Genomic DNA, 443,980 nt, shown 5'->3' with positions numbered 1-443,980 from the left:
AATATTTATTGAAAGGTGCATCAAGCTCTTCATAGTGCACTTTCACCACCATGTGAAGTTCTTCATATTTCATCTGTAGCCAAGTCAACTGTATGCTTTCCCGAGTCGTAGTATCATTGTGTGACTCAAGGTTTACTTTCATATGATGGTTATCATATCAATATTTGAGCATAAGGTGTTTCCACTGACTTTTCTCACATAATTAGTTTTACTGACACAAAAAGATTCCACCTTGTCTAGAATATTTTGTTTTGTGGAAATTTGGAAAGTTTACCGTCAAATTTGTTGTTTCCATCAGGCCTGACATTTTTTTTTATCCGACATGTACTTTACATAAAAAGGTTGGATGGAAACCTGGTTACACACACACACACACACACACACACACACACACACACACACACACACACACACACACACACACACACACACACACACACACACACACACACACACACACACACACACACACACACACACACACACACACACACACTGGGCATATACAGAAAGACACAAACACACACACGCCCACACAAATAGACAAACAAAACCATTGACATGCACAACAGACAAAGACAGTATAAAGGCCTTTGGAATATATGTACTGCCCTCATACACTGACCACACACATACGTACCTACACACATACAGACACTCACATACGTACCTACACACATACAGACACTCACATACATACTGTCTACCAAAGGGATGACTGTGACCTTCGCCTCACAATCTCTGAAACATTTTCCTTTGCGCTCTCTTTCTTTCTCTCTGTCTCCTGTTGAAGGGAGTGTAATCAGCAGGGGTGGTCTCACTGGCGTCATGTGCCTAGGAGGCACAAAAGTGCGTGCCCCCTCATATTTGTCCTTTTCAAACATTTTCAAATGTTAAACTAATTATTAAACTTTACACTGGAGCAAAGAGATGCCTAGCAGGGCGCTAGATAATCTAGTGCAGGGGTGTCAAACTCATTCCTTTGAGGGCCTTGTGTCTGCAGGTTTTTCTTTTTTTCTTTCAATTAAGACATAGACAACCAGGTGCGGGGAGTTCCTTACAAATTAGTTACCTTAATTCATAAATCAAGTACAAGGGAGGAGTGAAAATCCACAACTACTTGGCCCTTCGTGGAATGAGTTGGAAAACGGTGCTCTAGTGCCATGCAGCATCATCAGCGCAGGAAAGAGAGTGACACACAGCCTTTGATTTGATTTTAGCTGCCGGTAATGAGCAGGAAGCATGTTTGTAAATTAATTTGATCAAGCTATGTAACCTATTGATTCCTTCTTGATGAATAAATAAAACAAAAACGTTTTGTTTTTCTCTGTAATACTAGCCACCTAGCAATTTTATGAAGTTGGCTTTAGCTAGCCAGCTACATAGGTTCCTAATCTCATCACCTTACCAGCAATTGACAACAATTATTGGGTTATGATACTATATACCAGTGTGGCAGTTGTAATAAACTCCTATGGCATAAAACGTCTTTAAAAAATCTATGTGCATCATTAATTAAAAGAGGTAAATATACATGTTTTTTTACATAGAATTAGGCATAATGATTATGGCTCTGGCTGTTTCAGGTGGTTAAAAAATGCAGGACCACCCCCCCTGACGTACTTCATGCCCCCTTTAAAATAATGGGTGCATGACGCCCCTTGGCGGTCTGGACGAGATGGGACACCAGTCACAAAGAGCAAAGGCACGCTTAACATTCACCAGGAGAGACGCACAGCCAGGGTCCTCCTCGCAAGAAGGGAGAGCCTGAAGGACACCAGGGCACTGAGTTTACTCTCCTCACGTCCATGTCCACCTTTATCTCTGTCTTTTTCTCTCTCTCTCTTTTACTCACTCTCTCCCTTTCTCTGGGAGACCAAACATCTTCTGATCTTTCCATTCACTTAGATACTGTAGACTGACCATTTATATTGAATGACTAAAATGTCAAATGCAATGGAATTGAAGGTAGAGATCCCATAATAGAGGGAACATAACTATTACATTATAGCGGAGAAAGAGAGTTAAAGAGACAGGGGAGGCAGAGAGAGTGGGAGGGAGGGTGGGAATTCTGATGGGCATTTTATCATGACAGGTCTGTGACACAACACAATTCCAACATTTGGTAGACTACAATGAAGAAACGTTAAAACATCTTCTGACTTCTCAAATCCTCACTCCCTCTCTGCCTCTCCAACATCTCATAATTTCCACCTCTGTTTATCCCTTGCTGTCTTGTATTTCTGCATTTCCCCTCAGTGTCTCTGCTCTAACATAACAGCATTTAACTGTCAGAGAAGTTACAAATATGCACAATGAATTATAGAAACCACAGAAAAATACAACTGCAGAGAACGCTGAGTTCCTGCTTTATTTCATAATTTATCATCCTCCAAGAGGGAGACAGAGCTGAATAACAGCTGACTTATTAAATCGACCGCCGCATCCTGGTTCCTACTAAATATTCAGAAATATTGTTCTGGATACTTCATCAGGGTTTTTCAGGGTTTGTCTGTAATATATCAAGGCACCCGCAAACGTGTGTGCACTCAGTCACACACGGACACATCATATGAGTCCATCTTCCTTCTTTCATTACTCATCAAATGACAACAAAAATATAACACGTTACACTAGCACCACCAAAAGGCCAAGTTGGCAAACAACACTAAACCACCTTCTCGTCCTCTCTCTCCCTTTCCCTAAATCCTAAGCTATTCTTTTTTCTATATTACTCTCTTTCTCCTTTGTCCATCGCTCTTTCTCTTGCTCCATCAGACTCTGTCTCTCTCTTACCCTCGCTGTTTCTGTCTCTATCTCTCAGGTTGGGGTGAGAGGAAGGTGAAGTGGGTAGAGGAAGTAAGTAGTAGAGGGGTTAAGTGCTACTGGGTTATATAGAGGGGCAAAGTCACACGATAAAGGAGTCACACTCCCACTATAAAAACTGTATTTTTACAGTCAGGGCCAAGTCTTAATGCTATGTAGGTATGTGTTAGTGTTTTTATGCAATACTAACAAGTAATTGTTCAAATATATCTTTCAAGCACAACATCTCAAACTAGTGCTTGGTAATTGAGTCACAGCCAGTTAACATCTTTTTTTCGGGGGGGGGGGTGGGGGGGGGGTTATATGCACACCTACATAACGTTCTGTTTTTTGTGATAATCCATTCATGTAACATATCATCTCACAAATTTTGGTATCATTTGATATAATATTTCATCATGAAAATACAAATAATTGAAAGAGATGTAACAGAGTTACATGGTAACAGAGTGCAAAATAGCATATTGCAATACAATTGTCTGTGGATATGTATTTTTAGGACAATTTCCTGATACAAAATGTTCTATATATTATGGACCATATAAATAAAATGCATACAAATTATTTAAAGTAAGATGATTTGTTTTGTTTCTGGGCAGCTGTGACTATCACCCACCACTAATAGTTTTTTGACAGATACAGTATATTTGAACAATTACTTGTTAGTATTGCACTAAAGGACTAACAAATACCTTACATTTACATTACATTTAAGTCATTTACATTTACATTTACATTAGCAGACGCTCTTATCCAGAGCGACTTACAAATTGGTGCACTCACCTTATGACATCCAGTAGAACAGTCACTTTACAATAGTGCATCTAAATCTTAAAGGGGGGGGGTGAGAAGGATTACTTATCCTATCCTAGGTATTCCTTAAAGAGGTGGGGTTTCAGGTGTCTCCGGAAGGTGGTGATTGACTCCGCTGTCCTGGCGTCGTGAGGGAGTTTGTTCCACCATTGGGGGGCCAGAGCAGCGAACAGTTTTGACTGGGCTGAGCGGGAACTGTACTTCCTCAGTGGTAGGGAGGCGAGCAGGCCAGAGGTGGATGAACGCAGTGCCCTTGTTTGGGTGTAGGGCCTGATCAGAGCCTGGAGGTACTGAGGTGCCGTTCCCCTCACAGCTCCGTAGGCAAGCACCATGGTCTTGTAGCGGATGCGAGCTTCAACTGGAAGCCAGTGGAGAGAGCGGAGGAGCGGGGTGACGTGAGAGAACTTGGGAAGGTTGAACACCAGACGGGCTGCGGCGTTCTGGATGAGTTGTAGGGGTTTAATGGCACAGGCAGGGAGCCCAGCCAACAGCGAGTTGCAGTAATCCAGACGGGAGATGACAAGTGCCTGGATTAGGACCTGCGCCGCTTCCTGTGTGAGGCAGGGTCGTACTCTACCTTCAGATACATGTATAGCATTAAGATTTGGCCTTGATTATAAAAAAATATCTGCATATTTCTATAGTGGGAGTGTCACTCCGTTACCACATGGCCTTGCCCAAAGGTCTCAAAGGGCCAGGCAGAGAGCCTCAGCTCTGGCTGATCAAATAAAATAAAATCGTATTAGTCATGTGCGCCGAATACAGTGAAATGCTTACTTACGAGCCCCGAACCAACAATGCAGTTTAAAAAATATGGATAAGAATAAGAAATAAAAGTAACAAGTAATTAAAGAGCAGCAGTAAAGTAACATTAGCGAGACTAGAAACAGGGGGGGTACTGGTAGAGTCAATGTGCGGGGGCACCGGTTAGTTGAGGTAAAATGTACATGTAGGTAGAGTTAGAGTTATGAAGGGCCCTGCTCTACTTAAATTAAGAGGCCAGGGAAGGGTCACATCTCCATGTATACACAATGTCAACAAGTGGAAACCTGAACTCTTGAAGAGCAATACAACACAAGGGCGGTACATTCAGTGCAGCTGGGTGCACTACACACACAACAACACTACACAAGACCCAACAACACACAACACATAACAAACCGACATGACACACGCCACAACACAACACAGCACCACAAAATCACAAGACAAAATATGTCACAACACAAGGCAACACACCGACAACACAGCACCACACTGCATGTTTGTTGTCTATGTAGAGAAAAAGAGCGCACTTGATCTTGATCACACTCTCTAGCACACACTCTATAGCAAGACAACCTTCAATGACATTCCACTCTCATTCCAACACAAATTCATCTCTACCCTGTTGATTAATTGAAAAAGAGACCCAAATCCTTGGCGGATTTAATAACACACTCATTAGCAGGCACCAACAGGGCAGAACTGCCTTTAATTAGAGCAACACCTGATTAGCGGCCAATTAAGCCAGAGCCTGTTAATTCTCCCCTACTTTAACAAGGATCAGAACGTAAACATGTGGCATGATGGCAGGCAGGCAGCCCACTCTCTCTCCTGTTGGGGAAGTAAGAGAAGAGAGAAGACTGAGAGAACTAAAGAAGGGCTGTGAGAGAGACTGGTAGACAGTAGCTTGGCAGTGCTGAGTAGATGGCTGACATGATTCAACTGTACTGCTGTATGTGATGGTTCTACTGCTCATAGGGGAAGAGGGGCGTAATAATAAGGCTTTCTGTTGGACTGAAGTGTGCTATGGCACTGTTCTCTGGTGATGCCAGGAAGACATCTGGAGCCTGGTAGAGATACTGGTTAACAGGGCTGAGTAAATAAAAGCAGCAGTTTATTCATCTGTTTTTTAAAGGTACAATATCAATAATATCACAGTCCCATTGCAAAAACTTTGTGATATCAGTCACTTTATAGTGGTGATGAGTATCAAGCTTACTGAGAAAATGCACATTCACATAGGACTGTCTTAGAAGTATTAGTTAAACTGTTCAACTGTAAATGTATGTATCACTTTCATCTAAATTCAACAAGTAGTGATCCCACTTTGTACACAAACAACCAAAATGTGTGACTTTCCACTAATTAATGTTGAATACTTGCGAACAGAACACTGCTGCCAAGCTGTATCAAAAATAGCTTTTTCAACATCAAACCTTGGTCATACTCACCACATGAGGCTGCTATTGTAACATAAATATTTCCTTTACTACACAGAAAATCTTACTGAAAGTGTGCTTGGCAACAAACAACTACAAATAATAAATTGTTCCTTGCTTGACAAGAACCCTTTATCTCAGCATTGACACTTTTGGTCACTTTAATAATGTTTACATACTGTTTTACCCACTTTATATGTATATACAGTATTCTATTCAAGGCTTATCCTATATATCTACTCCTGTACACAACTTTTCTATTCATATACTGTCTATACACATACCATTATATTTGTGTATATATACCCTACCGTTCAAAGGTTTGGGCATAGAAATGTCCTTGTTTTTGAAAGCACATTTTTGTCCATTAAAATAACATCAAATTGATCAGAAATACAGTGTAGATATTGTTAATGTTGTAAATGGCCATTTTAGCTGGAAACAGCTGATTTTTGATGGAATATCTACATAGGCGTACAGAGGCCCATTATCAACAAACATCACTCCTGTGTTCCAATGGCACATTATGTTAAGCATTTCGCTGCATCTGCGATAACATCTGCAAAATATGTGTGTGCACAACCAATGAAATTGGATTTGATTAGTCTAAATATTACATATTCTCAGAGTGTGTCTGTAAACATTCTCCTACAGTGGAGAAATCTCTGATACAGACACAGACTAGAAGCTCCTCTCCCTGGTGAACTGCTAGTGTGAACATGGACCCCTATCAGCTGTGTGCCCAGTCCAGTCCCATTCTGCAGTCAGCTCAGTCTCTGAGCCTGAAGAAGGTTACACTAATACTCCATCACTGTCCTTTGTCCTCTCTATTCCTCCTCTCAGAGTACAGACATGTACCTCCTCAGCCCTCTCGCAATGTCTTCATCACTCTGGTCTTCATGACAACGCTGGTGACTCACGATGAACGAGCGCTGGGCGTACGGTTCCTGGGAGGCGCCCCGCCACCCATCGGCAGCCTTCATGAGATCTGGCAGGATGTCCGGGACCACACACTGCTCCACCAGGAAGACCACAGGCAGAGCAACCAATAGCAGGGCCCAGCCCAGGGTACCCAGCCAAAAGGAGGAGCCCAGGCATGTGAAGTCATCGCTGATCTCCACCCGGTGCTGGTAGGTGAAGAGGGACCAGCTGAGGAGGAAGAAGAATCCTAGAGAGAGAAAGAGAGGGAGGAGAAGAGCGGAGTCAGTCAAGTTATCATCAGTAGATAGGAGTCTAAGGAGTATAGACAGAGGAATCTGAGTGTTTACTGAAGGCAATACACAGGCAATCCATCTTCACTAATATACCTGTGTGGAAACACTCGACAAAACCTCCTCCAACATAAAATAGGAGTGAGCAGAGGAGAAACTAGATTAATATAAGCAGTGACAGGGAAGGGAAATCTTCTCTGAAAACATGTTTTGTATTGTATAAAGCAACATAGATAGATGCTTGCAGGACCTTACAGTGAAATGCTTACTTACAAGCCCTGAACCAACAATGCAGTTAAAATATATATATACACTGTTCAAAAAAATAAAGGGAACACTAAAATAACACATCCTAGATCTGAATGAATGAAATATTCTAATTAAATACTTTATTCTTTACATAGTTGAATGTGCTGACAACAAAATCACGCAAAAATTATCAATGGAAATCAAATTTATCAACTCATGGAGGTCTGGATTTGGAGTCACACTCAAAATTAAAGTGGAGAACCACACTACAGGCTGATCCAACTTTGATATAATGTCCTTAAAACAATTCAAAATGAGGCTCAGTAGTGTGTGTGGCCTCTACGTGCCTGTATGACCTCCCTACAACACCTGGGCATGCTCCTGATGAGGTGGTGGATGGTCTCCTGAGGGATCTCCTCCCAGACCTGGACTAAAGCATCCGCCAACTCCTGGACAGTCTGTGGTGCAATGTGGCGTTGGTGGATGGAGCGAGACATGATGTCCCAGATGTGCTCAATTGGATTCAGGTCTGGGGAACAGGCGGGCCAGTCCATAGCATCAATGCCTTCCTCTTGCAGGAACTGCTGACACACTCCAGCCACATGAGGTCTAGCATTGTCTTGCATTAGGAGGAACCCAGGGCCAACTGCACCAGCATATAGTCTCACAAGGGGTCTGATCTCATCTCGGTACCTAATGGCAGTCAGGCTACTTCTGGCGAGCACATGGAGGGCTGTGCGGCCCCTTAAAGAAATTCCACCCCACACCATGACTGACCCACCGCCAAACCGGTCATGCTGGAGGATGTTGCAGGCAGCAGAACGTTCTCCACGGCATCTCCAGACTCTGTCACGTGCTCAGTGTGAACCTGCTTTCATCTGTGTAGAGCACAGGGCGCCAGTGGCGAATTTGCCAATCTTGGTGTTCTCTGGCAAATACAAAACGTCCTGCGCGGTGTTGGGCTGTAAGCACAACACCCACCTGTGGACGTCGGGCCCTCATACCACCCTCATGGAGTCTGTTTCTGACCGTTTGAGCAGACACATGCACATTTGTGGCCTGCTGGAGGTCATTTGCAGGGCTCTGGCAGTGCTCCTCCTTGCACAAAGGTGGAGGTAGCGGTCCTGCTGCTGGGTTGTTGCCTTCCTACGGCCTCCTCCACATCTCCTGATGTACTGGCCTGTCTCCTGGTAGCACCTCCATGCTCTGGACACTACGCTGACAGACACAGCAAACCTTCTTGCCACAGCTCGCATTGATGTGCCACCCTGGATGAGCTGCACTACCTGAGCCACTTGTGTGGGTTGTAGACTCCATCTCATGCTACCACTAGAGTGAAAGCACCGCCAGCATTCAAAAGTGACCAAAATATCAGCCAGGAAGCATAGGGACTGAGAAGTGGTCCGTTGTCACCACCTGCAGAACCACTCCTTTATTGGGGGTGTCTTGCTAATTGCCTATAATTTCCACCTGTTGTCTATTGTCAATCAGTGTTGCTTCCTAAGTGTACAGTTTGATTTCACAGAAGTGTGATTGACTTGGAGTTACATTGTGTTGTTTAAGTATTCCTTTTATTTTTTTGAGCAGTGTATATATATATATAAAATAAAATAAAAGTAACAATTAAAGAACAGCAGGAAAATAACAATAGCTAAGCTATATACAGGGGGTACCGGTACAGAGGCAATGTGCGGGGAAACCGGTTAGTCGAGATAATTGAGGTTTGTGGATAGAAGCTGTTTAGAAGCCTCTTGGACCAAGACTTGGCACTCCTGTACTGCTTGTCATGCGGTAGCAGAGAGAACAGTCTATGACTAAGGTGGCTGGAGTCGTTTACCATTTTTAGTGTCGTCCTCTGACACCACCTGGTATAGAGGTCCCTGATGGCAGGAAGCTTGGCCCCAGTGATGTACTGGGCCGTACGCTCTACCCTCTGAAGCGCCTTGCGGTCGGAGGCTGAGCAGTTGCCATACCAGGCTGTGATGCAACATGTAGAACCTTTTGAGGATCTGAGGACCCATGCCAAATCTTTTCAGTCTCCTGAGGGGGAACAGGTTTTGTCGTGCCCTCTTCATGACTGTCTTGGTGTGCTTGGACCATGTTAGTTTCTTGATGACATCAAGGAACTTGAAGCTCTCAAACTGCTTCACTACAGCCCCGTCGATGAGAATTGAGGGAGAGGTTGTTGTCCTAGCACCACACGGCCAGGTCTCTGACCTCCTCCCTATAGGCTGTCTCATCATTGTCTGTGATCAGGCCACCCACTGTTGTGTCATCGGCAAACTTAATGATGGTGTTGGAGTTGTGCCTGGCCGTGCAGTCCTCATGACTGAGAAACAGGGAGTACAGGAGGGGACTAAGCAAGCACCCCTGAGGGGACGCCATGTTGAGGATCAGCATAGCGGATGTGTTGTTCCCTACCCTGACCACCTGGGGGCGTCCCGTCAGGAAGTCCAGGATCCAGTTGCAGAGGGAGGTGTTTAGTCCCAGGGTCCTTAGCTTAGTGATGAGCTTTGAGGGCACTATGGTGTTGAACGCTGAGCTGTCGTCAATGAATAGCATTCTCATATAGATGCTCCTTTTGTCCAGGTGGGAAAGGGCAGTGTGGAGTACAATAGAGATTGCATCATCTGTGGATCTGTTAGGGTGGTATGCAAATTGGAGTGGGTCTAACATTTCTGGGATAATGGTGTTGATGTGAGCCATGACCAACCTTTCAAAGCACTTCATGGCTACAGACGTGAGTGCTACGGGTCGTTAGTCATTTAGGCAAGTTACCTTAGTGTTCTTACGCACAGGGACTATGGTGGTCTGCTTGAAACAAGTTGGTATTACAGACTCATACAGGGAAAGGTTGAAAATGTCAGTGAAGACACTTGCCAGTTGGTCAGCGCATGCTCGGAGTACATGTCCTGGTAATCCGTCAGGCCCTGCGGCCTTGTGAATGTTGACCTGTTTAAATGTCTTACTCACATCGGCTGCGGAGACCGTGATCACACAGTCGTCCGGAACAGCTGATGCTCCCAAGCGACCATAGAAATAATTTAGCTCATCTGCTAGGCTCGTGTCACTGGGCAGCTCTTGGCTGTGCTTCCCTTTGTAGTCTGTAATAGTTTGCAAGCCCTGCCACATCCGACGAGCGTCGGTGCCGGTGTAGTACGATTCGATCTCATTCCTGTATTGAAGCATTGCCTGTTTGATGGTTCGTTGGAGAGCATAGCAGGATTTCTTCTAAGCTTCCGGGTTAGAGTCCCACTCCTGGTAAGTGGCAGCTCTACTCTTTAGCTCAGTGCAGATGTTGCCTGTAATCCAGGGCTTTAGGTTGGGGTATGTACATACAGTCACTGTGGGGACGATGTCATCGATGCACTTATTGATGAAGCCAGTGACTGATGTGGTGTACTCCTCAGTGCCATCAGAAGAATCCCGGAACATATTCCAGTCTGTGCTAGCAAAACAGTCCTGTAGCTTAGCATCTGCTTCATCTGACCACTTTTTTATAGACCGAGTCACTGGTGATTCCTGCTTCAATTTTTGCTTATAAGCAGGAATCAGGAGGATAGATTATGGTCAGATTTGCAAATGGAGGGGGAGGGAAAGCATTGTACACGTCTCTGTGTGTGGAGTAAAGGTGGTCTAGAGTGTTTTTCTCTATGGTTGCATATTTGACATGCTGGTGGAAATTTGGTAAAACTGATTTAAAAGCCCCTGTTCCAATACTTTACACATGCACCCTTTCTTCCTTTCAGGCCTGCGCCCTGGACCCATACTGACCTGTGGGTCCCAGAGTGAGGAGCAGCAAGACGGTGGGGTAGAGGGCCTGGCCTGCCATGAGGAGGGAGCGGGTGTTGGAGTAAGAGCGCACTGTCTGGGATGTCCAGCAGAGGGCGAACACGAGGCACAGAGCCCCTGAATTCACAGCCATGAGGAATGACAGCACCCCAAACACTTGCTCTGCCTCCAGGGCTAAAGACACACACACACAGTGCTTATAATATGTAAACAGTGACACATGATTTTACAGTGACTTGTAATAATTTCTGCTTCGGACAGTGTTTCTCAGTTATGTGTACATTGAACTCTTCTTCCTCTCCGCAGTGAACTAGAGTTCATGTCTAAACCTGTCTACATCTGCAGGCTATATTCAAGTCCAACACAGAAGAGAGAGCAATAACAGCCAGCTATGTCACTTCTGAAAAACTCTTCAAGATCCCAATAATGATTCCAAACGGAGACGAATACAAGGGCCATTGTCAACGTCAATACAATGACAATACACAATGGCATGTATTGTCAAATTAACTGCTGATCTATCATTCTAACATTGTCCATCTTTGATGTCATACTAAACAGAGAACAACAGTGAGAGGCCATTGATTTAATCAGATACCCTTGCTGCCTCAAAACCACACTGAACAGCGAACCTAACAAACCTGTCAGGCCTTAAAAGTTCATCAATAGAAGAAAAGCCTCCACACAGCATACGTCACTGCCGTTAATATACATTTAATGGGTGCAGGAATATAGCAGGGGAGCAGCATGTACTGTATGCAAAGCTTTTCTATCTTTAACATCAGTTTTTCCTTTGCCCCAGCACTGGTGGAGGAATTTGGGATGTGTATATTACCTGTTGTACACCCTCTTCAGCCCTAAAAGTTTAACGTGACCCTCCCATCTCCCTCTCCTCCTGTTCTCTGAGAATGTGGATGATTGGTTCATGAGCAAGTTCATACCTGTTCACATTACTGGGATTCTGAGGGAAAACTCCACAGTGCCAAAGGCAGGCAGCCAACCTTAAGTGTAACTAAAATGTTCAACAACACTCACAGTTAAGCCACTCCTTGTACGTCTGCTACCTTTAGCATTCCATTAGGTGCAACCACACACTTTGAATTAGCAACCAGGTCTGATATTTATCTCAATAAGAATAACCTGGTAAAATAAAGGTAAAATAAATGAACAGATGGCTTTACCGTGATTAATTTAAAACATTATAAATGAAATTGTATAAACATGTCACTGACGTTAATACACCCTGCGTACACAGGAGTAATAAGCATTTCTCATTCTGAGTCAAACAGAGCGAAAGTTGATGCTGATGGTCAATGTAGCTTCTTGACTCACCGTTAAAGATGATGTCCCCAGTCTGGTCACCATCACTGTCTGTGTTGGTGCTGTTGTTGCCTATAGACCACAGTCCCTGGTCATTGAGCCAGCGAGGGGTCCAAACAGAGTAGGCCACACACAGACACCCTGCCAGCCCCACACATGACTCAGCCAACCTGAACTGACTCACTGAGTCTCCCACCTCTAACACCTTCATACTGACAGACTGAGAGGGCTGAGAGAAAAGAGAATGAGACAGGGAGACGGGAGGAGAGCAGGGAGGGGGAGAGAAGGGGTGTTGTGGCAAGACAGAGGGTGGAGCATTCACAGGTAAATCTACTACAGTATCAATCTGTTTAAAAACGTTCATCCTTATCAGTAACAGTTCAAAGTTTAAAAGGTATATAAAAGAGAAATTCAATTGGTGCCATAAATCAACAGAGCAATGTAGAGTGAATCAGCTACATGACATTAGCAACAGACAGATTGTATTGTACATTTTCATCTTACCTTTAATTTGGTTTTGTTGATACGGAGGATCAGACAATCTTGTTATGTTGAACTCTGTCTGAACTGTGGACTCCTGAATGCTGTGTGCGATGAAGCTTTGTATAAATCTTCCCAGCATGAGGAGAGCAGGAGCAGGTCAGATGCGTGATGGACTACTGTACAATGAGTTCACTGCCATCAAACACTCAGATACAGTGACTCACACTACCAGTGTAACAGTCAGGAACGCACACATAGTGGTGGAATATGACACTAAATATTTTCCTGTGTTGCTCTCCGCCTCCCCACTACAGTGGAAACCCCCCACTCAGTGTTTGAGTTCCCTCGGCATCTCTTAGCTGTGACACAAAGGCTCATGATGTTTGGAAAGTGAAAACAGCTCTCTCTCCCTCTACCATATCCACCGTGGTAGTGAAAGGACAATAGTCAAACATCTTATTTTTTTTACTGCATTTTTATCTGTTTTGAAGGGTGAGGACACTTTTAAAGCTTGGTCCCTGTTCCCTCACTCTGCAGGTGTGTACAAAGGACAGGTTATCATCATGGGGGGGGGAATACCCACCACACACACACACACATTAACACACACAAACACTTCATGTTTCACACCTCACCCACAAGAGTAAGTAACATGATGCTTTTACCAGATCACAATCAACCACAAGCTCCCACTGAGCCATGACATTATAGATTTCATGTTTTGGTGAACAGGGGTTCGTATGTGTATGTGTGTGTGTGTGAACTCAGGAAAGGAAACTGCACTCTCTCACACACACCGGGTACCCCCACACAAATTAAGACATCCAGCTTCCTTTTCTAGCCCCCAGCTAGAGCAGGGTCATCTTGGGAAAACCCCACCTGCCCAGAGCCAAACTGTCAACAACAGCCTATGCAACATTTATTGGTCAATTACTATGTATCAAAAGGCAGGCAAAAACAGATGATGTTGTGTCCTTAGAATATCTACAGTAACAAAAATAGGCAACATTATACTTTAATAATTTGGGTTTCAAACCTATTTCATGCGAGTTTCACTTCCTTGATTTACCAAATAAATTTTTTAATATAACTACAGTATTTAGGCTTTCACTAGAATTGATTTGGAAAACCACATACGGTACTTCTCCACAAGTGGTAAAAATAAGGCTTTTATTGAACGTTGACCAATTTATCAACATTAAGACTTAGTGAAATATTCAGAACCATTTACTGTACATATGTATACAGTATGAACAACAACTGTATTAAAAGCTCATGAATGGTACTATAGATGACAACGTCATAAACATATAACCATATTCAAGGTTAATCATTAAAGTGGATTACAGAACAAAAGTACAACCAGAAAACGAGTTATAACTAAAGTATAAAATGTATTTGACAGAGACTTAAACTTAACTCTGTATATTCGTTTGAGTCAACATTGGCATTCAATGAACATAACTGCAGAGATTACAGCACAGCCTGATACACTGACTTCTGGCTGAAATAATGAAGAACAGCTCTCATAACAACAAAAAATTAAGACATTCTGATGTGGACAAACTGGGGAACCTTTGTCGCCTATCCTGACTGATGTCCTTTCTTGCCTCCTGTCCTTTCCTTCTACCTCCCCTCTCCTCTAACCATCCCCTCCTCTTCATCCTCTCCTCTCTATCCCCTCCTTTCCTCTCCATCCCCTCCTTTCCTCTCCATCCCCTCCTTTCCTCTCCATCCCCTCCTTTCCTCTCCATCCCCTCCTCTCCTCTCCATCCCCTCCTCTCCTCTCCATCCCCACCTTTCCTCTCCATCCCCTCCTTTCCTCTCCATCCCCTCCTTTCCTCTCCATCCCCTCCTTTCCTCTCCATCCCCTCCTTTCCTCTCCATCCCCTCCTTTCCTCTCCATCCCCTCCTTTCCTCTCCATCCCCTCCATCCACTCCTTTCCTCTCCATCCAATCCTCTCCTCTATTTTCTGGCTCTGTCCAGCAGGTCTTTGAACACATCCAGAAGCTCTGGGTCCTCCCCAGCAGACAGTTCCGGAGTGTTCTTCTCAAGCCAATCAGAGGTGTGGATCTGTTGCCTCAGGGCACCAATCAGGGAGTCCAGACTTTCTGTGGGGTGGGACGTCTGGCAGTCAAGCAAGATCAAATCTTCACTGACCAATGGGATGGAATCAGGGATGTTATTATCCTTCTCCTCTGGCTCTTCTGATGATCTGTTCTTGGACAAGGATGTTGACTTAACAGCAAGAGGTTGTTGTGCGTCTGTTGTGTCCCCCTGTGTTGTCTTCTCTGTCCCTTTCTCCTCTGTGGCCTCGTTGGTTGTGCCCGTGTCAAGGGTGGATGTGACCCCATCTATCTCCTCCAAGGCCCTCCTGATCCTCTGCATGCCTACAACAACCACATATAACACCATCTCTTTGATTTAGTTTTCATGTCATTGTATGACTTCACATCTTGAGATGAAGAGATGGGAATTAGAGGAAAACAGGATAGAAGAGAGAAGAGGGTGAAAAGGGAGGAGGAAAAAATATCAACATCTCCCTATATCTGTTTTCCTCCCCCACTATCATGAGAAGAGAAAAGCATCTGAATGTACCGAGCGTAAGGTGTTGCTGTCGGTCTGTGAAGACAATGCGGAACCAGCCGGGAGTGGAGCAATGGAAGGCTTGGCCACAGCTCAGCACCACCTTGTGTCTGAGAAAACACCTCCACAGGGACAGTTCCTCCACAAATGACGGCTCATACAGGTACTGACCAAGAGAGAGAGAAAGAAAGAAAGAGAGAGAGGAGGAACCATGTCAAGAAGAACCAAAACAGCAGCTCCACACCATGCAGTAAACCCCAACCTGTTTCAGTATTCTTACCTTCCTGAGGTCAGCCCAGATGTAGAAGCCAGCAGGCCGGTGGAGGTAGGGGACTCCCAGGCTCTGTAGCTCCCCTGTCATGTACCTGTGAGCTGCCTGCATTCTCAGCCTGTTCTCTGGAAGAAACTTCCCATTGATCCAATCTACAGAGTAGAACACAGGTAGATTGAACTCCCTACTTGGATGGTATGTCCTCTCATCTAGTGTGTGTGTGTGTGTACCTTTGTCCTGGAGCAGGATTGCCATCTGGTGCTGTATGGGACCAGGGACACCATGGAACATCCCCAGTTTATCTAGAGCTTCCACCAAGTCCCTGTTATCAGAGTACACAGTGCCCACACGCACTCCTGCCATCGCAAAGTCCTGCACAGGGACCAACACACAGGAGACAGGGGACAATCTAACAGAATGAACACATAACCCCCAAATAGTCCCCACAACAACATGTACGTACAAACACATTCAGACACATGCATATGCACGCACACACACCCTCACTTTAAACTCTTACCTTGCTCATCCCCCACATCACATGTGTTCTCTGGGGGTCCGGCAGGCTGTAAGCACACCATTGTTAATGTACGCTACCGTTCAAAAGTTTGGGTCACTTAGAAATATCCTTGTTTTTGAAAGAAAAACACTTTTTTGTCCATTAAAATAACATAAAATTGATCATAAATAGAGTGCAGATATTGTTAATGTTGTAAATGGCTATTGTAGCTGGAAATAGCTGATTTGTAATGGAATATCTACATAGGCGTACAGAGGCCCATTATCAGCAACTATCACTCCTGTGTTTCAATGGCACGTTGTGATAGCTAATCCAAGTTTATCTTTTTAAAGGGCTAATTGATCATCAGAAAACCCTTTTGCAATTATGTTAGCACAGCTGAAAACTATTGAAAAAGACATATCTCAGACTGGCCAATAAAAATAAAAGATTAAGATGGGCAAAAGAACAGACACTGGACAGAGGAACTCTGCCTAGAAGGCCAGCATCCCTGATCACTGTTGACGTTGAGACTGGTGTTTTGCGGGTACTATTTAATGAAGCTTCCAGTTGAGGATTGTACGAGATCTTCAGTTTCTTGCATGGAATAGCCTTCATTTCTCAGAACAAGAATAGACTGACGAGTTTCAGAAGAAAGTTATTTGTTTCTGGCCATTTTGAGCCTGTAATCAAACCCACAAATGCTGATGCTCCAGATATGAATCAACTAATCTAAAGAAGGACAGTTTTATTGCTTATTTAATCAGAACAATAGTTTTCGCTGTGTTAACATAATTGCAAATGGGTTTTCTAATGATCAATTAGGCTTTTAAAATGATAAACTTGGATAAGCTAGCACAACATGCCATTGGAACACAGGAGTGATGGTTGCTGATAATGGGCCTCTGTACACCTATGTAGATATTCCATTAGAAATCTGTTTCCAGCTAAAATAGTCATTTACAACCTTAACAATGACTACACTGTATTTCTGATCAATTTGATGTTATTTTAATGGACTTTTTTTATTTTAATATTGCTTTTCTTTAAAAAACAATGGCATTTCTAAGTGTCCCCAAACTTTTGAACGGTAGTGTACATTTAATAGGCAGAGTTTGTGTGCGTGTGTGCATCATACCTGTCCATGCTGAGGACGCTGTGGAAGGTTACTGTGTCGTCAAACACTGTCAGCATGTACACCTCATCTACAATGGCGTGCAACTTATGCCTTAGGCAGGGTGAAGGAATGGAGAAAACAGAGAGGAAAAGAGAAATCATTTATCATGAATTTCTATTGCACTGTTTTATGATGTATACTGTTCTTTAACATAAAGGCAATACAAGCAGGCAGTAAAAGGCCTCTATCAGCAGGCAGCCGGAGGGAGCAGCGCATTGCACAAACGGGCTGGTTTATGGTTACTACAGCTCAGTGCAGCTCAATGCATAGGGAGGTCTGTAGAGGGTGCTAATGCTGAGTGAACCACAGACTACAATCAATGGTTCTGGGAGAATCCTCAGCCCTTAGCTGCGCTTTAAAATACAACTACAGTCATAATACTCAGTGTTATGCGCAAGAGGGGAAAAAATATTGCACAATATGGAAATATGATATGAGGACAAAACTCACCTCTTGGCAAACTCCAGAAAGCCAGTCATCTCTTGAGGGGAGTAGACATCAGCCAGGGGGTTATGGGGGTTCACCAGGACCACGGCCCGCACATTCAACCCCTGACAGACAGGGCCACAACAAGGGACAGTTACACCAATGAAACATTCAAATACCTGTATCTTTCTTTTATCAATGGATAACTATTCTGTTTTTTTTTTGGGGGGGGTCAACCTCGCTAATCGCCTTCCTCATAGCTTCCTCCAGTTTGTCCACAGTGAGGTGGAACGGCCGACTGCCACTGCCACTAGGCTAAAAGCACACACAAAAAGCACTTCAGGAAATATATTGCCCAGAAAATGGAGCCATCAAATAACATTTACAACAATACAACACAGGGTGATATTATGGTATAGGGTGTATTACGTTAAGAAAGGAGACCTACCTCACAGTCGAGATGAACATGGAAGAGCTGAACACCGCTGTACAGATGCATATCCTCAGTGATCACTCCATAGAATGGAGTTGGAATGAGGATTGCATCTAACACACACACAGACACATTGTCAGGATAAACCTTAAATTCAACCACTGAAATCCATGAATTAAACACCATATCTTACACAGTTTGACAAGGCATGGATGATATTTAAAACTATAATATGTGAGACATAGGTGAAATGACTGGACATACTTGAGTCTACGGAGTTGAACTAACCTTCCGGGTCACAAAGCACTGCGGCTATGGATGAGAAGAGGGAGCCACAGCCATTCATCACCACAACCTGAACACACACACACACACAAATAAAACACTAGCTTTATGAGTAAAAACATTCTTCATAATTGAAATATTCACGCCCATAGATGAATCCAGCAATCACAGCCTTATTCCCTAATGGCCAGGATTATACACTAGATTAGAGCTTCTCAAGAACATCCATCCAGAAAGTGCACACTGTTTGTTTCTCATCAGATTCCTTCTGTTCTTTACTGAGTCTGCAGTTCTAACATTGAAACTTCCGGGTTGGAGCGAGCGGTCGCATCGACACTTCGCTCCGCAGGTAGTATAACTTTTTCATTACATTTCATTATAGCACAACGGTTTGATTTGTCTAAATCTTAGCAATTTCTTCTTAGCTAGCTACAATTTCTTCTTAGCTAGCTACATAGCCGTCTTTGTATCAAAGATAATTGCGTAATTATCGTATTTCGCCGTCCTAACGTAGTCTTCACTAGCCAGCTAGCTAACGTCCACTGATTAGCTGCACTGGAGAAACTATTACACTCAACTGAACGACTTGATTAGTGTAGTGTTAGCTAGCTACATAGCTGTCTTTGCTGTCTTCGTATCCAAGATAAATGTGTAGTTTAGAGTGTGTAGTCTTAGAGTGATTATCTTAATTTACCGAGGTTAGCTAGCCAGCTATTTGTCGTCCTTAACGTAGGAGACTCTGCTAGCTAGCCAACAGCTAGCCAACAGCTAGCCAACGTCTTCTGAATAGACTCAACAACCTGGTCGCATTCACAGGTAGTATCACATTTTCATTTTATTTCATTACAGTATAACGGTTTGATTTGTTTGATCGTAGCTAGCTACATAGCCGTCTTTGTATCAAAGATAATTGTGTAGTCTAGAGCGATTTTCTAGGTTAGCTAGCCAGCTATTGTCGTTCTTTTAACGCAACGTAACGTAAACAACACTACTACCTAGCCAGCTAGCCCCCGAATAGCAGCACTGTAGAAACTATTACACTCAACGGAACGACTTGATTAGTGTAGTGTCAACAACGCACCCACTGCCAGCTAGCCTACTTCAGCAGTACTGTATCATTTTAATCATTTTAGTCAATAAGATTCTTGCTACGTAAGCTTAACTTTCTGAACATTCGAGACGTGTAGTCCACTTGTCATTCCAATCTCCTTTGCATTAGCGTAGCCTCTTCTGTAGCCTGTCAACTATGTGTCTGTCTATCCCTGTTCTCTCCTGTCTGCACAGACCATACAAACGCTCCACACCGCGTGGCCGCGGCCACCCTAATCTGGTGGTCCCAGCGCGCACGACCCACGTGGAGTTCCAGGTCTCCGGTAGCCTCTGGAACTGCCGATCTGCGGCCAACAAGGCAGAGTTCATCTCAGCCTATGCCTCCCTCCAGTCCCTCAACTTCTTGGCACTGACGGAAACATGGATCACCACAGACAACACTGCTACTCCTACTGCTCTCTCTTCGTCCGCCCACGTGTTCTCGCACAACCCGAGAGCTTCTGGTCAGGGTTTCTGGCTGGGTTTCTGTACAGCACTTTGAGATATCAGCTGACGTACGAAGGGCTATATAAATAAATTTGATTTGATTTGATTTGGTGGCACCGGGATCCTCATCTCTCCCAAGTGGTCATTCTCTCTTTCTCCCCTTACCCATCTGTCTATCGCCTCCTTTGAATTCCATGCTGTCACAGTTACCAGCCCTTTCAAGCTTAACATCCTTATCATTTATCGCCCTCCAGGTTCCCTCGGAGAGTTCATCAATGAGCTTGATGCCTTGATAAGCTCCTTTCCTGAGGACGGCTCACCTCTCACAGTTCTGGGCGACTTTAACCTCCCCACGTCTACCTTTGACTCATTCCTCTCTGCCTCCTTCTTTCCACTCCTCTCCTCTTTTGACCTCACCCTCTCACCTTCCCCCCCTACTCACAAGGCAGGCAATACGCTCGACCTCATCTTTACTAGATGCTGTCCTTCCACTAACCTCATTGCAACTCCCTCCAAGTCTCCGACCACTACCTTGTATCCTTTTCCCTCTCGCTCTCATCCAACACCTCCCACACTGCCCCTACTCGGATGGTATCGCGCCGTCCCAACCTTCGCTCTCTCTCCCCCGCTACTCTCTCCTCTTCCATCCTATCATCTCTTCCCTCTGCTCAAACCTTCTCCAACCTATCTCCTGATTCTGCCTCCTCAACCCTCCTCTCCTCCCTCTCTGCATCCTTTGACTCTCTATGTCCCCTATCCTCCAGGCCGGCTCGGTCCTCCCCTCCCGCTCCGTGGCTCGATGACTCATTGCGAGCTCACAGAACAGGGCTCCGGGCAGCCGAGCGGAAATGGAGGAAAACTCGCCTCCCTGCGGACCTGGCATCCTTTCACTCCCTCCTCTCTACATTTTCCTCCTCTGTCTCTGCTGCTAAAGCCACTTTCTACCACTCTAAATTCCAAGCATCTGCCTCTAACCCTAGGAAGCTCTTTGCCTCCTTCTCCTCCCTCCTGAATCCTCCTCCCCCCCCCCTCCTCCCTCTCTGCAGATGACTTCGTCAACCATTTTGAAAAGAAGGTCGACGACATCCGATCCTCGTTTGCTAAGTCAAACGACACCGCTGGTTCTGCTCACACTGCCCTACCCTGTGCTCTGACCTCTTTCTCCCCTCTCTCTCCAGATGAAATCTCGCGTCTTGTGACGGCCGGCCGCCCAACAACCTGCCCGCTTGACCCTATCCCCTCCTCTCTTCTCCAGACCATTTCCGGAGACCTTCTCCCTTACGTCGCTCATCAACTCATCCCTGACCGCTGGCTACGTCCCTTCCGTCTTCAAGAGAGCGAGAGTTGCACCCCTTCTGAAAAAACCTACACTCGATCCCTCAGATGTCAACAATTACAGACCAGTATCCCTTCTTTCTTTTCTCTCCAAAACTCTTGAACGTGCCGTTCTTGGCCAGCTCTCCCGCTATCTCTCTCTGAATGACTTTCTTGATCCAAATCAGTCAGGTTTCAAGACTAGTCATTCAACTGAGACTGCTCTCCTCTGTATCACGGAGGCGCTCCGCACTGCTAAAGCTAACTCTCTCTCCTCTGCTCTCATCCTTCTAGATCTATCGGCTGCATTCGATACTGTGAACCATCAGATCCTCCTCTCCACCCTCTCCGAGTAGGGCATCTCCGGCGCGGCCCACGCTTGGATTGCGTCCTACCTGACAGGTCGCTCCTACCAGGTGGCGTGGCGAGAATCTGTCTCCTCACCACGCGCTCTCACCACTGGTGTCCCCCAGGGCTCTGTTCTAGGCCCTCTCCTATTCTCGCTATACACCAAGTCACTTGGCTCTGTCATAACCTCACATGGTCTCTCCTATCATTGCTATGCAGACGACACACAATTAATCTTCTCCTTTCCCCCTTCTGATGACCAGGTGGCGAATCGCATCTCTGCATGTCTGGCAGACATATCAGTGTGGATGACGGATCACCACCTCAAGCTGAACCTCGGCAAGACGGAGCTGCTCTTCCTCCCGGGGAAGGACTGCCCGTTCCATGATCTCGCCATCACGGTTGACAACTCCATTGTGTCCTCCTCCCAGAGCGCTAAGAACCATGGCGTGATCCTGGACAACACCCTGTCGTTCTCAACCAACATCAAGGCGGTGGCCCGTTCCTGTAGGTTCATGCTCTACAACATCCGCAGAGTACGACCCTGCCTCACACAGGAAGCGGCGCAGGTCCCAATCCAGGCACTTGTCATCTCCCGTCTGGATTACTGCAACTCGCTGTTGGCTGGGCTCCCTGCCTGTGCCATTAAACCCCTTCCACTCATCCAGAACGCCGCAGCCCGTCTGGTGTTCAACCTTCCCAAGTTCTCTCACGTCACCCCGCTCCTCCATTCTCTCCACTGGCTTCCAGTTGAAGCTCGCATCTGCTACAAGACCATGGTGCTTGCCTACGGAACTGTGAGAGGAACGGCACCTCAGTACCTCCAGGCTCTGATCAGGCCCTACACCCAAACAAGGGCACTGCGTTCATCCACCTCTGGCCTGCTCGCCTCCCTACCACTGAGGAAGTACAGCTCCCGCTCAGCCCAGTCAAAACTGTTCGCTGCTCTGGCCCCCCAATGGTGGAACAAACTCCCTCACGACGCCAGGACAGCGGAGTCAATCACCACCTTCCGGAGACACCTGAAACCCCACCTCTTTAAGGAATACCTAGGATAGGATAAGTAATCCCTCTCACCCCCACTTTAAGATTTAGATGCACTATTGTAAAGTGACTGTTCCACTCGATGTCATAAGGTGAATGCACCAATTTGTAAGTCGCTCTGGATAAGAGCGTCTGCTAAATGACTTAAATGTAAATGTAAAATACAGTACTACTAAGGGCTGAGGCGAGCTCAGTTCACTCACATTGTCTGCTCTCAGTGGCCTGGGCGAACCACAGTAGTGGGACAGGAACCTGGACACCTCTTCTCTCAGACTAAAGAGGGGATATCATCACCATCATTATTAACATCCTCATCATCCTTATCTTTATCGCTGCTGTAATCAACATCTTTCTTGTATGTAATAAAAATGTTATTGAATTGAACTTCAATTATCTCTAACGAATACATGTACATTAACCATCCTTTTCCTCATGACATATGAAGTCCTCATACAAGGTAATTGCTTACAAGCGGTGGCCTTTCCAGTCAGGATACTGCAGCAAGGCTGGGTCGATATGAAGCATGTCAGGCTGGGTCATCTGTGGCAGGAGGCAGGGGCACAAAAAGGGTTTTGATTTATGGACGGAGAGAGAATGGTTACATTCCATTGGAGTGTAATGCAATATAGTTACAGTAAGTACAGAACCACATTCTCCAACAGACACATCACTAGCTATAAATAATGTATCATTCTGATTGACAAAGTCAGTGATTAGCAATGTGGAGCAACCACATGAACCACTCTCCCTCCCCTATTTTCTCCTGTTTCTTCCCCCTCTCTCACCCGTTTGTGCAGCAGATCATAGCACAGCTTGTTCTCACTGGTGCCCATGTTGATGATGCCCTGGAGATGAGAGACATCGAAATCTATCAATCTATCTTTCAGTCAATCTATCAATTGTTATCTGTCTAGCACTTTTTACAGAAACATTTGCCACAAAGTGACATGACAAGGGGTATGACACCACACACAGGTCTGGAACGACTGTTCTCAACATGCGGAGCAGCATCAGTGTTGGAGACTCACATTGGGGTTGTCAGTGTGCTGGTATTTGTCAGCGTGGTACTGGGTGTAGCCCTCCTGTAGAATGCCCTGGTGCTGTCTAATGGAGTTGCCACGGCGGGACAGGTACACACTGTGGCCAGGGGTCTCTGCACCACTTAGTGTGGCCAGTATGCTCTCAGGTTTAGTGGGGCAACGGGCTGGGATGGATGGTGGTGGTTCTGTAGTTGGGGCAGGACAGCCAAATGGGACAGACGAAGTAGCTGGGGCAGATAGGGCGTTAAGTATAGCGGTATGTCCAGAAGTGGCAGAGGGTACAGTTGAGTCAGTAGAGAAAGTAGGAGCAAACGGTGGAGCAGTAGGGGCAGTCTGTCTAACAGCGGCCAGGGCCCCAGTGAACATGCTGAACAGACGGAGCTCATGCTGTCTCTCCTGCTCCGCCCTCCTCTCCTCCTTCTGCTCCCGCCTCTCCTCCGCCTGCGCCTCCCTCTCCAGCCGTGCCTCCTCCAGGGAGATGAGCCGCTCCTCAGCAGACCGCTGCCAGCTTAGGAAGCTGACCAGGGCCTCGTCCAGGGGCCCCCGGCCCCCACATCCACCCCCTCCTCCCCCACCAGCCCCTCTACCTGCACGCCGACGCTTCCTCTGCCTCACAGGGGCTGCAGGTCGGGAACCCTCTGGGTCACGCTGGTTCCCTGTGTCCCGGCCATCAGGACCAGCAATGGAGGCCCCTGTGCCTGAGGACCCAGCCTGGTTCTGATCACTGAAACCTGAAGACGGAAAGAGAGAGAGAATAGGGAAGAAGGGATAATAGATCACAAAAACGTATTTTGCTTAATAAATCCATACTTACACGTACACTCCCCTACGTATTTATTTAGACAGTGAAGCTAAAACTTTAATTTGTCTCTGAACTACAATATTTGGGATTTGGGATCAAATGTCTCATGAGTCAACAGTACAGAATGTCACCTTTTATTTGAGGGTATTTTCATACATATCTATTGCAGTTTAGAAATTTGAAGGTGTCATAAGTATCTAGACAAATTCAGTTACATGTGTATTAAAGTAGTCCAAAGTTTAGTATGTGGTCCCAGTATGTGGTCCCATATTCCTTGGGACTCTTCAAGCTTGGGACTCTTTTGTCATTTTGAAGTCACTTTTATTTATATTGAATAATCCTGAAGGAATCCTGAATAATGATGAGTGAGAAAGTTACAGAGGAACAAAGATCATAACTCCTAAAAAATGCTGTTATTGTAGCCTCATGGTGAGAGGTTAGCATGATCTTTGTGTCTCTAACTTTCTCACTCATCATTATTATTCACAATTCATTCACGATTATACATAATCATGGTAGCATCCACATTAATGTAGAAGTGGTCAGAGACATCTTCTATTCGTATGTACAATAAAAATGGGTCCAAAATTACACAAATATATTATTCATCCATTCAGTTCCTAAGATACAAAACTGCAAATGCAGTCACAAGCTTGATAGTCATTGATTGCTAAGAATATGGGACCAGATACTAAACTTTTGACAACTTTAATACACTATAAGTGAATATGTCCGAATACTTATGAAGAAAACAATATATATTCAAATGAGGGGACTAGATACATAAAATATTTTACTTCTAAACGGTAAAACAGATATGTATGAAGCAGTGGCAGTCGGTGCCGTTTAAGGTGATGGAGGACGATAATTTTTTTCATGAGCTTGGCCTTATTTCTATTATAGCATATTAGTTTACTTTCATTCATATTCTATTCAACCAGCTTAATGTAACATCGATAGGTTTAGGCTACTACATGATACTCAAATTTTCCCTATACGCATCATGAGGTTGCTACAACCTAGCCTATGAGCGAAAGTTTACAACGTAGGTGCAATGGTCGAGAGACAAATTGGAGTAATCAAGGTGACAATACCGCCTTCAACACTCTTGACTGCATCTAGCTGATCTAGAGTGTAATAATTTGTTCAACAGTTGCAACCTAGAGTTTATATTGGAAAAATTCAGTTATGTTTATTTCCGTTTCGTTCAAGAAACGTTATTCAACAGAATTGGCGGAATGAATAAACCCCTGATCACACAAGAGTTCCCTTTCATAACAGCCACATACAAACAGTATAATTCCTTCTCGCATCGAAAGTGCTCTCCTCCTCTCACATTTTACCTTCGCTTGTGGACTTCAGTGCACAACACATCAGCTATCTGTGAGGAGGCGAAAAAACCTTTCCAAGCCAAAACTTTACATCATAAGTGCTAACCGCTACACACAGCCTACATCGTTGTCGTCATATTCGCTAACGTCATCGTCAACATAGCTACTAGAACTAACGCGTTAGTAAACCCACTAAAATAATACAGTACGGCGTAGTCAGCAAGCAGTTTAGCAGTTACACTGGCAGATACTGGTGGCAAAAAATGAAAAACATCTAAAGCTTACCTTGACTTATTAGAGTTCTATTGTTGGATAGCCATAGCCAGCTAGCCAACATAGCATCCCTCTCTGTTTGAGCCGGGTGTTTGAGTAGGCTAAGCTAGCTAGCTGCATTCGCTATCTAAGTGGAAGTGAAAACAAAATACAACAAAATATAGCTCTCTCTCTCGCTTCTCTTTCATTTTTGTTCAAAACTGTTCAACTATTGTCTTTGTCAACTACTCACCACAGTTTATGCACTGTAGTGCTGGCTAGCTAATGCTTTCAGTACTAGATTAATTATCTGATCATTTGATAGGGTGGACAACATGCCAGTTCATGCTGACAGGTTGGAGGACATCCTCTGGAAGTTGTCGTAATTAATGTGTAAGTCAAGGGGTTAGAACCACTAGGCTCCTAGGTTTTATATTGAAGTCAATGTACCCAGAGGAGGATGGAAACTAGCTGTCCTCCGGCTACACCATAATGCTACCCTACAGAGTGCTGTTGAGGCTACTGTAGACCTTCATCGCAAAACAGTGTGTTTTAATAAATGATTTGGGGATGTGAATATATTTAGTATTGGGAAAGGGGGATCCCTAATCAGTTGTCCAACTGAATGTATTGCACTGAAATGTGTCTTCCGCATTTAACCCGACCCCTCTGAATCAGAGAGGTGCGGGGGGCTGCCTTAATCGCCATCCACGTCTTCCGCACCTGGGAAACAGTGGGTTAAATACCTTGCTCAGGTGCAGAACAACAGATTACTACTGTATCAGCTCGGGCATTCGATCCAGCAACCTTCCAGTTACTGGCCCAACACTCTAACCACTAATCTACCTTTTGTTTTATCTAAAAAGGAGAATTTTCTTCATGTTGCACTTTTTCATTTTCTTTTTTATTTACTGAGGTGGATGGGAGGACCTCCTCTGAGGAGCCTCCATTGATATGAAAATACCCTCAAATAAAAGGGGACATTCTGTACTGTTGCCTCATAGAAAACATTTGATCTCAAATCCAAAATGCTGGAATATAGGGCCAAATGTACTCATCTTCACTGTACAAATAAATACATAGGCAGAGGAGTGTATGATTATCTGACCCTGCTGGTCATCTATGAACATTTGAACATCTTGGCCATGTTCTGTTATAATCTCCACCCGGCACAGCCAGAAGAGTACTGGCCACCCCTCATAGCCGGGTTCCTCTCTAGGTTTCTTCCTAGGTTCCGGCCTTTCTAGGGAGTTATAATCCTAGACACCGTGCTTCTACACCTGCATTGCTTGCTGTTTGGTGTTTTAGGCTGGGTTTCTGTACAGAAACTTTGTGACATCAGCTGATGTAAGGACTTTATAAATAAATTGATTGATTGATTGGTTGATATGTGCACAAATCAAAGTGTAATCATGTAGTGTGTTTTTGCAAGGACAAAGTTCAGTTCGAATTGCGCAATGATACAGTGTACCAAGTGTTGGGACTACAACATAATAGTTGTAACTCATACCCTCACTTTTAATAAAATTACCGAATGAATATCCATGCAAAATTATACAGGGCAAGAGGCATTTTTAGCCAACCTGAAGGAGAGAATCGCGCGCTCGTCGTGCGCTCTCCTCTCGCCATCTCGACCGGATCCTCTTGGTCCAGCCCAGCAGACTTCCCATCAGTGTCGTGCTCATCTCCAGACCCGGTATGGTACAGTAGCTCTGGGGGCGCAGCATCAGAGTTCAGCAATCCGTCCTCAGACTCTGCATGCTCACATTTGATCTCAAGCAGCTCCCCCAGCCTGGGCGGATGACCAAACAAGAACCCGCCCGAAGCAGTGGAACCAAAGGCACCACCTGGCAGACCATGGATGTATGCGTCTGCCCCACTAGGCGGGCTCTGGAGGACTTGGTGGGCTATAACGGCACCGCCCAATGAGGAGTAAGATATGGCCGGTCGGTTCGTTAAGACCCGGTCCATAACGTCATAAAACTTCCACGACCTCCCGCCGCGTATCATCCTGTGGTTGTCCTTAATGCGGCGGTACTCCAGCTTCATCTTTTTTATCTTCTCCCTGCACTGGTCGCCAGTGCGATAGATACCGTTCTCCCGCAGGACGTCCGCTATTCGGTTAAATACATGTTGATTTCGGAGGCAACTTTCCAGCTCGAGTTGGACCGACTCATCTGACCACAGCTGGAGGAGTTCGGCCACCTCTGGGTCGGACCAGTTGCTGCCCCGCTCATACTTTCTACCGCGGAAGTCCATTCTAGACGCCACTTTGACAGATGACAGGTCTTCTGAGTTATATTTTCTATGGAAATCAAAACAAAACTCTGTTTTTTTCTCTCCAATCAAAGTAGTGATAGCCAAGCATTAGCCCGAGATTGGCTGAAGGCTAATAAACCTGCTAGTACAGGCTATCCTATTCCCTATTATTTAGGCCTAACCTGAATTAGCTAATACATGATTTGTAGGCTAAAATGATTTAAATCGTATTATGAAGCATTCAACTAAAAGTAATAACAAAATCGGAGCCTACAACCTCAAAACTAAGGTTTGTTATGCTTACAGTACTGCCAAGCTTCAGTAGACCTACCACTGCTGTCAGCTGTGACAGTTCACGCGACACTTCTGTCTATCCCGGTCTAGACCGGTTCAAGCGTGCCACAAAAGGACTACGTGTTCTATTTTTGACACAGTTAGCAACAATGTCACATAAAATAATCAAATATGGGAAGCGTATCGTACAAATTCTACATCCGGGTTGACGGCACATGCGTGCTGTCCTTATTCCGGGATAACTTTGACCCGTGTTAACAGTTGAGCCACTAGGCTGGAAACGGGCTGGTTTATTTCTCTTGAACCCGGCTGCTTGTCATGGGGTTTGTGTGCGAGCAAGCGTGTCAGAATAAAAAGGATGGCTCTTTTGCACCATCTAGTAGTCAACCGTACAACATTGAACCGAACCAATTGTTTATGCATGAACGTATGGTATAAATCCGGAAGAGGGCGGTCGTAGACAACAGTTTGTGGTTGCGCAAGGTGGCGGCGTTCCACTTATGATCGAACGGTAACGTAGAGCTGTAGCACAGATACAGGGTTGCAATGTACATTGTTTTCTAGTAAATTGGGATTATTTTAAAACGATGTCGCGTTGAAAATATATTGGTCGTGGTTTGCGGGTTATTGAGCTATTTCTAAGTTTCACCGCGGCCGCCATGGCATTTCTCTAAAAAATCAGTGGTGATGCGGAGATGGTTAACTTTGCTAAAAGAAAACGTTATCGAGGGAAGTGATTTACGTATGCTCAGTTATTGTGTCTCGGGGGCTGCCTGAGTGGAACTGTGAAATGAGTGTGGTTCTTTTATGAAGAAAAGTACTATATGAAACTGACATTAAATGTGGAGAATGATACATTTGCCTCTGTTGGCCATCAAGTAGTCTATTAATTGATATACCATTATAGTCTACTTTAGGCTACCATTTGATACAATAAATATTTTGAAGTGAATGATATCACTGGTCATAGGCGGGGTCTTGTTTCAGAGGACGCATAGCTCTCGACCTTCGCCTCTCCGGAGTCCGTTCGGGAGTCACAGCGATTGCATAAAACTTAACTACCAAAAACATCACGGAATGTGATGCCACCAAAACAATAAAAAATGTAAATAAATGTGCCCTTGTGTAGCCTACCTGGAGCTCGCAAAACAATTTAATAAATAGCCTATAACTTCAGTTTATTGCTGTTGTAAACATGTGTTGTTATGCAATTATTAATGGACATGTTTAGTAAATTAAATTAGAAGTCATCAGAGCTCTATCAAAATTCCCCATCAGTTGTTAGAACGCATTAGATTGATGGTAACAGTAGTATGATTAGGCTAAAAATAAACATATTCAGTTCATATACAGTACCAGTCAAAAGTTAGGACACATTCATTCAAGGGTTTTTCTTTATTTCCACTATTTTCTACATTGTAGAATAATAGTGAAGACATCAAATCTATGAAATAACGCATATGGAATCATGTAGTAACCAAAAAAAGACATCAAAACTATGAAATAACACATGTGATCATGTAGATTTTAGATATGGAATCATATATATTTGGAATCATATAGATTTTAGATTCTTCAAAGTAGCCACCCCTTGCCTTGATGACAGCTTTTCACACTCTTGGTGCAGTACTCCATTGCTCTCCCTCCTGGTCAAATAGCCCTTACACAGCCTGGAGGTGGGGTTTGGGTCATTGTCCTGTTGAAAAACAAATGATAGTCCCACTAAGAGCAAACCAGATGGGATGGCGTATCACTACAATATGCTGTGGTAGCCATGCTGGTTAAGTGTGCCTTGAATTCTAAATAAATCACAGACAGTGTCACCAGCAAAATACCCCTACACCATCACACCTCCTCCATGCTTCACGGTGGGAACCACACATGCAGAGATCATTCTTTCACCTGCTCTGCGTCTCACAAAGACACGGCGGTTGGAACTAGAAATCTCAAATTTGGACTCATCAGACCACAGGACAGATTTCCATTGCTCGTTTTTCTTGGTCCAAGCAAGTCTCTTCTTATTATTGGTGACCTTTAGTAGTGGTTTCTTTGCAGTAATTCGACCATGAAGGCCTGATTCATGCAGTCTCCTCTGAACAGTTGATGTTGAGATGTGTCTGTTACTTGTGAAGCATTTATTTGGGCTGTAATCAGAGGTTCAGTTAACTCTAAGGAACTTATCCTCTGCATCAGACATAACTGGGTCTTCCATTCCTGTGACGGTCCTCATGAGAGCCAGTTTCATCAAAGTGCTTGATGATTTTTGCGACTGCACTTGAAGACATTTTCCGAATTGAGTGACCTTCATGCCTTAAAGTAATGATGGACTGTTGTTTCTCTTTGCTTATTTGAGCCATTCTTGCCATAATATGGACTTGGTCTTTTACCAAATAGGGCTATCTTCTGTATACCACCCCTACCTTGTTACAACACAACTGATCCACAAATTAACTTTTAACAAGTCACACATGTTAATTGAAATGCATTCCAGGTGACTACCTCATGGAGCTCATTATTTCATAGTTTTGATGTCTTCACTATTATTCTACAATGTAGAAAATCATGGAAATAAAGAAAAACCCTGGAATGAGTAGGTGTGTCCAAACTTTTGACTGCTACTGTACATATTATTCATATTTAATTCAGTGATTAAAATGATGACCCCATCCTTCGTAGCTTATTACAGCAGGCTATTGGGAAACACAAGCATTTCTTACCTCTAAATCACCTACCTATTCATGTTGATTTAATGAGTCTGTTAATTTTAACTAAGCAAGCTGCTAAATTGTTTAGTTTACATATTGCCTACATCTTGTCTAGGCTACTGTAGACTATCTGAAATTAGATGTAGGCCTATCAGCGGCTATAGGCTACCTGCCTTTATCTAAGCAAACCATGGCAAAATGTAATTACAATCATAAACCCTGATTTTATTCTGTAGCCTATGCCTATTGAAATGACAAGTCAATCTCGCAAATGGGCGGTTTATAGTACGGTATGTGGATGAAAGTCATGCTTAGGCAAATCAACTATAAAGGGGAAAAAATGGCTAGAGTTGACACTTTTTTAGTTATTTCATGAAATGTTTAAAAATATATATTAAAAAATTAAGTATGGGGGTAATTGCCATCCCCTGTCACGCCCTGGTCGAAGTATTTTGTGTTTATCTTTATGTATTGGGTCAGGCCAGGGTGTGGCATGGGGTTTTTGTATTGTGGTCTGTTTTGTCTTGGGGTTTTGGTGTGTATATATTGGGATTGTAGCTAGTGGGGTGATCAAGCAAAGTCTATGGCTGTCTGGAGTGGTTCTCAATCAGAGGCAGGTGTTTATCGTTGTCTCTGATTGGGAACCATATTTAGGCAGCCATATTCTTTGAGTTTGTTGTGGGTGATTGTCCTTAGTGTCCTTGTTCCTGTCGCTGTGTTAGTTTACTAGTATAGGCTGTTTCGGTTTTCGTTACGTTCTTTGTTTTGTAGTGTTTGTATTTGTTTATTTGTGTTATGTTTTTTGTCATTAAACATGGATCGCAATCTACACGCTGCGTTTTGGTCCGACTCTCCTTCACCACACCTAGAAAACCGTTACAGAGTCACCCACCACCAACGGACCAAGTAGCGTGTCAACAGGCAGGAGCCACAGGAGAGATGGACATGGGAGGACGAACTGGACGGTAAAGGACCCTGGGCTCAGCCTGGAGAATATCGCCGACCCAAGGAAGAACTGGAGGCAACGAAAGCGGAGAGGCGCTGGTATGAGGAGGCAGCACGGCGACGCGGATGGAAGCCTGAGAGTCAGCCCCAAAAATGTATTGGGGGCTCAGGGAGAGTGTGGCAGAGTCAGGAGTCAGACCTGAGCCAACTATACCTGTTTATCGTGAGGAGCCAAGGTGGAGACCAGAACCAGAGCCTGTGTTGGAGGTGAGCGAAGCAGAGACTGTAAAGGAGTTAATGGGGAAATTGGAGGAGAGAGAAATGAGGGAGTTGCTGTGTTGGTGCTTTAAGCATGGAATTCGCCCGACGGAACGTGTCTGGGATTTGATGGCACCTGAGTTAGCGCTCCATAATCGTCCTGAGGTGCGTGTTAGTCGGCTGGTGAAGTTGGTGCCAGCCTCACGCACCAGGCCTCCTGTGCACATCCCTAGCCATGCACGTCCTGTGCCAGCACTGCTCTCAAGATCTCCAGTACGCCTTCACGGTCTAGCCCATCCTGTGCCACCTCTACACCACGCATCAGGCCTACAGTGCGCCTCGCCTCTCCAGCGCTGCCGGAGTCTCCCGCCTGTCTAGCGCTATCAGAGCCTTCCTCCTCTCCAGCGCTGCCGGAGTCTCCTGCCTGTTCAGCGTAGCCAGAGCCTTTCTCCTCTCCTGCGCTACCGGAGTCTCCTGCCTGTTCAGCGCAGCTAGAGCCTTCTTCCTCTACAGCGTTGCTGGAGTCTCCTGTCTGTTCAGCGCAGCCAGAGCTGTCAGCCTGCATGGAGCAGCCAGAGCTGCCAGTCTGCATTGAGCTGCCAGTCTGCAAGGTGCTGCCAGCCTGCATGGAGCAGCCAGAGCTGCCAGTCTGCATGGAGCAGCCAGAGCTGTCAGTCTGCATGAAGCAGCCAGAGCTGTCAGTCTGCATGGAGCAGCCAGAGCTGCCAGTCTGCAAGGAGCTGCCAGTCTGCAAGGAGCTGCCAGTCTGCAAGGAGCTGCCAGTCTGCAAGGAGCTGTCAGTCTGCAAGGAGCTGCCAGTCTGCATGGAGCCGCCAGAGCTGCCATTCTGTAAGAAGCCGCCAGAGCTGTCAGCCTACATGGAGCAGCCAGAGCCGCCAGTCAGCGTGGAGCAGCCAGAGCAGCCAGTCAGCATGAAGCAGCCAGATATTTCAGTCTGCCAGGATCCGCCAGTCAGCCAGACTTTTCCAGATCTGCCAGTCAGCCAGGATCCGCCAGTCAGCCGGGATCTGCCAGAACTGCCAGTCAGCCAGGATTTGCCAGTCGGCCAGAGTCAGCCAGGATCCGCCAGTCAGCAGGGATCTGCCAGATCCGCCAGTCAGCCAGGATCCGCCAGTCAGCCAGGATCTGCCAGTCAGCCTGGATCTGCCAGTCAGCTGGGATCTGCCAGTCAGCCAGGATCTGCCGAAACCACCAGCCAGCCAGGATCTGGTAGATCCATCTACCTGCCTGAGCTTCCTCTCACTCCCGAGCTTCCTCTCACTCCCGAGCTTCCTCTCACTCCCGAGCTTCCTCTCACTCCCGAGCTTCCCCTCACTCCCGAGCTTCCCCTCACTCCCGAGCTTCCCCTCACTCCCGAGCTGCCTCAGTCCCGAGCTGTCCTTCAGTCCCGATCTGCTCCTCAGTCCAGTGGGGTTCTGAGTGAGGACTACTAGGCCATGGTCGGCGGCGAGGGTGGACTATCCAGGGACGCGAGGAGAGGGGACTAAGACATTGACTGAGTGGGGTCCACGTCCCGCGCCGGAGCCGCCACCATGGACAGACGCCCAACCGGACCCTCCCTATTGTTTTGAGGTGCGTTCGGGAGTCCGCACCTTAGGGGGGTGGGGGGGGGGTCTGTCACGCCCTGGTCGAAGTATTTTGTGTTTATCTTTATGTATTGGGTCAGGCCAGGGTGTGGCATGGGGTTTTTGTATTGTGGTGTGTTTTGTCTTGGGGTTTTGGTGTGTGTATATATTGGGATTGTAGCTAGTGGGGTGATCTAGCAAAGTCTATGGCTGTCTGGAGTGGTTCTCAATCAGAGGCAGGTGTTTATTGTTGTCTCTGATTGGGAACCATATTTAGGCAGCCATATTCTTTGAGTTTGTCGTGGGTGATTGTCCTTAGTGTCCTTGTTCCTGTCGCTGTGTTAGTTGACTAGTATAGGCTGTTTCGGTTTTCGTTACGTTCTTTGTTTTGTAGTGTTTGTATTTTGTTATTCGTGTTACGTTTTTGTTCATTAAACATGGATCGCAATCTACACACTGCGTTTTGGTCCGACTCTCCTTCACCACACCTAGAAAACCGTTACACCCCCTCCCTCTTTTTAACTCACATTTTTCTTTCTTTGCTGTTCCTTTTCCGTACAATCCATTATGTACAATTGCACTAAATATTATTTGAATAATGCAAGATTTTACATCCCAGCAGTCTTTAAAAAGACATTCAGGGGCAAACGGTGATCAAAAGTTGTTTTAAATTAATTTTAAAAAATATAGTTTGGAATATAATATTGAAAAGGGATATATAGTTGAGGTCCTTGGCTGTGTCCAAGAATCGCCGTTGCATCATGCTTAGGAACAGCCCTTAGTTAGCTATGGTATTGTAGCGACCCGCACAGACAGCTGTGTGTTATGTGTTAGGCTAGGAGGTGGTTGTGTTGTACTGACCAGTACCCGGCGTTCGCGGGGTCCAACCTGTCAATCAACCTGCTATCTGCCAATCACGGGAATGCCTGGAATGTTCTGATGCCGGGCATCCTGGTGGTTGGCGGAGTGGCGTGGAGGGGGGTTGGGCAGGGGGGTGGAGCATTGGAAGTTAAGACCAGGTTCAGCTTTTGTTCTCTCTCTCTTACGTCTGGGCTTCACAAGAGAAGGTCACAATTGGCTTGTGTCATCTATTCGGCGTGTGCTACGGCCCAAACAGTAGCCTGTGTAAAGTTGGTGTAATAAACCGTCAATTCGTAAACTCAAGCCTCTGTCTGGACAATTGTTCCTTTATGATCTAGTCGGGTCATTACATTGGTGTCAGAAGTAAAAACGTTGATACAAGTTAGCCAGCTAGCTAGCTGACTTATGTGGCTAGCTACCGTAGGTGAGAACGGGGATGGAAAATGCTTCGAGGGAATCCGAAAGTGAAGGTGGAGGTAGGGGACGATTATGGCCAAGGAGCTGCGTGTGAATGGACGTCGGGGGCTCTGTCTGAGGAGATCGCCAGGGCGTCGGAGCGCAGAGGCCGCTTGAGGGAGGACGTTAGAGCGATGGCGGCTGAAGCGGGCATGAGTGCGTCGTCGAATGTATTTCGCGCGGATTCTGGTGGGCGGACCGAAGTGGTGACGTCGACGCGGCGTGATGAGGAATCTGGGGCTCAGGATGTAAACAAACATGGCGGCGCCCAGTTCCCGGCTGCGTCCGTATCTGTTAAGACCCCGAAATATTCCGGTAAGGCGGATTGGGAAGCTTTTCATGCTCAGTTTGAACTGTTAGCTCATTTTAGGGGTGGTCGGATGAAGAAAGGGCACTGCAGTTGGCTTTATGCCTCACGGATGAAGCTCTGGCCTGTTTGATATTGATTAGCCCCGAGGACAGGCATGATTATGGGGCTTTAGTGGGAGCACTGAGGAGGCGCTATGGACAGTGTGTACAGCCCGGGCTACTGCGCTCCGAACTGAGTAATAGACGCAGGCAGCCTGGAGAGCCTCTACGGGTGCTAGCTAATGACATTGAGAGCCTCTCTCGGCGGGCATATGCTCACATGCCCCCTCCGTGCAGAGCGAGCTAGCACGGGACCAGTTCATACAGGCGCTCTCTCCTACGGAGCTGCGCATACAGACCCAGCTGGCTCATCCTGAGTCATTGCAGACAGCCTTGGAGATGGCTTTGGAGAGGGAGCTGGTGTGGGCTGGGGCTTCAGCTGGGGCTTTGGTGGGGGTGCAGGGAGACACACCCTCTGTGCGAGCTGGGGGGCAGAGCAGCCCGGAGCCGGAAAAGCCTGCTTGGGTGGCCGAAATGACAAAACTCATTCGTGCTGTGTCGCTACAGGCGGAACGAAACACACGCCCTGGTCCCAGGGTCTGCTGGGGTTGTGGCCAGCCAGGCCATCTGCGCCGAGTTTGCCCCATGTCCCCCAGAGCTCAGGGAAACGGCTCGGGGTCCGCATAGACCGGGTAGTGCGGACCCCTGGCTTTCTATCCCAACCACCATCATCTTCTGGAGGAGCCCACCGGCACAGACGGGGAAGCAAGGCTCCACTTCCCCCAGAAGCAGACGAGGGCAAGCGGATGGAGCCTGTTGTTGTGGTGGGCCGGACCTGTGTTGGGGACTTTTGTCATGTCCCTGTCACTGTGGAGGGGGTGCCCTGCTCCGCCCTGGTGGACACTGGGTCCACAGTAACCCTGGTGAGGCCAGATATTGTGCCAGGTTGGACTCAGTGTGAGCCTACAACTGTGCAGCTCCGCACAGTCACAGGTGAGCTGGCACCCATGAAAGGGAAGGGAATAATGACTCTGACAGTAGGGGGCAGGACTGTGCGTCATCCTGTGTGGGTGGCGGCTGTGCAGGACCCTTGTATCCTGGGGTTGGACTTTCTTAGGAGCACAGGCTGCCAGTTAGACCTAAATAGGGGCACACTGAGCTTCCAGGGAGGGACGGAAGTCACCATGGCCCCCCTAATGTCACATTCACTCAACCCAACAAACCCTTTACTCCAACAGTTAAAGCAGCAGAGACTCATGGCTGCGCCCCCTCCCCCACAGCTGTGTGTGACTTTTCCCCAGTCCCCCTTTCACCTACAGCGGTGTGTTACATTCCCCAGCTACCTCCATGACACAGCCCTCTGTGAGCCCGGGTCGCATCCCCCAGCCCAGCTACCCCAGATGGGAGAGGAGAGGACACTGTCTGCAGTGAGGGAGATATGGGGAGGAACTGTGTTGGTCTTGACCCTGAGCAGCAGGAACGGTTGTGGCAGTTGCTGTTTGAATTCAGAGACAGCTTTGCGTTGAGTGAGGAAGAGGTGGGTCAGACTCATCTGGTGCAGCATGAGATCGACACAGGTGATGCTCGACCCATCAAGATGCGTCCCCGCCGTATCCCGCTGGCACGCCAGGAGGCGGCAGACAAGGCTGTGTTGGAGATGCAGCGGGCAGACTTCATTGAGCCCTCAGACAGCCCCTGGGCGGCGCCAGTCGTCATGGTTCCGAAGAAGGGGGGCAAGCTGAGGTTCTGTGCGGACTACAGGCGGCTGAATGAGGTAACCAGGAAGGACTCATACCCCATACCACGTATCGATGAGTCGCTGGACCTGGTTAGGGGGTCCTCCTGGTTCTCCTCACTAGACCTCCGTAGTGGCTACTGGCAGGTGCCCCTCTCCCCAGAGGCCAGAGCCAAAACTGCGTTCTCCACTAACAGAGGACACTGGCAGTTCAAGGTCCTGTGCTTTGGCCTGTGCAACGCTCCAGCTACTTTTGAGCGTTTGATGGACAGGGTGCTGGATGGCATCCCCGACAGCAGTGTCTGGTATACCTCGATGACATCCTGGCCCATGGCAGCTCCTTCCAGTCAGCCCTGGGGGCGCTACGGCGTGTGCTGGAGAGGGTGGCTGCCGCAGGTCTGAAGCTCCACCCCGAGAAGTGCCACTTCATGAGGAGAGAGGTGTCCTTCTTGGGCCACCGAGTGGGGAAGGAGGGGATCAGCACCATGGAGGACAAGGTGGGGGCTGTCAGAGACTGGCCCACCCCCACCGACCAGCGTCAGCTGAAGAGCTTCCTGGGCCTGGCCTCGTACTACAGGAGGTTTGTACGGGGCTTCTCAAGCGTTGCTGCTCCACTGAACCGCCTGCTGCCGAAGGACAAGGCTTTCACTTGGACAGTGGAGTGTGAGGAGGCGTTCAACACCCTCAAGCGTGCACTGATCGAGGCCCCCGTGCTCGCCCCCCCTGACCTCACCTTGCCCTTTATCCTGGACACAGACGCGAGCAATGTGGGCATGGGTGGGGTGCTGGCCCAGGTGGGGCCAGAGGGGGAGAGAGTGGTGGCGTACTTCAGCAAAACATTTGACAAACATGAGCGCCGCTACTGTGTCACCCGGCGGGAGCTCTTGGCTGTTGTGGCTTCCGTCAAACACTTCAAGTACTACCTGGGTGGTCTGCCCTTTACTGTAAGGACTGACCACTCTGCTCTCCAGTGGCTCATGTCTTTCAGAGAGCCAGAGGGGCAGGTGGCACGCTGGTTGGAGGAGCTTCAGCCGTATGACTTCACGGTGGTGCACAGGGCAGGGGCACGCCACTCCAACGCCGACGCCATGTCCCGTCGGCCCTGTACTGCAGACGGCTGCCGCCACTGTGAACGGAGAGAGGGACGGGAGAGAGAGCTGCGGGCAGAGGAGGGTGTCTGTGCCACAGTGTGTCGGGCGAGCGGGCCTGTCTGCTGTGAGCTGCAGACTGTCGACGTGGCTGAATGGCGGCAGCAGCAGGGACGGGACACAGACCTACAGCCAGTGCTACAGTGGGTAGAGGCGCAGGTGAGGCCACCATGGGAAGAGGTGACAGCGCTCTCACTCGCGACCAAAGGGTTGTGGTCGAAGTTTGAGAGACTGCGGCTGGCTGATGGCGTGCTACAGCGGGCATGGAAGGAGTCAGCTACGGGAGAGGAGAGGTGGCAGGTGGTGGTCCCAAAAGCATTGCGGGAGGCTGTGCTCCAGAGTACTCATGGGGGGTGGGGACTGGACACTTTGGGGTCACAAAAACACTGCGCCGTCTCCGTCAGGGCTTCTACTGGGGGCAGCACAAGAGGGATGTGGAGGACTTTTGTCGCCGCTGTGACAACTGCACGGCGAGAAAGGGCCCCCCAGGCCGCTCTCATGCTCAGCTCCAACAGTTCCCAGTGGGGGCTCCCATGGAGAGGGTGGGAGTGGATGTAGTTGGGCCGTTCCCCACCACAGACAGTGGAAACCGCTGGGTGCTCACGGCCATGGACTATTTCACAAAATGGCCCGAGGCCTATGCTCTGCCTGACCAGGAGGCAGAGACCATCGTCGACGCCCTGACAGCGGGGATGTTCAGCAGGTTTGGAGCTGCAGAGTCCATCCACAGCGACCAAGGCAGAAACTTTGAGTCCCGTGTGTTCGCCACCATGTGTGAGAGGCTGGGTATGCACAAGACCCGCACTACTCCTCTCCATCCTCAAAGTGATGGCCTTGTGGAGCGCTTCAACAAAACGCTTGGACAGCAGCTGGCCATCGTCTCTTCCAAACACCAGCGTGACTGGGACAAGCACCTGCCTATGGTCCTCATGGCATGCCGCTCCGCTGTCCAAGACTCCACTTCCTGCACGCCTGCCCTCCTCATGCTGGGGAGAGATCCGCACCCCTGCGGAGATGGCGTTTGGTCGGCCCCTGGATAGCTCTCATGTTCCTCCGGGGCCGGAGTATGCCCGGAGACTCCAGGACCGCCTGGAGACAGCCCACACCTTCGCCAGAGAGCAGCTGGTGAATGCAGGTGTGAGGCAGAAAAGGAACTATGACGTGCACACCCGGGGAAGGCACTTTGTGGCTGGGGAGCTGGTCTGGGTCTACAGCCCCCTAAGGAAAAAAGGCAGATGCCCCAAGTTGGACAGTCACTGGGTGGGACCCTGCAGTGTCCTGGAGAGGGTAGGGGAGGTTGTGTACCGGGTGCAGCTTCCTCCCAGGGGGAGAAAGGTGGCACTGCACCGGGACAGGTTAGCCCCATACAGAGGGGCCTCTTCTCCCCAAACCCCAGGAACCCCCACAATTCCCCTCTCTGGCAATGACATTCTCCAGGCACCCACCCTCAGGTGCCGCAGACAAGGCTCCAGACAGCCCACTCCCCCTGTCTCCCCCCCCCTGTGTCACCGCGTGGTTCCCCAGAGCCACGGACTGTATTACCCGTTCCCGCTTCCTTGTCACCCATATCCCTGCCTTCATCCCCTGGGTCCCAGAGGGGCACTCTGCGACCATCACGACCACGCAGGCAAAGGAGACCTCCGGGTCGCTTCAGAGACTTTGTTTGTTCCCTCGGGGACGAGGGACTTTGTGGTGGGGGGGGCTGTGTAGCGACCCGCACAGACAGCTGTGTGTTATGTGTTAGGCTAGGAGGTGGTTGTGTTGTACTGACCAGTACCCGGCGTTCGCGGGGTCCAACCTGTCAATCAACCTGCTATCTGCCAATCACGGGAATGCCTGGAATGTTCTGATGCCGGGCATCCTGGTGGTTGGCAGAGTGGCGTGGAGGGGGGTTGGGCAGGGGGGTGGAGCATTGGAAGTTAAGACCAGGTTCAGCTTTTGTTCTCTCTCTCTTACGTCTGGGCTTCACAAGAGAAGGTCACGATTGGCTTGTGTCATCTATTCGGCGTGTGCTACGGCCCAAACAGTAGCCTGTGTAAAGTTGGTGTAATAAACCGTCAATTCGTAAACTCAAGCCTCTGTCTGGACAATTGTTCCTTTATGATCTAGTCGGGTCATTACAGTATATTGGCCAAATACCATAACCCCTGCGCCTTAATGCTTAATAATAGCAGTCAAACAAGTTACATTTACATCCATTGATGGAAAATGATCTCGTGAGTTTAATAAGCTCAAATGATCTTTTCTCTTGCAACATATTCAAATTATTTTATTGCACCTTGTCATAGCTGGCAATAATTATTATTTTGAGGGAAACCGAATTTTGCTTCGAACGTCATTACAAGTTACTATGATATTCCTTCTTAAATGTCTCGATAACGTTATGGCAAAAGGGTTTATTGTATACACATGGCAACATCTCTTTTGCGTTGAAAACGGTTTTTGGCTAGTTTTCAGGACTTTAGTGTAGCTTGCCTGGCAACCCTGCAGAAATATAACAATGAAAATAGTGGAGTGTGGACGTAGCTACTTCCTGTGTTTTTTGCTTTTTTATTATAGGTAGCAAAGTGGACAAATATATCCGTTTCCTGTATAAAGAAATGTATAACCTTTTCATAATTTTAGAATGCTTTGAATATATTAGTGTGTTCGAGTAGAGCAGTATGCATATCACGGAACTGTTTTGAACGCCCTAGCTAGCTACATAGAAAAACAACTGGGTTTTGAAGTACTACTCGTTCGAGACAACGATTAATAAGACGAGGAAAGTCTACTACGAACAAAGTGTAGCAGAGTGTTAGGTGTGACAATATTGCAGTACCAAGGTACACGGGGGGACCTTGAGTGGTGTCTGAGTATGTTGAGTGGTGTCTGAGTATGTCACACACGTAACTCCACAGAGTTCCTGAGCAACGCCGCGGGAGGAGAGAGCTGTCAACCGGGCAGCTGAGACGTGACGTGGACATTTTATCCGACAATTTGGTGCAAATGTCATAGCCAACGTGTATTGTTTTGCTCTTTGAGGAAAGAGGTTGGAGAGGTATCCCGAAGTGGCGGGTGGGAGGGAACGAATTAACCAGGGAAGCATATATGGTAATATAAACTACAAGGCAAGAGCGCATTCTCTGCCTTTTATTCCAGTGTTTGACAGAACTGTCGATACTAGAGAGCTACTTCACTTACCAAGTTGGAGCTCGGAGTTCGGTGTACATTGGTACTATAGCTACACAGGACCAGCTGACTGATGCGACTATGTTTTATTTGATGACATGAAGTCAGCCCTATAACGCTTGCTGATTGAGTGCACGTCCCCATCAAAGAAATAGCTCTTGGTAAGACCTTGGCATAATGTCAAATATTGATTTATTTGTCTGTAGTGTGTGATACATTTATTTGCCTTCAACATAGTTGATTGTTTGTGCGTGTGTGTCAGTGTATGTATTTGTTCCTTCCTTTTATAAATGTTCCTTTGTATAAATGTCTGAATCAGTTTTGTATTGTACATCTGATTTGCACATGTATTGCTGTCTTATTACTATGTTATAGGCGTTTTCTGTAGCCTATGTCATTGATATCAAGATCAGGATTTACAGATGAGCTGACATAATACTACTGGTCTGGATTTAGATGAATATCAAAGAAACAAATACAGTCCTGATTGACAGGATTATAAAGAGAGTCAGTTTTTCTTCTAAAACTGAATTTATGTGACCCAGCTAATCCCTCTTCTGGTTATTGTATATCTGATCATTCATGCCACAAGAATCTCAGTAGGGTAAAAACAAGGTCATACATTATTGTAGCATGCAACACCAAAGTGAAGTGTGCAAAGTTGTACATACGCAGAGCTTTTCCAATAGGATTAACTCCATGACACAATTTTCACTTTTTAAAGTATATGTTTTGGCTGCTCATCATGTCCAATATTCAGGAGCCCTTGTTTTGTTTGTCTGTGAACTTCTCTTCTGACTGGCTGAACTCGGGGTGTAACTGTTGAACACTTCGACCGGACAATTGTGACCTGAATCCTATTGACATGACACTCACTTGGAAATAGCCTTTATTTAGATGACACAGATCAATAGGGAGGGCCTAGATGTTTTGTTCATCAGTACTAAGGAGGTATAAAGTCAATCATAAGGTAATATAATGAATGGTAAGAGGCTGACATACAATTATCCAGAGGAATGCATTGACCCAGGCTGTGTCAGTGGATTAATGCACTATACAGTACTATGAGCTGGTGGCAGCATTCATTCTATCTTTGTGCATTCCTAAGTAGAGCCAGTCATGAGCTAAGTGGGACTGAAAAACAGTGGGAAATTCAGCAACTTGTCAAGGACAAAGAAAGTTCACTTAAAAAATGCTTTTTCTGTGGGTTTAAAACAAATAATTTTGGGGGGGAAGTTCACTACCATTGTCCTTGAAGAGTTGCTGCATTATTTCTTCCTTTTCAGTTTGCTCCTCTGTACAGTGTGAACTAAGCTCAGAGAGAGAGAGAGTTGATTGAGTTTTACCTAGTTATGCAGTCTCAGTGACTCACCTTTACTCAGCAGGTCCACACACTGATGAAGAGATCCGAGGTCACTGCCTGCCGTGCGGTGGCCTCTAGCCAGGTGTGTGTGTGTGCATGTGCGTGTCTGACTATGCTTGCAGTTAGGGTGTTTGTGTGCTTCCCACTGCTGTGATGATCGTTGTTCCACTCCCTGATCATTGTGTGTCTCTAGAGAAGATGTGTGGTGGTATGCTGTGCTTCACTCCTCTGCAGTTCAGTAGAAACTAGGGCTGAGGAATTGGTGCTTTTTGAGGTTGCTTCGGTTTCGGTATAATTATAAAGCAAATCATTTGATTATTTTTTTGAACATGAAATGTTTTGTAAAATAAGGACATTACAATGATTTTAGAGCTTTTTAATTCAAAAGCCAAAAATAGTGAACATTCAATTGCCAAAATATTGAAGATATTCCATTGTCTCTGTCAGGTCCTGGTTTGGTGGATATCAATAAAAAAAAATGAAATTACTATGAAATAATAAAAAAAATCAGTTTTCTTAGTTTTTATTTGATTACTTATTTGTCTCTTCTCAGCTCAGGCAGTAGCAGTCAGCCAGTCAGGCCATCTAACGTTTTAGTCATCCAATTTAGCTAGCCTGCCTAAGTATGTTGCAGAGCTGTCTGACAAAATAATGTTATTAGTTATTCAAAGTAAATAAGGTATACTTTTATGAACTGCATCTGTCCCTGTGGATGTTATGTTGTGTACATTCCTCTCTCATGCGGTGTATGCGGTCTGTGTGTATCTGACCTAACGAAGCAGGCGCAAAAGTGTATCCGTCCAGAGATCTGTAGACAATTACAAGACAATCATGTCTATGCCCTTACAATGGGAGTCGTTGTCTCAAAGGCGGGAAGACACGCTTATGTCCAAAATAAACCTATATAAATGCATTGGGCTTATTTTGGAAAGCTTTTGGCGAGAGTGAAACCTCTCGCTTCGCCTCTTCCTCTCTGATCCGTCAATGAGCCAGAAAAAGCTGGTGCAATGGATTATGGTCAATGTCGTTATTTACCACGTTTCTGCGCTGAACTAGGTTGAATATTTGCTTAATGAAAACTACAACTCCCTTTAGCCCAGCGTCCCACATAGTTCACTTTATTTCTCATATTTCTCTCGAGAATGATTTGATTTCTATAAAGAGAAACGAAATGGGTTTCAGGTAGTTAAACCAACGGCGGCCAATTAGTTCTTTAATAACAGAAAAAATGATGGTTAATCTCTCAGCACTAGTAGAAACGCCTTGAATATAAGCCTTTCTAATATTAAGTCGTCCAGAGCTGGGTAGATGTCATGGTAACAAACTATAGTTTTGGCAAGTCGGTTAGAACATCTGCTTTGTGCATGACACAAGTAATTTTTCCAACAATTGTTTACAAACAGATTATTGCACTTATAATTCACTCTATCACAATTCCAGTGGGTCAGAAGTTTACATACACTAACTTGACTGTGCCTTTAAACAGCTTGGAAAATTCCAGGAAATGATGTCATGGCTTTAGAAATTTCTGATAGGCTAATTGACATAATTTGAGTCAATTGGAGGTGTACCTGTGGATGTATTTCATGGACCACCTTCAAATGCAGTGCCTCTTTGCTTGACATCATGGGAAAATCAAAAGAAATCAGCCAATACCTCAGAAACAAAATTGTAGAACTCCGCAAGTCTGGTTCATCCTTGGGAGCAATTTCCAAACGCCTGAAGTTACCACGTTCATCTGTACAAAAATAGTTTGCAAGTATAAACACCATGGGACCACACAGCCGTCAATACCGCTAAGGAAGAAGATGTGTTCTGTCTCCTAGAGATGGACGTACTTTTGTGCGAAAAGTGCAAATCAATCCCAGAACAACAGCAAAGGACCTTGTGAAGATGCTGGAGGAAACAGGTACAAAAGTATCTATATCCACAGTAAAACAAGTCCTAGATCGACATAACCTGAAAGGAGGCTCAGCAAGGAAGAAGACATTGCTCCAAAACTGCCATAAAAAAAGCCAGACTACGGTTTGCAACTGCACAGATCGTACTTTTTAACCATAATGACCATTGTTGTGTTTGGAAGAAAAAGGGGGTGGCTTGCAAGCCGAAGAACACCATCCCAACCGTGAAGCACGGGGGTGGCAGCATCATGTTGTTGGGGTGCTTTGCTGCAGGAGGGACTGGTGCACTTCACAAATAGATGGCATCATGAGGGAGGGAAAATTATGAATTATGAAGCAACATCTCAAGACATCAGTCAGAAGGCTAAAGCTTGGTCGCAAATGGGTCTTCCAAATGGACAATGACTCCAAGCATACTTCCAAAGTTGTGGCAAAATGGCTTATGGACAACAAAGTCAAGTTATTGGAGTGGCCATCACAAAGACCTGACCTCAATCCTAGAGAGATTTCAGGGCAGAACTGAAAAAAGCGTGTGCGAGCAAGGAGGCCTAAAAACCTGACTCAATTACACCAGCTCTGTCAGGAGGAATGGGCCAAAATTCACTTATTGTTGGAAGCTTGTGGAAGGCTACCCGAAATGTTTGACCCAAGTTAAACAATTTAAAGACAATGCTACCAAATACTAATTGAGTTTATGTTAACTTCTGACTTTAGGCTACTCATTCTCATCAACAGGAGATTGTTTATTGTTACTCGCTTGTATCATTTTACAAAATCAGCCTGGTGTCAGCCTGTCCTTGCTCAGACCATACGCAGTACACTGAATCAAATTAGTCTGCATGGCTGTCGTCCCAGAAGGAAGCCTCTTCTAAAGGTGATGCACAAGAAAACCCGCAAACAGTTTGCTGAAGACAAGCAGACTAAGGACATTACTGGATTACTGGAACCATGTCCTGTGGTCTGATGAGGCCAAGATAAACTTATTTGGTTCAGATGGTGTCAAGCGTGTGTGGCAGCAACCAGGTGAGGAGTCCAAAGACAAGTGTGTCTTGCCTACAGTCAAGCATGGTGGTGGGAGTGTCATGGTCTGGGGCTGCATGAGTGCTGCCGGCACTGTGGAGCTACAGTTCATTGAGGGAACCATGAATGCCAACATGTACTGTGACATACTGAAGCAGAGCATGATCCCCCTCCCTTCAGAGACTGGGCCGCAGGGCAGTATTCCAACATGATAACGACCCCAAACACACCTCCAAGACGACCACTGCCTTGCTAAAGAAGCAGAGGGTAAAGGTGATGGACTGGCCAAGCATGTCTCCAGACCTAAACCCTATTGAGCATCTGTGGGGCATCCTCAAACGGAAGGTGGAGGAGTGCAAGGTCTCTAACATCCACCAGCTCTGTGATGTCGTCATGGAGGAGTGGAGGAGGACTCCAGTGGCAACCTGTGATGATGGTGGCCACACAAAATATTGACACTTTGGGCCCAATTTGGCCATTTTCACTTAGGGGTGTACTCACTTTTGTTGCCAGCGGTTTATACATTAATGGCTGTGTGTTGAGTTATTTTGAGGGGACAGCAAATTTACACTGTTATACAAGCTGTACACTCACTACTTTACATTGTAGCAAAGTGTCATTTCTTCAGTGTTGTCACATGAAAAGATATACTCAAATATGTACAAAAATGTGAGGGGTGTACTCACTTTTGTGATATACTGTATGTAAGAATGCTGTTCATCGACTACAGGTCAGCATTTAACATCATAGTAACCTCCAAACTCATCAATATGCTCGAGACCCTGGGCTGTGCAACCCTCGACCCCGCCCTGTGCAACTGGGTCCTGGACTTTCTGATGGGACTCCCCCAGATGGTGAGGGTAGGCAACAACATCTCCACCCCGCGGATCCTCAACACTGGGTGCACAAGGGTGTGTTCTCAGCCCCCTCCTGTACTCCCAGTTCACCCATGACTGTGTGGCCATGCACACCTCCAACTCAATCATCAAGTTGGCAGACGACACTACAGTGGTAGGCTTGATTATCAACAACGACGAGACGGCCTACAGGGAGGAGGTGAGGGCCCTCGGAGTGTGGTGTCAGGAAAATAACCTCACACTCAACGTCAACAAAACTAAGGAGATGATTGTGGACTTCAGGAAACAGCAGAGGGAGCACCCCCCTATCCACATCGACCTGACAGTAGTGGAGAAGGTGGAAAGTCTTAAGTACCTCGGTGTACACATCACGGGACAACCTGAAATGGTCCACCCACACAGACAGCGTGGTGAAGAAGGTGCAACAGCGCCTCTTCAACCTCTGGAGGCTGAAGAAATTTGTCTTGTCACCAAAAACACTGACAAACTTTTACAGATGCACAATCGAGAGCATTCTGTCGGGCTGTATCACCGCCTGGTACGGCAACTGCTCCGCCCACAACGGTACCCAGAGGGTAGTGAGGTCTGCACAACGCACCACCAGGGGTAAACTACCTGCCCTGCAGGACACCTACACCACCTGATGTCACAGGAAGGCCAAAAAGATCATCAAGGACAACAACAACCACCCCGCTATCATCCAGAAGTGTGGGGCGGCAGGGTAGCCTAGTGGTTAGAGCGTTGGTCTAGTAACTGGAAGGTTGCAAAGTTCAAACCCCCGAGCTGACAAGGTTCAAATCTGTCGTTCTGCCCCTGAACAAGGCAGTTAACCCACTGTTCCTAGGCCATCATTGAAAATAAGAATTTGTTCTTAACTGACTTGCCTGGTTAAATAAAGGTAAAATAAAATTAAAAAAGTACAGGTGCATCAAAGCTGGGACTGAGAGACTGAAAAACAGCTTCTATCTCAAGGCCATCAGACTGTTAAACAGCCATCACTAACATTGAGTGTCTGCTGCCAACATACTGACTTGAATCTCTAACCACTTTAATAATTACAAATTGGATGTAATAAATGTATCACTAGTCACTTTAAACAATGCCACTTTATATAATGTTTACATACCCTACATTACTCATCTCATATGTATATACTGTACTCTATACCATCTACTGCATCTTGCCTATGCTGTTCGGCCATCGCACATCCATATATTTATATGTACATATTCTTATTCATTCCTTTACACTTTTGTGTAAAAGGTAATTGCTGTGAAATTGTTAGATTACTTGTCAGATATTACTGCATGGTCAGAACTAGAAGCACAAGCATTTCGCTACACTCGCATTAACATCTGCTAACCATGTGTATGTGAACAATAACATTTGATTTGATTAAAACACATAAGATGTGTCTATATATGGAACAATTCGCATTTAAAAATGTTGACCAATCAATTGGTCGAAAGAACAGACGATTCTCGTTGAGCAAGATTTGTTTCGGGACAGCCCTAGGTTCTACACACACATTCAGGTGTGCAAGCTAAAGAGAGAGATTGTAAATTACAGAGCAGAGGGGAAGGAGAAAATCAAATCACTCCCCTGGATGTCACCCTGCATAGCCACAGTGTTCCTGAGCTCATTAGAAACAGAGCTGAACCTCAAGAGTGGGGGGGGGGGGGAGAGACAGCGAGAGAAATAGAGAGAGGAGCAAACACACAAAATGATGCAACTAACATTCTCTCTCTCTACCCTCTCTCCTTTAGTCTACTACAGTGATGGACAAAAGCCTCAGATCAGATTAAACCAGCCCTTCCCTTCCATTAGATAGCTTCATTCCAGACTGAACCTCAAACTGTCAAAATTAGATATACTATAGGTGCTCATTACTGGACTGAAATGAGAAGAGGCTGAAACGAATGGGGCAAGCATTCCAATAAAATTACATTTCTGATAATTATCATTAACAGTGCTTGCTGAAACGTCTGTATACTAATGACAGACCTGCAAGTCGGGCTCCCTGAAACTGTGATACAGCCCATTACTGTGATCAGGGTACAATGAACAATTTGTTAATTTCTTCTCGTACCTCAATGAGGCTGCTATCCTAGAAGATAAAGTAGACTAGACCTGAAGGCATTTCTGTTCTGCTTAAAATGAACATTTGCTGATTCATTCTTTGAATTAAGCTGTAATTAGCTGGAGCTCCCAAATTTAAAAATATTTAGTACCAGAAAAAGAGATTGATTAAAATGTATTTGATTTAGATATAGCCTACATTAGTCCAATATTAGTCTGATTAATCAGGCTTTTATACACAAGTAATTGGTATATACACCCTGAGAAACCTGTGTGCAAAATGTTGTAAATGTTCCTTATTGAGAAATCATGTGACTAAACTGAATAAAAAGAATAAACTACACTATGAAACAAAGATAAATTAAATAAAGAATGATAGTAAGAAGTTTTGGGGCACCTTAAATTCAATTCTGGGGAAAAAGGCAAACTCAGCTTCATCATTCACTGAATCAGATGGCTCATTCATCACAAAACCAACTGATATTGCCAACTACTTTAATATTTTTTTCATTGGCAAGATCAGCAAATTTAGGCATGACATAACAGCAACAAATGCTGACACTACACATCCAAGTACATCTGACCAAATTACGAAAGACAAGCTTTGTAATTTTAAATTCCATAAAGTCAGACTAATATTGGACTAATGTAGGCTATATCTAAATCAAATACATTTTAATCAATCTCTGGTCCTTCTGTAGCTCAGTTGGTAGAGCATGGCGCTTGTAATGCCAGGGTAGTGGGTTCGATCCCCGGGACCACCCATACGTAGAATGTATGCACACATGACTGTAAGTCGCTTTGGATAAAAGTGTCTGCTAAATGGCATATATTATTATTATTATTATATTAGTGTGGAAGAGGTGAAAAAATGATTGTTGTCTATCAACAAGGATAAGCCACCAGATTCTGACAACTTGGATGGAAAATGACTGAGGATAATAGCGGAAAATATTGCCACTCCTATTTGCCATATTAAGCCTTACTAGAAAGTGTGTGCCCTCAGGTTTGTAGGGAAGCAAAAGTCATTCCGCTACCTAAGAATAGTAAAGCCCCCTTCACTGGCTCAAATAGCCGACCAATCAGCCTGTTAACAACCCTTAGTAAACCTTTGGAAAAAATGTGTGTTTGACCAGATACAATGCTATTTTACAGTAAACAAGTTGACAACAAAGTTTCAGCATGCTCATTGAGAAGGACATTCAACAAGCACAGCACTTACACAAATGAATGATGATTGGTTGAGAGAAATTGATGATAAAAAGAGTGTGGGGGCTGTTTTATTAGACTTCGGAGCAGCTTTTGACATGATCAATCATACTCTGCTGCTGGCAAAACGTATGTGTTATGGCTTTACACCCTGCTATATTGTGGATAAATAGTTACCTATCTAACATAACACAGTTCTGTGCTTTAATGGAAACCTCTCCAACATAATCCAGGTAGAATCAGGAATTCAACAAGGCAGCTATCTAGCCGCATTCCTTTTTAAAAACTTTACTAATGAATTGCCACTGGCTTTGAGGAAAGTCATAGTGTCTATGTACAGTGGGGCAAAAAAGTATTTAGTCAGCCACCAATTGTGCAAGTTCTCCCACTTAAAAAGATGAGAGAGGCCTGAAATTTTCATCATATGTACATTTCAACTATGACAGACAAAATGAGAAAAAAAATCCAGAAAATCACATTGTAGGATTTTTTAATGAATTTATTTGCAAATTATGGTGGAAAATAAGTATTTGGTCAATAACACAAGTTTATCTGAATACTATATTATATACCCTTTGTTGGCAATGACAGAGGTCAAACGTTTTCTGTAAGTCTTCACAAGGTTTTCACACACTGTTGGTGGTATTTTGGCCCATTCCTCCATGCAGATCTCCTCTAGAGCAGTGATGTTTTGGGGCTGTTGCTGGGAAACACGGACTTTCAACTCCCTCCAAAGAGGAGGGTTGATATCTGGAGACTGGCTAGGTCACTCCAGGACCTTGAAATGCTTCTTACGAAGCCACTTCTTCGTTGCCCGGGCGGTGTGTTTGGGATCATTGTCATGCTGAAAGACCCAGCCACGTTTCATCTTCAATGCCCTTGCTGATGGAAGGAGGTTTTCACTCAAAATCTTACGATACATGGCCCCATTCATTCTTTCCTTTACACGGATCAGTCGTCCTGGTCCCTTTGCAGAAAAACAGCACCAAAACATGATGTTTCCACCCCCATGCTTCACAGTAGGTATGGTGTTCTTTGGATGCAACTCAGCATTCGTTGTCCTCCAAACACGACGAGTTGAGGTTTTACCAAAAATATATATATATATATATATATATATATTTTGGTTTCATCTCACCATATGACATTCTCCCAATCTTCTTCTGGATCATCCAAATGCTCTCTAGCAAACTTCAGACGGGCCTGGACATGTACTGGCTTAAGCATTGGGACACGTCTGGCACTGCAGGATTTGAGTCCCTGGCGCGTAGTGTGTTACTGATTTGCTTTGTTACTTTGGTCCCAGCTCTCTGCAGGTCATTCACTAGGTCCCCCCGTGTGGTTCTGTGATTTTTGCTCACCGTTCTTGTGACCATTTTGACCCCACGGGGTGAGATCTTGCGTGGAGCCCCAGATCGAGGGAGATTATCAGTGGTCTTGTATGTCTTCCATTTCCTAATAATTGCTCCCAGAGTTGATTTCTTCAAACCAAGCTGCTTACCTATTGCAAATGCAGTCTTCCCAGCCTGGTGCAGGTCTACAATTTTGTTTCTGGTGTCCTTTGACAGCTCTTTGGTCTTGGCCTTAGTGCAGTTTGGAGTGTGACTGTTTAAGGTTGTGGACAGGTGTCTTTTATACTGATAACAAGTTCAAACAGGTGCCATTATTACAGGTAACGAGTGGAGGACAGAGGAGCCTCTTAAAACCTGTTAGGGCTATGCAGAATACTGCCCCCTTTGGATGAATTGCGTGCCCATAGTAAACTGAAACAAAATGTGTCCAAAATTGCTAATATATGCATATAATAATTATTATTGGATATAAAACACTCTAAAGCTTCTAAAACCGTTTGAATTATTTCTGTAAGTATAGCAGAACTCACAGGGCAGGCGATCTCCCAAACTAGTTTTGGAATCATGAAAGTTGGGGCAACTTTGACGTCATCGCCCCCACACTTCCCAACCAGCTATGGATCTGGACTAGATATCCTCATTCAGTACAGCGTTTAATTGTGCAAATCCCGCGAGTTTTGACCCTTTGGGAGGCAAAAGAGTTAGTGTCGCGGGAAAATACCTGCGTGTTAGGGCGCGAATTGTACAAAGCCCTTCCTTTGTTCCAGCTTGCCTCAGAAGAAGTATGATTGTCCGGTTGAATTGAGAATTGTTTTGTACGTTTATAACATCCTAAAGCTTGATTCTGCACTTAGTTTGACCAGTTTAGTCAACATATAATATGTAATTTTGACGTTTTGATGTGTAACTGTTCGGGACCAGAAGTCATTTTGGATGCATTTCAGCTGGAACTCGTAGCATATGCTACTGTAAGGACACACCAACTGAAACCAAACTATATATTAGGTAAGTATGACTCCTTCCACTACATTCTGATCGAAGACCATCAAAGGTAAGGGAATATTTATGTTGTAATTTTGTATTTCTGTTGACTCCAACATAGCGGAGAAATATTGCTTACGTCTGAGCGCCGTCTCAGATTATTACATAGTGAACTAATTCTTTAACGTTAAAAATAAACGTGGCACAGCGGTTGCATTAAGAAGCAGTGTATCTTTCTAACTATATGTAGAACATGTATATTTAGCTAAAGTTTATGATGTTTATTTCTGTTATCTGGCGGTGCTATCTATAATTTCTCCGGACATTTTTTAGCATTTTCTGAACATGGTGTCAATGTAAACGGAGATTTATGGATATAAATGGCTTATTATTGAAAATAACATAAATGTACTGTGTAACATGTCCTATTACTGTCATCTGATGAAGATTTTCAAAAGGTTAGTGAATTATTTTACTTTTAATCCTGCGTTTGTGATTGCATCTTTTGTTCAACAAAATGGCTGTATATCGTCTGTGTCTTTGTGGTGGTTTGACATAAATATGTGCTATGTTTTCGCCGTAAAACATTTTAGAAATCTGACACGCTGGGTAGATGAACACAGTGTTTATCTTTCATTTGAGCTATTGGACTTGTTAATGTGTGGAGGTTAAATATTTCTAAGAATATTTTTACATTCTGTGCGCCACTGTTTCAGTTGAGCGGGGGGGGGGGGGGTACCCCTTGGGGAACATGTACTGTCAACAGGAAGAAGAAGTTACAGGTCTGTGAGAGCCAGAAATCTTGCTTGTTTGTACCTATGATGAAAATTACAGACCTCTCTCATCTTTTTTTTGTGGGAGAACTAGCACAATTGTTGGCTCACTAAATACTTTTTTTGCCCCACTGTATGTGGATGACTCAACACTATACTGTACATGTCAGCAACTACAGCGACTGAAATGACTGCAACACTTAACAAAGAGTTGAAGTTCGTTTAAGAATGTGTGGTAAGGAATAAGTCAGTCCTAAATATTTCTAAAACTAAAAGTATTGTATTTGGGACAAATCATTCACTATACCCTAAACCTCAACTAAATTTTATAATAAATAATGTGGAAATTGAGCAAGTTGAGGTGACTAAACTGCTTGGAGTTACCTTGGATTGTAAACTGTCATGATCAAAACATATTGATACAACAGTAGCTAAGATGGGGAGATGTCTGTCCACGATAAGGCACTGCTCTGCCTTGACAGCACTATCAACAAGGCACCTGGACTACTGTTCAGTAGTGTGGCCAGGTGCCGCAAAAAAAGGAAAATTGCAATTGGTTCGGAACAGGACAACACAGTTGGCCCTTGGATATACACAGAGAGCTAATTTTAATAATATGCATGTCAATCTCTCATGTCAATACCTCAACAAGTCAATACCTCAAATATAATTTTATACAACATTCTGGCTTGTAAAGACTTTTGTGTCTTTTTTACAAAGACGTGTTTCAGACTGTAACCATGGTAGCAGTCAGATTTTTAGACAAGGCCAATATCTGAAAACTACTTTTGAAATACCTCTCCTGGAGTAGCTATCCAGGAGCCCCTTTCCCTTCTTACAATGTCATCTTAAAACATACTGGTCAAGTTAACAAGTTGTTATCCAGCTAATGTCGAAAAACCTGAATGTATTTGCATTGTGATTGGTCCCTGAACCCCAGGACTCTATTTTGAAATAAATAAAAGCCTCCTTAAAGGTGCAATCAGTAGTTGAAACAATAACAAAGCGCCACCCCCCTGCTTCTGTAAAAAGCTGAGGAATGACAGTGAGTGACTGTGTGACTAGCACCCATTGTCTCTCTCCTCCCTGCTGTAGCAACCACCACAGAACATCAACCATGTTGACTGAAAGTTATGTTACCGAAATCCCTAATTAGTTTGGGAAAAACATTCCCTATTCTCTCAACCCTTGCTCTCTTTCTGTGACACATGTATGCATTACATGCAAATGAATGGTTATAACAAACCCCAATCACTGTAGCACATGTAACAGAAAAGTGGATGCAGATGACATGACAAAAAACTCGAAATGGGGGAATGTTTGGTCACTATAAGGAAGTAAAGGGGAAGTCAGATGTGTGGAATACATTTTGACTAGTTGTGGAAAATATGTAAAGAACCGTTTGGAACAACATCAACAACACAAAATAATTTTTTAGATGCCATGCAATTCAGTAGTCATTTATAAAACAAAAGCAACTTAGATCAAAAGAGTCCATATTAACAAAGGAAATTGAAGGACTAACAGTACAGTTTGATTGCAATAAAAACCTGTACCATAGAGGGTCAGAATAAGTTAGAGGAAAAACAAAAAGAAATGGAGGAACTTATTCAAGAAAGATCCAGGGTAATATATTATAAAAATAAAGCGAACTGGACGGAATATGGGGGAAAATGCACCAAATAATTTTTCAATCTTCAATATAGAAATGCTACCAAAAAAAAGTATTGAAACTTGTTACAAATGATGGAATCACGCATGATTCACCTAATTATATTTTGAAAGATGAAGTAAAGTACTTTAGGAATATGTTTTCGTTTCAGTCTCCTCCATCTCCACTAACCGAAACTAATTGTATGGCTTTTTTTCCTAATAATAATAATGTAAAATGAACATCTGTGCAGAAAGACTCATGTGAAGGCCAAATTACAGAGGAGGAACTTCTTGATGCAATTAAAGCCTTTACGGCTGGGAAAACTCCAGGGCTGGATGGCATACCCGTGGAAGTTTACCAAACTTTTTTTTGATATGCTCAGAGGACCATTATTAGCATGTTTTAACCACTCCTATATGAATGGCAGTTTGTCGGACAACCAACAAGAAGGTCTGATATCATTATTACTGGAACAGGACCAAGTGGTTTATATAAATTGAATAAATTGGAGGCCTTGTACACTTCAGTGTTGTGATGCAAAAATCCTATCTAAATGCTTGGAGTTTTAAAAAGTATTGTCAGATAGTATTCATCCTAATCAGATAGTTTTTTTACATGGATGATACATTGGAGATAATATAAGACAAGTACTGGAAACAATAGAATACTATGAAATATCGGGGACACCAGGACTGGTTTTCATAGCTGATGCTTTTGATAAAGTATGGCTGGAGTTTATATATAAATGACTAGCATATTTCAATTTTGGGGAATCTCTTATAAAATGGGTTAAAGTTATGTATAGTAACCCTATGTGTAAAATAGTAAATCATGGCTACATCTCAGAAAGTTTTAAACTGTCTAGAGGAGTAAAACAAGGTTGTCCACTATCGGCATATCTATTTATTATTGCCATTGAAATGTTAGCTGTTAAAATTAGATCCAACAATAATATTAAGGGATTAGCAATCCGTGGCTTAAAAACAAAGGTGTCATTGTACGTTGATGATTCATGTTTTCTTTTAAAACCATAATTATAATCCCCCCCACGGCTGTCACGCCTTGGTCATTGTATTTTGTGTTTTTGTTATATGTTTGGGTAGGCCAGGGTGTGACATGGGTTTATATGTTGTATTCGTATTGGGGTTTGTATTATTTGGGATTGCGGCTGATGAGGGGTGTGGTATAGGTTTGGCTGCCTGAGGCGATTCTCAATTAGAGTCAGGTGCTTATCGTTGTCTCCGATTGGGAACCGTAATTAGGCAGCCTCAGTTTCGCTTTGTATTTCGTGGGTGTTTGTACCTGTCTCTGTGTTGTAGTCACCAGATAGGCTGTAATTAGTTTCACGTTCCGTTCTGTTGTTTTTGTATTTAGTTCAGTTATTTCATGTACCGCAATACTTTCATTAAAGTCATGAGTAACCTACACGCTGCATTTCGGTCTGACTCTCTTCATTCAACAGACGAACAACGTTACAACGGCCTTATAGAGGATCTAGATACTTTTGCTAACCTCTGGATTAAAACCAAATTATGATGTGATATATTACGTATTTGATCACAAAAAAATAAATAATTGACCGTGTAGTTTACCAATAAAATGGTCTGACGGGGATGTGGACATATTCAGTATACAAATCCCAAAAGAAAGACATGATCTCACTCCAATACATTTTTATAGAAAGTTAGCAAAAAATAGATAAGATCTTGCTACCATGGAAAGGAAAATACCTGTCTATTGTGGAAAAAGCACCCTGATTAACTCTTTAGTCATATCACAGTTTACCTATTTGCTTATGGTTTTCCCTACACCTAGTAACCTGCTTTTTAAATTATATGAACAAAAAAGATTCAATTTGATTTGGAATGGCAAGCCAGACAAAATTAAAAGGGCCTATTTATATAACGAATATGAATTCGGAGGGCAGAAATGATTAAATATTAAAGCATTAGATCTCTTACTAAAGGCATCAGTCATACAAAAGTTATACTTAAATCCAAACGGGTTCGGTAGTAAATTGGTAAGAACAGCTCTCTAGTAAATTGGTAGGAACATCTCACCCCATGTACAATAATGGTCTTTTTCCATTTATTCAGATTACAACTGCTCACTTTCAGTTGTTTGAAAAGGAAATAATCTCTAAAATAGAGTTATTTTTTAAACAAGTATTAGAAAGTTGGTTGCAATTTCAGTTTAATCCACCTGAAAAGACAGAACAAATCATACAGAAAATATTGTGGTTAAACTCAAATATACTAACTGCTAAAAAAATATATATATTTTTTTTAATGGATTTTTTTTTAAGGTATAATTTTAGTGAATGATATCATAAATAGGACTGGTGGAGTTGTGTCACACATGCAGCTAACACAGACGTATGGAAATATCTGCTCTACCCAAAATTACAACAAACTAACTGCAGCATTACCACAAAAATGGAAAAGGCAAGTAGAAGGGGAATTAAATAAGGAACTTTTCTGTCTGCCCTGCATTAAATAACATAAAAGGTTAAAGAAATGTGTGATAAATAAAAACATATACCAATTTGATTTAAGGACCAAAAAATTGACAGCGGTGCCATATAAATTGCAAAATAGTTGGGAAGAGATTTTCGATGTACCCAATTCCATGGCACATGGTTTATGAATTGACACGCAAAACCAATTCAAATTTTTCTATTTAAATTACTATACAAAATTATTGCAACCAATAGAATATTATATATATGGCGATACAATCTTCCCAGCTCTGCAGATTTTGCTGTGAGGAGGCAGAGTCATTAGATCACTTATTTTGGTACTGTCCATATGAACTTGTTTTTGGTCACAGGTCCAGGAATGGCTGAATAATTGCAACATTTGCCCAGAACTAATGCTGCAGATAGCAATACTGGGTGATTTGAAAAGTCATAGTCAATCAATCAATAATATAAGAATTATTTTAGAAAAAATGTTTATCTTTAACAGTCTGTAGAAGCTATGAGAGTTGAAAGGTTCAGTACTTTTGTGAAGCATCACAGCACAGTTGAAAAATATATGGCAAATAGAAATACAAAATGGATGGTGTTAAGAGATAGATGGGAGGGATTGAATGGAGCTGAAGGGTGGGACTAATAACAAGATAACCAATGTAGAACATATGGGGTCTGAAAAATGAATATAGATTCAGAAATGTAGTGAAATAGCACAGTTACAAATCGAAATCAAACTGGATGGACATCAGAATTAGAGGAAGGACTAAAACAAACAAAATATAACTATTGTAAAATAGATTGTGTCTGTAAAATGTGTATAATATGTATAAACTGAAGGTAGAAGCCTAACACTGAACCAAAACCGGCTGCGCACGTGCGACATCGTGTGCCATCGTGCGCCATCGTGCATACATTTATTTTGTCCCCCTTACACCAAACGCGATCACGACATGCAGGTTATAATATCAAAACAAACTCTGAACCAATTACATTAATTTGGGCACAGGTCGAAAAGCATTAAACATGTATGGCAATTTAGCTAGCTAGCTTGCACATGCTAGCTAATTTGTCCTATGTAGCTAGCTTGCTGTTGCTAGCTAATTTGTCCTGGGATATGAACATTGAGTTGTTATTTTACCTGAAATGCACAAGGTCCTCTACTCCGACAATTAATCCACACATAAAACCGAATCGTTTCTAGTTATCTCCCCTCCTTCCAGGATTTTTCATCTTTGAACTTATATGGTGATTGGCATCTAAACTTTCATAGTATTACCACGACAGCCGGCAAAAAAGTTTGCCTTGAAATCACCCACATGGGTATAACCAATGAGGAGATGGCACGTTTGTACCTGCTTCTATAAACCAATTAGGAGATGAGAGAGGCAGGACTTGCAGTACGATCTGCGTCAGAAATAGGAATTACTTCTATTTTAGCCCTTGGCAATGCAGATGCTCGTTGGCGCGCGCGAGCAGTGTGGGTGCAATAATTGAATAACATGGATTTCTAAATATATTTTGCAACACTCGCGCACGCGGCGTGTCTGGTCTGGTCAGCATGTAAGTGTTATTGTTTAGTGTTGTATTATTAGTTTACTCCAATTGGGGGAAGGGTGATAAGGTTTGCGGGGAATATCAATGGTATATTCTAAAAATAATAATATGTATATCTACAGTGGGGAGAAAAAGTATTTGATACACTTTTTATTTTATTTATTTCACCTTTATCTAACCAGGTAGGCTAGTTGAGAACAAGTTCTCATTTGCAACTGCAACCTGGCCAAGATAAAGCATAGCAGTGTGAACAGACAACACAGAGTTACACATGGAGTAAAGGATTAACAAGTCAATAACACAGTAGAAAAAAGAGAGTCTATATACATTGTGTGCAAAAGGCATGAGGAGGTAGGCGAATAATTACAATTTTGCAGATTAACACTGGAGTGATAAATGATCAGATGGTCATGTACAGGTAGAGATATTGGTGTGCAAAAGAGCAGAAAAGTAAATAAATAAAAACAGTATGGGGATGAGGTAGGTAAAAATGGGTGGGCTATATACCGATAGACTGTGCAGCTGCAGCGATCGGTTAGCTGCTCAGATAGCAGATGTTTGAAGTTGGTGAGGGAGATAAAAGTCTCCAACTTCAGCGATTTTTGCAATTCGTTCCAGTCACAGGAAGCAGAGAACTGGGACGAAAGGTGGCCAAATGAGGTGTTGGCTTTAGGGATGATCAGTGAGATACACCTGCTGGAGCGCGTGCTACGGGTGGGTGTTGCCATCGTGACCAGTGAACTGAGAACCTAGCATGGACTTGTAGATGACCTGGAGCCAGTGGGTCTGGCGACGAATATGTAGCGAGGGCCAGCCGACTAGAGCAGGTCGCAGTGGTGGGTGGTATAAGGTGCTTTAGTGACAAAACGGATGGCACTGTGATAAACTGCATCCAGTTTGCTGTGTAGAGTGTTGGAAGATATTTTGTAGATGACATCGCCAAAGTCGAGGATCGGTAGGATAGTCAGTTTTACGAGGGTAAGTTTGGCGGCGTGAGTGAAGGAGGCTTTGTTGCAGAATAGAAAGCCGACTCTAGATTTGATTTTCGATTGGAGATGTTTGATATGAGTGTGGAAGGAGAATTTACAGTCTAGCCAGACACCTAGGTACTTATAGATGTCCACATATTCAAGGTCGGAACCATCCAGGGCGGTGATGCTCGTCAGGCGTGCGGGTGCAGGCAGCGAACGGTTGAAAAGCATGCATTTGGTTTTACTAGCGTTTAAGAGCAGTTGGAGACCACGGAAGGAGTGTTGTATGGCATTGAAGCTCGTTTGGAGGTTAGATCGCACAGTGTCCAAGGACGGGCCGGAAGTATATAGAATGGTGTCGTCTGCGTAGAGGTGGATCAGGGAATAACCATAGAGGAAGAGGCGAAGCACTAAAATCTGTCCAAAATAAGGCCAATGCGTTTATATGTGCTTATTTTGGACCTAAGTTTGTAGTCTGCCTTCCCGCCTTTGGGACAATGACTCCCATTGTTAGGGCGGAGATGTGCGTCTTGTCATTATATACAGATCTCTGGTGTAAATGGGAAGGTGCACACAGCAAAGAAGAGCAAAGGAAATAAGAACAAAAATACAGCATGAGAAAAAGCGGACATAAACGTTCATAAAAATGAAAAATAACAAAACCTTGATTCTTGCGATACAGCCATTTGGAATATCGTGCAAAAACATACATTCAAATTAATCTTATTAATTCTCTGTATCGCGCAGCCATAGCCTTAGTGTAACCTGCAACCTGCAACCTGCAACAGATCCTCCCAATTAAAGTTAAGGAACGCGGTGTCCTTGATGTTTAGTGAAATGTTTTTTGGACAGATCCAGATTTTAATGATCACCCTGGGACTGTGGGAAACCAATGTTTGTGTGACTCCACCTAAAGACTAATCATTATAAATAAATTGCCTTCAACTGTTTGAATAATGTGTGGTCCAGGTAGTGATGGGGTAAAACATTTATACAGTTACATATTGGGATATTATTTTTGATGATATATTGTAACGTTTTGACAATATGGCAAAAACAATAATTGCGCTAGTTGGCTGTACCTGCACCAACTCCAGTATTTTCCTTCATATCTTGTTCTCCATCTTCTTTTGAAATAGGGAGCCAATTTGTTTTCAGCACTTTTATTTATATGACTGATCAAAACTCATTTTCTCATGGCTCTCTCTTGTCCCTCTGCAGAAGTCATATGTTGAGCAATATGTTCGGAACGTAGAATTTCAATAATAGTATTTGTCACATGTGCCGAATAATAAAGGTGTAAACCTTACCGTGAAATGCTTACTTACAAGCCCTTAAACCTCTAAGGGATTGGTGTTCCTAAACCGGGGCAGTTGTTGCTCAATATGCGATAATGTGACTAGAAGGACATTGTAAACAACAGCCAACATGTCTTATATAGGCAGAAAGCTTACATTCTTGTTAATCTAACTTACAATAACCAATTTACAGTAGCTATTACAGACAAAAATGCCATGCTATTGTTTGAGGATAGTGTACAACAACAAAACACTTTTATCAAGGCAACTGGTTTGATACGTTCACCTCTGAAGGTAAATAAATGTACTTACATTCAGTAAACTTGCTCTAATTTGTCATCCTGAGGGTCCCAGAGATAAAATGTAGCATAGCTATGTTTAAGAAAATCAATTTTTATATTAAAATATAGGAACTGGGGTCTACAGTTTGACCCCACTGCTGTCTCCGTCTCCACACCCAACACACCCGGCGGTTAGATGTGTAAAAGTTAGTCTATTTTCTGTAGGGAAGCTAATGATCCATCAAATATGACATTCCTGGGAGTATGTAAACTTTTTTTATTTATTATAATAGCATTTTTGTATGTTCTCTATAGGTTTTTACTTGAAAATGTATAAATTGACCAATTCGGCACATTTGGGCAAACTCCTGGCAGACTTGATACAAAATATTGTGTAGTGAACTAATTATTCACTGGATCAATCTGAAACTTTGCACACACACTGCGAGTGGACAACATCTAAATTACACCTAGAATCCTATCTCAATGTATGGCCTTTCTGTTGCATTTCAAAGATGTATTATCTTTTACTAGATCTAATGTGTTATATTATATATCCTACATTCATTTCACATTTCCACAAACCTGTTTCCTTTCAAGTGGTATCAAGAATATGCATATCCTTGCTTCAGGTCTTGAGCTACAGGCAGTTAGATTTGGGTATGTCAAATTAGGCGGAAATTGAAAAAAAGGGTCCAGTCCTCTTTAACAAAAGTGCAGTTATAAGAAAATAGAGTTACTAAAGTAAAAAATAACAATAATGAGGCGATATACAGAGGGACCGGTAACGAGTCAATGTGCGGGGGTACAGGTTAGTCGAGGAACTCTCAACGCGCTCTACTTCAGCCTGTTGATGTTAATGAGGGCCTGTTCAGCCCTCCATTTCCTATAGTCTATGATCAGCTCCTTTGTCTTGCTCACAATAAGGGAGAGGTTGTTGTCCTGGCACCACACTGCCAGGTCTCTGAGCTCCTCACTATAGGCTATGTCATCTTTGTCAGTTATCAGGCCTACCACTGTTGTGTCGTCAGCAAACTTAATGATGGTGTTGGAGTCGTGCTTGGCCACGCAATCGTGGGTGAACAGGGAACACATTAGAGGACTAATCACACACCCCTGAGGGTCCCCAGTGTTGAGAATCAGTGTGACAGATGTGTTGTTGCCTACCCTTACCACCTAGGGGCGGAAGTCCAGGATCCAGTTGTAGCGGGAGATGTTTCGTCTCAGGGTCCTTAGCTTAGTGATGAGCTTTGTGGGCATTTTTGTATCTGTTGGGGCGGTATGCAAAATGGAGTGGCTTTAGGGTGTCCGGGATTATGGTGTTGATATGAGCCATGACCAGCCTTTCATGGCTACTCAAATCAAATCAAATCAAATCCAATTTTATTTGTCACATACACATGGTTAGCAGATGTTAATGCGAGTGTAGCGAAATGTTTGTGCTTCTAGTTCCGACAATGCAGTAATAACTAACAAGTAATCTAACTAACAATTCCAAAACTACTGTCTTATACACAGTGTAAGGGGATAAAGAATATGTACATAAAGATATATGAATGAGTGATGGTACAGAGCAGCATAGGCAAGATACAGTAGATGGTATTGAGTACAGTATTTACATACGAGATGAGTATGTAAACAAAGTGGCATAGTTAAAGTGGCTAGTGATACATGTCTTACATAAGTATGCAGTAGATGATAGAGTACAGTATATACATATACATATGAGATGAATAATGTAGGGTATGTAACATTATATTAGGTAGCATTGTTTAAAGTGGCTAGTGATATATTTTACATCATTTCCCATCAATTCCCATTATTAAAGTGGCTGGAGTTGAGTCAGTGTGTTGGCAGCAGCCACTCAATGTTAGTGGTGGCTGTTTAACAGTCTGATGGCCTTGAGATAGAAGTTGTTTTTCAGTCTCTCGGTCCCACCTTTGATGCACCTGTACTGACCTCGCCTTCTGGATGATAGTGGGGTGAACAAGCAGTGGCTCGGGTGGTTGTTGTCCTTGATGATCTTTATGGCCTTCCTGTAACATCGGGTGGTGTAGGTGTCCTGGAGGGCAGGTAGTTTGCCCCCGGTGATGCATTGTGCAGACCTCACTACCCTCTGGAGAGCCTTATGGTTGTGGGCGGAGCAGTTGCCGTACCAGGCGGTGATACAGCCCGCCAGGATGCTCTCGATTGTGCATCTGTAGAAGTTTGTGAGTGCTTTTGGTGACAAGCCAAATTTCTTCAGCCTCCTGAGGTTGAAGAGGCGCTACTGCGCCTTCTTCACGATGCTGTCTGTGTGAGTGGACCAATTCAGTTTGTCTGTGATGTGTATGCCGAGGAACTTAAAACTTACTTCCCTCTCCACTACTGTCCCATCGATGTGGATAGGGGGGGTGTTCCCTCTGCTGTTTCCTGAAGTCCACAATCATCTCCTTAGTTTTGTTGACGTTGGGTGTGAGGTTATTTTCCTGACACCACACTCCGAGGGCCCTCACCTCCTCCCTGTAGGCCGTCTCGTCGTTGTTGGTAATCAAGCCTACCAGTGTTGTGTCGTCCGCAAACTTGATGATTGAGTTGGAGGCGTGCGTGGCCACGCAGTCGTGGGTGAACAGGGAGTACAGGAGAGGGCTCAGAACGCACCCTTGTGGGGCCCCAGTGTTGAGGATCAGCGGGGTGGAGATGTTGTTGCCTACCCTCACCACCTGGGGGCGGCCCGTCAGGACGTCCAGTACCCAGTTGCACAGGGCGGGGTCGAGACCCAGGGTCTCGAGCTTGATGACGAGCTTGGAGGGTACTATGGTGTTGAATGCCGAGCTGTAGTCGATGAACAGCATTCTCACATAGGTATTCCTCTTGTCCAGATGGGTTAGGGCAGTGTGCAGTGTGGTTGAGATTGCATCGTCTGTGGACCTATTTGGGTGGTAAGCAAATTGGAGTGGGTCTAGGGTGTCAGGAAGGGTGGAGGTGATATGGTCCTTGACTAGTCTCTCAAAGCACTTCATGATGATGGAAGTGAGTGCTACGGGGCGGTAGTCGTTTAGCTCAGTTACCTTAGCTTTCTTGGGAACAGGAACAATGGTGGCCCTCTTGAAGCATGTGGGAACAGCAGACTGGTATAGGGATTGATTGAATATGTCCGTAAACACACCGGCCAGCTGGTCTGCGCATGCTCTGAGGGCGCGGCTAGGGATGCCGTCTGAGCCTGCAGCCTTGCGAGGGTTAACACGTTTAAATGTTTTACTCATCTCGGCTGCAGTGAAGGAGAATCCATATGTTTTCGTTGCAGGCCGTGTCAGTGGCACTGTATTGTCCTCAAAGCGGGCAAAAAAAGTTATTTAGTCTGCCTGGGAGCAAGACGTCCTGGTCCGTGACTGGGCTGGTTTTCTTCTTGTAGTCCGTGATTGTCTGTAGACCCTGCCACATACCTCTTGTGTCTGAGCCGTTGAATTGAGATTCTACTTTGTCTCTATACTGACGCATAGCTTGTTTGATAGCCTTGCGGAGGGAATAGCTGCACTGTTTGTAATCGGTCATGTTACCAGTCACCTTGCCCTGATTAAAAGCAGTGGTTTGCGCTTTCAGTTTCACGCGAATGCTGTCATCAATCCACGGTTTCTGGTTAGGGAATGTTTTAATCATTGCTATGGGAACGACATCTTCAACGCACGTTCTAATGAACTGACGTGAGTGCTGCGGTGCTGTAGTCATTTTGTCAGGTTACCTTCGATTTCTTGGGCACAGGGACTATGGTGGTCTGCTTTAAACATGTAGGCATTACAGATTTGGTCAGGGAGAGGTTGAAAATGTCAGTGAAGACACTTTCCAGTTTGTCCACGCATGCTCTCAGTACATGTCCTGGTAATCCGTCTGACATGCTGCCTTAAATGTTGACCTGTTTAAAGTCTTCCTCACATCAGCTACGGAGAGGGGATCACAGTATCGAATCGCAATACATATAGAATCGTGAGAATCGCAATACATATAGAATCGTGAGAATCGCAATACACATCGTATCAGCACCTGAGTGTTGTGATAATATCGTGTCGTGAGGTCCCTGGCAATACCCAGCCCTAGGTCCAGACAGCACAGAGCAGACACATGAACAGCTAAGACTGTATCATCTCCGTAAGCTATGCCTCGGGGGCTTCCTGAGTCTCTATTCTCATTAGGCTGTCTGTGTCTAACTGAAAGCCCATCTATGATGCCTGGACAGAGTGAGGGCTCTCAGGGGAGAGATAGAGCTTTACCCACTCTGTTTTTAGATAGCGCAGCCTCAGCACAAATCACAGCTTAACTCTCCCCCATATGACAGATCACAACTAAGCCTGAACAAACAAACAAAAAACAGAACAACGCAAGCTGCCTTCGCACAGTAGGACTTCTCTTGCAAGCAAACCTACTCATCTGAAACTCTCTCTAAATACAATTACGGCTCGACTTGTTTTTTAGATGAGTATTATTTCTGGTGTTTTTAAGTACAGCACAAATCTTTTGAAAAAGTCCCTGATGCTGTTGTAGCCTCTTTAACAACAGAAAGATGTCAAATAGAGCCTCTGTTTCTGTCTCTCTCGAAGGAGAAACTGTGTTGGAAGAAAACAAATTCTTTCTATGCATGCTGTGGTCTGTGGTCTCCTATTTTTGCTCTGTGCTGTGGCATGTGGCATGTGTGCACATTGAGTGAGCAAGTACAGTTGAAGTCGGAAGTTTACATACACCTTAGCCAAATGCATTTAAACTCAGTTTTTCACATTTTCTGATACTTAATTCTAGTAAAAAAAATCCCTGTCTTACGTCAGTTAGGATCACCACTTTATTTTAAGAATGTCAAATGTCAAAATAATAGTAGAGAATGATTTATTTCAGCTTTTATTTCTTTCATCACATTCCCAGTGGGTCAGAAGTTTACATACACTCAGTTAGTATTTGGTGGCATTGCCTTTAAATTGTTTAACTTGGGTCAAACGTTTTGGATAGCCTTCCACAAGCTTCCCACAATAAGTTGGGTGCATTTTGGTCCATTCCTCCTGACAGAGCTGGTGTAACTGAGTCAGGTTTATAGGCCTCCTTGCTCGCACACGGTTTTTAAGTTCTATACACATTCTAAACACATTTTCTATAGGATTGAGGTCAGAACTTTGTGATGGTCACTCCAATACCTTGACTTTGTTGTCCATTTCGCCACAACTTTGGAAGTATGCTGGGGGTCATTGTCCATTCAGAAGACCCATTTGCAACCAAGCTTTAACTTCCTGACTAATGTCTTGAGATTTTGCTTCAATATATCCACATAATTGTCCTCCCTCATGATACCATCTATTTTGTGAAATGCACCAGACCCTCCTGAAGCAAAGCACCCCCACAACATGATACTGCCACCCCCGTGCTTCACGGTTGGTGTTCTTCGGCTTGCAAGCCTCCCCCTTTTGCCTGCAAACATAATGATGGTCATTATGGCCAAACAGTTCTATTTTTGTTTCATCAGACCAGAGGACATTTCTCCAAAAAGTTCTTATCTTTGTCCCCATATTCAGTTGCAAACCGTAGTCTGGCTTTTTTATGGGGGTTTTGGAGCAATGGCTTCTTCCTTGCTGAGCGGCCTTTCAGGTTGCGTCGATATGGGACTCATTTCACTGTGGATTTCACTGTTTCCTCCAGGATCTTCACAAGGTACTTTGCTGTTGTTCTTGGATTGATTTGCACTTTTCGCACCAAATTATGTTAATCTCTAGGAGAACACTTCTCCTTCCTGAGCGGTATGACGCTACGTGGTCCCATGGTGTTTCTACTTGCGTACTATTGATGTACAAATGAACGTGGTACCTTCAGGCATTTGGAAATTGCTCCCAAGAATGAACCAGACTTGTGGAAGTTAAAAAAAAAATCTGAGGTCTTGGCTGATTTCTTTTGATTTTCCCATGATGTCAAGCAAGGAGGTACTGAGTTTGAAGGTAGGCCTTGAAATTCATCCACATGTACACCTTCAATTGACTGAAATTATGTCAATTAGCCTATCAGAAGATTCTAAAGCCATCACATCATTTTCTGGAATTTTCCAAGCTGTTTAACCTCTCTAGGGTATATGGGACGCTAGCGTCCCACCTGGTCAACATACTGTGAGATTGCAGAGTGCCAAATTCAAATACAGAAATACTCATTACAATAATTCAGAAAATATACAACTATTTTACATAGGTTTAAATATTAACTTCTTGTGAATCCAACCACGGTGTCAGATTTCAAAAATGCTTTACGGCGAAAGCATACCGTACGATTATTTGAGAACATAGCCCAGCAGACAAATCATTACAAACAGTAACCAGCCAAGTGGAAAAGTTACTTACTCAAGTCAGAAATAGAGATACAATTAATTACCTACCTTTGATGGTCTTCATATGGTTGCACTCAGAAGACATACATTTTTTCAATAAATGTTCCTTTTTTTCTATAAAGTCTCTTTAAATCCAAAAACTAAATTTTATTTGCGTGTTTTCTTCAGTAATCCACTGGCTTAAACACAGTAACACCAGGCAGACAAAAAATCCAAATAGTATCCATAAAGTTCGTAGAAACATTTCAAATGATGTTCATAATCAATTCTCAGGTTGTTTTTAGCCTAAATAATCGATAATATTTCAAATGGACAATAACGTCATCAACTCTCTCGGTCACGAGCATGAAAAAGCTCTGTGACACGGCAGGGTCCACTCATTCAGACTGCTCTTACCTCCTCATTTTTAGAATACAAGCCTGAAACAATTTCTAAAGACCGTTGACATCTAGTGGATGGCATAGAAACTGCAATTTGAGTCCTAAATCAATGGATACTGTAAGGGCATTGAATAGAAAACAAAACAAAAATCCTACTTCCTGAATGGATTTTTCTCAGGTTTTCGCCTGCCAAATCACTTCTGTTATACTCACAGAAACTATTTTAACAGTTTGGAAACTTTAGAGTATTTTCTATCCAAATCAATTATATGCATATCCTATCTTCTGGGCCTGAGTAGATGGCAGTTTAATTTGGGCACGCTTTTCATCCAAAATTCCAAATGCTGCCCCCTACCCTAAAGAAGTTAAAGGCACAGTCAACTTAGTGTATGTAAACTTCTGACCCACCTGAATTGTGATACACTGAGTTATAAGTGAAGTCATTTGTCTGCCCCCTATCCTAGAGAAGTTAAAGGCACAGTCAAGTAGGCACAGTATTTTACCTTCTGACCCACTGGAATTGTGATACAGTGAATTATAAGTGAAATAATCTGTCTGTAAACAATTGTTGGAATAATTACTTGTGTCATGCACAAAGTAGATGTCCTAACCTACTTGCCAAAACTATAGTTTGGTAACAAGAAATTTGTGGAGTGGTTGAAAAACAAGTTTTAATGACTCCAACATAAGTGTATGTAAACTTCCGACTTCAACTGTACCTGTGTGTGTGTGTACATATGCAAATGTGTGTTTTTTCCCCCCTATTTTTCTCCAGGTCTCTGCTCTACTTGTCTGCTGTGAGGGAGCTCAGGGCTGTGACTGGTAAGCAGTGAGAATTCTCCACCCCAGACAGACGGACAGAGTGCCTCTGTCCGGTGCCCCTGCTCTCCTTTTCATGGATGCCAGGCTGGCCCTGCTGCAGCTTGGGACTCTCCTGGGTCTCCTGTCCTTAGCACTGGAGTTTACTGCTGAACCGACCGCAGCCGAGGAGGTCTACACTAACACCTGGGCAGTCCATATAGAGGGAGGACCACAAGAGGCTGACCGCATCTCCAGGAAACATGGTTTCATCAACCACGGCAATGTGAGTAGCACAGCAGTGGACTCTGTGGAGCCTCTCTAGTCAGAGTGTATGACCTGTCTATGCCCTGCATCTGTGGTCAGTTGAAGCCCTGTTCTATTGTCAATGACAACCTGCTCAACAGGCTTCAATGCACAACAAGACACATAAAGACATAACAGCCTATAAGCCCTCATGTTTTGAGAGTGTATTTCATGGCTAGTCCATCCCTTGAGTTCAGCCGATAGCTGGCAACTAAAGCCTGCACTTCTTCTCGTTAATTGGGTCACACCATACCATGCATATGTGTGTGTGTCTGTGTCTGTGTGTGGTAGTTTACGTGCCTCTGCCCAACACACAGCTGGGCAGTCTGGCTCTCCAGGGGGAGAGCCAGACTGCCAGTCAGTCTGTTTACTCTGGGTTCTATATGGAGCATCCTAGGAAAGAGTTATTTTAGGATTACAGGGGAAGTATGATTGTAATTGGGGAAAAGAAACAAGCAGGTTAGTCTGAGACTAGCCTGTCTAGTGTCCTATCCTCTTTTGAGCCTCAGCCTCCTTCCATATCCCTCGCTTTGTGGAGAGAGCAGGGGAGAGGGAGAATTTGTGTGTGCGGCTGTTCGTGTGTTTGAGTCAATTGGAATTTGATCCTTTTTCATAAACACACACACGCCCACACATGTTGATCATTAGTATATATTTCTCTGGACTCCCCGGTTATGTGCTTTGTTATTGGCAGTTAGTAGTCCTTCTACTACTTCATCTTTTCAATCACAGTTCAGTTGTTCCGCAGTAGACTTCACTCTATATTCACGTATGCATGCAGTGAGCTTCACTACACACACCACTGAACAGCCGTCTGGATTCTTCCGTGGGAATACATGCATAGGAGGTTCTGAACTCCCAAACCTTCCTTCACACCCCCCCCCACGAAAATAGGATTTTCAGAGCAGTTTGCAAACTTAATTTAGGCTTATCTTCTGCTTTCTTTATGTTGCTGTCCATGCAGCTTCTGTCTTGAGGACTGTTTTGCCAGCACAGACTGGAAAATGATCCGGGATTCATCCAATGGCATTGAGGAGTATACCACTTCAGTCACCAGCTTCATCAAAAAGTGCATCGATGACATTGTCCCCACAGTGACCATACGTACATTTCCCAATCAGAAGCCATGGATTACTGGCAACATCCATACCAAGCTAAAAGGCTAGAGCTGTCGCTTTCAATGAGCGGGACAGTAATCCGGATGCTAATAACAAATCCTGCTATGCCCTTAGACGAACCATTAAACAGGCAAAGCATCAATACAGGGCTAATATTAAATCCTACTCCACCTCTTCTGATGCTCGTCGGATTTGGCAGGGCTTGCAAAATATTACGGACCACAAAGGGAAACCCAGCCACGAGCTAGCCAGTGACTCGAGCCTACCAGATGAGCTAGATGCCTTTTAAGCTCGCTTCGAGGCAAGCAACACTAAAAAATGCATGAGAGCACCAGCTGTTCTGGACGAGAGCACCAGCTGTTCTGTGATCACGCTCTCCGTAGCCGGTGTGTGCAAGACCTTTAAACAGGTCAAAGTTCACCAAGCCGCGGGGCAGACGGATTACCAGGATGTGTGCTCAAAGCATGCGCGGACCAACTTGCAAGTGTCTTCACTGACACTTTCATCCTCTACCTGACCGGGTCTGTAATACCTATATGTTTCAAGCAGACCACCATAGTCCCTGTGCCCAAGGAAGTGAAGGTAACTTGCCTAAATGATTACCACCGGTGGTTACCACTGGTGGTAAAGGTAGGCAACAACACATCTGCCACACTTATCCTCAATCCAGGGGCCCTTCAGGGGTGCGTGCTTAGTCCTCTCCTGTACTCCCTGTTCACCCACGACTGCATGGTCAAGCACGACTCCAACACCATCATTAAGTTTGCTGACGACACAGCAGTGGTAGACCTGATAACCGACAACGATGACATAGCCTATAGGGAGGAGGTCAGAGACCTGGAAATGTAGTGCCAGAGTAACAATCTCTCCCTCAATGTGAGCAAGACAAAAGAGCTGATCATGGACTACAGGAAAAGGAGGCCAAACAGGCCCCCACTAACATTGATGGGGCTGAAGTGGAGTGGGTCGAGAGTTTTAAGTTCCTTGGTGTCCACATTACTAACAAACTATCATGGTCCAAACACACCAAGACAGTTGTGAAGAGGGCACAACAACACTTTTCCCACCTCAGGAGACTGAAAAGATTTGGCATGGGTCTCCAGATCCTCAAAAAGTTCTACAGCTGCACCATCAAGAGCATCCTGACCGGTTGCATGACTGCCTGGTATGGCAACTGCTCGGCATCTGACCGTAAGGCGTTACAGAGGGTAGTGCGTACGGCCCAGTACATCACTGGGGCCAAGCTTCCTGACATCCAGGACCAATATACTAGGCGGTGTCAGAGGAAGGCAAAAAAAATTGTCAAAGACTCCAGCGCCAAGTCTAGGTCCAAAAGACGCCTTAACAGCTTATACCCCCAAGCCATAAGACTGCTGAACAATTAATCAAATGGACTATTTACACTTGACCCCTCCATCCTTTTTTATACACTTCTGCTACTCTCTGTTTATTATCTATGCATAGTCACTTTACAAATTACCTCGGCTAACCTGTACCCCCGCACATTGACTTAGTACCGGTACCCCCTGTATATATCCTCGTTATTGTTATGTATTTTTTGTGTTATTTTGTGCATTTTTTAATTTAGTAAATATTTTCTTAACTCAATTTCTTGAACTGCATTGTTGGTTAAGGGCTTGTAAGTAAGCATATTTTTTAACCTTTATTTAACTAGGCAAGTCAGTTAAGAACAAATTCTTATTTTCAATGACGGCCTAGGAACAGTGGGTTAACTGCCTGTTCAGGGGCAGAACGACAGATTTGTACCTTGTCAGCTCGGGGGTTTGAACTTGCAACCTTCCGATTACTAGTCCAATTCTCTAACCACTCGGCTACCCTGCCGCCTCATGGTAAGGTCTACACCTGTTTTATTTGGCGCATGTGACAAATAAAATGTGATTTGATTTGATTTTTTGATTTTCCAGAAATGTTTTTTTCTGTTGTTATGTTAGTAATTCTAACATCTGTCATAAAGTAATAGGAGGAGATGTGATATTGTTAATTTGCCTCTCGTTGTCAAGCCCATCACCACTCGATTGTCTCCTTGGCACTGATTGTTTACTTGTCAAAGTAGTGTCTCGCTCTCGGCTGGCTTTGATTGGAATTCATTGGTTATTGAGTTAATCTGGCAGGGATTGCTGTTGGGGTGCTATGAAAGGATTGTGCTGCGGAGGGAGAGAGACAGAGGCAGGGAGGGAGAGAGGGAGAGAGAGAAAAAAAAGATAGATAGATTGAAAAAGGCCATTAGAAATAATAGCCTTAAATAATGCCTAATTGAATAGGGCTATTAATTGCTTAATATTCTGCTCCGAGACAGTGTGCATGCATATTTCAAGCAATCAAACTCCACAGATTGATATGCATGAACACGCCAAATACACACGCCGCTCACACAGTCTCACACACACAGTTACACATACACATACACAGTTACACATACACACACAGTCACACACACAGTCACATACACACACACACACACACACACACACACACACACACACACACACACACACACACACACACACACACACACACACACACACACACACACACACACACACACACACACACACACACACACACACACACACACACACACACACACACACACACACACACACACACACACACACACACAGTCTTTCCCACAGAGGATAGTTTTGTGTTTATGTCTTCATCACGTCCACTTTATGAAGGTACTTCTGACTGACAGGGACAAGGGAATGATAGTATTGGATTCCGATGCCGTTTCCCTCTGTGCAGCCCTCTGGTATAGCCCCCACTACCACCAGTATTCCCAGTTAGTGCCCAGTCTAGAGCATGAAACACCTGTAGATCTCCCAGACCAACCCTCTGCCAGTAAAGCGCAGGGCAGACAGACACTTATCCAATCAGAAAGCTAGGGCTTGAAGCACTGGCAGGGGTTTGATTGTGGTTTTGGGTTTGATTGTGATTTTTAATCACTTAAATTAGCCTGTCTTTTTTAACCTTGGTACAGATCATCGCCTTGTGGTGATGTGACTTGAGCTTAATCAAGTCTCTCTCTCTCTCTCTCTCTCTCTCTCTCTCTCTCTCTCTCTCTCTCTCTCCCTCTCTCTCTCCTTCTAACTCTCTCGCTCTGATCTCCTCTTTCCCTCTCTTCCCCGTCACTCCCTCCCTCCTAGCCACAGATGCTGAGGCAGACTCAGACTTATCAGTATAAAATAGTGCTGAGTGATTAACTGGAATTTCTGTTATTTATTTATTTTTAAACAACTAATTGACTGAGGTCCGTTCATTTATTTGAATTCCATTTGGTTTGGGTTCTTTTCTGTGAGCTCACTGTGCAGTTTCTCTATCAAATCTCTATCGAATCAGATCAAACATCACCTGTTGTCAGATGTGTGCATACTGGTAGCGAAGTCAGGTGCAGGAAAGCAGAGATTTGTGAACAAGCGCATACTTTATTGAGGCAAAAGTGCAAAAAGCGCAAAACAGTCACAAGAATAATGTTTAATAATAAACATCTTCGTGAAATACCACAGAAAAAACAAACCGGTCTGGCGCATTAAACAACACACATGTAACACAAACAATCTTACACAAAGACATGATGGAGAACAGAGGAGTAAATACATGTAGATTGATTGGGGGAATGAAAACCAGGTGTGCAGGGAACAAGATGGCTAGAAAGCCGGTGACGTCGACCGCCGAACGCCGCCCGAACAAGGAGAGGAGACGACTTCGGTGGAAGTCGTGACACCTGTGCAATGTAGTAGGGAGTTGTAGTTTCCAACAGGCCAATATTCTACATAGTTTAAAGCAGAAAATGTGCCAATTATCTACAATCACCATAATCCACTGCACGCCTACTTGTCCGGTCTGTGTAGGGCAGACACGGAGAGAGAGAGAAGAGACAGATAGTGGTGAATCACTAAAACAATACAGAAATACACTATGGAAAAAGAAGGAACAGCATGTCAGAAATCAGCTCAATGTAATTGAAGAATCCATAGACTCTAACCACTTCTGGGAACATTGGAAAACACTAAACAAACAACACAAAATAATTATCTATCCAATATTGAGATATATGGGTAAACCACTTCTCCAATCTTTTTGGCTCTGTAACAAAGAATAAAGAGCAAAAACATATACATGATCAAATACAAATCTTAGAATCAACTATGAAAGACTACCAGAACCCACTGGATTCTCCAATTACCTTGAATAAGCTACAGGACAAAATAAAAACCCTCCAAACCAAAAAGGCCTGTGGTGTTGATGGTGTCCTCAATGAAATTATAAAATATACAGACAACAAATTCCAATTGGCTATACTAAAACACTTTAACATCATCCTTAGCTCTGGCATCTTCCCCAATATTTGGAACCAAGGGCTGATCACCCAAATTTGACCCCAATAACTACCGTGGGATATGCGTCAACAGTAACCTTGGGAAAATGCTCTGGATTATCATTAACAGCAGACTCATACATTTCCTCAATGAAAACAATGTACTGAGCAAATGTCAAATTGGCTTTTTACCAAATTACGTAGTACAACAGACCATGTATTCACCCTGCACACCCTAATTGACAACCAAACAAACCAAAACAAAGGCAGCCTTCTCATGCTTTGTTGATTTCAAAAAAGCCTTCGACTCAATTTGGCATGAGGGTCTGCTATACAAATTGATGGAAAGTGTTGTTGGGGGTAAAACATACGACATTATAAAATCCATGTACACAAACAACAAGTGTGCGGTTAAAATTGGCAAAAAACACACACATTTCTTCCCACAGAGCCGTGGGGTAAGACAGGGATGCAGCTTAAGCCCCACCCTCTTCAACATATATATCAACGAATTGGCGCGGGCACTAGAAAAGTCTGCAGCACCCAGCCTCACCCTACTAGAATCTGAAGTCAAATGTCTACTGTTTGCTGATTATCCTAGAGCACACAAAAAACTACACATACCTTGGCATACCTTAACTTCCACAAAGCTGTGAACGATCTGAGAGACAATGCAAGAAGGGCATTCTATGCCATCAAAAGGAACATAAAATTCTACATACCAATTAGGATTCTGGCTAGAAATACTTGAATCAGTCATAGAGCCCATTGCCCTTTATGGTTGTGAGAGCCGTTAAATTCTACAACCACCTAAAAGGAAGCGATTCCTAAACCTTCCATAACAAAGCCATCACCTACAGAGAGATTAACCTGGAGAAGAGTCCCCTAAGCAAGCTGGTCCTGGGGCTCTGTTCACAAACACAAACACACCCTACAGAGTCCCAGGACAGCAGCACAATTAGACCCAACCAAAAAATGAGAAAACAAAAAGATAATTACTTCACACATTTGAAAAAATTTACAAAAAAACAGAGCAAACTGGAATGCTATTTGGCCCTAAATGGAGAGTAGACAGTGGCAGAATACCTGACCACGGTGACTGACCCAAACTTAAGGAAAGCTTTGACTATGTACAGACTCAGTGAGCATAGCCTTGCTATTGAGAAAGGCCGCCGTAGGCAGACATGGCTCTCAAGAGAAGACAGGCTATGTGCTCACTGCCCACAAAATGAGGTGGAAACTGAGATGTACTTCCTAACCTCCTGCCCAATGTATGACCATATTAGAGAGACACATTTCCCTCAGATTACACAGATCCACAAAGAATTAAAAAACAAATCCAATTTTGATAAACTCCCATATCTACTGGGTGAAATTCCACAGTGTGCAATCACAGCAGCAAGATTTGTGACCTAGTGCCACAAGAAAAGGGTAACCAGTGAAGAACAAACACCATTGTAAATACAACCCATATTTATGCTTATTTATTTTCCCTTGTGTACTTTAACCATTTGTACGTTGTTACAACACTGTATATATATATAATATGACATTTGTAATGTCTTTATTGTTTTGAAACTTCTGTATGTGTAATGTTTACTGTTAATTTCTATTGTTCATTTATTGTTCATTTCACTTTTGTATATTATCTACCTCATTTGCTTTTGCAATGTTAACACATGTTTCCCATGCCAATAAAGCCCCTTGAATTGAATAGTGAGAGATAGCAAGCAGTTGCTTCGCGAGGTGATCAGGTGAGCAGTTGCTTCTACAGGTGAGCAGTTGCTTCGCGAGGTATCTCTACCTGAAAATACATGATCTAAGCGATTGATAGTTGAGATTCAGCAGTCATAGAAGTATGCCTTATTTACTTTGAAGAATTACTAAAATAGTGATTTTGCCAGACAGCATAGGCAGCAGCTCTATAGAGATGAGATGATGACTTTGAATGAAATAATAAAGTCATCAAATAAATCAAATGTAATATACACAACTTAAATATTTTATTAAAGTAATAAATTATTCTTAATAAGCGATAAGCAGTAATGGGCAGTCACTACCATCATGGGACTTTTAGTAATTATTTTATTCTGTGTTGTCACAGCATTCAACCCACATAATGCATAGTGCATTTAACCCTTGTATTGCGTTCATGTTATTCACCCAATGGTCCCATAACAATATTGGGGTTTTAAAACAATACAGCCATAACAATTTACATAAAGATACTTACTACTTAGATGTTGACTTATATCAGTTACAATCAATATAGACAGCATATGGTTAATATTTGGCATTTACCTCTGCTAGATCACATTTATCAATAAAAGCACTATTCTGGGTTTTTTTCTGTGATTTTTTTTGTAAACAAAAATCAATTATAATCAAGACATGGGTGGAATAATCATGCTTATTTTGAACAAATATAAATGAAATAAATTTTACATACAGTATTTTATGGAAATGTTAAATGAGCCCCATTGGACACAAATGAAGGCCGGTGTACACACCACATGACGGACAGTTTTACTGTGTGTGTGTGGTGTTTCAAATGTATTTCTTGCACTTGATGCATGTGTACTGTGTCTTCCTGTCCACCAGCTGCAATCTAGAATGATGAAAACACTTAGTTCAGGAATTTTACAAACATCTCACTCACATAATTGTTGGTTCTGTGGGTTGGGCGGATGGGGCACCAGCATCCTCCTCCTGAATCCTCCTCACGATGGCTGCAGAAGCTGGGGTCCTTGGGATACGTTGCCTTCTGTGGAAAAAGAGCCATCACCTCTGGAGCTTCCCTCTGTTTCAATCTGGGTTCAATGCTATCCCGATGACAAACGCGGTGTATGCCGAAATGTCCAAGATGTTGAAGAATATCACAAGTGACCAGCGTCTTCCTTTGCAGCTGAAGCCAGTCACCGGCTTGTTTACATTTTTCACCCCTCATTTTGTGGCATTGTAATCCATTATGATTTCTGTTTTTTTATGTTCCTGGCCACAGATTCTCCCATCCCTATGCAGCGTACTCATGAGTACCACATTTTTGCCTTTCTTTGGCAAGTAGGACACTAGGGACGTGTCGGCCGTGAACACAAACTTAGAGGAATTGAGAGGCCTGTTCCGTGTATTCAACAGCTGAGTTGGGCGCTCTGGCTCGTTTTTTCGTACTGTTCCTACCATCGTCAGCTTCCTCTTGAGGAGCTCCTGTCTCAGCTTGTGTGAAGTAAAAAAGTTATTGCATGTGTTGATGTGGCCACGGAGTCCCTGTGTCACATCCAGGACAACCCGCATCCCTTGGTTCTTCTCAGGTGCTCCTCTATCTGGTTTCCCCATATACACTTTCAAGTTCCACTCATATGATGAAGCAGCATCACAGGCAGCCTAGATCTTGATTCCATATTTTGTGGGTTTAGACTGTATGTACTGCCTGAAGGGGCAGCAGCCTCTAAATGGCATAAGCTGCTCATCAACCGTAAAGTTGGGCCCAGGGTTGTAAACAGGGGAAGGCGGTCCACCCACTTGTTCCACACTGACCTGATTGCAGCCACCTTGTCTCTCTGCCACTGAGCTGGTCTGGTTTCTTGGTTATCGAAGCAGATAATCCTGGAAATAATGTTTTCCAGAGACATTGTTGCACAGAAAGCTTCTCTGCCATTTTCTGCATCCCACAGGAATTCTGTGGATTCCCCATTGAAAACACCAGCAAGGATAAGCACCCCAAAGTATGCATTTGCCTTATTTTTGTTTATTGTCCTGCTGAAAAGTGAATATGTCACCCAGTGTCTGTTAGATAGCAGACTGAACCAGGTTTTCCTGAAGGATTTTGCCTGTGCTTATAGCTGTATTCTGTTTAGTTTCATGCTAAGAAATTATCTTGTCTTTGCCGATTCCAAGCATACCCATAACATGATGCAGCCACCACCATGTTTGAAAATATGAAGAGTGGTACTCAGTGATGTGTTGGATTTGCCCCAAACATAGTGCTTTGTATGCAGAACAAAAGTTAATTTCTTTTCCACGTTTTTTTGCAGTATGACTTAAGTGCCTTCTTGCAAACAGGATGCATGTTTTGGAATATTTTTATTCTCTACAGGCTACCTTCTTTTCACTCTGTCATGTAGGTTAGTATTGTGGAGTAATTACAATGTTGTTGATCCATCCACAGTTTTATCATATCACAACCATTAAACTCGGTTTTAAAATCACCATTGGCCTCATGGTGAAGTCCCTGAGCAGTTTCCTTCCTCTTCTGCACTCTACTCAACAAACTCAACAAACTGGATGCAGTCTATCACAGTGCCATCCGTTTTGTCACCAAAGCCCCATACACTACCCACCATTGCGACCTGTATGCTCTCGTTGGTTGGCCCTCGCTTCATACTCGTCGCCAAACCCACTGGCTACAGGTTAACTACAAGTCTCTGCTAGGTAAAGCCCCACCTTATCTCAGCTCATTGGTCACCATAGCAGAAGCCACTCGTAGCACGCGCTCCAGCAGGTATATCTCACTGGTCACCCCCAAAGCCAATTCCTCCTTTGGTCGTCTTTCCTTCCAGTTTTCTGATGCCAATGACTGGAATGTACTGCAAAAATCTCTGAAGCTGGAGACTCATATCTCCCTAACTAGCTTTAAGCGCCAGCTGTCAGAGCAGCTCACAGATCACTGCACCTGTACATAGCCCATCTGTAAACAGCCCATCTATCTACCTACCTCATCCCCATACTGTATTTATTTATTTATCTTGCTCCTTGACCCAAACTGGTGCTGGTAGTAGGGCAGCTTCGTTGTAAATTCTCGTGGAATTTTATGCATTTTTCTTGTAGTTTTAATGGAAAACAGATAGAACATTGTATGTTTAAACATTAAGAAACATTTTCCATTGGTCACATCCCTACCCTGCAGTGTATCGCACATGCGCTTAAATAAAGATGGAGTCTCCAACAAGAGAGTGATGGATGGGTTGTGTAGGTAGGTAGAGAGGCAGGAATCTATATATAAATGAGTAGGGGAGAAGTTAAAAAGAAACAGAAGGAACCAAAAGAACTGGAGGAACTTATTCAAGAACGGAAAAAAAAAAAAATTTCTTCAACTCAGGAACGCTATCAAAAATAATTAACAGGAACTCGTTATTAAAGACGGAGTCATCCATGATTCTCCAAATTATATAAAAAAAGGAAGCTAATTATTTGAAGTAGATGTTTTATTTTCTGTCTCCTCCTCACCCTATGAATGACGATTACTATAAGGAATTCTTTCCAAATAATAATAAATAAATAATTTAACAAATGCAAATTACAGAGGAATAATGTTTTGAGGCTATTAAGTTCTTTCATTCTAGAAAACTCCCAGGGCTTGATGGCATACTGGTAGAGTTATATCAAGCCTTTTTTATATATTCAAAGCTCCTTTATTAGCTTGTTTTAACTGGGCTTATAGAAATGGTAGCCTGTCAGGTACTCAGCAGGATGGTCTGATTTCACTATTTTTAAAACAAGACCCAGATGGCAAATATAAAGATCCAGTCCATCTAAAAAACTGAAGGCCTCTTACACTTCAATGATGTGATGCAAAAGTACTAGCGAAATGCATAGCACTCAGAATTAAAAAGGTTTTACCAGGTATTGTTAATCTGGATCAGACAGGTTTTTTACTTGGATAATGCATTGGCGACATCTTTACGACAACTACTAGATATAATAGAATAACATACAACAACTAAGAAGCCAGGCATGGTATTCTTAGCGAATTTTGAAAATGCCTTTGATAAAGTAAGACTGCATATGATGTATAAATGCCTGGATTTGTTTGCATTTTGGTTAGTCTCTTATTCAATGGGTAAAAGTAATGTATAGCAACCCCAGGTATAAAATAGTAAATAGCTGCTACTTCTCAGAGAGTTTTGAACTGTCAAGTCTGCACAATTTGCCATGTTATTGACCTCGTGTAGCCGGTTTCTGGTCTCAAGTTCAGGAATGGCCGAAAAAGCATAATATTAATCTAGAATTGACCTTAGAAATAGCATTTTTGGAAGATTTGGAGAGACCTGGCCAGTAATTTACTAATATACTAATACCTCTTAGTAAAATTATTTATCTTCAACTCGCAATCTGTGGAATCTATTCAATTAGAGAGATTCAAATTGCATGTTAAACATCACAGCAAAGTTCAAATCAAATACAATGTTATTTGTCACAAATTGTCGAACAATTCACAACAATACACACAATACACACAACCTAAAAGTAAAATAATGGAATTAAGGAATATATAAATATTAGGATAGGCAATGTCAGAGTGGCATAGACTTAAATTCAGTAGAATAGAATACAGTATATACATATGAGATGAGTAAAGCAAAATGTAAATATTATTAGAGTGACTAGTGTTCCATTATTAAAGTTGCCAGTGATTTCAAGTCTATGTATATGGGGCAGCAGCTTCTAAGTTGCAGGGTTACGTAACCAGGTGGAAGCTGCCTAGTGATAGCCTAGTGATGGCCCTGAGATAGAAGCTGTTTTTCAAGCTCTCGGTCCCAGCTTTGATGCACCTGCACTGACCTCGCCTTCTGGATGGTAGCGAGGTGAACAGGCAGTGGCTCAGGTGCTTTTTGTCCTTGATGATCCTTTTGGCCTTCCTGTGACATTGGGTGCTGTAACTGTCCTGGAGGACAGGGCAGACCGCACCACCCTAATGAGGGGCTTGTGGTTGTGGGCTGTGCAGTTGCCGTACCAGGCGGTGATACAGCCTGACAGGATGCTCTGAATTGTGCATCTGTAAATGTTTATCAGGGTTTGAGGTGCTAAGCCACATTTCTTCAGCCTCCTAAGGTTGAAGAGATGCTGTTGCTCCTTCTTCACCACACTGTCTGTGTGGGGGGACCATTTCAGTTCGTCAGTGATGTGTACGCCGATGAACTTGTTACTTTTCACCTGCTTCACTGCTGTCCGGTCGATGTGGATAGGGGCGTGCTCCCTCTGCTGTCTCCTGAAGTCCACGATCAGCTCATTTGTTTTGTGTACATTGAGTGAGAGGTTATTTTCCTGGCACCACACTCCAAGGGCACTCACCTCCTCTCTGTAGGCTGTATCGTCAACGTTGGTAATCAGGCCTATTACTGTTGTATCGTCTGCAAACTTGATGATTGAGTTGGAGGAGTGCATGGCCAAACAGTCATGGGTGAACAGGGAGTACAGTAGGGGGCTGAGCACGAACCCTTGTGTGTTGAGGATCAGCAAAGTGGAGGTATTGTTTCCTACTTTCACCACCTGGTGAAGTCTGTCAGGAAGTCCAGGACCCAGGGCCCGAGCTTAATGATGAGCTAGGAGGGTGCTATGGTGTTGAATGCTGAGCTAAAGTCAATGAACAGCATTCTTACATAGGTATTCCTCTTGTCCAGATGGGATAGGGCAGTGTGCAGTGTAGGGATAGGGCAGTGTGCATTGCCTGTGGATCTATTGGGGCGTAAGCAACTTGATGTGGGTCTAGGGTGTCAGGTAAGATAGAGGTGATACAATCCTTAAATAGCCTCTCAAAGCACTTCATGTTGACCAAAGTGAGTGCTATGGGGGCGATAGTCATTTAGTTCAGTTACCTTTGCTTTCTTGGGTACAGGAACAATGGTGGACATCTTGAAGCAATTGGGGATAGCAGACTGGGATAGGGAAAGATTGAATATGTCTTTAAACACTCCAGCCAGTTCTGAGGACGCGGCTTGGGATGCCGTCTGGGTCTTACTCACGTTGGCTACGGAGAAGGCGAGCCCACAGTTCTTGGTAGCGAGCTTCATAGGTGGCACTTATCCTCAAAGTGGGCGAAGAAGGTATTTAGCTTGTCCGGAAGCAAGACGTCGGTGTCCGTTGAATAGTCCTTAGCACAGGTACTTCCTGTTTGATATTCTGCCCTTAGGAAGGGAAGAGCAAAATGGAGTCGTGATCAGATTTGCAGAAGGGAGGGTGGGGGACGGCCTTGAAGGCAACCCGGAAGTTGGAGTAGCAGTGGTCGAGTGTTTTAGCAGAGCAAGTACTACAGTCAATGTGTTGATAGAACTTTGGTAGCTTTTTCCTCAAATTTGCTTTGTAAAATTCCCAGCTACAATAAATGCGGCCTCAGTATATGTGGTTTCAGTTTGCATAAAGTCCAGTGAAGTTCTTTGAGGGTCGTGGTGGTATTGGCTTGAGTGGGATATACACGGCTGTGACTATAACCGAAGAGAATTCTCTTGGGATGTAATACGGTCGGCATTTGATTGTAAGGTATTCTAGATCGGGTGAACAAAAGGACTTGAGTTTCTGTATGTTATCACAATCACACCATGAGTGGTTAATCATGAAATATACACCCCCGCCTTTCTTCTTCCAGTAGAGATCTTTATTCCTGTCGGCTTGATACACTGAGAACCCATCAGGTTGTAAGGACAAAGACAGTGTATCCCGAGAGAGCCATGTTTCCATTAAACAGAGTATGTTAAAATCCCTGATGTCTCTCTGGAAGGAGATTTTCGCCCTGTGCTTGTATACTTTATTATCCAGAGTTTGAAAATTAGCGAGTAATATACTCGGAAGCGGTGGATGGTGTGCCTCCCGAGTCGGACAAGAAATCCACTTTGAACACCTCTTCTCCGCCGGCGGTGTTTTGGATCAGCCTCTGGAATCAGTTCAATTGCCCTGGGGGGTACTAACAAAGGATCCAATATCGGGAATGTCGTATTCCCGGTCATAATGCTGGTGAGTTACCGCTGTTCTGATATCTATAAGTTATTTCCGTCTGTATGTAATAACACACAAAAACCTCCTTGGCTAATAATGTAAGAAATAACACACACAGAAAACTAAGTACTGCAAAGTTGCTTAGGAGCTAGAAGCAAAACTGCAAAATCTGTCGGCGCCATTTTACAGCTAGCTAGTTGAAAGATATGTGGCACGTAGAAATCCGAAGAGGGTGAGCAGCAGAGATAGGTGGGATAGGCAGAGGGAAACTGAGGGTTGGGATGTGGAACCGGAGACAAGTGAGAGTGAAGTTTCTGGGCGGGGATAGAGTGACGGTCAAAGAATATATATATATTTTTTTAACTGACACTAAAAGTGAACGTTGAGATCTAATAACTGTTTTCCTGAGGCTATTGCCACACTTGTACTCACGTACACATGCATACACACACACTCATATTCAAATGCACACGCGTGCATACACACACACACACACACACACTTAGATAGTGCCACACATGCATACAAACGCTTGCTCTTTAGAATTTGTGGTCCTTGACGTCTTTTGTTTTTGTATTATTGTTTTTTGTTGATGCTTTTTTGTCTTCTGTTCTTTTTGTTGCCACATTGGGTGGGTGGTGGTTTTGGTTGGGTTAGAGGGGGACGGTAGCTCAGGAGGGGTGGAGATTTGGTGTCGGGGAGTGGAAGGGGAGGTTTTTCAAAGGAGGACTGTGCGGGGGGGTCTTGGAAGGTTGAGGGTCAGCTCTCGAGGGGAACTGTGGAGGGATCTTGCATGTTTGGTGGCCTGGTGGTTGGGAGCTTGTGCCGGTGACCGATAGGTCGCTGGTTCGGGTTCCCGTTTCGACTGGGTGGGGGATCTGTCCTTGTGCCCTTGGGCAGGGCGCTTGACCCAGGTTGCTCATGTGGGTCGCTCTGGATGGGAGTGTCTGCTGGATGACTGAATGTAATGTAATATGTTGAGCAGCTTCACTGCTGGTAGGTTGTAATGTTTTAAAATTTCACAACTAAAAAAAGTGAGTGTAAGAACTTGGCAACAGAAAAGGAGTGGAAGAGAATGGATGGACGGTGGCTAAAGACAGAGTGAGAGGAAGAGGCAGAGGGAGGATTGCTAAGCAACATTTAAACAGTTGTCTGAAATTAGATTATGGAGCTATACATCCTTAGTCTTTGTTTTGGTGAGGCACCAGCCACACCACAATAAGGTGCCATATTTCAGCCTCTTGTCTCTGAGTAGGTGACAGGAGGCAGCAGGGATATAGTAAACATAGCTAATGCAGTCCTGCAATGTCTGGGCTAAAACCGTAGACACACACTCACACACACAGCAGCTCTATTTGAAGGGATGGTTGGGTTAGATAAAGGATGCATGGCCTGGGGATGGTTGAGTGAACAGGGGGAACGATGGCTTAGTCATCCTCACTTCCTCTCCCTCTGGTGGTGGTTGTTCCCTGGGGCCAGCCAAACACATGCACACACATTGTCTGTGAGCGAGCTGGCAGAGGATGTGTTTAATCAGGAAGTCATGAGATGTTTAACAGAGATGATTACAGCATCGTCAGGTAATATATTTTTTGGTTCAGTGTTGTGCTAAATGGTTTATTGTTCAAATAGATTGTGCTTATGCATATGGTCTAGGTTTAAATCATGTCATGCAGTGTTTCTTATAAGCCAATCAGCTCATTGTTCTGTGAGAGGTGACACTGACTCACCTTGCTCAGTGGCGAGTGGCTCCAATGTCACATCCCATCTCTCTCACTCACTCAATCATTCACTCAATTAACAAAACAAGCAATGCCATTGTTGGATTCTACAAGCAAGCGCCACTCCCGAGGTTACTGCCATTTTGAAGATTGATCCACAATATAATATAACCATTTGATATTACGGTTTCAATAAATCATTTTAAATGGCACTTTCTATTTTATTGACAATATACAGTACATTTGGAAAGTATTGAGACCCCTTCACGTTTTCCACTGTTTGCCTAAATTGTTTAATTCTTTGGGGTACCCCCCCCCCCCTTCTTCTCAATTTCCGCCTAAAGGCATACCCTAATCTAACTGCCTGTAGCTCAGGCCCAGAGGCAAGGATATGCATATTCTCGGTATCATTTGAAAGGAAACACTCTGAATTTTAGGGAAATGTGAATTGAATGTAGGAGAATATAACACAATATATCTGGTAGAAGAAAATACAAGTAAATAAACATAAACATACTGTCACGCCTTGGTCTTAGTATTTTGTGTTTTCTTTAATTATTTGTTCAGGCCAGGGTGTGACATGGGGTTATTGTATTGTCGTATTGGGGTTTTTGTAGGCATTGGGATTGTGGTTGATTAGGGGTGTGTCTAGTATAGGCTTGGCTGCCTGAGGCGGTTCTCAATCAGAGTCAGGTGATTCTTGTTGTCTCTGATGGGGAACCGTATTTAGGTAGCCTGGGTTTCACTTTGTATTTCGTGGGTGATTGTTCCGGTCTCTGTATAGTTTCACCAGATAGGCTGTAATTAGGTTTCACGTTCCGTTTTGTTGTTTTGTATTTTGTATTCAGTTATTTTCATGTACCACGATTCATTCATTAAAGACATGAGTAACCACCACGCTGCATTTCGGTCCGACTCTCTTTTGACAAACGGAGAATGCCGTTACACATACGAAATAAACATATGTTTTTTTTATTGTTTTTCATCTTTCAAATGACCAAGAACAGCCAAACATACAGATAGGATGCTGTGGATGATTTAAATGAAGAACATAAGATGGCAACAATAGATGAGCAAAGTTTTGGACAGATACCTTCAGAAATGAGCGAGCTACATGACATTGAGCAGTCACCCAGTCACCCAGGTGTCCCACACAAATGTACCCAAGTGGCCGAATTGGTACAGTGATACATTTTGAAGGAAAGAACTATATACAAAATACATAAATGCTATTCTAACACCCCCCCCCCAAAAAAAAATATATATATATATAAAATATATACAGTATATAAAAAAATATATATAATAATAAAACAAACGATTAACAAGGGTTATTATTTACATATTTTCTATTTACAATATTGTGAAGACCCTCAGTCCTCTACACGATATTGTGCTGCTGGTGCCATGGCCCACAGCAGTCTCTTTCTGCTCTAAAGCAAAGGCTTACTGAACAGGTGGTGCAGGTGATGGGGCATTTCCTGTGACAAAGGGCACAACAAAGTCTCTCTACTGTGCCCTTTTTGCCCTGAGGCACATTCATGCCTGCAGAGATTCATCTGGGCAGGTGAACACCACTGGTTGGAGCAGAAGGGACAGAAGGTGCTGCAGTGGACTTGCTGTAGCTAGCAAGCTCCTGGATATGCATCTCCCTGAAGGCTAGCTGTGAGATGGGGGGCTGTCCACAGCTCTTGGCCATTTCCTTCTGGAGGATGAAGGAATTCACCACAGCAATGTCAATGAAATGATAGAAAAATGTATTGTACCATTTCATGGACTTTTGGAGAACATTGTAGTATCCTATCAGCGCATCTGACAGGTCCACACCTCCCATGCTCTTATAATAATAATAATATATGCCATTTAGCAGACACTTTTATCCAAAGCGACTTACAGTCATGTGTGCATACATTCTACGTATGGGTGGTCCCGGGGATCGAACCCACTACCCTGGCATTACAAGCGCCATGCTCTACCAACTGAGCTACAGAAGGACCATGTTGTAGTCCTTCACAGCAGCTGGAATGGGGACATTTTTTGTGGTCCATGCCCCGGCACCGTCCTTCACACGCCTGACGACATAATCTCCACTGAAGGTCTTGTGGATACTGGAGCACATGACCATCTCTCTGGTAGCCATCCACTTCACAAAGGCCATCTTCACGGATCCATCGCATGGTACCCCGCTCAGCCAGCTTAGGCATGTCGTTCACCTTTGTCTTTGGAAAGCCCACTCTGTTGGTCCGAATGGTGCCACAAGCCCACACATCCCGCTTGCTCAGCTCTGTAACCAGGGTAGGGCCTGTGTAGAAGTTGTCCAAACAGTTTATAGCCCTTCCTCAGCTCTGTAACCAGGGTAGGGCTTGTGTAGAAGTTGTCCACAAACAGTTTGTAGTCCTTCCCCAGCAGTTGAACCCAATAACTCCATAACGGAATCATAACTCAGTCCATTACCGGCAGCAAAACTGCTTTTCCCCTCATAAACAAAAAGATTGTAAGTGTAGGCACACACAGAATCAGCCAAAACAAACAGTTTGTAACCCCATTTGGTTGGTTTGTTACGCATGTATTGTTTGAGGCTGATTCTGGCCTTTGAGACTACCATTCTCTCATCGATGAACAGGTTCTGGGCGAGCTGAAAATAGGTCTTGCAGGCCTCAACGATGTTGGGGTAGAGAGGTTTGATTTTGCACAGCCTATCAAACCTTGGTGTGCCTCTCTTCTTGTCATTCTTCCCATCAACTTCTGGGTCACTGATGTGAAGCGCCCGTGAGATAGTCAGAAACCTTTTACAAGACATGACAGTCATGGGGAAAGGCAGTTGATAGAGAGCTGACATTTTCCAGTAGTCCCTTAGAGTTTTCAACTTCACCAGCCCCATGTAAATGACCATTGAAAAGTAGCAGAACATGTCTGACATGCCTCTTTCTGTCCTGCCTGCTTCTTAGCACCATACTTATTGGTGTTCGACACCAGGGAATCATCAACTGACGAGGTGAAAAACAGTTGAAAAAGTTGAAGAGGGCCGTACTTTGCAGTCATGTCTAGTTGAGGTCCTGGCTGCCTTTTGGGTCTATAAACTGGTGGATTTGGTTCCACATCATCTAACACAGAGTGCCAATGACCCTCTGGCCCTCTGTCTGCAGGTTTCTCTCTTCCCCACCTCCGCTTCTTTGTCACTGACTTCACATCTCTAGATGGCCAGGTAGGTGTGGAGCCGGAGACAGCGGGGGTCCGACTGGATGAACCAGCTTCAGAGGGAGATGGACACCTAGACATTGGCGGCTCATAATCAGAATCACTGCCACTGTGAAAGATTTTTAAAAATCAGTAACAATACTTTCACGTATGAGCCCTGTATCAACACGTAAATAAACAGATATATATATATATAAAGTAGAGGGAACATAATCACTATGGTGATACACACACACGCACACACACACAGTATAGCCAATGTGTACTTTACACATTTCATTACAGATTATATTTTTATATATTGCAAATAAAATAAGAAAATCAACAAAAAAATCTCAAATGTATAATATTTGATATTATTAATTTCAAACAATGACATTAGCATTACAACTTACCAATCCAGCAAGGCATCCTCGCCATGCAGAAACATGTCTACCGCCTGGGAGTCAAAACTAGCTTTGCTGAAAGATTCATCTTCCTGAAGCAACTCGGTCTCGCTGTATCTATCTATTTCCTCTATAATTTGGGTTAAATCTGTCTACCTAGAATGTGTTTTAGCTTTTCCTGATTTATTCGGCATATTTTAAATATATAAACTTGTTGAAAATGCTATTGAATATGTACTGCTATGCGTAACACCCGTGGCTCCGTCAAGTAAGATTTGCAATGGCGAATGAACCTCTTTTACGCCAGAGTTTACGACAAAGGCTGGTCTTCAAACATATAACCATTACATATTGCCGTTTACCTCAGCTCATTGGCTATCTTCCAAGCAATTTTCCAGATGATCACTGGTCATTGGGACAAAATACAGTCAATCAACGATAGACCGGTTCTACCATTGGTGTGCAATGATGTCATTGATTGGTGTCTTCAAATCGGTTTGTTTCGGTCAATACATCCCGGGAAAAGAACCATCAAGTTGTAATGTTGTTTGTCTGCTGTTTGTAGTGAGTCAGACCGAAATGCAGCGTGTAGGTTACTCATTACTTTTAATGAAGAAAATAGCGGTACATGAAATAACTGAAAATACGAAAACAACAAACGAGTGAAACTAATACAGCCTATCTGGTGACTAACACAAAGACAGGTACAATCACCCACGAAATACAACGCGCACACAGGCTACCTAAATACGGTTCCCAATCCGAGACAACTAGAATCAGCTGACTCCAATTAGGAATCGCCTCAGGCAGCCAAGCCTAACTAGACACACCCCTACTAATACACACTCCTAATTAATACAAACCCCAATACGAAATACAACATATAAACCCATGTCACACCCTGGCCTACCCAAACATATAACAAAAACACAAGATACAATGACCAAGGCGTGACAGAAACCCCCCCCCTAAGGTGCGGACTCCGGGACGCACCTCAAGAGCATAGGGAGGGTCCGGGTGGGCGTCTGTCCATGGTGGCGGTTCTGGCTCGGGACGTGGACCCCACTCCATTAATGTCCTAGTTCCTCCCCTTCGCGTCCTAGGATAATCCACCTTCTCCGCCGACCATGGCCTAATAGTCCTCACCCTGATCCCCACATAACTGAGGGGCAGCTCGGGACCGAGGGGCAGCTCGGGACCGAGGGGCAGCTCGGGACAGAGGGGCAGCCCAGGACAGAGGGGCAGCCCGGGACAGAGGGGCAGCCCGGGACAGAGGGGCAGCTCGGGACAGAAGCAGCCCGGTACTGAGGGGAAGCCCGGTACTGAGGGGAAGCCCGGTACTGAGGGGAAGCCCGGTACTGAGGGGAAGCCCTGTACTGAGGGGAAGCCCGGTACTGAGAGGAAGCTCGGTACTGAGAGGAAGCTCGGTACTGAGAGGAAGCTCGGTACTGAAAGGGAGCCCGGTACAGAGAGGAAGCTCAGTACTGAGAGGAAGCTCAGTACTGAGAGGAAGCTCAGTACTGAGAGGAAGCTCAGGCAGGTAGTAGGCTCCGGTAAATCCTGGCTGGCTGGTGGACCTGGATGATTAAGGTTGTCTGGCCGATCTAGAAGATCTTGGCAGACTGGCACTTCTGGCGGATCCTGGCAGACTGGCACTTCTGGTGGATTCTGGCAGACTGGTGACGCTGGGCCGACAGGAGACTCCGGCAGCACAGGAGAGGAGAAAGGCTCTGTCTGAGCTGAACAGGCGGGAGACTCCAACAGTGCAGGAGAGGAGAAAAGCTCTGGCTGAGCTGAACAGGCGAGGCGCACTGGACGCGCTGGGCCGACTGGTAGCACTGGTGGCGCTGGACAGACAGGAGACTCCGGCAGCGCAGGAGAGGAGAAAAGCTCTGGCTGCGCTAAACAGGCGAGGCGCACTGGAAGCCTGGTGCGTGGTGCTGGAACTGGTGGTACTGGCGCGAGGACACGCACAGGAAGCCTGGTGCGGGGAGCTGCTACCGGAGGACTGGTGTGTAGAGGTGGCTCTGGATAGACCGGACCGTGCAGGCGCACTGGAGCTCTAGAGCACCGAGCCTGCCCAAGCTTACCTGGCTCGATGCCCACTCTAGCCCGGCCAATAGGAAGGGCTGGTATAAGTCGCAGCTGGCTCTGCACCCGCACTGGAAACACCGTGCGCTCCATAGCATAACACGGTGCCTGCCCGGTCTCTCTAGCCCAACGGTGAGCACAGGGAGTATGCGCAGGTTTCCTACCTGGCATAACTATTCTCCCTTTTAGCCCCCCCCAATATTTTTTGGGGGTGACTTTCCGGTTTCCAACCGCGTCGCTGTGCTGCCTCCTCATACATACGCCTCTCCGCTTTAGCTGTCTCTATTTCCTCCTTGGGACGGCGATATTCTCCCGGCTGCTCCCAGGGTCCTTGACCGTCTAATTCCTCCTCCCATGTCCAAATCTCTAAATGATGCATTCTCTCCCATTGCAACTGCTCTTCACGATTAACAGGGAGAGTAGGCTCAGGTCTGTTTCCTGACTCAGCCACTCTCTCTCTGCGCTTTCCCCTGTTACCTTCAGTTTTCGCTCTGTATAGCAATGCTTTCCTTCTCGATTCCATACGTGTATAGCCTTCTTCGCATTGCTGTAGGGAATCCCAGGCGGGCTCCTGCACACGCCCTGGGTCGGCCGCCCACCTGTCGATTTCTTCCCACGTAGTATAATCCATATCGTCCTCCTTCAGATCCTGCCAGTTCACACGCTGCTCGGTCTGTGAATCGTGGTGGGTGATTCTGTAATGTTGTTCGTCTGCTGTTTGTAGTGAGTCAGACCGAAATGCAGCGTGTAGGTTACTCATTACTTTTAATGAAGAAAATAGCGGTACATGAAATAACTGAAAATACGAAAACAACAAACGAGTGAAACTAATACAGCCTATCTGGTGACTAACACAAAGACAGGTACAATCACCCACGAAATACAACGCGCACACAGGCTACCTAAATACGGTTCCCAATCCGAGACAACTAGAATCAGCTGACTCCAATTAGGAATCGCCTCAGGCAGCCAAGCCTAACTAGACACACCCCTACTAATACACACTCCTAATTAATACAAACCCCAATACGAAATACAACATATAAACCCATGTCACACCCTGGCCTACCCAAACATATAACAAAAACACAAGATACAATGACCAAGGCGTGACACAAGTATGGTTGTGTTAGTAACAACCGGAGGATTGCAATGAAACCAACCATGACTGGATAAACGTTTGTTTATTGTGTGTAATTACCATGAACGCATCGTCCAAAGTTGAATGAGACGGAAATCATGACGTAAGCGGTTTACAAATGTTTCGTGTTAGGCTATAAAAATTGATTTGATCAAACAAAACAAACATTCACTGTGTAGTTAGGACACCATCTTCAATGGTAAGATATTTATTTTATTGTTATTTTTTACTTTCATGACGCTAATGCTTGATTGGAAAATGCTAGTAATACATGTGTGTGTGTGGCGCCGTCCTCAGAAAATAGCATGTTTGCTTTCGCAGTAACGGCTTTTTGAAATCTGACACAGCGGCTGGATTAATAAGACATTCATCTTATAAATGATGTAAAATACATGTATTTACAAGAATGTTTACTATAACAAATGGTGTATTTAGAATGTTAGCTCTCTGCAGTTTCACCGGATGTTGGCCTGGAGGGACGTTAGCGTCTCTCCTAGAGAGGTTAACCACTACTGGATCAGTGTCCTGAAATTGTTACGTTACAGCCTTATTCTGGAATGGATTAAATTGTTTTTCCCCTCATCAATCTACACACAATACCCCATAATGACAAAGAAAAAAACAGGCAAATGTATTACAAATATAAAAACGCAAATATCACATTTACATAAGTATTCAGACCATTTACTCAGTAATTTGTTGAAGCACCTTTGGCAGCGATTCCAGCGTTGAGTCTTCTTGGGTATGACGCTACAAGCTTGGCACACCTGTATTTGGGGAGTTTCTCCCATTCTTCTCTGCAGATCCTCTCAAGCTCTGTCAGGTCAATCGGGTTCAAGTCTTGGCTCTGGCTGGGACATCATGGACATTCAGAGCCACTCCTGTGTTGTTTTGGCTCTGTGCTTTGGGTCGTTTGTCACGTTGGAAGGGGAATGTTCGCCCCGGGTCCTGAGTGCTCTGGAGCAGGTTATAATCAGGGATCTTGGCATTCAGGCCAAAAAGTTCAATTTTGGTTTCATCAGACCAGAGAATCTTGTTTCTGAGAGTCCTTTAGATGCCTTTTGGCAAACTCCAAGCAGGCTATCATGTGCCTTTTACTGAGGGGTGGCTTTCCTCAGCCCACTCTACCATAAAGGACTGTTTGGTGTGCTAGACTGTTTGGATTGCTGCAGAGATGGTTGTCCTTCTCGAAGCTTCTCCCATATCCACAGAGGAAATGTGGATCTCTGTCAGAGTGACCAACGGTTTCTAGGTCAGTTCCCTTCCCTGCCCAAGGTCCCCGATTGCTCAGTTTGGCCAGGCAGCCAGCTCTAGGAAGAGTCTTGGTGGTTCCAAACTTCTTCCATTTAAGAATGATGGAGGCCACTGTGTTCTTAGGGACCTTCAATCCTGCAGACATTCCAAATCATGTCCAATCAATTGAATTGACCGCAGGTGGACTCCAATCAAGTTGTAAAAACATCTCAAGGATGATCAATGGAAGCAGGATGTACCTGTGCTCAATTTTGAGTCTAATAGCAAATGGTCTGAATACTTACATAAGTTTCAGTTTGCATTTGTTAATTCGTTTTGTTAGTTTCAACAGCGCGTACAACCTAATTTCCCCCTAATCAACGTGCTGCGATTTATCTTTTGGGGTGATATACCAGATATCCAGGGCGGCAGGTAGCCTACTGGTTAGATCGTTGGGCCAGTAACCGAGAGGTTGCTAGATTTAATCCCAGAGCTGATTTGGTAAAAATCTGTCGTTCTACCCCTGAACAAGGTAGTTAACCTACTGGTCCTAGGCCGTCATTGTAAATAAGAATTTGTTCGTAACTGACTTGCCTAGTTAAATAAATTAATATCACCAAGGCAGTTTGCCCTGCTAACCATCAGCAGCAGATTTTAATTTAGAATGGAAAATTAATGTGTTTATGTAACAAATGTTAGGGCATCGAATCGTATCGCATCAAACCGAATTGCATCAATTTGTTCCTTTAATCGCACCGAATCATTTCAAACTTAAACATATCGTGTTGGAGCCCATGTATCTAGATTAGAGGTCGACCAACTATGACTTTTCAACACCGATACAAATTCCGATTATTGGAGGATCAATAAAAGCCGATACCGATTAATCGGCCGATTTTCGTATATATAGTTGCAATATTGACAATTACATCAATACTGAATGAACACTTTTATTTTAACTTAATATAATACATCAATAAAATCTATTTAGTCTCAAATAAATAATGAAACATGTTCAATTTGGTTTAAATAATGCAAAAACAAAGTGTTGGAGAAGAAAGTAAAAGTGCAATATTTGCCATGTAAAAAAGCAAACTTTCAAGTTCCCTGCTCAGAACATGAGAACATATGAAAGTTGGTGGTTCCTTTTAACATGAGTCTTCAATATTCCCAGGTAAGAGGTTTTAGGTTGTAGTTATTATAGGAATTATAGGACTATTTCTCTCTATACCATTTGTATTTCATATACCTTTGACTATTGGATGTTCTTATAGGCACTATAGTATTGCCAGCCTAATCTTGGGAGTTGATAGGCTTGAAGTCATAAACAGAGCAATGCTTGAAGCACAGCGAAGAGCTGCTGGCAAATGCAGGAAAGTGCTGTTTGAATGAATGCTTACGAGCCTGCTGCTGCCTACCACCAGTTAGACTGTTATATCAAATCATCATAAATCATAAACTTAATTATAATATAATAGCACACAGAAATACGAGCCTTACGTCATTAATATGGTCAAATCCGGAAACTATCATTTTGAAAACAAAACGTTTATTCTTTCAGTGAAATACGGAACCCTTCCGTATTTTATCTAACGGGTGGCATCCCTAAGTCTAAATATTGCTGTTAACTTATGTCATAATTATGTCCAATTCTGGCAAATTAATTACGGTCTTTGTTAAGAAGAAATGGTCTTCACACAGTTCGCAACGAGCCAGGCATCCCAAACGGCTGCATATACCCTGACTCTGCTTGCACTGAACGCAAGAGAAGTGACCAAATTTCCATAGTTAAAAGAAATTCATGTTAGCAGACAATATTAACTAAATATGCAGGTTTAAAAATATATACTTGTGTATTGATTTTAAGAAAGGCATTGATGCTTATGGTTAGGTACACATTGGTGCAACGACCACCAAAACAGTGGCTGGGAGTGTTCTTTGTTATTGTTTCAAATGCTGATTGCCGCTGTAATAAAGCACAGTGAATGACTGTATAAGATGATTACTATTGAATATTTTGTGCCAACAACTGGAACTTAGTGCCAAGAGGGGAAAATGTTAGTCTGGAGCCCTGCAATGTGTTCTCCAATCTTATTAAACATTTTAGTAAGAGGCTCAGTGTTGTTATCCTTCTAAGGGGAGGGTGCTGAAAACATGTGTGCCAATCATTTTGACCCCTAACTTTTTTAAATGAATTTTGTTACTTGTTGAACAAAATCTCTTTCTCTGAGCAATTGTATTAGTATAAACAAATATAATTAACCAATTGTCTGAGGATATAATATAGCTCAGTAGTTATTTATTATATTTTAGTACTTTAGCTCATCTTTATTAAGGGTGCCAATAATTTTGGACCTGACTGTATGTCACTGCCTCTCCTATTCTTTCTTTCTTTCTTTCTTTCTTTCTTTCTCTATATCTCTCTTTGTCTATTACCCCTGTCTCTCTGCTTCTATCTCTCTGTCTTTTACCTCTCTCTCTATCTCTCTTTGTATTTTACCTCTCTCTCTCTCTCTCTCTCTCTCTCTCTCTCTCTCTCTCTTTGTCGCTTACCTTTCTCGCGCTCTCTCTCTCTTTCTCTTTGTCTTTTACCTCTCTCTCTCACGCTCTATCTCTCTTTGTCACTTACCTCTCTCACGCTCTCTCTCTTTGTCTCATACCTCTCTCTCTATCACTTTTTGTCTATTTCCTCTCTCTCTAGCTCTCTTTGCCTCTTACCTTTCGCTCTCTCTTGGTCTCTTACCTCTCGCTCTATCTCTCTTTGTCTCTTACCTCTCTCACTCTCTGTCTCTTACCTCTTGCCGTATATCTCTGTCTCTTACCTCTTGCTCTATCTCTCTTTGTCTCTTACCTCTCTGGCTTTCGCTCTCTCTCTCTTTGTTTCTTACCTCTCGCTCTCTCTCGCGCTAGGTCTTTGTCTTGTACCTCTCGCTCTCTCTCGCGCTAGGTCTTTGTATTGTAACTCTCGCTCTATCTCTCTTTGTCTTTTACCTCTCTCACTCTATCTCTCTCTGTCTCTTACCTCTTGCTCTATCTCTATGTCTCTTACCTCTCTTTCTCTTACCTCTCTCTCGCTCTCTCTCTTTGTCTCTTACCTCTCGCTCGGTCTCTTTTTGTCGCTTACCTCTATCTCTCACTTTCGCTCTCTGTCTCTTACCTCTCGCTCTCTCTCTCTTTGTCTCTTACCACTTTCTCTCTCTCTCTTACCTCTCACTCTCTCTCTTTGTCTTTTACCTCTCGCTCTCTCTCTTTGTCTCTTACCCTTCACTTTGTTTCTTACCCCTCATATCTCTTTTTGTCTCTTGTCTCTCTCTCTATCTATCATTGTCTCTTACCTCTCGCTCTATCTCTATTTGTCACTTACCTCTCGCTCTATCTCTCTTTGTCTCTTACCTCTTGCTCTCTCTCTCTTTGTCTCTTACCTCTTGCTCTCTCTCTCTCTTTGTCTCTTAGCTCTCGCTCTCTCTCTCACCTTTGTCTCTTACCTCTCATTCTCTCTCTCTCTCTCTTTTACCTCTCTGACTCTCTCTTTTTCTCTTACCCCTCGTTCTATTTCTCTTTGCCTTTTACCTCCCGCTCTATCTCTCTTTGTCTCTTACCTCTCTCTCTCTTTCTCATGTTTGGTAGACAGCACAGCAGCACTCTCAGTTACTTGGTCTCTCCCTCTGTGGTGTGTGTTGGTGTAGGCTACATCTCCTCTCGTTCTGTTCATGGCCACAGATAGAGTTGACTAAAGCCCAGGCAATTAACTGTTTACTGGCACCCTGGTCACGCCACACAGCACTGTGCCGCTCTGCCATCACAACCACCATATTGTTGCCATGGAGAAGGTTGCCAGCCAGCATGTTGTTATCATCAGATAGTGTGTGTGTGTGTGTGTGTGTGTGTGTGTGTGTGTGTGTGTGTGTGTGTGTGTGTGTGTGTGTGTGTGTGTGTGTGTGTGTGTGTGTGTGTGTGTGTGTGTGTGTGTGTGTGTGTGTGTGTGTGTGTGTGTGTGTGTGTGTGTGTGTGTGTGTGTGTGTGTGTGTGTGTGTGTGTGTGTGTGTGTGTGTGTGTGTGTGTGTGTGTGTGTGTGTGTGTCTGTGCTCCCTCCAAGTACACACCCTGCCTCTGGCTTTGTGACGAGAACAATGAGTCTTTGTAGATCACCAGGCCACTTGGCAGATTGGAACACATCCACCTCCATCCTGCTAGTGTTGTTCACTCACATCTTACCTCAGCTCTCTTCTCTTCCCTACTTTTTCTATACCTCCTCCTTCTCATACTTCTTAATAATTGTATCCTTATATAATACATTAAATAAGGACACGTATGGATGGATGTATGTACACGTAAGGATACTCTTCTTCATTAAAACCCTCACCCCCATCCATTACTTCTACCTTTCATTTCAGCCCGCTTTACATCTTTTCCCAACATGCAACTCCTATTTTCACCTCTCCCTCTATCCTCCCATCACCTCCTCTTCTCTTTAACACCTTCCCCATGTGTGCTTGCTCCACCTCCCCTCATCTTCCAGCTCTCCCACTGGCATCGGCTAATGGGGATCCTAATAAATAAAAATCAACCTCTCACTCTCTTGACATGAAGCTCCTTTTCATCTGTTTTGTCCAATCATAAGCATACATGGCTTTGAAGAGTATTTAATGCAATTCTCTCATTGGCAGAATGAATGTCTTTCAGTTCTCGGGAGCTTACTTCAGTCACTCACACAATCTTTTGAAATGATGCGCAGCCAGGAAACTTGAATTGCTAAATATTGAAAACTTCAATTTACTGAATATTAGGAGTACAGTAATATTTCTGGCATTGTTGGAAAGCAAAATTGATCTCCTTTTTAAGGGAATCACTGTTATTTACCCCTATCCTGAGTTTATGATGGTAAAAAAGGAACTGTTTGCCTGAATTGTTTAACCTCTTGCTTCTACCTGGCACGCAGGCGTCCCATCTAGAGCTCTGGAAATGCAAATGCGCTACGCTAAATGCTAATAGTATTAGTTAAAACTCAAACGTTCATTAAAATACACATGCAGGGTATTGAATTAAAGCTACACTCGTTGTGAATCCAGGCAACAAGTCAGATTTCTAAAATGTTTTACGGCGAAAACATAGCACATATTTATGTCAAACCACCACCGCAGACATAGCTCATTAGCATAGCCAAGTAGTAAAAAATATTCAATCAACAAACGCAGGATTTAAAAAAATCATTTCACTAACCTTTTGAAATCTTCATCAGATGACAGTAATATAACATGTTACACAGTACATTCATTTTTTTTCAATAATCTGCTATATATATCCATAAATCTCTGTTTACAATGACGCATCGTTCAAAAAATGCTACTAAAATGTCAGGAGAAATGATGACTCCTCTATCTTGGAGTCGACAGAAACCCAAACTTAACACATAAATATTCCCTTACCTTTGCTGTTCTTCCATCAAAAGACCTGGAAGGGATTATACTTACCAAAACAGCGTTTAGTTTTCAAGTCTGCGTCTTTCGGTTCTCAAAATAGCCACTTTTCGGTCGAAATGTAGGCAAAATTCAAGTGGATGCGCACCAAAACGTCAAAATTATATATTATATGTCGACTAAACTTGTCAAACTATGTTCATAATTAAGCTTTAACATGTTATAAAGGTGTACAGCAATTGTGAGGACGAAGCGAAACACACACGTCTTTTAATTGATCCTGAAGAAAAGAGAGAGCGGGAGCAGAGCGCGCATAAACGTACACTTTTTTTTCACGTGACCGAGACCTTTCGGCACGCTCAACGTCTCGTGAGCGCGCGATTGTCACAATGAGAAGCCCCATTGAAAGCAGGCTTCGCGCTGAACACGTAGGAACTGTTCCCAGAGCGGTAGTTGTTTGGGAAGGCGTTTAAGATGACGTCAAAGTTGGGCCAACTTTTTCCATGACGAGAGATTTTGGGAGAATGCATGCCCTGAGACTTCTGCTTTACATAGAGGCAAAATTTAAACGGTTTTAGAAGCTTTAGAGTGTTTTCTATTCGATAATATTTTTTTATATGCATATATTAGCAACTTTTGACAAAAATTTATCCTGTTTTATATGGGTACCCAATTCCTCCAGAAGGGGCAGTAAACAGGGCTAGGCTTAAGAGGTTAACCTCTACTGGATCAGTGTCCCAAAATTGGGACATTTGCTGCTCAATATGTGATATTTGACTAGAATGGCATTGTAAACAAAAGACAACTTTCCGGGACATAGATATGTCTTATACGGTCAGAAAGCTTAAATGATTGTTATTCTAACTGCAGTGTCCAATTTACAGTAGCTATTAAAGCATGAAAAAAACATGCTATTGTTTGAGGATAGTCCACAACAACAAACACTTTTATCAAGGCAACTGGTTTGAAACATTCACCTCTGACAGTATATAATGTACTTACATTCAGTAATATTGCTCTGATTTGTCATCCTGAAGGTCCCAGAGAAAAAATGTAGCATAGTTTTGTTTGATAAAATCCATTTTTATATCCTAACATGAACATGAATTCCAACTCTTTCAACTTGGAATCAAACAAACTATGACATCTAAAACGCTAAACCTTGTTTCACCCAGTCAAAATTGGTTTCTGTGCAACCCTCAGATACTCTAGAAGGCAGTCAAACATTGTTTCATCATTCCACATTACGTATTGGCTACACAACACCTCTTTTAGATTGAGATTACATTACGCATCGCTCGATTACTTCTACAAAGTTTTCTCCAAATTTAAGAAGTACAACATGGCTACTAAGCTATACACATTTGGATGCTATTTTTGAAGATACTGACTGGGAGAGTGACACGCGCGCGTGAACGTTTGGAAGGAGAAGGTAATATAATTTATATTAATATAATTGCGCATCCAATAAATTGGTCTGCACCACCACTCGTATGGATTCAGGGCTAATCTCTATAGCCAGCCAGCTAATAATTACGATGAGCAACTGGCTAAAGGAAAAGACAAGACAAGACCTCAGATGTTGGAGTTGGTTTCCCGATGCTTGACATAGGAGCTCAGTCAAGATTGCATAAAGTAAAAAGGCGGCACCATTTTTACACCCGCGTCTCCACTTCAATCCTTCCTTTTTGTTTAACTTTACAAGCTTGTCCCTCAACTGCCTCCACTTTTTGTGGCAAGCTTCCCCTTCCATAGATGCGGTAGAGATGTCAATGGAACTCGACCAAAACAATGGAAATGACATTTAAACGTGTGGGGGAAAAATCCCGAATCTCCTCATTGCCTCCCAACAAAATTACCCTACATTTAGTCTATTTTTTATATGTGTATTTCACACTATGTTGAGGTTAAAATCTGAGTATAATGCTTGTGTGTATGTCAACCCCAATACATGTTCATATCATCGTCATCAATCAGCTGCATTATAGTTAAAAACAACTTTGACTACCACCACCGATCTCTGTATGCTAGCTATGCTAACAGCTTATATGAACAGGAGTTGGCGTTTAGCAGTCACTTCTTCTAAACCTGAAAAGGGACAACTTCTAAATGTTATACAGCGAAAACAGCCAAATATATAGAAGCTACATTGTTATCCTGTTACAGTACATCAATCAAGATGGATTTGACAAATATCCACTTATTTAGATCTGATTTGTTGAATGTGTGCCAATCCAGCATCCTGCTAGCTCATCGGTCTGCATTCTATTGCCCATAAATAACGTTTTAGATTCAGGCTAGCAACTGCGTCCACTTCAGCAACACAATGTATTATGGACTAGCACTGGCTAAGCTGGAGAGTGGTGAAAGTTATGCTGAATCTGATTGCGATTGGGCTCTCCTCGAGACGAGCTCTGCCTCTTCAGACTGTCTGCTTCTGTCTCCAGGGTGTGGAGGCACTGACTGATATTTTCCATGTTCAATTTCACATCTTTGTTCGAAAGCTTCAAATGACCCCACTCTGATAGTGACCCCACTCCATTCTGATAGTGACCCCACTGATAGTGACCCCACTCCATTCTGATAGTGACCCCACTGATAGTGATCCCACTCCACTCTGATAGTGACCCCACTGATAATGACCCACTACACTCTGATAGTTACCCCACTCCACTCTGATAGTGACCCTACTGATAGTGAATCCACTCCACTCTGATCGTGACCCCACTCCACTCTGATAGTAATCCCACTCAACTCTGATAGTGACCCCACTCCACTTTGATAATGATCCCACTCTGATAGTGACCCCACTCCACTCTGATAGTGACCCCACTGATAGTGACCCCACTCCACTCTGATAGTTACCCCACTGATAGTGACCCCACTCCACTCTGATAGTGACCCCACTGATAGTGACCCCACTCCACTCTGATAGTTACCCCACTCCACTCTGATAGTGACCCCACTGATAGTTACCCCACTCCACTCTGATAGTGACCCCACTGATAGTTACCCCACTCCACTCTGATAGTGACCCCACTGATAGTGACCCCACTCCACTCTGATAGTGGCTCTACTCTGATACTGAAACCACTCCACTCTGATAGTGACCCCACTGATAGGGACCCCACTCGGCAGAGCACATTGTCTTCCCTGCACTGTATGTAAGCATGTGGATTGTGTGTATGTAAGCATGTGGATTCAGGAGAGAGTCGGGCAGCATAGCAATTTTTTCTTTTTTTTCTTTTTTTTATTTCACCTTTATTTAACCAGGTAAGATAGTTCAGAACAAGTTCTCATTTCCAACTGCAAAGATAAAGCAAAGCAGTGCGACACAAACAACAGCATAGAGTTACACATGAAATAAGCAAGCGTACATTCAATAACACATTAGAAAAATAAAGTCTATATACAGTGTGTGCAAATGGCTTGAAGAGGTAGGCAATAAATAGGATATGGTAGCGAAGTAATTACAATTTAGCAGATTAACACTGGAGTGGTAAATGAGCAGATGATGATGTGCAAGTAGAGATACTGGTGTGCAAAAGAGCAGAAAGTAAATAGAAACAGTATTGGGATGAGGTAGGTAGATTGGGTGGGTTATTTACAGATGTACTATGTACAGCTGCAGCGGTTGGTTAGCTGCTCTGATAGCTGATGTTTAAAGTTAGTGAGGGAAATATACGTTTCCAAGCTTCAGCTATTTTTGCAAGTGGGTCTGGTGATGAATATGTAGCGGGGGCCAGTCAACTAGAGCATTGTGGTAAAATAATCAGAATTCTTTAGGTAACATTGATAAATAAGATGTTTTATTAACTTTTATAAGTATGCTTATGTGGGCAAAGTTACTTGTGCCCTGAGAGGGGAGAGGTCGGGTTAGTCTTATCTGTGAATGTGTCTGTAACTATTCCTAAACCATGTGAAGGGATGGTGTGATTAATGGGGAACCAGTTAGGTGGCTCCACAATGTCTGTGTGCCAGTCTCTCTGTAAGCCATTGGATGAGGTAATGTTTTTGGTCCTAAGTGGTACCAAGAATGAGGTAAGAGCTTCGGTTTAGGAGACCAAACTGAACGATCATTTATAGCTAATGCTATAAATTATGAGATACTCTTTTTTCTGGTAAAAGGTTATTTGTGTAATGTTCCTAAGATCTGTTATTTGTCATGTGAGTTTAAATGGGTGTGTCTTTGCTAATAAGGATCTCAGTTGCCATTATGTTGACACTCTCAGAGAATTCATTTATGGACACTGAATTGATATGAGAGTCACAGGGCTATGGTGAAGCTCATATAATTAAAGATGGACTTTATGATAACTGACTTGTGTGTGGTTTGCTCTCTCATGATTTGGGAATACAGGAAATTTCCACGACAGCATACAGGTCTCAGTGGTGGGTGGTGTAACGGGCTTTGGTAACAAAAAGGTTGGCACTGTGATTGACTGCATCCAGTTTGCTGAGTAGAGTATTGGAAGCTATTTTGTAGATGATATCGCCAAAGTCGAGGATCTGTAGGATAGTCAGTTTTACTTGGGTAAGTTTGGCGGCGTGAGGGAAGGATGCTTTGTTGCGAAATAGAAAGCCGATTCTAGATTTGATTTTGGATTGGAGATGTTTAATATGAGTCTGGAAGGAGAGTTTACAGTCTAGCCAGTCTACACCTAGGTATTTGTAGTTGTCCACATATTCTAGGTCAGAACCGTCCAAGGTAGTGATGCTAGTCGGGCGGGTTGGTGCAGGCAGCGAACGATTGAAAAGCATGCATTTGGTTTTACTAGCTTTTAAGAGCAGTTGGAGGCCACGGAAGGAGTGTTGTATGGCATTGAAGATCGTTTGGAGGTTAGTTAACACAGTGTCCAAAGAAGGGCCAGAAGTATACAGAATGGTGTCGTCTGCATAGAGCGACAATCATTGATATATACAGAGAAAAGAGTCGGCCCAAGAATTTAACCCTGTGGCACCCCCATAGAGACTGCCAGAGGTCCAGACAACAGGCCCTCCGATTTAACACACTGGACTCTGTCTGCAAAGTAGTTGGTGAACCAGGCAAGGCAGTCATTTGAGAAACCAATGCTATTGTCTGCCGATAAGAATGTGGTGATTGACAGAGTCGAAATCCTTGGCCAGGTCGATGAAGACAGCTGCACAGTACTGTCTTTTATTGATGGCGGTTATGATATCGTTTAGTACCATCATGAGCGTGGCTGAGGTGCACCCGTCACCAGCTCGGAAACCGGATTTCACAGCAGAGAAAGTACGGTGGGATTCGAAATGGTCAGTGATCTGTTTATTAACTAGGCGTTCAAAGACTTTAGAGAAGCAGGGCAGGATGGATATACAGTGGGGAAAACAAATATTTGATACACTGCCGATTTTGCAGGTTTTCCTACTTACAAAGCATATAGAGGTCTGTATTTTTATCATAGGTACACTTCAACTGTGAGAGACGGAATCTAAAACAAAAATCCAGAAAATCACATTTTATGATTATTAAGTAATTAATTTGCATTTTATTGCATGCCATAAGTATTTAAAATCAGATTTTTGGACTTTGTGGCTGTGCTAGCTAGTGACCAATCTGCAGAGCTGCCTCCAAAAAAAAGATTCAAGATGCAAAATGCTAACCTGTACTGAGTGCTGGTGGCTGCTACTTCTAGCCAGGTCATTGTGTGTGCTGTGAGAGTTGTGCAGCTGCTGTATCATTCTCAGTCTACATTATGCAGGGAGAGTGCCTAGCCTGTCTGGGGACTGCTCATGTATGAGGAGGATGCACACAGACTGAGAATCTCTCAATACTCACCACTCCTTTTTATTATTTTATGGAATCATCGCAAACCAAGACTGACTGCAATACCACTTGAGCAGTCATCAAACGCCTGTACAAAAAGACAGTTCTCCAAACTATATTTTTCAAATGCTGAATAGCTGCTGGCATTTGTCTCTGAAAGGAAACTTGCATTGTTCATCTTCACACCAAGGAAATCATCATCAACCTAAATTGGTCTGGCACCACTCTTTGCAGAATATAATCTAGAATGAGTAAACATTCTAGGAAACAATGCCAGAGCTGTTCTACTGGAACACAACTGCAACCAGGACTCGATCTTCTCTCTGTTCCTCCTGGATTATTAATCAAACTCTACCGCCTCTCCTCTGCTCTGTTGATTAAACAGGTCTGGCTCTGCCTGGGGAAAGACAGACACCTTTGTTTCAAACAGGAGGAGGCCTCTTTCATCTTGCCTTGATTAAAGGAGCACAACATCAGCTCACATCTTCCTTCATGTGTTTAACTGCAACTCCCAGGGAACTCAACACAGAGAGAGAATGAAAGCGTCCACTGATGTGTGGGTTAGCTATTAAGTCATGCTGGAGAAGAGCTAGAGAATACTAAAGCACCAGCACCATTCCTTTCCAAACACTCAACATGTTGAATTTATGAAAGTTGTTCTCTCTCTCTCTCTCTCTCTCTCTCTCTCTCTCTCTCTCTCTCTCTCTCTCTCTCTCTCTCTCTCTCTCTCTCTCTCTCTCTCTCTCTCTCTCTCTCTCTCTCTCTCTCTCTCTCTCTCTCTCTCTCTCTCTCTCTCTCTCTCTCTCTCTCTCTCTCTCTCTCTCTCTCTCTCTCTCTCTCGAGCAGGCTACTAGGAAGCAGTTATGTGTAAGGGATTAACCATGCAATGGCATGTACAGTAAAGTTTTTTTTAACCCTGTAGCTCTACTGTTTACTGGATGTTTGTGCAGGAGGAAGTGCTTACCAAAAACTGTAGCAGATGTTTTGACTTCTTTATGTGTTTGCCCACTGTGGCTATGGTGTCGTGTGGGAAGGAGATGCCTTTTCCCTGTTGTACAGACAGTAATAGGACTAGCCTATCCTCCATCTGTCTAGCTGTACTGGACTGGACTCTCAATGTGGCACCGTTATAGGATGCCACCTTAACAACAAGTCAGTTCATCAAATTTCAGCCCTGCTAGAGCTGAGCTGGTCAACTGTAAGTGCTGTTATTGTGAAGTGGAAACGTCTAGGAGCTACAACGGCCTAGCCGCGAAGTGGTAAGCCATACAAGCTCACAGAACGAAACCGCCAAGTGCTGAAGCGCATAGCGTGTAAAAATCGTCTGTCTTCGGTTGCAACACTCACTACTGAGTTCCAAACTGCCCCAGGAAACAACATCAACACAAGAACTGTTCATCAGGGGTGGCAGGTAGCCTAGTGGTTAGAGCGTTGGGCCAGTAACTGAAAGGTTGCTAGGTCGAATCCCCAAGCTGACAAGGTAAAGAATCTGTCGTTCTGCCCCTGAACAAGGCAGTTAACCCACTATGTATAGGCCATCATTGTAAATATAAATTTGTTCTTAACTGACTTGCCTAGTTAAATAAAGGTTCAATTTAAAAATATTAAATCGGGCGCTTTATGAAATCAGTTTCCATGGCTGAGCAGCCACACACAAGCCTAAGATCAGCAAATGCAATGCCAAACATTGGCTGGAGTGGTGTAAAGTGTGCTGCCATTGGACTCTGGAGCAGTGGAAACGTGTTGTCTGGAGTGAAGAATCATGCTTCACCTTCTGGCAGTCCGATGGATTTGGTGGATGCCAGGAGAATGCTACCTGTCTGAAAACATTGAGCCAACTGTAAAGTTTAGGTGGAGGAGGAATAATGGTCTGGGGCTTTTTTTCATGTTTTGGGCTCAGCACCATAGTTCAATTCTGAAGAAAAATCTTAATGCTACATACAATAGCATTCTAGATGATTCTGTGCTTTCAACTTTGTGGCAAATGTTTGGGGAATGCTCTTTCCTGTTTCACCTTGACAATGCCCCCATGCACAAAACAAAGCCCATACAGAAATGGTTTGTCAAGATCGGTGTGGAAGAAATTGACTGGCCTGCACAGAGCCCTGTTCTCAACCCCATCAAACACTTTTGGGATGAATTTGAACGCCGACTGTGAGCCAGGCCTAATCTAGAGTGTCCGACCTTACTAATGCTCTTGTGGCTGAATGGAAGCAGGTCACCTCAGCGATGTTCCAACTTCTAGTGGAAAGCCTTCCCAGAAGAGTGGAGGCTGTTGTTACAGCCAAAGGGGGACCAACTCCATATTAATGCTCATGATTTTGGAATGAGATGTTTGACAAGCAGGTGTCCACATACTAGTGTATGTCTGTTTAGAGCTGATGGGCAGTGGCCATCTGCACTTGCAGTCTGTATTACAGAGTCGCCTAATGATAACTGGAATTTTGGGAGATGGGAAAAGTGTCTTGACAATTTAGTACAGTAGAGGTTCAACCTTCCAGAATGTTGTAATCTGAGGAGAAACACTGAGTTTCCTGAAGGGGGCCTCCCGGGTGGCGCAGTGGCTAAGGGCTCTGTACCACAGTGCCAGCTGTGCCACCAGAGACTCTGGGTTCGCGCCCAGGCTCTGTTGTAACCGGCCGTGACCGGGAGGTCCGTGTGGTGACGCACAATTGGCCTAGCATCATCCAGTTTAGGGAGGGTTTCGCCGGTAGGGATATCCTTGTCTCATCACGCACCAGCGACTCCTGTGGCGTGGGGCGCAGTGTGCGCTAACCAAGGTCGCCAGGAGCACGGTGTTTCCTCCGACATCCGGGTTGGATGTACGCTGTGTTAAGAAGCAGTGCGGCTTGGTTGGGTTGTGTATCGAAGGACGCATGACCTTCAACCTTCGTCTCTCCTGAGCCCATATGGGAGTTGTAGCGATGAGACAAGATAGTAGCTACTAACAATACCACGAAATTGGGGAGAAAAAGGGGTAAAAAATTAAACTAAAAAAAAAACACACAAAAAAAGTTTCCTGAAGGGAGAAAGTCATGTGAACTACCCAAATAAAGTGCATCGCCCCATTTATCACCATTATTAGGATTATCATGGGACCTCACAATAACCACTCTGTTCCTCCATATTTTCTCCGTTGCCATCTACACACACACACGCACACACACAAATAATCAAGTGATAACGTTTCGCTTTAATTTTATACCACATTAATTTCATGCTCGGTGCAGTGAACATTCCAGACTCCGCAGTACCCTAATGAGGCTCCTCAAACATTAGCAGATGAATAATCAGCTCAACACTTCTTAGTGCCATAATAAATCAATTATACACTACCAGCTTCTCTCTTTCTCTGTTTTTTCTGTGCCTGTTTGTTGTTTTGGCTGCCAACAGAGCAGTGAGACTTGGCCATGTGATCACACAGAGCAGTGCTAAAATGAAATGATTATAAATGTCATGCCCTTTGCAACGGTAGGACATCTCTACTTAAATAGCACTGTAACAAAGTCTACCTGACATGGCTGAATGTCATCCCAGATAAGCTCCCCGCCCTTTTACCTTTGATACCTATGGTGAGTCTTAGCAGCAGGAAGCTAGTCTGTTCGTGTCCTCTGTGTGTGTGGATTGTGTCTATGTTCGGTCCATGTTTATGTGTGTGCCCTGGCATGTGTCACCGTGGTCAATCCGCTTTGCATTGCTCCATTTCTCCATCACCCGATGGCACAGGACCAGTTTGGCTAGGCTCAGTTCAGCACTGGTCCTTCCTGGGGTGATATGAGGGCGTCCTGGAGGAGCCTGTGTAGAAACAAAAGCCTATTCTCCTTACATAGACAAGACCTGCAGAGGTGTCGGGAATGTCCTGCTGCCGCCCTTCTCTGCAGGCTGCAGACTGTCACACTCTCTGATGTCCTTAGATCCCATAGCTCCCAGGGTCTGTGGTGCTGTGCTGTAAAGTAATGTACCAGCCATTTCAAAAGGGCCTGTGTGGTTCAAAGCAACACCCCCCCCCCCTTCCTCCTCTCCTCCGTGCCACAGCCTCTATAACAGCCTGTCCTTGGTCCTTGAGCTGAGGCCTGTCTGTCTGGAGGCTTGGCTTCTCTTCCACAATGTCTGATGGGTCACAATCAACCTAATGTTCATATGATATGTAGGAACGGGAGGTTTTCCTGACCACGTGACTAGAATAAACACTAGGTCCTAGTTATAGGAGACAGTATAAGGCCAGTTTTTCCTGTACATGTGATCCTATAAGGAAAAACTCACTAGCTAGCTAGCCTTTATATTGTCTAGTCATATGATGTCCTATATTACTTTGACAGGATGAGGTCACAGGGATTGGCGGTGTAATATAATATAATATAATACCATAATAATAATCTTGTGACAAACCTAAGAGCTCTTGGCCCCAGAACAAGACTTAATGTCAGCTGGTCTACCTTAATAAATGCAACTGACCTCACTTGGAACTCTATTTCAGAGAAATGGATTTGAAGTCTATAGTGAGCTGAAATGGTGCTTAGGACCTAAGTTTTTCAAAATTCCTGACATTTAATCCTAGTAGAAATTCCCTGTCTTAGGTCAGTTAGGATCACCACTTTATTTTAAGAATGTGAAATGTCAGAATAATAGTAGAGAGAAGGATTTATTTCAGCATTTCTTTCTTTCATCACATTCACAGTGGGTCAGAAGTTTACATACGCTCAATTTGTATTCGGTAGCATTGCCTTTAAATTGTTTAACTTGGGTCAAATGTTTCAGGTAGCCTTCCACAAACTTCCTAAAATAAGTTGGGTGAATTTTGGCCCATTCCCACTGACAGAGATGGTGTAACTGAGTCAGGTTTGTAGGCCTCCTTGCTCGCTCACGCTTTTTCAGTTCTGCCCCCATAATTTTCTATAGGATTAAGGTCAGGGCTTTGTGATGGCCACTTCAATACCTTGACTTTGTTGTCCTTAAGCCATTTTGCCACAACTTTGGAAGTATGCTTGGGGTCATTGTCCATTTGGAAGACCCATTTGCAACCAAGCTTTAACTTCCTGACTGATGTCCTGAAATGTTGCTTCAATATATCCACATAATTTTCCCTCCTTCATGATGCCATCTATTTTGTGATGTACCTCAGTCCCTCCTGCAGCAAAGCACCCCCACAACATGAGGCTGCCAACCCCGTGCTTCACGATTGGGATTTTGTTCTTCGGCTTGCAAGCCTCCCCCTTTTTCCTCCAAACATAACGATGGACATTATGGCCAACCAGTTCTATTTTTGTTTCCTCAGACCAGAGGACATTTCTCCAAAAAGTACGATCTTTGTCCCCATGTGCAGTTGCAAACTGTAGTCTGGCTTTTTTATGGTGGTTTTGGAGCAATGGCTTCTTCCTTGCTCAGTGGCCTTTCAGGTTATGTCGATATGAGACTCGTTTTACTGTGGATATAGATACTTTTGTACCTGTTTCCTCCAGCATCTTCACAAGGTCCTTTGCTGTTGTTGATTGATTTGCACTTTTCGCACCAAAATGCGTTCATCTCTAAGAGACAGAACATGTCTACTTCCTGAGCGGTATGACGGCTGCATGGCCCCATGGTGTTTATACTTGCGTACTATTGTTTGTACAGATGAATATGGTACATTCAGGAGTTTGGAAATTGCTCCCAAGGATTTTTTTTATTTTTTATTTTTTTTATTTCACCTTTATTTAACCAGGTAGGCTAGTTGAGAACAAGTTCTCATTTGCAACTGCGACCTGGCCAAAATAAAGCATAGCAGTGTGAACAGACAGCACAGAGTTACACATGGAGTAAACAATTAACAAGTCAAAAACACAGTATAAAAAAATGGGCAGTCTATATACAATGTGTGCAAAAGGCATGAGGAGGTAGGCGAATAATACAATTTTGCAGATTAACACTGGAGTGATAAATGATCAGATGGTCATGTACAGGTAGAGATATTGGTGTGCAAAAGAGCAGAAAAGTAAATAAATAAAAAGACAGTAAAAAACAGTATAAAAACAGTATGGGAATGAGGTAGGTGAAAATGGGTGGGCTATTTACCAATAGACTATGTACAGCTGCAGCGATCGGTTAGCTGCTCGGATAGCTGATGTTTGAAGTTGGTGAGGGAGATAAAAGTCTCCAACTTCAGCAATTTTTGCAGTTCGTTCCAGTCACAGGCAGCAGAGTACTGGAACGAAAGGCGGCCAAATGAGGTGTTGGCTTTAGGGATGATCAGTGAGATACACCTGCTGGAGCGCGTGCTACGGATGGGTGGTGACATCGTGACCAGTGAACTGAGATAAGGCGGAGCTTTACCTAGCATGGACTTGTAGATGACCTGGAGCCAGTGGGTCTGGCGACGAATATGTAGCGAGGGTCAGCCGACTAGAGCATACAAGTCGCAGTGGTCGGTGGTATAAGGTGCTTTAGTGACAAAACGGATGGCACTGTGATAAACTGCATCCAGTTTGCTGAGTAGAGTGTTGGAAGCCATTTTGTAGATGACATCACCGAAGTCGAGGATTGGTAGGATAGTCAGTTTTACTAGGGTAAGCTTGGCGGCGTGAGTGAAGGAGGCTTTGTTGCGGAATAGAAAGCCGACTCTTGATTTGATTTTCGATTGGAGATGTTTGATGTGAGTCTGGGAGGAGAGTTTGCAGTCTAGCCAGACACCTAGGTACTTATAGATGTCCACATATTCAAAGTCGGAACTATCCAGGGTGGTGATGCTAGTCGGGGATGCGGGTGCAGGCAGCGATCGGTTGAAAAGCATGCATTTGGTTTTACTTGCGTTTAAGAGCAGTTGGAGGCCACAGAAGGAGTGCTGTATGGCATTGAAGCTCGTTTGGAGGTTAGATAGCACAGTGTCCAATGACGGGCCAAAAGTATATAGAATGGTGTCGTCTGCGTAGAGGTGGATCAGGGAATCGCCCGCAGCAAGAGCAACATCATTGATATATACAGAGAAAAGAGTCGGCCCAAGAATTTAACCCTGTGGCACCCCCATAGAGACTGCCAGAGGACCGGACAGCATGCCCTCCGATTTGACACACTGAACTCTGTCTGCAAAGTAATTGGTGAACCAGGCAAGGCAGTCATCCGAAAAACCGAGGCTATTGAGTCTGCCGATAAGAATATGGTGATTGACAGAGTCGAAAGCCTTGGCGAGGTCGATGAAGATGGCTGCACAGTACTGTCTTTTATCGATGGCGGTTATGATATCGTTTAGTACCTTGAGTGTAGCTGAGGTGCACCCGTGACCGGCTCGGAAACCAGATTGCACAGCGGAGAAGGTACGGTGGGATTCGAGATGGTCAGTGACCTGTTTGTTGACTTGGCTTTCGAAGACCTTAGATAGGCAGGGCAGGATGGATATAGGTCTATAACAGTTTGGGTCCAGGGTGTCTCCCCCTTTGAAGAGGGGGATGACTGCGGCAGCTTTCCAATCCTTGGGGATCTCAGACGATATGAAAGAGAGGTTGAACAGGCTGGTAATAGGGGTTGCGACAATGGCGGCAGATAGTTTCAGAAATAGAGGGTCCAGATTGTCAAGCCCAGCTGATTTGTACGGGTCCAGGTTTTGCAGCTCTTTCAGAACATCTGCTATCTGGATTTGGGTAAAGGAGAACCTGGAGAGGCTTGGGCGAGGAGCTGCGGGGGGGGGCAGAGCTGTTGGCCGAGGTTGGATTAGCCAGGCGGAAGGCATGGCCAGCCGTTGAGAAGTGCTTATTGAAGTTTTCGATAATCATGGATTTATCGGTGGAGACCGTGTTACCTAGCCTCAGTGCAGTGGGCAGCTGGGAGGAGGTGCTCTTGTTCTCCATGGACTTCACAGTGTCCCAGAACTTTTTGGAGTTGGAGCTACAGGATGCAAACTTCTGCCTGAAGAAGCTGGCCTTAGCTTTCCTGACTGACTGCGTGTATTGGTTCCTGACTTCCCTGAACAGTTGCATATCACAGGGGCTATTCGATGCTATTGCAGTCCGCCACAGGATGTTTTTGTGCTGGTCGAGGGCGGTCAGGTCTGGAGTGAACCAAGGGCTGTATCTGTTCTTGGTTCTGCATATTTTGAACGTAGCATGCTTATCTAAAATGGTGAGGAAGTTACTTTTAAAGAATGACCAGGCATCCTCAACTGACGGGATGAGGTCAATGTCCTTCCAGGATACCCGGGCCAGGTCGATTAGAAAGGCCTGCTCACAGAAGTGTTTTAGGGAGCGTTTGACAGTGATGAGGGGTGGTCGTTTGACTGCGGCTCCGTGGCGGATACAGGCAATGAGGCAGTGGTCGCTGAGATCCTGGTTGAAGACAGCGGAGGTGTATTTGGAGGGCCAGTTGGTCAGGATGACGTCTATGAGGGTGCCCTTGTTTACAGAGTTAGGGTTGTACCTGGTGGGTTCCTTGATGATTTGAGTGAGATTGAGGGCATCTAGCTTAGATTGTAGGACTGCCGGGGTGTTAAGCATATCCCAGTTTAGGTCACCTAACAGAACAAACTCTGAAGCTAGATGGGGGGCGATCAATTCACAAATGGTGTCCAGGGCACAGCTGGGAGCTGAGGGTGGTCGGTAGCAGGCGGCAACAGTGAGAGACTTATTTCTGGAGAGAGTAATTTTCAAAATTAGTAGTTCAAACTGTTTGGGTATGGACCTGGAAAGTATGACATTACTTTGCAGGCTATCTCTGCAGTAGACTGCGACTCCGCCCCCTTTGGCAGTTCTATCTTGACGGAAGATGTTATAGTTGGGTATGGAAATCTCTGAATTTTTGGTGGCCTTCCTGAGACAGGATTCAGACACGGCAAGGACATCAGGGTTAGCAGAGTGTGCTAAAGCAGTGAGTAAAACAAACTTAGGGAGGAGGCTTCTGATGTTGACATGCATAAAACCAAGGCTTTTTCGATCACAGAAATCAACAAATGAGGGTACCTGGGGACATGCAGGGCCTGGGTTTACCTCCACATCACCCGCGGAACAGAGAAGGAGTAGTATGAGGGTGCGGCTAAAGGCTATCAAAACTGGTCGCCTAGAGCGTTGGGGGCAGAGGATAAGAGGAGCAGGTTTCTGGGCATGGTAGAATATATTCAGGGCATAATGCGCAGACAGGGGTATGGTGGGGTGCGGGTACAGCGGAGGTAAGACCAGGCACTGGGTGATGATGAGAGAGGTATCTCTGGACATGCTGGTTGTAATGGGTGAGGTCACCGCATGTGTGGGAGGTGGGACAAAGGTGGTAACAGGGGTATGCAGAGTGGATCTAGGGGCTCCATTGTGAACTGAAACAATGATAACTAACCTGAACAACAGTATACAAGGCATATTGACATTTGAGAGAGACATACAGTGAGGCATACAGTAATCACAGGTGTTGAATTGGGAAAGCTAGCTAAAAACAGTAGGCGAGGCTAATCAGCTAGCACAACAAACAGCAGGTAAAATGGCGTTGACTAGGCAACTGGGCCGACAGATAAAACAAACAAGCAGAATGGAGTACCGTGATTAATGGACAGTCCAGTGTGCGTCAGCTATGTAGCCAAGAGATCAGTGTCCAGGGGGCAGCGGTGGATGGGCAGGGAAGCTGGACTGGCGCGTGTTATCCAGGTTTAAAAAGAAACTAACAATGACTAAATAGCTTGTAGCTAGTTAGCTGGTTAGCGTCTGGAGGTTCTTGAGTGAGTCATAAAAATAAAATTAAAATTAAAAGTAATAGCGATTCCGTATCACAGTGGGTGAGGCAGGATTCCGGAAGGTATAAACAAAGTAAAAATCAAAAAGAGATAGAAAGTAAATGGGTTCAGAGAGTGTTTGGGACGCGGTGATTCAGACGGTTAGCAGGCCTGTGAACCGGAGGAGGTCTACAATTTATTTTCTGAGGTCTTGGCTGATTTCTTTTGATTTTCCCAGGATGTCAAGCAAAGAGGCACTGAGTTTGAAGGTAGGCCTTGTAATACAGCCTTCAAATTCATCCACAGGTACACCTCCAATTGACTCAAATGATGTCAATTAGCCTATCAGAAGCTTCTAAAGCCATGACATGATTTTCTGGAATTTTCCAAGCTGTTTAAAGGCACAGTCAACTTAGTGTATGTAAACTTCTAACCCACTGGAATTGTGATAGAGTGAATTATAAGTTAAATAATCTGTCTGAAAACCATTGTTGTAAAAATGACTTGTGTTATGGACAAAGTAGATGTGCTAACCAACTTGCCAAAACTGTTGTTTGTTCACAAGAAATTTGTGGAGTGCTTGAAAAACGAGTTTTAATGACCAACCTAAGTCTATGTAAACTTCCGACTTCAACTCTATAAGGGCCATTCTATGTTGAGTCATGCTGTAGGAATGTCTAGTCAGTTAACTTATTGGTGACAGGGGGCAGTATTTTCACGTCCGGATGAAATGCATGCCCAAATTCAATTGCTTACTACTCATCCCCAGAAGATAAGATATGCATATTATTAGTATATTTGGATGGAAAACACTCTGAAGTTTCTAAAACTGTTTGAATGATGTCTGTGAGTATAACATAACTTATGTAGCAGGCGAAACCCAAATACAAATTTAGAATTGTATTTTTGCAGTCACTCTCTTTTTAATGGGTTTTCATTGGGAATCCAGATTTCTAAGGGACCTTCTTGCAGTTCCGACCACTTCCACTGGAAGTCACAAGTCTTTAGAAATTGGTTGAGGTTATTCCTTTGTGTAATGAAGAAGTAGCCCTGTTCAAAACGAGGGTCACTTGAAGTGTACTGTTTGTTAGAGGCACGTGACCAGAAAGGTAGCGTCAGTTTGTTTTCTTCCTGTACTGAACACAGATCGTCCAGTCTTCAATTTTATTGATTATTTATTTTTAAAATACCTAAAGTTCTATTACAAAAGTAGTTTGAAATGTTTTGGAAAAGTTTACAGTAGTCACGTTGCGCAAGTTGGAACCAGTGTTTTTCTGGATCAAACGCGCCAAATAAATGGACATTTTGGATATATATCGACGGAATTAATCGAACAAAAGGACCATTTGTGATGTTTATGGGACATATTGGAGTGCCAACAGAAGAAGCTTGTCAAAGGTAAGGCATGATTTATATGTTTATTTCTGCGTTTTGTGTTGCGCCTGCAGGGTTGAAATATGTTTTATCTCTTTGTTTACGGAGGTGCTGTCCTCAGATAATAGCATCGTTTTCTTTCGCCGAAAAGCATTTTTGAAATCTGACATGTTGGCTGGATTCACAACACGTGTAGCTTTAATTTGGTATCTTACATTTGTGATTTCATGAAAGATTTGAATTTGGCGCTCTGCATTTTCTCTGACTTTTGGCCAGGTGGGACACTAGTCCCACATTAAGACACTTTTAAGTTGCACTGAGCTTTAAAATATAGGTCAGTGGGCTTTCATTTATAGGGTTTTATAAGCTTTCTAGTCCAGTGTTGTTGAGTTGAGTGGGGAGACATTGAGCTGTTTGTATCATTCAGTTGTATCAGATGCTGAGCAGTATGTATCTAGTCAGGTTGAAATGGCTGGAGATCTATTGATTCTGGGACAGACACTTTAGTACACAGGCAGGGAGACAGAGAGATGGGAGGGAGGGGAGAAAGTTGGATATGGAGAGCAAGAGAGTTAGATAGATGGAAAGAGTATGATACTGTATATAGAGAGGGAGGGAGGGAGGGAGGGAGGGAGGGAGGGAGGGAGGGAGGGAGGGAGGGAGGGAGGGGAGGGAGGGGGAGGGGAGGGAGGGAGGGAGGGAGGGAGGGAGCAGAGAATTAGAGAATGGGGAGTATTAGGCTATAGGGAAATATACTAGAGTTAGAGAATTATAAAGAAGGAAGTAGAGAGAGGAGAGAGAGTTAGAGATGAGTGGGGAGAGTTTGGAGCAATTCAAGCGTTGAATGATAAATGGAAATGGATCTCATTACCCAGTCTGTTTCCCAGAAGACCTCAGTGACTCAGCTGGGCGGCCGGCCTGGCACAGGGGACCCTGGGATACGTGACATGGAAGAGTAGGGAGCGCTGGGGTAGGTAAAACACACCCCCATGAATCATTTATGAGCCCCACCGGCATCCCACTGCTCTTGACAACCCTGCTCTCTGAGCTACATGCTGGAAGGGAAAGTTAGCCTGTAGAGGGCTACTTTACTGACCTGACCACACTGACAGAGAGAGCCAGAGAGAGTGTCGGAATGTGTATGTGTCCTGTCCTGTCCTGTCCTGTCCTGTCCTGTCCTGTCCTGTCCTGTCCTGTCCTGTCCTGTCCTGTCCTGTCCTGTCTGTCTGTCTGTCTGTCTGTCTGTCTGTCTGTCTGTCTGTCTGTCTGTCTGTCTGTCTGTCTGTCTGTCTGTCTGTCTGTCTGTCTGTCTGTCTGTCTGTCTGTCTGTCTGTCTGTCTGTCTGTCTGTCTGTCTGTCTGTCTGTCTGTCTGTCTGTCTGTCTGAGGTAGAAATATCGCAACATTTTATAATTGGATCATTCGAGAGAAGACAACCTTCTGCATTGTGACATTGGCCAGTGTTGAAATCTGACATTTGTGAGAGACGTTTTCCTAATCTAGAAGTAATCTTCTTATTAACTTCCAGAGTAGTGAGAGCGAATTTATCACAATGCTACGCCATACCAGCTATATTTCTGCCTGCATGATTGGGAAAAGCTCATGATATACATGAAATGACCCCGGAATCGATAGAACATCGCTCAGAGATGCCCAAAAAGAATATCCAATTCAAAATGGGTGAATCTTTCCTTTAAGGCCTGCACAGACTGTACGATTGTAGCCGTGTTATTTCACGATTTGCCATCCCAGACAAAATATCCACATTATTGGAAAATTCTTAGGCCGTAAACGATTGTCAGACGTCTTGGCTCGTTCAGTGTGACAGGTTCTAAGTCTGCTGATTAAGTACCACTACGTGCGATCGTAGGCGCCGACTAGGGGTGTGGCGTTTAACGTTGAAGAATATCATGTAGAATATCCGGTGAAGAATATCATGTAGAATATCCTAGCATATTCATTGATGATAGGGCCTGGCTTTACTGAAATTGAAATTGAGAGAAACAGCATTCCATTGCAAGATGCAACTTTTGATTACCGAAAGATGGGTCTAGTGACTGTCTGTCTGGTGGTTGACCTGCCTATACTGTGCCCCTCCTCTCTCTCTTTGTTGCTAGCTCGCTATGAAAAATGTGTGTTTATGTTCTCGGAAGTATCAGTCTCCTCCTTTCCAAAAATACTGAATTTTACAGTTTTTCTCAGTCGCTTTGGGGCATTTATCACATCATCCCTTACATGTGCAAAATAATAAGTGCATTTCTCAGAACAATTTGTACAAACTGCAATATACAATATATATATGTTTCTAAAGCTAGTCAGTCACTAAAAATCCTTAGTACATCTCTCAAAAGTAAATATTCATGCCAATGATCATGTCAGTGTCATCAGAATGATAAGTCATTGAGTCATTGTTCACGAACAAGGTCGTCAAAATGTTTAGGCATGTTGTCAATGTAACTGTGTACTTTGACAGTATTACCTGATGTGGGTTCGATCCCCGGGACCACCCATACATAGAATGTATGCACACTTGTCTGTAAGTCGCTTTGGATAAAAGCGTCTGCTAAATAGCATATATTATTATTATTATATATTAAACTTTGGATGACAGTTACTGTATTGAAAATGCACAAGGCTGCACTTCTATGGCATATATCAATTTCAACAGTACTATTTACATATTACTGTATGTGGGTTATTGATTGAAAGAGACTGGACAACCCAAGGGGCACATAGGGAAAAAAAAAAACATTAGAAAGAAACACAGGAAACCACCCCTAAGGCACAACTTTGCCCGCAGCACTGTTGTGCTGTCTCTACACATCCAGACATTCCTGTCTGTCGGCCCACATATTCTCATCCACATTCCACCGGATATTTTCCCTTCCAATGCAACGTGGAAAGAATCTTTTGGAATGCCTAATCCATCCTCTGCAGGCGTCTACTGTGATGTCCTCACATGCTGCATCCATTGCAGCCAGCAGGGTCATCTGTTTGTGTGGCTGACGATCGTACACCTTCCACCTCCATGCTGAAAATAACTCCTCAATTGGGTTAAGGAATGGTGAATAAGGTGGGAAGAATTCTATGAGCATCCTCGGGTGGGTCACAAACCATTGCCTTATGATGTTTGTTCGATGGAAACTCACATTATCACAAATGACCACATACTTTGGCAAATCCTCTCTAAACAGACGCCTCTCATCATCAGGGATGAGAGCCCTGTAGAGAGTCTCTAAAAAGTTGAGTAGATGCTGGGTGTTGTATGGCCCTATAAGGGGGATATGGGTTAGGACACCATGCTCCGAAATAGCAGCACACATGGTGATATTTCCTCCCCGTTGGCCTGGCAAATCCACAGTAGCTCTGTGACCGATGATATTCCGACCCCGCCTTCTGCATTTGCTCAGGTTGAAGCCAGCTTCATCCACGTATACAAAGTTGTGAGAGGGTTTACTTGATTCCAACTCCATTATACACTATATCCCAGAACACACAGTTGAATTTGTTTTGGTAAGGAAAAGTGACATAAAATGTACATATATTGCATGTTCCTTCCACAGCAATGGAAATGTGTGCAGTTTATGCTTACTGTACTATGTGTCACTATAAAATGTTGCTGTAAAGTAGTTACATAGATATATGTTTTACCTGTACATACTGGTAACGTAGCTCCTTAACTCTGTCCTCATTCCTTTGGAATGGTACACAGTACAGCTGTTTCATACACATCTGGTTTCTATGCAGCACCCTGTCGATGGTTGAGATGCTAACCGTATGGATGTTTTCAAAGACATCGTTGTCTTCTATAATGGTCCTTTATATTTCCCTGAGTCTTGTGGCATTGTTTACTCGGACCATGGTGCAAATAGCCTCCTCCTGTTGAGGTGTGAAAATGTGTCCTCTGCCACCGGTTTGAGGTAATCTTGTAGTCCTATGTGGGGAAATGCAGTGATGCATCGCACACTTTCACATAGACAAAAACTATGTGAACACACATTTTACTGTAAAACATACAGGTGGGTGCATGTACGGTGCAGTATGTATCTGTATAGAGTATATTTCTGTATGCTGTGAAATACAAGTGGACTACTGTAATATGAAGCATTGTAGGAAGTATACAGTATGCTGCTTATATACAGTAACAGTGCACTGTACATTGGTGGACATATCTGTTATCTCTTCGAAATGTTTGAACTATTGAGGACACGGTTGATCTCCCAATATTCGGCTGCTCCCTTCGACCCGCCTCAGCCATTGTAAGGCCATGATTGACAACATGGTCTACAATAGTGGCCCTTATGTCATCAGATATGCGCCTATGTCCTCTTCTGTCTCTTCCTCTGTTTTGCCTTCCACCACGCATCCTTGCTCCTCTTCTTCCTCCTCTTGGCTGTTGACCCTGTTCGTTTCCTGGTCCATCCATTATTGGAAAATTGCAACTCTGTAATGTGGTCTGTCTATATATGCTTGCCAATTGATTCTTCATGAGATGCACCTTTGAGCAATTCAGACAACTGGTTTATTGTTGGTTGAACTAACACTTTACATTCGTTCATGCGTGAGGGTCAATTTCACCTGCACGATTCATCAATTCACGTTTTTGTACAAAAGGTCTAATAGAAATGTGTAAAACTATGCTTGACAGTTTATGACAAATAGTTCAACAATTTTGCATGTAATGGCTTATGCAAGGAACTAATGCCTAGATGTTTTGAGGGGTATGACTATTCAACAGAGAACCATCTACTATATTTTGAATTGCACTTTTGATCAAAGAAATGCACCAAAGCGACTGAGAAAAACTGTAATAGTCGATTCTTAGCTGAATCGAATCTTGACAGTCAGAAATGGGAGTTGATACCAGGAGTCGACGTGCGAAGAATCGAGATATTGACTCTTTAGGAGTTGACTCCCCACCAGCACGTCAAATGCAAATCTAAAGGGACACACCGTGAGACCTAGGGATGGAGTGCCGGAGTAGCCATGACTACGGTACATGGAACTGTGTTGCCCACTAGCGGTCATACAGTGGGGCAAAAAAGGTATTTAGTCAGCCACCAATTGTGCAAGTTCTCCCACTTAAAAAGATGAGAGAGGCCTGTAATTTTCATCATAGGTACACTTCAACTATGACAGACAAAATGAGAAAAAATATCCAGAAAATCACATTGTAGGATTTTTTTTATACATTTACATTTAAGTCATTTAGCAGACGCTCTTATCCAGAGCGACTTACAAATTGGTGCATTCACCTTATGACATCCAGTAGAACAGTCACTTTACAATAGTGCATCTAAATCTTAAAGGGGGGTGAGAAGGATTACTTATCCTATCCTAGGTATTCCTTAAAGAGGTGGGGTTTCAGGTGTCTCCGGAAGGTGGTGATTGACTCCGCTGTCCTGGCGTCGTGAGGGAGTTTGTTCCACCATTGGGGGGCCAGAGCAGCGAACAGTTTTGACTGGGCTGAGCGGGAACTGTACTTCCTCAGTGGTAGGGAGGCGAGCAGGCCAGAGGTGGATGAACGCAGTGCCCTTGTTTGGGTGTAGGGCCTGATCAGAGCCTGGAGGTACTGAGGTGCCGTTCCCCTCACAGCTCTGTAGGCAAGCACCATGGTCTTGTAGCGGATGCGAGCTTCAACTGGAAGCCAGTGGAGAGAGGTAGTGGTCGGAGACTTGGAGGGGAGTTGCAATGAGGTTAGTGGAAGAACAGCATCTAGTAAAGATGAGGTCGAGCGTATTGCCTGCCTTGTGAGTAGGGGGGGAAGTTGAGAGGGTGAGGTCAAAAGAGGAGAGGAGTGGAAAGAAGGAGGCAGAGAGGAATGAGTCAAAGGTAGATGTGGGGAGGTTAAAGTCACCCAGCACTGTGAGAGGTGAGCCGTCCTCGGTAAATTAAGATAATCACTCTAAGACTACACACTCTAAACTACACAATTATCTTGGATACGAAGACAGCAAAGACAGCTATGTAGCTAGCTAACACTACACTAATCAAGTCGTTCAGTTGAGTGTAATAGTTACTACAGTGCTGCTAATCGGTGGGCGTTTGCTAGCTGGCTAGCTGGCTAGCTGCTGGGCAAATAGCAGCGAAGACTACATTAGGACGATGAAATACGATAATTATGCAATTATCTTTGATACAAAGACAGCTATGTAGCTAGCTAAGAAGAAATTGCTAAGATTAGACAAATCAAACCGTTGTACTATAATGAAATGTAATGAAATGTAATGAAAAAGTTATAAAAAGTTATACTATGAATTTATTTGCAAATTATGGTGGAAAATAAGTATTACCACCTGTAGCACGCACTCCAGCAGGTATATCTCTCTGGTCACCCCCAAAACCAATTATTTCTTTGGTCACCTCTCCCAGTTTTCTGCCGCCAATGATTGGAACGAATTTCAAAAATCTCTGAAATTGGAAACACTTATCTCCCTCACTTGCTTTAAGCACCAACTGTCAGAGCAGCTCACAGATTACTGCACCTGTACATAGCCCACCTATAATTTAGCCCAAACAACTACCTCTTTCCCTGCTGTATTTATTTTATTTATTTATTTTGCTCCTTTGCACCCCATTTATTTTTATTTCTACTTTGCACATTCATCCATTGCAAAACTACCATTCCAGTATTTTACTTGCTATATTGTATTTACTTTGCCACCATGGCCTTTTTTTTGTCTTTACCTCCCTTATCTCACCTCATTGGCTCACATCGTATATAGACTTGTTTATACTGTATTATTGACTGTATGTTTGTTTTACTCCATGTGTAACTCTGTGTCGTTGTATGTGTCAAACTGCTTTGCTTTATCTTGGCCTGGTCGCAATTGTAAATGAGAACTTGTTCTCAACTTGCCTACCTGGTTAAATAAAGGTGAAATAAATAGAAAATAAAAATACATTTACAGTATGACTGGTTTGGTACACAAGGGATGCTTAAAAGTTATTTTTGGGAAGCCTATTCAATTCTGTGTTCAGATGTATAAAGCTTTAAACTGTTTATAAAATGCATACTTTCAGTTTTTACGAACTCACTTGGGAGGCTTGCACTGCTGGTCCTGCAGCGCTGATCTAATACATCGCTGCATTTGACAGCCTCGTAAGACAATCGCAGAATGTGAAGATGACAGACCTAAAGCAAATTGTACAATCTGGCCAGGTTGATATCAAGATTTTATTTGGTAACATTGGACAGTGGGACATGTAATAATCATAAAAGACTGAATCTGACGTACAATGTGGGAAGTCCTTTAGCCTTGTGCGATATGGGTTATTGAAGTCAAGAGCGCTTATGGGTAGAGGACATATTCCTCTCCTCCTCATTACCACACACACACTCTTAATTCACCTAAGAGGTCATTGTAGACACACAGGCTCATTGCATCTTTCACTGATGCATCCCATCTGCAATCATTGATTGATTGACTGAATCAGGTCTAGGACAGTTTTCTGAGTGCTGGGCTATTAATTTCTCATAGACGACTAGGCCCTGTTTGTACTAACGAGACTTCAGCTCTCAACCTCTAGAAAACTTTGGTCCTTGTGTTTTGAGAGAGAGAGAGATTGAAAGAGATAAATAGGGAAAAGGAATGAAAGACAGAGGCCGTGTATGAATACCCATAGTAGTGTACTACATACTTAAACTTCATACTATTTACTCATCGTGGCATACTATTTAGCACGCACTGTTTAGTAAAAAGTCAAAAGTATGCAGTATGCCAAGGCCGCAACGCCTTAGCGGCTCCTGATTAGCTAAGTAGGTTTGGCAAGGCTGAGTGAGGGCAGGGTTTTTCCAAATTCAACAGACATGCATTGCAACCAGCCTGATAATACCTCATTTCCAATTTGATTAATTTCTCTCGTCTCTGAATAGAATATTTGGTATTTGGTATTTTATTAGGATCCCCATTAGCTGTTTCAAAAGCAGGAGCTACTCTTCCTGGGGTCCACACAAAACAAGAACCATGACATAATACAGAACATTAATAGACAAGAACAGCACTACATGAATTTTTTTAAAGGCACACGTAGCCTACATATCAATGCATAAAGTATCTAGGTCAAATAGGGGAGAGGCGTTGTTTTACCTGTTTTTTGAATGGAATGGAGTTATAAGCCTACTCAGGCGGGTTATAGGCAGACTATCACATTCGACCTATACCGTAGTAGACTATATAGCCCATCTATCCAGTTTAAAAAGGACTAAAGACAGAAACTGAGCAATTACATCAATTTTTTTATATTTATTAGTGAAACCAAAGTTATGTAACATATCAAATTTAAATCTAATAGCCTAGTACACACACGTAAAGTTTTCAAATTATAAAATAAAAAAGCCTGATTAACATGACATCAATAACGCAGCCACATCCCAAGTCCCCGGTGTCAACACATGCAGAAATCTAAAGATGGTTTAGTATTTCGTTTTTAAAGCTCAGACGAAGGACAAGAGAACAAGAAACCCATTTCAGTGAGAAAACAGAAATACACAACAACAAAAAATTATGTTTTTCAAGGTGCAATTTGTCAGGATTTGGCCAGGGTTGTTCCGGTTTTTGGTCACTAGATGCCCCCATTGTGCCTTTTGACCTTTTGTTTTCCCTTGATCCCCATTATTATTTGCACCTGTGCCTCGTTTCCCCTGATTGTATTTAAACCCTTTGTTTTCCTTAGTTCTTTGCTCTGTGTTTGTATGTTAGCACCCAGCCCTAGTACTATGAGAACTCTTGTTGATCCCGGTGGACTCTCTTGTGGAATTCTGTTTTTTTTGTTCTTGTTTGTTTGTTTGTTTTTTGAGTATCTTTTGAGGCTTTTTGTGCTTTACCTTCCACCTTGTGGATTTACCTTTTTTTGTCTTTGAGGATTTCCTTTGTTCTTGTAGGATTCCTTTTGAGGTTGTGGAGTTACATGTTTTCCTGAAGAACTTCACTTTTTACTTCATTAAATACACCGTCTCAAGTACTGCTGTGTCTGCCTCATCTTCTGGGTTCTACCGACTATTCGTGGCTCAGTTGGTTAAGTGACTGTTTCTCACTCCGGAGACCCGGGTTCATAACCGGGTCCTGACACAATTCTTGTGATAATTTTAAAGAGATCAAAAACAACTTAGCCTACATTTGAACACCACCACATAAGCTTTGGCCATCTTCCCAATTAAGTAGCCTAGTTTTGTTGTTGGCTACTTGAAAGAACTAGGGCCTATCACTCGCAGCCCACATCTTCTAATGCCAGAGAGCCATGGAAAGTTGGATATGAAAACAGACAGATGCAGAGAGAGAACATTACAGTGATTGTTGGGAGGGATATGAAAACAGACAGATGCAGAGAGAGAACGTTACAGTGATTGTTGGGAGGGATATGAAAACAGACAGATGCAGAGAGAGAACATTACAGTGATTGTTGGGAGGGTTATGAAAACAGACAGATGCAGAGAGAGAACGTTACAGTGATTGTTGGGAGGGATATGAAAACAGACAGATGCAGAGAGAGAACGTTACAGTGATTGTTGGGAGGGTTATGAAAACAGACAGATGCAGAGAGAGAACGTTACAGTGATTGTTGGGAGGGATATGAAAACAGACAGATGCAGAGAGAGAACGTTACAGTGATTGTTGGGAGGGATATGAAAACAGACAGATGCAGAGAGAGAACGTTACAGTGATTGTTGGGAAGGTTATGAAAACAGACAGATGCAGAGAGAGAACGTTACAGTGATTGATGGGAGGGTTATGAAAACAGACAGATGCAGAGAGAGAACGTTACAGTGATTGTTAGGAGGGTTATGAAAACAGACAGATGCAGAGAGAGAACGTTACAGTGATTGTTGGGAGGGTTATGAAAACAGACAGATGCAGAGAGAGAACGTTACAGTGATTGTTGGGAGGGATATGTAAACAGACAGATGCAGAGAGAGAACGTTACAGTGATTGTTGGGAGGGTTATGAAAACAGACAGATGCAGAGAGAGAACGTTACAGTGATTGTTGGGAGGGTTATGAAAACAGACAGATGCAGAGAGAGAACGTTACAGTGATTTTTGGGAGGGTTATGAAAACAGACAGATGCAGAGAGAGAACGTTACAGTGATTGTTGGGAGGGTTATGAAAACAGACAGATGCAGAGAGAGAACGTTACAGTGATTGTTGGGAGGGTTATGAAAACAGACAGATGCAGAGAGAGAACGTTAACAGTGATTGTTGGGAGGGTTATGAAAACAGACAGATGCAGAGAGAGAACGTTACAGTGATTGTTGGGAGGGTTATGAAAACAGACAGATGCAGAGAGAGAACGTTACAGTGATTGTTGGGAGGGTTATGAAAACAGACAGATGCAGAGAGAGAACGTTACAGTGATTGTTGGGAGGGTACAGGGTGAACACATTGCATACTGTTCACGTCCGAATAGTTCTGAAACTTTTATGACTTTGCCATCCGGGCGACACGATGCCTTCGGCTCCAGGCTTATTCTGCAGAGTTAGTGACACTCACTAACACAACACTCAGTGCCCGCGAGACTGAAATAACCTAGCCAGATGCCCACACAGACCAAGGGAACACACTAATTTCTACCAGCGATCAAATTCCAAAGAGCAGTGGAGAGTGGTCAGGAGAGTGTTTTTCCCCCCTACCATTGACATACGTTAGAACTAGGGATGGGCATTTGAAATCAATCAATCAATCAAATGTATTTATAAAGCCCTTCTTACATCAGCTGACGTCACAAAGTGCTGTACAGAAACCCAGCCTAAAACCCCAAACAGCAAGCAATGCAGGTGTGGAAGCATGGTGGCTAAGAAAAACTCCCTAGAAAGGCCAGAACCTAGGAAGAAACCTAGAGAGGAACCAGGCTATGAGTGGTGGCCAGTCCTTTTCTGGCTGTGCCGGGTGGAGATTGTAACATTACATGGCCAAGATGTTCAAATGTTCATAGATAATAATAATCACAGTGGTTGTCGAGATTGCAACAGGTCAGCACCTCAGGAGTAAATGTCATTTGGATATTCATAGCCGATCATTCAGAGTATCTCTACCGCTCCTGCTGTCTCTAGAAAGTTGAAAACAGCAGGTCTGGGACAGAAATCATTTCTGTGTTCTAGTACTCTCATTAAAATAATTTAAGTAATCACATGTTAGCATGGCAAAGGCAATAGCATGGCAAATTGGCCCAGCGTCGTCCGGGTTTGGGGAGGGTTTGGCCGGGCGGGATGTCCTGTCCCATCGCACTCTAGTGACTCCTGTGGCGGGCCAAGCTCATGCACGCTGACACGGGCGCCAGTTGTAGTGTTTCCTCCAACACATTGGTGCGGCGGAATTCTGGGTTAAGCCAGCAGTGTGTCAAGAAGCAGTGCAAATTGGCAGGTTCGTGTTTCGGAGGACACATGGCTCTCGACCTTCGCCTCTCCCAAGTTCGTACGGGAGTTTCAGCGATGGGACAAGACTTTACCTACCAATTGGGGAGAAAAAGGGGCATAATAATTTTGAGACACCTTTTCTAAAACCAGCTCCAAAGTAATACAAGCACATCAAATAATTGACCAAGTGCAGGGTATATAGAATATGAAATTAGTAGAAATAGCAGCACACAGTTTGTCCCTCAAGCCTGTTTGATTTCTCCTTTGAGTCTTGAACATTTATTTTCTGTATTTTGAGTGGAGCATCAAATCAAATGTTCTTTGCCACATGCCACAACAGGTGTGGACTAACAGTCAAATGCTTACTTACAGGCCCTTCCCAACAATGCAGAGATCAATAAAATAGAGATTAATAGAAAAGTAAGACAAGTAATAATAAAATAATAATAGATACACAATGAGTAATGATAACTCTGTCAGTGTCTCATATACTTGTACACACACAGGCTCATAAAACAGATGTTTTATTTAATGATTCAGGCATTTAGCAGAGATGATGGCTGTTTTCATCTGGCCTGTTTCTCAATCCTTGAAGATAGATGGGATCAACAGACAGAGTAACACCCCAGTGGCCAGAGCAAGAGCTAGCTAGCTACACATTCTGTTTCATATGCTGTTGATGACGAGCTTCTCTCTCCCTCTCGCTCACTCTCCTCCCTCTCTCTCTCTGAGTAATATTAGAAGGATTACAGGGAGTAACTTTCCCCCTCGCTCCTCTCTCCCAGCAGACCGACCATTACTCTGTATAACATTGGAGCAGAGATTATAGGCTTGTGTGATTACTAATGCTACTAATGTGATGTGATGTGATGTGATGTGATGTGATGTGATGTGATGTGTGTGTGTGATGTGTGTGTGTGTGTGTGTGTGTGTGTGTGTGTGTGTGTGTGTGTGTGTGTGTGTGTGTGTGTGTGTGTGTGTGTGTGTGTGTGTGTGTGTGTGTGTGTGTGTGTGTGTGTGTGTGTGTGTGTGTGTGTGTGTGTGTGCGCGTGCGTGCGTGCGTTGCACGCTTAAGGAAGAGATGAATCCAACTCCCTCAACTCCTATGAATATTCAATGCCCCAGTAAAGTGGGGTGAAAATTCAGTGTTCACTGATTTGGTGAGCATATTTCCTAACCCCAGAGAGGAATTTAAGATTCAAGGTTCAAGTGACAGCAATAAGGGATCATAGCTTTCACCTGGATTCACCTGGTCAGTATGTAATGGAAAGAGCAGGTGTTCATAATGTTTTGTACACTCAGTGCATATGCATATCTGTGTCACACTCATCTAGTTGTGTGTGTACTGTGAAATTAGGGATGATGAGACATTTCAGTGTGTGGGATGTGTGAGATACGGCTGGCCAGGAGATAGGGAAGGAATTCACACCTCTTCCTAATCCCATCCTCCCCATCTCTCCCTTCTCAAATTTACCCTCTTCTCTCCAGTCTCCCTCATTTCTCCCCTTCAAATCCCCGCCTTGTTCTCTAATGTCTCCCCTCCTGTCCTCTCCCTTTTTCCATTCTCCTGCTCTTTTCTCTTATTTTTTTATCTGCTTTCCAGTGCCCCTCATCTCTTCCCCTCAAATCTCCTCCTCAGAGATCTCCCCTCTTCCCTTCCCTATATCCTGCAGTAGACAGACAGACATCAAATAAAATCAAATGTTATTGGTCACATACACGTGTTTAGCAGATGTTATTGCGGCTGTAGCGAAATGCTTGTGTTTCTAGCTCCAACAGTGCAGTAATATCTAACAATTTCACAACAATACACACAAATAGTGATGCCAACAGGCCTAATAATGTAATAAATAACACATTCAAAAACAAAGTACTGCAAAGTTGCCTAGGGGCTAGAACCTCGGCTGCCCTCTCTATCGGCGCCATTTTTCATTTCATTCATTCCTTCATTCCTTCATTCCTTCATTCAGACAGACAGACAGACAGACAGACAGACAGACAGACAGACAGACAGACAGACAGACAGACAGACAGACAGACAGACAGACAGACAGACAGACAGACAGACAGACAGACAGACAGACAGACAGGCAGGCAGGCAGGCAGGCAGGCAGGCAGGATTGGAAGGAGTCCAACTCATCATGTATCATTGATCATCCTGACTGTGGAAGTCTCAGCCACTACTAAAGAACCCTTACATAAGCCTCCCTTCTTTCTCAACTCAGTCTTTCCTTCACTGTTATTCACACCTTTCACAATATAAAGGCTTTGTTATTCTGACAACAGTGAATGGTTATCTAAATGGTTAGCTATGTATTTATTCTGTCTGGTAAGTCATTAGGAGCTGGCCCTTGTTACAGTGTTGCTCCCCACGACAGGTGTCATGAAATGACAAAGCCCATATCCAGATAGACATAATGGAACACATTGGATTAGCTCTGAGGGAGCAAACAAACAATTACCCTGCATTTCACAATAAACAATTAGCCTGAATTTCAAAACACACAATTAAACTCTATTTCAAACCAATAATTACTGTTTCTGAGAGAAACCTCAGAGTTTGACAGTTGTCAGTTGACCAGGACTGTGTCGATATCCCACATGTGGGGATTCACTAGGTTCACCTTCTCTAGGAAGAACATATTAAAAGCATATTTTGGAGACTCAGGTAGAGTGGCGAATGAGCCTTAAAAGACCTCACGCCTATAAGATTCATACACAGTGCTCACTTCCGCTATCCATTAGTTGCGAGGCATCTAATGCGCTAGCTCATGCCTGTCAGGCTAATTTGCAGCAATGCTGAAAAACCAGCTACTACTGGACAGCTTGCTTCTCTCGTTTAGCACACCTAACGTTCACTTGTTCTTGTTGGCTAAACTGACCAGCTACACTTCATGGTGCTATGGTCAAAAGAGACTCTCAAGACCAAAGAAACAAAGCTATGCACACGATTTTCTTCGGCTAACGTGATACTAGCTAGCTTGGTTATTAGCCAACTATGTGAACACAAGCTAGCTAACCACCAAAAGCCTCACAGCTAAGTGTCGACTAGCATGGTATGGAAGGCCGTCCTTGTTCTCCTGATCCACAAAGGTGGTGATCCCTGCAATCTTATTAATTATCACCCAATCTTAAAACGTTCATGTTTAGCGAAAATATTAGAACACTTTCAGCTGCGGTCCTTTTTAGATAGAACATTTATTCTGAAAGCTCACCAGTCAAGCTTTAAACAAGGACACAACACGATCTCGGCTGCTTCTCTAGTCATAAAGTACATACAGTGCATTCGGAAAGTATTTAGACCCATTGACTTTTTAAAATGTTATATTTAATCTATCTACACACAATACCCAATAATGACAAAGGGAAAGCAGGTTTTTAGACGTTTTTTCAAATGTATGTAAAATAATAAACAGAAATACCTTATTTACATAGTATTCAGACGCTTTGCTATTAGACTCGAAATTGAGCTCAGGAGCATCCTGTTTCCATTGATCATCCTTGAGATGTTTCTACAACTTGATTGGAGTCCACCTCTGGTAAATTCAACTGATTGGACATGAGTTGGAAAGGCCCACTCTTGTCTACAGTATAAGGTTGCACAGTTGACAGTGCATGTCAGAGCAAAAACCAAGCCATGAGGTCGAAGGAATTGTCTGCAGAGCTCTGAGACAGAATTGTGTTTAGGCACAGATCGGGGGAAGGGTACCAAAAACATTTCTGCAGCATTGAAGGTCCCCAGGAACGCAGTGGCCTCCATCATTCTTCAATGGAGGAGGTTTGGAACCACCAAGAGTCTTCCTAGAGCTGGCCGCCGGCCAAAATGAGCAATCAGGGGAGAAGGTGACCAAGAACCCGATGGTCACCCTAATAGAGCTCCAGAGTTCCTCTGTGGAGATGGGAGAACCTTCCAGAAGGACCACCATCTCTGCAGCACTCCACCAATCAGGCCTTTATGGTAGAGTGGCCAGACAGAAGCCACTCCTCAGTGAAAGGCACATGACAGGCCACTTGTTTGCCAAAGGGCACCTAAGGGACTCTCAGACCATGAGAAACAATATTCTGGGGTCTGATGAAACCAAGATTGAACTCTTTGACCTGAATGCCAAGCGTCACGTATGGAGGAAACCTGGCACCATCCCTACAGTGAATCATGGTGGTTGCAGCATCATGCTGTGGGGATGTTTTTCCATCGGCAGGGACTGGGAGACTAGTCAGGAACCTTGATGAAAAACTGCTCCAGAGCACTTAGGACCTCAGATTGGGGCGAAGGTTCACCTTCCAACAGTACAACGACCCAGAACGCACAGCAAAGACAATGCAGGAGTGGCTTCGGGACAAGTTTCTGAATGTCCTTTTTCATTTATTTCACCTTTATTTAACCAGGTAGGCTAGTTGAGAACAAGTTCTAATTTGCAACTGCGACCTGGCCAAGATAAAGCGTAGCAATTCGACACATACAACAACACAACAACCAACACATGGAATAAACAAAACATACATTCAATAATACAGTAGAACAAAAGAAAACAAAAAGTCTATATACAGTGAGTGCAAATGAGGTAAGTTAAGGAAATAAATAGGCCATGGTGGTGAAGTAATTACAATATAGCAATTAAACACTGGAATGGTAGATCGGCAGAAGATGAATGTGCAGGTAGAGATACTGGGATGCAAAGGAGCAAAATAAATAAATACCAGTATGGGATGAGGTAGGTAGATAGATGGGCTGTTCACAGATAGGCTAAGTACAGTTGCAGTGATCTGTAAACTGCTCTGACAGCTGGTGCTTAAAGCTAGTGAGGGAGATGTGAGTCTCCAGCTTCAGAGATTTTTGCAATTCGTTCCAGTCATGGGCAGCAGAGAACTGGAAGGAAAGACAACCAAAGGAGGAATTGTCTTTGGGGGTGACCAGTGAGATATACCTGCTGCAGCCCGTGCTACGAGTGGGTGCTGATATGGTGACCAGTGAGCTGAGATAAGGCTGGGCTTTACTTAGCAGAGACTTGTAGATAACCTGTAGCCAGTGGGTTTGGCAACGAGTATGAAGCGAGGGCCAACCAACGAGAGCGTACAGGTCGCAATGGTGGGTAGTGTATGAGGCTTTGGTGACAAAACGGATGGCACTGTGATAGACTGCATCCAGTTTGTTGAGTAGAGTGTTGGAGGCTATTTTATAGATGACATCACCGAAGTCGAGTATCGGTAGGATGGTCAGTTTTACGAGGGTATGTTTGGATATAGGAAGCCGATTCTAGATTTAATTTTGGAATGGAGATGCTTAATGTGAGTCTGGAAGGAGAGTTTACAGTCTAACCAGACACCCAGGTATTTGTAGTTGTCTGTCACGTTCTGACCTGTATTTCCTGTGTTTTGTATTTAGTTAGTATGGTCAGGGCGTGAGTTGGGTGGGCAGTCTATGTTTGTTTTTCTAGGTTTTGGGAATTTCTATGTTTCGGCCTAGTATGGTTCTCAATCAGAGGCAGGTGTCATTAGTTGTCTCTGATTGAGAATCATACTTAGGTAGCCTGGGTTTCACTGTGTGTTTGTGGGTGATTGTTCCTGTCTCTGTGTTTGCACCAGATAGGACTGTTTTAGGTTTTCTCACGTTTGTTGTTTTTGTTAGTTATCTCATGTGTAGTTTCTTTATAAATTAAAGAAAATGAATAACCACTATGCTGCTTTTTGGTCCGCTTCTCTTTCACCAGAAAACCCTTACATTGTCCACGTATTCTAAGTCAGAGCCGTCCAGAATAGTCATGCTGGACGGGCGAGCAGGTGCGGGCAGCGATCAATTGAAAAGCATGCATTTAGTTTTACTTGCGTTTAAGAGCAGTTGGAGGCCACGGAAGGAGAGTTGTATGGCATTGAAGCTCTTCTGGAGGTTAGTTAACACAGTGTCCAAGGAGGGGCCAGAAGTATACAGAATGGTGTCGTCTGCGTAGAGGTGGATCAGAGAATCACCAGCAGCAAGAGCAACATCATTGATGTATACAGAAAAGAGAGTCGGCCCGAGAATTTAACCCTGTGGCACACCCATAGAGACTGGCAGAGGTCCAGACAACAGGCCCTCCGATTTGACACACTGAACTCTATCAGAGAAGTAGTTGGTAAACCAGGCGAGGCAATCATTTGCGAAACCAAGGCTGTCGAGTTTGCCAATAAGAATGTTGTGATTGACAGAGTCGAAAGTCTTGGCCAGGTTGATGAATACGGCTGCACAGTAATGTCTCTTATCGATGGCGGTTATGATGTCGTTTAGAACCTACTAACTGTTAGCTTGCCAACAAAGGGTATAACAAAGTATTGAGATAATTCTTTTGTTATTGACCAAATACCCATTTCCCACCATAATTTGCAAATAAATGTATTAAAAATCCTACATTGTGATTTTTTCCCCCTCATTTTGTATGTCATCGTTGAAGTGTACCTATGATGAAAATTACAGGCCTCTCTCATCTTTTTAAGTGGGAGAACTTGCGCAATTGGTGGCTGACTAAATACTTTTTTGCCCCATTGTATATACTGTACTCTATACCATCTACTGCATCTTGCCTATGCCGTTCTGTACCATCACTCATTCATATATCTTTATGTTCATACTCTTTATCCCTTTACACTTGTGTGTATAAGGTAGTAGTTGTGTAATTGTTAGGTTAGATTACTCGTTGGTTATTACTGCATTGTCGGAACTAGAAGCACAAGCATTTCGCTACACTCGCATTAACATCTGCTAACCATGTGTATGTGACAAATAACATTTGATTTGAACTGTATTTATTGTAATGTGTAATTCATTGTAAATCGATAGTGTTGTATTGACTTATCATGTTGATTTATTGTTCCCAGGGCACCCTTGTAAATGAAACTTGTGTCAATGGGCTTTCCCTGGTTAAATAAAGGTAAAATAAAATAAATAAGCACGCATAAGAAATTATTTTCCCCCCGATTTATTACGGGCCCCTTTACTCCATTGGAAACATGCATGCTCAGGCAGTTCTCAAACGAGTCCTGCGTTTTTACAGAGTACCAGCCTATACAGTGCTTAAGCCACGCTACTAGTCCGCACGGCTAACGCCAACTAGCTAACCACCTGTTACTAGCTTAGCTCTCATATTTATTTTGCTTAGCACTGAGTGTGCGTCTACTAACTCAAATACTTTATAGTACTACTTAAGTATCTGTACTTTACTTTACTATTTATATTTTTGACTACTTTTACTTTTACTTCACTCCATTCCTAAAGAAAATAATGTACTTTTTACTCCATACATTTTCCCTTTTTCTTGGAGAAGTGATGTGACTAAACAGATAGTTCCTTTCAACACTGTTTTCCATGGTACTATGCTCCTTGCTGGAGTTTTGGGACAGAGAGAATGTTCATCGTTGTTAAGGTCCTTTAGCCTCTTTCTCGGGCCTCCCAAGGCTCTGAGAATGATACAGTTTATCCATAATTGTTTTGTCGTCTCTGAAGCCGGGTGTACACTACACGATTTTGGCCCCGATTTAGCTGTCCCAGAAAGGTTTTTGAGATCGGATAAAAAATTCCACGTCTTTGCATACTCAGGGCGCGTGTTAACGTGTCAGAGGCATAATCTGAGCACTAACGATTCCATCTTTTAGCCGTCCTACACATCCCAATGTTTTCAGACATGTTTGATTTTATCAGCACAAATTATGCAACGCTCTTGTAGTGTGAGATGTCATAATGAAATAATGCCATTGTGTCGCATCACCCAGAATGTGTAGACTTCTGCTAGTATGCGTTTGTACTTGCCAAAGTGTCAAATCAGTACAGCTCTAAAGTTCAATTCAATAGGTTTTGGGTAAATGCACGTTATATACAAAAGTATGTGAACATCCACTCATTTGAAGGACACCCTTCAAATGAGTGGATTCGGCTATTTCAGCCACGCCCATTCCTGACAGGTATATAAAATCGAGCACTCAGCCTTGCAATCTCCATAGACAAACATTGGGTGTAGAATGGCCTTAATGAAGAGCTTTCCACCTTTCTAACATGTCAGTTTGTCAAATTTCTGCCCTGCTAGAGCTGGCCCGGTCAACTGTAAGTGTTGTTATTGTAAAGTGGAACAGCAATGGCTGAGCCATGAAGGGGTAGGCCACACAAACTCACAGAACAGGACCACCGAATGCTGAAGCGCGTAGCACGTAAAAATCGCCTGTCCTCGGTAGAAACATTCACTAAATCAAATCAAATGTTATTTGTCACATGCACCGAACACAACAGGTGTAAACCTTACAGTGAAATGCTTACTTACAAGCCCTTAACCAGCAATGTAGTTTTAAGAAAAATACCCCTAAAAAATGTAAAAATAAAAGAAACAAATAATTAAAAAGCAGCAGTAAAATAACAATAGCGAGGCGATATACAGGTGGTACCGGTACAGAGTCAATGGTTGAGGGCCCCGGTTAGTCGAGGTAATTGAGATAATATGTACATATAGGTAGAGTTATTGAAGTGACTATGCATAGATAATAACATAGAGTAGCAGCAGCATGCACATAGTCTAGGTTGGCCAGCTGTTTAAATGCCTCTGGGACCTTGACTTGGCGCTCCGGTATCACTTGCCGTGCGGTAGCAGAGAGAACAGTCTATGACTAGGGTGGCTGGAGTCTTTGACCATTTTAGGCCCTTCCTCTGACACCACCTGGTATAGAAGTCCTGGATGGCAAGAAGCTTGGCCGTACGCACTACCCTCTGTACTAGAGGTCGACCGATTAGGATTTTTCAACGCCGATACCGATTATTGGAGGACCAAACAAATCAGATACCGTTTAATCGGCAGATTTTAATTTATTTATTTGTAATAATGACAATTACAGCAATACTGAATGAACACTTTTATTTTAATTTAATATAATACATCAATAAAATCAATTTAGTCTCAAATAAATAATGAAACATGTTCAATTTGGTTTAAATAATGCAAAAACAAAGTGTTGGAGAAGAAAGTAAAAGTGCAATATTTGCCATGTAAAAAAGCTAATGTTTCAGTTCCTTGCTCAGAACATGAGAACATATGAAAGTTGGTGGTTCCTTGTAGTTATTATAGGAATTATAGGACTATTTCTCTCTATACCATTTGTATTTCATATACCTTTGACTATTGGATGTTCTTATAGTATAGTATTGCCAGCCTGATCTCGGGAGTTGATAGGCTTGAAGTCATAAGCAACGCAATGCTTGAAGCACAGCGAAGAGCTGCTGGCAAATGCAGGAAAGTGATGTTTGAATGAATGCTTACGAGCCTGCTGCTGCCTACCACCGCGCAGTCAGACTGCTCTATCAAATATCAAATCATAGACTTAATTATAATTTAATAACACACAGAAATACGCGCCTTAGGTCATTAATATGGTCAAATCCGGAAATGTTATTTATTTTATTCAATGTTATGTCATAATTATGTACAATTCTGGCAAAATAAATGAAAAGAAATTCAGGTTTGCAGGCAATATTAACTAAATATGCAGGTTTAAAAATATATACTTGTGTATTGATTTTAAGAAAGGCATTGATGTTTATGGTTAGGTACACTATGGTGCAACGACAGTGCTTTTTTCGTGAATGCACTTGTTAAATCATCACCCGTTTGACAAAGTAGGCTGTGATTCAATGATAAATTAACAGGCACTGCATCGATTATATGCAACGCAGGACAAGCTAGATAAACTAGTAATATCATCAACCATGTGTAGTTAACTAGTGATTTTGTTAAGATGGATTGTTTTTTATAAGATAAGATTAATGCTAGCTAGCAACTTACCTTGGCTCCTTGCTGCACTCTTGTAACAGGTAGTCAGCCTGCCACACAGTCTCCTCGTAGAGTGCAATAATCGGTGTCCAAAAATGCTGATTTTCGATTGTTATGAAAACTTGAAATCAACCCTAATTAATAGGCCATTACGATTAATCGGTCAACCTCTACTCTAGTGCTTTGCGGTCGGGGGCTGAGCAGTTGCCATACCAGGCAGTGATGCAGCCAGTCAGCTCTCGATGGTGCAGCCGTAGAACCTTTTGAGGATCTGTGGACCCATGCCAAATCTTTTCAGTCTCCTGAGGGGGAATAGGTTTTGTCTTGGTGTGCTTGGACCATGTTAGTTTGTTGGTGGTGATGTGAACACCAAGGAACTTGAACCTCTCAACCTACTCCACTACAGCCCCGTCAATGAGAATGGGGGCATTCTCGGTCCACCTTTTCCTGTAGTCCACAATCATCTCCTTTTTCTTTATCACGTTGTGGGAGAGGTTGTTATCCTGGAACCACATGACCAGGTCTCTGCCCTCCTCCCTATAAGTTGTCTCATCATTGTTGTTGATCAGGCCTACCACTGTTGTGTCATCGGCAAACTTAATGATGGTGTTGGAGACGTGCCTGGCCATGCAGTCATGAGTAAACAGGGAGTTTAGGAGGGGACTGAGCACTCACCCCTGAGGGGCACCCCTGTTGAGGATCAGCGTGGCGGATGTGTTGTTACCTACCCTTAACACCTGGGGGGGCGGCCCGTCAGGAAGTCCTGGATCCAGTTGCAGAGGGATGTGTTTAGACCCAGGGTCCTTAGCTTAGGGATGAGCTTTGAGGGAACTATGGTGTTGCACGCTGAGCTGTAGTCAATGAATAGCATTCTCACATAGGTGTTCCTTTTGTCCAAGTGGGAAACGGCTGTGTGGAGTACAATCGAGATTGCATCATCTATGGATCTGTTGGGGCGGTATGCAAATTCGAGTGGGTCTAGGGTTTCTGGGATAATGGTGTTGGTGTGAGCCATGACCAGCCTTTCAAAGCACTTCATGGCTACAGATGTGAGTGCTATGGGTCGTTAGTCATTTAGGCAGATTACCTTAGTGCTCTTGGGCACAGGGTCTATGGTGGTTTGCTTGAAACATGTTGGCTTTACAGACTCAGACAGAGGTTGAAAATGTCAGTGAAGACACTTGCCAGTTGGTCAACGCATGCTCTGAGTACACGTCCTGGTAATCCGTCTGGCCCTGCGGCCTTGTGAATGTTGACCTGTTTAAAGGTCTTACTCACATTGGCTGCGGAGAACGTGATCACACAGTCGTCCAGAACAGCTGATGCTCTCATGCATGTTTTAGTGTTACTTGCCTCAAAGCAAGCATAGAAGGAAATTAGCTCGTCGGGTAGGCTCATGCCACTGGGCAGCTCTCGGCTGTGCTTCCCTTTGTAGTCTGTAATAGTTTGCAAGCCCTGCCACATCCCATGTGCATCGGAGCCAAACTGCTAACGTCAGCACAATTACTGTTCGTTGGGAGCTTTATGAAATGGCTTTCCATGGCCAAGCAGCTGCACACATGCCTAAGATCACCATGCGCATTGCCAAGCGTCGGCTGGAGTGGTGTAAAGCTCGCCGCCATTGGACTCTGGAGCAGTGGCGTTCTCTGGAGTGATGAATCACTCTTCACCATCTGGCAGTCCAACAGACTAATCTTGGTTTGGCGGTTGCCAGGAGAACACTACCTGCCCTAATGCATAGTGCCAATTGTAAAGTTTAGGTGGAGGAGGAATAAGGGTCTGGGGCTGTTTTCCATGGTTATAGCTAGGCCCCTTACAACCAGTGAAGAGAAAGCTTGACACTACAGCATAGACTGACATTCTACACGATTCTTTGCATCCAAGTTTGTGGCAACATTTTTTTTTTTTAGAACGACAGATTTGTACCTAGATATTCCATAAAAAATCTGCTGTTTCCAGCTACAATAGTAATTTACAACAGTAACAATGTCTACACTGTATTTCTGATCAATTTGATGTTATTTTAATGGCATAACGTGTGCACGTCACTGGTGGGCCGTCAGGGCCAGCAAGGCCTTCTCTGCTGGCCTAAACATCATCAGAATATAATTTTTTTTAAATATATTTTCCCACAAATATGTATTAAATTATTCCCCAGAGTAAGAGTTATACTCTTCATTTCATAGCTTTCCTCTTGGTTGCACTGCTTCCAGCCCCAGGTTGAGATTTGGAGGGCTGGTCTTTATGTTAGATCTTTTATCCAATCATATTCAGCCATCATGTGTTGCCAGGGGTCTAAAATCTGCCCTCAGGCCTTCAGAATCAACGGTGCGGGTAGCTTAAAGTGAATGGAAATGAAAATTTAGTGTCAACCAATCAGCTTTAGAGTTGGCTATTGTACGCCTGCTGGCTGGCTCCAGTGTTACACAGGAGCCAGCTAGCAGGCGTAGTGCGTACACATCTTTTGATTGGGTTACCAATATTGAGAGGCAAGTCCTATGGGCAGGTCTATGCAGAACCTCAGAACTAGGAAAGTGAATTTGAGAAACAAATTAATTTGCGTACTACTAAGGTGTTTTTTCAACCGACAATGGCGGAAGGAGGAGAAGATATCGATTTGGTCAAGGATATAATTATAACGCCATTCTCAAGACAAACTTTTCAAGAAAAGTTAGACATTGTAAGGAGAGGTCGCCCGACGCCGACGCTACAAAGCCTGTCACAGGCGGGAAAAGGGATTTGTTCGCCACTTTCAAAGATCCAACTACGAGCGCTATCAATGGCTCACAGGCTCCGAGAAGCACTGCAAACTGTACTGCTGGGAATACCTATTATTTGCAAGTGATCGATTTGGTGTTTGGAGCCACACTGGCTTTGCAAACTTGAGTTTGAGTCAAACTTGAGTCTAACCAAGGCAGCAACGGGACACCAAAGTACGGCTGAGCACTTACAAGCAATGGTGCTTTTGTGTCACGAATCCCGCTTCCTGAGTCTGTGTTTGCCTGTGTTTCTGTCCTGGAGTGTGTTTCCGGTGTCCTGGAACGCACCCTGTCTGGTTACCGGGCGAATTAGCTTGTTGGGAGATCGATGTTCACCCGCACCTGTATCCCATCAGTAATCTGCACACCTGTCCTGATCATCACCTCTCCCCTTCAAAAGCTCTGACCTGACATCCATTCCCTGCCGGATCGTTAGCCATGAACAGTATGTTGTGCCATAGTATCAGCCTCAAGTTGGATAGAATTTGTTTTGTTGTTTTTTACGTATTGCTTGCCTTAAACTTACCTCCGTTTGTTCTGTCTTCAGTTACTCACCCGGATCATTTACCCCATGCCCGCCTGGTCGTCAGAGGATTCCGCTACCCCATTGGATCCACCTATTTACTCCCATCAACTCACCACTGCTGCCCGCTACGCCACCTGGATATATCTAACCATTCACATTCACTTGTAAATAAATTCTCACCTTCTTCCTACTCTCCTTGTCCTGGTCTTCTTCTGGGTCCAATTCTGGTAAACCCTGACAGAACGATCCGGCCAGTGATGAACCCAGCGGACCTGGACTCCGTTTGCCATACAATTACCCAGCAGGAGAAGATGTTTGGACAACACAACATGGCGCTACACGAGATAGCGTTTTCAATCAGGAACTTATCCGATAGATTAACGAGTATCCAGGATCAGCTCAGGTTGCCGGCGGATCATCCACCACCTGTTTCACCCATATCACCTGCCGATTTGGGAGCGGGTTCCTTCTGTGAGCCCAAGGTTCCGACACCGGAGAAGTACGAGGGAGATCTGGGAGGATGCTGTTAATTTCTTTTACTGTTTGGTATAGTTTTTGATCTGCAGCCCTACTCTTACGCCACAGATAAGGCTAGGATAGCTTTTGTTATTGAGCTGCTGCGTGGTAGAGCTCTGGAATGGGCTTCAGCTGTTTGGGAACGATGGGACACATGCATGACGTCATACCAGGGTTTCACGGCAGAGATGAGAAAGCTTTTTGACCATCCAGTCCAAGGTAAGGACGCAGCTAAACGTTTGTTCTCTCTTCGCCAAGGAGCTCGCAGTGTGGCAGACTTTGTGATAGAATTCATGACATTGGCTGTGGAGAGTGGTTGGAATGAGGAATCACTACAAGCGGTTTTTTACCAGGGGTTGTCGGAGCAACTCAAGGACGAGCTGATCTCCTATCCAGAGCCTAGTGACCTAGATAGTTTGGTCACCTTAGCTATTCGGGTAGATGATAGGGTCCGAGAGAGAAGGAGGGAGAAGCAGTGGGGTCCATCTAATCAATCTGAGACTCGGTTACCATTCGGGTCAGGAAGTGGACCAGAACGGGTTGATCATTTTCCCTCACACGGGATTAGTGGAGGAGTCCTGCCGCCAGATCCTGAAACCTATGCAAGTGGGGCGGCACGGGTTAACCAAGGACGAGCGCCAACGTAGACGTGAGACCAACAGCTGCCTCTACTGTGGTAGCTCGGGACATTACATCTCCGTTTGTCCTCAGCGCCCGTTAAACTGCTCAGCTCGTTAGGTTTGGGAGGTTTGTTAGCGAGCCAGTTTCAACCTCTCAAGTGCCCTGTCAGACCTTGTTTTCCTGCTACCCTCATAAATAAGAATCAGAGTTTAGCGATTAACACTTTCATCGATTCCGGTGCCGATGACAGCTTCATTGATGCCGACTTAGTGGAACAGCTGGGGCTTTCCAAGGAGCAATTACCGGAGGCCATTGAAGCAACCACTCTGAACGGCAGTAGTCTGGCACGGATCACTATGAGGACTGAACCGGTTAAGATGTTGTTGTCGGGGAATCATTCAGAGGTTATTTCTTTTTTCATTTTGCCTTCCCCCCATGTTCCTCTGGTTCTTGGATACCCCTGGCTAAGAGAACACAATCCTTTGTTCGATTGGGTGACTGGTAAGGTAACTAGTTGGAGCATTGAGTGCCATGCTAACTGCCTCAGGACTGCCTGTTCTCATGCTGTCCCCAATCGGGTCAGTGAGTCTGCTCCTCCTGATTTGTCCCTGGTTCCTGAAACATATCACGAGTTGGGTGAGGTGTTCAGTAAGCAGAAAGCTTTGTCACTTCCTCCCCACCGACCTTATGATTGTACAATTAAGCTGTTCCCTGGAGCTACCTTTCCCAAGGGACGGTTATACAGTATTTCTCGACCTGAGCGGGAAGCCCTGGAGACCTACATAAAGGAGTCACTTGCTGCAGGTTTCATTCATCCCTCGTCATCACCCCTGGGAGCTGGATTTTTTTTGTGAGTAAGAAGGATGGAGCTCTTCGACCGTGTATTGATTATCGGGGGTTGAATGATATTACTGTCAAGAACAAGTACCCCTTGCCCTTGATGAGCTCCGCTTTCGATTCTTTACAGGGTGCTACTGTGTTTACGAAGCTTGATCTACGCAATGCGTATCATCTGGTTCGGATCAAAGAGGGGGACGAGTGGTTGACTGGATTCAATACACCTATGGGACATTTCGAGTACCAGGTGATGCCGTTTGGACTTTCCAACGCTCCAGCAGTGTTCCAAAGTTTGGTGAATGACGTGCTGAGGGATATGATCGGTCTGTTTGTGTTCGTTTACCTGGATGACATCCTGATTTACTCCAAGGAGCTTTCCAGCCACATCCAGCATGTTAAGCAGGTCCTGCAGCGGTTATTGGAGAACCGTCTGTTTGTGAAGGCAGAGAAGTGTGATTTTTCACGCCCACACTACATCCTTCCTCGGGTACATCATCTCCAGGGGTGAGATCAAGATGGACCAAGAGAAGGTTCGGGCGGTTCGGGATTGGGCCCGGCCCGGTACGAGATTTCAGCTCCAGAGATTCCTGGGATTTGCGAACTTCTATCGGAGGTTTATCCGTGATTACAGCCGGGTGGCCGCCCCTTTAACTGCTTTGACGTCTTGCACCAGAATTTTCTGTTGGACTCCTGAGGCAGACCGAGCATTTCTGAACTTGAAGAGCCGATTCACCAACGCGCCGATTCTCTCTCAACCTGACACTTCCCGTCAGTTTGTTGTTGAGGTGGACGCGTCTGATGTGGGGTGGGTGCCATCCTGTCCCAGCATAGCTCCACTGACGGTAAACTCCATCCCTGCGCCTTCTACTCTTGTCGTCTTTCACCAACTGAGAGAAACCACGATGTGGGTAACCGGGAGCTTCTCGCTGTGAAGCTTGCCTTGGAGGAGTGGCGTCACTGGTTGGAGGGAGCGGAGCAACCGTTTGTGGTCTGGACTGGCCACAAGCATCTGGCTTACGTGCAATTGGCTAAACGTCTCAACTCCCGTCAGGCCAGGTGGGCTTTGTTTTTTGGACGCTTCAATTTTTCCCTGACGTTCCGACCTGGGTCGAAGAACGGCAAAGCGGACGCCTTGTCCCGGATGTTCTCCAAGACGGATGAGAGTGGGGCCAAGACTGAGACGATTCTTCCCCAGAACCTTGTCGTGGGAGCCGTTACATGGAGGATTGAGGAGGATGTGATGACGGCCCTTCGGACGCAGCCCGTCCCCGGTAACGGTCCACCCGGTCGGTTGTTCGTGCCTGAGTCGGTCCGTTCTGCTGTTCTTCAGTGGTCCCACGCCAGCAAGATAGCTTGTCACCCTGGCGTTGCTCGGACTATGGCGCTACTGCACAGACAATTTTGGTGGCCTGCCATGGGAGAAGATACCCGGATACCCGGTTTGTTGCCGCATGTCCTGTTTGTGCTCAGAACAAAAGTACCAATCGGCCTAGCTCTGGGCTTCTTCACCCCCTACCTATTCCTCGGCAACCTTGGTCGCATCTGGCCCTGGGTTTTGTCACGGGATTGCCCCCTTCGGTTTGGAACACGGTCATTCTGACCATTGTGGACAGATTCAGCAAGTTTGCTCATTTTTTCCCTCTCTCCAAGCTTCCATCTGCCACGGAGACGTCCAAGATCCTGGTTAGGGAGGTTTTCAGGGTCCACGGGTTGCCCAGTGACATTGTTTCTGACCGTGGTCCTCAGTTTACATGCTGTCTGGAGATCCTTCTGTTTGGCCATTGGAGCTACAGTGAGTCTCACTTCTGGAATTCACCCACAATCTAATGGTCAGGCGGAGAGAGCCAACCAGAAGATGGAGTCCACGCTGCGTTGTCTTGTTTCCTCTGATCCCACCTCTTGGTCATCTCAATTACCCTGGGTCGAGTATGCCCATAATACCCTTCCTTCATCTGCCACTGGGATGTCCCCCTTCCAATGCCTGTACGGATACCAACCTCCCTTGTTTCCTTCTCAGAAGAGGGATCTTTCAGTTCCTTCTGTCCAGGCCCACATTCGTCGTTGCCACCGGACCTGGCATCGGGCCAGGAAGGTCCTCCTTAGAGTTTCTGACCGGTATCAGTTCCAGGCGAATCGCCGCTGTATTCCTGCTCCCGCTTATACCATCGGAGATAAGGTTTGGTTGGCTACACGGGATCTTCCTCTACGGACTGAGTCGAGGAAACTGTCACCAAGGTTCATTGGTCCGTTTGTGGTGGAGAGAATCATTAACCCTGTTGTGGTCCGACTCAAATTGCCGGCAATGCTTCGAGTACACCCCACCTTTCATGTCTCCTGCCTCAAGCCGGTTCTCCTCAGTCCTCTGTTGCCCCCTCGTCCTCCTCCTCCTCGGATGATCGGAGGTGGTCCTGCCTACACGGTGCGCCGCATAATGGATTCCAGGCGGCGGGGTCGAGGTTTCCAATATCTCGTGGATTGGGAAGGATATGGTCCAGAGGAGAGGAGTTGGAGTTCTACCGCCTCCACCCTGGCGCTCCAGGTAGTCCGCCTGGTGGCGTTCGTCGGAGGGGGGGGTACTGTCACGGAGGGGGGGGGTACTGTCAAATGCTCACCTTCTTCCTACTCTCCTTGTCCTGGTCTGCTTCTGGGTCCAATTCTGATAAACCCTGACATTTTGAAAACTTTTGGGGACACCCGAGTGGATCTACAGCTCAATGAACAAGCGTGCAGGGCAACGGAGCTGCACAATAGTTCCGGTTCCGGTTGGAGCGAGTGGTCGCATCTGCACGTCGCTCCAACGGGTAGTATAACTTTTTCATTATATTTCATTATATCACAACGGTTTGATTTGTCTTATCTTAGCAATTTCTTCTCAGCTAGCTACATAGCCGTCTTTGTATCAAAGATAATTGCGTAATTATCGTATTTCGCCGTCCTAACGTAGTCTTCACTAGCCAGCTAGCTAACGTCCACTGATTAGCTGCACTGGAGAAACTGTTACACTCAACTGAACGACTTGATCAGTGTAGTGTTAGCTAGCTACATAGCTGTCTTTGCTGTCTTCGTATCATCGTATCATCGTATCCAAGATAATTGTGTTGTTTAGGTTTAGAGTGTGTAGTCTTAGAGTGATTATCTTAATTTACCGAGGTTAGCTAGCCAGCTATTTGTCGTCCTTAACGTAGGTGACTCTGCTAGCTAGCCAACAGCTAGCCAACGCTAGCCAACGTCTTCTGTATAGAACTCAACTACCCGGTCGCATTCACAGGTTGTATCACATTTTCACTTCATTCTCATTACAGTACAACGGTTTGATTTGTTTGATCGTAGCTAGCTACTTAGCTAGCTACATAGCCGTCTTTGTATCAAATATAATTGTGTAGTCTAGAGCGATTTTCTAGGTTCGCTAGCCATCTATTGTCGTTCTTTTAACGCAACGTAACGTAAACAACACTGCTAGCTAGCCTGCTAGCCCCCGAATAGCAACACTGCAGAAACTATTACACTCAACGGAACGACTTGATTAGTGTAGTGTCAACAACGCACCCACTGCCAGCTGGCCTACTTCAGCAGTACTGTATCATTTTAATCATTTTAGTCAATAAGATTCTTGCTACGTAGCTTAACTTTCTGAACATTCGAGACGTGTAGTCCACTTGTCATTCCAATCTCCTTTGCATTAGCGTAGCCTCTTCTGTAGCCTGTCAACTATGTGTCGGTTTATCCCTGTTCTCTCCTCTCTGCACAGACCATACAAACGCTCCTCACCGCGTGGCCGCGGCCACCCTACTCTGGTGGTCCCAGCGCGCAAGACCCACGTGGAGTTCCAGGTCTCCGGTAGCCTCTGGAACTGCCAATCTGCGGTCAACAAGGCAGAGTTCATCTCAGCCCATGCCTCCCTCCAGTCCCTCGACTTCTTGGCCCTGACGGAAACATGGATCACCACAGACAACACTGCTACTCCTACTGCTCTCTCTTCGTCCGCCCACGTGTTCTCGCACACCCCGAGAGCGTCTGGTCAGCGGGGTGGTGGCACCGGGATCCTCATCTCTCCCAAGTGGTCATTCTCTCTTTCTCCCCTTACCCATCTGTCTATCGCCTCCTTTGAATTCCATGCTGTCACAGTTACTAGCCCTTTCAAGCTTAACATCCTTATCATTTATCGCCCTCCAGGTTCCCTCGGAGAGTTCATCAATGAGCTTGATGCCTTGATAAGCTCCTTTCCTGAGGACGGCTCACCTCTCACAGTTCTGGGCGACTTTAACCTCCCCACGTCTACCTTTGACTCTTTCCTCTCTGCCTCCTTCTTTCCACTCCTCTCCTCTTTTGACCTCACCCTCTCACCTTCCCCCCTACTCACAAGGCAGGCAATACGCTCGACCTCATCTTTACTAGATGCTGTTCTTCCACTAACCTCATTGCAACTCCCCTCCAAGTCTCCGACCACTGCCTTGTATCCTTTTCCCTCTCGCTCTCATCCAACACCTCCCACACTGCCCCTACTTGGATGGTATCGCGCCGTCCCAACCTTCGCTCTCTCTCCCCCGCTACTCTCTCCTCTTCCATCCTATCATCTCTTCCCTCCGCTCAAACCTTCTCCCACCTATCTCCTGATTCTGCCTCCTCAACCCTCCTCTCCTCCCTCTCTGCATCCCTTGACTCTCTATGTCCCCTATCCTCCAGGCCGGCTCGGTCCTCCCCTCCCGCTCCGTGGCTCGATGACTCATTGCGAGCTCACAGAACAGGGCTCCGGGCAGCCGAGCGGAAATGGAGGAAAACTCGCCTCCCTGCGGACCTGGCATCCTTTCACTCCCTCCTCTCTACATTTTCCTCCTCTGTCTCTGCTGCTAAAGCCACTTTCTACCACGCTAAATTCCAAGCTTCTGCCTCCAACCCTAGGAAGCTCTTTGCCACCTTCTCCTCCCTCCTGAATCCTCCGCCCCCTCCCCCCTCCTCCCTCTCTGCAGATGACTTCGTCAACCATTTTGAAAAGAAGGTCGACGACATCCGATCCTCGTTTGCTAAGTCAAACGACACCGCTGGTTCTGCTCACACTGCCCTACCCTGTGCTCTGACCTCTTTCTCCCCTCTCTCTCCAGATGAAATCTCGCGTCTTGTGACGGCCGGCCGCCCAACAACCTGCCCGCTTGACCCTATCCCCTCCTCTCTTCTCCAGACCATTTCCGGAGACCTTCTCCCTTACCTCACCTCGCTCATCAACTCATCCCTGACCGTTGGCTACGTCCCTTCCGTCTTCAAGAGAGCGAGAGTTGCACCCCTTCTGAAAAAACCTACACTCGATCCCTCCGATGTCAACAATTACAGACCAGTATCCCTTCTTTCTTTTCTCTCCAAAACTCTTGAACGTGCCGTCCTTGGCCAGCTCTCCCGCTATCTCTCTCTGAATGACCTTCTTGATCCAAATCAGTCAGGTTTCAAGACTAGTCATTCAACTGAGACTGCTCTCCTCTGTATCACGGAGGCGCTCCGCACTGCTAAAGCTAACTCTCTCTCCTCTGCTCTCATCCTTCTAGATCTATCGGCTGCCTTCGATACTGTGAACCATCAGATCCTCCTCTCCACCCTCTCCGAGTTGGGCATCTCCGGCGCGGCCCACGCTTGGATTGCGTCCTACCTGACAGGTCGCTCCTACCAGGTGGCGTGGGGAGAATCTGTCTCCTCACCACGCGCTCTCACCACTGGTGTCCCCCAGGGCTCTGTTCTTGGCCCTCTCCTATTCTCGCTATACACCAAGTCACTTGGCTCTGTCATAACCTCACATGGTCTCTCTTATCATTGCTATGCAGACGACACACAATTAATCTTCTCCTTTCCCCCTTCTGATGACCAGGTGGCGAATCGCATCTCTGCATGTCTGGCAGACATATCAGTGTGGATGACGGATCACCACCTCAAGCTGAACCTCGGCAAGACGGAGCTGCTCTTCCTCCCGGGGAAGGACTGCCCGTTCCATGATCTCGCCATCACGGTTGACAACTCCATTGTGTCCTCCTCCCAGAGCGCCAAGAACCTTGGCGTGATCCTGGACAACACCCTGTCGTTCTCAACTAACATCAAGGCGGTGGCCCGTTCCTGTAGGTTCATGCTCTACAACATCCGCAGAGTACGACCCTGCCTCACACAGGAAGCGGCGCAGGTCCTAATCCAGGCACTTGTCATCTCCCGTCTGGATTACTGCAACTCGCTGTTGGCTGGGCTCCCTGCCTGTGCCATTAAACCCCTTCAACTCATCCAGAACGCCGCAGCCCGTCTGGTGTTCAACCTTCCCAAGTTCTCTCACGTCACCCCGCTCCTCCGTTCTCTCCACTGGCTTCCAGTTGAAGCTCGCATCCGCTACAAGACCATGGTGCTTGCCTACGGAGCTGTGAGGGGAACGGCACCTCAGTACCTCCAGGCTCTGATCAGGCCCTACACCCAAACAAGGGCACTGCGTTCATCCACCTCTGGCCTGCTCGCCTCCCTACCACTGAGGAAGTACAGCTCCCGCTCAGCCCAGTCAAAACTGTTCGCTGCCCTGGCCCCCCAATGGTGGAACAAACTCCCTCACGACGCCAGGACAGCGGAGTCAATCACCACCTTCCGGAGACACCTGAAACCCCACCTCTTTAAGGAATACCTAGGATAGGTTAAGTAATCCCTCTCACCCCACCCCCCCTAAGTTTTAGATGCACTATTGTTAAGTGACTGTCCCACTGGATGTCATAAGGTGATTGCACCAATTTGTAAGTCGCTCTGGATAAGAGCGTCTGCTAAATGACTTAAATGTAATGTAAATGTACAATGAAAAGGTGAAGAAAAATAGGGAAATATTGAAATTTGGGTAAACAGGAACTGTATTTATTTTTTATTCTTTTGGACTTAAAGCTCAAAGTTTGTGGACCAGAAATGGATAGAAGAAGAATATTAATATTACTCTGTTGCACTCGACTATGTTCTTGCCTATTAGTTGAACTGTACTGTATTGTACTCTTCCCCTGCAATTCTCTGAATATAAATGTCAATTTCAAGGTGACGCAACGCCTGGTTATACTGCGTTTCTGTCTAAATGTATAGTGTATAGAGCCATGGCATCATGATGATGGTAATAAGAGGTGGATTAATTTGGGTGGGACTGTGTAGGACTTCACTGAAGGCCCAGGCCCCAGGCCCACGGCACACCACTGGTGCACGTGCGTGTGTGAGTGAAGGGCATATGTCCATGATAAGAACAACAAAGGCAAAATCAATGAGCAATTCAGCAAAGCTGTTTTCAGAGATGCGCAGTGTGTGTTTGTCCATGCATGTGTATGTGAGTGAGTGAGTGTAAGGGCACGGAACATTAAAAAGCAGTGACAGCATGGTGGAGGGATGCAGCAATCAATGAGCTACGCTGTGAAGCTGAAATTTCCTACTTGATGACTGAGAGTGGCTGACTACACACTGACTCATCTTGGTGTGTGTGTGTGTGTGTGTGTGTGTGTGTGTGTGTGTGTGTGTGTGTGTGTGTGTGTGTGTGTGTGTGTGTGTGTGTGTGTGTGTGTGTGTGTGAGAGAGAGACCTGTGTAGTGTGTGGCTCTGCTTGTAGAGATGCTAGGGTACATGGATATCACAGAGCCTAAATTGAAGTGCATAATGGCTAAATTGAATAATTACTGCCGCCCTAAACAACAATTGAGCCCACTGTTTTTCCTTAACTTCTTATGGCTGCAGGGGCAGTATTGAGTAGTTTGGATGAAAAGGTGCCCATTGTAAACGGCCAGCTCCTATATATTTTAAAAACAACCTGAGGATTGATTATAAAAAACGCTTGACATGTTTCTGTGGACATTACTGAAACTATTTGGAATTTGTCTGCGTTGTCGTGACCGCTCTTTCCTGTTGATTTCTTAACATAACGCGCCAAACAAACGGAGGTATTTTGGATATAAAAAGGATCTTTATGGAACAAAAGGAACATTTATTGTGTAACTGCGAGTCTCATGAGTGAAAACATCCGAAGATCAGCAAAGGTAAACGATTAATTTGATTGCTTTTCTGATTTTCGTGACCAAGCCACTTGATGCTAAGTGTACTTAATGTTTTGTCGAGCGATCGATAAACTTACACAAATGCTTCGATTGCGATCGCTGTAAGGTATATTTTCAATATCTGACACGACAGGTGGATTAACAAAAGGCTAAGCTGTGTTTTCCTACAATGCACTTGTGATTTCATGAATATAAATATTTTTAGTAATATTCATTGAATGTAGCGCTATGTAATTCAGCAGTTGTTGATGACAATTATCCTGTTAACGTGATTGCAGCCACAACAAGTTAAGAGATGGAAATGATTAAAAGTCTCCAATGAGCTGGATAGGCTGTTGTGCACTCCCCCTGCTCAGGCACCAAGGAATAAATAGACTGACACGGAACCTAAACAGGCTGCGCACATGCACGCCATCGTGCATTAATTTATTTTGTCCCCCCACACCAAACGCGATCACGACACGCAGGTGAAAATATCAAAACAAACCAATTATATTATTTTGGAGACAGGTCGAAAAGCATGAAACATTTATGGCAATTTAGCCAGTTAGCTTGCACTTTCTAGCTAATTTTACCTATTTAGCTAGCTTGCAGTTGCTAGCTAATTTGTCCTGGGATATATACATTGAGTTGTTATTTTACCTGAAATGCACAAAGTCCTCTACTCCACCAATTTATCCACACATAAAACGGTCAACCGAATTGTTGGCGACTTTCATAAATTAGGTGCATTACTGCCACTGACTTCGTTCGTCTTTCAGTCACCCACATGGGTATAACCAATGAGGAGATGGCACATGGGTACATGCTTCTATAAACCAATGAGGAGATGGGAGAGGCAGGACTTGCAGCGCGATCTGCGTCAGAAATAGAACTGATTTCTACTTTAGTCCTTGGGAACTCAGACGCACGAGCAGTGCGGGTGCAATAATTTAATAACATAGATTTCTACATGTATTTTGCAACACTCGAAGCACGCGACGCAAGCGGTGTGGTTAGCCTGTGAGCCTCTACCAGACAGGGACTCAGGCAATCCAGCTCCAGTGGGCAGGCTGTGCCAAGCTAAAGAGAAATCCTGTCCCTGGCCGATGAACTAACTACCGCGTCTTCCAACATCCCCCCCACCACCACACACACACATACCAGCATACTGTAGGCATACACAGCACAGGCCCAGATTTGAGGCCAGCATACCTCTGGAGGAGAGAGAACAGAAAACAGGACAGGTCGGGCACAGACACACACACAAGCACATACTCCAGGTCATTGAGTCAGGTAGTGTAGGATTAGGAACATTGCCACAACAAACAGAAATCATGTGCTCTGCAATGGACTAAAACAGAATGATAACTGATAGAGATTATCCAGAACTAACAGCCAACAGAGCTGTTGTATGCTTAGTCCAGCATGAGAGAGTGAGAGAGACATACAGAAAAGAGGAGAAGGTATGTCTAAAGAGAGCAAGATCAGGGCAGAGAAAGAAAAGACGAAGGGGAAGAAAGGCAGACTGTCAGTTAGAGAAATAGACAGTGACTGAAACAAGGAGGTGTGTTACAATGTACTGTAGCTGCTGGGTGTTTCTTTGATGGCTGGCTGGCTGCTAGCATTCTAAGACTGTTCTGTTTGATAACAGAGCCTGATGACACCCACACTTATCCTAACTGCTGCATCTCTCTCTCTCTTTCGCACACACACACACACACACACACACACACACACACACACACACACACACACACACACACACACACACACACACACACACACACACACACACACACACACACACACACACACACACACACACACACACACACACACACACACACACACACACACACACACACACATACGCTTAACACCCTAAACGCTGCACAGCTCAGTTCACAGAGGAGAACTTAGCCTCAAATCCTATCAATGCTGCAGACTGATGACTAATTCACTCACGTCACCAGCAGTCTGTGTGTGTGTAGGGTTTTTCTGGTTCAAAAAGGAGCTTAGGTGGCAGGGGGCATACCAGGGGGCGCGACAGGCAGCGTACCAGGGGGCGTACCAGGGGGTGCGGTTGGCTCGTTGTAGAGAAATGTTTGTATTTTTAAACCAATTTCATGCAATTCTACAACATTTCTCCATGGAGCAGAGATATAATTCTTTACAATTTAAAGCAAATTTCCTGTTTATTCTATACATTTTGCCATGCAGCTGAGAGAAAATTGTGCTGTTTTAAAGGTACAATCAGCAATATGCAGAAAGTTAACAGCATAGTAGGTCATTGTACACAAAAACTAAGAACAAAGCACGAGGCTCAACTTCTCTGCTGTTTTGGTCCCAAGGCTCCCACGCTGTAAGAGCGTAACATGATCCCGTGAGCTGACACTGTGTGACTGTGTGAAAGTGAAGTATTGCATCGTGGTCATCTCAATATCTGCAGTGCTGCTCGTGCCAACATCATTTCGCTGAGTCATTTTGCCATGGCTAATACTGTGTTCTATTACTCAAACATAACAACAAAATCTATACTGTTAAGTGTATTGTTTTGGGAATTTTCAAATCTCCCTGACTGTTAAGCATTTATTTTTGGTGGTTGTTAGTTCTCAAAGATTGTATTGTTTAAAAATATATCAAATAAAATATACCAGTCACAAGTTTGGACACACCTACTCAGGTTCAAGGATCTCTCTGTACTTTGCTCCGTTCATCTTTCCCTCGATCCTGACTAGTCTCCCAGTTCCTGCTGCTGAAAAACATCCCCACAGCTTCACCGTAGGGATGGTGCCAGGTTTCCTCCAGACGTGACGCTTGGCATTCTGGCCAAAGAGTTCAATCTTGGTTTCATCAGACCAGAGAATCTTGTTTCTCATGGTCTGAGAGTCTTTAGGTGAGTTTTGACAAACTCCAAGCAGGCTGTTATGTGCCTTTTACTGAGGAGTGGCTTCCGCCTGGCCACTCTACCATAAAGGCCTGATTGGTGGAGTGTTGCAGAGATCGTTGTCTCCACAGAGGAACTCCAGAGCTCTGTCAGAATGACCATCGGGGTCTTCTCCCCGGCCCTTCTCCCCAGATTACTAAGTTTGGCCGGGTTGCCAGCTCTAGGAAGAATCTTGGTGGTTCCAAACTTCTTCAATTTAAGAGTGATGGAGGCCACTGTGTTCTTGGGGACCTTAATTTTTTTGGTACCCTTCCCCAGATCTGTGCCTCGACACAATCCTGGCTCGTAGCTATACGGATAATTTCCTCAACCTCATAGCATGGTTTTTGCTCTGACATGCACTGTCAACTGTGGGACCTTATACAGTGTGGAGAACAAGTATTTGATACACTGCCGATTTTGCAGGTTTCCTACTTACAAAGCATAAAATGCAAATTAATTACTTATTCATACAATGTGATTTTCTGGATTTTTCTTTTAGATTCCTTCTCTCACAGTTGAAGTGTACCTATGATAAAAATTACAGACCTCTACATTATTTGTAAGTAGGAAACACTGCCGATTTTGCAGGTTATCAAATACTTGTTCTCCCCACTGTATAAGGTCCCACAGTTGACAGTGCATATCAGAGAAAAAAACAAGCCATGAGGTTGAGGGAATTATTCACAGAGCTACGTGTCCAGTCAGTTGAATTTACCACAGTTGGACACCAATCAAGCTGTAGAAACAACTCAAGGATGATCAATGAAAACAGAATCCACCTGAGCTCAATTTTGAGTCTCATAGTCATGGGTCTGAATAATTGTGTAAATAAGATTTCTGTTTTTTATTTTTAATACATTTGCAAACATTTCTACAAACCGGTTTTCGCTTTGTCATTACGGGGTATTGTGTGTGGATTGCTGAGGAAAATGTTTTATTTAATCCATTTGAGCTCGGAGAGTTCATCAATGAGCTTGATGCCTTGATAAGCTCCTTTCCTGAGGACGGCTCACCTCTCACAGTTCTGGGCGACTTTAACCTCCCCACGTCTACCTTTGACTCATTCCTCTCTGCCTCCTTCTTTCCACTCCTCTCCTCTTTTGACCTCACCCTCTTACCTTCCCCCCCTTCTCACAAGGCAGGCAATACGCTCGACCTCATCTTTACTAGATGCTGTTCTTCCACTAACCTCATTGCAACTCCCCTCCAAGTCTCCGACCACTACCTTGTATCCTTTTCCCTCTCGCTCTCATCCAACACTTCCCACACTGCCCCTACTCGGATGGTATCGCGCCGTCCCAACCTTCACTCTCTCTCCCCCGCTACTCTCTCCTCTTCCATCCTATCATCTCTTCCCTCTGCTCAAACCTTCTCCAACCTATCTCCTGATTCTGCCTCCTCAACCCTCCTCTCCTCCCTCTCTGCATCCTTTGACTCTCTATGTCCCCTATCCTCCAGGCCGGCTCGGTCCTCCCCTCCCGCTCCGTGGCTCGACGACTCATTGCGAGCTCACAGAACAGGGCTCCGGGCAGCCGAGCGGAAATGGAGGAAAACTCGCCTCCCTGCGGACCTGGCATCCTTTCACTCCCTCCTCTCTACATTTTCCTCCTCTGTCTCTGCTGCTAAAGCCACTTTCTACCACTCTAAATTCCAAGCATCTGCCTCTAACCCTAGGAAGCTCTTTACCACCTTCTCCTCCCTCCTGAATCCTCCTCCCTCCTGAATCCTCCCCCCCCCCCTCCTCCCTCTCTGCAGATGACTTCGTCAACCATTTTGAAAAGAAGGTCGACGACATCCGATCCTCGTTTGCTAAGTCAAACGACACCGCTGGTTCTGCTCACACTGCCCTACCCTGTGCTCTGACCTCTTTCTCCCCTCTCTCTCCAGATGAAATCTCGTGTCTTGTGACGGCCGGCCGCCCAACAACCTGCCCGCTTGACCCTATCCCCTCCTCTCTTCTCCAGACCATTTCCGGAGACCTTCTCCCTTACCTCACCTCGCTCATCAACTCATCCCTGACCGCTGGCTACGTCCCTTCCGTCTTCAAGAGAGCGAGAGTTGCACCCCTTCTGAAAAAACCTACACTCGATCCCTCCGATGTCAACAATTACAGACCAGTATCCCTTCTTTCTTTTCTCTCCAAAACTCTTGAACGTGCCGTCCTTGGCCAGCTCTCCCGCTATCTCGCTATACACCAAGTCACTTGGCTCTGTCATAACCTCACATGGTCTCTCCTATCATTGCTATGCAGATGACACACAATTAATCTTCTCCTTTCCCCCTTCTGATGACCAGGTGGCGAATCGCATCTCTGCATGTCTGGCAGACATATCAGTGTGGATGACGGATCACCACCTCAAGCTGAACCTCGGCAAGACGGAGCTGCTCTTCCTCCCGGGGAAGGACTGCCCGTTCCATGATCTCGCCATCACGGTTGACAACTCCATTGTGTCCTCCTCCCAGAGCGCTAAGAACCTTGGCGTGATCCTGGACAACACCCTGTCGTTCTCAACTAACATCAAGGCGGTGGCCCGTTCCTGTAGGTTCATGCTCTACAACATCCGCAGAGTACGACCCTGCCTCACACAGGAAGCGGCGCAGGTCCTAATCCAGGCACTTGTCATCTCCCGTCTGGATTACTGCAACTCGCTGTTGGCTGGGCTCCCTGCCTGTGCCATTAAACCCCTACAACTCATCCAGAACGCCGCAGCCCGTCTGGTGTTCAACCTTCCCAAGTTCTCTCACGTCACCCCGCTCCTCCGCTCTCTCCACTGGCTTCCAGTTGAAGCTCGCATCCGCTACAAGACCATGGTGCTTGCCTACGGAGCTGTGAGGGGAACGGCACCTCAGTACCTCCAGGCTCTGATCAGGCCCTACACCCAAACAAGGGCACTGCGTTGATCCACCTCTGGCCTGCTCGCCTCCCTACCACTGAGGAAGTACAGTTCCCGCTCAGCCCAGTCAAAACTGTTCGCTGCTCTGGCCCCCCAATGGTGGAACAAACTCCCTCACGACGCCAGGAAAGCGTAGTCAATCAACCCCTTCCGGAGACACCTGAAACCCCACCGCTTTAAGGAATACCTAGGATAGGATAAAGTAATCCTTCTCACCCCCCCTTAAAAGATTTAGATGCACTATTGTAAAGTGGCTGTTCCACTGGATGTCATAAGGTGAATGCACCAATTTGTAAGTTGCTCTGGATAAGAGCGTCTGCTAAATGACTTAAATGTAAAAATGTAAATGTAATAAGGCTGTAACGTTACAACATGTGGAAAATATTAAGGGGTCTGAATACTTTCCCGAAAGCACTGTAACAGGACAGTCAAATAGGCTAGGGAAGTAAGTAGAAAAGCATCTTCCAAATCAATATACTTACTCCTGTATATAGCCTATAGAAATAAATAAAATAATTCAAAATAATTCAATAGAAAGCATGACTTAACCACAGAGGAATTGAAGATAATTAGCTTCTTTAAAAATGTTGCTGTGGATTGTTTCTAATCACAAGCTTCTAGGCCTATGCCTATTTGGGAATGCTGCAATTTGGGCAGAGCGTGTGGCAATAGACCTACCTGATTATTGAGTTGTGGCAGTCAGTGAAAAGCATCTAAAGTATGTGTGAAGATAATGTGTTTAGAGTATAATTTTAAATGTTGAGACAAGCAGAAGGGGAGGGGTGTGTGGTGAAGCAATAAGCAAATCTCTCTCCAGAATGGCTCAACTGTCAATTCTTGCACATTTTTTGTTTCATTATGTGAATTGTTTGTCCTTTGTTTATTTTGATCAATTCCCCATTATACATGTCACCAATAGTAAATATATGTAATAGGGAGTTGATAAAAAGAGTAGTTCATATCAAGACGTATAGAAAGGGAGGCAGACAGGCTGAGTAGATAGATGAATGCTATTGAAAGAACCTAAATAACTTTTTATGTATTTTTACTTAGTTGACAGTGGAAGTTAAAGGCCTACTGCTGCATTTCCCTATCGGCTATGAGTTCCATGGGCTCATTTCGTTAGCGTCAATGGATCACTGTGTATCAATGTGTCCATATGTTAGAGGCTGGTGCTCTCACATTCGTTGAATTTGAACTTTTAGATTTTTAGCAATCAGATATTTATGATTAACCATGTGAAGAGGATTTTAAGAAACCAAAATGTTATAATTGAAATCAAACTATTCCACGAAAATGTGCATATTAAAATCATAACTGGATATAAGCTATACACTTTAAACCTGGTGCGCATCTCTGACCCCCTACACACACACACACACACACACACACACAGAACACAGCATGAGTCAAACACTAACATGGACAGTACATCTTCAGCATGATTATTTCCCTCTCTATATTTCGCTCTTTCTCTTTCACACACAGACACACACATACCTGAACGAACTGAGCATGTGTCACGTACTGTTCATACTGTACTGCTATTATTTATTTATTTTCACCTTTATTTAGTTAACCAGCTAAGCTAGTTGAGTTCATTTACAACTGAGACCTTGCCAAGATAAAGCAAAGCAGTGCGACACAAACAACAACACAGAGTTACACATGGAATAAACAAGGGTACAGTCAATAACACAATAGAAGAAAGAATAAGTCTGTATACAGTGTGTGCAAATGGCGTGAGGAGGAAAGGCCATAAATAGGCCATTTTTTTATTTTAGCTTTATTTAACTGGGCAAATCAGTTAAGAACCAATTCTTATTTACAATGACAGCCTAGGAACGGTGGTTTAACTGCCTGTTCAGGGGCAGAACGACAGATTTGTACCTTGTCAGCTCGGGGATTTGAACTTGCAATGCTCTAACCACTAGGCTACCCTGCCGCCATAGTAGCGAAGTAATTACAGTTTAGAAAATGAACACTGGAGTGATAGATGAGCAGATGATGATGTGCAAGTAGAAATACTTGTGTGCAAAAGAGCAGAAAAGTAAATAAAACAATATGGGGATGAGGTAGGTAGATTGGGTGGGCTATTTACAGATGGGCTATGTACAGCTGTAGCGATCGGTTAGCTGCTCAGATAGCTGATGTTTAAAGTTAGTGAGGGAAATAAAAGTCGCCAGCTTCAGCGATTTTTGCTATTCTCTCCAGTCATTGGCAGCAGAGAACTGGAAGGAGAGGCGGCCAAAAGAGGTGTTGGCTTTGGGGATGACCAGTGTATATGTAGCGAGGACCAGCTGACTAGAGCATAAAGGTCGCAGTGGTGGGTGGTATAAGGGGCTTTGGTAACAAAATGGATGGCACTGTGATAGACTGCATCCAGTTTGCTGGAGTATTGGAAGCTATTGTTAATGACATCGCCGAAGTCGAGGATTGGCGTGTGTCAAGCAGGCTTTGATGCAAAATAGGAAGCCGATTCTAGATTTAATTTTGGGTTGGAGATGTTTAATATGAGTCTGGAAGGAGAGTTTACAGTCTAGCCAGACACCTAGGTAGATGTAGTTGTCCACATATTCTAAGTCAGAACCATCCAGAGTAGTGATGCTAGTCGGGCGGACGGGTGCGGGCAGCGAATGGTTGATAAGCATGCATTTGGTTTTACTAGCGTTTAAGAGCAGTTGGAGGCAACGGCAGGAGTGTTGTATGTTATTGAAGCTTGTTTGGAGGTTAGTTAACACAGTGTCCAAAGAAGGGCCAAATGTATACAGAATGATGTCGTCTGCGTAGAGGTGGATCAGGGAATCACCCACAGCAAGAGCGACATCATTGTTATATACAGAGAAAAGAGTCGGCCTGAGAATTGAACCTTGTGCTACCCTCATAGAGACTGCCAGAGGTCCAGACAACAGGCCCTGCGATTTGACACACGGAACTCTGTCTGAGAAGTAGTTGGTGAACCAGGCGAGGCGGTCTTTTGAGAAATCAAGGCTGTTGAGTCTGCCGATAAGAATACAGGGATTGTCGAAAGCTTTGGCCAGGTCGATGAATACGGCTGCACAGTACTCTCTTTTATCAATGGCGGTTATGATATTGTTTAGTACCTTGAACGTGGCTGATGTGCACCCGTCACCAGCTCAGAAACAGGATTGATCGTTTTAGAAAGAGAGGGTCCAGATTGTCTAGCCCAGCTGATTTGTACTGGTCCAAGTTTTGCAGCTCTTTCAGAACATCAGCTATCTGGATTTGGGTGAAGGGGAAGCTGGGGAGGCTTGGGCAAATATCTGCGGGGGGTGCGGAGCTGTTGGCCGGGGTTGGGGTAGCCAGGAGGAAAGCTTGGCCAGCCGTAGAGAAATGCTTATTGAAATTCTCGATTATTGTGGATTTATCGGTGATGACAGTACCTAACCTCAGTGCAGTGGGCAGCTTGGAGGAGGTGCTCTTATTCTCCATAGACTTTACAGTGTCCCAAAGCTTTTTGGAGTTAGAGCTACAGGATGCAAATTTCTGTTTGAAAAAGCTAGTCTTTGCTTTCCTGACTGACTGTGTGTATTGGTTCCTGACTTCCCTGAAAAGTTGCATATTGCGGGGACTATTCAATGCTAGGGCAGTCCGCCACAGGATGTTTTTGTGCTGGTCGAGGGCAGTCAGGTCTGGAGTGTTCTACATTTTTGATGCTTATTTAAGATGGTGAGGAAATTACTTTTAAAGAACGACCAGGCATCCTCGACTGACGTGATCAATATTTTTCCAGGATACCCGGGCCAGCTCGATATCCTTCCAGGATACCCGGGCCAGGTCGATTAGAAAGGCCTGCTCACAGAAGTGTTTTAGGGAGCACTTGACAGTGATGAGGGGTGGTTGTTTGACCGCTGACACATAGCGGATGCAGGCAATGAGGCAGTGCTCGCTGAGATCCTGATTGAAAACAGCAGAGGTGTATTTGGAGGGCAAGTTGGTCAGGATAATATTTATGAGGGAGCCCATGTTTCTGGATTTAGGATTGTACCAGGTTTAGGGTTGTCCTTGATAATTTGTGTGAGATTGAGGGCATCTAGCTTAGATTGTAGGACTGCCGGGGTGTTAAGCATTTCCCAGTTTAGGTCACCTAACAGAATGAACTCTGAAGGTAGAAGGGGGGCAATCAATTCACATATGGTGTCCAGGGCACAGCTGGGAGCTGAGTGGGGTCTATAACAGGCGGCAACAGTGAGAGACTTATTTCTGGAGAGATTCTTTTTTTAATTAGAAGCTTGAACTGTTTGTGCATAGACCTGGAAAGTATGACAGAACCTTGCAGGCTATCTCTGCAGTAGATTGCAACTCTTCCCCCTTTGGCAGTTCTATCTTGACAGAAAATGTTGTAGTTGGGTATGGAAATCTCAGAATTTTTGGTGGCCTTCCTAAGCCAGGATTCAGAAACGGCAAGGACATCAGGGTTGGCGGAGTGTGCTAAAACAAACTTAGGGAGGAGGCTTCTGATGTTAACATGCATGAAACCAAGGCTTCTTCGGTTACAGAAGTCAACAAATGAGAGTGCCTGGGGACACGTAGGGCCTGGGTTAACCTCCACATCACCCGAGGAACAGAGTAGGATGAGGGTACGGCTAAAGGCTATCAAAACTGGTTGTCTAGTGCATTGGGGACAGAGAATAAAAGGAGCAGATTTTTGGGCGTGGTAGAATAGATTCAGGGCATAATGTACAGGCAGGGATATGGTGGGGTGCAGGTACAGTGGAGGTAAACCCAGGCACCGAGTGATGATAAGAGAGGTTGCATCTCTGGATGGGCTAGTTATGCTGGGTGAGGTCACCACATTTGTGTGAGGTGGGACAAGGGAGGTATCTGAGGCATGTTGAGGCATGTTGAGTGGGACTAGGTGCTCCGCAGTAAACTAAGACAATAATAACTATCCTAATCCACAGTGTACAAGGCATATTGACATATTGACATTTGAGAGAGACATAAAGCGAGGCATAAAGCAATCACAGGTGTTGATTGGGAGAGCTAGCTAAGGCAGGTAAGACAACAACAGCTAATCAGCAAAGACAACAACGACATTTGCCATCGTGACCCCACTAAAATATCATTCAGACACAGATACACACACACACACACTGCTCAGTGTCTCATGCAGGTCTCTGACTGCAAATATGCAAGCCTGCAGAATCCTGCTGCCCCCAGAGAGCAGCTCTCTGTCCTGCTGCGTCTGCAGTTCTCTCTCCTCACACACATCCATCCTGCCTGTACCGTCTGTCACAGCCTCCCCCGCTCTCTCTCTCTCTCTCCCTATTTATCTTTCCCTCTCTCCCCTCCTTCTATCACTCTGCCCCCACCCTCTTCCCTTGTTCTCCCCCCCCATCTCTTCTCCACACCGCTAGCTGTGTGAAGGTGAGCCAGTTCCCAGTGGCGTTACACTACAGTACATAATGGAACGCTTCCACAAACAAACGCAGCTCTCCTGTGAATATATGCAGATGTATGATGTCTCTCCTCCACCTCCCCTGCACATTCCCGGGCTGTTAGGGACCATGTAGTGGCACAGTGGTCTAAGGCACTGCATCTCAATGCTAGAGATGTCACTCCAGACCCTGGTTTGATTCCAGGCTGTATCACCACCTACAGTGATTGGGAGTCCCGTAGTCTCGTCTGGGTTAGGGTTTGGCCGGGATAGGCCGTCATCATAAATAAGAATTTGTTCTTAACTGAGTTGCCTAGTAAAATAAAAGTAGGAGGCTATGTATGATCTGTTCCTGCCTGCCCTGTCATTTTTCTCTAGTGTGCTTGCTGTCCCCCTGTCTCTCTCTGTCTGGATGGTGTCCTTGAATTGTGAACAGTCAGTGATACAGAACTTTGGTACCACTCAGGTATTGCCAGACTGACAGCAAAGTTGGAGGTCACAGACAGAAGGTTGTGAGGAGGACAGAGGAAGGGTGTAGTGTACAGTATCTGCCTTTCCCTAGCATTAAAAGCTATTTCATGAGTGAATGGGATTGTGTAATGGACAATGGCACCAGCATTATGAAGTATGTGTACCAGTGGCACAGTAACTGGGGGTTGTTTTCTTAATGAATGTGTCTGCTACTGCTAATGACCTGAGATGGATGTTACCATCCATCCTCAGCCATGGGTAATAGATGTCTTAGTCTATGGAGGTGTGGTGTGTGTTTATGCATAGTCATCAAATCAAATGTATTTATATAGCCCTTCGTACATCAGCTGATATCTCAAAGTGCTGTACAGAAACCCAGCCTCAAACCCCAAACAGCAAGCAATGCAGGTGTAGAAGCACGGTGGCTAGGAAAAACTCCCTAGAAAGGCCAAAACCTAGGAAGAAACCTAGAGAGGAACCAGGCTATGTGGGGTGGCCAGTCCTCTTCTGGCTGTGCCGGGTGGAGATTATAACAGAACATGGCCAAGATGTTCAAATGTTCATAAATGACCAGCATGGTCGAATAATAATAAGGCAGAACAGTTGAAACTGGAGCAGCAGCACGGCCAGGTGGACTGGGGACAGCAAGGAGTCATCATGTCAGGTAGTCCTGGGGCATGGTCCTAGGGCTCAGGTCCTCCGAGAGAGAGAAAGAAAGAGAGAAGGAGAGAATTAGAGAACGCACACTTAGATTCACACAGGACACCGAATAGGACAGGAGAAGTACTCCAGATATAACAAACTGACCGTAGCCCCCCGACAAATAAACTACTGCAGCATAAATACTGGAGGCTGAGACAGGAGGGGTCAGGAGACACTGTGGCCCCATCCGAGGACACCCCCGGACAGGGCCAAACAGGAAGGATATAACCCCACCCACTTTGCTAAAGCACAGCCCCCACACCACTAGAGGGATATCTTCAACCACCAACTTACCATCCTGAGACAAGGCTGAGTATATCCCACAAAGATCTCCGCCACAGCACAACCCAAGGGGGGGGCGCCAACCCAGACAGGATGACCACATCAGTGAATCAACCCACTCAGGTGACACACCCCTTCCAGGGACGGCATGAGAGAGCCCCAGTAAGCCAGTGACTCAGCCCCTGTAATAGGGTTAGAGGTAGAGAATCCCAATGGAAAGAGGGGAACCGGCCAGGCAAAGAGACAGCAAGGGCGGTTCATTGCTCCAGAGCCTTTCCGTTCACCCTCCCACTCCTGGGCCAGACTACACTCAATCATATGACCCACTGAAGAGATGAGTCTTCAGTAAAGACTTAAAGGTTGAGACCGAGTTTGCGTCTCTTACATGGGTAGGCAGACCATTCCATAAAAATGGAACTCTATAGGAGAAAGCCCTGCCTCCAGCTGTTTGCTTAGAAATTCTATGGACAATTAGAAGGACTGCGTCTTGTGACCGTAGCGTACGTGTAGGTATGTACGGCAGGACTAAATCAGAGAGATGGGTAGGAGCAATCCCATGTAATGCTTTGTAGGTTAGCAGTAAAACCTTGAAATCAGCCCTTGCTTTGACAGGAAGCCAGGGTAGAGAGGCTAGCACTGGAGTAATATGATCAAATTTTTTGGTTCTAGTCAGGATTCTAGCAGCCGTATTTAGCACTAACTGAAGTTTATTTAGTGCTTTATCCGGATAGCCGGAAAGTAGAGCATTGCAGTAGTCTAACTTAGAAGTGACAAAAGCATGGATTAATAGTGAGGACAAGTATCCTTCACTGGCTGGGTCTCTCGGTCCACTTTGCAGGTGTGAGATAGATGTATGAGTGTGTCTCTGTGTCTGCAGGTACCACAATGGATATGTGTGTGTCGCACGGCACAGGTGTGTTTAAGCAATAAGGCATGAGAACCCAGGGATTATCACTTAATGTTTCAGCATGATAATTCACGGCCCCATGTTGCAAGGATTTGTACACAATTCCTGGAAGCTGAAAATGTCCCAGATCTTCCATGGCCTCCATACTCACCAGACATGTCACCCATTGAGCATGTTTGAGTTGTTCTGTCTCGACAGCATGTTCCAGTTTCTGCTAATATCCAGTAACTTCGCACAACCATTGAAGAGGGGTGGAACAACATTCCACAGGCCACAATCAACAGCCTGATCAACTCTATGCAAAGGAGATGTGTCACACTGCATGAGACAAATGGTGGTCACACCAGATACTGACTGGTTTTCTGATCCACGCCCCTACCTTTGTTAAGGTATCTGTGACCAACAGATGCATATCTGTATTCCCAGTCATGTGAAATCCATAGATTAGGGTGTGAAGTGAGGGCCAGCAGCATACCACCCTGCATACCACTGCTGGCTTGCTTCTGAAACTAAGCTGGGTTGGTCCTGCTGCTGGAAGTGGTGTTGCAGGGCCAGTAGGAGGCCCTCTTTCCTCTGGTCTAAAACATATCCCAATTCCCCAGGGCAGTGATTGGGGACACTGCCCTGTGTAGGGTCCCGTCTTTCAGATGGGACGTTAAACGTGTGTCCTGACTCTCTGAGCTCATTAAAGATCTCATGGCACTTATCGTAAGAGTAGGGGTGTTAACCCTGGTGTCCTGGCTAAATTACCAATCTGGACCTCAAACCATCACAGTCACCTAATAATCCCCAGTTTACAGTTGGCTCATTCATCCCCCTCCTCTCCCCTGAAACTATTCCCCAGGTCGTTGCTGTAAATGAGAATGTGTTCTCAGTCAATTTACCTGGTAAAATAATGAATAAATATAAAAGGGTATGATACATTTATTTCAATTGACTGATTTCCATATATGAACTGTAATTCAGTAAAATCTTTGAAATTGTTGCGTTTATATTTTTGTTCAGTGAAAGTTTTATTTCATCCTTCCACCAGATGATATAGTATGGGCTAAAGCCTGTTGTTAGTTCTGAGTAAGGGTGTGCCGAGTGGTCGGAGAAAACGAATATCGTAACGAATATGATACATTTTCTGAGTACGATTATGATCAAAACATTTCGGGTGCCAGCAAGCATCTTTTCTAAACCATACTGTCTTGTCTTTGAGTCAGTCATGTGTGTGGTCTAAATAACTCGACTGACTAGTTTGCCTGTCTGTAAAGAGAAGGGCTGGCAGTATGTTGATCCTGCCTCTCTGATTGGATGGAGTGAAGCTGTATTTCACCTGGTTGCCCATAATTTTACCCGATCACTTTTCCTCACGTTTTCAGTCTGATCATTTAGATTGCTGCTACCTGCTACTATGATAAATCACATGGTCGAGTACATTTTCTCCCAAACTATCAATGTGCATAATATCTAACAAGTGGGGCAAGGGTAGAGAGAAAAATGAACCGCTAATGCACTTTCTGACTGATCTGCCCAATGCAAGTTGAGGGCACACAAACACAAACACACCCACCCGTCCGCATGCAGCTCCTAATCTGCAGCTTTTTTTGCAGTGAGAACGTGCAGGGTGGTAATTTGCCAACACCTATTTAGGCATATTAAAACACTTAAGTTTTTTCCGATCACAAGTATCATCCGATCCAACTATCAACTCTCAATTTACTGATACAATTATGAATACCTGTATGGCTATGTCGGCACACCCCTAGTTCTGAGGTTCTGAAATTGCTGACCAAACAGGCTGGTGGTTATTTTATATTATCATGTTTTGACCCAGCCGTTCATTATATTAATTCCAAGTTGCTATGCTGAACAAATCATTGGCATGAAGCTAGCTAGCAGAGGTGCAATGATGACGAGAGACAATAACTTCAATAAATAATGATTTAATAAATAATTGATAAATAGGCAACAAAAACTTCAGCGAATAATGATTGAATAAATAATGTGTAAATAGGCGACAATCCCCTTTAGATTGCCTCAAATTGTAGTGTGTTACAAAGTGGGATTAAAATTGATTTAATTGTCATTTTCTGTCTATGATCTACACAAAAATACTCTGTAATGTATGTATTCACCCCCCTGAGTCAATACATCTTAGAAACACATTTGCAGCAATTACAGCAGCAATTACAGCTGTGAGTCTTCTTGAGTAAATCTCATAACTGCTTTACACACCTGTATTGTGCAATATTTGCCTGTTATTCTTTTCAAAATTCTTTAAACTCTGTCAAGGTGTTCGGGATCACGGATAGACAGCAATTTTCAACTCTTGTCACAGATAAATTTGTCACTCAGAAACATCCACTATCTTCTTGGTAAGCGTGTTGTTATTGTCCTGCTGAAAGGTGAATTCCTCTCCCAGTGTCTGGTGTAAAACAGACTGAAGCAGGTTTTCCTCTAGGATTTTGGCTGTGCTGAGCTCCACCCCGTTTCTTTTCATCCTGAAAAATAGCCCAGTCTTTGCCAATGTCAAATATACCCATACCATGATGCAGCCACCCCCATGCTTGAAAAAAGGAGGCAGTTACTCAGTGATGGATCCCTCCGGATATACTGTCCACGTCCATCCAGCAGGGTTCTCCATACATCGCACGGACAGAAAGAAAGGAAGAAAAATAAAGGTGAAATGTATGTTTCATGATAAACTACTCATGGTGTGATCTGGAATACCTCACCATCAAATGTCAACCTCATTACCTCCTGAGAGAATTATCTTCGGTCATCGTCCTGGCCGTGTATATTCCCCCTCAAGCCAACACCGTAACGGCTCAAGGAACTACATTGGACTTTGTGCAAACTGAAAAACACATGTTCTGAGGTAGCATTTACTGTAGCTTGGGAATTAATAAAGCGAATCTGAGGAAAACACTACCAAAGATTTATCAACTCGCTCATCGAAAACTCTTGATCATTGCTACTCCCCCTTCCCGGGATGGCTACAAGGCCCTCCCCCGCCCTCTCTTTGGCAAATCAGATCATGCCTCTATTCTGCTACTCCCCTCCTATAGGCAGAAATTTAAACAGGAAGTACCAATCGGAATTGTTTTGATCAAGCGGACTGGGATATGTTCCGTGTTGCCTCTGAGAATAGCATTGACGTATACACTGACTCAGTGATTGAGTTTATCAGGAAGTGCATAGAGGATATTGTTCCCACTAGGCCAAATAGAACTTATCCGAACCAAACACCGTGCATAGAAAGCAATATTTACACAAAACTGAAAGCGCAAACCACCACATTTAACCATGGAAAGGTAACTGGAAACATTGAGCATTCCAGCTATGCCCTCCGTATAGCAATTAAACAGCCAAAAGATCAGTACAGGGACAAATTGGAGTTGCAATTCAACAGCGCAGACACGAAATTCTAGACAATCGCGGATTGTAAAGTCGTAGACAACGACATTTCACTCCCGGGCAAACCTAAAACTTTCTTTGCCCGCTTCAATAAAAACACAGTGCCGCCGATGTGTGCCGCTGCCACCCACTAGGACTGTGAGCTCTCGTTCTAGGTGGCCGACCTGAGTAAGACATTTAAGCGTGTTAATCCTCACAAGGCTGCCGGCCCAGATGGCATCCCAAGCCCAGTCTTCAGAGCATGGGCAGACTAGCTGGCTGGAATATTTACGGACATATTCAATCTCTCCCTATCCCAGTCTGTTGTCCCCACTTGCTTCAAGTTGTCCACTATTGTTCCTATTGAACCCAAGAAAGCAAAGGTAACTGAACTAAATAACTATCACCTGGTACCACTCACTTCTGTCATCATGGGCTTTGAGAGGCTTGTTAAGTAACATATCACTTCCACCTTAACCAACACCCTAAACCCACTACAATTTGCATACCGCCCCAACAGATCCACAGATGACGCAATCGCCATCGCACTGCACTGCCCTATCCCATCCGGACAAGAAGAATACATGTGTAAGAATGGTGTTCATCGACTACAGCGCAGCCTTCAACACCATAGTACCCTCCAAGCACATCACTAAGCTCAGGGCTCTGGGCCTGAACCCCGCCCTGTGCAACTGGGTCCTGGACTTCCTGACAGGCCAACACCAGGTGGTGAAGGTAGGCAACAACACCTCTGCTATGCTGATCCTCAACACCCCACAAGGTTGCATGCTCAGCCCCGTCCTGTACTCTTTGTGTGGCTAAGCACGTCTCAAACTCAATCTTTAAGTTTGCAGACGACAACCATGGTAGGCCTGATTACCAACAACGACAAGACTAAAGGGAGGAGGTGAGGGCCCTGGCGAAGCGGTGCCAGAAAAATAACCTCTCCCTCAATGTCAAAAGAAACAAAACAAAAGAACTGATCATGGAGAGAGCACGCTCCTCAAATTAACGGGGTTAAGAGGTTGAAAAGCTTCAAGTTTCTCGGCATGCACATCACTGACAACCTGAAGTGGCCCATTCACGCAGGCAGTGTAACTCAACAAAATGTGAAAACGTTCGAGGGGGTGTAGACTTTTTATAAGCACTGTTATGGAGGATAACTAGGCTAACGTCACTTTTCCTTTTCTGGCTAGCTACCTAGCCAACTAAAGCTAACACACAATCACATCAAGCAGCTGAAATGACAGCAAACAATGTGCATTTTCGTTTGTTTTACCTTTGTTTCTATTTGCTATTCTTTGGCTATATCCATTACAGTGATCCTGATAAATGAAGCTGTCAGTCTCATGACGTTCATATGCATGGCACGGCGGAGATTTAAAAAAAACTGTGGCTTTCTGTACAGGTCGGATAAGCAGGCAGCGAGGCTTATATTAACCCCCGCTGTACCAAACCAAATACTAGGCAGGGAGCATGGGGAAATAATGTCTAGACACTTTTTTCCAGGGGAGATAAAGTTTATGTGTGCCTGGCTGGGCTGTGGGACAGTGGATGCACATTGATACATGTAATGGAACTGGTAACAGGCACTCCCTGCTATCAACCATCAGCATCCAGGATCCAAATGTAACCGTTTTATAAAATTGATTTGTCTGTCTCTAGCGATCTGAGAATGTAATGTGTGTTTGCGTGCGTGTATGTATATGTGTGTACAAGGGTGCGCTAGTGCTATCGATATGTATCTTTGGTTTTCATTGGGACTGCATATCAGTGTCTCAATGTTATTTTTCTGTGTCTGCAGGTGTTTGGGAGTTATTATCACTTCCGGCATCACACCGTGGTGAAGAGATCCCTATCAGGCCACAGGGGAACACACGTACGACTACAGAAGGAACCACAGGTAGGTTACTGTACACAGCCAATGCACCATAAAGCAAGGTTTCCCAAATCTTCACTACTCAAGTGCATGCCATGTTGCCAACATATTTTCCAAAACAATTAGGCCTACAAGTAAAAATGCAAAGAAGAACGTTTCTATCATGAAACGTTTGGTGCCATCATGGAGGACAGTTTGTCAAACTCTCTACATACTGTTCCCTATATCAACAGCTTTGCACACTTCCATCCATATGCTTCTGTTCTGACCTCCCCCAGGTGTGTGGAGTCATAAATATGCAAATCTTCCTCCAAACAACACAACAACAACAGCTGGTCTGTGTGTTTGCGTTCTCATTTTGCGGCAAGTCTTGTAAAAGCATTGTTTTTATCCAAATGTTAATGAGAAGAGGAATCCAGACATTGGCCCATCTGTTACACAAAGACGTTCACAGCTCGAGGAGTAAGCTTCATTTAGGCAGCTGGCTGTAAATGAGCTCTCAGCTCTCGCAGCCCAAGAGAACTAGTCTTTTTTACCTCAAAGTCAGCTTGTTCAATTCAAATCCTCCAGCATAATTCTGCATCAAAACTCTACTTGTCAAGTTCAGTTCCTCTAGCATGCGCTCATTCTGCATTCTGCAGTATAGTTACAGGCAGAACTGTGTTGTTTGGATGAGGAGATGGAGGTAGGGGACCTTGTTTGCAGGGTAGCTAACACTGGGGTCACAGTTATAAAGTGTATAAAAAAAGTATGCAAGCATTTCGCTACACTCGCAATAACATCTTCTAACCATGTGTATGTGACCAATCAAATTTGAATTGAAGTGAAAACAGGTGTGCCGTGAACGACCTGCAGCTAGCTGTCCCTCCTAGCCAGGGTCAAGTTCTTGAAAGGTAGTGTACATCCAGCAGTTTTCCTGATGCGGAGCCCAAAAAAACAGAAAAATAAAAACTGATGTAGACGCCTGTTGCAATTAGAAACAGTATACAGGAGCTGTCAACAGTGCAGGTATCTATTCCTTTCTTCAGGCTTTTCTGCCCGCTTCCAGAAAGAGAAAGGAGCTTTCACCCAGGCTTACATTTACATTTAAGTCATTTAGCAGACGCTCTTATCCAGAGCGACTTACAGCTATGTCAACCTAAGTGGACAGTGAGCCACTTGGCTATGATAAGCTATAGAAAGCTGTGGGTGTCAGTCTAGCTGGAAGCTTAGTGAAGATTACATTCAAAAAGCAATAAGATACAGTAGGCGTAAAAGATAACTGGAGAAATAAGATCTGTGAGAAAGTAATAAGATGGGGAGATCAGATAAGATAGGAAGGAATGAGAGAAGGAGATGGAGGCAGGAATCCATCTAACTTAGGGTGCTTTGGTATTTGGGTAGGAATCAGTCTTACTGTATATATACAATATATCTACAGTGCATTTGGGAAAAGTATTTAGACTGTCACGCCCTGACCTTAGTATCCTTGGTTTTCTTTATTATTTTGGTTAGGTCAGGGTGTGACATGGGTGATATGTGTGTTTTTGTCTCATCTAGGGTATTTGTACTGTCTAGGGGTTTTGTAGTTTAGTTTAGTTTATTTTATTTTTACAGGGACAGTGCACATTAATCAACGTTTCAGTAAAAGTGCCGGTTTTAGCCAGCCGGCTAATTTTCAACCGCAGTCCCTGGGCAGGTTATTAAAAACAATTACAATATAGACAATAGCACCATAGAACAAGCAAGACATAGCAACATAGGACAAGCAAGACATAGCATACAGACAGAGCAACATAGAACAAAAAGCAGCAAAACAAAATTCATAAAAGCAACAAAGTGTTTCCACACCTCACAAGCTACAGACAACAGACAACATGGAAAGCGGCAACACACAGCTAGGGACCATGTTCACAAATCTGATTGACCTTTAGCCAGGTCTTCAAGCATTTTGTGAAAGTGTGATATGTGATGCAGTTATGTGTGTCTGACGGCAGTGTATTCCAGACATGGGAAGCTCTCACAGAGAATGCAGATTTACTAAAGGTGCTTTTCCTTAGGGGAACTATACAGTCACCTCTCATGGCAGACCTTGTGGATCTGCTGCCATATGTCTGGGTTTTCTGTTTAACAAAAATATTGAGTGGAGGGGGAGCCAGGCCATTTAGGATCTTGAATACAAGACATGCGTCGGTGTATTGCACAAGATTTTCCCAACTCAAGAGCTCATGCTTTCTAAGGATGTGACAATGATGATGGCTATTGGGCTTCCTATCAAGCACTTTGAGAGCCTGTTTGTAGACAGACTGAATAGGTTTTAATGTTGTACAGCAAGCTTGGGCCCAACTAGTCAAGCAGTATGTTAAGTGGGGGAGTATCATAGAATTGAAGTACAGTTTTGCTACCTCTGTAGTCAAACAATTTCGTATAAATCAGAAATTAGCTAGGTTGAATTTGGTTATTTGAATTACCTTTTTCACATGCTTTTTAAAAGAGAGGTTGGAATCAAGTATGATGCCAAGGTACTTAAAACCGGATACCACCTGGAGCTTCTCCCCTGACACATAGACATCTGGCTCAGTAGCATCTGTTGCCCTCTTTGTGAAGAACATGCAAACAGTTTTTTTTCACATTGAGATGCAAACACGAGTCACTGAGCCACTTTGTAACCTGGACCATTACAGTAGTGAGTTCTTGTGCAGCTTGTTGTTTGCTCTTTGCATGCACATATATCACTGTATCATCTGCATTCATTTGAACTTCAGACCCAGTACAGACAGAAGGCAGATCATTAATGTACAGGCTGAACAGGAGGGGCCCCAGTATTGACCCTTGGGGCACGCCCACATCATAGCTACGAGTGGGCGACAGCTCATTGCTCACTCTGACACACTGAGTTCTGCCTTCAAGGTATGATTTCATCCATCTCAAGGCATCAGGGGAAAAGTTGAACTTGGACAATTTTGTGATGAGAATCTCATGGTTAACAGTATCAAAAGCCTTCATTAGGTCCAGAAACACAGCCCCAACAGCACCCCCTTTGTCCATCTTGGACTTCACATTTTCCAGAAGAAAGCAGTTGGCCGTTTCTGTGGAGTGTTTCGCACAGAAGCCAAACTGCATGGAGTGTAATGTGAAGGGGCTGTTGTTGAGGTGGGCAATCAGTTGTTCTGCTACACACTTTTCAACAACCTTTGACACCACAGGTAGTATACTAATGGGCCTGTAGTTACTCACGTCAGCAGGGTCGCCTGATTTAAAGATTGCCGTTATTATGGCCGACTTCCATACCCTTGGAAACACACCGAGACCAATAGATGTGTTGGTGACCTTAGTAATGGGGCCAATGAGTGACTCTTTGTAGTTTTTAAGAAAGGTAGAGTCCATCCCAAACACATCTTTGGCTTTAGAGGTCTTTAGTGAGCTAATCACCTTGTTCACCTTTGACTCAGAAACCTCCCTTATGATGAAGACAGGTTGAGTGTCATTCACTAGCACTGAGTCCAAGAAATCAGTGGAGGGGTTCTGTGTCAGTAACCTGACAGAGTCAATAAAGTAGGAATTGAAGGCTGTTGCTATTTCAACTGCATCCTGTGTTAGATTGTTATTCACCATGATTTCTAGTCTTTTTGCAGTGTTACTATGGTCTTTCCCTGTTAACTTTTTTAGATTCTCCCATATCAATTTAGAATTTCCCTTTGCTTCACCAATTATGTTAATAAAAAGTTTGCCTTGGCCTGTCTGATTTCATTTATCACCTTATTTCTCAACATGGTAAACCTACGTCTGTCATGCTCTAATTTAGATTTTAGGGCTATTTTTAGAGCATAATCTCGTTCTTTCATCAATTTCAAGATTTTCAAGATTTATGGGGTTGTTTCCATCTAAGTGTTTTTGTAGATCTTTGGTTGCCTAGATTGGTTCTCAATTAGAGGCAGGTGTTTATCGTTGTCTCTGATTGGGAACCATATTTAGGCAGCCATCTTCTTTGGGTATTTTGTGAGTTATTGTCTATGTTATACGTTAGCACATTGTTTATATAGCGGTCACGTTCGTCTTATTCGTTTTTTGTTTAAGTGTTCTTTGTGTTCTTCATTCAATAAAGAAGAATGTATTCACACCACGCTGCGCTTTGGTCCACTCCATACGACGATCGTGACAGAATAACCCACCAACCAAGGACCAAGCGGCGTGGTAACGGGCAGCAGCAGCAGCAGCGAACACAAGACTCCTGGACTTGGGAGGAGATATTAGACGGCAAGGGACCATGGAAACAGCCGGGTGAATATCGCCGTCCCAAGGCAGAGCTGGAGGCAGCGAAGGCAGAGAAGCGCAGGTATGAGGAGGCAGCACGGCAGCGTGGCTGGAAGCCCGAGAGGCAGCCCCAAAAATGTCTTGGGAAGGAGGGAGTGTGGCGAAGCCAGGTAGGAGACCTGCGCCAACTTCCTGTGTTTACCGGAGAGAGAGAGGGACCGGGCAGGCATCATGTTATGAGGTGGAGCGCACAGTTTCCCCAGTGCGTGTGTATAGCCCGGTGCGGTATATTCCAGCTCTGCGTATCGGCCGGGCTAGAGTGGGCATCGAGCCAGGTGCCATGAAGCCAGCTTTACGCATCTGGTCTTCAGTGCGTCTCCTCGGGCCAGCGTACATGGCACCAGCCTTTCGGTACGCCAGCACAGCCCAGTGCGGCCTATTCCACCTCGCCGCACTGGTCGGGCTACGGGGAGCATCCAACCAGGTAAGGTTGGGCAGGCTCGGTGCTCAAGAGCTCCAGTGCGCCTGCACGGTCCGGTCTATCCAGTGCTACCTCCAGGCACCAGCCCTCCGGTGGCAGCCCCCCGCCCAGGCTGTCTCTCCGTCTTTTGCCTACAGGTGCTCCCGCCTGTCTAGCGCTGCTAGAGCCTTCCTCCTCTCCAGCGCTGCCAGAGTCTCCCATCTGTCCTGAGCTGCCAGAGTCTCCCATCTGTCCTGAGCTGCCAGAGTCTCCCGTCTGTCCTGAGCTGCCAGAGTCTCCCGTCTGTCCTGAGCTGCCAGAGTCTCCCGTCTGTCCTGAGCTGCCAGAGTCTCCCGTCTGTCCTGAGCTGCCAGAGTCTCCCGTCTGTCCTGAGCTGCCAGAGTCTCCCGCCTGTCCGGAGCTGCCAGAGTCTCCCGCCTGTCCTGAGCCGCCAGCGTCTCCCGCCTGTCCTGAGCCGCCAGCGTCTCCCGCCTGTCCTGAGCCGCCAGAGTCTCCCGCCTGTCCTGAGCCGCCAGAGTCTCCCGCCTGTCCTGAGCCGCCAGAGTCTCCCGCCTGTCCTGAGCCGCCAGAGTCTCCCGCCTGTCCTGAGCCGCCAGAGTCTCCCGCCTGTCCTGAGCCGCCAGAGTCTCCCGCCTGTCCTGAGCCGCCAGAGTCTCCCGCCTGACCTGAGCCGCCAGAGTCTCCCGCCTGACCTGAGCCGCCAGAGTCTCCCGCCTGTCCTGAGCCGCCAGAGTCTCCCGCCTGTCCTGAGCCGCCAGAGTCTCCCGCCTGTCCTGAGCCGCCAGAGTCTCCCGCCAGTCCTGAGCCGCCAGAGTCTCCCGCCAGTCCTGAGCCGCCAGAGTCTCCCGCCAGTCCTGAGCCGCCAGAGTCTCCCGCCTGTCCTGAGCCGCCAGAGTCTCCCGCCTGTCCTGAGCCGCCAGAGTCTCCCGCCTGTCCTGAGCCGCCAGAGTCTCCCGCCTGTCCTGAGCCGCCAGAGTCTCCCGCCTGTCCTGAGCCGCCAGAGTCTCCCGCCTGTCCTGAGCCGCCAGAGTCTCCCGCCTGTCCTGAGCCGCCAGAGTCTCCCGCCTGTCCTGAGCCGCCAGAGTCTCCCGTCTGTCCTGAGCCGCCAGAGTCTCCCGTCTGTCCTGAGCCGCCAGAGTCTCCCGTCTGTCCTGAGCCGCCAGAGTCTCCCGCCTGTCCTGAGCCGCCAGAGTCTCCCGCCTGTCTTGAGCCGCCAGAGTCTCCCGCCTGTCCTGAGCCGCCAGAGTCTCCCATCTGTCCTGAGCCGCCAGTCAACCAGGAGCTGCCAGAGCCGTCAGTCAGCCAGGACCTGCCAGAGCCGTCAGCCAGCCAGGACCTGCCAGAGCCGTCAGCCAGCCAGGAGATGCCAGATCCGTCAGCCAGCCAGGAGCTGCCAGAGCCTGAGCTACCCCTCAGTCCGGAGCTGCCCCTCAGTCCAGAGCTGCCCCTCAGTCCGGAGCTGCCCTTCAGTCCGGAGCTGCCCCTCAGTCCAGTGGGGCCCTTTAGTAGGGTTGCCAGTCCTAGGTTGGCGGCGAGTGTCGCCGTTCCTAGGAGGCCACAAAAGCGGACTAAGACTATGGTGGAGTGGGGTCCACGTCCAGCACCCGAGCCGCCTGCCGTGAAAGAGGCCCACCCGGACCCTCCCCTTTAGATTAGGTTTTTGCGGCCGGAGTCCGCACCTTTGTGGGGGGGTACTGACATGCCCTGACCTTAGTATTCTTTGTTTTCTTTATTATTTTGGTTAGGTTAGGGTGTGACATGGGTGACATGTGTGTTTTCGTCTTATCTAGGGTGTTTGTACTGTCTAGGGGTTTTGTAGATTTATGGGGTTGTTTCCATCTAAGTGTTTATGTAGATCTTTGGTTGCCTAGATTGGTTCTCAATTAGAGGCAGGTGTTTATCGTTGTCTCTGATTGGGAACCATATTTAGGCAGCCACCTTCTTTGGGTATTTTGTGGGTTATTGTCTTTGTTATGTTGCACGTTAGCACATTGTTTATATAGCTGTCACGGCCGTCTTATTAGTTTTTTGTTCTTTTGTTTAAGTGTTCTTCATGTTCTTCATTCAATAAAGAAGAATGTATTCACACGACGCTGCGCTTTGGTCCACTCCATACGACGATCGTGACACAGACTCCTTCACTTTTTTCACATTTTGTTACGTTACTTATTCTAAACTAATGACAAACCAAAAACAGGTTTTTAGAAATGTTTACAAATGTATTAAAAATAAAATAACGGAATTATCACATTTACATAAGTTTTCAGACCCTTTACGAAATACTTTGTTGAAGCGGCTTTGGCAGGGATTACAGCCTCGAGTCTTCTTGGGTATGACGCTACAAGCTTGGCACACCTTTATTTGGGGGATTGGTCCCATTCTTCTCTGCAGATCCTCTCAAGCTCTGTCAGGTTGGATGGGGAGTGTCGCTGCACAGCTATTTTCAGGTCTCTCCAGAGATGTTGGATCGGGTTCATGTCCGGGCTCTGGCTGGGCCACTCAAGGACATCCAGAGACTTGTCCCGAAGCCACTACTGCGTTGTCTTGGCTGTGTGCTTATGGACGTTGTCCTGTTGGAAGGTGAACCTTAGCCCCAATCTGAGTTCCTGAATGCTCTGGAGAAGGTTTTCATCAAGGATCTCTCTGTACTTTGCTCCGTTCATCTTTCCCTTGATCCTGACTAGTCTCCCAGTCCCGGCTGCTGAAAAACACCCCCACAGCCTCACCGTAGGGAGGGTGCCAGGTTTCCTCCAGACGTGACGCTTTTCATTCACGCCAAAGCGTTCAATCTTGGTTTCATCAGACCAGAAAATCTTGTTTCTCATGGTCTGAGAGTCCTTCGGTGCCTTTTGGTAAACTATTTTACTGAGGACTGGCTTTCATTTGGCCACTCTACCATAAAGGCCTGATTGGTGAAGTGCTGTAGAGATGTTTGTTCTTCTAGAAGGTTCTCTAGAGCTCTGTCAGAGTGACCATCGGGTTCTTGGTCAACTCCCTGACCAAGGCCCTTCTCCCCGATTGCTCAGTTTGGCCAGGCGGCCAGCTCTAGGAAGAGTCTTAGTGGTTCCAAACTTCTTCCATTTAAGAGTGATGGAGGCGACTGTGTTCTTGGGGACCTTCTATCCTGCAGACATTTTTTGGTACCCTTCCCCAGATCTGTGCCTCGACACAATCCTCTCTCGGAGCTATACAGATAAATCCTACGACCTCATGACTTGGTTTTTGCTCTGACATGGCACTGTCAACTGTGGGACCTTATATAGACAGTTGTGTGCCATTCCAAATCATGTCCCATCAATTGAATTTACCACTGGTGGACTCCAATCAAGTTGTAGAAACATCTCAAGGATGATCAATGAAAACCGGATGCACCTGAGCTCAATTAGAGTCTCAAAGAGTTCTCACAGCAAAGGGTTTGAATACTTGTGTAATAAGGTATTTCTGTTATTTGATTTTAATAAATTAGCTAAAAATTCCAAAACCTGTTTTCACTTTGTCTTTATAGGGTATTGTGTGTAGATTGATGAGAAAAAATATATATATATTTAATCAATTTTAGAATAAGGCTGTAACAACTAGAGGTCGACTGATTATGATTTTTGAACGCCGATACCGATTATTAGAGGACCAAAAAAAGCAGATACCGATTAATCGGCCGATTTAAAATAATAAAAAATGTGTTTGTAATAATGACAATTACAACTATACTGAATTAACACTTATTTCAACTTAATATAATACATCAATAAAATCAATTTAGCCTCAAGTAGATAATGAAATGTGTTCAATTTGGTTTAAATAATGCAAAAACAAAGTGTTGGAGAAGAACGTAAAAGTGCAATATTTGCCATGTAAGAAAGCTAACGTTTCAGTTCCTTGCTCAGAACATGAGAAATATGAAAGCTGGTGGTTCCTTTTAACATGAGTCTTCAATATTCCCAGGTAAGAAGTTTTAGGTTGTAAGTTATAATAGGACTATTTTCCTCTAAACCATTTGTATTTCATTAACCTTTGACCATACGTAGAATGTATGCACACATGACTGTAAGTCGCTTTGGATAAAAGCGTCTGCTAAATGGCATATATTATTATTATTATATATTACTATTGGATGTTCTTATAGGCACTTTAGTATTGCCAGTGTAACAGTATAGCCTCCGTCCCTCTCCTCGCTCCTCCCTGGGCTCGAACCAGCAACACATCGACAACAGCCACCACATCGAAGCAGCGTTACCCATGCAGAGCATGGGGAACAACCACTCCAAGGCTCAGAGCGAGTGAAGTTTGAAACGCTATTAGCGCAAGCTAACTAGCCAGCCATTTCACTTCAGTCACACCAGCCTCATCTTGGGAGTTGATAGGTTTGAAGTCATAATCAGAGCAATGGTTGACGCACAACGAAGAGCTGCTGGCAAAACGGAGGAAAGTGCTGTTTGAATGAATGTTTACGCGCCTGCTTCTGCCTACCACCGCTCAGTCAGATACTTAGATACTTGTATGCTTGTATGCTCAGTCAGATTATATGAAACACAGGACAAGCTAGATAATATCTAGTAATATCATTAACCATGTGTAGTTAACTAGTGATTATATGATTGATTGTTTTTTATAAGATAAGTTTAATGCTAGCTTGCAACTTACCTTGGCTTACTGCGTTTGTGTAACAGGCAGTCTCCTTGTGGAGTGCAACGAGAGAGAGGCAGGTCGTTATTGCATTGGACTAGTTTGGATTCCCCGAGCTGACAAGGTGAAAATCTGCCTTTCTGCCCCTGAACGAGGCAGTTAACCCACCATTCCTAGGCCATCATTGAAAATAAGAATGTGTTCTTAACTGATTTGCCTAGTTAAATAAAGATGAAATAAAGGTGTCAAAATTGTTATTGTTATGAAAACTTGAACTCGGTCCTAATTAATCGGCAATTCCGATTAATCGGTCGACCTCTAGTAACAACAAAATCTGTAAAAAGTCAAGGGGTCTGAATTCTTTCTGAATGCACTGTATATACTACTACTGTAATTTGAGGTAAAGAGTAGTTTCCTGTATATATCCTGTCGTGGAAATTCAGTTCTGAGAGAGATTTGCTTACTTATTCAAACAATCATCTTTATTTAATATTGATTAATTATTGCAATAATGAGGCTGGTCGACCCCCCCACCCTTGAGTGTTGGACCGAGAAACCTAATCTTTACACAAATGCAAGAGTCCTATATATAGCTGACACTAACAATGCTCAGTCATGGTTGGTTCAACCCCCCTCATACAGATTGGGGCATCATAAACCACTATGGGTCCATCTTGTCATTATCTGCACGTGGGTTGTCTTAACCCCACACTGGCTTAGTTTCCCAGATAATTTTGAGACAATGAGGGATTGTCCTACACCTAAGCTATCTCTAAAACACATTCTTGTCTCTGTAATGCAGTCTTTAACCCGTTTGTCAGCTCAAGCCATCTCCAGTGACCAAACACCCAGATTAGCTGCAGGGAACTAGAGTGGAGACCATACAAACAAAGACACTAGTAGGACAGAAATGTCTTACTATTAGTTAAATATCAATTATTAACCATTAATATAAAATTAACCAGGTCAATATGCAATTTTTCTATCACAATCCCTATGCTCATTCAGGAGGACTCTTTAGACAAGGGCAACTTCAACCTGGTCACACACACACACATACTCTAGTTAACCCCAGGCTGCAGGTGAGCAGGGTTCAGGCTGGGGAACAGATTGGCAACCTCACTCTAACAAATCCTGCCCAAAGCAAAGCCAGGCCATGGGCACTTTGGCAGACAGCGACCACAGCAATACACTTTAGACACTTTAGAAAGGGTCAAATGTGTGTGGGTGCGTGCACACCTGTTCTGAATAAAACATATTCAGTGTGTGTTGGATTTGTGTGTTTTCCCCAAGATGGATGTATTAAATATGGTTTCATCTAAATATTATTGAACTACATGTTTTTGCTGAAAGTGGCGTAATACAGAGGAAGGATGACGGTCTATAGGTTGGTGACTATAATGTAAAGCTTAGGTAAATTTGTGCATGTAAAGCTTCCGCTAAATCCTCTCAGTGTAATCCTGGACCTGTCTCTTCCATTCCTCCCATTGTCTTGTGTCTTCAGCCCTGCCTGGCTGACTTAGCTCCATTCGCTTTGAATAATCACACACTGCAAAGATGACATTGGCAGAATCGCATATCCCCCACCATTAAACCAGAGACTTTTTGTCATCTCTTTTCTCCCTCTCTCTCCTCTCTTATACTCACTCTCTCTCTCACCGTGAGGGATGGATGAAATCTATTTGTTTTCGGGGCAGGTTTTTTTATTCTATCTTAACAAACCTCACTGTTACTTATTGCATACTTAGGAGGGGATATTTTCAGGTCCACTCTCTCCAATCTCCTCTCTCCCTGTGGAGTTGTCAGTAGCTATTACACACACACACAAACACGGTGCAGTGTGTCTGGAGGCTGTGGCAGCGGTATTGTGGTTTATGTATCTCCTAAGCCAGATACAGTTTGAGGATCAGAGAGGAGACACAGCGTGTCTAGCAGCCCATCATTAGAAACCAGGCCTACCTGAGGATCTGTCTTTTTCAGCAATCTATTTCCTGTGTTTGAGGGGTGCAAAATCCACTTTTCACTTAAATCTTGTTGGATTGAATGCTTTCACTTTACACCTGTGACTCTTTCATACTCTAGCTTTTGCCTGTGATTTTTTTTTCCCCCGTTAGCGTTATGACCACAGAAATGTTTGAAATGAGCTGTCAAACACACTCTGGTAAAGGCTGAATGGGATCCATTGTATTTCTGTTGAATCTATAAAGGCTTGTTCACATTGGCAGTTACTCAAATCCTATTTATTTGCATATCTGATTTGAATCTGTTATTTTTCCTGCTGTCTGAACAGCCAAAAAACACATGGAATCAGATCAAGCCACGTTTCAAACCACCTTCATAGGAGGTTTGAAGTTAGATACAAATCTGATTCCTGGCCATGTGATTTATGTCTGAATGGTCAAATCATGTTTATTTGCCCTCAAGTGGTTTTTAGACTGTTATTCTGCTTGTTGCTTGCTAACTACTCTGTTGACAGTTTAACAAGAACATGTGGTAGCTAATTGTTTACAAACAAATTAGTGAATGTGCTAGAAAGCTAAACCGGTACCGAGCTAGCTAGTTGACTGCTGTGGCTAGCCAAAAACAGCTACCTAGCTAGCTAGTTGACTACTGTGGCTATCCAAAAAGGACTTGTTTTGAAAGTTGGATCATGTTATCCTTGGAGGCTTTAAAAATGTTCTTATCCTATGATTTTGAACATTCAATGCAGCCTGGAATCGTTCATGGTAGGCATTGTTGTCACCTTAGCTTGCTTCTTCTGAGTGATAGGAAACACAAACACCACCACCAATCAGTCTACACCACTGCACACACTCCCGTTGTTACTAGTGTAGCCTTGTCAGCAAATGACTACTGTCTAAACACACACAAATCTGATTTGGTCACTTGTAACTTGCTGTTTGGACAGTCAGGACAGTTCAATTCCATGTTGATCTACTGACTGTCCAAACAGCAAGTTACAAGTGGTGACCAAATCAGATTTGTGTGTGTTCAGACAGCAGTCCGTAATGGGTCTGCGGTCAAACAACCACCCTGCTGCACTGTCAAACACTCCCTAAAACACTTCAGCGAGCAGGCCTTTCTAATCGACCTGGCCCGAGTATCCTGGAAGGATATTGACCTCATTCCGTCAGTAGAAGATGCCTGGTTATTCTTTTAAGGTGATTTCCTCACAATCTTAAATAAGCATGCCCCATTCAAAAGATTTTGAACCAGGAACCGATATAGCCCGTGGTTCACTCCAGACCTGACTGCCCTTGACCAGCACAAAAACATCCTGTGGCATACGGCATTAGCATCGAATAGCCCCGCGATATGCAACTCTTCAGGGAAGTTAGGAACCAATATACACAGGCAGTTAAGAAAGCAAAGGCTAGCTTTTTCAAACAGAAATTTGCATCCTGCAGCACAAACTCCAAAAAGTTCTGGGACACTGTCAAATCCATGGAGAATAAGAGAACCTGCTCCCAGCTGCCCACTGCACTGAGGCTAGGAAACATTGTCACCACCGATGAATCCACAATAATTGTGAATTTCAATAAGCATTTTTCTACGGCTGGCCATGCTTTCCACCTGGCCACCCCTACCCTGGTCAATAGCCCTGCACCCCCCACAGCAACTTGCCCGAGCCTACCCCATTTCTCCTTCACCCAAATCCAGATAGCTGATGTTCTGAAAGAGCTGCAAAATCTGGACCCCTACAAATTAGCAGGGCTAGAAGATCTGGACCCTCTCTTTGTAAAATGATCCGCCAAAATTGTTGCAACCCTTATTACTAGCCTGTTGAACCTCTCTTTTTTATCGTCTGAGATTAGAAAGCTGCCGCGGTCATCCCCCTCTTCGAAGGGGGAAACACTCTAGACCAAAACTGCTACATACATATATCTATTCTACCCTGCCTTTCTAAGGTCTTCGAAAGCCAATTTAACAGAGATCACTGACTGTTTCGAATCCCACCGTACCTTCTCCGCTAAGCAATCTTGTTTCCGAGCTGGTCATGGGTGCACCTCAGCTACGCTGAACGATATCATAACCGCTATCGATAAGAGATAATACTGTGCAGCTGTATTCATCGACCTGGCCAAGGCTTTCGACTCTGTCAATCACCACGTTCTTATCGACAGACTCAACAGCCTTGGTTTCTCAAACGACTGCCTCGCCTGGTTCACCAACTACTTCTCAGACAGAGTTCAGTGTGTCAAATTGGAGGGCCTGTTGTCCGGACCTCTGGCAAGTGGTCACAGGGTTGGGAGTGCCACAGGGTTCAAATCTCGGGCTGACTCTTTTCTCTGTATACATCAATGATGTCACTCTTGTTGCTGGTGATTCTCTTATCCACCTCTACGCAGACGACACCATTCTGTATACTTCTGGCTCTTCTTTGGACACTGTGTTAACTAACCTCCAGACGAGCATCAATACCATACAACTCTCCTTCCGTGGCCTCAAACTGCTCTTAAATGCCAGTAAAACTAAATACATGCTCTTCAACCGATCGCTGCCCGCACCTGCCCGCCCGTCCAGCATCCCTACTCTGGACTGTTCTTACTTAGAAAATGTTCTTACTTATAAAACTACAAATACATAAGTGTCTGGTCAGACTGTACACACTTCTTCCAGACTCACATTAAACATCTCCAATCCAAAATTAAATCTAGAATCGGGCTACTATTTCGCAACAAAGCATCCTTCACTCATGCTGCCAAACATACCCTCGTAAAACTGACTATCCTGCTGATCCTTGACTTCGGCGATGTCATTTACAAAATAGCCTCCAACATCCTACTCAGCAAATTGGATGCGGTCTATCACAGTGCCATCTGTTTTATCACCAAAGCCCCATATACTACCCACCACTGCGACCTCTATGCTCTCGTTGGATGGCCCTCACTACATATCCATCCCCAAACCCACTGTCTCCAGGTCATCTAAGTCTTTGCTTGGTAAAGCCCCACCTTAGCTCAGCTCACTGTTCACCATAGTAGCACCCACCCGTAGCACGCGCTCCAGGAGGTATATTTCACTGGTCACCCCCAAAGCCAATTCATCCTTTGGCCGCCTTTCCTTCCAGTTCTCTGCTGCCAATAAATGGAACTAATTTAAAAAATCACTGAAGCTGACTAACTTCAAGCACCAGCTGTCAGAGCAGCTCACAGATCACTGCACCTGTACATAGCCCATCTGTAAATAGCCTATCCAAATACCTCATCCCCATGTATTTTTTTTGCTCCTTTGCACCCCAGTATCTCCACTTGCACATTTCATCATCTGCACATCTATCACTCTAGTGTTTAATGGCCACTATGGCCTATCTATTGCCTTAACTCCCTTATCTTACCTTATTTTCTGCATACTGTATATCGACTTTTTCTCTATTGTGTTATTGACTGTATGTTTGTTCATTCCATGTGTAACTCTGTGTTGTTTTTTGCTTTATCTTGGCCAGGTCACAGTTGTAAATGTTATAAATGAGAACTTGTTCTCAACTAGACTCAACTAGACTCAACTAGCCTACCTGGTTAAATAAAGTTTATTTTTTTTGCTGACTAGGCTACGCTAGTCATAGTAATGACGGTGTGTGTGCAGTGGTGTAGGCTGATTGGTGGTGGTGCTTCCTATCACTCAGAAGTTATGTAGCAAGCTAAGGTGACAATAATGTGCCTTTATCTGTATGCTAATATCGCACAACAATGCCTAATTTATCATGACCATTACAAATAACAAGTTCTAATTGCTAAATTGCCCTATATACACTTCCAATCAAAGTTAGGGAGCACTTAGAAATGTCCTTGTTTTTTAAAGAAAAGCAGTGTAGACAGATACAGATACAGTGTAGACATTGTTACAGATACAGTGTAGACATTGTTAATGTTGTAAATGTCTATTGTAGCTGGAAACGGCAGATTTTTTTATGGAATATCTACATAGGCGTACAGAGGCCCATTATCAGCAACCATCACTCCTATGTTCCAATAGCACATTGTGTTAGCTAATGCAAGTTTATAATTTTAAAAGGCTAATTGATCAATTGAAAACCCTTACGCAATTATATTAGCACAGCTGAAAACTGTTGTGCTAATTAAAGAAGCAATAAAACTGTCCTTCTTTAGACTAGTTGAGTATCTGGAGAATCAGCATTTATGGGTTCGATTACAGGCTCAAATGGCCAAAAACAAACACCTTTCTTCTAGAACTCGTCAGTCTATTCTTGTTCTGAGAAATGAAGGCTATTCTATGCGAGAAATTGCCAAGAAACTGAAGATCTCGTACAACGCTGTGTACTAGTTCCTTCACAGAAGAGCGCAAACTGGCCCTAACCAGAATAGAAAGAGGAGTGGGAGGCCCCGGTGCACAACTGAACAAGAGGACATTAGAGTGTCTAGTTTGAGAAACAGATGTCTCACAAGTCCTCAACTGGCAGCTTCATTAAATAGGACCCGCAAAACACCAGTCTCAACGTCAACAGTGAAGAGGCGACTGTGATGCTGACCTTCTAGGTAGAGTTGCAAAGAAAAAGCCATATCTCAGACTGGCCAATAAAAATAAAATATTAAGAGGGGCAAGAGAATGCAGACATTGGACAGAGGAACCATGCCTAGAAGGCCAGCATCCCGGAGTCGCCTCTTCACTGTTGACATTGAGACTGGTGTTTTGCGGGTCAATTAGTTGCTGATAAGGGGGAAGGGGGAAACTGAAAACTAGCTGTTATTGGCAGAGAGGTTTGGGACTCTCTTTGTTATTAGTCTATTAACCAATTTTCCAGCTTGTGATCACACCAGGCAAGCCGAAACTCCTACCCATGCAAACCTGCTGATTAGAAAGTCCTGTGCAGATTGTATTTTCAACCAGCAACTATCAGGATATAATAGTGATTGCATTTTAGTGTTTTTTTTACTTTAACAGTGTTAGTTTCATCAGCTGTTGTACAGTATGATGCAAAACACAGGAAAAATAACAATTTGGACTTCACTGGCCCTTTAATACAGTTTAAATGTTTTCAAATTAGATGCGCTGTAAGGAAAGCTACTCCCGAAAATGAACACTCGGAATAGTGGTATTATGTCTCATCTCACAAACAATGTAAAGTATGTATAGATAGGTGTAATTTTGCGTTTTGTTGCCAACCTATTTTGCTACCTGACAACTTTACGGGTTTCACTTTTTAATTACCGTTCATATATTTATTTTTTCCTCGACTTTTTCACTCCGGACGCTTTATCTGGACACGATTCGTCAGGACCTCCAACAGCCGAAGCTAAGTAGTAACATTAACATGATGCCTTCTAATTGCAGCCGCTGTGCTCGCCTTACGGCGAGGATAGCTGTACTGCAAGCCCAGCTTCAGACGCAATCGTTAGGCAAGGGTAATTTCAGTGTAGGAAAGGATGAAACAGCGTCTGTGCCACCAGTAAGTACAGATAGTAGTATAAATCCCCTGGCACAGTCCCCGCAGCCGGACAACTTTCTCACGGTTTCTGGAAGGAAATGCTGTAGGAACGCTCAACCGGTGTCGCTCATTCAGCAGACAGAAACTTTCAACCGGTTCTCCCCATTAAGCAGCGGGTCGGTGTCAGAGGCCGAGTCTTCTCTGGTCTCTACTCCTCCCGTTACGGGGTCTGAGACGCCGAAGCTTCCCACCATTAGCTCTGACAAATTGAAAACTCTAGTCATTGGCGACTCCATTAACCGCAGTATTAGACTTAAAGCGAATCATCCAGCGATCATACACTGTTTACCCGGGGGCAGGGCTACCGACGTTAAGGCTAATCTGAAGATGGTGCTGGCTAAAGCTAAAACTGGCGAGTGTAGAGAGTATAGAGATATTGTTATCCACGTCGGCACCAACGATGTTAGGATGAAACAGTCAGAGATCACCAAGCGCAACATAGCTTCTGCGTGCATATCAGCTAGAAAGATGTGTCGGCATCGAGTAATTGTCTCTGGCCCCCTCCCAGTTAGGGGAGTGATGAGCTCTACAGCAGAGTCTCACAACTCAATCGCTGGTTGAAAACTGTTTTCTGCCCTCCCAAAAGATAGAATTTGTAGATAATTGGCCCTCTTTCTGGGACTCGCCCACAAACAGGACCAAGCCTGACCTGCTGAGGAGTGACGGACTCCATCCTAGCTGGAGGGGTGCTCTCATCTTATCTGCCAACATAGACAGGGCTCTAACTCCTCTAGCTCCACAATGAAATAGGGTGCAGGCCAGGCAGCAGGCTATTAGCCAGCCTGCCAGCATAGTGGAGTCTGCCACTAGCATAGTTAGTGTAGTCAGCTTAGCTATCACCATTGAGACCGTGTCTGTGCCTCGACCTGGGTTGGGCAAAACTAAACATGGCGGTGTTCGCCTTAGCAATCTCACTAGGATAAAGACCACCTCCATTCCTGTCATTACTGAAAGAGATCATGATACCTCACATCTCAAAATAGGGCTACTTAATGTTAGATCCCTTACTTCAAAGGCAATTATAGTCAATGAACTAATCACTGATCATAATCTTGATGTGATTGGCCTGACTGAAACATGGCTTAAGCCTGATGAATTTACTGTGTTAAATGAGGCCTCACCTCCTGGCTACACTAGTGACCATATCCCCGTGCATCCCGCAAAGGCGGAGGTGTTGCTAACATTTACGATAGCAAATTTCAATTTACAAAAAAAAAAAAAAATGACGTTTTCGTCTTTTGAGCTTCTAGTCATGAAATCTATGCAGCCTACTCAATCACTTTTTATAGCTACTGTTTACAGGCCTCCTGGGCCATATACAGCGTTTCTCACTGAGTTCCCTGAATTCCTATCAGACCTTGTAGTCATTGCAGATAATATTCTAATCTTTGGTGACTTTAATATTCACATGGAAAAGTCCACAGACCCACTCCAAAAGGCTTTTGGAGCCATCATCGACTCAGTGGGTTTTGTCCAACATGTCTCTGGACCCACTCACTCTCACAGTCATACGCTGGACCTAGTTTTGTCCCATGGAATAAATGTTGTGGATCTTAATGTTTTCCTCATAATCCTGGACTATCAGACCACCATTTTATTACGTTTGCAATTGCAACAAATAATCTGCTCAGACCCCAACCAAGGAACATCAAAAGTCGTGCTATAAATTCACAGACAACACAAAGATTCCTTGATGCCCTTCCAGACTCCCTCTGCCTACCCAAGGACGCCAGAGGACAAAAATCCGTTAACCACCTAACTGAGGATCTCAATTTAACCTTGCGCAATACCCTAGATGCAGTTGCACCCCTAAAAACTAAAAAAATGTCTCATAAGAAACTAGCTCCATGGTACACAGAAAATACCCGAGCTCTGAAGCAAGCTTCCAGAAAATTGGAACGGAAATGGCGCCACACCAAACTGGAAGTCTTCCGACTAGCTTGGAAGGATGGTACCGTGCAGTACCGAAGAGCCCTTACTGCTGCTCGATCGTCCTATTTTTCTAACTTAATTGAGGAAAATAAGAACAATCCGAAATTCCTTTTTGATACTGTGGCAAAGCTAACTAAAAAGCAGCATTCCCCAAGAGAGGATGACTTGCACTTTAGCAGTGATAAATTCATGAACTTCTTTGAGGAAAAGATTATGATTATTAGAAAGCAAATTACGGACTCCTCTTTAAACCTGCGTATTCCTCCAAACCTCAGTTGTCCTGAGTCTGCACAACTCTGCCAGGACCTAGGATCAAGAGAGACGCTCAAGTGTTTTAGTACTATATCTCTTGACACAATGATGAAAATAATCATGGCCTCTAAACCTTCAAGCTGTATACTGGACCCTATTCCAACTAAACTACTGAAAGAGCTGCTTCCTGTGCTTGGCCCTCCTATGTTGAACATAATAAACGGCTCTCTATCCACTGGATGTGTACCAAACTCACTAAAAGTGGCAGTAATAAAGCCTCTCTTGAAAAAGCCAAACCTTGACCCAGAAAATATAAAAAACTATCGGCCTATATCGAATCTTCCATTCCTCTCAAAGATTTTAGAGAAGGCTGTTGCGCAGCAACTCACTGCCTTCCTGAAGACAAACAATGTATACGAAATGCTTCAGTCTGGTTTTAGACCCCATCATAGCACTGAGACGGCACTTGTGAAGGTGGTAAATGACATTTTGATGGCATCGGACCGAGGCTCTGCATCTGTCCTCGTGCTCCTAGACCTTAGTGCTGCTTTTGATACCATCGATCACCACATTCTTTTGGAGAGATTGGAAACCCAAATTGGTCTACACGGACATGTTCTGGCCTGGTTTAGGTCTTATCTGTCGGAAAGATATCAGTTTGTCTCTGTGAATGGTTTGTCCTCTGACAAATCAACTGTACATTTCGGTGTTCCTCAAGGTTCTGTTTTAGGACCACTATTGTTTTCACTATATATTTTACCTCTTGGGGATGTTATTCGAAAACATAATGTAAACTTTCACTGCTATGCGGATGACACACAGCTGTACATTTCAATGAAACATGGTGAAGCACCAAAATTGCCCTCGCTAGAAGCATGTGTTTCAGACATAAGGAAGTGGATGGCTGCAAACTTTCTACTATTAAACTCGGACAAAACAGAGATGCTTGTTCTAGGTCCCAAGAAACAAAGAGATCTTCTGTTGAATCTGACAATTAATCTTAATGGTTGTACAGTCGTCTCAAATAAAACTGTGAAGGACCTCGGCGTTACTCTGGACCCTGATCTCTCTTTTGAAGAACATATCAAGAGGATAGCTTTTTCGAGGACAGCTTTTTTCCATCTACGTAACATTGCAAAAATCAGAAACTTTCTGTCCAAAAATGATGCAGAAAAATTAATCCATGCTTTTGTCACTTCTAGGTTAGACTACTGCAATGCTCTATTTTCCGGCTACCCGGATAAAGCACTAAATAAACTTCAGTTAGTGCTAAATACGGCTGCTAGAATCCTGACTAGAACCAAAAAATTTGATCATATTACTCCAGTGCTAGCCTCTCTACACTGGCTTCCTGTCAAAGCAAGGGCTGATTTCAAGGTTTTACTGCTAACCTACAAAGCATTACATGGGCTTGCTCCTACCTACCTCTCTGATTTGGTCCTGCCGTACATACCTATACGTACGCTACGGTCACAAGACGCAGGCCTCCTAATTGTCCCTAGAATTTCTAAGCAAACAGCTGGAGGCAGGGCTTTCTCCTATAGAGCTCCATTTTTATGGAACGGTCTGCCTACCCATGTCAGAGACGCAAACTCGGTCTCAACCTTTAAGTCTTTACTGAAGACTCATCTCTTCAGTGGGTCATATGATTGAGTGTAGTCTGGCCCAGGAGTGGGAAGGTGAACGGAAAGGCTCTGGAGCAACGAACCGCCCTTGCTGTCTCTGCCTGGCCGGTTCCCCTTTTTCCACTGGGATTCTCTGCCTCTAACCCTGTTACGGGGCTGAGTCACTGGCTTGCTGGGGCTCTCTCGTGCCGTCCCTGGGGGGTGCGTCACCTGGGTGGGTTGATTCACTGTTGTGGTCGGCCTGTCTGGGTTTCCCCCCTTGGGTTGTACCCTGCGTGTCGGAGATCTTTGTGGGCTATACTCGGCCTTGTCTCAGGATGGTAAGTTGGTGGTTGAAGATTTCCCTCTAGTGGTGTGGGGGCTGTGCTTTGGCAAAGTGGGTGGGGTTATATCCTTCCTGTTTGGCCCTGTCCGGGGTGTCCTCGGATGGGGCCACAGTGTCTCCTGACCCCTCCTGTCTCAGCCTCCAGTATTTATGCTGCAGTAGTTTATGTGTCGGGGGCTAGGGTCAGTTTGTTTATCTGGAGTACTTCTCCTGTCCTATTCGGTGTCCTGTGTAAATCTAAGTGTGCGTTCTCTAATTCTCTCCTTCTCTCCTTCTTTCTCTCTCTCGGAGGACCTGAGCCCTAGAACCATGCCCCAGGACTACCTGACATGATGACTCCTTGCTGTCCCCAGTCCACCTGGCCATGCTGCTGCTCCAGTTTCAACTGGCCTGGGCCCTAGGACCATGTCCCAGGACTACCTGACATGAGGACTCCTTGCTGTCCCCAGTCCACCTGGCCATGCTCCTGCTCCAGTTTCAACTGTTCTGCCTTACTATTATTCAACCATGCTGGACCTGAGCCCTAGGACCGTGCCCCAGGACTACCTGACATGATGGCTCCTTGCTGTCCCCAGTCCACCTGACTGTGCTGCTGCTCCAGTTTCAACTGTTCTGCCTTATTATTATTTGACCATGCTGGTCATTTATGAACATTTGAACATCTTGGTCATTTTCTGTTATAATCTCTACCCGGCACAGCCAGAAGAGGACTGGCCACCCCACATAGCCCGGTTCCTCTCTAGGTTTCTTCCTAGGTTTTGGCCTTTCTAGGGAGTTTTTCCTAGCCACCGTGCTTTTACACCTGCATTGTTTGCTGTTTGGGGTTTTAGGCTGGGTTTCTGTACAGCACTTTGAGATATCAGCTGATGTACGAAGGGCTATATAAATAAATTTGATTTGATTTGATTTGATCTAGAGGTAAGCGTATTGATTTTTAATCCGGGGGTGTCCTGCTATTGACATAATTATTGAATTATGCAGGAGAACATGACAACAACAGTAATTAGTGAGGCAATCTAGACAGCACAGGTGAGTGCAGGTAGGGTAGAAAGAGGAAGTGTTTGATGGCTGTTTCCCCCCTTTGTGTTAATATATGCCATTTAGCAGACGCTTTTATCCAAAGCGACTTACAGTCATGTGTGCATACATTCTACGTATGGGTGGTCCCGGGAATCGAACCCACTACCCTGGCATTACAAGCACCATGCTCTACCAACTGAGCTACAGAGGACCATGTTAATGTATTCATATATGCAAATATGTTTTTAATGCAAATGAGGCACATAATTTTCTTAGTTTTAACACAAAATATCAAAAATAAATACCTGATGCAATACATTTTTTAGATGTGCATTCTAAGAAAGAGAGACAGAGAGCAGAGATGAAACACACACACACACACACGTCTGAGGATTCAGATGAATCAGATCGGTCTCCCTACTCTCCCTTTAGATGTTGCTGATGTAACCCAGCTGGGTGGTTTGTAAAGTCTTACTGCAGCTGTAGGACCTAACCATCGGAGCGTTGGTGGCCACTTGAAAGCCACAGTAGGAGGCAGACTGTGAATAGTTGTTTCTCATGTCATGGTCATTTCATTCATTATCAGTGCTAATGTGTGTGTGTGTTTGTGTGTGTTCCTCTTTAGGTGAGGTGGGCGGAACAGCAGGTGTCTAGGCGGAGGAAAAAGAGGGATGTCTACACCGAACCATCCGACCCCAAATTCCCCCAGCAGTGGTACCTGGTGAGCAAGGTAGTTGTAACGCTGGTATAAATCATTTTGGAGAGAGGCACAGGAATACACAATAGAGTTTTTTAATACACACAAAACAAACACGTATACAAAAACACTGGGCTGTACCCAAAAGAGCGAAGCTAAACCTCTTTGAACGCCATGGGACAATACCCGTAATACACAATATATATAGCATGCAGCATAAAAGCTGCACCAATTTATAGGTACTCACACCACCAACGGACATGGTGTCAGGTTTTGGCCAGGGTTGTTCCGGTTTTTGGTCACTAGATGCCCCCATTGTGCCTTTTGACCTTTTGTTTTCCCTTGATCCCCATTATTATTTGCACCTGTGCCTCGTTTCCCCTGATTGTATTTAAACCCTTTGTTTTCCTCAGTTCTTTGCTCTGTGTTTGCATGTTAGCACCCAGCCCTAGTACTCTGTGAACTCTTGTTGATCCCGATGGACTCTCTTGTGGAATTTTGTTTTTTGTTCTTGTTTGTTTGTTTTTGAGTATCTTTTGAGGCTTTTTGTGCTTTACCTTCCACCTTGTGGATTTACCTTTTTTGTCTTGGAGGATTACCTTTGTTCTTGTGGAATTCCTTTTGAGGTTGTGAAGTTACATGTTTTGCTGAAGAACTTCACTTTTTATTTCATTAAATACACCGTCTCAAGTACTGCTGTGTCTGCCTCATCTTCTGGGTTCTGCCGACTATTCGTGGCTCAGTTGGTTAAGTGACTGTTTCTCACTCCGGAGACCCGGGTTCGTAATCGGGTCCTGACAGAAACACAGAGCCAAAAATGAACCCAGAGGCAGCCAGTTCCCAGGACCTTGTTGCCATGCTGTCCCACAACCAGGAGACTGTCCAACGCCACAAAGCCGCCCTGGTTCAGCAAGAAGCCTTAATGGCTAGACATTCTCATCTTCTGTCGGAGATGCTGACTTCCATAAAGCAGATATCTGATCGACTTACCCCGGCAACAGTTCCCGTCCCAGTACCTCAGATTCACGTACCCATGGCAGTTAACCCTCTGGCTGAACCTCGTCTTCCACCTCCCCAACGGTTCTCAGGTGATCCAAGTGCTTGTAAAGGGTTTCTCACCCAATGTTCTCTCTCCTTCAAGCTGCAACCCTCGTCGTTCCCCACCGACCGGTCTAAGATTGCATATATCATCACCCTGCTGTCGGAAAAAGCCCTGGCCTGGGCTACTGCTGTGTGGCATGCCCATAGTTCCTGCTGTGCCAGCTACTCTGCCTTTGCTGAGGAATTCAAACGAGTGTTTCAAGGCCCAAACAGTGGTCCTGACTCAGCCAAACAGCTCCTGACTCTCCACCAAGGTCGGCGCAGCGTGACGGACTATGCCATCCAGTTCCGCACGGTGGCAGCAGCGAGTGGCTGGAACAACGAGGCGCTCACGGTGTGCTTTCTGAAAGGCCTTTCTGACACTATCCAAGATGAACTGGCCACTCGGGAACCACCGGACAATCTCGAGTCCCTGATCAAGTTGGCCTCACGCATTGACCAGCGTCTGAGAGAGAGAGAGAACTCAACCGTAGACCTCTAGCCCCTATCAGTCCCAGCTCCGAGTCCCCACCTTTATCGTCGCTGGCTCCACCGGAACCCATGCAGATTGGACACATCTCCCAGGCTGAGAGAGACCGGGCCATTTCCGTTCCACGTGTCCCGGGCTCCAGGGAAACGCTCTGTCCCGTACAGACCGGGGGGGAACTGTAACGGGAAACATAACCTCCTCCCATCCGTCTAACTCCCGTCTGCTCATTCCAGTCACCCTTTCCTGGGACAACCACAAGCTTCACCTTCAAGCCTTGGTAGACTCTGGAGCCGCAGGTAACTTCATGGATGGTGTCTGGGCGAAGGAGAATGGCGTTCCCTCTGAACCTCTAAGTGACCCCATGAGGGTTACTACATTGGATGGAAGCCCTTTGGGATCTGGACTTGTCACTCATGTCACTACCTCCTTGCGACTTTCAGTTTCACAACACCAGGAATTGATGAACTTTCATTTGATCTCCTGTTCCGAGTTCCCTCTCGTCCTTGGATACCCCTGGCTTCACAGCCATAACCCTCACATCGACTGGTCTGTGGGCACTATCAAGCAGTGGAGTCCTACGTGCCAAGCTACTTGTATTTTCCCGAATTCCCCCGAGTTCTACTCCCGAGTCTTTAGAATCCATCGACCTGACCCGAGTTCCCGAGTGTTACCATGACCTCAAACTGGTATTTAGCAAACAGAGGGCCACCATGCTACCACCCCATAGACCTTATGATTGCCCCATCGAACTGTTTCCGGGCACTTGCCCCCCCCCAGGGGTCGGATCTTTTCCCTATCTCCACCCGAACGAGCTGCTATGGATACCTACATCAAGGACGCTCTGGAAGCAGGCCTCATGCGTCCATCCACCTCCCCGGCGGGAGCAGGGTTTTTCTTTGTGGCCAAGAAAGACGGTGGATTACGTCCTTGCATCGACTACCGGGGACTCAATGCCATAACCGTCCGTAACCGTTACCCGCTACCCCTTATGGCCACAGCCTTCGAGCTGCTCCAGGAAGCAGTTGTTTTCACTAAGCTTGACCTGCGGAACGCATACCATCTTGTGGGGATCAGACCTGGTGACGAGTGGAAGACCGCTTTCAACACGCCTACTGGTCACTATGAATACTTGGCGATGCCCTTTGGCCTGACCAACGCTTCTGCGGTGTTCCAAGCGCTCATAAACGATGTGCTTAGGGATATGCTTAACATTTTTGTGTTCGTTTACTTGGATGACATCCTCATCTTTTCGAGCTCTCTTCAAGAACACACAAAGCATGTCAGACAAGTACTCAAACGCCTCCTAGACAGCCATCTGTACGTTAAGCCGGAAAAATGTGAATTCCATTCATCCCGAGTACAATTCCTGGGATTTGTAGTGGAACCCGATCGAGTCCAAATGGACCCCAGGAAGGTAGGGGCGGTAGCGGATTGGCCCACCCCCAAATCCGTTAAGGAAGTTCAGCGTTTCCTGGGCTTCACTAACTTTTACCGCAAGTTCATCAAGAACTTCAGCTTGGTGGCAGCCCCTCTCTCAGCTTTAACCAAGGGTGGCAATGCAAGGTTTTTGTGGGGAAGAGAAGCTGAGACGGCCTTCCAAGGATTTAGGCAGCGCGTCCTCTCTGCTCCCATCCTGATACTACCGACTACGGATGAAACGTTTGTGGTGGAGGTAGACGCCTCAGAGGTTGGTGTTGGAGCTGTCCTGTCTCAGAGGGGTGAAGACAAGAAGCTTCATCCGTGCGCTTTCTTCTCACACCGGCTTACCCCGGCTGTGGGGGATCGTGAACTCCTAGCGGTTAAGATGGCATTGAAGGAATGGAGACACTGGCTCGAGAGGGCTTCTCACCCGTTTCAAGTGCTTACGGACCACAAAAATCTGGAGTATATCCAGCAGGCGAAGCGGTTGAACTCTAGACAAGCTAGATGGTCTCTTTTCTTCAATCGATTCCAGTTTATTCTCACCTATCGACCCGGGTCGTAGAATCTCAAACCGGATGCCCTGTCCCGAGTCTACGCTCCTGCCATTCGAGATGACACGGACATGCCTGTCCTTCCTGCTGCTAAGATCGTGGCTCCGATCTCATGGCAAGTTGAGGATACCGTGAGACGAGCTCAAGCTATTGAACCGGACCCGAAAGGAGGTCCTGCCAATCGGTTGTTTGTCCCCAAGGCAGTGAGGACTCAGGTCCTTCTGTGGGGGCACTCCTCTCGCCTCACCTGTCACCCGGGCGTAGGTCGCACCTTGGAGTTCATCCAGCGTAAGTTCTGGTGGCCTACCATAAGAGAAGAAGTTGCCACTTTCGTCAATGCCTGCCCCGTGTGCTGCCAGGGCAAATCTTCTCACCTCCGCCCGCAAGGACTCCTTCACCCTTTACCTGTTCCCCACAGACCCTGGTCCCATATCTCGTTGGACTTTATTACTGGCCTTCCTCCATCCCATGGCAATACTACTATCCTAGTCATAATCGACAGGTTTTCAAAGGCGGCCAGGTTCGTTCCTCTGACTAAGTTACCTTCTGCCAAGGAAACGGCTGAGTTGGTAATTAATCATGTGTTCTGAGTCTTCGGCATTCCTCAAGATATGGTTTCTGACAGAGGTCCCCAGCTCGCCTCTAGGTTTTGGAAGGCCTTCTGCCAACTCATGGGGGCTTCTGCCAGTCTATCTTCAGGGTACCATCCGGAGTCCAACGGCCAAACAGAGAGGATGAATCAAGAGCTGGAAACCACCCTCCGATGTATGACTCGTAACAACCCGTCCACATGGTCGTCCTTCATTGTTTGGGCCGAATACGCGCCCAACACCTTGCGCTCCTCCTCCACTGGTATGTCCCCGCACGAGTGTCAGTTTGGCTATGCCCCTCCATTGTTCCCGGACCAGGAGGCAGAAGTGCTTTCAGCCTTGAAGTTCGTCAGACGCTGTCGGCTTATGTGGAGGAAGACCCGTCTTAATCTTATGCGTTCCTCACAGAGGTACCAACAACAAGCCAACAGAAGTCGCCGTCCCGGGCCTACCCTGCGCCCCGGCCAGAGAGTCTGGCTCTCCACTAGAGACTTACCACTACGGGTGGAGTCTCGCAAGCTGTCCCAAAAATACATCGGTCCCTTTAAGGTTGCCAGGAGAGTTAACCCAGTTTCTTATTGTCTACACTTACCCAGATCCCTTAAGATTAATCCCACGTTTCACATTTCCTTATTAAAACCTGTTGTTTTTTCTCCCCTTGTCCCGGCAGACAGACCTCCCCCTCCGCCTCATGTCATTGGAGGCCAGCCGGCTTATACCGTCCATCGGATACTGGATTCCCGCTGGGTGCAGCGGTCCTGGCAGTATCTGGTGGACTGGGAAGGCTACGGTCCCGAGGAGCGCTCCTGGGTTCCTGCCAAAGACATACTGGACCCTGACCTCATTCGTCAGTTCAGGGCCCTCCACCCTGAGAGAGCTGGTAGGAACGTCAGGAGCCGTTCCTAGGGGGGGGGATTCTGTCAGGTTTTGGCCAGGGTTGTTCCGGTTTTTGGTCACTAGATGCCCCCATTGTGCCTTTTGACCTTTTGTTTTCCCTTGATCCCCATTATTATTTGCACCTGTGCCTCGTTTCCCCTAATTGTATTTAAACCCTTTGTTTTCCTCAGTTCTTTGCTCTGTGTTTGTATGTTAGCACCCAGCCCTAGTACTCTGTGAACTCTTGTTGATCCCGGTGGACTCTCTTGTGGAGTTCTGTTTTTTTGTTCTTGTTTATTTGTTTTTGAGTATCTTTTGAGGCTTTTTGTGCTATACCTTCCACCTTGTGGATTTACCTTTTTGTCTTGGAGGATTACCTTTGTTCTTGTGGAATTCCTTTTGAAGAACTTCACTTTTTACTTCATTAAATACACCGTCTCAAGTACTGCTGTGTCTGCCTCATCTTCTGGGTTCTGCCGACTATTCGTGGCTCAGTTGGTTAAGTGACTGTTTCTCACTCCGGAGACCTGGGTTCGTAACCAGGTCCTGACACATGGGAACAATAACCAACAAAGACAGAGGGAACGGAGGGCACATATATAACATACTAATCGGGGGAAATGGGAACCAGGTGTGTTTAATCAGACAAGACAGTCTGGGGTTGATGATAATGAATCCCTTTCAGTGAAGCCTAAAAGGCTGGTGATATAGACCTCTGGAACTGGTGGACAGAATGAGCATCAGTACCGTGACAGTAGTAGTCAGATCCCCCAGAACACTGTAGCCTCTACTTTACTAAAGCCAGGAGTTTTCCCTTATGCTGAACACATTGTACTATTTGAATCTTATCACCCCTTTGACATGCCAGTATTTAAAATGTTTAAGACCACAACATAGATACCTGTTGATATAGGGATTCTGCCTTTAAAGTGCACTGCCACTTCACTGCTGTTTACCACATTCACATTCTGGACTAGTAACCGGAAGATTGCAAGTTCAAACCCCCGAGCAGACATGGTACAAATCTGTCGTTCGGCCCGCTGATTTATACAGCTTTTTTTATACAGCTTTGTAGGTCCATAAACATGCAGGAAGATTCTTAGGTAGCTAAACCTATTGCCAACCTTTATTTGGCAATATTTGGCATTTTGAAACACTTCCTTCTTTCCCTATTACGACAATCATTTAATCCGACTATCAACTGTCAATTTACGGATATGATTGCTGCTGGTCAGATCACCACACCAGTAAATAGCTTACGTTACACCGTCAGATGGCTCGTTTCCAAAAATGGTGCATGGTCAAAATGATAACCAGCTAACGTTAGCTAGCTATATTGGCTATTCACTCCTATATGATATATTAGCACAATGTTTATCTAGCCAGCTAGCTAGCATAGTAGCTAATATAGCTAGCTAGCTAACACCACAGAGGAAAGGGTTAGTTATCGTAATATTTGCCGACAGGTCACTTAACTAGCTTGCATATGGCATGCATGTCCGGGCACGTCAACACAAGCCTTATTATTAGTGAATTAACTAAACTAATATTTGCAACAGGAGTTTTATTTTGGTCACTGTGTCAAATCATCCATTTGTCAATACTGCACCTTTCTGTTGGAGTATGAGCTAGCTTGCTGCTGATGATGATTATCCCAGCTAGACATTCCTCGGCATTGTGCAGGGCTCGTGGCTCGGTGGTGGGTGGCAGTGGGAATAGCAGCGGCTTTGCTATGTGGGGTGGCAGGGTAGCCTAGTGGTTAGAGTGTTGGACTAGGAACTGGAAGGTTGCAAGTTCACATCCCCGAGCTGACAAGGTACAAATCTGTCATTCTGCCCCTGAACAGGCAGTTAACCCACTATGTATAAAATGTATAAAATGCCAACATCAGCTTGGCTGATAATCGGTTGTTCTCTAACTGTTATCAACCAGGTGTCATTCATCAAGATGCTCCTCAGTGTGTCTTCTGTTTGAAAGGATCCAGATCATAGCAAATGAAACACCTGTAGGACTGTTGCTTTCGGAAGGAGACTGTGTCCATCCCTCCTTCTCTCCTCCACTCATAGGCTCAGGGATGTTTTGATTTCTCCTAATCCTCATCCTCTCTCTCTCTGCAGTCTGCACCATATGATGGTGGAAATGGATTAATAGCAGCATTGACAGGGCCAGACACAAATCACCTGTGAATGGAAGGCGGTGAAACCACCTCTGTCATTCAGCATTACTGCTCTAATCGGCTGAGTGCTCTAAGCCTGTTCTGCTGTGTGTTTGAGGCTGTTCAACAGTCCCTCTGAAGCCAAACACTGGTGGCTTGTCTGTAATGAGGTTTGCATGGTTTGCATTGGGATGAATGCAGATGTTATAGGGTGATATTGCATACAAGCCTTTTGGACAGTGTATCCAAAGCTTTTCTTTTTCCTGAATGACAAAACAGAGTTTGCACGTAGTAGGTTCTGCCATAGACTGTTAAACTAATGATTGAAAATAGTTTCCAGGGCCTCCCGAGTGGTGCAGCGGTCTGAAGCACTGCATCGCAGTGCTAGTGGTATCACGACAGACCTGGATTCCATCCCAGAATGTATCACAACTGGTCGTGATAGGGAGTCCCATTGGGCGGTGCACAGGTTAGGGGAGGGTATGACCGGCGGGGCTTTGCTCGACTCCTTGTGGCGCGCCTGCAGGCTGACCCCGGTCGTCAGTTGAATGGTGTTTCCTCCGACACATTGATGTGGCTGGCTGGTTAAGGGGGTGGGTGTTAAAAAGCGTGGTTTGGCATGTCATGTTTCGGAGGACGCATGACTCGACCTTTGCCTCCTGAGCCCATTGGGGAGTTGCAGTGATGAGACAAGATTGAAATTGGGGAGAAAAAGGGGGTAAAATACAACAACACCAAAATATATATATATACAGTACCAGTCAAAAGTTTGGACACACCTACACATTCCAGGGCTTTTTTTAAAATACTATTTTCTACATTGTAGAATAATAATGAAGATATCAAAAGTATGAAATAACACATATGGAATCATGTAGTAACCAAAAACATGTTAAACAATTCAAAATATATTTTATATGAGTTTCTTCAAAATAGCAACTTTGCACCCTCTTGGCATTCTCTCAAACAGCTTCATGAGGTAGTCACCTGGAATGCATGTTCAATTAACAGGTTTCAATTAATCAGTTGTGTTATGACAAGGGTGTTATATAGAAGATAGCCATATTTGGTAAAAGACCAAGTACGTATTATGGCAACAACAGTTCAAAAACCACCAAGCGCTATGATGAAACTGGCTCTCACGAGGACCGCCACATGAAAGGAAGACCCAGAGTTACCTCTGCTGCAGTGGATAAGTTCATTAGAGTTACCAGCCTCAGAAATTGCAGCCCAAATGAGACTGTGTGAAACAGGCCTTCATGGTTGAATTGCTGCAAAGAAACTTCTACTAAAGGACACCAATAAGAAGAAACACAAGTAATGGACATTAGACCGGTGGAAATCTGTCCTTTGGTCTGACGAGGCCAAATTTGAGATGTTTGGTTCCACGCGGTGTTTCTTTGTGAGATGCAGAATAGGTGAACAGATGATCTCCGTATGTGTCGTTCCCACTGTGAAGCATGGAGGAGGAGGTGTGATGGTGTGGGGGTGCTTTGCTGGTGACACTGTCATTTATTTATTTAGAATTCAAGGCACACTTAACCAGCACATCTACCACAGCATACTGCAGTGATACGCCATCTCACCTGGTTGGGCTTAGTGGGACTATCTTTTGTTTTTCTACAGAACAATGACCCAACACACCTCCAGACTGCAGATGCATCAGATGACCTGTCCTCCACGATCACCCGACCTCAAGCCAATTGAAATGGATTTGGATGAGTGAAGGAAAAGCATCCAATGTGCTCAGCATATGTGGGAACTCCTTCAAGACTGTTGGAAAAGCATTCCAGGTTAAACTGGTTGAGAGAATGCCAAGGCAAAGGGTGGCTACTTTGAAGAATCTAAAATCTAAAAGCTATTTTGATTTGTTTAAACACTTTTTTGGTTACTACATGATTCCATATGTGTTATTTCATCGTTTTGATTTCTTCACTATTATTCTACAATGTAGAAAATAGTAAAAAATAAAGAAAAACCCTTGAATTAGTGTCCAAACTTTTGACTGGTACTCTATATATTTTCCAGATTTGCTTCCTCATAGTCTGTATAAATAAGGCTACATTATACTGTATCCCTATATGATTAGAAAAAGAGTAGCTAACTGCCTTCCTCTCTGTAGTCCCATGGTAATTCTGCCCCATGTGTATAGGAATCGTGTCTGTGTAAGCAGCACAGTGGCTACCCTGGGGCCAGGGATATTAAGCTCCCTCACTAAAGGCCCTGATGCTGCTCTGCCGTGGCCCAGCAGGAGGCCTGCCCTGTAGGGAGAGATCAGCAGGGAGCAGGGGGTGGTGGAAGTGGAAGTGGAGGTGGAGGTGACCTGGAGCTCTAGGGGAATCACATTTTCTCACTCTACCTTTTTCACTCTTTTTCTCTCCCTATCTTTTTCCTTATTTTTCCTCATTCTATCTACCTCTACATTTCACTCTCTCTCTGTCACTTCCTTCACCTTTTTCTCTCTCCCTCTTCCCACATTTCTCTGCTCTTTTCCCTCTCTCCCTGCTGGTTAGTGTGGAGCTCTGCTTTATAATTTCCCCTGTGAGCAAGGTGAATGCTCTCACCAGGTTCTCACTTATTCATATTTCCAGCTGCAGGCTTGCTTCCTCTGACAGGGAAATTATAGTTAGCCCCCCATGCTCTGCAGGTTAGCCCCGCTAAAGAGACTTCCAAGTGACACACTGTGTGTGACTTTGCCTGTCTATGTGTGTGTGCGTGCATGCGTGGTTGTGGTTGTGGTTGTGTGTTGTGGTTGTGTGTTGTGGTTGTGTGTGGAGGGTAGGGGGTTTCAACAGGGTATGAACACAGTCAAACATCTAACACAGCCCCCCAGTGTTACATTAGCAGGGCTATTCATCTTTCATCTGAGCCACCCTGGTCTCTTTTCATGTGTATTTTTGCTGATGCTCACATTTTTAAATGGTTGCTCTACTTGTCTGAGTAACGTGGCTTGCGTGTGTCAAATGTGAGTCACACAAATGTCCTTAAGCATTCTCTCATTTTTGGGGAAGTTTACAGAGGGATGTGCTTTGTGCTATTGTTGTGACTGTATATATAACTGAGAAATAAAGGAAGATTGTCCAAAGGCACTCCAAGTATACTCTTTTAAAAAATCTGTATATTGTATTGGCATTTTCACACACGAAAAACAACAGATGCCCTATGTGTTTCAGCACCATATTGGCCTTCATTAGGGCTAAACCATGTGAAACTATATGATACTATAATGCTATAACAATGGCTTCATTAAAGCTTGTTCTTCTGTCTCCCTGCCAGTCCAACCCCAGCCAAGCAGACCTGAATGCCAAGGGAGCTTGGTCCCAGGGTTACACTGGGAGAGGAGTTGTGGTCACCATCCTGGATGACGGTATAGAGAAAGACCACCCAGACCTGGCCACCAACTATGTGAGTACATACAAACACAACCTGCTCTGTCTGGATGGATGGAAGAAGAAGTAGCCTTCTTCCCAGCTCCACATTGCTTTCACCTTGCCTGTGTTTTCACATAGTGCAGATGAGATAGAAGAAGAACAGTCATTTCATCTGCATTCTCTGAGACACACAGCTAGGTGAACGCAATGTGAGAATGCCTATTTCAGCCTCAAATTACTTTCCAGGAATTGCTTTAAAGTGCAGCAACAGCTGGAGGAAAAGAGTTTCTCAATAAGGCTGTTGAGATGCATTCTGAGAGTTGTCACTCACCATATCCTTATAATTTAGCAGACACTCTGATCCAGAGTGACTTACATGAGCTTTAGGGCTAAGTGCCTTGCTCAAGGGCACATCAACAGATTTTACACCTAGTCGGCTCAGGGATTTGAACCAGTGGCCTTTAGGTGACTGGCTCAACACTTAACCGCTAGGCTACCTGCGGCCTTTACCACTCATATCATGAAAGGATGTAATTCAGCCATATCCACAGTCTCTAACACCTGTTTCCATCTCTGTTCCCAGGACCCTGAGGCCAGCTATGATGTCAACGATGGAGACTCTGACCCCCAGCCACGCTACACACAGCGCAACGAGAACAGGTCATGTGATATCCTGCTCTGCCCCACACCTCAACTGGATTATGCATACATACATTCATACAGCAAAATGGGCTCTGACAAAGTTTGGTAGATTTGTTCAAGCACACTTTGCAGGTTCCCTTGGTTGGGTAATGCTGTATCTTTAAGTAAAGGCCCTCAAGCAAGACCTTGCTTTTCAGTATGTCTGCCCTCATTTATAAACAGCACTGCCTCTCTGACACAGTGTCATCCATTAATGGTTTGTCAGGAGATTGTTGACTGGTGACTGAATCAGATGAAATACCAATATGCCCTGTAACAGTGCTTCTTACAGCCCAGCCTCAGAGACTCTGTCCTCGAGGTTCTTATGCATGTTGTTGACCCATTATTTATTTCCCCCAAAACCAGTCAGGCCAGATTAGCGGCAGTTGTGTAGGCATTTTTTGGACTGCTCCCAATTTGAAAAAGCGTTTTGTATTTGTTTCGGTGGATCAGCCATGCTGCAGTAACAACATTAAGAAGTTCCTCTCCCCATCCTCCAGCTCCCCCTCACCACCCCAGAGCCTGAGCCATTTTGGCAGATTGTTTGTTGCTAGTGCAGTAGTTGTTTATTTGCCCCTGGCTGATGCCAGCAACTCTCTCTCCAGGCTTTTGGGGTTTGAATTTTTAAAAACACTGGTCCAAAAGTAAAATGTCGGCTTCTAAATTCCTTAAGCACCTTCTCCTCATCCTCTCTCACCTCACTCGCCCTAACCCCAGCGTGTGGCCGTCTTCTGCTGTGGTTCCATTCCCCTGGATCAGATGGGACTCTGCTGCATTCCTCCCGCCTCTGAAACAAACAGCAGGATTTGCCTCAATTCTCCCCCTTGGTTTCTGGGATGAATTCCAGTCTTCTTTAGTTTTTTTGGTTGGTTTTTCTCATTTATTTTGTTTCAATGCTTAACAGGATCTTGAACTGAATTCTCTCCAAAGCAGGACATGGTTTAAACTTCCCCAGACTGTCTTTGAACTGCCTCTACCTCTACTGTAGATACTGAAGAGAGATTCACTGCATTTCCCCCTGTGAAATGAAAACAATGGCTTTGCATGTCATATCACCAAATGTTTTCCCTTGAACACAGACCTTGTTTCCCCTATCTTCTCTTTAAGCTGCCTTTCTACTGTACATATTGAAGCGATTCCATCCCTACTTAACCCCCACTAGAGAGCCTTCCCAGACGTGTGTGTGTGTGTGTGTGTGTGTGTGTGTGTGTGTGTGTGTGTGTGTGTGTGTGTGTGTGTGTGTGTGTGTGTGTGTGTGTGTGTGTGTGTGTGTGTGTGTGTGTGTGTGTGTGTGTGTGTGTGTGTGTGTGTGTGTGTGTGTGTGTGTGTGCTGTATATACTGTATATACTGTACATATTGAAGCGATTCCCTCCCGACTCCTTGGTTTGTATAGTCACGGCCAAGTGCTTTCACTTTAACCAGAGACCTTGTTTCCATGTTTGCCTGGAATGGTACTAGCTCTGCCTACCCCTGCCCATTTGTCTGTTTGAGCCAGTCACCACTCAAACCTGATTACTAGGGAACGCAAGACTACTCCTTGGTTGGTTCTGCTTCTTCTAACCAGCTCCACTGCTGCTGCAGCTACTGTTACTGCTGCTGCACAGAACTTCAGAACACACACATGCACACATACACATTGTAACTAAAAAAACAAATGCACACACAGTACATACACAGTACAATACACACCATGTTTGGCTGGTGCTCTCAAGGCGATTATCCAGGACGGAATCAATTTATGACCAAGAAATGAGAAGTGTGTGTCTCTGTCAATAGCGCTGAGCGCTGTGTGTTTGGAGTGAAAGCAGATGAGTTCAGTAAGCAGATGAGTTCAGTAATTCCCCATAGAGGCGTGCAGCCAGAAGCTGAGTAATGCTCTCCGCCTCCCGACATTGAGATTATGTTCATAAATTCATATGACTATATTCATGGGCAGAAAAAGGAACAGGAGACATAAGTTAGAAACTTACGTCCTCTTCCACTGCCAAGGCGGGCTCATTTGTATCGGTGACATTCAAGGCTGGGTTTTGAATTCACATCCATTAATAAGGAGTTGTTCTGGGTAGATGCTTTGTTCTGCGACTTGGTACGACTGTCAGGTATTGTTGGAAGGGTTTCAAGCCAGGCTAGAGCAAGGCTCTTGCCCAAGCAGGTCATTATTTTGTGCTCCATCGTCGGAATGTTTGTCCTCTCTCAGTGTTTCTCTCCTGTCCTCCATTACAGTGCACTCACTATTGTTTATTGGAGATTAAAGAGGGTGAGAAGAGACTGAGAGATGTTAGGGGTACCAGTGAAGAAAGGGCTGTTGTCCACAGCCTTGTAGTTTTTCATCCACCCACCAGACTATCTGTCTCTGGGCTTGGCCTTAATCCTTCTTACTGTCTATCCTATCAATGGTGAGAGGAGGGGTAGAAGAAGAGATACCAACCAGAGTGCACACATTTTTATTTTTTACAAGTTCTTATTTACAACTGCGACCTGGCCAAGATAAAGCATAGCAGTGCGACAAAAACAACAACACAGAGTTACACATAAACAAACGTACAGTCAATAACACAAAATAAAATAAAAATAGAAAGAATCGTTGTACAGTGTGTGCAAATGTAGACGAGTAGGGAGGTAGACAATAAATAGGCCATAGAGGCAAAAATAATTACAACTTATTTTGTAAATTATATTACCGAAGTCAAGGATCAGTAGGATAGTCAGTTTTACGAGGGTATGTTTGGCAGCATGAGTGAAGGATGCTTTGTTGCGAAATAGGAAGCCGATTCTAGATTTAATTTTGGATTGGAGATGCTTAATGTGAGTCTCGAAGGAGAGTTTACAGTCTAACCAGACACCTAGGTATTTGTAGTTGTCCACATATTCTAAGTCAGAACCATCCAGAGTAGTGATGCTAGTCGGGCGGGGGGGTGGGCAGCAATCGGTTGAAGAGCATGCACTTAGTTTTACTAGCATTTAAAAGCAGTTGGAGGCCACGGAAGGAGTGTTGTATGGAGTTGAACCTCATTTGGAGGTTTGTTAGCATAGTGTCCAAAGAAGGGCCAGATGTATACAGAATGGTGTCGTCTGCGTAGAGGTGGATCAAAGAATCACCCGCAGCAAGAGCGACATCATTGATATATACAGAGAAAAGTTGACCTGAGAATTGAGCACTGCGGCACCACCATAGAAACTGCCAGAGGTCCGGACAACAGGCCCTGCGATTTGAAACACTGAACTCTATCTGAGAAGTAGTTGGTGAACCAGGCGAGACAGTCATTTGAGAAGCCAAGGCTGTTTAGTCTGCCGACCTTGGCCAGGTCGATGAAGACGGCTGCACAGTACTGTCTTTTATCAATGGCGGTTATGATATCGTTTAGGACCTTGAGTGTGGCTGAGGTGCACCCATGACCAGCTTGGAAATCAGATTGCATAGTGGAAAAGGTACGGTGGGATTCGAAATGGTTGATGATCTGTTTATTAACTTGGCTTTCAAAGATTTTAGAAAGGCGGGGCAGGATGGATATAGGTCTGTAACTGTTTGGGTCTAAGTTGTCTCCCCCTTTGAAGAAGGGGATAACCGCAGCAGCTTTCCAATCTTTGGGGATCTCAGACGATACGAAAGAGAGGTTGAATAGGCTAATAATAGGGGTTGCAACAATTTCAGTGGATAATTTTAGAAAGAGAGGGATTGTCTAGCCCTCGGGCGGTGGCCCGTTCCTGTAGGTTCATGCTCTATAACATCCACAGAGTACGACCCTGCCTCACACAGGAAGCGGCGCAGGTCCTAATCCAGGCACTTGTCATCTCCCGTCTGGATTACTGCAACTCGCTGTTGGCTGGGCTCCCTGCCTGTGCCATTAACCCCCTACAACTCATCCAGAACGCCGCAGCCGTCTGGTGTTCAACCTTCCCAAGTTCTCTCACGTCACCCCGCTCCTCCGCTCTCTCCACTGGCTTCCAGTTGAAGCTCGCATCCGCTACAAGACCATGGTGCTTGCCTACGGAGCTGTGAGGGGAACGGCACCTCAGTAACTCCAGGCTCTGATCAGGCCCTACACCCAAACAAGGGCACTGCGTTCATCCACCTCTGGCCTGCTCGCCTCCCTACCACTGAGGAAGTACAGTTCCCGCTCAGCCCAGTCAAAACTGTTCGCTGCTCTGGCCCCCCCAATGGTGGAACAAACTCCCTCACGACGCCAGGACAGCGGAGTCAATCACCACCTTCCGGAGACACCTGAAACCCCACCTCTTTAAGGAATACCTAGGATAGGATAAAGTAATCCTTCTCACCCCCCCCCCCCCCTTAAAAGATTTAGTTGCACTATTGTAAAGTGGCTGTTCCACTGGATGTCATAAGGTGAATGCACCAATTTGTAAGTCGCTCTGGATAAGAGCGTCTGCTAAATGACTTAAATGTAAATGTAAATATGTAAGGATCCAGATTTTACAGCTCTTTCAGAAATAAAGGAGCAAACTTCACATATCCAGTCTGATCCCTTATGGGTGCACCTTGGTTGGTATGAATTAGTTCCAGTATACTGTATATTTGGCTCTGAGGAGAAGCAGCTAGCTGCAGCAGTTCTTTTCACATCCAAAGTACTCCACTGTGACAATCACCCACTGGTACAGTGATGTCTGAATGTCCTTGTCCCTTTGTGTCCCGCCCCTGAACAACCTTCACTTAACGTCTGGACACATATATTCTCCTGCAGGGTTGGAGACAATTATTATGTGATTTGAAGAGGTAGAGCCTGGTGTATAAAATATGTTCTCTCTTTCACTGACTCTCTCTCTCTTTAACATAATTCAATGGAAAGTCTCGCCCCAGACTCCTAACTTCAATGTTTAACACATTGAAAAGTGCCCATCTATTCCAAGGCCTGGCTATGTTGTTTACCATCTTTCTATCTGTGACTCTGAGACTGTGTGTTTATTTCCCAGACGGCCCAGAGCCTTGAGATGAATCAACAGATGTTAGGAAGTGATGTCTGCAGGCAGGCAGGCTCTCTCTCTGTCTCTCTGTCTCTCTGTCTCTCTGTATCTCTCTCTCTCTCTCTCTGTCTCTGTCTCTCTGTCTCTCTCTGTCTGCCTGTCTGCCTGTCTGTCTGTCTGTCTGTCTGTCTGTCTGTCTGTCTGTCTGTCTGTCTGTCTGTCTGTCTGTCTGTCTGTCTGTCTGTCTGTCTGTCTGTCTGTCTGTCTGTCTGTCTGTCTGTCTGTCTGTCTGTCTGTCTGTCTGTCTGTCTGTCTGTCTGTCTGTCTGTCTGTCTGCCTGCCTGCCTGCCTGCCTGCCTGCCTGCCTGCCTGCCTGTCTGTCTGAAGGCTGCTGTGCTCCTGCCACTTCAATAAGTGATTGAGTACTGTAAACGTCCTGAGCCCCTGACCACCCCTAGCAGATTGGACACCATCACCAATATACAGATACTGGGCAGGCCTGATGAATGGCAGATTTAAGCAGGTGTGTCACTGCTGTGAAGAGTTAGACCTCCCTCAGTGAGACACGACACAGCTTAGGCCAGCTTGCTTCATTGCTTTGTTTAGAAGCCTCTTTGTTGGACTGGCTTAATATCACAAGTCTCTTTTAAACCACAGTTGAATGATTCACTTCATTATAGCTAGCTAAAGTGTCTGTCTCACTGGGTTGGCTTGCATCTCTTAAAGCCATTTTCAGAAACCTTATCATTGAGTCAGCTAGTCTTATCGCATGAGCCCGGTCGAGTCACCTGATAAGTGATTCTCATTAGATGTGGCAACCAGAGACGTGTGACCACTGGCCAGGGTAGGTGGGAGGAAAGAAGCAGTAGATTGCGCTCTTCCCAAGGCCTGAGAGAGAGAGAGCACGGTCCTGATTGGTTGGGCTTAGGAGGAACTCCAGAGTAACCGTTTGAACAGCAGCCCCGCCCATAGCTGCTTCGGGGATCAGTTAAGCCGAGCGGAAAATAACCAAATCCTTTTAACAGGCCCCTTGATCCAGCCACCATCCAGCCCCATTCACTCACACTGCCACAGATACCCCACAGCCAACAGCACCACTACAGCAGGCAGCAGCAGAGCACTGGTCCACCAAGTCAGCCAAGCACGCTACAATGTCCGTCACACTCTATAATATACATCTGAACATGCACAGTGCATGTTTTGTATTGGAGTCTAAAATCTCAAATCAGAACATTATTTGCTGGAGAGACGTAATAATAGCCTAAAATGGCTTCATTGCTCCATGCCATTCTTAAGTAAAAGGACAAGGCAACCAATAGGCTGGAAGAGGTTGTATAAGCCTGAAGGGGAGAGAGATGAAAGCATTCCCTCTCTCAGTCAGCTAGGATAAAGAGAGCACAGTGACCCTGTATGATAGTGTATAGGTTACCTTTTTTTATCTACCATAGAGTACTGCAGGGGTGGCCTTTCAACAGTCCTCCTGGAGAACTGCTGGTTATGCAGGCTTCTGGGTTAACACTGAGGAGTGGAGGCTGCACGATGGAAGCAGTACTTTATAATTGGTCTTTCCACACATTTAACACCAAACAGGGAGTGACTGGGGGACGAAACCCTTTCCTTTCACTGTCTACCTTAGTCTCACACATACTGTAGCAGGTTGCGCAGTCAACCCCAGGCGTTATGAGTAGGGCACAACCGGTGCTGCTCAGAAGGTATCATTTTCAAGGAACACAGACTCACACCAAGTTTTACTTGACAGTCTTGTCTATCCCATGTTCTCTGTGACACGTTAACCGGTGAGAGAGAGAGAGAGAGAGAGAGAGAGAGAGAGAGAGAGAGAGAGAGAGAGAGAGAGAGAGAGAGAGAGAGAGAGAGAGAGAGAGAGAGAGAGAGAGAGAGAGAGAGAGAGAGAGAGAGAGAGAGAGAGAGAGAGAGAGAGAGAGAGAGAGAGAGAGAGAGAGAGAGAGAGATTCCTCTAAAATAATTTCCTGTGATTTTTGTTTTGACAAATTTAGAATTAAGATGTCATCGGGTTGTCAGACCCCCCTCCTTGGCCACTCTCCACACATTAAGCTGTCGCCTGTCTGATCTGAAAGGCATCCAGTCCAATCACACCCTGTAATCACGCGGCAGCTGTGTGTGTGGCTGTGTGTGTGTCTGGTAAACGGCTGTTCTGTGGATGGCTGCCCTCCAGCACCATGTGAAAGTGCCTTGGGGCATAGTGCTTTAGTTCCTTCCCACTATGAGTGTAGTGGATAACCTTCCTCCCAGCTTGCACATATCTGGCCAAATGACGATTGTGCCTAGATACCCTCTGCCACAAATACCATTTTGAGATAATATGGATGAAACAATGATCTCGCCGGTAGCTAGGAATCCATTTTGGGGAAACGCGCCCAGCCTGGCCGATTGCCTCCTGGCCACGGTGCTGCTTGTTGTCTGGGATTGGGCCAGTATAGACCGACTCAGTGAGCAGGGCTGCTATCTGTTCTCTCTCCTGATAGTGATTAAAATATTTAGCATGGTGTGCCTTTAGAATCCCCCCTCTCTTTAAAAGTCAATGTGATGCTCTCATAAAGGAATGTGACACAGGGATTCTGTCTACGGCAGGGTAAATTATGGTTTAAATGTTCTTATGTTTGGCCAGCAGCCATGGGAAAAACTATGTGTGGGTGGGTGTGCGTGCGTGCGTGCACTGTGCTAGGGTGCATGTTTTAAGGCATGTTTAGGATTTAACTTTCACGTTCAGTGTGTGTGTGTGTGTGCATGTGTGCGTGCATCAACATGTTCAAGCTTGTTGACAAGTTGACTGTTATGTTCAGACTAATGCTATTCTTAATTGCTTATATTTAACTTTAATTGCATCGTTGTGTTAAAAGATGATGTACAACATGTTAGCATATGCTTTGCAAGGCACCTTGGGCAAAGGACACATCTGTCAGTGAGCAGTCATTGAGCCCTTGTCATGACAGTGTCATTGCTAATTTATAAATCACTCTAATCCAAAGTGTGAACTTTATGACAGCTCAGGTCAAGTGGTAAATGATGTGTAAACATAATTTAACATCAGATACTCTTGTTTTCTCTACTTACCAATCCTTGGTCACAAATGCCATTATAGCTGGGTACTTTAATAAAGGAAATGGAAAATGCTACCAAAGTTCTATCAAAACATCTTCTGTGCTACTTGCGAGAACTCAGGAACATTGCAACTCCTCCTTCCGGGACACTTCCATTTTAAATTACTGTTCAATTTGGTTCAATTTGGTCTGACCAATCGGAATCGACCAATCGGAATGCTGGGAAATGTTCTGGGTTGCCTATGAGAATAGTATTGGCGTATACACTGACTCAGTGACTGAGTTCATCAGGAAGGGCATAGATGATGTTGTTCCCACTAGGACAATTAGAACTTATTCAAACCTAAAACCGTGCATAGAAGGCAGCATTCAAACAAAACATAAAGAGCAAACCACCGCATTTAGCCTTGGCAAGATGACTGGGAACATGGACGTGTAGAACCAGACCAGCTATGCCCTCCGTAAAGCAATCAAAGAGGCAAAACCTCAGTACAGGGACAATTCAACGGCTCAGACACGACACATATGTGGCAGGGACTCCAGAAAATCACAGATTATAAAGTGAAAGCCAGCCACGTTGCGGACACTGATGTCTCGCTCCCGGACAAGATAAACACCGCTTTTCTCCCTTCGAGGAGAAGGACTGTGAGCTCTCGTTCTCTGTGGCCAACCTGCGTAAGAAATTTAAGCGTGCTAACCCTCGCAAGGCTGCCGGGCCAGATGGTATCTCAAGCTGCATCCTCAGAGCATGTGCAGACCAGCTGGCTGGAGGGTTTACACATATTCAATCTCTTCCTACCCAGTTTGTTGACCCACTTGCTTCAGGATGTCCACCATTGTTGCCAGCAAGTCAGTTAAGAAAAAATTATCATTTACAATGACGGCCTACCCTGGCCAAACCCGGACGACACAGTGCCAATTGTGCGCTGCCCTTGCTCAACAACGAGGTAAAGCCAGTTTCAGGTTGGATATTCGACGGATATTCGCCTGTCGTTTTCCTTACGTCCACCAACAGCAGTTAGGGACCTTCAACATAGTGACAAATCAAAATATTTAACCATTACTCCTAAAATGTTCAAAACTGGTTCTAGCTAACCCAATGGCATAGACACACATTGCACACATTTATTTTTGTCGATTTACATCTCGCACTATTTTAAATTATTTATTTATATTTTTGAATTTCAATAGCTCATTGGTCATAAGACCTACTGGACTCAAACAAGGTTCAGAATGTCCACTGACTACCCTTCTATATTGCACACCCTTTAGTTTGTCCATTTTCATCACATGATTTTACATGAAATGTTCAACATTTAAAATCTCAATAGCTCCTTTGTCATGTGACCTAGTGACTTCAAACAAGGTTCAGAATGTCCACTCAGTGGGCCTACACATTGCACACCCTTTAGTTTGTCCATTTTCATCTCACAAGATTTTACATTAATTTCTCAACATTTAGAATTTCAATAGCTCCTTGGTCATGTGACCTACTGATTTCAAACAAGGTTCAGAATGTCCACTCAGTGGGCCTACACATTGCACACCCTTTAGTTTGTCCATTTTCATCTCACAAGATTTTACATTAATTTCTCAACATTTAGAATTTCAATAGCTCCTTGGTCATGTGACCTACTGATTTCAAACAAGGTTCAGTATGTCCACTCAGTGGGCCTACACATTGCACACCCTTTAGTTTGTCCATTTTCATATCACAAGATTTTACATGAATTTTTCCAAATGTAAAATTTCAATAGCTCCTTGGTCATGTGACCTAGTTACTTAAAACAAGGTTCAGTATGTCGACTGACTACCCTTCTATATTGCACACCCTTTATTTCGTCAATTTTCACCTCACAAGACTTTACATTAATTTTTCAACATTTAGAATTTCAATGGCTCCTTGGTCATGTGACCTACTGACTTCAAACATGGTGCAGAATGTACCCTTCTATATTGCACACTTGTTTGTGTGCTGTAAAATCACGTAGTTTAATGTACATTCTTCATAGTTTTATATTTCAATAGCTCCTTGGTGTTGTCAATTACACACCTAAGAAGCGTGCAGTGGATATACACCCATTTTGCATAACCTCTAGTTATGTCTCTTCTATATTGTTGTACATTAATATTAGTTTGCCAATTAAGGGGTTCAGTCCAGTGTTGTGTTTACCCTTTTCATTAATATTTATCTATAATAATTGGTAGTTCTAAGTACTTATTTTCCCTGTTTTTCCCCCACAGTATTTAACAGCAGTACACAATAGGAGAGAGACAGATAATATCTCCTTTCGTCGTTAATATCAACCATAAAGGAAAAGGGCAAAGTACGAGAGTCATGCTATTAATTGTCCAAAGCATGGATGGAGAGTGAGCTGGTGAGGTAGACTGCAGTGGGTTTGCTGGTCAATACATATACTGAACATTTAACCACAGTATTGGTGGCCAGTATATCAATGAATAAAAATGGAATATTGACAAATTAAACAGAAATTGTAGACCTTTAATCTTTTCCAACATGTCATCAGACACTTAACTTCAAGTATGTATGAAACATTTCACAGTGTTAACTTTCTCTTTATCCCTGGTTGATGTACATTTCAGAGCCTCTTCAGGGTGGATGAGGAATAGCATACATTTTCATCAACAAAGACTGCACTTCCAGTTTGATTAACTATTTTGTCTTCATTCCTAGTTACAGCATATGAAACCACCGTTGGCATGCAAAACATTCAATCTAAAACAAAACAAAGCATAACACGTTATAAATTATATAAAATATCAATGTAGTATGACAAATGACAAATTAGCCATCCATTGTTATATCATAAATTGTCTTGCATGCCGTCACTGTTGTCAAAAGATTATAAACATGTTAAATAAAGTTACTAACCCAGTCAGTCTTTGGGCCACATCCAGGTTCTTAATCAGTGGCACACATGAAGCAGTTGTTGGCTTTGTTGGACTCTGAAATCATAGGCATGAACTGAACATATGGCGGTCCGACACAACTACATAAAAATTAAGAATTTACATTTACTTTGAATTAAATGTCATTACATACCAGACATTTTTAGTATATCCTCAGCCATTTCTATTGAAATTTTACATTTTGAAAAATGTATGTCAAATCATGTGAGATGAAAAGGGACAAACTAAAGGGTGTGCAATGTGTAGGCCCACTGAGTGGACATTCTGAACCTTGTTTGAAGTCACTCGGTCACATGACCAAGGAGCTATTGAAATTCTAAATGTTGAAAAATTCATGTAAAATCTTGTGAGATGAAAATGGACAAACTAAATGGTGTGCAATATAGAAGGGTAGTCAGTGGACATTCTGGACCTGGTTTGAGTCAAGTAGGTCACATGACCAATGAGCTATTGAAATTTGAATATAAAAAAAAGTTTACTTTGTTTACACACCCTAACTAATTGAACTAGGAATACAAAATCCTGTTCACATTTCCACATGTTTATTAGCTTCGGAAAGCAAATTAATTTCCAAATCGTGAAAATAAGACCTGCGCAATTTTTCCAACATAATGACACTTATTTGGAATTTGTTGCTCAAGTGGTTTGAAAGCTATTGAGGTTTGAAAACGCGAATATCCGCCAAATATCCAACTTGAAATTGTCTTTACCTCGGTTTGCTCAACTGCAGAATGGCAGTTTCTTACACCTTGCTGGCTCGGGGATTCTAACCAGCGACCTTTCAGTTACTGGCCCAACGCTCTTAATAGCGGAGCATGTGCCTAATTTGATCAGCTGAGAAATAAATATAGAATCAGCTGGGATACTCCTCTTTTTAGTGGCAACCATCAAATCTTTGCTCTCACATGGGGTTGCATATAGAAATCTCTGGGCTTATATGAACACCTATTTCACTCCATACATCAACCACTGTTTGAGGAGCATGCAGCATGAATGAACCAACAGATCGCCTAGGCCTATGCGTTCTGTCCCGGACTCATGGATAAAAGTTTGGAGTGTGGAAAAAGGTAACCAGTCCACCCAGTATGCATACTAATACATTCCACACTCAAAGACGATTATTAGAATTTGTTTAATTTTAGAGTATAGGCTAGACCAATTAAATTACCAAAGACATCTTATTAAGTAATATGTGGTAGGCCATGTATTGTATAACGGCACAATCATTATTTTGATTCAATTTGTTTTCTGGCTTGGGCTCATATAGGCCTATGCATACTCACTAATATGGTATGGGTGTTTAGAAATAATGGCTGTTTGTGTTTGATGCGATTTTCAATTGGATTTGCATTGATATCAGAGTTAGAGGGACAATAGAGCCCTGAATATCAGGCCATTAGCAACTTGATGGTCTTTAGCGAGTTGGGTATGAGAAGAAAAAAATTTACGGACATGACTCGTGACTGCCGGGGTGGCGGTAATATGATCACCGCAACAGCCCCAGTTAAGACAACATAATAATTCCGTGCTGCGCGTTCGATTAAAAAAAACACGTTCATTTGACCAGCTCTGTTGCTGATTCTACAGGATTAGTATTGAAAACGTGACTAGCGGTCGGGAGAACAAGTAATAAAAGGGCTGTAGATCATTTAGAAAACATTTAAATTAATTTAGTAACAGTAAAACAGTTGTTTGCTGGGTAGTTAGCTGAAATTCACTACGATTGGGTTTATTTTCCACTTTGATGGCAAACTTTCTGTACTGCTACCATTCACTCCCAGTCATTTTTGCTCCAGCTCTAGTCCAATAAATTTGTTTATTTTCTGACTCTTCTGCATGGAATTATTAGTTGTCTTAACCTTTGTTATCTTCAACCTAGGACCCAACCAGGACGTGTGGAATTACTGGATCCTCCAACAATAATAAGTGTTTTTATAATTAGCCCCAGCAGTGTTTCCTATTATGTTGATGGACGACGTCCAGGGAAAGGCATGAAAGTGTGTGAGCCTCCTAATCAGATAGCTGCACTGTAATCAGGAAGAGATCTTAATGTCTGATGTAATGACCTATGTGAAATGCCAACGCTTGCTCTGTTCCCTCAGATTGCATTCTGATCCCATTGCACCAGGTCCTGAAACAAGGGCAGGCTGCAGAAGAATACATACATTTTAATGATCACACAGTAATGATCTCCTCTTTCAGCTGACTGACTTTTGCCCTGAGGGACTAAAGTCATTAAAAGTTAGACTAGGTTTTTATTATCAGCGTCTTTTATGGAGAGGGGTAGGTACTAGGTAGTTGCTAAAGGGCAATTCCACGTTAACAATTCCACGTTACACTTTGACTCAACATTTTTCACTTTAAAATATATGCCAAACAAAAAACATTATTTCAAAGTTTAACAAACCATACAATTCTATGCACAAGGACTACTTTGAACAATTTACACAAAACATTTCAGAAAAACACATTTACAGGAAGACCACGTTTTCCAAACAACTCACTTAAATACAGTATCTGCTCCAAATTAAAATTCAAAGATGACTGCAGAAAGAATGGGTTGTCAGCTATGACATGAGATCTTGAGTTTTACATTTTTTGAACTACAGTAGGTGAAGTTGATTTACATCCAGTAACGGAATTACGTTAACAGAATTACGTCATGGGTCCCTGATCTGTACTATAATTATAGACATGAATATAATTATCTTCATGGTGAAGTATCCTGAATAGGTACACAAGGTAAGAATATATATGGGGCGGCAGGGTAGCCTAGTGGTTAGAGCCGTTGGACCAGTAACCAAAAGGTTGCAAATCCTCGAGCTGACAAGGTTGTTCTGCCCCTGAACAGGCAGTTAACCCACTGTTCCTTGGCTGTCATTGAAAATAAGAATTTGTTCTTAACTGACTTGCCTAGTTAAATAAAGGTTAAAAAATACAATATCCTTTGCATATGTGGGTATATTTACTCTACACACTAGCTATTATACTAATGAGCCCTACCACCAAACAAGACCAGATTTGGTTGGTCCGGACCAGATAAAATCTGAACCAATCATAAACATATATGTTTCACAAGTTTGGACATCACAGTACAGTACAGTACACTATAGGTGTCATGGTAGGTGTCAGTAAGAGCCGGGAGAGGTGACATAAACAGGTAGCCTAGCGGTTAAGAGCATTGGGCCAAGCGAAAAGTTACAGGCCCACAAATATCCTACCCCCCTTCCCCCCAAAAAATGCTAACCTCCCCTGTTATTGAAATGGTGAGAGGTTAGCATGTCTTGGGTATATGATATTTGTGCAAATGAACTTTTCACTCATCATTATTCATGATTAATTCAGGACTATCCGTAATCATAGTAGCATCCACAATAATGTAGAAGTGTTAAGAAACATATTTTATTATTAGCCCCTCCTCTACTCCCTGTTCACCCATGACTGCCTGGCCATGCACGCCTCCAACTCAATCATCAAGTTTGCAGACGACACAACAGTAGTGGGCTTGATTTACCTACAACGACGAGACAGCCTACATGGAAGAGGTGAGGGCACTCGGAGTGTGGTGTCAGGAAAACAACCTCTCACTCAACATCAACAAAGGAGATGATTGTGGACTTCAGGAAACAACAGAGGGAGTACCCCCCTGTCCACATCGATGGGATAGCAGTGGAGCAGTGGAGAAGGTGGAAAGTTTTAAGTTCACATCACGCATCACATCACAGTGTGGTGAAGAAGGCGCAACAGCGTCTCTTCAACCTCAGGAGGCTGAATAAATTTGGCTTGTCACCTAAAACCCTCACAAACCTTTACAAATGCACAATTGAGAACATCCTGTGGGCTGTATCACCACCAAAAAGATCATCAAGGACAAAAACCACCCGAGCCACTGCCTGTTCACTCCGCTACCATCCAGAAGGCGAGGTCAGTACAGGTGCATCAAAGCTGTTACTGAGAGAGAGATTGAAAAACAGCTTCTATGTGTCAGGATTTGGCCAGGGTTGTTCCGGTTTTTGGTCACTAGATGCCCCCATTGTGCCTTTTGACCTTTTGTTTTCCCTTGATCCCCATTATTATTTGCACCTGTGCCTCGTTTCCCCTGATTGTATTTAAACCCTTTGTTTTCCTCAGTCCTTTGCTCTGTGTTTGTATGTTAGCACCCAGCCCTAGTACTCTGTGAACTCTTGTTGATCCCAGTGGACTCTCTTGTGGAATTCTGTTTTTTGTTCTTGCTTGTTTGTTTTTGAGTATTTTTGAGGCTTTTTGTGCTATACCTTCCACCTTGTGGATTTGCCTTTTTGTCTTGGAGGATTACCTTTGTTCTTGTGGAATTCCTTTTGAGGTTGTGGAGTTACATGTTTTCCTGAAGAACTTCACTTTTTACTTCATTAAATACACCGTCTCAAGTACTGCTGTGTCTGCCTCATCTTCTGGGTTCTGCCAACTATTCGTGGCTCAGTTGGTTAAGTGACTGTTTCTCACTCCGGAGACCCGGGTTCGTAACCGGGTCCTGACAGAAACACAGAGGCAAAAATGAACCCAGAGACAGCCAGTTCCCAGGACCTTGTTGCCATGCTGTCCCACCACCAGGAGACTGTCCAACGCCACGAAGCCGCCCTGGTTCAGCAAGAAGCCTTAATGGCTAGACATTCTCATCTTCTGTCGGAGATGCTGACTTCCATAAAGCAGATCGACTTACCCCGGCAACAGTTCCTGTCCCAGTACCTCAGATTCACATACCCATGGCAGTTAACCCTCTGGCTGAACCTCGTCTTCCACCTCCCCAACGGTTCTCAGGTGATCCAAGTGCTTCTAAAGGGTTTCTCACCCAATGTTCTCTCTCCTTCGAGCTGCAACCCTCGTCGTTCCCCACCGACCGGTCTAAGATCGCATATATCATCACCCTGCTGTTGGAAAAAGCCCTGGCCTGGGCTACTGCTGTGTGGGATGCCCATAGTTCCTGCTGTGCCAGCTACTCTGCCTTTGCTGAGGAATTCAAACGAGTGTTTCAAGGCCCAAGCAGTGGTCCTGACTCAGCCAAACAGCTCCTGACTCTCCACCAAGGTCGGCGCAGCGTGACGGACTATGCCATCCAGTTCCGCACGGTGGCAGCAGCGAGTGGCTGGAACAATGAGGCGCTCACGGTGTGCTTTCTGAAAGGCCTTTCCGACACTATCCAAGATGAACTGGCCACTCGGGAACCACCGGACAATCTCGAGTCCCTGATCAAGTTGGCCTCACGCATTGACCAGCATCTGAGAGAGAGAGAACTCAACCGTAGACCTCTAGCCCCTATCAGTCCCAGCTCCGAGTCCCCACCTTTATCCTCGCTGGTTCCACCGGAACCCATGCAGATTGGACGCATCTCCCAGGCTGAGAGAGACCGCTGGATGAGGGAGCGACGCTGTCTATATTGCGGCAAACCGGGCCATTTCTGTTCCACGTGTCCCGGGCTCCAGGGAAACGCTCTGTCCCGTACAGACCGGGGGGAACTGTAACGGGAAACATAACCTCCTCCCATCCGTCCAACTCCCGTCTGCTCATTCCAGTCACCCTTTCCTGGGACAACCACAAGCTTCAACTTCAAGCCTTGGTAGACTCTGGAGCCGCAGGTAACTTCATGGATGGTGTCTGGGCGAAGGAGAATGGCTTTCCCTCTGAACATCTAAGTGACCCCATGAGGGTTACTACATTGGATGGAAGCCCTTTGGGATCTGGACTTGTCACTCATGTCACTACCTCCTTGCGACTTTCCGAGTTCCCTCTCATCCTTGGATACCCCTGGCTTCACAGCCATAACCCTCACATCGACTGGTCTGTGGGCACTATCAAGCAGTGGGGTCCTACGTGCCAAGCTACTTGTATTTTCCTGAATTCCCCGAGTTCTACTCCCGAGTCTTTAGAATCCATCGACCTGACCCGAGTTCCCGAGTGTTACCATGACCTCAAACTGGTATTTAGCAAACAGAGGGCCAACATGCTACCACCCCATAGACCTTATGATTGCCCCATCGAACTGTTTCCGGGCACTTGCCCCCCCAGGGGTCGGATCTTTTCCCTATCTCCACCCGAACGAGCTGCTATGGATACCTACATCAAGGACGCTCTGGAAGCAGGCCTCATGCGTCCATCCACCTCCCCGGCGGGAGCAGGGTTTTTCTTTGTGGCCAAGAAAGACGGTGGATTACGTCCTTGCATCGACTACCGGGGACTCAATGCCATAACCGTCCGTAACCGTTACCCGCTACCCCTTATGGCCACAGCCTTCGAGCTGCTCCAGGAAGCAGTTGTTTTCACTAAGCTTGACCTGCGGAACGCATACCATCTTGTGGGGATCAGACCTGGTGACGAGTGGAAGACCGCTTTCAACACGCCTACTGGTCACTATGAATACTTGGCGATGCCCTTTGGCCTGACCAACGCCTCTGCGGTGTTCCAAGCGCTCATAAACGATGTGCTTAGGGATATGCTTAACATATTTGTGTTCGTTTACTTGGATGACATCCTCATCTTTTCGAGCTCTCTTCAAGAACACACAAAGCATGTCAGACAAGTACTCAAACGCCTCCTAGACAGCCATCTGTACGTTAAGCCGGAAAAATGTGAATTCCATTCATCCCGAGTACAATTCCTGGGATTTGTAGTGGAACCCGATCGAGTCCAAATGGACCCCAGGAAGGTAGGGGCGGTAGCGGATTGGCCCACCCCCAAATCCGTTAAGGAAGTTCAGCGTTTCCTGGGCTTCACTAACTTTTACCGCAAGTTCATCAAGAACTTCAGCTTGGTGGCAGCCCCTCTCTCAGCTTTAACCAAGGGTGGCAATGCAAGGTTTTTGTGGGGAAGAGAAGCTGAGACTGCCTTCCAAGGACTCAGGCAGCGCGTCCTCTCTGCTCCCATCCTGATACTACCGACTACGGATGAAACGTTTGTGGTGGAGGTAGACGCCTCAGAGGTTGGTGTTGGAGCTGTCCTGTCTCAGAGGGGTGAAGAGAAGAAGCTTCATCCGTGCGCTTTCTTCTCACACCGGCTTACCCCGGCTGAGAGGAACTACGATGTGGGGGATCGTGAACTCCTAGTGGTTAAGATGGCATTGAAGGAATGGAGACACTGGCTCGAGGGGGCTTCTCACCCGTTTCAAGTGCTTACGGACCAAAAAAATCTGGAGTATATCCAGCAGGCGAAGCGGTTGCACTCTAGACAAGCTAGATGGTCTCATTTCTTCAATCGATTCCAGTTTATCCTCACCTATCGGCCCGGGTCGAAGAATCTCAAACCGGATGCCCTGTCCCGAGTCTACTCTCCTGCCATTCGAGATGACACGGACATGCCTGTCCTTCCTGCTGCTAAGATCGTGGCTCCGATCTCGTGGCAAGTTGAGGATACCGTGAGACGAGCTCAAGCTATTGAACCGGACCCGAAAGGAGGTCCTGCCAATCGGTTGTTTGTCCCCAAGGCAGTGAGGACTCAGGTCCTTCTGTGGGGGCACTCCTCTCGCCTCACCTGTCACCCGGGCGTAGGTCGCACCTTGGAGTTCATCCAGCGTAAGTTCTGGTGGCCTACCATAAGAGAAGAAGTTACCACTTTCGTCAATGCCTGCCCCGTGTGCTGCCAGGGCAAATCTTCTCACCTCCGCCCGCAAGGACTCCTTCACCCTTTACCTGTTCCCCACAGACCCTGGTCCCATATCTCGTTGGACTTTATTACTGGCCTTCCTCCATCCCATGGCAATACTACTATCCTAGTCATAATCGACAGGTTTTCAAAGGCGGCCAGGTTCGGCCCTCTGACTAAGTTACCTTCTGCCAAGGAAACGGCTGAGTTGGTAATTAATCATGTGTTCCGAGTCCTCGGCATTCCTCAAGATATGGTTTCTGACAGAGGTCCCCAATTCGCCTCTAGGTTTTGGAAGGCCTTCTGCCAACTCATGGGGGCTTCTGCCAGTCTATCTTCAGGGTACCATCCGGAGTCCAACGGCCAAACAGAGAGGATGAATCAAGAGCTGGAAACCACCCTCCGATGTATGACTCGTAACAACCCGTCCACATGGTTTTCCTTCATTGTTTGGGCCGAATATGCTCACAACACCTTGCGCTCCTCCTCCACTGGTATGTCCCCGCACGAGTGTCAGTTTGGCTATGCCCCTCCATTGTTCCCGGACCAGGAGGCAGAAGTCAGACTGCCTTCAGCCTTGAAGTTCGTCAGACGCTGTCTGCTTATGTGGAGGAAGACCCGTCTTAATCTTATGCGTTCCTCACAGAGGTACCAACAACAAGCCAACAGACGTCGCCGTCCCGGGCCTACCCTGCACCCTGGCCAGAGAGTCTGGCTCTCCACGCAAGCTGTCCCAAAAATACATTGGTCCCTTTAAGGTTGCCAGGAGAGTTAACCCAGTTTCTTATCGCCTACACTTACCCAGATCCCTTAAGATTAATCCCACATTTCACATTTCCTTATTAAAACCTGTTGTTTTTTCTCCCCTTGTCCCGGCAGACAGACCTCCCCCTCCGCCTCGTGTCATTGGAGGCCAGCCGGCTTATACCGTCCATCGGATACTGGATTCCCGCCGGGTGCAGCGGTCCTGGCAGTATCTGGTGGACTGGGAAGGCTACGGTCCCGAGGAGCGCTCCTGGGTTCCTGCCAAAGACATACTGGACCCTGACCTCATTCGTCAGTTCAGGGCCTTCCACCCTGAGAGAGCTGGTAGGAACGTCAGGAGCCGTTCCTAGGGGGGGATTCTGTCAGGATTTGGCCATGGTTGTTCCGGTTTTTGGTCACTAGATGCCCCCATTGTGCCTTTTGACCTTTTGTTTTCCCTTGATCCCCATTATTATTTGCACCTGTGCCTCGTTTCCCCTGATTGTATTTAAACCCTTTGTTTTCCTCAGTCCTTTGCTCTGTGTTTGTATGTTAGCACCCAGCCCTAGTACTCTGTGAACTCTTGTTGATCCCGGTGGACTCTCTTGTGGAATTCTGTTTTTTGTTCTTGCTTGTTTGTTTTTGAGTATTTTTTTAGGCTTTTTGTGCTATACCTTCCACCTTGTGGATTTACCTTTTTGTCTTGGAGGATTACCTTTATTCTTGTGGAATTCCTTTTGAGGTTGTGGAGTTACATGTTTTCCTGAAGAACTTCACTTTTTACTTCATTAAATACACCGTCTCAAGTACTGCTGTGTCTGCCTCATCTTCTGGGTTCTGCCAACTATTCGTGGCTCACTCCGGAGACCCGGGTTCGTAACCGGGTCCTGACACTATGTTAAGGCCATAAGACTGTTAAACAGCTGTCACTAACACAGAGAGGCTGCTGCCTACATACAGACTTTAAATTGTTGGCCACTTTAGCAAATGGATCACTAATCACTTTAATAATGCCACTTTAATAATGTTTACATATCTTGCATTACTCATCTCATATGTACTGTATATACTGTATTTTATACCATCTATTGCATCTTACCTATGCTGCTCATTCATCGCTCATCCATTTATTTATATACTCAGCAATAAAAGAAACGTCCCTTTTTCAGCACCCTGTCTTTCAAAGATAATTCGTAAAAATCCAAACAACTTCACAGATCTTCATTGTAAATGGTTTAAACACTGTTTCCCATGCTTGTTCAATGAACCATAAACAATTAATGAACATGCACCTGTGGAACGGTCGTTAAGACACTAACAGCTTACAGAAGATAGGCAATTAAGGTCACAGTTATGAAAACTTAGGACGCGAAAGAGGCCTTTCTACTGACTCTGAAAAACACCAACGTGAATGTGTCTTAGGCATGCTGCAATGAGGCATGAGGACTGCAGATGTGGCCAGGGAAATAAATTGCAATGTCCGTACTGTGAGATGCCTAAGACAGCGCTACAGGGAAACAGGACGGACAGCTGATCGTCCTCGCAGTAGCAGACTACGTGTAACAACACTTGCACAGGATCAGTACATTCGAACATCACACCTGCGGGACAGGTACAGGATGGTAACAACAACTGCCCGAGTTACACCAGGAATGCACAATCCCTCCATCAGTGATCAGACGGTCTGCAATAGGCTGAGAGCGTCTGGGACCTGTTGGATCGCAGAGTGAGGGCTAGGGCCATTCCCCCCAGAAATGTTTGGGAACTTGCAGGTGCCTCGGTGGAATAGTGGGGTAACATCTCACAGCAAGAACTGGTCATTCTGGTGCAGTCCATGAGGAGGAGATGCACTGCAGTATTTGATGCAGCTAATGGCCACACCAGATAGTGACTGTTACTTTTGATTTTGACGCCCCCCTTTGTTCAGGGACACATTATTCAACATCTGTTAGTCACGTGTCTGTAGAACTTGTTCAGTTTATGTCTCAGTTGTAGAATCTTGTTATTTTCATACAAATATTTACACATGTTAAGTTTGCTGAAAATAAACACAGTTGACAGTGAGAGGACATTTATTTTTTTGCTGAGTTTATGTATACATTCTTATTCCATCCCTTTACTTAGATTTGTGTGTATTAGGTAGTTGTTGTGGAATTGTTAGATAACTTGTTAGATATTACTGCACTCTCAGAAGTAGAACCACAGGCATTTCACTACACTCGCAATACCATCTGCTAACCATGTGTATGTGACCAATAACATTTGATTTGATTTGATTTCTATTGGGCACATAATAACCTGAAACACAACCAAAACAAACACCAAATACATCCAACAAGTTTGTAGTCACAAGCTTGATGGGAAAATGGGACCAAATACTAAACTTTTGAATACTTTAATACACCTAAGTGAATTTTTCCCAGTACTTTTGGTCCCCTAAAATGTACAAAACATTTCTAAATTGTTCACCCGATATGGATGAAAATACCTTCAAATTAAAGCTGACAGTGTTCACATTGTATCATTTCACATCCAAAGAGCTGGAGTACAGGGCCAAAACAACAAAACATTCCAACCATATTTTTGATCAGAAATCAAACCATTTGCTTATTCCAAATGTTTGGTTGGAGAATGTATAGATGCCTTAATTTTCTCAAATATAGATTCTTAATTTACACCCAATTTGACATGCTCATATGAACTTCACATGCTGGTGCTCATGGATTATTTTAGATGGAAATGCACTAAAGCATTGTGTTTTTGAATAATGAAAGGTCAAAATTTGCTTCATGAGTGCATGCCCCTAGGGTGGCAACACATACATTCTAAGTGATTTCAATTCAACTTCAGCTTCAAAAATAAGGTCTGTGTGCGAGATCTGTGTGGAAAGTGGCATAGAGAGAGAGAGAGCGGAGAGAGATGACTCAAGTAGCGGAGTAAACTATAAAAATGGATGTTACACGCAGTGTAATACATTTAACAAACCAAACATTCAAGTACTGTTATAGAAGGTAACAAAAAAAAACTATATCAGCCAGCCTGAGAGTGTGTCGTGTCTGGACTACCATTAAATGTGAAGACTTATTTATATCAAATCACTTCTCTAGATTTAATTATTACTTGATTAAACTAATCATGTAAACATGAATTAACTAGGAAGTCGGGGCACCACGGAAAATGTTGAGATTACAAAGTCAGAATTTTCAGATATTCAGATATTTAGTCTTATATCTGTTCAATTAGTCTTCTATTCATGAATTATTAATTGTTACCTCGTTAGTCTCATTCCAAACGTCATAAAATTCTTGGTTATCTGCACAAATCTTTAGTTTCCATAATGAATCAGAAATATACAAATTGGCTTAATTATTTATTTACTAACTAAATAATCACAGAAATATCACAAACAAACAGTAGATCTTGGTTACTAACAATGATACAAAGAATAAGTCCCTAGCGGGCTCCGCCGATATGAAGGCTTGGTAGACAAAGGAAAGGGGTGGGGATTGAGAAAGAGCGGGAAAGACAAAATGGATTCACTACACACAGTCTCTAATTATATTAATTGAAATGCTAATCCTTTGCACATGAACGACCGCTCATTTGAGGTTAATTGCAATGTATATATTTACGCCCGTATGCCGTTGTTTTCTCTCCGTTGAAAACACTCGATCGTCCTGTAGAGTTCATCAGAGTCTCTGGTTAACTTTCCCAGAAGTCACAATGTCTTTCATTGTTGTATGGGTTTAGAATGGATACTTCAGAGAACCATTTGGAAATGTTCTCATAGATTAGATGCTTCAGCGATTGTCGGTATTCTCATTCTAGATTTACGTAATTTCTAGCTGCAGACTAGTAATTATACGTCTAAATTTGCTCATTCTGTAGTGATCAATAGTCTCAGAGTTTAACAATTTCCAGCCGTGTAGCCAAACTACAGCTGTATTGTCACCGTGGCCAATAGAATTGTAACCATTCCAACTTGGGGGCTCTTAGGTCTTTTCACAAATAGTTTCATGTTTAATCACATACGTTTCACAATATTTAGATGTAAACCTGACAGCTGGAATATGTACATTTTAAGAGATACAGTTATGAGTGTTTCCTGTCCTTCATGAGATCACTAAATGTCCCTTAAGTGTTCACGGACCATTTCCACATTCTCAAAAGTAGAAATATTGTTTAGTTCTACCATTTTGGGGATTATGAGTTTTAAACTAAGAGAAGCTCTTTGTTCTGGTAGACTCTATCAATACTGCATGGCAGTTTCTACCAGCCCGTGCATGATGCCCAACGGCATGCCAGCAGCAAAGTAGGGCTGAGAGATGTGATGAACCTGCCGTCCTTAGATCACCTGTCTCTTTACACAAGACACAGCTCATATAATTGATGAAGGACACAGTAAATCATTAATTCATATCAATATTATCCCATATCTCTCTCCGATGGCCTGCATTCAGAGACCGTCCATCATAGTTTTAGAGAGATGTCCTTCAGGTTTCACTTCACCTTTTTTGTAATGGGGCCTGTCTTGAGGTTATTCCAGTTTGTCAATATCTAAAAGATTAGATATATTTGTACTGCATCTCAAAGAAAGCTCTGTCACCACAGTACTGTAGAGATATGAAACACTACACATTACATATTCATTCCACAACACCAAGTGTTAGCCTGGTGTGTTGGTGGGAGTGAATGCCCTGTTGTTATTTTTTTTATTTAACTAGGCAAGTCAGTTAGGAACAAATTCTTATTTACAATGGTGGCTTAGGAACAGTGGATTAATTGCCTTGTTCTGGGGCAGAACAACAGATTTTTACCTTGTCAGCTCAAGGATTCAATCTAGCAAACTTCTACTGGCCGAATGCTCTAACCACTTGGCTACCTGGCACCCCAGGCTACCTTCTCCATTCTGTTAGAGTGGAGAAGACCCAGCTAGCACATAACGTTCTGAGAACGATATGTTTCATAGAGCTTGGTGAGATCATGTTTGTCCTGTAGTTATTTTGCATACAATTTTCCCACAACTTTCTAGGAATTGTACAGGATAGTCGCTTGGCTTTGGAACATTCTCAGCACATTTAAGGAACTTGACAAAAAAATATATATTTTCTTGATATTTCATTACTTTAACAGAACATTTCCTTAAAGTTCAAACATGATTATATTTAATTTATATTTGGTCATGTTCTAGGAACGTTCTCCAACTGGTTTGACATAAGGAAAGTTCTCAAGTAGTTCTGAGAGTGTTATGAAACAACATTCTTTGGTAGGAATTTCAGTACTTCAGCATAACGTTTCCCACAGGTTTCCTCATGTTTTTATTTAAAGTAATGTTCTCAAATTGTTCTGAGAACATTAAGAAATGTTCTTCTGTGGGAATTTCAGTACTTCCACAGAACATTCCACAAAAGTTCCAATGTGGTTCTATTTAATGTCAGATTTGACTACATTCTAGGAATGTTTTTAAAAAATGGTGTGACTGAAGCGATGTTCTCAGAATGTTCAGGCAATGTATGGTTGTCTTTTATGTCAGTTGTTGCCAATATTCTGGGAATATTTCCAGAAATGTTAACATCAATTAGCTTTAAATTAACAACAATTAGTTTCAAATTCTGTTCTCAGAACTTACCATAAAAACCACAAGATTAACAAAATATTGTAGCATTAGGAAAACGTTCTAAGAATGTTATTTAAAAACATACTGTACAGTGTACTCTGAACAAAAATATAAACGTAACATGTAAAGTGCTTTTCCTATGTTTCATGAGCTGAAATAAAAGACAAAAGCTGAAGAACATTCGAACATCCAAGTATTTTCCACAGGTGCTGGAGTTATAGACAAACTCATGGAAAACAGAAAGGAAAAAGCTACACACTTCTGCTTATGCTCCCAGGTGGTATTTATTTACAACAATGTTTCCACCCTTAGTTCTTCATCAGGCATCCATATCCCAGGTGAGGTGGAAGCTCCAACTATTTTCTCTTCAGAGGAGACTTTTTCAGCACCACCTGTTTTTTAAACATTCCTAGATTTAAGTTAGCATAATTAGGAGCCATAGTGCTCCCCATCGCTGTCCCTTTGTTCTAGAGGAAAAGGTCTCCTCTGAAGAGAAAATAGTTGGAGGTTAGTATTAGTTCAGCCAAGTCCACAGTACAATTGGTGCTGGGAAGAGCATTAGGGGGACGTTCATTGAGGTAGAACTTGATGGTCTCAAGGCAGCCCTGATGGGGGATGTTAGTATATAGACTGGTAACATTTGAGATTGACTGTGTCTTTCGGTAATGGGGTTGCTTTCATCCACGTCCACTTATTAAAAGCCTCCCTATAAGTCAATTCAGTCGCATCAGAAGAATATGCAGCTCTGATGCTTCTTATCAGTAACTGACCATGGACCTCACACAAAGGTTTAAGGAAAGGCAATTGGTAAACATGCCAACACAGTTGGAAAGTCTGAGGGCTTCTCCATCTGTCGGAGGCCTGCCACAGGCGCTGGGAGCAACGGGCTCAAGTTATCCTACCTCTCACCCATCCATAAAGGCTTCTCCGAATCCTGAGAAGCGTGAGAGTGTGCAGATTTCCTAGCCCTTCTCACCAACTGTGATTCTGGGCAGCTCCATGGTAAGAAATGTGACCGTTCCTGGTGCAAAAACAATGTCTTATCCTGGAGCTCGAGTAAATGGCATTACTCAGCTGCTCCTGAATACACTACATCAGGACAGGGACATTGATTCTATCGTAGTCCATGTGGGTTTTAATTACATTATGAAGGGCAGTTCTGAAAAGCTGAAACTGGATTTTAAAGAGTTGATTGACTCTGCTAAACACTAACAAAACACCCATCAAACACCGCTTTATCAGGATTCTCTCTCTTTACAACGGGCTATGTGATTATATGTGAATATATATACATATATTATTGCAGCTCAATGGGTGTAAGTTTTGTTGACAATTTCAATGCCTTTTGGAAACAAAACAGGTTTTATAAGGAGGATGGGATCCACCCAAATCATTTGGGATCCTGGATCCTTTCACAGCACTATAAGGCTGCGTTGAGACAATGACTTATCAATGACTAAAGCCCAGCTCAGTTAATCCCTACCATTGTGACGCAGAGTTGTCATAATGCTTCAGAAAATGTACATTACACCAGGTGTGTTGGTTGACACAAAATAAGTAACCTAATTTATGTCCCTTTAACTGACCTTAATGCCCGAATGATTCTACAGCTATTGTATGCAGTAATTATGTGCCTATGAACCAGAGTTATACTGTTATCACTGAGACGATGGGCCCTAGGAGGAAGTCCACTGTGAGCAGCTCTCTCTGCTCTAACATAAAGAACATGAGCACATCTACTGCTGCTACATTCCCCAGTAAGGACTTCAGACTGTTAAACAGCCACCACTAACATTGAGTGGCTGCTGCCAACACACGGACTCAACTCCAGCCACTTTAATAATGGGAATTGATGTAAAATATATCACTAGCCACTTGCTACAACAACGCTACTTAATACAAAGTTTACATACCCTATATTACTCATCTCACATGTATATACTGTACTCTATATCATCTACTGCATCTTTATGTAATACATGTATCACTAGTCACTTTAAACTACGCCACTTTGTTTACATACCCTACATTACTCATCTCATATGTATATACTGTACTCGATACCATCTACTGCATCTTGCCTATGCCATTCTGTACCATCACTCATTCATATATCTTTATGTACATATTCTTTATCCCTTTACACTTGTGTGTATAAGGTAGTCTTTTGAATTGTTAGGTTAGATTACTCGTTGGTTATTACTGTATTGTCGGAACTAGAAGCACAAGCATTTCGCTACACTCGCATTAACATTTGCTAACCATGTGTATGTGAAAAACAAATTTGTTTACATCCCCATTAGTGAGCAATTTATTCTTTATAATCCATCCACCTGACAGGTGTGGAATATCAAGAAGCTAATTAACAACACAGTACCACAGATGTCTCAAGTTTTGAAGGAGCATGCAATTTGCATGCTGACTGTAGGAATATCCACCAGAGCAGTTGCCAGAGATTTGAATGTTCATTTGTCTAACATAAACTGTGTTTAGGAGTATTTCTGTCTGTAATAAAGTCCTATAAACTAATTCTGATTGGCTGGGCCTGGCTCCCCAGTGAGTAGGCCTGGCTACCAAGTGGGTGGGCCTATGCCTTCCCAGGCCCCTGCCCAGTCATGTGAAATCCATAGCTGAAGGCCTAATTCATTTATTTCAATTGACTGATTTCTTTATATGAAATGTAACTCAGCAAAACCTTTGAAATTGTTGCATGTTGCGTTTATATTTTTATTCAGTATACATTCCGTTCTAAGAACATGAAGAAAACGTTCCATAAAAAACACAAGAGAACTTTAGTAATGTTCAGAAAATGTTTCAAGAATGTTTTTTAAAAACAAATACTGTACATTCCGTTCTCAGCATCAACAGAACTCTCTCTATCCTCTATCTTGTTAAGTGTGGTCAGGTGTGTTGGCCGTATCCACTAATTGGCCACTCTTAATGAGTGCTTGTTTCCTTTGAAATGGGGTCTGTTTGAAAAGACTATAATGAACTGTTTTGTATGTGTAAAAAAAACATGGCATGTTAGCTCCATCCTGGTGGCACATCCCTAATTCCATGGATAGAGAACAAACGATCATAGGTTCAAATCTCACTGATGCCATGTCACAATAAATAAAAAAAACTGTTTGCATCATTAATGCCTAAGCAAATTCATTTCCATGTGTCATACTGTATCTGTGCTTGGAGTTGGAAAAAAAGTTAACCCAAAATAAGCTAGCAGTGTTATTGAAAGTTTAATTGAAACATTCAATAAGGGGTCATTTTTATTTCTGTTATCAGAACCAATGGGAAACCAAAAACATACTTCCAAGGTTCCGAATGTGCTCGCTGGGGACCTTGTATAGAACTTTTGTCCTTCCACCCAGGTTCATGTTATTCTTCCCATCCTCTGTGCAAAGGGGAATTGGTAGTTAGACAAATTGGACACAAGTTCTTGGTAGAGAATGTATTCATGGTCTTTTTCCCTTCCTGTCTGTCCAGTGGGGAGTGAGTGTTTACCTGCGATTGCTTATTATAGGTCCTTCAGCAGCATTGGCCCTCCATGTGCCTTTCGTCTATTCGTTGGTGTGCTGCTGTGTATTTTTAGCAGTCGTTCTGGGAGGTATTGTTTTTGAAGAGCCCTGCACTGTTCAGAGTGGTTGAGATGAGAGGAGTGTTTTTGGTCATAAATCCTAACTGCTCTCTTCTCTCTCTTTTTGTCTGTCTCTCTTTCACTTCCTCTCTCTCTTTCGCTCTCTCTGTCTCCGTGTCTCTCTCTGTCTCCGTGTCTCTCTCTGTCTCCGTGTCTCTCTCTGTCTCCGTGTCTCTCTCTTTCTCTGTGTCTCTCTCTTTTTCTGTATCTCTCGCTCATCTAGACATGGAACACGGTGTGCTGGGGAAGTTGCTGCAGCCGCCAACAACAATGTATGTGGGGTGGGCGTGGCATACAACACCAAAATTGGAGGTGAATGAGGCATGCTGTAATTGAAGAAGGCTTTGCCAATGGCCAACAATGATTGGTTGACTTGGGTCTACTGTCAGTTGAACCGGAGTCATGTTCAGTAGAACATGACTTGCTATCCGTCACTTCTGAATATTTACCAACTTTTGTCTCTAATCTTTCGTCGAAGACAAGTACTCTAATCGGTCTAATGGATTCTTTCAAGCCACTTTCTGGCCCTTACCAACTTGTGTCCCTAAGCACTGTCAAAGACAAGCAGCCAGCCAACAAGACTCACTGGAGCCCTGAGAGGAGTCCCCAGCAGTCCCCTCCACAGATGGTAGCCATAACTCTCCTACTCCTCCTAGTCTTCATTAGCATGCATCTCCTGCTCTAACAGCTCATTGGCTCCTGCTCCACACATATTCCTCTGACAATCTGCCCATGTCCCAGGGTTACACAATTGTTAATAAACAACACAGTTTGCTGTATGCCTCGTTCCCCATCGGGTGTGTGTCTCCACACACCCACACACATACACACTCATCCCACACACACACACGGCTCACAGCTCCCGTTACTGTTCTGAGGCGGCCCACATCAAAGCTGCAGACAGGCCAGTTCAGGTATTATGATAAAAGATGGGCCGGTTTGTTTCTCTCAAGTCACAGACGCTGTTGGAGGCACCATTAACTCTCCCACACTCATTCGTTAGAAGGAATGTTGTGTTGTTTTTGTGTTTTTTGTGAGTTGTCTGTCTGTTGTCTTACCTGGTGGTTTCTTGGAGGAGAAGGTCTTGACTCTTGTTTTAATGGCCAAAGTGTGTGTGTGTGTGTGTGTGTGTGTGTGTGTGTGTGTGTGTGTGTGTGTGTGTGTGTGTGTGTGTGTGTGTGTGTGTGTGTGTGTGTGTGTGTGTGTGTGTGTGTGTGTGTGTGTGTGTGTGTGTGTGTGTGTGTGTGTGTGTGTGTGTGTGTGTGTGTGTGTCTGAGAGAACAATTGCTCATCCCATCTGGCAGTGTGACAGGCTCATAAGCCCTTTGTCTCCCCAGTCAGACTGTGTTTGTCAGTATGACAGCCAGACACACAAGGCTTTGTTTCCCAACTGCATCATGTTTATAACACCTAGGGAGTGAATGTTATTTACAATAAGGGTTACATGGAGAAAATCTGATCTCTCTGAAATGAAAATGGATGGCCCTCCTTTCAGCAAAATATGTTTTACCTAAACCCTCCCTGAACACTTGAAAACAAACAAGTGACCCTCCCCTATACCCAAAATAATAATTAAAACAAAATGGATAGCAGTTTACCCTCACTTTTTGGACAGACCAGAGCCTTAGATATGCAGTTTTACAAACTGTTCTATGTCCTGTAAGCATTACATGGCAATGCAGGAATGTTTATAGCACACAGGGCTGTGGGCCAAAAGGTTGTGGATTCACAGACAACAGTGGACAAGAGTCGGGGTGGAAAGATCTCCTATATAGTAAAAGCATTAAATGAATCTATCATCGTCTTTGCAGGTCCGATGAAAAAATAGCCTTTATAAAAATGTCATGCAATTCCACGTAACTTTACATATTAGTGGAATCTTTTTTTTATATCACACAAATTACCAAAATGATATGCTAAGAATAGACAGCGAGATAGGAGAATGTGTTCATCTCATATTTCTCCAATGCCAAATCCGTGTGTCTTGTTTGCAACAAAACTGTCCCTGTTTGCAAATAATTCAATCTTAGACGTCATTAGGAATCTGAGCATGGTACTTTCAAAAGTTAGGCTTACCTTTCCACCCATGACAGAGTAGGCCTAACTTTCCACCCATGACAGAGTAGGCCTACCTTTCCACCCATGACAGAGTAGGTTTACCAACACAGAAACATTTAAGCTTTAAGTGCTGGCTACTCTTCTTCCGTGGCTTCACCCAATGAGAGAAAGTCACAAGTGATTCCCTAAAGCTGTCTGGGTTTAAACATTAAACTTCTATTTTTGCAGAAAGTGAATAGCTTAATCAATTGATAGTGACAGAATTAGATTACTTTCCAAGCAAATTCAGCCTCTGAATATCAAAGAAACGAAACAATGATATAACCATATGCATTGGAGTCACGTCTTTCCTGGGTATTTTGCAGCTTGTTTCTAGCATAAAGCATCGTGGAACAGCGTTGTTATATATCACTTTATATAATCGGATTTGTTCAATTTCAAGAAGGACTTTCAACAAGCACAGCACTTACACAAATTACTGATGATTGGCTGAGAGAAATTGATGATTGATGATAGGCTGAAAGACATTTTCTTCAAAATAGTCTCCACAACAAAGCCCTCTTGTTCTCAATGAAGTCTAACTAAAATGAAGACGGTTTAAATTAATTATGCCTACTCGCATTTGCCTACTTTCAGCACCATGAGCTGTCCATTTCCGATTGATTGTGCTGTGGCTGCTGCTTCAAGTTTCAGGACCACAATGTAAGTTACTCGAATCTGGCTAATTGTGAGGTCAATAACTGTGATAAATACATCATGTGCAAGAATTATATTATTTTTAATAAAAATCTATTATATGGTCCCCCCCTATTCTGCTATAACAGCCTCCACTCTTCTGGGAAGGCTTTACATTTACATTTAAGTCATTTAGCAGACGCTCTTATCCAGAGCGACTTACAATCCACTAGATGTGGGGACTTGCTTCCATTCAGCCACAAGAGCATTATTGTGGTTGGGCACTGATGTTGGGCGATAAGGCCTGGCTTGCAGTCGGTGTTCAAATTCATTTCAAAGGTGTTCTATGGGGTTGAGGTCAGGAATATGTGCTCGTCAGTCAAGTTCTTCCACAAACCATTTCTGTATGGATATCACTTTGTGCACGGGGGGCATTGTCATTATGAAACAGGAAAGAGCCTTCTGCAAACCGTTGACAAAAAGTTGGAAGCACAGAATTTGTCATGTTTTGTCTTATATTGTCTTGTCATTTTGCTTTTCCTTCTGTTCGTTTTCCCCCTGCTGGTCTTTTTAGGTTCGTTCCCCTTTTTCTCTCTCCCTTCCTCTCTGTCTTCTCTCTATCGTTCCGTTCCTGCTCCCAGCTGTTCCTATTCCCCTAATCAATCATTTAGTCTTCCCACACCTGTTCCCTATCTTTTCCCCTGATTAGAGTCCCTATTTCTCCCCTTGTTTTCCGTTTCTGTCCTGTCGGATCCTTGTATATTGTTCACCGTGCTGTGTCTTTGTATCGCCCTGTCGTGTCGTGTTTCCCTCAGATGCTGCGTGGTGAGCAGGTGTCTGAGTCTGCTACGGTCAAGTGCCTTCCCGAGGCAACCTGCAGTTTATTATCGAGTCTCCAGTCAGTTCTCGTGATTACGAGTGAAATTGTTTTTATGCTTTATTTACCGCTCCGATTTGTCTAGGAGTATTGCTATTTCCTTAAACTGGATTAAAGACTCTGTTTTCGCCAAGTCGCTTTTGGGTCCTCATTCACCTGCATAACAGAAGGATCCGACCAAAGAATGGACCCAGCGACTACAGACGCTCGTAACACTGCCGTCGAGATCCAAGGAGCCATGCTCGGCAGACACGAGCAGGAATTGTCTGCTGCTCGTCATGCCATGGAGAACCTGGCCGCTCAGGTTTCCGACCTCTCTGGACAGTTCCAGAGTCTTCGTCTCGTGCCACCTGTTACTTCCTGGTCTGTCGAGCCTCCGGAACCTAGGGTTAATAACCCACCTTGCTACTCCGGGCAGCCCAAGGAGTGCCGCTCCTTTCTCACCCAGTGTGATATTGTGTTCTCTCTCCAACCCAACACATACTCTAGAGAGAGAGCTCGGGTTGCTTACGTCATTTCACTCCTTACTGGCCGGGCTCGAGAGTGGGGCACAGCTATCTGGGAGGCAAGGGCTGATTGTTCAAACAATTACCAGAACTTTAAAGAGGAGATGATTCGGGTTTTTGACCGTTCAGTTTTTGGTAGGGAGGCTTCTAGGGCCCTGGCTTCCCTATGCCAAGGTGATCGATCCATAACGGATTACTCTATAGAGTTTCGCACTCTTGCTGCCTCTAGTGACTGGAACGAGCCGGCGCTGCTCGCTCGTTTTCTGGAGGGACTCCACGCAGTGGTCAAAGATGAGATTCTCTCCCGGGAGGTTCCTTCCAGTGTGGACTCTTTGATTGCTCTCGCCATCCGCATAGAACGACGGGTAGATCTTCGTCACCAAGCTCGTGGAAGAGAGCTCGCGTCAACGGTGTTTCCCTGCTCCGCATCGCAACCATCTCCCTCCTCTGGCTCAGAGACTGAGCCCATGCAGCTGGGAGGTATTCGCATCTCGACTAAGGAGAGGGAACGGAGGATCACCAACCGCCTGTGCCTCTATTGCGGATTTGATGGACATTTTGTCAATTCATGTCCAGTAAAGCCAGAGCTCATCAGTAAGCGGAGGGCTACTGGTGAGCGCTACTACTCAGGTCTCTCCATCTAGATCCTGTACTACTATGTCGGTCCATCTACGCTGGACCGGTTCGGGTGCTACATGCAGTGCCTTGATAGACTCTGGGGCTGAGGGTTGTTTCATGGACGAAGCATGGGCTCGGAAACATGACATTCCTTTCAGACAGTTAGACAAGCCTACGCCCATGTTCGCCTTAGATGGTAGTCATCTTCCCAGTATCAGATTTGAGACACTACCTTTAACCCTCACAGTATCTGGTAACCACAGTGAGACTATTTCTTTTTTGATTTTTCGTTCACCTTTTACACCTGTTGTTTTGGGTCATCCCTGGCTAGTATGTCATAATCCTTCTATTAATTGGTCTAGTAATTCTATCCTATCCTGGAACGTTTCTTGTCATGTGAAGTGTTTAATGTCTGCCATCCCTCCCATTTCTTCTGTCCCCACTTCTCAGGAGGAACCTGGCGATTTGACAGGAGTGCCGGAGGAATATCATGATCTGCGCACGGTCTTCAGTCGGTCCCGAGCCAACTCCCTTCCTCCTCACCGGTCGTATGATTGTAGTATTGATCTCCTTCCGGGGACCACTCCTCCTCGGGGTAGACTATACTCTCTGTCGGCTCCCGAACGTAAGGCTCTCGAGGATTATTTGTCTGTGTCTCTTGACGCCGGTACCATAGTGCCTTCTTCCTCTCCGGCCGGGGCGGGGTTTTTTTGTTAAGAAAAAGGACGGTACTCTGCGCCCCTGCGTGGATTATCGAGGGCTGAATGACATAACGGTTAAGAATCGTTATCCGCTTCCCTTATGTCATCAGCCTTCGAGATTCTGCAGGGAGCCAGGTGCTTTACTAAGTTGGACCTTCGTAACGCTTACCATCTCGTGCGCATCAGAGAGGGGGACGAGTGGAAAACGGCGTTTAACACTCCGTTAGGGCATTTTGAGTACCGGGTTCTGCCGTTTGGTCTCGCCAATGCGCCAGCTGTTTTTCAGGCATTAGTTAATGATGTTCTGAGAGACATGCTGAACATCTTTGTTTTTGTCTACCTTGACGATATCCTGATTTTTTCACCGTCACTCGAGATTCATGTTCAGCACGTTCGACGTGTTCTCCAGCGCCTTTTAGAGAATTGTCTCTACGTGAAGGCTGAGAAGTGCTCTTTTCATGTCTCCTCCGTTACTTTTCTCGGTTCCGTTATTTCCGCTGAAGGCATTCAGATGGATTCCGCTAAGGTCCAAGCTGTCAGTGAGTGGCCCGTTCCAAGGTCACGTGTCGAGTTGCAGCGCTTTCTAGGTTTCGCTAATTTCTATCGGCGTTTCATTCGTAATTTCGGTCAAGTTGCTACCCCTCTCACAGCTCTTACTTCTGTCAAGACGTGTTTTAAGTGGTCCGGTTCCGCCCAGGGAGCTTTTGATCTTCTAAAAGAACGTTTTACGTCCGCTCCTATCCTCGTTACTCCTGACGTCACTAGACAATTCATTGTCGAGGTTGACGCTTCAGAGGTAGGCGTGGGAGCCATTCTATCCCAGCGCTTCCAGTCTGACGATAAGGTTCATCCTTGCGCTTATTTTTCTCATCGCCTGTCGCCATCTGAACGCAACTATGATGTGGGTAATCACGAACTGCTCGCCATCCGCTTAGCCCTAGGCGAATGGCGACAGTGGTTGGAGGGGGCGACCGTTCCTTTTTGTCGTTTGGACAGACCATATGAACCTTGAGTACATCCGTTCTGCCAAACGACTTAATGCTCGTCAAGCTCGTTGGGCGTTATTTTTCGCTCGTTTCGAGTTTGTGATTTCTTACCGTCCGGGTAGCAAGAACACCAAGCCTGATGCCTTATCCCGTCTTTTTAGTTCTTCTGTGGCTTCTACTGATCCCGAGGGATTCTTCCTTATGGGCGTGTTGTCGGGTTGACAGTCTGGGGAATTGAAAGACAGGTTAAGCAAGCACTCACGCACACTGCGTCCGCTTGTCCTAGTAACCTTCTTTTCGTTCCTGTTTCCACTCGTCTGGCTGTTCTTCAGTGGGCTCACTCTGCCAAGTTAGCTGGTCATCCCGGTGTTCGAGGCACTCTTGCTTCTATTCGCCAGCGCTTTTGGTGGCCGACTCAGGAGCGTGACACGCGCCGTTTCGTGGCTGCTTGTTCGGACTGCGCGCAGACTAAGTCAGGTAACTCTCCTCCTGCCGGTCGTCTCAGACCGCTCCCCATTCCTTCTCGACCATGGTCTCACATCGCCCTAGACTTCATTACCGGTCTGCCTTTGTCTGCGGGGAAGACTGTGATTCTTACGGTTGTCGATAGGTTCTCTAAGGCGGCACATTTCATTCCTCTCGCTAAACTTCCTTCCGCTAAGGAGACGGCACAAATCATCATCGAGAATGTGTTCAGAATTCATGGCCTCCCGTTAGACGCCGTTTCAGACAGAGGTCCGCAATTCACGTCACAGTTTTGGAGGGAGTTCTGTCGTTTGATTGGTGCGTCCGTCAGTCTCTCTTCCGGGTTTCATCCCCAGTCTAACGGTCAAGAGAGAGGGCCAATCAGACGATTGGTCACATACTACGCAGCCTTTCTTTCAGAAACCCTGCGTCTTGGGCAGAACAGCTCCCTGGGCAGAATACGCTCACAACTCGCTTCCTTCGTCTGCTACCGGGTTATCTCCGTTTCAGAGTAGTCTGGGTTACCAGCCTCCTCTGTTCTCATCCCAGCTTGCCGAGTCCAGCGTTCCCTCCGCTCAAGCGTTTGTCCAACGTTGTGAGCGCAACTGGAGGAGGGTGAGGTCTGCACTTTGCCGTTACAGGGCACAGACTGTGAGAGCCGCCAATAAACGTAGGATTAAGAGTCCAAGGTATTGTTGCGGCCAGAGAGTGTGGCTTTCCACTCGCAACCTTCCTCTTACGACAGCTTCTCGTAAGTTGACTCCGCGTTCATTGGTCCGTTCCGTGTCTCCCAGGTCGTCAATCCTGTCGCTGTGCGACTTTCCGCGACATCTTCGTCGCGTCCATCCTGTCTTCCATGTCTCCTGTGTCAAGCCCTTTCTTCGCACCCCGTTCGTCTTCCCTCCCCCCTCCCGTCCTTGTCGAGAGCGCACCTATTTACAAGGTACGTAGGATCATGGACATGCGTTCTCGGGGACGGGGTCACCAATACTTAGTGGATTGGGAGGGTTACGGTCCTGAGGAGAGGAGTTGGGTTCCGTCTCGGGACGTGCTGGACCGTTCACTGATTGATGATTTCCTCCGTTGCCGCCAGGATTCCTCTCGAGTGCGCCAGGAGGCGCTCGGTGAGTGGGGGTACTGTCATGTTTTGTCTTATATTGTCTTGTCATTTTGCTTTTCCTTCTGTTCGTTTTCCCCTGCTGGTCTTTTAGGTTCGTTCCCCTTTTTCTCTCTCCCTTCCTCTCTCTCTTCTCTCTATCGTTCCGTTCCTGCTCCCAGCTGTTCCTATTCCCCTAATCAATCATTTAGTCTTCCCACACCTGTTCCCTATCTTTTCCCCTGATTAGAGTCCCTATTTCTCCCCTTGTTTTCCGTTTCTGTCCTGTCGGATCCTTGTATATTGTTCACCGTGCTGTGTCTTTGTATCGCCCTGTCGTGTCGTGTTTCCCTCAGATGCTGCGTGGTGAGCAGGTGTCTGAGTCTGCTACGGTCAAGTGCCTTCCCGAGGCAACCTGCAGTTTATTATCGAGTCTCCAGTCAGTTCTCGTGATTACGAGTGAAATTGTTTTTATGCTTTATTTACCGCTCCGATTTGTCTAGGAGTATTGCTATTTCCTTAAACTGGATTAAAGACTTTGTTTTCGCCAAGTCGCTTTTGGGTCCTCATTCACCTGCATAACAGAATTGTTAAGATTTCCCTTCAATGGAACTAAGGGGCCTAGCACAAACTATGAAAAACAGCCCCAGACCATCATTCCTCCACCACCAAACTTTACGGTTGGCACTATGCATTGGGGCAGGTATCATTCTCCAGCTATCTGCCAAACCCAGATTTGTCCGTCGGACTGCCAGATGGTGAAGCGTGATTCATCACTCCATAGAACGTGTTTCCACCACTCCAGAGTCCAATGGCGGCGAGCTTTACACCACTCCAGCCGACGATTGTCGGGGATCTTAGGCTTGTGTGAGGCTGCTCGGTCATGGAAACCCATTTTATGAAGCTCCATACGAACAGTTATTGTGCTGAATTTTCTTCCAGAGGTAGTTTGAAACCCGGTAGTGAGTGTTGAAACCAAGGACAGACGATTTTTACGCGCTATGTGCTTCAGCACTCGGTGGTCCTGTTCTGTGAGCTTGTGTGGCCTACCACTTCGTGGCTGAGCCATTGTTGCTCGTAGACATTTCCACTTCACAAACAGCACTTACAGTTGACAGCTCTAGCAGGGCAGAAATTTGACCAAACTGACTTGTTGGAAAGGTGGCATCCTATGACGGTGACACGTTGAAAGTCACTGAGCTCTTCAGTAAAGCCATTCTACTGCCAATGTTTGTCTATGGAGATTGCATGGCTGTGTGCTCGATTTTATACATGTGTCAGCAATGGGTGTGGCTGAAATAGCTGAATCCATTCATTTGAAGGGTGTCCACATACTTTTGTATATATAGTGTTTCAAAGTTGGCCTCCTGTCCTCTTTCTCATTTAAATGCTCTCCTTCTCAAACTGAACAGAACATAGCCTATAGGCTAGTCTGTGCTTAAGATTTTGGAATAGGCCTAATCAAAAATATTTTTTGAGGATGCTGGGGCTCAGGGTTGGCATATCCATTGCAGAGTTGTAATGCAGCCTAGTTTTAGAAATATGACTTTGCTCTGTGCTTCCCTGAGCATGCACTTCATAGGCTATAGTCAAAAGGCTATGGATAATTTTTTAGAGACCACATTAAATAGCCTATAGGCGCAATTGATATTGCGTGCCCAGCGGAGAATCAGAGATGAGGGGCGGCATCAGGCACACATCGATATATAGCCTAATAAACAACTAATTCTAAAACACTGATAAATATTGAAATTTCATCCATTACAAATTACATGACCCTCCCCTGGACTAGATTTAAAAAATACTAAACTCTCTCCTTGACTGAAATTGAAAAATCATAACCCTCCCACATTTTCCTCCAGGTAACCGTTCTGTACATTTTGATCTGTTCCCTGCTACTTCTCCTCTCATGCTGTCTCTCTCTGTCACCTTCACCTTTTTTCCCTTTCTGCCTCACCCTGCCTGTATTATTTTGTTTATTTCCCCTCTGACTTCACCCCCCACTCTTTCTATCTCTCCTTGTGTGTGTGTGTTTGTGTGTGTGTGCGTGTGTGCGTGTTTGCGCTTGTATGCATGTGTGTGTGTTCAGGTGTGCGTATGCTGGACGGGGAGGTGACAGACATGGTGGAGGCCCACTCCCTCAGCCTGAACTCACAGCACATCCACATCTACAGCGCCAGCTGGGGCCCAGAGGATGATGGGAAGACGGTAGACGGCCCCGCCAAGCTAGCCAAGGAGGCCTTCCTCCGAGGAGTCACTGAGGTTAGTCATTACTGGAGCAAACATGGTTCATGATACATACCTACCAGATGTTGTTTCAAAGAAACACACATAGAAAGGACAGGATCAACTGTATTGTCCCAGAGTGGAAACTAGTCTTGGACTCACCGTACTGCTGTATTAAATTCTACGTTATACACACATACTCACAAATTATCTTAGAAGATGATTAGGTTTTCCATTATGAGATCCAGTATAAATTATTTCTAAAGTAAAACTCTGACAAGTGATACAACCGCCATACTTGATCTTGAGCGTGTTCTGGCCTGGAGCACCAGCAGGAATTACTGTCATGTCACGCCAGTACTGTAACTATTCACCACTGTCTTATTTGATGGGTTTACTGAGAGTATGTTATTCAAATCAAATGTATTTATATAGCCCTTCGTACATCAGCTGATATCTCAAAGTTCTGTACAGAAACCCAGCCTAAAACCCCAAACAGCAAGCAATGCAGGTGTAGAAGCACGGTGGCTAGGAAAAACTCCCTAGAAAGGCCAAAACCTAGGAAGAAACCTAGAGAGGAACCAGGCTATGTGGGGTGGCCAGTCCTCTTCTGGCTGTGCCGGTGGAGATTATAACAGAACATGGCCAAGATGTTCAAAATGTTCATAAATGAGCAGCATGGTCGAATAATAATAAGGCAGACCAGTTTAAACTGGAGCAGCAGCACGGCCAGGTGGACTGGGGACAGCAAGGAGTCATCATGTCAGGTAGTCCTGGGGCATGGTCCTAGGGCTCAGGTCCTCCGAGAGAGAGAAAGAAAGAGAGAAAGAGAGAATTAGACAGAGCACATGTGGGGTGACCAGTCCTCTTCTGGCTGTGCCGGGTGGAGATAATAACAGAACATGGCCAAGATGTTCAAATGTTCATAAATGACTAGCATGGTCGAATAATAATAAGGCAGAACAGTTGAAACTGGAGCAGCAGCACGGCCAGGTGGACTGGGGACAGCAAGGAGTCATCATGTCAGGTAGTCCTGGGGCATGGTCCTAGGGCTCAGGTCCTCGGAGAGAGAGAAAGAAAGAGAGAAAGAGAGAATTAGAGAACGCACACTTAGATTCACACAGGACACCGAATAGGACAGGAGAAGTACTCCAGATATAACAAACTGATGGAGTCGCCAATGACTAGAGTTTTCAATTTTCAGAACTAATGGTGGGAATCTTCAGCGTCTCAGACCCCGTAACGGGAGGAGTAGAGACCAGAGAAGACTCGGCCTCTGACTCCGACTCGCTGCTTAATGGGGAAAACCGGTTGAAAGTTTCTGTCGGCTGAATGAGTGACACCGGTTGAGCATTCCTACAGCATTTCCTTCCAGAAACCGTGAGAAAGTTGTCCGGCTGCAGGGACTGTGCCAGGGGATTTATACTACTATCTGTACTTACTGGTGGCACAGACGCTGTTTCATCCTTTCCTACACTGAAATTACCCTTGCCTAACGATTGCGTCTGAAGCTGGGCTTGTAGCACAGCTATCCTCGCCGTAAGGCGATCGTTCTCCTGTATATTATGAGTACAGCGACTGCAATTAGAATGCATCATGTTAATGTTACTGTTACTACTTAGCTTCGGCTGTTGGAGGTCCTGATGAACCGTGTCCAGATAAAGCGTCCGGAGTGAAAAAGTTGAGGGAAAAAACAAAAATATAAACGGTAATTAAAAAGTAAAAAACGTAAAGTTGTCAGGTAGCAAAATAGGTTGGCAACAAAACGCACAGCAACTCGTAAACAAATCTGCAAGTTGTGACCGGAAATGACGTCAAGCAGAGAGCACGCAGTAGACCTGACATGATAGTTACACCTGGTACTTCAGGCCAGAACGAACACCCAATACAATATCCATATCATACACATCATACACATCTCGTAGAACCACATACAATCCCCTCGCCTAGTTTCTTCCCCTGCCCTCTGAGTCCGAGCAGGCCCATTGGGTTTGATGGAGTGAGCCCCAGATGGATTGGACAAATCATCTGAGGTTAACGAGACCATTCCTCATGTGTCAGCATGGGACATTAACAGAAACCCATTAATACAATGGTGGAATGACAAATGGGAGAGAAGAAATAGGAGAGAAATTGCTGACGTAGGGTCAGATTTAGACAGGAGGGGAATAGAGCAGGGGTTCTCAAAGTTGGGTCTGTGGCCAGATATCAAAATATATATAACAAATCTTTAATTAATATTACTAACAACAACAGATTAAACCAATTTTGGCCAAGGGATCTGTGGAATAAGTTTAAAGGTTGTAAAATAATACAATGTAATATTATTATTCTACAATTTATGTTCTTAACTGTGGGCAACATGGGTCTGAGATGCTCACAGGCATATTGGTATTCACTGTAGTCTACCAATTACAAATATTTCAAATCGATACTTCTTGTATTCCCCATTTTTTTAATGCACTGTAATTTAAGCTTTAAAACTGCAATTTTTTTAAGTTGTAACATTAAAAAACATCTCTCTGCCCCTTGACAAAATGTGTGGAATTGAAGGAAATTAGCTTAAAGACAGCAAAATGTTCCTTCCAGGGCCTGAGACTTGGTTCGTCCGGCCATGCACTTGCCAAAGTTATAGTAGACCTCCTTGTATGCTATTTTTTTATCTCACTCAAGCTGTGTTCTGATTATGAGGGGGTCCCTGATGAATTTGCTATCACAAAAAGGGTCCCCAGTCCCAAAAGGTTTGAGAAACCCTGGAATAGCGAATAGCCATCTTTGTAAAAATGTGGGAGAGCGAGTTTTAATGGAAGACATAAGATTCATATAGTAAAATCTCATATCTAACACTAGTTTAATGGCAGGTTGATGCTTATTGTTATGAGTCTTAGATAGGCCAGCTGCAAAGCCATACTTTGCTATATTGTAAAAATTCATGAAAAAAAAGTGTACTTTTTGTTGCTAATTTGAAGTTATGGTTAGACATTAGGGTGAGCAGTGTGGTTAAGGTCAGGGTTAAGTTTAAAATCCGGTTTTTGAATTCATGATTGTACCAGCTAGTGACCACTCTGCAGAGCTGCCTCCAGTACAATTTGATGAAAAATACTAACCTGCAGGATTATAGAAAGATTAGGAAAGATTAGGAATACCTGTTGATTTAGTCATTAAGAAAACAAGCAATTCATCAGTGGTGGAATAAAATAGGGATTGTGAGGGCTGTTGGCCTTTTAAATGCCCATCCAGTGGTGAGCAGGAGAGTCCCACTAAGTCATGCTGGGGAAAACTCTCCACAGAGTACAGGGATTAGGAAATAACATTCTCACAGCACTACTTTAAATCCATACAGACTGTGGCTAAGTTCCCTAAGCAGTGTTGTGTGCATGTGCTTGTGTGAGATATGATTTGTTTTGTTCATGTTGCTGGCACTCCCACGCCCACCTCCACTGCTTCTCATCTTAGTCTCAGCTGGAGTTGAGGCACAATGCAGTGTGAGGTAGAGTGTGTGCCTATTTAGCCCCTCTATCCCTCCCTTCATCTCGTCTCTCCCCTGCTCTTTTATGCAACCTCTTTCACATTTTCAATCAATCCCTTTATTTCTTCATATCTATCCAACTGTGCCACTCTGCTCATATCCTTTTCATTATTGAATGTTGTCTTTCTCCACCTCGTTTTCTCTCTCTCCCTAGATCCTTTCTCTCTCCCTCTCCCTCCAAATGATATCTTCTCCTCAGTATATCCTCAGTATACCTCCTCTCATATTTGGTTATGAAAAGAAAAAAAGCTTCAAAGTATATCTTTATTGAGATATGCTTACCGCCTGTTGTGATGGAAAGGCCCAGTTAATCTGTTTCATTTAGTTGTGACTAATGGCATCTTTATGGAGATGAATGATGGAGAGGAGGTGGATATAAGTGTATTCAGTAGATAATATTATACTGTATCATGATGCCGCTCCTCCCAGTACAATGATGCCCTAATTTATCTGTCTAACAAATCACAGTCAACTAACTGTGTACAGTAAATAGCCTGCCATTGTTTATGAATTACAGTGCATTCGGAAAGTATTCAAACCCCTAGACCTTTTCCATATTTTATTACATTTCAGCCTTATTCTAAAATTGATTAAATTACACACAATATCCCATAATGACAAATCAAACAGGTTTTTAGAAATATTTGCAAATGTATTACAAAATAAAAAACAGATTTATCTTAGGTAGAGGCAGGTAGTCTAGTGGTTAGAGCTTTGGATGAGTAACCGAAAGGTTGCAAGATCAAATCCCCGAGCTGACAAGGTAAAAAATATGTTGTTCTGCCCCTGAACAAGGCAGTTTCTAGGCTGTCAGTTCCTAGGCTGTCATTGAAAATAAGAATTTGTTCTTAACTGACTCGCCTAGTAAAATAAATACAACTTACATATGTATTCATACGCAAAAACCAAGCCATGTGGTTGAAGGAATTGTCTGTAGAGCTCCGAGACAGGATTGTGTCACGGCACAGGTCTGGGGATGGATACTAAAACATTTCTTCAGCATTGAAGGTACCCAAAAACACAGTGGCTTCCATCATGTTTGAAGTTTGGAACCACTAAGACTCTTCCTAGAGCCGGCTGCCCGGCCAAACTGAGCAAACGCGGGAGAAGGGCCTTTGTCGGGGAGGTGACCAAGACCCCGATGGTCACTCTGACAGAGCTCCAGACTTCCTCTGTGGAGATGGGAGTATCTTCCAGAAGGACAACCATCTCTGCAGCACTCCACCAATCAGTCGACTCCTCAGTGAAAGGCACATAACAAGCATCACGTCTGAAGGAACCCTGACACCATCCCTACGGTGAAGCATCGTGGTGGCAGCATCATGATGTGGGGATATTTTTCAGTGACAGGGACTGTGAGACTAGTCAGGATCGAGGGAAAGATGAATGGAGCAAAGTACAGAGGGATCCTTGATGAAAACCTGTTCCAGAGTGCTCAGCACCTCAGACTGGGGGCGAAGGTTCACCTTCCAAAAGGACATCAACCCTAAGCACACAGGAGTCGCTTCGGGACAAGTCTCTGAATATCCTTGAGGCAGACAGAGCCAGGACTTGAACCAGATCCAAAATCTCTGGAGAGACCTGATGCTTGATGCTCCAGTTTCAACTGACCTGAGCCCTAGGAACATGCCCCAGGACTACCTGACATGATGACTCCTTGCTGTCCCCAGTTCACCTGACTGTGCTGCTGCTCCAGTTTCAACTGTTCTGCCTTATTATTATTCGACCATGCTGGTCATTTATGAACATTTGAACATCTTGGCCATGTTCTGTTATAATCTCCACCCGGCACAGCCAGAAGAAGACTGGCCACCCCACATAGCCTGGCTGCTCTCTAGGTTTCTTCCTAGGTTTTGGCCTTTCTAGAGAGTTTTTCCTAGCCACCGTGCTTCTACACCTGCATTGCTTGCTGTTTGGGGTTTTAGGCTGGGTTTCTGTACAGCACTTTGAGATATCAGCTGATGTACGAAGGGCTATATAAATACATTTGATTTGATTTGATTTGAGAGGATCTGCAGAGAAGAATGGGAGAAACTCCCCAAATACAGGTGTGCCAAGTAGCGTCATACCCAAGAAGACTCGAGGCTGTAATCACTGCCAAAGGTACTTCAACAAAGTACTGAGTAAAGGGTCTGAATACTTATGTAAATGTGATATTTCAGTTTTACATTTTTCTGTACATTTGCAAAATAAAAATAAAACATTTTTTTGCTTTGTCGTTATGTAGTATTGTGTGAAGATTGATGGGGGGGGACAATTTAATACATTTTAGAGTAGTGATGTAATTTAACAAAATGTAGAAAAAGTCAAGGGGTCTTAATACTTTCCGAATGCACTGTATGCCAGCAGCAGTACAGTGTTTGTCAGTAGAAATACAATAACATACAGTATCATAGGGAGGGAAGGGATGTCAAGGCTTTTACAGAATGGGGGAAAACATCCTTGTCTGGTGAAATATTTCATACTATCAGTCTCTCAACTTGAAACTCACACAAATGCATCCACGCATGCACACACACACAAAAACTCCATCTCTATCCATCTCTCCACATACACACCCTGGAACGTGTGGGTGTGCTATCTATGCCTGTGTGTACTGTATGTTTGTTTAAATATGTGTGTGTGTGTTATCTGTGCTTGTGTGTGTTCTAGATGCCTGCGTGTTATCCTTATCTATATGTGTACATTTCCAGGGCCGAGGCAGGCTGGGCTCCATCTTTGTGTGGGCATCGGGGAATGGTGGTCGTGAGAAGGACAGCTGTAACTGTGACGGCTACACCAACAGCATCTACACACTATCCATCAGCAGCACCACCCAGTACGGCATGGTACCCTGGTACAGCGAGGCCTGCTCCTCCACCCTCGCCACCACCTTCAGCTCTGGGAACCCCAACGAGAAACAGATAGTGAGTAGTAATAATAATACAAATAATAATAATAATAATTTGGTGGGTGCTTATATTCGTCCATTGGAAATGTGTTTTTTGCATATCCAAACTCCCCCTGTGACACCCCGATAAACACACACACACAGACCTACATTCACCCTCACCATGTTCTTCAGCTTTGGCAGCCACAACAAGAAACAGATAGTAAGTACCACTGATACACACATACATACACACTCCCACCTTTACACCTACACTCGCCACATATTTTCAGCTCCGGAAACCCCAATGAGAAACAGATCGTGAGGCATCATTATAGCAATCCCTCAAGGTCCAGGAGGATCTCTTCATCACACACAATAAAGCACAAAAGCACAACATAAAACAGTCTCCTAATAATTTGGAATAATGATTCACCCACACACCCACAGTAACGGCAACCTTAACCAGAAACTTTTAGCAAGTACCTCTGATACACAAACACATACACGCATACACACATGAGGAAACCTCATAGAAACAGATTGACACTGGCACACAAACACACTCATATCTACAGCAGAGTAAACCTCCACGTGAAAAAGACATTGATTCATACCAAATTAATGGCCTAAACTCACAGAAGGCAAGCATGTGTATTATTTATTTTGGAATGCATTGTTTTGAATTATAATGACCCAACCGAAGCAGGGCGGGTCCGCTTTGATGCCTTGCTCAATTAGAGCGTGTCTCTATTTTTGTGTTTTATCGCTGCCACTGTAGTCACACAAAACAATAGAAATCATATTATCATTCTCTCTCTTTCGAGCTCATTTGAATTGGAAGAGGTAGTTAAGGGTTGAGGCTTTAGCATACATGCTAAATTAGACCAATTCATCCACTTATCAAATCTAATTTTATTGGTCACATACACATGTTTAGGAGATGTTATTACGGGTGTAGCGAAATGCTTATGGAAACACAACATCACTATCAGCAAAGATGATTGGAGACTATCCTGCTAGCATACAGTCACTGCTCTGCCTGTCCCATCGTTTCCACCCGCCTCGCTCTGCTTGCTCCGCCCACCCGCTTCTGGTCAGTTTTTAGCTTAATAGTGACTAATATACTGACAAACAGTCCAAGAAACACCACACTTCCTCTAAGCTTTTTGTCAATATAGGGACCACAAATAACTTAAACAGTCCTGCAACTCAACGCTTTCTCCGCTTTCCTCCCAAACACACCAGAGGGCTGCTGCAGGTGAATAAACATACACCTCTCAGTCTGGCTGTGTCACTGTGTCACTCTGAGGGGATTAAGTCTGCCTCTGACAAGTGACACAACACTCTAAACTACGCCTCTGCTCTGTCCCCCTTTTTTTCCTCCTCTCCTCTCTCACAACTTTCCTTCCATTTTCCTCTTTTCCACCACCTTTTCGTCCCTCCTAGGACGACACTCCATTTAGTATAATATGTTACGTTCCGTATGGTTACGTAAAACAAACTTAAGCTAAAGGCAAAAAAAAAGTAGGGTGGTTGGGAGGGTGTATAAAGAGAATGTCTAGCAACCATGGTTGCTCGGGGTGGACAGGTGGGTGTATAAAGCGAACATCTAGCAACCCGAAGGTTGCAAGTTCGAATCTCATCATGCATAACTTTAGCATTACTACTTTTTAGGTACTTTTTCATGTTTCTAAATTATTTTTAACCTATTCATTCGGAGAACACATCTTTTTTGTTTTTTACAACTTTTCTGCTACATATACATGCATTTTACATACATGATACTTTTATATATAGCAATCACATAACAATAATACATTACCGAACATCAGCTCTTTAACGCCACCCCTCAGCCACACTCAGCCCATCCCACCTATCACCATAGACCTCAGCTCTTTAATCCCACCCCTCAGCCACACTCAGCCCATCCCACCTATCACCATAGACCACCCTCCATTGGTTTCCATGTGCCATATATTTTTCAATTGTGCTGTGATGTTTTACATACATTTTGAACCTTTATAATCGTATAGTATCCACAAATTGTGAACTAAAGATGAAAACCTTTCCAACAAGTATTATTATATAAAATCACCCAACACTGCTATTTGTAAAGTTAATTTTAAGTGGATGTTGTGATTTTTTAACTATTCCTGAACCTGTGACCAGAATCAAGCTACATATGGGCAATACCAGAATAAATGATCTAGTGATTCTGTCTCTTCGCAGCAAAATCTACAGAGATGAGATTGTTGTATGCCCCATATATATAGCATCCTGTTGGTGGCAAGAATGTTGTATAATAATTTAAATTGAAAAACTCAAGTGTCGAATCAAGTGTTGCTTTTTTGTATCAGTTCATAAAACCATGTGCCATGGAATCGGTACGTCAAAAATCTCTTCCCATTTATTTTGCCACCTGTATGGTGCAGCTGTCAACATTTTTTGTCCTCAAATTAAACTTGTATATTTTTATATTTATGCCAATTATTTTCATACAGTTTGTATCTATAATATATGGCAGACCAACAAGTTCCCTACCTTCTTCAACTTGCATCCTCCATTTTTGTGGTAATGCTGCAATCAATTGGTTCTAAATCTGGATTGAGCAGACATTCCCATATATTTTCGATAGCTGCATATGTGACATAACGTCATCGTTTTTCTTCATAATATCATTAATAAATATAATAAAATGTTCACACACAAAACTCCATAAAGAATGTTTTATTATTAATCAGTATACTGTATTTGAGTTTAACCATAATATTTGTTGTAATATTTGTTCTATCTTTTCTGGAGGATAAAACTGAAATTGTAACGAGCTTTGTATGGCGATACTTTAAACAAAATTTAATTTTCAATCAGTCAGAAATGAGAAGTTGTAATCTGTATAAAGGCAAAAAAGGCCGGTTTTGAACAAAGTATGAGCCTTAAGCATAACGTATGTATGAGGGAAGATTTTAATGAGTGAGATGTTTACATTTTTTTATTTAATATTTTTTCCCCCCAAACGGGTATTCATTATATGAATAGGCACATTTAATTTTGTCTGTCTTAGCATTTCAAATTAAATTAAATATTTTGGCTCATATGATTTAAAAAACGAGTTGACTGGAGTAGGCAGTGTAAATAAACTGTGATAGGACCAAAGAGTTAATCAATGTGATTTATCCATAAATAGACACGTGTCTACCTCTCCATGGTTGCAGAATCTTCTTTATTTTAGCTAACTTTCTATTGAAATTGATTGTGATAAGTTAATTTACATTTATTGAGATATGAATACCAAGTATGTCTACTTCACCATCCGCCCAATTTATTGGTAAACTACAAGGTAGTGTAAACACTGTGTCTTTTAGCGATCCAATACGTAATATGATACACTTTTCATAGTAAATAGATAGGGAGACAATGGACAACCTTGTTGTACTCCTCTTAAAAGTTGAGAAGTAACCATTATTTACTATTTTACACCTGGGGTTGCTGTACATAGCTTTAACCGATTGTATATGAGATTCACCAAAATTAAAATAATCCAGGCATTTATATATAAATTCTAGTCATACTTTATCAAGTGCCTTTTCAAAACCTGCTATGAAGACCAGGCCTGGTATTTTTGATGTTTCAACTACTTAGCATGTTAGCTAACCCTTCCACTAACCTTAACTCTTTTAGCTAACCCTAACCCTAACTTTAACCCTTTGACCTAACTCCTAAACTTAACCGTAACCGTAACCCCAACTCCTAGCCTAGCTAACTAGTTAACGCTAGCCACCTAGCTATAATTCATAACATATCATATGTTTTGCAAATTTGTAACATATTTTGTAATATATCATATGAAATTTGTGATGGACATCCCCAAATGAATACAACCATACGAAAATTGAGTGTCTGAGATTTACATACAGAATAATACGAAATGCTCTGAGACCAGAATGCCTAGGCAGAAGTCACCCAAATTACAAAATCCTTTCTTGAGATCCACATACTCACACTTCTTTTGCATAGATAAATAAAGCATTTACACAAGTTGTATAACTTCCATGCAAATCAGATCTCTATATAACTGATGTTGTTTACTCTCGTCTCTCTCTCTTCTCCTAGGTGACTACAGACCTGAGACAGAAGTGTACAGACTCCCACACGGGGACGTCAGCCTCAGCCCCCCTGGCTGCTGGGATCATCGCACTGGCTCTGGAAGCCAAGTGAGTTATCTCCGTTACACTCTAATATCTCCGTTAACCTGCCATCTCTCACACGAGAACATCTCGTCATCTCTCTCTCTACAACATCTCTATTCAATTCGTCTCTCAATAGAATATAGTCTCTCAATATCATAAGACAACCGACTGGAAAAGAGTAGTGTGTGGTGGAAGGTGAGTCTGGCATGGCCAGCCAGTGATCAGTTCTGTAGACTAAACTCTTAAAAACAAAAGATGCCAAGTACAACTATATAGGATTCTTCGGTTAGTCCCCATAGGGAACCCTTTTTGGTGCTAGTTAGAATCCTTTGCAGATTGTAGAGTCTAGAGCCCAACCAATATGGGATTTCTGAGTCCGATAATGATACCGATTTTAGGGAGGCAAAAGTCACCAATTACTGATATATACTGTAGATAGTCAAATATATCTATGGCAGTGGATAAGAAAGCAGAAGTGTAGGTTTTTTAACAAAATATTAAAATTAACATTATTTAACAACATTTGATTTGTAGTTTACATGATAACCACCAAAAAGCAACTATATCCTCTATAAATACAAAACAATTATTCAGTTTACCTTCTTAGGTTTGTGAAGATGTATCTATCTATGGCTGTGGATAAGAATGCAGAAGTGTTTGTGCTGAAGTACCACAAGCACACTAATAAACAAGGGGCTGAATGAATTAAACTTTGTGTCAAATAAATCTGAAACTGCACTGTTCCCAAGTTCACAAACGTTGCTGCGAAATGCAGTAACATGCAGTTTGTCATGTCACCACTAGATGTTAGCATTTGTATTGAGTATATTCACTACAGTGCTTTACAACAGTCAAATGTTATGTAAAGGAACACTTTATGGCAACCTTGCAATGAGAGGGGTACTAACTTACTTGAACAATCAGATGAGGGAGTGTGATGGGGAGACGAGAGTCATGCATTTATTTTATGTAGTGATCCATCAATGAATTTGGTTATTTATTAGATATCATAAAACTAACCATTCTAAATGCAAAGTGGTAATCGGATGTCTTATTCAAACTCAGCTTGCGAGCTTATCATGATGTTTGCCCTTACTCATAGTTACTATCATGATGTTTGCCCTTACTCATAGTTACTATCATGATGTTGGCCCTTACTCATAGTTACTATCATGATGTTGGCCCTTACTCATAGTTACTATCATGATGTTGGCCCTTACTCATAGTTACTATCATGATGTTTGCCCTTACTCATAGTTACTATCATGATGTTTGCCCTTACTCATAGTTACTATCATGATGTTTGCCCTTACTCATAGTTACTATCATGATGTTGGCCCTTACTCATAGTTACTATCATGATGTTTGCCCTTACTCATAGTTACTATCATGATGTTGGCCCTTACTCATAGTTACTATCATGATGTTTGCCCTTACTCATAGTTACTATCATGATGTTTGCCCTTACTCATAGTTACTATCATGATGTTTGCCCTTACTCATAGTTACTATCATGATGTTTGCCCTTACTCATAGTTACTATCATGATGTTGGCCCTTACTCATAGTTACTATCATGATGTTTGCCCTTACTCATAGTTACTATCATGATGTTTGCCCTTACTCATAGTTACTATCATGATGTTTGCCCTTACTCATAGTTACTATCATGATGTTGGCCCTTACTCATAGTTACTATCATGATGTTGGCCCTTACTCATAGTTACTATCATGATGTTTGCCCTTACTCATAGTTACTATCATGATGTTGGCCCTTACTCATAGTTAATATCATGATGTTGGCCCTTACTCATAGTTACTATCATGATGTTTGCCCTTACTCATAGTTACTATCATGATGTTTGCCCTTACTCATAGTTACTATCATGATGTTGGCCCTTACTCATAGTTACTATCATGATGTTTGCCCTTACTCATAGTTACTATCATGATGTTTGCCCTTACTCATAGTTACTATCATGATGTTTGCCCTTACTCATAGTTACTAGCATGATGTTGGCCCTTACTCATAGTTACTATCATGATGTTGGCCCTTACTCATAGTTACTATCATGATGTTTGCCCTTACTCATAGTTACTATCATGATGTTGGCCCTTACTCATAGTTAATATCATGATGTTGGCCCTTACTCATAGTTACTATCATGATGTTGGCCCTTACTCATAGTTACTATCATGATGTTGGCCCTTACTCATAGTTACTTGTCTTAACCCAAAATAGGTTTACTCCAATAGCTGCATTGTTTTTAAAATGGCAAGTAGACAAACAAATTCACACATATTGAATTTTTATTTTATTTTCAAAATTCACAATTTAAACATACAGAGTTTCACAGACATTTCCATTTGATTTTGGGATAATTTAAGATGAAAGCTTCAACCGTGTTACTTTATTTGTCACTTAGGCACTTTATTTAACTTAACATACCCTTGTAGTCCGCCAGTTTCCATCTCTGTACAAAGGCATGGTCTTCAAGCTATGGAAGATGGCAAAACATTGAATAATAATAATGATTATTATTATTAATTTGCACTTTCCTAGACACCCAAAGCTCTTTAGAATGTAAGGGAAAACTCACCACCCGTACCCCAATTACCCCACATGGCCCATCCACTCGCCTCTACAGAGGACAAAAGTAACAGTTTTACATTTTTGTTTTCTACAAATATTTTGTTACACATTATTCATACAGTTTACATGCTTTTTTAACAGTCATTCAACTTGTAATTCCAAGTTGGAAGCTCTGGCATCTTTCTAGAGCTCCAACTTTCTGACCTGAAGATCACTGAGTGATGATTTGACCTAGTTTTTTTCCCAAGTTTCTAGTTGTCTTGAAAGCACCAATACTCTTGCAATGCCATGGGATCTTTAGTGACCACAGAGTTGGAACCACAGAGTTGGAACATCCATTTAAAGCCCTATCTTCTTCAAGTACTTAACACTTAAACATCATTAAAATGTAATAAATGTTGTAAAGTGTTTGGTATAAATTATAATTTGTCTTTGAACTTACTGGCTTGTTCTTGTTCATTTCAGCAGCATATTTTGATTTGGCTTTTGATTTTCTGTCTTTCCCTGGTGGCATGCATGGTCCTTCTGTAGCTCAGTTGGTAGAGCATGGCGCTTGTAACGCCAGGGTAGTGGGTTTGATTCCCGGGATCACCCATACGTAGAATGTATACACACATGACTGTAAGTCGCTTTGGATAAAAGCGTCTGCTAAATGGCATATATTATTATTATTATATTATATTGTGCCCACAACTTGAAAGTGAACACAATTGAATGGGAGACTTTTACACTCCCAACTGAGTTTTTTTCCTGACAAAGGTTGTGTATCTATTGGTCGTTCAGAAATGATTCACACCCCTTGACTTTTTCTACATTTTGTTACGTTACAGCCTTATTCTAAAATGGATTAAATCGTTTTTTTCCTCATCAATCTACACACAATACCCCATAATGACAAAGCAAAAACAGTTTTATTTATTTTTTGCTAATTGATAAAAAAAACACTGAAATATCACATTTACATAAGTATTTAGACCCTTTACTCAGTACTTTGTTGAAGCATCTTTGGCAGCGATTATAGTCTCGAGTCTTCTTGGGTATGAAGCTACAAGCTTTGCACACCTGTATTTGAGGAGTTTCTCCTATTCTTCTCTACAGATCCTCTCAAGCTTTGTCAAGTTGTATGGGGAGCGTCGCTGCACAGCTATTTTCAGGTCTCTCCAGAGATGTTGGATCGGGTTTAAGTCCGGGTACTGGCTGGGCCACTCAAGGACATTTAGAGACTTGTCCCGAAGCCACTCCTGCGTTGTCTTTGCTGTGTGCTTAGGGTCTGAGGTCGGAGGTCCTGAGTGCTCTGGAATAGGTTTTGATCAAGGATCTCTCTGTACTTTGTTCTGTTACTCTTTCCCTCGGTCATGACTAGTCTCCCATTCCCTGCTGCTGAAAAACATCCCCACAGCATGATGCTGCCACCACCATGCATCACCATAGGGATGGTGCCAGTTTTCCTCCAGACGAGGGCTGTGGTGGTCACAAAATTTCATCAGCCGGGGATTGGCAAGCAAATAACTGTTGGGCTCACGGTAATTGACCATTAATTAACATGAACACATTTAGCATCTCCTGGCTTCCACACATTCCACACATTTTTTAAATTATAATAAATCCATGTAATATAGCCTACACCTTCACAATAAATCCATTATTTATTTTAGACAGGTCCAAAGAAGCATGGTATAAAGAAAATGTAGTATTTCAGAAGAAAAGATTAGCATACTCTGAGTTGTCCTTATGTTAGGGCCTGATGTGGCCGTGCCAAATGGCTGTGGGCTACACTAGTTAATTTAGCAGACAGGATTTGTTTATAATTCTGTTTCATTATTTTATATTATTTAATAGTATGAAGAATACAATTGAGAAAAGATGAATATAATATACATATTTTCTCCAAACGATTTGAGGGAGTGCGCACATGCGGCTATTCTTGTTAACAAAGAAGTAAGTACTTCTATATGTTTAATTTAGAATTATTAATGTAACTCTAGTTGTTCTACAAATGTTGGGCTATATGTTTTCATTTATAATACATTGTAAGGCTACAAGATGAGACTCAAATGATGATTTGAAAGAAGTTGCTTGAAAGGCATGAGCTCTGCTTTTTTGCACATGTTGTACACACTCTAATCCTCGCTCATTCACAATTTGACAAGCACTTGATAATGCCTCAAATTACATGGCAGCATCTCCTTTGTGGCCATAATGCACCCTAAAAAAATCCATGCCTTTTGCAGCCCGGAGTGCTGCGTTTGCCCTGAATGTGATGCGTAATCCGAAGCGTCTCTCACTCACATGGCTCTCCATCACACATGATCCGGTCTTTCTCACAGGATACAAGTTAAGACAGACACATCCGCAAAGCAACTGTGAGCGTCCTTATCCAATTCCGAGGTGCATATTGAAGATATTGGAAGAACTGTCCACATGTACTTTTCGTCAGCCAACAAGATGAGTAGGCCTAACAAATAGCAAAAGCACTAGCCTATGTCAATCTACTATCCCCCATAGTACAAAAGTCAACCTAATATATTCTGTGCGAGAAATAAATATTCCAAACAGTCTGTGACAGTTGTGGGATGCGATAGATTGTAAATTAATACAACCACTAAAAAAAACATTTGTTTATGCAAAGTAGCTAATGCAACAGATCAGAACGTTTTGCTTAAAAGGTTGATAAACTATTAGGCTATTTCTTTTCACATTATAAGCGCAGCAATGCACAGCTGGTATTAGGCTAAAAGCGTGAATGTTCCATTAGCGGAAAACACCATTATCAAAAGTGACCGCAAATGCAATTATGCATGTAATGCTTTTATTGTAAAGGTGCATTTTTATGTTGAAAATTAGTTTGCAGTCACTTAGAAATTAAGCACATTTTTTGTCCATTAAAATAACATCAAATTGATCATAAATGCAGTGTATACATTGTTAATGTTGTTCTGGCTCAAAAGGGCCAGAAACAAAGAACTTGCTTCTGAAACTTGTCAGTCTATTCTTGTTCTGAGAAATGAAGGCTATTACATGTTAGAAATTGCCAAGAAACTGAAGCTCTCATACAACGCTGTGTACTACTCCCTTCACAGAATAGCGCAAACTGTCTCTAACCAGAATAGAAAGAGGAGTGGGAGGCCCCGGTGCACAACTGAGCAAGAGGACAAGTACATTAGAGTGTCTAGTTTGAGAAATAGACGCCTCACAAGTCCTCAACTGTCAGCTTCATTAAATAGTACCCACAAAACATCCGTCTCAAAGTCAACAGTGCGGAGGCGACTTCGGGATGCTGACCTTCTAGGCAGTTCCTTTATCCAGTGTCTGTGTTCTTTTGCCCATCTTCATCTTTTCTTTCTTTTGGCTAGTCTGAGATATGGCTTTTTCTTTGCAACTCAGCCTATAAGGCCATCTTCCCGGAGACGCCTCTTTACTGTTGCACAACATTGAAGTGTTTAATTAGATTGTCAAAAACATTCGCATTGATGTCAGAGTGATTAGAGGGCCAATAGAGTGCTGAGTACCAGGCAGTTAGCTACTTTGGTAGGCTACTAATGACTTGCAGCATCAGAGTTTGGAAGCCTAATTACCGTGACTAAATGGTCATGTGGAATTTGACTGCCTTCATGACTCGTGACCGCTGGTGTGGCGGTAATATGGTCACCACAACAGCCCTACCCAGACATGCTTTGCATTCAGGCCAAATAGTTTCATAAGACCAGAAAATCTTGTTTCTAATGGTCTGAGAGTCCTTTAGATGCCTTTTGTCAAACTCCAATTGAGCTGTCATGTGCCTTTTACTGAGGATTGGCTTCCATCTGGCCACTCTACCATAAAGGCCTGATTGGTGATGTGCTGCAGAGATAGTTGTCCTTCTGCAAGGTTTTCCCATCTCCACAGAGGAACTCTGGAGCTCTGTCAGAGAGACCATCGGGTTCTTGGGCACCTCCCTGACCAAGACCCTTCAACACTGATTGCTCAGTTTGGCCGGGCTGCCAGCTCTAGGTAGAGTCTTGGTGGTTCCAAACTTCTTCAATTTAAGAATAATGGAGGCCACTGTGTTCTTGGGGACCTTCAATGCCACAGAAATGTTTTGGTACCCTTCCCCAGATCTGTGCCTAGACACAATCCTGTCTCGGAGCTCTAAGGACAATTCCTTCGACCCCATGGCTTGGTTTTTGCTCTGACATGCACTGTCAACTGTGGGACCTTATATGGACAGGTGTGTGCCTTTCCAAATCATGTCCAATCAATTTAATTTACCACAGGTGGACTCCAATCAAGTTGTAGAAACATATGAAGGATGATCAATGGAAACAGGATGCTCCTGAGCTCAATTTTGAGTCTCATAGCAAAGGGTCTGAATACTTATGTAAATAAGGTAATTTCTTATTTTTTTATGTATACATTTGCTAGCATTTCTAAAAAATAAAAATAAACATTTTTCCTTTGACATTATTTGGTATTGTGTGTAGATTGATGAAGAAAACGTTTATTTAGAATTTTAGAATAGAGCTATAAGGTAACACAATGTGGAAAAGGTCAAGGGGTCTGAATACTTTCCATATGCACTGTCTGTCAAGTCCCTCAGTCGAGCAGTGAATTTCAATCACAGATTCAACCACAAAGACCAGGGAGGTTTTGCAGTGCCTCGCTAAGAAGGGCACCTATTGGTAGATGGGTCAAAATAAAAAAATCAGGCATTGAATATCCCTTTGACCATGGTGAAGTTATTCATTACGCTTTGGATGGTGGATGGAGTAACTACATGCATCCTTCCTGTCACTGTTCTAGGTGAATGGAATAAGGTGGAGTCAGGCGCAGAACACAGGTATGAGTAAAGCCACGATATTTACTCAAATTCAACAAATATCCAACAAGGATAAACATAAACAATCCAGATCACGTACACGGAACCACTTGACAAAAGCAATCACGCACAAAACAACAGGGGAAGCCAGAGGGTTAAATAAGGAACACTGATATTGGAATGGAAACCAGGTGAGTATAATGAAGACAAAACAAAACAAAAATGAAACATGGATCGGTGGTGACAAGAAAGCAGGTGACGTCAACCGCCGAACACTGCCCAAACAAGGAGAGGGACCAACTTCGGTGGAAGTCGTGACACTTCCTAACTCAGTCGCCGGAGAGGAAGGAAACATTTTCTCCTGAATACAAAGTGCTGTGTTTGGGGCAAATCCAATACAACACATTATTGAGTAACGATCTACTTATTTTCAAGCATAGTGGTTATGGGTATGCTTGTAATCATTCCGTTTTTCAGGATAACAAAAAAAAATAATGGAGCTAAGCACAGGTTAAATCATAGAGAAAAACCTGGTTCAGTCTGCTTTCCACCAGACTCTGGAAGAGGAATTCACTTTCAGCAGGACAATAACCTAAAACACAAGTCTAAATCTACACTAGAGTTTCTTACCAAGAAGACAGTGAATGTTCCTGAGTGGCCAAGTTACAGTTTTGACTTATCTACTTGAAAATCTATGGCTTGACCTGAAAATGGTTGTCTAGCACTGTTCAACAAATGTTGCACAATCCAGGTGTGAAAAGCTCTTTGAGACTTACCCAGAAAGACTGTAATCACTGCCAAAGTATTGACAAAATATCTACAAAGTATTGACTCATCGGTGTGAATACTTATGTAAATTAGATACTTCTGTATTTCAATTTAAATACAATTTCTAAAAACATATTTTCAGTTTGTCATTATGGGTATTGTGTGTAGATGGGTGAGGGAACAAATATATTTAATCCATTTTGAATTCAGGCTGTAACACAACAAAATGGGGAATAAGTCAAGGGATATGAATACTTTCTGAATGCACTGTATGTTACTATTAGGATGAAAGGCTTTTAGGGAAACTAACAAAATGAGAGGGTCATGGCAAGAAGGGATCCAACTTTAGTCAGAATTTACTTTTCGTAGCGGGTTTATACACAACATGTCAGGTTAGGAGAATTAGGTTAAGGTTAGGAAAAGGGTTAGATAAAATCTACTTTAGACTTAAATTTGACAAAAGCTTGATTCCATCTAGACCTGATCCAATGTGAGCTTGTTATGACAAGCACACACTAGCTGTTCATTATGAAAATGTTTTCTTTCTGAAAGTATCATGTAAATTACACTGTTATTCAATACCAAATTTATCAGCTATATATTTCAAATGTAAATGGCATGCACTGATGACTGAAAACATTCATACAGAAAAATGCTTGCCGCACTGGTTTTAGTCACACACGTTCTAGTTTAGTTAGCTACAGTTGAAGTCGGAAGTTTACATACACCTTAGCCAAATACATTTAAACTCAGTTTTTCACAATTCCTGACATTTAATCCTAGTAGAAATTCCCTGTCTTAGGTCAGTTAGGATCACCACTTTATTTTAAGAATGTGAAATGTCAGAATAATGGTAGAGAGAATGATTTATTTAAGCTTTTATTTCTTTCATAACATTCCCAGTGGGTCAGAAGTTTACATACACTCAATTAGTATTTGGTAGCATTGCCTTTAAATTGTTTAACTTGGGTCAAATGTTTTGGGTAGCCTTCCACAAGCTTCCCACAATAAGTTGGGTGAATTTTGGCCCATTCTTCCTGACAGAGCTGGTGTAACTGAGTCAGGTTTGTAGGCCTCCTTGCTCGCACATGCTTTTTCAGTTTTGCCCACACATTTTCTATATGATTGAGGTCAGGGCTTTGTCAGGGCTTTGTGATGGCCACTCCAATACCTTGACTTTGTTGTCCTTAGGCCATTTTGCCACAACTTTGGAAGTATGCTTGGGGTCAATGTCCATTCGGAAGACACATTTGCGACCAAGCTTTAACTTCCTGACTGATGTCTTGAGATGTTGCTTCAATATATCCACATAATTGTCCTCCCTCATGACGCCATCTATTTTGTGAAATGCACCAGTCCCTCTTGCAGCAAAGCACCCCCACAACATGATGCTGCCACCCCCGTGCTTCACAGTTGGGATGTTGTTCTTCGGCTTCAAATCAAATCAAATCCTATTTTATTTGTCACATACACATGGTTAGCAGATGTTAATGCGAGTGTAGCGAAATGCTTGTGCTTCTAGTTCCGACAATGCAGTAATAACCAACAAGTAATCTAACTAACAATTCCAAAACTACTGTCTTATACACAGTGTAAGGGGATAAAGAATATGTACATAAGGATATATGAATGAGTGATGGTACAGAGCAGCATACAGTAGATGGTATCGAGTACAGTATATACATATGAGATGAGTATGTAGACAAAGTAAACAAAGTGGCATAGTTAACGTGGCTAGTGATACATGTATTACATAAGGATGCAGTCGATGATGTGGAGTACAGTATATACGTATGCATATGAGATGAATAATGTAGGGTAAGTAACATTATATAAGGTAGCATTGTTTAAAGTGGCTAGTGATATATTTACATAATTTCCCATCAATTCCCATTATTAAAGTGGCTGGAGTTGGGTCAGTGTCAATGACAGTGTGTTGGCAGCAGCCACTCAATGTTAGTGGTGGCTGTTTAACAGTCTGATGGCCTTGAGATAGAAGCTGTTTTTCAGTCTCTCGGTCCCAGCTTTGATGCACCTGTACTGACCTCGCCTTCTGGATGATAGCGGGGTGAACAGGCAGTGGCTCAGGTGGTTGATGTCCTTGATGATCTTTATGGCCTTCCTGTAACATCGGGTGGTGTAGGTGTCCTGGAGGGCAGGTAGTTTGCCCCCGGTGATGCGTTGTGCAGACCTCACTACCCTCTGGAGAGCCTTACGGTTGAGGCGGAGCAATTGCCGTACCAGGCGGTGATACAGCCCGCCAGGATGCTCTCGATTGTGCATCTGTAGAAGTTTTTGAGTGCTTTTGGTGAGAAGCCGAATTTCTTCAGCCTCCTGAGGTTGAAGAGGCGCTGCTGCGCCTTCTTCACGACGCCGTCAGTGTGAGTGGACCAATTCAGTTTGTCTGTGATGTGTATGCCGAGGAACTTAAAACTTGCTACCCTCTCCACTACTGTTCCATCAATGTGGATAGGGGGGTGTTCCCTCTGCTGTTTCCTGAAGTCCACAATCATCTCCTTAGTTTTGGTGACGTTGAGTGTGAGGTTATTTTCCTGACACCACACTCCGAGGGCCCTCACCTCCTCCCTGTAGGCCGTCTCGTCGTTGTTGGTAATCAAGCCTACCACTGTTGTGTCGTCCGCAAACTTGATGATTGAGTTGGAGGCGTGCGTGGCCACGCAGTCGTGGGTGAACAGGGAGTACAGGAGAGGGCTCAGAACGCACCCTTGTGGGGCCCCCGTGTTGAGGATCAGCGGGGAGGAGATGTTGTTGCCTACCCTCACCACCTGGGGGCAGTGTGGTTGAGATTGCATCGTCTGTGGACCTATTTGGGCTGTAAGCAAATTGGAGTGGGTCTAGGGTGTCAGGTAGGGTGGAGGTGATATGGTCCTTGACTAGTCTCTCAAAGCACTTCATGATGACGGAAGTGAGTGCTACGGGGCGGTAGTCGTTTAGCTCAGTTACCTTAGCTTTCTTGGGAACAGGAACAATGGTGGCCCTCTTGAAGCATGTGGGAACAGCAGACTGGTATAGGGATTGATTGAATATGTCCGTAAACACACCGGCCAGCTGGTCTGCGCATGCTCTGAGGGCGCGGCTGGGGATGCCGTCTGGGCCTGCAGCCTTGTGAGGGTTAACACATTTAAATGTCTTACTCACCTCGGCTGCAGTGAAGGAGAGACCGCATGTTTTCGTTGCAGGCCGTGTCAGTGGCACTGTATTGTCCTCAAAGCGGGCAAAAAAGTTATTTAGTCTGCCTGGGAGCAAGACATCCTGGTCCGTGACTGGGCTGGGTTTCTTCTTGTAGTCCGTGATTGACTGTAGACCCTGCCACATGCCTCTTGTGTCTGAGCCGTTGAATTGAGATTCTACTTTGTCTCTGTACTGACGCTTAGCTTGTTTAATAGCCTTGCGGAGGGAATAGCTGCACTGTTTGTATTCGGTCATGTTGCCAGACACCTTGCCCTGATTAAAAGCAGTGGTTCGTTCTTTCAGTTTCACGCGAATGCTGCCATCAATCCACGGTTTCTGGTTAGGGAATGTTTTTATCGTTGCTATGGGAACGACATCTTCAACGCACATTCTAATGAACTCGCACACCGAATCAGCGTATTCGTCAATATTTTTATCTGACGCAATACGAAACATGTCCCAGTCCACGTGATGGAAGCAGTCATGGAGTGTGGAATCAGCTTGGTCGGACCAGCGTTGGACAGACCTCAGCGTGGGAGCCTCTTGTTTAAGTTTCTGCCTGTAGGCAGGGATCAACAAAATGGAGTCGTGGTCAGCTTTTCCGAAAGGGGGGCGGGGCAGGGCCTTATATGCGTCGCGGAAGTTAGAGTAACAATGATCCAAGGTTTTACCACCCCTGGTTGCGCAATCGATATGCTGATAAAATTTAGGGAGTCTTGTTTTCAGATTAGCTTTGTTAAAATCCCCAGCTACAATGAATGCAGCCTCCGGATAAATGGTTTCCAGTTTGCAAAGAGTTAAATAAAGTTCGTTCAGAGCCATCGATGTGTCTGCTTGGGGAGGATATATACGGCTGTGATTATAATCGAAGAGAATTCTCTTGGAAGATAATGCGGTCTACATTTAATTGTGAGGAATTCTAAATCAGGTGAACAGAAGGATTTGAGTTCCTGTATGTTTCTTTCATCACACCATGTCTCATTAGTCATGAGGCATACGCCCCCGCCACTCTTCTTACCAGAAAGATGTTTGTTTCTGTCGGCGCGATGCGTGGAGAAACCCGTTGGCTGCACCGCATCGGATAGCGTCTTCCCAGTAAGCCATGTTTCCGTGAAGCAGAGAACGTTGCAGTCTCTGATGTCCCTCTGGAATGCTACCCTTGCTCGGATTTCATCAACCTTGTTGTCAAGAGACTGGACATTGGCAAGAAGAATGCTGGGGAGTGGTGCGCGATGTGCCCTTGTCCGGAGTCTGACCAGAAGACCGCTACGTTTCCCTCTTTTTCGGAGTCGTTTTTTTGGGTCGCTGCATGCGATCCATTCCGTTGTCCTGTTTGTAAGGCAGAACACAGGATCCGCGTCGCGGAAAACATATTCTTGGTCGTACTGATGGTGAGTTGACGCTGATCTTATATTCAGTAGTTCTTCTCGACTGTATGTAATGAAACCTAAGATGACTTGGGGTACTAATGTAAGAAATAACACGTAAAAAAAAAAAAAAAAACTGCATAGTTTCCTAGGAACGCGAAGCGAGGCAGCTATCTCTGTCGGCACCGGAAGTTCGGCTTGCAAGCCTCCCCCTTTTTCCTCCAAACATAACGATGGTCATTATGGCCAAACAGTTCTGTTTTTGTTTAATCAAAAAGTATGATCTTTGTCCCCATGTGCAGTTGCAAACCGTAGTCTGGCTTTTTAATGGCGGTTTTGGAGCAGTGGCTTCTTCCTTGCTGAGTGGCCTTTCAGGTTATGTCGATATAGGACTCGTTTTACTGTGGATATAGATATTTTGTACCTGTTTCCTCCAGCATCTTCACAAGGTTCTTTGCTGTTGTTCTGGGATTGATTTGCACTTTTCGCACCAAAGTACGGTCATCTCTAGGAAACAGAATGCGTCTGCATCCTAAGCGGTATGGCGGCTGTATGGTCCCATTGTAACGGCTTTCTTCCTGGGAAGGAGAGGACCAAAGCTCAGGGTGGTGAGTGTTAAACATCTTTAATAAAGATGAATACCGAGAACACTACAAATATACAAAACAGTAAATGTGAAAACCGAAACAGTCCTGTGTGATGAAACAAACACAGACACGGAAATAATCACCCACAAACCCCAACACAAAACAAGCTACCTAAAACCTAAATATGGTTCCCAATCAGAGACAATGACTAACACCTGCCTCTGATTGAGAACCATATCAGGCCAACCACAAAAACAGACAAACTAGACACACAACATAGAATGCCCACCCAGCTCACGTCCTGACCAACACTAAAACAAGGAAAACACACAAGAACTATGGTCAGAACGTGACAGCACCCCCCCCCCCCCACCACCCAAGGTGCGGTCGACCTAAACCTATAGGGGAGGGTCTGGGTTAGCATCTGTCCGCGGTGGCGGCTCTGGCGCTGGACGTGGACCCCACTCCATCATTGTCTTAGTCCACCTCCTTAGTGTCCTTTGAGTGGCGACCCTCGCTGCCGACCTTGGCCTAGGAACCCTGGACTGAGGGGCAGCTCAGGACTGAGGGGTAGCTCAGGACTGAGGGGTAGCTTAGGACTGAGAGGTAGCTCAGGACTGAGAGGTAGCTTAGGACTGAGAGGTAGCTCAGGACTGAGAGGTAGCTCGGGCTGGTTGACGGCTCTGGCAGCTTCTGGCTGAATGGCGGCTCTGTCAGATCCTGGCTGACTGGCGGCTCTGGCAGATCCTGGCTGACTGGCGGATCTGGCAGATCCTGGCTGACTGGCGGCTCTGGCAGATCAAATCAAATCAAATGTATTTATATCGCCCTTCGTACATCAGCTGATATCTCAAAGTGCTGTACAGAAACCCAGCCTAAAACCACAAACAGCAAGCAATGCAGGTGTAGAAGCACGGTGGCTAGGAAAAACTCCCTAGAAAGGCCAAAACCTAGGAAGAAACCTAGAGAGGAACCAGGCTATGTGGGGTGGCCAGTCCTCTTCTGGCTGTGCCGGGTGGAGATTATAACAGAACATGGCCAAGATGTTGAAATGTTCATAAATGACCAGCATGGTCGAATAATAATAAGGCAGAACAGTTGAAACTGGAGCAGCAGCACGGCCAGGTGGACTGGGGACAGCAAGCAGTCATCATGTCAGTTAGTCCTGGGGCATGGTCCTAGGGCTCAGGTCAGTTGAAACTGGAGCAGCAGCACGGCCAGGTAGACTGGGGACAGCAAGAAGTCATCATGTCAGGTAGTCCTGGGGCATGGTCCCAGGGCGCAGGTCAGTTGAAACTGGAGCAACAGTTGACCACAAATGTTGCAAATGTCAAGCGAGACAGACAGCAATGTTTATACAAATCTCCACTGTTGAAAACTAAATGTTAGTCTAAATGAAATGTGAGATAATGTCTAGATGCTTTTTATAGTGGAGATCTAGTTTATAAATTGCTTGGCTGGGCTGACGAGACAGTGGATTGCGTAGTCAGATGGAACAGAGTAAATAGGCTTTTTAACGTCATAGATTTAGCTGGTGGTAACTTGTGCAATATACACGGGCTGGAATGCAGTTCTAACCAATCAGCATTCAGGATTAGACCCACCCATTGTATAATATGATGTTAAAGGTTCTAGGTAGAACACTTTGCCTTTACAAGATCCCTCGTCTTCTTAAAAGGCTTCTTCAGATAAAAACGGTTCTTGGTAAAAAACTATCCCTCCACAAAGAACCCTTTTGGAACCTTTTGAGATACAGCCACTGTCAAACACACTCCACCACCACCCCTCCACCCACACACATACACACATACACAGTGCTTGACTTGGTCAGGAGCACACCAGAGCTGCATACCGACACCTAAATGCTCTACTGCTAGAACTTCTGTTCGTCTCAGAGAATATTACCTCACAAGTATTGTGGAGCTCCTGCGCCTAAATATAAACAGTACCAGTACTCAACACAGGTACTGGCACCTATTTCAGTCCAACTCAAGCATTGCACATACACACATACAGTACAAACATATACTGCATACTGGAAGTCATTGCCAATCCTCAATCCACTGCAGCAACAGTGCAGCAACAGTGAAGGGCATTGTGAAGGCAAGTTTGCTTCAATATACAGACAATGACAGTCCAAACCCAATAATTATCCAAAGTGTAGATCACCTCAGCATTTCCCCAGAGAGAGCAAAGCAGGTCCAGCTTGTATTTCCTCAGGAGATGGAATTCATGTAGATGGAATCATTTAATAGGGACGGCACTGTTTTTCCAGCGAGGAGGCATTGATTGGATGGAGTTTCATGTCTATTAATAACACATGAGAGTGTGAGACGTGAATGCTGATGGAGGGAGTGTGTGGATGTGGAAGGTTGTTGAGGTGAGAGTCTGCTGCTGCCTCTACTGCTGTCACGCTGCGGAGTGGTTCTATTGCTTCTATTTTTGTCTTGGCCCGGCGCACGGCGGCGAGCAGCGAGGTGAGCAGTAAACCCATGTGATTCATGGTTTGATTATCTTCGCCCGCAGTCCTCATTTTCTCTGCTCACTACAAAGGCATATGTTCCATTAATGTCTAGTCCACTCTGCTCTACCTACCTACCTCCGCTAAATCAGCTGGAGAGATTTAATATGACCCTTATACTTGGTGCAATGTGACCTGTCCCAAGAACAAAATCATTAGGAGCTACATGAAGGCTAGTTGTCATTACTGACTGCTTTACTGGTGCTCCACTGTGGGTAGCGCCAAGTTCACACAGCTGGCCTGACCACGTGATCTGCCCCGAAATTACGAAGACAGTTGAAAACAGACGCTCAAAAGAGCGGTACCACTGAGGGAAATATTTCAGCTCAGCTTGCTGTACAGTACCCTGTTATCCTACTATGAGGTTTTACTGTGTTTTCTCACCATTAAACACCAGTGTTTATGGCTACCTTTATAACGGTGCTGTTACTGGACACTGCTATTAAAACATTATGGACCACTTCCATTTCACAGCTGTGGGACCGACATGTCCCTGATATATCCCTCAGGCCTCTAGTGGTGATTTATGCATCTTTTTTGTATTGTGTGTCTTTATCTTTCTTATCTGCCTGTAGAATGAACCTGATATGGAGGGATATCTCACTCACTAGAATATCTCTGTTAAGCTTTCCTCTCTTTGATTAGAATATCTCTAACATAAGAATAAATATATCTTCATCTCTCTCTGTATAGTATGAACCTGACGTGGAGGGACATGCAGCACCTGGTGGTGAGAACTTCTCACCCCGCCCACCTCAGCACGGACGACTGGAGTACCAATGGAGTTGGCCGCAGAGGTAACAGGGAAGCTCTCACTGGACATGCCTTGGATAACTGAACAACATGATAAATGGACTCACTTGACTCTTCATAACTTCTCTCATGCTTTTTCTGTTTCTCAGTGAGTCATTCGTATGGGTATGGTCTGCTGGATGCGGGGGCCATGGTGGCTCTGGCTCAGAACTGGACAAGTGTGGGCCCACAGCACCAGTGTGTTCTCACCATGCTCTCAGAGCCTAGGGACATAAGCAGCCGGCTGCTGTTCAGTAAGACATTGGACGCCTGCTGGGGCAAACCAGAGTATGTCAGCTCTCTGGAGCACGTCCAGGCCCGCCTCACTCTCTCCTACAACCACAGAGGAAACCTGGCTATACACCTCATCAGCCCCCTAGGGACACGCTCTACCCTGCTGGCACCCAGGTACTCTCACACGCACACATCTACTGTACAAAATACAAAGGAAACGTCATCAACCTCATACAGTATCAGTCCGGTAGATACACAATCCCCCAGGTAAACAGACGTTCACAGAAAAACACATGCAGTGCTTGTTGTTTTTCATCTCTGTTCGCTTGAAGTGCTGTGTATTTTTGACAGCCGGTCTGGGAGGTATTGTTCTTGAAGAGCCCTGCACTGTTCAAGGCGGTTGCTATGAGATTAATGTTTTCGGCTGTGAACCCTAACTACTCTCTGTTTCTCTCTCTCTGTTTTTGTCTCTCTGTCTCTATGTTTATCTCTCTTTCTCCCTCCCCCCTATCCTTGTCTCCCCCCTCTCCCTCCCACTCTCTCTCTTTCTCCTGTCTCTCTTTCTATCCCCTCCTCTTTCTCTCCCCCTTTCACTCTCCCCCTCGCACTCTCTCCCGATGTCTCTCTCTCTCTCTCTCTCTCTCTCTCTCTCTCTCTCTCTCTCTCTCTCTCTCTCTCTCTCTCTCTCTCTCTCTCTCTCTCTCTCTCTCTCTTTCTTTCTCTCTCCCCCCTCCTTCTCTCTCCCCCTTGCTCTCCCTCCCTATGTCTCTTTCTATCTCCCCCTCTCTCTCTCTTGCCCTCTTTTTAGGCCTAAAGACTACTCATCAGAGGGATTTAATGACTGGGCCTTCATGACCACCCACTCGTGGGATGAGGACCCTCGAGGGGAGTGGACCCTGGAGATAGAGAACGTCTCAGAACAAGGGCACGACTATGGTAACAGGACAGCTGTGTACCTTCATACCCCTCCTCATATACACCAGAGGCTCCGTGCTCCTCTATTCTTTCTCCTTTCCCTCCTCCTCACTCCAGAAGGTCTCCTCTGATGTTGTTTGTTGCAGTCTCAGTGTAGCAGGGGAAATAAGATGAGTGCTTCTCTCTACTTCCTCCACCTCCCCTTCATCCCTATTCCTGTCCACACTATATCACTTCCCTCGCCTTTTCTCTCTCTCTCTCTCTCTCTCTCTCTCTCTCTCTCTCTCTCTCTCTCTCTCTCTCTCTCTCTCTCTCTCTCTCTCTCTCTCTCAATTCAAAGGGGCTTTATTGGCATGTGTTTACATTGTGTAAGTGAAATAGATAATAAACAAAAGTGAAATAGAGTGAAATAGAAAAAAGTTCAATAGAAAATGAATAGTAAACATTACACTCACAAAAGTTCCAAAGGAATGGAGACATTTCAAAGGTCATATCATGTCTATATACAGTGTTGTAACAATGTACAAATAGTTAAAGTACAAAGGGGAAAATAAATCAACATAAATATGAGTTGTATTTACAATGGTGTTTGTTCTTCACTGGTTGCCTTTTTCTTGTTGCAACAAGAAGTATTTCACCAATAGATATGGGATTTTATCAAAATAGGATTTGTTTTCAAATTCTTTGTGGGTCTGTCTAATCTGAGGGAAATGTGTGTCTCTAACATTTGACAGGAGGTTAGTAAGTGCAGCTCAGTTTCCATTTTGTGGGCAGTGTGCACATAGCCTGTCTTCTCTTGAGAGCCAGGTCTGCCTTTGGCGGCCTCTCTTAATAGCAAGGCTATGCTCACTGAGTCTGTATGTGTTGAAAGCGTTCCTTCATTTTGGGTCAGTCACAGTGGTCAGGTAAGCCTCTACTGTGTACTCTCTGTTTAAGGCCAAATAGCATTCTAGTTTGCTCAGGTATTTGGTTTATTCTTTCTAATGTGTCAAGTAATTATATTTCTGTTTTCTCATGATTTGGTTGGGTCTAATTGTGTTGCTATCCTGGGACTCTGTGGCGTCTGTTTGTGTTTGTGAACAGAGCCCCAGAACCAGCTTGCGTATGGGAACTCTCTCCAGGTTCATCTCTCTGTAGGTAATGGCTTTGTTATGTAAGGTTTGGGAATCGCTTCCTTTTAGGTGTTTCAGATTTCAACAGCTCTTTTCTGAATTTTGATAATTAGCGGGTATCTGCCTAATTCTGCTCTGCATGCATTATTTGGTGTTTTACGTTGTACAGGGAGGATATTTTTACAGAATTCTGTATGCAGAGTCTCAATTTGGTGTTTCTCCCATTTTGTGAATTCTTGGTTGGTGAGCGGACCCCAGACCTCATGACCATAAAGTGTTAATCAAATCAAATCAAATTGTATTGGTCACACACATATTTAGCAGATGTTATTGTGGGAGTGGCGGAATGCTTGTGTTCCTAGCTCCAACAGTGCAGTAGTATCTAACAATTCAATGGGTTCTAAAATTGATTCAAGTATTTTTAGCCAGATCCGCATTGGTATGTTGAATTTGATGTTCCTTTTTATGGCGAAGAAGACCCTTCTTGCCTTGTCTCTCAGATAGTTCGGAGCTTTGTGGAAATTACCTGTGGCGCTGATGTTTAGGCTGAGGTACAGTGGGGCAAAAAAGTATTTAGTCAGCCACCAATTGTGCAAGTTCTCCCACTTAAAAAGATGAGAGAGGCCTGTAATTTTCATCATAGGTACACTTCAACTATGACAGACAAAATGAGAAAAAAAATCCAGAAAATCACATTGTAGGATTTTTTTATGAATGTATTTGCAAATTGTGGTGGAAAATAAGTATTTGGTCAATAACAAAAGTTTATCTCAATACTTTGTTATATATCCTTTGTTGGCAATGACAGAGGTCAAACGTTTTCTGTAAGTCTTCACAAGGTTTTCACACACTGTTGCTGGTATTTTGGCCCATTCCTCCATGCAGATCTCCTCTAGAGCAGTGATGTTTTGGGGCTGTTGCTGGGCAACACGGACATTCAACTCCCTCCAAAGATTTTCTATGGGGTTGAGATCTGGAGACTGGCTAGGCCACTCCAGGACCTTGAAATGCTTCTTACGAAGCCACTCCTTCGTTGCCCGTGCGGTGTGTTTGGGATCATTGTCATGCTGAAAGACCCAACCACGTTTCATCTTCAATGCCCTTGCTGATGGAAGGAGGTTTTCACTCAAAATCTCACGACACATGGCCCCATTCATTCTTTCCTTTAAACAGATCAGTCGTCCTGGTTCATTTGCAGAAGAACAGCCCCAAAGCAGAATGTTTCCACCCCCATGCTTCACAGTAGGTATGGTGTTCTTTGGATGCAACTCAGCATTCTTTGTCATTTACATTACATTACATTTAAGTCATTTAGCAGATGCTCTTATCCAGAGCGACTTACAAATTGGTGGGAGTTTGTTCCACCATTGGGGGGCCAGACCAGCGAACAGTTTTGACTGGGCTGAGCGGGAGCTGTACTTCCTCAGTGGTAGGGAGGCGAGCAGGCCAGAGGTGGATGAACGCAGTGCCCTTGTTTGGGTGTAGGGCCTGATCAGAGCCTGGAGGTACTGAGGTGCCGTTCCCCTCACAGCTCCGTAGGCAAGCACCATGGTCTTGTAGAGGATGCGAGCTTCAACTGGAAGCCAGTGGAGAGAACGGAGGAGCGGGGTGATGTGAGAGAACTTGGGAAGGTTGAACACCAGACGGGCTGCGGTGTTCTGGATGAGTTGAAGGGGTTTAATGGCACAGGCAGGGATCCCAGCCAACAGCGAGTTGCAGTAATCCAGACGGGAGATGACAAGTGCCTGGATTAGGACCTGCGCCGCTTCCTGTGTGAGGCAGGGTCGTACTCTGCGGATGTTGTAGAGCATGAACCTACAGGAACGGGCCACCGCCTTGATGTTGGTTGAGAACGACAGGGTGTTGTCCAGGATCACGCCAAGGTTCTTAGCGCTCTGGGAGGAGGACACAATGGAGTTGTCAACCGTGATGGCGAGATCATGGAACGGGCAGTCCTTCCCCGGGAGGAAGAGCAGCTCCGTCTTGCCGAGGTTCAGCTTGAGGTGGTGATCCGTCATCCACACTGATATGTCTGCCAGACATGCAGAGATGCGATTCGCCAACTGGTCATCAGAAGGGGGAAAGGAGAAGATTAATTGTGTGTCGTCTGCATAGCAATGATAGGAGAGACCATGTGAGGTTATGACAGAGCCAAGTGACTTGGTGTATAGCGAGAATAGGAGAGGGCCTAGAACAGAGCCCTGGAGGACACCAGTGGTGAGAGCGCGTGGTGAGGAGACAGATTCTCGCCACGCCACCTGGTAGGAGCGACCTGTCAGGTAGGACGCAATCCAAGCGTGGGCCGCGCCGGAGATGCCCAACTCGGAGAGGGTGGAGAGGAGGATCTGATGGTTCACAGTATCGAAGGCAGCCGATAGATCTAGAAGGATGAGAGCAGAGGAGAGAGAGTTAGCTTTAGCAGTGCGGAGCGCCTCCGTGATACAGAGGAGAGCAGTCTCAGTTGAATGACTAGTCTTGAAACCTGACTGATTTGGATCAAGAAGGTCATTCAGAGAGAGATAGCGGGAGAGCTGGCCAAGGACGGCACGTTCAAGAGTTTTGGAGAGAAAAGAAAGAAGGGATACTGGTCTGTAATTGTTGACATCGGAGGGATCGAGTGTAGGTTTTTTCAGAAGGGGTGCAACTCTCGCTCTCTTGAAGATGGAAGGGACATAGCCAGCGGTCAGGGATGAGTTGATGAGCGAGGTGAGGTAGGGGAGAAGGTCTCCGGAAATGGTCTGGAGAAGAGAGGAGGGGATAGGGTCAAGCGGGCAGGTTGTTGGGCGGCCGGCCGTCACAAGACGTGAGATTTCATCTGGAGAGAGAGGGGAGAAAGAGGTCAGAGCACAGGGTAGGGCAGTGTGAGCAGAACCAGCGGTGTCGTTTGACTTTGCAAACGAGGATCGGATGTTGTCGACCTTCTTTTCAAAATGGTTGACGAAGTCATCTGCAGAGAGGGAGGAGGGGGGGAGGAGGATTCAGGAGGGAGGAGAAGGTGGCAAAGAGCTTCCTAGGGTTAGAGGCAGATGCTTGGAATTTAGAGTGGTAGAAAGTGGCTTTAGCAGCAGAGACAGAGGAGGAAAATGTAGAGAGGAGGGAGTGAAAGGATGCCAGGTCCGCAGGGAGGCGAGTTTTCCTCCATTTCCGCTCGGCTGCCCGGAGCCCTGTTCTGTGAGCTCGCAATGAGTCATCGAGCCACGGAGCGGGAGGGGAGGACCGAGCCGGCCTGGAGGATAGGGGACATAGAGAGTCAAAGGATGCAGAGAGGGAGGAGAGGAGGGTTGAGGAGGCAGCATCAGGAGATAGGTTGGAGAAGGTTTGAGCAGAGGGAAGAGATGATAGGATGGAAGAGGAGAGAGTAGCGGGGGAGAGAGAGCGAAGGTTGGGACGGCGCGATACCATCCGAGTAGGGGCAGTGTGGGAGGTGTTGGATGAGAGCGAGAGGGAAAAGGATACAAGGTAGTGGTCGGAGACTTGGAGGGGAGTTGCAATGAGGTTTGTGGAAGAACAGCATCTAGTAAAGATGAGGTCGAGTGTATTGCCTGCCTTGTGAGTAGGGGGGGAAGGTGAGAGGATGAGGTCAAAAGAGGAGAGGAGTGGAAAGAAGGAGGCAGAGAGGAATGAGTCAAAGGTAGACGTGGGGAGGTTAAAGTCACCCAGCACTGTGAGAGGTGAGCCGTCCTCAGGAAAGGAGCTTATCAAGGCATCAAGCTCATTGATGAACTCTCCGAGGGAACCTGGAGGGCGATAAATGATAAGGATGTTAAGCTTGAAAGGGCTGGTAACTGTGACAGCATGGAATTCAAAGGAGGCGATAGACAGATGGGTAAGGGGAGAAAGAGAGAATGACCACTTGGGAGAGATGAGGATCCCGGTGCCACCACCCCGCTGACCAGAAGCTCTCGGGGTGTGCGAGAACACATGGGCGGACGAAGAGAGAGCAGTAGGAGTAGCAGTGTTGTCTGTGGTGATCCATGTTTCCGTCAGTGCCAAGAAGTCGAGGGACTGGAGGGAGGCATAGGCTGAGATGAACTCTGCCTTGTTGGCCGCAGATCGGCAGTTCCAGAGGCTACCGGAAACCTGGAACTCCACGTGGGTCGTGCGTGCTGGGACCACCAGATTAGGGTGGCCGCGGCCACGCGGTGTGGAGCGTTTGTATGGTCTGTGCAGAGAGGAGAGAACAGGGATAGACAGACACATAGTTGACAGGCTACAGAAGAGGCTACGCTAATGCAAAGGAGATTGGAATGACAAGTGGACTACACGTCTCGAATGTTCAGAAAGTTAAGCTTACGTAGCAAGAATCTTATTGACTAAAATGATTAAAATGATACAGTACTGCTGAAGTAGGCTAGCTGGCAGTGGGTGCGTTGTTGACACTACACTAATCAAGTCGTTCCGTTGAGTGTAATAGTTTCGACAGTGCTGCTATTCGGGGGCTGCTATTCGGGGGCTAGCTGGCTAGCTAGTAGTGTTGTCCTCCAAACACGACGAGTTGAGTTTTTACCAAAAAGTTCTATTTTGGTTTCATCTGACCATATGACATTCTCCCAATCTTCTTCTGGATCATCCAAATGCTCTCTAGCAAACTTCAGACGGGCCTGGACACGTACTGGCTTAAGCAGGGGGACACGTCTGGCACTGCAGGATTTGAGTCCCTGGCGGCGTAGTGTGTTACTGATGGTAGGCTTTGTTACATTGGTCCCAGCTCTCTGCAGGTCATTCACTAGGTCCCCCCGTGTGGTTCTGTGATTTTTGCTCACCGTTCTTGTGATCATTTTGACCTCACGGGGTGAGATCTTGCGAGGAGCCCCAGATCGAGGGAGATTATCAGTGGTCTTGTATGTTTTCCATTTCCTAATAATTGCTCCCACAGTTGATTTCTTCAAACCAAGCTGCTTACCTATTGCAGATTCAGTCTTCCCAGCCTGGTGCAGGTCTACAATTTTGTTTCAGGTGTCCTTTGACAGCTCTTTGGTCTTGGCCATAGTGGAGTTTGGAGTGTGACTGTTTGAGGTTGTGGACAGGTGTCTTTTATACTGATAACAAGTTCAAACAGGTGCCATTAATAGAGGTAACGAGTAGAGGACAGAGGAGCCTCTTAAAGAAGAAGTTACAGGTCTGTGAGAGCCAGAAATTTTCTTCTAATTTTCTCTGTCATAGTTGAAGTGTACCTATGATGAAAATGACAGGCCTCTCTCATCTTTTTAAGTGGGAGAACTTGCACAATTGGTGGCTGACTAAATACTTTTTTGCCCCACTGTATGTACATTTTGTGTGCTCTAGTGCAACGGTGTCTAGATGAAATTTGTATTTGCGATCCTGGCAACTGGACCTTTTTTGGAACACCATTATTTTTTGTCTTACTGAGATTTACAGTGCATTCGGAAAGTATTCAGACCCCTTAACTTTTCCCACATTTTGTTACGTCACAGCCTTATCAATCTAAACACAATACCCCATAATGACAAAGCAAAAGCTGTTTTTTGTAAATGTATAAATAAAATAAAAACTGAAATATTACATTTGGCAGTGATTACAGCCTCAAGTCTTCTTTGGAATGATGCTACAAGCTTGACACAGCTGTATTTCAGGAATTTCTCCCATTCTTCTCTGCAGATCCTCTCAAGCTCTGTCAGGTTGGACGTGGAGCATCGCTGCACAGCTATTTTCAGGTCTCTCCAGAGATGCTGGATCGGGTTCAAGTCCGGGCTCTGGCTGGGAAACTCAAGGACATTCAGGGACTTGTACCGAGGCCACTCCTGTGTTGTCTTGGCTTTGTGCTTAGGGTCATTGTCCTGTTGGAAGGTGAACCTTCACCTCAGTCTGAGGTCCTGAGCGCTCTGGAGCAGGTTTTCATCAAGGATCTCTCTGTACTTTGCTCCGTTCAACTTCCCTCAATCCTGACTAGTCTCTGTAAAACATCCCCACAGCATGAGGCTGCCACCACCATGCTTCACTGTAGAGATGGTGCCAGGTTTCCTCCAGACGTGACACTTGGCAATCAGGCCAAAGATTTCAATCTTGGTGTCATCAGAATAGAGAATCTTGTTTCTCATGGTCTGAGAGTCCTTTAGGTGCCTTTTGGCAAACTCCAAACAGGCTGTCGCTCTACCATAATTGTATTTTTAATTTAATTGTATTTAACCTTTATTTAAATAGGCAAGTCAGTTAAGAACAAATTATTATTTTACAATGATGGCCTACCCCGGCCAAACCCTCCCCTAACACGGACTATGCTGGGTCAATTGTGCGCCGCCCTATGGGACTCCTGATACAGCCCAGGATCGAACCAGAGTCTGTAGTGACACCTGTAGCACTGAGATGCAGTGCCTTAGACTGCTGCGCCACTCGGGAGCCCAAATAAAGGCCTGATTGGTGGACTGCTGCATAGATGGTTGTCCTTCTGGAAGTTTAGCCCATCTCCACAGAGGAACTGGAGCTCTGTCAGAGTGGCCATCGGATTCTTGGTCACCTCCCTGACCAAGGACCTTCTCCCCTGATTACTCAGGTGGTTCCAAACTTCTTCCATTAAACAATGATGGAGGCCACTGTGTTCTTGGGGACCTTCAATGCTGCACACATTGTTTTGTACCCTTACACAGGTCTGTGCCTCAACACAACCCTGCCTCAGAGCTCTACAGACAATTCCTTCGACTTCATTTTATTTCATTTTTATTTGTTTTATTTAACTAGGCAAGTCAATTAAGAGAAATGTTTTATTTACAATGATGGCCTACCCCGGCCGAACTCTAACCCAGACGACGCTGGGACAGTTGTGCACTGCCCTATAGGACTCCCAACCACGGCCGGTTGTAATACAGCCTGGAATCGAACCAGGGTCTGTAGTGACTCCACTAGCACTGAGATGCAGTGCCTTAGACAAATCTGCCACTCGCGAGCCCCCTCATGGCTTGGTTTTTGCTCTGACATGCACTGTCAACTGTGGGACCTTATATAGACTGGTGTGTGCCTTTCCAAATCATGTCCAATCAATTTAATTTACCACAGGTGGACTCCAATCAAGTTGGAGAAACATCTCAAGAATAATTAATGGAAACAGGATGCACCTAAGCTCAATTTCGAGTCTCATAGCAAATAGTCTGAATACTTATGTAAGAAAGGCATTTCTGTTTTCATTTTGTCATTATGGGGTAGTGTGTGTAGATTGAGGATGTGTTTTATTTAATCCATTTTAGAATGAGGCTGTAACGTAGCAAAATGTGGAAAAATGGAACAGGTCTGAATACTTTCCGAATGCACTGTATATGTTGAAGAGGGTGGGGGTGCATCCCTGTCTCACCCCACAGCCCTTGGGAAAGAAATGTGTGGTTTTTTCACACTTGTTGTTTGTGTACATGGATTTTATAATGTTTAATGTTTCCCCCCCAACACCGCTTTCCATCAATTTGTATAGCAGACCCTCGTGCCAAATTGAGTCAAAAACGGTTTTGAAATCAACAAAGCATGAGAAGACTGCCTTTTCTCTGGTTTGTTTGTTTTCAATTAGGGTGTGCAGTTACCTCTCTCTCTCTCTCTCTCTCTCTCTCTCTCTCTCTCTCTCTCTCTCTCTCTCTCTCTCAGAAGTTCTTAGTCAGCCTTCGTTCTCTCCCTTTGTTTGTCAGTCAGCTCACCTACCTCTTCCCTCTTCCCTCTTCCTTCTCCTCATCATTATTATATTACTATCTCTCTGACACTCACCCAGTCTACCTCTGTCCTCTTGGTGGTATTGAATTGCTCATTCTCTCTGTTCTTCTTTCTCCTCTCTCTTGAGTTTAAAATGTGTTCACTCTCTCCCTCTCCTCTCTCATCCCTCCTTTCTCTCCTCACCCTCTCTCAGGTGTGTTGAGTCAGTTTACTCTGATCCTGTACGGTACGGGCTCCAGCTTCATTAACCCCTTGTCTCCTGACTTCCCCCGGCCGTCCAACAACAGCTGCAAGACCTTCGACGCCCAGCAGATCTGCATAGGTGAGACACACTGAGACAGCTAGCTAGCACGAAAATTCCTACTCTCTTTACACATTGAGACATCGCCCTCCATATGTAACTGCTGGTACTGAGGATGGGACATGTTGAGTTCCTTGCTCATTGCTATGGACAGTATTCACTTACTTGACCTAGTTATGAAGTTATCTAGCCTAGCTCAGGTCATAATATATTCAGAGTGTCTAGTTTGAGGGCTGCGCAAAACCATGAATACACATTTAATGCCAAACCAAACCCATTTGAAAGTTAAATGTCTCGCTTATCGTGATGTTGTGATTCTTGTACGCCAGCTATGAATATGCATCACCCTAAATATGTGAGAAAACAACGTATGTGGTGTCACTAGAAAAGCAGAGAGGGTATGTAGTAGTGGCTGGCAGGCAGCAGTAGGGCTATGACATTGAGAGAGGGGTTGGGTTGGAGAGCAGCTGTGTTTTGGGAGGCTGAGAGGAGGCAGATGGGGTCAGAAGCCTCTTGGTGATACTAAGCATGTGGATGTGGGCTTCTCATGCATATGACAGGATTGTTAAAAGGTTTCAGGCATGTTTTTGCCTTTTTGTGTAGGGGTCTATGTACGAGCATTTGTCCCCACTGACTGCTCAGAAAAGCAGCACCACATCCCCCTTTGTATGTGTATCATCTCGCTTTTTCACTCTCTCATCTCTTCCTCTTTCTCTTTCCCTCTTCCCCTTTCTCCCCCTATCCAGAGTGCAGCCCAGGCTTCTCCCTGTTCCTGCAGGGTTGTGTGAAGCTCTGCCCCCCCGGCTTCACCTCAGGCCCCCAGCTCCTCAACCTGTCCCTGGACAACTGGGTGGACTTGTCCTCCGTCCAGGCCTGCCTGCCCTGCCACCCTGCCTGCCTCACCTGCTCCGGCCCTGGGCCCAACGACTGCCTCTCCTGCCCCCCTCACAGTCACCTGGTCCTCACCGCCTGCCTGCACCAGAACCAAGTCCAGCGCATGTCCCCAACCGGCCAAGTCCTCCAGGGAGAGGGGAGTGGACCAGGGGAGAGTCCAGTGGGGTCAGAGCAGGGGGGAGAGGGAGAGCCTCCAGGGCCTAACCTGGGCCTGTCCTCCCCTCTGATTACCCTGCTTGCAGTGCTCAGCTGTGCCTTAATCTTGGCAGCCTTCGCCGGGGTCTTCCTCCTGCTGCAGCTGCGCTCTGGTGGCGCCCCCTGGGCCCGAAGGACCAAACTGCACTCTGTGGAGACAGGGGGAGGGGCCTCGGGAGGCATCCGTGTGGGCATTGGCTTTGGCCTGGGGCTGGGCTGGGAAAGGCAGGGCAGGGTGTCTTATAAGGGGATCCCCACTGTGTGGAGGGACGAGGACCAGGTAACACTGGGGGGCTCTGAATCGGACAGCGAGGAGCTAGACTGCCACAGTGAGAGGACAGCCTTTATCAGGACACAGAGCTCCCTCTAGCCCCCTCTCTGACCCCTACATCTGGGGGAAACTCTCTTCAGAGGGGTTGGTCTCTCCGGCCCCTCCCTCTGCTAGAGCTCATGGGTCTGTGGTTTGGGTCTGGCTCAGGCCTCGTCCCTTGCTGAGACTGATACACAGAGATGCTGATCCAGGGATGTGATGGCAGCCCAGCAAGCACCTCCAGGTCCACTGATTCACCCTCAAGCATTAATCAACATAAAATGTTTTAATTCTATAAGTACCATATTTTATTGTATATTGTTTTCCTTTGCTTTTAAAGACTTTAATAAGATTATTCCCCTGGCCCAAGGATCATGGTAAAGGGAAACTACAGTTTCTGAATTGAGTTGGGGAGCCATAGTTTTCGCTAATGTTTCCCATTGACCTTATTTTTGTTGCGGTATAGACATGGCCCTGAGCCTCTGTCCTAATATGAGCAGGCATGGAAGAGATGTCTGTATGTATCAGCATATGTGTGTGTGTATGTGTGACAGTCCCTTTGTGCACAAGAGCTAAATAGCCACCCAACACAGTTTCTGAGTGAATGAAGAACACAGCAGGGTTTATTTAATGTACAATAGAGAGAGAAAGAGAACGTTTGGATTTGTAAATTAGATTCTCTCTGTGATAAACACCTTCTGATTAAACTTTTTCCTACTGCTTGTTCTTTGAGAGCTTCCTACTCTGCTCCATAATCCGTGGGCTGCTGCACTTCTTCAGCAGCTAATACAACCCCACTATACACTGAGTGTACAAAACATTAAGAACCCTTCATAATATTGAGTTGTACAAGGTGTCGAAACTGTTCCACAGGGATGCTGGCCCATGTTGACTCCAATGCATTCCACAGTTGTTTCAAGATGGCTGGATGGCTTTTGGGTGGTGGACCATTCTTGATACACACAGAAATTGTTAAGCATGAAAAACCCAGCAGCGTTGCAGTTCTTAGCACAAACTGGTGCTCCTGGCACATACTGCTACACCCCGTTCAAAGGCACTTCAATATTTTGTCTTGCCCATTCACCCTCTGAATGGCACACATACACCATCCATGTCTCAATTGTCTCAAGGTTTAAAAAAATGTCTCTTCCCCTTCATCTACACTGATTGAAGGGGATTTAGTGGCATCAATAACAGATCATAGCTTTCACCTGGATTCACCTGGTCAGTCTATGTCATGGAAAAAGCAAGTGTAGAAACATCAGAAATCCAGCACAGACTCTTTTGGAATAGTCTTCAAGGTTTTGATAACTATTGAGCTTTAGTTTAGAAATATTGTCCACAACAGCTTAATAGCACTGAATACCAATATAGGCAATTGAAAGGCAAAAGTCCTAGTAGTGTGGTTGTTTGTTGGACATAAGCAGAAAGCCCATGCATCAATCAGCAAACACACACCCGTAGAACAAATGGGAGGAGAGATGGCAGGTTATATTAGTAAGCCACCTGATTATATTGGCACACTGGTTTAGCTATAAAGGGATTACCAACCCTGCGGTAATGTGTGTTCCCATCTTTCTAAAAAAGCACTTAACCCAAAGCTATTTGACCTTCTCAACTGTAACGGTATTCCTGTGGTGAAGTAGAGGCGGACCAAAACGCTGCGTGGTTATATTGATTAATGTTTAATAAAAAAAGATAAACACGAACACTACAAAACAATAAACGTGAAAGACCAAAAACAGCCCTATCTGGTGCAAAACACAGAGACAGGAACAATCACCCACAAACACACAGTGAAACCCAGGCTACCGAAGTATGATTCTCAATCAGAGACAACTAATGACACCTGCCTCTGATTGAGAACCATACTAGGCCGCAACATAGAAATACCCCAAAACATAGAAAAACAAACAGACTGCCCACCCAACTCACGCCCTGACCATACTAAAATAAATACAAAACAAAGGAAAAGGTCAGAACGTGACATCAACATTTCTCTATTCTCTTGCTTTGGGCAAAAAATGACATCATATTGTCTTCATTCTCCCTCTGGAGGCTGTATTGATTTTCAGGGTTTATTTCACCGCCAAGTCTTTATCAGTGGAAAGAAGAGAATTGCATTGTATTGGCCTGCTGGTATTTTTCACCTTGGCAGATATGCATTATTAAGTTATTGGTATTATGTTATACACTGCTCAAAAAAATAAAGGGAACATTAAAATAACACATTCTAGATACGAATGAATGAAATATTCTTATTAAATACTTTTTTCTTTACATAGTTGAATGTGCTGACAACAAAATCACACAAAAATTATCAATGGAAATTAAATGTATCAACCCATGGAGGTCTGAATTTTGAGTCACACTCAAAATTAAAGTGGAAAACCACACTACAGGCTGATCCAACTTTGATGTAATGTCCTTAAAACAAGTCAAAATGAGGCTCAGTAGTGTGTGTGGCCTCCACATGCCTGTATGACCTCCCTACAATGCCTGGGCATGCTCCTGATGAGATGGCGGATGGTCACCTGAGGGATCTCCTCCCAGACCTGGACTAAAGCATCCGCCAACTCCTGGACAGTCTGTGGTGCAACGTGGCGTTGGTGGCTGGAGCGAGACATGATATCCCGGATGTGCTCAATTGGATTCAGGTCTGGGGAACGGGCGGGCCAGTCCATAGCATCAATGCCTTCCTCTTGCATTAACTGCTGACACACTCCAGCCACATGCTCCTCCTGCTCCTCCTTGCACAAAGGCGGAGGTAGCGGTCCTGCTGCTGGGTTGTTGCCCTCCTACGGCCTCCTCCACGTCTTCTGATGTACTGGCCTGTCTCCTGTTAGCGCCTCCATGCTCTGGACACTACGCTGACAGACACAGCAAACCTTTTTGCCACAGCTCGCATTGATGTGCCATCCTGGATGAGTTACACTACCTGAGCCACCTGTGTGGGTTGTAGACTCCGTCTCATGCTACCACTAGAGTGAAAGCACCGCCAGCATTCAAAAGTGACCAAAACATCAGCCAGGAAGCATCGGAACTGAGAAGTGGTCTGTGGTCACCACCTGCAGAACCACTCCTTTATAGGGGGTGTCTAGCTAATTGCCTATAATTTCCACCTGTTGTCTATTCCATTTGCACAACAGCATGTGAAATTTATTGTCAATCAGTGTTGCTTCCTAAGTGGACAGTTTGATTTCACAGAAGTGTGATTGACTTGGAGTTACATTGTGTTGTTTAAGTGTTCCCTTTATTTTTTTGAGCAGTGTATTTTTAAGAAAATACAGTACCAGTCAAAAGTTTGGACACAACTACTCATTCCAAGGTTTGTCTTTATTTTTACAATTTTCTACATTGTCGAATAATAGTGAAAACATCAAAACTATGGAATAACACATATGGAATCATGTAGTAACCAAAAAAAGTTAAACAAATTTTAGATTCTTCAAAGTAGCCACCCTTTGCCTTGATGACAGCTTTGTACACTCTTGGCATTCTCTCAACCAGTTAAAAGATCATTTGTGGAATTTATTTCCTTCTTCATACGTTTGAGCCAATCAGTTGTGTTGTGACAAGGTAGGGGTGGTTGTACAGTAGATAGCCCTATTTGGTAAAATACCAAGTCCATATTATGGCAAGAACAGCTCAAATAAGCAAAACTAAACAACAGTCCAACATTACTTTAAAGACATGGTCAGTCAATCTGGAAAATTTCAAGAACTTTGTTCTTCAAATGCAGTCGCAAAAAACATCAAGCGCTTTGATGAAACTGGCTCTCATGAGGACCGCCACAGGAAAGGAAGAGCCGGAGTTACCTCTGTAGCAGAGGATAAGTTCATTAGAGTTACCAGACTCAGAAATTGGCAATTAACTGCACCTCAGAATGCACCTCATAGAGTTCAAGTAACAGACATATCTCAACATCCACTGTTCAGAGGAGACTGCGTAAAGCAGGCCTTCATGGTCAAATTGTTGTAAAGAAACCACAACTAAAGGACACCAATGAGAAGAAAATACCTGCTTGGGCCAAGAAACACTTGCAATGTACATTAGACCGGTGGAAATCTGTCCTTTGGTCTGATACGCCATCCCATCTGGTATTCGCTTAGTGGGACTATTGTTTTTTTTTCAACAACAGGACAATGACCCAAAATACACCTCCAGGCTGTGTAAGCGCTGCATCAGATGACCTGGCCTCCACAATCACCCGACCTCAACCCAATTGAGATGGTTTGGGATGAGATGGACCGCAGAGTGAAGAAAAAGCAGCCAACAAGTGCTCAGCATATGTGGGAAATCCTTCAAGACTGTTGGAAAAGCATGACTACCTCATGAAGCTGGTTGAGAGAATGCAAAACTGTCATCAAGGCAAAGATTTGCTACTTTGAAGAAACTAAAATGAATTTTGATTTGTTTAACACATTTTTGGTAACTACATGATTTCATACGTGTTATTTCATTGTTTTGATGTCTTCACTATTATTCTACAATGTAGAAAATATTTTAAAAATAAAGAAAAACTCTTGAATGAGTAGGTGTGTCCAAACTTTTGACTGGTAATGTTCAGTTGAAGTCAGAAGTACACCTTAGCCAAATACATTTAAACTCAGTTTTTCACAACTCCTGGCATTTAATCTGAGTAAAACTTGCATGCCTTAGACCAGTTAGGATCACCACTTTATTTTAAGAATGTGAAATGTCAGAATAATAGTAGAGAGAATTATTTATTTCGACTTTTATTTCACATTTCCAGTGGGTCAGAAGTTTACATACACTCAATTAGTATTTGCCTTGAAATTGTTTAACTTGTTTAACTTAACTTAACTTTTGGCCATTCCTCCTTACAGAGCTGGTGTAACTGAGTCAGGTTTGTAGGCCTCCTTGCTCGCACACACTTTTTCAGTTCTGCCCACAAATTTTCTACAGGATTGAGGTCAGGGCTTTGTGATGGCCACTTCAATGCCTTGATTTTGTTGTCCTTAAGCCATTTTGCCACAACCTTGGAAGTATGCTTGGGGTCATTGTCCATTCGGAAGACACACTTGCGACCAAGCTTTAACTTTGTGACTGATGTCTTGAGATGTTGCTTCAATATATCCACGTGATGTTCCTCCCTCATGATGCCATCTATTTCATGAAGTGCACCAGTCCCTCCTGCAGCAATGCACCATCACAACATGATGCTGCCACCCCCGTGATTCACAGTTGGGATGGTGTTTCTTCGGCTTGCAAGCCTCCCCATTTTCCTCCAAACATAACAATGGTCATTATGGCCAAACAATTATATTTTTGTTTCATCAGACCAGAGGACATTTCTCCAAAAAGTTGGATCTTTGTCCCTATGTGCAGTTGCAAACCGTAGTCTGGCTTTACTAAGGGCGGTTTTGGATCAATGGCTTCTTCCTTGCTGAGTGGCCTTTCAGGTTATGTCGATTTAGGACTTGTTTTACTGTGGATACAGATACTTTTGTACCTGTTTGCTCCAGCATCTTCACAAGGTTCTTTGCTGTTGTTCTGGGATTGATTTGCACTTTTCGCACCAAAATACATTAATCTCTAGGAGACAGAACGCGTCTACTTCCTGAGCGGTATGACGGCTGCGTGGTCCCATGGTGTTTATACTTGCGTACTATTGTTTGTACAAATGAACGTGGTACCTTCAGGCATTTGGAAATTGCTCCCAAGGATGAACCAGACTTGTGGAGGACTACAATTTGTTTTCTGAGGTCTTGGCTGATTTCTTGATTTTCCCATGATGTCAAGCAAAGAGGCACTGGGTTTGAAGGTAGGCCTTGAAATACATCCACAGGTACACCTCCAATTGACACAAATTATGTAAATTGGCCAATCAGAAGCTTCTAAAGCCATGACATCATTTTCTGGAATTGTCCAAGCTGTTTAAAGGCACATTCAACTTAATGTATGTAAACTTCTGACCCACTGGAATTGTGATACAGTGAATTATAAGTGAAATAATCTGTCTGTAAACACTTGTTGGAAAAATTACTTGTCATGCACAAAGTAGATGTGCTAACCGACTTGCCAAAACTATAGTTTGTTAGCAAGAAATTTGTGGAATGGTTGAAAAACGAGTTTAAATGACTCCAACCTAAGTGTATGTAAACTTCCAACTTCAACTGTATATTCTGAACTCGTCGATTCAGTCAAGCCGATACAATCAAGGTTACAGCATATTTTAAATAGATTATATTGGATTGTATTTTATATCCTTTTTTAAATTTTATATCCTTTTTTATTTGACTGATGGTTGATGTCAATATTGTGGGGATAAATGTCATGCTGAAATAAAATGACTTTGGGAGGTCATGTGAAATGAGATCTGTTGTGTTGACCCATTCTGTGCTCTGTATCACCCTTGGGGAACCTTGCGTAGGCCTGCTTTCACAGCAGTCAGCCAAAACCTACAGACACACTCACACAACACACTCACAGAGCTAATGCCTTGTCAGAGGCTACCAGCGGTACACAAGCCCACTTCCTGATCTCCAGGGCTTGGTTTGGTTGTGCTGCCAAGTTAACTCTCCTATACCTTTTTCTCCTCCACACTACTCAGCTACAGGAAGAGCATTGCCCGATCTCCCAGAGATATAATAACTTCCTCTAGCCCTAGATACTGCTGAAATACTAGTAACTTAATATTTAACCTAGATTAATTTGAATGGAAAAAGTTGTGCATGTCCGTCAGTAGTATTTGCAGAGATCATTAAGAGGAGTTTTCCTCCAGCCTCCTGAAGAGTAGAGACGGGAGCAGGTCTAAGATAATAGTGCATCCTGAATGTGCCCCATAATTAGATCCGCAGGGAGAAATTGTAGCTCATTTAGGAAACCCGTAACCTGTGCGTGCCTTGCATGGCAAGTATGTGTGTGTGAGTGAATGAGTGTTTTGTTGAATCTGCAGAGGAGAAGGAGAGTGACTTGCCATGTACTTTCACTCACCCATGTAAGTGTGTGAGCGTGTGCTGTAGGGGTTTTTCAGTGGTCATTCAGTCTGCCCTCTGTGTCCTTGCTGCAGTGGGATGTCTACTGTAGTATTTGTTTTGTTTTTATTAAGGATGCCCATTAGCTGCTGACAAGGCCGCAACATTAAGTCCACTATTATGTAGAAAATATTTTTTTAAATAAAGAAAAACCCTTTAATGAGTAGGTGTGTCCAAACCTTTGAATTGTACTGTATATAGTCGTGGCCAAAAGTTTTGAATGACACAAATATTAATTTTCACAAAGTCTGCTACCTCAGTTTGTATGATGGCAATTTGCATATACTCCAGAATGTTATGAAGAGTGATCAGATGAATTGCAATTAATTGCAAAGTCCCTCTTTGCCAGGCAAATTAACTGAATCCCCAAAAAACATGTCCACTGCATTTCAGCCCTGCCACAAAAAGACCAGCTCCCAACATGTCAGTGATTCTCTCGTTGAGACAGGTGTGAGTGTTGACGAGGACAAGGCTGGAGATCACTCTGTCATGCTGGTTGAGTTCGAATAACAGACAGGAATCTTCAAAAGGAGGGTGGTGCTTGGAATCATTGTTCTTCCTCCGTCAACCATGGTTACCTGCAAGGAAACGTATTCCGTCATCATTGCTTTGCACAAAAAAGGACTTCACAGGCAAGGATATTGCTGCCAGTAAGATTGCACCTAAATCAACCATTTATCGGATCATCAAGAACTTCAAGGAGAGCGTTCAATTGTTGTGAAGAAGGCTTCAGGGCGCCCAAGAAAGTCCAGCAAGCGCCAGAACTGCCTCCCAAAGTTTATTCAGCTGCAGGATCGGGGCACCACCAATACTGGTGTGAGTGCATCTGCACGGACAGTGAGGCGAAGACTTTTGGAGGATGGCCTGGTATCAAGTGGCCTGGTGTAATGAAGGGCAGCAAAGAAGCCACTTCTTTCCAGGAAAATCATCAGGGACAGACTGATATTCTGCAAAAGGTACAGGGATTGGACTGCTGAGGACTGGGGTAAAGTCATTTTCTCTGATGAATCCCCTTTCCGATTGTTTGGGGCATCCAGAAAAAAGCTTGTCCGGAGAAGACAAGGTGAGCGCTACCATCAGTCCTGTGTCATGCCAACAGTAAAGCATCCTGAGACCATTCATCTGTGGGTTTGCTTCTCAGCCAAGGGAGTGGGCTCACTCACAACTTTGCCTAAGAACACAGCCATGAATAAATAATGGTACCAACACATCCTCCGAGAGCAACTTCTCACAACCATCCAGGAACAGTTTGGTGACGAACAATGCTTTTTCCAGCATGATGGAGCACCTTGCCATAAGGCAGAAGTGATAACTAAGTGGCTCGGGGAACAAAACATCGATATTTTGGGTCCATGGCCAGGAATCTCCTTTGAGAACTTCTGGTCAATCCTCAAGAGGCGGGTGGACAAACAAAACCCCACAAATTCTGACAAACTCCAAGCATTGATTATGTAAGAATGGGCTGTCATCAGTCAGGATGTGGCCCAGAAGTTAATTGACAGCATGCCAGGGTGGATTGCAGAGGTCTTGAAAAAGAAGGGTCAACACTGCAAACATTGACTCTGCATCAACTTCATGTAATTGTCAATAAAAACCTTTGACACTTATGAAATGCTTGTAATCATACTTCAGTATTCCATAGTAACATCTGACAAAAAATATCTAAAGACACTGAAGCAGCAAACTTTGTGGAAATTTATATTTGTGTCATTCTCAAAACTTTTGGCCACGACTGTACAATTTAAAATATTAAATGACATTACATTTCATATAAGTTTTCACATCACATTGTGTGTTCCCTCAGGCAACTACTCTACTACCACATTATCTACAATACAAAATCCATGTGTGTAGAGTGTGTAGAGTGCGTCTTATCATGTACATGTGTGTCTGTGGGTGTGTGTGTTTATCGTCACAGTTCCCGCTGTTCTATAAGGTGTATTTCTATCTGTTTTTTAAATCTGATTCTACTGCTTGCATCAATTACCTGATACAGAATAGAGTTCCATGTACCCATGGCTCTGTGTATTACTGTGCACATCCCAAAGTCGGTTCTTGACTTGGGGATTGTGAAGAGGCCTTTGGTTGCATGTCTTGTGGAGTATGCATGGGTGTCCGAACTGCGTGCTAGTAGTTTAAAACAGAGACCTCAGTGCATTCAGCATGTCAACACTTGTTACAAAAACAAGTAGTGATGAAGTCAATCTCTCCTCCACTTTGAGCCATGAGAGATTTACATGCATATTATTAATGTTGGCTCTCCGTGTACATTTAAGGGCCAGCTGTGCTGCCCTGTTCTGAGACAATTGTAATTTTCCGAGGTCCCTCTTTGTGGCACCTGGCTACACGACTGAACAGTAGTCCAGGTGCGACAAAACTATGGCCTGTAGGAGCTGCTTTTTTCATAGTGCTGTTAAGGCAGAGTAACGCTTTATTATGGACAGACTTCTCCCATCTTAGCTACTGTTGTATCACCTCAACTTGCTCAATTTCCACATGATGTATTACCAGATTTAGTTGAGGTTTAAGGTTTAGTGAATGATTTGTCCCAAATACAATGCTATAAACATTTGAAATATTTAGGACTAAATTATTCCTTGCCAACCATTCTGAAACTATCTGAAGCTCGTTGTTAAGTGTTACAGTGTATTCACTCGCTGTAGTAGCTGACTTGTATAGTGTTGAGTGGCTTTACTTAAGCATGTCATTAATAAAGATTTTTTTAAAGTAAGGGACGTAGACAGCTACTCTGGGGAATTCCTGATTCTATCTGGGTTATGTTGGAGGCTTCCATTAAAGAACACCCTCCATGTTCTGTTAGACAGGTAACTCTTTATCCACAATAAAGCCATAACACATACAGTGCCTTGCGAAAGTATTCGGCCCCCTTGAACTTTGCGACCTTTTGCCAGATTTCAGGCTTCAAACATAAAGATATAAAACTGTATTTTTTTGTGAAGAATCAACAACAAATGGGACACAATCATGAAGTGGAACGACATTTATTGGATATTTCAAACTTTTTTAACAAATCAAAAACTGAAAAATTGGGCGTGCAAAATTATTCAGCCCCCTTAAGTTAATACTTTGTAGCGCCACCTTTTGCTGCGATTACAGCTGTAAGTCGCTTGGGGTATGTCTCTATCAGTTTTGCACATTGAGAGACTGAAAATTTTTCCCATTCCTCCTTGCAAAACAGCTCGAGCTCAGTGAGGTTGGATGGAGAGCATTTGTGAACAGCAGTTTTCAGTTCTTTCCACAGATTCTCGATTGGATTCAGGTCTGGACTTTGACTTGGCCATTCTAACACCTGGATATGTTTATTTTTTAACCATTCCATTGTAGATTTTGCTTTATGTTTTGGATCATTGTCTTGTTGGAAGACAAATCTCAGTCCCAGTCTCAGGTCTTTTGCAGACTCAATCAGGTTTTCTTCCAGAATGGTCCTGTATTTGGCTCCATCCATCTTCCCATCAATTTTAACCATCTTCCCTGTCCCTGCTGAAGAAAAGCAGGCCCAAACCATGATGCTGCCACCACCATGTTTGACAGTGAGGATGGGCTGTGTTCAGGGTGATGGGCTGTGTTGCTTTTACGCCAAACATAATGTTTTGCATTGTTGCCAAAAGGTTCAATTTTGGTTTCATCTGACCAGAGCACCTTCTTCCACATGTTTGGTGTGTCTCCCAGGTGGCTTGTGGCAAACTTTAAATGACACTTTTTATAGATATCTTTGAGAAATGGCTTTCCTCTTGCCACTCTTCCATAAAGGCCAGATTTGTGCAATATACGACTGATTGTTGTCCTATGGACAGAGTCTCCCACCTCAGCTGTAGATCTCTGCAGTTCATCCAGAGTGATCATGGGCCTCTTGGCTGCATCTCTGATCAGTCTTCTCCTTGTATGAGCTGAAGGTTTAGAGGGACGGCCAGGTCTTGGTAGATTTGCAGTGGTCTGATACTCCTTCCATTTCAATATTATCGCTTGCACAGTGCTCCTTGGGATGTTTAAAGCTTGGGAAATCTTTTTGTATCCAAATCTGGCTTTAAACTTCTTCACAACAGTATCTCGGACCTGCCTGGTGTGTTCCTTGTTCTTCGTGATGCTCTCTGCGCTTTTAACGGACCTCTGAGACTATCACAGTGCAGGTGCATTTATACGGAGACTTGATTACACACAGGTGGATTGTATTTATCATCATTAGTCATTTAGGTCAACATGGGATCATTCAGAGATCCTCACTGAACTTCTGGAGAGAGTTTGCTGCAGTGAAAGTAAAGGGGCTGAATAATTTTGCACGCCCAATATTTCAGTTTTTGATTTGTTAAAAAAGTTTGAAATATCCAATAAATGTCGTTCCACTTCATGATTGTGTCCCACTTGTTGTTGATTCCTCAAAAAAAATACTTTCGCAAGGCACTGTACGTTTTTCCATCCGCAGACCATGATCGATAATGTCAAAAGCCGCACTGAAGTCTAACAAAATAGCTCCCACAATCTTTTTATCATCAATTTCTCCCAGCAAATCATCAGTAATTTGTGTAAGTGCCCTGCTTGTTGAATGTCCTTCCCTATAAGCGTGCTGAAAGTCTGTTGTCAATTTGGTTACAGTAAAATAGAAATGTATCTGTTCAAACACAATTTTATCCAAAAGTATACTAAGGGTTGTGTTACGAGAATTATGTTCTCAATATTCATAACCCAATTCAATTAAACTACTCAGTCTGTAACCCAGGATTTGTAAGATACTGGTCAAATGAAACAGACGGAGGCCCAGCTAAAATAGTCAAAAAGGTTTATTCACGAGAGCGCTGGTTAGTTGTACAAAACCATTCATTTTATACTGGCTTCTTACGCACACACTTTCACACACAAACATTAGGTATCCTACACACACACTTGTCCTACTACCCAGCCAACAAAGATTAGGGGAGGCCGTGAGAATCACTCCCCGTTCTACCTCAAGATAGGGAGACCGTGGGAAGTACTTCCCGTTCTTTCCCCAATCTCTCAGAGGCCCTAGCCAGGTCGGCACCGAATTCTGCTTAGACAGTCTGTTTTTAAGATATTATAAAGACATATTGTACAGTTATATTGTTTTACCCTAATTCTGACTAAAACTACTCACATCATGACTAAAACTACACATAATTTATTATAATTTTACTGACTAACACTACACACATGAATTATAATTTTATGATTCTGATCAATTTCACTGTCCTTTATATGGTTTCAGGGTGGAATATTTGAATCATTAATTTAAACATAAATTCCATCAACAGGTTGGTAACGGGCTGATTTGTCGGCTATTTGAGGCAGTAGTGGAGGGTTTCTGCCTGGTTTTGATCTCCTGGAGGGCCAGGCTGGCTGGATGGATTCTGGCTTTTATACAGGTCCTTGTAGAACAGTCATGGTCTGTGGAATACAGTTCGCTATTCTTCCAGTTAGTTTATCAGTTGGCTTTTAAAGTTCTTGGTTTATTTTGAGTAGATCTGTAACATGCCAGTCTCTGGTAGGAAATGGGATAAGAAATACTGCTGCAGCAAGAGACAGGGATGTTGTTGGCAAAAACTTGGTAACATCATGATAAAACACTACCAGTCTAGTTCAAATACAAGCTACGAGATATAGAAGGAATAGTATCTTGTCTACAGGATAAGGAATAGTATGTCAAAAGGTCAGTTAAAACATCAGAAATTCAGCATTGAATTAGGAATTAAAATACTAATTTAATAGGATATCTATGGTTTGTTGCTCCAGGGTTCTTCCAGAATTATCGCTGTGCTCTCAGCTCTACCTCCCTGGATCCATTATCTCCCTCTCACACAGCTGGCTCTCTTCTCCTCTCCATCTCCGTGCTGTAGAGAGCACACTTAGGCAGGGTTGGATAGGTTACTATCTAAATGTAATAAGTTAGTTACATGTCCAAAATTGTAATTCAGTAATGTAACTTTGGGATTAGCCAAACTCAGTAACGCAATCCAATTACTTTCCCAAAAAGTCAGCCCCCCCCCCTCTAATTCCTCTAATTCTCTCTCTCCCTCCGAGGAACTGAGCCCTAGGACCATGCTTCAGGACTACCTGGCCTGATGACTCCTGGCTGCCCACAACCCACTTGGTTGTGCTGTTGTTCCAGTTTCAACTTTTCCGCTTGCTATGGAACCCTGACATGTTCACCGGACGTGCTACCTTGTCCCGGACCTGCTGTTTTCGACTCTCTCTCAACCTCTGAATGCTTGGGTATGAAAAGCCAACTGACATTTACTCCCGAGGTACCTGTTGTACCCTACAACCACTGTGATTATTATTTGACCCTGCTGGTCATCTATGAACATTTGAACATCTTGAAGAACAATCTTGCCATAATGGCCACGTACTCTTATTATCTCCACCCGGCACAGCCAGAAGAGGACTGGCCACCCCTCAGAGCCTGGTTCCTCTCTAGGTTTCTTCCTAGGCTCCTGCCTTTCTATGGAGTTCTTCCTAACCACCGTGCTTCTACATCTGCATTGCTTGCTGTTTTATGCTGGGTTTCTGTATAAGTACTTAGTGACATCTGCTGATGTTAAAAGGGCTTTATAAATACATTTGATTTGAAGAAGACAAAAAGGATCCATCAAAGAAATATGTTGTGTCATCAAAGTGGTCTCTGACTTGTGGTCAGACTCACTCAGTTCGAACAAACTTTTAAAAAACATGCTCCTTTTTTCAATGCTGAATTGAATGTCATTGAGAAAACAGAAAGGTGCCAATGTCATCCAAGAAGTAATCATTTACACTAAAACAAAAATATAAACGCAACATGCAACAATTTCAAAGATTCTACTGAGTTACAATTCATATAAGGACATCAGTCAATTTAAATAAATTCATTAGGCCCTAATCTATCATTTTCCCATGACTGGGAATACAGATATGCATCTGTTGGTCAACGATACCTAAAAAATTTAAAAAAGTAGGGGCGTGGATCAGAAAACCAGTCAGTATCTGGTGTAACCACTATTTGCCTCATGTAGTGCGACATCTCCTTCCCATAGAGTTGAACAGGCTGTTTACTGTGGCCTGAGGAATGTTGTCCCGCTCCTCTTCAATGGCTGTGCGAAGTTGCAGGACATTGGCGGGAACTGGAACACACTGTCGTACATGTCAATTCAGAGCATGCTCATAGGGTGACATGTCTGGTGAGTATGCAGGCCATGGAATAACTGGGACATTTTCAGCTTCCAGGAATTGTCTACAGATCCTTGCCACATGGGGCCGTGCATTATCATGCTGAAACATGAGGTGAATGGCACAACAATGGGCCTCAGGATCTTGTCACGGTATCCCTGTGCATTCAAATTGCCATCGATAAAATGCAATTGTGTTAATTGTCCGTAGCTTATGCTATCTCCCATCTGCCTGGTACAGTTGAAACCAGGATTCATCCATGAAGAGCACACTTCTCCAGCATGCCAGTGGCCATCGAAGGTGAGCATTTGCCCACTGAAGTCCGTTACAACGACAAACTGCAGTCAGGTCAAGACCTTGGTGAGAACGACAAGCAGGCAGATGAGCTTCCCTGAGAGTTTCTGACAGTTTGTGCAGAAAATCTTCAGTTGTACAAACCCAATTTCATTAGCAGTCCAGGTGACTGGTCTCAGACGATGCTGCAGGTGAAGAAGCCGGATGTGGAGGTCCTGGGCTGTCTTGGTTACACATGGTCTGTGGTTGTGAGGCGGCTTATAGTAGAGAAATTAACATTCAATTGTCTTGCAACAGCACAGGTGGACATTCCTGCAGTTATCTTGCAAATTTCACACTCCCTCAAAACTTGAGACATCTGTAGCATTGTGTTGTGACACAAAACTGCACATTTTAGTTGCCTTTTTCCCCCAGCACAAGGTGCACCTGTGTTATAATGTGGTTTAATCTGCTTCCAAATATGCCACAGCTAATGGATTATCTTGACAAAGTAAAAATGCTCACTAACAGGGATATAAACAAATGTGTTCACAACATTTTTAAGAAATAAGCTTTTTGTCCATATAGAAAATGTATTTTATTTCAGCTCATGAAACAGGTTGCATTTATATTTTTGTTCAGTGTAGTTTTTCCAAAAGTGTCTAATCTGATTACAATATTTTTGATGTTAAACTGATCATGTATTCCCCAACCCTGCCCTTTAGGGATCCATCTCAATTTCGCTTAACTTTGTCCTTGGTCTAGTTCTGGTTTGAGTCCCCTTTTTTGTTGTAGTTTTCCTCCACATGCAGTCTCCTGTTTGACTGTCTGAATAATTTAGTATTTTGTCACCCATAAATACCCTCCTCTTTGTGAGATAAAGGGGAGAAATCTCTCTGCCAGTCGTTTCTGCCTCCCGAAAGAGTGATCACAAAAGCACTTGAGCCAGTGCAGCCCATAGCTGCTGGGGTCCTTTGGCCTGGCTGGCTGGCCACAAAGATTGTCTGTCTGTCTGTCCTCACCCTCAGTGTGGATGACCAATACAACTGGCTGATACCCCGGGCACATCTGGGTCCTCATTTACAAAACGCATTCAGTTGTATAAATCACAAAAACTTTAAATTTATAAAATTAACCATTTTAATTCAACATTAAATAAATTGAGCATTTTCATGTCAAGTTCAATGTATTGAAATATAAAATCGCAGCTTGGTGAGTATTTAAAACCTCTGTAGGACTAAGACAAACAGCATGGCTCACCACTGATGCTTGTGCTTGTCCCACAAACTAACTTAGTGCTGCCCCCTTCAACAAGTTTGACAAACTAGAGATCAGTAGCTAAAAAAAACAGTTAATTAAAAGGTGTTAACATAAAGGGTTCGTGATAAGACACCAAGTATCATATTTGATCTTTATTCTGACTCCACCACGTCTGCATTTTTCTTCTATGCATCTTTTTTAAACACACATCCAGGAATAAACAAATAAAAGAGAACAAAGACATTTGTTCTTCATAAACTCCATCTTAAAAAAAGTCCCACAACAAATATCACATACAAAAGACAAGTCTACATAGGAACTCAGGACACATAGAGACAGTAGGTGAGCGGGAAGAAAGGGACAATAGGGGGGAGTGCCGTATTAGGAACAGGGGTAGTGTTATGACATATAGCTAGAGGGGAAATGCAATCCGAAAAGACAGTGTGGAAGTGCTGATGATGAAAAGTGATGCAGGCTACATTGGTAGTCTGGTGGTCCAGTCTGTTGGTATGTACAACCAACTCCTCTCTGTTTCTTTGTTCTCATACCAAAAGATAGTATGACATCAATAGAGGAGTTACAGCACATCCGCTGTATGGGGCCAGGCTAGTGCCTGAGCATTGTAGAGTGAAATGTTGGACTGTAGCTACGTGTGTTCTGAGTGAGGAGTGTTAAACAGAACACAGCAGGGTGAAAAAATATTTGGATAGTAGGATGGTCTAAGAGATGGTAGAGGAGAAACATATAGTGAGAAATGGCAAAGATGTTTAGCCTTCCACACCAACACCAAAGGCAGAAATTAATCATAGACAGGTACCTTAACCCCACCAAGATCAAGGCTATAGAGATGTTTTATGATGAAAGCTGATTTTTTTTCAAACCTTGTTTGCGCCAGTAAACTCTGTCAAAGTCAGACCTGAAGGATCCGTTTGTTCTCCACATCAACGGACCATTTCTCCACATCATCATGAAGGGAAGGTTGAACCACGATCCTGCCTTTAAAAACAGGGTCTCCATGCCTGGCTTTGAAAGCCAGATCATCCAACCCCACTACACACTCACTAATGATGATGATTAGCAGTACAGTGCTATGAACAGATACCTTGTCCCTGATACTGCACTCCGGATCTTAATACTCCTCTGGCATACTGTTTCTTCACAGAAGTTTCCACATCAATATACATACCAATGTGTCATATGTTAAATAAGAGGTATTGTCATCATAGTAGTTTCTTCTACTGCATACAGTATAGTACACACCACCATTCGCCCATCAATTGGCGTACACACACAAAGAACAGGAGTACAGGAATGGCTTTATGAGCATTTAAATACAAACGTAACTTAAATTCCACCACAGCCAACTCATCTGGGCATGATAGCTTTGAGAGGCTCACGTAACAATAGTTTGAAAGTCTTCAGACCATCTACAAGCAAGGGGGGATTGAAAGGATAGCAGGCCGTACAGTCATGCAATAGGGAGATAATGATGACTAAAAACAAAAAAGTAGCATGGGGATTGGTATCCCAGCCTGGTAGTGACTAGAGTGACGGACTCTGCTTGACATACAGTATCTTACAGAGCCATAGCCTCAGCTCCTCTACTGCAGAGATAGAGAGAGCAAACATTCACACTGGTAGTACACAACTGCTTTCAGTCGGTCAATGCAATCAATAAAAGTTCAATGAGCAGTGATGAGCTCGTAATGGAGTTAACAGTTCCCTAGTCTGCAGCAGGTGGATAGGCTCCATAGTAGATTTTTTAAAACTGTCCAAACTAACACCGCATTGATGTGCTAGTCGGAATTGTTTGCTAATTGGTTGAAAGCGGCACATGTATAACTACAACCAGAGTTTCCTAGCTTTGACTAGCACGTGAACGTGGCAAAAATAAAGCATTTACAAATTGCACTCGGTCGCCATGTCATTCCAAGGTCCTTATACATGTGATATTTACATTCATTAGTTAGTCTAGGATGGGATTTTTCTTTTAAAGAAAACAAATATAGTTCATTTAAAAACTGAAAGAAAATTGTTTCCACTAACTTGACATTATAATGCAAAGGCAGAAGACCACCAGTATCTGTTCTGTGATAAAGACATCACCTGTATTATCACAAGCACAAAAACTAAATCACCAAAGGTTTCTGGTTCTCTGAGAAAGATTGGAGAAAGCCACTGTGTGTCTGACAGCCATCTGCCCCCTGCAGTTATAGTCTAGTCATGGTGGACACCTGCTTTTCCAAGCTGACTTTACAGTTTAGGGTGTGTGTGGTGTAGTGTAGTGTGGTGCAGAGAGGTTTAGTGTAGAGTGGTGTAGTGTACTGTATGTTGTAGACACAGGTTGGACCAGGAAGCCCCAGCTTGGCCACCCCTCTGTTCACTCTTTCTATAGACTAGACCTGAACAGACAAAACCAGGTGGGACCAGGCCTGGCCTGGTTGTGTCTGGTCTGATGTGTTTATCTGAGCCTGGCTAGCGCAATTTGAGCCTGAAGGCTGAGATCTCCATGGGCTCCAGGCTGATGGAGGTCATTGGCCAGAGGGGGGCTGGAGTACATCAGGGACAGAGACACAGGCTGCAGCAGCTGGAGGTCAAGGTTACGGAACAGAGAAGACACACCCAGCTGGAGGAACAGACAAGGAGAGAGAGCGAGAGATGGATACAGTTTGTAAAAGAGAGGAGGTAGAAAGAGTGTGTATGAGAGAACAATTTGTCCAGTCACTCCTCATGTCTAACACAGAGAATAATCTTTCCAGACTGCTAGCATGACTCCCACTGCAGTGCTGTACGAGTCTGTGCAACACACTGTACTATCTCCCCAGTTGTATCTGTGGTGATCCATGTGTGTGTGTTGTTGAGGACCACTGACCTGTCCCTCGGAAGTGGTACAGTTGAATCCAGGGTTGTTGGTCTCCAGGTCACAGTCCAGACTCTTCCGATGCAGGATGAGGGCCGTGTAGGGAGACGGGGAGTGGGTGTCCTGCTACAACTCACACAAACATATTAGCATCAATGGTTAGTACACAGAACCCTACATGTATTATATCTTCCAGTATATTGACGTTCCACAAACAGGACAATTACTTCTTCACTTCTAGTTACCTGGTGCTGGACGCTGCGCAGGTTGAGCACGTGGAAGTCACAGGGCAGGGCCCCCGTAAGGGGGGCAAAGGTGTGCAAGGGAGGGATGCCACGCTTCTTGGGCAGCACAGGCAGCGCCAGCACCTCGTGGTTGAGGATGGCCGAGGTCATGTGACTAAGTAGGGAGGGGAAGCTGGTTGGTCTGCTGTCCACCACCTGGGAGGCAGGAAGACAGGTTTCAACACAGGTCAAATATGATAACTAACCCCCATCCCACCCTGATTAGCTTCAACAGTCAACACAGCAGGGAAACTGCAGGGCTGAAAACAATTATTTGCATTTTAAGCGCATATCCAATTCCAGGATTTCTTGCAATGCTGCTACGGCAGGCTTTATAGCTATAGGGTACAGGGCAGCTAAACACAGGTTAAACTAGAAGGTAAGAACAGCTATAACAGATTATATAGACAGACGTCCACGGCTGGGTATCTAGTGACCTCGCTGTTGCCATGACAACTTTACCTCTTGAGCTCCGCCTCTCAGGGCGAAGGAGACGAGAGAGTGAAACATGGAGAGTTTGGCAAAGAAGCCATCATGCTGAGTGCAATGGAGAAGGAGACCGAGAGAGATGACAAAAATAAATAGAGGGGAGTGACAAATAAAGAACGGAGACATGGGTTAAAGAGTGTAGCATGAGAGATTAAGACATTTGAGACACACCGAGAAGTAGTCCCGGCTCACCCACTGTTTCCCCCCAGACTAGATTGTGTTTATTTGCTTGAATATGACACCTAAACTAACTCCCATCTGAGGATATTAGACTGACTGACCTTGTAGCCAGTGGACCTCCTCTCCAGTAGGAGGCGGAAGCGGTTGGCCGTCTTCTTGTTGTACTTCAGGCCCTGGCCCAGGCCACGGTTATCATCCTGCATCAGCCACCGGTCCAGAATCACCTCCAACTGGCCTGAGGGAGGGAAAAGCAGAGATATGCATATATAGCTCCATCATAGAGATCAATAGGGGAGTCTAGATACTGGATAGAACCAGTTTTAGCATGGATATTGTCATTGAGGACTTCCACCATGTTAAAGTAGTCAACTAGGTGGGGATTCCTATGGGTTGGGAGCAACCAGCCAATAAAATCAGAGCACTTCAAGTTGAGTTGCCTATAGTTTGCAGATGGTTTTAAGCTATTTCACCACCATCTAGTGGCCACAATAAACGAATGACAATATTTGGTTCAGGACACCAGCACTTTCCCCCCCAACACAAACACAGAAGAGAATGTACTACTTTAAAATGGAGATCGTCTCAATGGCACTGCCAAAAATGGTGGATAAATGAAGATAGTTCACTCAGGCCGTTTACCATTGGAAAAAAATGTTGGGTCTACTTAACTGGGTGTCTCCCATGAACACCAATGCAATATCAGTTGGGTCTGGTCTACTTAGTTAATTGACTTTCCTTGAACCAGATACCATATTGGCACAGATACAAAGATGAGTCCTCCATTATCTCTCTGAGCTCCATAGAAATAAACATAGATAACATTGCAAAGGCAAACAGCAGAGAAGTCACCACATTTCAGTAAATGAAAAAGGAAAAACTTCTACCAGTCCCTCTTAATGAAAACGTATTTAGAGATATAAGAGATAGAAAACTTCAGAAACTCAAAAATAACGTATGAGTTGTCCGTCCCTACCGCCCTCTAGGCTGGTGACGCCCAGGGCCTGGGCAGAGTGCAGGGTGAGGCGGAGATGGCTATCCTGGATGTAGGCCTGGCTGGGCATGGGGTAGAAGTTGGCTTGCAAGGTGAGCTTCAGGAAGTGGCGCCGGGGCCGCATCTGTGGAAACATTACAATATTAAGGTACATGTTGAAGCCAAAGGTCAGACACTCCAGCGTAAAGTGTGCGTTGTGGTCTGACCTGGAATCCGTTGAGGTCTGTGTAGAAGGTGTCGTCATTCTCGATGTCCGTGTCCAGACGCATGGCCAGCTCTTTGTTAGACTGTTCTCTGATGTCCACCATGGTGGTGACATCCAGGGACAGACCGTCCACACCTGGCACATTGTGTATGCGAATGGTCTGTTGGAAGTGCTGGTACATAGCCACTACCTCAGAGAAGAGAGGGCCCTCCACCACACGCACCACCGGAGGCTCCTTCTGACTGTAGGGCTCAGACGGAGAAACAGAGACAGTGTGTTTCTGTAATGGATTGAGGCAGGGTAGACTGATCATAAAACATTATACAGTTAAAAAATATGTTTTATTGTCACATACACCGGATAGGTACAGTGAAATGTGTTGATGTACAGGGTCAGCCATAATAGTATGACGCCTCTGGAGCAAATTAGGGTTAAGTGCCTTGCTCAATAGCACAGACTGCTCCGACTGCTCTTAAATGCAAGTAAAACTAAATACATGCTCTTCAACCAATCGCTGCCCGCACCTGCCCATCCGTCCAGCATCACTACTCTGGACGGTTCTGACTTAGAATATGTGGACAACTACAAATACCTAAGTGTCTGGTTAGACTGTAAACTCTCCTTCCAGACTCACATTAAACATCTCCAATCCAAAACTAAATCTAGAATCTGCTTCCTATTTCTCAACAAAGCATCCTTCACTCATGCTGCCAAACATACCCTCGTAAAACTGACCATCCTACTGATTCTCGACTTCGTCGATGTCATTTACAAAATAGCCTCCAACACTCTACTCAGCAAAATTGGATGCAGTCTATCACAGTGCCATCCGTTTTGTCACCAAAGCCCCATATACTACCTACCACTGCGACCTGTATGCTCTCGTTGGCTGGCCCTCGCTTCATACTCATCGTCAAACCCACTGGTTCCAGGTCATCTACAAGTTTCTGGTAGGTAAAGCCCCACCTTATCTTAGCACACTGGTCACCATAGCAGCACCCACCTGTAGCACGCGCTCCAGCAGGTATATCTCACTGGTCACCCCCAAAGACAATTTCTCCTTTGGCCGCCTTTCCTTCCAGTTCTCTGCTGCCAATGACTGGAACGAACTGCAAAAATCTCTGAAGCTAGAGACTCTTTCCACCCTCACTAGCTTTAAGCACCAGCTGTCAGAGCAGCTCACAGATCATTGCACATAGCTCATCTGTAAATAGCCCATCTAATCTACCTCATCCCCATACTGTATTTATTTATCTTGCTCCTTTGTACCCCAGTACCTCAACTTGCACATTCATCTTCTGCACATCCTACCATTCCAGTGTTGAATTGCTACATTGTAATTAATTTGCCACCATAGACTATTTATTGCCTTACCTCTCTTATCCTACCTCATTTGCACATGCTGTATATAGAGTTTCCTACTGTATTATTGATTGTATGTTTGTTTATTCCATGTGTAACTCTGTGTTGTTGTATGTGTCGAACTGCTTTGCTTTATCTTGGCCAGGTCGCAGTTGCAAATGAGCTACCTGACGCTCTAGGACAGATGGGGGGGGGGGGGGGGGGTTGGCAGCTAGCTCACCTTAGCCTTCCCATCAGGCAGGAAGAGGTAAGCCCCACTCTTGTCCTTTGAGGACCGAGTGCCGTACGTCACAAACTGGATCTGAACCTTGACCTCCTGGGGGTTGTCTTTACGATGGATACTCTGATGGACCAAGCGAGAGAGACAAAGAGAGAGAGAATTATACATTACACTTCAACCAAATTAGTCTGTGCTGCCTATTTGGAATTCAGCAAATGATCAACGGCCTTAGGTTAATTTTATAATTTCAGTCACAGCGTTTAGGCTGACTTCCATATCAGTCAATCTGTTAGAGACAAAGAGTAGTCCGTGGCTGCATCCTCAATGGCAGCCTAGGGCTCTGGCAAAAAATAGTGCACCATATAGGAAACGGGCTGCCATTTCGGCCACAAGCCTCTTCCCCTCCACATACATCCAGCAGGCCACTGGTTCCAGAGAAGCCCAGTGTAAGGGACTGGGTGGAGATGTAGAAGAGCTGTGGGTCTGCTGTCTGGGAGCGCAATTGGAAGGGGTCCACGGCGTGGGCAGTCTGCCCCTGACCAGACAGCCTCAGCAGTGTCTCAGAGCACAGCGTCATGGGGGTATCAGCAGAGTCATACAGGTGGAACACAGCCAGGACCAGGGCAGGCAGACGCACCATGAAGGAGGCCTGCAGACAGGAGAGAACACAGTTAAAACACACACACACGGCAGACACTCATGCTACACATAATAGATCAACGCATCTGTCAACTGAAGTACCACACAATGTACATTAAATAGTCACTGGGAGCGCCACAAATTAAACCAGCAACCATACACACACACCTGGAAGCCCTCTACGCTCATCTGGCTAGCAGAGCTCCACTGGGCAAAGAGCTGTACAGGGAGGGTCTGTCCATTCTCTGTGAGCACCCAGACCCTGACAGAGTTCACCAACACTGTCACCACACACAGCCTGTCCTGCTCCACTGGGTTGAACAGCACCAGGTACCTAACAGAGAGAGACAGGGGGAGATCAGTCAAACACTCCACCCATGAGAGACTGTACTGAGGCAGAGGGGAAGAGAGGGTTACCTAGGTCCTGATTGGTCCAGTTCAATAAGGGTGCGCTGGGGCAGGGAGTCTTGGGTGGCATGCCTATCATCCTATAGTCACAAACACAGAAGTACAAAGTGCCTTGAGAAAGTATTCACGCCCTTTGACTTTTTCCACATTTTGTTGAGTTACAGCCTGATTAAATGGAGATTGTGTCACTGGCCCACACACAACTGCATAATGTAAAAGCGGAATTATATTTTCAGAAATGAATAAAAAATGAAAAAAATGAAACGTCTTGAGTCAGTAAGTATTCAACCCCTTTGACATGGCAAGCCTAAATAAGTTCAGGAGTAAACATTTGCGTAACATGTTGCATAACAAGTCGCATGGAGTTGTGTTTAACATTACTTTTGAAAGACTACCTCATCTCTGTACCCCATACCCCACACATACAATTATCTGTAAGGTTACTCAGTCAAGCAGTGAATGTCAAAGATATACTTAACCACAAAGACAAGGGAGGTTTTCCAATGCTTCGCAAAGAAGGAAAGATATCGGTAGATGGGTAAAACCAAAAAAGCCGATATTGAATATCCCTTTGATCATGGTGCCGTTATTAATTACACTTTGGATGGTGAATCAATACACCCAGTCACTACAAAGATACAGGCGTCCTTCCTAACTCAGTTGCAGGAGAGGAGGGAAACCGCTCAGGGATTTTCCCATGAGGCAAGTGTGACTTTAAAACAGCGACAGAGTTTAATGGCTGTCATAGCAGAAAACTGAGTCTGGAGAGTTACTCCACAACACTAACCTAAATGACAGAGTGAAAAGGAAGCCTGTACAGAATACAAATATTCCAAACCATGCATCCTGTTTGCAATAAGGCACTAAAGTACAACTGCAAAAAATGCAAAGAAATTAACTTCATCTTGAATAAAAAGCGTTACATTTGGGGCAAATCCAACAACACACCACTGAGTACCACTTCATATTTCCAGCAAAGCACGGTGGTGGCTGCATCATGTTGTGGATATGCTTGTCATCTGCCAGGGAATTTCTTTTTATAGAAAGAAACAGAATAGAGCTAAGCAAAGGCAAAATCCTAGAGGAAAACCTGGTTCAGTCTGCTTTCCACCAGACACTGGGAGACAAATTCAACATTCAGCAGGTCAATAACCTAAAACACACTATACTTTCTTACCATGACAACATTTAATGTTCCTGAGTGGCCTACTTACAGTTTCGACTTAAATAGGCTTCGCAATCTATTGCAAAACTTGAAAATGTCTATCTAGCAATGACCAACAACTAATTTGACAGAACTTGAAGAATTTTAAAAATAATAATGTGTATATATTGTACAATACAGGTGTGCAAAGCTCTTAGAGACTAACCCATAAAGACTCATAGCTGTAATCACTGCCGAAGGGGATTCTGACATTGACTCAGGGGTGTGAATACTTATGTAAATGAGATATTACATTTTCAATACATTTGCTAAAAATTCTAAAAACATGTTTTCACTTTGTCATTATGGGATATTGTGTGTAGATGGGTGAGAAAATGTGGAATCAGTCAAAGGGTATGATTCCTTTCTGAAGGCACTGTATGATTCAGAAATGCACTTATTGCTTGTTACTAGACTAGGGAAGCACTGAGTAGCAGTAGATCACAACTTGATAGATATACAGTCAACAAGGAATCATATGGAAAATTAAAATACAAAAAGAAGTTGAGCTTATGTGAGCTATTTTAACACTGCAATACATTGTTAGAGCTCCATGTCTCCCTGTCGTCCGTTACCGTCTCTAGGAAGGGTTCTGTCTGGTAGAAGCGATACACGTCCTTGTTTTTCATTACCAGGAAGTGGGCTGCGTTAATGATTACTCTCTTCAGGCCCTGCAGGGAGTGCAGTAACCTAAAGGAAAGACAAAGGACCAATGAGACATTATGCTAGTATTCTTGAATGGCCACTTAGCCTTGTCTCTTTTTTCTGTTCCTTCTGAACCATTCAACTGAGTTGGAGACTTAAGAGTAAAATGTCGGTATTTTTCTTTTGAGACCAGTGGTCACAAAGGCAGGGATGTAGAAAGAAAAAAAGGAAATAGTAGTATCTTTTTCAACTTTAAAAACTTTTATATGGAAAAGTATTCACTATTTATATTCTGTGTCTCTCTCTGTGTCTCTCTGTGTCCTTCTGTAGCTCAGTTGGTAGAGCATGGCACTTGTAACGCCAGGGTAGTGGGTTCGATCCCCGGGACCACCCATACGTAGAATGTATGCACACATGACTGTAAGTCGCTTTGGATAAAAGCGTCTGCTAAATGGCATATATTATTATTATATTAACTAACCTGTTACCGTAGTCGATGACCACGTTCTCCTTGGCGGTGCCTGTGATGGCATCATGATGCTGGAATAGGGCGACGGTGCGCCTGGCGTCCGTCAGCAGGGTGTAGTCTGACGTGGGGTAGCGGCCTTGCATTCCCGTGTGGCGAGCGTGGGCCACAGCCAGACTGAACAGGATCTCTGCACCTCTGTGGAACAACACAGAGGAACAAATTAACAAAGACAAGAGAGGTTTTGGGATTGTTCCTAACTTTGACAGTGTGCAGACAGGTCTCCATCTCCAATGATTTTACTTTTGAAACCTACGCACATGTGGCTAACATTGTTGAATTAAGAACTGAGAGTAAGGCGCAAATGCCAACCTGCTGTGTTACAGATGTACTAAAAAAAAACATGTCTGTCTGTTTACATCTGGCCTTATCTGAGATGGGACTCCAGCACGCGGTCCATGATCTTGTAGAAGGGCCGGGAAGTGTAATAGCCGCTCCAGTAGTGGTCCTCTCGGTCTGCGTACGCAAAGAAGTCCCCGCTCAGCACCGGGTATTCTGGGGGTCTGACACCCTGGGGCACACCGTTGGCCTTGTAAACCGCAGTGAAGTAGTCGGTCAGGGTCCCAAACTGGGCCTGGAGACACACAGGACCATAAAGGTGAGACATTACATTTTAGACATTTTAGAATTAATCAAATATCAATCAAAACAAACATACCTGCACATGCATCTCAGAGTGAGAGTTCATGTAGTCAAAGAGTCTCTGGTAGTTGAGGTACTGCTGGTCCCACTCCAGGGCCTTGTCGTAGCGGAAGTCATCTCCCAGCGGAATCAGAACCACCTTACTGCGGAACAGCTTGGACTTTTTACGGTACTGGTCCAAGAGCAGGTGGGCCCTGGGGTGGAGAGAGTGACTCAGGTCACAGTAGGATTGGCACTGTAAGTGTATAATCATGTAACTGACCATTATGGATGAAGACTTAAGAAAATGTAATTGTTTTCAAGTTTTTTTTATTTTATCAACTTCATTTTCATGACGACAAACTTCACCCAAAAGCAGTAAAGTAAAAGTCATCCTGGTTCACATCTAACAGCCGATATCAGGAGAGAGGACAGAAAATAGGAGAGACTAAAGGAGACACAATCTGTTATGCAGGTGAGTGAGGACCCAAAAGCGGTTTAACAGAAACAGAGTCTTTTAATGTCCAAACACAGGGAAGACATAGATCCTCTTCAGAGGTATCGATTGACAAAATAGACAACCCGCAGAGAGGGCGACAAAATAAATCATAAAGTCCTCTGATCTTTACAGGAGAGTCCCCTTCTAGCAGCAGAGGAGAATAGCAGGGTTAGCGGCAACAGACTGCTGGTCTCTCCGGGTAGGCACGGGTTGTAGAGGACAGAGGTACCTGATCACACGTAGCATCTGATGAAGAGGCAGATTACGACAGGACGGGACAAGGGTGAAGCAAACGAGAATCTGACAAAGACAGAAGCAGAAACAGAGAGAGAAATAGAGACCTAATAAGAGGGAAAAAGGGAACAGGTGGGAGAGGGTAAACGAGGTAGTTAGAGGAGATGAGGAACAGCTGGGGGAAGGAAAGGAAGAGAAGGTAACCTAATACGACCAGCAGGGGGAAACGAAGTGAAGAGAAAGAACAGGAACAAGACATAACATGACAATACATGACACAAACATTTTGTGAAGGGATGGCCGGGCATTCAACAATACGAGACATACAATTGAGTCAGTTTCCACAGTAACATGGACTCTTCATAATGTGAAGACACTTTGTTCCTCCTTGTTTCAGCAAACAAGTATCATGAAATACATGCACCCAATTGCTTACCAAAAACCAAGCACACCGACTTGACCACTGCTTGCTTTAGAATATAGAAATGATTGACAATAGCAACATTTCTGTCTATTGACTTTTGTCAAAGCATATTTGAATGAAAATAAGAAAGCTTGCAAGCAGTGTGTGGAAATGTCTTATTTTGAAACGCATTGCATGTTCAATAGTCTCTTAGTTATGTAGTCCTGTGTGGCTCAGTTGGTAGAGAATGGCGCTTGCAATGCCAGAGTTGTGGGTTTGATTCCCACGGGGGACCAGTATGGGGAAAAATAACGAAAATGTATTGACTCACTACTGTAAGTTGCTCTGGATAAGATTGTCTGCTGAATGACTAAAATGTCAATGTAAATGAGTGTGTGCATCCCTGCGCAATGCCAGTGGTACAGGGCAATACATGACTGACATGACCTTAGAAAATGGAAGATAAAAAGAGGAGCTTGAATGGAAAAAGGCAATCAATAGCTTTCAATGAGAGAGCTATTTTCCATTAGACTCTCAGTAATGTGTGCTTTGGAAAGTTCCATGAAGTGGGGGTTTTTCTGCACAAAACTATTCATTGATAAGCAAGTCGCAGTGAAGCCGGTTGCATATTTCCATGTTTCTCTGCACCCATAGGTCTGACATTTCCCCCCTAGCAGTGTGGCATACAAGGCCGGGGGGAGGCTCTCTGCTGGGCTCACCTTTCTGCCATGTTGGCCTTCACCATGGAACCTTCCAGGGACAGTTGACTCGGCCGCCTGGCAGCCTCTTGAAGTCAAACTGGCAGCAGATCTTGGGATCAGGTCCGCAGGTGTGTGGCACGTCATAACTGTAGAAGGGCATCATGTGGCAGAAGATGTCCGTGCCCGACTCCTGGTCTGGCAACACAAAAGAAAGATTTTTATTTTGGGGTTTGTGTGAATTCAAAAGTACAAGCAAGGAACAAACAACTGTTAGTGTTCTTAGTCCAAAATATAAATTGGCCACATTTTATAGTACAACATTTCCCTCATCCTCAATTTGAATTTGAAAGTCCATACAGTGACAGCACTCATTGGAAATCTGCATTCCAGAGAGATAAGCACATTATGGTGTAAATAGATGAGATTGGTCTGCTGCCACGAAAACAGCCAGCAACTGACCCCAGGACTGCTTCCACATGAACTCCAGGCTGCGGCTGGAGGCAATGTGCTTCTTGATGGAGTAGTGGACCCTCTGGATGAGCATGCTGGTCAGGTTGGCCCTCTTCAGCAAGTAGGCCATGGTGGCACTGTGGCCAAATGGATCCACCGCCCAACCCGACTGAGGGGTCATACCTACAGTAGGGCACAGCACACGAGGGTTACCATCATGGAGAATACAACAAAGCATGGTGCACAGTTTCTATGTCATAATGGAACTCCTACTGCAACAGGACTATGACCGAAGTCATACAGGATTTCACACAATACGTGCAAAGGTGTTGTTGCAAAGTTATCCACTCAGAGTTTGAATTATTTTAACTTTCCAATGCTTCTTCTGCAAACATCACAGTGGGCAAACCCCCTTGCATGAATAAGAGAAGGCATCTCGGAGAGGGGAAGCGTGTTGCTTACCCACGTTCTTCTCCAGCCACTGATGGCCCTCTATGAGCTGGTCAATCATGGCGAAGTAGTGAACGTTGGCCTCATCAGTCATAACCCAACCTCCGGTCACCATCTCCAGCTGCCCTCCCAGGATTAGCCTGCGACAGCGAGAGGATTTAAGACATCCACCCAGTAAAGACATGAGGAAAATTCTGTATTGTTGGAAAAGGATCCATAAGTAAGTATTTCACTGTTAGTCTACACCTGCCTGTTGTTTATGAAGTAAGTGACAAATACAATTTGGTTTGAAAAGCAAGCGCTTACTTGGAGACACTGTGTCAACCAAATAACCAGCTATTTTAGAAGCACCTGGTCTCTCTGCCAAGGGAGATGTGGCACTTATTAGCTAATTATAGTAGATCACACTGCTAATGTGGCCTGGCAGGTTGTTTACACTGAGATAAGAGATACTGAAAAGACACTGTTTTGCTAGTTGGGTAGACATTCACAGCTGGGCGAGTTCCTGCTTACAGAAAACAACAAAGTAGGGCAGCCCCCGAAGTGACTCTTCTTATTAACTGTATGCAAGAAATTCCTTTGTGTTGTCTTAGGAATGCAGGATTGTGTGTTGATCTTGCCAACCCCCATTGTCTCACCTCTGAGAACCAGAGGTTACATCCTGTAGGTCCGATATCGGATTAGAGGTTAACTTCACAGTAATTCCATTGGTCAACAACTCCGTTTTTGAAATCCAAATAGGTTCAATGCTTACACTATAAAAAGGATATTAGATTATGTTTGTTCCTGACTTTCTGTGGTGATATACCTACACCATGTCTTACCCTCTTCCTCTTCCCATGGTTTCTTTGTCTCGCTCGCTCTCTCTCTCTCTCTCTGAACATGCTTAGAATACTGCCTTATAATGCTTTGTAACTTAACATTATGCAAGGCATAAGCTTATCATTCATTTTCTAAAGTAATTAAATACACCTGTATTTAGAATTCCATTCTCAGACATTTCTTCAATGCCTATTACTCTAACTATAGTCTATTGCATATTGCTATTTATCTTATGGAGTCACATTTTAATAGGATAATTGCTTAATCTTATTACAAGTCGCATGTGAGGTATTTATAATATCATATACACACACACACACGTCAAATACTGTATTACGACACTACAACAACTGAATTTTTATCTACCAAGACTGTCACTATTGACTCTTCCCTATGTGGGCAATCCTCAACGGACGGCTTAGCTGCTTTAGGGAAGAACCAACAGTTGCAGACTTAAATTGTGTTGGAGTAAGATGTTTGAGAGCTAGTGCTGTGACTGTGAGATCCGCACTTGCACATGGCTTCCTGCTTGTGCATGTCGGCACTCTCCCACCACTTGGCGAAGAAGGAGATCTCAGACCAAATGAACTTCCTGCGTGGGTCCTCAGTCAGCTTGACCAGCATGTTGTTGAAGATGTGCTGCATCTGATCTGTGTAGTACTTATCAAATGTCTTGATCCAGCCTGTCGGGACAGGAGATCGCAGCACAGAGGTGATGAGCACAACAACCCAGATCAGGAGGAACAGGGTCCTCTTCAGTTTGACTGGCACGGACACGCAGCAAAACAATTTAAAATGAAAAGAGGAATCCCTTAAAGGAAAAGTTCAAGTAATAAGCTACCTCCCCATTTCAAAACATTTGTGTCTATGAAATATAACCCAGGACCTTGGTTTGAGGGTAGGTCAGATTCAGACATAAATAGAAGATGAACAGTAAAGAGTGAATCTACACCCTAACAGACAGTACTGTACTATTTCCTATCATGTATTTTGCCATGTCAAGGAGGGGTAAAAGCAGGACAGTGGGACAGTACCAAACACAACATAGCGGTGAAATATTACAAATAACTCTCGTTTTATTATTTAAACAGAACAGTAACAATGAACCACCTTGAATGTATTGTCAGAGGCTGAGAAACAAGCAGACTATGAATATCTCAGAAAGGAGAGAAGTTGATGACTCTACAATACATAAACAGTGCAGCCTAGCACTAACTAATCTATAGAGCAATATGCTCACTGTAGACTAAAGTGGTCTCTCAGGGGTCTCCACAGACCCAGGACAAGCTGTGAACATTTACTCAGTGACACCTTGGTAAAGAGCAAAGTCTATCCTAATTAAATAGAACCATAATGAATGGCTATTCCTGCTACTGAATTACAAAACTTGACAGTTTCTTCCAAAGTCAACAACTGTCAAGTTAGCTAGCTGGCCTTGCATTGGCTGTACACAAATCTAATGGAACTGTTGGTCTCTGGCTAAAATCAAATCTTGTGCTAATACACAGCCATTCTTATCTAAAAAATAACTAAGACGTTGGAATTCTAATGTCATTGTGTCACTCAATTTGTCAATCCAGTCATTTCCTTAATATTGCAGGTGATAACTCAATCAATGTTTCATTTTTTGCTTAATATATATATAAAATATATTAAGAAAATATTTTATTAACTTTTTTGGCCTTCCGTCGTCTTTTGCTACAATGTGCCCTGAAGAACCCAGTTTAGAGCCATGTCTCACCTGGGTCGTTGTGGGAGTGAGGGACCACAAACACCTGCAGCGGTTCATTGTCCCACGCCCCAGGCTCATAGGTGATCTCAAAGCCCTGTTTCCACACACCCCCGTCAACATTGTCAAACTTCAACAGGGATTATATGTCTAGCATCTGGAAGGCAACAGACCAAAGTTAGCTAAACTTAACTCTGCTTTGCGTTTAGAACAGAGGCAAATCACATGATATCTGTAACCTCACCTTAAACCTGCCACATAGACAAGAGACAGCATGTTAACAATTACACACACGCCTACTGATGGCCAACAGAACAACAGAGTTCCTCCGAGACGAGACAGTCCCTGGAGAGCTGGTCACCTGCAGGTCGGTATGTCTGCGTCGACCCTGGGAGAACTGGCAGTCCTGGGGCTTGACGGAGAGAAAGGTGGGGCGTCCATCAAAGGGCAGGACCCAGGAAACATTGGCACTACGGAAGGGCAGCTGTCCGCTGGGGGACACAGCGCCAGAGTCGGTCAGCTCCAGAACAGAGTCCTTTATGTGGCTGATGATCTAGTGGTTCTCCTCCAGTAGCTGCGCCAGCTGTTCTATGCGGTTCTGCAGAACAGAGATTTGGCTCTAGAACACAGGAGGAAAAGGACCCGGGGGGGGGGATGAACGTCACAGGAGGTGCTAAACAGGACTAGCTAGCCTATATGGATGGATTTTTGCACCAACTATCTTGCACTGAGTCGACGCACACACACTGGACTCTACCCACACATACTTACACCGACACCAAAACACACGCATACTTACACCAGACATGTTCACACTTCCTGTGCTGCTGCTACTAGCTGTCCTGTTGCCTATTCACTTTAGCCCTACCTACAGTAGCAGTCAAATTATTGGGCAAACCTACTCATTCAAGGGTTTTTTATTTTCACTGTTTTCTACATTGTTGAATAATAGTGAAGAAATAAAAACTATGAAATAACACACCTGGAATAATGATGTAACCAAAAAAGTTAAACATGTTAAACATATTCTTCAAAGTATCCACCTTTTGCCTTGATGACAGCTTTGCACACTCTTGGCAATCTCTCAACTAGCTTCATGAGGAATGTTTGTCCAACAGTCTTGAAGGAGTTCCCACACGCTGAGCACTTGTTGGCTGCTTTTTCTTCACTCTGCTGTCCAACTCATCCCAAACCATCTCAATTGGGTTGAGGTTGGGTGATTATGGAGGCCAGGTCATCTGATGCAGCACTCCATCACACTCCTTCTTGGTCAAATAGCCCTTACAAAGCCTGGAGGTGTGTTATGGGTCATTGTCCTGTTGAAAAACAAATGATAGTAGGACTAGTGGGCTTATTTGAGCTGTTTTTGCTATAATATGGACTTGGTCTTTTGCCAAATGGGGCTATAATTTGTATACCACCCCTACCATGTCACAACACAACTGGATTGGCTAAAACGCATTAAGGAAAGAAATTCCACAAATGTAATTTTAACAAGCTACACCTGTTAATTGAAATGCATTCCAGGTGACTACCTCATGAAGCTGGTTGAGAGAATGCCAAGCGTGTGCAAATATGTCAAGGCAAAGGGTGCTACTTTGAAGAATATACAATATAGTTAGATTTGTTCAACACTTTTTTGGTTGCTACTTGATCCCATATGTGTTATTTCATAGTTTAGATGTCTTCACTATTATTCTACAAAGTAGAAAATAGTAAAAAATTAAGAAAAACCCTGGAATGAGTAGGTGTGTCCAAACCTTTGACTTGTACTCTATGTGTACATAGTTACCTCAATTACCTCGTACTCCTGCACATCAACTCGGTACTGGTACTTCCTGTATATAGCCATGTTAATTTTACTCACTAGTAACTGTGTATTTATTCTACTTATATCTTTAGCTCTACATTGTTGGAAAAGGACCCGTAAGTAAGCATTTCACTGTTAGTGTACAGGTGTACACAAAGCATGTGAAAAACATTTTTTATTGTTTTATTTGACACTACTTCACAGTTCCATTACCAAAGGAAACACTGTTGTGAAAATGCAGGTCCTTGTTCACTCAAGCTGTAGCAAATAGATAAATGAATGAATAAATACATAAAATCAAAACAAAACTGAACAAAAATATAAAAACGCAACATGTAAAGTGTTGGTCCCACTTTTCATGAGCTGAAATAAAACATCCCAGAAATGTTCCATACACACTAAAAGCTCTCAAATTTTGTGCACACATTTGTTTAAAACCCTGTTAGTGAGTATTTTCCTTTGTCAAGATAATCCATCCACCTGACAGGTATGGCATATCAAAAAGCAAGTTAAACGGCATGATCATTACACAGGTGCACCTTGTGCTGGGACAATAAAATGCCACTCTAAAATGTGCACTTTTGTCACGTGCCACAGATGTCTCAAGTTTTGAGATAGCGTGCAATTGGCATGCTGACTGCAGGAATGACCACCAGAGCTGTTGCCATAGAATTTAATATTCATTTGTTTTGCAGTATTTTCTGTAGAGCTGTCAATGTGGCAATTGGTTGGAATTATAATCCATAAATATACAGAACACAAATATAAAATGTAACAATTTCAAAAGAGAATTGGAAGTTAATTTCCCTACCATAAGCCGCCTACAACGTTATTTTAGAGAGTTTGGCAGGCCCCGTGTATGGCGACGTGTGGGCGAGCAGTTTGCATATGTCAACATTGTGACCAGAGTGCCCCATGGTGGCGCTGGGGTTACGGTATGGTGGCGATTTGAATGCACAAAAATACCGTGACGAGTCCCTGAGGCCCATTGTGAAGCCCATTTTTTTTGTTAAGGTATCTGCGACCAACCAATGCATATCTGTATTCCCAGTCATGTGATATCTATAGATTAGGGCCCAATGAATGTATTTCAATTAACGGATTTCCTTATATGAACTGTAACTCAGTAAAATCTTTGAAATTGCTGCATTAATATATTTGTGTTCTCTATATTTATGGATTCTAATTCAAGCCAATTTACACATCGACAGCTCTACAAACAAATACTGCAAAACAAGTTTGGGGTAACATGACTAAAATCCTGTCAGTAACAATTAAATCCAGCCCTCATTATACACACTGCTGCTGGACCAGGTCTGTAAACATAATCAATCACAAATCTTTGTTGCTGCGAAGCAGTTCAACTGTGGTGGTTGGGCCGCGACTCAACACAAGGTGTGTTTATGAAAATAACTGACTGCCTCTCAGGTTAAAGTAAAAAATAAACATATAGACTAAAGATATGAATTATTCAAACACGTGTGCATCTCACCAATAAATGTTGTTAACATTTGTTAATTACAGCTTTGATGTAACTCAATATCAAAGGAAAGTTCACTAAACTGTTCAGAAGGTACTGCCTCTGGCTTTTAACGCCACAGTGAGATGTATCACAACATGGTGTTTGATTGCAGACAAGGATTTAGAGAATAACAAGCGATGCTATGTCTATAGGTAATGTCTTACCCTTGGGAAGTTCCCACCTCCGTTCTGTCGCCTTGCAGGGTCGTGTTGGACCCTGTCCAACATCAGATACAGGGAAAATACAGCCACACAGAATATGGCTCCTCCACACACCGTCACCTGCTTTTTCAGCTTCATCATTGAGCCCGTAGAAAAGCTTTTTTAGGAGAGAAAAAACAACTTCGATTTGTAGTATTTACCACCAAGACAGAGGGAAAAGGTCCTCAATGAGGACAGAGTGGAGCGCAGTCCATGGAGTGCAAAAAGTGTCCGGCTGGACCAGTGTCAGCAATGGTTCCCTTCCAACCTTGCCTGTGCTCCCCTAGACCTCCATTCACCAGAGCAGTCAGGGGCGGAACATTTCGCAGAGGAGGGGGGTGTAGAGGCAGTGAGGGACACAGGGTACTTAAATCAACAGTAGCTGGCAAACAGTCTGTCAGCTCCGGCCAAACCACAGCCACCGCCGGGCTCCTTCAAAGTGGCCCTTGTGCTCAACCATCCAAACCTTTGAGATTACGGAGGAGAACCCCCCCCCCCCCCCCCCCCCCCCAAAAACAAGCTCTAAACGGCAGGGGCTCAAACAGGAAACCTACTGTGTCCGCAACATGGTATGTGTCTGTGTGCATATATGTGTGTGTGCGATCCTTTGGTCCAGTCCAACTCCCAGGACTGCGTCTAATCCTTCACCACAGCCACAGAGTCCCATTTCGCTCAGTTGGCCACCAGGGCAAAGCCATAACAGTAAGCACAGGGCTGCAGTGATGCAAAGAAACAGGGCTGAATGAGAGAGGGACTTGGCTACAGGTACCAGCAGCTTTTTAGATTGCTTTTTCGCTTGGTTTACAGCACATCAGGACTTTGAATGTGACAAATGTCACTGCAATGCTCTCTGTGACAAAGCCAAAGCATACCAAGAGTGACCAAAAAAATAAGAGGTTGAGTTCCATTGGTCCCGTTTGCACGATGTTTAAATGATGTCCTAGGGTCATTTTCTGAAGCTGGTGGGATAATCTCAGTTTAACGAGACATGGCAAAAAAACATATGTAATTCTGTTTTCCAGGCAACAGAATAATGCTCTTCAGCACTCAGTAACAGGCTGAATGTAAGTTTGTGGGAGAGAGAGAGTCACAGACAGATGATGATAAGTAAATCCATACCAAAAAACAAAACAACCAAGCTGAGGACAGTGGCAGGGATTTCAGAGCACTAGCTAAGACAGGTGTTCCTTCTTACCTTAGCATGCAAATCCTGTATGATTTTAATCCTTTCAACTCACAGGATGTCAGTGATTTAGCCTTGCCAGGGGGATTTTTGATGATAAAACCCAACACTTGCTTAGGCTGGCTGCATAACAACTAAATGGGTCCCAATTAAAAAATATTTTTGGGGGGCCATCTGTGCATGATGACTCAAACTCTCATAGCATGGAAATGACAGGCTCCAGAGTGGTATTAGCAGTCCCAAAGTAACATGCTTTATGCTTTTAATACAAATGGAGATGATTTAGCCACTGACTGACGATTCTCCTTCATCAATACCAAGATGATGGAAACCAATGTTGGTAAATATCCTTGTTTGTGGAAAAGTATAGTAACCTGTGAATGAAAACAGCAGCAATCAGTGAAGTGGAATAAAGCTCAATTGGTCATGATGATTTCCCAGTGTGTGGGTTAACGTTAGTGAAGCAGCAAGGACATGGCAACAAGCAAACCAGTATCAGTATATCAAGTTCTAGCTAGTTATAATCATTGTCTATTGTAATCGTTTAAAATCAGTTAGATAGTGTTAGGGTTGCGTAAATTCAAATCTGGTATCAGGATAAATATAACAATGAGTCACCGATTTTATACTATGTATTTTTTATTAGCTAAGTAATAAATGGCAAATGCAACTTTCGTATATATGGGCTCACTCTAATACCACGCAGGGCAGAACAGAGAACTGACAAGACGTATGTAAAACAGTATTCTGTATACTGTGATAGACATAGTTCCAACCCGTCTGTTGGCCTATCACAGTAGAGGCTGGGCGTGGTTTAAACTTGCCCAGCCTATTGCAGGTGCTCAGGCGGGTCCCCGCCTCTTGGCGCTTTTTGGAGTCTTCCCTCCGTCGATGTATAGATCCTTACTGTTCTGCTATCGCAGCCTAGTTAGAACAGTTGCTCAGTTCATGCTATTGTGTTGTTCAGTATTTTTCCATCTCAGTTAAACCTCGTGATGACCACCCCTCCCTATCACAACTTTGTAAGATACAGCAAGTCACTCCATGTGCTCAATATTGTTACATACAAACACAAGGACAAAGCATCTGCTGGGCTGTTATCTACCGTTTTGCAACATGCAGGTCACACTATGTTACTCAGTTCTTGTCACACACAAACAGGCAAGTAGCAAGCAGTTGTTTAATCTCATAATGGTGCTCCAGTGCACAAATGCAGACACCTCACACAACCAACATCAGATAATATTAAATCATATATATCTAATGGCTATAATGTAAAATACAGGATCCAACAATCCCCCTTTTTCACACCCCCAAGGGTGTGAACAAAAATTCAGCAATGAATCATATAACAGTTACAAAGTTTAAAATACCTTCATGTCCTCCATTCGATCCCACTATGTACTAGATTGGCTACCAGCCACCTAGGAACTTAAAACCCTCATGTCAAAAGAGAACAGCTCATTTAAAAACAGAATAAAAGAAAATGGTGTCAAATTTAAGTCCCCCTTTTGACACCTGCTAGGGTGTCACTCATTATCCTTTATTTCAGCGGTCCCAACATAGCAGTATGTTAATAGCAGTTCATGAAAATAACAAAAAGTTTATTATTAATAAAACATTATTATTATTATTATTTTTCTTTTTTTTACAGAAAAACAGAAAATAAAAATCAACCAAGAAAAAATAAAAATCAAGTGATATATGCTTTTGTCTCCCCCTTTTGACAAAAACAGGATAATACTTTATTGTTTATTGACATGTAAGATGTAGGATAAAACTTTGGTCATGGAAAACAGAGTAAAGCAGAACAAAGCATTATTATAAACCATCTGGTCCTCTCAGCTACTCCTATCCTGCACCAGTTGGGCTTCATGCCACCCAGGGACTCGAAACCTTCCCAACAGGGAGAACAAACATACTGGAAAGAAAACCTATCATAACAAATGTATAACAAGGAACTGTGGTGGTGTAAAAATGTATTCTACTACCTCACCCACAGCATACCATGGGTCATCCTCAGTCAGTCCCATCCTCCCCTGAAAGCTTGATTCAGTATCAGCATCTCCAACTGGAGCATCAAGCAAAGGCATCATCATGCCTGAAGCCTTCACCACATCTGTAACAGACTTCTTAAAACACGGTATGATGCAAGCAGCACAACACATAAGCAATAACAAAAATACAATAATTAGGGTCAGAAATCCAGTAACCACCATACCAGTGTACTTACCAAACCAGGCTCCCAACCAAGAGAACAGTCCAGACTCCTCCACCCCCACCATGGTCCTCATCTCAGCAGATAGTGCATCAAGCCCATTAAGGGCCTTAGATATACTACCATCTGGACTGGTGTTATTAGGAATATACGTGCAACATTGTTCACCAAACATCTTACAGACACCCCCCTGACTGGCAAGAAGCATATCCAAAGCAAGTATATTCTGTCTGGCAACCCTAGATGTGGCCTCAAGCTGTTCAGACAGACCAGTGAGTGCATCACGGGACTAATTCACAAAACGCTGTTGATTATAGTAGATATAATTCATCCATGCAGTCTGTCTTGCATCCACTATGGCTGGACCCATAATAGGTAGTAAGTGCCAGAGTCCATCATTCCTATCCAGGGCCTGAAACTCATGAGGAACCCCCACTGACACTCCCAACAGGTTAGTGTGTATGTCAACTACATCCTCTGTCCATGGAGCACTAACATTCACTAACTCTTGAACGTGCCGTCCTTGGCCAGCTCTCCCGCTATCTCTCTCTGAATGACCTTCTTGATCCAAATCAGTCAGGTTTCAAGACTAGTCATTCAACTGAGACTGCTCTCCTCTGTATCACGGAGGCGCTCCGCACTGCTAAAGCTAACTCTCTCTCCTCTGCTCTCATCCTTCTAGATCTATCGGCTGCCTTCGATACTGTGAACCATCAGATCCTCCTCTCCACCCTCTCCGAGTTGGGCATCTCCGGCGCGGCCCACGCTTGGATTGCGTCCTACCTGACAGGTCGCTCCTACCAGGTGGCGTGGCGAGAATCTGTCTCCTCACCACGCGCTCTCACCACTGGTGTCCCCCAGGGCTCTGTTCTAGGCCCTCTCCTATTCTCGCTATACACCAAGTCACTTGGCTCTGTCATAACCTCACATGGTCTCTCCTATCATTGCTATGCAGACGACACACAACTAATCTTCTCCTTTCCCCCTTCTGATGACCAGGTGGCGAATCGCATCTCTGCATGTCTGGCAGACATATCAGTGTGGATGACGGATCACCACCTCAAGCTGAACCTCGGCAAGACGGAGCTGCTCTTCCTCCCGGGGAAGGACTGCCCGTTCCATGATCTCGCCATCACGGTTGACAACTCCATTGTGTCCTCCTCCCAGAGCGCTAAGAACCTTGGCGTGATCCTGGACAACACCCTGTCGTTCTCAACCAACATCAAGGCGGTGGCCCGTTCCTGTAGGTTCATGCTCTACAACATCCGCAGAGTACGACCCTGCCTCACACAGGAAGCGGCACAGGTCCTAATCCAGGCACTTGTCATCTCCCGTCTGGATTACTGCAACTCGCTGTTGGCTGGGCTCCCTGCCTGTGCCATTAAACCCCTTCAACTCATCCAGAACGCCGCAGCCCGTCTGGTGTTCAACCTTCCCAAGTTCTCTCACGTCACCCCGCTCCTCCGTTCTCTCCACTGGCTTCCAGTTGAAGCTCGCATCCGCTACAAGACCATGGTGCTTGCCTACGGAGCTGTGAGGGGAACGGCACCTCAGTACCTCCAGGCTCTGATCAGGCCCTACACCCAAACAAGGGCACTGCGTTCATCCACCTCTGGCCTGCTCGCCTCCCTACCACTGAGGAAGTACAGCTCCCGCTCAGCCCAGTCAAAACTGTTCGCTGCTCTGGCCCCCAATGGTGGAACAAACTCCCTCACGACGCCAGGACAGCGGAGTCAATCACCACCTTCCGGAGACACCTGAAACCCCACCTCTTTAAGGAATACCTAGGATAGGATAAGTATTCCCTCTCACCCCCCCCCTTTAAGATTTAGATGCACTATTGTAAAGTGACTGTTCCACTGGATGTCATAAGGTGAATGCACCAATTTGTAAGTCGCTCTGGATAAGAGCGTCTGCTAAATGACTTAAATGTAAATGTAAGCACTACGTCGATGTCTTCCATGGGATGGAATGTTTTCAGATACAGATACAGAACCCAACAGCTGTTCAGCAGTAACATCAACAATGGTCAGTGGAATTATCAAACTGGTCAGAGCACACGTACCTTGCCAGTCTCCTCTAAGAATGGGTCTCAGCACTCTTTTGGGTCCACAGATCCACCACACATCAGCCAGACCACTAGTTTGGTTTAGGCCTGTAACTGGCCAAGTGGAATTAATGGTTATGTTACTACTGCAATCAGCTTCAGGCAATCTTCCATAATCAATGCCATTACCTGTACCCGTGATGCAACTGTAATTGCCCCCATATGCCTTAACACCCCAAGGGGCCCGATGAGGAGGTACTGTAGGAAACACAAGGCTCAAAGAGGAACAGAGAGTTGAATTGAGCTGAATCTGGTAACAACCTCTCAGAATACACAACCACCCCTCCTCTCCTTCTCCTATAGCAAATGGGTGTGTAGCCAGAACAGGTCTAGCATGACCAATGTTTCATGTAACTCATGCAGTCCTTAATTTTCAGGATTTTAGCTGTGCACCTCATATAAGACAGCCACAAATTGTCCCTACCATCAAAACCAGTCTCAGTGCCTAATTGATCAATAGCTGAATAGTCTAACATTAATTACCTGAATGGGATTTTTAACACAGTGGTGGCAGGTTCGGTCCAGGGGTGGTAGAGGAGTGTGTCTGGCCCTGGTTCGTCTGGGACCTCTGGTTTTGGCAGCACCTTAACAGAAAACACACCCATCGTGTCTGTCCCGGTCCTTTGTAGTCTGAGGGTGTAAGTGCCTGTATCAGAGAGCTTAATAGTTTTGATGGGTAGTAGGATTTCATCACCTTTACAGAGTTCAACAGTGCTCCCAGGTTTTCCCCATATCATGGAAAACCTATCCACCTTTGTGAGATCCCCTATGCTATAAGGATACCCACTTCTCCAATCCCAGAACTGTCCCAAGTTGGTTATCATGTAATCCCCATACGGACACCCTCCCAATTTAATATAATTTATAATTTTCATCCACTTGTTCTGTAGACATACATTCAGCACTCCACGGGTCAGAACCTGGAATCCGCTGGCACCTCACCATCTATTTCCATCGATTTCTCCAGAGTCCTGGAAATAAGGCCTCATACACAGGGAATTAGACAACAGCCCCATAAAACTAAACAGTCACACAGGTGAATGTAGCCCATAATACAGTGATCATAATATTTTTTCCCCATTTTCCGAACATACTTATCAAAACAATTAGTCAGAGAAGTATCCACCCCAGAGTTTTCTGACAAACTGTGAGCCAGGGTGGTCAAACCAGCTGAGGCTTCGGGCACTGATCCGTCCGGAGCTGTGTTATTTGGGATGTAAGTACAAACATGGTCCCGATAATCACGCATACTTCTCCCTTTTCAGCCAATAACATATCTAATGCAATTTTATTCTGCCAAGCCACCAGGCTGGTTGCTTCAGTCTGTTCTGCAAAACCTTTAATAGCATCTCTGGTATAATTGTTAAAGCGCTGTTGATTATAATAAATATAATTAATCCAGTCCACGTCCGTGGAACCCCAATGTTATCAATGTATACTTTGTCCTTCCATACTGGGTGAGTGGATTCATATAGCCTTCTCTCTCCAAATGAGCTATGACCTGTGTCCACGATCAATATGGGAACCTGCACCGATATATGCCATAATGGCTCAGTGTCCTAGACTGCCATGTAGTTAGAGACTCCATTTTGGTCTACATAAAACTCCATTGAGAGATCCTTCCCAACCTCTACTCTAACTTCCTGTCTACCCAGATCTAGGGATCTCTTATGCTTATTTTGGAACAAAATCCTCATAGTCTAAACCATGGGTCAAATTACCACTCTCTGCATACTCAAGTAGGACGTGCTGTATCAGGAATATGTCACCCACGATAAGACAGCTCAGACGAACAGCTTCCATGTGAAACCCCACCCTTTCCCCGAGAACACATCATTTAGCAAGAGCCAGACACATCTTCACTTCTATGAACAAAAACAGGGGTGACAGGACAGGGAGGGTTACTTCATTCGAGAGATGGCCCCTGGAATTCTGTTAATTCCAGTTCTCCTCTCGAACACTGTTTATTGTTCGATAGCGTAAAGTGTCTTACCCTCCCGCCGTGCGATATGAATCCAGGTAGCTCTTTCAGCTAGCTGTCACCAGGAGTCCTTGGTATGGTCACCCCAACAAGCCTCTGGGACTGGATTGAGTGACTTCACCTGTAGTTCACATGTAATGCATAAAATCCTGGACATACAGGCTTGGTTAACAAACAGTTTCTCATATGTTTTATCTGATTATATCTTTAACTTCTATGCCCATTTGTTAGCTACGTTTTTTTTAATTATTAGTTTCTTATCCAATAGGCCCCATCATATCCTAGACCACAATTTACCCATCCCCCTTTTGATACCTGGCTCTGCCCAGGTACTCTCCACCTTACGTACTCTAAATAATGACTTAGGTAAGATTAGTATATTATCCTTCTGTTCTGACATTATCATGTAGGAGCGCCCCTTTCATTTTCCACATGTCCAATTCTCCCTTTTGTCTCCACTCAGTAACTGTTATCTACACATTCTGTTATCTTTGCTCGTCCTGGCTCCCTTCTAAAACTTCTCCTTTCTGCTCTCCAACCTTCAAGGTCTCTGCAGTGCGGGGGAGGGCTCTTCTGTCTGCCTTTTCCCCTATCTGTCTGTAGCTCTTTTTCTCATGTTTCCACATTTTAACTAAATGTCTCACTGTTTGGCTTTATCTAAACTTGTGGATTTTTTTTTAGAAAAAAATGTCTATGGTGGCGATTTCTAAAGTCCTTATATAGGTTAATTAAACTCCACTATAATTAAGTTACCTTAAAAATTAAATTACATTTTAAAAAAACATTTAAAAAAAAAAAAAAACAGTATTACCCATGACCACAAATTCATTATTCAAATGGCACCCCCTTGTGGCTGATCACACCACCCGGGAGAGTCATGAAAGCAGGTCAAAGGTTACACCATCCCCCTACATTCGTGTTCCATACCATATTAGACATATTAAAGAACCCTTTATCCTTAAAATAAAATAAAAATCACTTGTGTAATTAAAACTCGTAAAATAAAAAACTCATAAGGTTCCATATGTGAGCGTGACTCTTTAAAATATCATGTCTCTGGGAACATAGAAATCCCCTTAACCCAAACATTTACTACAAAAACAAAACCTAATAATTATGATAATCCCCTCAAACTCAAATAATTTGTCTCGATGTTTCATGTCTTATTCGTGTTTCTCCAAATTGTCTCCCCAAAATACTTCTTAAATACCCAGCCATTAGACACACACACAACTGTGATAAATGTGCACTGTCCCTTTAATATAAAAACCTCAGCCTGTAATCCACTCTGCGGGCCTTTCATTGTTCCCCATAATGAAAACTGATTCTAATGTTAGTATACCTTAACCTCCTGTTTAATTTCACTGGTGTTATCTGAACAATCAAACCAAAATCAATAACCGGGAAGTACTTGTGTAAATTAATTAAAAGAACAAAATAAATCTACCTTATTTCTCAGTACTTGGTTAGAACACCACTCCCTTCTTTCATCGACCACACCCGTCGCCCCGTACCTAGTGTATATCTTATCTATTACTCAGTGGCTCAATTAATGTTTAACGTAAGTATGTTCAGATGTTGATTATGTAATTCTACAATATTAGCATAGTTCAAACCTCATAATATAAATCTACACACAGAATTTTACGTTAATAGAGTTTAACACTTTTTCCAACAGTCATGCACACACCCTCAATATTCTATGATATAAACATCTCATCAGCAAGCCTGCGACTTTTTCAACATTCTCACCGGTACCAGCTCCAACTGAAATACCTAATGTACCCGACCTCATTCATACCGATATTAGTCCCCGACTGAATATCAAGCGTATTTCATGCACACGATTTGAGTCTCACAAATCTTAATTTACGCCAGTAAGCTTCAACTTAGACCATACACACACAAATCTTCATTCACCCTAGCAAGCAGACCAGTGGGAGAATGGCCTTCTGTCCATTCTCTGTACAGCTTTTCACCCCATCTCTTCCACTCCTTACCCTCTCTGCCTTCATTCAATTCTAGAGTGGACTTCAGCATTTTCAACACCTTTTCTATTTTCAATGACATTTTATGTACACTACAATACTGTCAACAACCTATGCCTTTACTAAAACCCAAGTGGTACCCTTTCCCTACGGCTAAATCGTCCCCCAATTAGGTCTAAAGTAAGAACTCAATTATGCACTGTGGGTCCCCTAGGGTATTAAGTAGTCTAGTGTCCCCCGGATTATCACCTTTACTTCAATACCAAATGTACAAAATAAAAAATACAATCACTGCATATGACTAACGTGTCAACTGGATCACGTTTCTAGTACAACTTAATGTCTCATTCAAACTTGGTAGTCAGTGCGACGACTTTACTGTACTTCACACACACCTATGCTTTGTTAGGACCTTAGAGAGACCCTTTCCCAAAGGCTAAATCGGTCTCAAGTCCAAGTAATCAATTTAAATATCCGTCATTCAAATCAAATCAAATTTATTTATATAGCCCTTCGTACATCAGCTGATATCTCAAAGTGCTGTACAGAAACCCAGCCTAAAACCCCAAACAGCAAACAATGCAGGTGTAAAAGCACGGTGGCTAGGAAAAACTCCCTAGAAAGGCCAAAACCTAGGAAGAAACCTAGAGAGGAACCAGGCTATGTGGGGTGGCCAGTCCTCTTCTGGCTGTGCCGGGTAGAGATTATAACAGAACATGACCAAGATGTTCAAATGTTCATAAATGACCAGCATGGTCGAATAATAATAAGGCAGAACAGTTGAAACTGGAGCAGCAGCACAGTCAGGTGGACTGGGGACAGCAAGGAGCCATCATGTCAGGTAGTCCTGGGGCACGGTCCTAGGGCTCAGGTCCTCTGAGAGAGAGAAAGAAAGAGAGAATTAGAGAGAGCATATGTGGGGTGGCCAGTCCTCTTCTGGCTGTGCAGGGTGGAGATTATAACAGAACGTGGCCAAGATGTTCAAATGTTCATAAATGACCAGCATGGTTGAATAATAGTAAGGCAGAACAGTTGAAACTGGAGCAGCAGCATGGCCAGGTGGACTGGGGACAGCAAGGAGTCATCATGTCAGGTAGTCCTGGGACATGGTCCTAGGGCCCAGGCCAGTTGAAACTGGAGCAGCAGCATGGCCAGGTGGACTGGGGACAGCAAGGAGTCATCATGTCAGGTAGTCCTGGGGCATGGTCCTAGGGCTCAGGTCCTCCGAGAGAGAGAAAGAAAGAGAGAAGGAGAGAATTAGAGAACGCACACTTAGATTCACACAGGACACCGAATAGGACAGGAGAAGTACTCCAGATATAACAAACTGACCATAGCCCCCCGACACATAAACTACTGCAGCATAAATACTGGAGGCTGAGACAGGAGGGGTCAGGAGACACTGTGGCCCCATCCGAGGACACCCCCGGACAGGGCCAAACAGGAAGGATATAACCCCACCCACTTTGCCAAAGCACAGCCCCCACACCACTAGTTCATTCACACTTGGCCCTGCCTAGTACATCACATTCGTATCATATGGCTTTCCATTCGCACTTTGGTGGTCACTCGTTACCCACCCTTCATACATGTAGTCCCAGACTATCCAGTCACACTTTAATAATCAACTAGAATGAATCATACATGTAGTCCCAGACTATCCATTCAAGCTTTGGTGGTCACCCGTTACCCACCATTCATACATGCAGTAAGTGTTCTCTGTTACCACCTACCAGCCAGGCATACTAGTACATCCCATACACAATGCACCATTAAGTATTGTCGATCAATAATAAAATTGCAGTTGCCAATGGAGATATTACTTTCTCAACTATTTTCCAATCTCACACATCATAATAGTTTAAATTTAGTAACTTACATCAAACAGGTGTCTCACAAAACTACATTTGGATAAGTCCAATGTGCAGAACTTTAGTTTTTCACAACAGGTGTCTGCTTACCTCTTTTAGTTGACCGGTCAGGATTTGTGAGACACACCGTCCGACGACAGTACTGGCCAATCGGCCGGACAATTTCCAGCATTGTCCTTCTACCAGATCACGTCGGGGTCACCAATCTGTTAGGGTTGCGCAAATTCAAATCTGGTATCAGGATAAATATAACAATGAGTCACCGATTTTATACTATGTATTTTTTTATTAGCTAAGTAATAAATGGCAAATGCAACTTTCGTATATACGGGCTCACTGTAATACCACGCAGGGCAGAACAGAGAACTGACAAGAAGTATTTTTCCATCTGTTAAACCTCGTGATGACCACCCCTCCCTATCACAACTGTGTAAGATACAGCAAGTCACTCCATGTGCTCAATATTGTTACATACAAACACAAGGACAAAGCATCTGCTGGGCTGTTATCTACCGTTTTGCAACATGCAGGTCACACTATGTTACTCAGTTCTTGTCACACACAAACAGGCAAGTAGCAAGCAGTTGTTTAATCTCATAATGATGCTCCAGTGCACAAATGCAGAAACCTCACGCAACCAACATCAGATAATATTTAATCATATATATATCTAATGGCTATAATGTAAAATACAGGATCCAACAATAGTTAAATCCTAACAGAAAACCAGTGCACCAGCTAGCTAAATAAGCTAGTCAAAAAAGCTCCGTTGTCATTTAATTTCAATTGAGTTAGCTAGCTAGGTCGCTCAAGGGGGTCAATCGGATATCATTCAGACACCACAAAAAGTGATTATTGCAGTCATGCCTGCCTGACGTTGGTAGTCTGCTAGCTAGCTAATTAGTTAGCTGCTAGAATTTTATTTGCTAAACAATTTCGAACAGATTTTTGCTTTTTTCAAGAGTCTCACTCAATTTCTGCTGATGCCAACTTCTGGAGGTCACAGTGGGGCAACGATATTTGGCTTTCCCATGGATCTGAACGGTCTGCTGGTGTCACTACAATGAAAAATACCTTTGGTGGTAATATTCTACACTCGGAATGTGACCCCTTTGGTCACTTTATTTGTCTTGTGATCAGTTACAATGACATTACTCTCATTACTGTAAACTTCTACGGGTACAACACCAAACATGAGAATGATGAGTTGCTTGAATCTATAGAGAAACATATACTTCATTGGTTATCTAAATTTCCCAATTCGTTATTATTGATAGGAGGGGACTTTAACATTACAATAGATAATTCAACTGATAGATGGCCCCCAGGTAGGCCAACCAATCAGAATTTGGGTTTAATACTTTTTATGGAAAAGTTTGATCTTACTGATATATGGAGAGAGAGGTTTCCGGCCGACAGATCATTCACTTGGAGTAACAAAACAGGCTCCAGACAATCCAGAATAGATTTTTGGCTTATATCCAAATGTATTGATAGTGAGTGTGTTACTACAAATATTTGTACTACTCCCCTCACAGACCATAAGGCTATTTACATTGATATCAAAATATTTACCCCTGATACAAACCTTGGTAGAGCATCCTACTGGAAGCTAAATAGCTCATTATTAAATAATGATATAGTTACATTTGAGGTTAAAGATCTGCTCTCACACTTTTGGGAAAGGGCTTGTGAAGAAAAATCTTATTGCAAGAACTGGGAGCTCTTTAAATTTGAGGTGTCCAAATATCTTAGAAAATATGGTAGTAATCTTGCTAAGACCAGAAGAGCTGAGGAGGAAAATGTGATCATTAAGATAACTTCCCTTTCTCAGAAGTCCCCAGCTGACCTCTTGGGGGAGGAGAAGATGGAACTAATTGAGTTACAAAATAAACTGGATAATATATATAAATTAAAAGCAGAAGGAGCCTTTATTAGATCTAGGAAAAAATGGATTGAGGAGGAAGAACAGAATTCATCCTATTTCTTTAGACTTGAGAAATTTTACTCTAAAAATAACACTATCCATAAGTTAAACATTGATGGTGTTATTACAGATGACCAAAAATTAATCGCTAAATACTGCAGCAATTTTTACAGAAAATTGTATAGCTCTACGTACTGTCAGGAATCCACAGATATGTTTTTTAACTCACTGAATAATGTTCACTCTATCAGTGATATATAATCTAAACAGTGTGATGAACCCATCAAAGTTGAAGAGATTATAGAGTCTATCAAACATCTAAAGAACAATAAATCACCAGGTGTTGATGGAATTGCATCAGAATTTTACAAATTATTTTCTGAACAAGTAGCTCCCTTCCTATTCGAAGTCTTTTTAGAGAGTATTAAAAACAATGTTCTCCCTCCTACAATGAGTCAGGGGTTAATAACACTGATACCTGTAAGCCTAAAAAAGAAGTGCTGCTCATCGATAACTGGCGTCCAATTTGTCTTCTTAATAATGACTATAAGATATTAGCCTCACAACTTGCAAAAAGAATTAAAGAAGTTCTGGATGCAATCATTGATGAAACACAGTCTGGCTTCATGAGGAACAGACATATTTCTAACAATGTCAGACTAGTATTAGACGTACTTGAATACTCAGACCTAATAACTGAGGATAGCTTCATATTATTTTTAGATTTTTATAAAGCATTTGACACAGTAGAGCATCAGTTTCTCTTCCACTCCCTTGAGAGACTTGGCTTTGGGGATTTCTTCTGTAAGGCTATGTTATGTAGGTGAATGAGGACCCAAAAGCGACTTAACAGAAACAGAGTTTATTCCAGTCTTTAACAAAAACGATAATCCTGGATACTATCACAGGTAAAGTCCAAACAGGAAAACTGAAACCCTCTAGTCAGTAGAGGGGAACAACAGGAGATGCGACCACAGACTGCAGGTCGCTTCGGGAAGGCGCAGGCCGTAGCTGATATAGACACCTGCTCACACGCAGCATCTGAAGAAGGCAAAAACACGACAGGACGGAACTAGGACACAGAACAGCAAACAAGGATCCGACAAGGACAGAAGCGAAAACAGAGAGAGAAATAGGGACTTAATCAGAGGGCAAAATAGGGAACAGGTGTGAAAGAGTAAATGAGGTAGTTAGGAGAATGAGGAACAGCTGGGAGCAGGAACGGAACGATAGAGAGAGAGAGAGAGAGAGAGAGAGAGAGAGAGAGAGAGAGAGAGAGAGAGAGAGAGAGAGAGAGAGAGAGAGAGAGAGAGAGAGAGAGAGAGAGAGAGAGAGAGAGAGAGAGAGAGAGGGAGGGATAGAAAGAGGGAAAGAACCTAATAAGACCAGCAGGGGGAAACGAATAGAAGAGGAAGCACAGGGACAAGACATGACAATCTATGACAAAACATGACAGGCTATTAAGACTCTCTATGCAAATGGTAACAGGTCTATCAAATTGAAATATGGCACCTCACCTAGATTTGAGTTAAAGAGAGGAATTAGGCAAGGTTGTCCTATCTCTCCGTACCTGTTTTTATTAATCACCCAACTTCTTGCAAATTATTTAAATAATAGTCCTGTACAAGGTATTTCCATAGCTGGTAAAGAAATTATTATAAGCCAGTTGGCTGACGATACTACACTTTTTCTGAAAGACGCTAACCAAATTCCCATATCGATCAATGTGATACAATCCTTTTCCAAAGCGTCTGGTCAATATCTTAACATTAAGAAATGTGAACTCATGGCTGTCAAAGATTGTGTGAAACCTTCATATTATGGTATTCCAGTAAAAGAAGAACTTACATATTTAGGCATAACCATTACAAAGGATCAGAAGTCTAGAGGCTTACTAAATTTTAACCCTCTTATTAAAAAACCCAGAAGAAACTAAATCAATGGCTACAGAGGGACTTATCTTTAAAAGGTAGAGTCCTAATAACCAAGGCTGAAGGTATCTCTAGACTAACATATGGTGCTCTATCTTTATATCTTGACCGTAAAATAAGCAAGGAGATAGACCAGATGCTTTTCAACTTTCTTTGGAGAAACCGTACCCATTACATTAGGAAAACTGTTGTAATGAACACTTATGAAAATGGTGGACTGAATTTTCTGGATTTTACTACTTTAAATAATACTTTCAAGATCAATTGGATAAAACAATTCCTAAGAAGACCCACTTCTATCTGGAATTTTATTCCTCATCATGTCTTCTCTACTTTTGGTGGCCTTAACTTCATGTTGTTTTGCAATTATAATATTGACAAAGTTCCAGTGAAACTTTCTGCTTTTCATCGGCAGGTTTTCTTGTCATGGTCCTTAATTTATAAACAAAATTTTTCTCCACGCAGATATTATATATGGAATAATCGGGATATATTGTATAAAAATACCTCTCTGTTTTTAGAATATTGGTTCAGAAATAATATCCTATTGGTGAGCCAACTGGTAAATGCAGAGGGTCTTTTACTCAGTTATAAAGAATTCTAAAGAACACCTAAAGATTTTGCAATTGTTTTAGATGCCATTCCCTCAGGTGTTGCTATGTTATTCAGGAACATGTCAAGACCTGACCCTCAGAGCCTACCTTCTATTGACCCTGTTGACTCATCAGTAGGAAAGATTTTGTTTCTCTTTTGGTCCATTCAACAACAGAGCGATACGATCCTTGTTTCAGCAGGATGTTGTATCTATACCTTATGTCATGCCTTATTGGAATGGATTTATTGATAATATCTGTTGGGAAAAAGTTTGGATGTTGCCACAAACATACCTACTTGTTAACAAAATTAAGGAAGTTTCCTTTAAAATTATTCATAAATATTATCCTGCCAACCACTATATGAAGAAGTTTAAGGAAAACATCAACTCAAATTGCTCCTTTTGTAATGACCACCCAGAAACAGTTGTGCATCTTTTTTGGCATTGTATGCATGTAAGAAAACTGTGGCAAGACATCAGTAGGTTTATAATTGAAGACATTTATGAAGATTTTACACTATTGTGGAGAGATGTACTGTTTGGATTCTTTACATACAATAGAAATACGCGGAATCATTTTTATGTAATTAATTTCATTATTCTTTTGGCCAAATTTCATATACACAAATGTAAATTTACAAACAGAAAACCACATTTTCGTATCCTACAAAAAGAAATTGAACTGTATTTTAAGACGGTTAAATGCTCTACTAACAAAAAAGCTGTTAGAATTGTAAGTATATGCATGTCCCTTAAGGTCCTTGTGTAATTGTAATGTGATATTGTACCCCCTAGCTCGATTGTCCATTGTTTGTAATCTATGTATGCTTGTGTTCCCTCATGTGCTTTATGTATTGATTTGTTGTTAATAAAAAAACATTTTTTTAAATATTTTTAAAAAATATTTAAAAGTTAGCTGCTAGAATGGCAGGTTGACGTTTTGTCTGTTACCATAACTTATCCTGTTAGTCAGCTAGCTAGCAGGTAAAGTTAGCAAGCTTGCCATCTTTTTTTCAGCAAGCCTTCAGTTATTGAAGCTTGCACTTTCTTACATTAAGAATGGCCGTTACACGATGCCTGTGCACGGTTATCCATAGCTACGGAATGGTTTGTTTTCTTTTTCACCGTCAGCCCGTTTGGATATGTGTGTCAGTGTGGGGGCTACTCTGGTAAAGCTTTTAGCCTAGTAACGTTAGCGCAATTCAGAACAACAAAGCTTTGTGGGATGTAGCACTAGCTAGCTACTCAACCAGAGGAGCAGAGCACTAGCCCAGGGGTATTCAACATGGGGTCCGCGAGGTACTGCAAGATGGATTGTTTGAACTAGGTTGGAATGGTTTGTCATTTTAGATTTATTGCGGAAGGGACTTGATGAACAATCAACATCCATACAGGCAGAGCTGAGTTTGTTTGATGCGTCCTTTCTGTAGGGCACACAAGCGATTCAGTGAACTCCTCTCTAAAGAGGACAGAAACCTCACCAGTGTGCCCATGGAGAAAGTCCTTTCACTGCCAGAACTCAAGGTGACAAGATTGCAATTCTACTCCGTTACTAATACTTGAATGTTGTTACAAATAATTTTAACATGTTGGATTTCCTTTGGTCCCTAATGTTTATGTTCTGTCCCCACCCTTTAGTCCAAACCTTTCAGGAAAAGGATCTGCCATGTATTCTCAACATCTGATATGAAAGATGGAAGTCTCACCTTTGAGGACTTTCTTGATCTCTTGAGTGCCTTCAGCGATTCAGCTACACTGGAAATCAAGTCCCACTATGCATTCTACATTTTTGGTAATACAATTGTTGGGAATTCATGAGGTACACATGGGGTATGTCATGTATTCATGATGTCTGGCAGTGTGTGGGTGGCTGGTGAAAAACAAAATGGGAATTGTTTTGTCTGTTCAGACTTTGATGACGATGGCACGGACCTGGAGAAGCTGGTGAACTGTTTGACTGGTGAGACTGAAGACACAAGGCTTAAACCTGAAGAGATTAGGCAGCTCGTCAGCAATGTACATTTACAGATTAAGGCCACTATTGGTTCTTCCCAATATGAGCCTACCTCAAGGAAGACCTGTGTATGATATAGTCAGATCTGCTTTATATGATTAAGTCTCTGTCTGCAATATCCAAGGGTAAAGCAACTACTTATTTACTTTTCAATTTGACAGATTCTTGAAGAGTCAGATATAGACAAAGATGGGACAGTAAATCTGTCAGAGTTCCAACATGTTATCTCCAGGTCACCAGATTTCGTCAGGTGAGTTGAAATCTGATTAGAATATCTCTCCATAATCGCTACATTTTAACTATGTACCCCCTCTCTAATATTTCACATTTTTCTTCAGTTCTTTTAAGATTGTGCTGTGAAGTCTACGAATAACACACCAGGATATGGATGCTTTGGATTCTGTTCTATTCATACTAAGAGGACCTCTTCTATTTTTTTTCATTGTAATACCAATAACTTTGAGATTTTGCCTTAAATTATACAGAGTGCCCCCCCCCCCCCCCCAGACTAAAGGTTCCTAAGCTTTTGGGCATGTGCGGATCACGCACTGCGCATGTTTTTACCTCTACTTGACACATACATTTGTGTTGTATCTTTCCTTTCACATATCTCATTGTCAATCGTGAATGATAGATAATAATGGAGTCTTTGTAGGCACCAACTCCGCAGTGGTTCATTGGACAAAGCCTAAGGGGAAATTAATGGTGTTTTTGGATAAATGCCATAAATAAGTTTAGGTAAACACAGGCTTAAGAGATTTTTTTGGTTCTGAGAATCTTCATCAGCTAACATCACTTTCTTGAATTTTGAAGAATTCATATAATCAACAACAAAAAAAGCATAGCACAAAGGCTTAATTCATAAAGGTCATGTTAACTGACTGGTATTATCTGATATAACAAAACATAAGATCTCCTCAGCCTGTGTTAACCTCAGACCTTATTTTCTGCATTTATTCCAAAACCCTATTCTTTCCCCATTCATTTTTCACAGGGATGGCTGAAAAAAAAACAAAGGTAACTAATTTCCTGGGTTTTAGGACTACACGCTGGCGAGCTCTGGTAATTCAAGTTTTTAGCAGTTAAACGTCCATGCAGCAAGGGATCTGCATACCAACCATTTGATCTCATCAGCTTCATGGGATATGCATTTAGTCTTTGTGTTATTGTCGTTTCGAATTATGGGCTAGTGAGCCAATTTTAGAGCAGATGTTAAACTGTAGCATAGTTTAGGCTGTGTTTTTGCCAAGTGGCCACATGGATTATTTTTTTGTTGTTGTCGGACAGTCATTTTATATTCGGTTCTGTTTTGTAGAATACCATCATTGTGATCTTGCAGACATTGAATCAGCTTTGATCAAACTTTATTAAACAAGCTCCATTAGCCAGAGTAGCACAGAGTGTGCGTAAAGTAGAGAATAATTTTTCCGGGGGGGAAAGGTTTGGGAAAGTGTATTTCTACATCATGTCAGTGCTCTCTTAACGGAAACTTTTTCAAATCTATAAAGAGCTAGAATATAAGTAATCAAGTCTTAGTCACTGACTTTACTTTATTTGTCTGAAACAAGCAGCTAGTCAATCAATCTGTGCAATGTCCTTAGTGCTCAACTCCTACAGGCAGTTTTTCCATTCTATGTAGGATATGTGTCAGGATGGAGAGAGGGGTCCTCTTTGATAGCAGAAACAAAAGTGTTCCATGGTCCACACACTACATCCACCACACGCAGCCCCTGGTCCTTGAAAAACTCTACCCTTCTTGGCTCGTCTGAACTGTTCTCAGTCCCCTGTCCCAGCTGGCCGTATTCACCTGAAAAGGATGCAAATGTGAAGCTTGTAGCCGTGCATATGAGAAAAGGCCATGTCTATCCATTCATTGATATGAATTCCTGGGTGAAACACATAATGGCTATTTATTCAATACACAGGCCTACTCAAAGCCACGTAGACTACAATATTTGACATTTAAAGCTTGCACCAGTAGACTAGAATATTTTAAAGCTTACCCCAGCCCCAAGTGTAGAGATCACCTGTACCTGTAAAATAAATAGAAAAAATACTCAGTCTCTAAATTAGTAGTTTGAGGCAGCTTGGGTGAAGGGCTCTTACTTGTGACTGCCGCAGTGTGACGCGACCCACAGCTGATCTTGCTGACCTCACATGACTGAGTAACATCCACCAGGGCTGGGAAGGCCTGTATTGATATGAACACCTCATCGTAGCTCTCTTCATCTTTACATGTGCTGGCACCACCTAAACATACAGCAGTTCAGATATAACATATTTATATGTTGTCTAGCTACACCAGTCCAGAACCTCAATGTAGGTGTTTTGCAACGCAGCCAATTAGAGGGTCTATAAGTATCATCCATTTGCCTGTATGAACACTGAATTTTAAAACGAGCTGAGCTGGTGGGTCTGCCCTCCCAAAATATAACACAGATTTCAGACAGGCAGACCTGTGTCCTGGCTCTTCTGCTGCTCTCCTCTTAGGGCTCGTGATGGCAGTCCCACCTGGCCACTCTCATTCCAGCCCCACACGTACAGGTCTCCCCCAGCTGTGGACCAGACTAGTGATCAAATTGACTGAATAATGTAATGTAATGCAATGCAATCACTCTACTTTATCATTCTTTTGTAAGTTCCATCCCAGTCAGTCTCTCTTACCACTGGTGCAGACAGAGTGCCAACCCCCAGCGGCCACAGTGCTCATGGACATACCCATTAGTGCCTCCATTGCTCTGGGCTCCTCCTGCGGGCTCAGGTCCCCATGTCCCAGCTGCCCATGGCTGCCAACACAAGGAAGTGAGGTTTTCAGAACATTTAATACAGATCCTATGCTGTCGTTCATTCTGCCATGTCTGATGTACCCAAAATAGTCATCAGTAACCTATGAAAGGTGAGCTGAAAAAATGCCTATTGATTAAACTGTTGTACAGGATTTGTTAATTCCATTACGAAACATGACATTTGTTGTCTTCACCTGCCTGAGCCCCAGGTGTAGATGTCTCCAGATGCAGTGAGGAGGACTGCGTGCTCTGTGCCTAGTGCCAGGCTAACAGCCTGTAGTTGTGGGGAAAGTGGGCGGTAAAAGGGAGGGTTGGAAGCTATGTACCCTCCTGGAACCAATGGGAATGTTAGTGAGGGCCCTACAAAACACACAAGAATGCATTATGATTACAACATTATTGAAATGCAACTATTGATTAGAGCTTCAATATATTTGCCACACACCTGTACATGGACCTGAGTGGGGGAAATAACCATATTTACTTAATTCTAGGGGTTGTGGGTGGTACCAACTATGCTACAGCACCAGTCAGTATGAATCAATACCAGTATTATCTGGAATCACCATACTCCACCCTGGTTTCTTCTCATTTCGCTCAGAGTTCCAGCACTCTACTCTGTCTGCGAAAGACAGGGCCAGATATCCCTCGCTGATATGTGCATCCTGGCACCCTCGGCTTTCCTCTACACAGCCGCCACATCCTCTCTGACTGGGGGCCCCTACTCCAAAACCTGCCAAACACAGCCTTCCATCACCTGAAATGCAAACAAATGATACAGTTAAGGGGAAACTTTGAAACAGTCCATGTAGGTTTACGAATTGAGGTACATGATTGCAACTTAATTGATACACAGGAAACTGGTTCATGCAGTTATCAACCTTTCACTGCGGTCTCTGGTTGAGCGGTCTGCCAGTTATTTTCACGAGAAGGCAGCCCTTACAAAAAAATATAACAGTTTTGAAACTGCAGTCGACGGGTATTTTGGACGCAGGATTTGGCAGCATGTAACTGACAGTTAGACTTACAGGTTATGTCGTTGTCTTTTGTTTGAATTGTTTACGTGTCCGCTGTGCGGGGGAAATGATAATAAAAGCGGAACTTACGTAGCTAATACTGTTGTAACGGGGATCCTTATTGTAGCGACACACTTTTGGAGGGAAGGCAATCCTGCGCTGCGTTAGCTAAGTTTTCATGTCATCAGGTGTAGTTCATAAAGGTTGAAGAGTGTATGTTAGGATGATGTGTGAATTCATGCCAGGAATAATAAGTGTGAAGTTTGATTTCTTCCCTTCTGTAATAAGCAGCCAATGAGGTATTTTTTCCTTTATTCATGAGTTTAATCTGAACCCGTTATAACGCCGGTTAAACTGTTATGTATGTAAGCACTTCAGAGTTATACCAAGCTAATAAGTCACTCGTAAGATAAGGTTGTAAGAGTGTGCTTAACTGTATTTTTCATTTACTTTATAGTTCTCACGGAAGGTGATAATTCTGACTAAAACTACAGAATAAAGCCGCCAGTTAAAATCAAGGAACGGTTGTGCTCGTGGTTACTTACTGAAAGGAGCTAAACAGCATACTGCAGTTATACTAAGCCATGACTGCAATCTCCTTTTGTAAGGGATGATCGAGTTGAGTACTCTACTCACTATTTGAATGCAGAGCTGCTCTTCGACTCCAACTTGTCCTGATCTGCGTATCAACATTGCTATTATGTTGACAGATTTGGACAGGCTCCTCTTCCAAATTCCGACAAACAATATCAATAGAGATTGGATATGTCACGTTGGCATCTCCGGCACTTTCCCCATCAGTCACTTTTCCATTCGTTCGTATTTGCCCAAAGCCGTTGAAGCCAAATCCAAACCAATTCATCAGCAACTCTGCGTTTCGCGGTAGCGTAAACAAAACAATCCGTACAACGTTGCGATGAGTGTTACAAATAGAACAACCAGACAGATACTTCACCGGATGTATAAATGTGAAGCATCCGCTTTGCGTTTCCAGTCATTACCAAATATGGTAGTGAAAGGAAACCCACTGGCCGGCAGTGGGAGAAGATGAAACGACATGGGTTTTGGCTGACATTCTGCAAATTCTCATCGATTAAACAGTTGATCTCAATTGAATTTTTTGTTCCCAAAATAAAAATCTGTTTTGAACAGAGTGGACTACGTTTTGTACACTTCACCCTTTGGCATCCAATATGCTGCATTACCGCCCCCAACTGGACTACAATATAAATCCATTAGGCTATACTTATATATATTGTAATGAGGAGCAGGTCTCGAACCCTCTAACTTCTAGCCCGAGGTCCGGTGCTATCGACTGTGCCGCAAAAGCATGCTCGTGCGGCAGGGTAGATTACAGTGACTGTTTGACAGCGCTCCCCACCGGTCTGGGTTGCACCAAACAGCAGGCATCACAAACACCAGGAATCTTTAACTTCACACTTAACTCTAAATTATTCCTTTCAATAGTACAGATCTTAACCCAAGTATTGTGACATAGAGCGTCCACTCCCTCTGGTCATAATAAATACAAACAAATATCACAAGTTCACGACAGTTTACCTTCACTGATTCAAATGCACCCTCCTCCTTTCTCATCCACCCAGAAACCAAAAATGGATCCGCTAAAAAGCAAGGATCCCCTTTCTAGAAAAATGTCACTCCTGCTGGACCAGATTCTTCTTTGTCATGTCCATTGATGCCAGGCTCATGTTTCGAGTTCTTCAACACAATTTCCACCTCACTTAACTCGCCCTCATTCACTTCCATTTCACCTCCAGAATTCGGGCTGGTGCACAGCCCACTCTGTTTGAGTGATGCTGGATGCTGGAGATGGGTGTGAGATAATTTGATCCGTTCGATTGTGGGAGGTCAGATCAGCGTATTGAATGCATGCTGTGCAGTTGTCCGACGAGTTGAAACGAATTACATATATTATCTTGCTGACGTTTTTCCCATCATGCATTTCCTTTGCATTCCCTGACAATTTCTACAAGTGTTTAATGTTTCCAACATATTATTTATGTTGTTCTATAATGCACAGAGAAACAGAAATTATTGACTTGAACCTTCTTATAATATGGATCATTTTTTCTTCCCTTTCCTATTTCCACTAGATTTCCAATGTCTCAGTTATTGTTTGTAAACCAAAAACACCAAGACTTTGGAAGGCTGTCTGGCAGAAAAACTTGCAATGTTAATACATCTGAGTGATTTCATTAAAAGCTGATCCATTGTATCTAAATAATTTCATCACCAAAGACTGCATCTAGCCTTAAATATTTATGTGCAATTTCTGGATTATGGAAATCACAGGAGGCTGCTGAGGGGAGGATGCTCATAGTAATGTCTGGAACTGAGTGAATGGAATTACATCAAACACATGGAAACCTCTTTGATACCATTCCACTTATTATGTTTCTGCCATTACTACGGGCCCATCCTCCCCAAATAAGGTGCCACCAACCTCCAGTGATGGAAATTCATTTCAAAGCAAGATGTGTCAACCAATAATAAGTATAAACCTTGGATGACTGACAGGGGGCGTTGTATTGAAGCTACCGCCAACTTGGTACTCCTCAATTGTAAAATATATATATATATTTTGGAAGCTATATAAATGCATTTATTAATGTCTACATTCGTTTTTGACACATTTATTATATTAAAGACACCTTAATGCATACTTTTAAATGATGTGAGCTAAACATACAAATAAAAAAATAGATACAGTACCAGTCAAAAGTTTAGACACACATATACATTGTATAATAATAGTGAAGACATCAAAACTGAAATAACACACATGAAATCATGTAGTAACCAAAGAAGTACAATGATCCAACCCACCTCCAGGCTGTGTAAGGGCTATTTGACCAAGATGGATTGCTGCATCAGATGACCTGGCCTCCACAATCACCGAACCTCAACCCAATTGAGATGGTTGGGATGAATTGGACCACAGAGTGAAGGAAAAGCATCCAACATGTGCTCAGCATATGTTGGACCTCCTTCAAGATTGTTGGAAAAGCATTCCTCATGAAGCTGGTTGAGACAATGCCAAGAGTGGGCAAAGCTGTCATCAAGGCAAATTGTGGCTACTTTGAAGAATCTTAAATACAATTTATTTTGATTTGTTTAACACTTTTTTGGTTACTACATGATTCATATGTGTTTTTCACTATTATTCTACAAATAAAGAACCCCTTTAATGAGTAGGTGTGTAAAAAACATTTAACTGGTACTATATTTTTGTGGATTAGTCCCCACACGCTGCTGTGTCACATCAATTGAAGATGTCCATTGAAAAATTGCAGCAGAGGTAAACTTCCTGTTAATAATTTATGTTGGGGATGAATCAGAATTAGTTGGGTAACATAGATAAATAAGATGTTTTATTTACTTTCATAATATGCTTGTGAGATACTTATCATTAGAATGTCTCCTTTTGGACTATACTGTTGGCAGTTGCACTTTTCCCTTCTCAGCTAGGGCTCAGTCACTTGGGGCCCAGAGAGGGGAGAGGTCAGGCTTGTCTTCATATGTGAATGTATCTGTTAAACCATGTGAAGGGATGATTAAGGGGGAACCAATTATCTCTTGGCTCCACAATGTCTGTGCACAAGTTACTCCCCTCAGTGAGCTTGTCTAGGATTGGGGAGAAGACGGGGTGTATTGGAGATGGGAGTATCTAGAGTTGACAATTGATATATGCCATGGATGAGGTAATGTTTTGGTACTATGAAGTACCAAAAACGAGATTAAAGCTTGTCTTAGAGACCAAACTGAACGATAATTTATAGCTAATGCTAGTTGCACCCCTTCTGAAAAAACCTACACTCGATCCCTCCGATGTCAACAATTACAGACCAGTATCCCTTCTTTCTTTTCTCTCCAAAACTCTTGAACGTGCTGTCCTTGGCCAGCTCTCCCGCTATCTCTCTCTGAATGACCTTCTTGATCCAAATCAGTCAGGTTTCAAGACTAGTCATTCAACTGAGACTGCTCTCCTCTGTATCACGGAGGCGCTCCGCACTGCTAAAGCTAACTCTCTCTCCTCTGCTCTCATCCTTCTAGATCTATCGGCTGCCTTCGATACTGTGAACCATCAGATCCTCCTCTCCACCCTCTCCGAGTTGGGCATCTCCGGCGCGGCCCACGCTTGGATTGCGTCCTACCTGACAGGTCGCTCCTACCAGGTGGCGTGGCGAGAATCTGTCTCCTCACCACGCGCTCTCACCACTGGTGTCCCCCAGGGCTCTGTTCTTGGCCCTCTCCTATTCTCGCTATACACCAAGTCACTTGGCTCTGTCATAACCTCACATGGTCTCTCTTATCATTGCTATGCAGACGACACACAATTAATCTTCTCCTTTCCCCCTTCTGATGACCAGGTGGCAAATCGCATCTCTGCATGTCTGGCAGACATATCAGTGTGGATGACGGATCACCACCTCAAGCTGAACCTCGGCAAGACGGAGCTGCTCTTCCTCCCGGGGAAGGACTGCCCGTTCCATGATCTCGCCATCACGGTTGACAACTCCATTGTGTCCTCCTCCCAGAGCGCCAAGAACCTTGGCGTGATCCTGGACAACACCCTGTCGTTCTCAACTAACATCAAGGCGGTGGCCCGTTCCTGTAGGTTCATGCTCTACAACATCCGCAGAGTACGACCCTGCCTCACACAGGAAGCGGCGCAGGTCCTAATCCAGGCACTTGTCATCTCCCGTCTGGATTACTGCAACTCGCTGTTGGCTGGGCTCCCTGCCTGTGCCATTAAACCCCTTCAACTCATCCAGAACGCCGCAGCCCGTCTGGTGTTCAACCTTCCCAAGTTCTCTCACGTCACCCCGCTCCTCCGTTCTCTCCACTGGCTTCCAGTTGAAGCTCGCATCCGCTACAAGACCATGGTGCTTGCCTACGGAGCTGTGAGGGGAACGGCACCTCAGTACCTCCAGGCTCTGATCAGGCCCTACACCCAAACAAGGGCACTGCGTTCATCCACCTCTGGCCTGCTCGCCTCCCTACCACTGAGGAAGTACAGCTCCCGCTCAGCCCAGTCAAAACTGTTCGCTGCCCTGGCCCCCCCAATGGTGGAACAAACTCCCTCACGACGCCAGGACAGCGGAGTCAATCACCACCTTCCGGAGACACCTGAAACCCCACCTCTTTAAGGAATACCTAGGATAGGTTAAGTAATCCCTCTCACCCCACCCCCCCCTAAGTTTTAGATGCACTATTGTTAAGTGACTGTCCCACTGGATGTCATAAGGTGAATGCACCAATTTGTAAGTCGCTCTGGATAAGAGCGTCTGCTAAATGACTTAAATGTAAATGTAAATGTAAATCTGGCTATGGGATTGTACCTATTGTACCTTCTCTCTCAAGTAAAAGTCTTTCTTTGTGAACTGTTCCTAAGATCTGTGGTTCATCATGTAAGTTGAGAGGGGTGTATCTTGGCTATAAAAGATCTATTCTCTTATAGACACACTCAGAATTCATTTATAGACACTGAATTGATCTGAGAGTCAAAGGGTGAAGGTGAAGCTCATATTTTTATTTTACCTTTATTTAACTAGGCAAGTCAGTTAAGAACACATTCTTATTTTCAATGATGGCCTAGGAACAGTGGGCAGAATGACAGATTTGTACCTTGTCAGCTTGGGGATTTGAACTTGCAACATTCCGGTTACTAGTCCAACGCCCTAACCACTAGGCTACCCTGCCACCCCATATAATTAAAGATTAAGTTTAAGTATAACTCTGACTGGTGTGTGGTTTGTAAACTCTCTTCATTTAGTAATACAGGAATTTACCACGACATTTCTCAGACTAAATTGTTGTTACATTTCTTATCTAATATATTGATGCCATTAATTTCTACACTATCACTGTAATGAAAAGCTTGATCGATCCTTCAGTAAAGTAAGGAAGGATTCCATTGGGAATAGCTTTCATTAAAATGTAATATTCCTTACACAACATAACAAAGTTATATTTGGATAATAATTAATTGTAGATATAAAGACTACCATGATCATTTATAAGTTGATTAACCACAAATATATGAAAAAAATAAGGTTTTATTTCTATATCTAAAATCACTGTTATTCCAAAAAAAATATTTGTGTGGAGAGAAGTTGTGCTTGTATAACAAGGACCAGCACAATAGAGCTTATTTATGAAATGTTGCTAATTTAACAGAAATATTACCCAGAGCATTAGGGCATTGGAGTAAAAAATCAAGACCCACAATTTTCTGGAAAATAAAATGTGATATTATATTCCAAAGACTACGTTTTTTTGAGACACTTCTTAATCCAGTTGACTTTTGTAGTCTGGTTAAACAGCATAAAATCTAAAACATTAAGACCACCATCACAAATCTTGTTGGTAAGGACATCCTTCCTGATCTTGTGTGGCGTATTCTTCCAAATTAAATTGGATATTAATTTGTTGAGAGTGGTAAAAACAAATTGTGCAATGTATCTAAAATAAACTCACAAATAACAGTGTTAAAAGCCTTTTTGAAAGAAAAAAAATGTAATAGCAGGATTGTCATCTAATAAATCACTATATTCCATCAAGTCAAAGACCAGCCTGATTACCCAATTGTTTGAAATATGATGCCCTTTCAAAAATCCAGATTGGCACTCATTAATCAAACTACAAAGACCATATTTTAAGCGTTTTACTGGAATGGAAGCTAGTATCTTACAATCGTTGTTTAAGAGGTTAATTGGACAGCAATTATCAATAAATAATGTATCCTTATGTGGTTAACAATCCAGTATTGGTAGTCAGTGCCCCCCCGCCCCATGAAATATTCTCTGAGAAGCCTCAATCGTTGATACAATGTTTCAATATGCTCAGAAATACCTTGTTGATGCAATGCTTCAGTATTTGCAGAATGTTTCCCTTCCCTGGCAAATAATGCAGACCAGCAAACACAGAAATGAACTGGACTCACACAATATAAGCAACAGCTCTGAATGCAGAGCAACAATTTTGGTGGGAAACGGACAAGACAATAACACTGGCATAGTATACCGTACCATCCAAAAATGTCTAAAGATCTGCATGCCAGTTTTGATTTTCATATAAGTATTGTAGGCTACTCAACTGATTAGCCTAATTCTAGCTGGCTACTAGACAGAGACACTGTCCATTTAGCCACCCCATAGAGCTCCACTATGCCTAGCTGTACCAAGGCGGTGCTGAATCACGGGCGCAGCCTTAATGTGTAGATTTTTCTTCATTCTTCATTTATGCGTCCTGGTTGATTGTAAAGCCTAAGTCATTTCTTCGACGTATGCATTTTATTTCAATTTATGTGTAGGATTTATCTGAGATAAAGTCGAAGTCAGTTGTTTTATGCCCCGGTTATTTTACATTGACGTCGGCCTTGATAGTGTGTATTATGCATCTATGTCATGTTGCACTGTATGCACTGTTCCACAAGTAGGCTAAATGAGTCAATGTAGGCTATGTATGGAGTTATGGTATGGCATAAGCTATGGGACAAAGGTCCTGAGGCCCATTGTCGTGCCATTCATTTGCCACCATCACCTCATGTTTTAGCATGATAATGCTAAAACCCTCATGTCGCAAGGCCTCATGTCGCAAGGATCTGCACACAATTCCTGCAAGCTGAAATTGTCCCAGTTCTTCCATGGCCTGCATACTCACCAGACATGTCACACATTGAGCATGTTTGGGATGCTCTGGATTGACATGTACAACAGCGTGTTCCTGTTCCCACCAATATCCAGCGACTTCACACAGCCATTGAAGAGAAGTGGGACAACATTCCAAAGGCCATAATCAGCAGCCTGATCAACTCAATGAGATGGTCATGTGGCGCACTGCATGAGGCAAATAGTGGTCACACCAGATACCGACTGGTTCTTATCCACACCCCTACCTTTTTTAAGGTAACTGTGACCAACAAATGCACATCTGTATTCCCAGTCATGTGAAATCCATATAATAAGGCGTATTGAATATATTTCAGTGGACTGATTTCCTTAAATGAACTAACTTTAGTAAAAAAAAATAAACTATTGCATGTTATGTTTATATTTTTGAACAGTGTAGCTACAGGCTGCCTACCTGGAGAATCTGACGTGCGTGCCAGGAGGGGTGTGTGCCAGGAGGGGTCCTGCTTTGGTGCCAATTATGAATCTGCCTTCAACGTGGCTCTGTGGGAGCTGGCTGGGCATTTACCATTCAAGAACAGACATGACTTTGAACACAGCACTGAAAAAGATGCGATGGCCATCATTCAGAGGTATCTGCTGCCTGACCAATAATTCCTTCTGTTGGAATAGTAAATAACTGCACATTTACAGAAATACTTTTAAGCCTGGCTTACCTGGAAGAGAACACCATTGTCAGTATAGTTGGAACAAGTGTTACTGTGGTATATATGCCACGGCTAAGGGCTGTTCTTATGCACGAAACATTGGGGAGTGCCTGGATACAGCCATTAGCTGTGGTATATTGGCCATATACCACAAACCCCCGAGGTGCTTTATTGCTATTTTAAACTGGTTACCAATGTAATTAGAGCAGAAAAATATTTGTCATACCCATGGTATACAGTCTGATATACCACAGCTGTCAGCCAATCAGCATTCAGGGCTGGAACCACCCAGTTTATAATTTGTCCATAACCATTTAAATGACTGTCAATGTGTACAGAGCCTGGTGGTTGACTATGTAGTTTGCCCACAATTATTTTGGGCTACAATTCCACTAACTAAAATTCAACTCCCTACACATATATAGTCCAAACTGAGTATATGCTTTGTGCTTATATTTATTGGGCATTAAAAAGTAGCTCAACAGATTTCAATGGAATAAAACATACTTGAAATCATAGTACTTTTATTATGTTTTAGATGTATTACCATTAGTAGCTCATTTCCTTTCCTCCCACTATAATAGAATTCCAAAAACACACAGGTTGTCTCTTTTTGCGAGCCAGGCTCATTCAAAGGCCACACAATGGCGAGTTACTCCAGCATTAGGACTATACAGATCTAGGTGAGCAACGTATATGACAGCGGTCTGTGTGGACTTTTTAGAAATTCAAGCAGCCATTGTCACTGAAATATTTACTGCAATCACTGCACTCATACACATTTTCCCCAGTGTGACTTTTCTGATTACACATTATTGGGTAAAACAGTTTTTCTACATACAGGACACCTGTATGATTTCGCCCCTGTGACTCCTCATCATGTGAAATGTCAGACGGAAGCTAGTGCTGAAACACTTGTCACAATGACTGCAGCTATATCCTTTACCTCCTGCATGAATCTTCATGTGCCTTTTCAGACTATTGCGAACGCTGAATTCTTTGCCACAATCAGAACATTGATACGGTTTATCCCCTGTGTGGGTTCTCATGTGCACAATCAGATCCCTATTGCTAGTGAAGCATTTACTACAAACATGACAACACATCCTATCTGCAATGTGAGTTTGGATGTGATGTTTCATACTTTCTGTGGACTCAAAACATTTTCCACACACACCACAAATATGTTCTTTCTCATTTGTATGAGTTTGCACATGTTTCATTAACGAACCCATGTACTGGAAAGACTTTCCACACACTTTACAACGGCAAGGAGCATTATCCCTTTGCCTGGGTGATTTCAGATCGGACGACTCTGTGGATTTTCTACCCTTAGTATTCATATGGGAGCTTTGTCTTTTTCCTGTCCATCTTTTCTTTGATTTGACTGGTTTAAAACCTGACGGAGGCCCTCCGACTCCCATCCAATCAATGTTTTCCCTCTGAGCTGCAGAACAGTATGGATTTCTTGCATAATTAGGCTGAGAATCACTGGTTGGTTCTGATAATCTGTAGTCCTCTCCACCAGTTTCTGCTTTGATATTTGCAGTTGAGGTGCTGGGTAGAGAGTCTCTCTCTTCTTTTCCCTCATTCTGGGCTTGATAAAGATATGAGTGCCGAGTTGGGTCTTCACAGTCAGGTTCCATAAAGGCATTAGTGAATATGGAGTCTTTGGTATCATCTTCCAGCTCTTGAAGCTGTTCTTCCCATTGACTGGTCCTGAGTTCCTCCTGTTCCTCCTTTATCTGTGTAGGCTCTGGGTCCTCTTGTCCGAGACTGGGGCTCCACTCCTGCACACACTGCTGCTGCTCAGGGGGAACCTGTTCCGAGACTGACTGTTGGAGGATGTCTAGAAGCAAGTAGAAAGGAAGGATGAGATATAGAAAACATGTAAGCCTACAATAGAGAGAATTATTAACAGTGTATTTTTGTAGGCATTAACTCCGCCATTGCTAGTTGGCCAAAGCCTATGGGTGAAATTAATGTTTTTTTTGTAGGGTTTATGGATAAACACAGAAAGTGTGGTCTGTGGTAAGCAAAGGCTCAGATCTTACTGTTCTATGAGATCATCATCAGCTAACGTTACTTTTTGTGAAGCATGTATGTCATCAAAACAAGCACATAAAGGCTTCTTAATTCATAAAGGTTATGTTAACTGACTGATCATCTCATAGAACAAAACGTACTCCTAAGCCTGTGTTAACCTCAGACCTCATTTTCATAGTTTATCCTAAAAACCCATTCTTTAAGAAGCATCAGACCCTACCGAACTGCATTCTTTCCCTTCATAGGAACGGCTGAACGAACCTGATAACTCATTTCCGGTTTTTAGGACTACAAGCTGGCGAGCTCTATGACTATTCAGACATAACTATGTACCTGTAAAAGCTGATGTGATATTTTCTATCCACTTTCATACAATACCGGTTGAATAGACAAACGTAATCACAAACCTGCTCTGTTTAGCTTGATGAGAGCGATTTCAAGCTGCCTCTGGAGACGGTCATTTTCCTCATTTGAACGGGAAACTTCTTCTGCTATCGTTTTTTCAACTGCCCATAATATCTCCTCAGCAGCAGTTCTTAATCGCTCATTGAGAAACACTCTTAACAGCTGTATTTTAGACATTTTAGATTACGTTTAGTAGCTTCCGAAGTAGCTAGTTCCTGGATTCTGTCCGTTTCCGCGGGCAACCTCATCTGGAAGGAGGTAACACATTTTGATTTATCACCTCCTGCTGGAGTGGAGTACGAGAAGATCGGTTCAGTTTATGGAAATCTTTTCCAATACAAAATGTACCCCATGACATATCCTATATTGTCTGAAATATCACGAATCACATATCTATCTGTACATTATATATTAATCCTATATTTTAACCTCAGGTGAGATGTGGATACTTTAATTAAAAGTGTCTTAATAATAATACAGAATCATAATGTATAGGAGTAAGTAACATACTATACATTTTTTCGATATGTGTACTCTACTGATGTCTGATCCAGGCTATATCACATCCGGCCGTGATTGGGAGTCCCATAGGGCGGCGCACAATTGGCCCAACATCGTCCGGGGTAGGCCGTCATTGTAAATAAGAATTTGTTCTTAAACTGACTTGCCTCGTTAAATAAAAGTTACAATTTTTTTATGATCTAGGTTTGATTGGTTATACCTCTGAATTCCTATAGGGGCAGGGTTGACATATTTGTAATTTATTTTATACTGTAAATTGGCCTAATACTATTGGTCGTGGGTTGCAGGTTTTTTGGGCTACTTCTAAGTTACACAGCGATCGCCATGGCATTTCTCTTTAAAACATTTTTATTTCACTGTGACATGCTACTGCTGACTACCAGGCAGTGCTGTTGCTGAGTTATTGATTGGTGGGTGGGGCCGGAGGTGTGTGTGCAGCTTAGTCCACGAGAGTGAGAGGAGACAGAGTAGCACACAAGCAGGTCGTGAATTTTTTTACAAGTGGTAGGTAGGCTATTTAACTTGTCATTATGCTTGAGTGTAAATTTGAAATGGAAGTTATGGAATTCACTCGCATGCTTCTGTTATGGGGAAAAGTTCTCAATGAAACTGACCTTAAATGTGGAGAATGTTACATACATCTGTTGGCCATCAAGTAGCCTATTCATTTATATGCCATTGTAGGCAACTGTAGGCTACGATTTGATACAGTAAATGTGTTGAAATGACTATATCACTGGAGTCATTGCAAATCAATTTGTGCCACTTGTGTAGCCTTCATGGAGCTGGCAAACTGATTTAATAAATAACCTATAACTTCAGTGTATTGTTGTTGTAGCATTATGTTATTATGCAATTATTAATGGCCAAATAAATGAGTCTGTTAATTTGAACAAAGCAATCTGCTAAATCGTTCAGTTTACATCTTGCCTACCTTTTCTCTAGGCTACTGAAGACTATCTGAAATAAGATGTTGGCCAATAAGGAGCTATAGGCTATGTGCATTTTCACTACATGGCCAAAAGTGTGTGGACAAACCTTAACATTAGTGGATTCGGCTATTTCAACCACACACGTTTCTGACCGATGTATAAAATTGAGCACATAGCCATGCAATCTCCATAGACAAACATTGGCAGTAGAATGTACGGAGGAGCTCAGTGACTTTCAACATGGCACCGTCATAGGATGCCACCTTTCCAACAAGTCAGTTGGTCAAGTTTCTGCCCTGCTAGAGCTGCCCCGGTCAACTGTAAGTGCTGTTATTGTGACATGAAAACGTCTAGGATCAACAATGGCTTAGCAGCGAAGTGGTAGTCCACACAAGTTAAAAGAACAGGACCGCCAAGTGCTGAAGTGCGTGAAAATCATCTGTCCTCGGTTGCAACACTCACTACCAAGTTCCAAACTTCCTATGGAAGTAACGTCAGCACAAGAACTATTCGTAGGGAGCTTCATGAAATGGGTTTCCAGGGCCGAGCAGCCGTACACAAGTCTAAGATCACCATGCACAATGCCAAGCATCGGCTGGAGTGGTGTAAAGCTCACTGCCAATGGACTCTGGAGCAGTGGAAATTTGTTCTCTGGAGTGATGAATCATGCTTCACCATCTGGCAGTCCAACGGACGAATCTGGGTTTTGTGGATGCCAGGACAACGCTACCTACCCAAATGCATAGTGCCAACTGTAAAGTTTGGTGAAGAATAAATAATGGTCTGGGGCTGTTTTTCATGGTTCGGGCTAGGCCCCTTAGTTCCGATGAAGGGAAATGTTGACGCTACAGTGTACAATGACATTCTAGACGATTCTGTGCTTCCAACTTTGTGGCAAAGGTTTGGGTAAGGCCCTTTCCTGTTTCAGCATGACAATGTCCCCATGCACAAAGTGAGGCACATACAGAAATAGTTTGTCGAGATCAGTGGGGAGGATCTTGACTGACCTGCACAGAGCCCTAACCTCAACCCCATCAAACACCTTTGGGATGAATTGGAACACCGACTGCGAGCCAGGTCTAATCGCCCAAAGTCAGTGCCCGACCTCACTAATTCCCTTCTGGCTGAATGGAAGCAAGTCACTGCAGCAATGTTCCAACATCTAGTGGAAAGCCTTCCCAGAACAGTGGAGGCTGTGATGGCAGCAAAGAGGGGACCAACTCCATATTAATGCCCATGATTTTGACCATGTAGTGTATCTAAGCAAACCGTGGCAAAGTTGAATTACAATCATAAACCCAGATTTTATTCTGTATCCTATGCCTATTGAAATGACAAGTCAATCTCACAAATGGGCCATTTATAACTATTTGTGGTCTTCCCAGAAAATAGCCTAACATTAGAATCACTCAAACTCTCCTGTCTGATTTATCTATAATTTGCACATATGGCCATGTGTGTATATGTATGGCCATATACCATACCACCTTGTGCCTTACTGCTTAATCATAGCAGTCAAACGAGTTACATAAACATCCATTGATCGAAAATTATCTGCCGAGTTTAATACATATTCAAATTAGTTTATTACATCATGTCATAGTTCACAAATATTATTTTGATGAAAACCGAATTTTGCTTCTAACCTAGTTACAAGTTATGTCGAATTCCTTCTTAATTGTTTCCATAACATTATGGGAAAGTTGTTTACTGTATAAATGTGGCAAATCCTCTCTTGATGTGGGCGGGAACAATTGGCTAGATTTCAGGATTTGGGTGGGTTTTGAGTCATCATTGTGTAAAAAAAACTATAGACCTGGCAACCCTGTATAGGGAGCTCACACATTACAAGTGACTTGAAGCAGAAGCCACATCTCCGTGTGCTTTATTTCTATATTTTCCCCCTTTTAGGTATGAATGTGATGTCGAACATATTTGTTAATATCAGAATGTTACGGATGTTACTATGTGTTATTTAGGCAGTAAAAAACTTGTTTAAAACAATGTGTTATTTGTATGCAGGGGCGCAATGGGGAGGTCAGTCCGCCCCCACATTCTGAAATTGCATTTTTGTGCCCCTCAGTTTTATCATTTCAAAGTGATACAAAAATCGGAGGGTGTGCTTCAGGACAATGCGGGTGCTTCAGGACAATGCGGTCAGGTAGACTGTTGGGAGTGTTCAGGAGGCTGGATTTAAGACCATGCGGACACCACAGAGAGGGTTGATAGGCTGTGTGAAGGTAAAACTTCTGGAAGCTGGCTGGACCAGTACGGGAGAGCTAAACATAGTGTGTATGTGTTGCGCTCTTTCACCGAGGTGTAAAAGGAAGCAGAGCAGAAACTGGCTACTCTTTAGTTGATTGATGTAGCTGGAAAGGTAACAGCTGTTTAACAGAAAAAAACAAAAGTGTTTATTCGCAGTGTTGAGCTAGTATTGTAACTGACATGTGACGTTGGCTAATGTTTCATCCCCTCTCTGTCTGAGGTTAATGAATAAGCTACACTAGCTAGCAGTAGCTACCACATCCAGGTCAGCTCTAGCTTCTAAGTTAGCTATCTGTCAGATAGCGATATGACTGTTACTAATATCTAACATGTCACATTTGATTTCCTCCTCTTCGTCTGAAGAGGAGGTGTAGCAGGGATCAGACCAAAATGCAGCGAGGTAAGTGTCCATAGTAGATTTGAATGGAAAAACAGAAACAGTACCGTGTGGTGAAACAAACACAGACACAGAAACAATCACCCACAAAGTACCCACAGAATATGGCTGCCTAAATATGGTTCCCAATCAGAGACAACGATAGACAGCTGCCTCTAATTGAGAACCAATCTAGGCAACCATAGACATACAATATACCTAGAAAGGAGACAGCCCCATGAACATACAAAACCCCTAGACAGTATATAAAAACACATACATCACCCATGTCACACCCTGACCTAACCAAAATAACAAGGAAAACAGAATACTAAGGTCAGGGTGTGACATAACAGCTGCTTTGTAGCCTTTGTTTCATCCGTTTCAACAGAAGTAAATTAACTTAGCTAGCTTTCGCCAGTTGATGTACAGTTAGAGGGAGAACTGGCCAAAAGTTGGCAAACGTTAGCTGTTATTTTTGCTTCAATCACACTAGACCTGAATCAAACGATGTGACAATCGGCCAAACGACTGAAGATTGATATTGTGATATTTTTTCAGTGCAGTGAGTTTTTATTAGTCAATATGGTAACATTATTGATCTGTCTGTTTCCCTAGCTAATTCCCTACACTTCACACTGACATAGTAATAAACAGCTCTAACATGACAGGCTTCACTGTCATGGTGCATACTAGAGTTCTGCGCCTGACTGATTTCTTCATCCCGCTCCTGCTTTCACCCACAGCTTTTCATACAGCACCAGCTGACTTTCTGTCCATCTCCCACCCGCTACCGCAAGAACTGGTCTCAAACCAAACCACAGTCCCACAATGCTATTTTAGGCATATGTGATGCAGCTCACTTGCAAGCCTTTTACAGAGATTCTCACATTGTCAAGATCAGCCTAATCATAGGCCTATTTAGGAATGACATTTCCTTGAAAGGATAACTGCCCCGTGCTTCTCTGCTCATGCATAGGCTATAGCCTACTAAATCTAGTTGAGACCACACACCCATATGATCACTTAGGTATGGATACTGAACTTGAAGCAGCAAGAATGATAAAAGCAACCCTTATGTTTTGTATAGGCCTACCGGATATAGCCTACCTTTTAGGTGGATGTTTTGCAGGCAGTGGCAGTGCAATTCTTAGTAATCAAAACTTATTGTAGTGTCTTAGCTCTTATTACTTATATAATAAGAAAGACTATGAATACAAGAAATTCAACTGGAGCTTCACATTTACTAAAAAACAGTTAGTACCACAATAACATAGAACAACACTGCACATGACCAAGGTTGTTCCATGCTTAGAGGGGACATCATTAATTAACAGAACAGAACATTCTTTCTCTTATACAATCAGAGTTACTTTTACCAAACCACAACTGAAACATTTCCCAGAACAGGTAGTTATTTTGCATCTTTTGATTTGAACTTGAACAGTTCGTTCGGCGGTCGACGTCACTGGCTTTCTAGCCATCGCCGATCCACTTTTCATTTTCCATTTGTTTTGTCTTTGTTTTCTACACACCTGGTTTCTATTCCCCAATTACATGTTAATTATTTAAACCTCTGTTTCCCCCATGTTTGTGTGCGTGTTTGTATATAATGTTCAGGTCGTTACTTGTTGGCTGGTATTGTTTTTGCCGGGTTCGTTATTACGCCCGTTATTCACGAGTGACCGGTAATTTCACGCACCTTTAGTATTTGTTTTATACTGGTGCTGTTCGTGGAATAAATTTGTGGAATAAATTACCTTGTACACTCATCTCTGCTCTCCTGCGCCTGATTCCATGCACCAGTTACCCACAACCTGATTCCCCAAACTATTTTGGGGAGGACCACGAGACTCCTCGCCAGGTTGTGTCCCCCGCCACAACTAAAAACAAAGTGGCGCCCCTGTTTGTATGTTTAGACCACTTGGAAATTAGACATTAGCTGTTTTGCTAGCTAGCTTGCTAGAAATCTTGCTTGCAGATCTCCTCTAGAGCAGTGATGTTTTGGGGCTGTTGCTGGGCAACTTGGACTTTCAACTCCCTCTAAAGATTTCTATGGGGTTGAGATCTGGAGACTGGCTAGGCCACGGACCTTGAAATGCTTTTTACGAAGCCACTCCTTCGTTGCCCGGACGGTGTGTTTGGGATCATTGTCATGATGAAAGACCAAGCCAAATTTCATCTTCAATGGCCTTGCTGATGGAAGGAGGTTTTCACTCAAAATCTCACGATACTTGGCCCCATTCATTCTTTCCTTTACATGGATCAGTCGTCCTGGTCCCTTTGCCGAAAAACAGCCCCAAAGCATGATGTTTCCACCCCCATGCTTCACAGTAGGTATAGTGTTCTTTGGATGCAACTCAGCATTCTTTGTCCTCCAAACACGACGAGTTGAGTTTTTACCAAAAAGTTATATTGTGGTTTCTCTGACCATATGACATTCGCCCAATCTTCTTCTGGATCATCCAAATGCTCTCTAGCAAACTTCAGACGGGCCTGGACATGTACTGGCTTAAGCAGGGGGACACGTCTGGCACTGCAGGATTTGAGCCCCTGGCGGCGTAGTGTGTTACTGATGGTAGGCTTTGTTACTTTGGTCCCAGCTCTCTGCAGATCATTCACTAGGTCCCCCCATGTGGTTCTGGGATTTTTGCTCACCGTTCTTGTGATCATTTTGACCCCACGGGATGAGATCTTGTGTGGAGCCCCAGATCGAGGGAGATTATCAGTGGTCTTGTATGTCTTCCATTTCTAATAATTGCTCCCACCGTTGATTTCTTCAAACCAAGCTGCTTACCTATTGCAGATTCAGTCTTCCCAGCCTGGTGCAGGTCTACAATTTAGTTTCTGGTGTCCTTTGACAGCTCTTTGGTCTTGGCCATAGTGGAGTTTGGAGTGTGACTGTTTGAGCTGGTGGACAGGTGTCTTTTATACTGATAACAAGTTCAAACAGGTGCCATTAATACAGGTAACGAGTGGAGGACAGAGGAGCCTCTTAAAGAAGAAGGTACAGGTCTGTGAGAGCCAGAAATCTTGCTTGATTGTAGGTGACCAAATACTTATTTTCCACCATCATTTGCAAATAAATTCATTAAAAATCCTACAATGTGATTTTCTGGATGTTTTTTTCTCATTTTGTCTGTCATAGTTGAAGTGTACCTATGATGAAAATTACAGGCCTCTCTCATCTTTTTAAGTGCGAGAACTTGCACAATTGGTGGCTGACTAAATACTTTTTTGCCCCACTGTACAGGTATAATTCATGGTGATAATAAATAGTGAAATACGTGATGCAATTAAAAAGGTTCAAAGGTTTGTAATTGCATTGCATAGTGCCAATATTATTTGCATTTGTATTTATTATGGATCCCCAACTCTTCCTGGGGTCCAGCAAAAAACATTACAATACATTCATAACAGATTTCACAACATATTAAGTTTGTGCTCTCAGGACTCTCCTCTACTACCACATATCTATGACCCAAAATCCATGTGTACATGTGTGTGTTGTGGAAGGACCACTAGAGTGCAGGCTGGGCTCATGGATAGTAGCCCAACAAAGCATGGGAGACAAGGTAACCAGAGTCAATTAAGCACAGCTGACGGTACTAATGACATACTCTCCTTCCTTATAAAAGAGAGGATGGAACCAGCAGAGAAGGGGAAACTATCTCTGGAAGATGGCCACCGAGAGAGAGAAGCTGTGCTGAAAGAACCACTAAGACTGTGGCAAACCCGTGATTTATGTTTGTTGTAGTTTAAAGATTATCCTATTATGTTCTTGTTTCATCTGGAGAAGAAGATGTGTGTTTTTCCTTGGAAGATTTTTTATTGATTATGTTAGAATGTTTTTGTTGACAAAATACCCTCAATAGAGAACCATGTTCAATCAAGAAAACCTACTCCTGACTCGTTTATTCCACCTTCCCGCTTTAGAGTGACGCCTAATTACTTGGTCCGCTCACAGTGTATAGTGCGTATGTTATTGTGTGTTTGTGTACATGTTTATATACAGTTGAAGTTTGGAAGTTTACATACACTTAGGTTGGAGTCATTAAAACTAGTTTTTCAACCATTCCACAAATGTCTTGTTAACAAACTATAGTTTTGGCAAGTCGGTTAGGACATCTACTTTGTGCATGACACAAGTCATTTTTCCAACAATTGTTTACAGAGAGATTATTTCACTTATAATTCACTGTATCACAAATCCAGTGGGTCAGCAGTTTACATACACTAAGTTGACTGTGACTTTAAACAGCTTGGAAAATTCCAGAAAATGATGTCATGGCATTAGAAGCTTCTGAGAGGCTAATTGACATAATTTGAGTCAATTGGAGGGGTACCTGTGGATGTATATCAAGGCCTACCTTCAAACTCAGTACCTCTTTGATTGACATCATGGGAAAATCCAAAGAAATCAGCCAAGATCTTAGAAAAATAATTGTAGACCTCCACAAGTCTGGTTCCTCCTTGGGAGCAATTTCCAAATGCCTGAAGGTACCATGGTCACCTGTACAAACAATAGTACGCAAGTATAAACACCATGGGACCACGCAGCCGTCATACCACTCAGGAAGGAGACACATTCTGTCTCCTAGAGATGAACGTACTTTGGTGCGAAAAGTGCAAATCAATCCCAGAACAACAGCAAAGGACCCTGTGAAGATGCTGGAGGAAACGGGTACAAAAATATCTATATCCACAGTAAAACAAGTCCTATATCAACATAACCTGAAAGGACGCTCAACAAGGAAGAAGCCACTGCTCCAAAACTGCCATAAAAAGCCAGACTACACTTTGCAAATGCACACGGGGACAAAGATTCGACTTTTTGGAGAAATGTCCTCTTGTTTGATGAAACAAAAATAGAACTGTTTGGCCATAATGACCATCGTTATGTTTGGAAAAAGGGGGAGGCTTGCAAGCCGAAGAACACCATCCCAACTGTGAAGCACGGGGGTGGCAGCATCATGTTGTGGGGGTTCTTTGCTGCATGAGGGACTGGTGCACATCACAAAATAGATGGCATCATGAGGGAATAAAATTATGTGGATATATTGAAGCAACATCTGAAGACATCAGTCAGGAAGTTAAAGCTTGGTTGCAAATGGGTCTTCCGAATGGACAATGACTCAACGCATACTTCCAATGTTATGGCAAAATGGCTTAAGGACAACAAAGTCAAGGTATTCGAGTGACCATCACAAAGCCCTGACCTCAATCCTATAGAAAATTTGTGGGCAGAACTGAATAAACCTGGCGAGCAAAGAGGCCTACAAACCTGACTCAGTTACACCTGCTCTGTTAGGAGGAATGGGCCAAAATTCACCCAATTTATTGTGGGAAGCTTGTGGAAGGCTACCCTAAATGTTTGACCCAAGTTAAACCATTTAAAGGCAATGCTACCAAATACTAATTGAATGTATGTAAACTTCTGACCCACTGGGAATGTGATGAAAGAAAGAACAATTCTGAAATAAATCCTTCTCTCTACTATTATTCTGATGTTTCACATTCTTAAAATAAAGTGGTGATCCTAACTGACCTAAGACAATGAATTTTTACTAGGATTAAATGTCAGGGATTGTGAAAAACTGAGTTTACATGTATTTGGCTATGGTGTATGTAAACTTCCGACTTCAACTGTATATGGAATAATGACAATTACAACGATACTGAATGAACAGTGAACACTTTTATTTCTTAATATAATACATACATAAAATCAATTTAGTTTCAAATAAATAATGAAACATGTTCAATTTGGTTTAAATAATGCAAAAACAAAGTGTTGGAGAAGAAAGTAAAAGTGCAATACGTGCCATGTAAGAAAGCTAACGTTTCAGTTCCTTGCTCAGAACATCAGAACATATGAAAGCTGGTGGTTCCTTTTAACATGAGTCTTCAATATTCCCAGTAGTTTTAGGTTGTAGTTATTATAGGAATTATGACTCGTTGACTATTTCTGTCTATACCATTTGTATTTCATATACCTTTGACTATTGGATGTTCTTATAGGCACTATAGTATTGCCAGACTAATCTCAGGAGTTGATTGGCTTGAAGTCATGAATAGCGCTGTACTTCAAGCATTGCTAAGAGTGTCGTGGAAAATCGGTTCAAATACGACGCTTTCAAGAACTGGTGAATTCAACAATAGACTTTTTAATACAACGTATTTTCAAGCCGGAGTGGTCCGCGGAACACACACACTTTTTCAGAGCACTCGCTCTGATTTATACACATACAACATGAGTCCCTCCCACATGCAAATTAAGTTACATCCCAATCTGTGCATCCTGCTTGTTCAGCCCAATAACGCCCATATCTGCTTTCCGTCAGATTATAATGATGACAAGACCCTTGCTTTTTCCCTGCACTCGACTTAATGCGTTCTCCTGTTTGTGTGTTATCTCAGGTCAGCAGACTATGTGTCTCCTCTGTTTTTAGCGTGTCCAGCTATACTAAAAATACTATACATTCCTCTATGCTATAGGCTTGCTTTGTCCCTGCACTTAGCTCAATGTGTGTCTTTATCTCGGATCAGCAGACTATGTGACTCCTCTGTCATTCCTTGAGCATCTCCATGTCCTAAAAATATGTGAGCTATGTCTATAATCCATCAGTTGGTCATTTGGCTGACCCCCTCCTTTGTATATCCCTCTGACCTTTGTATGTCCAGCTATCCTAGGTGCCTATGTGTCGCCTTCTCTTCATGTGGTTGTCTAAGATCAGCAGACTATACCTATATCTATGGCCTCCTCTGTTCTCCTCTCCTATACAATAGACAATGCATTTTACCAGAATGGCAAATGCACTCTATATGTGTATCTCTCTCTTGTGTTACAGTATTTATGTTGCTCCATATATGTACATAATTTCTCCCATAAGAGCTGCTGGCAAATGCAGTAACGTGCTGTTTCAATGAATGCTTACGAGCCTGCTGCTGCCTACCACCGCTCAATCAGACTGCTCTATCAAATATCAAATCACAGACTTAATTATAATATAATAAACACACAGAAATACGAGCCTTTGGTCATTAATATGGTCAAATCCAGAAACTATCATTTTGAAAACAAAACGTTTATTCTTTCAGTGAAATATGGAACCGTCCCCTATTTTAATGAATGGGTGGAAACCATAAGTCTAAATATTGCTGTTACATTGCACAACCTTCAATGTTATGTCATAATTATGTAAAATTCTGGCAAATTAATTACGGTCTTTGTTAGGAAGAAATGGTCTTCACGCAGTTCGTAACGAGCCAGGTGGCCCAAACTGCTGCATATACTCCGACTCCGCTTGCACTGAACGCAAAGAGAAGTGACACAATTTCCAGAGTTAATATTGCCTGCTAACATTAATTTATTTTAACTAAATATGCAGGTTTAAAAAATATACTTGTGCATTGATTTTAAGAAAGGCATTGATGTTTATGGTTTGATACATTTTTGCAACGATTGTGCTTTCTTCGCGAATGTGCTTTTGTTAAATCATCACCCGTTTGGCAAAGTTGAAGTAGGCTGTGATTCAATGATAAATTAACAGGCACCGCATTGGTTATATGCAACGCAGGACAAGCTATTAACCTAGTAATATCATCAACCACGTGTAGTTAACTTGAGATTGTTATGCCATGCCATGCCGATTAATCGGTCAACCTTTAATCAGGAGTTCAATGTGGAAGTAACACCATCCCTGCATAGGTCTCTCCATAGTCCTTACATTTACATTTACATTTAAGTCATTTAGCAGACGCTCTTATCCAGAGCGACTTACAAATTGGTGCATTCACCTTATGACATCCAGTGGAACAGCCACTTTACAATAGTGCATCTAAATATTTTAAGAGGGGGGGGGGTGAGAAGGATTACTTTATCCTATCCTAGGTATTCCTTAAAGAGGTGGGGTTTCAGGTGTCTCCAGAAGGTGGTGATTGACTCCGCTGTCCTGGCGTCGTGAGGGAGTTTGTTCCACCATTGGGGAGCCAGAGCAGCGAACAGTTTTGACTGGGCTGAGCGGGAACTGTACTTCCTCAGTGGTAGGGAGGCGAGCAGGCCAGAGGTGGATGAACGCAGTGCCCTTCATCAAGATTAATACCCAGATCTTTTTCCCATCTAAGTCGGGGTTTGTCTAGCTCAGGCAGTGTTAGTCCTGACATAAGAGCATCGTAAACACGGGAAATGGTCTTGAACAGTGGTTGGTCTGCATGGCAGAGTTGTTCAATAGGTGACATCTTAGGTAGGTCCCATTGTCCCTTGAGAGTCACCCTAATAAAATGTCTTAGTTGTAGGTAACTAAAGAAGTCCCTGTTAGACAAGTGGTATTTATGTTTTCCTGCTGTTCGAAAGACATAAGAATTCCCTCCTCATAACAATGTTCCAGAAGAGTGATATCCTTATCAGACCATGGTCTAAAGTTACTATTCTGGAGAAACATAGGAGTCAATCTATCGTTCCATAAAGGGGTTTTAGGGGAAAGGAATCCCTCTCGTCTGATCAGATCATGCAGTTTGCACCATGCCAGGACAGAATGTATAATTAATGGGCTGTTTGTGATGGTTTGTATAGATTTTCTTTCCCATTTGTAAAACAATTCTGCTCCAGTGTCCTCATTTACCTCAAACTTTTCAATGTTCAAACATGAGGGAGAAGGACCATTGTCAAATCTCTGAGCCAGGAATCTAGACTGCGCAGCCCAGTAATACATTCTGAAACTGGGGAGATTTAAGCCCCCTTGACTTATCCAAGTTAACCCTAGGGGTTTTGCCGTGCCAGATAAACCGTCTGGTCAGCTTGTTGAGAGAGGAAAAGGATTCTACGGGCACAAGGATGGGGAGAGATTGAAACAAATACAGAAATCTTGGCTGGACATTCATTTTAATTACATAAATTCTACCCAGTAGAGTGAGAGGCAAGTCCTTCCATTTACACAGGTCACCATCCACCTTTTGCAACAAGCTGGCCAGATTGAGTTAATAGAGGTTGTTCAGGTTACCATCCACCATTATGCCCAAATATGTGAAGCCCATATGCAACCATCTAAAAGGAAACTGATGCTTAATGGTCAAAGACAGACAATGGTAAGATTGAGCTTTTATCAAAATTGACCTTATATCCAGAGAAAGAACTATAATACTGTAATAGGTTATGTAAGTGAGAGAGGGAATGGTATGGGTTCGTTAGAAATAAGATAAGGTTGTGCGCAAAAAGTGATAACTTATGGGTATGGGGGCCCACCTCAAAGCCATGTATGTCAGGGCACGTTCTAATAGCCTCAGCCAATGGTTCGATGGCGAAGGCGAAGAGGTGATGGCTAATTGGGCAACCTTGTCTGTTCCCCCGATAGAGAGGGAACGAGGAGGAAGTAAAAGATTTGTACAGTGATTTTATCAAATTTACAAACACGGTGCACAAACCATACTTTTCCAGGACGCGAAAGAGATATGCCATTCCACACTATCAAATAACTTTTTTCAGCATCGAGGGAGACTACAACACTAGGTATTTTGTTTTTGTTAGCAAGGTGAATTATATAAAAAAACCTTCTGAGATTATTGGAGGACAATCTATTAATTATGAAGCCAGTCTGATCTGGGTTGACCAACAGGGGGAGACATGACTCCAGTCTCTTAGATAGCATCTTGGTGACCAGTTTACAATCTGTGTTAAGGAGAGATTGGTCTATAGGCGGCGCACTTTAACAGGTTTTTCCCTTTCTTGTGAATTACAGTAATCACAGCTTGAGAGAAAGAATCTGGAAAGCAGTTGTCTTCCCCAGATTGTTTAAGTACCTTCATAAGGTAGGGCACCAACATATCCTTAAATGTTTTATAGAACTCTGGAGGGAAGCCGACCTCCCCAGGAGAGGTTGAGGAGAGAAAATAGTTGATCTCCTGATAGATCATCGCTTGATTGAGAAGTATAGAGGTCTTTGTAATATTTCTTAAAAGTATCATTAATTTCAGTAGGGTTGAAAGTTCTCGTTAGTAAGAGTTTCTATAGCATTAATTGTCCTCTTACTTTCTTCTGCTTTCAGTTGCCATGCAAATACTTTGTGTGCTTTTTCTCCAAGTTCGTAGTAATGCTGTTTTGATTTAGTGAGGGCCCTCTCAGCTTGATATGTGTTCAGAGTATAATATTTCAGTTTTTTGTTACCAAAAGCCTGTATAGGTCTTTCATCTGGCGTCTATGGTAGGTTCTCTAGCTCAGAGATTTCAGATTCAAGGACATTCAGTTCGGCACTGTGTTTTCTCTTCAACCCTTTAGTATTAGAAATTATCTGTCCCTTCAGATAGGCTTTCAATGCTTCCCAAGGAATGAAACTGTCAGGAGTGGAGGGTTTGTTTGTCAAAGTAAAAAAATATTGATCTGCTCTTTGATGAATGCACAAAATTCAGGTTGCTTCAGGAGTGTAGAATTTAGTCTCCATCTATATGCTCCATTTACCTTGGTAGGAATGGATATTGATAATATCAATCAAATGTATTTATAAAGCCCTTCTTACATCAGCTGATGTCATAAAATGCTGTACAGAAACCCAGCCTAAAACCCCAAACAGCAAGCAATGCGGGTATAGAAGCACGGTGACTAGGAAAAACTCCCTAGAAAAGCTAGAACCTAGGAAGAAACCTATTTGAGGAACCAGGCTATGAGGGGTGGCCAGTCCTCTTCTGGCTGTGCTGGGTGGAGATTATAACAGAACATGGCCAAGACGTTCAAATGTTCATAGATGACCAGCAGGGTCAAATAATAATAATCACAGTGGTCGTCGAGGGTGCAACAGGTCAGCACCTCAGGAGTAAATGTCAGTTGGCTTTTCATAGTCGATCATTCAGAGGATCTCTACCGCTCCTGCTGTCTCTAGAGAGTTGGAAACAGCAGGTCTGGGACAGGTAGCACGTCCGGTGAAAAGGTCAGGGTTCCATAGCCTCAGGCAGAACAGTTGAAACTGGAGCAGCACCACAACCAGGTGGACTGGGGACAGCAAGGAGTCATCAGGCCAGGTAGTCCTGAGGCATGGTCCTAGGGCTGAGAGAGTAAGAGAGAGAGAGAGAGAGAGAGAGAGAGAGAGAGAGAGAGAGAGAGAGAGAGAGAGAGAGAGACACTCTTAAATTCACACCGGATAAGACAGAAGAAATACTCCAGATATAACAGACTGACCCTAGCCTGCGACACATAAACTACTGCAGCATAAATATAATTAGAGAATGCATAATACCAGAGGAGAATGGTCACGAAGCAATCTGGGAAGATAATCTGTATCTAACACTCTATGAAACAGTTGGGTCGATAGTGAAACGTTATCTATGTGGGTGTGAATAAAAAGATTACAGTAATTGTATTATTGTGTGCAAGCTTATTAATAACTGGGATAAGCAATTTAATAAATGTGTCAAGTGCAGCGTCTGGTTGCTCGTCATTACACACCATGGACCAACAACATAGGAATCACTACAAAACGTATTGTATGACCTCTTATAAACAATATTAGGCCCAGCTTTTGGAACTTTGGTTTTCCTAGATATGGCTACTATATTGTGATCACTACATCCGATGGATTTGGATACTGCTTTCAAACAAATTTCTGCAGCATTAGTAAAGATAGGATCAATACATATTGATGATGCATACATACTGTACTGTTTGTAACTACCTTGGTAGGTTGATTAATAACCTGAACCAGGTTGTAGGCACTAGTTACAGTTGGAAGCTTTATCTTGAGTGGGCAGCCTGATGAAAGCCAGTCAATATTTAATTCACCCAGAAAGTATACCCCTCTATTGATATCACATACATTATCAAGCATTTCACACATGCTATCCAGATACTGACTGTTAGCACTTGGTGGTCTACAGCAGCTTCCCACCGGAATGAGCTTTAGGTGAGGCAGATGAACCTGTAGCCATTGGACTTCAACTGTATTTAACATGAGATCCTTTCTTATCTTTACAGGAATGTGGTTCTGAATATAAACAGCCACATCTCCACCTTTGGCATTTCTGTATTTTCTGTAGATCATCAAAGGTATTATCTAAGTGAGTTTCAGAGATAGTCAGAATATGAATGTATTCTGTTACTAACTAGCAAATTATTGATTCAATGAACCTTGTTTTGTAAGCTACATATGTTAACATGGGCAATTAAATAAAAAAAACACTTTTCTGGGATTCTTGATTATTTTTCTTGCTTTACTGGGAAGCTTAGCAGAGGTAGACATACTCTGGTTATTTTTATTAGTGCAGGGTGAGCTGCACACAGTGGACTTCCTACTAGTGCACACCACCTCAGTGCTAACAGTATTACTTTGGTTCATAGGCATATGATTACTGCATACAATAGCTGTAGGATCAGCAGAGGCATTCCGGGCAGTAAGAGGGACATATGTTCATGACACCTCATGTCCATTGTAAATCTTTGAACAGCAGACGAATCCTTTGTCCTCTCAATATGGAGGATTGGAATGTGTGAGTGGGCCCTGTGGAGAACCTACCTCAGAACAGTAACATGCCATAAATGGTGGAAACAACAATTGATGGAATATGAAAATAAATGTTGTTTTTGTTATGTTATTAAAAGTTAAATGAAGATGTTATAACGAAACATTGTAACTTGAAGAGTTTTCATAATATGCATCTGATGTTCGTATCCTGTACATTGTGTGGAAAATGTCCAGATCAAATAGAATGTGTTTGTAAAGATGAAATGTGAAGTTCGTTGTCTAAATTGGATCTGAGTAAAATCCATACATTGCCTCGTAACTAGTTACGCCCAGAGAACTTGCCATAAAGACAGAAACGCCCCTTTCTGACGAGGGTATATAACTTGTGAGTTAAGAATGTACAATTCAGACAAGGTGACCATGTGCTACAGCCAAGGTTTGAGTAGTCGCAACCCAAAAATGCAACACGAGGTTGAAAAAGACAAAATAACCTCTTAACAATTTATGTTAAGGATGAATAGCTGTGTCTAAGTGGGTGAATTCAAGCAGAACCAGCCGGTTATTCTGTCTAATGAATCGTGTCTACACTGCTTTCATTCCCACGCTGGAACCATCTATACACGGCTGATTAGCCGTCCGGAGAAGACCCATTCTCAGAACGAGGGCGGGGAAACAAACCACTAAGAGAAAGGGCACTGACATCGTGTGGACAATCAGAGACTTACACCTGGTAACGAAAGAAATGCCGCCATCAGAGGAGAAGAGACAGCCCATCGGAGACCTTTGACAAGTAATTACACCATTATATTCTAACCCATAAGAGCTGCAGTTCGGGGCAAGGTGTTAGGGCTTAAACTAAGCATAGTTTACAAATGTATCCAAGTGTGCTTTTCTGTCGTGCACTCTCTATTTCTAAATGACCCATTTTGGGTAACACGTGTCCTATTGTGTTGGCCCACTAGGGATATGTTTCAATGTACTAAGTTTATATAAAAAGCCTAAACTGTGTGTTTGTATCTTATATTGTCATTTAGCTTGTTAGTAAATAAATAACTCAATTGGTGTGGTACGGAATGATTTAGTGAGACTCGGGTTTGTGCAGATTCACGTATTATGCGACGTTCAGGATGAGACTGTAGAAGAAATTAATTAATTAGCGACTTCTGTAAAATCGATATTAATTAATTGAATCCCGTAATTATAAACAGTTAATCATTCGATGAACAGCAGTCACATTAATCAATACAAAGTTACGACAGAGGCTCAGATATTATGGGGCGTTTGTCAGTTCTATAAAATCCATCTTCAGCTATTCTAAGCTGCCCTTCATAATGTAATTTTACCACACATGAACCATTCAGGTATCAGTTCCGGTGACTGACTCACAGCCTCAGGAAGCAACCTGGCGATATCCTGAACATTTGCCCCAGGAAAACACGAAGTCTTTGCCCCAGGTACAGATATATGCCTCACCATTGAACTCCCTATCACAATTGCGGGAATGATCCGGTCTCTGCCAAGTAGATTGCGAGGCCAGAGCCACAGAACTCACCTGAGAAGAGGGCTGCTGAGAAGCCGGTTGTGAGCAGGCCACAACAGCCAAAGGAATAGAGCTCTGATCCAGAGAGCACGGCCCAGCTGAGGGGGGCCGCGGTGGTCCAGGCTGTGCCCAGGCAGTTGATTGACCAGGACAGGGAGAGTTCGCTGGAGGGGCATCCACAGCCAAGCAGGGAAAACTCAAGCCCCTGGCAGAAAACCCGCTGGTACAGGGGCTCTAAGTGGTTTGAAAGTCTTAAGTCCGGTCGCGGGGTAAGAAGGCATGCATCTATTTACGCTTACCTGGAGTCGAGACAATGAGCAGCCATTTTCTGGTTCAAGCTAGTAGAGGGGTGCAGTGGCAGAAACTGATCATAGTCCAGGAAGGTCCCATTATGAACCTCTTGGATGTTTTGATAGGAAGCATTTAAAGAGGGATACTAAGAGCCATTGTAATGTATAAATAAGACAATACTGGTTTATTGAACAGTTGTAACAGCTATGTCATTTGAGAGAAGATATTTTGTGCATTTGTGAAACATTCTATTTTGTACATTTAAAAATATTTTACCTTTATTTAACTCGGCAAGTCAGTTAAGAACATATTCTTATTTTCAATGACAGCCCAGGAACATTGGGTTAACTGCCTTGTTCAGAATAACAGATTTTTACCTTGTCAGCTCGGGGACTCGATCTTGCAACCACTAGGCTACCTGCCGCCCCATGTAAATGGTTGATGATTTTATATGAAAATCACTCATTACAAATGACTTGAAGCTGAAGCTACATCTCCGTGTTATTTATTTCTATACTTCCCCTATTCAGGGGTATAACAGTTGCAGATATAGCGGGGATTATGTTTTTATATTGAGTTTTTTTCTCATAAAGAATACAATGTAATCTTTGAGTAATGAGCGCTTCTTGGATACTGACATAATGTCCAACAATGACAAAATCCAACTTCTGCTAAGTTCAGACCACCAACATTATCTTCTCAGACAGAATACAGCTAAATGATTTCTCCCCTGTGAGTCCTCATGTGACCTGTCAGATTGGTGCCAGTCCTGAAACATTTGTCACAAAAACGGCAATGGTATGGTTTCTCTCCTGTGTGGATCCTAATGTGTGCTTTCAGATGTTCACTCTGGAAGAAGCCTATGCCACAATCAGGACAGACATATGGTTTCTCGCCTGTATGAGTCCTCATGTGCACTCTAAGATGGGACCCAGTGCTGAATCGTTGGCCACAATCACGACAGTGATGTGGTTTCTCTCCTGTGTGAGTCCTCATATGCACTGTCAGCTTACTATTCCTTGTAAAACATTTACTACAAACTTTACAAGAAAACTTAGCTGCACTGTGAATTTGAAGGTGATCTTTCATACTTTCTGTGGATTCGATGCATTTTCCACACACACCACAAGGATGTTCTTTATCCATTGTATGAGTTTGCACATGATTCACTAAAGAACCCATGTAATGAAAAGACATGCCACACACCTTACAATGACAAGGAGCATTATGACTTTGACTAGGTGATTTCAGAATGGAGGACTTTGTGGAATTCCTACCCTTATTATTGGCACGAGAGCTCTGTCTTTTTACTGTCCATGTTTTATTTGATTTTCCTCGCTTAAAACCCGACTGAGGGACTCCACTTTCCATCCCATTGACAGTTGCACTGTTTTCTCTCTGAACTGCAGAACAGTCTACTGCAGCGAGAGTATGAGAGTCACTGGTTAGTTCTGATACCAGGTAATCCTCTTCATAGGGTTCGGTATTGATCGGTTTAGTTGAGGTGCTGGGTAGAGAGACTCTCTCTCCGTTAACTTCATTTTGACCATGATAAAGATATGAGTGCAGAGTTGGGTTCTCATCACAGTCACCTTTTACACAAGCAGGAATGAATATGGAGTCTTTGGTATCATCTTCTAGCCCTTGAAGCTGCTCTTCCCATTGACTGGTTCTGGGTTCCTCCTGTTCCTCTTTAATCTGTGTAAACTCTGGGTCCTCCTGTCCCAGACTGGGACTCCACTCCTGCACACACTTCTGCTGATCAGGGTGAACCTCCTCTTCAGACACACGGAAAGTGAGCTGCTGGAGGTCTGAATAAATTAGAACGCAAACGTTGTCATGAGACTGCAATCATCAAATCAAATTTAAAAATCTAATCAAGTGTATTTTATATAGCCCTTCTTACATCAGCTGATATCTCAAAGTGTTGTAAAGAAACCCAGCCTAAAACCCCAAACAGCAAGCAATGCAGGTGTAGAAGCACTGTGCAAGTCAAATCACAATGACAGCAGGTGAGTTTACAGCATGAAATAGAAAACGCAAATGCTCATAAGAATCGTCCTATAAATAAAGTATATTCTGTTACATACAAAATACAATCAAGGTAACTAGACAAACGAATGACCCAAACCTGCTCTGTGCAGCTTTAACTCTGGTTTAAGGGCGATTTCAAGCAGCCTTTGCAGACGATCGTTTTCATCCTTTGAACGGGAAACTTCTTCCTGGTACTCAGTTATTGTTTTTTCAACTGCCCCGAAGATCTCATCAACAGCAACTGCTAATCGCTCGTTGAGAAACACCCTCAACAACTGTATTTTAGACATGTTTAGATAATGCTAGTTACCTTTGTGCCCTGACCACCGTAAAGCAGGCAAGAATAAGTACTTCCGGGTCATGGATTTTTGGAATCTTTCAGAATAAGAGACTTGTCCTGTATACTTTGTAAATTAATAATTAGGGAGAAAATGATGGAAAATGTGCACAATTATCAATATATGTTATACTACTTATCATACAAATAATAATTACGTGTCACAATAATCACTTATTGCACCATAAATTATTGCCTGTACATTGTGTTACAGTAAAAGATCGGTGCATTCTACTCAAGTGCATTTATAGTTTCCTAATCCAGAGTTTACAACTATTTTGCGGCCATTAAAGAGGGGCCAATATACATTTAGCACAATGTAGCAACGCCCATTTCCGCTTTACTTCCTACCAGATACATAGCTTCATGTTCCGATCGATGGTTTTATCATTAACTCAGTATATTAATATAATCATATTTCTGGAGCGTTTTTTTAAATATTTCTTGCTGAAATGTCTGTGTTCTGTCTTTTTTTGTCTCTTAGCTAGCTAGCTATTAACCAGGTAGACCAGTTGAGAACAAGTTATCATTTACAACTGTGACCTGGCAAAGATAAAGCAAAGCATTGCGACAAAAACAACAACACAGAGTTACACAAACAAACATACAGTCAATAACACAATAGAAAAATCGATGTACAGTGTGTGCAAATGTAGAAGAGTAGGGAGGTAGGCAATAAATAGGCCATAGAGGCGAAATAATTACAATTTAGCATTAAAACTGGAGTGATAGATGTGCAGATGATGATGTGCAAGTAGATATACTGGGGTGCAAAAGTTTGTTAACTTGGCTTTAGAAGATTTTAGAAAGGCAGGGCAGGATGGATATAGGTCTATAACAGTTTGGGATCCCACTCCTTGTGGGTTTTTGTTTCGATGACGCTTCAGCCATGTCAGGAAACAGATGAGGGGAGGGGTACATGTCCTACTAAAGCAAACATTTAAGCAAGCGGTATATGTGCATTGCAACTCCCACCGTTTGAATTTGGATCTGTGCACCGCGGCACAAGTGTCGGGACATGTCAGTACTTCTTTTGACACAGTAAACCAGCTACACACGTTTCTGAGTGGATCCCACAGACATGCTGGATTCATAAAGGTACAGAAAGAGTTGCATCCCGATAGACCGTATATCGAGCTAGAAAGATCCACAGGTGTACGGTGGAGTTCAAAATCAGAGGCTTGTGGACAAACCAAATTAGAAGCCGATGCCCTCTTACATCAAATCCAGAACAATAAGGTTTTATTCCTGTTAGTCACGTTTAGTAAATTGTTTGACACTAGTGATGTTGCTATGAAGGCAATACAAAACTCTACATTATCTGTGACTGACTGTATTGGTTTAATTTAAATCCTCAAAAGCAGGTTTTCTACGTTCAGAGATAACTCAGGGGGAGACTTTGATAAAGTTCTCAAGCTATTTGAAGATATTATTAAGCATGATATTAGTCATTGGGACGTGAGCGCATCACGGCAGCGAAAACTGCCTATAAAATTGGCAGACAGTGTAGTCACAACTTCATTAGGGAAAACATCCAGCATCAAGAGTGACCGTGACCTGAGGCAATTTTGGAACAATATTCTCGACAGACAGATTACCGAGTTAAACTCAAGATTTCAAGGAGACACATGGAATCATGCGAGCGGCAGCCACCTTTTCCAAATAATCCCAAACCTGCGGCCTTAAAGAGCAGCTGAAGACCACATGCGATCATTATGCAATATCAATTGAGGTTACTGAATTCACTGTTTTTATTCAGTAGTTGAGTCGAAAGAGTGACTTTTCCTCCTCCTGTACTTGACAGCTGCCCTGATGATATTTTCCCTAATATAAACTCTCTGTTAAGGATCATTGTCACACTTCTAATGACATGGGGCGGCAGGGTAGCCTAGTGGTTAGAGTGTTGGACTAGTAACAGAGATTGCTCTAAGTACTATGCACAAGTATAAAACGATTGTATTACGAAATAATATACGGTGCACATCGCAAAATAAATGTAATAAACAAGTTGAAAAATGCCTATCCAAATTTTTCTAGGCCTATCCACCCCCAAAAAATCTGGCTACGCCCCTGTGTTTAGTCCCAGGTTCCTTGGACAGGCAGGATCCTTGGACATAGGCAGGGTCCTTGGACATAGGCAGGGTCCTTGGACATAGGCAGGATCCTTGGACATAGGCAGGATCCTTGGACATAGGCAGGATCCTTGGACATAGGCAGGGTCCTTGGACATAGGCAGAATCCTTGGACATAGGCAGGGTCCTTGGACATAGGCAGGGTCCTTGGACATAGGCAGGGTCCTTGGACAGGCAGGATCCTTGGACAGGCAGGATCCTTGGACATAGGCAGGGTCCTTGGACATAGGCAGGGTCCTTGGACATAGGCAGGGTCCTTGGACATAGGCAGGGTCCTTGGACATAGGCAGGATCCTTGGACATAGGCAGGATCCTTGGACATAGGCAGGGTCCTTGGACATAGGCAGGGTCCTTGGACATAGGCAGGGTCCTTGGACATAGGCAGGGTCCTTGGACATAGGTAATGTACATAGGTACATACCACTGAACTGTTTGCTGTAACAAACACCCAATGTTGTTTTGACCTCTACACTGTACAGAACGATCCAGAGGCATACAGTACAGAGTTATGAGTCTGAATGGACTCCAAGTGCTAAACTATTACATAGTGTGAATCTAAATTGGAATGTTGTTACGGAAATATATTGCCGTGTTCTAGAGTGAGACCCTCCGGACCCAGAGCCGTTCTACCAGTCCCCGGGCCATGACAGGTCACCAGTACCTGTTGGGATGGAGAAGGGGAACGTGGTCTACTTCATTGACTCAGGTAACCCTAATGTGTCAGTAAGGTCCCCTTGTCACAGCGCTGCCCTTCGCAGATTTCATTTTCTCAGTGTTACCTCTCTCACCTGTCCTTCTTCCTCCTTTTTGTATTCTTTCCCCTGTTTAGCCACAAAAACCTCCTACTTCACCTGCTCTCACGTGGGGGGGAGCTGGGGGCTCATCAAGAGCTCCACCTCCTGTGCCACGCATCAGGACCAGTCCTTTGAGTCACGCTTCGAGAGTGGCAACCTGCAGAAGGCAGTTCAAGTGTGAGTCTATGGAGCCTGTATCAGTGTGTTTTTACACTTTACCGATTGTTGCTAAGTTGCAGACAGGGGTCACTGTGTTTAGGCAATAATCTTTCCTTCTCACTCTCTTTCTACCCCCCTCCCCCTTACACAGCGGTGTCCATAACTACAAGCTCACCCTGCACACTGATATGTACACCACCAAGCACACGCAGTGGAGAGTACTTCTGGGTCAGAAACATGAAGGCTAGCCGTCTGTACTGCACAGGCATGAGGTCCATGCTCTACTCTGAGATAGCCGCCTGGGAGAAGGGAGGGCTGGCACCGGACTGCCTCAAACATCAGGTACTACCACAACCAGCATCATAAGGCTGAGCAGGACAACAACACCACCACAAACATCAAATCCCTCAGTTCCCTGCCAGTTCCCCTATGACAGACACCTATCTGGCCCACTGCTACCCTTAACACCTACTCCCACCGGCAACGTTGTACATGTGCTGACAGTGACGTCGCAGAGAGGAGTGCCAAGCAGGTGGTGGTTGTGACGGCCGGGGTGCAACCCGGGGAGAACAACAGCTCCTGGTTGATGCAGGGATTCTTGGACTTCCTGCTGGGAGTCGGACGACACCAGGCAGCTGAGGGAGGTCTTTGTGTTTAAAGTCGCTTATGCACTTTTGGCTTTTTTATCTTTGAAAATAACCAAGTATTTCAGTTATGTGTTTGATTGCTATGTGGGATAATTGTACGTTTTCCATTCAGAATTAGAAACGCATCATAAAGAGACCCCATGATGTTAATTGTTGTGTTGCTCCCTTGCGGACCTGCAGGTGATGCCTATGCTGAACCCAGACGGGGTGGTGGTTGGGGATCTACTACTGATCTCTGGCCGGCAGGGACCTGAACAGGAACTACAAGACTCTGCTGAGGGATTCCTTCCCCTGCGTCTGGCACACCAGGAACATGGTCAATAGGCGAGAGGGGGGAAGTGGGAGGATACTCAAACAGATGTGAGAGAGTCATGCCTCTCTAACCCGCGGAGAGGTTTAAGTTCAGTCTGCCTTCTCTGACCTTGTTGCTATGGTTTCCCATCTGTCCTTGTTGTTGTCATTGCACCCAAAACTGATGGCTGAGAGAGATGTGGTGCTGTATTGATTTTCACAGTCATAGTTGTAAGAACAATGTCTTCTTGTGCGGCTGTACCAACCGCGATGATGCCACACAATGGCTCCATGAGAGAATCTTCCCTCCCATGATGAGCAAGAACGTCAATGACAAGGTTCGAATCCCATTGTGTTAAAGAAAATCTTGGCCAACGGTAGCTGTGGTCAGAGAGAAGAGAGAGAGAAGGTATGGATGAGAGAGAAGCTCACTCTTCCTCATTTGTTTAGACTGATTGTGGCTTGTGCATTACCCCAGAACCTCATTTCTAAAGACAGTACACTCCTGGATCCCCCATCCCACCACTGGGTGTCATAGGCCATGTGACCCTCTGGCAGGAGGAGTCAGAGAAGGTAATGGCTGCCAATTTTCCTTTTCAAGCCCTACTGCATCTTGATAGTTTGCAGTGTTACTAAAATACTGTTACATGTACATTAATCTCAGGGTGTTTTACAACAACCTAGGCCTTGACCTCCCAAACATGTTCTTAGTAGGTTGATGCACTCTGAACATTCCCACCTCATCAAACTTAAGGCATGAACAAGTGATGACCACTGTTTTGTGCCAGTGTGATGGTCAGCATTAACTGTGTTCCAGAATGAATACCTGGAGGCTGAGGGCTGCATACCTGTTGAGTGGGGCTCGTGCTCACCCTACTCAGCCACCTATCACAGGTGTGTGGAGGATAGAACCTTATCATTAGGAATGGATTTTGTTTTATGACTTCACCAATTTTATGACTTCACCTCCCAGCCTCCACGGTCAGCCCCTCAGCAGTTGCCCCTATCCGTCACGGCCATAGAGCAACGCGGCCTCTCCATGCCTGTTATGCAGCAGCAGCCCATGCCCTTCAGCCCTGATCACAAAACCAACACTGAGATGATAGGTTGGGTTTGAGCCAGAGGAGGAGCTATAGGACAGGCTCATTGTAATGGATGGAATGGAAGGGAGTCAAACATGTTTTCACATGTTTGATACCATTCCATTAATTCCATTTCAGCCAGTACAATGAGCCTGTCCTCCTATAGCTCCCGCCAGCCTCCCCTGGTTTGAGCATAGAAATAGAATGGGTGGTACAATATTGAAATGAAGAACACACCCAATATGAACTTAGGTGTTCACTAACATAATATTTGTATGAACAAGTATAAAAGTAGTATGATACAGAAATGCAATCAGGAGTAAAGTCGGGGGCTTTATTTTCCACCCCAGTTTAACAGATGGTAAATCGAACGTTCCAAATGTTGCAAAATCAGAGATGTTGAATTAGTATTAATACAGTCTTATCACTCATCTTTCAGGTGAAGCAGGCAGCCTCCACAGACATGGGTAACTACAGAAAAACATAGCAGTAAAATATCCAGTTGACTGCATTTATGAGTGAACACATAGGACTGAGGCACATAAGTTACTGTCCTCTCCACAACAGCCATATGGACTTTCTAGTGTGTCATTTTATGCTGTACAGAGTATATGTTGGTATACACAATATATCACAGTACATATACAACAGATGTGTATGTTTTTATTTTTTTCTATATCTGGGAATGAGTCCAGATAGATCTCCTGCTGTTGTCCTGCCCCAGTTAATAACCCCCTTTTCCTCCCTCTCTTCTCTGTAGCCATGACTGTCCATGGGGAGACCAGACAGTGGCTTAGATTAGAGGAAGGGCCCCTCAGAGAGAGCCGCTGGGGGGGAAGGGGAGCAGGCAGGCGTGTGTCTGGTGGAGATGCAGCAGCAGCGAGTCTGAACAACAACCACAGGTACTAAAAGTGTATGCCACCCCTTTTTTTGCATTGTTCTTTGTATTAGCAAATAGTACTTCTAAAAACTACATTCAGAGCTTATTTTGGAATGCGTCTACTCTGAATGGTAACATTCTTCTCGGGTTGGACCAGCAGACCTTGAAGAGGAAATGGGCATTTTACCACAGATGTCCTCGACCCCCAAAGTGAGAGTCTACGTAGGCTCCAGAAACTCAGCCTGGCCAAGACCTCCAGGTTCCAATCCAATGGGAGACGGGCCGAAGCAGACCTGGAGGAGAGGATGGTCGCCAGACTGTCAGGGTCTGCCCCTCCTCGCAATAAAACACCTTTTGAGCTAAGAACCAGGCAGGGAAACACATGGGCAAATATGACAGACTGCTGACATGAACCCTTGAAGATGGATGGAGACTAGAGGGAGATTCTGCAACTATTTTGACCATGGGACAATAAAGGTATTTTCACACTGCATTGTTATTAGCCCCGGGATAGCTTAGCACCAGGCTTGACTGGCCCTGAGATAGCTTAGCCAGTTTCAGCATTTGTTAGCCCTGGGCTAAGGATTCACACTTGCATTCCAAAGCCCTGGTTAACGGACAAACACGCGACCAGCATTATAAGCAATTAACACACAACCAAAGTTATAAGCCATTAAACATCTATTAACAGCACTTCCTTTTGCTTCTACTTGCCTTGCATTTGATTTCCAACAGTGATGGTTAGTATATCTGCCTATCCGCCATGGGAAACCATGTTTCACTTTTGAAATTCGATCTTACCCCTGTACAGAGAATGCTGTGCACAAACGAGACATCAACTTTCTGATCCTAGCAAAAACACGCAACAATATTATTAGCATGGATATATCCAATTAAATGTGAGCTCCTGCAAGTCAAACACTGCTCTTAGTCCTGGTCTAAGGTGCAGTGTGAATGTGCCTTAACATGTACAGCACATTGCCTTTCAGATGGCTATAGAAATTACATTTATTTTTTGCCTTGATTGTGTGCCTTTCTTATTGAGTCTTCATGTCGCTGTGAACCTATTTTAACTTTATAATATTTTGTATACATTTCAGTGTCAATGATTTATTTTCCGCTTATCGATTGAAGGCATAATCAGATTGAATCACTATCTATGCAGTAAATTATCTGTTAGAAAACTACATTCTCAAAATTCAGTCTTAGTGTTATTGTAGCAGAAACATTGTGAAACAGATACGTCTAAAAACCCAAACCTTTAATGTCTTCACATCTGTACAACAACCCCTAAAAATGATCATTCAAGGCACAAAACACATTGTGCTAATGTCTGAACATGGTCCACTGAAAACACAAAGCTGAATTCTAACTTGAGATACACTTAAGCAACTCAAATTTCTCATAATCAACATCAATAGGAGATTTACACCCGAGTACCTCTGTCTCTGCATGTCAGCTCAGCAGACCAGTCAGGCCCTCAGCTCCTGAACCCCATCAAACTGTCTGAGGTGGAAGTGGCTCTCTGTGTGTCTGACCATCCCACGTAGAGCCACAAAGCCAGAGAGGGCCTAAGAGAGAAAGAGACTTTGTTAGAACATACTTTTTTTTTTTAAACCCCTTTTCTCTAGGATATCCAATTGGTAGTTAGAGTCTTGTCCCATCGCTGCAACTCCCATACGAACTCGGAGAGGCAAAGGTCGAGAACCATGCGTACTCCGAAACACGACCCTGCCAAGCCGCACTGCTTCTTGACACATTGCTTGCTTAACCTGGAAGCCAGCTGCACCAAACAGCTGGCGACCGAAGTCAGTGTGCATGCGCACGTCCCGCCACAAAAGCGCGATGGGACAAACCCTCCCCTAACCCAGATGGCGCTGGGCCAATTGTGCACTGCCTCATGGGTCTCCCGATCGCGGACGGCTGTAACACAGCCTGGGATCTAACCCGGGTCTGTAGTGACGCCTCAAGCACCACGATGCAGTGCCTTAGACCGCTGCGCCACTCGGGAGGCCCCAGACACACAACCTTTATACACAACAGAGAAAATAAACCAGGGTTTAAATTACCCCAATGTGGTCAAATTGGACACTAATCTAGTTACCATGGTAGGAACAGGCAACAGGCATGCAACCTCACCTGTGTGAGTATGAACAGGGCCAGAATGAAGTGAACCCCTCTCTCCAGAGGTTGGATCAGAATGGCTTGGTTGAAGAGCTGAAACAGAATCAAAGGAAACTGCAGCAGGAGACTCAGGAGCCAGAAACCAGCCAGCTCAGGGACCTGTCATGAGAGAGAGACCGTAAACAATCACCCAAGACCCGTTCTCTGAGATGTTTTCCAAGCATGGGCCAACCCCAGAGGTGGCTTAAAGTGCAACTGCCCACGAAAAACAACTTCTCATTTAGAAAACAGCCTGTGGTATTGATATAGGTCTACTGTCAAAATGAACTACATAATGTAAATAGGATCATGTTGGCCATAATGTCGGTCTCGTCCAAAAAAATAGTTTTGTGAGACTTGTGGTCGCAACTACATCAAAACGTAAATGAAAGTTGGGTTTGTCTCAAACCTGCCCACATGCTCACAAATAATCATCAATTTGAAGTGCAGCGACCCAATCGTAATGCCTGTGATAAATTTGGGTTGACTTTGGATATACCGATGCGGCTAGTTAGGGACTATCTGTAAATTACACAATATGTTAAAATTCCAGTAGCTCCTAATTTCAAAGACTCCAACTATAAATTGTAGAAATTCATATACAAATATTGAAAGCATTTAATGAGAACTAAAAAGGTGTGCAACATGAACATCGTCTCATTTACATTAGTAATTTATTGACAGTCCCTAACTAGCCCCAGAAATAGGCTATCAAATCAATCAATTAAATGTATATATAAAGCCTTTTTTACATCAGCCGATGTCACAAAGTGCTATACAGAAACCCAGCCTAAACCCCAAACTGCAAGCAATGATGATGTAGAAGCACGGCCATCCAAACCAATTTTGCCAGGGTTGCACACCAGCTGGATGAAGCTAATTGACTTAATAATTTGCCTAACACACACGAGACACCCATATTAAACCGGGTGGGTATAATTTGTGGACCGTCCCAACAGGAATCTTTTCCAAAAACGTTGTAAATAACAAGGTTGCCAAAAACAACACATATGAAGTTTTATCGTGGCAGATTAAGATACTGGGTAGGGAGTGGGCAATGTAATTACGTTTTTTTTCACTCACCACCTTTACTCCAAAAAATGTCTGTCCTCACTCTTGTTGCCTATGGACAAACATTAAGAATAAGCTACGTGGTGAGTTGATGCCTATTCGGCACCTAGTTAGCTAGATGAATTGATCATGCTACTTTGTATGCGTTGTTTGTTGGAATCCTTGTACTTTACAAGGTTTTTCCAACAGATTCCTGTTGGAACATTCCACAAATTATACCCACTCTATCAAACCATACCCTGAAACCAACCCACTTTTGAATTCAGTCATGGCCACAAAAATAACTTAATGAGGCCAAATCAGGAAGTACAGTCGCCCTTTAATAATTAAGGATACAGTGAAAGTGTGTGTGTGTACCTTCTCTTGCAAATTTCCTGCATAGCCTAGGTAGAGTCTGATAGCCTCTACAAGAGTCATCAGGATGAGGATGGTGATGAGGATGAACTTATAGTAGTCAGGAAGGGCTGGATACTGAACCAATATGGGGGGAAAAGGCAAAGGGGTTTATTTAGATACTGGTTACAGTTAGATACATAAAGTATGAGTGCATCTAAATTCTAGAGGTGAGTTACCTTGAGGTGCAGCATCACCACCTCGCTGATCCACCACAGTGGGAAAAAACACATGTTGAAGAACAGTGACATCTGGAGAGGCAGACTGGAGACAACCTCACTGTCTGGGAACGTAAAACAATAGAGTTCACGTTCTTTCCGTATCATACTTGCTAGTAAACTAATTAGTATATAACCTATACACGGCCGGGCCAACAGATGTAAATAATATCTGCCTGGTGCCTATGGATAATGGGCTGACAATGGCTTGTTTAGCTAGCTGAGACAAGCGCTAGCTAGCGTTTCAGTTACCAATCCATGCAAGTTTCCACTCACTGTGCCCCAAAAACGTGACATGATCTTCGGGAGATGGTTGAGTACGACTCTGATCAACAAACACAGTTCTGGAAAAGTGTCCTAAACGTCTTCTGATCGGTTCTGGAAGCTCCATGCGAATTGCAAAGATACTCCTGTGCTAGCAAGACAGCGGTTTAGAAAGTCATGCCTGCCAGCAACAAAACACGGTTCCCTTGGTCACATAGAACATCTCGCGTTCTGCCCAAAATCTCGCGACCCAAATGTGTCTGCTTTCATGGTTTCTTTTCCTTCATGACCAGTGGTCATACATTGATATCGAAATGATGACTGATTCAGCAGACCTCCACAATTTCCCAAATCTCTGTAAATCTACTTATCAAGACAGTCATGTAACTTTCTGTAGTGCAGCGGTCTAAGGCACTGCATCTCAGTCCTAGAGGTGTCACTACAGACCCTGGTTCGATTCCAGGCTGTATCACAACCAACCGTGATTGGGAGTCCCATAAGGCGAAGCACAATTTGGCCCAGCATCGTCCGGGTTTGGCCAGGGTAGACCGTCATTGTAAATAAGAATGTGTTCTTAACTGACTTGCCTAGTTAAATAAAGGTTGAATAAATCAAATAAAACATTTAATTTAGCCAAGGTCTCAGATTGTTTTGCACTTTTACATAATCCATTTTTGGGGGGGGGGGGGGGCGAGTTCAAAATAACTGGATAATTTTTTTTGTTGGTCAAATCATGAAGTCAGTGATCTTCAGGGTAGGGAGATGGCGGAAGAAAAGAAGAACATCAAGAAGAAGCAACTGCTTTACAAGTGGAATGCACTGTTGAGCGCTACATCCCAAGGGGTCGTGCTGATTGTACGGAGATTGTGACAGCCGGTTAAATGGTGTTCCTTGACAAGGCAAGAACAAGATGTATGTCAAGAGAAGTGCAGTGTTATCATAAGGAGAATTACACTTGGAATACGGAGGAGGAATGGAGGGGATATTTTTGGCTGATCCATTTGGGGCTTCAGGGTGAATGAAAATATACTTCTGTGCTGTAGAATCGGCGAGGGAAACCAGAAGTGGTCTTCTGATAATTGTTTGTGTTTCTGCTGGTCAGAGGGAGCATGTGCTCCGTGTTTAACGAATGGGGGCAAGAGATGTGAATTGTTCTGTCTACAAGAAAAGGGCGCCATTGAAAGAAGTGATTACTGGGTTAGTGGTAAATGTGAAAGCTGACCGACTGAAGGGGAAGATTCTCTGTGTTTATGATGCTCGTCGTCTGGGGCGACGCAGACAGAGTGGCGTGTGTGGAGAAACACAAGAGTCATTATCTGTTCTTTTGAGTTTTGATGTTGAGTCTTCGCCCGACAAAATTATGTTAGGAAAAATAAGTTATCCTCTACGAGCTTTTGTGCCAAATACATTACGTTGTTACATGTGTCAAGCTTATGAGCATGTGGCAGCAGTGTGTAGGAGGGAGGTTCCTAGGTGTGAGAAGGGCATGAGACAAAGGAATATGTAGCATTGGGGAAAGTAGTGGTCTGTGTTAATTGTAGAGGTGCCTATAGGGCTGGGGATCAGAAATATCCTGTGTGAGAGATGCAGGTTGAGGTTTCCAGGGTTAGAGTAGTGCAGAAGTTGTCATATGCTGAGGCAGTGAAGAAAGTCGATGAAGATGGGGCAAGGGGGAAGGATCCTGAGAGGAGTGGTGCGTGTAGTAGATCTGTACCAGTACAGGGGGAAGGATCCTGGGAGGAGGGGGCGTGTAGTAGATCTGTACCAGTACAGGGGGAAGGATCCTGGGAGGAGTGGTGCGTGTAGTAGATCTGTACCAGTACAGGGGGAAGGATCCTGAGAGGAGTGGTGTGAATAGTAGATCTGTACCAGTACAGGGGGAAGGATCCTGAGAGGAGTGGTGCATGTAGTAGATCTGTACCAGTACAGGGGGAAGGATACTGAGAGGAGTGATGTGAGTAGTAGATCTGTACCAGTACAGGGGGAAGGATCCTGAGAGGAGTGGTGTGAATAGTAGATATGTACCAATACAAAGGAATAAACCAACAAGTGATACATGTTTCAGTAAGATTTCATTTTTGGTCTTTATAACAATGGTTATGAACTGTACTGCAGGGATGGAACGTAAGTTGCAGAAAAAAGAGGTTATGGTGGCAGCTGCAGAGAGGTATTTGGGTGTGTGAGACATCAGAAGAGTTACAGGGTGTGTTAAGTGGTGGTGTCCCATCCTTTCAGGCTGTTGTCCTCGTGTAGTGTTAGATGGTTGGGTATTTGTTGTGTTTATTGCTATATTCTTTTTGTATTTTTTTCAAGCAAAGTATAAGGAAGGTGGTGGTAATGCAACATTTATTGGATGCCAACCGCCATTAAACCTCATCGAAGAAGAAGAGATGGAGGAAGCAGAAGGGTCGTTTGAAGCTGAAAGCACGTCAAGTACAGTTAGCGAGTAAGATGAGTGGACAACAGTCCAAGAATGGAACAAAAAGGGCACAAATTGTTGTGGAAAATGAGTCTAATGAATCATTGATTGTTGGACAACGTTTGGATAAGGATGTTTATTATTTTATTTTATTTTGAAGGATGGTGAAGAAGGTGTTGGGAAAAGTGGATGCAGTCAAAGTAACCAGAAATGGTATGGTGTTGATATCGTGTGTATCTGAAGAGCAAAAGGAGTGTGCATTGTGGCTCGCGGAATTGTTGAAGCATGAAGTGAACAGCTGTGATTTTCAGAGCAGAGCCCCGGTAAAAGGTGTTATCTCTGGTGTCCCGTCGGACATTGATAATCAATATCGTAGGCTAAAAATTACAGGAGTAATTCATGCACGTTGCTTGACAAGTGTGGAGAATGAGAAAAAATAGAAACATTTATCTGTATATTTGATGGTTGATGAGTATTTACTACCATATGTAAAGTTTGGATATATAAGATACGCCGTAAGAGCGTTCGTGCAAAACCCGATGCAATGCAAGAAGTGTAAAAAGTTTGGCCATGTGTCAAGTGTTTGTAGACGGAAGGAATATGTTATTGATGAGTCTGTGAATGTAAAATGTTGCAACTGTGGTGGAGTTCATATTTCGGAATTTCCTGAGTGCCCTGTTAGGGTGAAAGAGGTTGAGGGGTCAAGGATCAGGGCTGTACAGCAAATCTCCTATGTGGAGGCGGTGAAGAGAGTTGAAGGGAAAGGAGGCCAAAGTTCTGAAGAAGACATGGTGGTGGATGCATCACAACTAGTTGCAAATGTTAAATATCAAGTGATCTGGATACACTTATTGTGAAGAATGTGGATTTTGTAGCATGTATAGCCACAGTTATTAATTGTACTGCACAAGTGTCCAAGAAGCTGGACATCATTATATCTGCAGCTGAGAAGTTTTTGGGCCTCCCAAGATTTAATGGCAGAAGCACTACAAGGACTACTGTCGCCAGGAAATGTCCCGCCATCACAGGATCCTTCTCAGCCTGTGAAGGGGCCTTATTAAAACAGAAAAGCAGTCTGATTTACTTTAATTAACATTTTGTTAATGATAGTTTGTATGGATTTTTATTTATTTTTTACCCTTTTTGGATCCTTAATATCCACCTGTACAGTAGGTGGTGGAATGCACATGTAATTAATGCCAACACCGTTACACCAAACAATAAGAAGAAGTGATCTTCAGGACGGAAAGTCGGAGCTCTAGAAAGAGGCCCTAGTTCCCGAGTTGAGTGACTGTTCAAATCGAGTTCCGAGTTGTTTTGAATGCACTGAATTCGGAAGTATGAGAATATTGAGTTCCCAGTTGTTTTGAACGTGGCAATAGTCCGCCATAGTGGACATGTCATAATACCCATAAAACCTAGCGGTCAAACACGGAAATGTTTCCATTCTCTATCCACCATTCATTTTTCACATAGTGAATTATACAAACACTTCAAATTAAGTAAGTGTTTGGTTTAGGCTTACCTTGTTGTGATGTTTTCATAACCATGTAATTCTCTGTCTGACAAATTGAGTTTTAGCAATATATTCGCCTCAATTTACAAAACGCTAATTAGCAACAGAGAAGACCTCAGCAAGACTACAAATTCCTGCAGGAAGCTCCTGCAAGTCATCTCTAGCCGACACTGTCAGCTACCGTTCATCTGAGAGACCTGTACCCAATCCATGATGAATCCATTTGCTGTATTAAAATGAATTGAATAAAATGTTGAACTTCGTCCGTCCCCTTTCTCTGTCTTTGCTAGCCACTGACTACGATTCAGCTAGTTAGCAGAGCAGCAGATCAAAAGTTATTTTTGTATCACTTAGCCTAGATAATTGTTTTTACAGTATGTCGACTTTGGTGTCTATTTCAGACATGGAATTTTTCAAAGTAGAGCAAAAGAGCATTAAAGACCACAATAAGTCTGGCCATGTGGAGAAGTGCAGCTATAGTAAGGAACAATTTGCCGGTTTTGTCAGGGCCAGCACGAGGGATAAAGTCTATCTTGTGTCGGTGACTGTAGCTATTAAGTTGAGTTTGAGCATATTAGCAATACAATGTGTTCTATACAGCCGTCAACATTCTACAAGGAAAGAGACACTTAATCAATCATATAATCATTAACCAGATTACCCCGGATACCAGACTTCGATGAGTTATAACTCAGTTCTAGAATGTCGTCATTGATGAGAATGAATCAAAAAATCTATTGACATTCAGAATTGAATTTGTTTAGACATCCAGCCTGTATTGTAGTTGCATAACCAGAGAAAAATCTTCAAAGACAATATTTGTTTATTCAGAGTGGTACATGCATTCACACAGTCTTGATTTATAGGATCCTTCCCACTATATCAGGGGTACTCAACACTTACCATACGAGGTCTGGCGCCTGCTGGTTTTCCTTTCTACCTGATAATTTAATGCACCCACCTGTGTGAGAAACAATGAGAAAATGCAGTGGAACTGGCTTCAAGGTCCAGAGTTGAGTTTGAGGGCACTAATTGATTGATACAGTGCATTTGGAAAGTATTCAGACCCCTTGACTTTTTCCACATTTTGTTACGCTAAAAGCCTTATTCTAAAATTGATTAAATACATTTGTTCCCTCATCAATCTACACACAATACCCCATAATTACAAGCAAAAACAGGTTTTTAGACATTTTGCAAATGTATTAATAATAAAAAACAGAAATACCTTATTTACCTAAGTATTCAGACCCTTTGCTATGAGACTCAAAATTGAGCTTATGTGCATCCAATTTTCATTGACCATCCTTGAGATGTTTCTACAACTTGATTGGAGTCCACCTGTGGTAAATTCAGTTGATTGGACATTATTTGGAATGGCACACCAAGCAATGGTCTCCATCATTTTTAAATGGAAGAAGTTTGGAAACACCAAGACACCATCTTGGAGTTGGCAGCCAGGTTAAACTGAGCAATCCGGCGAAACGGGCCTTGGTCAGGGAAGTGACCAAGAACCCAAACTCTAGAGTTCCTTTGTGGAGATGGGAGAACCTTCCGGAAGGACAACCATCTCTGCAGCACTCCACCCATAAGGCCTTTATGGTAGAGTGGCCAGACGGAAGCCCCTCCTCAGTAAAAGGCACATGACAGCCCACTTGGAGTTTGCCAAAAGTCAGCTAAACAAGATTCTCTGGTCTGATGAAACCAATACTGAACTCTTTGACCTGAATGCCAAGCATCACATCTGGATGCCTGGTACCATCCCTACTGTGAGGCATTGTAGTGGCAGCATCATGCTGTGAGGATGTTTTTCAGAGACAAGGACTAGGAGACTAGTCAGGATCGAGGGAAAGATGATCAGAGCAAAGTACAGAGAGATCCTTGATGAAAACCTGCTCCAGAGCGCTCAGGACCTCAGACAGGGGCGAAGGTTCACCTTCCAACAGGACAACGAGACTAAGCACACAGCTAAGACAATGCAGGAGTGGCTTCGGGACAAGTCTCTGAATGTCCTTGAGTGGCCCAGCCAGAGCCCGGACTTGAACCTGATCGAACATCTCTGGAGAGTCCTGAAAATAGTTGTGTAGCAACGCTCCCCACCCAACCTGACAGAGCTTGAGAGGATCTGCAGAGAAGAATGGGAGAAACATCCCAAATATAGGTGTGCCAAGCTTGTAGCATCATACCCCAGAAGACTCGAGGCTGTAATCGCTGCCAAAGGTTCTTCAACAAGTACTGAGTAAAGGGTCTGAATACGTATGTAAATGTGATATTTCCGTTTTTTTTTTTAAACGTGTTTTTTCTTTGTCATTATGGAATATTGTGTGTATATTGATGAGGGGAAAAAACATTTATTCCATTTTAGAATAAGGTTGTGACGTAACAAAATGTGCATATAGTCAAGGGGTCTGAATACTTTCTGAATGCACTGTAAGTCAATTAAATTAAATGGAAAAACTGCACTTGTCTTGTCTTCGTGAAAATTACAGTTTACTAAATATTCTACAGCTGTAATGGCATCAATCAAATCAAACTTTATTTATATAGCACATTTCTTACAACAAATGCATTTCAAGGTGTTCAAAGTCATGGATTGAAAGACATGTGGCACTTAACATCCTTCCTCTTGGCAGGTGACCAGGGGATTCTCTACTACATGCAAATGCTTTCGTGGAGCTCATGAGTGTAGCCATGCAGCATATTTTGGCAGTTCACAATATCGACGTTACGGTGGTGGAATGCATGTGGAGGAAGCCAGCCATGCCCAACCAGGTGCAGTCAGTGGAGGACATGTACCCGGCTGAAGACTGCAACCCTCTGTTCCTGGAGCCCACAGAGGATGATTTTCAGAGGCAAAGGAACTGTCTCCGGGGCAGGTTCATTGCAATGGCATGTCTCCTTGAACCTGCGCCAGAAAAATAACTACCCTCCCTGTCATCCCTGTCTGTACCAGACATTAAAAAACAAAGGCACCTGGGGCACGCAGGCACCCTGGCTGGCATGCCACTGTCGGTTGAGTTGGACAGCGCACCAACCCCAACTGGCACACCATGAGGAGAGGGAGGATGATAGCCAGCAATTATGGAGCAGTGGTTAGTGCCAAATGCTTTACTCCGTCGCTGCTAAAAAGGGTCCTCAGATGACAGTTGTTGGATTGGGTGTTGTCTGTAATGTGGGGCACAGATAACGAAGAGGAGGGCATCAAGGAATTCAAAATGGCTACAGGGATGGATGTTCTTTGGGTCAAAGGGTCTGGGATCCTTAGTGCCTCACCGGATGGTCTGGTGGGCACCACAGCAGTGGTGGAGGTCAAGTGTCCCTATGGTGCAAGGGACCTTACCATTGAAGAGGCAGTGAGGTCAAAGGAGTTCTATATCAAGGAAAGAGGGTCTTACTGACCCTGTGAAGACCATCCATACTGGCACCAAGTCCAAGGTCAGCTCCACATCACTGGGAGGGACACCTGCTTCTTCATTGTGTGGACCACCAAGGACTCCATCATCATCCACATCCAGCGACCTCTGACAGACTCATATTGCTCCTATTTTCAGTACCTGTTTTCAGGGAAGCCAATGATCCAAAAATATTCCACATAGTTCATACAGACACACTAGGCCCCCAGAATAAGTTATATTACATACAGGTTTTGCTCAAAGTAGCCAACTAAAGTAATGTAGTTATCTTTATCATGGGCATAGTGGGAATGTATATTTGTGATGTTAGATACCTCAGAAGTGTGAGTTCCTTTTGAATTTTGAATATCTGTGATGTTCAAATTACTTTCGAGGCCCTGTGTTTTACTTGCTGAAGGTCATCCCTGCCTGTATCCGACATGGCTGGAAAACAAGTGAACAATGAATAAAGATCATACACAAACAATAGGCTCCTAGAATAGGTTATATTACATTTCAGTTTTGCTCAAGTAGCCAATTAAAGTAAAGTAGTTATTGTCTGAGGGATGATTTGAGGGTGGTATGAGGGATACACTCCTGTTGGACAGGAAAACAAAGAGACATTTGGCCAGCGGTAGGTCTGTTTCAATGCTGTATCACCATCTTTATCTGGACAGAACGCATTGTTTATCAAAACACAAACACACCTTGGACAATGTGACAAGTGGTCCCTCAACACCCAATCTTAAGTCATGAGAACCATACACAAACATAACAAACATACTGCACAGATATATCTACAAATGTAGATATTGTATTGTTGTATCACATTTGATGAGTTACTGACCTCTTCGTCCTAGCCCAACCGTCCGGCAGATGGCCATATTATTTACTTTACATAATGTCATCTGCGTCCAATGATGCGTATACACATCATTGTCTGCATCCAACTGGAATGTATGCATGCAGCCGGCTATCCTAGGTGGTCATGTCTAGATGGTATCCATCTTTTGTCAAATTTACGTCAAAAGTAGAAAACATATTTTTGTTTGAATTTTAGCTAACCCTAACCCTTTTCTGAACTTTAACCTAATTAACCTAACCTGCCACATTAATTGTCCTAACCTGCTGTGTAAGTTGTCCTAAACCTAATACAGAAAGTAAATTCTTACAAAAACTGGATCAATTGACCATCCTGGTTGAATATCAACCAATCAATCAACTATCTTTATAAAGCTCATTTTACATCAGCAGTTGTCACAAAGTGCTTATACAGAAACCGAGCCTAAAACCTCAAAGAGCGAGCAATGCAGATCTAGTAGCATTGTGGCTAGGAACAACTCCCTAGAAAAGCAGGAACCTAGGAAGAAACCTAAAGAGGAATGAGGCTCTGAGGGGTGGCCAGTCCTCTTCTGGTGGTGCCGGGTGGAGATTATAAAAGTACATGAGACACAGGGACATAAACGGCAGGTCCAGGAGATTGTAGCACGACAGGTTCCATAGTCGCAGGCAGAACAGCAGAAACTTGATCAGCAACACGACAAGGTGGTAGGTAGCAAGTCCGTGGAACAGGTCAAGGTTCCATAGCCGCAGGCTCGGGACACTTTGTTCCGCCCACAACAGACTACTGTAACCTTTAAAATTGCGCTGCCCATGATGTCACAGAAGCTATAATGGCACAGACAGAACAATTAGTATATACAGTACCAGTCAAAAGTTGACACACCTACTCATTCAAGGGTTTTTCTTTATTTTTTACAATTTTCTACATTGTGGAATAATAGTGAAGACATCAAAACTATGAAATAACACATATGGAATCATGTATTAGCAATTTTAGATTTTAGATTCTTCAAGTAGCCACCCGTTGCCTTGATGACAGCTTTGCACACTCTTGTTCTTCTCTCAACCAGCTTCACCTGGAATGCTTTCCCAACTGTCTTAAAGGAATTCCCACATATGCTGAGCACTTGTTGGTTGCTTTTCCTTCAATCTGCGATCCAACTAATTCCGAACCATCTCATTGAGTTGAGGTTGGGTGATTGTGGAGGACTGGTCATCTGATGCAGCACTCCATCATTGTCCTTCTTGGTCAAATAGCCCTTACACAGCCTGGAGGTGTGTTTAGTCATTGTCCTGTTGAAAATCAGATGGGATGGCGTATCGCTGCAGAATGCTTTGGTAACCATGCTGGTTAAGTGTGCCTTGACTTCTAAATAAATCACTGACAGTGTCACCAGCAAAGCAGCCCACACCATCACACTTCCTCCTCCATGCTTCATGGTGGGAACCACACATGCAGAGATTATCCATTCATCTGCTCTTTATCTCATAAAGACATGGTGGTTGGAACCAATAAATCTCTAATTTGGACTCATCAGACCAAAGGACAGATTTGCCCCAGTCTAATGTCCATTGCTCGTGTTTCCGGGCCCAAGCAAGTCCCTCTTATTGGTGTCCTTTAGTAGTGGTTTCTTTGCAGCAATTCGACCATGAAGGCCTGAAGGCATGTGTGGTCTTTGCTAGGTAAAGCCCCGCCTTAGCTCAGCTCACTGATCACCATAGCAACACCCACCTGTAGCACGCGCTCCAGCAGGTATACTTCACTGGTCATCCCCAAAGCCAACACTTCCTTTGGCCACCTTTCTTTCCAGTTCTCTGCTGCCAATGACTGGAACTGCAAAAATCACTGAAGCCTTACATCTTCCTCTCTAACTTTAAGCATCAGCTGTCAGAGCAGTTTACTCTACCTGTACAATCACTGTACCTGTACACAGCCAATCTGTAAATAGCACACACAACTACCTCATCCCCATAATCGTTATTTATCCTCTTGCTCTTTTGAACCCCAGTATCTCTACTTGCACATCATCATCTGCACATCACTCCAGTGTTAATGCTAAATTGTAATTATTTCACCTGCCTTACCTCCCTACTCTTCTACATTTGCACACACTGTATATAGATTGTTCTATTGTGTTGACTGTATGTTTGTTTATGTGTAACTGCCTTGTCGCACTGCTTTGCTTTCTTGGCCAGGTCGCAGTTGTAAATGAGAACTTGTTCTCAACTGGCCTACCTGGTTAAATAAAGGTGAAATTATTATTTATTTAATTCACAGTCTCCTCTGAACAATTGATGTTGAGATGTGTCTGTTACTTTAACTATGTGAAGCATTTATTTGGGCTGCAATCTGAGGTGCAGTTAACTCTCATGAACTTTACTCTGGGTCTTACATTCCTGTGGCGGTCCTCATGAGAACCAGTTTAATCATTGCGCTTGATGGTTTTTGCGATTTAAAGTACCTTTTGTACCTTGTCAGCTCGGGGATTTGAACTTACAGCCTTTCGGTTACTAGTCCAATGCTCTAACCACTAGGCTACCCTGCTGGCCCAATTTTTGAGCTGTTATTGCCATAATATGGACTTGGTCTTTACAAAATAGGGCTGTCTTCTGTATACCACCCCTACCTTGTCACAACACAACTGATTGGCTCAAACGCATTGTTAAGAATCCCTTTTGGCCCGACAATCTAGGGGAGATGGTAATGAGACCCGTAACAACTAATGCAAATTATAATAATTAAAAAGTAAAAGTGAGAACAAAATAACCACAGACAACTAAATTACCGTCAAACACATGGTTTATTAGAAAACACACGATAATGGGGGGGAGCAAGAAAAGGGGCTGAGCTGGACCCAAGGAAAGAAACAATAAGCATTCAAAAACAACCCTAAGCTAGACTAGCCTATTTCAACAGCTAACTAACCAAAAATACAGTGGGTGGTCCACCCAGTTCTAACTAGTGTTTTTAACTAAATTTACCTACGGGTAGTGTATGCTCATGGGCGACTTGTCGTAGTTCCCCCTTTTCCCACCAGCAAACAAACACCATAACCAAAAACAATACTCACAGGTGAGGACAGTGATATGGAGGTGCTCAATCAAAAGATAGCTCAATACATAAAGAGCGATAGAGAGACAGTAGGAGAGGGTGAAACAGCACGATCTACAGACATATGGCATTTACAGAGAGATTGAGCTCTAGAGCAAACAACTGACAGGGTTTTTAAACCAAGGGAAAGGAACTGTGATTGGGTAGGAAATAGGAGGAGGTGTGTCTTCTGATTGATGATTGATTGGTGACTGATTGGGGAGTGGTGATTTTCACCTGTGAAGGTGGAAGGAGAGAAAAGAACAGGATACATACACACACACACAGGATACCTGTATCCGTAACACGCATTAAGAAGGAAAGAAATATCCACAAATTAACTTTTAACAAGGCACACATGTTAATTGAAATGCATTCCAGGTGACTAGCTCATGAAGCTGGTTGAGAGAATTCCAATAGAGTACAAAGCTGTCATCAAGGCAAAGGGTGGCTATTATGAAGAATCTCAAATATAAAATATATTTTGATTTGTTTAACACTTTTTTGGTTACTACATGATTCCATATGTGTTATTTCATAGTATTTTCTACAATGTAGAAAACAGTAAAAAACTGGTACTGCATATGGACGCAGATGATGACGTAAAATGAATAATAGTGCCATCTGCCAACCGGTTGGGCTAGGCAATTCCACAGAAGGCTTTTCAAAAGACCAGAAACAGACTACCACCTTGGCTCACTCGTCTCCTCAATAAAACATGAAACAAAAGCAAATGATTTATGGTCATACTCGTAATGTATTTATTTAAAACATATTTATGGAAATGCTACAGTTCTTTACCTGGAACTTTGAAATCTCTTTCTGTTAAAATGTTGAGTAATCTTTGTGTGACCTCTCATTCTGGCCTTTATTCAGGACCAAATTCCCCTTCAGATTCTGAGCACACAAACAGCTCCATAAATTTAGCCACTCCCACCTCTCAGTTCAAGGAAAACGAAAGTGATCTCAGATATCATTCTGCTCAAGCTGTGTTTGTGTGCAACAAAATGGCAGAGGCCATTTTAAAAGACCAAGATCCGTTCTTTTGTTCAATATGCTTGGATCTACTAAAGGATCCGGTGACTATACATTGTGGACATAGCTACTGTATGGGTTGTATCAACGGCTGCTGGGATCAGGATGATCTGAAAGGAGTCTACAGCTGTCCCCAGTGCAGACATACCTTCACCCCAAGGCCTGTTCTGAACAGGAGCACTGTCTTGGTTGAAGTGGTGGAGAAACTGAAGAGGACAGGACCTCAAGCGTCACCTGCTCACTGTTATGCTGGACCTGAAGATGTGGAGTGTGATGTCTGCACTGGGAGAAAACACAAAGCTGTCAAGTACTGTCTGGTGTGTCTTGTCTCATACTGCGAGACTCATCTCCAGCCTCATTATGACTCGCTTGCCTTTAAGAAGCACAAGCTGGTCAAAGCCTCCACACAACGACAGGAGAAGATCTGCCCTCAACATGACAAACTGTTGGAGGTTTACTGCTGTACTGATCGGCAGTGTATCTGTCTGCTGTGTGTGATGGATGAACATAAAGGCCATGATATGGTGTCAGTTGCAGCAGAAAGGACTGAGAAACAGGTATAGAATGTTCTACTCTATATACAAATCAATTTACAAATACTGTACTTTGAATATAACAGAGGGTGTAAATATCATCAAATTAAAATCACCATATAAATAGTCTGGCATTTTGATAGATTTGAACAGTTAAGTGCCATTTAAGACCTGAAAAATATATGATGTCAAGGGAATATTGATACAGCAGAAAGATATATTCAACAAATTCCTCCTGGGTAGAACTTCCATTTTTACAGTGATCTCCTACAAGAGCTGAACTTAAACATTCATTAATTTGCTTTTAAGTTGACAACATTAAACTACTTATTCTGGCGACATGATGACCGATGCTTGACGTTGACGGGATGCTGATGTTGTAGTTTCAATGAGCAAGGCAGAGACAAAAAGCCTGATATGGACAGTGATGGTGCAGAGATGGCAGGAGCAGTGGAATATTGATACTAAGGGCAGGCATTTATTTCAAGTACAGAGGAAAGTTGGGGAGGGTGGCAGGAAGGGACAGAAGAAAGGAGGCTATTTTTACAAGATTAAGGGTGGGACACAGACGGTTGAATAAGACATTAAATGTGTTAGGAAAGCATCCAACAGGAAAGTGTGATTATTTGCCAGGAAACAGAGACAGTGGAGCATGTATTGCTACAGTGTGGGCAGTATCAGAGGGAAAGGGAGAGGCTGAGATATAATATGAGGGAGAAGGGAATACAGGAAATTAGTTTTAAAAGTATGTCGAGTAGAACGTCATTAGATAATAGTCTCAAATATTTTGTTATATTTTTTAAGAGCAATGGGCCTGGTAGGTAGGATTTAATTTCACCCTGTCTCTGGCCCACACTGAAGTACAGTAGGTGGTGGTAATGCACCATAACGTTGGTTGCCAACCGCCGATAAACCCCACCAAAAGAGAAAACAAGTAGCCTAACCGCAGGAGCTGTTGGCTAGAGCCAAGACCAGAGTAGGCACTTTTGCAACAGATTTTTGTGACGGAATTATCCTTAGAGTTGAAAATACGATGGAAACACGTTACACTTGTATCCAGTACAGAAAATGTAAGCAAAAAAATGACATTTTGTGTGCGCTACGTCATCATGTGCATATTTTTCTCCCCAGCATGTCAGTTTGGTAGAAACGACTGGAGGGAAATGTTTTTTTTTCTCTATGCAGATTTGAGAATATTCGCAATAAAATCTGTCGACAATTGATTGGAAACCTGGCTATAAACCAGGTTTCCATCCAACCTTAATAAGCGAGTAAAGTAGGCCCACATGTTGGATAAAACATTTAGACGGGCCTGATGGAAACAAGTTTTTCCGTTAATTTTCAAAATGTCGACTATACTAAATACGCTACACAAGGTGGGATCGTTTGTGTCGGTAAAATTTATTATGCGAGACATGGTCGGTTGAAAATATTGTATGCGCAATATTGATAAAATAGCCATCATATCAAAGTAAACTTTGAGAAACGCGATTACATGTTGTGTGGTCCCACTATGACTCGTTGGGGAAAGCATGCAGTTTATTATGCTACAGATTAAATCAGTTATGATGTATCTGGTGGAAGGAAATAAACGTAATGTTCTTATCCAATAAATATCGAGGGTCTTATTCTGATGACATGATCATCAATGCTTGGCTGCCGTTTGACAAATAAATGTAGGTTATACATGCGCTCAATATAACGCAACATTTTATTGTGATACATTTTTAAGTAGAGTTGAAAATGCAATAGAAACCCATTTAAATTGTATTTTTTAGTCGGTTCATGGGAATTGAACTGCAAAATGTATTTTTGTGGACACTATGTCATCCCGCACAGACTTTTATCTGCAACAAATACATTTGATGGAAACACCTCTGATGGGAAAATTAGCATATTGTTTTTATGCAAATTTGTATGTATATATATTCACGTAAAAATGTGTCGCCAATTGGATGGAAACCTAGCTACAATCACAAATTAAATTAGTGGATATGATTTGTCATCTACACAGAAACAGTTGGGTAAAATACAGCAGCAGTACCACCAGAGAATCCAGGAGATGGAGAAGGAGGTACAGGAGTTTAGGCAGGCTGTGAAAACACTCACGGTGAGTTGTCTATTTATTCTACTACTTCCCATATCTAACCAATTTGTATGGAGAGTCTGGAAATCTTTTGGGGTATAGCCTTTCAGCTTCTAGGTTTCTAGGGCACTTGGCAACTCACTTGGCAATTCAGTCAGGGCTCTCCTGACCCCGCAGTCGATCAGTGAGGAGCTCATTAAGGACCAGTGGGCCACATTCCAATCCCACTCAGACCCAGTTGGGAACAAGCTTTCTGGGGTCCTGATGAGAGGTGAGTGGCTGGTTGAAATATACTCTCTTTTCTCTACCTTAACAGCGCTCTGCACAGGTGACAGTGGATGCGACTGACAGGATCTTTATTGAGCTGATCCGCTCCATTGAGCGAAGGCGTTCTGAGGTGAAGGAGCTGATCAGATCTCAGGAGAGGATTGCAGGGAGTCGGGTTCAGGGACTCCTGGACCGACTAGATCAGGAAGTCACTGAGATGAAGAGAAGAGATGCTGAGCTCAGGCAGCTCTCAAACACAGAGGATCACATCTATTTCCTTCAGGTGACATCATTGGCTTCATACCTACACTGTACACATAGTTCCTAAGTTGCCATCTAAGTGAAACTTTCTCGAGACTAGTGATTTTCTTGTCTGTTTCCACTGTAGAGTTTCCAGTCACTCTCTGTCCCTCCTGGTTCTGAGGCCCTACCCAGCCCCACTTTCAATCCACACATTTCTTTTGAACTGGTGAAAAAATTGGTTTCTGGACTGAAAGTGCAACTGGATGGTATCTGCAAGGAGGAAATAGACAAGATATCTGAAAATGGTAAGGCAAAGAGTAGACCATGTATTTATGAAGATCACACAAGAAATATGTGACTGAATAGTAGTGACATTTCGAACGTTTGTGTGTCCATAGTGATGAAAGTGCAAATTGTTCGACCTCTGGAGCCCAAGACCAGAGAGGAGCTCTTAGAATGTGAGTCACAGGATGTTTTCTCATACTGCCCACATCATGAACACACATGACCCCCCCCCACACACACACACACAATATATATATATATCTCTCTTTTTGTCTTCTTTTTTTTGTCAATTCACTCAGATTCCTACGAACTCACGGTGGATCCTAACACAGCATGTGGAACACTGCATCTGTCTGAGAAGAACAGCAAGGTGACATGGAGTGAAGGGGAGACTCAAGCCTATCCTGATCATCCAGACAGATTTACCCACTATGACCAAGTGCTGTGTAGAGAGGGTTTATCTGGAAACTGCTACTGGGAGGCTGAGCTTCGAGGCTGGATTACTGTGGCAGTCTCATATGTGGCTCTTGTGAGGAAAGGAGAGGGTAATGAGTGTAGGTTTGGAGGTAATGATCATTCTTGGAGTTTGGAATGCTCTCCCACCAGTTGTTCTTTCCTTCATGATAATGTTAAGACTAAAATACGATCCCATTGCACCTCCAGAGTAGGAGTGTACCTGGACTACAAGGCAGGAACTCTGTCCTTTTACAGCATTTCTAAAAAAGTGACCCTCCTCCACAGAGTGAATAACACATTCACTGAACCCCTCTATCCTGGGTTTGGGGTTGGTTTGGAATCATCTGTGAGGATAATGCTTCCCATGCAGTCAACATGATTTTTCTGTGTTTTTATATGTATTTCCACACTATGAGGTTAGAATAATACTGTGAAATTGTGAACTGCATCTCAGTGCGAGGCGTCACTACAGACCCTGGTTTATTTCTAGCCTGTATCACAGCCGGCCGTGATTAGGAGTCCCATAGGGCAGCTCACAATTTGCCCAGCGTCATCCGGGTTAGGGTTTGGCCAGGGTAGGCCGTCATTGTAAATAAGAATTTGTTCTTAACTGACTTGCCTAGTGAAAAAAAGGTTGAATTAAAAAATATATATAAACAATTTTAGTATAAGAGTTGTTTGAAAAGACCTGACATTTCAGCCTGTTTTGGGGGAATGGAGTTTTGGCCTGCCTGGTGTTATCTGCAGCTCTTACACTATAAAAGGGCATCATCATAATTTTCACACTATTATTCCATCCTCATAGTATGGAAATATAAACACTGAGTGCACAAAACATTAGGAACATCTTCCTAATATTGAGTTGAACCCACCTTTTCCCTCAGAACAGCCTCAATTCGTTGGGGCATTGACTGGAAAGTGTTCCACAGGGATACTGGCCCATGGTGATTCCAATTCTTCCCACAGTTGTGTCAAGTTGGCTGGATGTCCTTTGGGTAGTGGACCATTCTTGATACACACAGGAAACTGTTGAGCGTGAAAAACCCAGCAGTGTTTTTAAAATGTAATTCAGTCTGGTATGAGAACGGTAGCCCCTAACTGCAAAAGCAGGGTGTCTGCGGAAAGCCTAGGTATGACTTACTACCATATATGGGCATACATATTTATAATGCAGGCTGAGCCGATGACCTCATTTCAAGATGGCTGCTAACTACATTCCGGTTAGCATTGTGAAGCATAAACAAAATTATCACAGAATACGTTGATACACACCAAAAGCCTGGACTCCACAGCTCATGAGGATATCTTATTTGTCTCCCCGTGACCTACCGTTTAGGATCACCAGCCACGAGAATCAAAATGTTGATTTTACACAACGTTTTTACCAAACATCTTACAAAGTAAACTCAATTTGGTCTGTGTTTACGCTATAGCGACACGGGGAAGGGGGGGGTGTATCAAATGAATGCTTAGGTTGGTAGGAACAAAGCCTATTGCCAATGTTATCGGATGTATTACTTAATGTCAACATCGAATGTCCACTGAGTGACTATCTTTGCGCATCAAAAAGATGATGTTGCCTGCTTACGTGCTGTAGGCATCCATATCCGCTGTATGTCACCCGACACCACCACAATGTTTCAGAGGTTGGTGTCGTATAATTTATTTTATAGTGAACAATAACTTTTGGGCACATCCAGTGTGCAAAAACAGTGCAAGTACCACATTCGGACACTTTGGAGAAGTTGAAAGAACCCTTGAATGTACCCTGGATACGCCATAAAACCACAATGTTTGAGTGAGGTTGATATGGTAGAAAATCTGTTTTTTTTAACGGAATAAATAGCATTTAGGGATTGCAATTATGTAATAGCACTGGAAATGTCTAATATACATTTATATGCCACTTTGGAGAGGTTTAGGTAAAGTTGGAAACATCCCGTGACCACACCTTGTCTATTTCTAGTTGTCTATTAATCCCATTTTTTTCTCATATGGTTCACATGTTGTGGAAGCCATCTGTGTTTCCAGCTCTAGTCATCAATAATTAACCTATGGCTTGTCAATAAAAGATTACTTTCAAAATTAAAAAGGTTATTTTGTGTGTGCTTGATCTTGTGTATTCTGAACCATGCAACTCCTATCTTTCCTCAATCTCCCAGATGTCTTCTTTCCAAATATAGCAACTGTTTGTATGTCATAATCATGTCATTACACATTAATAGCAGTTACTATTGGGTATGTCTATTTAGGCGGAAATCTACATTTTGCCATGACATTTAAGAGTTAAATGTCTCCTCCCCTTCATCTACACTGATTGAATTGACATCAATAAGGGATCATCGCTTTCACCTGGATTTACCTGGTCAGTTTGTCAGGGAAAGAGCAGATGTTCCTAATGTTTTCTGCATTCAGTGTATACAATACTGAAAATCCCAATTTTGACTGCACTGGGCCTTTAATAGACCAATAAGAAAGAGTTCTGCTCCTGAGCAAGGCAGTTAACCCACTGTTCCCCAGGCACCAAAGATGTGTCATGCAGGTGAATGAGGACCCAAAAGCGACTTGGCGAAAACAGAGTCTTTAATCCAGAAAAGTAATTCTACAAACATAAGACATAATTCCACTCGTAATGACGAGAACAGACTGGAGACTCGATCAAGAACTGCAGGTTGCCTCGGGAAGGCACTTGAACCTAGCAGACTCAGACACCTGCTCTCCACGCAGCATCTGAGGGAAACACGACACGACAGGGCGATACACAGACACAGCACGGTGAACAATAGACAAGGATCCGACAGGGCAGGAACGGAAAACAAGGGAAGAAATAGGGACTCTAATCAGGGGAAAAGATAAGGAACAGGTGTGGGAAGACTAAAATGATTGATTAGGGGAATAGGAACAGCTGGGAGCAGGAACGGAACGATAGAGAGAAGAGAGAGAGGAAGGGAGAGAGAAAAAGGGGAACGAACCTAAAAAGACCAGCAGGGGGAAAATGAACAGAGGAAAAGCAAAATGACAAGACAATCTAAGACAAAACATGACAGTACCCCCCCACTCACCGAGCGCCTCCTGGCGCACTCGAGGAGGAATCCTGGCGGCAACGGAGGAAATCATCAATGAGTGAACGGTCCAGCACGTCCCGAGACGGAACCCAACTCCTCTCCTCAGGACCGTAACCCTCCCAATCCACTAAGTATTGGTGACCCCGTCCCCGAGAACGCATGTCCATGATCCTACGTACCTTGTAAATAGGTGCGCTCTCGACAAGGACGGGAGGGGGAGGGAAGACGAACGGGGGTGCGAAGAAAGGGCTTGACACAGGAGACATGGAAGACAGGATGGACGCGACGAAGATGTCGCGGAAGAAGCAGTCGCACAGCGACAGGATTGACGACCTGGGAGACACGGAACGGACCAATGAACCGCGGAGTCAACTTACGAGAAGCTGTCGTAAGAGGAAGGTTGCGAGTGGAAAGCCACACTCTCTGGCCGCAACAATACCTAGGACTCTTAATCCTGCGTTTATTGGCGGCTCTCACAGTCTGTGCCCTGTAACGGCAAAGTGCAGACCTCACCCTCCTCCAGGTGCGCTCACAACGTTGGACAAACGCTTGAGCGGAGGGAACGCTGGACTCGGCAAGCTGGGATGAGAACAGAGGAGGCTGGTAACCCAGACTACTCTGAAACGGAGATAACCCGGTAGCAGACGAAGGAAGCGAGTTGTGAGCGTATTCTGCCCAGGGGAGCTGTTCTGCCCAAGACGCAGGGTTTCTGAAAGAAAGGCTGCGTAGTATGCGCCCAATCGTCTGATTGGCCCTCTCTGCTTGACCGTTAGACTGGGGATGAAACCCGGAAGAGAGACTGACGGACGCACCAATCAAACGACAGAACTCCCTCCAAAACTGTGACGTGAATTGCGGGCCTCTGTCTGAAACGGCGTCTAACGGGAGGCCATGAATTCTGAACACATTCTCGATGATGATTTGTGCCGTCTCCTTAGCGGAAGGAAGTTTAGCGAGGGAATGAAATGTGCCGCCTTAGAGAACCTATCGACAACCGTAAGAATCACAGTCTTCCCCGCAGACAAAGGCAGACCGGTAATGAAGTCTAGGGCGATGTGAGACCATGGTCGAGAAGGAATGGGGAGCGGTCTGAGACGACCGGCAGGAGGAGAGTTACTCGACTTAGTCTGCGCGCAGTCCGAACAAGCAGCCACGAAACGGCGCGTGTCACGCTCCTGAGTCGGCCACCAAAAGCGCTGGCGAATAGACGCAAGAGTGCCTCGAACACCGGGATGACCAGCTAACTTGGCAGAGTGAGCCCACTGAAGAACAGCCAGACGAGTGGAAACAGGAACAAAAAGGAGGTTACTAGGACAAGCGCGCGGCGACGCAGTGTGCGTGAGTGCTTGCTTAACCTGTCTTTCAATTCCCCAGACTGTCAACCCGACAACACGCCCATAAGGAAGAATCCCCTCGGGATCAGTAGAAGCCACAGAAGAACTAAACAGACGGGATAAGGCATCAGGCTTGGTGTTTTTGCTACCCGGACGGTAAGAAATCACAAACTCGAAACGAGCGAAAAACAACGCCCAACGAGCTTGACGGGCATTAAGTCGTTTGGCAGAACGGATGTACTCAAGGTTCTTATGGTCTGTCCAAACGACAAAGGAACGGTCGCCCCCTCCAACCACTGTCGCCATTCGCCTAGGGCTAAGCGGATGGCGAGCAGTTCGCGGTTACCCACATCATAGTTGCGTTCAGATGGCGACAGGCGATGAGAAAAATAAGCGCAAGGATGAACCTTATCGTCAGACTGGAAGCGCTGGGATAGAATGGCTCCCACGCCTACCTCTGAAGCGTCAACCTCGACAATGAATTGTCTAGTGACGTCAGGAGTAACGAGGATAGGAGCGGACGTAAAACGTTCTTTTAGAAGATCAAAAGCTCCCTGGGCGGAACCGGACCACTTAAAACACGTCTTGACAGAAGTAAGAGCTGTGAGAGGGGCAGCAACTTGACCGAAATTACGAATGAAACGCCGATAGAAATTAGCGAAACCTAAAAAGCGCTGCAACTCGACACGTGACCTTGGAACGGGCCAATCACTGACAGCTTGGACCTTAGCGGAATCCATCTGAATGCCTTCAGCGGAAATAACGGAACCGAGAAAAGTAACGGAGGAGACATGAAAAGAGCACTTCTCAGCCTTCACGTAGAGACAATTCTCTAAAAGGCGCTGTAGAACACGTCGAACGTGCTGAACATGAATCTCGAGTGACGGTGAAAAAATCAGGATATCATCAAGATAGACAAAAACAAAGATGTTCAGCATGTCTCTCAGAACATCATTAACTAATGCCTGAAAAACAGCTGGCGCATTGGCGAGACCAAACGGCAGAACCCGGTACTCAAAATGCCCTAACGGAGTGTTAAACGCCGTTTTCCACTCGTCCCCCTCTCTGATGCGCACGAGATGGTAAGCGTTACGAAGGTCCAACTTAGTAAAGCACCTGGCTCCCTGCAGAATCTCGAAGGCTGATGACATAAGGGGAAGCGGATAACGATTCTTAACCGTTATGTCATTCAGCCCTCGATAATCCACGCAGGGGCGCAGAGTACCGTCCTTTTTCTTAACAAAAAAAAAACCCGCCCCGGCCGGAGAGGAAGAAGGCACTATGGTACCGGCGTCAAGAGACACAGATAAATAATCCTCGAGAGCCTTACGTTCGGGAGCCGACAGAGAGTATAGTCTACCCCGAGGGGGAGTGGTCCCCGGAAGGAGATCAATACTACAATCATACGACCGGTGAGGAGGAAGGGAGTTGGCTCGGGACCGACTGAAGACCTTGCGCAGATCATGATATTCCTCCGGCACTCCTGTCAAATCGCCAGGTTCCTCCTGAGAAGTGGGGACAGAAGAAATGGGAGGGATGGCAGACATTAAACACTTCACATGACAAGAAACGTTCCAGGATAGGATAGAATTACTAGACCAATTAATAGAAGGATTATGACATACTAGCCAGGGATGACCCAAAACAACAGGTGTAAAAGGTGAACGAAAAATCAAAAAAGAAATAGTCTCACTGTGGTTACCAGATACTGTGAGAGTTAAAGGTAGTGTCTCTGGGAAGATGACTACCATCTAAGGCAAACATGGGCGTAGGCTTGTCTAACTGTCTGAAAGGAATGTCATGTTTCCGAGCCCATGCTTCGTCCATGAAACAACCCTCAGCCCCCGAGTCAATCAAGGCACTGCATGTAGCACCCGAACCGGTCCAGCGTAGATGGACCGACATAGTAGTACAGGATCTAGATGAAGAGACCTGAGTAGTAGCGCTCACCAGTAGCCCTCCGCTTACTGATGAGCTCTGGCCTTTTACTGGACATGAATTGACAAAATGTCCATCAAATCCGCAATAGAGGCACAGGCGGTTGGTGATCCTCCGTTCCCTCTCCTTAGTCGAGATGCGAATACCTCCCAGCTGCATGGGCTCAGTCTCTGAGCCAGAGGAGGGAGATGGTTGCGATGCGGAGCAGGGAAACACCGTTGACGCGAGCTCTCTTCCACGAGCTTGGTGACGAAGATCTACCCGTCGTTCTATGCGGATGGCGAGAGCAATCAAAGAGTCCACACTGGCGGGAACCTCCCGAGAGAGAATCTCATCTTTGACCACTGCGTGGAGTCCCTCCAGAAAACGAGCGAGCAGCGCCGGCTCGTTCCAGTCACTAGAGGCAGCAAGAGTGCGAAACTCTATAGAGTAATCCGTTATGGATCGATCACCTTGGCATAGGGAAGCCAGGGCCCTAGAAGCCTCCCTACCAAAAACTGAACGGTCAAAAACCCGAATCATCTCCTCCTTAAAGTTCTGGTAATTGTTTGAACAATCAGCCCTTGCCTCCCAGATAGCTGTGCCCCACTCTCGAGCCCGGCCAATAAGGAGTGAAATGACGTAAGCAACCCGAGCTCTCTCGCTAGAGTATGTGTTGGGTTGGAGAGAGAACACAATATCACACTGGGTGAGAAAGGAGCGGCACTCCGTGGGCTGCCCGGAGTAGCAAGGTGGGTTATTAACCCTAGGTTCCGGAGGCTCGGCAGGCCAGGAAGTAACAGGTGGCACGAGACGAAGACTCTGGAACTGTCCAGAGAGGTCGGAAACCTGAGCGGACAGGTTCTCCACGGCATGGCGAGCAGCAGACAATTCCTGCTCGTGTCTGCCGAGCATGGCTCCTTGGATCTCGACGGCAGTGTTACGAACGTCTGTAGTCGCTGGGTCCATTCTTTGGTCGGATCCTTCTGTCATGCAGGTGAATGAGGACCCAAAAGCGACTTGGCGAAAACAGAGTCTTTAATCCAGAAAAGTAATTCTACAAACATAAGACATAATTCCACTCGTAATGACGAGAACAGACTGGAGACTCGATCAAGAACTGCAGGTTGCCTCGGGAAGGCACTTGAACCTAGCAGACTCAGACACCTGCTCTCCACGCAGCATCTGAGGGAAACACGACACGACAGGGCGATACACAGACACAGCACGGTGAACAATAGACAAGGATCCGACAGGGCAGGAACGGAAAACAAGGGAAGAAATAGGGACTCTAATCAGGGGAAAAGATAAGGAACAGGTGTGGGAAGACTAAAATGATTGATTAGGGGAATAGGAACAGCTGGGAGCAGGAACGGAACGATAGAGAGAAGAGAGAGAGGAAGGGAGAGAGAAAAAGGGGAACGAACCTAAAAAGACCAGCAGGGGGAAAATGAACAGAGGAAAAGCAAAATGACAAGACAATCTAAGACAAAACATGACAAGATGATTAAGGTAGCCCCCCACACACATTTCAGTTGTACAACTGACTAGGTATCCCTCTTTCCAATCACAGTAAAAGTTACTTAATTGTTACACAGAAATAATTTGATATTGAGATAAAAACAGCTGCATTGAACTTTTAAGTTAATACGTTTTTGTTTTATTGACATGGCACTTTATTTTACTTTTTGTTCATTATTGTCTGTTATTTTCTCTCATTGTAATATATACATCGATAGTCCTGTCAAACGTGTAAGCCTAATATTACGTATTAATCAAAACACTTTCTCTTTTATGGCTTCATTACTGTAAAATGTGATCTTTAAAAAATAAAAGCCATTAGTATGGCATTGGAATGGCTTTATAGCTGACTTATTTGACACAATTTCCACACACACATTTTAATATAAATATGACATGATGGTCCATGGATGCTCATATTAACAGATCAATGTAGTCCAGGGGTAGTCGGACCCCTGTGGGTACTTGGTCTTATCCACAGGGGTTACTTGAGAATACTCATGAGACTATAGGGTTACTGGTCAAATGCAATTGAGGAGGTACTTCAGGGGTATGCCTGGAAAGGACAAAATGTAATTAGTGGTACAATTTTTTTTTAAAGGTTGTGAATGTGAACCACTGATTGTAGTCTACTCACTCCGTTAATATAGGCTGGCACTAACAAAAACACATGTCTACATGTCTACACATGTCTACACATGTCTACATTTTATGTAAAACTATCTGATTTATTTATTAATACATTCTGAGTTAACCTCATACCTGAACGTGTCCCAGTCGGGGTGGGTGACTACATTAACCAACATGCTTTGCGATTACAAAGTCCCCCTACCTGGGTTGCCCAGCAACGAGTCAACTACAAATGAAGATGGACTCTTCTGAGAAACAACCAGCTGAAGACAATTTTCAAGGTAATATATAAGTTCACAGCTCAACTATTTATACATTTTGACAACGGTAAATTCATATTTAAATTAATAGGTACAATCAAAGAGATATTTAGTTATTTACCCTGCTCTGACCCTAACACAAGGAATGAGCAATTCTAGCTAGCTAGCTTGTTTGCTAGCTGCTGTCTACGTTAGGGTGATTTTCAAATATTGTAGCTCATTCATTTAAATGAAGTATGCATATTTGCATTATATGTTACACACTGTCAATAGAAATAAGACTCCTGTCAACATAAGACATTGGAAGTGGAAGTGTTTTACAAGTCCTATTTGCCTTTTTTGATGCACTTAATCTTCCTGATCTTGTACTTACGACAGGTGACCCCACAGGAAAGCAGAAAGCTTCTGGGGAAACGGAAAGCTCAAATGTTCAGCCACCTCCAGAGAACAACACAACTTTCCAATCAGCAGGTGCACAGGAAGCACATACACAAGCAGAGGACCCTTCACAAGACAAAGCTCAGGGTAGTCCTGCTCTCTTTATGACCTTTCTGTCTAGAGTCCACACATAGGTAGCTCCCTCATGAGAGAGCTGGGTTGTGTTCAGTAGATAGAGACCGTTTAGAAACAGGGAGGTAACTACCGGAACTTGTACAATAAGAACACCCTTTTTTCCCCCACTGCAAAAATGTTTCAGTATGGTGTGCCTACTTCTCGGCCATGACCTGATGTTTGACAGCAGTTTGTCTTTTCAGCTCCTGCAGCCTCTGAGCAGGTGCAGCAGCAGCCATGTGGGAGTAGTGATGCTGTGGAGGAAGAGGAGGAGCAAATTGGGATGAAGAAACTCTCTGAGGACATGTACTATAACTATGACGAGCTGTACTCCAGACCAGTCATCACTGCAGACTCGGAGATCCCAGAGGACCTGCTGCACCTTACGTATCTTTTAACACTGTGTATGCCATGTGCCAGAGTTTGTGCGTAGAAGTCTTCACAACCCAGTTCTGTTCATGGTATTATGTTTGTGTATTGCGTTGCACCTTAATTAACATTCTTCCAGGCACTCTTTTGGGTATGACTGTGGGCGCAGGGCTAACCTGCAGCTGCTGGATGAGCGAACGCTGGCCTTTGTGGCTGGAAACCAGCTCATATTCCTGGATGTTCGGACCAAGGAGCAACGCTACCTCCGCTCCTGCAGTGGGGGAGGCATCGGCACCATCATGGTACACACACAAACACAGAAACACTGGCTCTGGATAACCTTAATTCACCTTATATAACCCCATCGGTAACTGTGTTTCTCTGCAGGCCCACCCCAGTAATAGGTATTTTGCTGTGGCAGAGAAGGGAGACCAACCCAACATCGTCATCTATGAGTATCCCTCACTACGACCCTACCGCATTCTCAGAGGTATGGGAACTTTACCACATGCACACAGGCACTCACACCCTTTGTGGTGTTGAAAATTAATTTTTAAAAAAAACTATGTATAAAGAATATTATTAATGATCAAGACATTTGGTTTGAATCCCTATCTGTTAGGTGGGACAGGGCAGGCTTACAGCTTTGTGGACTTTAACCATGAGGGCACCCTGCTGGCCAGTGTGGGTAGTGCTCCGGACTACATGCTGACCCTGTGGGAATGGAGACATGAACAGGTGATGCTGCGCTGCAAGGCCTTCTCACAGGACGTCTTCAGGGTCACCTTTTCACCTGACAATCCTGGGCAACTCACCACCTCCGGATCTGGACACATTAAGTTAGTAGCAATCAATAGAGCAAAATGTATTTGTACTACCACTTTTATACATTTGTTACAAAGTACTTTATAGAAAGCTGGGCGGAGAGAAAACAGATTTCATCATGAAATATTGACAACAAATACAAAAATGGTGTATTATGTGTACAGTGTCATTCACCATGTGAGTTGATCTCTCATCAATCATTCTTCCAGGTTTTGGAAAATGGCCAGCACTTTTACTGGTCTCAAACTGCAAGGGCTTCTGGGAAGGTTTGGGAAGACTGCCCTGACTGATATTGAGGGTTATGTGGAGCTGCCTGATGGGAAGGTCTGTCCACTGCTCTTTTACATTAAATTCCTGCTATTCATACATCATTGAAATTGACACAAACCAAAAGCAATATTCTCTTGTTCTATGTTGTCCTGATCACATCCCTGCTGTCCGGGTGCCAGGTAGTGTCGGGGTCTGAGTGGGGAAACATGCTGCTGTGGGACGGGGGCCTGATCAAGGTAGAGATATGCCGTAAGGGGGGCAGGACGTGCCACGCTGGCACCATCCAGCAGTTTGCTTTGGACGAGGGGGAGCTCATGACCATCGGCTCCGATGGAGCCATTAGGGTAACCTTTCAGATACTATACAGTCCTCTCAGTCTAAGTGGTCTCTGCTAACCCTAAAAAGCAGGCCTGAACAACTGATCTGTGGCCAGTTTTGTTGATTGCTCACTGTGTAATATCTTTCTCCACACTGTGTAGGGCTGGGACTTTGAGAGCATTGACACAGCAGACTGTAACGATGACAGCGGTCTGTTTGAGATTGAGCCCATGAACGAGATGGTGATTGGACGCAACGTCAGCCTGTCCTCCATGGTCAAAAGCTGCCTGCCAGACTCCTTCATCTGGTTCGCCCAGGTCAGAGGGCAGGGGCCAAGGGTCATACAACAACACTTAGCCTAAAGTTTTACAACCATCATAGGTGGTTACCATGGGCTGTATGGGAATCTGTGTAGTGTTATGTTAATGAGTTTAAGTTTGGGATTCCCTCAGAAACAAGATAATTTCTTATTAAATAACGTGTCAAATGTATCTCTTCCCAGGATTCCAATGGAGGCATCTGGAAACTGGATCTTTCATTTTCCAACATTGTGAGTTTCTTTCCATCAGCACAGTGTTTGAGTGTGTATGTGGGACTGTGTGAATTGGGTCTTCTATTAAATTACTCCATTATATTGTGTGTACAGACCCAGGACCCAGAGTGTCTGTTCTCCTTCCATGCTGGAGTGATCCAGGGAATGGATGTGTCCAGCACTAGCCATCTGATGGCCACCACCACTTTAGACCGTGAGAGTGGCCTATCACTGTACACTAATACACACACAGCACAGATTATAGAAATGCATGATTTTTGTGTCGATATGTTCCAAACACACACTCTTTCTTCCTCTCTTTCTCAGGCTCAGTCAGGATTTTTGACTTCCTTGCAAAGAAAGAACTAACAACCAGCCGCTACAAACAAGGTGGAACAACACTGACCTGGGCGCCACGCCTGGTATGTATGTGAGACTTGACTACAGTGCATTTGGAAAATATTCAGACCCCTTTAATTTTTCCACATTTTGTTACGTTACAGCCTTATTCTAAAATGGATAAAATCTTTATTTTCCCTCATCAATCCACACACAATACCCAGAAATGACAAAGCGAACAGTTTTTAAAAGTTTTTGCACTTTTATTAAAAATTCAAAACATACCTTATTTACATACAGTTGAAGTCGGAAGTTTACATACACTTAGGTTGGAGTCATTCAAATTAATTTTTCAACCACTCCACAAACTTTTTGTTAACAAACTATAGCTTTGGCAAGTAGGTTAGGACATCTACTTTGTGCATGACACAAGTAATTTTCCAACAATTGTTTACAGACAGATTATTTAACTTATAATTCACTGTATCACAATTCCAGTGGGTCAGAAGTTTACATACACAAAGTTGACTGTGCCTTTAAACATATTGGAGAATTCCAGAAAATAATGTCATGGCTTTAGAAGCTTCTGATAGGCTAATTGACATAATTTGAGTCAATTGGAGGTGTACATGTGGATGTATTTCAAGGCCTACCTTCAAACTCAGTGCCTCTTTGCTTGACATCATGGAAAAATCAAAAGAAATCAACCAAGACATCAGAAAAAAAATTGTACACCTCTACAAGTTTGGTTCATCCTTGGGAGCAATTTCCAAATGCCTGAAGGTACCACGTTCATCTGTACAAACAACACTACGCCAGTATAAACACCATGGGATCACGCAGCCATCATACCTCTCAGGAAGGAGATGCGTTTAGTCTCTTAGAGATGAACGTACTTTGGTGCAAAAAGTGCAAATCAATCCCAGAACAACAGCAAAGGACCTTGTGAAGATGCTGGAGGAAACAAAAGTATCAATATCCACAGTAAAGCTAGTCCTATATCGACATAACCTGAAAGGCTGCTCAGCAAGGAAGAAGCCACTGCTCCAAAACCACCATAAAAAAGCCAGACTACGCTTTGCAACTGCACATGGGGACAAAGATCATACTTTTTGGAGATATGTCCTCTGGTCTGAGGAAACAAAAATAGAACTGTTTGGCCATAATGACCATCGTTATGTTTGGTGGAAAAAGGGGAGGCTTATAAGCCAAAGAACACCGTCCCAACCTTGAAGCACGTGGTGGTAGCATCATGTTGAGTGGCCATCACAAAGCTCTGACCTCAATCCTAAAGAACATTTGTGGGAAGAACTAAAAAGCGTGTGCGAGCAAGGAGGCCTACAAAACCTGACTCAGTTCAACAGCTCTGTCAGGAGGAATGGGCCAAAATTCATCCAACTTATTGTGGGAAGCTTGTGGAAGGATACCTGAAACGTTTGACCCAAGTTAAACAATTTAAAAGCAATGCTACCAAATACTAATTGAGTGTATGTAAACTTCTGACCCACTGGGAGTGTGATGAAATAAATAAGAGCTGAAATAAATCCTTCTCTCTACTATTATTCTGACACGTCACATCCTTAAAATAAAGTAGTGATCCTAACTGACCTAAGACAGGGAATTTTTACTCTGATTAAATGTCAGGAATTGTGAAAAACTGAGTTTAAATGTATTTGGCTAAGGTGTATGTAAACTTATGACTTCAACTGTAAGTATTCAGACACTTTGCTATGAGATTCAAAATTGAGCTCCGGTGCGTCCTGTTTCCATTGATCTTCCTTGAGATATTTTTACATCTTGAATGGAGTCCACCAATGGTAAAATGAATTGATTGGACATGATTTGAAAAGGCACACACCTATCTATATAAGGTCCCACAGTTGACAGTGCATGTCAGAGCAAAAAACAAGCCATGAGGTTGAAGGAATTGTCCGTAGAGCGCCGAGACAGGATTGCGTCGAGGAAAATCATTTCTGCAGCATTGAAGGTCCCCAAGAACACAGTGGCCTCCATCATTCTTAAATGTAAGAAGTTTGGCACCACCAAAAATTTTCCTTGAGCTGGCCACCAGGCCAAACAGAGCAATCGGGGGAGAAGGGCCTTGTCAGGGAGGTGACCAAGAACCCGATGGTCACTCTGATTCCTCTGTGGAGATGGGAGAACCTCCCAGAAGGACACCCACTCTGCAGCACTCCACCCATAAGGCCTTTATGGTAGTGCCCAGACGGAAGCCCCTCTTCATTTCAAGGCACATGACTGCCTGCTTGGAGTTTGCCAAAAGGCACCTAAAGGACTCTCAGACCAACGAGAACCAAGATTCTCTGGTCTGATGAAACCAAGATTGAACTCTTTAGCCTGAATGCCAAGCGTCACGTCTGGAGGAAATCTGGCACCATCCCTACGGTGAAGCAGCGGCAGGTACAGGGAGACTAGTCAGGAAAGGGAAAGATGAACGGCGCAAAATTCATCTTTCCCTGTGCATCGACACTCCCCATCCAACCTGACAGAGCTTGAGAGGGTCTGCAGCGTACAATGGGAGAAACTCACCAAAAACAGGTGTGCCAAGCTTGTAGCGTCATACCCAAGAAGACTCGAGGCTGTAATCGCTTCCAAACGTGCTTCAACAAAATACTGAGTTAAAGGTCTGAATACTTATGTATTATGTAAATGTGATATTTCTGTTTTTTTAATTTTTTTAATGCATTTGCAAAAATATCTAAAAACCTGTTTTTGCTTTGTCATTATAGGGTATTGTGTGTAGATTGATGAGGGTAAAAACAATTTAATCAGTTTTAGAATAAGGCTGTGAATAAGGTCAAGGGGTCAGAATACTTTCCGATGGCACTGTGTATGGTAACATAATCATTCATGCAGTGCCTTGTGTTCTTCAACTTGGTCTCAACCTGCTTTGCTTATCTGTGTATTGTACCGTGTGTTGAGATTGTTCTGTGTGGCCCTTGCCTGTGTGTGTAGGTGAACCCTAGTGGAGGGCTGGTGGTGGTGGGCTTTGAGGACGGGGTGGTCCGTCTGCTGGAGCTCTACAACCCCCAGAGTTTACGAGTGGTTGCCGGGCGCAGTCGCTATGGAGATGCCGAGCTCCGTCTCAAACAGGCCTTCAAACCCCACAATGCAGCTGTGACGGCCATTGCATATGAACGTAACGGCGAGATCCTAGCTACGGGGGTAGGGAAGGCCGCAGAATGTTGGCCAATGGGCAATGTGAAATTGTAGACCTAAAACAAACTGAATCGGAATAATAACAAATATCAATAATCCTCTCCCCTCCACCATCCCTCCTTCTCTCTTTTCCTCTCTAGAGTATGGACTGCACTGTGTTCTTCTTCACTGTGGGGGACAGGTATGACCCCATTGGGTTTGTCACAGTACCAGGACCTGTACAGGGTCTGGAGTGGTCCCCCCAGTCACATGTAAGTCTGATCCCAGATCAGTGACAAATGTATGCAAGACAATGGCACGTGAGTTTAGTTAGAACCCTTCTGTGTGTGTGTGTTCAGGGCAAAAACACCCTGCTGGTCCTGTGTAGGAGTGGTCATGTAGTGGAGGTCCAGTCTCCAGACCCAGAGGCCCAGAACCACGGCACCACCTACCAAATCTCTGGCCTCCCCACAAGAAACTTCACCTTCAGCAGCATCAAGTCACACATCAAGGTCTGGCCCTCACTGTCTGGGAACAACTGTACTGTAAACACATTTTAATTTTATTTATTTATCCAGGATAGTCCTTGCCACTGTTTTCCAAGGGAATGGGTTCCATAGAATCAATAAAACATACACATCACATAAAAGCTGTCTAGGTAAAAAACACAGTTTATACAGAAGCATACACATCATACTTAGTAGGAAACATACATAAGCAAGCTCACATTATATCTGTCTGTTATCTGCTTTGTGGACAGCTCTTTTGGTTCAACTCTCGCATGGGTGTGTCACTGTGAGCGTGTGTATTTCAGCGGGAGGAGGAGATTGCGCGCAGGCAGGCTCTGAAGGAGAAGAAGCAGAAGGAGAGAGAAGCACAGCTGAAGAAAGCCAAGGAGGAGGGCCTTGAGCCCACTGAGGAGGAGCTGCAGGAGGTAGAGGAGGAGGAAGAGCTGCCCCCTCTTTACACCCCTGACCCCCCCAGCCCTCTCTGCTGTGGCTTCTACTCTGTTCCTGGGGCCTTCTGGCTCTCCATGGTACATACACACACATTAACAGGGCCATCTCTCGCTCTCTCTACATTGAACATTTACATTTTAGTCATTTAGCAGAAGCTCTTATCCAGAGCGACTTACAGCTAGGTGGGACAACCACATATCTCAGTCATAGTAAATATATTTTCCTCAATAAAGTAGCAAAGTCAGTGCTAGAAGGGAGGGAAAAAGTAAAGTGTGAGTGTTAGTTCACAAAAGGTAATTATTTATTTTTGTGGGGGGTGAGGAGGGGTTCTGTGGGATTATTTAAGATACTCCTTGAAGAGGTAGGGTTTCAGATGTTTTTGGAAGATGGGCAGGGACTCTGCTGTCCTAGCTTCAGGGGGAAGCTGGTTCCACCATTGGCATGCCAGATCAGAGAAGAGCTTTGAGTGGGAGCTGCCCTCCCGTAGGGGTGGGAGGGCCAAGAGACCAGTGGTGGTAGAGTGGAGTACTTGGGTAAGGGTGTAGGGTTTGAGCATAGCCTGAAGGTAGGGAGGGGCAAGTACCATGGTCTTGTTGTGGATGAGTCTTCGACTGGAAGCCGGTGGAGTGTGCGGAGGAGCGGGGTGAAAACCAGGCTCTCTCTCCATATCTCTCTCAGGGAGGCTATGATTCGGGGTTCCTGTACCACTGTAAGTTTTCCGAGCAGCAGGGTGAGGACCTGTTACAGCGCAGGGATGAGCCGTTCACCTTCCTGCCTGTCCAGAATACAGACGAGGACCCCATCTGCACCATCACCTTCAGGTAAGGGACTACACAACTGATGGCTGAAAACGTTTTCTGTATCAGTGTGTCTGTATTGTGTTCTGTAATGTTGTAACTGCAGAGGTTTGTAGATGTTCTGTTAATGTGTGTACAGTCGTATAAAAAGTTTGGGCACCCCTGACAATTTCCATTCATAAATAATTGTGTGTTTGGATCAGCAATTTCATTTTGATCTATCAAATAACTGATGGACATAGTAATATTTCAGTAGTGAAATGAGGTTTATTGGATTAACAGAAAATGTGCAATATGCATCAAAACAAAATTAGACAGGTGCATAACTTTGGGCACCCCAATAGAAAAATCACATCAATATCAAGAATAGCCTCTTTTTGCTAAAATAACAGCCTCTAGACGCTTCCCATAGCCTCTAATGAGTGTCTGGATGAAGGTATTTTGGACCATTCCTCCTTACAAGATTTTGAGCAGTGTTTTGGGTCGTTGTCTTGTTGAAATATCCAGCCCCGGCATAACTTCAACTTTGTGACTGATTCTTCAACATTATTCCCAAGAATCTGCTTATTGAGTGGAATCCATGCGACCCTCAACTTTAACAAGATTCCCAGTACCGACACTGGCCACACAGCCACACAGCATGATGGAACCCCCACCAAATTTTACTGTGGGTAGCATGTGTTTTTCTTGGAATGCTGTGTTCTTTTGCCGCCATGCATAACGTCTCTTGTTATGACCAAATAACTCAGTCCACAGCAGCTTATTCCAAAATGAAGCTGGCTTGTCCAAATGTGTGTTTGCATACCTCAAGCGACTCTGTTTGTGGCGTGTGTGCAGAAAAGGCTTCTTCGGCATCACTCTCCCATACAGCTTCTCCTTGTGCAAAGTGCGCTGAATTGTTGAACAACGCACATTGACACCATCTGCAGCAAGATGATGTTGTAGGTCTTTGGAGGTGGTCTGTGGGCTGTTTTTGACCGTTCTCACCATCCTTCACCTCTCTGATATTTTACTTGGCCTGCCACTCCTTAACAAGAACTGTGCATGTGGTCTTCCATTTCCTCACAGTGGACACTGACAGCTTAAATCTCAGTGATAGATTTTTGTAGCCTTCCTCTAAACCATAATGTTAAACAATCTATGTTTTCAGGTCATTTGAGAGTTGTTTTGAGGCCCCCATGTTGCCACTCTTCAGAGGAGAGTCAAAGAACAACAACTTGCAATTGGCCACCTTAAATACCTTTTCTCATGATTGGATGCACTTGTCTATGAAGTTCAAGGCTTAATGAGCTCACCAAACCAATTGTGTGTTCCAATTCATCAGTGCTAAGTAGTTACAGGTATTCAAATCAACAGAATGACAAGGGTGCCCACATTTTTTCATAGCCTATTTTTCACATCTGATTTAATTTCATACAACTTAATATTGCTACGCTAAAAATCTTTGTCTGGACAATACCCCAGTACTTTTATTAGAAAATGAATGGCATGCCACTGTGATCATTTTCTGTGACGACAGAGTAAATTATTATGCAGCCTCAGAGGGGTGTCCAAACTTTTTCATACGACTGTATATGTTGACACGTTGTTGTGGTCTCTCTCTGTCCCAGCTCCAGCAGGCAGCTGATGCTGTGTGGCATGCAGTCAGGCAGTGTCCGGGCCTACCCTCTGCAGCCACCTGACTTCCACCTCACATCCATGCAGGCCTTCTGGGCCCTCAGCGTCCATGACAACCAGTATGGACAGCTGCGCCAGCTGCGCTGTAGCTTTGATGACCAATTTGTCCTGACAACAGGGGAGGACGGCAACATCTTCTCCTTCAGCCTACTGCCTCAGGAGGACCTGCTTAAAGCCCTGCAGCGCAACAAGGCCAAAGTCCCCTCACCACGGGTCAGTGGGGGGCAGTGAAGGGAGGGTAGAATAGAGGGATGGAGGAAACGAGTGGGACAATAACCTCATGAATAACACATAAGTGAGTGCCAGTTCTGTGGTTGCCTGTGTGTGTTGTTGGTGAAACAGGTTGGCGTTGAAATGGAGGGTGTGGCCCAGGATATCGAAGACCCGTCGGCATACAGGTGAGGAAGAAACCTAGAGACAAATTCATACAAATACACACCTGGCTAAAGGCAAACCAGCCCCTCGCTCGCTACCCCTCTGTCACACATCCCTCTCTTTCTTCCCCTCTATTTCTCTTCCTCCCCCACTTCCCTCTCTGTAGCATTGAGACGGCTAAGCAGAAGTTGGAAATGGACCGTATGCGTCGGGAGGCTGAGATGAGGAAGGTGGAGAGACGTAAGATGCTGGCCGAGCTGCAGAACCAGTTCAAACAGCTACTGGAGAAGAACCAGGGTCTGCCCGAACACGTCCGCTTGCACCGCACGGTACACACTCATAAACTCATACACCCCTGCACCCTAAATCCACCCCTTCGTCCCGAAGTGTTTAGTATCATAACCAACCAAAAAGCATTTGAATGTTTCTGTGATAAACCTAATAAATTGTAGCATGTTTCTGGCCACAGCCCAAGAGAATCTCGTGTGTATGTGTAGGAGTTGGAGCTGGACTGGCGGTTCCGTGAAGAGACTGAGAGGATGACGGCCCAGAGGGTGAGAGAGGCCAGGAAGGAGCTGGCCTGGGAGGAGGAACGCCACCGCATCGGACTCCAGAAACTACAGGAGAGGTACTTAACCAGCAACCACTCAATCTGCACTTTCACCTGGTAGTGCACTTAGGGAATGGGTTGACATATCAGATTTGCCCTCTGGCTCTTCCAGGTTCTGGGATTCTCTTGAGTCGGACACAGTTACTGTGGTAGCGTTCCAGAGTGACCACAGGATCTCCACCTATCGTCTGCTGGCACTGTCCCAGAGGTTCCACGAGCTGAAACAGAGGGGAAGGGTGGGGGGCCCGGGGACAGTGGGGCAGGAACGTTGGAGGAACAAAGCCGATGCCGGCAAAGACAGTTCCAACATCACAGGTAGGAGAGCGGGGAGAGAGCCATGTTCTGTTATAATCTCCACCCGGCACAGCCAGAAGAGGACTGGCCACCCCACATAGCCTGGTTCCTCTCTAGGTTTCTTCCTAGGTTTTGGCCTTTCTAGGGAGTTTTTCCTAGCCACCGTGCTTCTACACCTGCATTGCTTGCTGTTTGGGGTTTTAGGCTGGGTTTCTATTCAGCACTTTGATACATCAGCTGATGTACGAAGGGCTATATAAATAAATTTGATTTGATTTGAGAGAGAGAATGTGTGTGTGTGTGTTTTACCTACCATATCATAATGTGTGTGTCCCTGGCCAGCGGACCAGGAGGACCTGGGTGAGGAGGCTGTTATGGCGCCCCATGTGGTGCGTCCAGGGGGCAGCAAGCTGGCTGGCCGCCAGGCAGAGAAACTCCGCAAGGCTACGGAGAAGGCAGAGCGGGCCCGGGTTAAGATAGAGAAGAGGAGGAAAGAGTGGGCTGAACTGTGAGTCTGTTATCATATGGCCTCTGTTGAAGTTTCTCGTCTCCGTTTCAGAATTTCTGTCCTCACTCTTCCCTACATGACTGTATCTCCATGTGACTGCTTAGGTATGCCACAAAGCCTAATGAGAACTGTGAGGATCCGGAAGATGTGCGAGCCATCCGATTGGCTACGGAGAACATGGGTGACTTCAAGCTGAAGACTGCCAAAGACTTTACGGTCCCAGAACACCTGAGGATGAACGCAGAGAAGAAGAGAGCTCAGCTGGTCCACTTAGAGGAGAAGGTTACGTCTCACACTTTCTCTCAATCTTTACCATTCAAAACCAAATGTACTACTATATGTAATACACTAATAGACCTGGCGACCTCTGTACCTGACCCCCACCCAAACTATGTCCTCCACTCGTTACCTGTATTAATGGCACCTGTTTGAACTTGTTATCAGTATAAAAGGCACCTGTCAACAACTTCAAACACACTCCAAACTCCACTATGGCCAAGACCAAAGAGCTGTCAAAGGACACCAGAAACAAAATTGTAGACCTGCACCAGGCTGGGAAGACTATCTGCAATAGGTAAGCAGCTTGGTTTGAAGAAATCAACTGCGGGAGCAATTATTAGGAAATGGAAGACATACAAGACCACTGATAATCTCCCTGATAATCTGGGGCTCCACACAAGATCTCACCCCGTGGGGTCAAAAATCCCAGAACCACACGGGGGGACCTACTGAATGACCTGCAGAGAGCTGGGACCAAAGTAACAAAGCCTACCATCAGTAACACACTACGCCACCAGGGACTCAAATCCTGCAGTGCCAGACGTGTCCCCCTGCTTAAGCCAGTACATGTCCAGGCCCGTCTGAAATTTGCTAGAGAGCATTTGGATGATCCAGAAGAAGATTGGGAGAATGTCATATGGTCAGATGAAACCAAAATATAACTTTTTGGTAAAAACTCAACTCGTTGTGTTTGGAGGACAAAGAATGCTGAGTTGCATCCAAAGAACAGCATACCTACTGTGAAGCATGGGTGTGGAAACATCATGCTTTGGGGCTGTTTTTCTGCAAAGGGACCAGGACGACTGATCCGTGTAAAGGAAAGAATAAATGGGGCCATGTATCGTGAGATTTTGAGTGAAAACCTCCTTCCATCAGCAAGGGCATTGAAGATGAAACATGGCTGGGTCTTTCAGCATGACAATGATCCCAAACACACTGCCCGGGCAACGAAGGAGTGGCTTCGTAAGAAACATTTCAAGGTCCTGGAGTGGCCCAGCCAGTCTCCAGATCTCAACCCCATAGAAAATCTTTGGAGGGAGTTGAAAGTCCGTGTTGCCCAGCAACAGCCCCAAAACATCACTGCTCTAGAGGAGATCTGCATGAAGGAATGGGCCAAAATACCAGCAACAGTGTGTGAAAACCTTGTGAAGACTTACAGAAAACGTTTGACCTGTCATTGCCAACAAAGGGTATTTAACAAAGTATTGAGATAAGTATTTGGTCAATAACAAACGTTTAATTTCCACCACAATTTACAAATTAATTAATTTAAAAAATCCTACAATGTGATTTTCTGGATTTTTTTTCTCATTTTGTCTGTCATAGTTGAAGTGCACCTATGATGAAAATTACAGGCCTCTCTCATTTTAAGTGGGAGAACTTGCACAATTGGTGGCTGACTAAATACTTTTTTGCCCCACTGTATGTTTGTCCCTCTGTGTCTGTCAGATCCATGAGAGGAAGACGCAGATGAACAGTCGCATAATGGCCCTAAGGGACACTAAGGTGAGCCTCGTGTCACGCCTGCGCTCCCAGGCCCAGCAGCTACAGGCTGTCCAGGAGCGCCTAGCGCCTCATTTCTGCAGCCCTGCCCCCACCCTGCCCTCCCTGCTGCCCGAGGAGACCCCTGAGACGAAGCTACGCTACACCCGCACCACCCTGCAGCGCTATGGGGCTCTGAGGGCTCAGAGGTAGGTCTGGCCTGGGACTGGGACCGGAGCAGAACTTACTGTAGGTTCATAATAACTCATCAATTACAGATCATTGATTAAAAACCGTTATCACGTTCCTAAGTCTAAAAGTCAGTCTGATCCAACAGATTTTTGTCCCCAAAAAACTACATATTTAAAATGAGTGATTTTAAAATGAAATATTATAGAAACATAATAATAATAATAATAATTCAGCGATAATGATTATTATGCTAATCCTACACACAGGGCCTGTACTCGTGGCCAGGAACTAGAGGGGGGGCAGACTCTGCTGGAACAGCTGGAGGCAGAGATAGAAAAACAGGAGGAGACCCCCTGCCATACACCTGCAGATAGGAGAGAGAGGGAGGTGGAGGAATCTGGGGTGACCGAGCTGGAGGAGGAGATGAGGGAGGTGGAGGAGATCAGGCTGCTGTATGAAGAGGAATCCCTGCTGGAACAGGTCAGCCTTTCCAATAATTTACTTTCCAGGTGAGATGCAAAGGCCCTCAATGCAACATCCAGGCTCTGGCATCAAATTGTCAACTGAAACCAGGCTAACTCATTCTTCCCCTCTCTCTTATTTCTCTCCCTCCCTCCATCCCCCTCTCCCTTATTTCTCTCCCTCCCTCCATCCCTTCCTCTCCTCTCAGATGTCGTCATCAATGTGGCAGTTTGATGCGGAGCTGTGCCTGCTGCGTCACGAGAAGCTGTGGCTAGACATCCAGATGAAGCTGGCTGACCTGCGCCATGTCACCCTGTTCCAGGAGCTGCTGCTGCTCAAAGAGTTTGAGAAGAGAGAGAACTCCTTGCAGGAGAGACTCAATGCCTGCGTGGAAGAAGAGGAAGACCTCAGGGTACCTAGGTGGGAAGGAAGGGGTGTGTGTGTCTCTGTATTCCATATTACCATCATGCCATTTCTCTCCTCAGTCTAAGTTGGAGGAGTGTAAGCAGGCACTGGAGCTGAAGCGGAGGGACATCTCCAAGCTCCAGGAGAGAGAGAGGGCCATAGCTGCCACCTTCCAGGCCTCTCTAGGGGAGAACAACAAGTTTGCTGACTTCCTCACCAGGGTCTTCAAGAAGAAGATCAAACGCGTCAAGAAGAAAGAAAAGGCCGGAGATGACGGTTAGTCCTGGACCCATCTGAAAGTGATTGTGTGCGTGAGTGTTTAGTGTATGGTTGATCAGCCCAGCTCATCCTGTTGTTTTCTACCAGAGGAGCAGGAGGACAGTGATGAAGATTCTGATGAAGAGTCTGACTGGGATGAGGATGAGGGTGACAGTGGCTCAGAGAGCGGTGGTCCTCTGGATGACAGCGTCTGCCCCCCAAGTCAGTCGCTACCATTCACCTTACAGTATTCTCAGTTATACACCACATTGTACTCCATTATTTAGCCACAGATATGCACTCTGTCTTTGTCTACCTGTCTGTATGTCTTTGTGCGTGTTCCCCCAGACTGTAACTCAGAGCTGTTTGAGAACACGGTGCAGCTCCGTGAGCGTCGTCTGGACCTCGAGGAGCTGCTGGTGGAGGAGAGGAAGACTGCAGACAACCTGAGGAAAGAGTGTGACTCCCTCGTCAAGAAGGTACACATTTTCTGACCCCTTTCCGATCTTCTACTTCCATTTCTTCTCTCTATTTCTCCTCTCTTTATCTCCATACATTCCGTTTCCCAGTTAACCACTCCATCTTGTCATTTTCCACTGTTCCCCCTTTGTCTACTTCACTCCTGTTTTTTCATCTCATCCTCCACTCCCAAAGCTTTTCTTGTTGACCACTAATCATGCTAGTTCTCAACACCACCTTAGTGTATTTCTGTCTTCTTTTCTGTCTTTCTTGACATTCATTTAATCTTCATCCAGTCTGTATTGTGATTGTGTGATGTAGGAAAAAGTGGTTCATGGCAGTCTGAAAGCAGCAGAGGGAGACCTGGAGCTGTTCAACAGAGAGAAACAACAGAAGCTCAATGAGCTGGATGTGGTGGTTCCCCTCAGACTGCACCAGGTGAGGAGAGAAGTCTCTCTCTCTTTCTGGGTCTCTCAATTGTCTTGCCTCAATTCCTGGCATCCTTTCCCCCTGTCCTTTCCTCGCCTCCTCAAAACGTCAAAGAGAAGGGAGGAGAGGATTTGAGGGAACACGTTTGTAAGAAACGTGACTGTCCTTGTTCACTCGTACATCATCACATGTCAATATAAGTAACAAAACTAAGTCAACAACCCATATTAAAAAAAACAAAAACAAATTATTTCTCCCTCTGTGTACCAGATAGAGTTTGTGAGCAATGGGGTGGTACCGTGCAGCCTGGCCCCAGCACTGGTGCTGAACACAGTGGCATTGGGAGGACTACAGGAGAGGATTAAAGAACTGCAGGTGGAGAAGAGTGAACAGAGAGACCTCTACAGACAGGCCAGGCAGCAGCACGTCCAGCTCATTCACGACCGCAAGGACATGGAGGCCAAGATACAGAGTAGGCTGAGGGGACTAGGGGCACAAAACTGTGGAGAAAATGTGAAAAACCGATCCTCCAGTTCAAAATAAGATACTGCAGATCACCATTGCTTCCAGTGCATCGTAGACATGCCCTGTTTACAGTAAACTCTGTGTGTGTGTGTGTAGGTCTGGAGGCCCGCTGTGAGCAGCTGATGCTGATGAAGTTTGGGAAGCTAGTGGACCTGGAAGCCTTACAGACTCTGTCTGGCAACAGAAACCTGGAGGAGATGAGACAGGATAGCAGAGTCCGAGAGGCCGCTTACACACAGGAGGTCAGACAGTGGGAGGTATGGCAGTGTGTATGTGTGAGTAAGGTGTTTGTTTAGGATACACACACACAAAGGTGTTTTGTTTATGATGTGTGTGTGTGTGTGTGTGTGTGTGTGTGTGTGTGTGTGTGTGTGTGTGTGTGTGTGTGTGTGTGTGTGTGTGTGTGTGTGTGTGTGTGTGTGTGTGTGTGTGTGTGTGTGTGTGTGTGTGTCAGGTGAAAGTGACAGAGGCCCGTCATGCGGTGACAGAGGTGACAAGGCATCACACCGAGCGTCTCCTCAGTATGAACAGCCTGCTGAGCCAGAAGAAAGAAATGGAGGACAAACTCAACACCAGGCAGAGCAGGATGGTACTGTGTGTTTCAAAGAGTGTGGTTTTTCATCATTTGTGAAAGTGCTTTTATGGCTCCCGAGTGGCGCAGTGGTCTAAGGCACTGCATCGCAGTTGCTAGCTGTGCCACTAGAGATCCTGGTTAGAGTCCAGGCTCTGTCGCAGCTGGCTGCGCCCCGGAGACCCATGGGGCGGCTCACAATTGGCCCAGCGTCGTCCGGGTTAGGGGAGGGTTTGGACGGTAGGGATTAGAGGTTGACCGATTATGATTTTCTTTTAAATAATGACAATTACAACAATACTGAATTAACACTTATTTTAACTTAATATAAAACATAAATAAAATACATTTAGCCTCAAATAAATAATTAAACATGTTCAATTTGGTTTAAATAATGCAAAAACAAAGTGTTGGAAAAGAAAGTAATATGTGCCATGTAAAAAAGCTAACGTTTAAAGTTCCTTGCTGAGAACATATGAAAGTTGGTGGTTCCTTTTAACCTGAGACTTCAATATTCCAAGGTAAGAGGTTTTAGGTTGTAGTTAATATAGTATTTATAGGACTATTTCTCTCTATACCATTTGTATTTCATATACCTTTGACTATTGGATGTTCTTATAGGCACTTTAGTATTGCCAGTGTAACAGTATAGCGTCCGTCCCCCTCCTCTCCTCGCCCCTACCTGGGCTCGAACCAGGAACACATTGACAACAGCCACACTCGAAGCATCGTTATCCATCGCTCCACAAAAGCCGCGGCCCTTGCAGCGCAAGGGGAATAACTCCTCCAAGTCTCAGAGCGAGTGACGTTTGAAACAGTATTAGCGCACACCCAGCTAACTAGCTAGCCATTTCACATTGGTTACACCAGCCAGTAGGCTGATAGGCTTGAAGTCATGAACAGCGCTGTGCTTTCGAAGAGCTGCTGGCAAAATGCACAAAAGTGCTGTTTGAATGAATGATTACGGGCCTGCTGCAGACTGCTCTATCAAATCAGACTTAATTATAACATAATAACACACAAAAATACGAGCCTTTGGTCATTAATATGATCGAATCTGGAAACGATCATTTCGAAAAAACAAAACGTTTATTATTTCAGTGAAATACGGAACCGTTCTGTATTTTATCTAACAGGTGGCATCCATAAGTCTAAATATTCTTGTTACATTGCACAACCTTCAATGTATGTCATAATTACGCAAAATTCTGGCAAATTAGTTCGCAATTAGCCAGGCAGCCCAAACTGTTGCATATACCCTGACTCTGCGTGCAATGAACGCAAGAGAAATGACAATTTCACCTGGTTAATATTGCCTGCTAAACTGGATTAGTAGTTATAACTAGTGATTATGATTGAGTGTTTTTTATAAGATAAGTTTAATGCTAGCTAGCAATTTACCTTGGCTTCTACTGCATTTGTGTAACAGGCAGGCTACTCGTGGAGTGCAATGGTTAGAGCGTTGGACTAGTTAACTGTGCGGTTGCAAGATTGGAACCCCTGAGCTAACAAGGTGAAAATCTGTCATTCTGCCCCGGAACAAGGCAGTTAACTCACAGTTCCACAGTCATTGAACATAAGAATGTGTTCGTAACGGACTTGCCTAGTTAAATAAAAGGTATAAAAAAACTTTATAAAAATAATAATCGGAAATCGGCCCCCAAAAATACAGATTTCCGATTGTTATGAACATTTTAAATCGACCCTAATTAATCGGCCATTCGGGTTAATCGGCCGACCTCTAGTAGGGATGTCCTTGTCCCATCACGCACTAGCGACTCCTGTGGTGGGCCGGGCGCAGTGCATGCTGACACGGTCGCCAGGTGTTCGGTGTTTCCTCCGACACATTGGCGTGGCTGGCTTCCGGGTTAAGCGGGCATTGTGTCATGAAGCAGTGCGGCTTGGTTGGGTCGTGTTTTGGAGGACGCATGGCTCTCGACCTTCGCCTCTCCCGAGTCTGTTCGGGAGTTGTAGCGATGAGCAAGACTGTAACTACCAATTGGATACCATGAAATTGGAGAGAAAAAGGGGGTAAAAAAAAGTGCTTACATGATAGTGTGTATGCATGATATGACATGTTTATGTGGAGTAAATAACAGCGTGTGTGTGTACGTGTGTGTGTGTGACCTTCTGTGCATAGACGGCGCATATAGCTAACATTCCCCTAAAGTAAATTGAATTAAATTGCCAAAATAAGCTCCTACACCAGAAAGCATGATTTGGACACAGTGTGTCCAAGCTTCTTTTAAAAAATAACCTGTGGATTGTTTTAGATCGCATAGCCTACAGTCGGAAAAGACACAATACATTATTTGCTATTAATTTCTATTGGGCACAAAATAATCTGAAACACAACCAAAACATACAGCAAATGCATCCAACAAATGTATAGAGTCACATTGATGTAGTCATTGCATGCTATGAATAATGGTGACATTGTATTTGTCTACCCTTCTCATAGGCCTATTATATGGATCAGACAATGTCATTTTTATTGATCTGTTTGTTAGTGTCTGCAGAGTAGGCTACCCTGTCATTTTTGGAGACATTCTGCTGTCTCCAGTTATAAAACTTGTAGTAGTATTGCATGAAATGTGCTTATAAAAGGGCACATTTTTCCCCTTCAAAGAAAGAAGATACATATCTGATATAGCCTAGGCCTATACTCTACGCCAGGGTTCCCCAACTGGCGATTTTATTGTTGGACATAAAGGACTGTAAAAACAACAGCAAATCAGTCCAAGTGGTTTTAATTTTGGAAATCTGTTCCAAAGTATTCCCACGCATAATAGATAGATATACTGTATGTGATCATATACAGATCTAAGCAAGGTTTGAAATTATTATGTTTTAGTCAAATAGTATATCTATTTGGGCCTCTTGCGGTCAATTTGCAGTCGACAACTTATTTGTAATTATGTTCCTTCCCCTGACCATCCGTCTGCTCAATCAATTGTTTTTTAAATCGGCCTGCAGCGGAATTTAGTTGATGATCCCTGCTCTACGCCAGTACGCACTCAGCCATGCATTGAACTGTATTTTTTTTAGAACAGTGATTGCATTACATTATTAGCCAAAATTATGACTATCCAATCTAGTCATCACATTCGGAATCGGGGGCTATATTACATAAATCTGCAAATGTCCTTCCTGTCTATCCTTCCTGTTTGGCCCTGTCCGGGGGTGTCCTCGGATGGGGCCACAGTGTCTCCTGACCCCTCCTGTCTCAGCCTCCAGTATTTATGCTGCAGTAGTTTGTGTTGGGGGGCTAGGGTCAGTTTGTTATATCTGGAGTACTTCTCCTGTCCTATTCGGTGTCCTGTGTGAATTTAAGTGTGCTCTCTCGAATTCTCTCTTTCTCTCTTTCTCTCTCTCGGAGGACCTGAGCCCTAGGACCATGCCTCAGGACTACCTGACATGATGACTCCTTGCTGTCCCCAGTCCACGTGGCCGTGCTGCTGCTCCAGTTTCAACTGTTCTGCCTTATTATTATTGGACCACGCTGGTCATTTATGAACATTTGAACATCTTGGCCATGTTCTGTTATAATCTCCACCTGGCACAGCCAGAAGAGGACTGGCCACCCCATATAGCCTGGTTCCTCTCTAGGTTTCTTCCTAGGTTTTGGCCATTCTAGGGAGTTTTCCCTAGCCACCATGCTTCTACACCTGCATTGCTTGCTGTTTGGGATTTTAGGCTGGGTTTCTGTACAGCACTTTGAGATATCAGCTGATGTAGGAAGGGCGATATAAATACATTTGATTTGATTTGAAATGCAATGATACATGGAATGCTATATTATAAAAGGTGCATTTTGTATGGTAAAAATGTGCTTCCCAAACTTGAAAGTCACATGCCGTGTGTGTGTGTGTCAGGGTACCCAGTTCCAGGGTCGTCGGCATGCTGAGGAGGACGAGAGGCGGAGGCTGTACCAGCTGGTCCAGAGTCAAGCTCAGGAGGCAAACGCCCTCCGCCAGGAGATCAACATCCTGTCCAGAAAGGGGGGTCACATCCTGCCCCCCAGCCAGGCCCCATTGCCCCCCCTGCCCGAAGCTCCATCCCGCTCCACCCGTACCAACCCAGAGAGGCTCAACAGACACTTCAAACTGGGAGGGGGGCATCCATCCACCAGCAGCCAGGGGGTGGAATAGAGCCTAAACACTCACATTGATAATACCCACACATATTATACAAAGATAACACATTCATACATTAACATTAATACCTCTCATACTGTATTTTTGCTCACCTGTCCCACACTGCTCCCCCCTCTTCCTCACACACACGTACTTATACCTAGCTGTAAAGAAGATCTTTCAGAGAATAAACTTGTTAGATTTGATTGACTTAATGGTCTTCTTTTGTGGTATATAGCTCCTTATGCCATTCTGCTCTGGGAGTGTTGGGAAGAGCAGAAGACACATTTCCGTTCCCACCAATGGACAAAAAATGATCTATTCTATTATGTTGAAGATTTCAACCAACTTGCACATAGAACTGAGGATTTGTCTCTACTCAGACCATGACAATTAGTTTTCCAATGCAATTTGAACAGTATCGAAGTACCGGTGTGGTGATACTGATGATTTTTCGCCACAGCAAGTTAGGATAACTAACATGGCAGGTTAGGAGAACTAAAGCAGCAGGTTATGTAAATTATTATTATTATTATTATTATTAACATGTAAAGGTGATGAGGATAATGTTAGGAAACGGTTAGGCTTCGCTATAATGCTAGTTGTCAACGACTTGTCCCCGACACAACCACTAAATGGAGCTGTAGGCCTTCTTCATCTAGCCACAACAGTAGAAACTGTGGCAACAAATCATCAGTAACATAACACCAGTGGGCCATTCCTAACATGAGGTGCCTTTTCTGTCCTAAAGAAATAGCACTTATTATTTAGTGTAAAGTGTGCATTCCAAAAGGCTTTAAATATAAGGTCAGGTTACTTTAAAAATACAAACATATGGATCTTGGAAGGGAATTCTATGCATTTTGAACACTTCAGTGGATTGCCATGTCGCCGGGTGTTATTCATCAACTTCCACGATAACATATGAGCCATAAAATATTTCATTTTATAGTTCTAGTTAAATTCATCAATAAAGTTTTTTTTCATGTTCATTCCCTTCATTCCCTGAAATCACTTTCCTGTTTGTTGTAATTCTCCATTTAAGAAAACAACCTCTTCCTACAATGACACCACATTCAGGATGTCATTTCTTTTGTGCAAAGCTAAATAAATACTCAGTTCTATCTATTTTTTGCATTTTGTTAGTCTGTATGTCCCACTCAAATGTCCGCCCTGTTCTGCTAAATTCTAGAGAAAATGAACAACATTTCAAAATGTTAAAATATGTTTGAGAGAGAAGTTAAAATCCTGTTCAAGTGATCACCATCATGCTAGCTCAATCTTGCTTACTCACAGAGCTATGGCTAATTTAGGCTCCAAATGCCTACCGTGTTAGGTTTCACCTTTTTAGGATTACGCAACTAAGAGGTTGTAAAATGCACCTAAAACAAATTAAGTGCCTGGGCTAGACCAATATATTTTTCTGAAAGTCAAATATCCTCTTTCTGATTTAGAATACTAAAACAATTCAAAATATATACTTTTCCCAAAAATTGTTATGAAGTCCAAAAGCCACCACATTGTAGGAATGATCCAGGTGGTACACAACATGCATGTGCTTGCACGTCCAGTGGTTCTCAACCTTTTTCTGTTGCTGTACCAGCAACAGAATGCTGCACTGCCTGTAGTACTCCTGAAGTACACCCTCGTGCTATGCTCTCATGAGTCTTCAAGTACCCCCGTGGCTAGGCCAAGTACCCCATAGGGATCCTTGTACCCCGGTCACTGGTTACCACTGCCAAAGGCATAAATCCTGCCTATTTTGACATTGCTTCTTAAAATCTGATTTTAAATCTAACCCTAACCACACTGCTAACCTTATGCCTGGCTTTAAATTATTGTTTTTTTATTTTTTATTTCACCTTTATTTAACCAGGTAGGCTAGTTGAGAACAAGTTCTCATTTGCAACTGCGACCTGGCCAAGATAAAGCATAGCAGTGTGAGCAGACAACACAGAGTTACACATGGAGTAAACAATTAACAAGTCAATAACACAGTAGAAAAAAAGGGGAGTCTATATACAATGTGTGCAAAAGGCATGAGGAGGTAGGCGAATAATTACAATTTTGCAGATTAACACTGGAGTGATAAATGATCAGATGGTCATGTACAGGTAGAGATATTGGTGTGCAAAAGAGCAGAAAAGTAAATAAATAAAAAGAGTATGGGGATGAGGTAGGTGAAAATGGGTGGGCTATTTACCAATAGACTATGTACAGCTGCAGCGATCGGTTAGCTGCTCAGATAGCTGATGTTTGAAGTTGGTGAGGGAGATAAAAGTCTCCAGCTTCATTGATTTTTGCAGTTCGTTCCAGTCACAGGCAGCAGAGTACTGGAATGAAAGGCGACCAAATGAGGTGTTGGCTTTAGGGATGATCAGTGAGATACACCTGCTGGAGCGCGTGCTACGGATGGGTGTTGCCATCGTGACCAGTGAACTGAGATAAGGCGGAGCTTTACCTAGCATGGACTTGTAGATGACCTGGAGCCAGTGGGTCTGGCGACCAATATGTAGCGAGGGCCAGCCGACTAGAGCATACAAGTCGCAGTGGTGGGTGGTATAAGGTGCTTTAATGACAAAACGGGTGGCACTGTAATTTTTTGTTTATATATTTTTACTATATACCCATTTTGACTTTGTGGCTGTGGCAACCTATACTGAACAAAATAGTAATATATGCCATTTATCAGACGCTTTTATCCAAAGCGACTTACAGTCATGTGTGCATACATTCTATGTATGGGTGGTCCCGGGGATCGAACCCACTACCCTGGCGTTACAAGCGCCATGCTCCACCAACTGAGCTACAGAAGGACCAAAAAGGAACAAAAATATAAGCGCAGCATGCAAAAAATTCAAAGATTTTACTGAGTTACAGTTCATATAAAGAAAATCAGTCAATTGAAATAAATGCATTAGGCATTAAGCTATGGATTGCACATGACTGAGAATACAGATATGCATCTACTACCTCACAGGTACCTTTAAAAAAAAAGTGGGGCGTGGATCAGAAAACTAGTCAGCATCTAGCATGACCACCATTTGCCTCATGCAGCACGACACACCTCCTTTATACAGAGTTGATCAGGCTGTTGATTGTGGCCTGTGGAATGTAGACCCATTGCTCTTCAATCGCTGTGTGCAAAGTTTCTGGATATTGGCAGGAACTGGAACACACTGTCGTACATGTCACATACACATGGTCTGAGGTTGTAGGCCGGTTGGACATACTGCCAAATTCTCTAAAATTATGTTGGAGGCGGTTTATGGTAAAGAAATAAACATTCAATTCTCTAGTGGACATTCCTGTAATCAGCATGCCAATTGCACACTCCCTCAAAACGTATGTTGTGTGTGACAAAATTGCACATTTTATTGTCCCCCGCACAAGGTGCACCTGTGTAATGATAATGCTGTTTAATCAGCTTCTTGATAAACCACACCTGTAAGGTGGATGGATTATCTTGGCAAAGAAGAAATGCTCACTAAATAATTGTGTGCACAACATCTGAGAGAAATAAGCTTTTTGCGTGTATGGGAAATTTTGGGGATCTTTTATTTCAGCTGATGAAACATGGGATCAACACTTTTCAAGTTATGTTTATATTTTTGTAAAGTGTAGTAGGGTTCTAGGGAGTAACTAGCCCCCCTAAGAATTACAGAGGGATGGGGGGGTGCAGATAACCCCTAGTACCCTACCCCTGGTTGGGAACCACTGCATTAGTCGATTAGGCGAAGTCAAGGACAGCGCAGTAAGAAGATTCACTTAAAACTGCTTCTCCAATAGAATTCCCCGATCACACTTGAAGGCGATGTCATGGCGACTTTGGCAAACTAAACTCATGCGCAGAAATATGTCATCGGGTCTAAGCAACGATTTTTTAAAAACTATCTGTGGTCTAAGGATGGTCTCGCGCCAAACTGCGCATGTGCAGTCCGTCATATACGCCACAAATTAAAACTTGTCATTTCACGAGTTTCAAGTAATAACATGTTCAACTAGTTAAGACATTGTCTCGAATATAGGTTGTGCCTTTAGATTTCGAGAACATTAACAACTAGGAAGACATTTCTGCCTCTCATTGACTTCTCAAACCCCGGCCTGGTCTGCTTGGTCTGTTTCGCAAATGTTCCCATAAATCTTGCAATGTTGCGCCTCTGGGTTTAGAAACTCTGTGGCAAGGCGTTGGTGAAGGGGAGGGAAATAGTAACCTAACCAATGACGTCAGAGGAGGCAAAACACACACATACTCGTCATTTAAACCCAAGCGGGAAAACAGAATGAACATTGGTCTTTCGTTAAATCTCCAGTGAAGGTCCACGTCCCGTTTGTATTTTATTGTTAAAAGTTAGGACAACATGGTGAGGACGAAGGCAGACAGTGTCCCCGGAACTTACAGAAAAGGTAATGTTCTGCAATCAAAACCTGATGAATATGTCATTAGCTTGCTGGTTGAGTGCTGAACTGGAATCGCTAACGTTAGCTACTTAATTACCGTAGCCAACTGTAGTTTTGCGAACATAATTGCCTCTCCTGCATTTTCTATTTTTTATTAACTTGATCGATTTCATTGATTAGCTAACATGATTGACTGGGTTAGATACCTGTCTCCCGCCATTTCAATAGAATGGTGAACACCGCTCACGGGTATGCCAACCCAGCCGAATGTTGCATTATCTAGTTAGCTATGTTATCACGTCTCATTTTTGCAGGATTGGATTGTTACCCGAAACTTTACTTGCACCAATAAGTTACATTTTTGATCGTCACTGTACAACTAAAGATTTGATAAAGAATTGGCGCAACATGTCTTTTTATTAGCGTCTTTGGTTAGCTAACGTTGGCAAACGTTTGTAATTAATTATCCTCAATCTGGCGGTAACTTCGCCGCCCAAATTAAGGAACCCAGCCATGCATATATGGCGGTGTCGATTTCTTTGCCAGATCAGACTAAACTGTGCATTACAATATAGCTATTAATACTTTGCTTGTAAAAATGACTTGTTAGTTAACGTATTTATACATTTTCAGCTGTGGCTGCATCTGCACCCAGGAAGTCATTGGGTGCCTCGAGTTCTGCTAATGCATTAAGCAGCTCTCAAGCAGGCACACCTGGTGAGTCATTATTTCATTCACCTTAAAAGTAACATTGACTAGCTAATAACCATATTTCAATGTAATCTTAGTTATGACAGACATTTTTGGTAGATGACAAACAACTTGCCTCCAGATAAGTTTCTTGCAGATGTCTAAATGTTGTTTTGCAGCAAAGAGTAAATTTGCTGGTGGTAATCCTGTGTGTCCTCGGCCCACCCCAACTTGGCAGAAGGGAATCGGAGATTTCTTTGGTGGGCCCAGCAGGAAGCCTGACAAAGAGAACCACCTCCCCCAGTCAGATGATGAAGAGGCCGGAGTCAGTGGAGTGTCCAAGTCATCCAGGATGTACGTTCATTCGATTTAAGCATCGTTTTAGGACTAGTCTAAAAGCGGCCCCAAAATGCCTACTGCTTTAGTGCTTGCAGAAGTTCCTCTTAAATCTGTTTCAAAAACATTGCCAATTTCAATGTTGCCAATACAAAGTATGCCTAATGATTGTTAAATGCAATGTTTCTTTTACACCTGTTCCTCTGAGGTATTTTGCCAAAGCCGAATCAATGGGTTAGAAGTACAGTCCTGCTGTTTCTGGAAATGTATTGAACCAAGTTTGAATGTACATCTAGCTGTTTGTATGCAAGTTATCCGGTGTTGAGCCAGGTTTTAAATTTTCAGGATGCATCTGTATGATTTTCAGTGTGCTGCAAAGCCTAGTTTGCAGCACACTGAAGTTAATATTTAATTATAGGCGAAACCACATTGATTTTATTTGCTGGTCTATCTAATGTCAATCACTTACCTTTCAGTTCCAGACCACTGCCTGCTGAGGATGCTGAGGGTGAATGAGCTTAGACAATGGTGCCCCACTTGAAAAGCCATTGCCTCTAATACTTGAATGGGTTGGGTATCTCTTTGTATATAATTATTGATTCATGTTTTTGTACAGATGTTTAATAAACTTTTATTAATCTTGATTCCATAATGTTGTCACAACCTGGATGATATTTGATAGCCAGCTCTTGTTTGAGGCCCACATCAAGTGTGACCTTTGTTTTAATATATAATTCTACTGAACATTGACAGGTTACAACCTATGCTATCACAACCTGCAGCTGAGCGACTTATCCACGCCTTTATCTCATCCTGTTTGGACTCTTGTAACGCCCTGTTGGCGCATCTGCCAAAATCCCAGTTCACACCTACCAAGCTATCCACAACTCTGGACCCAAGTACCTGTCTTACCTTATCCTAACCCACCTTTGCTCCTTCAGCTCCCTTCAACAGACTAAACTATGGGTGACACGGCTTTCAGTTGAATGGCTCCTCTGCTGTGGAGCGCACTTCCAGGCCTGCAGAGACTATGGCCTCGTAAGGCACAGCTACAGGCTGCTGTTCAGAAAAGTATAAGGATATGTTAATTCTGTTCTGTTCATAGGCTCTGACACCTGAATATAACCTTGATGTCTGCATACTATGTTCTGTGTTGTATTGTTTAAATTTTCTTTGGTGCCTTGGGTGAGAAAAGCACTTTATATTAAATTATTCTATTCCTGCTTCCAAAATCTAGTCTCTTCAATTGGGTCTCAAACAAAATTGCAGTTGTGATATTTTGTCAGTCCAGGTTTCACTTATTAATTCAGTTATAGATTGGCGTGATGGTAAGTCTCACTCATCAGTGGATTCCCTGCATGCCCAGCAATTTATGAATTTAAAAATATATATATTTGCTAATCTTGTAATAGCACTAGATCGTTAAGGCTGGACAGGTTTTTGTGGAACTAACTCATTCACCAAAAGTGACAGGGTGTGTTTGTAAATTAAATCTGGAGTGCGCTCGGCATTTGTAAATGCAGAGCGTTGCGCTCTCAGAGCGTACACGACGCTGGCCGAGGAGTAGGGTTGACACGAGCGTTCTGACCCCAGAACGGCCGTCAAGCACCCAAGTTCGCTTGCTAGCTACTTCCAGACACATGAAAACACCTCTGACCATTTTACTCGCACTAGCAGAGCTGGTTAGGCAGTTTTCATGTTATCCAGAGTTTTGGTTACTGTATATGCAGCTGGAAATTTAATTACGCTTTTTCTGGCCTAAATTTACGGACACGGGCCATATTCCACGTGTGTTGAGCACATGTTTCCTTGCAGGTAACCATGGTTGACAGAGGAAGAACAATGATTCCAAGCACCACCCTCCTTTTGAATCTTCCACTCTGTTATTCGAACTCAATCAGCCTGACAGGGTGATCTCCAGGCTTGTCCTCGTCAACACTCACACCTGTGTTAACGAGAGAATCACTGACATGATGTCAGCTGATCCTTTTGTTGCAGGGCTGAAATGCAGTGGAAATGTTTTTATGGGATTCAGTTCATTTGCATGGCAAAGAGGAACTTTGCAATTAATTGCAATTCATCTGATCACTTTTCATAACATTCTGGAGTATATGCAAATTGCCATCATACAAACTGAGGCAGCAGACTTGGTGAAAATTAATATTTTACTCATTCTCAAAACTTTTGGTCACAACTGTATATTCATCCTGCCCTGCCTTTCTAAAGTCTTCGAAAGCCAAGTGAACAAACAGATCACCGACTATTTCAAATCCCACCGTACCTTCTCCGCTATGCAATCCGGTTTCCAAGCTGGTCACTGGTGCACCTCAGCCACGCTCATGAACCTAAATGATATAACCGCCATCGATAAAAGACAGTACTGTGCAGCCATCTTCATCGACCTGGCCAAGGCTTTCGACTCTATCACCGTATTCTTATCGGCAGACTCAACAGCCTTGGTTTCTTTAATGACTGCCTCGCCTGGTTCACCAACTACTTCTCAGATAGAGTTCAGTGTGTCAAATAGGAGGGCCTGTTGTCCGGACTTCTGGCATTCTCTATGGGGCTGCCACAGGGTTCAATTCTGTCTGATTCGTTTCCCTGTATATATCAATGATGTTGCTCTTGCTGAAAGTGATTTTTTGATCCACCTCTATGCAGATGACACCATTCTGTATACATCTGGCCCTTCTTTGGACAGTGTGTTACAAACCTCCAAGTGAGCTTCAATGCCATGCAACACTCCTTCCGTGGCCTCCAGCTGCTCTTAAATGCAAGTAAAACAAAATACATGCTCTTCAACCGATCGCTGCCCGACTAGCATCACTACTCTGGACGGTTCTGACTTAGAATATGTGGACAACTATAAATACCTCGGTTTCTGGCTAGACTAAACTCTCCCTCCAGACTCATTGAGCATCTCCAATCCAAAATTAAATCTAGAATCTGCTTCCTATTTTGCAACAAAGCCTCCTTCACTCATGCTGCCAAACATACCCTCGTAAAACTGACTAGCCTACCGATCCTTGACTTCGGCAATGTCATTTACAAAATAGCCTCCAACACTGTACTGAGCAAATTGGATGCAGTCTATCACAGTGCCATCCGTTTTGTTACCAAAGTCCCATGTACTACCCACCACTGCGACCTGTATGCTCTCGTTGGCTGGTCCTCGCTACATATTTGTCGCCAAACCCACTGGCTTCAGGTCATCTATAAGTCTTTGCTAGGTAAAGCTCCGCCTTATCTCAGCTCACTGGTCACCTTAGCAACACCCACCTGTAGCACGTGCTGCAGCAGGTAAATTTCACTGGTCATTCCAAAAGCCAACACCTCGTTTGGCCGCCTTTCCTTCCAGTTCTCTGCTGCCAATGACTGGAACAAATTACAAAAATTATTGAAGTTGGAGACTTATATCTCCCTCACTAACTATAAGCATCAGCTGTCAGAGCAGCTTACCGAGAGCTGCAGCTGTACACAGCCCATCTGTAAATAGCCCATCTAACCAACTACCTACCTCATCCCATATTTGTTTTTCTGATCTTTTGCACACCAGTATTTCTACTTGCACATCCTCATCTGCACATCGATCACCCCAGTGTTAATTGCTAAATTGTAATTACTTCGCTACTATGGCCTATTTATTGCCTTACCTCCTTACTTAATTTGCACAGACTAAATACAGGTTTTTCTATTGTTTTATTGACTGTACATTTGTTTATCCCATGTGTAACTGTGTTGTTCGTGTCGCACTGCTTTGCTTTATCTTGGCCAGGTTGCAGTTGTAAATGAGAACTTGTCCTCAACTGGCCTACCTGGTTGAATAAAGGTAAAATAGAAAAGACAACTGGAGCACTGGGCCATCCACTCTTAAATAACACCTGGGTCAGCACAGGCTGACTAACGAGGTGACACGAATCGGTGCACCCCATGTGCTAATGTCCAACCTCAAAATATAAAATGAAAAAACCAAAGCCTGTAACACCTTCCCCCTTAAGATAACAAATATATCCTATATCTTTGTTGGACAAGTTTGCACACCACCAACAGAAAACAACTTTCATTGCACAACATAATCAACATAAATGCATCACCTTCTCCAATGTAAACATGGTGTCTGCCTCCCAAGTGGCACGGTGGGCTAAGTCTCTGCAGCGCAGTGCTAACTCTGCCGCTAGAAATCCTGGTTCGAGTCCAGGCACTGACGTGACCGGGAGACCCATGGGGCAGCGCACAATTGGCCCGTCGTCTGGGTTAGGGAAGGGTTTCGCTGGCAGGGATGTTCTTGTCCCATTGCGCACTAGCGACTCCTGTGGCAGGGCGAGCGCAATGCAAGCTGACACGGTGGCCAGGTATATAGTGTTTCTTCCGACACATTGGTGCGGCTGGCTTCCGTGTTAAGCATGCGTTGTGTCAAGAAGCAGTGCGGCTTGGCTTGGCTGGGTTGTGTTTGGGAGGACGCACGGCTCTCGACCTTCGCCTCTCCCAAGTCCAGGGAGTTGCAGCGATGGGGACAAGACTATAACTACGAATAGGATACCATGAAATTGGGGAGAAAAAGGGACATGTCTAATTTCAAGAGGAAACTTGTGCAATATCCATAGTAACTTTTCCTCGTGATTTTCCTCAGTGAAATTTGTTTGATTGGGGCAACGTTAATGTCATGCTCTAGTATATTTGTCTGAGAGCACATCTGAGAATGTGCTCCAAATGCAGTGCGACAATGTAGCCTTTTTCCTCTGGAGACAAGTGTGCCAAAAAGATAAAGGTTTTCTAGAATCTCTGAGTTACTCAAACGTCTAACCGTTACAGGGTGTATTGGGCTTTCATCATCATTCCTCATATTCTTGAGGAAGACTATAGTCAATGGTGACAACAGACATCGCCGCCCGATCGTAGCGGGTGAAACGTGTTTTCAACATGTTGACATGACACAGACAGTTTTTTTCCCTGCACCCTGGTGCGGTGAGGTAATCCAGATGACCCATTTTTTTCATTAAGGGTAAGGGCCTGAAAAGCGAGCTTGCAACAGTGACCCGAGAATGGGCAACAAAACCAGGGCTAAGGCCTTCCACATCAAAGTGTGTTTTTGGGCCTATCGATCATACCAAACTTTCATTTTTTTTAAACATTTTTGTTTGTGCCTTCTCCAGATTCTCACTGGCAAACTGACAGACACAGCGCAATCTGTATCGAAAAGCTCTGACGTGCTCCAATAGATCTGTTTTGGGGTTTAAGGTGTTGCCCTGTAACAACCTCTCTCGCAGCAAGCTCAAATGACCTCTGATGTCATGATGTCCAAACATGAGCTCATTTGGACTAAAACCCAGAGATTCATGAACAACCTCCTGCACTGCAAACGGCACAAGAGGTACCCCTTCATCTCAGTCTTTCTCAAACTCAAGAGGAACTGGTTACTACTCCTGGCTTTGGGCAAAGGACCAACACAGTCCACCAAAACTTGCTGAAAGGTTTGTCAAAGGCAGGAATAGGCTGCAAAGGGGCAACCAGTACAGCTTGGTTCGGTTTAACCATCCGTGAACGTGACAGGATTTACAGTGAGCCACTACAACCGGATTCAGACCAGGCCAGAAGTTAAACAAAATACGGTTATACGTCTTGTTGACCCCAAGATGGCTTGCCATACTACCTTTGTGAGCTAACCTCAGTATCTCTTGGTGAAGTGGAACTGGAACAACAATTTGAGATACATGTTGCCAATCATTCTGCCCAGAAGTAGCGCGAAAAAGCGCCATTAGAAAGCGCCTCATTAGAACACAATCTCTGTCAATGTCACCCACAAAACTCCTCTTCTGGATGTGTCTCAGCAAAAAGAGTGGAGAAAGGAACATTTTTACTCTGTTCAGCAATCAAATGCTTCCTAGACAGCGAAGCATCTACTGTATGGACCCTCTCTTCCTTCAGTGGTCCAACAAACTCGCTCACCAATGGGGTTTCCAAAGGAGAAGTCAACTGAGGAGGTTTAGCGAAATCAGGATCAACCATAAACATCTCGGACAGATCAGATATCCTCTTCAACACCAGACTTGCACCCAGCGACTTTCTTATACAGTTGAAGTCGGCAGATGAGATACGCATTAGCCAAATACATTTATACTCAGTTTTTCACAATTCCTGACATTTAATCCTAGTAAAAATGCCCTGTCTTCGGTCAGTTAGGATCACCACTTTATTTTAAGGATGTGAAATGTCAGAATAATAGTAGAGAGAATGATTGATTTCACCTTTTATTTCTTTCATCACATTCCCAGTGGGTCAGAAGTTTACATACACTCAATTAGTATTTGGTAGCATTGCATTTAAATTGTTTAACTTGGGTCGAACGTTTAGGGTAGCCTTCCACAAGCTTCCCACAATAAATTGGGTGAATTTTGGCCCATTCCTCCTGACAGAGCTAATGTAACTGAGTCTGGTTTGTAGGCCTCCTTACTCGCACACGCTTTTTCAGTTCTGCCCACAAACTTTCTATAGGATTGAGATCAGAGCTTTGTGATGGCCACTTCAATACCTTGACTTTGTTGTCCTTAAGCCATTTTGCCACAACTTTGGAAGTATGGTTGAGGTCATTGTCCATGTAGAAGACCCATTTCCGACCAAGCTTTAACTTCCTGACTGATGTCTTGAGATGATGCTTCAATACATAATTGTCCTCCCTCATGATGCCATCTATTGTGAAGTGCACCAGTACCTCCTGCTGCAAATCACCCCCACAACATGATGCTGCCACCCCCGTGCTTCACGGTTGGGATGGTATTCTTCGGCTCGCAAGCCTCCCCCTTTTTCCTCCAAACATAACGATGGTCATTATGGCCAAACAGTTCTATTTGTGTTTCATCAGACCAGAGGACATTTCTCCAAAAAGTATGATCTTTGTCCCCATGTGCAGTTGCAAACAGTAGTCTGGCTTTTTTTATGGCGGTTTTGGAGCAGTGGCTTCTTCTGTCACGTTCTGACCTTAGTTCTTTTGTTAGGTCTTTGTTTTAGTATGGTCAGGGTGTGAGTTAGGTGGGTTGTCTATGTTCATTTTTCTATGATTTGGTATTTCTATGTTTGGCCTGGTATGGTTCTCAATCAGAGGCAGCTGTCAATCGTTGTCCCTGATTGAGAACCATACTTAGGCAGCCTGTTTTCACCCTTGAGTTGTGGGTGATTGTTTTCTGTTGAGTGTTTGTATCTGCACCAGACAGAACTGTTTCGTTCACTTTGTTCAGTGTTTATTTACTTTATTAAAAAGATGGACACTTACCACACTGCACATTGGTCCTCACCTTCTTCCACTACCAACGGCCAACATCTTCCTTGCTGAGTGGCATTTCAGGTTATGTGAACATAGGACTTGTTTTACAGTGGATATAGATACTTTTGTACCCATTTCCTCCAGCCTCTTCACAAGGTCCTTTGCTGTTGTTCTGGGATTGACTGCATTTTTCACACCAAAGTACGTTCATCTCTAGGAGACAGAACACGTCTCTTTCCTGAGCGGTATGACGGCTGCGTGGTCCCATGGTGTTTATATTTGCCTACTATTGTTTGTACAGGTGAACGTGGTACCTTCAGGCATTTGGAAATTGCTCCCAAGGATGAACCAGACTTGTGGAGGTCTACAATCTTTTTCTGAGGTCTTGGCTGATTTCTTTTGATTTTCCCATGATGTCAAGCAAAGAGGCACTGAGTTTGAAGGTAGGCCTTGAAATACATCCACAGGTACACCTCCAATTGACTCAAATTATGTCAATTAGCCTATCAGAAGCTTCTAAAGCCATGACATTTTCTGGAATATTCCAGGCTGTTTAAAGGCACAGTCAACTTAGTGTATGTAAACTTCTGACCCACTGTAATTGTGATACGTTGAATTACAAGTTAAATATTCTTACAGTAAACAGTTGTTGGAAGAATTAGTTGTGTCATGCACAAAGTAGATGTCCTAACCGACTTGCCAAAACTATAGTTTGTTAACAAGACATTTGTGGAGTGGTTGAGAAACAAGTTTTAAATGACTCCAACCTAAGTGTATGTAAACTTCTGACTTCAAATGTATATAGCACATAACGGCACACCCTGGGAACACTCTAGGGTAATTTTCTGATAACCCATCAGGTTCCTCTACTCTGGGTTCCTTACAAATGACAAGGTTTGGCATGACCTTCCCTCCAGCCAAATTATTTACCAAAATGGAGACCTCGTTCAGAGGTAGGCAAGCCCTCATAACAACGGAAGCAGAAATAAGATCAGACTTGAGTTCCTCATTATACAAAGGAACTTCCATGACACCAATCTCCACACCTTGTACAAACACTGTAACCAGTTGCTGATGTGACAAAGGCAAAACACCCTCCAAAATGAAGGACTGGGCTACCCCAGTGTCTCACAGTATCTTCACTGGTGCTTAACAGCATTGCTACTCTGCAGAGACACAAACCTGTCTGAAACAATGGGTTCATATATCTGATCCAAATCTTGTTTGCCCAACCAGAAACATAATGGGCTGTAGTACTCTCACTAGAAGAAACAGCTTTTCTTGCTCTCATTTTTCTGTTTCAAGTTAGGACACTGAGAGACAATGTGTCCTTTCTCACGGCAGTAATAGCAATACATTCGGAGGCAGAAAACTATTTTCGTATATCTTTGGGCACTGTAGAAATGGACTGAAACCTTGCAGTAGGAGGAGCATTCTGGATTGCTTTTTGCATATGGATAAGTACTGGGTGCTTTGAAGGTAGTTTTATGTGTCAACACAAACACATCTGCAAGAACTGCAGCTTTCTCAAGAGTGAGACCCTTGTGCTCTTAAATGTATGTAGCAACCCTTTTGTTAAGGCCATTTTTGAACTGCTCGAGAAGTATGAATGTCTTTAAATCCTCAAGGTCTTTGACCTCTTGAGAACCACACCACTGAGCAAAAATACATGCTTGTTCCCTTGCAAACTCAACATGGCTTTGTGATTATGTCTTTTGTAATTTACGGAACTGTTGTCTGTATGCCTCTGGGACCAACTCATAAGTCCGAAAGGATAGCAGCTTTAATAGTGTCATAAGCTTAACTCTGATCAAGAGAAAGCGGCATACACTCTCTGAGCTTTTCCACCAAGAACACTTTGGAGGAGCAGTGACCAAATATCTCGGCATTTTAGGAATGTGGCAATCCGCTCAGAGTAAAATATACATCCACCTCCATTTGTTGAATGGAGGTACAAGCCGATTGTTCCGACCAAGATCAAACTTTGTTGAGGGTGCAAGGGCGGTTCATTGTAGGAGTATGGTTTGTTAATAAGGAGCAACTGAGCAGAGTACCAATCTTGAAGAAACCATTAGAGTTATCCAAACTGGTGGAGAGAGTGCAGGGTAAAGTAAAGGCTGTGAGGATCAGGAGAGGCGAGCTTGTTTTGATTTTTTGTGGATCAGAATGAACTAGCGTTGTTTGAACCGATTTGATACGTTTGATGTGTCTTGTGTGTCTCTTCGGGAACAAGCGTATTGTGGTTAGTTGATTTTTGAAGAGATTAAAAATATTCCTGGAGTGATTGAAGCAAGTCAGATGAATCTTGTGGTGAATTATGAAAAAGTTTCTGTTCTTTTGCTTTTTGATATGGAGTCTCTCCCTACTTAAGTGCAGTTAGGATAAACGCTTTGACTCTGTAGGTAATATACCCTAAGACCAATGAAGTGTGTTCATTGTAAAGCTTTAGGTCATGTAGCAAATGTTTGCAGAAGGGAGACGCTGAGATGTCAAAGTTGTGGAAAGGATCATTCTATGTGTTATAAAAGTGATTAATATATTGCAATTTCTGTGGGAACCATGAAGCCACGTCTTCCGAATGCCCCACAAGGGTGACAAAGAATGAGGTGGCCTAAGTCTGGGTTGTACAGAGCATTTCATATTGTTAAGTGACTGTCCCACTGGATGTCATAAGGTGAATGCACCAATTTGTAAGTCGCTCTGGATAAGAGCGTCTGCTAAATGACTTAAATGTAAATGTAATATGCAGCAGCTGTGAAAAGGGTTGAGGGTTTTAATGGTGCACCAGAATAGTCCATGTTAGTGGATAGCCCTACACTGCAGGATCCTGACATTTTAAAGGATAAGAAGGTGGACTTCGTGGCATTTATAGCTATGGTAATTAATGACACTACCATGGTGGCGAGAAGGTCCAGGAAGATAGAAATCAGTGATTGCGATGGAGCGGTTCCTGGGGTTTAAAGATTTCTCAGCGAAGTAGTTACATGCAATATAGAACACAAGCCATGCCACCCTCTCAAGTCCTAGAGCCTGAAAAGGGAGATATGGAGAACTAAAAGGAAGAAGTGGGAGTTGTTTATTTTGGCAATGTACTTATTTTTTTGTGAATTATGTTTCACTATTACGTCTGGATTTGGGGGGGGGGGGTTCACATCGTCCAGTTGGTGACGGCAATACAACTTTTGGGGTGTAGTCCGCCAGAAAACCCACAGAAAAAGAAGAAGAAATGGTGCCAATCGTTTTTCCACCATTCATTTTTCCCCCATAGGGAATTTTACAAACACTTAAAATAAGGGTTGTGTTTCTTACCCTGGCGTGATGTTTTGATAACCATGTAAATCTCTCTCGGACAAGGTGACTTTTATAAGGTTACACTCTCCTGGCGAATGTCCCGCAAAATCATCCTTTTGTCCAGCATTTGGGTATTTTTTAAAAGTGGTCACTCTAGTGCAGGGGTGTCACACTCATTCCATGGAGGGCCTAAAGTCAGTTGTTTTTTGTTTTTTTTCCTTCTCAATTAGACCTAGACAACCAGGTGAGGGGAGTTCCTTACAAATTAGTGACCTTAATTCATTAATTAAATACAAGGGAGGAATGAAAACCTGCAGACAATTGGCCATCTGTGGAAATAATTTGATTAATCTGCAAGCTGTCAATCAGGGCTCTCCAACCCAATTCCTGAAGAGCTTGATTTTCGAGCCAACCCTAATCTAGCACACCTGATTCTAATAACTAGCTGGTTGATTATCTAAATCAGATTACTTACAACCTGAGGTGAAAGTAAGGCAGTATGGTCCCTTACTGCATCCCTGCAAAATAAATATTGTGGGTATGCTGTACCGGTAAAACATGAGGCTATCACAATAATGAAAACAAAATGTCAAGAAAACTGTAGGCTATTACATAATTATTTATCATTACCATGTGTCAGAGACATGAAAAATGAGTGAATGGACTTGAAAACGGGTGGTATGCCTGTAGCTTACACTCCAAAATGTGATTGTGGGATGAGAACACTAACATTTTTCCAAGGCAGAGATGATTGTCTGAGGCGCGCGGACAGCAGTGGCGGCATTAATTCTAGCATAATGTCAATTGCCAAATACGTTTTGGTCTTTTCTGTAACAGATGTCTCTTTCCATTCACCACTGTTTGGAGGCTGAAAATATGTTGTGAGTGGATGAACTTGTACTGTAAAAAATGCCATGTAATTTTACAGTAAATATTATACAGTAGTCTTACTGTAATCATAATACAACAATTTACTTAACACTATTTTTTTTGTTCAATCATCTGCACAATTGCTGTGAAATCTATTTACAGTAAAAATATGTAATTTTATATCTACTGTATTTTTACTGCAACTTAGTTAGCAGTAAGTTACTGTAGATTCACAAGATAAATAATACAGTAAACTCTTGTAATTTATTACATTTACTGTCATTTTAATGCAACTCAGTTGCCAGTAAATGACTATACTTTCACAGGATTAATACTACAGTAAAATCTTGTAATTAAAAAAAAACATATTTGACCATAGTACACAGTTTGTCTAGGCTACTGATATTGCTTGGGGTTGTTCGGCATGCAAAATGACTGCCAACACAGTTCCATTTGAAGAAGAGGGGAAAAAAGTTAACCAGCGATTTGTAATGTTTGAATTGATTTTCTGACCGACGAATGCTACATTTGGACTGGTTTGGGGTCCCGCAGACCAATGAACTTGTATCTTAAACATTTGAACCAGGGTTACATCCCTAATAACCCGTGTAGAAACATACCAATAAAGTTGTTCGTCAACAACACCGCCTAGCCAACCTATAAGGGGTGGGGTGAAATGTTAGACCGAGATGTATCATCAAATCGAGGAATAGGAATGGTAGTGGTAAAAGAAAATTGGTGCCGGAACTGTTCCTGACAGCTCCTTGGACCGTTCCATCGGTTCACAGTCTATCGTCTTTTTCAAAAGGGTTAACACGTAGAGTAATAGTGCCACGTTTTTTCTCCACAACTGTTCCAGACTTTCTGCTCATCACCTTCCCAGAAGCCACCTTGGAGCCCATGTGTGGACTGATCAGGCCCTACACCCAAACAAGGGCACTGCGTTCATCCACCTCTGGCCTGCTCGCCTCCCTACCACTGAGGAAGTACAGCTCCCGCTCAGCCCAGTCAAAACTGTTCGCTGCCCTGGCCCCCCAATGGTGGAACAAACTCCCTCACGACGCCAGGACAGCGGAGTCAATCACCACCTTCCGGAGACACCTGAAACCCCACCTCTTTAAGGAATACCTAGGATAGGTTAAGTAATCCCTCTCACCCCACCCCCCCTAAGTTTTAGATGCACTATTGTTAAGTGACTGTCCCACTGGATGTCATAAGGTGATTGCACCAATTTGTATGTCGCTCTGGATAAGAGCGTCTGCTAAATGACTTAAATGTAAATGTAAATGTAAGCCTCTAAAACAATAAAACGGAGAAAAAGAGAGAGAACAATTGAATAGATGTAAGCAATAGGTGTGTGCATTCATCAGAGGCCCCATCAGAAACTGCCTCTAGGTAGAGGTCGAGTTGGTGTAAGAGGCCTGAGTAGGTGTAATTAATATCTGGAATTAATGTCTGTCTGGCCTATCAGAGAGCAAGGTGGAGCTACAACCACAATTCCTAAAACCAATGAAATGCCTAAAACCATATATCAACACCATCCATGCAGGGTACAGTGCTGCACAAATCCCGAACACTTTTGAATCACAGTACTAAACCCAACTATCTGCAAGTTAGTGAATAGGAGGCCCAGTATGCTGCCTATAGCTATATACAGTGCATTCAGAAAGTATTCTGACCTTTCCCTTTTCCCACATTTTGTTACGTTACAGCCTTATTTTAAAATTGATTAACTAAAAAAATGTTCCTCATCAATCTACACACAATACCCTATATTGATGAAGTGAAAACATGTTTTTAGACATTTTTGCACATTTATTACAAATAAAAAACAGAAATACCATATTTACACAAGTATTCAGACCCTTTGCTATGAGACTCGAAATTGAGCTCCGGTGCATCCTGTTTCCATTGATCATCCTTGAGATGCTTCTACAACTTGATAGGTCCACCTGTTGTAAATGCAAATCAAATCAAATTTATTTATATAGCCCTTCGTACATCAGCTGATATCTCAAAGTGCTGTACAGAAACCCAGCCTAAAACCCCAAACAGCAAGCAATGCAGGTGTAGAAGCACGGTGGCTAGGAAAAACTCCCTAGAAAGGCCAAAACCTAGGGAGAAACCTAGAGAGGAACCAGGCTATGTGGGGTGGCCAGCCCTCTTCTGGCTGTGCCGGGTGGAAATTCAATTGATTGGTCATGATTTGGAAAGGCACACACCTGTCTATATAAGGTCACACAGTTGACAGTGCATGTCAGAGCAAAAAACAAGCCATGAGTCGAAGAAATTGTCCGTAGAGCTCCGAGACAGGATTGTGTCGAGGAACAGATCTGGGGAAGGGTACAATAAACCTGTTTTTGCTTTGTCATTATGGGGTATTGTGTGCAGACTGATGAGGGGAAAAATGATTTAATCCATTTTAGAATAAGGCTGTAATGTAACAAAATGTGGAAAAAGTCAAGGGATCTGAATACTTTTGGAATGCACTGTATACAGGCAGTCCAATTCTGAATTTTTGCCCTATAATTGGCAGAAGTGCTGATCTGATTTGTCTGTGTAAACCAAACATAAATGAGTTGGCTTGAGTCTCAGATTACCTTTGAACAAACTCAAGTGTGCA

At 43.9% G+C, this 443,980-nt stretch overlaps 11 protein-coding genes, 2 long non-coding RNA genes and 1 pseudogene across 31 annotated transcripts; 7 read left to right on the top strand and 7 right to left on the bottom strand.

The window, feature by feature from the left end:
- Window positions 1–6,292: 6,292 nt before the first annotated feature.
- Window positions 6,293–13,105, bottom strand: LOC124002895. The gene is made up of 4 exons (XM_046310754.1): window positions 12,920–13,105; window positions 12,428–12,644; window positions 11,078–11,269; window positions 6,293–7,011 (listed from the first exon to the last, which is right to left on the bottom strand). The coding sequence occupies exons 2-4, from the start codon at window positions 12,624–12,626 to the stop codon at window positions 6,683–6,685; spliced, it is 720 nt and encodes a 239-aa protein (XP_046166710.1). The 5' UTR covers window positions 12,627–12,644; window positions 12,920–13,105; the 3' UTR covers window positions 6,293–6,682.
- A 1,686-nt stretch (window positions 13,106–14,791) lies between these two features.
- Window positions 14,792–42,111, bottom strand: accs (1-aminocyclopropane-1-carboxylate synthase homolog (Arabidopsis)(non-functional)). Of its 4 annotated transcripts, none has more exons than XM_046349189.1 (15): window positions 42,022–42,111; window positions 24,446–24,589; window positions 23,604–23,663; window positions 23,288–23,358; window positions 23,022–23,091; window positions 18,580–18,646; window positions 18,307–18,404; window positions 18,096–18,173; window positions 17,883–17,983; window positions 17,394–17,483; window positions 16,277–16,322; window positions 15,987–16,128; window positions 15,766–15,908; window positions 15,498–15,651; window positions 14,792–15,289 (listed from the first exon to the last, which is right to left on the bottom strand). In XM_046349189.1, exons 3-15 carry the CDS (start codon window positions 23,649–23,651, stop codon window positions 14,865–14,867), a joined length of 1,533 nt encoding a protein of 510 aa, XP_046205145.1. In that variant the 5' UTR covers window positions 23,652–23,663; window positions 24,446–24,589; window positions 42,022–42,111; the 3' UTR covers window positions 14,792–14,864. The 4 variants fall into 4 exon arrangements, with proteins under 4 accessions (XP_046205145.1, XP_046205128.1, XP_046205136.1 ...); XM_046349172.1 differs by lacking the exon at window positions 42,022–42,111 and adding an exon at window positions 28,807–29,037; XM_046349180.1 differs by lacking the exon at window positions 42,022–42,111 and adding an exon at window positions 28,834–29,037.
- On the top strand, window positions 41,911–281,133 carry LOC124035603 (furin-like). 4 transcript variants are annotated; one of them, XM_046349150.1, is made up of 15 exons: window positions 41,911–42,170; window positions 69,259–69,567; window positions 168,930–169,028; window positions 191,568–191,663; window positions 202,080–202,208; window positions 202,758–202,834; window positions 231,617–231,705; window positions 241,465–241,637; window positions 247,824–248,036; window positions 252,113–252,213; window positions 268,705–268,808; window positions 268,914–269,211; window positions 269,846–269,973; window positions 278,905–279,033; window positions 279,759–281,133. In XM_046349150.1, the coding sequence occupies exons 2-15, from the start codon at window positions 69,379–69,381 to the stop codon at window positions 280,469–280,471; spliced, it is 2,538 nt and encodes an 845-aa protein (XP_046205106.1). In that variant the 5' UTR covers window positions 41,911–42,170; window positions 69,259–69,378; the 3' UTR covers window positions 280,472–281,133. The 4 variants fall into 4 exon arrangements, with proteins under 4 accessions (XP_046205106.1, XP_046205099.1, XP_046205089.1 ...); XM_046349143.1 differs by having other exon boundaries at window positions 191,568–191,672; XM_046349133.1 differs by lacking the exon at window positions 41,911–42,170 and adding an exon at window positions 167,646–167,860 and having other exon boundaries at window positions 69,496–69,567.
- Window positions 281,134–295,990: 14,857 nt separating this feature from the next.
- Window positions 295,991–315,795, bottom strand: LOC124002850 (annotated as a pseudogene).
- Window positions 315,796–332,372: 16,577 nt separating this feature from the next.
- On the top strand, window positions 332,373–337,294 carry LOC124035588 (calcium and integrin-binding protein 1-like). Of its 4 annotated transcripts, XR_006838776.1 has the most exons (5): window positions 332,373–332,897; window positions 333,012–333,165; window positions 333,283–333,333; window positions 333,549–333,637; window positions 333,726–337,294. XR_006838776.1 is itself a non-coding variant. In XM_046349100.1 (4 exons), the coding sequence occupies exons 2-4, from the start codon at window positions 332,865–332,867 to the stop codon at window positions 333,459–333,461; spliced, it is 366 nt and encodes a 121-aa protein (XP_046205056.1). In that variant the 5' UTR covers window positions 332,373–332,700; window positions 332,804–332,864; the 3' UTR covers window positions 333,462–333,541. The 4 variants fall into 4 exon arrangements, 2 of the variants coding, with proteins under 2 accessions (XP_046205056.1, XP_046205050.1); XR_006838777.1 differs by lacking the exon at window positions 333,283–333,333; XM_046349100.1 differs by lacking the exons at window positions 333,549–333,637; window positions 333,726–337,294 and having other exon boundaries at window positions 332,373–332,700; window positions 332,804–332,897; window positions 333,283–333,541.
- On the bottom strand, window positions 334,735–338,140 carry LOC124035576 (RCC1 domain-containing protein 1-like). Of its 2 annotated transcripts, none has more exons than XM_046349072.1 (8): window positions 337,826–338,140; window positions 336,721–336,930; window positions 336,368–336,533; window positions 336,052–336,173; window positions 335,844–335,942; window positions 335,494–335,637; window positions 335,391–335,420; window positions 334,735–335,194 (listed from the first exon to the last, which is right to left on the bottom strand). In XM_046349072.1, the coding sequence occupies exons 1-8, from the start codon at window positions 338,049–338,051 to the stop codon at window positions 335,019–335,021; spliced, it is 1,173 nt and encodes a 390-aa protein (XP_046205028.1). In that variant the 5' UTR covers window positions 338,052–338,140; the 3' UTR covers window positions 334,735–335,018. The 2 variants fall into 2 exon arrangements, with proteins under 2 accessions (XP_046205028.1, XP_046205038.1); XM_046349082.1 differs by having other exon boundaries at window positions 336,106–336,173.
- A 7,849-nt stretch (window positions 338,141–345,989) lies between these two features.
- Window positions 345,990–348,272, bottom strand: LOC124002766 (zinc finger protein with KRAB and SCAN domains 8-like). Its single transcript, XM_046310529.1, has 2 exons — window positions 348,005–348,272; window positions 345,990–347,400 (listed from the first exon to the last, which is right to left on the bottom strand). Exons 1-2 carry the CDS (start codon window positions 348,177–348,179, stop codon window positions 346,385–346,387), a joined length of 1,191 nt encoding a protein of 396 aa, XP_046166485.1. The 5' UTR covers window positions 348,180–348,272; the 3' UTR covers window positions 345,990–346,384.
- A 16,744-nt stretch (window positions 348,273–365,016) lies between these two features.
- LOC124035571 lies at window positions 365,017–366,861 on the top strand. Its single transcript, XR_006838771.1, has 2 exons — window positions 365,017–365,333; window positions 365,905–366,861. It is a non-coding gene; the product is annotated as an uncharacterized LOC124035571 (long non-coding RNA).
- LOC124035539 (zinc finger protein 287-like) lies at window positions 366,533–369,140 on the bottom strand. Its single transcript, XM_046349005.1, has 2 exons — window positions 368,506–369,140; window positions 366,533–368,185 (listed from the first exon to the last, which is right to left on the bottom strand). Exons 1-2 carry the CDS (start codon window positions 368,696–368,698, stop codon window positions 367,089–367,091), a joined length of 1,290 nt encoding a protein of 429 aa, XP_046204961.1. The 5' UTR covers window positions 368,699–369,140; the 3' UTR covers window positions 366,533–367,088.
- Window positions 369,141–369,576: 436 nt separating this feature from the next.
- Window positions 369,577–376,294, top strand: LOC124035559. Of its 4 annotated transcripts, XR_006838770.1 has the most exons (10): window positions 369,577–369,843; window positions 371,476–371,583; window positions 371,707–371,848; window positions 371,982–372,172; window positions 372,335–372,474; window positions 372,658–373,341; window positions 373,586–373,662; window positions 374,290–374,317; window positions 374,611–374,752; window positions 374,891–376,294. It is a non-coding gene; the product is annotated as an uncharacterized LOC124035559 (long non-coding RNA). The 4 variants fall into 4 exon arrangements; XR_006838768.1 differs by having other exon boundaries at window positions 372,335–373,341; XR_006838767.1 differs by having other exon boundaries at window positions 372,335–373,341; window positions 374,888–376,294.
- On the bottom strand, window positions 374,171–379,099 carry tmem17 (transmembrane protein 17). Of its 3 annotated transcripts, none has more exons than XM_046349023.1 (6): window positions 378,852–379,097; window positions 378,537–378,640; window positions 378,322–378,435; window positions 376,870–377,013; window positions 376,171–376,301; window positions 374,171–375,089 (listed from the first exon to the last, which is right to left on the bottom strand). In XM_046349023.1, exons 1-5 carry the CDS (start codon window positions 378,964–378,966, stop codon window positions 376,203–376,205), a joined length of 576 nt encoding a protein of 191 aa, XP_046204979.1. In that variant the 5' UTR covers window positions 378,967–379,097; the 3' UTR covers window positions 374,171–375,089; window positions 376,171–376,202. The 3 variants fall into 3 exon arrangements, with proteins under 3 accessions (XP_046204979.1, XP_046204989.1, XP_046204973.1); XM_046349033.1 differs by having other exon boundaries at window positions 374,171–375,023; window positions 378,852–379,095; XM_046349017.1 differs by lacking the exon at window positions 374,171–375,089 and having other exon boundaries at window positions 375,971–376,301; window positions 378,852–379,099.
- An 11,965-nt stretch (window positions 379,100–391,064) lies between these two features.
- LOC124035442 (tripartite motif-containing protein 16-like) lies at window positions 391,065–395,531 on the top strand. Its single transcript, XM_046348893.1, has 6 exons — window positions 391,065–391,692; window positions 393,683–393,778; window positions 394,071–394,304; window positions 394,410–394,569; window positions 394,663–394,722; window positions 394,849–395,531. The coding sequence occupies exons 1-6, from the start codon at window positions 391,108–391,110 to the stop codon at window positions 395,382–395,384; spliced, it is 1,671 nt and encodes a 556-aa protein (XP_046204849.1). The 5' UTR covers window positions 391,065–391,107; the 3' UTR covers window positions 395,385–395,531.
- Window positions 395,532–403,682: 8,151 nt separating this feature from the next.
- Window positions 403,683–425,624, top strand: LOC124035422 (cilia- and flagella-associated protein 44). 3 transcript variants are annotated; one of them, XM_046348884.1, is made up of 35 exons: window positions 403,683–403,753; window positions 404,111–404,203; window positions 404,488–404,671; window positions 404,793–404,955; window positions 405,041–405,143; window positions 405,276–405,492; window positions 405,688–405,802; window positions 405,928–406,092; window positions 406,228–406,383; window positions 406,569–406,616; window positions 406,713–406,812; window positions 406,926–407,020; window positions 409,911–410,120; window positions 410,255–410,365; window positions 410,453–410,605; window positions 410,908–411,129; window positions 411,731–411,873; window positions 413,460–413,739; window positions 413,869–413,924; window positions 414,068–414,230; window positions 414,399–414,529; window positions 414,624–414,826; window positions 415,148–415,313; window positions 415,418–415,595; window positions 417,042–417,283; window positions 417,533–417,746; window positions 417,937–418,140; window positions 418,214–418,409; window positions 418,500–418,613; window positions 418,740–418,870; window positions 419,172–419,288; window positions 419,550–419,751; window positions 419,901–420,061; window positions 420,259–420,393; window positions 424,251–425,624. In XM_046348884.1, the coding sequence occupies exons 1-35, from the start codon at window positions 403,705–403,707 to the stop codon at window positions 424,524–424,526; spliced, it is 5,496 nt and encodes a 1,831-aa protein (XP_046204840.1). In that variant the 5' UTR covers window positions 403,683–403,704; the 3' UTR covers window positions 424,527–425,624. The 3 variants fall into 3 exon arrangements, with proteins under 3 accessions (XP_046204840.1, XP_046204833.1, XP_046204830.1); XM_046348877.1 differs by having other exon boundaries at window positions 404,111–404,257; window positions 419,901–420,046; XM_046348874.1 differs by having other exon boundaries at window positions 404,111–404,257; window positions 424,251–425,623.
- A 3,085-nt stretch (window positions 425,625–428,709) lies between these two features.
- Window positions 428,710–431,113, top strand: LOC124035521 (PCNA-associated factor-like). 2 transcript variants are annotated; one of them, XR_006838753.1, is made up of 5 exons: window positions 428,710–428,918; window positions 429,546–429,629; window positions 429,782–429,956; window positions 430,415–430,507; window positions 430,692–431,113. XR_006838753.1 is itself a non-coding variant. In XM_046348985.1 (4 exons), the coding sequence occupies exons 1-4, from the start codon at window positions 428,873–428,875 to the stop codon at window positions 430,452–430,454; spliced, it is 345 nt and encodes a 114-aa protein (XP_046204941.1). In that variant the 5' UTR covers window positions 428,712–428,872; the 3' UTR covers window positions 430,455–430,587. The 2 variants fall into 2 exon arrangements, 1 of the variants encoding a protein (XP_046204941.1); XM_046348985.1 differs by lacking the exon at window positions 430,692–431,113 and having other exon boundaries at window positions 428,712–428,918; window positions 430,415–430,587.
- Window positions 431,114–443,980: the final 12,867 nt, after the last annotated feature.

This window comes from Oncorhynchus gorbuscha, linkage group LG01, assembly GCF_021184085.1.
Source record: "Oncorhynchus gorbuscha isolate QuinsamMale2020 ecotype Even-year linkage group LG01, OgorEven_v1.0, whole genome shotgun sequence".
Lineage (NCBI taxonomy): Eukaryota > Metazoa > Chordata > Actinopteri > Salmoniformes > Salmonidae > Oncorhynchus > Oncorhynchus gorbuscha.
The sequence above is the reverse complement of the archived record's forward strand: the minus strand, read 5'-3'. Positions and strand labels throughout refer to the sequence as shown.

Coding starts and splice junctions, on each gene's coding strand:
- LOC124002895 (XM_046310754.1), bottom strand. CDS start 12,626: ATGAAGGTGTTAGAGGTGGGAGACTCAGTGAGTCAGTTCAGGTTGGCT. Junction 11,270..12,427: donor TGGGGACATCATCTTTAACG/GTGAGTCAAGAA, acceptor GTGTGTCTTTAG/CCCTGGAGGCAGAGCAAGTG. Junction 7,012..11,077: donor CCTCACTCTGGGACCCACAG/GTCAGTATGGGT, acceptor TTCTCTCTCTAG/GATTCTTCTTCCTCCTCAGC.
- accs (XM_046349164.1), bottom strand. CDS start 24,224: ATGTTCACTGGGGCCCTGGCCGCTGTTAGACAGACTGCCCCTACTGCT. Junction 18,405..18,579: donor AGTGCTTTGTGACCCGGAAG/GTTAGTTCAACT, acceptor TGTGTGTGTTAG/ATGCAATCCTCATTCCAACT. Junction 15,909..15,986: donor AATCCTGCTCCAGGACAAAG/GTACACACACAC, acceptor TCTACTCTGTAG/ATTGGATCAATGGGAAGTTT.
- LOC124035603 (XM_046349123.1), top strand. CDS start 167,654: ATGACGCAATCGCCATCGCACTGCACTGCCCTATCCCATCCGGACAAG. Junction 248,037..252,112: donor ACCCCAACGAGAAACAGATA/GTGAGTAGTAAT, acceptor CTCTTCTCCTAG/GTGACTACAGACCTGAGACA. Junction 252,214..268,704: donor GCACTGGCTCTGGAAGCCAA/GTGAGTTATCTC, acceptor CTCTCTGTATAG/TATGAACCTGACGTGGAGGG.
- LOC124035588 (XM_046349094.1), top strand. CDS start 332,787: ATGCGTCCTTTCTGTAGGGCACACAAGCGATTCAGTGAACTCCTCTCT. Junction 332,898..333,011: donor TTTCACTGCCAGAACTCAAG/GTGACAAGATTG, acceptor CCCACCCTTTAG/TCCAAACCTTTCAGGAAAAG. Junction 333,166..333,282: donor CTATGCATTCTACATTTTTG/GTAATACAATTG, acceptor TTGTCTGTTCAG/ACTTTGATGACGATGGCACG.
- LOC124035576 (XM_046349072.1), bottom strand. CDS start 338,051: ATGAATTGGTTTGGATTTGGCTTCAACGGCTTTGGGCAAATACGAACG. Junction 336,931..337,825: donor AGCAGCTCTGCATTCAAATA/GTGAGTAGAGTA, acceptor TTTGCATTTCAG/GTGATGGAAGGCTGTGTTTG. Junction 335,638..335,843: donor GCAGAAGAGCCAGGACACAG/GTCTGCCTGTCT, acceptor CTGTATGTTTAG/GTGGTGCCAGCACATGTAAA.
- LOC124002766 (XM_046310529.1), bottom strand. CDS start 348,179: ATGTCTAAAATACAGCTGTTAAGAGTGTTTCTCAATGAGCGATTAAGA. Junction 347,401..348,004: donor CATCAAGCTAAACAGAGCAG/GTTTGTGATTAC, acceptor ACTTGCTTCTAG/ACATCCTCCAACAGTCAGTC.
- LOC124035539 (XM_046349005.1), bottom strand. CDS start 368,698: ATGTCTAAAATACAGTTGTTGAGGGTGTTTCTCAACGAGCGATTAGCA. Junction 368,186..368,505: donor GTTAAAGCTGCACAGAGCAG/GTTTGGGTCATT, acceptor TAATTTATTCAG/ACCTCCAGCAGCTCACTTTC.
- tmem17 (XM_046349017.1), bottom strand. CDS start 378,966: ATGGAGCTTCCAGAACCGATCAGAAGACGTTTAGGACACTTTTCCAGA. Junction 378,436..378,536: donor TGGTGATGCTGCACCTCAAG/GTAACTCACCTC, acceptor ATATTGGTTCAG/TATCCAGCCCTTCCTGACTA. Junction 376,302..376,869: donor CCCTGTTCATACTCACACAG/GTGAGGTTGCAT, acceptor TTTCTCTCTTAG/GCCCTCTCTGGCTTTGTGGC.
- LOC124035442 (XM_046348893.1), top strand. CDS start 391,108: ATGGCAGAGGCCATTTTAAAAGACCAAGATCCGTTCTTTTGTTCAATA. Junction 394,305..394,409: donor ATCACATCTATTTCCTTCAG/GTGACATCATTG, acceptor TTTCCACTGTAG/AGTTTCCAGTCACTCTCTGT. Junction 394,570..394,662: donor AGACAAGATATCTGAAAATG/GTAAGGCAAAGA, acceptor GTGTGTCCATAG/TGATGAAAGTGCAAATTGTT.
- LOC124035422 (XM_046348874.1), top strand. CDS start 403,705: ATGAAGATGGACTCTTCTGAGAAACAACCAGCTGAAGACAATTTTCAA. Junction 413,925..414,067: donor GAAGACCCGTCGGCATACAG/GTGAGGAAGAAA, acceptor CCCTCTCTGTAG/CATTGAGACGGCTAAGCAGA. Junction 417,284..417,532: donor GGGGCTCTGAGGGCTCAGAG/GTAGGTCTGGCC, acceptor TCCTACACACAG/GGCCTGTACTCGTGGCCAGG.
- LOC124035521 (XM_046348985.1), top strand. CDS start 428,873: ATGGTGAGGACGAAGGCAGACAGTGTCCCCGGAACTTACAGAAAAG. Junction 428,919..429,545: donor CCCCGGAACTTACAGAAAAG/GTAATGTTCTGC, acceptor ATACATTTTCAG/CTGTGGCTGCATCTGCACCC. Junction 429,957..430,414: donor GTGTCCAAGTCATCCAGGAT/GTACGTTCATTC, acceptor CTTACCTTTCAG/TTCCAGACCACTGCCTGCTG.